This window comes from Bos grunniens, chromosome 5 (assembly GCF_055505025.1).
Source record: "Bos grunniens cultivar Pamir isolate PY7600 chromosome 5, Bosgru_T2T1.0, whole genome shotgun sequence".
NCBI classification, from domain to species: Eukaryota; Metazoa; Chordata; class Mammalia; order Artiodactyla; family Bovidae; genus Bos; species Bos grunniens.
In genome coordinates this window covers 50,309,111-50,764,424 of record NC_141169.1, presented here as the reverse complement: position 1 = coordinate 50,764,424, position 455,314 = coordinate 50,309,111, and the positions used below count along the sequence as shown (strand labels likewise).

Sequence of the window (455,314 nt, the reverse complement as noted above, 5' to 3'; positions counted from 1 at the left end):
AAACCTCCTTTTAATTTTGTATCAGTCAGTTCAGTCGCTCAGTCGTGTCTGACTCCTTGCAACCCCATGGACTGCAGCATGCCATGCTTCCCTGTCTATCACCAACTCCTGGAGCCTACTTAAACACATGTCCATTGCGTCGATGATGCCATCCAACCATCTCATCCTCTGTTGTCCCCTTCTCCTCCCGCCTTCAATCTTTCCCAGCATCAGGGTCTTTTCCAATGAGTCAGTTCTTTGCATCAAGTGGGCAAAGTATTGGAGTTTCAGCTTCAGCATCTGTCCTTCCACCCAGAACTGATCTCCTTTAGGATGGACTGGTTGCATCTCCTTGCAGTCCAAGGGACTCTCAAGAGTCTTCTCCAGCACCACAGTTCAGAAGCATCAATTCTTCAGCACTCAGCTTTCTTTATAGTCCAACTCTCACATCCATACATGACTACTGGAAAAACCATAGTTTTGACTAGATGGACTTTTGTTGGCAAAGTAATGTCTGTGCTTTTTAATATGCTGTCTATGTTGGTCATAGCTTTTCTTCCAAGGAGCAAGCGTCTTTTAATTTCATGGCTTCAGTCACCATCTGCGATGATTTTGGAACCCAAGACAATAAAGTTTGTCACTGTTTCCACTGTTTCCCCATCTATTTGCCATGAAGTAATGGGACCAGATGCCATGATCTTAGTTTTCTGAATGTTGAGTTTTAAGCCAGGTTTTTCACTTTCCTCTTTCACTTTCATCAAGAGGCTCTTTAGTTCTCCTTTGCTTTCTGCCATAAAGGTGGTGTCATCTGCGTTTCTGAGGTTATTGATATTTCTCCCAGCAATCTTGATTCCAGCTTGCGCTTCCTCCAGCCCAGCATTAATTTTGTATAGAGAAGGGGAAAAAATCTGACACTTGTAGTTTGTTCCCTCCTGCCACTTAAGACAGAGATAAAAACATCTGACTGCTTGCAGCCTATGTCCTCCGTTTAGAGACCCCTGGCCTTCCTGCCTGTTACCCTGTCAGTATGACACTGTCTAGGTCCACCCATGTTGCCTCAAATGGCATTATTTCATTCTTTTTAATGGCTGAGTGATATTCCATTGTATATATATAACACATCTTCTTTATTCCTCTGTCAATGAACATTTAGGTTGCTTCCATGTCTTGGCTATTGTAAACAGTGCTGCAATAAACACTGGGGTGCATGTATCTTTTTGGTCATGGTTTTTTCTGGATATATGCTCAGGAGTGGGATTGCAGGGTCATATGGTAGCTCTATTTTAAAATTTTTAAGGAACCTCCATACTGTTCTCCATAGTGGGTGTACCAAAATACATTCCCACCAACAGTCCAGGAGAGTTCCCTTCTCTCCATATCCTCTCAAGCTTTTGTTGTTTGTAGATTTTTTTAATGATAGCCATTCTGACTGGCGTGAGGTGGTATCTCTTTGTAGTTTTAATTTGCATTTCTCTAATAACTAGTGGTGTTGAACATCTTTTCATGTCCCTATTAGCCACCTGTATGTCCTTTTTTAAGAACTGTCTATTCAGGTCTTCTGCCCATTTTTTGAGTGGGTTGTTTGTTTTGATGCTATTAAGTTGTTTATAACACTCTCTGACATAAATCATAGCAACATTTTTTTTGATTCATCTCCCAGAATAATGGAAATAAAAGCAAAAATAAACAAATGAGACCTACTTAAACTCAAAAGCTTTTGCACAGCAAAGCAAACAATAAACAAAACAAAAAGACAACCCACAGGGTGGGAGAAAATAATTGCAAATGATGTGACTGATAAGGGATTAGTCTCCAAAATTTACAACAAGATTTCTCAGTAGCTATAGAAGTGGGAACCAGCTTATACGCTAAACAATTCACCTGAGAGTAACTTTCATGCTACAATAAGCAAAGCTAGATATTTTGCCTGAAATGGGCAGGAAGTGAGCTCTATTTTTTCATGATTGAAGGTGACATGTGAAATAGAATTAATTTAATATATAAGTATGATGGGAGATAAATAAAAATAGGGTTTTCATATATTATTTCCTATGAAAAATTTTGAGACTAGTAAATCAAACAAATTGAAATTTTAATTTTTCAATCAGCATTGAGCAAAGACCAAATACCCATGTTAATCAATTAGATTGAGTTGTATTTGGCTTAATGGTCTGGCAGTAAATAAATTGCTTTGTTTATAAGACTAGTTCATTTGTAAGAAGATGGCATTAAGGGACTTCCCTGGTGGTCCTGTGGTTGAGAATCTGCCTGCCGATGCAGGGGACAGGGTTCAGTCCCTGATCAGGGAACTAAGATTCTACATGCCAAAGGACATCTAACCCCCTGCTCCACAACTATTGAGCCCACACACTGCAACTACTGAAGCCTGCCTGCGCTAGAGCCCATGATCCACAAGAGAAGCCACAGCAATGAGAAGACTATATACCACAACTAGAGAGAAGCCCATACTCACTGCAACTAGAGAAAGCCTGTGCACAGCAAAAAAGACCCATCATAGACAAAAGGGTAACTTAAAGTAACTGATGAAAACAAACTGAAAAAAAAATGCATAAGATCCAAAGAAAAATGAGAAAAGACTCAACAGAATCAGAGCAGAGAAAGTTCTTCCCTGAGAGAACACTGATGTTTCCTTCTCCTGAGGATTGCCCTTACCCCAACCCCACCCAGCCAATCCTACTCATCCATCAAATCCCAGCTCCAAAGCTGTATTCTACTAATCATTTCCTGATGTCTTCCTTCTTTTCAGCCTTTTTCAAATAGCAGATAGTATTGTTATCTTTCATTCTCGTTAATATTTTTTTTTAACTTATCAGCTCCACCTAAATCACAATGACCTATGCCTAGAGGGTGCTCTTGGTTCAGTTCAGTTCAGTCGCTCAGTTGTGTGCAACTCTCTATGACTCCATGGACTGCAGCACACCAGTCTTCCCTGTCCATCACCAACTCACAGAGCTTGTTCAAACTCATGTCCATCCAGTCGGTGATGCCATCCAACCACCTCATCCTCTGTTGTCCCCTTCTCCTCCTGCCTTCAATATTTCCCAGCATCACGGTCTTTTCCAATGAGTCAGTTCTTTATCAGGTGGCTAAGGGATTTGGAGTTTCAGCTTCAACATCAGTCCTTCTAACGAATATTCAGGACTGATTTCCTTTAGGATAGACTGGTGTGATCTCCTTGCAGTCCAAGGGACTCTCAAGATTCTCCTCCAATACCACAGTTCAAAAGCATCAATTCTTCAGCACTCAGCTTTCTTTATGGTCCAACTCGCACATCCATACATGACTACTGGAAAAACCATAGCTTTGACTAGACAGACCTTTGTCGGTAAAGTCAAGTCTCTGCTTTTTAATATGCTGTCTAGGTTTTTCATAGCTTTTCTTCCAAGGAGCAAGCATCTTTTAATTTCATGGCTGCAGTCACCATCTGCAGTGATTTTAGAGCCCAAGAAAATAAAGGCTGTCAGTGTTTCCATTAGTTTCCCCATCTACTTGCTGTGAGGTGATGGGACCATATGCCATGATTTTAGGTTTTGAATGTTAGGTTTTAAGTCCTCTTTCACGTTCATCAAGAGCCTCTTTAGTTCCTCTTCACTTTCTGCCATAACGGAGGTTCATCTGCACATCTGAGGTTACTGATATTTCTCCCAGCAATCTTGATTACAGCTTATAGCTCATCCAGCCTGGCATTTTGCATGATGTATTCTCCATAAAAGTTAAATAAACAAGGTGACAATATACAGCCTTGACATACTCATTCCCAATTTAGAACCAGTCTGTTGTTCCATATCTGGTTCTAACTGTTGCTTCTTGACCTGCATAAAGATTTCTCAGGAGGCAGGTCAGGTGGTCTGGTGTCCCCATCTCTTGAAGAATTTTCCACAGTTTGTTGTGATCCACACAGTGAAAGGCTTTGGAGTAATCAACAAAGCAGAAGTAGATGTTTTTCTGGAATTCACTTGCTTTTTTTTATGATCCAGCAGATTTTGGCAACTTGATCTCTGGTTCCTCCGCTTTTTCTAAATACAGCTTGAACATCTGGAAGTTCTCAGTTCATGTACAACGGAAGCCTCGCTTGGAGAATTTTGAGATTACTTTGCTAGTGTGGGAGATGAGTGCCATGAACTTAGTTTTCTTAATGTTAAGCTTTAAGCAAACTTTTTCACTCTCCTCTTTCACTTTCATCAAGAGGCTTTTTAGTTCCTCTTCACTTTCTGCCATAAGGGTGGTGTCATCTGCATATCTGAGATGATTGATATTTCTCCCAACAATCTTGACTCCAGCTTGTGCTTCTCCCAGCCCAGTGTATCTCATGATGTACTCTGCCTATAAGTTAAATAAGCAGGGTGACAATATACTGCCTTGAGGTATTCCTTTTCCTATTTGGAACTAGTCTGTTGTTCCATGTCCAGTTCTAACTTATTTTCTGACCTGCATATAGGTTTCTTAAGAGACAGGTCAGGTAGTCTGGTATTCCCATCTTTTTCAGAATTTTCCACAGTTTATTGTGATCCACACAGTCAAAGGCTTTGGCATAGTCAATAAAGCAGAAATAGATGTTTCTCTGGAACTCTCTTGCTTTTTCAAAGTGAAAAGTAACTAAAAAGCCTCTTAATGAAAGTGAAAGAGGAGAGTGAAAAAGTTGGCTTAAAGCTCAACATTCAGAAAACTAAGATCATGGCATCTGGTCCTATCACTTCATGGCAAATAGATAGGGAAACAGTGGAAACAGTGTCAGACTTTACTTTGCGGGGGTTCCAAAATCACTGCAGATGGTGACTGAAGCCATGAAATTAAAAGATGCTTGCTCCTTGGAAGGAAAGTTATGACCAATCTAGACAGCATATTAAAAAGCAGTGACATTATTTTGCCAACAAAGATCCATCTAGTCAAGGCTATAGTTTTCCCAGTAGTCATGTATGGATGTGAGAGTTGGACTATAAAGAAAGTTGAGCGCAGAAGAACTGATGCTTTTGACCTGTGGTGTTGGTAAGACTCTTGAGAGTCCCTTGGACTGCAAGGAGATCCAACCAGTCCATCCTAAAGGAGATCAGTCCTGGGTGTTCATTGGAAGGACTGATGCTGAAGCTGAAACTCCAGTACTTTGGCCACCTCATGTGAAGAGTTGATTCATTGGAAGAGACCCTGATGCTGGAAGGGGTTGGGGGCAGGAGGAGAAGGGGATGACAGAGGATGAGATGGCTGGATGACATCACTGACTTGATGGACATGAGTTTGGGTGAACTCCAGGAGATGGTGATGAACAGGGAGACTGGCGTGCTGCAATTTATGAGGTTGCAAAGAGTCAGACACGACTGAGCGACTGAGCTGAGCTGAGATGAGTGAAATTGTGCAGTAGTTTGAACGTTCTTTGGCATTGCCCTTCTTTGGGATTGGAATGAAAATTGATCTTTTCCAGTACTGTGGCCACTGCTGAGTTTTCCAAATTTGCTGGCATATTGAGTGCAGCACTTTGACAGCATCATCTTTTAGGATTTGAAATAGCTCAACTGGAATTCCATCACCTCCACTAGCTTTGTTTGTAGTGATGCTTCCTACGGCCCACTTGACTTCACATTCCAGGATGTCTGGCTCTAAGTGAGTGATCACACCATCGTGGTTATCTGGGTCATGAAGATCTTTTTTATATAGTTCTTCTGTGTATTCTTGCCACCTCTTCTTAATATCTTCTGCTTCTGTTAGCTCCATACCATTTCTGTCCTTTATTGAGCCCATGTTTGCATGAAATATTCCTTTGGTATCTCTAATTTTCTTGAAGAGATCTAGTCTTTCCAATTCTATTGTTTTCCTCTATGTCTTTGCATTGATCACTGAGGAATGCTTTCTTATCTCTCCTTGCTATTCTTTGGAACTCTTCATTCAAATGGGTATATCTTTCCTTTTCTCCTTTGCCTTTCACTTCTCTTCTTTTCAAAACTGTTTGCAAAGCCTCCTCCGGCAACCATTTTACCTTTTTTTTCATTTCATTTTCTTGGGGATAGTCTTGATCACTGCCTCCTGTACAATGTAATCAACTTCTGTCCATAGTTCTTCTGCACTCTATCAGATCTAATCAGAGTGAATTTGTAAGCATACTAAGTTTCTTCATTTGTGTCCTACTCTTTGTGACCCTATGGGCCATAGCCCACCAGGCTCCAGTGTCCGTGGGATTTTCCAGGCAAGAATACTAGAGGGGTTGCCATACCCTTCTCCAGGGAATCTTCCTTACCCAGAGATCGAACCCACGTCTCTTATGTCTCCTGCATTGGCAGACAGGTTCTTTACCACTAGCACCACCTGGGAAGTTCACAGAGAGAATTTAAAAGAATTTAAACTTTCAAGGCTATGGTTTTTCCAGTGGTCATGTATGGATGTGAGAGTTGGACTATAAAGAAAGCTGAGCGCAGAATTGATGCTCTTTAACTGTGGTGTTGGAGAAGACTCTTGAGAGTCCCTTGGACTGCAAGGAGATGCAACCAGTCCATCCTAAAGGAGATCAGTCCTGGGTGTTCATTGGAAGGACTGATGTTGAAGCTGAAACTCCAATTCTTTGGACACCTGATGCGAAGAGCTGACTCATTTGAAGAGACCCTGATGCTGGGAAAGATTGAAGTCAGGAGGAGAAGGGGATGACAGAGGATGAGATGGTTGGATGGCATCACCGACACAATGGTCATGGGTTTGGGTGGACTCCGGGAGTTGGTGATGGACAGGGAGGCTTGGAGTGCTGCAGTTCATGGGGTCGAAAGGAGTAGGGCACAACCTAGTGACTGAACTGAACTGAAACTTTCAGAAGTTATTATTCTCAGTGACTAGATACAGATTTACATCTATAGTCCCATATGTCAAGGATCTTTTGTTTGTACTACTTCTTTCTGACAACCATGGGAAATAAAGAAGTGGCATCATAGGCAACCATTTTAATCACTAACAGTGAATGTTACAAAGGTCTGGGGTGAATTAGATTACAGGACTGATAAGTGCTTTGTGATGTGACATAAGGGGCTCATATTGAAATACTATACCCATATTTTGTTCTCTTACATTTCATAGAAATAGCTAGAAACAGCTAATAGAAATAATTCCTTACAAATAAATATTGACTACATATGTAACCTTTACACTGAACAGAGATTTTTTGAAGTAGTCAATTCTTTTTTAATCATTCTCTATTTCCATGAGTTGCTAGACAGAAGTTTTGTTTTTATTTTGGATGTGGGAAGAGTATGGAAGGAGGATGAGAATTCTGGGGAAAAATGAGAGACAGAAGTGGAGGAGAATTGGATGGCCACCAATTGCCAATAGCCTGGAGAACTGGATTTGAGCCTTTTGTGGGGATACATGATTAAGGAGCTAATTTCATGAATGACCTCATTAGTCCCTGAGGGTAAGGAGGGAAAGTTTAACAAATGTTTAACATTAAGAAAATGTTGAGCAGAACTGATGAAAGGCCATGCCTGATCCTTACTCTACCATGGGCTCAGTACAGTTTTGAATCCTGGACTCAAAACGTTACCAATGGACAGCCTGGAAGCCATCATTCTCAAGGATATTGTCAAAAGAAGTGGTGTTGAGTCCTCTTAACAAAAAAGAGGTCAGGGAAAACAAGCAGATTTTTCCAATGCAGATCTTTCACTTCCTTGGTTAGAATTATTCTTAGATATTTTATTCTTCTAGGTGCAATTGTAAATAGGATTGTTTTCTCAATTTCTTCTCTATTTGTTCATTACTGATATATAGAAATGCACCATATTATATATATATATTATATTAATTTTGCATCCTGGAAATTTACTAATTTTCTTTATTAGTTCTAACAGTGTTTTGGTGGAATCTATAGGGTTTTCTCAATATATAGCATCATGTCATCTGCAAACAGTGACTTTTTTCCCTTCCTTTCCACATTTCATTTCTTTTTCTTGTCTGATTTCTGTGGTTAGGTCTTTCAATACTATTTTCAATAAAAGTGAAAAGAGTAGACATTCTTGTGTTATTTCTGATCTTAGAGGAAAATCTTTCAGCTTTTCATCATTAGGTATAATGTTAGCTGTGGTTTTGTCATAAGTCACCTTTATTATGGTGAAGTAGGTTACCTGTATTCTCACTTTGTTGAAAGTATTTATCATGAATGAATGAATTTTGTCAAATGCTTTTTTTGCACCACTTGAGGTAATCAAGTGATTTTATCCTTCATTTTGCCCATGTGTTGTATCATGTTGATTGATTTTCAGATATTGAACCATCCTTACAATTAACCCTATTTGATAATGATGTATGAGCTTTTTTTTAATGTAGTGTTGAATCTGGTTTGCCAATTTTCTGTTGTGAATTTTTGCATCAATCTTCATCAAGAATATTGGCCTGTAATTTTCTTTTTGTGGTGTCTTCATCTGGTTTTAGAATAGGGGTAACGACGGCCTCTTAGAATGAGTTTGAAAGTGCTCCCTCATCTTCAAGTTTTATGACATAGTTTGAGAAGATAGGTATTAATTCTTCCTTAAATGTTTGGTAGAATTCCCCTGTGTCCCTGTGTGGTCCTTCACTTTTATTTGTTAGGTTTTTCTAATTCAGTTTCATTACTGATAATTGTTCTGTTCAAAATCTTCTATTTCTTTCTGAGTCTGTCTTAGTAGATTGTATGTTTCCAGGAATTTATCCATTTTTTCTAGACTGAGAATCTGAGAAACTTTATGGACTATTTCCCAAATTACACATATTACTATAGACATAAGAATTTCCCCCCAAATTCTAAGAATTCCAGAGAATCCCATAAAGCCCATTTATTAATAATTAATGCTTGAGTTAATAATCTATTTTTAGGCAAAAATGGGCTATTAAATGCAATAAAATTGGTTTTTTTGGTTTTTTTTTTTGTTAAAAATTCATATTTCTGTTATCTCTTTCTGTCTCTGATTTGTCAGTGCCTGCCTAACTGTAAGGATTACTGATCTTTGGGATCCTTTTGTGGCAGAGACTGCTGGTTGTCTATCCAATATCCATTCTCAGTTTCTTTTGATTTTATTCAGACGCAACTAAAAGACTAATTTCCCAGCCTTCTTTTTGGCTACTTTGGTTGTGTGGCTAAGTTTGGTCAATGATGTGTAAACAGAGATTGTTGAATAAGCCCTTTTTGCCCCTCCATCCTTCATCTTTCTTGCTTTCAGGAAATGTGGATGTGATAGCTAGAGATCCAAAAGCCATGTGGATGGCTTTTTTAAAAAGATAGATCTTTTTTAAAAAAGAAAACCACATGCTATTGTGGGGGAAAAACAGTAGGTCAAAGAAGGCAGAGAGTCCTTGAAGATTTCATGAAGCTGGCTCACCAGCACTAGAATATCTATTTCTGAACTTTTTTACATGAAAGAAATCTTTCAGTTCAGTTCAGTTCAGTTCAGTCATGTCCGACTCTTTGCGACCCCATGAATCACAGCACGCCAGGCCTCCCTGTCCATCACCAACTCCTGGAGTTCACTCAGACTCACGTCCATCGAGTCAGTGATGCCATCCAGCCATCTCACCCTCTGTCACCCCTTTTCCTCTTGCCCCCAATCCCTCCCAGCATCAGAGTCTTTTCCAATGAGTCAACTCTTCGCATGAGGTGGCCGAAGTACTGAAGTTTTAGCTTTAGCATCACTCCTTCCAAAGAAATCCCAGGGCTGATCTCCTTTAGAATGGACTGCTTGGATCTCCTTGCAGTCCAAGGGACTCTCAGGAGTCTTCTCCAACACCACAGTTCAAAAGCATCAATTCTTTGGCACTCAGCTTTCTTCACAGCCCAACTCTCACATCCATACATGACCATTGGAAAAACCATAGCCTTGACTAGACGGACCTTTGTTAGCAAAGTAGTGTCTCTGCTTTTCATTGTGCTATCTAGGTTGGTCATAACTTTCCTTCCAAGGAGTAAGCGTCTTTTAATTTCATGGCTGCAATCACCATCTGCAGTGATTTTGGAGCCCCAAAAATAGTCTGACACTGTTTCCCCATCTATTTCCCATGAAGTGATGGGACCAGATGCCATGATCTTAGTTTTCTGAATGTTGAGCTTTAAGCCAACTTTTTCACTCTCCTTTTTCACTTTCATCAAGAGGCTTTTTAGTTCCTCTTCACTTTCTGCCATAAGGGTGGTGTCATCTGCATATCTGAGGTGATTGATATTTCTCCTGGCAACCTTGATTCCTTACGTTGTATATATCACTATAGTCAGTTGTCTATTACCAATAGCTAAATGAAAATTCCTTTTGGTTTTTTGCAGTGGTCAACAAAACACCAATTATGTAACACCCTAACTATTTTATGGCAAAAGAAGGTGGGGAAATTCTTTCTTCATTTAGAAAACCCTGTGAGCTTCAGTTTTCTGATGACTGCCTCAAGCCCATTGCTACAGAATAGTTCTCACTGAAGCAAAACAGAGCATAAGGAAACATTCCCCAGGAATGTTAGGCACAGTCCCTTATCAGGTAAAATATAATGACTGTTCAGTCTTCATAGTTGTCCAAAGGGATGATGAGTATCTTTCTTTGTCCACTTGAGAAAAGATGTCTGAGGGATATCTTCCCTTAAGCCACAGATTTATTTTTGTCCTGGGGCTTCTCAGAGCAGAGGCTTTTAAACTCAGAATGTTTCTGGTTCTTTTCACTTTCAGTAGCTAGAATCTGGAGTCTACCCACCATTTCCATTCATGTTCCACAGGCTTTTCCATTTCACTATGTTCACAATGGAACCTACTTCCCTTCCTCTCTATGACCCATTGGATGATACTGGAACCAGAAATCTGGGAATAATCATACATTCCTTCTTCTTCCTCCCACTGGTTTATATGTAACTGTGGTCCTACCACCTACATTTTTCTTGTGTCCTCTTGCTCTTCCACCCTCTCATCATTTCTCATCTGAACAATATCATTCCCAAATAACTACTGTCTTGCCCCATGTAACTCACATTCCATGTTTTAAATATATTAATCTTTTGACAGTAAAAAAAATCCAATCAGTTTAAAATTCAAATCTCATAGCAGGAAATCAGAAGCCTGTTAGAATCTAGTCCATGATTGCCCCCATAATGCCATCTTCTGCTGCTTCATCCCATGCCCTAGATTGGAGCCAAACAAAACTACCAGCAATTTACTGAATGAGTCACGCTGTATCATATCTCCACAGCTTTCACTAAAAAGCTCTTTTCTTATCTCCCTCACCTGGAAAATTACTATTGATGCTCAAAACTTAATTGAGGCATTACCACCTGCAGGTAGCCTACCTTGATTCTGCCCCTCAAGAAGCAATTATGGTATTTGAGAATATAGTTCATCTACCATATGATCAGCTATCCCACTTCTGGGTATTTACCTAAGAAACAAAGATATGGAAACAACCTGAGTGCCCATCAATGAATGAATGAATAAAGATGTGGCATGTGTGATGCACACACACAAGCACACACACACACACACACACACAATGGAATACTAGTCAGTCACAAAAATAGATAAAATCTTGCTATTTGTGACAACAGGGTTGGACCTTGAAGGTATTATTCTAAGTGAAATGAAGAAAGACCAATACTGTATGATTCCACTCATGTGGAATATAAAAGACTCTTGGTAATAAACAAACAAAAACAAAATAAATGAACAAATCAAATGAAACAAAGACAAGCACATAGATATACAGAACAGAGTAATGGTTATCATGGGGGAAGGAGCAGGGCATGGGAGTGGGATGATAGGTAAAGGGGATCACCAATATGGTGACAGATGAAAAATAATTTTTGTGATGGTGAGCACATTGTGGGGTATTTAGAAATAGAAATATAATGTTGCACACATGAAACATATAATGCTATATATCAATGTTACCACCATAAAAAACAAATAATTTAAAAAATTTTAAAGAAAACAGTTCATGAGTTCAAACCATGGTTCATGGTGATCTTTATCAAGTAATTTAACCTCTCTGTGCCTCAGCTTCTTCATGTGTATATTAGAGATAATTTCTAATAGAGTTATAAGAAAAATTAAAAAGATACTATTAATATATATAAAAGTGGTCTGAACTATTCCTGGAATATGGTAAGCACCCAGTATATGTGAGCTACTTTTCTTTCTAAGATTGAATTAAATTCCTTAGTTTTGTGGTCCCAGCCTTCCATGACCTATTCAAATATGTGAAAGTTGTGGATTGGCTCACAAAGTCTTATCCACTTACATTTGGGAAAAGCTAGAAAGTTAAAAATATTACTCTGACTCCCTCAGCCCTAAGGTTCTGCACGCAAGCTATGCCCACAGACAAGATTTGAAGAGCAGAAGTCAATCAGAGGTCATCATCTTGGCAGTTGTTGCTAGCAAACATCACCTTGGAAATGACTGCATTTCAGATTGTTGGTATTGAATCTTGAGCTGATTCCCTAAAAGTAGAAGCTATGAGCAGCTATAAGTGCCCATCCTTCAGTTTCCTGGGTGTTCAGAGGTAAAAGTACAGTGGCAATAGTGGTAGTGTTTGTACTCTTAATTTTGACTCAGTCTTTATGAGGCTGCAAGTGTGGTTGCTCCCCCATAGGTCAGTTCTTTACTGTTCTGAAGACATTTCTGAAGGCCTAGCCTGGAATCTGTTCCTTCTTCATTCTAAAACTTTTGTAAGAATGTGTCCATTTCTTCCAAGTTGCCCATTTTATTGCATATAATCATAAGCTATATATGACAAACCCACAGCAAACATTATCCTCAGTGGTGAAAAATTGAAAGCATTTCCCCAAAAGTCAGGAACAAGACAAGAGTGCCCACTTTCACCACAACATAGTTTTGGAAGTTTTGGCCACAGCAATCAGAGCAGAAAAAGAAATAAAAGGAATACAGATTGGAAAAGAAGAAGTAAAACTCTCACTGTTTTCAGATGACATGATCCTCTACATAGAAAACCATAAAGACTTCACCAGAAAATTACTAGAGCTAATCAATGAATATAGTAAAGTTGCAGGATATAAAATTAACACAGAGAAATCCCTTGCATTCCTATACACTAAAAATGAGAAAACAGAAAGAGAAATTAAGGAAACAATTCCATTCACCATTGCAACGAAAAGAATAAAATACTTAGGAATATATCTACCTAAATAAACAAAATACCTATATATAGAAAACTATAAAACACTGATGAAAGAAATCAAAGAGGACACAAATAGATGGAGAAATATACCATGTTCATGGATTGGAAGAATCAATATAGTGAAAATGAGTATACTACCCAAAGCAGTCTATAGATTTAATGCAATCCCTATCAACCTACCAATGGTATTTTTCACAGAACTAGAACAAATAATTTCCCAATTTGTATAGAAATACAAAAAGCCTAGAATAGCCAAAGCAATCTTGAGAAAGAAGAATGGAACTGGAGAAATAAACCTGCCTGACTTCAGGCTATACTACAAAGCCACAGTCATCAAGTCAGTATTGTACTAGCACAAAGACAGAAATATAGATCAATGGAACAAAATAGAAAGCCCAGAGATAAATCCAGGCACCTATGGACACCTTATCTTTGACAAAGGAGGCAAGAATGTACAATGGAGAAAAGACAATCTCTTTAACAAGTGGTGCTGGGAAAACTGGTCAACTACTTGTAAAAGAATGAAACTAGAACACTTTCTAACACCATACACAAAAATAAACTCAAAATGGATTAAAGATCTAAACATAAGACCAGAAACTATAAAACTCTTAGAGGAGAACATAAGCAAAACACTCTCCGACATACATCACAGCAGGATCCTCTATGACCCACCTCCCAGAATATTGGAAATAAAAGCAAAAATAAACAAATGGGGCCTAATTAAAATTAAAAGCTTCTGCACAACAAAAGAAACTCTAAGCAAGGTGAAAAGACAGCCTTCAGAATGGGAGAAAATAATAGCAATGAAGCAACTGACAAACAACTAATCTCAAAAATACACAAGCAACTCCTGCAGCTCAATTCCAGAAAAATAAACGACCCAATCAAACAATGGGCCAAAGAACTAAATAGACATTTCTCCAAAGAAGACAAACAGATGGCTAACAAATACATGAAAAGATGCTCAACATCACTCATTATCAGAGAAATGCAAATCAAAACCACTATGAGGTACCATTTCACACCAGTCAGAATGGCTGCGATCCAAAAGTCTACAAGCAATAAATGCTGGAGAGGATGTGGAGAAAAGGGAAACCTCTTACTCTGTTGGTGGGAATGCAAACTAGTACAGCCACTATGGAGAACAGTGTGGAGATTCCTTACAAAACTGGGAACAGAACTGCCATATGACCCAGCAATCCCATTGCTGGGCATACACACCGAGGAAACCAGAATTGAAAGAGACACGTGTACCCCAATGTTCAACGCAGCACTGTTTATAATAGCCAGGACATGGAAGCAACCTAGATGTCCATCAGCAGACGAATGGATAAGAAAGCTGTAGTACATATACACAATGGAGTACTACTCAGCCATTAAAAAGAATACATTTGAATCAGTTCTAATGAGGTGGATGAAACTGGAGCCTATTCTACAGAGTGAAGTAAGCCAGAAAGAAAAACACCAATACAGTATACTAATGCATATATATGGAATTTAGAAAGATGGTAACGACAACCCTGTATGCAAGATAGCAAAAGAGACACAGATGTATAAAACAGTCTTTTGAACGCTGTGAGAGAAGGCAAGGGTGGAATGATCTGAGAGAATAGCATTGAAACATGTATATTATCATATGTGTAACAGATCGCCAGTCCAAGTTTGATGCATGAGATAGGGTGCTCAGGGCTGGTGCACTGGGATGACGCTGAGGGATGGGATGAGGAGGGAGGTGGGAGGGGGGTTCAGGATGGGGAACACTGTAAACCCATGGCTGATTCATGTCAATGTATGGGAAAAACCACTACAATACTGTAAAGTAATTAGCCTCCAATTAAAATAAATAAATTTAAAAATAAAATAAAGCTTTTGTAAGCACCTAACTCCCTGTATTAAATTCCTTACTGCTTCCACTATCTAGGACGGTTTCTTGTCCCCTGCACTGAACCCTAAATAACAATCTAAGAGACACCACTATTGACTTTGACTTCTCCCAATATAAACTCTGCAACCAGTCAGGGTGCTCCCTGCTTTCCTGATACTCCATGCTTTCTTTACTTCCCCACTTTCCTTATATCATTTCTACCCTGTTTCCTCTCCTCCCTGGAATCACTCCTATAATCCCAAATATTCTATTTGAAACTACATTTTTAGAAAACTCCTTAGTCCATATTCAGTTATAGCTCTAATATAAACAATTTTTACTTTGCAATTTTTGGCAAAAGCAATCCACAATAGTTAAAAAAGGATTAGTGAAGTTTAGATACACATACTCACAACCTAGCCAAGATTTCATGAATCATTTCTAGATTTCCATAGAAGTCATAATGTATCTTGGAGGTCTTTCTCAGAACTTTGCACAGCTTTCCAATATCTATTTAATGTCTCTTTCAGTGGGAGAATTGCTATAATCCTAAATTCAACATATAAATAGCATTAAGCTAAGCTGTATTATCCTTAGGGAATACAAGATTTTGGATCAAAAGAAGCCATTTTAGACCAAAGTATGTAAGTGCATCAAGATTTAAAATATCTAAGTAATGCTTAATTTCAATACATTTTAATGTGTACCTTAGGGTAGGACTTCCCTGGTGGCTCAGACGGTAAAGCGACGGCCTACAATGCAGGAGACCCAGGTTCAATCCCTGGGTTGGGAATATCACCTGGAGAAGGAAATGGCAATCCACTCCAGTACTATTGCCTGGAAAATCCCATGGACAGAGGAGCCTGGTAGGCTACAGTCCATGGGGTCACAAAGAGTCGAACATGACTGAGCGACTTCACTTCACTTCACTTCACTTACCATGTAAGGTAATATATTCATAGTCCCAGGGATTCAGGTCTATGGAATCTACCTGGGGACCATAATTCTGATGACCACATATCTGAAACTAAGGCTTTCCAGCTGGAGTACCTGCTTCTTATAGTAGACCCAGGTGAGGAACAGAGAGTAGAAAACTCCTTATTCACAAGAGTCCACTTCAAAGCCCAGAAGGATAAAATTTATTTGCTAAATCTTATAATCATCACATAGCAATAAATACATTCTCCTATCCAATACCTATTACCAAAAAATGTGGAAACTAGCTTGTTGTTCAGTCACTCAGTCATGTCTGACTCTTTACGACTCCATGGACTGCAGCACACCAGCCTTCCCTGCCTTTCACCATCTCCCAGAGCTTGCTCAAACTCATGTCTGTTGAGTTTGATCACATGCAAAATATAATTACAAAGTTGATACTCAGGATAAGGCATTATATATGTTTGATAGTAATTGTGTGACATGAGATTCCAAGTGAGTTTTGTATCTATCTATCTATCTATATATCTATATATATATATATCTATATATATATATGTATTGGATAGAGTCACTAAGCAGAAGGGAAGCAAATTGGACAGCTAGACTTCTAAGGTTTTGTACCAGTTCTACAAACTGACTTAGTGACTTTGAACAAATCATTTTAGAAACTATGGTCTTGGATTTCCTTGATGGTACAGTGGTTAAGAATCTGCCTACCAATGCAAGGGACACATGTTCGATCCCTGGTCCAGGAAGATCCCACATGCTGAGAGACAATTAAACCCATGCACCCCAACTGCTGAGCCACAGGTGCTACTACTGAAGCCCATGCATCTAGAGCCCGTGCTCTGCGACAAGAGAAGTCGTCGCAATGAGAAGCCTGTGAACTGCAACCAAGAGTAGCCCTTGCTCACCACAACTAGTGAAAAGCCCAGGAGCAGCAAAGAAAACCCAGTGCAACCGTAAATAAATTTTTTTTTTTTTAAAGAAATTCTAATCTCAATTTTATCATGAAGCTGGATATTTTGTTAGTTTGGCATCCAAGTGATGATTGTAACTTAAAGTAATTTATGTTTGACATCCAGGTGATGATTGTAACTTAAACTAATTTATATTTATTTAAAGTAAAATGGCAGATAAGCCATAGATCAATTTATTAAAAATATTTCTTCATAGGAGAGTTATAATTTTTATTATTAAAATTTCTACCATTACCCAAAAGATAAGAGCTAAAAAATGCTGATATGGCTGTAGAAAAATGGGGAAACTCGTGCACAGTTGGGGGTAATGTAAATCATCACAGCCTCTATGGAAGCTGGTATGGAGTGTCCTCAAAAACTTAAAAATAGAACCACCATACGATCCAACAGTTCCAATCCTAGGTATTGGTCCAAAGGAAATAAAATCATTATCTCAAATATATCTGCACTCCTATGTACATTTCAGCATTATTTGCAATATACAAGACATGGAAACAGCCTAAATGTCCATCAACAGGTAAATTAATAAATAAAATGTTATATCTCAATGTTTTAAAATTTATGTGAAGTATTTTTCATTTCTTCATAGAAAACTCACCAATTTTGTTATTCAAAAAGAAGTTTACAAAAGAAAAAGTAATTTGCAAGTTTACAAATTGACTCCTTAATAAACAAAACAGAACTTGTTGTATAAAAGTTCAACATCTCAAGATTCACATATATCCTAATGCAAAACAGATGGTTATCAAAATGTCTTCCTTAAGAAGGCAACTTCTTCCTAAGAATAAATCCTGCAGGAGAGTTTACCCATCCTTTTGTTCCTGTAGTGAATTCTGACACTAATCACTCTTCCTCTGACAACAGTCACAGCAGGTTCCCTTTGCTCCAATTCACAGCATCTATTTCCCAGTGCACAAGTGATTGCACCAAACATATTTTTAGTGAAACACACATGTGTTTTGGGTACAAGAGGTGATGTCAGCTATTACTTGGACCCAAAACCCAAATAATGTAAACAATGTTTGCTGAACATAGTTAAAAGTGTCTGTATTAACAGAATCTCAGATTTTCCCTGAAAGAGATTTATAGCTTAAAAGCTCTTTCAAACCAGTTAATCTCACAAGCTACCATTTTGCATTACTTGCTTTAATTTCAAACTATCTAAATGCAGTTAATAACTTTGTTTGGTTGAACTCTTACAACCCCTTGAAAAGTAGTTTGTGTTGCCCAGTCATTGCTGCTTATATTCAGAGAGGTAGAAAAGGATAGGAATTTGTGTTGTCCATTCTATTTCCATATGCATATCCATGCTATTTCTTTTATGTCTATTTGAGAATATTTCAAGAAGCAAAAATCGTCTCTATCTCTTATATCACAGAGAATAGTACTCTGCACACTGTGATTGCACCATAAATTTCATTGATTGTAAACTTTATTAATAAAATTTATGGATCTCAATAGAGTACATAGCAAAGTACAAAACAATCCAGTTCAACCTAATACCCATTAGTTATTACCCAAAGCCTTATGTTAATTCTTTTCTGTCTGGTTGCCACATTTTTTAAATCAATTTTGTTCAGGTACAATTTACAATTAAGTGTACCCATATTAAATATTGATGAATTTCAACAAATGCATACATCCAAAGATAATCTCCACCAGTATAATAAAAAATATGTCTATATGTGTTTGTATACATGTCAATAGGAATACATATATATTATGTGCGTCTGTGTGTGTAAATTTGGGAGAGAGTATTTTTTATGTAAAATTCTTTGCGTTTGGGGACCAGTATAGACTCATGTAACCATCTCCCCAATCGAGATACTAAATAATTTCATTCCTCTAAAAAAATTCCCTCCTGCTACCCCTTCACAGGCTAGTCCTTCCCAGACCCTTAACCCCTAACAGCCACTGATTTCTTCTCTATCTCTATAGTTTTGCCCTGTCCGTAATGTCATTTATCAGTAAATGCAATTATATAGCATCTAGCATTCTGAAACTTTTCACTAGTACAATGCCTTTGAGATTAATTTGTGTTGTATGTATCAATAGTTTGTTTTTTTATTCTTAAGCAGTATTCCGTGCCATTGAGTCAGTGATGCTATCTAAACAAATGGCTGACTCAGTGGCATAGATGGAAGTACCATAGTTTATGCATTGGCCCATTGAAAGTCACTTGGGTTGTGTTTGGTTCTTGGCGATTATGAATAAACCTGCTGTAAACTTTTTTGTACAGTTTTTTGCACGAGTATAAGTTTTCATTTCTCTAGGGAAAAACATGGGAAAGGGGTTGCTGGGTCATACTAAATGTATGTTTACATTTATAAGTAATTGCTAAATTATTTTCCATGGTAACTGGGATGTTTTGCATTTCACAGCAGTAATGTAAGAGATGCACATTCTTAGTAGTGCTTGGTAGTGTTAAGGGGCCTTTTGTTTTTGTTTTAGTTTTTTGTTTGTTTGTTTCTTTAGTCATTCTAATCAGTGTGTTGTAGTTTTAACATACATTTCCCTAGTGGCTAATGATGTTGAGCATCTTTTACTTATTTGCTATCTGCATTCAGGTCTTTTGCCCATTTTTTCACTGGGTATTTGCTTTCTTGCCATCAAGTTTTGTGAGTTCTGGATACATTATTTTGTCAGATATATGATTTGCAAGTGTTTTCTTCCAGTCTATTCTTTATCATCCTCTTAATAGTGTCTTTTGCAGGGCAAATATTTTTTAACTTTGATGAAGTTCAATTTATCCATTTTTTTGAGAGATCATGCTTTGGTGTTATCTCTGAAAACTGTTTCCCAAACCCAAGGTCAAGAAGGTTTTCTTCTATGTATACTTCTGAAATCTTGATAATTTCATGTTTATACCAATGATCTATCTTGAGTTAACTTTAGTGTAAGGTGTGAAATTAGGATATTTTACAATATGGATATCCAGTTATTCCAATACCATCTGTTGGAAAAAGTACCCTTTCTTCATTGAATTGCCATTGCACCTTTGTCAAAACTCAACTGACTATATATCTGTGCATCTATTTTCTGACTCTATTCTGTTCCATTAATCAATGACTTTATTGTTTCACCAATACGACTCAATTCTGATTACTGTGGCTTTATCATATGTCAAAATCAGGTACTATCATTCTTCTAATTTTTTTTTTCAAAATTGTTCTGTTACAGTTCTTGCGTCTTTACATGTAACTTTAGAATAATCTCATCTGTATCTACAAAATATCCTTATTGGATTTTTATTTTAATTCATTTAAATCCATATATCAGTTTGAAAAAAAATGGTTTCTTAAGTATATCAAGTTTTCTAATCCATGAATATGGTATCTCTTTTCACTCATTTGGGTCTTTCTTTTTTATTGAGTGTTTTTTAGCTTTAGTGTATAGATTCTGTACATGCTTGCAGTTAGAATTACTCTAAATTATTTTTATGGAACTATTTTAAATTGTATAGGTTTTTTTTTCAGTTTATAATTGAACAATTGAAACTTGCTAGTGTATAGAAATACTGACTGCCACATATGGTAGTGGAACTTTTTCAAAGGAAACTATAGGATGGTGACTGGAATCAAAACCATTTCACGTGAGGACAGTTGAAGAAATTTCATCAAAGAAATGGATAAATTTGCTTTCCAATAGAAGACTGAAGGAGATAAGATAGATTATCATAATTGACTTCAAACATTTGAAAAACTATGAGTAACTTTAGGAGTCATACATTTATTTTACAGAGTTAAAGTCTGAAATTAGTGACAAAGTTGGCATTTCCACTACCTAACACATTTAAGAATTAATCTGTTGCAAGCTGGAACTCTCCAAGAAAAAAAATCTGTGAATATTTTTTCACAGTTTTTTCTATCAGAAGTCAGCCAAACTAAATAGCCTACTTATTTCTAAGCTTTTAGAAACATGTCCTCTGAGATTCCTGGGTCTGCATTTTGGTGTCTGGTTAATTTGTGGGGGAATTCTCAGTCATTGTTACAAATGTTTCTTCTCCTTTCTCACTTTCTTCTCCTCTGATATTTCTATTGCACATACATTATACCTTTTGTTGGTGTCCTTGGATATTCTGTTCTGTTTTTTTAAATTGTTCTTTGTTCTCTTTGCTTTTGGAATTTTGAGGATTCTATCGATATCTCTCTAGCTCAGAAAATCTTTCATATCTTTGGAAAGATAGTCCCAACCAAAGATGATTAATACCTTTGCTCACAAGACTTGGAGAAACACTAGAGACTCATGGAGAATTGCCTTGTAAAAGAGTAAGAAGAAAGGACAAAGAGAAGGAAGGGAGGAAGGAAGAAGTAAAAAAAGTCAGGGAGAGAAGAAAGAGAGAAAAGAAGGGAGAGAGAGATTTTCATATACATTCCAAAGGAAACAAATTACCTCCAGAGGTAAAAGTTGCCTAAATTAAGCTTGTTCATATGCATTAAAGGGCTTCTCTGGTGGCTCAGAAGGTAAAGAATTCACCTGCAATCCAGGAGACTTCAGTTCTATCCCTGGGTTGGGAAGATCCCCTGGAGAAGGAAATGGCAACCCACTCCAGTATTCTTGTCTGGAGAACCCCTGGACAGAGGAGCCTGGTGGGCTACAGTCCATGGGGTTGCAGTCAGACATGACTGAGCAACTAAGCATAGCACATATGCATAAAAAGACTTACTGTTAGACCAGAAAGCAATATGGTACAACTCTATTTGTATATTTGAATGAGAAGAAAATTTAAAGATAATGGGCTATTTGAGGAGATTGCTAGAAATATTTTCATCTTCACCTCCATGACCCAGTCCCATTTCTGATTATTTCAGATATATTCCGTGATAGGAGTCTCTCTCCATCTCTGATTTTTGCAAAGAATAATAATACAATTGTCCTAAAAGCTTTTGAGATGCAAGCTTGACTCTAAACTGCGTTTATTCTAGAATGTAAGCAAGATTGAGCATATTTTGAGGCCTGATGGAAATAAGACTAAAGAGATCTATTTAGGAAGAAAAATGAATAGAGAATGAAGGAGCTATATATAAGTGGCATATTTTGTCCAGTCAGTGGATACGAAGCCAGTGGTATTAGCAGTGACAAGACAACCTTGGCACAAATATTAGTACCACCTATGCCAATATGGCCGGGCAGTATCAGTGTACATTTGCCCCAGAACCAGCAGAGATGACACCCGCACTAGGTCTTATCTAAGTATTGCACAAAGAAGACTCCCCAGCAAAGCAAAGTAAGTGAAGTGAAAGCCACTCAGTTGTGTCCAACTGTTTGTGACTCCATGGATGGACTGTAGCCCTCCAGGCTCCCCTGTCCATGGAATTCTCCAGGCAAGAATATTGGAGTGGGTTCCATTTCCTTCTCCAGGGAAGCAAAGTAAAAGAGGAGGCAAATAATAACAGGTGACTTCTCACACGTAAGCCACTTTTCGCAGGAATGTCAAAGAGACAAATGTACATGCAGAGTGTATGGTGGCAGAGCCAGAGAAATGTTTCTTATTTATAATTGTTTTACTTACCCATTTTGCCTCCTAGATTGGAGTAACCTGAGAAACATGGTTTGCTTACAAAAGAGTGACTTCATTTCTGAACACCAACATCTTTCTTTAAGTTATTCACTATACATTTTATTCCTATACATTGTAAAAGAGAGATATTAAACATTAGATCAAGCTTGTTACTTCTGTTAGATTATTTATATCTTTAGTGATTTTTAATACACTATTTTAATTTTTTAAATTTATTTTTATTATTTATTTTTGGCTGCACTGGGTCTTTGTTGGTGCCCATAGACTGTCTTTAGTTGCCGCGAATGGGGGCTTCTCCTCGTTGCAGTGTGCAGGTATTTCATTGTGGTGACTTATCCTGTTGTGGAGCACAGGCTGCCGGCATGTGGGCTCAGTAATTGTAGCACACAGATTTAGTTACTCCAAGCCATGTGAAATCTTCCCTGACCAGGGATCGAACCGGTGTCCCCTGCATTGGCAGGCAAAGTCTCATCCTCTGTGCCACCAGGGAAGAGCAATATGCTTTATTTTTGAGAGCAGTTTTCCGTTCACAGCAAAACTGAGGGGAAGGTACAGAGTTTTCCCATATACCTCCTACTCCCACACATGCACAGCCTCCCTCATTATCATCCCCACCAGGGTGGTATATTTGTTATAATTGCTGAAGACAGATATCTTTTAAAGACAAACCTAGAATTAACCTTGTGACATTCTTTCTCCCCTCAAGCAAACATTCCTAATTCTTAGATACAGAAATACATAATTTTATGTGTTACATACTTTTTAAATCAATGTAAGCACCTATATCAACATATATCAGAAATCTCAAACATAAAACAAATGTATTCACATAGTTAAAATTCTATCTGCAGCTCCCTCCTCTGTTCACTCTCTTGAAATGCAGTTTCCCTTCTGCCTTTTAAAAATAGGTCATGTAGGCAGTATTGTTTTATTACCAAAATTCCAAGGGATTTTCTCTGGACAACTCCATGTCTAAAAACTAGCATTTTCCTTTTTGATAACTTAAGCAGCTACAATATCAGGACAAGGAACCCAAATTCAATTGCACAGATTATTTGAATTCCTCTCATCAAAACCTCAGCATTTATTTTAATCACTAGATAGTTTTCAAGCCTGTAATATTTTTTGTTTAAACTGGAAATTGGCCCGTATCACTCAGACCTTGTTTTTCTAAGCTGAGTGTGTCACAGAACTTGCACGTAGCTCTGTACTTTCTTATGGAATGAATATACCGCAATGGCTGATCCAAAATTTCTCACAGTAACGTTTAAGGCAATAAGCAAGGATGGTCCTTTGGGAGACTTCTGAGTTGGGTGTGCTGGTATCACCACAGCATCAGAGACACAGCTTGTCATCTTGCCATGAAGAAGAAACTCTATCTTGTTCAGTAAAAATAATGATGAGCATATCATTGTTGAGTATTTTTGTGTTGAATGGAGAAACGAGTGTTTTAAACTATCTCCCAAATTCCTGCTGCCTTCAGGATAAGGACAAAACCCTTCATGATTGAACTCTTGGTTCTCAAGGGCCTTTTTAACTGTAACTCTGGAGGAATACACTAATTTCTGTCCTGCGAAGCAGAACTACTTGTTCCCAGGACAGTTCTTGGACATTCCAGAACACATTTACAATGTCTTGCTTGACTACCAAGATAGACAATGACCATGTTATGGATAGATTTTACTAAATTAATTTTCTGAGGGAAAACTCATTCCAAAGTTCATGTTAGACACCTCTCTAAATATCAGTATGTGTCAGGGAAAGCTATGTTATGCCAAAGTAGCAAATAATCCTATACTCTAAGTGACTGAAAAAGCTTGAGGCTAGTTTTTCTCACTCACAGAATATGTCCACAGCTGGTCAACAAGGAGGGCTTTGTGGGGAACAGTTACCCTCAGGCCAACAACAACCAAGCTGATGGGAAGATCTCATCCAGAATATGCCGGGCACAGTGACAGAGGGAAAAGAGAACAGCAGTGCACATCCTGGCTCCTAAATGTCTGTCTGATAGTGCCATGGGATGTTTTTGTTCAATTGCTAAGTTGTGTCTGATTTTTTGTGACTCAAAGGACTGCAGCTCTTCAAGTTTCTCTGTCCTTCACCATCTCCAGAGCTTGCTCAAACTCGTGTCCATTGACTCAGTGATGCCATCCAATCATCTCGTTCTCTTGTCTCCTCCTTCTCCTCCTGCCTTCAATCTTTCCCAGAATCAGGCTCTTATCCAATGAGTCCGCTCTTCGCATCAGGTGACCAAAGTATTGGAGTTTCAGCCTCAGCATCAGTCCTTCTGGTGAATATTCAAGGTTGATTTCCCTTAGAATTGACAGGTTTGATCTCCTTGCTGTCCAAGGGACTCTCAAGAGTCTTCTCCAGCACCACAATTCAAACATCAATTCTTTGGTGCAAAGCTTTCTTTATAGTCCAATTCTCACATCCGTACATGACTACTGGGAAAACCATTGCTTTGTTTATATGAAACTTTGTCAACAAAGTTATCTCTCTGCTTTTTAATACACTGTCTAGGTTTGTCATAGCTTTTCTTCTAAGGAGCAAGCATCTTTTCATTTCATGACTGCAGTCACCATCTGCAGTGATTTTGGAGTCCAAGAAAAGAACATCTGTCACTGCTCCACTTTTTCCCCTTCTATTTGCCATGAAGTGATGGGACCAAATGCCATGATCTTAGTTTTTAAATGTAGAATTTCAAGTCAGCTTTTTCACTCTCCACTTTCACCCTCATCAAGCTCTTTATTTCCTCTTCTACCATTAGAATGGTATCATCTGCATATCTGAAAGCCTGGCATTTATCATGATGTACAGTACATAGAAGTTAAATAAGCAGAGTGACAACATACAGCCTTGTAGTACTCCTTTCCCACTTTTGAACCAGTCCATTGTTCCATGTAAGGTTCTAACTGTTGCTTCTTGACCTGCATACTAAGTTCTAAAGAGACAGTTAAGGTGGTCTGGTACTCCCATCTCTTTAAAAAAATTTCCACAGTTTGTTGTGATCCACACAGTCCAAGACTTTAGCGTAGTCAATGAAGCAGAAGTAGAGGTTTTTATGGAACTCCCTTGCTTTCTCCATGATCCAACAAATGTTGGCAATTCGATCTCCTGGTTCCTCTGACTCTTCCAAATCCAGCTTGTACATATGGAATTTCTTGGTTCACATATTGCTAAAACTGAGCTTGAAGGATTTGGAGCATAATCTTGCTAGCATATGAAATGAGTGCAACTATACAGTAGTTTGAACGTTCTTTGACATTGTCCTTCTTTGGAATTGTAATGAAAACTGATCTTTTCCAGTCCTGTGGCCACTGCTGCATTTTCCAAATTTGCTGGTATATTGAGTGCAGCACTTTCAAAGCATCATCTTTTAGAATTTGAAATAGCTCGATTCAAATTCCATCACCTCCACTAGCTTTGTTCTTAACAGTGCTTCCTAAGGCCAACTAGTTCACACTCCAGGTTGTCTGGTTCCAGGTAAGTGGCCACACCATTGTGGTATCCAGGTCATTAAGACCATTTTGTATAGTTCTGTGTATTCTTGCCACCTCTTCTTAACGTCTTCTGCTTCTGTTAGGTTCTTACCATTTCTATGCCCATTGTGCCCATCCTTGCATGAAATGTTCCCTTGATATCTCCAATTTTCTTGAAGAAATCTCTAGTCTTTCCCATTCTATTGTTTTCCTCTATTTCTTTGCATTGCTCACTTAAAAAGGCTTTCTTATCTCTCCTTGTTATTCTCTAGAACTCTACGTTCAGTTGGGTATATCTTTCCCTTTCTCCCTTGCCTTTAACTCCTCCTCTTTCCTAAGCTATTTGTAAAGCCTCCTCAGACAACCACTTTGTCTCCTTACATTTCTTTTTCTTGAGGATGGTTTTGGTCACTACCTCCTGTACAATGTTGTAAACCTTCATTCATAGTTCTTCAGATACTCTATCAAATCTAATCTCTTGAATCTATTTGTCACTTCCAGTGTATAATCATAAGGGATTTGATGTAGGTCATACCTGAATAGTCTAGTGGTTTCCCCTACTTTTTTCAGTTTAAGTCTGAATTTTGCAGTAAGGAACTCATGATCTGAGCCACAGTCAGCTCCAGGTCTTGGTTTTACTGACTATATAGAGCTTCTCCATCCTTGGGTGCAAGAAACATAATCGATCCAATTTCAGTATTAACCATCTGGTGATGTCCATGTGTAGAGTCATCTCTTGTGTTGTTGGAAGAGGGTGTTTGCTATGACCAGTGCATTCTCTTAGCAAAACTCTGTTAGCCTTTGCCCTGCTTTATTTGTACTCCAGAGCCTAACTTACCTGTTATTCTGGGTATCTCTTGACTTTTTACTTTGCATTCCAATCCCCTGTGATGAGAAGGACATCTTTTTTTGGTGTTAGTTCTAGAAGGTGTCATAGCTCTTCATAGAATCGGTCAATTTCAGCTTCTTCATCATTAGTGGTTGGAGCATAGACTTGAGTTACTGTAATATTGAATAATTTGCCCTGAAAATGAATCAAGATCATAGTTTTTGAGATTGCACCCAAGTACTGCATTTCAGACTCTGTTGTTGACTGTGAGGACTACTCCATTTCTTCCAAGTGATTCTTGCCCACTGTAATAGATCTAATGGTCATCTGAATTAAATTCACCCATTACTGTTCATTTTCATTCCCAAGATCTCAATGTTCAGTCTTGCCATCTCCTGCTTGACTATGACCAACTTACCTTGATTCATGGGTCTAATATTCCAGGTTTTACTGGAATAGACTACTTTCATCACCAGACAATATCCACAACTCAACGTCATTTCTGCTTTTGCCCAAGCACTTCATTCTTTCTGGAGCTGTTAGTAATTGCCATCCACTCTTCCCCAGTAACATATTTAGACACCTTCCAACCTGGGGGCAACTCATCTTTCAGTGTCGTATCTTTTTGCCTTTTCATAGTGTTCATGGTATTCTCCAGACAAGAATACTGGAGTAAGTTGCCATTTCCTCCTCCAGTGAACCACGTTTTGTCAGAACTCTTCACTGTGACCCGTCTGTCTTGGGTGACTCTGCACGACATGGCTCATAGCTTCTTCATTGAGTAATATAAACCCCTTCATCATGACAGTGTTGTGATCCAGGAAGAGGAAAATATTCTTAGACAAGAACAAAAGGTTAAGATAATACTTAAAAGTAGTTCATGTTAGTCAATTGCAGTATCTTCCCACATTGCAGTGCTGTGCAGCAAAGATGATCAATACCACCACATACAAATATGCACAAACCTCACAAGTACGTTCAATGAAAAAATCTATTCAGAAAACTACATAAAGTTTAAATACAATCAGACTCAAGTGACAATGAAAAAAAGGGGATTATCTTGTGGAGGATGGAGGTAATATTGACTGATGGGCTGGCTTCTGAGCTGCTTGTAATGTTGGTTTTCAATCTGGGTGTGAGTTTCAGAAAAGTATTCTCTTTGTGAAAATGTATTAAGCCATATACTTGTGATATTGCCCTTTTCTAATGGATATTACATTTTATACTTCATTATCTTCATTATACATTAGACTTCAATGAAAAGAAAGGAAAATGTGTCCTCATCTGTTGAAACTCAATGAAAAACTGATCCCACTCTCTAGAGACATTTTCACCACCCAACTCAGAGAGATTTTTCATTTATCCTCTACCCAGGACAAATGAAACTCCCTCAGGAAATAAACGGCACCTGATAAACTCACAAGGAAAAAATTAAAAACATTCAGATATGATCAATACCAACTGTTGTATTGATAACAGTATATGGTAAACATAAGTTTCCATTTCCCAAATAGAATACCATAAAAGCCTATTAATTGATGAAAATCTAAGTTTACTAGAGTTACTCTGGTAAGGAAAGACACAAACTGGACAGTCTGAGTGATTACTCAGAAGAAGAAAATCAAGACAAGATAAATATAGGATTTTAGGGCCCGAGCTAGGTGGTTTTAAAATGAGTCTTGGAGGGCAGGGAACTGGTTGGGATTGGGTAAAGTTTATGACTTAATCGTTTTGGGTTAATGAACACAAAGAAACTAAGTCTTAAAGCTAGTTCTTGATAAATAAGCCATTTTCATTTTCATCACTTTCAATTGTGTCAAATTTATATTCTTGTTGAGAAAATCTCTGATTAAAGTACAGATTATTCTTGTAATAGAAACTTTCATCAATTGTTTCTTCCTCCTCTTCTGGATTGTGTAGACAAGTGAAGAATTTGGTTCATTCAAAACTTTAGCCCAGCATAAAATAATTTTTTCTCTTAAGTAACTGTTATTTTGAGTCTCTGCTACATGTAGCCAAACCTAACCTTTACAGAAAATCCAATAAAATATTTGCAAACATTATGGGTCAAATTATATAAGGCTTTATTGAAAGACATTAAGTCAGACCTCAGTGGTATTTTACAACCCATTGTCATCTATGTTTTGTTTTTGTCACTCAATGGTTTTTTTACATTTTTCCATTGACAAGTGTTTTTTGGAACCTGTGCCGTAGAGGATATCACACATGGCCACAGGAGACAAACACAGCGTGTTCCTTACTTGTATAGAATTAAACTAGACACAACTTGAATGCCCATAAATAGATTAAAAGATTCAATATTTTAAAAGTTAATTATCCCCAAATTATTCTATAAATACAATAAAATTCCAATTCAAATTCAAAAAGAGTTTTTAGTGCAATTAACAAATTAATTATAATGTACAGGGAAAAGCAAGGGCCAAGAATAGCCAAGTCAGTGGTTTTTTCAAAAAGAAAAGAACAAGTTAGGGAGACTTCTCTTTCTAAATATGAAGGCATATTATAAATCTTTAGAACTGACACAGTGAATGCTAACTATGAAAGTTACAGTTTTATTAAATGACACAGGAAAGGCAAGAAATAAGAACTAGATCCACACATAAAGTCTGATCTTGGAAGAAGAGGCATTGCAGATTAGTCATTAAATAAAGATCTAACAATAATTGTTAATGGGATAATCTGTAACATGTACAGGTGGGGCAGGAAGATCCCCTGGAGGAGGGCATGCCAATCCACTCCAGTATTCTTGCCTGGAGAATCCCATGGACAGTGGAGCCTGGCAGGCTACAGTCCATAGGGTCGCAAAGAGCAGACATGACTGAAGCAACTTACTATGCACACACTGGTGGGAAGTCTCAAATTGTAACATATCCTTCCTACTTATTCTATAGATTCATATACTTTTAACTGGTTCCAACAGGATTATCCAAGTAAATTTTTCTTAAAGAATACATTCATGCACACATACCAATACACACACCAAACTATAAAAATGATTTATAAATTTAGCTCTACTAAAATTTAGGATGTCTTTACAAGAGAAGATAATATAAATAAAATTAGTAAACCAGCCAAAAAATAGAATGATTGCTATGTAAACTAAAAAGTCTTATAATCAAAAGTAAAAGATAAACAATGAATAGAAAACTATAACAAATATGGACAATTTACAGAAGAGGAACACACAAAAAAGCAGTAAATACATTGAAATATATCTTACCCTCACTATTAACCAGGGAAACAATAATTAAAACAGCAGAATTTCATTTTAACCATTACATAGGTAAAATTTTAAGAGCCAAATCAAATCTTTACCACTTGGTAATTAAAATTCCATGCACACTCTCTCCTATAACCACTACTAAATTAAGTAAAAAGCCTAAATGGCAAAGAGTAAAAACAGTATGCTTTCAAAGTATGACCAGTGTTGTAGATGAAAATTAATATATTTCCATGGTTTTATTATTAAGAAGGAATGATAAAAATTTTAAACCAGCTTTTCAACTGAAGAAAGAAAAAAAGGTCAACAAGTAGGATAATAGAAGGAAGAAAATAATTTTTAAATGCACAATCTAGTAATTGCAAAATAGAAAAACAGAGCTGATAAACACATCCAAATGGTAGGGAAGGGAAGGGAAAGCAAACAGTAAAATAATAAAATCAAATATAAAAACTTTAAAAACCTAATGCAGTAGAAAAAACAAAAACATGAAACTGGGAATGAGAGAAGGGATATATCTGAAAATTTTTGAATACCACTGAGATAAAATGTTCTCTCAGAAAATTCAGATTTCCAGAACAGACTCAAGAATTGTTAAAAATATGAATAAACCAATGAAATATTATTTAAAATCACCTTCAAAAATAGATCTGGGGCAATAAATATTACTGAAAGTGCAGTCAAACTGGCAAGGACCAGTATTACCTATGTTACTTATGCTCAAGAAAAGCTGAACTGCTTTCTAACCCATTTGAAGTAGCACCTAGCAATAACCTTAATGTAAAGTAAACATAGCGTAGTTTCTAAAAATAAACCTCAAACTCCTGAATGTGCAGTATTAATTTAAAGTGTCTATCCTGTTGGAAAAGTTCAGGGTGTGTTAATAGACATACAAATGTGTGAAGTTGATGAATTTAAGAAAATATGTATAAGCTATCAAGCCTTTGTAATGACAGACAGAAAAGGCACCTGTGGTTGCCAAGGGGAAGGGGGAGGTGGGAGAGGGATGGACTGGGAGCTTGGGATTAGCAGATACAAACTAGTATATATAGAATGGATCAACAAGAGCCTACTGTGTAGCACAGGACTGTTGTTCAGTTATTCAGTCCTGTCTGACTCTTTGCGACCCCATGGACTGCAGCATACCAGACTTCCCCACCTTCACTATCTCCAGGAGTTTGCTTAAACTCATGTCCATTGACTCGGTGATGCCATCCAACCATCTCATCCTCTGTGGCTCCCTTTTCCTCCTGTCTTCAATCTTTCCCAGAATCAGGGTCTTTTCCTATGAGTCGGCTCTTTGCATCAGGTGACCAAAGTATTGCAGCTTCAGCTTCAGCATCAGTCCTTCCAAAGAATATTCAGGGTCAATTTCCTTTAGGATTGATTGGTTTGATCTCCTTGCAGTCCAAGGAGCTCTCAAGAGTCTTCTTCTCCAGCACCACAGTTTGAAAGTATCAACTCTTAGGCACTCTGCCTTGCCATATGGTCCAACTCACATGACTACTGGAAAACCATAGCTTTGACTAGACAAACTATATTCAGTATCCTGTGATAAACTAGAATGGAAAAGAATATGAAAAGTATATGTGTGTGTGTGTGTACATATATATATATATATATATATAGGCAAGAATCCCTTAGAAGAAATGGCGTAGCCATTACAGTCAACAAAAGAGTCCGAAATGCAATACTTGGATGCAATCTCAATAACAACAGAATGATCTTTGTTCATTTCCAAGGCAAACCATTCAATACCACAGAATCCAAGTCTATGCCCTGACCAGTAACGCTGAAGAAGTTGAAGTTGAATGGTTCTATGAAGACCTACAAGACCTAGAACTAACACCCAAAAAAGATGTCCTTTTCATTATAGGGAACTGGAATGCAAAGTCAGAAGTCAAGAAATACCTGGAGTAACAGGCAAATTTGGCCTTGGAATACAAAATGAAGCAGGTCAAAGGCTAACAGTTTTGCCAAAAGAATGCACTGGTCATAGCAAACACCCTCTTCCAACAACACAAGAGAAGACTCTACACATGGACATCACCAGATGGTCAATACCAAAATCAGACTGATTATATTCTTTGCACCCAAGGATGGAGAAGCTCTATGCAGTCAGCAAAAATAAGACCGGGAGCTGACTGTGGCTCAGTTCATGAACTCCTTATTGCCAAATTCAGACTTAAATTGAAGAAAGTAGGGAAAACCACTAGACTATTCAGGTATGACCTAAATTAAATCCCTTACGATTATACAGTGGAAGTGAGAAATAGATTCAAGGGTTTAGATCTGAATGACAGAGTACCTGAAGAACTATGGATGGAGGTTCATGACATTGTACAGGAAGCAGTGATCAAGACCATCCCCAAGAAAAAGAAAGGCAAAAAGGCAAAATGGTTGTCTGAGGTGGTCTTACAAATAGCTGTGAAAAGAAGAGAAGCAAAAAGCAAAGGAGAAAAGGAAAGATATACCCATTTGAATGCAGAGTTCCAAAGAATGGCAAGGAGAGATAAGAAAACCTTCCTCAGTGATCAATGCAAAGAAATAGAGGAAAACAACAGAATGGGAAAGACTAGAGATCTCTTCAAGAAAATTAGAGATACCAAGGGAACATTTCATGCAAACATGGGCTCAATAAAGGACAGAAATGGTATGGACCTAACAGAAGCAGAAGATATTAAGAAGAGGTAGCAAGAATACACAGAGGAGTTATACAAAAAAGATCTTCATGACCCAGATAACCATGATGGTATGCTCTCTCACCTAGAGCCAGACATCCTGGAATGTGAAGTCAAGTGGGCCTTAGGAAGCATCACTACAAACAAAGGTAGGGGAAGTGATGGAATTCTAGTTGAGCTATTTCAAATCCTAAAAGATGATGCTTTTAAAGTGCTGCACTCAATATGCCAGCAAATTTGGAAAGTCCAGCAGTGGCCACAGGACTGGAAAAGGTCAGTTTTCATTCCAATCGAAAAAAAAGGCAATGCCAAAGAATGTTCAAACTACTGCACAATTGCACTCATCTCACATGTTAGCAAAGTAATACTCAAAATTCTCCAAGCCAGACTTCAACAGTATATGAACCGTGAACTTCCAGATGTTCAAGCTGGATTTAGAAAAGGCAGAGGAACCAGAGATCAAATTGCCAGCATCTGCTGGATCATCAAAAAAGCAAGAGCATTCTAGAAAAATATCTACTTCTGCTTTATTCATTACGCCAAAGCCTTTGACTGTGTGGATCACAATAAATTGTGGAAAATTCTGAAAGAGATGGGAATACCAGACCACCTGAGCTGCCTCTTGAGAAATCTGTATGCAGGTCAAGAAGCAACAGTTATAACTGGACACGGAACAACAGACTGCTTCCAAATCAGGAAAGGAGTACATTAAGTCTGTATATTGTCACCCTGCTTATTTAACTTATATGCAGAGTACATCATGAGAAACTCCAGGCTGGATGAAGCACAAGCTGGAATCAGGATTGCCAGGAGAAATACCAATAACCTCAGATATGCAGATGATACCACCCTTATAGCATAAAGTGAAGAGGAACTAAAGAACCTCTTGATGAAAGTGAAAAAGTTGGCTTAAAACTCAACATTCAGAAAACTAAGATCATAGCATCTGGTCCCACCACTTCATGGCAAATAGAGGGGGAAACAATGGAAACAGTGACAGACTTTATTTTGGGGGGCTCCAAAATCACCGCAGATGGTGACTGCAGCCATGAAATTAAAAGATGCTTGCTCCCTGGAAGAAAAGTTATGACCAACCTAGACAGTATATTAAAAAGCAGAGTCATTACTTTGCCAACAAAGATCCGTCTAGTGAAAGCTATGGTTTTTCCAGTAGTCATATATGTGAGAGTTGGACTATAAAGAAAGCTGAGCACTGAAGAATTGATGATTTGGAACTGGAGAAGACTCTTGAGAGTCCCTTTCACTGCAAGGAGATCCAACCAGTCCATCCTAAAGGAAATCAGTCCTGAAATTTCATTGGAAGGACTGATGCTGAGGCGGAAACTCTAATACTTTGGCCTCCTGATGCAAAGAACTGACTCATTTGAAAAGACTCTGATGCTGGGAAAGATGGAAGGCAGGAGGAGAAGGAGACCGAGAATGAGACAGTTGGATGGCATCACCAACTCGATGTACATGAATTTGAGTAAACTCCAGGAGTTGGTGATGAACAGGGAGGCCTGGCGTGCTGCAGTCCATGGGGTCCCAAAGAGTCAAACACGACTGAGCGACTGAACTGAACTAAGTATTCCTGAAATCTTGATAAACTTGGAGAATTCTGGTCAGGTATCACAAGAAATTTGTATTTGTGACCGTCTAAAAATGAACATGTACTATTTCTTGGGTAGTTAGTAGAAGGTATTAGGGCTGTAGAGCTAATTTACTATTTGTTGATTAATGGCTCTTCCTTTTGCAAACAGAAAAGAAAATTTCATCAAATAGTTTTTACACTTTATTTAGTTTAATTCGTCTCATGTTCCTTTATACCCTCCCTCCCATATTTTTTCTTCCCAGATCTGGTTCCCTATACCTGGAGCTTCCAATCTCAGAAGATATTTACCTTTTCTCTTCTCTCTCTATCACTTCTCTTTCTTTTCTTTCTTTCTCTTTCCCTCTCTCTTTCTCCATCTACCAATCCCAACCTAAGGAATTACAGAAATTCACAAAAAGTAGTCCTCAGCTACAGCTCAACTACTAAAAACAAAGAGAAAATAAAATGAATACTGCTATACTTAGATCAATTAAAAGCTTCCTTCATTTGTAACCTAAATACAGAACAAAAACATAATCAAATTATACAGTCATTGGTAGTTTGAAGTAAAACAACACTTTCATTTGTCTGCTCATCCTCTCTACTCAACAAAAGTTCAACTCCATATTAGCTATATCTTTTATACTGTTCTGAATAGTAAAACCATTAGTATATTTTACACTGGATGTTTTACTTAATTATAAAATAAATTCTTCCTATCTTTAAATGATTGTTTTTCCCACAGAAAAGATGGGCCAAACAAATTGTATGTAAAGCAACTGCCATATTTCCAAGAGATCACCAGAATAATCTGATGATTAAGAAATACAAAGTTTAGTACATCTACCACAATACAGGATAGCAACACTTTGACAAAGGCTTAATAGCCTTAGAAGGAGAACAGAAGGTGATGTTCATAGGATATGGGAGTCTGAGTACAAATGGCTTCGGATAGCTCTTGCAAAGCAGAGAACTTTTGTTTGGGGGATTGGGCAGAATTTCTGACACAATAGTTCAGAGTTGGTGGTACGGTGACTAATTCGTCCTTGGTTTCCCTGGACTTTCCCAATTTTAGCTTGAAAATCCCACATGCCTGTGTGTATTCAAGTCACATCATTGCAATTAAACTTAATTTTTTCATATTTTTATTGTGGCAAGGTATATATAATAGGAAGTGGGCTTCCCTGGTGGCTCAGACAGTAAAGAATCTGCCTGCAATGTAGGAAACCAGGATTCAATCCCTGGGTCAGGGAGATCCCCTAGAGGAGGGTATGGCAACCCACTCCAGTATTCTTGCCTGGAGAATCCTGTGGACAGAGAAGCCTGGGGGGCTACAGTCCCTAAGAGTCACAAAGAATGGGACACAACTGAGCGAATGTGCACGGATGCACATATATGACATTTGCCATTCTTTGGGGCTTCCCTGATAGCTCAGTTGGTAAAGAATCCGTCTGCAATGCAGGAGACCCCAGCTCGATTCCTGGGTCAGGAAGATGTGCTGGAGAAGGAATAGGCTACCCTACCCACTCCAGCATTCTTAGGCTTCCCTTGTGGCTCAACGGATAAAGAATCCGCCTGCAATGCAGGAGACCTGGGTTCAATCACTGGGTTGGGAAGATCCCCTGGAGAAGGGAAAGACTACCCACTCCAGTATTCTAGCCTGGAGAATTCCATGAACTATACAGTCCATGGGGTTGCAAAGAGTCGGACACGACTGAGGGACTTGCACTTCCACTTTCAAACATTTCTTAATGTATGAGTGGGAATCACATTCACAATGTTGTGCCGCTGCGGCTGCTGCTGCTAAGTCACTTCAGTCGTGTCCGACTCTGTGCGACCCCATAGACGGCAGCCCACCAGGCTCCTCTGTCCCTGGGATTCTCCAGGCAAGAGTACTGGATTGGGTTGCCATTGCTGCTGCTAAGTCGCTTCAGTCGTGTCCGACTCTGTGCGACCCCATAGACGGCAGCCCACCAGGCTCCCCTGTCCCTGGGATTCTCCAGGCAAGATCGCTGGAGTGGGTTGCCATTTCCTTCTCCAATGCATGAAAGTGAAAAGTAAAAGTGAAGTCGCTCAGTCTTGTCCGACTCTTAGCGACCCCATGGACTACAGCCTACCAGGCTCCTCCGTCCATGGGATTTTCCAGGCGAGAGTACTGGAGTGGGGTGCCATTGCCTTCTCCGGGTTGCCATTACCACCACTTAATTTTTTTTAATGGAAATTTATGTTCATTCGTTTTTCAGTACAGCCGGCTGGGGCTGGGGATCACATGTTGAACAGAAATTTTCCTAGTTCATACTTTCATCTGGCCTTCAGGAACCAAGGTGCTGTTTTGGTTTTTTTTCTTTGCAGTCAAATAAGGTATAAAGTCTTTCTGTACACCGGAAGGTAAGCAGGATTGAAAAGGGCCTTGGATACCCTGCAGAGGTCAGGGAGCAGCACGAGAGAAGGTGAGATCTTCCAGAGCCCAATTCCAGGCTCCACGGCAGGGAGGATTACAGCACTCCCCGAGGGGGCGGAGCCTACGGCAGGGCGGGACAGAGAAGCCACAGAGGTTGGGCGGGGTCAAGGGCGGGGCCTGAGCTGGGCGATGGGCGGGGCGGATAAGCCACGGGCGGGTCTGTTTCTGGTGACTCCCTCCCGCCGCGCTTAGGCCTGCTCCCGAAGCCAGCAGGACCGCGGCGCAGAAAGGCAGTCTAGTCCCTGGCCCACCTCCATGTTGGTGGTGACCTGAGCGGAAGCCTAAGTGGGATGCGGCTGACGCGGAAGCGTCTCTGCTCGATTTTTATCGCCGTGTACTGCCTCTTCTCGCTCTACGCCGCCTACCACGTCTTCTTCGGGCGCCGCCGCCGGACGCCGGACGTGCCTTTGCGGGGCCTCAGGAAGGGGGTTGTCCCGGTGCGGGAGAGGCGCGGCCGAGGTAGGATACCGGACCGCGGCCTCTCTTCTCGGCTGCGCGCCGGGTCGCGGGGCTGAGGGATGGTAGGGGCCGGGATAGCTGAGCCACGCTGCCACCAATCCGGCTCTCGGGTCCAGGATGGCTCCGGGGCGCACTTCTCCCCTTCCAGCTCTCGGTAGCCACCCCAGGCCTCGGGAAATCTCACATGCTGTCGCCACTCCCCACCCCTGGGGCTAACAGGTGCACACACTTTTAAAAACACATCTTGAATATCCAAGACGTTGTCACAAAATGCCAGATTCTCTGGAATGCCGCTGGCTTAAAGACATCTATTCCCATATTGAAACAAAAGAAAGTGAAAAATGAAGTCGCTCAATCGTGTCCGACTCTTTGCGACCCCATGGACTGTAGTCTACCACGGTCCTCCGTCCATGGGATTTTCCAGGCAAGAGTACTGGAGTGGGTTGCCATTTCCTTCTCCAGAGAATCTACCTGACCCTGGAGTGGGTTGCCATTTCCTTCCCGACCCTGGAGTGGGTTGCCATTTCCTTTTCCAGAGAATCTTCCCGACCCAGGGATCGAACCCCAATCTCCCTCATTGTAGGCAGACGCGTTACCGTCTGAGCCACCAGAGAAGCCTATTGAAACAAAGAGCCTTCTCTAATCCTGCGGTGACTTCGGAAGACTAGAGTGTTTTATCTCCAAGTTTTGATCCCTTTTTTGTATTTTGTTGACCCATGTCAGGTTCGGACTCAGGCTTATTTATTTCAGAATTTTGCACAATAGTATCTGAAACTGTTGGACACTTTTCATGTTGAAGTCAAGTTTTATGTATAGTTTGCGTAACGTATATACAATCTATATAGAATTGGCAAAAGTTAAGCTTGTAATAATACATATTACTGTACCCAGTTATTTTAGAAGGCTTTTTTGGGGAGCCTAACATTTTGTTAACATTTTATTTCAAGTTCTTTTGGGGTAATGGTTCAATCAAAATTAAGTTCTGATTTCCTTTTTAAAATTTTTATTGTGTGTTTAACCTGTTCAAATTCTCTTGCTTAATCTCTTTGAAAAATTGAAGTTAGGATGCAGGTAAAACTCCCTGACTTTCCAGGTGGCTGAGTGGTGAAGGATCCACCTGCCAATGCAGGAGATGTGGGTTGGAACCCTGAATAGGAAAGATCCCCTAGAGAAAAAAAAAGTAGCAGCCACTACAGTATTCTCACCTGGAAAATGCATGGACAGAGAAGCCTGGCAGGCTATAGTCCATGGGGATGCAAAAGAGTCGTACACTACTTAGCGACTAAACAACAACATCTAATTTAAATGGCTTGAATTTATCTATAACTGATGCTCTGCCTTATTGATAACACTTGGTACTCTTTTTATAACACAGAACAATCTACTTTGAGAAGTGAAGAATGGAATCCTTGGGAAGAAGATGAAAAAAAAGAACAACAACACAGACTTAAAACTAGCCTTCAGATAGTAAATAAGTCCACAAAAGAGAAAAAACTCTTCCATGTACAAATCTGGGGCAAAGCTGCCATTGGTAAGTTAATGTTTAAAGCTAAGATATGTAAAAGCATCATATAAAAGCACTATTAATACATTTAAAGTCCATTTCATCATTTGTTAAGATACATAATACATTTTTTTCACTTTTTTTCAGTATACCATTTCTATTTTTATTAGACAACATCTGTGTAAACACACACAAACATATGCATGTGCACCTGTCTTTAGCAGAGCACAGCTTTATCTGTAGACACAAAGAGCAGGTTGTGTGAACATCATTATATTAAAATGCCTATGTCAGCTGAATTTTCATGGAACTATGTGTTTATTAGACACTTGATGCAGAGTGTAAGATGTGGCCTCTGACCTTAATGGCCAAACAAGTTTAGGAAACATTGAACTAAACAAAGTTAAACAAGGTTCTTTGTTGCAGAAACTTTGTCAGAGGTTTTAATATGCCAGTGTTCATCATGAATGCCTCAGAAAGGGATATAGTATGTAGTTGATTAAACTTGGTTGCCCACTAAAGCAATTTTGCTCTGAGTATCATGAGAGTATAGTGTTCCAAATTATACAATATGCTCAATTAGAGAAAATGGCAACCCACTCCAGTACTCTTGCCTGGAGAATCCCATGGAGGGAGGAGCCTGGTAGGCTACAGTCCATGGGGTCTCAAAGAGTTGGACACAACTGAGCGACTTCACTCACTCACTCACTCACCCACCCTCAATGACAAAAGAGTCAGAAAGAACTTAGTCAATTAGAAGTGAGTTTTTTGGCCATTAAACATGCGTTAAATATATATACAGTAAGGGATATGGATAAAAGGTACCAGGTGAAAGGAAAGTAAACAGAATAGTAGTACCTGACCCATAATGTTTCATAAATTCATAAACATTTGCATACATATATACTGCCTTGAAAATTACTGATCTCTAAAGTTCAAGTACCCAGACCCAGACCTCTAATCATCAAGTTCTAGCAATTTTTTTCTCTATTAGAACCTGTCATATTAATTTGTTTCTTTAAATTTGCACTTCCTCATTCTAGTCTTTAATTAAATATACTTCTTAACAGTTTTCATTATTCTAGACTTTTCTGATTTCAATCTAATAGGTACAAACTGGTCAGATGAGATTTATCAAGCATTGCATTCATCAGCCTGTTCCCCAGGCACAGTCATAGGATACCAGTTACAGAAATTCCCATTCAAAAGGGAGAAAATGGAATAAGAATGGAGTCACAGGTTTAAGCATCTTTGATATCCAACCACGCAGACTCCATTAGGTTTCAAGCCCTGGGAGTGAGTAATCTATGGCTCAAATGTTCTTTTGGATTTTTCAGCTCCGTGCTTGAGAAGTCATCGTTCCATTTTCAGGAAGGTTAGCATGTGTTTGCAGCTCAGTAGCTTTATCAGCCTGTTTCCTGCTGTTAGGATTTTCCAATAAGCTTGTTTCATTTCAACTCTCTCTCTGTCCCTTTTAGTCCAAGTTGGCAGTGTTTCTATTAATATAACGTTCTCAAGAACCATGTCAGTCTCCCATATGTATGACATAAAGATTCGCTTTATTAGACAAGAGTTCCTCCACAGGTGTTTCCTGGATAACCCCATCTCTATTTCTAGCTTCTGCTGATAATGGCTAAGAAGATTCACAAATCAACACCTAATACTAAAAACAAAACAAAACAAACCCCTCTACGTGATTGAATATTCTGACCAGACATTAGCAAAAGGATGTCAGCTACATCTTTAGTCTTCCATTTTCAGGAAGGTTAGCATGCTTTCTTGACAGTGAATCCCCTAATTTTTCCTCTCTTTTGCAATCTGAAGAGGCTAAGAATTTTCAAAATCATCAAGTCATGATTCCTTTTTGCTTAATGTTTTTCTAAGTCTCTCTTTTCAACTCATATCTTATTGTAATCAGCGAGAAGAAATGAGGCCACAGCTACAACACTTTACTTAGAAATTTCTTCAACTAACTATCCAAGTTTATCATTTACAAGTTCTGCTTTGCACATAAGTGCAGGAAACAATTCAGCTGAACTTTCTACTTCTGTTTATAACAAGGATCTTCTTTACTCCAAACTCTAATAACATGTTCCTCACTTCCTTTGAGCCCTCATCAACAGCACTTTTAATGTGCCTATTTCTTCTAAAAATCGGTTTATGATGATTTTGATATTCTCTAAAATGATACAAGTTTTTTCCTACTGTTCTCCTAACTTTCTCCCGAGTTTTCACCAGCTGAGTCACTAACATCCATATTTCTACCTACAGTCTGTTTAAGTCAGTCTAATCTAAGTGTTTTTTAATCATTGTTCTCAAAATTTTTTCAACCTTTCCCCATTACCCAATTCCAAAGCCACTTCCAGATTTTTAAGTATTTGTTACAGCAGCACCCCATTTCTATAGCTACATAATATGTAGTTTCCTTTAGCTGCTATAACCAATTACCAAAAAGTTAGTGGCTTAAAACATATTTTTTATTTAAATTTAATTATTTTTAATTGGAAGATAATTGCTTTACAATGTTGTATTGATTTCTGGTGTACAACAGTGTGAACCAGCCATAAGTATACATATAGCCCTCCCTCTTGAACCTCTCCCACCCCACCCTCCATCCCACCCCTTTAGGTCATCACAGAGCACCAGGCTGAGCTCCCTGTGTTATATAGCAACTTCCCACTAGCTATTTATTTTACACATTGAAATGTATATGTTTCAGTGCTGCTCTTTCAATTTACCCCACTCTCTCCTTCCCCTGCTGTGTCCACAAGTCAGGAGACCACCTGCAGTGCAGGAGACTGCCTGCAATGCAGGAGACCTGGATTCTGCCCCTGGGTTGGGAAGATCCCCTGGAGAAGGAAATGGCAACCCACTTTGGTATACTTGCCTGGGAAATCCCATGGATAAACAAGCCTGGCAGGCTACAGTCCATGGTGCTAAGAGTTGGACACAACTTAGCAACTAAACCACCAGCCACTACCATGGCTGAGCAACATTCCATTGTATATAAAAACAACATATATTTTTTAATCTATAATTATAAGTTTCAAGTGTACTACATAATGATTTGATATAGGTGTATATTGTGAAAGGATCAATACAGTAAGTCTAGTGAACATCCATCACCTCACATAGTTAAAACTTTTTTCTTGTGATGTGAACTTTATGATCTACTCTCTTAGCAACTTTCAAATATGCAAATACAGCATTATTAACTTTGGTCACCATTAATTTATTATATTACGTTTCTGAAGGCAGAAATCTAAAGTGTGCCTCGGGCTATTCCATTTGGATGCTCTAGAGAAGCATCTGTTTCCTTGCTTTTTACTGCCTTCTAGTAACTGCTTTCATTCCTTGACCCATAGCCCCACCTCTTCCTGACTTCTCCTTCTTCCTCAAACCTCTTTCCCTCATTTTGACACTCCTGGCTCCCTCTCCTGAGGATCCTTGTGATTATATAGGACCCACCCAGAACAGACTGGTTCAAAATTGGGAAAGGAGTATGTCAAAGCTGTATATTGTCACCTTGCTTATTTAGCTTATATGTAGAGTACATCATGTGAAATGCTAGGCTGGCTGAATCATAAGTGGAATCAAGATTGCCAGGAGAAATATCAAGAACCTCAGATATGCAGATGATACCACTCTAATGGCAGAAAGCAAAGGAATTAAGGAGTCTCTTGATGAAGGTGAAAGAGGAGAGTGAAAAGGCTGACTTAAAACTTATTCAGAAAACTAAGATCATGGCATCTGGTCCCGTCACTTCATGGCAAATAGATGGAGAAAAAGTGAAAACAGTGGCAGATTTTATTTTCTTGGACTCCAAAATCACTATGGACAGTGACCACAGCCACAAAATTAAAAGATGCTTGCTCATTAGAAGAAAAGCTACGACAAACCTCAGTTCAGTTCAGTTCAGTCACTCAGTCTGCAACTCCATGGACTGCAGCATGCCAAGCTTCCCTGTCCATCACCAACTTCCAGAGCTTGCTCAAACTCATGTCCATTGAGTCGATGATGCCAACCATCTCATCCTCTATTGTCCCCTTCTCCTCCTGCCTTCCATCTTTCCCAGCATCAGGGTCTTTTCAAATGAGTCAGTTCTTCTCATCGGGTGACCAAAGTATTAGAGTTTCAGCTTCAACATCAGTCTTTCCAATGAATATTCAGGACTGATTTCCTTTAGGATGGACTGGTTGGATCTCCTTGCAGTCCAAGGGACTCTCGAGTCTTCTCCAACACCACAGTTCAAAAGCATCACTTCTTTGGTGCTCAGCTTTCTTGTAGTCCAACTCTCACATCCATACATGACTACTGGAAAAACCATAGCTTTGACTAGATGGACTTTTGTTGCCAAAATAATGTCTGCTTTTTAATATACTGTCTAGCTTTTCTTCCAAGGAGCAAGTGTCTTTTAATTTCATGGCTGCAGTCACCATCTGTAGTGATTTTGGAGTCCCCCAAAATAAAATCTCTTGTGGTTTCCATTGTTTCCCCAACTATTTGCCGTGAAGTGATGGGCCTAGAGAACGTATTAAAAGCTAAGCGCTGAAGAATTGATGCTTTTAAACTGTGATTCTAGAGAAGATCTTGAGAGTCCCTTGCACAGCAAGGATATCAAATCAGTCAATCTTAAAGAAATCAACCCTGAATACTCTTTGGAAGGACTGACGCTGAAGCTGAAACTCCAGTACTTTGGCCACCTGATGTGAAGAGCCAACTCATTGGAACAGACCCTGATGCTGGGAAAGATTGAGGGCAGGAGGAAATGGGGGCGACAGAGGATAAGATGATAGGATGGCATCATCAACTAAACGGACATAAGTTTGAGCAGACTCTGGGAGATAGTGAAGGACAGGGAAGACTGGCGTGCCACAGTCCATGGGGTCACAAAGAGTCGGACATGACTTAAGGATTGAACAACAGCAACAACACCCAGATAATCTAGCACTGAACAACATCAACACCTAGATAATCCAGCATAATCTCTACACCTTAGCATCCTTATCTTAATCACATTTAGAAAGCCTCTTTTGCTTTCTAAAGGTAATGTATTTACAGGTCCTAGAGATTTCATCTTTGGCCATCTTGGGTTGGGAGAAAACATTACTAAACCTACTGTATTTGGAAAGCTTTATCTGATTAGCCTAGTCTTTTAACATGGGTTTTTTGTACATGTCTTTTAGTGTGATGAGAATGTAACAAAACACATCTTCCAATGTAACTTTTTAGTTACATTTAGGTAACTGGGCTCCCCAATTACCTCATCGTCTCCAGACCTCATCGTCTCCAGAATACCTTATTGTGTGACACTGCTCTCCTCTACTCTCAGAGCTTTCATATAGATGAAATCATAATAAAACATAGGGGCTGGCCTAAAGAGGTAGGATGCAGTGGCATTTGTCTGCAGATGGCATCATGTAGTGAAGGATGTGTGCTCAATTGGGAAGGAGGTAATATCTCCTTGATATACTGAATGTATATGCATACATGAGACCCTCTGGTTCTATTTGGCATAAGATGGTAAATCCATCCCCAGCTTGTTAGAGTATAGAAACAGTTCTAATCTAAGGTAACTTATACTGTAATATAACACATTTCAGGATAAGATAGGTAGTCCAATGATAGGGGTTTCTCAAATTTAGAATCATAGAGTTTATTATCTTTAGTATATCCCACATTTGCCACATTTTACACTGACAACATCTGAGTTAGTCTCTTGTACATTAGCTGCCATATTGATGATTTTGAGCCCAAAGAGGAATAGAATCTGATTTCTGATCAAATAATATGAAAGAGCAGAACATAAAGTCATCTCACACAATAGAGTAAACCGGATGGTAAATGCTTTCATTTTTTGTTTTTTTAATTATCAGGTTTGTATCTCTGGGAGCACATTTTCGAAGGTTTACTTGAACCCACTGATGTGACTGCTCAGTGGAGAGAAGGAAATTCAGTTGTTGGAAGAACACATTACAGGTATTAACTGTGCAGTATTAACCTTTGATACGGTGCTGTACAATGTTTTATATCAATACCAGAAGAAAACTCAGAGGAAAATATGTTCATAGAAAATATTTCCACTTTAACTTGTGAAGAATGGAGAATCTCATGAATATATATTTGTAGTTATAGCTTACCTTAAACATTTTCTTATAAAATTGGATATTACAAAATTCTGCTTTTTTTGGAATTCTATATATGTTTTATTTTAATCAAAACATTTCTGATTATATGGAAAAGTCCATGCTCTAAATTTTGTAACATTTGGTTATTAATAAATATTTAACATTCTATCTTGGGGGAATGATACATAAACAATGTTTTTATTTTTCTCTTTCATGTAATAGAGTCACATATTTTTATAATACTCACATGGTAGCTAAAGCTACTGCTATTAGTTCTGAAATTTTTATCCATTAAAACATTTCATATATGAGTTCTATCATGATTTGATAGTATAGATTACCATTTTACTGCAATATTCAGAAATCTTTTTTTAGATTGAATAAAACCAATGTTTTATGAAGATTTTTTTTGCATTCTTATTTTTATAACTGTGATTGCATATTTTCTGAAGGTTTTTAAACAGCATTAAGAATTTTATTTAGAAAAATTGTGGCAATGAAATAATATTGTTTTCTATTAGATTTTGCCTTCCAATTGAAATAAAAACCAAAAATAATTATTTTAAATGCTTATTTCATTTAACAGTTATATTATTCAGGGGGAAAAAATGTGAACTAACAATTATGGCTTTCATTAGGATTCTATTTATTTCCCACAGAGATTAAGAGGAAAGGCTATGGTTAATATGATGCTGGAAAAGATTGAGGGCAGGAGGAGAAGGGGACGACAGAGGATGAGATGGTTGGATGGCATCACCGACTCGATGGATATGGGTTTGGGTGGACTCTGGGAGTTGGTGATGGACAGGGAGGCCTGGCGTGCTGCAGTTAATGGGGTAGCAAAGAGTCGGACGCGACTGAACTGAACTGAATATGAGTTTCATTTGAATTTTCTTTTAATTCTTTATTTACTGTATACTCACTTGGAAATCAATTTCATTGCATGTATCTTTTCAAAGAAATCATTCTTGAAAAGCAAACAGACTTTTAAATCATCATTGGTAATGATTATTTTTCCTTTTATCTCCAGGCTCATAGATGGGATTATAGATGTAATCCCACTGAAGAGTTTATACATAATTCTAAACTAAAATTGTTGGATTCAGGTGTCTGAAAGTAGATGTGTGTTTTACATATAAATCTAACGTTTTGCTGTTTTAAATGTAAGCATATGTTATGAGTATTAGTCTAATAGATCTACCTACAACATATAGAATTTCCAAAAGAATTATTTAAAATTTATTGAGAAGTTAACATACAGTGTTATTATATTGATAGCAAAGATTTTGAGCAAATAGTCTTAACTCCAAAAAGAAAAACTCACTTCCTGTTTCCTTCTGAAATACTTACCTGAGATTTTATATTATGATTAAATATCAACACTATTTCCTTTTAGATTTCAAGAGAACTGTGTATTCAGGGAAGTTCACTGTTATAGCTGATTTTTGTAAACAAGTTACTAAAGGTTTGCTGCTGCTGCTGCTGCTAAGTTGCTTCAGTCGTGTCCGACTCCATGCGACCCCAAAGACGGCAGCCCATGAGGCACCCCCGTCCCTGGGATTCTCCAGGCAAGAACACTGGAGTGGGTTGCCATTTCCTTCTCCAGTGCATGAAAGTGAAAAGTGAAAATGAAGTCGCTCAGTCGTGTCCGACTCTTAGCGACCCCATGGACTGTGGCCTCCGTCCATGGGATTTTCCAGGCAAGAGTGCTGGAGTGGGGTGCCATTGCCTTCTTCTACTAAAGGTTTAGGCTCATGGAAAGTAGCATATATAATTTATCCAAAATTAATAATCTTCTATTAAATTGCAGTTTTGAGTTGAATCAGGCTTCATGGGTACTAACTAAAATGTTTTGACACATTCGTTTTTTACTTTCCCCAAAGTTGGAAGTAGTGGCTCATCTTGAAGATACAGAAAGAGTTTCTGAATACTATCAAGATCCTTTAAATAAGCAAAAATACATTCTATTTAAACCTTTAAGTTTGCAAAGAATTTATATTATTTAATTTTAATTTCACAACAGTTCTGAGGCAGAAAATAAAAAGGATATCATCAGTGTTCCAGGGTAAATCAGGCTCCTGAATGCTTATTCTTAATTCATAGGCCCAAGTGATGTAATCCAAGGTACCAGGTAAATAATTCAGAATGGAAATACAGCTATCAGACAGTCCCTGTGCCTTTATTGGCCTGACCAGCTCCTTACTTCCTTAAAGGCAGGCTATAAGTGATACCTAAATATTTGGGAGTTGTTTGATTAAATATGGAATTAAATGTGCAATATAGCTATATGTAGCACTTCATGTTTCAGAAGGAAAGAAATGAAATGACTCTGTGTTCACCACTGAGTCCATACCATATATAGTCTGTGCTGAGGATGTGAGTAGTTGAACACATGTGGGGCAGACTGAACCTGTGATTCAGCCTGGTGAAGTCCTGTCATCTCTGGACAGGGTAGCAGTGTGACTGAGTTATGAGCACAGACTCCAGAGCCAGAATATCTGAGTTCCAGTTCCAGCTTTACCTCTCATTAGTTGTCTGACCTTGGGCAAATTTCTTAACATCTCTGTGCCTGGATTTCCTTGAATTTAAAATAAGGCAAATAATAGTTTCTATTTTACAGTATTCTTTTGAAAATCAAAAGCATAATAGGTATATAGTGCTTAGACTAGTATCAGGCACATAGTAGTCACTATAAAAGTCTTGTTACTAGTTTTATTATATTTACTCTACTTAAATAGGTATTGCACCATCTCTCTATCTTTCAGTTCTCCTTTTTCTATGTTTCCATCATTGTCTATTATCTCTCCATCACATGGCTTCCCAACAAGCACCTTATTGATACATTTTTATGTTAATGTGTTCAGTTATGTTACAAGCTAGCATGGAACCCATTCATCTCTTGAAGAAACTTTGCCTGTCTCTACTCACATCCATCATATGTTGTTCATTTATAGTTTAATTTCATAGGGAAACTTATTTTTAATTTCTTAGGAGGAATCTTCTATTCATCATGGCATTTGCTTTATTCCCAGAAGACTGCCTTCAGAATTCTGTAATGTCCCTGTGCAGGCATTATCATAAGATATATAAATGCCTACCCATTTGATAAAACAAAAGTTAGATGCTAAGTTGCTTAATTCATTATTGTCTAAATTCAATTATGGTATTTTCAGTGAGCATCTGATCCTTATGAAAAAGGTCAACGTTCTTTAAATATCATGATAGAATAAAATATGTCTGATCCTATTTTTAGAATTTCCAGGTATTACTATTATAAGGAGTTAATGAACTCACTATTCATTACAATGAGTGAAAGCATTTATAGATAATATTAATGGTTATACTATATTTAAGTCATATTACTGGATCATAGATCAATACAGATCTCAAATAAACTTTTCATTGGTAACCAAAGATACTATAGTTAATTTTTCATAATGCTCATTCTCCCTCTCCAGCCAGACTAATAAGAGGGTGGGAGTGTTTCAGCATAAACATTGAATTAGGAAGGCATGGAGTCATGGCAGTGATACTGGCCGTGAGAATGGGGTGAATTGCAGCAGCTATTCAAAAGTAAGGGCCATTCATGAATTCAGCATACCTATTTTATAAAACTGAATTTTCTAAAACTGTCAGTCAAAAACGATGTAAAATCAATGGCTGAGAGCTATGTGGATGGTTTAGTTTGTGTACTTATTATTGATCAAGGCATTTGCCAGTCTCTTGGCTGGCAAATTATTAATCTTATCAGTAACTCACTTAATATAATAACATACAGCATTTTTTCGGTAGCACTTACTGAATTTAGGAAAAATGAAACTATTTACACTGGATTCTAAAAAATATGTTTTGCTCACGTTCAGCTTAGAATTCAATATTCAGATTATTTCTCTGGACTATCTAAGTATCAAAAGTACTTATTGGGAGCAAAGTTTTTAACTGAATCTAGGAGAAGGCAATGGAGAAGGAAATGGCAACCCACTCCAGTGTTCTTGCCTGGAGAATCCCAGGGACGGGGGAGCCTGGTGGGCTGCTGTCTATGGGGTCGCACAGAGTCGGACACGACTGAAGCGACTTAGCAGCAGCAGCAGCAGGAGAAGGCAATGGCACCCCACTCCAGTACTCTTGCCTGGAAAATTCCATGGACAGAGGAGCCTGGTAGGCTGCAGTCCTTGGGGTCGCTAAGAGTCGGACATGACTGAGCGACTTCACTTTCACTTTTCACTTTCATGCTCTGGAGAAGGAAATGGCAACCCACTCCAGTGTTCTTGCCTGGAGAATCCCAGGGATGGGGGAGCCTGGTGGGCTGCCGTCTCTGGGGTCACACAGGTCGGACACAACTGAAGTGACTTAGCAGCAGCAGCAGAAAAAGTACAAATATTGAAGAATAGAAGTTCTGACTATTAAATATATGCTAAGAAATCTAGAAGAGGAAGTCACTGTTTCAAAATTCCATGTATAGCTCCATAAATATGTTCATTTTTCAGTTAATGGATATTTATGACTGATGCATGATTCGTAACTTTAGGAAACAAAAACACAATGTTTCATCATGAGTAAATATACTATAATATCTTATACATATGCCTGAGCATGCATGCATGCACACTGAATGCTCAGTCTTTTCAGTCGTGTCTGACTCTTTGTGACTCTATGGACTGTAGCCCGCCAGGCTCCTCTGTCCATGGGCTTCTTCAGGAAGAATACTGGAGGGGGTTGCCAAACCCCCTCCTGCAGGGGATCTTCCCAACCCAGGGATTGAACCCACGTCTCCTTCGACTCCTACATTGCAGGTGGATTCTTTGGCGCTGAGCCACTGGGGAAGCCCACATATGGCATACTGTATAGCTGGAAATTTATTACTAAATTGAATTTTGTAATTTGATTCATATTTTAAATGCAGTAGGATAACTTAAATAAATCGGTAGAGCAAAATAACTCTCTTAAAGAGAATTACGGCTTACTTATTCGACGTTTACTGAGTTGCCTGCTAGTTGGTTCACAATAGGTTCTGAAGATCTCAAAATGAATAAAATACTTTTCCCTCAGGGAGTTCACACACTAGAGGCTGAGATAAATACATTAATAACTTTGAATCTGTATACAGAGCATAATGATAAAGACGTGTATACTCCTTAGTTGTTAGGGAAATATAGAGGGAGGGTCACTAAGTCACTGTAAGTAGAGTTGGGGGTATGGCATCTATCAAGAAAGGCTTCCTAGAGGAGGTGATAGCTGAGCTGAGTCTTAAAAGATTAGTAGAATTTAGAAAGGCACCAAGAGGAGTGATTATATTCCCAGCAGAGGCAGTATCAGAACTGATACACAGCTTGGTTTGTGCACAAAATTTCAGGCCATTCAGAACCCCCAGAACATGAAGGTGGAGTAGAGTAGCTGAGATTGGAAGTGGAGGGCAAGGGCCAGATCATGGCGGGCCTTGTAACGTGCCACATTAAAGCTCTTGGACTTTGTTCTTGTTCAGTGAAAAGCAGTTGAGGATGATTAAGCTAGATAGTGTGGTATTGTCATACGTTTTTGGTGTTGATGTCTCTAGTAGCTGTGTGGAAAAATGATTTGAAGGAGACAACTGAAATCAGGTAGGCCACATCTTTGCATTAGAAAACTCTTAAGTATCCTGCCGAGATATAAATAAGGGATGAAATTGGGAAGTGGTATTCTGACAGAGTCAGGAATTTGAGAAACTTAGGGGCAAAACTATCAGAATTTAAGGATTATTAGATGAGAGCAAGAATCAAATGTGACAGTTCCCTGGTTGCTAGCTTGCATGACAAGATAGCTAGTATGCATTCAACATAGAAAGTACAGGAAGAATAAAAGCAGATTTTCCACTCTTCTCTAGCCCACTACTCAGCACCAGCCTAACCCCCTTTTTCACAGCAGACAATCCTGCCTATTTCCTCAAGAATACCCATAACTGTCGCCCTTAACTAGCTCCTCTAACATTTATGTACATGATCTCTAAGTGATCCCTCACCTAACCTTCTCTTTTTCTTAGCTCGCAGACGGTGAGGTGATTCCCTAGCTCAGTATTAACTTCCTCTACCTGTGCATCCTTTCTACATACTGCAAGACCTTGCTCCATTGGTTACTTCCTTGCTCGCCTCATCTTCAGCCTTTCATTTATTACTTTCTTGCCTTCTCCTCCACACTTTGAGAAGAGTTGTCTGTGCTTACTGTCCCCACTTACTTTTATTGTAAATTTATTTAAGTATGCTGTTGCTGCTGCTGCTGCTGCTAAGTCGCTTCAGTCGTGTCCGACTCTGTGCGACCCCATAGACGGCAGCTCACCAAGCTCCCCCGTCCCTGGGATTCTCCAGGCAAGAACACTGGAGTGGGTTGCCATTTCCTTCTCTAATGCATGAAAGTGAAAAGTGAAAGTGAAGTCGCTCAGTCATGTCCAACTCTTAGCAACCCCAAGGACCACAGCCTACCAGGCTCCTCCGTCCATGGGATTTTCCAGGCAAGAGTACTGGAGTGGGGTGCCATTGCCTTCTCCGTGTTTTAAGTATAGTTGATTTATAATGTTGTATTAATTTCAGTATAGCAGAGTGATTCAGTTAAACACACACACAGACATTTATACACAGACATTCTTTTTCATACTCTTTTTCCATTTGGGTTTATCACAGGATGTTCAATATAGTTCCTTGTTGTTTATCCATTCTATATATAATTGTTTACATCTGCTAACTCAGACTTCCAGTCCATCTTCCCTACTCCCCGTCCCCCTTGGCAACCACAAGTCTGCTCTCTATGCCTGTGATTCTGTTTCATGGATAGATTCATTTGTGTCATATGTTAGATTCCACATGTAAATGATATCATATGGGTTTTGTCTTTTTATGACTTAGTTCACTTAGTATGATAATGTCTAGGTCCACCCATATAGCTGCAAATGGCATTGTTTCCTTCTTTTTTACGGCCGAGTAGTATTCCATTGTGTATATATAGCACATCTTTATCCATTCATCTGTCAGTGAGCATTTAGGTTGCTTCTACATCTTGGCTGCTGTGAATAGCGCTACCATGGACATAGGAGTCCTTGTATCTTTTTGAATTACAGTTTTATTTGAATATATGCTCAGAAGTGAGATTGCTAGATCATATGGCAACTCTATTTTTAACTCTATTTTTAGTTTTTTGAGGAACTTTCATACTGCTTTCCATAGTGGCTCTACCAACTTACATTCCCACCAACAGTGAAGGGAGGCTCCCTTTTCTCCACACCCTCTTCAGCATTTGTTAATTTGTAGACTTTTTAATGGTGGCCGTTCTGACTTTTATGAATTTTGAGTTGCACTTCTCCTCACTGAACTTCTTACTGTCCCCTTACTTCTCATTCACGTCTCAACTCATTGTAGTTTGACTAGCACACCTCCCAACACACACATACACATAACTATCTGAATCGTAAGGGAATTTTTTTTTACCCCTAAAGTTTCTTTATCTAAATCCATGTTTCCCAAATTATGTACTAAGGTACCCTGGGGCACCACAAAATATTATTAATATTTGTGGGAATGACAGTTACACTTCACATCTGTCAAACACCATGCAAATTACTAGTTTGAGGTAGTTCACATTTCAACATTAGATCACCCTGCATCCACTTCAGAGATGTTACGCGTTTGTGGAGCTGAGTTTCTCATGATTGCTGTGATCAAATCGAGGTACCACTCAGAAATCGAAGTGGAATAAGCAGTGACTAAGGCAGTGTCCTCTCTGATTCCAAGGTTTGAGAAGTTGTGTAGTGCTCCGTAGGTACACACATCCCATTATTAAGCATGTGTAGTTAGTTAAGAGCAGAGAGTCAGATACGGCTGAGTGACTGAACTGAACTGAAATAGGAATATTACTTTTTTCTTCAGTGTATGCATGTTATTTTTTAAGTGGCTTCTAAGCTCTTGGACAGAAATACTTAACAAGTTATTTGAATCTAACAATTTAAAAAACATTGCTCATGAACCATTACTCATTATTTTTGGTTTGGTAGATACTATGAAAAAATTACCAAAACACTGAAAGTTTCCTGGGAACCAAAAAAATTGGGGAACTTCTGATCTATACCTTGACTCCGCAGCATTGACCCCAGGGCTTTCACCTTTACTTGAACATGGCCTCGAGGTCTGGAAAACCGGTTGGTCAGCGCGTGAGGGGTGACATGCCTGCTTGCTGGAATTTGAGAGCCTCCTACAAAAAGGGAGCTGTAGAGACTCCACAACGGGTCAGATGTGCCCTGAACAAATCATGCTTTTGTTAATTTGCATGGATCAGTAAAATCAGAAGTATTCCTCCCTATCCCTTCATTTTGGGATCTTCACTGCATCATTCGGGATCTTTCACTGTGGCATGTGGACTCTCTAGTTGTGGCTCATGGGCTCAGTAGTGGTGACATGCTGACTTAGTTGCTCCGCTGCCTGTGGGAATCTTAGTTCCTTGACCAGGGATCAGACCTGCATCCCCTCTGTTGCAAGATGGATTCTTAACCACTGGACCACCAGGGAAGTCCCCCTGCCTATAACTTTTGTGGTTTAGTCACTAAATTGTGTCTGACTCTTTGCAACCCCATGGACTGTAGCCCTCCAGGCTGCTCTGTGCATGGAATTCTCCAGGCAAGAATACTGGAGTGGATTGCCATTTCCTTCTCCAGCTTATAGCTTTAAAGGAGACAGAAATGTTCATGTGCTACCAATAATAACTATTTTAAATTTACCATAACTATCCTCATCATCTCTAAAGTGCTTTCTAGCCCCTCAGACTCTACAGATTCTCCTAAATGACTAAATGATCACTGAATCATTTGGCATCTTCCTGTCCAAGGCAAATTCAAAAAACACAGTTTTGTTCCCATAGCTTATCATCACTGTAGAACAATGTCATAAAAATCACACAGTACATAAACAAAATATAAATACATATTTATACTAATTTGAGCTAACATACTAATTTGAGCTAACCATAGTGTCTTGGGAAAAATTCAAGCTCTCAAGTTAGATCTTGATTCAAATCTCAATGCTGCCATCACAGGCTGTGTACCTTCAGCCTTATTTCCCAAATGCAAAATGGGGGCCTAATGTCCTCTGCAGAGTTGCTGTAGAGGTTAAAGGAGAACCTGTGCAGAGTGCCTATGTACCATGTATATAAAAGGCATTTAATAAATGTTAGTTTTTTATCCCAAACAATAATAAGCAATAAAAGCAGGATTTCAACATATTTGTACTAAATATTTAAAGACTCTAGCAAGTTATTAAAAAATGGTTGAGCAGGTTGCAAAGAATCCAGGACCATCTACTTTTACCATAGGTTAAATGGTACTTTTTATATTTAATACATATTCATTTAAAATATTTCAGTGGTACTGGTTGTTCAAAGCAGCACATGATATGAAAATGGGAGTTATGAAATGTATCTACTCCTTTTATGATATTTTTAAATACTTTAAAGAATAGGGAGTTTTACAATAGATTCCCATTTCTCCACCACCTGGAACCAGGTGGCACAGTGGTAAAGAATCCAGTGCAGGAGACAATAGAGATACATTTTCAATCCCTGGATAGGAAAGATCCCCTGAAGAAGGAAATGGCAACCCTCTCCAGTATTCCTGCCTGGAAGATTCCATGGACAGAGGAGCCTAGCGGGCTCCAGTCTATGGGTCACAGAGTTGGACACGACAGCACACCCACACACAGAACGAACAGGTTCTGGCTCTCGGTCATATTTGCTTCAGATATATAACTTTCCTCTTAAAAGAATTAAATATTTCCAATAAAGGCATTACATGCTGTCTTCATATTGTTCCTCATGTCCTTTCCTCTTCCTTCCTCCTCAATCACTATCGTGAAATGGTTATATATCTTCCCATTCAAATTTTTATATTTACACTTTTACTAGATATATAAGCATAAATTTTTTTCCTGTGGTATTTTCAAATTTGCATATAATTAATCTGTCTACAACCAAAACTTCCCATTAATCTACATCTCTGTCCCACCATCCAAACTTGTTCAAAAAAAGTATTATAGAAATTGTTTCTAGGAAGTATATGGATTAAGTCTCATTGTATATTTTACATAAAATGACATAGAACTTCTGGTACCAAACGATTTTGTTCTCTTCTTGTTTGTCTCTTGTTTTTCTTTTGTTTTTAACAGCTTCATCACTGGTCCGGCTGTGGTCCCAGGGTACTTCTCTGTTGATGTGAACAATGTGGTCCTGGTTCTAAATGGAAGAGAAAAGGCGAAGGTCTTTTATGCCACCCAGTGGTTACTTTATGCACAGAATTTAGTGCAAACTCAAAAACTCCAGCATCTTGCTGTTGTTTTGCTAGGAAATGAACATTGTAATAATGAATGGATAAACCAATTCCTCAAAAGAAATGGAGGCTCTGTGGAACGACTTTTCATAATATATGACAGCCCCTGGATTAATGACATGGATGTTTTTCAGTGGCCTTTAGGAGTAGCAACGTAAGTACAAATTATTTTTACATGTTTCTAGGCTCTAAGACCTGAATCTCTGTACCAGGAGGATTGTGTTTTAGATTTGTGATAAATGTAGTTCTTCTGAGCTCCTTGAGGCCATGTGCCACCTTTTCTATGGGCAGAAATGTGGTTTGGCCTCATGCTTTGGTAATAATAGTTGATATTTTTAGGGTATTTTAGACTTTGATGAGGAGACCAGATAAGTTACATTTTTGTATTTTAGAACCCCAAGGCATAGTAAATTTTCAAATTGATCAGTAGTGCCTTAAAGAGATATTTAGCAGTGGATGGCAGAGAGACAGATTTTCTAAAAACAATTACAGAATCTCTTCATCTATATCTATATAACTATTATATAGATACTTAGTTTTCTTAAATCCCTACTTTAGATCAAGTATTACATCAAGAGCACCCTGACCCTTCGGTTTGGGAGGATTATAATATACTCAGATCTGACACTGAGATTGGTTGAGTTTGCACAGATCTCTTGCATGTGCTCAGTCATGTCTGACACTTTGCAACTCCCTGTACTGTATCCCACCAGGCTCCTGTGTCCATGGAATTTTCCAGGCAAGAATACTAGAGTGGGTTGCCATTCCTACTCCAGGGGAATCTTCCTGACCCAGGGATCAAACACACATCTCTAGAACCTCCTGCATTGGCAGGCGAATTCTTTACCACTTCCCCACCTTGGAAGCCCTCTCCCCCAAATTAATTTATATATTATTTTGGGGTCTTTTTGTGTATCTTGTTGTTGTTGTTTAGTCACTAAATTGTGTCTGACTCTTTTGTGACCCCATTTACTGTAGCCTACCAGACTTCTCTGTCTGTAGGATTTCCCAGGCAAGAAGACTGGAATGGGTTCCATTTCCTTCTCCAGGCTATATTCCCAAATTAGGGATTGAACTCACGTCTCCTGCATTGGCAGGAAGATTCTTTACCACTGAGCTACCAGTCTATCTTTCTATTAAAAGGAAGGTTAGTTAAATAATATGTAATATATATGAGGCCTTTCTTTAAAATTGGAAACTTATTTTTTTATCATTCTGTTAATACAGGGCCTTTGAGTAACAATAAGTTGACTTCAAGTTGCCACTAGTACATAAACTTCCTGATAGCAGGGATTTTTGTCTCCTTTTTGCACTACTTTATCTGTAGAGCCTAAAACAGTACATACACAGATTAGGCACTCAACAAATATATGTCAAATGGATGAGTTATGAAATAGCTAACTAATGTGGTACTTGAATCAGATATTCATTTTCTATTATTTTATCACGGGTTACAAGATGTGACCTTTGACTGTCACCAGGGAAGCACATTGACAAAACATAGTCTCTGGCCTTCCATGTCCAGATTCTGACTCAACAGGTTTAGGGTAGGGAAGAAGCAGACAAAAGGTTTGCTAGGTATAGCCAGGTTTAAGATGCTCTGAAAAATCTAGCCTTTGAGTAGAATGTTTGAAATAAAATAATTATTTCTTTATAGTGTACTACATCACCTATTCATACAGTATAGGAGGGAAACTCATCATAATTCTGGTACTGTTGGACAAATATCTTTCTTATAGACCAGTGGTTCTCAACCAGGTGCAGTTTTGCCCTCCCCCTAGGAGACATTTGGCAATGTCTGGAGATACATTTGATTGTTACAAGTGGAGAGAGGAGGCGATACTGGCATCTGGTGAATAGAGGCCAGGGGTGCTGTTCAATATCTTACAGTATAGAGGATAGCCTCCACAGCGAAGAATTATCCCGCCCAAAGGGCAGTAATGCTGAGATTGAGGAAGCCATTATAGCCCTAACTGTTACGTTAAGCTTTGCTCTTACGTGAAGGTTGTAGTTCAGGCACGTAATTTGTTGCCTCTTATTCCCAAATGCCCATAAGAATGAGCCGATTGCAACAGGCCTCTTCTGTGTGGGATATAAGATTTTGGGTTTTTAAAAAAATCTACTTGAAAAGCTTTTGGAATTGGAATTCTTTGTTATAGCAATAAAAAGAAACAAAATAGTGTCATTTGCAGAGACATGAATGATCTAGAGACTGTCATATGGAGTGAAGTCAGAAAGAGAAAAACAAATATCATATAATATTGCTTATATGTGGAACCTAGAAACATAGTACAGATGAACTTACTTGCAAAGCAGAAATAGAGACACAGATGTAGAGAACAGACATATGGGTAACTTATGGATATGAAGGGGGAAGGAGGGGTAGGATGAATGGAAGATTAGGATTGACATATATTCACTGTATAAAATAGATAACTAATGGGACCCTAACGTGCAGCACAGGGAACTCTACTCAGTACTTTGTGGTGACCTAAATAGGAAGGAAGACTTATGTATTCGTATGGCTGATTCACTTTGCTGTACAACAGAAACTAACAAAACATTGTAAAGCAACTATACTCCAATAATTTTTTTTAAAAAATCATGATTATTACGAATGTAGAAGATTCTTTATACTTTGAAGATCTTAAGTTCTTCCTGTCTTATAACTTCAGATCAGTAATAGAAGTTGAATATAAAAAAGCAAAGCATTTTAGGTGCATAATTTCTGTAGCAACCTTGTAAAGGATGTCAAAGTGAGAATGTTTTTTTTAAGTGAGTAGATTCAGGAACTTTTCCAAAGTAAGCATGGAAAATTTAACTTGAGATTTAAAGAATCTTATTTTAAATCTCTCTTTTCTACATCATCATGCTACCTAAGATGTTAGATTATGCAAATTTTGCTAATCCTCTTGTCATATATTAACTCACATGTACTTACTTTTACAGATACAGGAATTTTCCTGTGGTGGAGGTGAACTGGTCAATGCTACATAATGAAAGGCCATACTTGTGTAATTTTGTAGGAACCGTTTATGAAAATTCATCCAGACAAGCACTAATGAAAATTTTGAAACAGGATGGGAATGATAAGCTTTGTTGGGTTTCAGCAAGAGAACAGTAAGTTCTATGTTTACTTGATTCATCCAGCATGTTTCCAATCTGTGAAACATGTTTCCAGGCTTTATGTGACCCTACAGATTTCCACAGACATTTTTAACTCCATTAATACCAGTCTTTCCCCAGAAGATACATTAATAATTAAAGCTGTGATGAAACAGTGTTGTATACATTAAAAATAGAGAGCATCTCCCATAGTCCATCTTGAAGACAAACATTGGTAACTATCATATGCACATGTCAATTGTTAGGTTTCCTCAATAATATTTGTTAGTCAGACTTGAACACAGGAGATTGTGGATGACAGTAAGAATCTTAGGTTCATCTCTGAGATGTTCAGCAAACCAGTTCAGTGTTCCAAGACTGGCATGCCGTATGCCTCACAGCTTCAGGAACCTGGCATCACCCTGAGGACAGAGGCCATTCTTTGAACCCCGAGATCTAACATAGGACCTTGCATAAAGTAGGCCAGGACAAGTGGGGAATGGATGGATGGATGGATGGATTTAATAGGGTTAACTTTCTTCCATCTTTTACATGGTAATCATGAAACAGGTGTTCATGGACTGAAGGAAGAAATTTGGAGATCACTTATTTTATTTTCGGAGAAGGCAATGGCACCCCACTCCAGTACTCTTGCCTGGAAAATCCCATGGACGGAGGAGCCTGGTAGGCTGCAGTCCATGGCGTCGCTAGGAGTCGGACATGACTGAGCGACTTCCCTTTCACTTTTCACTTTCATGCATTGGAGAAGGAAATGGCAACCCACTCCAATGTTCTTGCCTGGAGAATCCCAGGGACGGGGGAGCCTGGTGGGCTGCCGTCTATGGGGTCGCACAGAGTTGGATACAACTGAAGCAACTTAGCAGCAGTAGCAGTATTTTATTTTTAAATAAACAGAGTTTCATGTAAAGCAGTGTCATCAGAGAAGTAATGCCTTTTAAAAAAATGTCCTTTTACATCTAGAAATACATTAATTGGAGCAGATACTGTATTCTAGAAAACATGACTCTACTACAACCAAGAATACTCTACCCAGTAAAGTTCTCATTCAGATTTGATGGAGTGATCAAAAGTTTTACTGAGAAGCAAAAGCTAAAAGAGTATAGCACCACCAAACTAGCCTTAAAACAAATGTTAAAAGAGCTTCTCTAGGTGAGAAAAGAAAAGGCCACAAGAAAGAAGCAACTTACAAAGTGAAAAAGTAAAGACAAACGTACAGTGAAGGTGGGAAACCATCCACACATGAAGCCAGTAGGGACAAAAGAAAAAAGTAGTAAAGTCATCTATATCCATAATAAGCATTTAAGGGATATACAAAACAATTAGATGCAAAATATGATATCAAAAACTAATTATGAGGGGAGAAGAGTACAAATGCAGGGGTTTTAAAATTCATTTGAAGGTAAGACATCAGCAACTTAAAGTGATAGAAAAAGGTGGTTCTTTGAAAAGATAAACCCAAATGTATAAACCTTTAATAAGACTCTTAAAGAAAAAAAAAAAAAATGAAGAGCACCCAAATCAATAAAATCAGAAATGAAAAAGAAAAAGTTACAGCCAATATTACAAAAATACAAGGGATCATAAGAGACTACTATGTACAACTATATGCAAATACAATGGACAACCTAGGGGATGTGGACAAATTCTTAGAAAGGTAGAATCTCCCAAAACTGAACCAGAAAGAAACAGAAAATATGAACAAACTGATTACCAATAATGAAATTGAATCAGTAATTTAAACACTTCCAACAAACAGAAGTCCAGCACCAGATGGCTTCACAGGTAAATTCTACCAAACATTTAAGGAAGAGTTGACATCTATCCTCAAACTATTTTTTAAAAATTGCAGAGGAAAAAACACTTTCAAACTCATTCTACAAGGCTATCATCACCCTATGTGATACACCACATTAGCAAAGTGAAGAATAAAAACCATGTGATCTTCTCCATAGACACAGAAAAAACTTTTGATAACGTTCATCATTCATTTATGATAAAAACTCTCCAGAAAGTGGGCATAGAGGGAACTTGCCTCAACATAATAAAGGCCATATACAACAAAACAGGAACAAGACAAGGATGCCCACGCTCACCACTTTTATTCAGCACAGTTTCAGAAGTCTTGGCCACAGCAATCAGAGAAGAAAAAGAAATGGAATCCAGATTGGAAAGGAAGAAGGAAAACTGTCACTGTTTTCAGATGACGTGATACTATACACAGAAAATCCTAAAGACACCACCAGAAAACTACTAGAGCTCATCAGTGAGTTTGGTAAAGTTGCAGGACACAGAATTAGCATATAGAAATTGGTTACATTTCTGTATACTAACGATTAGTGTACTATCAGAAAGAGAAGTTACCATCTTATCAAATAAACTACCTGGGAATAAACCTACCTAAGAAGGGAAAAGACCTATGCTCAGAAAGCTATAAAACACTGATGAAAGAAATTGAAGGCAACATAAACAGAGGGAAAGATATATCTTGTTCATCTTGTTCTCACAATAAAAGAATACTATTAAGGTGACCATACTACCCAAGGCAATCTATGGATTCAAGGCAATCCCTATCAAAATACCAATGGCATTTTTCACAGAATTAGAACAAATCATTTTAAATTGTTTGGAAACACAAAAACCCCAAATAGCCAAAGAAAAAAAAATCTTAAGAAAGAAGAATGATTTGGAGGAATCATGCTCCCTAACTTCAGACTGCACTACAAAGCTACAGTCATCAATACAGTGTGATACTGGCACAAAACAGACACGAAGATCAGTGGAGCAGAGTACAGAGCTCAGAAATAAATCCACACACTATGGTCAATTAAGCTGTGACAAAGGAGGCGAGAATATACAATGGAGAAAAGACAGTTTCTTCAGTAAGTGATGCTGGGAAAATTGGACAGGTGCATGTAAAAGAATGAAATTAGAAATTCTCTAACACAATATAAAAAAATAAACTCAAAATGGATTAAAGACCTAAATATAAAGAACAGATACTATAAAACTAGAAGAAAACATAGGTAGAATTCTCTTTGACATAAATAACAGCAATTTTTTTTTTAGATCTGTTTTCTAAAGCAAAGAAAACAAAAATAAGCAAATTAAACAAACTTTATTTTAAATTTTAAATTTTGTTTAAATTAAATTAAACTTAAGTTTACCTAATTAAACTTAAAAGCTTTTGCACAGCAAAGGAAACCATCAATAAAACAACAACAACAACAACAACAAAACCTAACAGGTTAATATCATATATATATATATATATAAATAGCTCATCCAACTCAACACCAAAGAAAGCAAATGGCCAAGTTAAAAAAATGGGCAGAAGAACTAAAAAGACATTTTTCCAAAGAGGAAATGCAGGTGGCCAACAGGTACATGAAAGTACGCTTAACATGGATACATCAGGGAAATGCAAATCAATGCCACATGTGTGAGGAACAAGGGACACTGTGCCTGGAATGGAAGGAGTGAGGGAAAAATATGAAAGTTGATTGTACAAACAGGCTTACTCTTGATATTCCTTTACTACCATTAAACCAAGGAGGTAGAGTAGCAGTCCTCCTTGCTTCTCATTGCTGCTTCCAGACCTCTTTCCCTTTTCCCTCCCTAAAACAATATCAGTTTTGAATCTCATACCAGCAGACGAAAGTATTCACTACTCTTTCTCTTTGAAATCATAATGGAGAGAAATAAATTGGGAGATTGACTTATACACCCTACCATGAATAAAATAGATAACTAATAAGAGTCTACTATATAGCACACGGAACTCTAACCAGTACTCTATAATGACCTATATGAGAAAAGAATCTAAAAAAGAGTGGATATATGTTTATGTATAAATGACTTATTGCCATATAGCAGAAATTAACATTGTAAATCAACAATATTCCAATAAAAATTAATTTTAAAAAATAGCTCCTTTATAAAGAAATCATATAAACCTTGGGTTTATCTCCTTAATTCTTTAGGAGTCTAGTTCCTGATACACTCTCATTCTCTCCAACATTTCTCCAGCCTCATTCTTAGTGATCCCCAAATCCACATGGATGGTCTTTGCATAGCCTTGGTCCTGCACTTCCTTTACTTCCTCTCCTCCAGTGATTTGGGTCTCCACTTCGGTCATTCACTGTCATGGTCATTTTCTAGACCTCATGATTACACATACTGCATGATCTCAAGTTCCAGCGATTCTCTCTGTAACCATCTTTTTCTGACATTCCCACTCATTCCCTGTAATAATCTGATTTCAGCAATTTAGCTGGGACTTACACGTCCTTGTTCCTACTACCTTTCCGTTGTCCTTCACTCACCTAATCTTTACTTTCTTATTGACCCCACTTATACTTCGTAATCAATCATGACTGCAAATACATTCAGCTTCTTCGTTTCTTAATCTGGCAAATCCTAACTGGTTAAATCCAGCTCTTTGCTTGCTCCATACCTCCACCTGTGCAGCCACACTTGGAGAAAGGTGCTGACTGATCTCACTTGAAGTATCTGACCTTGAATGTCTGGCAGTCATCCATTTCTGTTTTCCATGTGTTCTCCCACTTTCCTGGAAGACCGTTTCATACCCTCTTTTCTCTACCCAGCTGCTCTTACCTTATAACCCTATTGTTTATTTCCCTGAGAAAATAGGAGAAAACATCTAGCTTTCTCTCAGTTTCTACCCTTGCCCCATGTAGTCTGTTCTCAACACAGTAGCCAAACTGATTTTGCTCAAACATAGATGAGGTCAGTTACCCCTCTGATTGAAACTGTGTGATAGGGTACTCTGACTCCATTTTCTGCACCTCTCCCCTTCAGCCACCCAGGCTTCCTTGCTGTCCCTTGAAAATGCCAGGCATGTACCATCTCGTGGCCTTTATGCCTGCTCTACCTTCTATTCTCTCCCCAGATACCTGCGTGGTTTGCTCCCTCATCTCTGGCTCCACATTCGGATGCCCCTGAGTGAGACGCTCCCTGATCACCTATTTACACTTGCAGTACTACCCTACCAGAAACTCCCTCCTCACTTCTCTGCTCTGGTTTTCCACACAGTACTTAACACCTTCTAAATAATTGGCTTGACCTGGTTACTATCTGTCTCCACCACTTGAACTGAGATATAAGCTCCATAAGGGCAGGAATTTGGAGGGTGAGGTAGAGAGAGAAGACCTAGCACTCACAAAATTTTGGCTGGTATAACATTCATTCAGAAACTGTATGATCACTAGATTTTAAGTGTACAACTGCAAACTTCTCAAATTCTTAACTATTTTCAAGAAATCTGTTTGGGCAAGACTTGACTCATCTTTTCTGCCTGCCATCTCTATAGTGTGTTTACCATTTCCTGTAACCAACATTAAAAGATAAAATATTTTCTTCCACAAAGATATGCTTAGTAAAGTGAAAACTACAGTTATTTTTCTGATTTTCTAGGTGGCAGCCTCAAGAAACAAATGAAAGCCTTAAGAATTATCAAGATGCTCTGCTTCAGAGTGATCTCACCTTGTGCCCAGCAGGAGTAAACACGGAGTGTTACAGAATATATGAGGCTTGCTCCTATGGCTCTGTTCCTGTGGTGGAAGATGTAATGACAGCTGGCAGCTGTGGAAATTCATCTGTGTACCTTAATGCTCCTCTGCAGTTGCTCAAGTCCATGAACGCTCCTTTCATCTTTATTAAGAACTGGAAGGAACTTCCTGCTATCTTAGAAAAAGAGAAGACTATAAATTTAGAGGAAAAGATTCAAAGAAGAAAAAGATTACTTCACTGGTATCAACACTTCAAAACAGAGCTAAAAATGAGGTTTACTAATATTTTAGAAAGTTCATTTTTAAAGAACAATAAAAATTAACTGTAATTCATTGTTTTCAAGCCAAGGTCTGGGTTTTTAAATCATTTCTAATGCTGTGTGTATGTGTGTGTATTTAGAAATGTTCTTTAAGGTACCCAGTAGACTCTAGATTATGTCTGTAGTATTGACCAAGTACAGCCTTACTGGACCACTCCTGAAAATAAAGTTAAAATAGACTCATTGGTACAAAGTTGAGTGATTCAACATTTATCAACTCTTCTCACTCGATAAATCTGCTCAAGGAAAGCAGCATGGTTTCGTGGAGAGACTGGGTTGTGGAGTCAGACCAAGCCTGGGTTAGAACCTCACTGCTGCACCTACTGTCTGGGGACCTTGGGCCAGCCACCTCATTGTTCCTTTCCATGTAGAACGGAGATGATGGTACCTCATAGAGCTGATTGTAAATATGAAACGAAATAATATATAAAGGACTCAACAATTGAAATAATCTCTAATTCATTTTTCATTCCTTACTAGTTAATAATAGGGTTAAATTTAAATATTTTAACACACAATCATTTCCATAATTTGAGAGTAATCATATGTCATGTTGGGAATGTATGTGGACAAATCTTAAAGAGTTAGACTTTATTTATTTATATGTTATTTTTTGGTTATTATATTTCTTAAGTCTTTTTATTGTGCTGAAGTACACATAACAAAATTTACCATCTTTAAGATTTCCAAGTGTACAGTTCAATGGTATTATATACAGTTATAATGTTTTACAACCATCATCACTATCCGTTTCCATAGGTTTTTCCATCTTGTAGAAGAACTGAAACTCTATACCCATTTAACAACCACTCTCCCTTTTTGCCTTGTTCCAGGTCCTGGCAACCACCGCTCTACTTTCTGTTTCTACGATTTTGACTATTACACGTACCTTAAAGTGGAATCATACAGTGTTTCTCTTTTTGTGACTGACTTGTTTTACTTAGCATAATGTCCTCAGGGTTCATCTATGTTGTAGCATATGTCAGAATTTCCTTCTTTTTAAAGCTAAATAGTGCTCCACTGTATGTATATACCACATTTTATTTACTCATTCTTCTATCAGTGGCCACTTGGATTGTCTCCACTTTTTGGCTATTGTGAATAGTGATGTGATAAGCAGGAATATACAAATATCTCTTTGTGATCCTGTCTTCAGTTCTTTTAGGTATACCCAGAAATGGAATTGCTGGATTATAGGGTAATTTGGTTTTTAATTTTATGAGATACCTTCATCCTGTTTTGCAGAGTAGCTGTACCATTTCAGATTCTCACCAACAGTGTACAAACATTCTAATTTCTCCACTTCCTTGCCAACACTTGTTATTTTCTGATATTTTGATAATAGCCATCCTAACAGGTGTGAGGTGGTATGTGATTATAGTTTTTGACTTGCATTTCCCTAGTGATTACTGATAATGAGCATATGTCTTGTGTGGATAAATATCTATTCAAGTTCTATACCTATTTTGTTGTTGTTGTTAGTTACAGAGTTGATAAAAGTTGATGCTTTTTATATAAATCTGTATTTTTTACATAATTTCCTAAAAGTGAAATCACTGGGCCAAAATGTGTACACACATTAAGGCTTTTTTAAAACTTTATTTTATATTGAAATATAGCTGATTAACAATGTGATAGTTTCAGGTGGACAGCAGAGGGACTCAGCCATACGTATACATGTATCCATTGTCCACCAAACTCCCCTCCCACACAGGCTGCCACATAACATTGAGCAGAGTTCCTGTGCTCTACAGTAAGTCCTTGTTGGTTATCCATGTTAAATATAGCACTGCACACATGTCAATCCCCAACTCCTGAGCTATCCTTTCCCCCTTCCTCGTGTCCCCCACATCCCCTCCCAGCAACCATAGTTGGTTCCCTAAGACTTGTATGTCTGTTTATGTCTTGTAAATAAGTTCATTTTGTATTATTTCTTTTTAGATTCTGCATCTATGAGATGTCATACAATATTTCTCCTTCTCTGTCTGACTTCAGTGGACTTAGAATTTTAGATTACTCAAGTTTTGTTGGATCACAAAGGTTGAGGTAGATGCCTAGAAACAGAATTTGGTCATAATCTATGCAAAACGTGGACTGGGGGCAATCAGAGTGAGAAAATTAACATCTAAACTCAACAAGAGTTGTCACTGAAGCGTGGAGTAAGACAGGGCAACTCAAAGAAGAGTGCTTTGTGCAACACTGTCTGATGTCCTCAGAGAGCAGTGGCTTTGATTAAGGCTAAGAGAGCGCTCTTGTATCGTAGGGTCTTTGGGCTTCTGAAAGGATGCAGGGGACCTTGGGCTCAATCAGTTGCTTTGCCTGGCTTTTTATTTTCTCAGAAATCCTATTCCTTGACTCTTGTGAAACCAAGCAATTAACATTCCTTCTAGGAGTTTTTTGTCTCCTTTTTGTATGAACAGCCATAGATACTGGACAAGTGTAAATACCCACAGTTTCTTATAGCCAGAGCTCCCACAGAAGTATTCACATTATCAGAAGTTCTGGAAACTTCAAGAAAAAGGATCTTATCTTTGCATGACATTGGAAAATCACCATGGTGCGTGCCACATCATGGTGCCATGTTATCTTCTATTTGTTTTCTAGAGAACATATTTGTCTCTTTCGTTATAACAGTGATTATACGTTTTACCAGTCCCAATGCAAATGAGAGACTCAAGCTGGAATCATCAAGATTGCTCGGAGAAATATCAATCACCTCAAATATGCAGATGACACCACCCTTATGGCAGAAAGTGAAGAGGAACTCAAAAGCCTCTTGATGAAAGTGAAAGAGGAGAGTGAAAAAGTTGGCTTAAAGCTCAACATTCAGAAAATGAAGATCATGGCATCTGGTCCCATCACTTCATGGGAAATAGATGGGGAAACAGTGGAAACAGTGTCAGACTTTCTTTCTGGGGGCTCCAAAATCACCACAGATGGTAACTGCAGCCATGAAATTAAAAGACGCTTACTCCTTGGAAGGAAAGTTATGACCTAGATAGCATATTCAAAAGCAGAGACATTACTTTGTGAACAAATGTTCATCTAGTCAAGGCTATGGTTTTTCCAGTAGTCATGTATGGATGTGACAGTTGGACTGTGAAGAAAGCTAAGCACTGAAGAATTGATGCTTTTGAACTGTGGTGTTGGAGAAGACTCTTGAGAGTCCCATGGACTGCAAGGAGATCCAACCAGTCCATTCTGAAGGAGATCAGCCCTGGAATTTCTTTGGAAGGAATGATGCTAAAGCTGCAACTCCAGTACTTTGGCCACCTCATGAGAAGAGTTGATTCATTGGAAAAGACTCTGATGCTGAGGGATTGGGGGCAGGAGGAAAAGGGGACGACAGAGGATGAGATGGCTGGATGGCATCACCGACTTGATGGACGTGAGTCTGAGTGAACTCCAGGAGTTGGTGATGGACAGGGAGACCTGGCGTGCTGCGATTCATGGGATCTCAAAGAGTCGGACACAACTGAGCAACAACTGAACTGAACTGACTGAAGTGTATTTTATTATTTACCTTTCTGAAATGGAAATGGAAAATACAGTTGTTGTAACTTTCTTTCCTGAGTACACCTACAGAAAAGCTGTTTTCTGGTTTGTTTTTTAAATTTTTTATTGAAATACAGTTGAGTTAATGTTGTGTTAATTTCTGCTGTACACCATGGTGATTCAGTATACATACATATATATGTTCTTTTCATATATATGTTTTTTTCATTACAGCTTATCATAGAATATTGAGTATACTTCTCTATCCTGTACAGTAGGACCTTGTTGTTTATCCTTTCTGCATATAATAGTTTATATCTGCCAACCCTAAATTCCCACTCCATCCCTCTCTCACCTACCCTCCCCACTGGTAACCACAAATTTGTTCTCTGTGTCTGGGAGTCTGTTTCTTTTTGTTCAGTTGAGTTCAGTCACTCAGTCATGTCAGACTCTTTGCGACCCTATGGACTGCAGCACGCCAGGCTTCCCTGTCCATCACCAAACCCGGAGTTTACTCATAAACTCATGTCCATCAAGTCGGTGATGCCATCCAACCATCTCATCCTCTGTTGTCCCCTTCTCCTCCTGCCGTCAATCTTTCCTAGCACAAGGGTCTTTTCAAATGAGTCAGTTCTTCACATCAGGTGGCCAAAGTATTGGAGTTTCAGCTTCAACATCAGTCCTTCCAATGAATATTCAGAGTTGATTTCCCTTAGGATTGACTGGTTGGATCTCCGTGTAGTCCAAGGGATTCTCAAGAGTTTTCTCCAACACCACAGTTCAAAGACATCAATTCTTAGGTGCTAAGCTTTGTTTATACTCCAAATCTCACATCCATACATGACTACAAGAAAAACCATAGCTTTCATAGATGGACCTTTGTTGGCAACGTATGTCTCTGATTTTTAATATGCTGTCTAGGTTGGTCATAGCTTTTCTTCCAAGGAGTAAGCATCTTTTAATTTCATGGCTGCAATCACCATCTGTGGTGATTTTGGAGCCCCCCAAAATAAAATCTCACTTTCCATTCTTTACCATTCTATTTGCCATGAAGTGATTGGACCAGATGCCATGATCTTCGTTTTCTAAATGCTGAGCTTCAAGCCAACTTTTTCACTCTCCTCTTTAACTTTCATTAAGAGGCTCTTTAGTTCTTCTTCACTTTCTGCCATAAGGGTGGTGTCATCTACATATCTGAGGTTACTTATATTTCTTCCAGCAATCTTGATGCCACTTGTGCTTCATCCAGCCCGACATTTTGCATGATGCACTCTGCATATAAGTTAAACAAGCAGGCTGACAATATACAGCCTTGACGTACTCCTTTCCTGATTTGGAATCAGTCTGTTGTTCCATGTCCAGTTCTAACTGCTGTTTCATGACCTGCATACAGATTTCTCAGGAGGCAGGTCAGGTGGTCTGGTGTTCCCATCTCTTGAAGAATTTTCCACAGTTTGTTGTGATCCACACAGTCAAAGGCTTTGGCGTAATCAATAAAGCAGAAATAGGTGTTTTTCTGGAACTGTCTTGCTTTTTTGATGATCCAGGGATGCTGGCAATTTGATCTCTGGTTCCTCTGCCTTTTCTAGAACCAGCTTGAACATCTGGAAGTTCATGGTTCACATACTGTTGAAGTCTGGCTTGGAGAATTTTGAGCATTACTTTACTAGCGTGTGAGATGAGTGCAATTGTGCAGTAGTTTGAGCATTCTTTGGCATTGCCTTTCTTTGGGATTGGAATGAAAACTGACCTTTTCCAGTCCTGTGGCCACTGCTGAGTTTTCCAAATTTGCGAGCATATTGACTTTCATAGCATCATCTTTTAGGATTTGAAATAGCTCAATCAAATTCCATCACCTCCACTAGCTTTGTTCACAGTGATGCTTCATAAGGCCCACTTGACTTCACATTCCAGGATGTCTGGCTCTAGGCGAGGGATCACACCATCGTGGTTATCTTGGTCATGAAGATCTTTTTTGTATGGTTCTTTTGTATATTCTTGCCACCTCTTCTTAATATCTTCTGCTTCTGTTAGGTCCATACCATTTCTGTCCTTTATTGTGCTCATCTTTGCATGAAATGTTCCCTTGGTATCTAATTTTCTTGAAGAGATCTCTAGTCTTTCCCATTCTGTTGTTTTCCTCTATTTCTTTGCATTGATCACTGAGGAAGGCTTTCTTATCTCTCCTTGCTATTCTTTAGAACTCTGCATTCAGATGAGTATATCTTTCCTTTTCTCCTTTGCCTTTAGCTTCTCTTCTTTTCTCAGCTATTTGTGAGGCCTCCTCAGACAACCATTTTGCCTTTTTGCATTTCTTTTTCTTGGGGATGGTCTTGATCACTGCCTCTTTACAGTGTCACATCCATAGTTCCTCAGGCACTCTATCAGATCTAATCCCTTGAATCTGTTTCTCACTTCCACTGTATAATCATAAGGGATTTGATTTAGGTCATACCTGAATAGTCTAGTGGTTTTCCCTACCTTCTTCAATTTATGTCTGAATTTGGCAATAAGAAGTTCATGATCTGAGCCACAGTCAGCTCCCAGTCTTGTTTTTGCTGACTGTATAGAGCTTCTCCATCTTTGGCTGCAAAGAATATAATCAGTCTGATTTCGGTATTGACCATCTGGTAATGTCCATGTGTAGAGTCTTCTCTTGTGTTGTTGAAAGAGGGTGTTTGCTATGACCAGTGCATTCTTTTGGCAAAATTCTGTTAGCCTTTGACCTGCTTCGTTTTGCACCACAAGGTCAAATTTGCCTGTTATTCCACGTATCTCTTGACTTCCTACTTTTGCATTCCAGTCCCCTATAATGATAAGGACATCTTTTTTGGATGTTAGTTCTAGAAGGTCTTATAGGTCTTCATGCTGCTGCTGCTGAGTCGCTTCAGTCGTGTCCGACTCTGTGCGACCCCATAGACGGCAGCCCACCAGGCTCCCCCGTCCCTGGGATTCTCCAGGCAAGAACACTGGAGTGGGTTGCCATTTCCTTCTCCAATGCATGAAAGTGAAACGTGAAAGTGAAGTCGCTCAGTCGTGTCTGACCCTTAGCGACCCCGTGGACTGCAGCCTACCAGGCTCCTCCATCCATGGGATTTTCCAGACAAGAGTACTGGAGTGGGGTGCCATTGCCTTCTCCGATAGGTCTTCATAGAACCGTTCAATTTCAGCTTCTTCAGCATTACTGGTAGGGGCAAAGACTTGGATTACTGTGATATTGAATGGTTTGCCTTTGAAACGAATAGAGATTATTCTGTTGGTTTTAAGATCGCATCCAAGTACTGCATTTCGGACTCTTGTTAACTATGATGACTCCTCCATTTCTTCTAAGGGATTCTTGTCCACAGTAGTAGATATAATGGTCATCTGAGTTAAATTCATCTGTTCCAGTGCATTTTAGTTCACTGATTCCTAAAATGTCAGTGTTCACTCTTAAACCATCTCCTGTTTGATAACTTCCAATTTGCCTTGATTCATGGGCCTAACATTCCAGGTTCCTATGCAAAATTGTTCTTTACAGCATCGGACTTTACTTCCATCACCAGTCACATCCACAACTGGGTGTTGTTTTTGCTTTGGCTCCATCTTTTCATTCTTTCTGGAGTTATTTCTCTGCCGATCTCCTGTAGCATATTGGGCACCTGCCAAACTAGGGAGTTCATCTTTCAGTGTCCTATCTTTTTGCCTTTTCATACTGTTCATGGGGTTCTCAGGGCAAGAATACTGAAGTGATTTGCCATTGCCTTCTCCAGTGGACCACGTTTTGTCAGAACTCTCTACCATGACCTGTCCATCTTGGGTGGTCCTACATGGCATGGCTCATGGTTTCATTGAGTTAGACAAGGCTGTGGTCCATGTGATCAGTTTGTTTAGTTTTCTGTGTGGTTTTTCATTCTGTCTGTCCTCTGATGGATAAGGATAAGAGGCTTTTGGAAGCTTCCTGATGGGAGAAACTGACTAAGGGGGAAACTGGGTCTTGTTCTGATGGGCAGTGCCATGTTCATTAAATCTTTAATCCAATTTTCTGTTGATGGGCAGGGCTGTGTTCCCTCCCTGTTGTTTGACCTGAGCCCAAACTATGGTGGAGGAAATGATATGTTCATTTGTGTTGTGTTTTAGATTCCACCTGTAAGTGATATCATAAGGTATTTGTCTTTCTCTTTCTGACTTACTTCACTTAGTATGATAATCTCAGTGTTGTTGCAAAATGTTGTTTTTCATTCTTTTTATGGCTGAGTAGTATTCCGTTGTATATATGTACCACATCTTCTTTATCCATTCATCTGTCAGTGAACTTTTAGGTTCCTCCCACTTCTTGGCTATTATGAATAATGCTGCTGTGAACATAGGGGTGCATGTATCTTTTTGAATTATATTCTTGTCCAGAATCCTTGTTTTTGAAAACCATATAGCATAAGAGGAATCCCCTGCTGGGCTGAAGGAGGCCTCCTTATACTACCTAAACCCCCCAAAGTGGCTCTTAATCCTTTCCAGGAAGGTAGAGTTGGGCCTAGATTTCTAATATGTCCCTTGTTTGTTTTTCTTTTTGATTGCTCTTCTCTTGAAATCTGTTGTTTGAAAGGTTTGTTTAAAGCTTTTAAAAACTACTAGAAGCAAAGCAGGAAATGTGATAATGGATCATTAACTGAGAAGCATGTTTCTAACCAATGTTGACATTTATTCATGATGTTTTCTGTCTGTTACCATTTACTGGAACTCCACCAGGGATTTATTTTCTTTGCATCAAAGCTCTTCCCTTCAGTCAGCTTTGGCTAGGTTATACTGCTGGTTTTGTCTGTATTCAAACTTGTGATGTTTTGTTCATCATGGATTCTTTTTGCATTAATTGTGACCTTTCTAAAAACATTGCATAAAATTTCACTCATCTTGATTCCTGAGTTGTTTGAAATCCTGTGAATTTTGCCCTCAAGGAGAGTGCCTCACACCCATCACCCTAGATAACTAACAACCAAACCCCAAATCTTAGTGACTTACAAGAACAAAAATATTTATTTCTTTCTCATATTTCTTTGGGGTGACAGGTCAGCTGCAACTTTGATGGACTCAGCTAGGCTCTGCTCAGCTGGGCTCCACATGTCTTCTTTTTCCAGAAGTGTAAAAGGGAGTTGAAGAGTAAATTTTACATGTTTAGAGGAGTTTTCCTTCATCCCAAGGTCATGTCTTTGTTTTTTTGTTTATTTGGTTTTGGTTGTTTTGTTTTGTTTTGCTTTTTAATGAGTAAATGTGTGTTCTAAGCTGAAAATCACATTTGTTTTCCTTCACCTTCAGAGTTCTTATTTTAAATGTTTTTCTTTTATCCCAAATGATACCTCATCATAGAAGAAAATACAAATAAGGAAAAGTAAGAAATAAAAATCGTATCCATAATCCAAATATGTCAAAGTCATGTATTCTTTCACATGTACTGCCAAATTGTAAATGTATGTATAATCCTTATACCAGTAAAAATTTGACTTTACATCTGAATATCTACATGTAATCTCCTTTTGTGAGGGAGGTTGTGCCTTCTTTTCCTTTTTTTTTTTTAAACTATTAATTTTGTAATGGGGTATAGCCAACTAACAATACTGTGATAATTTCAGGTGAACAGCAAAGGGACTCAGCCATATGTATACATGTATTTACTCTCCCCTCAAACTTCCCTCCCATCTGGGCTGCCATATAACCGAGCAGAGTTCCATGTGCTATACAGTAGGTCCTTGTTGGTTATCCATTTTAAATATAGCAGCATGTACTACATGTAATATCCTTTTTAAAAAATGCTATTTTACTAACAAGCACATGGAAAGATGCTCAGCATCATCAATCACTAGGAAAATGCAAATCAGTGCCACAATATGATACCACTTCACACCAACTAGGATGGCAAGAATATAAGACAATGGAAAATAACAAGTGTTGGTGAGGATATTAGGTAATTAGAACCTTATATGCTGGTTAGGAACATAACATGGTGCAGCCACTGTGGAAAATAGTCTGGTGTTTCCTCAATAAATTAAACCTAGAACTACCATATGACCCAGCCATCCCATGCCTAGGTATGTACCCAAAAGAACTGAAAACCAGGTGTTCAAACAAAAACTTGTACTCAACTCTTTGTTGTGGCATTATCCTTGGGAAATAATCTGATTATCCATTAACAGATGAATAGATAAATGAAGTGTATCCATAATAAGAAATGATTGGGTTATAAAAAGGAATGAAGCACTGATACATGCTACAACATGAACAAACTTTGAAAACACTATGCCAAGTGAAAGGAGCTGGACACAAAAGGTCACATATGATTCCACTTATATGATACGTCCTAAATAGGCAAATCCACAGATAGATCCAGGAGCTGGAGGGTGGAGGAGAAAAGAAAAGTTGACTGTTAATGGGAATGGGTCTCCTTTCAGGTGATGAGTAGATAGAGGAGAGCTGGTTGTACAACACTATGAATGTATTAGATGCATGGGATCACACCCAAAATCAAGTTTTTGATGCAAATAAAAACAGGACCGGTTATTCTCTTTTATAGATAAAAATTGAAAGCAATTGGCAGCAAGACCCAGTGTGGACACAATTAAAACTGACAGCACCTACAGGTAATTATGAGAAGTCTCTTACAAACACCATAGTGTTAGAGATTCAGATGCACTTTTAAAAGTGCAAAATGCCAGATGTTGTAATTCTATGTCAAGTCCATTAACCCCATCTCTTCTGGATACTTGGTAGCTTTGGTTTCCTTTGTTTAGTTGCTCAGTGTTTGACAGAGTGAAACTTTCCCTTCTATGATAAATGGTTTAACTCTTACACACTTGACGCAGCAGGGGGCCTGTATTCATTCACTCTTTCATTTGCCCTATATTTAGACATCATCTCCTAACTGACGTTTGTAAGTCATTTCATGCTTACAGCCTCTTAGAAAATATGTATACTCTTAACTAGAAGTGGCAGCATGGCAAACAGAAAATGTGCTGACAAGGGACTCCAAGGACATTGATTTTGAGACCTAGCCCCACCAATCTAGTTACTTTTCTGGAATAAGTAACTCAGTCTCTTTGAACCTTAGCTTTCTTATCTGTAAAATGGGAGTGCATATTGGACACTCAAGACAGATGAAGACAACGTGAAAAGGTAAAGAGTCCAAAAAGCTTGAGGTGAGGTAAAACTCATGATATTCTTCAGTGAGGCCAGCCCAGTTTCTTTTTTTTTTAATCATTATTTATTTCACTGTTTGAGTCTTAGAAGTGGCATGCTCAGTCTTCCTTGCAGCATGTGAGATCTCATTCCCTGACCAGGGATCGAACCCAGGTGCCCTGCTTTGGGAGCTCAGAGTCTTATCCACTGGACCACCAGGGAAATCCCCAGCCCAGGTTCTTAATGCTAGCTGTCCATTAGAACTACCTGAGAAAAATTTAAACTACCCACGTTTGTGATTCTGTTCATTAGTCTGGGGTGGGGCTCAGACATTGATATTCTAATGCCATGATTCTCAGACTTTGAAAGTAAAAGTCATTCAGTCCTGTCTGACTCTTTGCAACCCCATGGACTGTACAGTCCATGGAATTCTCCAGACCAGAATACTGGTGTGGGTAGCCTGTCCCTTCTCCAGGGGATTGTCCCAACCCAGGTATCAAACCAAGATGCCTGCATTGCAAGCAGATTCAACCCGTATCAAACCCAGATGCCTGCATTGCAAGCAGATTTACCAGCTGAGCCACAAGGGAAGCCCAAGAATGCTGGAATGGGTAGCCTATTCCTTCTCCAGCAGATCTTCCCAACCCAGGAATTGAACTAGGGTCTCCTGCATTGGAGGCAGATTCTTTACCAACTGTGCTATCAGGGAGCCCTTAGCAAACATAAGAATCACCTAAAGAGTTTGGGAGAATACCCCCAGAGTTTCTGATTCCCTAGGTCTAGGACTGGGCTGAAAATTCACATTTCTAACAGTTTCCCAGATGATGTGATTACTGGTGACCTACTCACTTGGAGAAATCATTCAACGTGTATTTAGAAAGGATTAGTAGAAAATGCCATAAGGGCATTTGAGGGTATATACATTTTTCTCTTACTAACTGAGGACAGTAATATGTCATCACTCTGAAATTCCTCTTTATTTTATTAAGCATGTGCAGAGGATTCTCATAAAATATATGTGTTAAGAAATTGACACTAGAGATTGTTCCCCTATGAGGGGAGCTGATAAATGTATTTCTCACTGAATACATTTGGTACTGAATAAATTTTGCATCATATGCAATTATTTACAAATGAATACATTAATTAATTTAAAGTAAATCCAATAAAATCTTGGCTCAACTTAATGAGTAACAAAAATAATAGAGGAATCATGCTCCCTGGCCCTTACTACAAAGCTTCAGTAAGCAAAATAGCGTGATACTGGCACAAAAACAAACATATAGATCAATGGAATAGAATAAAAGGCCCAGAAATAAACTCATGTGCTTATGGTAAATTAGTGTATGACAAAGGAGGCAAGAATATACAATGGAGGAGAGACAGTCTCTTCAATAAGTGGTGCTGGGAACAGAATGAAATTAGAACTTTCTCTAACACTACATACAAAAATAAATTCAAAATGGATTAAAACTTTAAATATGAGACCAGATACTATAAAATTCCTAGAGGAAAGCATGGGCAGAACACTCTTTGACAGAAATCTCAGCAATATTTTTTTTTGTATCCCTGTCCTAAAGCAAAGGAAACAAAATAAAAAGCAAATTAGAGCTTATTAAACTTAAAATCCTTCACACAGAAAGGAAGTCATAAACAAAATGAAATTATAACCTATAGACTAGAAGGAAATATTTGTAAATGATGCTACCAACAAAGGCTTACTTTCTAAAATGTACAAATGGCTCATACAGCTTAATATTTTAAAAAATCAAAAAATGGGCAGAAGATCTAAATAGACATTTCTCCAAAGAAGACATATAGGTGGCCACAGGCACAAGAAAAGATGCTCAAAATCATTGATCATGAGAGAAATGCAAATCAAAACTAGAGTGAGATATCACCTCATACTAGTCCAAGTGACTGTCATTAAAGGTGGGATTAACATATTCACAGTACTATATATAAAATAGATAAACAAGGACCTACTGTATAGCACAGAGAATTATAGTCAATATCTTCTAGTAACTTATAATGGAAAATAACCTGAAAAAGGATATATATATATATCTCTGAATCACTTTGCTGTATACCTGAAACTAATCCAATATTGTAAATTAACTATATTTTAATTTTTTAATGGTTATTAAAATCTAATAGAGAAACCCTCTGAATATATTATATATGACTACCATCTTCCCCATATTGGAGTTCCCCAATATTCCTTGCATTGCACTAAAATTCATTTAAGCAGTCATAAATAAGTTTGTTTGTTTGTTTGTTTGTTTTTTAAGGACAGAAGAAAGGAGGAATGATAGGAAGGAGGAGAGAGAGAAATAGAAAGGAAAGGAAAGAAACATGAGCAGGTATACTAAAGTTTGTGATTTGGGCTGAGTCAGCTTCATTTTTCAGGAGGAAAAAAATCACATCAGAAAACTAGATAAATATCAGGATTAAAAGATACAGAATAAATGCAATATAAGGAAAGGCATCAAGGGTAAATTATCAATTGATAACACTTTAAAATACCTTATTGAGAAGATTCCCACACCACAAAGACTTAGGAGAAAAGAGAGAAGGAAGATATATCTATCTGCCTGTGAGAGTTGGATTGGATGGTGGATAAGAAAATAGGTAAAATATATTTATTTTTAATCTTTACATGTATATATTGAGGAAGTTTAGGTGGTTGTTGTTTAATCATTAAGTCATTTTTGCAACCCTACTCCTCAGTCCATGGGCTATCCCGGGCAAGAATACTGGGGTGGGTTTCCATTTCCTTCTGTAGGGGATCTTCTCAACCCAGGGATAGAACCAGCGTCTCCTGCTTAGCAGGTGGATTCTTTACCACTGAGGCACCAGGGAAGCCCAAAGTAGAAACAGAGAAACATCGCAATCATAATATGAATAGAAAGTGAATAACTTTTCACTGTGCAAGTTTAGGCCTTTGGCCTGAAGAGGGCGATGTGAAACTACAAATAGCATAATGGTTTCCTGATTTTGCTTCTGATATTTCTGAACTGAGGAGCCATAAAAGAGCCTGGGGCTGGGGAAAGGAAGCCTATTGGCATTTGGACAAATAAGTCTTTGGAGCTAGCAACTGTCTGCAAAACTGCAGCTTTGAAACTGTTGAGTAGAACACCCAGCCACCGGTGCTCAGGCATGATTTTCTGTCCCTTTCCTTTTTGTTGTTCAGTCACTCAGTCGTGTCTGACTCTGCGACCCCATGGACTGCAGCATGCAGGCTTCCCTTTACAACCTAAGAATTAATATTATATCCTTATTGTTAGAAGCTTCCTATTCTTTTTACATGAAATGATTCAGTTCAGTTCAGTTGCTCAGTCGTGTCCGACTCTTTGCGAATCCGTGAATCGCAGCACGCCAGGCCTCCCTGTCCATCACCAACTCCCAGAGTTCACCCAGACTCACGTCCATAGAGTCAGTGATGCCATCCAGCCATCTCATTCTCTGTCGTCCCCTTCTCCTACTGCCCCCAATCCCTCCCAGCATCAGTCTTTTCCAATGAGTCAACTCTTTGCATGAGGTGGCCAAAGTACTGGAGTTTCAGCTTTAGCATGAAATGATTAGAATGTAGAATGTGTTCACTGTTTAATGAAAAACAGGTTTGTGTTAGTGAAGACCTATTGCACAATCAGAAATCTAAAAAGTAGGAAGTTTTTCAAAAGATAGGTTGTTCAAGTTTCTCAGAACTTTAGTAGTCTTTTGTTCTTTTTAACATGAAAAGACAAATATGATTATTTATATTTTATGAGATGTAATAGATTTATTAGTTTCTCATGTAAATTTCACTTGCTGCTGTTGCTGCTAAGTCACTTCAATTGTGTCTGACTCTGTGTGACCCCATAGACAACAGCCCACCAGGCTCAAGTTTACTTAAATTGAAAACGGGCCTACTTAACTAACCACCATGGCCTAGAGAGGTCCAGTTATGTTTTCACATACGGCATGTCCTGTGTGCATGGGGACTGTCTCCTATATTGTTTCACATTCTCCAGACAATTCAAGGAAGAGCAAAGACAAACGACCGATAAACGTGTAAACATGTTCATCCTTGCCAGTAATCAGGGAAATGCAAATCGAAATCAAAAGGAGATACCATTTTAGATTCATTGTACAGGCAAAAATTTTGAAGCCAGATTTGAGTTTGTTGGAAAATGGGCACCTCCACACGCTGCTGGAAGAGTTTAAATTGGCACAACCACACTAGAGAGCAATTTGGTATGTGTAATAAAGTTAATGATGCATATACCCTGCAGTCCAGTAGTTCTGCTCCCCTTAAGTTGGAAACATGGCTGCACATTTAAACTCATTATCCCAGTGGGCTATCACCCCATCACCCTATAAGAAACTCTTGCATGTGTGCATCTAGAAACAAATTCAAAAATATTCTTAGCAACATTGTTTATAACCACAAAAGAATTGTCCAACAGCATACATGTCCATTAGCTGGACTTCAGTTCAGTTCAGTCACTCAGTCGTGTCCGACTCTTTGCAACCCCATGAACTGCAGCATGCCAGGCCTCCCTGTCCATCACCAACTCCCAGAGTCCACCCAAACCCATGTCCATCGAGCTGTTGATGCCATCCAACCATCTTATCCTCTATCGTCCACTTCTCCTCCTGCCCTCAATCTTTCCCAGCATCAGGGTCTTTTCAAATGAGTAAGCTCTTTGCATCAGGTGGCCAAAGTACTGGAGTTTCAGCTTTAGCATCAGTCCTTCCAATGAACACCCAGGACTGATCTCCTTTAGGATGGACTGGTTGGAGCTCCTGCAGTCCAAGGGACTCTCAAGAGTCTTCTCCAACACCACACTTCAAAAGCATCAATTCTTTGGCACTCAGCTTTCTTTATAGTCCAACTCTCACATCCATACATGACCCCTGGAAAAACCATAGCCTTGACTAGATGGACGTTTGTTGGCAAAGTAATATCTCTGCTTTTCAATATGCTATCTAGGTTGGTCATAACTTTCCTTCCAAGGAGTAAATGTCTTTTAATTTCATGGTCACAGTCACCATCTGCAGTGATTTTGGAGCCCAGAAAAATAAAGTCTGACACTGTTTCCACTGTTTCCCCATCTATTTGCCATGAAGTGATGGGACCAGATGCCACGATCTTCGTTTTCTGAATGTTGAGCTTTAAGCCAACTTTTTCACTCTCCTCTTTCACTTTCATCAAGAGGCTCTTTAGTTCTTCACTTTCTGCCATAAGGGTGGTGTCATCTGCATATCTGAGGTTACTGATATTTTTCCCGGCAATCTTGATTCCAGCTTGTGCTTCTTCCAGCCCAGCGTTTCTTATGATGTACTCTGCATATAAGTTAAATAAACAGGGTGACAGTATACAGCCTTGACGTATTCCTTTTCCTATCTGGAACCGGTCTGTTGTTCTATGTCCAGTTCTAACTGTTGCTTTCTGACCTGCATACAAGTTTCTTAAGAGGCAGGTCAGGTGGTCTGGTATTCCCATCTCTTTCAGAATTTTCCACAGTTTCTTGTGATCCACACAGTCAAAGGCTTTGGCATAGTCAATAAAGCAGAAATAGATGTTTCTCTGGAACTCTCTTGTTTTTTCGATGATCCAGCGGATGTTGGCAATTTGATCTCTGGAGAACAGAGAAATAAATTATGGTGTAGTCACTCAGAAAACTAATGAAACTGCACAAACTGCTGGGACCTGCAACAACATGACTGCATTTCACAGACATAATTTTGATAAGCAGTCAGCAGCACAGAGCACACGCAATGGAAATCTACATCACAACCCAGAGTCTAGTCATAGCCGCTCTCCCAGGCAAAGGGCTGTGCCCAAAATCGGGAGTTGGAATGTTGAGTTTGTGCCCTGTGTTTAATTGGGACATCCCTCTTCTGCTCTCAGAAGTTGGCACTCTTGGTCTCAGATCTTTGGAGTTAGATTGAGACTTAAACCAGTCACTTCCTTGGTCCTCAGGCCATTGGGTTTGGACTAGAACCATACCATGATGTTTGTGCGTCTCCACCTTGCAGACAGAAGATCATGGGCCTTCTCAGCCTTCATACTCACATGACCTGATCCCTCATAATAGGTATCTTTTAATGCATATCCTTTGGTGATTTCCATTTGGAAATCAAGTCTGGCTTTGTGTGGGAAGGCACGCCTAAACCTGGCAGATTCTGAAATACTTAATCCCTGTATTAGTTAGGGTTCTCCAAAGAAGCAGGACCAAAGGATATGCATTAAAAGATACCTATTATGGGACACAAAAGGCAGAGACTAACCCAAAGTCCTCAGCCTCCTTTTATTTCTTGAAACAAGACCACCAAGAATCTTAGGTATTCCTGGCTCTTCCCCTGCCCTCTGTCTTCAGTGACATATAGATGGCCAAGGGCTCAGAACTGGCTCCATTCATGGGTCTTTGGGGGCAGATGAGAGAGGAGCCATCTTCTACCTGCCCCTGAGCCACTGTCCACACAAATGGGTGACCACTCAAAAGAGGGAAAAGGGTTTTGAGGGGAAGGAGGAGGAGATGTTCAGACGTCTTTTTTTGCTTTCTTCAGAGAAGACTTCATGGGCTAAATCGTGACAGCTAATCACCATTCCCCTGGGAGCACTGAAGGGAGGGGTATTTCTCCCTATTCTATAATAAAAAGAAAGTAAACACAATCTGTCCAATAAAAGGGGGGTGGGGACCAACTGTTACCTGGGAATTAGGAGACTGTTGCATAGTCTGTTCCAGTGCCACAAATATAGAGGTAACAGCTTAGTGGTTAAGTATTAGACTCTGGACCCAGACTTCCCTGGTTCTGATTCCAGCTTTGCTGCTTGCTAGCTATACATCGTCCTTGGGAAAGACTTGTCACTTTCTGTGTCTTAATGTTGTCATCTATAAAATGGGGCTGATACTGATAGCTCCAAACCCATAGGGCTGTGATGAGGATTAAATGAGATATGCAGGTAAAGTGGTTGGAGCTGCACATCTAAATGAGTGTTCTTTGTTGTTAGTATTGTTGATGTTGTTCTGGGAAGGAAAATAAATACCTTTGTGGAATCTTAGGTAATAATAACAGTATTTGCAGTCTTCTTATTCCAAATTGGATGCTAGACCTCATCAAAGAGATGGAATAACATAGGAATTTCCAGCACTGGGGAAAGGCCAATAAGGGAGACATTTTGGCCAAAGAGCTTGTTGGGGGGCCCTGAGTCACCTCATGTGGGCAGTTTCTTGCTCTGCCTCTTTACCCTACTGTGACCTCTGGCACTAACCCACAGCTTATGACTGTGCCCAAACTGGATTAACAAATGGATCTGGGGACCTCCTTTCCACCCAGATCACCTGCCCTGGGTTTCCAGTAAGCCAGTGAACCCAGTTTGAATTTGAAGAGTTCATTCCCAGGTGTACAGCTGGAGAGTCTGATGTTCCTCCACGTACCTCACAGTAGATGCTCCTGCCATTCTGAACACACTGAAATCTCTGTCTCTGATGAAATCATGTTCTCCTAAGCTGCACTCCTAGACTACAGAGCTCTAGAGTTTATGATGCCGTTTCAAATACATTTTCTCTCTGATTCCAGCTCTTAAATTACACATTCATTCCACTGTTTCATAAGCAAGAAAACAAAAGATCAAAGAGGCCAAAGCAACAAAACTGGAACCAAAGCCCAGCTTTCCTCTAAACCCAAGGCTCTTTCCATTCCATCTCAGTCACCTCACTCTTAACAGATCTTACTCTCAGAGACTCCACTTGAGGGTGCCTCAGCTAACCACAGTCCTCTTACCTGCGTTCTTAGTGTTATAGCGCTTTTATTTTCATTCATTATGCTTCTTTTGATAATTTAACCTCATCGAAATTAAACATGATCCTCAAATACAAAGAATTTCCACTGAAGAGCAATACAATATCCAAATTATGCAGTCTGTCATATGACATCATCATTCATTCATGATTTTCAACTAGACAGTTATTGAGCATCTGCTATACGCCAGGAACAGTAGTCAAGCATGCTCCATCACCAGACAGATCAGAAGAGGATCAGAGAAATAGAAAACTAAGAACATAGAGTGGTAAGTGCTCTGCTGAAAGGAAGCATAAAGTGCTGGGCCAGGGTGGGGGTGAGAGGGCATGAGAAAGGGATTTAATGTGGCCTGGGGGAGGGTGTTCAGGGAACGTGTTTCCAGGATGATGGTCTAGGTAAGTTATAAATGCCGAGACATTAGGCAGGCAGAGGATGGGAGTGGGCAGTTACAGTGTGCTCGTGTGTATAAGTGTGTGCATTCTACGGGGACTCACCCAGAACCCCTGAATTGGTATGAAGATTATTTTAGGCTGAAAACATTTGATATTCCAAAGAGACAGAAAAAAGCCTTCTTGGAGCTTCACTTATCTGACTAAAAGCAGCAACTTCTGGGAAACGAGGCTACCATAAATCCCCTCTCCAGGAGGTTTCATGGCCATGAAGAAGCTGGAAAGACCACTCTCACCTGCCTAATCAAACATTATTACAGACTTTCTCATCTCTTGTTTGTGGCTCTAAAAACCCATTTGTCTTTCCTTAAGACATTTCTTTGTTCTTTCTAGAGAAGCCTGTTCTTCCCCCTTCTTTAATAGTTAGGTATATAAGCCTTTAACCATTTAGCAAGCTAGCTATTTTTTTTGTTAGCATTGGTATGCATACAAATACCTTTTTTTCTACTAATCTGTCTCTTGTCAATTTAATTCACAGGCCCTAAAAAACTGAACCAAAGAGGGTAGAGAAAAGTCTTCCTCGCCAACAGTTCCAAGTAGAGGAATAGCCCTTGCAAAAGTGTGAGGGTGTGAGGGAGCGGCACGATGCATCCAAAGCACAATGAGAGATGGAGTGCGGCTGAAGCAAGGGAGAGTGTGGGTGTGGAAAGAAATGAAGCCGTGTTGCTGTGACGGTCAATCATGAAGGCGCCGAGGACTGTCACAAATGTACCTTAATCAAATAATAGGTAAGGATCACCATTAGTACTTGAGGATTCTGAAAGGATGTCAGATATGGCCAAAGTCTATCTGCTATTCTGCGTCAGACTGTATTTATAGACAGGGCCCTATCTATAACTTTTATTATGACTAACCCCATCAATAAAAAAGATCTGATATGGCCGGAGCGAGTTTAAAAATAAAATTAAAAAAAAAAATACTCAAAAAAAAAAAAAAAGATCTGAGCATTCATCCTCAGTATCTGTTTATTTTTTAATAAAGTACATACGTAAACTATAGTTTCATATGTCTTACTCCTGTAAGACTGTTTACAAAATATAGCATGTACAAAAAAGGAAGTTAAAAAAGAATATGGATATTATAATGTCTTTCCAAACCCCATAATCTTACACCTCTTGGGGCAAAAGTTCCTTTCTGTTGGGAATGCCTACCTTCAGCATATGAAATGAGATACAGATCTAACTCCGAGTTCTTCCAAGGAAAATTCAGAAGATGAGGCAGGAAAAATTGTCCAGAAAAAAAGCCCCCAGGAGATAATAGTGACACCAGTCTCTATTAGACTTTTAAGAGAGTGGTTCTCTTAGAAACTGAATTGTTTCTTAGGAAACTTTTGACCATGTCAGAAGTTGACTTGTCTCCATATTCAGAGAGGAGTGATGTTAGCATTCAGGGAACAGGTCCAAGGCTGGATGTCCTGCAACACCCAGGTCAGTCTCCTATTAATCAAGAATTGTCCCACCAGCCATTCATATATGTGAAATATTCGTTTAAATTATATGAAGCTTTAGTCTTACTCCAATTAACTTGTTAAACGCACAGTAGTTTTGATACATATTAGCATGCTGGTTTTATTCTAACATTCATGCATACCTTTGACTTGCACTCATTGACCTGTACATTTATTTTTTTCTTTTTTCCCACAGCTTTAATGAGGTACAATTGACATATAAAATTTGTGCATCCTGTATGGAATATCTTCTGGTCTTATTACTTCGCTCTTATTTAAATTTATCTGACTACTTCAAGCCTTCTACTGAGTTGGGTCTGAGTGTTTACATACTGAAATTTATATCACTTCATTACTTACTTTGGTTTTTTTGGTCTTCATTTTGCAGGTAGGATATTATATTGATTGCATAAAGAAAAATATGAGTACAGGTAAATGTTACTTTCTATACATTTTCTTTTAGGATAGCAAGTTGGGTGTTACAAAATCATTTATTATAAAAAAGTGGTAGTTAGGGTAGTGACTATTCTTCATACTACTGTATTAGTGAATGCAGGTCATTATACACTTGTCAAAACCCATAGAATATATGGCACAAAGAGTGAACCCTGATATAAACTATGGATTTCAGCGAATAATAATATATCAATTTTGACTCATCAGTGGTAACAAAGGTACCTCAAGAAAGCAAAATATTAACAAGGAAAATGTTAATAAAGGGGAAGTGTCAGGAGCGAGGGAGTGTACCTGTGCTCTCTCTTCCCTGTGGCCCTAACACTGCTCAAAAAACAAAGAAATTTTTTAAAATTTAAGGCAACACTGGTTCTGATTGGCTTAAGAACCGCTGCTTTAAAGAAAGACCTACTACATAAAAATTCGATGTATATTAAAAAAAAAACACAGATGATAATTGTTTTCCAAACCTTCCACTTCCCTGGTATACTCACCAGGAACATTTCTGTGTCTAAAATGAGGAGTAACTGTGCAGACTTGTCTCTCTGTAGAAGAGGTGACAAAATTAGGCAGTTTTAAAATGTCTGCTGCCAAAGTATAACGACAAGAAAAGGAGGGGTATGTCATTCATTTCCTAAATTATAAGCATTCGAGATGCATGTATTTCTTGGAATAATTAAACTTTTTGTGAGTGTTTGCACTGCATACTAATCCATCTCTGGATTCTGACAGCTGAATTGAAACTGCCATTTCTAGCCTAACTTTCTTTGGCTGTTTTCCTCTGAGTAATCATATCTTTTTTTTTTTATTTATAAGTAATGGGTTTTAATACTTTCATCAGGATGGGTTCATTGACTATTCATATTCTGCTTATATTGTGCGGCAGCCACATGGGAAGTCGTAGTAGGATTTCAAAGCAGAAAATAGTAACTCTGATGAGAAGACTGTTATGTGTGGGTGTTTGGAAGTTATGAATATGAGATTAAACAAGCAAATTCTATTTTAATGATTTGTGCAAAATGGAAATGTGATTTTGGGCAGATGGTTAAAAATATTCTAAAGCACTTTTATTCAAAGAAAATTACAGATATTTAAAAACCCCGATTTATTTTAGCTTTAGTTTTCTTGAAAATTGGAGAAGAATTTTTTGGTGGGGAGGGGAGTTGAATTACACAAATGAACATTTGAGAAGAATCATTCATTTTATTGTTCTCTTTTGCTGCTTCTCTCCCTGTGACTAATGTCTGTACCTCTTCCTTTCTCATCCTTCCTCTCCTACCCTCTGTCCTTAGTATCTCCTGCACCGACCCCCTCAGGGTGTTATCTATACTCATCTTTATTGTAACATTCTGCCCTCATCCCTGCCAGGGAAAGTGCATCAGAATGAAACTGGCAAGATCTTTTGACAGCTTGTCTTTACTCCTCTGTTGCCAGGAAAGGGAAAATGGCTATTTATATGGTCCATTTCCACAAGCTGCTGTTAAATTATGGGCCAAGTTCTTTTACTACAGTGATTAATATTTCTTGATTGACTACCTGGCAGACTGCATGGGGCCAATCCAACCTAGGAGCAACTGGGATTTCCCTAGATCTGGGCAGGGTTCAATAGAGCCTTCACTTGGATATTCGGAAGTGGGTTTTTATTATCGAATTTTGTTTACACTAATTCAGCCTGATGGTATTGGGTTGAATCATATGGCATTGCTATCTATTATATCAAAAATGGTCAAATATCAGCATTGTCATATGATTCAACTTCATAGACAATAATTATGTGTTGATTAGGACTGAATAGACTATCAAATCATTCTATAAAAGATGTAAGGTAGTGTACTGGAAATACAGACACACCATAAACCAATAAACTACAAAACAAAACCATTAAGAATAAAGAAATTCTCAACTAACACAGGAAGTTTAGACAAGGAAGTAAATAAGAGATGAACACCCTATAAGGTCCTCCGCAATTGCAACAGTTTTGCTATACACTTGGAAGTTAACTTTCTGCACCAAAACCATAACAGCAATGCAAGAACAGCCAACATTATGTGCCTGGCTTGGTGTGTGTTTTATATACATTTTGCATTTAAGCCCTACCACAAAGTTATTAGGGAAATTATTATCCTCCTTTTATAAATGAAAAAAGTTAAATTTTATTATCTTAAAGGTGAAAACAGTCCAGTTTCTTAGATATACATTAAATTGAAAAAAAATCTTAACCATATCATCAGTCTCACTTGAGTAAATGTGGCAAATCTTTTATAGGGATACGCTTTTAATAGCCCTTGGGCCAAGATTCTCAAGCAGTAAGAATCACTGGGAGACTTTCCCCTAACCCAAAATTTGGACCCTATTTGTCTTTGGTCCTCCAACGGTGGTCTTCAAGGCAGCATTACTGACATGCTTAGGAGCTTATTAGAAGTGCAGGATCTCAGGCCTCACTCCAGTACAACAGTATTTTAACAAGGTTAAATATGCACAGGTGATTTGTATGCACACTGAAGTCAAGAAGTGTGGCTTTAAGTACAGAAGAGCTCCCATGTGCATGAATTCTAAACAGACCCCCAAGGTGATTCTGATATAGGTGGTCAATGGTAAGATCATACTTTATAAAACCCTGCCCCAGGACATGATAATCTTCGGAATGTAATCTTTGGAAAGCTCTGCTGCAAGAATTTGAGATGCCAAGAGGGGTGTCCACAGAGTCAAGACAATATAAGATATGGATGCACAACAATTGGTGTTCTGATACTCTGCTGCTAAGTCGCCTCAGTCGTGTCTGACTCTGTGCGACCCCATAGACGGCAGTCCACCAGGCTCCCCTATCCCTGGGATTCTCCAGGCAAGAACACTGGAGTGGGTTGCCATTTCCTTCTCCAATGCATGAAAGTGAAAAGTGAAAGTGAAGTCGCTCAGTCATGTCAGACCCTCAGCGACCCCATGGACTGCAGCCTTCCAGGCTCCTCTGTCCATGGGATTTTCCAGGGAAGAGTACTGGAGTAGGGTGTCATTGCCTTCTCCGTCTGATACTCTAGCTGGATCCAATAATATAACCTAGAATACTGGCAGGGCTTCATCAGCTTTTTCATCCCAGCGGGCAGAGTAGACTGTATCCCTGATGTGAAGAGTAGTAGCAGACTGGTCTACCTTAGACGTGAAATTCTTATACACTAAAACTATAAAAAAAATTCTGTGAATTTGGTATTGACTCCTTAATGTGTTTATATTTAACTTTTAAATGACTGAAATTATCTGCTACTAGGACAAAGTGATGCTGCAATAAAGTGCATGGTGTATTTTGTGGCTGCGAGGAACCAGGTATATTCTCCTACCTATTTCCAGGGTTACTGATCAAATAATGAATTTACTTCTGGAAATTTGGAGTGGTCCTAAAATGAAAATATTAGATAACAGAGTGGCTTAATTTGTAGTATGGATCCCACTTTCAGGCACCCCAGATTTCTCACTGCTTGCCCCTAAAGAATGAGAATGTGAGCGGGGAGGGGCAGGTTTTAGGGGCAAAGTGCAGCCATCTCTGTTGCAAAACTAAGAAAACAGGTACCACAAGGGGGAGCAAAGTCACAGAATTAGAGTCACAGTTGACTGTCTCCCAATTTGACTGACCCTAGCTTTCTGGATTTTGTGTCATAGGCATTCTCAGGATAAGGTTTGCGAGGCAAAATATGGGAAAGTTGAGGAGAACTTGAAGAGATTAAGAAGTGACTTGTGAATCACTCTGAATGGCTGGATCAGAAGAGATCCGCCAAGGGAAAACCATCAGTCAGTCAGACGCAGGTCACTACACGTGAACCTCCTTCACAAGTGTTTAGTAGCGTTAGTCGCTCAGTCGTTTCTGACTCTTTGCGATCCCATGGACTGTAGCCTGCCAGGCTCCTCTGTCCATGGGATTCTCCAGGCAAGAATACTGGAATGAATTGCCATTCCCTTCTCCAGAGGATCTTCCAGACCCAGGGATCAAACCCGGGACTCCTGCGTTGCAGGCAGATTCTTTACCGTTTGAGCTACAGGGAAGACCCCATCACAAGTGTATAGGAACTGTAAGTTCATAGGCAGAAGAGTGACAAACCAGGAAAACTCACTTTAGAGGAAAGCAGATATGGGCTGGAATGCTGGCCTTTGCAGTTATTGGACTTTCCAGGTTCTCTCTGTAAAACAACGACAATAGTAATCACCTTGTAAGCTTCTTATAAGAATGTATGCAAAATGATTTGTTTCGTATTTGTGACCCTACCTTCTACAGCAATAAAATGGTGGCTTACTAATATTAAGACATGGACATTTAAAAAAAAAGTTTATTGACAGTTTATTGGGCACCATGATAAACTCAAAAATGATTAAGATACTGTCTCCAATGTTTAAATTGCTTTCTGTCAGATTACAGCTGAGATAACAAAGATAACTAATACTCACTGGGTAGGTACAAAGGTCTGGAGTTCTTAGAAGTACTTTTTAAGGATTGTCTCAGTAAGTGCTTATAGCGGTCCCAGGAATGAGGCATTTACCCATTTTTCAGATGAGGAGACTGAGGCCCCAGGAGATGCAGTAGTTTTTATCAGCTCCCTTGGGAAGCAGCAGAGCTAGTATTCACCTCTGGGTACCCTGTCTTTGGGCTTATAACCACCTAAAGGTTACAAGGTCTAGACTCAGCCAACAGTTCATTTCCAGTGGCTGCACTCTCTGCTGCTGTGTTATGTTTCCCAGGTGCAAATATGAAATAAATCTCAGTGGCTCCATGGGTGAATGATATGAATATATTTGGATTTGACTACAGTTACTGCCAAAGTAACTGAGAAATCTGTATGCAGGTTAAGAAGCAACAGTTAGAACTGGACATGGAACAACGGACTGGTTCCAAATCAGGAAAGGAGTACGTCAAGGCTGTAAATCGTCACCCTGCTTATTTAACTTACATACAGAGTACATCATGCGAAATGCCAGGCTGGATGAAGCACAAGCTGTGATCAAGATTGCCGGGAGAAATATCAATAACCTCAGATATGCAGATGACACCACACTTATGGCAGAAAGTGAAGAACTAAAGAGCCTCTTGATGAAAGTGAAAGAGGTGAGTGAAAAAGTTGGCTTAAAGCTCAACATTCAGAAAACGAAGATCATGGCATCTGTCCCATCACTTCATGGCAAATAGGTGGGGAAACAGTGAGAGACTTTATTTTGGGGGGGCTCCAAAATCACTGCAGATGGTGACTGCAGCCATCAAAAAGATGCTTGCTCTTTGGAAGTAAAGCTATCTAGGTAGATAGCATATTAAAAAGCAGAGTCATTACTTTACCAACAAAGGTCCGTCTAGTCAAAGCTATGGTTTTTCCAGTGGTCATGTATGGATGTGCTGCTGCTGCTGCTAAGTCACTTCAGTCGTGTCCGACTCTGTGCGACCCCATAGACAGCAGCCCACCAGGCTCCACAAAGTTGGACTATAAAGAAAGCTGTGCCGAAGAATTGATGCTTTTGAAGTGTGGTGTTGGAGAAGACTCTTGAGCATACCTTGGCCAGCAGGGCAATTCAACCTGTCCATCCTAAAGGAGATCAATCCTGAGTATTCATTGGCAGGACTGATGCTGCCACCTCATGGTGGCAATACTTTGGCCACCTGATGTGAAGAGCTGACTCATTTGAATAGACCCTGATGCTGGGAAAGATTGAAAGTGTGAGGAGAAGGGGATAACAGAGGATGAGATGGTTGGATGGCATCACCGACTCAATGGACATGAGCTTGAGTACGCTCCAGGAGTTGGTGATGGACAGGGAAGCCTTGACATGCTGCTGTCCATGGGGTGGCAAAGAGTCGGACACAAGTGAGCGACTGAACTGAACTGACTGCCAAAGTATACTTCTTGCCTCTGGTCTCTCTACCCTCCTGGCCAACTGATCCTTCCACGCTGCCAACAGTTACCCTTATAAAACATGTATGTGATCATGACACTTCTCTACTTAAAAGGCTCACTGCTGTCTGCAGAACTGTGTCCAAGAGCTCGGCACAGGAGGCCTCTCCCAGTTGGCCCTGACCTTCCTTCTCACCTCTGCTTTGGATATCTGGCTCTTCACCCAACACTCTTACATAAAACAGCCACACATGAAACTAGGGCAGTCAGGGATTCCATAGTTAACCTCCTGTGTCGCAAAATGGAAAGAATAGATTTTTTTCACTTTTTCCTTACATTCTATTCTGTTGTTATAATGTAAAAAGATTTGCCTAAAAATTAAATTTAAAAAAGCTATATAACTAAAAACAATGTGCACGCACTCACTTGAAACACATGTTTTACTTTTTTTTTTTTTAATAATTTTCGCCTACTGTCAAAGATCTGGTATTTCAGAGGAGGGCATCCTGTATCTCATTTGCAGTTCCCCCAGAGTAGGATTTTCCTTCTCCCTGAAATGCAACACTTTCTCTCTCTAAGGTGGCAAACTACTTACTACTCACCCTTTAAATCCAGTTCAAATATCTCTTCTCTGGGAAGACTTTCTCCCCCAGCCTTTTATTCGGTGCATTTTTCTTTCCTCAAGGCTCCCAAAGAGGGAGTAGCTCTCTTACAGCTCTACAGTACTGCCTGTAATTACTTATTTATACAACAATAGATCTTGAGACCTTTTAGGGCAGAATTCTACTGTCTGAGTCCCTAGTTCTTATTTGGTGGTTGGCCCACAGTAAGAAATCTTATCACTGGATACAAGAATGAATAAAGTCTCAAAGTCCCTACTCTCTTTAGATCTAGCACCATTTGATATGGACACGCCTTTGGACAAATCACTTTGATAAATCAGGCCTATAATACTGGAGAAGGACGGTGTGCGTGCGTGCTCAGTCATATCGAATTCTTTGCCATGCTGTTGACTGTACCCCACCAGGCTCCTCTGTCCATTAAATTTTCGAGGCAAGAATACTGGAGTGGGTTGTCATTTCCTCCTCCAGATCTTTCCGACTCAGGGATCGAACCCTCATCTCCTGCATAGACAGGCGGATTCTTTACCCCTGAGCCCCTGGGAAGTGGAGAAGGTCCCAAACGCTAAATGTGTCCGCCAAAACCTAGAGACATCTTAAGTACTACCTGTTTCCCCACCACGCCTTTCCCACCATGCTGACGTTCTCTAGCTACTTTTAGGATGGGGAGAATATGGTGCTCAAGATGGATATGTTTCTCTGCCTGAACGAATAGCTTCGCTTTTTTTTTTTTTTTTTTTGATTCTTAACATCCAAGACAATTCAGACTCCAGTGTTCCTACTGGGGTTGGGAGTAATATCCCATTCGTTCATGGAGACATCCAAAGTCTGATTTTCCCCACTGGACTCAAAAGAGCCCCACCACAGCGCTCACCCCGGGTCGAAGACTGCCCACCGGTCGGGTGGGGTTTTCCAGCGGCTGGGGCAGCGCAAGCCGGGGAGGCGCTGGGGGCGTCGCCCACGGCCGCCGGGCTCGGCACGCAGGGTCGGGCTGCGGTTGGCCACAAGAGGCATCCATCTTCCTGGAGAAGCGCCGCGCTTGCTTACCGCGCCGGTGGGGAGGAGCGGGGCGAGGGTGGAGAAGAGAGGTCGGTCGGGCCCCTCCCGCGAGCCCTGCCCCGCCTCGCCGAGCCCGGCGCGGCCGCCCGGGCCGCTGCCGCCCGCAGCTCGCTCCCCAGACGCCGGGGAGCCGCGGGCCGTGAGCGCGCCTGCAACTTTGCGGCCGCCAGGGGCGCGGCTCCTCCAGGGGCGCGTGAGGGTGTGCCGGTAGGCTGCGGCCTCCTGGGGGCAGCAGCTGCAAGGGGGACCGGGAGAAAGAGGCAGTCTCGGTGCACCGTGGCCCAGGAGGCGGAGGCCCCGCGAGGCGCCGGCGGTGGAAACCTAAACTCCGCCGGGGCTGCGCCCAGGACGCGTTCTTACAGCGCGTTAGCCGCCCTCGCGGCGGCCGCCCGGGACTCGTTTTAGGATCGCGATTCCTCTACCCTGCCCGGGGCAGTAGCAGCCGTGTGTGCAGACGGAGGAGCGGCAGCAGCATCCCCAGCCCGGGCGGGACCCTTGAGCGCCGGAGCGGGCGGCTGAGCAGGAAGGGAGGGTCGCGGCGCCCGCCCTCCCCGGCTGGCCCTGCCCCACGCTCCCCGTGCGGGTGGCTAACAATGGTGCGGAGTGCCGGCGCTGTCCCCGCGTCCGCCCAGCGGCTGTAGAGGAAGTGGCCGGGCTCCGGGTGGGGTGGGCAGGGAGACGCCCCCCGCCACTCGCCCGCTGGAGTTCGCCGGCGCGCCGGGCCTCTCCGGCCCCGAGCCCTGGGCTCCCCTCCGCATCGCCGACGGCAGCTCGATCCCGAGAGTATGGTGCCAGCGCCCGGGTTAATCTAGTTCTCGGCTCGCTCCTTTTTTTCCCCTCCTCCTCCTCCTCCTCTCCCTCCCGTCGGTGCTGCTTCTGGGTTCCCGGCATTTGGGAGTACAACTCTCTGCTTCTCCGAGGAGACTGACTGGTCGGTGACCCCTTACAGAACTTGCCCATTGAAAGCAAACCCAGAACAGCTGGATAATGTCCACTCCGAGCAGATTCAAAAAGGACAAAGAGATCATCGCCGAGTATGAAAGTCAAGTCAAAGGTACGGATGGGAGCGGCTGCCTTGCTCCTTTTGTGTGCTTTCTTGTCATTGTGCTCCGGGAGTTGCGTTTTCTAACTTGGGGGTCTGCGTTGGAGGAGGGTGGTGAGAGACAACTGGAGCGCCTGGTTGAGCCATCCGGGGCTTCGTGCAAGCCAGTCTCAGTCCCAGTCCCGTCAGGTCCACGGGGAGCTGGAAACCCGGTGGCTCTCCCCCGCTGCCCGCTCGCCACCTCCAATAGGGGAGAACTGGGTTTAAATTAACCACCTTCAGCCGGCAACTTACATAGGAGGTAGGCAGCAGCAGAGGTTCCCCCCAGTTATCATCACCAGCATCTTTTTTTTTTTTTTTAAGAATATACCATTGTCACAGCCATTGATACATTGTCATGTATTTTTTTTTTTTTTTCTTTTAAGGAGTCATTTTTCTGAAGTCTGGACCCTTAGTGGTCTAGAGCTTCCTTGAGTGCAGGAAATTGGCGACATTTGCACTAATCACTCATTTATCAGGGCGAGTCTCCCTTCTATAAAACAGCTCCCTAAAAGCCTGGCAGTTAAACCAAGAAAGGACTAGTGGAATCTGACTCTTCCTCTATAATGGGCCGGAATTCAGTGCCATCTTTCACACTCACACGGGAATATTGCTTTATCATTTGCTGGAGGCCACTTGCATGTAAAATGAAGGTTTGAATGTTTGAGTAGTAGTTTGACCATTTACATGGTCACCTAATGAAGGAATCTAGTTATGGTTGATTATGGCATTTTTACTTAATGTGTATTGCGGTTTAAAATATATATTTTCTCTCTGGTACAAGTATTTTGTGTTGCTGATGAAGTGTTTAATAAACATTTATTTGTTGTTTATTTTTTCCTCTTCCTCTATCACTGGTAGCTTTTACCATCCATTGAGACAATGGATGGAGTGTTGAGATTACTGCTGTTCTTTGGAATATTCAATGCAAAGTTGATAAAAATTGCTTTGTAGACACCTGTGTTTGTACAGACACAATCTTATGAAAGGGCTGCAGAGAAAGGCATTCCTGTACTTGTCTTGGGAAAGGCAGGAGCAGCCTGGGAGTTCTTTTGTGTGGTCAAGTTGTGAAAATGCCTGGAGTCCAGTGAAAGGACCTGGAAGGGAAACCCTCTGTCAATCAGGAGAATCTGGACCAACTTATGACTAGAGGCAAACACAATATGCAAGCCCAGGGACTTATATTTCCTTTAGGTTGACTCCAGTAATGGAGTTAAGATGAACACTCTTCAGGAAACACAGATTTTTATCTGCTTGCAGTTAAGATAATGTATGCTTGTAGGAACTGGTTACATTGACATGGAAGTTATTTTAGCAGAGAAGTAATTATTTGCTTAGAGACAGATAAACTTTCTAATGAGCATAACCTTTCTTTTCTTAACAAATCCAACAGCCTTTCTCAGGTAGAACTCCTGTTCACAATCACCATTTCTCTGTACAGTTTTTCCGCATGGCTCTTTGTGGCAAGTCTTCAAGGGGTGGCAGTCTGGATTTTGTGCTATCTGCAGCGCTGACTGGCAGCATGTACTTCTAAGAATTGGTTTCTTTATTTCTGCTCCAAGGTTGTTTGTTCATGATCAAGTTCTTATCTGAAAAATATTCTCATGATTAATAAATTCTATAGTTACATGGTTACTTATATACTTTGAGAGTTTAGGCCCTCAACATTGGTTTAAAAATCAATAAAACAGGATATGTTCCTGTGTTTAAAATGTGTCCATCAAATCCAAGGAAAAATTATGAACATGGTGAAAATTATTTTTGGAACAAATTGCGACCCATAAAAAGTGATCTCTCTATTCCCTTCAACCCTCCTCAATCACCTGTGAGTCCTCAGACAGCTTTATGACTGCTTTCTACACCTGAACTACCTTTCTCATCAGGGCCCGTGTCCAGAGTTCATCTACTTCCTCTGCAGTACTTACACATCCTGTGTCTAACCCAGATCCTTACTGTTGTTGTTCAGTCGCTAAGTCATATCCAGCTCTTTATGACCCCATGGGCTGAACTGTTATCTTCCGCTTTTCACACACACCATTATCAGGACAACTGCACTTCTTATGATAACTGGGTCTGAGATACCCAGGGGGACGCCGCAAAGCTTCTCACCACCTGGCCCCAGAAGTTCCAGAATCACTGTTGCTGTATTCTATTGATTGTTGTTGTTCAGGTGCCAAGTTGTTTCCCACCCGTGGACTGCAGCACACCCGGCTCCTCTGTCCTTAACTATCTCCCAGAGTTTGCTCAAATTCCTATCCATTGAGTTGGTGACATAATCTAACCGCGTCATCCTCTGCCTCCCCCTTCTCCTTTTGCAGTCAACCTTTCCCAACATCAGAGTCTTTTCCAATTAGTCAGCTCTTTGCATCACGTGGCAAAAGTATTGAAGCTTCCCCTACAGTCCATCCAGTGAATATTCAGGGTTGATTTCCTTTAGGACTGACTGGTTTGATCTCGTTGCCCCTAATACCAGCTCCTTATATCCGTATGTAAATGTGGGAATAGGGAAATACAATGGAATTGGACCATACGCACTTTGAATGGCACAAATTCGCCTGAACTTACTAGGCAACATCAAGAAGACAGTGAGAGAGAAATGAGAGTTAAATAGTGCCTGAGGCCTGCTGTCTGTGAAGTGAGAATAGGTCCCTCATTAAGAATAGTTTCAGAGGTAGGATCCTGGTTTTCCGTTTCTTTTCCTGAGTCCCTCTTTAAGGTTGAGGGTCTCACCCTGGCAGAATGCTAGTCCACTAGTTAAAGATAGGTGGATTGGGAACAACCAACTCCCTCAGTTCTAGCAGGTATTTCATCTGATGGTAAACAAAAGACAGATGGCTCATTCTATCGCTGGAGGAAAATCTAGCTGTATTGGCCTCATTAAGAGAAGACTCTTAACAGGTCTCTTCCGAATAAAGCCACATATATTGAACTCTCTGGATGACTTCCATGTATGGGAGAGTCACCTTTGCTTTAACTTTTTTCGTAATGAATTCGTATCTGAGTTCTCAGGGAATTAAAGTGTAATACCCAGGTAGAGTGGTAGTAAAGAATCCACCTGCCAGTGCTGAAAACACAGAAGAGGTGGGTTCGATCCCTGGGTCAGGAAGATCCCCTGGAGTAGGAGGTGGCAACCCGCTCCAGTATTCTTGCCTGGAAAATTGTATGGCAGAGGAACCTGGCAGGCTGTCAGACATGACTGAGCACTCATGTATTCATTCACATAGAGAATACAGAAAAAATAATAAAATCACGTTCAGAAAAGTAGAGCACAGGATTGTAAGAGGGGGAAGAATTGGAGATTATGAGTTAGAGGAATAGATAGGTGTAAATCAAGGACCAAAGGACCCCAAGCAATAATTTGCATGTGTTAGGAGGAGAAGGATTATTTCATGCATGTTGGTCAATTTCCCAAAGACTTAGAATCCAGAGAAATTAATCTCTTGTTTGTGTGGGGCCTTAAAAAGCAAGTTTGTCTGGAAAAATATATGAAACTCAAACCGGTCGACTACACTACTTTTAGCATCTCTGGCAAAAAACTTAGCAGTGGAAAAGATCACCAGTGGCTAGCAGAAGGTTGAGGATTATCTGTGGATTTCAGAGATATAGTAATTTTTGAATTCTGCAGCAGAAATATTATAGAGTCCGTATAAAAAATATGGGTTCACCTATGGGAGTCAGAAGAATCAAAAGACACATTTTATGAGGTGGAACTCATGGATGGGAAGTTGTGTTTGTTTTTAATAATGCGTGTTGTTCGTTGCTAAGAATTGACAGCTATTATTTGCAGTATTTTCCAAGGGATAATCTCGTACTCTCATCTACATGCCATATGTGCAGGAAGTGCCAAGAAAATCTGTGGTTCTTTAACCACCCTGCTGCCTGAACTACAAATAGTACATTTTGGTGGCAGATGGAGCATAAGAAATTGCCAATTCAATTTGATAGGACCTCACATCATGTGATAGGTTTCAGTGGGGAAATTAAAAGTGGTTCTGTCACTCATACGGAACTTGTGTCTACGTCTACTGTTCTTTCCTTTAGCTTGCAATAGAAAATACCAGTTTAAATTGTGAATTAAAATTTTATAGCTGGGAAGGACTTTAAACATTTCCTGTCCAGCCTACTTATACAGTATAAGGAGGCATAATGTCAGTTGCACAATTAATCATAATATACGTGGGATGGAACCCAGGTCCTCGGCTTTTCAGTAGCAAACCAAACCAAGTTTTGGTTTGCTTTTAGATTCCTCACAAAGTAGAGTAGGAGATAGAACACTTACCTATTTAGACTTTACATCCGTTGAAGAAATCATAGCTAGATGAAAGAGAGAACAACTCTTTTATCTATTAACAGGAGGAGTTAATTCAAGTGATTAACAGCAACTAAAAAAAATTTTTTTTCACCAAGATCATTTCAAGAAACCACAGTGCCCAGGCGGTAGCTTCACATCATGCCTTTGAGATCAAGGGGAAAAAATAGGTGAATATGTACAATTGTAACACATTTAAAATTTTGGTCATGCTAATTGCAGCCATTGCAATAAGACCTCTTAGATTGTCCAGAAAACTTGATTAGTTTCATGAATTTGAAAATATCTTGAATAGTTCTGGAGAAATTTTTAAGCAAAGCATGTTCTTCTGAAATACAGTGAGGGTTGGCATATGCTATGGGATGATAAATCTGAGCTCTAACCATTATATTGAAACCATTATATAAGCTGAGATAAATAGGTCAGGAACCCCTACATCCTCAGCTCTGGTCCAGTTGAGAGTCTACTTTGTGGACTGACCAAACCCTTTTTTATGCTACTTGTTTTTATTTCAAATTATACCACTGAGAATTAAGATTAAAAGAACAAAAGCCGAGTAGACTGTATGTCTAATCACTCCGTCTCTTTTTGTTTTAGTGGTTTGAAGTCAGAAACTGATATTAGAGACAGTTCCTTGAAGACATTTTTGTTACTTGAAGGTGTTTTTATTTGTTGGTCCCAAGTTACCTTCTAGGTTACTAACAGCATATTTGTGCTCATGTGCTGATACCTCAGGATGGGAAGAAACAGAACATGCAAAGAGCAGAAACTTTGGTGTTAGCCACTCAGTCCTGCCACTAATGATACACTTGACCACTATTAGTCGATTTCTTCATCTGTAAAATGGGGATAATATTGATAGTAGTACTTACTTCCTTACCTTTGTGAGGCTTCTGTGAGGTGATTTGTAGAAAGCCTTTATTACAGACTTGGCACTAATGAATAGTCTTTAGAAATTAGGCTTTGTTATCTGTTTAACTTTTATTTTCTTTAGTTTCAACTGCTTCTTTTTACATTCTGAGTTGGATACGCTTTTTGAAATTCAAATACATAATCACCAATCTGCTGCCTAAATAGATCCCAAAGTGGGCGATTATAAGCCATTCTAATAAAGTGCTCTGTACACTTAGAATAGAGTGAGTTTCATGGTGAAATTAAAAAGGGATATGTACTAGGCAAACCAGAGGGATGCCCAGCTCCTTCTAAGGTGGATTTCTTTTTTTTTATTGTGCCATTGCTTTTTATCCAAGTACATATAACGGAGCCGAGAAGCACATTCCCTAGGCTGCCATGTGTTTACTTACAACTTTTGTTTAAAATATTCTCTTCCTTTAATGATACCAAATGAGCTTCCCTGATTACTCAAGCAGTAAAGAATCCTCCTGGAACGCGGGAGACACGGGAGAGGTGGGTTCGATCCCTGGGTCGGGAAGATCCCCTAGAGGAGGAAATGGCAACCCACTCCAGTATTTTTGCCTGGGAAATCCCATGGACAGAGGAGCCTGGTGGGCTACAGTCCATTGGGTTACAGAGTCCCATATGACTGAGCTTGCACCCAGCTTAATGATGCCAAATGGAAAATGAAAACTGTAGTCCTGTGACAAAAAGCATTCTTATAATGTCCAATAAAGTCTCTGACTTAATTTCATAGCAAAATATTTTGTTTTAAAATCATTATGGAGGGTCTTCCCTGGTTGTCCAGTGGTTAAGACTCCATGCTCCCAATGCAGGGAGTCTAGGTTCCATCCTTGGTCAGGGAACTAGATACCAAATGCTGCAGCTGAGTTTGCATGCCCCAACGATCTTGCAAGCTGCAACAAGACCTAGCTCAGCCAAATAAATAAATAAAATCAATGTAGAAATGAGTTTTTTTGCATATAACTGTTCATTTGCTTTTGCTTATGAGAGCACTCTGCTTTTTCCAGCTTTATTGCGATAGAACCGACATAACAGAGAACAGTTTGATATTAAAAATTATTGTCTATTATCTCCCACATCTCCAATAGAGCTTCGTTAAACATTAATTGAATGAATAAAGTAATCATTTTGAATTATTATTCCTTTATAGTATAACCAACATGTTCATCATAGAATTATCTAGGGTGTCTGACAATCAAGTATTATCACAAAATTAAATTGAACTCAAATGTAACATCTTTAGAAAGGTCGCAAAGCTGGAAACAATCTAAATGTCCAACAGTGGAGAATAGTTAACTAAATTCTACTTGGGAGTGATTAGCTAATTTACACACGTGAAGTCATTAACACAGGTGTTTGAAGAACATTTTATGGTATGGAGAAATATTTTCTAATAATTATTTACAATTTAGTGAATAATTTATATTATGTCTGGTAGGCCGAATTCTCCTTCCTTATACCGTTTCAAACGTATCTTGGTGATCTTGATCCTTTCTCTTTCATGTGCATTTTAGAATCAGTTTTCCTTCCATGGGAAGTCCATTGGCAGTTTGATTAAAACTGTGAAATTATAGAGCAATTAGCAGAGAACGGGCATCTTTATATTAGATTATAAATTCTACTTACACATGAATATGAATATTTCTGCATTTATTTAGTTATTTTTAAATATCTTACTATAAAGTTTTATATCTTCTATGTCTTTTGCTAGATTTATTTCACTTTTCTTACTGTATATGATGTCTCTTTTAAAATTGTTTTTTAACTGTTTCTGGTGTGCAGAAATGCCATTTCAGTTCAGTTCAGTGTGCAGAAATGCCATTTACCTCTGTATAAAAGTCTTATATCCAGCCGCCTTACTAGTTTATTATTATTACAAATAATTTGTTCATATTTTGGTTACAAAATCTTATTATTTGCAAATGAAGACAATTACATTTCCTCCTTCCCAATCCTTTTGGCTTTAATTTATTCTTCTGTTTTTGCCCTAGGCAGAATTTTGAGTATGAAGTTGATAAATGTAGTGAATTGGCATTCTTTTCTTGTCCTGGATTTAAAGGGAGTGTTTTCAAGCCTTTTTTCCCCCATAAAGGATAATGATTGTTTTCGTTTTGTTATAGATATTCTCATCAGGTTAGGTAAGATCTCACATATTCTCTGTTTACTTGAAGTTTTAATCATTAATAGTTGGTTGAAAGTTACCTTTTTTCTTTTTGCATTTATTGATATTATTTTTTGTTCTTTAATCAGTTAATGTAATGAGAAATCTTTATAGAGTTTTTAATATTAAGTCATCTCTGTATTCCAGAATTAAACCTGTCTTCAGCATTGTATTATATATGTAAATAGTTGCATTCAGTTTGCCAGTATTTAGTTTAGGTTTTTAGGAGGAAGTGTTTTTTTTTATTGTTTTTTGCTTGGTTGGTTGGTTTTTGTCTCTAAATCCTGAAACAAAATAGACCCATGGCTTTGCTTTCGGACACTGTCCTTATCGGGTTCTTGTTCCACTTATACTCACAGAATGCGTTGGAGAGTATTGCTTCTCTATTTTGTGGAAGATTTTGAAATTTTGGAATATTCCTTCTCTTGAAAGGTCCGTAAAACTGCTTATTTGAGTCTAGTTATTTTCTTTGTGTGAAGAACTTTTAACTGCTTACCAGCAGTTAAGCTTTAGTTTTATTAGTGATAGGATTATTTATTCTTTTTATTCCTTCTGAAGTCAGTTTTGATAAGTTATATTTTTCTAAAGACGTCTCCATTTTCTGTATGTTTTCAGATACATTGACATAATGTTGATGATAGTATATTTTTGAAATAAGGGCCGATTTCTATTTAATTTAAAATACCATTTTAGGGAATTCCCTGGCAGTCCAGTGGTTAGGACTTGAAGCTTTCACTGTGAGGGCCCACGTTCAATCTCTGTTCAGGGAACTAAGATCCCACAAGCCATGTGGTATGGCTAACAAATAAAACTTTTAAATAAATAAAAAATAAAATATTATTTTAAAATATTTATTTTTATCTCATCTCTTCGCTGAATCTTGAAAGGGGGTTGTCTATTTTTGTTGTTTTTTCTTTTCTCATATTGATTTCTACTCTTATCTTTATTATCATCCTTTAAATTTTTTTCAGATTTATTCTGTTCTTTATCTGTTTTTTTCAGTTGGACATACATCTCATTTGTTTTTAATTTTTTAAAATTTATTTTTAATTGGGGGATAATTGCTTTACAATTGGCATCCCACTCCAGTACTCTTGCCTGGAAAATCCCATGGATGCAGGAGCCTGGTAGGCTGCAGTCCGTGGGGCTGCTAAGAGTCGGACAGGACTGAGCGACTTCACTTTCACTCTTCACTTTCATGCATTGGAGAAGGAAATGGCAACCCACTCCAGTGTTCTTGCCTTGAGAATCCCAGGGACTGGGGAGCCTGGTGAGCTGCTGTCTATGGGGTTGCACAGAGTCGGACACGACTGAAGCAACTTAGCAGTAGCAGCAGCAGCAGATTATGTTGGTTTCTGCCTTATATCAAGGTGAATCAGCCATAGGTATACACATTTCCCCTCCCTCTTAAACCTCCCTTCCACCTCCCACCCCATCCCACCCCTCTAGGTAGTCAAGAGGCACCAGATTTGAGGTCTCTGTGTCATTCAGCAGATTCATTCAGTGCTCCTCTCTATTTGTCCTACCCTCTCCTTCTCCCACTGTATCTACAGATCTGTTCTCTAAATAGGTTCATCAGTACCATCTTTCTAGATTCCATATATATGCATTAATATACAATGTTTTTTTCTTTTCTCTTCTCTTTTCTCTTTCTGACTTACTTCACTCTATATAATAGGATCTAGGTTCATCCACCTCTTTAGAACTGAGTCAGATGTGTTCCTTTTTATGGCTTAGTAATATTCCATTGCATGTATGAACCAAAACTTCTTTATCCATTCATCTGTTGATGGACATCTGGGTTGCTTCCATGTCCTAGCTATGGTAAATAGTGCTGCAATGAACACTGGGGTATATGTATCTTTTTCAATTATGATTTCCTCACAGTATATGCCCAGTAGTGGGATTGTTGAGTCATTTGGTAGTTTTATTCCTAGTAGCTTTCAAGCTCATTGTTTCTATCCTTCTTTGCTATTATAAGCATTTAAGACAATGCATTTTTTTTCTAATGTAAATGTTATTTCTAACAAAAGTGTTATTCCTAAGAAAGGCATCTGTTCTTCTCCCCTAATAAATATTTATGATAATTTCCCTTAAAATACTGTTTTTGCTTCATCTAGCAAATTTTGATTTTGTGGAGTTTATTAAAATTATGTTCTGAGTATTCTGAATTTGTTACAATGGTTCCTTCTTACCTATGAGGTATAAACAAGTATGACTTTACATTAAAAAAAAAGTGAGGCTATTTATATCTTTTTTAAAAAATATAATTACTGCATTGCAGTCTGAGTAATTTCTGAGAGTAATTTATTTTTTTGAAGTGTTTGAAATTAGCTGCAGATCATTTCCTTTTACTGTTCTCTGGAGGAATTCATGTAAGACTGGAACTATGTGACTCTTAAATATTTACTAAAGTCATCTAGGTCTAGTATTTTCATCAAGGAAAAAAAACGCCATTGCTTTTGAATTTACAGATTTTCTAATTTATTGACATAAAATTGTTTATTGTATTCTCATACCTTTTTAATCTCTGCAGCGTCTGCAGTTATACTTCTTTTCTGTTGATAACAATTGTTTATATGTGTGTCTTCTCCCTTTTTTCCATGATTGACCTTGCCAGAGGTGTGTTTATTAGTCTTTCCAAAGAACTAGTTTTATACTTCTTTGATTTACTGTATTGTATATTTGTTTTCTATTTTGTTAGTATGTTTCCTCCCTATGATTCCCTTCCTTTTACTTTTTTTGTGAGCATTATTTGCTGATCCTTTTTAAAATTCTTATTTATTTTCCAAGTTGTTACTTTTTATAATGTAAACATGTAAGGTAATAAAATTTCCTCTAAGATTATTTTTCCATGTTTATTGTTCAATTTAAGAGGATAGCATATGTAGCTTTTCTTTTTTTTTTTAAAGTATAGTTGATATACAGTGTTGTGGTAGTTTCAGATGTATAGCAAAATGATTCAGTTATATAAAAACTGAATATATATGTTAAATATATAAAAATATATATTTTTTCTTTTTTAGATCCTTTTCCATTTTAGATTATAAAATACTGTATATAGTTCCCTGTGCTATACAGTAGGTCCTTGTTTACTTATTGGTATTTTATATGTAGTAATGTGAGAGTTGGACGATAAAGAAAACTGAGCACAGAAGAATTGATGCTTTTGAACTGTGGTGTTGGAGAAGACTCTTGAGAGTCCCTTGGACTGCAAGGAGATCCAACCAGTCCATCCTAAAGGAGATCAGTCCTGGGTGTTCATTGGAAGGACTCACGTTAAAGCTGAAACTCCAATACTTTGGCCACCTGATTCGAAGAGCTGACTTGTCTGAAAAAACCCTGATGCTGGGAAAGATTGAAGGCGGGAGGAGAAGGGGACGACAGAGGATGAGATGGTTGGATGGCATCACCGACTCAATGGACATGAGTTTGAGTAAACTCTGGGAGTTGGTGATGGACAGGGAGGCCTGGCATGCAGTCCATTGGGTCACAAAGAGTTGGACATGACTGAGTGACTGAACTGAGCTGAACTGAATGTATATCTCTAAAAATTTTACATGTAGTGTTTTTCTGATCTTTCGGTTTTGTGTACTTTCTAATTTCCATTGTGATTTTTTTCTGTGACTCATAGTCTGTTTAAAAGTGTTTTAAATTTTTCAGATACAAAGTTATTTCATTTATCATTTTGTTACTAATTTCTAACTTAATTGCATTGTCATTATAGAACATGGTCTGATTATACTGATCTTTTGAAATATTTTTCTTGACCATGCTGTTTAAGATCAGACGCCTCAACCTCCTGTGGCTCTTCCCATCTTCCTTCTCTTGTGTTCTCTCTCTCCATAGCACTTGTTATCATTTGACCTGATTTATACTGACTTCATCTTGTTGGGGGCTTTTAAAATTCCTTACTTACATGAAAACTGGTGATGTGGTTAAAATCATATTTTAAAAATATCTTATCTAGTGTTTTAATTTCAATCAGAAGAGTCAGGGCTATCTATCTAAATTTACAGTATACTCTAGGAAGCAGAAGTCAATTATTCAATAGGTTTTTTTTTTTTTTTTTTGAGCCCATCGGTTTTTAAAAATTAATTTGTTCTTGCTGCTCTGGGTCTCTGTTGCTGCACATGGCCTATCCTCTAGTTGCGGTGCTCAGGCTTCTCATGGTGATGGCTTTTCTTGTTACTGAGCACAGGCTCCAGTAGTTGGAGCGCACGAGCTTAGTTGCCCCGTGGCATGTGGAATCTTCCTGCACCAGGAATCAAACCCAGGTCCCCTGCATTGGCAGGTAGATTCTTAACCATTGGACCACCAGGGGAATTCCAAACCCATCAATTTATTACATTTTTTATTGAGATATAATTGGCATTATATTAATATTGACATTATGATATTATAACATTATATAATAGTATATTAGTTTCAGGTGTGGAGGAGGGCATGCCAACCCACTCCAGTATTCTTGCCTGGAGAATCCCATGGACAGAGGAGCCTGGAGGGCTACAGCCCATGGGGTCTCAAAGACTCAGACACAACTGAGCGACTAAGCACAGCACAGTTTCAGGTGTACAACATAATGATTCTATAGTTGTAAATATTGCCAAATGAGCACTACAGTAAGTATATCACCACACATAGAATATTTTTTCTTGTGATGAAAACTTTTAAATCTACTCTCAGTAACTTTCATACAGTTATTTTTAATTCATTCAATATCAAGTTCTGTTTTAGGAAGAGAACCCAAAAATATATATAGGTCAAGTTACTGGGAAGACTCAGTCTGTTTTTTCCTAAAGAGAATTATAGGGGTTTAATCCCTGCCCTCTAGAATGATGCTTATAACCCAAGATCCATACACTGAAGAGGAGAGCAAATAATGTTATCCTAACACTTTCAAGGTCTTCATGTATAAGTATATGTCTGCACATGGAAAAATCCAGGATATGTGGATTTTAGGGATGAAAATGTGTAGTGAGGATCAATGAAAGGCTTTGATATGGGCTGCACATGAAAACATCCACATTTTTCTGAATAATCTTGAGATGCTGCTGGAAAACTGGGCTCTTGCTTCTGTTGTTAATCATGCAGAGTCTGGTCTTTCATTCCTGGAGTTTGCAGGTAACAGCTTTCCTTTTCTTTCAGAGCTACTTCTACCATTTTATCCCTTGGAGTTCTAGTCTAGAGCTGGCTGCAGTGACCTGTAATAATTCAGGCCTCCTAGAAAAGGTAGCACCCTCTAGCCTTCTTGGCATCACAGCAGAATAGCCAATGTAGCATAAGGAGCGTTTACAAAGTCCCAGCAGTTCTTTTTTTTTTTTTTTTTTTTAATTTTATTTTTAAACTTTACATAATTGTATTAGTTTTGCCAAATATCAAAATGAATCCATCACAGGTATACATGTGCTCCCCATCCTGTACCCTCCTCCCTCCTCCCTCCCCATACCATCCCTCTGGGTCGTCCCAGTGCACTAGCCCCATGCATCAAGTATCGTGTATCAAACCTGGAATGGCATCTCGTTTCATACATGATATTTTACATGTTTCAATGCCATTCTCCCAAATCTTCCCACCCTCTCCCTCTCCCACAGAGTCCAGCAGTTCTTAAAGTGCTTGGTATCCCAGTTTCTGGGCTGTCATTTCTAACTCCTTCTCAGTTGATCTGTGGAAGACCTTTCTTTGGACTTTTGTCCTTATGTTATTTGCTTTTATTATTCTGAAGGCGCAGCTTACAAAAACAGTTCTCTCCCTCAGACCTCCAGCAGTTAAGATAGAACAATAGGTGTCTGCTTATCTTATATAAGTTAGGAATTTTTGACCTCTGAGGACGTCCAGATTTTAGTCTGGCTGTGAATGTAGCATATTTGAAAAATGGAAGTAAGCCGCCAACGACTGCCAACGTTATTTACCAAAGAAGAGAGAGGAGAAAGAAGTCATTCTACTCATCTTATTTTCCATATGTCATGGCTTTGTGGCATATTTTGATTTCTTGTCAGTGTCCGATGAACAGTTCTCTTTGAGGATCAGTGATGGCTTTTCCTTGTGCACATATTGATGATGTACAACAGTTCAGTCAAATTATAACCCACAAACACCAGCAGTAATTCTGGAACTCAGAGCCAAAGGTGTGGCCGTTGCTGCAGTGAGCTGCCTGCTCCCTGTCTTTAGGGGACAGAGAGAGAAGGACAGGTGGGTGAAGAGAGCAGCTCTTTAGAAGGCTCCTTAAGCAGCCCTAGAAAAGTGGGATGTTTTCTGGGCTGACTCCTGACTTGAATAATTTGCTCTCATTTCTGTGCTGTGCTCAGCTTTCACCTTTCTTTTCATCATTACAGACAGTGGATGCATTCCCTAGTGAAAATATGGCACAGAAAGCTGGTGAATTGTGAGACTTTAGAAAGGAGAATTTGTTAGATTTCATGTCCCTTAGAAAAGTTTGCTGAGTATACTACTACAAAGAGAGTGTGTTAGTGAATGCTTTTTCAAATGGCCACTCCATTTCTAACTGACCTTCAGTTACGATTGTTTTAAAAATGTTAATGGGAACTCTCAAATGTGTCACCAAAAGTGCATGTTTGAGAAATTTCCAGACTGTATTTTTATAAAATTCAGAGTTTTAGTGATACACATTTTTCCTATATTCTCCAAATACCTAATCTACAAATAAATATATCTTTTTTGGGGACTGGGAACTCTACATCCTAGTCAGGTTAACATTTTTAGTCACTTTTCTGTTAGGTATCTCTTTTCCTCCATTGGTCTTGGTATTACATTGTGAAATAATGTACAGAAATCCCTGTGCACTGTCAAACGCAATAAAAATGACTTTTATTGTCTTTGTGATCAGTCATCTTCTGGCAGTTTCTGACAGTCTCCTAATGTCCCATTTTCAGATACCGTAACACTCTGAAATAAACATACCTGCATAAATTTATAAGTATTCTGTATAGCATAGTAGTTTGTAGCATAGCCTCAGAAATCAGACTGCTGACCTGGGGTCCAAATCCTGCCTCAACCACTCTCCAGCTATTGGATTGTGAGCAGATAACTTCCTCTCATCCTGCCTTACTTTCCTTGCCTATAAAATAGAAATAATAGTACTTCACTCAGAGCATTGGTAAAACAAGTAGAGTATTGAACAGACAAACTGATCGGCACATAGTAAGTGCTTAAAAAGTGTTGGTGTATTGCCATTTTTATGGACTCTGGCTCTGGAAGCAATAGTAATCAACTTTAGATTGTAAAAGATTTAGTAGACAAGAAGAGCCTAAGGAGACCTGAGGACCAAATCCTAGATGGGATTCTGCAGCGGGAAAAGGCCATTAGTTAAAAACTAAGGGAATCCCAAATAAAGTATGGACTTTAGTTGAGTGAGTAAGTGAGTGAAGTCGCTCAGTCGTGTCCGACTCTTTGCAACCCCGTGGACTGTAGCCCACCAGGCTCCTCTGTCCATCGGATTCTCCAGGCAAGAATACTGGAGTGGGTTGCCATTTCCTTCTCCAGGGAATCTTCCTGACCCAGGGATCGAACTGCATTGCAGGCAGACGCTTTAACCTCTGAGCCACCAGGGGCTTTAGTTAATTTTTTAAAATACTTAGTAAGAATAGACAAAGAAAACAGTTACTCTTGTAAAAAAAAATAACTTTCATGGTTATAAAAATTTGTTTTTGGCTGAACTACAGAACTGATAAGGCAAAAAATGGCAGTTCTCAAATCATTTGCAGTTTACCCTTCCAGTGGCATCACTGGCATTTGTGTTCATAGTATTTACCTACCTACCTATTGAGTGAACAAATGTGGTCATTTGCAGGATAGTTACTGTAGACTTGCTTTTTATTCAACAATAGATTGTTGCTGCTCAGAGTTGGTCCGTAGACCAGGGCTGGTCAGATCCATTTATTAGTGGTCCATGAGGAGATATGGTAAATCATGGCCCTGCTTCCTTTATCCAGCAAGTCTTGCTCCACACAAATGTCAGCTAAACTAAACAGTGCTTAGTGATGTGTTGATTTAGGTTTTGGCACAAGCTCTTTATCTCATTGTGGATCTGCAGCCGACAGTTCTCTGGCCTGTGTGTGAGTAATGTTGGTCGGCACCATTCCATAGAAGTGTATAGAGAGCTGTCTTTTCCCTTTAATGGCTTTTACTGTTACTTGTTGTTCTTTGTTGATTTAGAGACAAGATTGCCCTTCGAATGGGACAGTGGTGACATTTACCAGTGGCCACCTCTGTACTTTTAATCTTCATCAATTTCAGTGATTGGGCTTCCTTTAAGAAAGACAGCACAGTGGAGAGGTTAATACCTTGGATAAGTGCAGTTCAAATTACGGTTCTTCTGGAACCTCAGTTTTCTAACTTGGAAATGAGTATAATGATTACATTTATTTTATAAGCATTGTTTTGAGGATTAAATAAAATTGTACCTGAAAAGAAGTTAGCACTGCTCTTTTTTTTATTTTTAAATTTTTTACTTTATATTGCAGTATAGACAGTTGATGTTGTTGTGATAGTTTCAGGTGGACAGCAAAGGGACTCAGCCATGCGTATACATGTATCCATTCTCACCCAAAGCCCCCTCCCATTCAGGCTGCCGCATAGCATTGAATAGAGTTCCCTGTGCTATACAGTAGGTCCTTGTCAGCAATCCATTTTAAATATAGCAGTGCATACATATTGAGTTTAGCACTGCTCTTGGCAGTTAGTAAGGGCTCAGTAAAAATGAGCTACTATAATAATGACTGTTATTTACTACTGCTATACCCGAAGCTGTTGTCTTTATTAGTGGCAGATTTTTTCCTTAAATAATTTAAAACTCATTCATCTCCAGAGAGATTAAAATCACTAAACAGACTTCAGTTTTACAAAGCAAACACTAAAAACTGGGGATTTTAATGGTTCTTTAGAAAAGCAATGAGAGATATTTAGCCAATCACCAGAAGCTATACTGGACCCAATCTTAAAAGAATTGTTTTTATAGGCTTTCTAGGACCGTTACCTACAAAGAGGCACTTTGTTATAATTCCTTGTATCATCACTGTTTGAAAACCTTGAGAGATAATGAACTCTGTTTTCTTCATGAGTATGATTGCAGCTAGAGATGTAGGTTGCTCTGCCTTTAACCTGTTCTCCTTGTTCATTAAGGGTTGCCAAAAATAAATCTGCCAAACAAATGGAGAGAACCATAGTTTTTCTAGTTGCTGTCAAAGGCATACTCCTCTCACTTTCTTCCAGATGGGATATGTTGATAAAGTGTGTATATGTGTGTCTGTTTCTCTCCTCTCTTTAAGCAGAGCAGCACCCTTGCTCAAGACACCTAAGATAGAGACTCATCTCATGTCCCTCGTCAGCAGTTTATATCTTTGACAACTTCAGTCTGATTTCTTCTCTGTGTTCACCAACATCTGTTCACTGTGCCTTTCAAGTCTTTTATCATTTGATTGTTTTGAGCTAAGATCTAGACTCCTTTCATAATGAATCAGAAAAGGGCCTGGGTCTGGAGTTTTGCTTGTTTCCTGATGCAAAGTGCCTGGTTACAGTACGGTGAGTCCCCTACACACGAACTTTTAAGTTGTGAACTTTCAAAGATGCAAATGGGTATCTGGTTCCAGCAAGGAACCAGAACCTGTGCCTTCAACATCAGGCATGAGTGAAACTTCTGCTTGCCTTCGGTCTCCTATTGCTGATGACCCTTCAGCTCTGCCACCTCCCACTTGTCCCTCTTCCAGTCAGTAACTCTTCTTGCCTGTTCACTTGAAGCCAGCCTCTGTATGCCACCTGTTGTACTCTACTATTCTACATTTCAAGGTGCTGTACTGTAAGATTAAAAATACATTTTTGTGTGTTTTTTTTAATGTATTATTTGTGTGAAAAGGATTATAAACCTATTACAGGACAGTACTATATCGTCTGCTGTGTTAGTTGGGTACGTAGGCTAACTTTGTTGGACCTGCAGATAAATTGGACTTGAAAATATGCTTTCCCAACAGACCTTGTTCGTATGTTGGGGACTTACTGTATAAACACTGCCTGTAGTTAATATTGTTCGTGCCTACAGTGCTAGCGGCTAACATCTACAGTGTGTTCCTTTTGAGGGAGGTCATATCAGTGTCACCTTACAGGTGGGGAAGATGAAACTCAATACTTAGAAACTTGAAATAGTTTCCCTAAGATCACACAGCTACTAAATGATAGAGCCACCAGGGTTCAAACCTCTGTTCTAATTCTGTAGAGAGCTGCCTAAGGACACTGCCTTATAAAGATGAAATGCTTAGATTTCATGCCATTCACACTCTTGAAATTTCCAGAGAGCCAGGAAGAATGATTACTATCTTTGTCTTAATAAATAGAGTTTGTATTAATCAAAATAAAAGGCTGTATTTGTTGTTCAACGATTATGTACTAGGGGCTTCCTAGGTGGCTCAGTGGTATAGAACCCACCTGCCAGTGCAGGAGCCACAGGAGACGTGGGTTCGATCCCTGGGTGGAGAAGATCCCCTGGAGGACGAAATGGCAACCCACTCCAGTATTCTTGCCTGGAAAATCCCATGGATGGAGGAGCTTGGTGGGCTAAGCTGTGGGGTCGCAGAGAATCAGACATGACTGAGCAGGCAGGATTATATACTAAGGTTAAACTGTTACCGTATTATCTCAGTGGATAACTTGATAAGAAAAGTCATGGTGGAACTGCCTCTTTGAATGCAATAGAAAAGGCATTCGTGGGGAGAAGAATTTTAAATGTCCTAATTTGGAATACTCTTGCTATATTTAGTGCTCTGTTCTTGGGAATAAGAAATTGCTGCTTCAACTCCTGTTACTCCCACCCTGCTCCTTCCCCAACAAAGACGCCCTGCCTTGTCTTATTTTCTGCTGGGAAAGAAATTGTATCTCTTTAAGCTGGTTCTCTAAATTTACTTAAGGTTTGTTGCTGTTGCTCCTTTTTGAGGTGTTAGGACTTCTGGTAGAACCACTGAGCCTGTATCAGAATCACCTGGAGGGCTTGTTGCAGCAGTTTGCTGGGCCCCACCCCAAGCCCTAGTATTTGCCTTTCTAACAAGGTCCCAGGGGGTGTTGAGGCTTTGGAATGGCGACCACACTTTGTGACCCATCTCTGGAAAAGTCAAAGCAATTTTGTAACTTCTTTAGATTAGCCTATTTGGATGCTAATTTCCTCCCAATTTCCCTAAAATCTTTACCTTTCTTATAACTGCTCTCAGTTCCTGTAAATGGACATCAAATCATGGCAATTTAAGCTAAGAGTATAGATAATGCATGTAGCCCTCAGCTTCCTCCTCTGGTTCTACCGCCCCCGCCAATCTTTGTCATTTGTTAGTTTCTCAGATTGTAAAGAGTCTTTTCACATCACACCTGGGTAAATTGAAAACTAAAGTGGGAACATGATGAGCCCCTGAGGAATAAAGCCTCAATTTCCCCTGCACATCTGCATGTGCTTTTGAATTAAGGAAAAAGAACAGGAGGCAGGTGGCCTTTTTAAGACCTCCTATCAGATCAGATCAGTCGCTCAGTCCTGTCCGACTCTTTGCGACCCCATGAATCGCAGCACGCCAGGCCTCCCTGTCCATCACCAACTCCTGGAGTTCACTCAGACTCACATCCATCAAGTCGGTGATGCCATCCAGCCATCTCATCCTCTGTCGTCCCCTTCTCCTCCTGCCCCCAATGCCTCCCAGCATCAGAGTCTTTTCCAATGAGTCAACTCTTCGCATGAGGTGGCCAAAGTACTGGAGTTTCAGCTTTAGCATCAGTCCGTCCAAAGAAATCCCAGGGCTGATCTTCAGAATGGACTGGTTGGATCTCCTTGCAGTCCAAGGGACTCTCGAGAGTCTTCTCCAACACCACAGTTCAAAAGCATCAATTCTTCGCTGCTCAGCCTTCTTCACAGTCCAACTCTCACATCCATACATGACGAAGGAAAGTTATGACCAACCTAGATAGCATATTATATAGCACCTTTCCATTTTCCACAATCACTGCTGACTCAGGACAGTCAGGAGACTTGACATCTAACCCTGGATGGAGCAAGTGAAGTGCTTGTTGTTTTTCCGACTGTGGTTAATTCAAGTTACCGTAAGGATGGGAGTTTTTTCTATAAATAGGAAATTTTATTATGTTTCCTGAGAGTTTTTGGTTGATTTTTTAAAAATCCTAGGTTCACTGACAATTCATGACGTTGCTATAGCAGTGGTTACAAGACAATCACAATTTTTGCTGTAAGTTAGGATCTCAACTCAAACCATAAGGAGAAAAACTAAACAGAATTACTCTTGAAAATCCTTGAGTCACTACGTTACCAAGAACTGCATCCGTGAAAACTCAGAAGGCAGAAATTAACTTCTGTGTCTCATTGCTCATAGATTGTGGCCTCACACATACACGTAGCCAAAGTCTAGTTGAAAGACTGAAAGGATGGTGAGGAAAGATAAGATTTTCCTTCCCTCCCTTGGACTTGTCCTAGAAAAGATGGACATGGAGTTAAATCGTAATGAATGTACTTACAATGTGACTGCATTATATGTTAAGATAATTGAAACTTTTGATTCTGGGTCTCTGATTTAAATTCTTTTACAGTCATACTGGAATTAAATATCTTTCATTCATTCAACAAACAGCTATTGAGTATCTCCTTAATCAAACTGTAGACTCTCCAAGGGGAGGTCTTTTTTTTCCCTAATTAAGACAACTGTCTTGCATTATGGTAGTTGCTCAGTGGTGTTCGTTGCATTGATAACTAGTAAAACACATCCCATGTGTTTTTATGGATTGTGTCCTAGAATTAGAGATGGAGAAATAAACAGATTTTCTACATAGTGTGTTAGAGGTGTTTTAAATTTATGGGAACTTTATACAGGAAGAAATTAGTTCTGCCTGGGAGAGTTTTAATACAGGCTCCCAGGGACGGGGGAGCCTGGTGGGCTGCTGTCAATGGGGTTGCACAGAGTCAGACATGACTGAAGCAACTTAGCAGCAGCAGCATGGGAGAGACGTTTGAGCTAGGTTTGATGGATGAGTAGGAGTTCTCCAGGAAAGGAAGGGCATTCCAGGTAAAGGAAAGTCTCCTGCAAAGATTCTGTATTTTTTCTTTTGAGGAATCATTAGCTTAATGTTTTAAATACTTAGAGCAGAGTAACAAGATGAGAATAGGAAGGTAATGCTGTTAATAGCTTACAGCTATTGAGTGTATATTATGCGCCTGGCAATGTAAGTATACTTTTCACATATTATTTTGTTTTAATCTCACAAGAAACCCGTGACGTACATTCTACTAATATCATTTTCCAGATTAGAAATTGAGGAAAGTTTGTCTTGTGAGAAATGACATAGTGAGATGACGATCATTACGTTATATGTTCTTAGGTTATTCAAGCAGCTTAGACTGTGTGGACAGTGGGGAGCCATTTAGGATGATGTGATCAGATGTGAGGATGAAAAACTCTGAGTCGAAGGAGGCCAGTTTAAAAGTTTTCTTGTACTCTACGGTGGCATATTGAAGGCTTCAGTTCTGACCTTGACCTTGGGGGTAGAAACTATAAGAGATGAAGGAGACAAGAGAGGTGGAATCAAAAAGACTTGATGACCCTTGGGAGAAAGACATGTGTGATCAGGCTTACAAAGGGGAGAACAAGGTATATGGTGATGGCCTGGGAGAAAATGCTGTATGTTTTTTGTCTTCTTTTAGACCTTGTATTTCTTTGGTTTTGTATTTTTGTATTATCCGATATATATTAACTGTACATGCACATAATGTAGAAATGTAGAAATGGAAGCATGTTGAGAGTATGCTCATTTTTTTCCTCTATGGATGTACCATCAAAAAAGTTTGAAAGCTACTAATCCAGATATATCCAAAAGAGCACCATCCAGAGGTAAGCCAGCTACTGGAGCAAGAAGGAATGAATAGGTGTGGCGAAAAGATGGCTACCTGTACTTTTACTTCTTTATTTATTTGGCTGCATTGAGTCTAAGTTGTGTCACGCAGGATCTTTTGTTGTGGCCCATGGGCTCCAGAGTGTGGGGGCTCAGTAGTTGCAGTGGGCAGGCTTCGTTGCTCCGCAGTACGTGGGGTCTTTGTTTCCCAACCAGGGATCGAACCCACATCCCCTGCATTGCAAGGTGGATTCTTAACCACCGGACCACCAGAGAAGCCCCTATACTTTTACTTCTGCAGGTGATCATTTGAAGTTTTTTCTTTCTTTTGTAGCCATTTGTCTTTTGCATTTCAGAATAATCTCCAGGATAATAATCTCCATTTCAGAATAATCAGGATAAAGGTGCTAAAGAGGGAAGGGTATAACTTTCCTATGGGAAGAATTCTGTTCTAAGACATTAAAGACATTTTAGGTATTAAAGAATTTAAGAAGTGAATGCATATTAAGGTCGTCTAATCCAACTTCTTCCCCCCAATCCACAATGTCAAACAAGTAGTCACTGGGTTTGTGTTTGAACCCTTTGGGAGGTGGGCAACTCAATCCTTCAGAAGGAAGTTTGGGCAGACGTAATTGGAGGAAAGTTCTTCCTCTTCCAAGTTGCAGTGCACTTTCCCATATGCACCTTCTACCCATTGGTCCTTTCCCTGCCTTTAAAATAGTTACAAAGCCAATAGCAAGGTGCTTTGCAGGTTACCAAGCGAACATACGTGCACAGTCACACCTAATGCTCACAATTCTTCTGTGGAGTAGACAGGTATGTGTTTGTTCTGATTGAAGAATTGAGGCAGTTGAGATTGTAGTGCCATGGAAAAACATCCTAGTTATTTTTTCCTGTAATCATTTGTCATGCCTGATGTGCATATTTGTATAGGAGGCATTGAAGTACCAGGAGCCATCTGACCTGGGTTTCAGTTCTGGTTCTATCACTTTCTAAGAACAAGACCTTTAGCAAATTATGTTGCCTTTCTGAGCTTCATTTCTCTTGTCTATAAAATAAGGATAAGCACTGCTGGGAAAATGAAATTAAATGACTCTTGTAAAGCTATTATAAAAGCTTGGCTTAGAGTTAGCTGTGCAACAGATGTGAATATACTTGTTTTTCCCATCTATGTTGAATATTATATATATATATATATATGTATATAATTCCATTGTATCAGCTAATGGAGGTTACTCTATTTACTTTTTTACCCCAGCTTTATTGAGATGTAGTTGACATATGCTGCTGCTGTTGCTTCTGTCGTGTCCGACTCTGTGCCACCCCATAGATGGCAGCCCACCAGGCTCCGTCATCTCTGGGATTCTCCAGGCAAGAACACTGGAGTGGGTTGCCATTTCCTTCTCCAATGCATGAGAGTGAAAAGTGAAAGTGAAGTCAGTCATGTCCGACTCTTAGCGACCCCATGGACTGCGGCCTACCAGGCTCCTCCATCCATGGGATTTTCCCTGCAAGAGTACTGGAGTGGGGTGCCATTGCCTTCTCTGGTTGACATATGACATTTGTACATTTAAGGTATGTGTATACTGGGAAATAATTATCACATCATTAAAGTTAGTTAATCCATCAATCACCTCACATAGTTATGAATTTGTGTGTGTGTGGTATAAACATTTAAGATTTGCTCTTGCAACAACTTTTAAGTATATATCAATAATACAGAATTATTAACTAGTCACCATGCTGATAAAGAATCTGTCTGCAATGCAGGAGACATGGGTTCAATCCCTGGAGAAGGGAATGGACAGAGGAGCATGGCAGGCCAACTATCCACTCCAGTATTCTTGCCTAGAGAATTCCATGCACAGAGGAGCCTAGCGATAGTCCATGGGGTTGCAAAGAGTCAGACATGATTGACCGGCTAATGCTTTCACTTTCATGCTGTACATTAGATGTCCAGAACTTACTCATCTTATAAATGGAAATTTGTACTGTTTGACCAATATCTCTCCATTTTCTTACCTCCCAGCCCCTGGCAACTGCCATTCTGTTTCTATAACTTCAACTTTTTTTGAGTTCACATGTGAATGAAATCATATGGTATTCGTCTAACTCTAACTTATTTCACCTAGCATAGTGTCCTTAAGGTTCATCCATGTTGTTACAAGTGGCAGAACTGCCTTCTTTTTCTATGGCTGAGTAATATTCTTTATGGACTTACCTGATGGCTCAGTGTTAAAGAATCCGCCTACCAATACAGGAGACACAGGTTCGATTCCTGAGTCAGGAAGATCCCCTGGAGAAGGAAATGGCAACTCACTCCAGTATGCTGTCCTGGGAAATCCCATGGACAGAAGAGCATATTTATGACTTGACTGTTGTGAATAATGCTGCAGTGAACAAAGACATCACTTTGAAATAGGGATTTCATTTCTTTTGGCTTTGCCAGATTGTATGGTAATTCTAGATTTAATTTTTTCAGGAATTAATGAAGGTTACTTTGGAACTTAATCCTGACATTTGTCTTCTTAGTTGTTTCATAATAATCATTAGTGTTATCTTAATGTTTATTTCAAAAGTCATGAAAAGATGCATTTTTAGAAATAAATTTAGGCTATTTTTGTTTTGGAGAAAAAAGTTAAACTTGCATTGATGCTTTTAAAAACATTTAATTTTATATGACATCTAATGGATCACCTTACTACACTATGAAAGTGTCAGTCAGTCGTGTCTGACTCATTGCGACCCCATGGACTGTATAGCCTGCCCCGCTCCTCTGTCCATGGGATTTTCCAGGCAAGAATACTGGAGTGGGTTGCCATTCCCTCCTTCAGGGGATCTTCTCGATCCAGGAGCTGAACCCGGATCTCCTGCATTGCAGGAGAATTCTTCTGAGCCACCTGGGAAGCCTTACTACCCTGTAGCCACATGGTACTGAATGGGAAGGGATGAGAGTAGGCTTTCTTTATACTTTGGAATTTTTCCTTCATGGAGTCATGTGATAAATGCAGAAGTATGTGTTTGGAATTAAGTATTTGAAAAGGAAGGATCAGTCAGTTTTAGTCAGTTCTATTGGACTCTCTTTTATCCCTTTCTTCTTCTCATGTTCTGTCTTAAGGGAAAAAATGGTGATTTTTATTTTCATCCTGAGAATTCTGCCACTTTGGGGGACTTTAATTTTGATGGTGTGAAAGCCCTTTGACAACTCCTCTCAAAGGTTTAAGTGTGTATTTAGCCTGCCAACCTGGGAGCTTTCTGAGGACTAGGATCCAGTGAGAACTTTTTGCTGTTACTGGCACATTAGCGCAGTGCCTGGCACTAAGAATGACTTAGAAAGCTATTTACTGACCGAGTGAACCATTACTCATTCCTTTATCTGTTGAAACTTAGTCAATTCAGAGTTATTAATACATCCTAGGAGTTTACAGCCATATCTTTTAGTTCAAAATGTACACCAGATAAAGTAAGTTCATGAAAAAGAGTTTTGTTCACAAATACATAGAATTACAATAATCTGTTAGTAGAAATGTTAGAAATACATTGTTACCAATATTTTTAAAAATTTATTTTAGTGAAATGTACTCGATTTGCATTGTATAAATTTCTACTATACAGGAGTGATTCAGTTATACGTATGTATACATTCCTTTTTTATATTTTTTTCCATTATGGTTTTTCAGAAAATATTGAATATAATTCCCTGTGCTCTACACTAGGACCTTGTTTTTTATGTATTCTGTATGTAATAGTTTGCATCTGCTTATCCCAAACTTCCAATCCATCCCTCCCCTACTCCCCCTCCCTCTTGGCAACTAGCAGTCTACTTGTTGTCAATGCTGATTGTTGTTTGGACCTCCCTAGAATCTTCTGCTCGAAGAATGCGTGTTTTCATTTGTCTCCTAACACGCTAGAGATGGGGGTGGTGCCTTGGGCACTAACTGAATTTACTCAATTCGGGGTACGTATGAGATGTCTCCCGTCCAGAATTCTAGTCTGCAGGCCACTTTTAGCCAACAATGAGCAGCTCTGTGTTTCTTTTCTTTTTTTATTTTTTAAAGCTCTTTTTGTATCTCCTCTACAAATTTTGTCCAGCAGTACATTTCTACAAAGAGGAAATCTTTCCCCATCTCGTTTTTCATTTCCCCAGTAAGTTCATCTGTGCTCGGAGTTTGTTATCTGTTGTATCCATTTTCTAACAGCTTCCTGGGCTCTTGAGGGATATTAAACAGAAAAGAATTCAGGGTCAGATACAGTGTGGGTGAGGGTATCTCCAGCTAGGACTTGGGCTTTTTTCCAAAAGTTGTAATGAGTCATTCGGGAATGACGCGTTATGCATTCTGTGTATTCTCTCCATGGTGCCGTTGCTTGTGTGGCTCATTTTTGTTACGGCCATTTCTCTGTGGTAAATGCTTCACTCTTCATTATATTTTATTTTAGTCACTGTTTCTAAATCAGTATATTCTGTTCTTTGCTTCTACCATTTTGGCATTTAGATGCCTCAACATGAATTTAATCTGAGAAAAAAATCCTAATGTCCTGACTTCTGGTAGGAAATATTTACCCGAGGGAACTCTAGTTTTACTGACTTTTCCTTGACTTCTAGGAAAATGTGTGTGTGATGTTTGTCACGTGAGGTGTTCTAAATATTAATGCTATTATATGATTAAATTGTCTATTTAGAGAAAAAGTTACATGTCACCATAGCTGAGGAATGTTTGCTACACAGGTTGACCATACAAAAATGAGGTGTGATTTTCCTTTTTAGTCAGAAAAAAATTTTTAGGATAATATTTGGGGTGTGGCATGATAAACATAATTCCTCACTGAAGTAAATTTGCTCAGTCATGTCCGACTCTTTGCGACCCCATGGAGTGCAGCCCACCAGGCTCCTCCATCCATGGGATTTTCCAGGCAAGAGTACTGGAGTGCGTTGCCATTTCCTTCTCCAGGGGATCTTCCCAACCCAGGGATCGAACCCAGTTCTCCTGCATTGTAGCCAGACGCTTTTACCATCTGAGCCACCAGGGAAGTCCAGGGAATTCCTCACTAGGGAATGTAAATTGATACACTCTTTCTGGAGTATAATTGGACCCTGTGATCTCACTTTTAGAAATCTATCCAAAGGAAATAATCAGAGATAAGAATGTTCATCATAGTTGTTTTTTGTTTTTTAATGAAAATTATAAGCCACAGGACTCCCCTGGTGGGGCAGTGGCTAAGACTCCATACTTCCAGTGCACAGGGCCAGTTTTGATCCCTATGCAGAGAACTAGACCCCATATGCTCCAACTAAAAGATTTCCCATGCTGCAACTAAAACAAACAAACTGCGTGCTGCAACTGAGAGCCATTGCAACCAAATATTTTTTTAAAAAAAATTATAAGCCCCATGAATATCTAAGAGTCAAGAAACAAATCGATTATGGTATATACAAGTATTAGAATGTTATGGAAGCACTAATATTATGACTCTGAAAAGTGTTTAAAGACATATCATTAAGTAGAGAAATAAAAAACTGTGGTGAATAAAATATGATATGTGTGTGTGCTGCTGCTGCTGCTAAGTCGCTTCAGTCGTGTTTGACTCTTTGTGACCCCATGGATTGTAGCCCTCCGGGCTCCTCTGTCCATGGGATTCTCCAGGCAAGAATACTGGAGTGGGTTACCATGCCCTCCTCCAGGGGATCTTCCCCACCTAGGAATCGAACCCGCATCTCCTATGGCTCCTACATTGCAGGCGGGTTCTTTACTGCTGAGCCACCAGGGAAGCCCAAAATATGATATACTTACCTCAAAATATTGCCATTGTTATTTCTGAGTAAATGGGACAGACAACTTAAAAATCTTTCTGTGGTTTCCAAATTTTCTATATGTATGTATTACATTGATGATTAAATGAATGAATTTGTATAAAAGACTAGAATGATGCCTCAAAAATCAGTTTTTTAAAACACTTTCTTTTATTTCAGTTTCCTAACAGAAGGTCACCACTATGAAAGCTTTAAAATATTAGCTGTTCCCAACTGAGAATTTTTATATTCTTAGGAATTGTGAAATGTATGTAAATAAGGAAAATTGCACTATGCTAGACAGTATGTTGTTGAACCAGAAATATGTTTATTGGCATATTTTATGGATAAATTGGCACTAGGATTTATTTATCATTTTTTTCAAAAATTGTTTTCAAATTTTAGAACACAAAGAACTCAAGATATGACTGAGCTACCTCAGACATCCCTTTAGACTGGCTGTAAAGTTACAAGTTTAAGCAAGAATAGGCATATTTTTTTAATAGCCTGGAAGGTATTTTGGTGGGACAATAGAAGTATATTTGGTTATACAAAAATCTGTGATTCTATAAAAGGACATAATTTGAATCTGTAGTTGATTACAAGTTTAGAGGTCTCTGTAATATACAAAGTTTCTTAATTGTATGTAACTAGTCACTTCCCAAGGCTGGCTGATCACTCTGAAGAAGTAATGAAACTCAGCAAGAATTACCAGCTGCTGTTTATGAAACCAAATGATAGAATTCACTTAATGAAAGTAATGTGCTGACAGAAGTGTTTACTGTTTAGAACATAATAATCATGTTTATTGTATCTCTCAGAGACAGAATATATCATACATAGACAAGAGAACATTGAGAGTAATGTGCTTTAAAAAAAAATGTGCTCTTATTTACATGAAACCAAGCTTCAAAAACACTTTGCTAGAGGTCTGTTTTATAGAGTTAAACTGGAAAAATGGCAGATTTGGAAAGCAGCTATTGTTTTTGGACACAGAAATCAGAAGTATGAGCTCAGAAAACATAGGCACTTGGGGAAATCTTAATATCTTGAACTATAGACCTTGTGAACTTCAAAAAACCTTGAAATTCACTTGATGATGATTTTTGGAATCTCAGAAATAGTGGTGTAATACCATAGGATAGAGAAAGATAATCAGGAAGCTTAATGCAATCAGAACCTCATAGCCTCTTATGGGAAGTAGCATTTGGCAAAGCCAGCTAAGCTACTGTAAATGAATGTTAATCACATTTTATCAGCTGCTTGCACTATCTTTATTACATAATTTGAATATTTATGACTCTGTAAATATGTTTAACAGTGAAATTACAGTATTTATGAAACTCAAATTCCAAAAAGCATATAACCCTTTGATGGAGAAGAATTATCTTTAAATACTACAAAATTCAAGATGTTTTTGCCATTTAGCAGTTGTCTGTATGCTATGGGACAAGTATTTCTTACTAAAATTCTGTGATAAACAGAATGATATATGTCAAAATTGACTTTGAAGACACAGATGATTCTGTTAATTTATCATCTATGAGAAATAAATGATCAGCTGAAGTATTTTAAGTTTCTAGGATTAAGTACAATTTATTTTCTCACTATGGTTTATATTTTGGTTGACAGCATCCATCTCTGTTTGGAAGTTATTAATGAATCTTTTTTTATGAACCAGGCTTTGGAATTGGACAACTCCTTCTAAAGTAGCAGTATTATTGAAAATAATGGATGGAAATGCCTCTTTAGTTTTATAATCTGTACTCATTTGGTGTGTGTGTATTTTGGGAAAACTTGACTCTCTTATTTATTGCCAATGCTTTCTTACTTCTTTGCAACCATAAAGTCACTGCAAAGTGACTTTATTTTTCCCTTCCGAAGTATTTAAATGCATTGTTCTTTGGGAAAGTATAATCTAATAGAAAGATACAGTTCATATTAGAACCAAAAAAACCTGTAATTAAGATATGTCTCGGTCACATTTTCCCCCCCTGTTCTTTGTTAAAGCAGAAATGGATTCATTTAAGTAAATAAAATTGTCGATGGGTAAAGCCTTTATTTTCACAAGTGATGATTACAAATATCTGTTTACTTCATTATGATTGTCTAAAATATTTAGAAATTCTCATCTTATAAAATTTGGATATACTAATTACTTTACATTTTGAGGTGAATTTAATTTGTTTTCTAGGTATTACAGTGGTAAAGAATCCACCTGTCAATTCAGGAGACTTGGATTCGATCCCTGGGTCCAGAAGTTCCCCTGAAGGAGGGAATGGCAACCCACTCCAGTATTCTTGCCTGGAGAATCCCATGGATAGAGGAGCCTGGTGGGCTACGGTCCATGGAGTTGTACAAGAGTCAGACATGACTGAGTGACTGAGCACACACATACACACACACATTAGATTAATTTAGGTTAATTCATGTGTTGCTGGCCTGGCGGACATTACAGAGAAGTGGTTCTGAGGGTGAACTTTGGAGTCACAGATTTCTGTTGAGATCAAACTCTTGGTCAGGCAGGCGCTCATGTAGCTTAGTCACCATCATTCTGATCAGGTTCTGAATCTCGCTGGGCTTCGGTGGGCGCACCTTCATGGGTTTGTCGGGAGAATTACCTGAAATGCTCACAAATATATGGAAAGTGCTAAGAATGTGTGTCTGGAGTCAGTGGTGGTCCTCATACACTGCTATTACCCAGTTGCTGATAGAGCCTTTCTATGTTGAGGATCTCTTAAAACCCTTTGCCTTTCCACCATCCTTATTTGGGAGGATTAGCTAGTGGGTACACTCACTCTCCTTTAATAAGATGACAAAGGAAAAATATCCAGAATGCAAGTCAGCTTTCTATGCCTAATAACAATGTGGGAGGAGTTTTGACGTTTCAGACTCTTGATCCGAATGCAGAAGATGAGATGGGGGCCTTAGGCCACTGATTCGTGCTCTGCGCTGTTGCCTGTCTTACTGGCAGAGAGCACGAGTAGACAAACGTTTTCTGTTAAAAGCCAGCAAGTACACGTGTTAGGCTTCGTAGGTTTTATAGTCTCTGTCACAACTATTCTACTCTGCCGTTTTAGCTAAGACCAACCTTTTGCAGTACTGTAATTGACAGGCATGGCTGTATTCCAATAAAAATGTATTTTTAAGAACAGCCTGTGTGTTGGATTTGGACCGTGGACTGTAGTTTGCCAACCTCTGGGCGCAGGTAGTTGAGAGTATGTTGGTGTCTCTTTTCTTAAAATCAGAGATAAATTCTTGCCTTCAGAGTTGTAGTTGTTCATTATTTAGTTTAAACACATATAAATCAACATTATAGGGAATTCCCTGGTGGTCTAGCAGTTAGGACTCTGTGCTTCCATTGCAGGGGCCTGGGTTTATTCCTGGTTGGGATCTAAGATATTGCAAGCCGACCGGTGTGGCCAAAAAAATAAACACTGTAATTTTCTATTCTTTTTGCTTATAGTTTTATCCTAAAACGATAAACTGTCAACTCTTGGTCTCTGAAGCTATATGACAATTGAGTTTTCTAGTTAGTTCTCTCACATCCCTAGGTACAGGTGGGGTGATGGGGAATGCCTTGATTGTCTAAAGAGATTAGACATTACACCGCTTTATTCATAACTGAGTAGATTTTGAATTCTGCTGGACAGTATCAGGTTTGGCTTTGCAACTGGGTAGGTTCATCTTGGTGCTTTGCTCCCTCCTAGCTGCAAGTCATTGGCTTGTGATGTAGCTTTCTTAAGGCTCAGTTTACTCATTGGTAAAATAATGATAATTCTTACCTTGTTAGGTTGCTCTGAAGATTGATGTGCCCATGAATTTAAAGTGTGGGGGCCCAGTGCCTGAGAAAGATAAACCAAATAAACAACAGCTCTTAAAAACTTGGGTGAGAACCATATCTTGAAGTCTACATGCTTTTAAAAAAAAAAAAAAACTTCATTGTTATTTTACATTCCTTATTCTTCTTAAAAGGGGAAAAATACATTTCTGTGTACTTAAGCCCTCAAAGGTATTTGGGGCCTTGGAGCCATGTCTTTCATACTAGGCTTCCCAGGTGACTTAATGGTAAGGAAGCCGCCTGCCAGTGCAGGAGACCCAGGTTCCATCCCTGGGTCGGGAAGATCCCCTAGAGGAGGGCATGGCAACCCACTCCAGTATTCTCACCTGGAACATTCCATGGACAGAGGAGGCTGGTGGGCTATAGTCTATGGGGTCGCAAAGAGACACAACTGAGCATGCACATATTTCAAATTATTTGTGCTGAAAGACTTTTTATCTGTCATGAACCAATGCTTTCATAAAATACAATAAAAGGAATTTATTACAAAAATGAAATAAATACAAACAGAACACATACAAAATCCTGTTTTTTCTTTTAATGAGATCCAACAAATACCTAAAGTTTCTAAGTGTTTACTTTGCCTGCTTATTTCTCTGGGGCCTGGTAGTAAATGATTTTTAAATCTATATTGACTGTACTTTTAGGAGCACTGGTTTGAGGGGAGCCAGTTCATGGAAATTCTTTTAAAATACTCATACCAGTCATTCTTTTTTAAAAAGACATATAGGTATTTATTTTGCTTCACTAGGTCTTAGTTGTGGAGAAGGAAATGGCACCCCACTCCAGTACTCTTGCCTGGAAAATCCTATGGATGGAGGAGCCTGGAAGGCTGCAGTCCATGGGGTTGCTGAGGGTCAGACACGACTGAGCGGCTTCACTTTCACTTTTCACTTTCATGCATTGGAGAAGGAAATGGCAACCCACTCCAGTGTTCTTGCCTGGAGAATCCCAGGGACGGGGGAGCCTGGTGGGCTGCTGTCTATGGGGTCGTGCAGAGTCGGACACGACTGAGGCGACTTAGCAGCAGCAGCAGCAGGTCTTAGTTGAGGCATGCAGGATCTTTAGTTGCAACATGCAAAGTCTTAGTTGGGGCATGTGTCATGTAGTTCCCTGACCAGGGATCGAGCCTGCGCCCTCTGCATAGGCAGCATAGAGTCTTAGCCACTGGACCACCAGGGAAGTCCCCATATCAATCACTCTTGAACAGAATTAGCCACTAAGTAGAGAGTGAGTTTTCCCCTTCTTCTTAAAAGGTAGTCACCAACTGCAAGTGAATGTTATTTATTGCCCAAGCCTTTGTTCATTCAACCCCACCCCTCTCCACTGCCCATGCAAATAGTTTGATTTGAGGTACCTAGAGATTCTCATCAGGGAATAAGCCTTGATGGTTTGCTCTAGATCAGCATGACTTCCCTTGGAGTGTCTGGCTGCACAGGGGGGTCCCAGTGGGTCCAGTGCTGATCTTGAGAGCCTAGACCTCGAGGAGCATGGGTATAGGAATCTCAGGTCCTCACTTTCCCTTCCATCCTCAATGATCTGACAGCACCTCCCATTACTTCTGTTAAACCACATTTCATTAATATTTCCATTATCTTCTCTGACTTCCCCACCCCTACCCCACCTCCACGGCCAGAACCATGGGCTTTATAACAATAGGGCCTAATTTTATTTTCTTTTTGGCTCCCTGGCTCCTGGCACACTCTAGCCGTACCTTGAAAATGTTCTGATGTGCGAATGAATGAGTAGGCAATGCTGTCCAGGCCTCTCACCAGACTGACATCCTTTATCTTCAGGCTCTTCACTTTGCTAGGGTTCCTCTCAGAAATTTAACCAGATTGGAAAGGGTGGAGGAGAAGGGGGGTCACTCCAGAGCGACACATAGCTGTCAACACATTTTCAATGCCCATAACCTGAAAGAACATGGACTGTGTGTTTTGGGAAGTTGTGTTTTTCTCATTCCTCAATTTTTGGTGCCGATCGTGTAACAGTGTTGTAGGAAAGCAGCCAATAGCAGTGCTGCCAGCTTCCAAACTGTCACAGTGGCCTTCTGGAAACTGTCAGGGCCACACCTTACCTTAGATGAAACTCAATGGCATTGAGCTCTTGAGATTACAGATAGTGATTTTCTGGAGTAGATACAATGGTGTGCGAACATGTGACCAGGCTGGACTGTATCACAGTGCTTGCATGGGATATTACAGATCATTGATGCTTTACAGTAGAGCGTTTATGGGTCTTTCTTATGTATATAGATATGTATATGTATATAGAGTAATATCACTGTATGTTGGGGATGGGAAAGAGTATCAGTCATTTGTATGCTACAGTTATTTTCAAGGAAAAAGAACTTAAAAATCAGTTGATAGCTTATAGTAATAGGTTAGGTTTCTGGCGGTTATCTTTTTCTTGGGGGAACTGGTTAAGTTAATAGCATGTTTAACTAAATGCTGGCTTTGAATGAGGATCTTGAATTCCTGTCTTAACTCTATGACCTTATTCAAGTTACTTACCCTCTTTGAGCCTCACTTTTTCTTATCTGTAAAATGGGGTAATAATAGTACAAGGGCATAGATGACTGTGAAGATTAAATGTGACAATTCATGTAAAATGCTTAGTGATACCAGTATTTCTTCAGCATTCATTATTACCACTTGTCTGTATGGATTATTTATTGGGGTAATAACACTTTTGAAAAGAAATGGCAGCCTTCAGAGTATCAAAAACAGTTGTATTTGAAAACTACTTATATGTGCAGAATACTAATTTAACATATTTCTGCCTTTCTTAACTATTTTATATATGTTTATGCTTCTGGACTTCTTGAAATAAGTTATTTTTGACTTCTTAACACTTAACATTGGGAGGTGACTTATAGCTTATTAAAATAAATTGTTCAAAAAATAGCAAAAATAATAAGCAAACCATATTAATCTACTGAATTAGCAGTGGGATATAGTATTAGAAAACATCATGAAAACTAGCAATAGAGAAAATAAATGGAAAAATAGAATAAAAAGTTGTATGTACAGCATGGATATAATTTATATAACATAATAAAACATAAAATTAAGTAAATTACACATTTTGAAATGAATAAATAATAGCTATGTTTTAGTATTTGGATTAAGGGTAACTTTTTTCCCTTCACTTTCCAGTGCTTATGATGTTGTTAAAAGGTATTTATTTGTTTTCTTAATTTATTTTTTAATTGAGGTATAGTTACATACAATATGATATTAGTTACAGATGCACAGCATAGTGACTCACAACTTTTAAAGGTTATACTCCATGTATAGTTACTATAAAATATTGTCTGTGTTCCCTGTATTTTACAATATATCCTTGTAGCTTATTTTATACATAATAATTTGTACCTCTTGGGTTTCCCTTGTGGCTCAGCTGGTAAAGAATCTTCCTGCAGTACAGGAGACCTGGGTTTGATCCCTGGGTTGGGAAGATCCCCTGGAAAAGGGAAAGGCTACCCACTCCAGTATTCTGGCCTGGAGAATTCCTATACAGTCCATGGGGTCGCAAAGAGTCAGACATAACTGAGCAACTTTCACTTCACTTGTACCTTTTAGCTCCTTACTCCTCTCCTGCCTCTCCCCACTCCCTTCACCCCACTGGAAACCACTGCTGTGTCTTCTCTATCTATGAGTCTGTTTTCCACTGAAAGGTTTTTATCATGTAAAATTTTAAAAGACCAAACATCTGTTACTCACTCTTAATTGCTCAAAATGACATATTCAATATTCATATTGAATCTAAGTCTTTTGCTATAGCTAGCAAATTTATTGAATTTATTTACAGAATGTTTGCTGGAATCAAGTAACTGCTTTCAAAGTAACTTCCTGGGTGTCTAAAAACAAACAGGGTGTCTTGGTTTTGTTTAACTTAGGTACCCAAATATTAACTGCATGGCTACACCAGACCGAGAACAATTCTCTCAAAACTCTTAGTCCATGACATTTGGTAGACATTTCATAGAGGAACTTTTTCAAGGCCAGTGAGCAGTCAGCAGCAGAAACTTCTGTGCTCTGTTAGAGGGCTCCCCAGAGACCATGGCTGGTTCCTGAAGCATGTGTGGGGATATCCAGTTACAACCCAGGGAAAGTACAGGTCTGGCTCTTTGTGCGATTTGAGAGTTAGCCTTCCTGGTCAGGGCCACAGGCTGCCAAACTGACATCTGTGTAGCCGGGCATGTAGGCCACCTGCCAACACCATTATCCCCATTTAGGGTTAGGCCAGCAGGGATCTTTCCTGTTGAGCCCGAATGTCTTCATTTTCATGAAGTTTTCAAAGCAGAATGAGACTCAGCAGGGCAAATGGTGGTGTGATTGAACCTAGCTCTTTAACCTAATTCTTCTTGAAATAAAAGTTATTTTTGACTTTTTAATACTTAACATTGAGAGATAACTTACAGCTTCTTGAAATAAATTACTAACTCTAGCAAAAATAATAAGCAAACCATATTAAACTAATCCACTGAATTAGCAGGGGAATACAATATTAGAAAACATCATGAAAATGTTTATAATGTTTATTAAGTTAATAGGACTGTTTCTTGGTCACAAATGGACCTGCCCTCTGTCCATCCCAGGCTATTCCCAAAGCATCTCTTGAAGGAGAACACACTTTTATGGTGGCAAAGGTAATTTAGAAAGTATGTCTTATAACTGAAAGTTGAAGGGAAACTTGGTTTCTTATTGTCTGCCATTCGAAGTGTTCCACATGGTAGGTTCTGACACATATCTCATTGCAAATACTCTTGTTCTTATGACCAAACATCTTCCTAAAATGAAAGCTTAAAAATATATAGATTCTGACTAAAAGTAGATGACATTTTGCATATACACAATTGCTGAACGTGTATAAATGCCTCTAGTGCCAGAATATGTCTTCATGCTGACAGCCCTACCCGGGGCTTGCTCACCGTTCAGCAAGACATTCTTCTATTTTAACATTTCCTTTAAAGGGAAATTCTTTTGAATGCATTCAACAAAAGGTATGGAGAGCATTAGTCACTGAGATTTTTACTCATAGTATTTGAACGTCGTTGTTAAGTTTGACTCCTACATTATTTGAGTAGATTTTTTTTTTAAGCAACTAGAGTTTATGGAGCCCAACTGCTTTTGACCTTCTTCTCACTACTGTGCCCCGTAGAGCTACTGACAGGAAGAGAAGCACTTTTTTATGTCAGATGTCCCTGGTAGCTGAACTGCTTGGGGACATCATATCATTAGGGAATGGTTCGTCAGATTCAGTTTTGCTGTTTTATATTTTCTAGAATGTATAATAATGAGAATAATTTAAACTATCTCTTTTCACCAAAAACTGTGTAAACTTTATATGAGATTGCAAATTCGCAAAAATATAACTTTATATCCGATTGCACTGTGTATTGGGTTGACCCAAAAGTTTGTTTGATCTTTTTCTGTAAGATGTTATGGAAAAATCCAAACAAATTTTTAGGCCGACCCAATGAAAAAGTTTTGTTTTGTTTTGTTTTTACTTGATGTAAATACTTCAATAAGTAGGTCAGAAGAAGACTTCCCTGGTGGTCCAGTGGTTAAGAATCCACCTGCCAATGCAGGGGACATGGGTTCAATCCCTCGTCTGGGAAGATGCCACATACCATGAGGCAAAAGGAGCCACCACAGTGAGAAGCCTGCATACTGTCACACAGAATAGCCCACAGCAATGAAGACCCAGGGCAGCCAAAACAAATTAAGTAAAATTTTTTGGAAAAAAAATTTAGAAACTGAGTTTAAAAAAAAATAATACATCAGAAGAAAAAGATGCAGAATGACTTAAAGACTTGTGTGTCACAATTTTGACCAGTGGAGTCATATGGAAGCTTGGTGACTGCCCCTTCAAAGGTAACTAACTTCCAATTTTGCTTTTAGGTGCCTCTGCCCACCAGGGAAGGCAAGAAGAAGAGCCCCTTGATAGAAAGCCAGCTTGTGCTTGTGGAGGGTGGCAGGGTGGTGGACCGGGGTTATCCATGCTTTCTGGAGGAAGGAGAGAAAGAGGAAATCCTCTTGCCATAAATGCCCCCTTTGGATCCATTGAAAACTTTGGATTTGGCAAGGAGGAAGCAAAAGCCTTGGCATCCAAAGAGAGACTGAGAGGAAGGTTGTGAGACCTTCCTGTCTCAAAGGGAGTAGCAGCCAGTGCCCAGGGACGGGAGCAGATGAGCCCATCAGGTGCATGGGGAGCCACTTTAGAAGCTCAGTCTTCTGTTGAGTTGTCTCAGGTCTGCAGCCTCCTGTCTTGAAATGAGTAGGTCTTCCCACACTCTCACTCATGATCATGAGCTTTTAGTTCAAGGAACAGAGTCTGTTTTGAGAAGAAGAAATGATTTTTTTTCCACCTTTCTTCAAGATGTTTGAATGACTTTTTAAGGTTTTCAGCTCATTATCCACATGGCTCATCTTGTCATCTGCTCACCTTGTCATCTGCTCCAGAACTTCCCTCTCTTGCTCTAATTCACGATGTCTTGAAGGTAGGAGCCTGAAAAGCTCTGTTTGTCCTTCACAAAGTTCAGCCTTTTCCTTTCTCCTCTCTGAAAGATTTCAAACTGGACTTTCAGTTGAGGCTTTTAAGACGATCTGTCAAGTCTGCGTTGTGTCCTCTTTTTTCAGAAACGTTGGTGTACAATTGATTTTTCTCTGTGTTCTGGGTGTTGAAATGCACGCTTAGCTTTGCAACATCAGTCAGCTCCTGGCTCCTCTTGCCTGGTCATTGCCATCATCTCTGTCTCCCAGTTCCTCTGACTTTTCCTAGGGCAGCTGCTGGCTGTTTGACCTTTCACACACATTCATCCAGCCTTGATCTGAATTTCAACAAAGACTCTAGAGCCCTGTGTGGAGATGCTGCAGTTTTTATCTGTTGCCCTGAATACTGTTGCGTTTGTGGTAGCTTTTTCCATGTGTCCTTTTGGGGTTAGTTTTTGTTTATAGAGACTGGCTCTTGCAGGAGCAGGCATTGACTCATCTTGTTTGGAACGTGCAGATTTTTCTTTTTCAAGTTGATTTGCTCTAAAGCACAAGATGAACCAAATTACAGGGTTAGCATGTCCAAGGCTTCAGGCGTTTCTGGGCTTTCATCTTCTTCTGCCTCAGGGTAAAACTGTGGTGAACACAGGGCAGGGGTCAGCCTGGATCCAAGCCTGCATCTGGCAGCTGGGATGCATCATAAATGGAGAAGGCCAGTGGACGTGCAAGACTGGTCCAAAATAAACATACCCTCAACCCTGCCCACTGCTCCTTGACATTTTTCTAGAGCTAGCGCTGAGCTTTTAATGGCATTTTCCTTGTTTCTCTGTATGAAAGTGGAAGTGTTAGTCACTTAGTCGTGTCCAACTCTTTGCAATCCCGTGGACTGTAGCCCTCCAGGCTCCTCTGTTCATGGAATTCTCCATGAACAAGGCAAGAATACTGGGGTGGATAGCCATTCCCTTCTCCAGGAGATCTTCCAGACCCAGAGATTGAACCGGGGTCTCCCACATTGCAGACAGATTCTTTACCGTCTGAGCCACCAGGGACGTCTCTCTGTATAGAAAGGCTTTTTTTCATTGACTGAAAAATTCTCAGTCAAAACTGAGAACTGACAATTACAGTTATCCAGACATATATCTCTGTCTTCTGTTTTTACCCTATAAGGATGAGACTGGCTCATGTTGTTGGGTAATCCTGCCGCAAAACACTGCAGCAGCTCACATTTTGGCCAAAAGTACAACAGAGCAAAGCTCCTCCATTTACCCCAACCTCCCACCCAGTGGCCTGTGGTCCTGGATGGGCAGCTGAACCGCTGCAAGCCCTGGTGAACATCAGGCAGGATTCTGCTTGGAACCAAGCTTGTACCTGGTAACCAAGATGGACCATGGGTGGAGAAGGCCAGTGAGGTACAGGACTGGTCCAAAAAAAACCACACACCCCCACTGCACCTTTTTTTCTTTCCTTAAACTTTGCTTCCTGTGGCCACACAGGCCTCTCCCCATCCTCTACATTTGATGTTCTCTCTGCCTTGAAAGCCCTTCACCTCCCTGTGTGCATGGGAACAACATCCATCTTATAACTTCCTCGCCCCCGTGACCCAAGTGCCCAGGGCAGGGCCAGACTCAGAGTGGGTGCTCAGTGCTCCACACAGGAATAAAGGAGTTTGTGGAAGGAATGAAGGAGTCAGTGGGGGAATTACAGAGCCATCCCTGAAGATTCACACATAATGCCTTTCCGATTCAGCAGAGGGCTCTTCTTGCAGGAGCACTTTAAACTCCTTTCAGAATTCCAGACCTGGAAGCAGAGGGAAGAGGAGGTGGTGGCAGTTCTGGCCTGGCCCCCTGATCTCCTTCCTCACAGCCCTCTTCTCAAGTAGGTTTTCAAACAGCCTGTCATGTGCAAATTGCCCCATCAAATAGACCCACAGCAGCTGCAAATACTAGTAAGAAAAGCATTGCCATGCAACTTGCCAGAGATTTGCTCTGTAAAAATAGTGGAATGCAATGCTGGAACTTGTGTAGAGAATCCCAGTGGGCTCAGAGTTCTTGGTTTCTATTTTGAAGATCTTTGTTATTTGGGAGTGTGTGGGGAGTGTGGGGAGTGCACAGCTAACAACCAGACTGATTTTTCCCTCCAAGTGGCCCGAAGCCTCGTAGTCATCATACCCGTGTCATACCAAGTAGTTGTGTCTTAGCCCAAGCACATAACTTGTAGCTTGCACCCAGTAGGCTGTAATATATGTTTGTTGGATGAACTAATATGGTAAATACTAAACACTACTGAGTTACAGATTGCTAAAATAAAGTGTGCAAGAATGTCTGATGGTTACTGTGCATCTCCCATGAGCTAATCATTGATTTAAGGCTTCTCTGTCATTAGAATTTGGAAAACTCAGCAGTGGCCACAGGACTAGAAAAGGTCAGTTTTCCTTCCAATCCCAAAGACTACCGTACAGTTGCACTTATTTCACATGCTAATAAGGTTATGCTCAAAATCCTTCAAGCTAGGCTTCAGCTATATGTGAACCAAGAACTTCCAGCTGTACTGGTCTAAGCTGGGTTTAGGAAAAAACAGAGGAACCAGACATCAAATTGCCAAGAATCATTGAATCTTAGAAAAAGCAAGAGAATTCCAGAAAAACATCTACTTCTGCTTCATTGGCTACATGAAAGCCTTTGACTGTGTGCATCACAGCAAACTGTGGATAATTTTTAAAGAGACAGGAATACCAGACCACCTTACCTGTATCCTGAGAAGCCTGTGTGCAGGTCAAGAAGCAAGTTAAAACTGGACATGGACTTGTTCAAAATTGGGAAAGAAATATAACAAGGCTATATATTGTCTCCCTGCTTATTTAACTTAATATGCACAGTACATCATGCAAAATGCCAGGCTAGATGAATCACAGGCTGGAATCAAGATTGCCAGGAGAAATATCAGTAACCCCATATATGCAGATGATACCATCTAATGGCAGAAAGGCAAGAGGAACTAAAGAGCCTCTTAATGAGGGTGAAAAAGGAGAGTGAAAAAGTTGTCTTAAAATTCAACATTCAAAAAACTAAGATCATGGCATCCAGTCCCATCACTTCATGGCAAATAAATGGAGAAAAAGGGGAAGCAGTGACAGATTTTATTTTCTTGTGCTCCAAAATCATTGCAGATGGTGACTGCAGCATTGAAATTAAAAGATACTCCTCCTTGGAAGGACAGCTATAAAAAACCTTGACAGTATATTAAGAAGCAGGAGCATCACTTTGCCGACAAAGGTCCGTCTAGTCAAAGCTGTGACTTTTCTAGTAGTCATTTATGGATGTGAGAGTTGGACCATAAAAAAGGCTGAATGCTGAAGAATTGATACTTTAGAATTGTGCTAGAGAGGACTCTGGAGAATCCCATGGACTGCAAGGAAATCAAACCAGTCAATCCTAAAGGAAATCAACCCTGAATATCCATTAAAAGGATTGATGCTGAGGCTGAAGCTCCAATACTTTGGCCACCTGATGCGAAGAGTCGACTCATTGAAGAAGACCCTGATGCTGGGAAAGACTGAGGGCAGAAGGAGAAGAAGATGTCAGAGGATGAGATGGCTGGACAGCATCACCAATGCAATGGACATGAACTTAGGCAAACTTAGGGAGATGGTGAGGGACAGAGAGGCCTGGCGTGCTACAATCCATGGGGTCGTGAAGAGTTGGACACTGCTGGGCGACTGAACAACAGTGCAAAAGTTTACGTTTTCTGATCGTGAGAAGTTGTGAGAGTGGCTGACCATTGACGTTGGAACTCTCCAGAGGACGGTGGTGTGAACAGTGTAGGTGAAACTGGGGAGAGGCCTCTGCCCCCACACCCCGCCACTCACTTCCTGCCTCTACAATGCTCAGCTGCGTCCAGGATCAGGCAGGAGGGTGGACCAGACCTAAGTAGCACCACCTGTGCTCCTGCAAGACCAGCCTGCTCTTCACCTGGGTTACTGCAGGGCCACATGGTCAGTTAGTTTTCTTCTCAGCCAGAAGGCAGGATGCTGCCCTCCTAGCCTGACTCTCTGCTCTCATCCTCTGCTCCTGGGCCCTGTGGAAACCTGGCTGCAGTTGCACTGTAAGTAAATGCCCCAGCCTCGAGACCTCTTTAGGCTTTCTGTTCCCAGACTTTGTTTCTACCACCTCCTTTCGTCTCCAAGGATAACACATTCTCTGGGGCATTTTCTAGAGGGAGCTGTGCACTCTCTCAGGCTGGGAGGAGGGCAAGGCCCTACCTGGCTTCTCCGCTGATTTCAGACTCCTTCTTCCGTTTTTGGTGCCTGAGGCCTCCCTCTTTCCCAGGTCCAGACTGCTTGCTGAACCTTGCCCTCCCTCAGTTCGTGGGACTCTCCTGTACTGGCTCTGAGCCTCTCCCGCATAGTCACAGAGGCCTTCAGTACCCCTCTAGACGTCCTCACTGCCCACATCCAGGGGCCTTCCCCTCACACCCGAGAGCTGTTAACGAGAGGGCACTCCTCTGCTGACAGGTGACTGCTCCCTTGCTGTCCTTCTGTCCTCCTGGTGCTGTTGCTTGCTCGCTCCCAGCGGGAGACAGACGCGCCCAGCCACTGGATACCTCACTGTTCTTTCCCTCGTCTCCACACTGCATGGTCTTCAGCTCACCCCTTTCTCTGAAGTTTGATTTGACCCCCATCGAAGCTGCTCACCCCCTCCTCTGTACCCCTTCTGCGTCCGACCCGCATTTCCCTTACTCTGGGCAAGAGCTTTTGGCTGGGTGGGACTCTGCTCTAATGATCGTTGGATCCCTAACACCTGGTTCATCTCTTCACCGAGAGCTGAAGTAGAGGGAATGTTGTGGAGCTAGTTGAAGTTATTGATGGGTTGTTTACATTTGAAAGATATTAGTATATTCAGGAAAAAGTATTGATTAAAGGAGGTAAATCTGCCTCAAAAGAGTATGGTATAGCTACGAAGATGAAGGGGAAAAATTATTCCAGAAGCTCTCTTGTAGAGTCTCTTTTCCAAAATTTTGTCTTATAACTTAAAAACACCCCCCCAAACTATTATCAATATATTATATGCACATAATTAAAAAATGAAAAAGAACAAACCAGCTTAGAATGAAAATCCTAGCCATTCTCGCCCCACCTCCTCCAGTCTTGAACTACAGGCTCAGTGATTTTTAAATGTTCAGTTTTTAGTTTATCTGGTGATTACTGCCATGTTTCTAAAGCCTACGGTTTAATGTCAGATAGGGATAGTGAAAAACAGCCTTGAAGCCCTAGACTGTGTAACACTGAATTATTGTTCACACTGAATCATCATTACCAATTGCATTATGAAAATTATTGAAAAACATTCTAGACAAATGCCTTTAAGTCATGGTGCTATGGAATCAATGTGGTCACCTCTCACTTTTCTGTTTAGTGTTCGGAATGGAATAGGTTTTTTGGTGTTTGAGGGGTATGTTTTGTACAGTTTTTGTATATTTTCAGAGACTAAAAGTGATGTTTTCCCGACCTTTTTTCTTTTCCATGTTTTTTTTTTTTTGCCTCTTGTGACCGTTGCTTTTTTTTTAAATCACATAGGGATACAGTATGGAAGTTTATAGCACCTGATTTACAAAACCTTGATGAGGGGCTTTGTGTGGCTCTTTAAAGCTACAGCTTATTCTGTCTTTGAATGCTGTCTCAGCTTAGAGTCTGTTTGTACCTTCCAGCCAGTGTTACAGGAAGCATTATGAAAAGAATACTCTTTGAAAAAAGGTATGCTGTAGATGCTTCATTTCTGAGTGCAAAATGGCTGCTTATGTTGAAAATAAGTTGGTAGTCTTTAGCGCATTTAATTAAAAGTACCATACTAAAGGAAATTGTAGCAATTATATATTATTAACCTAAGTGGTGCCAAGGCTTTGAAGTTGTTTGTGCTATGGCCCATTATTTTCCTTGATTGCATGCCATCTGAGATTAAGCTGGGCTGTTCAGTTATGTAGGCATTTAGAAGAAGAGCAACATAGTAAACCCAAGTACAAAATTAGGATCTTTGGAGTCCTGTGCTATACATCGAAGCTATTGCTAAGTAAATCCAATCTTTTGCCGCTGTAGTTATTTAGACTGTGATTATTCTGCTTTCCCGGCCCATTCCCCAATCAGACATTGTTCAGTTTATTGGAAAATACGTGTTGTATATGTCAGCTCAAAACAGGGTGTCATTTTGGGGCTTAAACGGAGGAGGCTTTTATTTTAAGCTGAATTGAATGAATAAGGAAATTGAAGATCTGAAAAGAATAGTGCTGGGCCCATTATCATAAGAAAATAAGGCTTTGCAAATATTGGGCTTTGAAGTCATTATATGTATGGTAGCAGGGTAGCGGGTGGGAAAGAGGGCATCTCTGGCTAAGAAGAGATCAGAACGTACTTTTCTGTATTAATAACTCTGCAAGGTGGCATAGGATTTCAGTAAAAAGAATAAAATATGGTTATAGATCTGATTTTATCACGTTAGGCTGTGTACTCAGCTACACTTATTAAATAGACAAGGTTTACTGGGTGCCCATGACAGAATTTGACAGCTGGAAATGACCAAGAATCAATGGGCCAACGCCCTCATTCTACAGAAGAGAAAACAAACTCTTGTCTATCAAGTCCCTTGCCAACTGACCTTGGACAAATCCCCATGTAAGTCTGCTACATTTAATTTTTATTGGCTTTGAAAATTTCAATGTATTTTAATATAGAACTTTTACTGTAGCTACACTGGATATTTTTAGTCCTTTGTGCACCAGGAAACAAAAGGCTTAATTTGTTTACTGAAGGAAACGTTTATTGAACACTTACAGTGTTCAAAGCACTCTTGCTTTTTAAGGTATGGCTTGTTAGCATAATGTAAAAGTTAGAGGTTCAAACCAAGATTAGAGCGTTTCTCTGGCTCCTTCTGATCATATACTTATCTGATATGGGAGGTATTGAGCCTCCATGAAAATATATTTCATGGTACACACACACAGAAGTAAGTGTGGTTAAAAAGATTTATGGAACTTTAAGCCCTCTGTTATCCAGTACAGTAATGTAAGAGAAATTCTGTTTTTCTCCTCTGTTCTGCACTCCACTCACTATACTTCTCGTCACCAAATGTGTGGAGGTTTTTCCTACACCAAACAATTCTCAGATGCCAGCTAGGTGTCCTACAATTTAACTCGATTCTGGCACTACCTGGAGATAACCTCAGATCCTGCAGGTGAAGAGCTCAGACTGCCCTGTCCCACTTCAGATGCCAGTTCCAAGTCACCTGGGCTCAGACCAGCCAGTGAGAAATTGGAGGTTCCATTGAACTGCCTCTTTAGGTTTAACCATTTGCCACAATGACAGAATTCAGGAAACTGTTTACCTACTAGATGACTGGTTTATTGTAGAAGGATACAACTTAGGAACAGCCAGGTGGAGGAGATGCAGAGGGCAAGATAAGGGGAATGGAGTGTGACCTTTACAAGCCCATTCCAGGTGAGCCACCCCCGCCTTCAGCGCCTTCATGTGTTCCCCAACCTGGAAGCTCTCCAAATCCCAACCTTTTGGGTTCTATGGAGGCTTTATTATCAAATACACAGGCACAATTGATTAAATTGTCCTTTTTTTTGTTGTTGTTGTGTTCATCCCATACCATTATTTAACTTATAAACAGTATTTAATTTGTCCTTTAAAAGTTACTTAACAATTGGCTTTTCTCAGGTACTTCTCTCATATCCAAAAGAGGGGAAGAATTTAGCCCTTGTTGTAAAACAAACATAAGGAGAGGAGATGACCTTAACTCCTAATAACATTCCGCTGTTAGATTATTGTATAAAATGTCCAAGCTGGTGGTTCTTCCAGATGCCAATGATTGATTCAACCTCCATTTCTCTCCTCCCCTAGAGGTGAGGAGGGGAGTGGGATTGCAACTTCCAGCCCTCTTATCACAGAGTTCAGTTCAGTTCAGTCACTCAGTCGTGTCTGACTCTTTGCGACCGCATGGACTGCAGGATGCCAAGCTTCCCTATCACCAACTCCTGGAGCTTTCTCAAACTCAAGTCCATCTAGTCGGTGATGCCATCCAACCACCTCATTTGTCGTCCCCTTCTCCTCCTGCCTTCAATCTTGCCCAGCATCAGGGTCTTTTCCAATCAATCACTTCTTCGCATCAGGTGGCCAAAGTACTGGAGCTTCAGCATCAGTCCTTCCAATGAATATTCAGAACTGATCTCTTTTAGGATGGACTGGTTGGATCTCCTTGCAGTCCAAGAGATTCTCAAGAGTCTTCTCCAACACCACAGTTCAAAAGCATCAATTCTTTGGCACTCAGCTTTGTTTATGCTCCATCTCTCACATCCATACATGACTCTGGAAAAACCATCACAGCGTTGGTTCCCCTGCTACCAGTCCCCACCATGGGAGCATTCCGAGTCACCTCATTAATATAAACTTAGGTGTGGATGAAAGGGCTTATGAATAACAAGAGACATTCCTTTCATTTTATTGCTCTTATCACTTAAAAAATTCCTAGAGTTTTAGGATCTCTGTGTCAGGAATCATGGACAAGGACCAAAATATATTATTTAAGTATACCAAATATACTTAAATAAACCAAAATATATTATTATAAATCACAATATCACAAGTAGCAACTTGTCAGTATTTAAATTTAAACATATAGGAGTCTTGGGAGTCTCCTATTTACAGCTGGTCAGTCAGAAGCTCAGTAATAACCTGGATTTGCAATTGGTATCTGATGCGGGGCAGTCTTGTAGGACCCAGCCCTTACTTAACCTGTAGGGTCTGATGCTATCTCTTGATAGATAATTGACTATTAAAATTTAAATAAAAATTATTTAAAAATAAGTATACTTAAAAATTCAGTTTCTCAGTCACACAAGCACATTTGGATAGGAATTGGACAGCATAGACATAGAATATTCCCATCATCGTGGGAAGGTCTATTGGACAATGCTTTTCTATCCCTTTCCGTGCCAGAATCATTTACTATTAAAACAAATCTAGATCTGGAATCCAGAAGGCTGAACTTGCACCCCACGTTCACCATTCACCCTGTTACACAAGCTGTAAAGTCTCAGAAAGGCACTTTAATCTGAACAGAGCTCTGGTTTCATTTTGTTTAAAATGAGGTTACATATCCTATTTCGTCTGTGAATTGTTTCATGTTATACCTTATTACACATTGTACTAAGAGTTCATGTAAAGTTAAAAGTTGTTAACTTGTTCACATGGTGGTTGTTCAGTCTCTAAATCATGTTCGACTCTTTGCCATCCCTTGGACTGCAGCAGGCCAGGCCTCCCTGTCCTTCACTATCTCCTGGAGTTTGCTCAAACTCAATGTCCATTGAGTCAGTGATGCCATCCAATCATCTCATGCTCTGTTGCCCCCTTATCCTGCCTTCAGTCTTTCCCAGCATCTCCAATGAGTCAGCTCCTTGAATCATGTGGCGAAAGTATTGGAGCTTCAGTCCTTCCAATGAATATTCAGTGTCCCTTGGTTACCACTGACAATTCCTTGCAGTTGAAGGTGTTGCCTCTTTACTTGCTTCATGGGGAATTTAGGGTATGTTTGGTGTCTTGGATTCATCTGCTCTGTGGGTGAATTCTGACCCTGCTATAGCAGATGACTGTATCCTTGATTCCTGGGTCTTTCACAGTAGGCCCTAACCCTTTTGGCACTAGGGACCAGTTTCATGAAAGACAGTTTTTTCCATGGACCAGAGGTGGGGGATGGTTTTGAGACGATTCAAAAGCATTACATTTATTATGCAGTTTATTTCTAATCTAATGCCACTGCTGATATGATGGAAGGTCCCCGTCCACAGCCTGGAGGTTGGGGACCCCTGATCTATCTCAAGGCATTGCCTCCTGCCAGACCTCTTCCTCCGGTCTACTCTTCACCAGCCGCAGTTTTGAAAATAAGGCTCAGTGTTGTGTAATGGTTAAGACCAAGAGCTCCGGAAACAGTTGTCCTGCTCAGCCAGCTCTGCCGCATACTCTGTGTGACCTTGTCAAGTCTAACCTTGTTTTCCCATCAGTAAATAGGGGGATGATAAAAGGACTCAAGCCACAGAGTTGCTGTGGGAGTTAAATGATACAGTACTAGGTTATTAACCCAGTGTCTGGAACTCAGTGCTCAATAATTTGTTCTTGGTAATAATAGGATGATGACACTTGATAATTTAGTATAGAAAATATATTGCAAGAGATTCTGGTTGAATTATCTGGTGTGAGTACAAAGTCTAGATATAGGTCTTGAGCACTGGAGGAGAGAAGGTGTGATATTAAAAATTTTGAAGTGTACAAGAGAAGAGCTTTCTCACTTTACCTGTAGTTGATGAACTGAAGGGAGCAGGCTTCCGGCACCTTCCTCATGTTCCCCTTTCTTCTTCATGGAGTCTCCAAGGCAGATAAATGCCTGGGAGCAGCTGGCAGGTGATGCCCATGGGTAAAGCAGGCTGTGAATTAGAAGAATTCTAATTGGAGGGAACTGGAGGGAATGAAAAGGATTTTATCAAACTGAAGAATGTGTTGTCTAAAGGGTCTCAGTCCACTGCTAAGCCTCAGCCAGTATTGCCATGCAGGAATGGAGTGTTGCTAAATCTAGATGTTTATGTGAAATCTCCAAGTTTCCACCATTGGCGAAGTTTTTTTTTACAACTTTATACATAGTAGATAGGATATATCCTTGGATAGAAATTGGCCCAAGGACCACTAGTTTATGATCTTTTCAAAAAAACTTTCCTAATGTCTTCCCAAGAGTGCTAAGTCTGATGAGCTATTAAATTTGGAATTACACTTGAAAAGAAGATCTTGTAGTCAAATAACTTTGGTTACCCTTGGTTCTCGGAGAAGGCAATGGCACCCCACTCTAGTACTCTTGCTTGGAAAATCCCATGGACGGAGGAGCCTGTTAGGCTGCAATCCATGGGGTTGCTAAGAGTCGGACACGACTGAGCGGCTTCACTTTCACTTTTCACTTTCATGCATTGTAGAAGTAAATGGCAACCCACTCCAGTGTTCTTGCCTGGGGAATCCCAGGGACGGGGGAGCCTGGTGGGCTGCCGTCTATGGGGTCGCACAGAGTCGGACACGACTGAAGTGACTTAGCATTAGCAACCTTGGTTCTGGGACAAAAAATGTTGAGAACGTGCTTCACTCTGGATTTGATTCCCTAAACATATTTGATCAGAGAACCCTGTTCCCCCTGTTTACCCTGCAGACTGTTGGGGAATGAAGAACACAGTATGGGTGGCGGTATTCTGGAGAATGGTGGTAAGGGTGGGCCGGACTGGTGAACCTCCCTTTAGACAATAGATGTAAATAGAATCTTAATTAACAATGAGAAATAAATCATTACCGTGTTACTAATGGAATCCTTGAATTGGGTTAGATTTTCTGTTTTTAAATAAAAGATGTTATCACCCTAAAGGCTATTACTAGAACATACATGCTATTTTGATGTGTTTGCTATAGGAATAAAATTGAGAAGATTATTTTTGTTTGGGAATTAGGCTGATATGTTCCATAATGATTTGTGCAGTCAAATTTGGGGAAGATAATAGGGTATGAACCAAGGCAACCGAAGGAACGCCTAGGAGAATCACATTTGGACACGGCAATTGTGCTCTCAACTTTCCTGCTACTACTTTATTTTAATGGCTTGGTTATTTGGAACAAAGGGATATTTTCATTCTCATCAAGGAAATCTGCGTACTGTCTATGGATGGAGTGAAAAAAGTTCATCCAGAAGGAAATCAGTGAGCTTTCTCCTTAGGCAGTATCTCTTGAACATGCTGTCAAGAATTCCTTGGGTACCAACCTCATTTTACCTTACCTGCTATTTCAAATGTGTCTTAAAAATAGCATAATTTTCCCATAGTCCTATTGAAATTGTGGTGTTCTCCAGTTAGTAAAGTGTTTCTGCATTAAATTTCATTTAATTCCACTTTCATGTGTCTTTATTCTGAGCCTCAAATTCAATTTGGGAGTGGCAGTTAACTAATACAAATCTTTCTGGGGATTTCATTTTGGTTAGCATTTGAATTGGGGAGAAAGAAATTGATTTTTTTACATTGATATTTTTCAAAGGTATTTCTAGATATTAATAGAGAAATCTGAGAAACAAGAGGGCATGGACTGCCCGCTCACCTGAGGCTGAATACATTTCAGATACTGGGAAAAAAGGAAGGTTTGGATGCAGGGGGTTGAGAGAGGATGTCTGTCCCTCAGCACAGCTGCTTCACTCTGATAAGAAAGCAGAGTTCAGTTTATGCTGACCTTGTATCTAACCAAAGTTTACCCTGCAGGCTATTGGGGGAATAAAGGAAGAACTTCCTGTAAAATGCAGCTAATGCTGGCCTTCTAAAGGTCACAAAATGAAAAGCTGTGAGCATGACGCATCCTTGTAGGGGGGACTCCAACAGGATTTCCTGTGCTGGAAAGGAAGCTTGGTGGAAACCTTTTAATTCATTCAGAAATGCAGAGACCAGCATGGCTGTTAAGAGCTTGGTTTTGCAGTTACAGGAGCTAATCTGATATAATACACTCAGCCCAGTACATCCCATTTCTAATTTATAAGAAAATTATTTATACTGAACAGTCATGATGTTATCTTGGATGGGAACTTTTTCCTTGAACATTTCGTGGATTCCTTTTTGATAATTCAAAACTGTAGTTCTGCCATATGTAATGGACGCTTCAATGGGTACTTTAGTCTCTGTTTTAATATGGAAAATTTCCTCTAATTAAAATTTAAATCATGTTGAGTTTTAAACCAAATGTGTTGCTAACACTTTTTGTTTGTTTGTTTTTAGATAGATAAATAATTTTTTTTTCATTTTATTTTTTAAATATAAATTTATTTATTTTAATTGGAGGTTAATTACTTTACAATATTGTATTGGTTTTGCCATACATCAACATGAATCCACCACGGGTGTACACGTGTTCCCAATCCTGAACCCTGCTCCCACCTCCCCACCCCGGCCATACCATCCCTCTGGGTCATCCCAGTGCACCAGCCAAGAGCATCCTGTATCCTGCATCGAACCTGGACTGGCGATTTGTTTCATATATGATATTATACAAGTTTCAATGCCATTCTCCCAAATCATCCCACCCTCTCCCTCTCCCACAGAGTCCAAAAGACTGTTCTATACATCTGTGTCTCTTTTGCTGTCTCGCATACAGGGTTATCATTACCATCTTTGTAAATTCCATATATATATATATATATATATATATATATGCGTTAGTATACTGTATTGGTGTTTTTCTTTCTGACTTACTTCACTCTGTATAATAGGCTTCAGTTTCATCCACCTCATTAGAACTGATTCAAATGTATTCTTTTTAATGGCTGCGTAATACTCCATTGTGTATATGTACCACAGCTTTCTTATCCATTCATCTGCTGATGGACATCTAGGTTGCTTCCATGTCCTGGCTATTATAAACAGTGCTGCGATGAACATTGGGGTACACGTGTCTCTTTCATGAATATTATATAATTATAGAATTGAAGTAGACACTAAGGAACATCATTCAATCAGAGTTTCTTGAACGAATAGTATATATCAAGACTCAGAGCAATAGTTATGAGCTGGTAAATGTATATTGATACTATTCATTTAAATTTCTTGTAATCTTCATATTTACCATTGTTAGGTATTATTTTTTAAGAGGAAAGTATCTAAGTAAGTTTAAATACTAAGGAAGCCTCACCCACTTGACTCACTTGCTTCAGACTGGACCAGTTTAGTTAGAAGAAATTTTCTATATGTATTTCATTTCTTTCCTCATTGACCACACGTCGGTGGTAAAGTTACACTATTGTTTTTTACTAACTTATTTATTTATTTGGTTGTGCTGGGATCTTTTAGTTGCATCATGTAGGATCTAGTTCCCTCAACACGGATTGAACTCAGGCCCTCTGTATTGGGAGCAGAGTCTTAGCCACTGGAGTACCAGGTATGTCCCTGCCAACTTCTTTAGAACCAGCTGTGTATAATGTATGGGGCTTCTGTGGTGGCTCAGATGATGAAGAATCTGCTTGCAATGCAGGAGGCCCAGGTTCGATCCCAGCGTTGGGAAGATCCCCTGGAGAAGCGAATGGCAATCCGCTCCAGTATTCTTGCCTGGAGAATTTCCTATGGGCATTTCCTATGAAAATTCTCCATAGGAAGAATTTCCTAGAGGAGCTTGGCAGGCTATAGTCCGTGAGGTTGCAATTGGACACAACTGAGCGACTAACACTTAACCTAAACTTCCTCAAGAATGAAGTTCACCTTTTCCAAAATAGGACCAGGTTTGCTATATAATAGGAAAAATCACAAGTCATATTTTTATTGTTGTGTGTACGTGATTTTTCTTCATCTCTATTCAGTGTTGCTGCTGCTAAGTCACTTCAGTCATGTCCGACTCTGTGACCCCACAGACGGCAGCCCACCAGACTCCCCCGTCCCTGGGATTTTCCAGGCAAGAACACTGGAGTGGGTTGCCATTTCCTTCTCCAATGCATGAAAGTGAAAGTGAAGTTGCTCAGTCGTGCCCGACTCTTAGCGACCCCATGGACTGCAGCCTACCAGGCTCCTCCGTCCATGGTATTTTCCATGCAAGAGTACTGGAGTGGGGTGCCCTTGCCTTCTCTGCTATTCAGTGTTATAGGTATCTAAATAATTGTTGCTATGAAGTATCTCCTTATATAATACATTTAAACCATCTTTATTCCAATCTATTAGACTTTAGGAAGAACTCAAATGTGAGGTATTGAACTCAGTGCTGGGGGCGTGCTAGTGTTAAAGGACTTTCTAGAGTCTCAATAGTGTTCTTAACAGGGCTGGTTTATTTTGAGTATTGAGAGACAGGTTGGGGGAAAAAAATGTAATAAGTAATAGTCTAAAGTGATTTACCAAAGGATTCTTGGTTACCTCCAATGGAATGTTCTCCTTGTTTGGTAAATAGGTAATGCTGATGGGAACAGATCTCTGTCGTTTTGAATCTCCATTTGGCCTTTTAAAAATAACTAAAAACCAAATTAAAAGGATGAGTAATTATTTAGAATTTTGCACCATTGAGCTTAAACAAGAAATCATGCATAGTAAATGAGGAGGCTTAAAGGTAACAGGAGTGCAAGGTAGAGGTGATAAACACATCTACGTGATGGTGTTTATAGATTGTGAACTCTCAAGCAGATTCATGTACCTTTTGTTGTTGTTAGAGACAGTCATGACCTGCTGGTTTAGGCTGTTGCTAAGAGTCTGTTGTTCAATCACTTATTTGCCAGGCATTTTTAGAAAACTTACTACATGCCAGTTACTTTCCTAGGTGCTAAGAATCCCAGAGGAACACAATGAAAGCCTTTGTCCTGGAGAAATCTCGTAGTTCTTCAGAAGCACAATTCCTAACATGGTTGGTTCTTTCTTCTCCACACTAAGCAATGAGGAACCCTACGGCAAATAATTCCAATAGTGGGCACACATTCTTAAAGAAAAAGTGAACCATTCATAGTTCAGGCTCTGTAAATTTATTCCCCCCGGTTCTCCACAATATCCACTCTTCTGTTGAGTTACCTGGCCTGGTCACATCTCCCTGTCTTTCTGTCTTTATGACAGCTTGCCCCTTTCCCCCTCTGACTGTATTGTACCTGTGCTTTAAGACTGAGCCAAATCTTCCTTTGTCTGTACAAGGCTGTTTTTTTTCCAGACTGTCCACAGTTGGCATCTCACAGTTTAGGACTTAATGCATGTTGGTTTGCACAATGGAGTTTTGATCACACATCCTCAACTTTATTGTCTGGGTTTTGCTGGGAGCTGTTCCTAAACACATCTTGGATTTCTGGCTGCTTTAGGAGAAAGCTGGAATTGAAATTCTGAGGAGGGACAAGAGAAAGCCCAAGATTAAAAATTAACTGTATTATCATCAAGGAATGTAATCCATATGAGGGATAACCAATTCTCAATTAGAATTTTAAATTAGAATTATTTAAACCTTGTAACTTGCTTGAATTTATTTTCATAGCATCCGTATGCAGTAAGTTACGTAACATTGTTCTCTATAAACATTTGAATTGGGGATTGGTGGTTCACTAGATACAGTTTGCCAAGCTGCCTTGTTTGGCCTTCATGGTGTTTGAAAAAAGGAAATCTTACAAAAATTGAGATTTCTAGTTTGTCTGAAATAACCTCTCCCACCCTAGTGAACTCTAGGGGAAACTAAATAAATGAGGTCATTTTTATAGTCATGGCAAGGTAACAACACAAAGAGCAGCCATGTATTGGGTGTTCACTCTGAGCCAGGCACTGTTCCAAGGACAGTATGAACTCACAGTGTCTCTAGTGAGTTGATACTATCATTATCTCCATTTTACAGATGAGGAAACTGAGGCACAAAGAGGTTAAATAACCTTTTCCAGGGTCCTACAGCTTGCAAAAAGCAGCCGAGAGACCCACACCTATGCAGGCAGATTATAGATGTGTGCTTTACTGCCTCTTCCAAAGACTGAAGGCACCTGCTGAAAGGTCTGCCCTAAATCATTCCCTTAGTTGGGTTGTAAAGTAACAGAGTTGGTTATAATGTGGGAAAGAGGAACAGCAGTTTATTTTTCTATTTCCTTAGGTTTCTTGTTTAACTTGATTCTAAACTTTGAAACAAAATGGCAGCTGCATGAAAGGACCTGCAGGAATCTGATTGCTTAAAATTAGTTTGCATGTTAATTATCGTTTTTATTATTGATTACTATATTTGTCACATTTGCTCAATTCCGGGGGTTATGGCAACCTCATTCTTCCTAAAACCAAACTGATCTTTCTCTATGGATTCTGTCCCTACCCCTCATTTGGTCACTCCATCACAACCTGTATTATTTTAGTCTCAACATCCTAATTAGATGATAAACATTTTAAGGATAGCATAGTCCTTTATTTCTTATATACACATAGTATGTGTATGTAACACAACCTTTAGGTCAGTACTTTTTACAAAGTAGGTTTTTAATAAGTACCGTGTATCTGAGAGGGTATAAAAGTGTATGTATATAAAGATATAAAATATGTATATGTGTAAACTTTTTATTCCAGAATTTTTCAAGTATGCTTAAAAGTTGAGAGGATTGTGATAAATCCTCCTGCACCCATATCCAGCTTCAACAACTTAATGTTGTTTTTTTTTAATATTTATTTGGCTACACCTGGTCTTCCATCTTCTGTTGTGGCATATACGATGTTTAGTTGCAGCATGCAAATTCTTACTTGTGGCATGTGGGATCTGGTTCTGATCAGGGATTGAACATGGGCCCCCTACACTGGGAACTCAGAGTCTTAGCCACTAGTCCCTTAATATGTTTTTTTATGTAAATTGTGAAATATACATAATGAATGTTCTGCTACTATATATATGTTATATATATAGATACACATATAAAAGAAATAACAAAGAAAACTTGAACCCCATGTTGTAATCACCCAACTTAAGAAATGTTATTATTACCCTTGAAGCCCCTGGAATGCATTCTTTTTTCCCTCCCCACCAGAGATAACTCCTATACTGAATTTTGTGTTAATCATTTGTGTCTGAAATGCCTTGGTTATTTCTGCATCAACACCTGTGCTTCCTTCTCTTTTAGTAATACAGCTTCCCATGTTTTAGCTGAGTATATGCCTTCCCAGTACTCTTGCCCAGAAAATTCCATGGATGGAGGAGCCTGGTGGGCTACAGTCCATGGGGTCGCAAAGAGTCGGACACGACTGAGTGACTTCACTTCACTTCATGCCTTCTAAAGGCTATTTCCCATGTTCCCCTTCAGTTACTTATGTCATGGGACTAAGTTCTGACCACTGTGGTGTGAACAGAAATGATCTGTTCAGCTTCTGTGTTGTGTCTCAGACTGTGCTTTTTTCTCCCTACCTTCCCTGCCTGACCCTTTTTATTGCTTAGAATGTAGACTTGATGGCAGGAATTGAAGCAGCATCTTAGAGACCTTGAGACAGAATCCAGGTGTTGAGAACAGAAAGCAAAACGGTGAAAGAAGTAGGTTTTGTTCTTCCCAGCCCAGAGTAGGCTGTGCACCACACTTCCCTATTCATTTGACTTTGAATAGGCCCTGGGGAATTTTCCTTCTGTAGTTTTAACAAGGATTTTACAAGCTAGTACAGCCACATATTCAAAATCCATACATAAGTAGTAAACTATAGAGTGGAAAAATGTCTCTTTCACTCCTGCCACCCTCCCTCCAAAGCAAACAGCACCATTTTCTTTTACATCCTTCCAGGAAAATCTGTGTAGTACTATGTATTTTAAATATGATTCAATTATAAAAATTTGGAAATAGCTACAGTTCCTAACTAGACAAGAAGTGTCTGAGGACCTCTGCTTTGGACCGTGGTTCTGGGTTTTACCTTAAGTGACAATCTAATACTGTTAGTATCTTACTTAAGGGATGTGAAAGAATTCTGAATGTGCCATGTTTAATTAAAAAACAAAATGTTATTTGACTTCCCTGATAGTCCAGTGGTTAAGGATCTGCCTCGCAATGCAGGGGACATGGGTTTGATCCCTATTAAGGGAATTAAGATCCCACATACTTCAGGGCAACCAAGCAGGCGTCCCACACACTGCAATGAAAGATCCTTTATGCTGCAACTAAGACCTGAGGCAGCCAAACCAAAAAAAACAACAACAACCAACATTATGAGTGTTTATCCGAGTCTGAGCATAGTAGCTGCATGTGCAGGTTAAGCTCTTTGATTTCCCTAAGAGTTGAGTCAAGGGACTTCCTGGTGGTCCAGTGGCTGAGACTTCATGCTCCCAATGTAGGGGGCCTGGGTTCAGTCCCTGGCTGGGAAACTAGATTCCACATGCACAGCTAAGAGTTCACATGCTGTAACTAAGACCTGGTGTTGGGAGGATCCCCTGGAGGAGGGCATGGCAACCCCTTCCAGTATTCTTGCCTGGAGAATCCCCATGGACCGAGAAGCCTAGTCGGCTACAGTCCACGAAGTCACAAAGAGTTGGCCGTGACTGAGTAACTAAGCATAGCACAACAGCCAAATAAATAAGTAAATATTTTTTTTAAAGAGTTGAGTCGATGATGAGAGCTGAGCAAATAGGAGTCCCAACATGGTAACAGTGGGTTACAGTTCAACTATCTTGGTGTTAGTCGTTCAGTTGTGTCCAACTCTTTGTGACCCCATGAACTGTAGCCCACCAGACTCCTCTGTCCATGGCAAGAATACTGGAGTGGGTAGCCATTTCCTTCTCCAGAGGATCTTCCTGACCCAGGGATGGAACCTGGGTCTCCTGCATTGCCCAGGCAGATTCTTTACCATCTGAGACACCAGGGAAGCCATCTTGGTAAAGCACCAACTTTAAAAAAAAAGAAAGGAAAGTGCTTGCACCAAAACTCATGTGCTTGACATACTGGGGAGCCTAAAATCTAAACTCAAAACGTCAAACACCAGTCTGGCACAGAGAACTATATTCAATATCTTGTAATAACCTTTAATGGAAAATAATTTTAAAAGAATATATATAAAACTGAATCACTTGGCTGAATACCTAATACATTGTAAATAAACTATATTGTAATTGAAAAAAAAAAAGGGGGGACTCTCAAACCCTAGCTTCCATTTATACACATCTGTAAACTAACAAGCTTAGTAAGTCTGCTTCCTAATTCATAGAACAAAGGAGTCATACATGGCAAAGCAGGGAAAGGGGACTTATTTATATATAAGCAGGCCTGCAGACAGAATCAAGAAATAACAGCAGACAGGATGACAACACAGGAAGGACTTAAGCCACAGCAGCCTGAGGCCATTCAGTGGAGGGACAGACACGCCCACATACCTCCTTGAGTCCTTTAGTCCTTTAGTTGGAACTGGAGGCAGAGAAGCGCAACACTTAGTGTTTATGGAGATAAGCCTGAGTCATCACATCAAGACCGGGTGTCCAGCACACTGCGTTTTAAAAGGTTAGGTAATTGACTCAGACCCATGAAGGAACGATAACCTACAGCTTTGAAACTAAACAATAGACAACCAGGAGGACTGCCAGCTGCAACTATGGCAAAGTTAATAACTCTACACACACACACACACAAAACTAAGGAAAACAACGAACTGGAGAAACTAGTTTTACTGTTTATATCAGACAAAGGGGGTTAATATTATAACCTAGAGAGGGAGTCCAAAGTTTTTATTAAAAGAGAGATGAGAGTTCATGCAGCTGGTAGGGTAAAGGAAAAGAAAAATTTGTGCAAAGGTGTAGAATTGTAGATTACTTTTCAAAACATGTGTTTTTATTTTCTTTTTAAAATGATAAGGACATATGAGGATAACTGAAAACAGAAAAGGCATAGAACTTTAAGGCATTCTAGAAAGATTGTCATCAAAATGAGTGAGTAGAAGACATTTCTGTTTGTTTTGCCTACTTGTGTACGTGAAAAAAAGGGTAAGAATATTTAGGTTCTGCAGGAAACTTTGTCAAGAATATCTTATTCCCTTGGAGCAGATTTTCTTAATAATAACCTAGGGATCTATGAGAACGTTCTCAAAAGTCCCTGAATTCTATGGAACTTTTAATTTAAATACTTTAAACATCTTCTTGTGATCCTAAAAAGACATATTTTGGATTATATGATGATCACCTGCTTTCAGATTCTTACCTCACATTTTTTTTTAGAAACTAGCTTTATTCAGGTATAATTTACATTCCATAAAACTCACTTGCTGTAGGCGTGTGTTTCAGTGACTTTAGTAAATTTATAGTTACACAGCCATCACTGCAGTGTAGGTTTAAAATGTTCCCATTACCCCAGAAAGTTATTCCCTCAGGTTTTGTGCTGTGAATTTCTATCTCCACTGCTACCCTGAGATAGTCTAATGTGCTCTCTCTGTCTCTGTAAATTTGCCTTTCTCTAGACACTTCATATAAATGGCATCAAACAATACGTAGTATCTGTGTCTGGTTTCTTTCACTTAGCATGATGTTCTTGAGGCTCATCACTTCGTAGCACATGTCAGCGGCTGATCCCTTTCCCTTGCTGAGTAGTATTCCATTGTCCGACTCTTTGTGACCCCATGGACTATATAGTCCATGAAATTCTCCAGGCCAGAATACTGGAGTGGGTAGCCTTCCCCCTTTCCAGGGGATCGTGCCAACCCAGGGACCAAACCCAGGTCTCCAGCGTTGCAGGTGGATTCTTTACCAGCTGAGCCACAAGGGAAGCCCTGTATGGAATCCACTAATGGTTTATTCATTCACCCTGCTATGGGCATTGGATTGTTTCCAGTTGCATTCACTTATGTTTACAATTAAACTGGTACCAAATAACCATCATGAAGCTAAAACTCATGATATAGGGTTTCTACATTTGAGAATTTTAGGTATTTTTAGGACTCTGGTATTCAAAGGGTCCCTTCATTATTCAAATTTGAGAAACACTGTTTAGATATATCAGATCTATGAGCCGTATCCTAGTGATAGACTTCTTTCTCTTTTAAAGTGTTAGATTTACAGTACTTATGTTTCTCTATATGGTTTGCTTAACTGCATGGTGAACACTGTGTCACTGAAATATCCTTGATCTCTGCTTCCTGAAGCAGTAGTAGTTGTGTAGGTGCTGAGTCATATTCGACTCCTTTGTGATCCCATACACTGAAACCCACCAGGCTCCTCTATCCATAAGATTCTCCAGAAAAAAATACTGGAGTGGGTTGCCATTTCATTCTCCAGGGGATCTTCCCAGCCAAGGGATCAAACCCTCGTCTCTTGCATTGGCAGGCAGATTCTTTACCACTGAGCCGCCAGTGAAGTTCTTCCTGAAGTTTGAACTAAAATTTGTTAGAGTAGCTTATGAATAATATTAGGTGGATCCTTATAGGAATATTTGTTCTGTGTCAGGAATTCTTCAAGGGAAATTAGTTTATATCCTGTCCTTTGCCTCAGTAAATCTCATGGTCCTTGTACTTATCCTCTGACCTTCCCTGAATATCAAAAAAAAAAAACTGATATCTTCCCAACAGAAACTAATTTGGGATAGCTTAGGAAAGGGGACATATATTGGAATTAATTCTAATAATGAAAGACAGAACTGAAGGAGAGCTCAACAATCAGGATCCAGGGTAGCTCTTGCGACCAAAGTTATAAGAATTCAGGTAGAGAGCTGACATTCAAATAATTGAACTCCAAAGGCCGTCAGTCCCTGTGTGAGTCTTCTCAAAATCAAATTCCCAGGAGGCTGAGTTACCTGTTTACTCTTGAGGGGTGTAGCATGGGGCAACGCCACAAGAGACCCACCTTTAGGAAACATCAAGCTCCCACAGAGTACTTCTCTTTTTCTTGGGTCACCTTACCTTATATCTTGTGTATTTTGGTAAGGTTCTTTACTTAAGCTAGTTTGATTATCCAACTTTGCCTTTTTACAGCTTTGTTGAGATGTGTTCCTGATTCCATAATATTCACACAGGTAAAGAGATTCAGTGGTTTTTAGTATATACTGTGCAACTGTCATCACAATCTAAGTTCAGAACATTTTTCCATACCCCAGAAAGAACCTCCTAACCCATTAGCAGTCACCCTGATTCCTCCTCTCCTCCCTGTCACTCTGTCTCCACCCCAGCCACAGGCACGCATTAATCCTTTTTCTGTTCTTATGGATTAGTCTATACTGGAATTTCACATACATAGAATTATACAAATGTGGCCTTTTGTGACTAGCTTCATTCCCTCAGCATGTGTTTACAAGGTCCACCCATGTTGTAGCATGCATCAGCCCTTCATTTCTTTTTGTGCCTGAATAATATCCGTTGTATACCAGTTTTGTTTATCCACTCATCATCAGTGGATGGACATTTGGGTGGTTCTTTTTACTTTATTTTCTCACTCTTATGAATGATACGGCTGTAAAGGTTTGTGTGTAAGATTTTGTATGGATATCTATTGTCAGATCTCTTGGACATATGTCTAGGAGTGGAATTGCTAAGTCATACAGTAACTCTATGTTTAGCATTTTGAGGAATTGGCAAATTGTTTTCCAAAGTGGCTGCTCTGTTTTATGTTCCCAACAGCAGTATATGAGAGTGTTAATTTTCTTCACATCCTCAAAACACTTATTATCTGACTTTTGTATTTTAGCCATCCAAGTGAGTATGAAGTGGTATCTCATTGTGATTTTGATTTGCATCTCTGATGGCTAATGACGTTGAGCATCTTTTCATGTGCTTAATGCCTTTGTATATCTTCATTGGAGAGATGTTCATTCAAATTCTTTGCCCATTTTTCAAATTGAGCTATTTGTCTTTTTTGTTGAGTTGTAAGAGTGCTTTGTATATTCTGGATACAAATCCTTGTAAAATATGCATCTTACAAATACGTGCTCCCTTTCTGTGGTCTGTCTTTTCATTTTTTTTCTTGGTACTCTATGAGACATAAAAGTTTTAAATTTTCATGAAGTCCAACTCACCTGTTTTTTTCATCTGTCACCTGTGGTTTTGGTGCCATATTTGGCATTGCTTTAACCCAGGATCATAAATATTTACTTGTATATTTTCTTCTAGGAGTTTTAGGGTTTTAGGTCTTACATTTAGGCCTATGATCTATTTTATGTTAATTTCTGCATAAGGTGTGAGGTAGAGGTCCAAATGTATCCTTTTACATGTGGATATCCAATTGCCCAGCACTATTTGAAAAAAAAAAAAAAAGACTATTTTTCCCATTAACTTTTTTAAAAATTTTATTTATTTTTCCTTTTTGGCTCCTCCGGGTCTTCATTGCTGTGTGTGGGCTTTCTCCAGTTGTAATAAGCAGGAGAAACTCTCTAGTTGTGGTATATAGGCTTCTCACTGCAGTGGTTTCTCTTGTGGAGCATAAGCTCTAGGGTGCGTGGGCTTCAGTAGTTGTGGCACACCAGCTCATTTGCCCTGCAGTATGCGGGATCTTCCCAGACCAGGGATTGAACCGGAATCCCCTGCATTGTAAGGCAGATTCTTAACCACTGGACCACAGGGGAAGCCCTCTCACTAACCTTTTTTTTGTCATTCCTGTTGAAAATTAGCTAACTGTAAATGTGTGGATTTACCTCTGGATTCTCAGGTCTGTTCCGATGATATATATGTATATACTTATGCCAGTGTGTGTGTGTGCACACGTGCATACACGCACATACATGTATGTGCATATGCCCAGTCATGTCAGACTCTGTGCAACCCCATGGACTGTAGCCCATCAGGCTCCTCTGTCCATGGGATTCCTCAGGCAAGAATACTGGAGTGGGTTGCCATTTCCTACTCTAGCAATCCTCCCTACCCACGGATCAAACCTCTGTCTCTTGCATCTGCTGCATTGGCAAGTGGATTCTTTTTCTTTTTTTCCCCCCCAGTGGTCATCCCATTTTTTTTTCTTTTTTTTTTAAATTAATTAATTTATTTTAATTGTAGGCTAATTACTTTACAATATAGTAGTGGTTTTTGCCATACATTGACATGAATCAGCCATGGGTGTACATGTGTTCCCCATCCTCAACCTCCCCTCCCACCTCCCTCCCTGTCCCATCCCTCAGGGTCATCCCTGTTCACCAGCCCTGAGCACCCTGTCTCATGCATCGAACCTGGACTGGCGATCTGTTTCACATATGATAATATACATGTTTCAATGCTATTCTCTCAAATCATCCCACCCTCGCCTTCTCCCACAGAATCCAAAAGTCTCTTCTTTACATCTGTGTCTCTTTTGCTGTCTCGCATATAGGGTCATCGTTACCATCTTTCTAAATTCCATATGTATGCGCATTAGTATACTGTATTGGTATTTTTCTTTCTGAATTACTTCACTCTGTATAATAGGCTCCAGTTTCATCCATCTCATTAGAACTGGTTCAAATGCATTCTCTTTAATGGCTGAGTAATATTCCATCATGTATATGTACCACAGTTTTCTTATCCATTCATCTGCTGATAGACATCTAGATAATTGCTTCCATGTCCTGGCTATTATAAACAGTGCTGTGATGAACATTGTGGTACACATGTCTCTTCAATTCTGATTTCCTCGGTGTGTATGCCCAGCAGTGGGATTGCTGGGTCGTATGACAGTTCTTTTCCAATTTTTTAAGGAATCTCCACATTGTTCTCCATAGTGGCTGTATTACTTTGCATTCCCACCAACAGTGTAAAAGGGTTCCTTTTTCTCCACACCCTATCCAGCTTTTATTGTTTGTAGACTTTTTGATAGCAGCCATTCTGACTGGCATGAGATGGTACCTCATGGTGGTTTTGATTTGCATTTCTCTGATAATGAGTGATGTTGAGCATCTTTTCCTGTGTTTGTTAGCCATCTGTATGTCTTCTTTGGAGAAATGTCTGTTTAGTTCTTTGGCCCATTCTTTGATTGGATCATTTGTTTTTCTGGAATTGAGCTGCAGGAGCTGCTTGTATATTTTTGAGATTAATTCTTTGTCAGTTGCTTCGTTTGCTATTATTTTCTCCCATTCTGAAGGCTGTCTTTTCACCTTGCTTATAGTTTCCTTCGTTGTGCGAAAGCTTTTAAGTTTAATTGGGTCCCATTTGTTTATTTTTGCTTTTACTTGCATTACTCTGGGAGGTGGGTCATAGAGGATCCTGCTGCGATTTATGTCAGAGAGTGTTTTGCCTATGTTTTCCTCTACAAGTTTTATAGTTTCTGGTCTTATGTTTAGATCTTTGTTGCATTTTGAGTTTATATTTTTGTATGATGTTAGAAAGTGTTCTGGTTTCATTCTTTTACAGTGGTTGGCCACTTTTCCCAGCACCAGGGCAAGTGGATTCTTTACCTTTGTAGTTTTGTGGTAATTTTTAAAGCATGAATCCTCCATCTTTGTTCAGGTTTTCTTGTTGTTATACTGGTTGTTTCCATTTTTATATAAATTGTAGGATTGTCAGTTTTTGCCAAAAAGCAAACTAGCTGAGACTTTAATAGGGGATGCATTGAATTTATAGGTAAACTTGGAGATTTTTACCTTCTTAATAGTATTAAGTCTTTGGATCTATGAATATGAGATATTATCCCATGTATATCTTCAATAACTCAAAAATGTTTTATAGTTTTTACTGTATAAGTGTTGTACTTGTTTTGCTAAATCTTTGCCTAAATATTATATTCTTTTTGCTTCATCACATTGCAAATGGGATTGTTAATTTTTTTTTTGAGATTGTTCATTGCTACTGCTGCTGCGGCTAAGTTGCTTCAGTCGTGTCCGACTCTGTGCGACCCCAGAGACGGCAGCTCATGAGGCTCCCCCATCCCTGGGATTCTCCAGGCAAGAACACTGGAGTGGGTTGCCATTTCCTTCCCCAGTGCATGAAAGTGAAAAGTGAAAGGAAAGTCGCTCAGTCGTGTCCGACTCTTAGCGACCCCGTGGACTGCACCCTACCCGGCTCCTCCGTCCATGAGATTTTCTAGGCAAGAGTACTGGAGTGGGGTGCCATTGCCTTCTCCAGAGATTGTTCATTAGTAGTATATAAAAATAGATTCTAGTCCATTGATCTTTATCCTGTCATATTACTGAACTTGCTCTACTTCTCTTAACTCCATAGCTTTACAGTAGTAGCAATGATGCCAATCCAAGAGCATTTATAAAGCCAATGAAATTACTTGAACAGCTATGAAATTTATGAGGGTATACGTTGATTTGAGCCTTGTCCTCTAGGATCTTATCTTTATCACTGTAGACATGGTCCTCCATTTGCAGCCCACTTCATTTCCTGCCACATCACTTGCTCTATCTCCTGACCTCCATCTTGTCTTTTTACTTTATGGTCCAACAGGTGGCTCAGTGGTAAAATATCCACCTGCCAATGCAGGAGACTCAAGAGACGTGGGTTCTGTCCCTGGGTTGGGAAGATCTCCTGGAGGAGGAAATGGCAGCCCATTCCAGCATTCTTGCCTGGAAAATCCCATGGACAGGGACCCTTAGGGCTGTAGTCCATGGGGTTGCAAAGAGTTTGACGTGACTGGGCACACATGCACCAACAGACATACTCTGTCTCTTTTCAATTGTATATTTTTCCCTTCTCCTGTAACAAATTCCTTTTATATCCTTCTCTCAAATCTCAGATATTTTTAACTCTCTCTGATTTCCCTAGGCAAATATAGACACTCCTATGTTGCTACCATCTTTTGTACTTGGTGTTCTTCCCACTTACTGTTTGCTGAGAATCGCTTATAAGGGTGTGTGTGAGAGTTATCCAGAGAAATGGAACCAACTGTATATAGTTCATTTATCTGTGATCCAAAATCTGTAAAGCAGGCGGACAGGCTGGAAACAGGCTGGAATTGATGCTGCAGTGTTGAAGCAGAAGTCCTCCTTCTCTCTGAGAGACTTTAGTTTTTGCACTTGAGACCTTTTAAGCGATTGAGTCTGAACCGCATTAAAGCCAACTGAATATACTGATGTTAACTGGTTGTATTGATGTTGCTCAAAAGACCTTCTCAGCAACACCTGGATTAGTGTCTGATTAAATTACTAGTTGTCATTAGCCTACCCAAGTTGACACATAAGATTAATCATCAGAGTATAAAATCTCTATGGGAAAGTGTTTGTGTCTTCTGTTTATCTTTTACTTAGAGAGTCAAGTGCAATGCTAATAATCAGTAGATGCTTTAAAAATGCTGGATTGGATGATTGAATGACATGAACAGTGTTAAGTCCAAAATCCAATTTGAAGAATGGCCTGTTGTAATCTTGGTAAGATTATTGCTGCTTAATGGGTGTCTTGTATTGTCAGATATGAGCAGGAAGTTGTCTTCAATCTCTGGCGGCCGGCAGGTGGATTCTTTGCTACTGCGCCACCTGGCAAGCCCCCCAGTGGCTGTAGGACATGGAGGCAAAGCAGAATTAAGAGGTTAATAGTGAAGGCAGATGTAGGGTCGAGAGGTTGTGGGTTATAGATTCCATAATACGATTCTCTCTTGAGCTATTATAATGTCTCTCTTCAAGTGATGTTAAAGCTAAAATAATATTTTGCTTTTAAGAGACAGTGTTTACACTAAGTTCCTGTAGGTCAGCCTTTTGGCGGGTGGAAGTAGTAATGGAGTCAATCCATCCTGGTCTTAAAGGGCCTCCTCCAATGTGAAAGAGGTCTTCCGTTTGTCCTGAGCTACCAGGTGAAGATGTGGAAGTGTTTGGAGCACAGAGGAGAAAGGAATAGATCTCAAAAACAGTACACTTGGCAATCAATTTGAAATGTAAGGGGAAAAAAGTTTAACTGTATCTGAGAAACTGAAAGCCTACTGAATGACTGCACAGGTGCCCTTAGCATCCTTCAGGAGGCCCCCAGAACACTTTGGCCTCTAGATTCTTTCGTGTTTCTGCTGATGTGCATGCAGCATCTGAGACAGCCTTGGTGCTATCTCTGGAGTTTGTGCTGATACAGGAGGCGGGGACCTCTGCGCCCCTCCGTGTAGTGGTGGTGTTTTGTCTAGACAGCTGTGCCTTAGGCTGATCTCCCTGAAAAGGCTCCACTTGATTTGGCTGCTACTAACTCTACAGCTTCTAAATTAAGATAAACTTACATTCCTGACCCAAAATTGCTGCATCCCCTTGCTAAGCCTCTGCGTGAAGAGGCACCACAGTGCTGATTCCATAGTCTCCAGTTGTCAGACTCCGTGAACTCTGGACAGCCATCTCAGATGTTAAAATATTTAAGCATCGCCCTCATTGCTTTACATTGCTAAGAGGTGCTAAATGTCTTAAATAAAGCCTGCCTAAACCGTCTGGTCTCATTCCGGTTTCCTCTCACAGAGGAAGTATCTTTCAATAACCCCAAACTACTGGCTTCTAATTTTAGGGATAACTAAGGTAGGATCAGGACAGAAAATAAGCTCTTCTCTATTGATTTTTCCTTAGTCATTTTACCCCAGAGACCTATAATTAGCTCTATTTTCTCCACCTGTAATACATGTTTAGGTGTACAGTGAAGTTGGGGAAATAGTGGGTGATGTACAGGGTTAGAATTTAGGGAACCTACTTCATCCTACTTTTGGAAGCTGGTGTGACTGACACTGCTGGAGTTGGAAGAAGAGGGATATCATCTACCCATCCATTTCCGTTTATTTGTAATAATGTTAATAACTCAGTGACACTCATTGATCACCCGCAGTTTGTCAGGCACTCGTGTGTGCTTTAGTTGTATGAGCTCATCCAGTCCTCACAGTACGATAACCCTGTGGAGTAGGACTGCCATGTCCCTCTTTCACAGTTGGAACTGCAAGGAGAGATGGTGAAACAAAAACAGAATGAAACGAAAAACCAGTAGGAGGAATATAAACTCTACCTCTCGCCTCTGAGAGTGCTCTGGGTCTGGCATGATGGGAATTTTTCTCCAGTAGTCTCCAATTTTAGACACTATGACAAGGGTTTATTAGCTGCATACTAGCTCTAAAGAAAGAGGTCATATAAATACAGGGTGATCTTAAATAAAGCCCACTCAGAGGGATTAACTTCACTTGTGACTGTCTCTGGAGTTATTATTGTTTTGTGGCTGTGTTTTAAATACTTAGGAAGAGAATCAACTGCTTTTTTTTTTTTTTTCAGTCTTCCGCATTCATAAAGCTGATCTTCAGTTTATAAGATCCTTCCTGACTGGGCTTTCCCTTCCCTCATTACACAATTATATAGACATTCTTGCTTTTCCTTTCTCTGTGTATTTCTCTTTCTACCTGCAATGCCATTTTTTCCTCCCCTTACTGCATTTTACTGGCAAATCCTACTCCATTTTTCTAAGACCCAATTGAAGGCTCACATCTTCTAAATTTTTTGTTAGATTAGCTGTATCCTCTCCCCATAAACTGATAACCATCACTTCTTTCTATGTGACAGCAACTTATTTACTCTTCAGTTCAGATGCTCATGTCCGACTCTGTGTGACCATGACCTCATGGACTGCAGCACGCCAGGCTTCCCTGTCCACCAGCTCCCGGAATGTGCTCAAACTCATGTCCATATGTACTCTTAGGACCTGTAATATTTCATTGCGGTGCTTGTCCATGTACTGAAATGTGTTACTGCTCCTTCATGGAACAAGCCAAAAATTAAAAGTTAGCATTTAGAATTTTTATTTTATTTTTCTAGTTTTTTCTTTCTTTGTTTTTACAGAAGTGTCAGTCTGTTACAGATTCAAGTAAAAAAAAAAAAATGGTCTTTCACCATGACAGTTTGAAAATTAGTAGTTGTCATTTTTTTTCCTGACCTGTCCCCTGTGCTAGAAGGTTCATTTTTATATAAACAGCATTTTGTGTCAATAGTAATGTATTTGGTACCTGAAGCAATGAAAGTGCAGTTCTCATAAAATGATTTTTCATACAAGAGACTTGTTCCTTTTTAAAGACTGAATTATGCTGTTTTCTGCCCATCATTGTACTTATATCACATTGTAATTATCTGTTTATGGTTCTTTGTTTCCCACCAAATCCTTAAAGATAATTAAGACCAGGTCTTAATCACTTCTGTGTCCCCAGTGCCAGCCATAGTGTTCAGTGAGTAAATGTTCAAAAAAGCATTCCTGATTGAATGATCTACTGAGTTCTAGCTATTTGTTTTCAGTGACCTCACTTGATTCATAAACTCACAGGCTCTGCAGATTTCCTCATGATTTAACCTGTATCTTAAGAAAATTGTCTAAAACAGATTCAAAGGAATTAATTTCTAGTGTTTAACCATGCGTAAAATCTGCTTCTATAATATTGTTAAAAATTACTAGCCTAAATTTAAGTAGCACTATTTTTTTCTCTCATGAAATGAGATTTACATTTAAAACTTGTGCTAATAAAAGGCCTCTGTGTCACACTACCACAGATTCACATGATTGTAATCCTGCTGCTCAGACATCTGCTCCTCTGAATTTTTGTCCTTGCCCTTGAGTTCGGTTCAGTTCAGTCGCTCAGTCGTGTCCGACTCTTTGCGACCCCATGAATCGCAGCACGCCACGCCTCCCTGTCCATCACCAACTCCCGGAGTTCACTCAGACTGACGTCCATCGAGTCAGTGATGCCATCCAGCCATCTCATCCTCTGTCGTCCCTTCTCCTCCTGCCCCCAATCCCTCCCAGCATCAGAGTCTTTTCCAATGAGTCAACTCTTCAGACTGACTTTGGCCACCTCTTTGGCATGAGGTGGCCAAAGTACTGGAGTTTCAGCTTTAGCATCATTCCTTCCAAAGAAAGCCCGGGGCTGATCTCCTTCAGAATGGACTGGTTGGATCTCCTTGCAGTCCAAGGGACTCTCAAGAGTCTTCTCCAACACCACACTTCAAAAGCATCAATTCTTTGGCGCTCAACCTTCTTCACAGTCCAACTCTCACATCCATACATGACCACAGGAAAAACCATAGCCTGGACTAGATGGACCTTTGTTGGCAAAGTAATGTCTCTGCTTTTGAATATGCTGTCTAGGTTGGTCATAACTTTCCTTCCAAGGAGTAAACGTCTTTTAATTTCATGCTTGCAGTCACCATCTGTAGTGATTTTGGAGCCCCAATAAAGAAAGTCTGACACTGTTTCTACTGTTTCCCCATCTATTTCCCATGAAGTGATGGGACTGGATGCCATGATCTTCGTTTTCTGAATGTTGAGCTTTAAGCCAACTTTCGCACTCTCCACTTTAACTTTCATCAAGAGGCTTTTTAGTTCCTCTTCACTTTCTGCCATAAGGGTGGTGTCATCTGCATATCTGAGGTGATTGATATTTCTCCTGGCAATCTTGATTCCAGCTTGTGTTTCTTCCAGTCCAGTGTTTCTCATGATGTACTCTGCATATAAGTTAAATAAGCAGGGTGACAATATACAGCCTTGATGTACTCCTTTTCCTATTTGGAACCGGTCTGTTGTTCCATGTCCAGTTCTAACTGTTGCTTCCTGACCTGCATACAAATTTCTCAAGAGGGAGATCAGGTGGTCTGGTATTCCCATCTCTTTCAGAATTTTCTACAGTTTCTTGTGATCCACACAGTCAAAGGCTTTGGCATAGTCAGTAAAGCAGAAATAGATGTTTTTCTGGAACTCTCTTGCTTTTTCGATGATCCAGCGAATGTTGGCAATTTGATCTCTGGTTCCTCTGCCTGTTCTAAAACCAGCTTGAATATCAGGAAGTTCATGGTTCATGTATTGCTGAAGCCTGGCTTGGTCCTTGAGTTGCAAAGTAAAATTCTCCAGGTTTCAAGGGACTTCCCTGGTGATCCAGTGGTTAACATTTCAAAACCTTCCAATGCAGAGGGTGTAGGTTCAGTCCTTGGCGGGGGAGCTAAGAGCCCACATGCCCAGTGGCTAAAAAACCAAAACAGAAACAATATTGTAACAAATTCAATAAATACTTTGATAATTGTCCACATCAAAAAAAAAAAAATTCTCTAGGTTCCTGCTGAGAAACCATTCCCTTTGATCCATTTACATGTGTGTATGCACGCGCGTGTATATTTCTCTGTCCATGTGTTCCCTTCTCTGCAGGTTTACCTAATTAGGATTTTGGAAAGCCCCTGAAGTGTCTATTGTATAACTTACGTTGCAAGTCTAGATTTCAGCAAGGCAGCTAACCTTGCTTGGAGAATGCTGAGATTGTTTTTAGATGTTGATGTTGTATTTTAGCTTTCTCCAGTTATCAGGATACTTTGTGCAGTACTTAGGTTTTGTTTCCGTTTACTCGGCATTCCAAGTTCTTTTTCCTCTAATATGTATGTAAGAAGCAGCCATCATGAAATCCTTTAGGAATTTGAAATATGAATAATGTGTGTATAATCAAATAAAAGTGTATTTACATTAACTTTAGTTGAAGGAGGAAATAGAAAAATTGCATCCACTCTAAAATGAATCTTGAGATATTCCAAGCCAAGAGCTTGTTAAGTAAGTAACATGAGAAGAACCGGCAGGTTGGGTGTTTTTACTAACGGTGTTCAGTTTCTTCCAGTGCAGATCAGTATTTCTGAGAAAAGAGGAGGTAGGGGCTGCCATATGATTCATTTATTTTCAGGGAATCAAGAAACATAAAAGTATAAATGGCATTCCTAATGGACTGCCAAATATTATAATCCAAATCAAAGACATTTCCAGAGGAACCAAAAGAATGGGGGTATTCTGTTTGTGTGGAATATTGTACGATAAAAAAAATGATGAGCAGATTGCATTCATGAAGAAATAAACTATGTGTGAAGGAAAAACAGCTAATAAAGAGGCAATGAGAGAGAGAATAAAAGCAGCCTTCCACATTTTGAAGATTTTTTGCCGGGGACACTGAGTGATCATAGCAACCATCTCCAAGGAGACCTGTGGAAATGTGAAAAACGCTGAGGTCACACAAGCGAGCAGAGAAATTCCATATTGATGAAGAACTTCTTGATGTATCTTTTTCTGTTCACCTTCCATGCCTCCAGCCTTTTAAACAGCATTTATCAGAAGGATAAAGGAAAACCACATGTGATTTGCCCTGCAGAGAAAAAGTAACTCTCAGAACAGAAACTCTGCTAAGAACGTTCAGAGCAGCTTTTCATTAAGCTTCAAAAGCTTTTCAGAAACTTGGATATTAATGAAGTGAGAAGTCCCGAGGATTAAATACAAGTCTTGGTCATAGGTGGTCGCGATGGTTATTGTTTCATTGAATAAAATGCAAGTTTCAATTCTAGGGCTGGAAACAAAGCTCCCAGAAAGGGGTCTCTTCTAAGTCCTTCATTACTAATCAGGCAGCTCCCCACATGTGCAGGGACTCCTCCGTTTTCTAATCCTTCCATCCCACTGGTCCTGCAAGGGCATTGTTTAGACATATGTGCTGTTCACTGGGAGCAATGGTTTTCGTAGTTCGTTCAGTCAGTAAACATTTACCCCTTGTCTGCAGCAGCCCAACTGGCCCTCTAATAGAAACGGGGAAAGCAGACGTCATCTGTGGTCTCAAGATGCTAGAAATTTAAAGGGAAGATGATCAAAATAAAATAAAAATGATACCAGTAATTGCAGTTATAGGAAACATGTACCAAGTGTTATTAGCAGAGAGTGACAAGAGGAAGTTGACAGGGAGACGTTTGAGTTAGGAAGAAATTTCAAGAACAGGTTTGTGTTGTGTTGAAAGCCAAGAAGGAGGGTAAGGTACCCAGGATGATGTCAAGGTCATGGGATGTGACATGGGTCTGGGAATTGTGTGCAAGTCCATACACTTGATGAGAAGTAAGGTGTGGGATGGGACAAAAATTAAGTATGCTCTCTTTCCCCCTGCTTCTCATTTATTGCTATTTGGTTAATTCTGCAGAAATAGCATTTAATGTTGGAGTGGGGGCATCCCCATTGGTCAAACCAGGAGATCAGGTCATTGGGAGCTGCTGTCTCTTACTACTGGGGACTATTTGGGATCTCTGCTCTGGGTTCACTTTCTGGTCTCACTTAATGAATTTAGCTAGATTACAAGCTTTATACCCATGCTATGGATTAGTTATGTAAAAATATATGTAAAACCCTTCAGATAAATGAACAAATATATGCAGAACTCTTTGGGTAAATACTGTCTGATCCACAGTAAGTGCTGGATAAAGGGTTGTTATTTTTATGAGTCATTTTTAAAATTTTTTAATTTTTTTGCGTCAGTCTTCAGTTTTGGCATGCAAGATCTTCGTTGCATCATGCAGGATCTTTCGTTGCAGCACATGGGCTCTCCAGTTGTGGCTCACGAGCTCCAAGCACACAGGCTCGATAGTTGCAGCACACAGGGTTAGTTGCTCCATGGCATGTGGGATCTTAGCTCCTCGCCCAGAGATGGAACCCACATCCCCGGCATTGCAAGGTGGATTCTTGACCACTGGACTGCCAGGGAAGTCTCTATGAGTCATTATTATTTATATACAGTTCTCCCAGTCCACTGGAACCCCTGGAGTGTGCCCTAGATCTGTAGCCTGAACTGGGCTGGAGCAAATTTCCCAGAAGGATGCTCTCCACAAGGGTTTGGTTCTTCTAAGGAGAAGGATGCCCTTGGTCCTTGGCTCAAATCCAGATAGAAAATGTGGGTCTCTTCACTGAAAGTTTCGTGTGTGTGCCAGAGAGCTGTGAACCAATCAGATCAGATCACTTGCTCAGTCGTGTCCGACTCTTAGCGACCCCATGGACTGCAGCATCCCAGCCCTCCCTGTCCATCATCAACTCCTGGAATTTACTCAAGCTCACGTCCATTGAGTCGGTGATGCCATCCAACCATCTCATCCTGTCGTCCCCTTCTTCTCTCGCCTTCAATCTTTCCCAGCATCAGGGTCTTTTCGAATGAGTCAGCTCTTCACATCAGGTGGCGAAAGTATTGGAGTTTCAGCTTCAACATCAGTCCTTCCAATGAACACCCAGGACTGATTTCCTTTAGGAAGGACTGGTTGGATCTCCTTGCAGTCCAGGGGACTCTCAAGAGTCTTCTCCAACACCGCAATTCAGAGGCATCAATTCTTCAGCACTCAGTTTTCTTTATAGTCCAACTCTCATATCCATACATAACTACTGGAAAAACCATAGCCTTGACTAGGTGGACCTTTGTTGGCAAAGTAATGTTTCTGCTTTTTAATATGCTGTCTAGGCTGGTCATAACTTTCCTTCCAAGGAGTAAGCGTCTTTTAATTTCATGGCTGCGGTCACCAACTGCAGTGATTTTGGAGCCCCCAAAGATACAGTCAGCCACTGTTTCCACTGTTTCCCCATCTATTTGCCATGCATTGATGGGACCAGATGACATGATCTTAGTTTTCTGAATGCTGAACTGTAAGCCAACTTTTTCACTCTCCTCTTTCACTTTCATCAAGAGACTTTTGAGTTCTTCTTCACTTTCTGCCATAAGGGTGGTGTCATCTGCATATCTGAGGTGATTGATATTTCTCCCGGCAATGTTGATTCCAGCTTGTGTTTCTTCCAGTCCAGCGTTTCTCATGATGTACTCTGTGTATAAAAACCCATATAAAATCTGGATTCTTTACTACTATAAAATAAGATATAATTTAGGCTGTCAAATGTGCTTTCAGTCAGTTGAGTTCAGTTCAGTCGCTCAGTCCTGTCCACCTCTTTTCGACCCCATGAATTGCAGCACGCCAGGCCTCCCTGTCCATCACCAACTCCCGGAGTTCACTCAGACTCATGTCCATCGAGTCACTGATGCCATCCAGCCATCTCATCCTCTGTCGTCCCTTCTCCTCCTGCCCCCAATCCCTCCCAGCATCAGAGTCTTTTCCAATGGGTCAACTCTTTGCATGAGGTCGCCAAAGTACTGGAGTTTCAGCTTTAACATCATTCCTTCCAAAGAAAGCCCAGGGCTGATCTCCTTCAGAATGGACTGGTTGGATTTCCTTGCAGTCCAAGGGACTCTCAAGAAGCTTTAGCTTAGTTTTAAAAAGATGTATTACAGCAGATAGCCCAAGAACAGTGAATTACTGTCTGAATATCATCCACTTCAGAACCTCCTCATGCCTAAAATTGAAGACAGTTACCAACATGCCTACTTTCTGGCATTCCTGTACCTAACCAACTTCCCAAGCTAGTTGTGGAGAATGGGCCAGATGAGGTGTCTGAGTTGTTCACAGAGGAACCCCCAATAAACAGTGGGTGTTCTTTTTCCTCTTCACATCTGGCTGATCTCTGAGCTGGTGGCTAGGGCAAATGCAAGATTATATTGTGCTGCCTTCACTGGAGGTTTGGTGGTTATAAGATTTCCCTGGCACATCTCTTTAGTTTGACCAAACACAGAAATAACTAGAGGATTCCAAAGTGGTCCGTAGTTTAAAATGGGGTGTGGAGGAAATTGGTCATAGAAAAATTGCCTAAAGAATTCAAATTGCTTTGCAACCACCAAGAGGGACATCTTTTATGGGTAAGTTACATTGTTAACTGTGTAAGAGTAATAATTTTCTGCTGGACAAAGTGCTCAATTCTTGCTTTAGTCATCCGAACCATCCCCACTGTAGGTCCTATAGGTGAGGATACTGAAACCCAGTAAAGTAACCCACTCAAGGTCACTCAGCTAAAACTAAGTAGAGCTTGGATTTTAGCCTAGCGGTGTCTGACTGCCGAGTCCATGCTTTAAATCTTTTATGCCTATTGCTCTGTTTGTGCTATCTAGGCCATTTGTTCATCCATTTGCCATTTCTTTCTTAAATATTTATAGTGTGTGCCAAGCACCCTTCTAGGTCTTGGTGATCTTGTGGTGGGCAAGAACGTCCAAGATTCCAGTTATGAAACTTGCATTCTAGTGGGAGAGGCTTAAAATAAGCAAGAAAGTGAATGTGGGTGGTGTGTATGTATATACACATGTATACCTTTGAGAATGATGTGTGCTATGAAGGCAAATAAAATCCAGAAAAGAGGTGCAAGTAGCCATTTTACATGGTGTGGAAAAAAGAAACTAAGAAGTTACCTAAAATAGTAACTTTGCCCTTTTGTTTCAGTTATTACTTTGTATTTTAATTTAAACTGCCTGATACTTAGTATATACCTGCTAACATGTTTGTAAGTTACAAGGCACAACAACATAACACCTGTGACCCTACCTTCTAATCTAAGAACTGTTACCAATTCTGTTCATCTTCCTGTGCTCTGTCCTAACTCATCTACCTTCCTGTCTTTTGAAGTGCCCACTTCTTAAATTTTAAAACAAGTTTTTCTTGCCTTTAAAAAAAGGCTCATCACTTACAGTTATATCCGTTAGTACCATAGTATTTGACTTTGCTTATTCTTTTTGCCCTATCATTGTTCCACACTGCATGTAGCAGCCGTTCATTCATTTTTAACAGCTGAATTGTGGTTGTTGGGTGAACGTGCAAAACCAGTTGATTCATTGCCTGGTGGATGGACATTTGGATTGTTTCCAACCTTTTACTCTCTGAACAGTGCAGATAAACATCCTTGTGTGTGCCTTTTAATGCACATGTATAGGAGTTTTTCCGTGACATTCCTGTGCCAATCAGCATTCAGCTTCACATGATAATACCAAATTGTTTTCCAAAGGTGTGATAATAGTTTACATTCCCACCCAGAAGTGATTGAGTTGATCCACTTGGTTTTATAAGACATCTTAATTTGGGGGCAGTCTGTTGTGGTCTTTATTGACATTTCCTTAATAAGCAACGAGATTGAGTCTTTAAGAGGGTAATTTTTGAGCAGAAAGCTGAAGGGAGTGAAGGACCAATCCATGCAAAACTGTATGGAACTTTCCAAGGCAGTGTTCCAGAGGCAGAGACTATTTTGGAGTGTCCATGAAGCAGCAATAGAGGTTTTGATGAGATAAGGAAGGCAGGGGCTATGACTCCCATGGCCTGAAAACCCACGAGTATGCACAGGACTTTAGAATACTTACACTAAGAGTTATGGGAAGGCATAGGAGGGCGGTTAGGGGGTGAACACAACTTGATTGATGCTTTTAAAAGATCCCTCTGGCTTTTGTGTGAATAGACTCTGGGGAAGTGATGAGAACAGAGGCATAGAGATGAGTTAGAAGCTTCCAGAAGCTAAGAGATGGATCTGGCTTCGACCGGGGTGTTGGTGGAGAAGATAGTGAGAAGTTGAATTCAGGACATATTTTGAAGTGAAGGCTGGGCGAGAACTGCTGAGGGCTGCATGGAGGTGTTAGGAAGAGAGGAATTATGGATGATATCTTGATTTCAGATTGAGTAACAGAGAATGTAAGTCCATTAACTGAAATGGGAAAGACATTGTGAAGAGGAGCAGCACTGGCGTGAAAGTAAAATTTACTACGCAGAACAACTCTTACATAGGTGGGCACCTGCTTGCTGTGTCATCTGCTGGTGTCTCAGAAGTGCCTCCAGTAACACATGGACAGGTGCTGTTTCCTCCCACACTCAGACCTCTTCCCTGTCTCACTGAGTGGTGGTCCGTCTGTCTGGTTGGACAAGCCAGAAATTGGGAGTCACCTTTGACACCTCCCTCTGGTTTACCACCGTGACCACTCCACCTCCACGGCCTACCAGCTTTACCTCTGAAATATCTCTGGAGTCCATTCAGTTCTCTCCATCTCCATCACAACCACCCCAGTCGTGGTTACCAGCAGTTTTCTCCTTGAGTCTTGTCATAGCCTCCTCAGTGCATTGGTTCTGGTCCTCCTCCAGTTCGCCATCCACTGCAACCAGCTGACTTGGAACCCTCAAGTTTAAAACCCTTCAAAACCTCTCTTTAAAATGATCATTGCTTTAGGATAAACCTGTAGTATGACCAAAGGACATGAAGGCGCAGGCCTTGCTCGCATCTCTAGTCCCATCTCTAACTTTCTCTCTCCGCCCCATCCCCATGGGCATCTTTTAATTCCTTGAAGATGGAATTTAATTCCTGTTTCCTTCCCTTTCTGGGCCTTTGCACAGGCTGTTCATGAAATACTACCTCCTCTTGCCCCACATAATGTCATTCAGATTTTTCAAATGATACTTCCTTAAAGAAGCTGTGTGTACTCCCCCTCCGCTCATCCACACACAGACACACACACCCCTGCTAAAACAAACTTAGATTTCCATATTATATGTTCTTAAAGAATATAATTCCTTGCTTTTCCTTCATAGCACTTATACAGTATTTATTTATATATTTGCATAGGTGTTAATATCTTTCTCTTTTTCCTGGAATGTAAACTCTGTGAGGCCCATAAAACTATTTTGTACACCATCTAGCATGGTGCCTGGTATATAGAAAGCATTTAATGAACATCAGCAAATCGTTGAAGGAAGAAGCCTTGCTCAGTATTTGAATTTATTTTTATTTTTTTTAATGAGGACCATTTTTCAGAGCTTCCCTGGTAGTTCAGATGGTAAAGAATCTACCTCCAATGCAGGAGACCTAGGTTCGATCCCTGGGTTGGGAAGATCCCTTGGAGAAGGGAATGGCTACCCACTCCAGTATTCTTGCCTTGGGAATTCCATGGACAGAGGAGCCTGGCTGCTTATGGATGGGATCGCTAAGAGTCAGACATGACTGAGTGGCTAACACTTCACATTTTTAAAATTTTTATTTTATTCGTTTCAGTATTGCTTCTGTTTTATGTTTTGGTTTTGAGGCCTTGAGGCATGTGGGATCTTAGCTCCTCGACCAGGGATCAAACCCACACCCCCTGCGTTAGAAGGCAAAGTCTTAACCATTGGACCACCTGGGAAGTCCCTCTGATTCATCTGCTGCATTCATCAGACATTGCACCTCTGCTTTTTATAGGCCTTTCTAAGAGAAATAACATTCTTGGTTATGATAGATAGACTCTTTCATACTTGCTTGGGAATATCTTAGCTTTGTTATAGACTTCTTTAGCAAGTTGCAACCTTTCATTCACTGTGTACTATCGATGAAATTAAAAATTGATTATTCTAATCTAAGAAACTTGATCTCTAATTTAGAATAAAGAATTTGTGGGAGAATTTTAACTGATAATATTCTGTTCATCATCCTGGAGCAAATGCCCAGGGAATAAAAGAGGATAGTAGTATCAATAAGTACTAACAATAGTAGTAACAAGAAATAGTAAACAATAAGTATTTCAGTAGCATTATGGGTTACAAAGTGTTTTTGCATTAGAGATGCCAAGAAGTGAATGAAGTTTCTCTTTGCATAGCATGTTACTTCACCACAAAAATCTTTCAAATACTCTCCATTATCTATCTACACAATTAAAGTCTGAGTTCTTTATCAGAGTGGACTAGGCCTCCAGGATCCTACCCAACCTACTTTTCCAGGATCAGCTATCACCACTTCTCAAGTTATCCTTCACCTTCCAGCAACATCAGACTCTTGTTAGGTGCCCCTTCTCTGTGTTTCTGAAGTACTCTGGGCATGTGTTGCATGGCAGACTCTGTTAACTTGTCTCTCTAATGCACCACAAGTTCTTGGAGGGAAGAAACACCATCACTTCTTATTTATACTCAGCCCCAGTAGTACAGAGCTTGGTAGGGACTCAGTCAGTGCTTGATGAATGAATGAACAGCCTTGTAGTCAGTCACAGGAGTAGATCTGTGTAATGACTAAATGGAGGCATGTACTGTAAGATTAGCCACCTGATTGATACATCACTGATCATCTAGAACTTCCTCTGTATTCTAATCTGTCTGTGTCTACTCCAGGGCTTCCCCAGTGACTCAGCAGGTAAAGAATCCACCTGCAATGCAGGAGACCTGGGTTTGATCCCTGGGTCGGGAAGATCCCCTGGAGAAGGAAATGGCAACCCCCTCCAAAGTTCTTGCCTGGAGAATCCCATGAACAGAGGAGCCTAGCAGGCTATAGTCCATGGTGTCACAGAGTCCAACATAACTGAGCAATTGAGCACACAGTATCTACTCCTCTCATTGATGTCATTGAGGTTAACCTCTGATCTGGGTTGTGGGAGTAGATAGACTTCAGTGAGTTACTGTTTAGAAAACAGATCACCTCGGGCAACCCACAGGGTAACAGGTGATCAGTATTAGAACACTGGATGACGTCTGCTCTAGGGCCTTGGTCTGCATTGCATTTGCTGTTACCCTTCTTGAAGGCTCACCTACTCAAGTCTGAAGTTCATAAATTCATAAACTAAAATGCTAATCTATCACTCAGAGGTAAACACTTAACTTTTTCTAATACCCTATCTGTCTTTCACTTGTGCCAATAAGTATCATTCTCCTAAGGTGGATCAAACAGTGCCACTTTTTTGGTAACATACTTTATTCTCTTTATATATAATATAGGCAGATAGATAGAGGTATATTTATATATCTTATTCATGTTACTATGTATTCTCCCATGCTTACAACATCTTATTATAAAGGCTTCTAAAGATTTCTTCATAGTTCTGTATTTTAATTTGGTATTTTTAAATATAAGGAATGTTTAAGGAGATAGTTCTCTCTTCATATTTTTATCCAGTTGTATCAAAGAAATTTCACATGAGTTTATATAGGAAAGAAAAATTTGAGATTATAGCTTCTTTTGTACATAATTAAGATGGTATTTAGTAGCTGGCCTCATTCTGTCTCTCTAATCAAAATTATCTGCCTCCAAATACCAATCTTTATTGCATAATATCATCAAGATAATTTCCTCCCTTATTAGACTAAGTAAGACAGTTTGATAATAGTCTCCTTTGAGTTTTTTCATTTTATACAAGTATACAAGATGGCTGTCAAAATTTTATTCATTTCAGCAGGAAGTCACTTAAGAAAAGACTACAATATATACCATTGACTCTTAAGGAACTGAACTAATTGGTGATTTGAATACTCAAACATTTATGCAACTTTATATGTTGCCAAAAAAAAAGATGTGAGCTCTATAACAGTATGAGCTCCTTTGTCTTGAGAGTTTTTTGTTGCCATGTAAATGTTACTTCTGAGGTTCTTCAGTTGATTAGATTCTTCTGATTAAGCCTCGGAGAAAGTGGGTGTCATCTTTGTTTTGGTCTGAGTTATAGATGACTTGGGTTTCTATTGAATATAAGACACTGCCAACCCCAACTGTGTACTGCATTTGATCAAGAGTTAGGCAGATTACAAATAGATGCTCTGTATAACTTTTCATGATTATGCTGTGTTCCCTGCCTCCATATTTTAGTAGATCCTCTAAGTTAGGTGTCACATGAACAGTTTTTTTTTTTGGAGAAGCAATAGCTGATGTATTGTATGATTTTCAGAAGGAATATTTACAGTCATTCTGATAACCAAAGATTACAGGACTGAGCAGATTCCTGCCTTAAGGACCTTTATCATTTGAATGACTAGGAGCTTTCTTTACTTTATTTTTTGGATGGTGCCACCCCTTATTGAGGAGGGAGCACTCTGGAGAAGTCCCAGGAGGATCATCCTCTTGAGGGTCATTTGGTTGTTTTGTAGCTTGCTCCTTGAGAACCAGCTTATAAAATGTACAAAGGTCTTTAAGAGATCTCTCACCTTTAGGCACAACCCTTCCAAGTGCCTGGCACATAGTACTGGGGTGATAAACCTTTGCTAAATGAGTGATTGAAATAAAGAATGATTTATTTTAAAACTTTTGTTTAAAAAAAATGAGTTAAGAACTTGAGCCAAGCCATGCCATCTGGCTGAAGGCTATTTATAGCTCTTAAATAGTATCAGTTTGACATGGTATAGGAGGGGTGACTGTCACCGCGCTTGATGTTATCCTGTGTGTCCATAATGCTTACAGGAACAGATGATTTGAAGTAGGTGTGATTCTTGCCTGAATCTTGATTTAGCCCCAGAAGCTCTTGCATGATTAAACGGCCCGCTTTCCCTAGCATAGAATCAAAGATAGACTGCTTTAGATGCGTATCATACCAGCATTCATATTCAAGGTGCATCTGTTGATGACACCATTCTTTATTATGAACTGTTGGCTTCCAGTATCAATGACCAGGGTTTCCCTGGTGGCTTAGCAGTGAAGAATCTGCCTGCCAATGCAGGAGATGTGGGTTCGATACCCGCATCAGAAAGATCCCCTGGAGAAGGAAATGTCATTGCACTTCAGTATTCTTGTCTGGGAAATCCCTTGGACAGAGGAGCCTGATGATCTACAGTGCATGAGATCACAAAAGAGTCAGACACAACGTAGCAACTGAACAACAACAGCAAATCAACGACTTCATCTCTCACCAGGGCAGTTGAATGCTAGGCCTTTATGTTTTTATTTCATGGTCATCTGGGAAAATAAGTGAGATGTATAGCATCTACATTTTGATGAGCTTTACGTTAAATTAGAGGAAGAAAAATTGCAGATATTTGCATACATTAAAAGGCTTCATTATTAAAATTATGCCACTTAGGATATCCCTGCAGTGCTGAAATTTAAATGTATAAGTGACATCACCATGTCACTCTGTCCTAGAATTCAAATTTTCCAAGGAAGTGTTACAGCAAAAGAAAAACTGAGCAAAGTGCTAACATTTACTGAGAATTTATGTTGCTGACTTTTCACAGTCACCAGCATGTTAGTTTCCAAAGCAGAGAAATCCAAGCAAGGGAGAAAAGAGAATGGAGGACAGTTAAGGAGGAAGGAAAGGAGTAAAAATAATTTTTATATGAAGTACAAGATGCACTGGTAAGATGGCGCCTGGTGGCAAGTGAAAAATCAGTTTGGACGAGGAGGGCCGCAGCTGGGCCTGAGTTTCCAAAGGATATCTCTTTGTTCTCTCCTCTAATCCAATTTTATTTCATATTCTAAAAAGTATTGGATAAAGTATATTTACAGTCCTTGGATATTGTACCAGTGGTTTTAAGGACTGTAATTCTCTTTTCTTCACATCATCAATTATGTAGACCTTTTTGATGTTCAAAAACCCTTCTAATTTAATCTCTTAGCAAGTTATGTGGATTTGGGGGGTAAAAACAATAGTAATCATGGCTAAGGGTTGCTGAGCTGGAGCTGTGTGTTGGGCACTGGGCCATTTGATGTCATTCAGACTTCATACCTTCCCTGGGAGGGGGATGTGAGTATAGTTATCCCAGTTTTACACATGAGAAAGAGTGAGGCTCAGAGCAAGATTAAATTCTTTGGTCCAGGTCACCCAGGTTGCAAGTGGTCCAGCTGGGATTTAGACCAACTTTGTCCACCTCCTGAGACTGAGCTCTGCGTTCTTCGCTGGTAAAGCCTATGTCTTTATTTGTTTACAGAGGCTCACATCATGGTTTTCATCTGATTTAAATAAAAGAGATGTCAAAATTGAAGTTATTCCATTTGTCATATTGCATTTGAATGAGCCCAAATTTCTCGTCTAAAACTTGATCCTGTTTCCCGAGGATCTCTACAGGGATATGTTTTCCAATACTTCAGACTCTTCCTCTCATCACACCCTACTCTCCCTGCACCAAATATGTAGTAAAGAGGTAAGATGAGTCTCTCAGTCCAACTCTGCGACCGACTCTTTGCGACCCCATGAATCACGGCACGCCAGGCCTCCCTGTCCATCACCAACTCCCGGAGTTCACTCAGACTCACGTCCATCGAGTCAATGATGCCATCCAGCCATCTCATCCTCTGTCGTCCCCTTCTCCTCCTGCCCCCAATCCCTCCCAGCATCAGAGTCTTTTCCAATGAGTCAACTCTTCGAATGAGGTGGCCAAAGTACTGGAGTTTCAGCTTTAGCATCATTCCTTTCAAAGAAATCCCAGGGCTGATCTCCTTCAGAATGGACTGGTTGGATCTCCTTGCAGTCCAAGGGACTCTCAAGAGCCTTCTCCAACACCACACTTCAAAAGCATCAATTCTTTGGAGCTCAACCTTCTTCACAGTCCAACTCTCACATCCATACATGACCACAGGAAAAACCATAGCCTTGACTAGATGGACCTTTGTTGGCAAAGTAATGTCTCTGCTTTTGAATATGCTACCTAGGTTGGTCATAACTTTCCTTCCAAGGAGTAAACGTCTTTTAATTTCATGCCTGCAGTCACCATCTGTAGTGATTTTGGAGCCCAGAAAAATAAAGTCTGACACTGTTTCCCCTGTTTCCCCATCTATTTCCCATGAAGTGATGGGACCGGATGCCATGATCTTTGTTTTCTGAATGTTGAGCTTTAAGCCAACTTTTTCACTCTCCACTCTCACTTTCATCAAGAGGCTTTTGAGTTCCTCTTCACTTTCTGCCATAAGGGTGGTGTCATCTGCATATCTGGGGTTATTGATATTTCTCCCGGCAGTCTTGATTCCAGCTTGTGTTTCTTCCAGTCCAGCATTTCTCATGATGTACTCTGCATATAAGTTAAATAAGCAGGGTGACAATATACAGCCTTGATGTACTCCTTTTCCTATTTGGAACCAATCTGTTGTTCCATGTCCAGTTCTAACTGTTGCTTCCTGACCTGCATACAAATTTCTCAAGAGGGAGATCAGGTGGTCTAGTATTCCCATCTCTTTCAGAATTTTCTACAGTTTCTTGTGATCCACACAGTCAAAGGCTTTGGCATGGTCAATAAAGCAGAAATAGATGTTTTTCTGGAACTCTCTTGCTTTTTCGATGATCCAGCGGATGTTGGCAATTTGATCTCTGGTTCCTCTGCCTTTTCTAAAACCAGTTTGAACATCAGGAAGTTCATGGTTCACATATTGCTGAAGCCTGGCTTGGAGAATTTTGAGCATTCCTTTACTAGTGTGTGAAATGAGTGCAGTTGTGTGGTAGTTTGAGCATTCTTTGGCATTGCCTTTCTTTGGGATTGGAATGAAAACTGACCTTTTCCAGTCCTGTGGCCAATGCTGAGTTTTCCAAATTTGCTGGCATATTGAGTGCAGCACTTTCACAGCATCATCTTCTAGGATTTGAAATAGCTCCACTGGAATTCCATCACCTCCACTAGCTTTGTTCATAGTAATGCTTTCTAAGGCCCAGTTGACTTCACATTCCACGATGTCTGGCTCTAGGCCAGTGATCACACCATCGTGATTATCTGGATCGTGAAGATCTTTTTTGTAGTTCTTCTGTGTATTCTTGCCGCCACCTCTTAATATCTTCTGCTTCTGTTAGGTCCATACCATTTCTGTCCTTTATTGAGCCCATGTTTGCATGAAATGTTCCTTTGGTATCTCTAATTTTCTTGAAGAGATCCCTAGTCTTTCCCATTCTGTTGTTTTCCTCTATTTCTTTGCACTGATTGCTGAAGAAGGCTTTCTTTTCTCTTCTTGCTATTCTTTGGAACTCTGCATTCAGGTGTTTATATCTTTCCTTTTCTCCTTTGCTTTTCACTTCTCTTCTTTTCACAGCTATTTGTAAGGCCTCCCCAGACAGCCATTTTGCTTTTTTGCATTTCTTTTCCATGGGAATGGTCTTGATCCCTGTCTCCTGTACAGTGTCACGAACCTCAGTCCATAGTTCATCAGGCACTCTATCAGATCTAGGCCCTTAAATCTATTTCTCACTTCCACTGTATAATCATAAGGGATTTGATTTAGGCCATACCTGAATGGTCTAGTGGTTTTCCCTACTTTCTTCAGTTTAAGTCTGAATTTGGCAATAAGGAGTTCATGGTCTGAGCCACAGTCAGCTCCGGGTCTTGTTTTTGCTGACTGTATAGAGCTGCTCCATCTTTGGCTGCAAAGAATATAATCAGTCTGATTTCAGTGTTGACCATCTGGTGATGTCCATGTATAGAGTCTTCTCTTGTGTTATTGGAAGAGGGTGTTTGTTATGACCAGTGCATTTTCTTGGCAAAACTCTATTAGTCTTTGCCCTGCTTCATTCCGTATTCCAAGGCCAAATTTGCCTGTTACTCCAGGTGTTTCTTGACTTCCTACTTTTGCATTCCAGTTCCCTATAATGAAAAGACATCTTTTTGGGGTGTTAGTTCTAAAAGGTCTTGTAGGTCTTCATAGAACCGTTCAACTTCAGCTTCTTCAGCGTTACTGGTTGGGGCATAGACGAGCTATCGATAACTAAATATGTACATATTTCATTTCTATATCTTGGTTATTATTTCCTTCTGAAATTCTTAAATAGATTCTGCTCTTAGGCTCAGGGGACTTTGGATGGTCATCCATTTTTATTCTAGAGTTCTAGAATTTGGTCTTTGTAAGGAGCTACACACCCCTTCCGAAATGCAGGGTCCATGAGAGCAGATGCTGTCTGGCAGATTATCACTATACCCTGATGCCTAGTGCGGTCCCTGGCTGGCCCAGATTAGGGACTTGGTAAATGTTTGTTGGCAGACTGATTGCCACCCTTATACTGTTGGCCCACCAGCAGGCTGGGCATCCAGCGTATATAGACCACATCCTCGTGTTTACATGGGAAACTGCAGATTCCGTGTGTCTGACCCCACTATATCGTAAGTCAGCCAGAGTGACCCAGTAGTCTTCTTGACATAATTTTCATTTATACCCTTCATACTTCTTACTTGTTCCTTGGTTTATATTCCATCCTCAGCCCAGAATGAGAGTCTTTCTGCTCTCCCCATCCATTCCTAGAAGTCTAAAACCTTACTATCTGGCAAGACCTGCATAATACATTATCTCCTCCATGAACTCAGACCCAGTGTTTTCAGACAGAGGTAATGCTTTGAACTGTGTCTCCCAAACACAAGAATGTTGGGAACACCATAATTTTCTTTGTATTTCTTAAAGAACTGGAGGACCCTTGATCAGCTGGGTTTAGCATGACTATTCAGTTTACTGATTTCCTGACTGTTAATTTATTACTGGACTTCCCAGAGCCAGTGAGTATGTAATATTCTGAGGTTCACTGTGAATCTTCCAGTGCAGAGTATGCTGTGTGTATAGTGGGCTTTCTCCCCTCTTTGTTTTGTCTGCCTTGATGTCCAGCAGAACCAGTCTTTTCAAGTGCCTACCTGTAAACGTGCTCCCATAGGATGAATACCTGTGGTGGTGTTTAGGTTCTGTTTTTCTTTTCCTTTCTTTCTGGTCAAACAGTGAATCATTGTCAAATTCCAAACTTCCCCTTCTTCTGGATGACTATACTATGAAAACTGCAGCCTGCTTTTCATATGAGGCCCTCTAGGATATTCATTGCTGATGGGAGTATGCAATGGTACAACCACTTTGGAAAATAGTTTAACATTTTTCTGATAAAGTTAAATGTTTATCTACCATATGATTGAGCAATTTCATTTCAATACATTTAACCAGTAGAAAACAATAGATTCTCAGACTGGATCAAGGGTATTCATAGCAGCCTTATTCATAATAGCCAAGAAATATAAACAGTGAATATAAAATGTTCATGAACCAGGTGACTGGTGTATAAACAAATTTTAGTGTATTCATTCTACCATGATCTTCTGAGACAGAGAGAGACAGAACTACTCATAATGCAACAAGGATGAATCTCAAAACCATGAAAGTGTTTGAAATCTTATTTGGGGTGGTGGTTACATGGGTGTATACAGTTGTCAAAACTCATTGAACTGAATACCTCAGGTCTGTGCATTTTACTGTAGTTGAATTATCTCTGGGAGAATCAGGCCAGCACAGCAGTTAAGAGCCTGGGCTTAGGAGCCAGATGCTAAGCTGCTAAGTCACTTCAGTCATGTCCAACTCTGTGCGACCCCATAGACGGCAGCCCACCAGGCTCCCCCGTCCCTGGGATTCTCCAGGCAAGAACACTGGAGTGGGTTGCCATTTCCTTCCCCAATGCATGGAAGTGAAAAGTGAAAGTGAAGTCGCTAAGTCGTGTCTGACTCTTAGTGACCCCATGAACTGCAGCCCACCAGGCTCCTCCATCCATGGGATTTTCCAGGCAAGAGTACTGGAGTGGGGTGCCATTCCAGACGACATGGATGCAAATCCTGATTCTACCATTATCGTTGCTTCTGGGATCTTTGATGAATTGCCTCAGTGTCTGCTTCAGTTTCCTCGTCTGTCAAATGTGATCAAAATTTGGATCTACTGTATAAAATTGTAATGAGAATCAAATGAGTTAGATTGTTTGCCATTGCTCTTTAAGTTTTTGTTAAATGAAACTTAAAAATTATCTACTCTGACCTTCATGACAGTACCCCCTTACAATCTAATGCCTAGTTGCACATGAGAATCACCTGGGAAGATTTCCAAAAATAAAATACCTGGGCTTTGTTCCCAAGGATTCTGCTATAATTGGTCTAGGGTGGGGTCTGGGCATTGTAGAGTTTCTTCCTTCCTCCCCTCCCCTCCTCAGGTGAATCATTGTCAAATTCCGAACTTCCCCTTCTTCTGGATGACTGCACTATGAACATTGCTCTTGCTCTTCCTGAAGGACACTAAGTGAAAACCATAGCAGTCCATTAGTTTCTTTCTTTTTTTTTTTTAAACTCTGAAAAAGAAACAAGTTTATTGAGGTATAATTTAGGTTCCATATCTAAATTGTACAGTTCAGTGACCTTTTAAAAAAAAGTTTATTTTTAAATGTACAGCAGGCTCCACAACAACACTTCATTCTAGATATGGGTGGCGATAGACGTCATGGCAGGGAACTCAGATGCTTACACCGGAATGGAATTGAGGATCACTCCTATGACCTTCATTAAACTTACCTAGTTGTGCAACCATCACCACAGTCAAGTTCTGTAACATTTTTATCTCCCCAATAAGATTCCTCTTACTAATTAACAGTTAGTGATGATTCCCATTCTTACCCCTATGGTCAGCAGCTCAGTCGTATTCTCTTTGTGACCACATGGATTCCTCTGTCTATGGAATTTTCTAGGCAAGAATACTGGAGTAGGTTGCCATTTCCTTCTCCATCTTCTTTTTTTTTTTAACTGTATCTTGGGACTTCGCTGGTGGTCCAGTGGCTAAGACTCCACAGCCCCAATGCCAGGGGCCTGGGTTTGATCAGCTAAGAATTTGCGTGCCACAATGAAGTTCGAAGGTCCTGCATGTGACAGCTAAGACCTGGAGCAGCCAAAAAACAACAGCAGCAGCAAAAAACAAAAACCATATCTTGAGGAATGCTATCTGTTATAGCAGTAGTCCCAATTTTCAACAGCTTTGGCACAGTGTAACAGGAGGACTTATTTGCTTCATTTCCAATAGCATTGTTAAAAAGATCAATTTAATAATGAACTTCCATAATAATTATTGACCAGTTCATTATACTTCCATGGAGAAATGACAGAAAATCCTATCATTCAAGCTGGGGTGGGAGGTCCTGAAGCCCCTCCTGTTTTTATTCGAATCATTTTTTTTCTTTTTCTGAGTAAAATGTTAAATATCTGAAGTGCTTGAGGGGAAAGAGCAATCCTCCAAGTTGAGATGACGAGGCATGGGCACTTCAGAACACCCAAAATGCAAATTATGAGGTCTTCGCCCTTCTGTTCAGAGCTCTATAAATGTTAGATGTCACTTTTCTCTCTTTTTAGTTGTGAATGCGGGTAGGACTGGAAGGATAAGAGTCTCTGATTAATATGAGGAAATAGGTTACTAACTTGTTAGTGTCACTGAAGAAAGAAATCAAAGTACCTTACTTTTGTTGGAAGTGACTGAACAAATGGTTTGGGATTGCATTCATGGAAAAAATGATTACAGTCCTTGAGATAAGAAGGGAAAAATTCAGGAAGTGTCAAGTGTATCACCAATGAAAAAGCCACATATGGCACTAGGCTAATAGACAAGCACTTTCAGGCATTGTAGTGCTATTTTTTACCTTTGAAGATGAATATAACCAGCTGGGTTTTTGCATAAGTCTCTAATTTGTTCTCTTTATGAAATGCTTTTTGTTTATACTTGCATGCTTCTTACTGATAATCAGTTGCCAATGGACTGGTTTATGATTCTAAATTAATCCCACTGCGTTTACATAGGCAGTGTATTTTCACCCTCCCTGACCTTTTGTTTTTAAGTAAGAAAGAACCCTAGTCCTATAGAGGAGCTTCTCTCATGGTTCAGTGGTAAAGAATCCACCTGCCAATGCAGAAGACACAGGTTCGATCCCTGGGTCGGGAAGATCCTTTGGAGAAGGGAATGACAACCTACTCTAGTATTCTTGCCTGAGAAATCTCATGGACAGAGGAGCCTGTGGGCTACAGATCGTGGGGTCACAAAGAGCTGGACATGACTAAAGCAACTAACACGACACAATGCCCTTTTCAGGGCTATAGAGGGTACCTTCTGGGAAGAAGGAATAGTGTAAGCAAATGAATGAGGGCTGGAAAACAAGGCCCTGATCAGAAGATATAGCTTGATTGGAAGTTAGAATATACATTGATAGAGTGTATACACACACACACACACACACACAAAATGGAGGGTTAAGTTAGAAAATAAGAGGCCAGGCTATTGAATGCCTTGAATGTTGTCAATCCAAAGAGTCTGGATAAATATCTATCTGTCCATATGAGATTTAAATGAAGGCACTGGGACATGTACAAGCAAATGTTAAGAAAAATTCTTAAGTTGTGAGTTTAAAAATAGTCAACTGTGTCAAATCAGACACATGCTCTATTCTAAGTATATGTAGTTGTGAGATCTCTCTTTAGCTCCTTTAAGTTTTTTTCTAGATTTATCAAAAGCCCATACAAAGATTAACATAATGCAGATAAGAACATTTTCATATTCATGTCTTATGCAAATTTAAATTTCAAGTTTTTGCTGGTACTTATGGTGGTCATACCAAGAAACATTTATCATGAATCCTTTCAATAAAACAAAACAAATAAAATTCTTTTGATGAATCTTTTAAATTGTGTTCCAAAGTCCTTGGAATATGCTCATATGGACCCAACATTGAATTTTAATAGTGTAGTAGCCAGCAAAAGACCCAAGCAAGTTGATAGTGTTGAAGATTGGACTTTTACTGTGCTTTTTTGGGTGTGCAAGGGAAAACAGTCTGCATTCTTGGCCCCCATTCACTTCCCTGGGTCCTTTTGCATTTTCTCATTCATTCTGATATGAGCCTGGTAGAAGTGGATAATGACCTAGCAGCCAGCTATGTGCCTTTGTTATTGCTAGAAAGAAGCATGCTTACTTGTAGACAGTAGTTTTGCTTTTCTTGGGAGACCATATTTTGGAAGAGGGGCTTGTTCATTGGCACCCAAAGAATGTATAAGTAAAGGGACTATACAGATACTGACACATACCTACATTATAAGTGTTAGAGAAGGGAAAGGGGTGTGGAAAAGGAGACCATTTTCCATTCAGTACATTGGAGACATATCCACATCTATGAACTCGATCTGTAACTGAGGTCAAAAGCATGCAGAAACAAAAAGGTAGTTAACTAGTACTGGTGGTTTAATCGCTAAGTCTTGTCCAACTTTTGCAACCCCATGAACTATAGCTCTCAGGGCTCCTCTATGCATGGGATTTCCTGGATAAGAACACTGGAATGGGTAGCCATTTCCTTCTTCAGGGGACCTTCCTGATGCAGGGTTTGAACCCACACCTCCTGTACTGCAGGTGGATTCTCTACTGTTGAGCCACCAGGGAAGCAACTAGTGCTGAGAATATCCCATCTAGTCAGTGCTATTGACTGCTATTGACGGATTGAGTAAAGAAGACAACGTTCTGCCATACCTTAGGTCTCTATCTAAGACTCTGTAGAAAGAGCCATCTTTTTCTTCCATGCCTTGTTAAAAAGGATGCAAAGTACACTAAAAATAAACCACTTAGAACAAAAAGCTTGAATAGTTAGAGCTTGAATCTAATGTGAGAAAACTCATGGAGCTTATAAAACTTTAATAACCAGGTTTGGAGAGGGAGTCTTGCCATTTTAAGTGAATCAGTGGTAATTTCGTGGAAGGTCTTAATGTTACCAAGGATAAAATGGAAATCAGTGGTGTCACAACAATGTTAAGAAAAAGACACACCATGTACTGTAAATATAAGTAATTCTGGCGTATGTGGGAAGGCACCCAAGGAAAAAACCATCACTGTCACTTTAAATAACCTTTTTATGCAAAAGTAAAGCTTAAGGTAGAGAAGTTGTGTCCTAAGCTCTTAGAAATATTGTCTTTCTGCCCTAGGATACAACCCACATGAGGGTAGAAATTTTAACCTGAAAAGATGGGAAGGAGACTTGTTCCACTTCTGTCAGTTAATTTTTGCTTTCATGGAAGTTCTGTGCTTGTCAAGGCATATAAACTCTCTCAGGGAGTCCAGCCATTGTGCTGCTCAGCTGTCATCCCGTCAACTCTCTGCCCATGACTTTTTTTTTTTTTTTTAAAGTATTTATGTGGCTGCACTTGGGATCTTCCATCTTCACTGTGGTATGCAGAATCTTTGAGTTGCTGTGTGGTATCTAGTTCCCTGACCAAGGATCAAACCCAAGTCTCCTGCATTGAGAGTGCGAAGTCTTAACCACTAGACCACCAGAGAAGTCCCATCTGCCCATGACTCTTCAGTCAGTCAACCCACACCTCTTGACTGAATTCGGCCCCTGTCTTGCCAGCCGCTTTTGAGTCCATTCCAATGGGTGGGCTTTCCAAGGACATTTCATCTCTTTGGAGTGGCTTCTCCCATCTCTCTGCTGCCTCCGTTCTACCCCATTACCAGAAAGCCCAGCACCTCTCCCACCATGTTCATGAGGTCCTTGGAATATAAACTGGCCCACTAGAGTCCGTCCTTCTTCTGAACTCATAGACCTCTTTACTCTTCCATTTTCTGTAGCTCTTGACACACCTCATTGTAATTTATATTCTTGTCTGTTCCCATGCATTATGATGGAAACTTTTGTTGCCCTTTGGTGCTTTATAATCTGTGACTCTTCCATGATCTGAGCACAGACTGCTCCCTGTCTTCAATTAGTATCTGTAGGCTGACAAGTTCTTTGGATACCTTGAAGATTCTAACAGCAGTAAGTTAACTGACAAGGATCAAAGGGAACTTGAGGGATTATCTTGGCCACTGCAGGTCCCTTTCCTCCTGGACTTTCAGGTTGTTCCACATATCTCCATACATTTCCCGAGGAGGTCCTACACCACCCCCAAGCATTTTTAACTTATCCACCTTGCCTCCACTTTTCCCCAGTAACTATTTTCATTTAGATTCCTTGTGTTTTAGTTCAGACTTGTCTGCTTGCTCTAGTTAAATGAGTGAAGATGTGGAATAGAAAGGCAAAGAGAAGATGGTAAGATCAGATGCTTTGTCATGGGAATGGTTACTGGGACAAAAACACTTAAATTTCCTGTAAACCCTTTCAGCAGGGTCCTTGGCTCTCCACCATCCTGTGAGCACCATGAGAGCAGGATATGCCTTTGTTTTGTCACACCACTCAATCACCAGTGCCTGGCACATGGCCTGGCCCACCGTAGATGTTCAGTAAATAAATACTTCTTAAATAAAAACAGGACCATAAACTCCTATGGAAGGTTTGAGCAATGGAAGTTTTATCATATGGGTCTTTTGCCACATAGAATTGTGTCTCAATTTTTAAAAATCCTTTGACAAAATCAGAGACCAAAAAGCAGATAAATTAGTAGATTATTTTAATAATATTTATATATTTATGCTATGTTTCCTTCAAATAGCCATTTACTCCAATGCTTTGAAAATATGATTTATGTATAGAAACACTGCTTTACACAAAAGTGTTAGTGATCTTATGAAGTGAATTATCTGAAAATCATGCTTCCTAAAATTATATGTATCCTGCTACTTTGGTGTCATATCTTTAAGTGAAAAGTGAAAGTCGCTCAGTCATGTCCGACTCTTTGAGACCCCGTGGAGTATACAGTCCATGGAATTCTCCAGGCCCAGAATACTAGAGTGGGTAGCCTTTCCCTTCTCCAGGGGATCTTCCCAACCCAAGGATTGAACCCAGGCCTCCCACATTGCAGGTGGATTCTTTACAACTGAGCCACAAGGGAAGCAGCTTAATTGTGAGTATGAAGGAAATTACTAAACATCAGGGAAATGACCCGATATTTTCTGGTCTAAAGACATTTACTCGCAGAAAACAGTATATTTTATTGTTAGATATTTATTGCCAGAGATCTTATTGCCAGAAAGTTTAATAAGCTACTTATGTATCTTGGTGAAAAAAAAGAGCATCTGAAAAATTAGTGTACACGTTTTGGAATGTCTTATTAAATCATCCTCCTTAATCCTCCAGAGAAAAAGAACAGCTTATTCAAACTTTTTTGTATGATCTGTAGAATCTGAATCAGTAACTGTCTTTTAAGATCCTATAACTATATGGAGGATGGAAAGAAACACAGAGAATCACAGCCCTCAGTAAGTTTAAATTTTAATTGGGAAGCCAGAAACAGTTATACCAAAAAAAAAAAAAAAAAGACATTTAAACACATCCTACTAGGAAAAAGAGTGGAAGAAAAACATTCTGAAACATTCATAATGATTCTCTCCCTTGATGAGACTGGGAGTATGTTTTATTTGTATATTTCTGAATTTTCTTTTGTGAACATATATTACTGGTTATCGTTTTTAAAAATTATTTTAAAAAGAAATTGCGCAACAACATGCAGTGATTGAAATGAGAGATATGAATAGAAGGGGTGAGGAGAGAACTTCCTTGAGCTTGTATAGTGGGTACATGGAAGAGTTGGGCCTGAGCTGGTCTTAAGAGTAGGTAATACTGTAATAATCATGAATCTTGAACTTTTGTGCTACTTTTAGATCAGACTGGTTGCCTCCTCAGTTGACAGTCTCTCTTTCTTTCTTGAAAGAGTCCCAGTTTTTTCACTTGTGATGGCTTTTTTCTAGTTGTCAGGGATTGGTTGGTTCAAAATTGGTCATGTGGCCCAGTTTTGGCCAATGAGATGGTGAGGAAGGTGTGCTCAGGTGCTTCTGGGAAAGTTTCTTCAGACACTGAAAAAGATGATCCATTGTTGCCTGTAGACATTACCTGGTGTGATATGATACCTGGAGCTGCTGCATAAGAAGAACCTCTTTGCATCCACAAGAGAAACCAGATTCAGGACAGTGGGATATAGAAGGATAAGGAACCATGAATCCTATTACTCAGTCACTGAGCCTTGGGTGAACTAGTTTCTTCTCTACTTAGGGTTTATAACTTAAGTAATTTCTCCATTTTTTAAAGTCAATTTGGATTGGACAAAGCATCCTCACAGATATAGTTCTACAACTTATTAACCTGTTCGTATCAATATTGATATTTATTTGAACAACAACTCTGTGAAGTGGGTAAGTCAATGTATTAGGATTTTTGACAGAAACAGAACCCACGGGGTGTGTGTACACGTGTGTGTGTGTGTGTGTGTGTGTGTGTAGATATATATAGAGAGACAAAGGTTGATTATAAGGAATTGGCTCATGTGATTGTGGATGCTTAGAGAGTACAAAATCAGAGGGGGTAGGAAATAGGCTGTTAGGCTGAGGAAATAGTTGAAGTTTGTGTCCTGAGGAAGTCTGTGGCAGAATTCCTTCTTGCTTGAAGGAGGTCAGTCTTTGTTCTGTTAGCCTTCAACTGATTGGATGAGGCCCACCCAACACTATGGAGTGTAATCTCCTTTACTCATAATCCATGGATATAAATGTTAATTTCATCCAAAAAACACTTTCAAACAAACATTCAAAATAGTATTTGATCAAATACTTGGGCACTATGGACCAGCCAAGTTGACACATAGAATTAACCATTATTATTCCCATATATTGATGATGAAGCTAAAGAGGATGCAACTTGCCTAAGAGTTCAAATCCAACTTTAGCAATTTTAAATCTTTCTACCCTCTTTATGCTCTTTCAAATGGAAAAGTGTCTTCATGTGAGTAAGAGATGTGGTGCTTATAATCCATTAGTTATGGATTGAATGGCTGCTCTGCACCAAGCAGTGTTCTAGAAGCCAGGATTTCAAAGTGAAGGAGGGGGAGGAAAAGACAATCAGTAAAGAATGAGAATGTGCTCAGTATTTGGCTCATAAAGTCTTGTATTGACTTTAGTGGGTATTGCATGTTGGTGCTTAGTGATTCCTGGATCCAAAAGTTAAGTTGGTACTAGACTGTGAGGACCTAAGGATTGCAGGCCAAAGAGTAAATTTTCTTTAAGAATTTTTTTCTGCATTATTTATAGAGAAGAACACCCAAAAGCAAATACATTATAATGATATAAGTGATTGATAACCTCTCTTTTGTTTTAGAGGGAGGCTGTTGTGATTGGATGCAATAGATAAGAATTTTAGCTTTATGCATATGATGTACTTTTTTAAACCTGTAAAACATGTTAATTATTCATTATTATGATAATCTGGTTTAATAAAGTTCTAGTTGATCTTTTTTATAGTGGAAAAACTGTGATATTGATGATAGCAGAATCGTGTAGAACCAAAAAAGAGAGGAGGACTTTTTAAGGACTTTCTAGTGGCCCAGTAGCTAGGACTCTAGGCTCCCAATGCAGGGGGCCCGAGTTCAACCCCTGATTGGGGAAGTAGATCCCATATGCTGTAACTAAGACCTGATGCAGACAAGTGAATAAATCAATAAAAAAATTTTTTTAAGTCCTTTTGGTGACAATTTCTAAGTTGTTGCATATAATTTTATGTATAATTTGCCATAGAACTTGAAGAAAATCTAGAAACCATCAAGAATGCTCTTTTGGGATATAGGTAGTTTTAGAATTATCCATACTTTCAATTTATTAATATTTTATGAATTGCTTAGTTCAAATCAAACTTATCTATGACATCTGGACCCCACATAGTAGATTAATTAAAGCAACGATACTGAATTTGGATAGTTTGATATCCTCTTCGAAGACTGACTGACTTCCCTTAAGACCGAGAGAGGAAAATACTGGTTTCGATTTCTCTGTGTACGAGACCTTTAACATAGAACAATAGATAGGAACTTGCAGCTTCTTTTTTTCATTTTTCATAGGTTTTATTGGCAATTTATCCATTTACAAAGATTTTTGAAAATGGTTTGCTGTCTCCCCAATTTTGCATGACAAATTGCTTAATACTTAAATTCCCTCTATGATTGTATTTAAGCATCTTTTAGTTGCAAGTATAATAACAATAATTCTTAATGAGAGATGTAATGTGCTATAGGAACAGCCAGGAGATTGTCTGGAACTGTTCTTCCTCACTAATAACTAGTAAAATGAGTGCAAAGTGGAAAACCATCCTGTTTCTTTTTTCACCCACAAGCAGCAGCCTCAGTTTCGCCTGGTATTAAATCCCCCTCAGTGTGTAGAAGCAGTACACTAGTTCCGGAGGCACCCTTGGCACAATTTACCTCAGAGTCTCCAGTGCTCCCCACACAACAGCAGGCTTCCCTGGATTACCAGGTCAGACAAAAAGTAAGATGAGTATTTTGCACATTAGCACACAGGTGTTCTTTGGAGGGAATGATGCTAAAGCTGAAACTCCAGTACTTTGACTCACTGGAAAAGACTCTGATGCTGGGAGGGATTGGAGGCAGGAGGAGAAGGGGACGACAGAGGATGAGATGGCTGGATGGCATCACTGACTCGATGGACGTGAGTCTGAGTGAACTCTGGGAGTTGGTGATGGACAGGGAGGCCTGGCGTGCTGGGATTCACGGGGTCGCAAAGAGTTGGACACAACTGAGCGACTGAACTGAACACAGCACACACACATGTGAATTGGGCAATGTATAATAGTCTCCAGAAAGAGATGCTGGGCGTGCTCTAATGAGATGAGTGCACTGGGAGGACCAAAAACTAGCCATGTGGCCTGGAAAGGCAGCCTTCTTATTCTTTTTTTTTAATGTATTTAATTGGAGGATAATTACTTTACAATATTGTGATGGTTTTTGCCATACATGAGTGTGAGTATGTATATATGTATTCATGTGTCCCCCCATCCTGAATCCCCCCTCCCACCTGCCTCCCCACCCCATCCCTCTGGGTTGTCCCAGAGCACCAGCCTTGGATGCCCTGCTTCATGCATCAAACTTGGACTGGTCACCTGTTTTACATATGGTAATGTATATGTTTCAATGCTATTCTCTTAAATCATTTCACCCTCACCTTCTCCCACTGAGTCCAAAAGTCTGTTCTTTACGTTTGCATCTCCTTTGCTGTCGTGCATGTAGGATCTTTCTAAATTCCATATATATATGCATTAATATATAGTATTTGTCTTTCTCTTTCTGACTTACTTTAGTCTGTATAATAGGCTCTAGGTTCATCCACTTTATTAGAACTGACTCAAATGTGTTCCTTTTTATAGCTGAGTAATATTCCATTGTGTATATGTACCACAACTTCCTTATCCATTCATCTGTGGATGGGCATCTAGGTTGCTTCCGTGTACTAGCTATTGTAAACAGTGCTGCAGTGAACATTGGGGTACATATGTGTCTTTGAATTCTGGTTTCCTTGGGGTGTATGCCCAGCAGTGGGATTGCTGGTTGTATGGCAGTTCTATTCTTGGTATTTTAAGGAATCTCTCCACTGTTCTCCATAGTTCCTGGAAGACAGCCTTCTTAAAGGAACCAGAACAGTGGAGATGCACAGGAGATGAGCGGTGGGAGCTGCAGGGCCTCATGGAGGCCTGGCCTTTAATACGTATTTACATGTCTAAACCTGGTTTGGTGCCTCCTCTGCTGCTGAATTCTTACATTTTAGTTAGCTCACGTTTCACTTCTACTCAAACCACATAAATAATGTGGGGCCCTTTTAGAGCCCGTGTAGGTGTGGAAGAACAAGTGCCACGCTCCTTCTTGGTGGAGTCATCCAGGCTTGGAAGGATGTCTGGTTGTGTTCACCAGTCACCTATTACTGATGAGCTATAGTGTTCTTAATCTTTGGTTACTTGTGTCCTGAAGCCTGAGAGAGACTCTCATATGCAGTCCCAAGCAATGGTGGAGAGAACAACATTTGGTTACTTTCTCTATTCTATCTTATTTTTCCTCCCCAGGTGATATTGTCCAAATGAAATGATGGCCCAGGTAACTGCATAGATGGAAGGTGGTATATTGTTGTTCAACCACTCAGTCGTGTCCGACTCTTTGTGACCCCGTGGACTGCAACATGCCAGGCTTCCCTGTCCTTCACTGTATATTATGATCTATTTGTGAATGTATGGAAGTGGAGCAAAATAGTAATTTTCAACACCTTGGCACCTTCTGATACTATTTGTGAGATTCCTTTAGAAATGTATATTCTTTTCAGCCTGATGTCTTTGAGTGAAAATGTGCCTTAAAAGACATCAAGTTTGCTAATGTACTTCTCAATTTAATCCAAGTAAAATGTGATAAACTTTAAATATATGTATATAAAATAGGAGCTGAGTTTTCAGTAAGTATACCAATAATTCTTACTCCAGAGAAATTACATTTGATGATTGAACAATATGGATTTAAACTGTGCAAGTTCACTTATACATGGATTTTCCCAATAATTCATACCACTGGTCCCCAACCTTTTTGGCACGAGGGACCTGTTTTGTGGAAGGCAGTATTTTCACGGACAGTGGTGGGGAGGGGATGGCTTCAAGATGATTCTCATAAAGAGAATGCAGCCTAGATCCCTTGCATGTGCAGCTCACAGTAGGGTTCACTCTCCTATGAGAATCTAATGCTGCCACTGATCTGGCAAAAGGCTGAGCTCAGGCAGTACTGCTAGTGATGGAGAGAGGCTATAAATACAGATGAAGCTTGGCTCACTTGCCTGCCGCTCACCTTCAGCTGTGAGGCGTGGTTCCTAGGTTGGGAACCCCTGGTTTAAACTGCACAATCTGAGGATTCAAAACTGCAGATGTGGAGAAGTGTGGATGCAGGGGCCAAATGTAAGTTAAAGGTGGATTTTTCCACTGCTGGGAAGGTTGGTGGCCCTAACCCCTGCATTGTGAAAAGGTCATCTGTATATTTTAAGAGAATAAGTATGAGAGTGCCTATTATAAGACTGATCTCAGACTCTGGATGAAGCCATGGGAAGTGGAACAGTAATACTCAACCTTCCTCCATTATGAACACATGCTGTGATACACACCAGATTCCTTATATAAGATATTTATAATATGCTTTTTTTGTTCTAGAACAAAAAGGGAGTTTGCAAGGACCTATAAAGTACAAGAGAACAAAGGTATTTAGTGGAAGGCCAGGAAGAAAGGAGGAAAAAAGGCAATTAGAAATGAGTTAAGAAAAATGTCCATACTGCCTGGAATGCTTGATGAATGAGCAGGCCCCAGGCTTCCCATAAAGGTTGGTTTCCTCCAGTGAACAGGGAAACCTGGTCTGTTAAACAATTCGCAACAACTATGAAGTGAAAAACATGTTGTTTCTTAGGAGAAGAATAATGATTCCGTGTTAAGATAGCATTTTTCTCCCAAGGGTGCTGGTACTTAGAAGAGCTCTAATTATGGTAAACTGCCTGACAACATGACCCTGCAAAGGTAGCTGAATGGCTCTCCACTTCCATTTCCTTTCAGTAAAGTGGCAAGATTGAACTCTGCCAAGTCTCTGCAACTCTCAACTCCAAAGAATATGTTCTCTTTGAAAGTGAAGTGAAAGTGTTAGTCACTCAATCAAGTCTGACTCTTTGCGACCCCATGGAATAGGGCCCACCAGGCAAGAATACTGGAGAGGGTTGCCATTCTTTTCTCCAGGAAATCTTCTCAACCTAGGGATTGAAACCAGTTCTCCTGCACTGCAGGCAGATTCTTTACCGTCTGAGCCGCCAGGGAAGTCCTGATGCTGTCTTTACGCCTGATCAGTTTTGTTTTAGAAACTTTCTTCTTCTTTCTCCCATGTCTTCCTACTGAACTTACCCTGTGCTTCAGTCCTCCTCTCCAGCTCTCTCCTTTTGCTGTTGCCCAGCCTGATAGTCTATCAAACTTGTCTTCTTGACAGCTGCTTATCTGGTTTCCCTACTGGAAATAAAAACCCACAAAAACTGAGCAGAAGAGTTATGACCACAGAATGTTATATGTCCAGGGAGGAACAGGGTGAGCCATATGTCAGTGTCTGGAATTGAGGTCAGGCAGGAAACAGGAAGCGATGTTCATACTTCCTTCACTTGCAGGATGGCTGAGTATTGCACTTGGAAGCTCCGCTTTTTGTTAAAATAGAGGCCACGAGGAGCCGTCTCTGGTAGCGTGCTGAATGGTTAATTGTTCTTGATTGTATTCTTCTGTGTCCCGCTGACCACTAACTACAGTATCAGCTTAAAAACGGTGTTTAGGGAAGTCGTTTGTGCCTCCGTGGTCTTCTTATGCATCCCAGTATTTTCATAGTTGGAGGCAGTGTGCCTCAAAGAGTCAGCATGAAGGCTCACAAGGGCACCTGCTTCAGACAGCATGTGGTGTCCCCAAACAATTATACAGTCATGTGTGGAGAGTGGGGATTCCTAAGGAGGCAACCCCAATGTTATCCTGGCCACAGTTGTGCTCCTTGCCTGTGACCCAATGAAGGGCAGTTTTCTGCTTCAGGGGGCTGGTTTGTTTCCCCCTCCGGATTTTCTCTGGAAACGGTCAGAACCTTCATGGCTTTCTGCATGGCAGTGAGGCTTTCATATCATGTAGAGTTTCTGGTCTGTAAATGATAAGTTCATTGTAGGAAATAAGATATTTGAGGTCGAGTTCATGCTTGATAACTACACATCAAGTTACTCAGCTTTCTTTCCCTCAAACACCTTTTTTCCCCACTGTCTGCACTTGGGCGTTTTGGCACATCTGCCCACATTAACTATTATCCTTTGTCCTCCCATTTGAATTAAAAAGGAGTGGAAGGTAGTTCTTATCGCCATGCTAAAAATGAAGTAATTACTCTTTTTAAACTGGAGATGTGGGTGAGAGGGTTGAAAAATATAAGGCAGATCCGTTGACTGTCAGCTGCACTAGTAATTTGTTATAATTTACTGTGTATCTATACTTAATACTAATTAGCTAAATAGATAAGGATGAAGCATATGATTTCCTATTATAATTGGAATTTTATTTCAGAACTTTACTTATATTTCATTTAAAAAAAGAAAAAGATTTGGGCTTCCTTGCTAGCATATTAGCCATTTTCTTGCATAATATTTTAAGTTTTGCTGAAAATAACTGACCAATAACTATTCTCTAGTGATGCCAGTGAGTCCAGATCTTGCTGAATGGAATGACCTGACCTGCCTATGATTTCTAAGCTTTTCTATCTGCTTCTCTTACGAAACGTATTACTATGTTATCTTTCCATATTGGCACTTCTTAATTCTTTTCTCCATTAACTTACTGCTTCCATTACAGGTTTGTAAATCAGATCTCTGAGTGTGTTAGGACTCCATAAAATAAGAATAAGCATATGTTCATAATAAGCCCATGGGAACTCCTTTGAATAAAGAATCTGCAATTCTCTGCATTTACAACCTACTCCATCAATTCTGCAAAATCTCTCTACTTATCAACTCCCTAACACACTCAAGTGAGAAAGGATTGAAATTAGGCTTGTTGGAAAGATTTTTATAGGAATCAATATAATGACCAGAGAAATCTAAGAGTCCTTAAGACTGTCATTTACACTAAAACAAGAACAACAAAAAGCCACCTCACCATAGTTCTTTAATTAGAGAAGACATACTTGAGACTAACTATATACAATATGACTTTATATAGTCTTTCCAAACTCATGACATACATATAAAGTATATCATTGTAAATTAAATGTTAATTGCTTTTTATTGTAAGTAATCTCAAATTATTTGGAAGATTTAGTAATACAGTTGACTCTTAAATATCAGGGGCAGGAGTTTAAAAGCACTGGCCCCTCTGTGCAGTTAAAAATCTATGTATAATTTATAGCCCATCCTATTTATCAGAATTCTTGACTTGAGAATTCCCATGAACTGTATGGAAAAGCAAAAAGATAGGACACTGAAAGATGAGCTCTGCAGGTCTGTAGGTGCCCAGGATGCTACTGGAGATTGGTGGGGAAATAACTCCAGAAAGAATGAAGAGACGGAGCCAAAGCAAAAACAACACCCAGTTGTGGATGTGACTGATGATGGAAGTAAAGTCCGATGCTGTAAAGAGCAATATTGCATAGGAACCTGAAATGTTAGGTGCATGAATCAAGGTAAGTTGGAAGTGGTCAAGAGTGAACATTGACATTTTAGGAATCAGCAAACTAAAATGGACTGGAATGGGTGAATTTAATTCAGATGACCATTATATCTACTACTGTGGACAAGAATCCCTTAGAAGAAATGGAGTAGCCATCATAGTCAGCAAAAGAGTCTGAAATGCAGTACTTGGATGCAATCTTAAAAACAACAGAATGATATCTATTCATTTCCAAGGCAATCCATTCAATATCACAATAATCCAAGTCTATGCCCTGATCAGTAATGCTGAAGAAGCGGAAGTTGAACGGTTCTATGAAGACCTACAAGACCTTCTAGAACTAACACCCCAAAAAGATGTCGTTTTCATTATAGGGGACTGGAAGGCAAATGTAAGAAGAGATACCTGGAGTAACAGGCAACTTTGGCCTAGGAGTACAGAATGAAGCAGGGCAAAGGCTAATAGAGTTTTGCCAAGAGAACGCACTGGTCTTAGCAAACACCCTCTTCCAACAACACGAGAGAAGACTCTACACGTGGACATCACCAGGTGGTCAACACCGAAATCAGATTGACTATATTCTTTGTAGACAAAGATGGAAAAGCTCTATACAGTCAGCAAAAACAAGACCAGGAGCTGACTGTGGCTCAGATCATGAGCTCCTTATTGCCAAATTCAGACTTAAATTGAAGAAAGTAGGGAAAACCACTAGACCATTCAGGTATGACCTAAATCAAATCCCTTATGATTATACAGTGGAAGTGACCAAAAGATTCAAAGGATTAGATCTGATAGAGTGACTGAAGAACTATGGACGGAGGTTCGTGACATTGTACAGGAGGCAATGATCAAGACCATCCCCAAGAAAAAGAAATGCAAAAAGGCACAATGGTTGTCTGAAGTGGCCTTACAAATAGCTGAGAAAAGAAGAGAAGGTAAAGGCAAAGGAGAAAAGGAAAGTTATACCAATTTGAATGTAGAGTTCCAAAGAATAGCAAGGAGAGATAAGAAAGCCTTCCTCAGTGATCAGTGCAAAGAAATAGAGGAAAACAATAGCATGGGAAAGTCTAGTGATCTCTTCAAGAAAATTAGAGATACCAAGGGAACATTTCGAGCAAAGATGGGCTCAATAAAGGACAGAAATTGTATGGACCTAATAGAAGCAGAAGATATTAAGAAGAGGTGGCAAGAATACACAGAAGATATATACAAAGAAGATCTTCATGACCCAGATAGCCATGGTGGTGTAATCCCTCACCTAGAGCCAGACATCCTGGAATGCAAAGTCCAGTGGGCCTTAGGAAGCATCACTACAAACAAAGCTAATGGAGGTGATGGAATTCCAGTTGAGCTATTTCAAATCCTAGAAGATGATCCTGTGAAAGTGCTGTACTCAATGTGTCAGCAAATTTGGAAAACTCAGCAGTGGTCACAAGACTGGAAAAGGTCAGTTTTCTTTCCAATCCCAAAGAAAGGCAATGCCAAAGAATGTTCAAACTACTGCACAATTGCACTCATCTCACACGCTAGCAAAGTAATGCTCAAAATTCTCCAAGCCAGACTTCAACAGTATGTGAACCATGAACTTCCAGAAGTTCAAGCTGGATTTAGAAAAGGCAGAGGAACCAGAGATCAAATTGCCAGCATCCGTTGGATCATTGAAAAAGCAAGAGAGTTCCAGAGAGACATCTGCTTCTGCTTTATTGATTACACCAAAGCCTTTGACCGTGTGGATCACAACAAACTGTGGAAAATTCTGAAAGAGATGGGAATACCAGACCGCCTGACCTGCCTCCTGAGAAATCTGTATGCAGGTCAAAAAGCTGCAGTTAGAACTGAACATGGAACAACAGACTGGTTCCAAATCAGGAAAAGAGTACATTAAGGCTATACGTTGTCACCCTGCTTACTTAACTTATATACAGAGTACATCATGCAAAATGCCAGGCTGGATGAAGCACAAGATGGAATCAAGGTTTCCGGGAGAAATATCGATGACCTCAGATATGCAGATGAGACCTCCCTTATGGCAGAAAGCAAAGAAGAACTAAAGAGCCTCTTGATGAAAGTGAAAGAGGAGAGTGAAAAAGTTGCCTTAAAACTCAACATTCAGAAAACTAAGATCATGGCATCCGGTCCCATCACTTCATGGCAAATAGATAGGGAAACAGTGGAAACAGTTGTAGACTTTATTTTTTTGGCCTCCAAAATCACTGTAGATGGTGACTGCAGCCATGAAATTAAAAGATGCTTGCTCCTTGGAAGAAAAGCTATGACCAACCTAGATAGCATATTCAAAGGTCCATCTAGTGAAAGCTATGGTTTTTCCAGTAGTCATGTATAGATGTGAGAGTTCGACTATAAAGAAAGCTGAGCGCCGAAGAATTGATACTTTTGATCTGTGGTGTTGGAGAAGACTCTTGAGAATCCTTAGACTGCAAGGATATCCAACCAGTCTATTCTAAAGGAGATCAGTCCTGAATATTCATTGGAAGGACTGATGCTGAAGCTGAAACTCCAGTACTTTGGCCACCTGATGTGACAAACTGGCTCATTTGAAAAGACCCTGATGCTGGGAAAGATTGAAGGCAGGAGGAGAAGGGGCCGACAGAGGATGAGATGGTTGGATGGCATGACTGGCTAGATAAACATGAGTTTGAGTAAGCTTTGGGAGTTGGTGATGGATAGGGAAGCCTGGTGTGCTATAGTCCATGGGATCGCAAAGAGTTGGACACGACTGAGCGACTGAACTGAACCTCTGTATCAAGCAACCATGGATCATGCAGCACTGTAGTATTTACTACTGGAAAAAAAAAAATATATATGTACAGGTACACCCGCAAAGTGCAAGCCAATGTTGTTTCGGGGTCACTAGGCAAGGGGGAATTTTTTTCTGTTCTTTGCTTCAGATTTCTGGCCAGGTGCTATAGTTCTTTTTCATTCCTAATTAAGCCATGGTGATTTTGCCGGTGAGGGTCAGCTGGGCTGCATCTTCAGTAGACCTTTTCCCTCTTCGTAGTGAGTGTCATAGTTACTCCCTAACTGCTTGAGCAAACATCTTAATGAACCATCATTACCATCACTGAAAGCTTGCCCCTGAGCATTGTTAGTGCCTTCTGCTTGTGGGCTCTCCTCCTGTAAGCCTGTCCTCTCTCCCTCCTCTGTACTGCTCCGCACTGCCTTCCATCTGTCCTTTCTCTTGTGCCACCTCCCAGCATGCACTTTTTTCATTGTTCACCCATTTGTTTTGTTTTTAGCACAATGCCTGACATGTAAAAGTGCTTGTTAGATAGCTGGAAGGATAGATTTGTTTCTTAATGAATGAATACACCCAAAAATTATTTTAGCAAGCTTCCAATAAAAACATTAAAATAAGAAAAAAAGAAAAGGAGCCCTGCAAAGTAACTGGGAGATTATAGGTACCAGGAAATCTAGACTAAATCTAGTTACTGCAAATGAGTCCCAGATTTTTTAACTCTGTGCTTCCTGAATGTTTCAGAAAGGGAGGCACAGTGAATTGATCATCCCTCATCTCGTGGAAGGAAGCATGCCAGTGCTCCAGGAGGAACAATTTTTTTTTTTTCCTGAAAACTTGTTTCTGTATATATGGTTGTCCCTTCAACAAAGTAATTGACAGTGTCATAGTAATTTACAGTAAGCTGCGGAAGTTTTTTTCTCGGTTTAAAAAAAATGAATTGAGCGTGGAATATGTGCAAGGTTCAGTGCTGGAACTGATCATACAAAGGTGAATAAGAAATACATGGTCTCTGCCATCAAAGAAAAGTCTTTTATCGTACCCCACAGAGTGAGTTAATAGTAATAATAATTAACATTCATTGAACTGTGAGCTGTGTGCCAGGAACATGAGTATATATATGTATTAGCATGTTAATTCTTATCCAGTTCATACTATTTCTCCATTTCACAGAGGAAGAAACTGAGGCTAAGAGAAGTTAAATAATTTCCCCAGGATTCTATAGCCTGTAAGTAATAAAAGCCAGGATTTAAACCCATGTAAGGCTGACTGGCTCCTGAGCCCACACTTTCAGCAGCTATTCTGTAGTGCCTCTCGGGGTATAAGAAAGAGAAGAGGAACAGATTTGTGGGGACTGGAGGTAGGTAGAGATGATTGGTTTGGAATATGTTGCATCTGCGTTGCCTGACAGTATCAAAAATGTAGATGCCTGTGGGGTATACAGCGAGATCTAGGCCAACACTAAGGCAATTTTTTTAAGTGCTAGCAGCACATGGTTGGTATAAGAAGCCATAAGGAGAAAGTCTATGAAATGTATGAGATGAATACATTTAAAAAGTCTACTTTCAAAAACAAAGTTCCAGGATGTATATTAAATTATAGTTCGGTAAAGATATCACCACTGGAAGTTCATATAGTATAGGTGAAGATCTGTAACCCTCTGGCAGTTGGATGTTGGTATACATATTAGATGTTAGAATTGAGCTCAGCTAATTTGGGGCTTCCTAGGTGGCCCTAGGAAGTGGTAAAGAATCTGCTTGCCAGTGCAAGAAACACAGGAGAGGCAGGTTCGATCCCTGGGTCGGGAAGATCCCCTGGAGAAGAAAGTAGCAATCCACTCCAGTATTTTTATTTGGGAAATCCCATGAACCTAGGAGCCTGACGGGCTACATCCACAGGGCACACAGAGTCGGACTTGACTGAGCACACACATGCATAAAGGAAGATATGAGTGGTAATGAGCATTTTTCTCATTTTATAATAGTCAGTGATGTGCTGGGGGCACACGTCATCTTGGGTCTCCCAACTCTTTCCAGGAAGGTGCTATTATTCCCATTTTACAGTTGAGGAAACTGAGTCTCAGAAAATTAAGTGATGTGCCAAGACTGCCAAGTAGGAAGTGGCAGAGTTGGGGTTTAAAGCCAAGCCCTTGTGTTTTCTGCCCTGTGCTTCTGCCTCTCCAGCACAGAGTGGAGTCACAGGAGCAGCGATGGGTGTGGAAGCTCTACTGGAGAAACAAGTGTGGTTCTTCTCACAAGCATACAACCAGACTAAGCAGCTGAAGACTCTGGTTGCCTTTAGGAGTACATGGAAGGAATAGCCCATCGGAGAAGAGTTTGAGGACTAGTGTTACCAGCATCCCGTGATACTCATGAACGAACCCAAGAACAGCCATAGTTGTGGAGCAGGGCAGGAGACCAGGTGCTTGCTGGGTGAGCGACAACAAAGCACCCCCAGCTCCTTCACCTGCCCTCAGGCTGCTCTCCTCCTACCCAGGCAGTGAGCGCTGTTCCCTAGGCAGGCTGCCTCTAACCTTCCCTGACTGCGCAGTGACATGGGAGGACCGCTGATCAGCTTCCCAGTTTCTCAGGCAGAAAGGATGACTTCCTGGCAGAGCCCTCAGGAAGTGCCCCAACCCCCCCAGCCCCAGGAAACAAAACAAACACAGCTCTTCCTATTCCCCTATTTTGACATCCTCTTTCTGACCACCCCTTCCCCTCAAGACAGACAGCAGAAATTTGGATTCAGCACTTTGACTTTAACTCTTTATTGCCATTAATAGTAATTGGGGATTCTTCTTGGAGGCCACAGGCTTCTCTCCCTCCCCGCTTCCTCACTTATTATCTCTGGTATTCAGTGTGTGCGTGCACGCGCTCAGTTGCTCAGTCATGTTTGACTCTTTGCGACCTCATGGACTGTAGCCCTCCAGGCTCCTCTGTCCATGGGATTCTCCAGGCAAGAATACTGGAGTGGATTGCCATTTCCTCCTCTAGGGGATCTTCCCAACCCAGGGATCCTGCATTGGCAGGAGGATTCTTTACCACTAGCACCGCCTGGGAAGCCCTCTGGTGTTCAACTGAGTTCCTAATAGCCGTGTTCTCCCCAGACTCTTCCTGCCCCACGTCTCTGCTGACTCAGCATATGGTCCCACCATCTGCACAGTGTTGTTGCCCTCGTCATGACTCTAGGCATGTCTGCTTGTTGAAGAACATTGTCACTGTAGTACACGTATGTCCTGTTTTGTGCATTTTGTTTTTATCGTCTGTCAATGATAATAAGGATCATTCATATTCTCTGTTGAAAAGGGTGCTGTCTGGGATGCTTTTCCTTTTCTCTGACCAACTGAAAAAAATTCTTTCACCCTCGCCCATATGTCAGCTGTTTTCCATGCCACTTTGGGGAGCTGTCTGAGGTATAGCTCCCTGGGAAACAGGTAGAGATTTGTGTGCAGGTAGTTTATTGTGTGGTGCTTTGGGAATCGGCACCTAATGATCCTATAAGGAATTCAGGAGCTGGGATGGCTGTCGGGAGGGGTGGCCTCTTGGGCAGGGTGGCTCCCTTTAGCCAACGACAGTGAACAGTGACTGGGGAGGGACTCAGCTGTGAGCATCCACAGCCAACACTCCTGGCAGCCGAGAGTGGGGGAGGTAGAGGGGGTGGAAGGTGAGAGCTTCAGCCAGTAGTTGAGATCTGGGCAGAATTACAGCAATCCTCTGCTTCTGTCAGGTCACCGCACCCTGATCTCCTCAAGTGCTGACGTCTTTTTTGTAGAAATTATCTTGGCAAAATAAGGAGTCTTTTCAACTAAAAATACCTATCTTCTTTTACCTTAAACTGCATTATGAACTGGAAGTCTTTGTAATGAACAATAGAAACAAGTCAACATAATAATGGGGGAAGATCTGGTTTCCATTTTCTCCTTTATAACTAGCATTGTCACCATCCTAATTTTGGCCTTCACTGCCTCTCTTGGGATTCATGGACTGGCTTCTCCCTCTACCACCTTCTTTTAAAAAAAACTTTTTTTTTTGCAGTTTTATTGAGATATAATTGGCATACAGTAAGCTATACATATTTAAAATGTACAGTTTTAGTTCTGACATATGCACACACCTAAGAAACCATTAAGAGAGTGAACATTTCTATCACTGCCAGCCCTAAATTTTATCATGCCCCTTTGTTTTGCTTTGTTTATATTTACTTATTTGACTGTGCTGGATCTTAGTTGCAGTAGGCAAGGTCTTTAGTTGCAGCACATAGGATCTAGTTTCCTGAACAGGGATCAAACTTGGGCCCCCTGCATTGGGAGCACAGAGTCTTAGCCACTGGACCGCCAAAGAAGTCCCTGTCCTGCCCCTTTGTAAGTCTCCCTTTGGTCTCTCTCATGGTTCTACTAACTGTAAGCAACCACTGATCTGCTTTTGTCACTACGTTTCTGTTCTGTAGTTTTATATAAATAGAATCATGTAGGGTTTTTTATTATTATTACTTTTTTGAGTAAAGACTCTGGGTTCTTTTACTTGGCATAATTATTTTGAGATTCATTCATGTTGTTATATCCAGTATTCCATTGCGTAGATATACCACAAGTTGTTTTTCCATTGACCAAGTTGTGTGTGTGTGTGTTTCAGTCATGTCCAACTCTTTGCGAACCTATGAACTGTAGCCCGCCAGGCTCCTCTGACCGTGGGATTCTCCAGGCAAGAATACTGGAGTGGGTAGCCATTTCCTTCTCCAGGGTATCTTCCCAACCCAGGGGTCAAACTGGGTCTCCTGCATTGCAGGCAGATTCTTTACCATCTGAGCCACTAAGGAAGCCTGGTTGACAGACGTTTAAATTGTTTCTTCTTTAGACTACTACCTATAAAGGTGCTGTGAACATGTGTATGCAAGTCATTATGTGAACATCCAGTGTCACCTGGGCACTTTAGGAGTAGAATGGCTGGATCACATGGTAGGGCTATGTTTAACTTAAAAGAAACTGCCAAACTGTTTTCCAGAGTGTTAGTCCCATTTTACAATCTCACTAGCCCTAGAAGAGTTACATTTGTTCCATATCATCAACGCTTAGTAGTGTGAGCCTTTTAAATTTGTACCAGTCTGATAAGTCTGTCATGATACCTCACTGTGGTTTCAACTGTCATTTCCTTAGACCCAAGGTCACTACATTTTTTTTTTCTCATATGTTTTCTTTTAAAAGTTATATGTTTTCTAGCTTTTACACTTAGGTCTATGATACATTTGAGTTAATTTGATTTATGGTATTAGGTGAGGGTTTAATTTTTTTAATATGTGGATACCTTTTGTTCCAGCACTGTTTGTTGAAAAGATTTTTCTTTACCTATTGAACCTTTATAAAAAATGAATTGACTATGTATGTGTGGGTCTACCTCTGACTGTATTCTGTTTCATTGATCTTTACATTTAAATGCTGATACCGCACTTCAGATTACTGTAACTGTATGTTGTCCTGAAATCAGGGAGTGTAAGTCCTTCAACTTTGGTTATTTCCTTTTTTCAGATTGTTTTGGCTATTCTAGTTCCTTTATTTTTCTCCATTAGTTTCAGAATCAGCTTATTGCCCTGGCCAGAATCTCCAGTTCAATGCTGACTAGAAACAATGAGTGAAGAGGTCCTAACCTTAGGGAATACGCTTGCAGTCTTTTTTACCACTAAATGTAGTTTAAGCTGTAAATTTTTCATTGATGCTTCATCAGGATGAAGAAGTTTTCTTTTATTCCTAGTTTGCTAAGAGTTCTTTTCATTGGTTGGTTGGTTGGTTTAGTCACTTAAGTCATGTCCGACTCTTGCGACCCCATGGACTGTAGCCTGCCAGACTCCTCTGCCCATGGGATTCTCCAGGCAAGAATACTGGAGTGGGTTGCCATTTCCTTCTCCGTAAATGGATTTAAATTTTGTCAAACAATTTTTTCCCCTTCATCTACTAATGATCATGTAGTTTTTCTACCTTATTCTGTAGACATCACCTTGTCAATATAACACATCATTTCAACTGAAGATTCCACCTAATTTCTTTTGTCCTAAATGACATAATGAAATGGAAATTTTCTTACTGTAAAGCCAGGAATAAGTAACAAAATGATTAAGACCTAGCTTCCATTTTCTCCTTTGGTTACCATTGTCACCATCTTAATTTTGGCCTTAATAACATCTAATTTGGATGGATAGACTAGCTTCTTGACCTTTTTCCCACTTAGGCTCTCTCCCTTCCTGTCTTGATCAGAGAAAAACCTTTCTAAAGAACACCTTTGGTCATGGTGTTAGTTGTTCTCATATCAGACACCATCACTGGCTCCTTATTACCCTCAGGATAAGGTTCATCTGCTCAGTAGCAGATGCATTTCCCACAATGCATCTCTGTCTAAGGAAAGCCCATTCCCACCTTTCTTGATCCTGTCTGAATATGGTCATTTCCCATATCTGTGTCCTTATACCGTAGGACACTTATCACACTTTTTTCCTATGTCTGTTTATATTTCGTGTTTTCCCCAAGATTGTAGAAAGCTGAAGATACAACCTTTGTTGCATTTATTTTTGTATTCCCATAGTGTCTCACTAACATAGTGCTTGTGACGAGCACTTTACATGTGTTTATTGAATGAGTAGATGGTAACATTGAGTTTCCATAAATACATATTTAATACTAAATAATATATCTTTAATACAAATGGAGAATATGTTCTTACTGCCACTTTCATAAATGTTCTTTAATTCTATAATAGTCTTCCCTGGTAGTTCAGTGTTAAAGAATCCGTGTGCCAATGCACAAGACATGCGTTCAATCCCTGGGTCGGAAAGATCCCCTGGAGCAGGAAACGGCAACCCACTCTAGTTCTCTTGTCTAGAAATCCCATGGACAGAGAAGGCTGGTGGACTGAGGTCCATGGGGTCTTAAAGAGTTTGACACGATTTAATGACTAAACAACAAGAACAATCCTGTAATAGCTGGTGTGTCAATAGGTTTTTTTGTTGTTGTTTTGGTTTGGGGTTTTTTGCCATTGGTTTTTAGGAAACCTAGAGTCTTGGATTAGAGGTCTTTATTTTAAAGGATATAACATATTCTAAAATGTGATGGATCCGATACATAGAATTTTACTTAGAAGCAGCTTTTCAGTTTGTTGAGTATTCATAGTTAGTGACAATTTATTTTATAATTTATTATCAGAGTATTCCAATTATTCTTTGGGGCAGACAAAAAGAAGAAAGGAACCCGAACCACAATACACAAAAAATTCCCTTCATTCTGATACTGATTGACCTTAATAGCTCTTGTTTTGAATTTCATAATTCTAGAAAAGTTAAACTTGAAAATGTATCTCTAAACAATGGAGCCTCTGTTTTCCATCAAAAGACAGTGATTGTGTTGAGCATTTTAACTGGTTATCAGACCTCAGGCTGCCGGTTTGAAGAGTGAACTTTGGCAATGGGAACTTGGCTCTCAACTGTGTTTTGCAGCTGGCTAGAATGTGAATAAACTTCTTACTGAAAGAGAGACATATCTTCTCAAAGAAGGAGATGAATAAAGTCCTCAACCTACTAATGTCCTCCTTGCTGTCTGCCTGCCCCCCGAGCCTCTACTTACCTTTTCTGAGAGCATCTTCAAGTGTCAAAGAGGGATGTTTTCAGCAACTCAGGAAAATAGCTCTTTTGTAAGATTCAACTTGAGAGATTGATTCTTTGTGAAATCCCCGCACCAAGGAGTGTGGTTTTCTTTCTGACTTCTCCTTCTTTAAGGACATGTGTGAATCCTGAAAGCCTTTGTGCTTTGTGCGACTCAGCTGTTTCTCTTTGACTTTTATTCGGTCCCATCTCTGGTTCCGCACACGGTGCATGCGTGCTCGAGGGGCCCGGCTCACTGGCTCACAACGTGCGTGTGGTCTCTCCCACTGCGGTTCTTTGGGGCAGTGTTCTCTGTTAGTTTCCAGAGGCTCACACCTTTCTGTCATCTCACTCCCACCCCGTGCTCTCGCTTCACCCTGGCGCTCACCGTCTTCACCACAGTCTTTGAGTTTAAATGAGGTAGTGATAAAGGCTGTACAAGCCTTAACATTCCTTAGAGGGCTTTTTTTTTACATTCCAGCAATGTAGCAGAGACATTTGAGGTGTTTTGGAAACCTTGTTTAGGATTTATTCTTTCAAGCACTGAACCATTCTTTAATGTTCGTTATATGGCTCATCTCTAACATGACCCGCCTGCCTGTCCTTCAGCCCCCATCCCTCCCTACTGTGTTACACGTCTTGCATCTGTGTTTTCTTACCCTTTTCTGCCTGTTGCTGTCATATTTACCCTGTTGTCTGGTGATGTCTTTTAATTAACGGAGTTCCTAGAGGTCAGAGAGGAGCCGTTCACCATTCTTCCTATCTCAGGTATCTTACCCAAGTATCTGACACATGGTAGGTGTTTAATCCATGTTTGTCAGTGGACCAGTCCATACATTTAGAACTAGTTTAACTACTGACCTCACCTTATATGCGTGGTTAATAATGTGTTCCAGCAGCCACAACAGTGAACCTTGTCTGCAAAATATAATTATGTTTATTAAATTCATATAGCATTCTTAAAATGAAAAATTTGGGCAGATATCTTTAAGTGTTATACATCTTATTTACAAAAAACTGATTAAACTTAAACAGAAAGCTTCTTCCACTGTGGCTCTTCATTTTTATCCGAATTTTAATTTATTTTTTAAGCTGACTTTCAAAATGTTAATGTTTATGGTATGAAGATGAACTTTTTTTATATACACTTGAGTTCTGCAGGCATGCTGTGTATTTTCTCATTTAAAGACTGTTGTTGGGAGAGGGGAGAGGAATCTGTGTTTTGTTTTGTTTTTTTAACTTATTAATAGTAACTGATAAACATATGTGCCTATTTATAGAAATTTTAAAAACATTTTATCTCTCAGAGATGTTCAGTAGATCCTACTTTTATTTGTCCTTTGGTAAGTTATATGTGGCCAACTTTACTACATGTAACTGGGAGTAGGAAGGGGACAGCTAGTATCCTATAGCTCTTAGAGAGAACGGACAGCTTTATCATCTAGGACAAGTCACAATTTTAGGATCTGTGTCCTCTTGACTTTAAACACACACTCTTTTTTTCCTCTTATACCCAACACACGTGCATACACACACACACACACACACACACACAATTCTGCTTTCTATTGTCCTTGTGAACCAAATGTTGTGAATTGGGATAAATAAATAAAATCCACACTACTGAGCCTGCCTTGTGATTTCTAGATGAGAAAAAAACACGTAATACATTTGGAGCATCAAATGGAAGTAAGCCCCAGGTTGATCAGTTTGTCTTCTCTCTCTTTGGAGATAGAAATATATTGATTAAGCCTTTACAGAGAGTTACGGGGGTATTGAGTAAAGCTAAATTGTTTAACATGGGGTAAGTGGAGAAGGAAAAGGAGATAAAGGTGCTAATATTTTAAAAAACACTTTGCATATTTATCTCATTTAATCTTTAAAACAACCTTTGTAGCAGATATTGTTCCCATTTTCCAGAAGAAAAACTCAGACACAAACAGGATAGGTAATTTGCCTGAAATTACATGGTCAGTGGCAGGGGTGGGGTTCAAACCAACATCTCCCTGGGTGCAAAGCCTTTTCTTCCGTTACACCAGATTGCCTAAGGTTTATGGTTGGCAGCTATTTATAGTGTGTTAAGACTATATCAGAAAGTACACAGAAAGGATGCCTTAATCAGTTAGTGATGTGTGCCCCAGGGCTTGAGACTGAGGGTGAACCATAGGCAGAGGATTTGACATTATATGTTCTCTCTTTAAACTTACAGTCTTTGAAAAGGAGAAGATGCCTTATCACTTTGTAAAGATTGATTTGGTTTATACTCTTCCACATGAAGTTAAAGAGAACCTGTCCCTCTAAGACTTTCATCCTTACAGCCACCATCCTAGCATTTATTTAAAATAACATGAACCTAGCTTTGTGTCACCATTTCCAGCAGTGCTGCTGCTGTTAACTGCATGAATACATTTGGGGGCTTTTTCACTGGTCTCCTTCTGAGCCCTAAGCTATGTCAATGACCATTCTTTCCCATAAATGAATATGGGAGAAATTCTATTTTCTTCATTGTCAACCATTTTTGTTATATAAGACATTTCACTAATTCTTTTCAGTATATTACAAACGTGTCTTCTTGCTAGCACAGACCATGACATATATCATGTCTGAATGATCTATAAAATTTTGCAAAAAATTTTTTCCTGTATTATTTTGTTGATTAAGGTGTGCTTTGAGAGTAGCTCCAAATTATATGTCCGCCCCCCCAAACCCCCGCCTAGGAAAAAAGGAGGTAGTGCTATATATTTCTATTAGGAAGAAGTCTTAGTAGGTCAACATATTAGTGTCACAGGAAATTTAATGTATTTGCTTGTTGTTTATTTAATTGCTTTTCCAGAAAAACTTTTCTTGGACCAGCAATTTTTTTTACTTTTCTTTTTTGCTTTATTTTGATGGAGTTTGCCCTTATCTTTCTCATTAAAGAGAAAAACAATATTCAGTGTTAGTAGAGACAATTTGTTGTCATGGAAAGATTTTTCAAACTACACAGATGTAGACTTGAACCCCAGCTCTGCTGCTTTCTAATTTGTGGGGACCTGAAGCAAGTCACGTACCCTCTTAGATCCTTAGGATTTTTTTAACTCTAAAATGAGCATAGGAATTACCTTCAAGGCTGTTTAAAAGAGTAAATGAGGAAAAAAAAAGAGTAAGTGAGGTGACCTACGCCCAAATATCAAGAGTATTAGTACTTTTTCCTCCTTCCCTTTCACCTTCTTTCTAAATATTTGACTCCTATGTACAGCTGTTCGTAAGGCTTAATAAATACCTACTAAATTGGACAAGTTAAAATATAACTTTGAGAAACACACTGAAATATAAAATCAGATGGTAGAAAAGATGACAGTCCCACTTTTTGTTTTTTTAATTTTTTTAAAGAGGTACCTGAAACTGAGTTTTCTTTGAATTGAAATAATGAACTGCTCATGGACATTTCAGTTTGGGATAAGGAAAAACAAAAAAGTAAAACAAACTAAGAATAGTAGCAAATTCACTTTTTTTTTTTTTTTTAGTAAGTATTAGTTTGCTTGAACCAATTTATTTAAAATCACTTGAAAATGTACAGGTCTGATTACAAATCACTGCCCTAAAAGAACTTTGTGTTCTCCATCTAAAGAAATCAGAGGCCTAGCCAAGATAGTGGGCCTCTTTAAAAAGACCCCAAGACGGGAACATGTACTTCAGAGTTTGTTATGGTTGAGCCACGGATTGTGTAATATGACTTTGACAAGTTACTGATGTTGTTAGCCCCATTTGCATGACATAGGAATGATTCATATTCTTAGGCAACCTAGGTCTGTAAGGGATGGGAACCACTAAAAATGGTATGCTATTTCGCAAACGGGTGATATGTTTGAAAATTTTGATAATAATGTTTAATTATAGACCAGGAGATTAACCAGAAATCTCTCTTGAATACCAGAAAACTTTGGTTGTTGAAATTTTTATATAAATTGTTTCATGTGTTAGGACACATATTCCTGCCCTCGTGGGGTTATAGTCCAGAGGAGGAAGGACAGAAAATAAATAGTTAAATAAGTAAACTGCATGGTGTGTCAGATGGTGGTAAGTGCTGTGGAGAATGAAGAAAGTAGGGAAAACCACTAGACCATTCAGGTATGACCTAAATCAAATCCCTTATGATTATACACTAGAAATGAGAAATAGATTTAAGGGCCTAGATCTGATAGATAGAGTGCCTGATGAACTATGGAATGAGGTTCGTGACATTGTACAGGAGACAGGGATCAAGACCATCCCCATGGAAAAGAAATGCAAAAAAGCAAAATGGCTGTCTGGAGAGGCCTTACAAATAGCTGTGAAAAGAAGAGAAGCAAAAAGCAAAGGAGAAAAGGAAAGATATAAGCATCTGAATGCAGAGTTCCAAAGAATAGCAAGAGATAAGAAAGCCTTCCTCAGCGATCAATGCAAAGAAACAGAGGAAAACAACAGAACGGGAAAGACTAGGGATCTCTTCAAGAAAATTAGAGATACCAAGGGAACATTTCATGCAAAGATGGGCTCAATAAAGGACAGGAATGGTATGGACCTAACAGAAGCAGAAGATATTAAGAAGAGGTGGCAAGAATACACAGAAGAACTGTACAAAAAAGATCTTCACAACCCAGATAATCACGATGGTGTGATCATTCATCTAGAGCCAGACATTCTGGAATGTGAAGTCAAGTGGGCCTTAGAAAGCATCACTACAAACAAAGCTAGTGGAGGTGATGGAATTCCAGTTGACCTATTCCAAATCCTGAAAGATGATGCTGTGAAAGTGCTGCACGCAATATGCCAGCAAATTTGGAAAACTCAGCAGTGGGCACAAGACTGGAAAAAGTCAGTTTTCATTCCAATCCCAAAGAAAGGCAATGCCAAAGAATGCTCAAACTACTGCACAATTGCACTCATCTCACATGCTAGTAAAGTAATGCTCAAAATTCTCCAAGCCAGGCTTCAGCAATACGTGAACCGTGAACTTCCTGATGTTCAAGCTGGTTTTAGAAAAGGCAGAGGAACCAGAGACCAAATTGCCAACATCTGCTGGATCATGGAAAAAGCAAGAGAGTTCCAGAAAAGCATCTATTTCTGCTTTATTGACCGTGACAAAGCCTTTGACTGTGTGGATCACAATAAACTGTGGAAAATTCTTCAAGAGATGGGAATACCAGACTACCTGACCTGCCTCTTGAGAAATCTGTATGCAGGTCAGGAAACAACAGTTAGAACTGGACATGGAACAACAGACTGGTTCCAAATAGGAAAAGGAGTTCGTCAAGGCTGTATATTGTCACCCTGCTTATTTAACTTATATGCAGAGTACATCGTGAGAAACTCTGGACTGGAAGAAGCACAAGCTGGAATCAAGATTGCCGGGAGAAATATCAATAACCTCAGATATGCAGATGACACCACCTTTATGTCAGAAAGTGAAGAGGAACTCAAAAGCCTCTTGATGAAAGTAAGAGTGGAGAGTGAAAAAGTTGGCTTAAAGTTCAACATTCAGAAAATGAAGATCATGGCATCTGGTCCCATCACTTGATGGGAAATAGATAGGGAAACAGTGGAAACAATGTCAGACTTTATTTTTCTGAGCTCCAAAATCACTGCAGATGGTGACTGCAGCCATGAAATTAAAGGACGCTTACTCCTTGGAAGGAAAGTTATGACCAACCTAGATAGCATATTGAAAAGCAGAGACATTACTTTGCCAACGAAGGTCCGTCTAGTCAAGGCTATGGTTTTTCCAGTAGTCATGTATGGATGTGAGAGTTGGACTGTGAAGAAGGCTGAGTGCCGAAGAATTGATGCTTCTGAACTGTGGTGTTGGAGAAGACTCCTGTGAGTCCCTTGGACTGCAAGGAGATCCAACCAGTCCATTCTGAAGGAGATCAGCCCTGGGATTTCTTTGGAAGGAATGATGCTGAAGCTGAAACTCCAGTACTTTGGCCACCTCATGCGAAAAGCTGACTCATTGGAAAAGACTCTGATGCTGGGAGGGACTGGGAGCAGGAGGAAAAGGGGACGACAAAAGATGAGATGGCTGGATGGCATCACTGACTCGATGGACATGAGTCTGAGTGAACTCCGGGAGTTGGTGATGGACAGGGAGGCCTGGAGTGCTGCGATTCATGGGGTCGCAAAGAGTTGGACACGACTAAGCAACTGAACTGAAGGAGTTCCTTTGGGCAAGCATGTTGTTGCATTTTGGGATATGAGGATCAATTAAGATCCCACTGAGAAGGTAAAGTTTGAGCTGAGATGTCAATAAAGTGAGAAGCAAGCCTCTGGGAGATTGAGGAGAAGCCTTCCAGGTGAGGAGGGAATGACCAGTACAAAGGTCATAGCACATGCCTGGCCTTTCTGGAGTGTAGGGAACGGGGATGGAGAGCTCCAGAGAAAGAGCCGCATGGAAATCCTGCATTAGAATGGTGGATGAGGCAAATCTCGACTTTCACCCAGAATGGTGTGTATTTTCAAAAGAGAAGTGACATGATCTTATTTTCTGTTTGAAAAGATAGCTTTAGATTTTGTGTTTAAAATGAACTCTGTAGAGCAAAGACTAGAGAGGGGACCCTTTCCTACTTTACTAAATACAGTTATAGTGGTAACAGTAAATTGTTTCAGTGAAGTGTCCTTGTAAAATAGGTTAAGTGGATTTTTTTTTAATTGCAGTACCTTGTAATCAGTCTGACCCCAGTGTTAACCAGGCATTTGTTTGTTCAAGTTTTTATATTGACATCTGAAGATATTCATGAATATGACAGATGGAGAAGATTTGAGTGTAGCTAGTTGAGTGTGGCTGACTACAGGACTTCCTGAAAGGTTTCCTTTTGAATGAAATTTCACCAGTTTCTGAAATTCAGATTTATCATTTCTAAAAATGAAGTGCTAAAAAATAAAATTGAAGGTATTTTGTTTATTTGGTTTAGTCAGTGACAGTTCCACAATTAATAGATTAAAAGAACTTATTTTTTAAGTTTTTTTTAAAATTATTTTTTAAGCAGTATGCACATTACTCATGAACTACAGTGGCAAACATTTACTGGATTATAGCAATGTGTGGGCCATGTGCTGGATAAGGAAGATACATATATGATTGCAATATAGTTCTTGTCTTTGTGGAGCTTGGACTTCTCAAGAGGAGATACACACACTCACTTCAACCCACAGTGGGTTCAGTGTGGGCCTCATGGAGATCCAAATGAAGGTTAATGGGAAAATCACACAGACACATTATCCAAACTGGGAAGATCTTAGGTGACAAATAAACATCTACTCTAGTGTGGCATTTGCAGATCTTCATGTAGCAAAGCATTAAGACATTTTTCCCAATATAAAAAGCTATTAAAAAAACTTGATTCATTATGTAGATGTTAACATCAGCAGTAAGGAATCTGACCACAGTGCAAAAGACAGAGGAGACCCGGGTTCAGTCCCTGGGTCCGGAAGATCCCCTGGAGAAAGAAATGGCTACCCACTCCAGTATTCTTGCCTGGGAAATTCCATGGACAGAGGAGCCCAGTGGGCTACAGTCCATGGGGTCACAAGAGAGTCTGACGCGACTTAGTGACTAAACAACAGTGACAACCTGATCATTAGCCATCATTCCCCATCCTGTTCCCTGCCCCCCAGCGCTAGACCACCAGTAATCTACCTTCTGTCTTTATAGATTTGCCTATTCTGGATACTTCATATAAATGGAATCATATAATATTTGACCTTTTGTGCCTTTTTTTTTTTTTTAACTTACCATGATGTTTTCAAAGTTTCTCCATGTTGTAGCATATACCAGTCCTTCTTTCCTTTTTATTTCTAAGCAGTATTTCACTGTATGCATGCACAGCATTGTATGTATCCATTCATCAGCTGGTGGACATTTGGGTTGTTTTCACTTTTTGGTTATTATAAATAATGCTGCTGTGAACACTTGAAGGCACAATACTTTGTCAGGTCACATTATCATCAGGATTATGAACCACAGGCTCTTACCGCTGTTGGAACGAGAGGTCGGAGGTCCTCACCGTTACCCTACCTGGTTCAGCTACGGAGCAGGACATCAGGCCACTTTACACTGGTGACTTTTCTGGGCTTTTTCCTTCTTGGTCAATTCACGTTCATCAGTCAGCTGCTCAGGCCTCAGAATAGGAGCACCGTCCACAGCCTGTAACTCTGCCCATGATAGGGTATCTTCTGTACCTGACCTTGAGCAAGTACAGCGAGCAGGAGCAGAGTCATGGGCATCACACAGCCTGGCAGGGGTCCTTCACTTCACTGGGCTTTTCTGTCTGTGGTGTTCTCCTGGCGTCTGGTAACTTTTGTCGAAACAAAGTAGATGTGCACTTGTTCCTGCCCTGCCTTCACCGTCCCCCCACCCCCACCCCCCACTTCATACTGAGAAAGATAAACCATATGGGAACTGAGAGCGAGCATATGGGTGTGAGGTAAAACATACAGGCAGAGAGAGACGGGGCTGCAGTACCCGTCTGCTTGTCTTTGTTACTCGTCTGCCGACTTCTTAATGTGCTCTTTTTCGTCTCATCAATTTTCTTCTTAGAAGCTTGACTTGTTTTTTTGGCCTCTGCATGATTTAGTCTTGAATGAGACATGCAGTATTAAAAAATCCCCAGAAGTGGTCTCTTGGTTGGCACTGCATCTCCATTCTCCATGGCTCAGTGGGCACTGAGTCTTGGAAAAGGCTAAGTGCAGTGGCCACTGTGAACCCCCAAGAGGACAAAGAGAGTGGCCATCAGAAGCTGCTCCCCACAGCAATGAGGGTGCAGTTTCGGGGGTGGAGGAGGATGCAGAACAGTCTCTGAGTCCCTATTTGAGATCTTCTGAGCTTACCTTCTTTCTGACCCCGAATTTATGCTAGGCAAATGCAGGGGCTGAGTTTGCCCAAGTGTCACTGTGAAATGGTTCAGAACAAGCTTGGTAGGGATTGGATGAGTGGCAGCTGCAAGAAAACACCCCAGCACCCAGTACAGTCACTGTGGCCCTTGGGTTCCTTTTCAGAAACTTTGAAGAGCCCTGGAAAGTCTTCTGCTTGCCTGTCCTGCTCAGGGCCACCTCCCACCCCCATGCTTCCCAGGCACACTTTGTTGTCTTGAGCGATCCCTCTGCTTACTCCTCATCACTCCCTTCTCACTCCCCAGAAGACTCTTCATCAGAAGGCTGCATCCCACGCTTGCTCCTAATTGCGAAATTGTCTTGTAAGAGTTGCAGGCTGGTTTTCATAGTGACCATTAACTGTGATTGATCGTCCTTGTTGAATGACTTGACTTTGTGAGAAACTTCACTGAGTGTTTAATAAGGTAAAGTGGGGTCCAGAGGATATCGTGAAAAAATATTGTTTGTGGTTAGTGAAGGTGAGCATTTAATTCACTGTCCTTTGGTAATTATAGAGTTTGCAAATAGAAGGCTGATGGGGCAAATTCTGTTCCTTTGGCAGGCTGTATCTTAAGTTTTTTTTTTCTTTCAATAGTTATTACCTTATTTTTAAAAACACAACTATGCATTTGAATTCAGTCCTAAAAAAGCATACACCACACCCTACTATAGGCTTCATCAACAGAATGCTGAATTTATAATTTCTAATATTTAAGCTCCATTATCCCCTTCCCAGTCTTTTTTGTCCCTGTGTTTCAGATTAACAGTGTGTCTGTTCATCAGCTCATGAAGTTGCCCCATTTAGCTAAAACATTTATTGAAGAAGGGGAACTGCTGTCTTCATTGTAAATGAAATGTCTTGCCCCAGGAAGGTAATGTAAATACATATACTTTAGGTAGACCATCCTCCGGTTTGTCAGAGACAAGGTGGGATTTTTTTTCATGACCAGGAGGTGAAGATTGTTTTGCCACTTCAGTCAAAATGTGACCCTGGCAAGACCCAAAATTTAATGTGGCACAATCTGTTTAATTTCACTCATGCTAGAAAAACAAATACCACCTATCCTAATCCTATGGCTGCTTCCCCAAAAAATGTTACTGCATATTTCCAGAGAAGTAAGTTTCTGAAATTTCATTGGGAAAATAAGTTTCTTTTTATAATTTTATTTGTGTGTTTTTGTCTGTGATGGGTCTCCATGGCTGCACAAGCTTTTCTTTAGTTGTGGAGAGTGAGGGCCACTCTCTAGTTACAGTACCGGGGCTTCTCATTGCGATGGCTTCTCTTGCTGTGGAGCAGAGGGTTGAGGACACTCGAACTTCAGTATTTATGGTATGTGGCCTCAATAGCTGTGGCTCCGGGCTCTAGAGCACAGGCTCAATAGTTGTGGCACACAGGCTGAGTTGCTCTGTGGCATGTGAGATCTTCGTGGATCAGGGATTGAACCCAAGTCTCCTGCATTGGTAGGCAGGTTCTTTACTACTGAGCCACCAGGGAAACCTGAGGAAGTAAGTTCTGATCACTGAGATCTACTTTGCAGGATATATATTTTTTCTCAGGGACATAGCTAGGCCACAAATTAAGAGTACTTGTATGTTTAATTTTTCTCTTAATGTATTGATGCTGGTTAACTTGTGGTGAGTTTTGCTGTGTTCCTTAAAACACTAGTGAAGCCTGATGGATCATTTAAAGCTGGGATAGAAACTAAAAAATTCAGTTCAGCTGGCATTTATCCTGAAGCTTTAAAACCATGTCATTAGATTATCCGTAGTTATTTCATGAGGATTTACTTCTGTGCTTTCTTTCCAGATTTGAAATTTCTTTCTGTGTGAGTTTTTTGTTTGGTTGCTTTTTGTTTTGTTTTTACTGTTTAGGAGAGCCTTACTAGATTTATTAGTAAGAAACAATGTGTTTTTCTGATGATTGTTTCAAACAGGGCTATCAGTTAATAAAGAATAATTACCTTTATTGATTACCTAGGGGCTTCCCTGGTAGCTCAGCTTGTAAAGAATCTGCCCTCAATGCAGAAAACTCCAGTTCGATTCCTGGGTCGAGAAGATGCCCTGGAGAAGGGATAAGCTACCCACAGCAGTATTCTTGGGCTTCCCTGGTGGCTCAGACAGTAAAGAACCCACCTGCAATGTGGGACACCTGGTTTCCATCCCAGAGTTGGGAAGATACACTGGAGGAGCTCATGGCAACCCACTCCAATATTCTTGCCTGAAGAATCCCATGGACAGAGGAGCTTGGCAGGCTACAGTCCCTGGGGTTGCAAAGAGTTAGATATGACCGAGCGACTAAGCACACACACACATTGATTACCTAAACTGTGTTGGACGTGAAATAGGATAATATGCATTATTTTCTCTCCTTTTAAAGATGAAGAAAATAGTGTTCAGAGGGTTAAGTAGGTTCCACAAAGGTAATATTGTGGTAAAGACAGATTTTGAACCCAGCTTTGTGAGATATCAAAGCCCACACACAGGCTTACTCTCTCTCCAGTATTCACATGATCCCAGTAGGTTTATTTTCTGGCTTTGAAACTCTATACTACACCTTTTAAAACACTCTTATGTCCTGATGACTATGCCTTGGCATTAAGCTGAAATGACCAAAACCCTTCTGAAGTTCAAACGGACTCAATGTGCGTCCACATCTTTGAACATCTGATGAAAATTCTTACATGATGCTTTTTTTAAACACTTCATATAATAGGAAATGCCTTCATATCTTGGTCTGTTAGTGGAATGAGTTTAAGGCAACACTGATAAGACAGGAAAACGACACAAACATTCTAAATCCTCAACTGAAATTCCTAGAGGTTAGCATTAAAATTCTCTCACTTTGTCCTTCCTGCCGACCTCCCCTTGGGCCAGGATTTCCCTCTGGGGATTCTGGAGTGTTGTTCCTTAATACTTCTCACCCTCTTACTTTCTTCTCCTTGCCTACCATTCCTAACTGGCTCTGAGCTTCTCTTTCACCTATACTCTTTCCGTCCAGTGTCTTCATTGGCCTCCCTGCCCTCAGTCTGACGTCTCTCCAGTCATTTTGCCGCCAGAGTGATCTTTTTCGTGTGAAAAGCCTCTCCTGATGAAAGGCCTTCTCTGGTTCTCTTCTGCTCTTTCAGTCTCCTAATCTCCTATAGCACTCAGTAATCCAGGTAGGCTGAATAATGCTCTTCCAAAAATATCCACATCACCAGAGCCTGTGAGTGTTCCCCAATATGGTAAGAAGGACTCTGCAGATGTGACTAAGTTAAGGATCTTGAAATGGGAAAGGTTATCCTGGATTATCCAGATGGACTCACTGTGAGATCACCAGGTGAAATCACAAGAGGGAAGCAAGAGGGTTAACTGGAGAGAGCATGGCGATGTGACAACAGAAGCAGAGATGGGAGCCTGTTTCCAGTGCAGGTCCAAGGAATGCTAAGAATGTTGGCAGCCTCTAGAAGCTGGAAGAGGCATGGGATGGATACTCCTATAGAGCTTCTAGAAGGAGCTAGCCCTCCCAACACCTTGATGTTAGCTCCTAAAGACTGTTTTGGACTTCTAACCTCTAGAACAGTAGTAGAATAAATCTGTGCTGCTCGGCCATTGAATTTGTGGTACTTTGTTACAGCAGCAATAGGATATATATAAATTCTTTGGTAACCATAAGTTTGTTTTCTATGTCTGTGAGTCTGTTTTCTAAATAAGTTCATTTGTACCTTTTTTTTGAGTTTTCACATATAAGTAAATCATATAGTATTTGTCTTTGACTTACTTAATATGTCAAACTTATTAGTATAATAAGTTTAGTATGATAATCTCAGTATGATAATCTCTGGGTCCATCCATGTTGCTACAAATGGCAGAATTTCTTTTGATGACTGAGTAATATTCCAGTATTTTGTTTTGTGTGGAATATTGGAATATGTATCCATTCATCTCTCAATGGATGTTTAGGTTGTTTCCATGTCGTGGCTATTGTAAATAGTGCCTCTGTGAGCACTGGAGTGCATGTATCTTTTTGTTTCTTAATATGGGGTACAGTTTTAATCACTATCATTAAGAGCATGTCCCCCAAAAGTACAGTGCCTGCATTCTTTCATTCTTTCCCATTACTTCCCTTTGTATAGTCACACTGGGTGTCCATACTGGCCATGATTTTATTATCTGATTATTACTTACATACTAATACTGTGTGTTTGTGTATATGAACACACACATACTTACAATCTGAGCTTTTTAAGTTCTAGTTGAAGACGACATTTACACTAAAACACCATGTATGTCTTAAACAGTTATCAATCTTTTGTAACTTTTCTCCTTAACCTATGCATTGCTGACTGGGAGTAAGAAACTGGCTGAATCTCTAATCCTTGTTATACTCTTAAAAGTACTCTGTAGAACTTTACTGTCCCACATGGCAGCCACTAGCCATATGTGGCTAATCAACCCTCAGAGGTGGCTAGTTCTTATTGCAGTGTGCTATAAGTTCAATCTAATTGCACTAGGACCACAGCCTTGTCTAACTCAATGAAACTAAGCCATGCCCGTGGGGCAACCCAAGACAGGCGGGTCATGGTGGAGAGATTTGACAGAATGTGGTCCACTGGAGAAGGGAATGGCAAACCACTTCAGAATTCTTGCCTTGAGAACCCCATGAACAGTATGAAAAGGCAAAATGATAGGATACTGAAAGAGAAACTCCCCAGGTAGTAGGTGCCCAGTATGCTACTGGAGGTCAGTGGAGAAATAACTCCAGAAAGAATGAAGGCATGGAGCCAAAGCAAAAAGAATACCCAGCTATGGATGTGACTGGTGATAGAAGCAAGGTCCGATGCTGTAAAGAGCAATATTGCATAGGAACCTGGAATGTCAGGTCTATGAATCAAGGCAAATTGGAAGTGGTCAAACGAGATGGCAAGAGTGAATGTCGACATTCTAGGAATCACCGAACTGAAATGGAATGTAGTGGGTGAGAGTTTTGCCAAGAAAATGCACTGGTCATAACAAACACCCTCTTCCAACAACACAAGAGAAGACTCTATACATGGACATCACCAATGGTCAACACCGAAATCAGATTGATTATATTCTTTGCAGCCAAAGATGGAGAAGCTCTATACAGTCAGCAAAAACAAGACCAGGAGCTGACTGTGGCTCAGACCATGAACTCCTTATTGCCAAATTCAGACTTAAATTGAAGAAAGTAGGGAAAACCACTAGACCATTCAGGTATGACCTAAATCAAATCCCTTATGATTATACAGTGGAAGTGAGAAATAGATTTAAGGGCCTAGGTCTGATAGATAGAGTGCCTGATAAACTATGGAATGAGGTTCGTGACATTGTACAGGAGACAGGGATCAAGACCATTCCCATGGAAAAGAAATGCAAAAAAGCAAAATGGCTGTCTGGGGAGACCTTACAAATAGCTGTGAAAAGAAGAGAAGCGAAAACCAAAGGAGAAAAGGAAAGATATAAACGTCTGAATGCAGAGTTCCAAAGAATAGCAAGAAGAGATAAGAAAGCCTTCTTCAGCGATCAATGCAAAGAAATAGAGGAAAACAACAGAATGGGAAAGACTAGGGATCTCTTCAAGAAAATCAGAGATACCAAAGGAACATTTCATGCAAAGATGAGCTCAATAAAGGACAGAAATGGTATGGACCTAACAGAAGCAGAAGATATTAAGAAGAGATGGCAAGAATACACAGAAGAACTGTACAAAAAAGATCTTCATGACCCAGAAATCACAATGGTGTGATCACTGACCTAGAGCCAGACATCCTGGAATGTGAAGTCAAGTGGGCCTTAGAAAGCATGACTATGAACAAAGCTAGTGGAGGTGATGGAATTCCAGTAGAGCTATTCCAAATCCTGAAAGATGATGCTATGAAAGTGCTGCACTCAATATGCCAGCAAATTTGGAAAACTCAGCATTGGCCACAGGACTGGAAAAGGTCAGTTTTCATTCCAATCCCAAAGAAAGGCAATGCCAAAGAATCCTCAAACTACTGCACAATTGCACTCATCTCACATGCTAGTAAAGTAATGCTCAAAATTCTCCAAGCCAGGCTTCAGCAATATGTGAACCGTGAACTTCCTGATGTTCAAGCTGGTTTTAGAAAAGGCAGAGGAACCAGAGATCAAATTGCCAACATCCTCTGTATCATGGAAAAAGCAAGAGAGTTCCAGAAAAGCATCTGCTTCTGCTTTATTGATTACACCAAAGCCTTTGACTGTGTGGATCACAAGAAACTGGAAAATCTCTTCAAGAGATGGGCATACCAGACCACCTGACCTGCCTCTTGAGAAATCTGTATGCAGGTCAGGAAGCAACAGTTAGAACTGGACATGGAACAACAGACTGGTTCCAAATAGGAAAAGGAGTTCATCAAGGCTGTATATTGTCACCCTGTTTAATTAACTTATATGCAGAGTACATCGTGAGAAACGCTGGGCTGGAAGAAACACAAGCTGGAATCAAGATTGCTGGGAGAAATATCAATCACCTCAGATATGCAGATGACACCACCCTTATGGCAGAAAGTGAAGAGGAACTCAAAAGCCTCTTGATGAGAGTGAAAAAGTTGGCTTAAAGCTCAACATTCAGAAAACGAAGATCATGGCATCCGGTCCCACCACTTCACAGGAAATAGATGGGGAAACAGTGGAAACAGTGTCAGACTTTATTTTTCTGGGCTCCAAAATCACTACAGATGGTGACTGCAGCCATGAAATTAAAAGACGTTTACTCCTTGGAAGGAAAGTTATGACCAACCTAGATAGCATATTGAAAAGCAGAGACATTACTTTGCCAACAAAGGTTCGTCTAGTCAAGGCTATGGTTTTTCCTGTGGTCATGTATGGATGTGAGAGTTGGACTGTGAAGAAGGCTGAGTGCTGAAGAATTGATGCTTTTGAACTGTGGTGTTGGAGAAGGCTCTTGAGAGTCCCTTGGACTGCAAGGAGATCCAACCAATCCATTCTGAAGGAGATCAGCCCTGGGATTTCTTTGGAAGGAATGATGCTAAAGCTGAAACTCCAGTACTTTGGCCACCTCATGTGAAGAGTTGACTCATTGGAAAAGACTCTGATGCTGGGAGGTATTGGGGGCAGGAGGAGAAGGGGACGACAGAGGATGAGATGGCTGGATGGCATCACTGACTCGATGGACGTGAGTCTGAGTGAACTCCGGGAGTTGGTGATGGACAGGGAGGCCTAGCGTGCTTCAATTCATGGGGTCGCAAAGAGTCGGACACGACTGAGCGGCTGATCTGATCCTATCTTATAAGATTAAAATACACACATGATTTGGGAGGTTTAATACAAGAAATTTCAAAATATCTCATTATTAACTTTTGTATTGATTGTATGTTGAAATTGCAATATATTGATATGTTGGATTAAATACAATATATTTTAAAATTAACTTCATCAGTTACTTTTATTTTCTTCAATGTAGCTACCAGAAAATTTAAAATCACATATGTGGCCTACATTTGTAGTTCATTTTCTGTTTTTACTTGCTTACTTTCTGAGGGTGCTTGTCTGCCGTTGAGCATATCATTTGGCTGTGATGCCTTGGGGAGAGAGTAAGAATGTGGACAAGGAATATATTCACTGATAACCACAGACCAGTGTCTAGCTCATATAATATTTAACTACACAGGAACCACTAGTTAAAAGACTGTAGATGACGCTTTTCAGTAGATTAATGAGTTCTTTGAAATGTGACTGTTATCTGTTTTAGAACTTTATTGCATACTTTGCCTCTTTTCAGGATTTTCCCAGAACTGAAAATTTAAGATAGTGTCATCCCTTTTAGAGCAGTGGGTAATTTTTCAGGATCATTGGGGAGAGATTTTAATGAAAACCATCTTTAAAATAGTATTTAGTATTTGAAAGAGTTTTAATCCTTAAAAAAATTTTTTAATAATATTACCTGTGCCTAAATATAATAGCACTGGAAAAGACATATCAGTTTTGTTTTAATCAACAGATTTGTCAGGATAGCTTCAAGATTATTTTCTTGTTTTATTTGTTTTATAAAGAAAATTATATAATTAGAAACACCAAAAGTTGCCAAAGCAATAGGATATATTTTGGTATTATTTTTTTCCCTGGGGGGCTGGCACAGGGGCTGTTAGAAGTGGGAAAAGAGGAAGTAAAAAATTCTGCTGCAGCAGAAATTAACACAACTTTGTAGATCAACTATACTTTGACAAAATAAATAAAAAGAAAATGCTAGGAATCTCCTTTTCATATAATTAAAAGCATATAATTGAAGAGTCAGGTAGCCTAGATTCAGAACTCAGCTTTGCCTGCTGGCCAAGTGACCATGGGCAAGTTGCCTCAGTTTACTCCTCTGTAAAACTGAGGTAATAGGACTTACCTGGTGGCAGAGTGGATTAGAATCCACCTACCAGTGCAGGGGACACAAGTCTGATTCCTGGTCCAGGAAGATTCTACGTGCCTTGAAGCAGCTATGCGCATACACCACAACCACTGAAGCCTAAGCACCTAGAGTCTGTGCTCTGTAACAGGAGAAGCCACCACAGTGAGAAGCCCGTGCACCAGAACGAAGGATGGACCCTGCGTGCCACAACCAGAGAAAGCCTGCGTGATGCAAGGAGCAGGGGAGGCCCAGTGCAGCCAAACATAAACAAATAAACTAATTTTACAGTTGTGGTAATAATACTACTTACTAGAATTGGTATGAGAATTAAATGAGTTAATTCATGTAAAATAGATTAATGCTTGACATAATATTCACTCAACCGTGTTTCACTATATGGCTATGGGTAACTGCTCAGTCGTGTCCGACTCTGCAACCCCACGGACTGTATAGCCCAACAGGCTCTGCTGTCCATGGGATTTCTCAGGCAAGAGTACTAGAGTGGGTTGCAATTGCCTTCTCCAAATGTTTCACTATAGTAATACATTATTATTATAGTTGTCATTACTTTTATTAGATATCTTACATATGAATAGAAAATTAAATTTTCTAAGCTGTTTGTCACTCGTAACTTCATCCTTCTGACAATAGTGTGAGTATTTTCTTGGCCTCCAAAATTACAGCTGATGGTACCTGCAGCCATGAAATTAGAAGACGCTTGCTCCTTGGTAGAAAAGCTATGACAAACCTAGACAGCATATTAAAAAGCAGAGACATTACTTTACGAACAAAGGTCCATCTAGTCAAAGCTATGGTTTTTCCAGTAGTCATGTATGGACGTGAGAGTTGGACCATTAGGAAAGCTGCATGCCAAAGAATTGATGCTTTTGAACTGTGGTGTTGGAGAAGACTCTTGAGAGTCCCTTGGACTGCAAGGAGATCCAACCAGTCCATCCTAAAGGAACTCAGTCCTGAATATTCAGTGGAAGGACTGATGCTGAAGCTGAAGCTCTAATACATTGGCCACCTGATGCAAAGAGCCAACTGATTGGAAAAGACCGTGATGCTGAGCAAGATTGAAGGCAGGAGGAAAAGGGGACGACAGATGATGAGATGGTTGGATGGCATCACCGACTCAATGGACATGAGTTTGAGTGAACTCCGGGAGTTGGTAATAGACAGGAAGGCCTGGCATGCTGCAGTCCATGAGATCACAAAGAGTTGGATACAACTGACTGAACTGAAACGAAGATGGGTATTTTTTTATACCCTGTTTTCATGATAAAGTCACTTGAGCCCAGAAGAGGGTGAGGCACTTGCCCAAGGTCATGGAGGAATTTAGTGACAAAACTGGGATTCTCATCCAGGTCAATGGATTGATTACCAGTTTATCTTTCCCAATAGCCTGATAAGCAGGGCTTTTAAACCCCAGGGGAAGTTACACTGATTATACACTGAGGCTCTGAAACTCCCTAGTTACATTATGAGTTTTCTCTTTGAAATAAACTGCAGGAACAACTCACCAGTGATTGCTTGCAGAAGGCTTGGGGGTGTTTTTATTTTATGTAAAATCCCAACTCTAAATATTTCTCAGCAGAGGGTTATCTCTGCGTTAAAATGGTGGTGTCCTCAACACACTTAACTTTTTAAGACTCAACCCTATACATCTTTACTATGTAACTTTGTAAAATTTTGTAAAATGAGAACCATTATTATTTTCTCTGCTCCCCTAATAAGGATTTGGATCAACCGAGTTTATTTAGTTGTTTTCAGATATAGAATATGTAATCTCCTTTAACTTTATACTATTACAAGGAGAGAAAATATAGGAGTCAAAGATGGATTGAAGCCTAGCCCTGCAGAATAAGGATATTGGAATATATTTTGCAGGGCTATTGTAAGGATTAGAAGTAATATAATAAAGAGGCCAGCCCTTTGGAGGGGACCAGTGATGATTGTTAGAGATGCTGTCAAATTTTTACCTGTGTACAGGTGGAATTGTATTGTCTTCTACACCAAAAAACATGTGTGAAGAAATCACTAGGGGTTGGAAAATCAAAATGAACATAACCTAGAGCTTTACATATAAGAAAATATTTGGAAGAGTATGCAACAAAGTGCTATAAACATTTATCTCTTGGGGATAGAAAATTAAGTAGGTTTTTAAAATTATATTTTCTAACATACTGCAATTTATGTGTCTGCTTTTGTTGTAATAAACAATTGTTTTTAAGTTAAAAGAATCATCTGTATAATTTAATGGAGAGAGGCATGACAGTCACTCCAGTACTCTTGCCTGGAGAATCCCATGGACAGAGGAGCCTGGAGGGCTTTAGTCCATAGGGTTGCAGAGAGTCAGACATGACTGGAACAACTTAGAACATAGCACGTCTATTTTTAAAAAGCACGAAAGTAATTTTGCCATATTAACAGCTGTATTCACAAGATGGGTAATTTCCCTCCTTCTTTCTACTTTTATAATCTTGTAAAATGAGTACATTTTACATGAATGATGGAGAAAATAAAAGTAGATTTTTAATAGGCATGATCACCACCCCCTAAATGGAGTATACAGTGTGTTAGAACTCACAAAAATATGTATTCTTGAGAAACGTGTGAAGATGTTTTGTGACCAACAGTTGTAATAATAATATCAATAATCATAGGTACCATTTGTGGAGAGTTTTCTATGGGAAGCTTTTTTTTCCCATGCATTAGCTACTTTAATCTTCATCACAACCCTATGAAATTGGATTTAATTGAGAAATAAGATTATGTAAATTACCTAAGGTCAAGACTCAGAATTGAACTTGCCTTTCAAAGGAAAAACAAATCATAGTAGCATGATCCTAGTAACAGAGGAAATTTTCACTTATGCTCAGTGGGAGAAATAAAGCTTTCTGCCAGATTTATGACCAAGTTTATATTGGACCGACTCTTCTCAGCAGCTAACTGTCATGTGAACTTTACCATATACTAAATTTTTTTTCTTGATTTTCTCTTAATTGGGCAATTTGAGATTTTAGAGAAGTGGGTAGGATGTTGACTGAATATCTTTTACTTGATTTAAGCTTAAGGGAGAGCATTGCAGAACAAGGTTACAGATGTTAATGAAAGGAAAGGTTTGTTAAGTGAAAAAAGGTGGTGATACTGAGATCTGGATTTGTACAGAGATTCAAGTACAGAGGTTATGGGTGAGTAAATCTGCTCCTGTTGTAGTAGGTAATGAACTTGGCAGTAGTCTTCCTTTTAGCCTTTGGTTTCCAGAGTGATTAGAAAAAGATGGTTTTTGAAAGAAGTTTCATATGAGTATTCATAACCATTTCCCCATAACTGTTGAACTTTTCTTTTCCTTTAAGTATTCATTTCTCATGAGTTGTCTTACATACTGAACTTTTTAATTGGTTAACTTTGCCTTGTCTCTTAAGTGCGCTTACTCGTACACAGTATCTTTGGAAGTTTGATATTTAATTTGAAAAGTATTTCTGTGAGTTCTTTGCAGAGGGGGTAGGGTGCCCCAGTTTATTCATCTTTATATAAAAGCAACTAGCATGAGTCATATTGTTGGCATTTGATATGTTTTTTGTTGAACCAGTGGAGGGGTTCTTGTTTCAGTTCAAGGAGACTTCTCTAAGGGTTGGAGTTGCCCGACAGTAGCACACACTGTTCTTGGGAAAGAGATAGTAAATTCTGGGCAGGCTTGGATTCGGGGGGAGTTTGATCACTAGACTCAGTGATTTCTAAGCTTATTGTACCTTTGAGATTCTGTAATTCTTCTTTTTGTCTAACACATGTCCAAAGAGGAGAGAAACAAAATATAAATGGGAATTGCATATTGTCCACTAGAGCCATTGATAGCAGTGATGGTTAATGGGATTTGTACCAGCACCGGGAGCAATTGTGCTTTTCTCTGATTCCCAGTGTCAGCATGGACAGTTCTCATCTTGAGAAACTGTTCCAATAAGATTAGACTTCAGACCATCTTCCAGATTTAGGCTGAGCCCCAGGAGAGAATTTTCTCAATTCCGAGAAAATGAGTATGAGAGTTTTAGAAGAAGTCCCACTTCACATCCAGGTTACAAAAAGCCAGGAAAAAATATTATTCACTAAATATGCCACCTTAAATGATTTTGATTGGTTTTCCATGTATCATTTACATTGTTGCCTCACTCATGAGGGCCCAAAAGTTATCATTAATCTGAATCTTGTTTCTCTTCAATTTCTGACAACTGGGGAAGGTATTAATTTTATCTACAAAGCTTAGAATTTCTGTCAGTGATCACAAAATGGTATTCCAGAGGCAAAATCTGGCACAAGGATAGATTTTCAATGGTTTGGACAGAGTTTTGTTTTGTTTTCATTAGTTACTGATATTCTAAAATTTGGTGATTTTACCCCCCAAATCAGATTTCTTGCTTCTCTCTAAAAAGGTCAGATTTGGCATATAACTGCATTAGGCATCCTATACAGCAGTCATTACCTGGAGTTTGGTGGCTGGATGAGATGTATTCCTGCTTAAGCAATCCTTATCTTTCCTTGGTGTTTACATACCCAGCTTGATTCACTCATTTATGGGACTGGTCTGGCCTTGAAGGTGATAAGTTTGTGACCCTTCCTCTATAAGTAATGCTCACGCACAGGTCTGAAGACTGTAATGAGCTCTTTATTTCAACCTCAGGAAGGGACTGCAGAATAATCTGAAGTGTTTCATTGGGTTTGGGCAGAGTGCTCTGCCTCTGGGAGGATCCCGGCCAGCCAACCCTGTAACCAGAGGGAAGAAGAAATAATGTATTCATCCTGTACTGGACTGCTGGCATTCAGGAGAGCCACAGGCTAGGCGACAGGGCCTGAAGTGCCCTGCAGACTGGGGCTGGTCTAAGCTAGGGTGACTTGGCACCTGTGCCGGAGACGGATCCAGTGGAGTGGCAGACGGCTCTGTGCCATGCATTCAGACAGCTTTCTGAATGCCGGCAGCCAAGAGAACATCAGCTGTGCCTGTGAGTAGTGTGGGTTCTCGCCAGAAACATCTAAACTTCAAAGGAAAATAAAATTGTACTGTGGGTCGATGCAGAAAGCTTATGGTCTTACTGAATCGGGCTCATGTTTACAGAGAAGGAAGATGGTGCAAAGAATTCTGAGGGACTCTACCAGCTTCTCAGGGTTTTCCATTAAATGTTATGTTCATCTGATTGTTCAGTAAACACATGTAAAATGCTTATCACCAGATGCTGTATCAGGGAGTCACAATGGGACTACAGAATAAAATGCAGCAAAGCTTCTATCATCTTCAGCTCTCTGCAGTGAGAGAAAGTGAAGTCGCTCAGTCGTGACTCTTTTCGACCCTATGGAGCCCACCAGGCTCCTCCATCCATGGGATTTTTCAGGCAAGAATACTGGAGTGGGTTGCCATTTCCTTCTCTCTGATATCAGCTCTCTGTAGCCTTGAGGCCAAAATTAGGATGGTGACAGTGGTAACAAGGGGCTTCCCAGGTGGAGCAGTGGCAAGGAATCCACCTGCCAAAGCAAGAGACTCAAGAGATGCAGGTTCGATCCCTGGGTCAGGAAATCCCTCTGGAGAAGGAAATGGCAACCCACTCCAGTATTCCTGCCTGGAAAATTCCATGGTGAGGAGCCTGGTGAGAGCTACAGTCCATGGGGTCACAGAGAGTTGGACACGACTGAGCACACACATTCATAACCAACTGTGATTTCACTTGGCTTTCTAAAAGGCTTAAAGGGGTGTGTTTTGGGGTGGGAGGGGATCTTACAAATCTGAGGCAACATATACTTTGGTTCTCATAAGGAAAGAATTTTGCTTTGTTTGACCTTGAAATTTTGTTCTTATGCTGGCCCACGACAGAATTCTGATATCTGGCATTATTAAAGGCAGATGTGCTCTTCAAAAATCTGACAGCGTGAAGACAGGCTTGAGGAGACCAAAGCCTCTCCAAGTTCCTCTGGTGCCCAAGTCTGATTTGTGAATCCGAAGGCCTTTGACACTTGTTTCATTTTCTTCACCTGCTCCCTTGCCTCCCTCACCTACCTTCCTCCTTTCTCTCTCTCTCTCTCTTTTTTTTTTTAAACATTTTTTAATATGAACCATTTTGAAAGTCTTTATCAAATTGTCACAATATTGCTTTTAATGTTTTGTTTTGTTTTTTGGCCTTAAGGCATGTGGGCTCCTAGCTCCCTGACCAGGGATCAAACCCACACCACCAGCATTGTAAGGTGAAGTCGTAACCATTGGACCTCCAGGGCGGTCCCCCTTTGCTCCTCTCTTATCTCTCTTCTCTGCTTGATTCTTTTCTCTTTTGTTTTCTCAGTAAGCTGTTTCCCCTTATCCTTCTCCTACTCCTACCTGCTTTCTTTCCCTCAGCCCATCAGCCCATTGTCTTCTGTCTTCACCTTTTAGTACTTCCACTTCTTACCGAAACCCTGGGGAAACTTAACAGAGAGGGGGATACACAGTGTGAGCAAGGATCTGGGAAGGAAGTTTCAGTCAAAAGCAACATGTAGATTGTAGATGCGTGATGAGGGGGACGGTAGGCAGAAACCAGCTGATCCTGGGTGTTGAAGGGAGCAGGATTACTGTTTCTCAGTAATGCGCTCAGAGCTGTTCGTGCATCTGATCTTGTTTAAAAATGAATCTCTTCCAGGTTAGAGCAGCTAAGAAAGAGTGGATGTGGCAGAGGCTGTAAAGCTAATATTGTGTTTGAAATCCTGTAAAGAGCTTATAATAGGGCTTCCTGGTGGCTCAGGTGGTAAAGAACCCACCTGTCAATGCAGGAGACACAGGTTTGATCCCTGGGTTGGGAAGATGCCCTGGAGAAGGAAATGGCAACCTGCTCCAGTATTCTTGTCTGGAAAATTCCATAGACAGAGGAGCCTGGTGAGCTACAGTCCATAGGATCGCAGAGAGTCAGACACGGCTGAGCACACACGCATGGCCAAGTGCTTATAGAGAGGTGTAAGATGAGAAATGGCAACCCACTCCAGTGTTCTTGCCTGGAGAATCCCAGGGATGGGGGAGCCTGGTGGGCTGCTGTCTATGGGGTCGCACGGAGTCAGGCACGACTGAAGCGACTTAGCAGCAGCAGCAGCAAGATGAGAAAATGCTAGCTAGCATTTTTACCTTTTTAGACGGCTGCTTTGTAAAGATTCAGTGATACAGTATCTTTTACAAGGTATACTTTCCAAAGTAAATTGCAAGACAGTGGACCACGGAGTTTGTAAGAAAGGTAAAATATAGGTGTTTTAAATATTTTAAACTACTTGCTTTAGGCTGCACTGATTTTGGCTGCAGTGAGTCTTCACTGCTGCGTGCAGGTTACTCGCTGGTTGCGGTGTGCGGGCTTCTCATTGCGGTGGCTTCTCTTGTTGCCGAGCACAGGCTCTAGGGCACATGGGCTTCAGCAGTTGCGGTGTGCGGGCTTCTCATTGCGGTGGCTTCTCTTGTTGCCGAGCGCAGGCTCTAGGGCACATGGGCTTCAGCAGTTGTGACAGGTGGGCTCAGTAGTTGTGGTGAACAGGCACAGTTGCCCCAAGGCATCTTCCTGGACCACACATCTAATCTGTATCCCCTGCATTGGTCCTTCTTAACCACAGGAGCACCAGGGAAGTCCATTTTAAACTACTTTAATTCAGAATTAGATATAAGTCCAGTTATAGTGAAATGAAAGGCAATCTCATCACCTTATGGTACTTATAAATCCTTCCGTTCCATATCCTCAGTATTCTACTAAATGCAGCTGATACTATCTTCTCTTATCTAAATTAGTATTAAACACTTAAAAAAAGCTTGTCAAATATTTGGCAGGAAATGTTTTCCGATAATCAGTTATATTTTTACAGCTATCTTTTCTAAATGTGATTAATATGCATTTTTTCTTTTTATAAATTATACAATGGACTTAAAATATTAGTTTAGATGTACAACAGTGATTCGATATTTTTATGCATTACCAAAAAATCACCACAGTAGATAAGTCTAGTACCCGTCTGTCACCATACAAAGTTATTATAGTATTATTGACATGTTCACTGTGCTGTACATTACATTCCCAGGTGGGAGGGGAGGATATGCACTTGTTTTTAACTTGTTAAATAAATAAATTGAAGCATTCTCAATAATGAGAGCTGAGTAAAGATAACACTCCATATCATTATAGAATATTTACTTTTAAATCCCCTAATAATTGGTCCAGCCCCTGTCTACCTTATGACCCTGAAGTATGTAACAAACTGCCATTCTGGTAAACTCCCTGAACTCTCCAGATAGTCATACCCTGGGGCCTTTGCATAGGCTACTCCTTTTACCCATAATACCCTTCTCACACACATCCTCAACTGACATCCTTCTACTTAGCTACTGTACTGGCTCCTGTGTCATATCAGAGCCTTCCCTGATTGACCTGGGAAGAACTTACTGTTCCTGCCTCTGTCCTCTCAGCACTCTCTTCATGCTTCCATTGCAGGATTTACAATACTGCCCTGGCTTCCCAGGTGACACAGTGATAAAGAATCCACCTGCCAGTGCAGGAGATAGAGAGATATGGGTTCAGTCTCTGGGTTGGGAAGATCTCCTAGAGAAATACATGGCAACCCACTCCAGTATTCCTGCCTGGAGAATCCCATGGACAGAGGAGCCTGGCAGGCTACAGGCCATAAGGTGCAGTATATGCTAAGTCACTTCAGTCGTGTTTGACTCTTTGCAGCTCCATGGATTATAGCCCACCAAGCTCCTCTGTCCATGTGATTTTCCAGGCAAGAATACTGGAGTGGGTTGCCATGCCCTCCTCCAGGGGATCTTGCTGACCCAGGGACTGAACCCGCATCTTTTGTGTCTCCTGCACTGGCAGGTGGGTTCTTTACCACTAGCACCACCTGGGAAGCCCCAGCACACACACACAAAAAAGAAACATTAAAAAACAAGTTATTTTTACATGTCTGTAGACCAGGAGCTACCTTGGGAGGCCTTGGGGGCAAAAAGCAATGGGTTTATCTTTCTTTCTTGAGGGCACAGCATCTGAAAGGTACTCAGTGTTTGTCAGATGAGAAACGCAAGCATTTTTGTAATCCTTTGCCGGTTGAGCAGACAATGAGAGAATGTTGTTGAATCAGTTTCTGCAGATTATGTGGGTAAAGGTTGAATGTTTGTACAGGACCAAAAATAACTTTTACTATAGGATTTGGCTTTTATAAGAGGATAAAATAGAAGAATATTATGATTATACATAGGTTTTTCTCTCAAATTGGACATTTTCTTTGATATTTTGAAGGATGAAATGAAGAGGATTTTTGTTTATTTGGCTGTGCCTCTCAGCTTAAGGGTCTTAATTCCCTGATCAGGGATCAAACCTGTGCTCCCTGCAATGGAAACAGAGTCCTAACCACTGGACCACCAAGGACATCCCAAGAAGGGAATGAGTAGTTCTGCCATTTCAACAAGCTGACTGATGTTCAGTATTTGCTTAGGCCTGAAAAACCTTAAAAGATACGCACATATATAAAATATATGCTGTGTGTGCTCAGTCAGTAAGTCATATCCAACTCTTTGCAACCCCATGGACTATGTATAACCCATCAGGCTCCTCTGTCCGTGGGATTTTTCCAGGCAAGAATACTAGTGTGGGTTGCCATGTCCTCCTCCAGGAGATCTCCCCTACCCAGGGATTGAACCCACATCTACTGCATTGGCAGGTGGATTCTTTACCACTGAGCCACTTGGGAAGCCCAAGTGTCGGGTGTCAGGAGTGTGTGTATATATACATATAGCGATAAGATTTTTTTTAATGCCATCTCTTTTAAGAATTTTGTAGGCTAGGGTTGAAAGATATTTATTCTGTAATCCAGAATTGTGACCTCCAGCTGTGAAATGAATGTTAAGGAAGCCCAAGTAACCAGGCTACTTTCTGGTTTCCTTGTGTCAGCTCCTGAATCAGAGTTCAGGTGGTTCACTTGGAGCCAGAGGTTATTGACTATGAAGTTGCCGATAGCAATCCCATCAAAGTCTCTAATAGAAGTCTAAGGAAACTTAAATGAAATGATTAGTGTTTCCTTTGTTATTTTCCTAGATGAAGGTGTTCTCTTACAGTGGAAATAGACACATAAAAGATCTCTTTAATCGAGAGATGTTTAAAACGTGATTTTCAGTAGATTTAACTGGAGTTTTTTCTACTGTTGACTGAGTAGAGCATTGTTTATGGAGGAAACCTTGTAGGGCTGGATACCAGCAGGGCCACGTGGAGCAAAGAATGAAGAGGTACCGTGGCTTGGGTGGAGGGTTGCAGAGAGAGGAGACAGGAAACCCATTTCATGAATTAGCAGAATTTGAGTCCTACATCCAAATGTGCAGAATGAAGCATTTTAGAAACTAACTATCTTTACAGAAGCAAACATTCATCAGAGATAGTTATTGAGAATCTATTATGTGCTGTATGGAAATTTAGAGACATGATATTGGTAATCAGATTAATAATCTGTATAGTTCAAAACTCTACAGTAATTGGAACATAATAGCAGTAACAATAATGATTTAAAACAAAAGTAATTGACTTAAATACATAGTTTCCCATAAAACCAGGACATTTAGAAGTACTAGAGAATTAGCGTTGGCTGCTGAGCTAGTTTTTGTAAAATATTAGGTTTTTAAATATCAATGATAGACATGAAATTTTTGTTGCTTTTCTAAATGATGCTGTAGACACTTTGCACTTAAACTTTTATTTGATGCATTAATAGTTATATACAGCATCTGTATACATTCTATAAATTATCACTAAGGCTTGGCCTGGATCACTTGGACTTGCTTTGTATAATTGCACATTGTGTGTAACTGTGGAATGTTATAAATTTGCATCATGAACTTTGGAGTTAGACAAGCCTGAATGGGAATCTAAGCTCTAGTACTTATTCATTGTATGACTTTGGACAAAGTACTTAATCTCTTGCTTTGATTTCTTCATGTATGGAATGGAAGCATTACATAATGGGATTGCTGTGAGAATTAAATGAGCTAAACTACATCAAGTACTTATCACAGGATCTGGAACATAGTAAGAATTCAATAAATAGTCTCGTGTTCAATGTAAATGGTAAATTGCTTGGGAAGTTAAAGTGTGTTCTAGTAGATGCTTTAAAATTGTAATTACTGTTTGGGAAATAACCTTAATTTTAAAAAGACTCAATTTGCGATTAATTCTGTACAAAAGATTTAAACTAGTTAAAAGTTTTTCATTCTTCAAACTTAGTTAGAGAAAAACATATGTGGAACATGTTTATGCCATGAGACTTCATGTTGAATTATTTCAGCAAAGAAAGTCACCGTTTAAAGAATGCCTTGAACTTTTGTCAGTGACACAGCCATTCCAAAATGTAAATCTCTGGACTCTACAGATCAGTGATTTCCATACACTGTCTTTTTCTGGTAATAAAAATCAATCTACTAATATGGTTTTAAATGTCCTTGCTTAATTATGGGGAAGTTAATGAAGTTCTGCCTCTTGCGCATTCTAAATAAAAGCACTAAATTGAATCATTCAGATCTGTACTTCCTTAAACTGGCCTTTCCAACAATGTAGTTAAACTGCAATAATTGACCACCTGAATTTATTGGCTTTCATCCTGGCTAGCTCTCATCTGAAAAAAAAAAAAATAAGTGCAAATTTGGTTTCTATACTTTACATTAAAATGTTATCTGGGCCAGAATATAATATTTGGCTGTCAAAAGTTATGAAAACTTTTGTAGTGAGCTTATTCTGAGATAATACTGATTAGATTGATTGCCTTCGCTCAGTCGTGTCCGACTCTTTGCGACCCCGTGGACTGTAGCCTACCAGGCTCCTCTGTCCATGGGATTTTCCAGGCAATAGTACTGGAGTGGATTGCCATTTCCTTCTCCAGGGGATCTCCCTCACCCAGGGATCAAACCCAGGTCTCCCACATTGTAGACAGACGCTTTACCATCTGAGCCACCAGGGAAGTCCTGATAATACTGAGGTAAATGTCATTTCAAATGAAGATATTATTATGAGAACTTAGAAAAATAAACACAGTCTGTAAGTGTAGGAAATGTTGTGATACTGACTTTACTTTCATATCCATGGAGTGAGGATTAACTGCGCTGAGAGGACACTTTCTTATTTTGTTTCTAAAGGATTCATTATAACTCTCCTCCCCCCCCCCCACCCAGATATTCAAATTATCTCTTGGCGCACTAGGAGGAATCCACGCTTTGAGCTTAGAATGGAAGCAACCCAATTTCATATATGTCTGTGCTATTTATTTTGCTTAAGTAGTTGGTGATTTCACAAGTCAGAAGTAGAAAAGACTTTGGTGTTCTTGGTCAGTTGTCCAGTTGTGCTCGACTCTTGGCAGCCCCATGGGCTACAGCACGCCAGGCTTCCCTGTCCTTCACCGTCTCCTGGAGCTTGCTCAAACTCATGACCATTGACTCAGTGATGCCACCCAACCGTCTCGTCCTCTGTCATCCCCTTCTCCGCCTGCCTTCAATCTTGCCTAGCATCAGGGTCTTTTCCTGATGCCAGAAATAGACTTTAGGGAGTTATGTATTTCGTGAAGCAGTAACCTGAAAGAGTCTATTTGATCCAACCACCCTAAGCTTCCTTCTTCAGAATGTTACTCTTCTGGGCCAGGGTATCAAGAATTATTATTTTTAGTTTATTTATTTAAGGAACTACTTTTCATTCTGCCAGGTTTCCAGAGCCTTCCATATGTTACATATCCTTTAAAGTCAGTGTGGGGCCAACCGCTGAAGCTGTCACTACTGACTCCAGTTGCCTGTAGTCTTTTCTGAAAGTCCTTTAGTGTGAATAATTGACACCATCAAATCTAGAACCTAAATTTTTTTCTTTTCTCAGTCCACATCATATGATAATTGGCCGTTACAGTGTTTGACATGATGAAGAAGTCTTTGTATATCTCATCTCATTGAAGCCTTCCATTGCCTTTGGGAGGGGAATATAGCAGTTATGATCAGTGATCATTTTGCAGTTGAGGAAATATAAGTTCCACAGAGATGATTACTATTCCAAGGTCGTATTTCTGTAACTGGAACCAGTGTCCTGATACTCTGTATTCTAGCCCATATTTGCCTTGTGTATAAATCGTAGCTTCCGATCAAGTCAGCCAACTCTTCAAAGACCTTTTCTGACTCCACTTACAGAACTTTTCAGATTCCACTTATCAGAAACTTCATCACTAGAGAATTGTCCTATAGATGAGCTACATTTCCAATTTTAAATGTTCTTTAACAGTCACGTTAAAAAAACAGGTGACATTAATTTTAATATCTTTATAACTGAGTATGTCTAAAATGCTTAATTCTAGCATTAATATAAAAATATTAATAAGATGCTTTTATGTTCTTTTTTTCCACACACACTAGGATTTTGAAATCCTCTGTGTATTTTACACTTGCACATCTCAGTTTGGACCAGCTACGTTTCAAGTGCTCAGTGTGACACATGGCTGCATTGGACAGCACAGCTCTAAAGCTTTTTCTCCAGTGTGGTTGACAATCAGCTTCTCCTCTCTGATAACAGATGACAGGGAAATACTCATTACTTCCACACCAGATGACGGAAATGGGTGATTCATAACTAATTAAAATAATAAGCTTAGGCACAGAAAAATATGGATACCATTCATTCTTATGAGGGTTTTTGTCAGTGGTGGTGGTTTGTTTTGCCCAATAATTCATAATTCAAATGAAGACCCCTATTCGATCCCTGAGTCAGGAAGATCCTCTGGAGGAGGGCATGGCAACCCACTCCAGTATTCTTGCCTAGAGAATCTCATTGACAGAGGAGCCTGGCAGGCTGCAGTGATACAGAATTTTGGGTTTCCCGGGTAGCACTAATGGTAAAGAACCCACCTGCCAATGCAGGAGACGTAAGAGACACGGATTCAGTCTCTGGGTTGGGAAGATCCCTTGGAGGAGGGCATGGCAACCTACTACAGTATTCTTGCCTGAGAATCCCATGGACACAAGAGCCTGGCAGGCCACAGTCCATGGGGTCACAAAGAGTGGGACACGACTAAGTGGGACACACACGCACACACACACCCACGTAGCTTAGAAAAGAAACTATGTCATAAATAGTTTGAAAATATTTCAATGCTGCTGCTGCTGCTGCTGCTGCTAAGTCGCTTCAGTTGTGTCCAACTCTGTGCAACCCCATAGATGGAAGCCCACCAGGCTCCCCCATCCCTGGGATTTTCCAGGCAAGAGTACTAGAGTGGGTTGCCATTTCTTCCTCCAATGCATGAAAGTGAAAATTGAACGTGAAGTCACTCAGTCATGTCCGACTCCTAGCGACCCCATGGACTGCAGCCTACCAGGCTCCTCCATCCATGGGATTTTCCAGGCAAGAGTACTGGAGTGGGGTGCCATTGCCTTCTCTGAAATATTTCAGTAGTATAAAAATATTTCATATTTATCAGATATTTAGCCTTTGTTTCATTTATTCATTTATGCGTGCTATTTTCTGAAATGCAAATCGGACTATGTGTCTTCCTTGTTCAGAATTGTTCAGTTCCTCCCCACTGGTGTTTCCTAAGGTTGCCCAGTGATAAGATTCACCCTGGGTACTTGGATATCCTCTGTTCCTGGTCCTGTCAGACCAAAAGAATCAGATAGGTATTTTTAGTAAGCTCGCCTGGTGGCTCTTACCATCAGGCCAGTTGGGAAAACTGGCCTAAAAGATAAAATTTTACTCCTTAGCCTACCATGTGGGGTCCTTTCTGACCTAGCCTGTGACTAGGCCTGCTACCAAGTAGAGTTAGATTGTAGCGCAGAGAAGTATTTGGCCAGGTTCTCTTCACGCCTGTGCGTAAGCTTCGTTCAGCCTGGGATGCCCTTCCCCTCTGTCTGCCAGCCTACTGCCAAGGTAGCCTCAGGACCACCTCCTCAGTGCTGGCCTGTTTGCCGGGGCGCACACACTTCCTCCCCACACTTTACATTGCTCCTTGACGTTGGTGACTCGAAGCCCTGGAGGTCACTCACTCTCACCATCTGTTGGCCTGGGCTGTCTCCTCACTGAGAATGGGGCTTGTCCTTTGTAGTCTGTTAGTTCAGTTCAGTTCAGTTCAGTCGCTCAGTCGTGTCCGACTCTTTGCAACCCCATGAATCGCAGCGCGCTAGGCCTCCCTGTCCATCACCAACTCCCGGAGTTCACTCAGACTCAACGTCCATCGAGTCAGTGATGCCATCCAGCCATTCATCCTCTGTCGTCCCCTTTTCCTCCTGCCCCCAATCCCTCCCAGCATCAGCGTCTTTTCCAATGAGTCAAAGGGAATCTGGCACACGGTAATAGTCAATAAATATTTTTCTCATGAAAGCCTGATGATACCAGTAATAATAACATCTCCATCTGTTTCATAGTGATTTGCAGATTGCAGCATGCTTTTCGCTTGCATCGTCTAAGTCTCACCACAATCTCGTGAGGTGGAACTCCTATTTTTCAAGATGTTAAGCAGCTTGGCCCATGTCACGTGACTTGTAATAAGTGACACGGTAACGCCAATACAAGTCCACAAGGTGCAGGGTGCAAAAGAAGCTTAAATCTTGGGTTCAGATTTCTAGTGAGGAAATGGCCTTTGCTTATTCACACATACACACAAAATAAAGTTCACATGGATCTTTTGCTCCAAATTTCTAGCTTTTTTAGGCTTTTCAGCATTATTTCACGAGTTTGTACCTAGTGTTCAGCTAAGCAGTAGCTGCTAGGTTGTATACATATTCACGTGACTATGTGAAAAATTAAGGGAACCAGTTAGAATCTCATTGGGTTCTTCTCTTTCAAGACATTCCAGGGGTTCTCATCTATCATTTGGGGAAGTTCCTTATATCCTTTGGATAAATGTACTGATAAATTTACACACGATATGTATTTTGTTGACATTATAAGGAAGATCTGACCAAAGGACACTATGAAATAATTGAGATGGTTTGTGATGCTTTAGAAGTGTTACTGTGTTTTTATTTTTTGCTGTATGATCACAAGTTTCACACCCAGTCTATCAGTTTTATGTCCTAGTCCTAATCAGTCAGTAACATATTAGCAAAACAGCCCAGTCTGGCCTCAATCTTTCCATGAAATATGCATCATACTTTGTGGTCTCACACAAATTTATTTTAAGGGTTAGGACTTCCCTTTATCAGGGCAATAGCAAGAAATGCCTCTCTTTCCTCCTTTCCTAGGCAGTTCCATTTTATTTGGTAAGTGTTAGTCAGCAGATTTTTATAGCTAAGAGAGGAACTATTTCAACCTTTTTTTTTTTTTCCCCAAACTGAGTAGTTTGAAAGCATCATCTTTTTGTGTATTATTCTTATTGGCTTACTGATGTTGATTCATTCTGTGGTGATGTGCTAGTAGAACAGGAATGAAATAACAGTCATTAAAAAAAAAAAAGTAAATTTTAGCTCTGTTAAAATGGCCATTATTAGTATTTAGTAGGTCCTGCCCTAGATTTAAATAATGGCTGCTTGGAGACTCCTCTGAGGTGGCCTTTTTCTGCCTGAAAGAGTTTGTACTGTTCTGTGCAGCTGTCTGGGAGCCATGGTGATAAAGCTCTCAGTGTTGTATTAGGTTAATCTTTTCTGTACCATTCTGGATCATAGATAAGTTGAGATGAAGTGAAAATACTGAAGCAAGAGTCGTTTTATGAAGACATCATTTTAACGTGCTTGCCCCATGTTGTCTAATTTGATAAACCACTAAAAAGTCCTACTTGTGAAAATAGGAGTCATCTTGTTGTTACTGCTGTTATCGTTCTCAGAGATGTCTCAACCATAATTTCATGGAGTTGCGATATGGCAGTCTCTTTTTTAATGTAACAGCTGTATTGAACTATGTCTTATTTCATTCAGTATATCCATTTAGAGTGTACAATTGCTTTTTAGTATATTCACTGTTTTGTAACTGTCACTACAGTCACTTTTACAACATTTTCATCACCCCCCCCAAAAAAAAAAATCCTGCACCCCTTAGCCATCACTTCCCATTTCCTCCAGCACCTCCAGCTGTCTAGTCAACGATTAATCTACTTTCCGTTTCTATGGAGTAGTCTCTTTTGGACATTTCACATTAATGTAATCACACTTTCCATTTGTGACTAGTTTTGTTCACTAAGCTTATATTTTCAGTGTAAGCATGAATCTTTACTTCATTCCTGTTTATGAATGAATAACACCCCAGTTTGCAGCCATACCTCATTTTATTTTTCTGTTCCACTGAAGGACATTTAGGTTATTTCCACGTTTCAGCTGTTATGAGTCATACTGCCACAACCGTTTGTCTATACATTTTTGTGTGGAAATATGTTTTCTCTTGGGTATATATGTAGGAGGAGATTTGCTCAGTCTATGTCAAACATTGAGGAACTGCCAGATTTGTTCCAAAATGGCTGTACAATTTTACATTTCTACCAGCAGTGTGTGAGGGTTCCAGCTTCTCCAGCCCCCACCAGCACTTGTGGTGTCTTTGATGATTGCCATCTTAGTGAGTGTGAAGTCATATCTCATCGTGCTTTTGATTCGCATCTTCCTGATGGCGATTGACTTTGAATCCCGTTTCGTGTGCTGTTAGCCATTTGTATATCCTCTTTTGGGTAATGTCTATTGAGATCTGGTGCCCATTTTTAAATTGGATTATTTCTGTTTTTATTATTGAGTTCTAAGAGTTACTATATATTCTATATACAAGTTAGTTATTTGGTGGTGGTGGTGGTGTAGTCACTGGTGTGTGACTTTGTGACCCATTGGATTGTAGCCTGTCAGACTCCTCTGTCCATCGGATTTCCCAGGCAAGAATATTGGAGCGGCATTGCCATTTGCTTCTCCAGGGGGTCTTCCTGACCCAAGGATCAAATTTGGATCTCCTGCATTGCAGGTGGATTCTTTACCAACTGAGCCACCAGGAAAGCCCTTTCTTATTAAGTATATGATTTGCAAACATTTTCTCCCATTCTCTGTAGTTATAGCTGTCTGTCTTAAAACCTTCTTATTCTTAAGGTTGTGACATCTTCTAGGCTCTTTTACCATCTGAGTCAGCTCCTCTTTCCATTCCTTTATTATGAGCGCTGAGCACGGTATATTGATACTCTCATTTTAGGATTTCCTTCTCTACCCAAAGAAGCTGCATTAAACACGTTTTTGTAATTCCAGGGTCCAGCCTAGGACCCTGCCTTACACAAAATAGGAGCTCAGTAAAAGCTTGGTCAACTATAATAAATTAACATGAGGCTTGGACCTGAGGGGGAAAAATCCAGTCAGTACTAATTCAAGAAAGCTAATAGCCACTTGTGCTCTCATCACAGGATTGGTACAGTGTAGGGCTTCCCTGGTAGCTTGGACTGCAAAGAATCTATCTGCCTGCAATGCACGAGACCCAGGGTTTGACCCCTGGGTCAGAAAGATGCCCTGGAGAAGGGAATGGCTACCCACTCCACTATTCTTGCCTGGAGAATTCCACGAACAGAGGAGCCTGGCAGGCTAAAGTCCATGGGGTTGCAGAGAGTCAGACTCGACTGAGCGACTAATACTTCACTTCAGGCCCCAGTGCTCCACAGGCTTCTTTGATCTGTTCTAATCAGTGAACTAAGATTAATATGACCAGCATTTGTTTTATTCATTTGTTTAAAAATCTTTAAAATATGGTGCTGTACTCAGTGAGCTCAAATCTGATAAAGTCGTGTTAATAGAGGCACAGCATATATGCAGGAAGGTGACCTGCTGAATTGTGCTGCTTAACAACTCTGATGTGATATGAGGTATCCAAAGGTTTTCCCTTCCTAAATGGAGAGTTCTTATGTTAGTACTTATATCATGATTTTTTTTCCCTTGTGACCTTTTCCTCATTTGTCAAACTTTTCTAAATTAAAAGTAATCAGTCATGTTCTTCTTCTCTAATTTTTGGCACGTACTTTTTCTCTAGTTTCTGTCCTTCCAGTTTTTTGGTATTGAAAATGTTGCCAGTGTACTATAGTGACCAGAAAATGACAGATAATGTAAAGTAACTGTTACTCCCTGCAAAATGAGGTTGGGATTTTAACTGTTTAAAATAGGATCGTCCTTCTCAAAATTCCCTTACTCTTGATTTTAAACCCTGAAGGAAACAAACAAGAGAAAAATCTAAGAATGAGATCAAGAAGGAAGCCCGTGTAATTTTTGTGTGCTTCTGGTGAGATTCGTACTCTCACCTACTTTTATTTCTTTTTTGGCACCAAGACAGCTTTAAAAAACAAAACAGAACTAGTTGACAGCTTAAGATGATTGATTTTTTTTTTTTCAGCTAGCACAGCAAGATGAGCTAAAATTACTTCATCATAAAAGACTTGCTAGGATTCTTGAATGAGAAATACCCCTCCCTTGATTTTTTTTCTTTATGAAATAAAACTAGGTCTGTATTTGTGGAGGAAAGAGTTTAGCAGACATGCTGATTATAATACTGTATTGAAAAACACTTTTCTTTGATTGACTAAAATTCAGCTGCTGTTTGTGGTAGTTAAAAACCTGTAATCTGTCTTCATTTTGGTGTTCACCACACTTCTGTGAGATGAGTAACAGAGTCCCCCAATCTCCAAGTGGAAAAACCAAGAGAGGACACTTGAGAAATGCTTTCCTATCTTCTCCTGGGACTCCTCCAAAACCGGGCTGCTGGGACATGACCTGATTGAGAGCTGAGAACTTGTTTCATAGTTACTGTATCTTTTTTGCCAGGATAGCACCCCACTCCAGTACTCTTGCCTGGAAAATCCCATGGATGGAGGAGCCTGGAAGGCTGCAGTCCATGGGTCACTGAGGGTCGGACATGACTGAGCGACTTCACTTTTACTTTTCACTTTCATGCATTGGAGAAGGAAATGGCAACCCACTCCAGTGTTATTGCCTGGAGAATCCCAGGGACGGGGAAGCCTGGTGGGCTGCCATCTATGGGGTCACACAGAGTCAGACATGACTGAAGTGACTTAGCAGCAGCAGGATCATAGTTGCTGTATCTTCTTTGCCAGGATATTGGCCTGGCACACTATACGCTCTTAAAACATGTTGCATGGATGAAAGGCAGGCAGAAGCATTCTATCAAGATTAATCTGATGGACAGACCTGGGTTAGACCTCCTGAGGGTGGTCCTTTCTAGCTGAAGTCTCTAGATGAAGGATGTTATCTCATTAAACCTCAGTTTCTTCTTTGCAAAATGAGGATAATATTAGTACCTACTTCAGTAGAGTGTAGAACAGCAAGTATTCAATTATTATTAGCTATTATGAAGTTGAGTAAATTTCCTGACTCCTCATTCAGAACTGGATTGCCCTGCTGTTAATGACCCTGATTACACGTGGTCAAGTATGTGGGTATGTATTGTCAGCTCAGTTACTGAAGAGTAGGATGCAATTGAGGAGGTGTTATTTGGACACAATTTCTACTAAATCCACTGAGTTAGATTCAGCCCTTACTTTTAGGGAATATGCACTGACACTGGGAAAGATGAAATAAAGTTTTCCAGTGTGAATATTCTTGTCTTTGGAGGTTAGCCCTGAGTCTCAGAACAAAAACAAGTCAGTAGTTATTAGTTACTGTATCTCCTTTTCCAAAACACACATGGTTCATTGTTACAGTCATTTGCAGATAGTTTTGCATGACACATTTTTGCTTTTGTGTTTCTACTAAATCACTACATGACTAACGTTCGTGTTCCTAATATGTTAAAATTGTCAAAGGATTCTTTTCAGGATTATATATGTGATAAAGCTTAGTTAGTTGGGACAATGTGGAAAATGTGAAAAGCCCAATTGAAGAACTCTTGATCTTGTGATCAAAATAATAAAGCAGAATCCAGGGATTACCCCATAATGAGTAGATTATTTGGATGTAGAAAGAAATTATTTTTAGGCGTGGCATTCCTATAAACCCTACAGCTATGTGTTTTACAAACTAGAAATTTATGCACTAAATAAAAATTACCAGATGTCAGTGTTTGTATGTGCCAGCTGGCAAAGAAGTTGAGAAGGTTCAGAATTCTGGAAGAAATGGTGCTCACTTCTCTGCCATTCAAACTCAAAAAAGATAGTTGAGGTAAAACGCTATTTAAAAAACTACAGTGTCCTCAGCTACCCAAAGATGTCATATGTTACAAATTGTTATCTGAAAGCCTTTACTTTTTCCCCCCTCATGACTCCGTGCATGTTTGTGGTGTTGCAAATGTAATCCATGTTTCTAATCTAATTTATTACATTCTTTCCTGAGGCTTAGCTCATTCTTTTAAAGGGTCAGCAGATATCTCTTTTTTTTTAATTTTTTTATTTTGTATTGGGATATAGACGATTAACGGGCTTCCCCAGTGACTCAGACTGTAAAGAATCCGCCTGCAATGCAGGAGTCCTGGGTTCAATCCCAGTGTTGGGAAGATCTCCTGGAGGAGGGCATGACAGCCCACTCCAGTATTCTTGCCTGGGAAATTCCATGGACAGAGGAGCCTGGCAGGCTACAGTCCCTAGGGTTACAAAGAATCAGACATGGCTGAGCGACTAAGCACTTAGCCGATCAACAGTGTTATGATATTTTAAGGCGAAGGGCAAAGGGACTCAACCAATCATATACGTATATCCATCCTCCAACTCCCCTCCCATTCAGGCTGCCACAAAACATTGAGCAGAGTTCCATGTGCTCTCTAGTAGGTCCTTATTAGTTATCCATTTTAAATATAGCTGTGTGTACATGTCCATCACAAACTCCCTATCCCTTCCCCTGATCTTTCCCCCCTGGCAACCATAGATTCGTAAGCAGATATCTTTATTTAAAAACCCAGCCTGAACACAGCAGCCTCGTAAAGGTCCAGTGCAGAGCTAAATGTATGATAGGATTCAGTATTTTTATCTTGCACATACCAGAGCACTTCAGTTATTTTCATGAAATCATCAAATGGGTTCTCTTCTTCTCTCCTTAGAAATTCGAGCTCAACTGGTAGAACAACAGAAATGCCTGGAGCAGCAGACAGAGATGAGAGTTCAGCTTCTGCAGGACCTGCAAGATTTCTTCCGGAAAAAAGCCGAAATTGAGACGGATTATTCTCGGAACTTAGAAAAGTTAGCAGAAAGATTCATGGCTAAAACAAGAAGCACTAAGGATCATCAACAGTACAAGTAAGAGAGGCTTGACTCAAATTCATCTTTCCAAGAGAATATCCTGTCTTCTGTACAGTCATGGAATTCTCTAGGCCAGAATACTGGAGTGGGTAGCCTTTCCCTTCTCCAGGGGATCTTCCCAACCCAGGGATTGAACCCATGTCTCCTGGACTGCAGGTAGATTCTTTACCAGCTGAACCACAAGGGAAGCCCTTTATTGGTTTTAGAATTTTCCATTTTTTGTCTGAAACATTGTTGATTGATATATCCCCATAAATAAAAACAACCTTCTGCATTTATAATTTATGAGCATAAATGTATTACATATTAAACTAATAGTATTCTCTTGATGTGTTTCTCTTTCTGATAAATACACTAGGAGTTGATGTCTAACACAAGTAGATATTTGGTTTTGTTTGTTTTTGTGATTCAAGCCAATTTTTTTCTAATTGGAGTATAGATGCTTTACGATATTGTGGTAGTTTCTTCTATACAGTAAAATAAATCGGCCACCCATATACATATATCCCCTCTTCTTTGAATGTCCTTCCCATTTAGGTCACCAGAGAGCACTGAGTCGAGTTCCCTGTGCTATACAGTAGGTTCTTGTTGGAATCTATTTCATACATAGTATCACTAGTGTATATACGCCAATCCCAGTCTCCCAATCCATCCCACACCCTCTTCCCCCTTGGCCTCCATATGTTTGTTCTCTACATCTGTGACTCTAATTCTGCTTTGAGAATAAGTTCATCTGCAGCATTTTTCTAGATTCCACATATATGTGTTAATGTATGACATTTGTTTTTCTTTTCCTAACTTCACTCTAAAACTGGCAGATAGATATTTGGATAGGCAAATTTTAAATAGCTGATTCTTCATGCAGAGAGCTCAGGATTTTTGCAGTGATCTTACATGAAAATAATCAATGAGGGCTGCTTAAATTTGCACTCCCATACTCTGCCCCAGTAGTATTTGTGGTTGTTGCAGTACAGACTGACTTAAAACAAGGGCCTTTGATAAAATGCTTATGATCTAGCTTAATTAACTGATAGTTGACCCTTGAACAACCACAAGGGTTAGGTTGCCAACCCCCTGCGCCGTCCAAGTCGGTTTACTGTTATCTCTGCCTCAAAAACAAAGGAATTGGTACATGACTCGCCCAAAGGCAGGAAGCTGAACAGTTGTGGATAGAATCAGGGCTCAGACCCAAGTTCTACATATTGTGATCTCTAATTGAACAGAAACTATTCCCTGTACCTAGTTAATTTAAAGATATGTAAAATGAAAATACAGCTATTACATTTATTGAAAAAAATCTGTGTGTAAGTAGACCTGCACAGTTCGAACCCTAGTTGTTCAGGGTTCAGCTGTACTTCATTTGTTTAAACAAAATACATGCAAGTTTTTCGATATTCAGATTTACTTTAGAATTTAAATCTGGGAGACAAGTAGGCAAGCAACTCCAATAGAGTATATAGGCAGTCTGAAAGATGTCAGTGCAAGCTACCAGGGAGACCTGATGGAAATCCATTCTGTAGTGGAGGTGGGGTCGGGAAGGTCCAGGTAAGGTCCTGGAAGAAATACATAAGTGAAGCCCTGAAGGACTTGTTAGCCAGGTGAGGGCCCAGAGCAGGACATTCAAGCAAAGGGAACATCGTGCAGAAGGGGCCAGAGGGAAGGGGAGCAGGGCAGCTTTGCAGAGCAGGAGGTAATCCAGTGGGAGTGAGTAATGAGGTCGTGAGCTCTGTGGCTCCCCATGTGTGTTGTGCCTGATCACAGAGGCCCGTAGACCATACCAGGAAGTCTGGACTTTATCCTCGGGGCTTGAGAAGCCTTTGTAGAGGCTTTTAAGTTGAAGGATGACCAGCTCAGACCTGCATCTTGAAATGAAAACTGTAGACAGGATTGTGGGCTGGAGGAGGACATGGGCAGAGTCTGGAGAGAGACCAGGCAGAAGGCCTTCACCATGACGGCATGAACTAGCCACATGGCAGGTAGAAATAGAATCGTTTAGGAGATGTTAAAAAGGCAACCCAGTCTTTCAACAACTAGATAATATGAGAAATATTTCTGCTACAAAACTCCTGGAAATGCTGACAAAAATATAATAGACATCATTGTAAATCTATAACTGAACTCACAGGAAAGTAGGGGAAATTTCCAGTGGCCTAGAAAGGAAAAGGGAACTGAAAACTTGAGTGGTGATTGTATCCCACGTGGGGACAGAAGAGGAGGCCTGTGTAGGGTAGGGAGCTGGATGTGAGGACTTGCTCATCACCATCCTATAGCACAGCATCCCAGCCCAAATTCAGGGGCAGCAGAACTGCTGTCTCTGTGAAACAGTAGAGCAGAACATCACACGGATGAGGCGAACAGATAGTTAGGGAGTCTGGGATGGACGTGTACACACTGCTATACTTAAAATGGATAACCAGTAGTAAGGACCTATTGTAGAGCACAGGGAACTCTGCCCAATTTTATATAGCAGTCTGGATGGGAGGGGAGTTTGAGGGGGAATGGATACATGTGTTTCTATGGCTGAGTCCCTTTGCTGTTCACCTGAAACTGTCACAACATTGTTAATTGGCTATACCTCAAGAAAAAAATTTTTTCTAAAAAAGAAAATCACTCACACCTGCCTCCACCCACCCCACCACCCCGACACACACACGGGACAATAAGGAAGGCCAAATGCTCCTGGGCTCCAAATGGTAGGAGGTTGCAGAAAAGCACATATCAGTCTTCACCATTGACTTTGCAGTTTTATTTTATACCTTTCTGTGGCCTTGGCTCCTACATAAAAAGTAGGATAGTTTCTTAAAAAAAAACAAAAACAAAAAACCCTTCATACTGTTTTTCACAGTGGCTACACCAATTTATATTCCCACTGACAGTGTGGGAGGGTTCCCTCTTCTCTACATCCATTCTAATATTTGCTATTTGTGTTCTTTTTGATGATGGCCATCATGGTAAGCGTGAGGTGATATATCTCATTGTGGTTTTGATTTGCATTTCCCCAAGGAGATCCAGCCAGTCCATTCTAAAGGAAATCAGTTCTGGGTGTTCTTTGGAAGGAATGATGCTAAAGCTGAAACTCTAGTACTTTGGCCACCTCATGCAAAGGGTTGACTCATTGGAAAAGACTGATGCTGGGAGGGATTGGGGGCTGGAGGAGGAGGGGACGACAGAGGATGAGATGGCTGGATGGCATCACCGACTCGATGGACATGAGTTTGGGTGAACTCCAGGAGTTGGTGATGGACAGGGAGGCCTGGCGTGCTGCAGTTCATGGGGTCGCAGAGAGTTGGACACGACTGAGCGCCTGAACTGAACTGAATGCTGTTGAGCATCTTTTCATGTGCCTGTTGGCCATCTGTGTGTCTTCTTTGGCAATTGTTCTCTTGGGTATATACCCAAAAAAACGAAACACTAATTTGAAAAGATACATGCATCCCAATTATTTACAACTGCCAAGGAATGGAAACAACCTAAGTGTCCATGAATGGATACAGAAGCTGTGATATAGACGCACAATGGGACACTACTCAGTCATAAAAAAAGAATGAAATGTTTCCATTTGAAATATATATATATATTTATACTATATATAATATTTATATTTATATATTTATACTATATATTTATACTTACTATATATATATTTACTATAAATATATATATTTATGTTACTATAAATATATATATTTACTATATATTATATTTATATAAGTATAAATATAGTATAGTAACTATAAATGGACCTAACAGAAGCAGAAGATATTAAGAAGAGATGGCAAGAATACACAGAAGAACTGTACAAAAAAGATCTTCACGACCCAGATAATCACAATGGTGTGATCACTGACCTAGAGCCAGACATCCTGGAATGTGAAGTCAAGTGGGCCTTAGAAAGCATCACTATGAACAAAGCTAGTAGAGGTGATGGAATTCCAGTTGACCTATTCCAAATCCTGAAAGATGATGCTGTGGAAGTGCTGCACTCAATATGCCAGCAAATTTGGAAAACTCAGCAGTGGCCACAGGACTGGAAAAGGTCAGTTTTCATTCCAATCCCAAAGAAAGGCAATGCCAAAGAATGCTCAAACTACCGCACAATTGCACTCATCTCACACACCAGTAAAGTAATGCTCAAAATTCTCCAAGCCAGGCTTCAGCAATATGTGAATGGTGAACTTCCTGATGTTCAAGCTGGTTTTAGAAAAGGAAGAGGAACCAGAGATCAAATTGCCAACATCTGCTGGATCATGGAAAAAGCAAGAGAATTCCAGAAAAGCATATATTTCTGCTTTATTGACTATGCCAAAGCCTTTGACTGTGTGGATCACAATAAACTGTGGAAAATTTCTTCAAGAGATGGGAATACCAGACCACCTGATCTGCCTCTTGAGAAATTTGTATGCAGGTCAGGAAGCAACAGTTAGAACTGGACATGAAACAACAGACTGGTTCCAAATAGGAAAAGGAGTTCGTCAAGGCTGTATATTGTCACCCTGTTTATTTAACTTATATGCAGAGTACATCATGAGAAACACTGGACTGGAAGAAACACAAGCTGGAATCAAGATTGCCAGGAGAAATATCAATCACCTCAGATATTCAGATGACACCACCCTTATGGCAGAAAGTGAAGAGGAACTCAAAAGCCTCTTGATGAAAGTGAAAGAGGAGAGTGAAAAAGTTGGCTTAAAGCTCAACATTCAGAAAACGAAGATCATGGCATCCGGTCCCATCACTTCATGGGAAATAGATGGGGAAACAGTGTCAGACTTTATTTTTCTGGGCTCCAAAATCACTACAGATGGTGACTGCAGCCATGAAATTAAAAGACGCTTACTCCTTGGAAGAAAAGTTATGACCAACCTAGATAGCATATTCAAAAGCAGAGACATTACTTTTCCAACAAAGGTTCGTCTAGTCAAGGCTATGGTTTTTCCTGTGGTCATGTATGGATGTGAGAGTTGGACTGTGAAGAAGGCTGAGCGCCGAAGAATTGATGCTTCTGAACTGTGGTGTTGGAGAAGACTCCTGTGAGTCCCTTGGACTGCAAGGAGATCCAACCAGTCCATTCTGAAGGAGATCAGCCCTGGGATTTCTTTGGAAGGAATGATGCTAAAGCTGAAACTCCAGTACTTTGGCCACCTCATGCGAAGAGTTGACTCATTGGAAAAGACTCTAATGCTGGGAGGGATTGGGGGCAGGAGGATAAGGGGACGACAGAGGATGAGATGGCTGGATGGCATCACTGACTTGATGGACGTGAGTCTGAGTGAACTCCAGGAGTTGGTGATGGACAGGGAGGCCGAAGACTAGCAGGGGGGTACTCTTTCTGCCCCCTTCTGATGCCTATGTCAGAAGCTTTCTCTATCTCCTTTATACTTTAATAAAACTTTATTACACAAAAGCTCTGAGTGATCAAGCCTCGTCTCTGGCCCCGGATTGAATTCTTCTCCTCCGGGGGCCAAGAATCCCGGTGTATTCACGTGATTCAACAACAACCTTTCACTGGCGTGCTGCAATTCATGGGGTCGAAAAGAGTTGGACACAACTGAGCGACTAATCTGATCTGATAAATGGAGTATAACCTTTAAAAATTGTGAATCACTAATGTACACCTGTAACTTACATAATATTGTAAGTGTATACCTGTAACTTACATATTGCACATCAACTCTATGTCCATAAAAAAAACTTTTTTAACTCTTCTCATCATAAGAAAAAAAAAAAAGTAGGAACTTTGCAGGAAAAAAAGAGAGTAGGGGTTCTTTTGCAGAATACCTTTTTTCGTTTTTATTTTGGGCGCACTTTAACCTGTAGTGTTGGTCCGGCATAGAAATAAATTTTGGTGATGGTTCCCAGGGTGAGCAGATGTCACACGTGCTTGACAGAGACTGGAGCCAGTGCTAGATCTGCATTTATAGAAACTTTCCCTTTTTAAAAGTAATTGCAAATAAGAAGACAGCCCATTGGTTTATACAGTAAATATTTTTGAGTGTCTCCTTGTGTGTTCTGTACTTGGGAATCACTTGTGAACTGAAAACATCCATGGGCGCATGCACTTTAGTCTGATCCCTGAGTGCAGCAGCTGCCACTTTTTCTTTCTCCTGGCTGGTTCACTAGTTTTGTTAAAAAGGTACGTAGCTTGGAATTTTCCTTAAGTTTATTATTGACTATGGGACTGCAGATAAGATAATAAGTCTACAGAAAGGGCAAACCATGTTTGGGGGACAAAAACCAAAGACAAGCTTTAAGAGTCAAACAGACCTGGCTTGAATACTAGCTCTGCTGTGTGACCTTGGTCAGTAGAGTCAGTATTTCTGAGCCTTGGTTTCCTAACTTGTAAAATGAGATTTTGTGACCATCAAATGAGAAACATGACAAATCCTTGATGCAACTGAGAGCTGACATCGGGTACACGTTCAGTATTCCTTCTCCTCACGACAAAAATGTTACGTCTTTGGCACTGTTACTTTACCAGTCATTTAAGCTAGGCCTCAGTTTTGGGATGCTTGTCCTGTAGGATAATCCTTGGCCTGAACTGACCGCTGCATGGTGGAAATACCAAGGCTTGGATCAGCCTCCCTGGACTCAAAGACTTTCTCCGATACTAGTTTTGTTCTAGAACAAATCATTGTGCCTTGCTAAAGCTTAAGTTCCATCATTGATAGAGGGGATCTATCTAAATATCTCTGCCTTAAATTATAGAATTAAGTAGTTGATATGTGTAGGTTTTAGACCAACTGCTAGATAAAAATCACTAACTTTATATAGTGTAGTGTTCGTTGCTCAGTTGTGTTCGACTCTTTGCGACCCCATGGACTATAGCCCATGAGGCTCCTCTGTCCATGGAATTTTCCAGGCAAGAATACTGGAGTGGGTAGCCATTCTCTTCTCTAGTGTATCTTCCCTACACAGGGATCAAACTCAGGTCTTCTGCACTGCAGGCAGATTCTTTACCATCTGAGCCATCAGGAAGATCCCAGCTTTATATAACACTTGCTATGAATCTAAGGCATTCTAGTAAATATTAAAATATATATATTAACTCAAAAATCCTCATAATCTTATAAAATCAGTACTGCTACTTTACCCATCTTATAAATGAAGCAACAGAGGCACAGAGAAGTTTAAATAACTTGGCCACGATCTCCTAGCTAGTGCGTAATGATTTTGGAATTTAAGTGGAGATGGTGTGGATCCATATTCTATGAACTTAACCTGTGTACTCAGTAGATGCTCAGTAAATGATAACTTAGCCATCTTTGTTATTATTGTTGTTGTCAATACTGTTATTACGTAATATTAGGACAATAAAAAATGTTTATTCAGTGAATGAAAAAACATGTATTTAATGCTGAACATGGGCAGGGCCATGAGGATACAAAAAAAGTATGCCACATTCTCAAAGAATGTATGCTTTACTTCAGCACAAAGAGTATATAGGTAAGTTAATGTAAGGTAGCATTTACGTTTTGGGCTGGGTGGTAGAGAATGTGAGTACAAAGAATTCAGTATTCTGCCATGAAACCACTGCCCCATGCCCAATGGCTTTGAAAGGAAAAGAAGGTTCTCTGGGTTGGGGTGTAATTCTTATTACTTCAGCTGGAAGAATGGAAGTCTTGTCTTGTGGTTATAAGTGTTAGGACCCTAGATCAGGGGTTTTTACCCTTATACCCATTCCTACTTCCTCTTTTCTTCTGAAGAGCGTTTTGACTTGCTGCTGCTGCTAAGTCGCTTCAGTCGAGTCCAGCTCTGTGCGACCCCATATACGGCAGCGCATCAGGCTCCCCCATCCCTGGGATTCTCCAGGCAAGAACACTGGAGTGGGTTGGCATTTCCTTCTCCAGTGCATGAAAGTGAAAAGTGAAAGTGAAGTCGCTCAGTCGTGTCTGACTCTTCGCGACCGCATGGACTGCAGCCCACCAGGCTCCTCCGTCCGTGACTTGATGCGCTCTTAAATCCTGACTCTGAGGGACGTAAGGACTGAAAGACCTATTTAATCGTTTGTTTTCTAATTTAGTTAATATTCAGAATCATGAATCATCATGACTAGTAGGAGGATAACATGTCTTAGAAAATTGCACTAGTGTCTCTAAGTTAGGAGAAAAACATTCTGTGCCATTTTGCCATTTTAGAGTTAGTTTTTTTATTATTTTTTTAATATAATTTTTAAAAAAATTTTGGCCATGCCACATGTCATGTAGGATCTTAGTTCCCTGACCTGGGATCAAACCCACAATCCCTGCTTTGGAAATGCAGAGTCTTAACCACTGGACACTCAGGGAAATTCCAATAGTTAGATTTTTTAAGTAAAAAGCAAAAAACAAATATCATATATATATTTTTAAAACAGTAATGTCTCTATTAGTCATTGCTTTTCTTTGGAGTTTTTTGGTAAGATTTTTTGCAAGTTGCCTTTTGTGGTTTATAGTCACTTTTCACTTTATTACCTGGAATAAAATAAGGAAACAGCTCAGTGAGCTTAAAAAGGACATGTGACAGGTCATAAGCCAGTGAACCTCTTGGTTCTATTCATGAGTCTTGAGACAATGCTATAAAGTTCTGCTTCCCAGGAACACTTTTTGGGAGGCTGGAGGTTAAGTATCAGGGGATTAGTAAATCATCCTTACATTTATGTCCCATGGAGAGTATACCTAGCCAAATCTCTTCCAGCAGCATACTGGACATTCAAAGCAGGCTTTGTGTTCAGTGGCAAACCACAGTCTGTCTGTGAGATAGTAGTCAATAGATTTTTATGTAAACATAAACTGCTTTCTTCAATGAGGTGATTAAAGCTGAAGGCCTGCCTGAGTAGTGTGTGTGAGTGTGTGTGTGTTCAGGTTCTGGGCCCTTGTCAGGATTATAGGTTTTGACTGGTGTTCTTGGTCCAAGTATTTTTTTCCAAGCCCAGTGCTGTTGAGTGTCTTGCTAAGAGCTATGCCCAGAGGAGAAGAAATAAGAGCCGCCCATGTGTTGTGGCTCCTGGTTTTGCCTCTGTGACGTCCCTCAGCTGCTTGGATCAGCTTTGAACTTGATGCTAATTCTCTTTTCTTCACTTCTTAGGAAAGACCAGAACTTATTGTCTCCAGTGAACTGCTGGTATTTGCTCCTGAACCAAGTGAGGCGAGAAAGCAAAGACCACGCCACCTTGAGTGACATCTATCTGAACAACGTGATTATGCGGTTCATGCAGATAAGTGAGGATTCCACCAGGATGTTTAAAAAGGTATCTTCCATCTGTCCCACCAGAGATTGCTTCCCTATACCCACTGAGCCTGTAACCAAGACTGGGAAGGGTCCGGTGCCTTAAATACTTAGTGGTATTTAATAGAGATTACATTCAAAAAATAAATAAGCGAACATATTTTGGGCTTCCCTGGTGGCTCAGACGGTAAAGAATCTGACTGCAGTGCGGAAGACCTGGCTTTGATCACTGGATTGGGAAGATCCCCTGGAGGAGGGCATGGCAACCTACTCCAGTATTCTTGCCTGGAGAAGTCCATGGACAGAGGAGCCTGGAGGGCTACAGTCCATGGGGTCATAAAGGGTCAGACATGACTGAGCAACTAACACACACACACACACACACCAGATATCTTAAAGACACAATAAAAAGTTGAGCAGGCACACTCGTAGAGTTGTAGAACACCGAATCTGTGACCTGAATGATGTGAGCAGGATTTTGAAATGAGGTATACTTGCAAATTGCACCTCTGTCCTTAGAAATAGACTTCCTGAGGTTATTAAAAAAAACAGACCAGAGAGGAGAAGCCTTAAGAACTGTGTTTTAGGCTCACACATGATCAGAGACTTGTGAAGAAGATAACCAGATGTGGTGCTCTCTTGGGAAAATGTTATCACGGTTTTTCTCATTCCCACCAGACTAGCAATGGAGGCTGTGAGAGACTGACAAGAAAAAAAATCCCACGGGGCACGGAAATTCAGTCCCTTACATGCCAGAGAGGTTCCTCCTTCCCAAATCCACTTAAAAAACAAAGGAGCCGGGTTTTTAAGACTTCTTATCATTGTTACCCGTCTCAGCCAACTCTCAGCAGGTTGTTGTTGTTTGGACATCTTTGTTGAGAGCAATAACAAAATTGGACCATTTCCTGTGTAGAGAAGGCAGCTACTTGCCCAGTAAAACTGGCTTTCAGTTTTTATGTTTATAGGACAGTGGTTCTCCCCCACATCCTAAGCATCATACTTGGGGTGTTTGGTGTCTGTACTAATATCTGTACCTCTAGTCAGTAAGTCTTAGTTTCAGAAAGTTGGGAGGAAAGCCCCTTGTAGATTAAAAGTATATTTATGTCTCAAAGGGACAACAATATGGCGCTGTGCAGGCCAGCTGGGAAACTTCTTAGTCATGTTTGATATCTCCACATTAGATTTGATCCCCGACCTAGAACTGGAATTTAGCAAACTTGAAGTTGTCTTTTGTTCTGTTAAATAGAGGGAAGCATGTTTCAAACAAAGGAGAAATTTTTTAAAAATTTGGACATAAGAGCATATTAAGAAAACAGAGAAATATCTTGTGTATCTTAATAGTTTAGACTGACCTAGGAAAGTGAAGTAATTTTCTCAGATGTCAGTCCTTTCTATTAAGTCTTCATTTGGTTCAGTGGACTTTTTGGATCTTATCATCTATGAGTGGGAGATGGTGTCAGGTCTTGGAAAGGCTACTTCAATAAAGAAAAACTAGTCCTCATGCTCAAGGAGGTTGTAGTTTATCCAAATTTGTATGATGCTATATATATAATGCTTCCAAGTCACAGGGATGCTGGCAACCTTTCAGTCTGGGCCTCCGGGACCAGCAACTCAGCTGAGTTCATTTATTCATCCATTCAACAAAGCATCTTTAAATGCCAGGCTGGGAAGCAGAGTTAAAAGACATTCCTGCCTGCACAGAATCACTTAAAAAGTTAACAGTCACTACGATTAGGGAACATACAACCTGCTCTAGAAACTTGAGGGATGGAGATCTTAACCTTACTCTTTGTGTGTGTGTGTGTGTGTGTGTGTGCGCGCGCGTGTGTGCGTGCGCGCGCAGGTGCTCGATTGTATCCTACTATTTGCGACCCCGTGGAATATAGCCGGCCAGGCTCCTCTGCTTTACACTCTGTGTGTGTGTGTGTGTGTGTGTGTGTGTGTGTGCGTGCGTGCGTGCATGCGCACGCGCTTGCTCGATTGTATCCTACTATTTGCAACCCTATGGAATATAGCCGGCCAGGCTCCTCTGTCGATGGAATTCTCCAGGCAGGAATACCGAAGTCGGTTGCCATTCCCTTCTCCAGGGGATCTTCCCAACGCAGGGGTCGAACCCACATCTCTTGCATCTCCAGGGTTGCACGAGGACTCTTTACCACTGAGCCACCTGGGAATCCCTAACCTTCCTGAGGGGCCAAGAAATTCTTCCCAGTGGAGGAAACACCTACAGACAAACCGGTGGGAGAAGGAGATGGTCATCAAGCAGATGAGGACAGTGAACTGTTCCAGGGAAAGGAGAAGCATGACGTGTTCAGGAAGAGGAAAGAGTTTGGTGTGAGTTTGGTGAGAGATTGTATGGGATTGAGTGATGGAGTGTGAGGCTAGAAAGGACGTGCGTGCGTGCCAAGTCGCTTCTGTCACATCCGACTCTTTGTGACTCTATGGACCATAGCCCCCCAGGCTCCTGTCCCTGGATTCTCCAGGCAAGAATACTGAAGTGGGTTTCCCTGCCCTCCCCCAGGGGATCTTCCCGACCCAGGGATTGAATCCAGGTCTCTTACATCTCTCACATTGGCAGGCGCGTTCTTTACCACTAGCTCCACTTTGCATGTCTTGCTAAGCTATAAGGATTTGTGTTTTGTAAATCAAAGTCAAGGGCTTCTTAAAGTTGATGGAAACTTAGAGCTGAGAGTCAAATGGATTTGGACTTGAATCCCAACTTTTGTGCTTTTGTGATCTTGGGAGATGATTTAAGAAAGTACACTCCTCTATCTCCAGGAGTGGGGAGGGAGGGCTAGGGACTGGCAGAAGGGGAAGGTAAGCCAATGGGTGCTCAGAGGTTGGGATGGCCCTTTGGAGTTTGTCACCAAGGAGGCCTTATGTTTGTTTTGCAGACATTACATCTGAGCTGCCCTTGGGGAGGGGCTAAGTAATCTTGGGGGTGAGGCAGCTCCCACTGCTGGAGGGTAATTCCCAACAGAGATTCCAAGAGCAAGATCAGCTGTGAGTTTCATCAGCCAGCAGCCAATATTCCCAGTAGCTGGGGAAATATAGCTCTTGAGAGAGGGCCTGAGGAATGTACGGTAAACACACACACACACCATGCCTGCCTGTTTGCTGCCTAGAAGTCGTCTTCTTATCCAGATTTTCTGGGACTCATCTCCTTAGAAGCTGCCTATTTATAGCAGACTCCTGGTTGCTTCAGCATTTAGTAGAGTGAACAGTGTTCTCACCTCTATTGCCGATCAGCTGGAAAGTTAACGGTCATTACAATGACAGGTATCAAATTCTAGCACCTCAAGCAAACCCAGCAGATGACATACCTCACCATTTCATGTATATTGTTGCTGAAAAAATTAAGAACAAGAGAGTGAGAGACTGGAAAGTCTTGAGGAGCCAGATCAGCCCACTAGGACACATTTGTCATCTGCAAATGTAGGAAGGTAGGAAGCCAAGACCCATATCTGTCAAGTCTAGAGAACTTCATATCCCTTTAGGTTAAAAACCAAGACTAGTGTTTTCTGCTTTTTTAAAATTGCCAAGCCATCTCCTTCTCCAGCTCTTCTATTACTGTGGTTCCAGAAGCATACTTTTTTGTCAAAATAGAAGGAAGTGATTAGAACCAGTCTGAAATAACCTTTAGAACTTCTGTGAAGTCCTTAGCATAATGCTTGTTCTTCTTTCAGGGGATTTTGCGACTTCCTCATTTTTCAAAAATAACCCCACATCTATATGAAGATCCAGATAGATGCTAAGCGCTTGACAGATGCAACCTCTTACACAGCTGTATGGTTGATCAGAATAACATACTGATTCATTTGTAAGGCTCTAACATCAGATATTTTGGGTATGAATGTTGATTTTGTCTCTCTTGTTATCTATGTGGACCTGGAAGTGTTGGTAAACCTCTTAAATCTCAGTTTATAAGTCTGTAAAGTACATATAGTCACTTATTTCAGATACTTGTATGGAAAACTCATGACTTGTGCATGGAAAGCTACTTACCCCAGCGTCTGAATTTAATACTAATACAGTCTAACTAGTTTTTAGCTGTTATCTTTGTTATTATCTTTATTGTAAACACTTATTTCCTACACCTACAATAATTATGTAATATGAGCTTACACCAGACATTATCCTAAATATGTCCTCATTTTAAAGAGACTATGTAACACAACTGTGAAGACCACATCCAGATCATCACATGTTATTTGTGTATCACTTTTTATCAAGTTCCAAAACATATTTCTAAGCAGACTGAGAAATGCTCCAATATCCTTTCTTGTAGCTGAATTAAAATTTTGGTCCTTGCATTTCAACAGTTAATGGGAAGTTAGGGATAACCCAGTGAATACCTGTGTTGGAGAGCTCTTCTGTGCCTCTCAAGTCCCCGACTGCTATTTCACTTGGGCAGTCTTTTTTTTTTTTTTTTTTCCCATATTTGTGTATTTGGCTGCCTCAGGTCTTGAATCTTAGTTGTGCCAAATAGAAACTTTTGTTGCAGCATTCAGACCCTAGAGCGGTTGGTTGGGGGGAGGAGTTAGTTGGTTGTGGTGCTGGGGATTAGTTGCCCTGAAGCCTGACCAGTCCTCACTTCTTCCCTGAAGAACAAGGGGTGGTGAGGTGCCTCCTGCCCTGTGCTCCAGCCCTGCCTCCTGGAAGGATGAGATTCTGCTGCCTTCTTTCCATTACTCATGACTGAAGAGTGGTCAGCATCTGGGTTGGTGCTGCAGCCAGAAAATGTGCAGTTTGTATGCTACACATAAAAATGTAATTAATGTCAGCAGTTCACCATTGTGATAGCAAAGACCACAGCTAACATGCAGTAATCACTTTATTTATGCACTTTATCACATGATCTTCATTATCAACACTAAGAATGTTTAATACAAGTGTGTAGTTTAGAAGGGAGCCCCATAAAATGGTAGCCTTTGAGGACTTCCCCAGTGGCCCAGTGGGCTTCCCTCATAGCTCAGTCAGTAAAGAATCTGCCTGCAGTGCAGGAGACCCGAGTTTGATCCCTGGGTGGGGAAGATCCCCTGGAGAAGGAAATGGCAACCCTTTCCAGTATTCTTGCCATGGACAGAGGAGCTTGGGGGCTACAGCCCATGGGGTCTCAAGAGTTGGACACGACTTGGCAACTAAACCAGTGGTTAAGACTGTGTGCTCCCAGTGCGGGGGGCCTGAGTTCGATCCCTGGTTGGGGAACCAAGATCTCACATGCCATGTGGCCAAGAAACTTTAAAAAGTAGCATTCAAATATGTTAAATTATCTGTGAAAGTGTTACCCACTCAATCGTGTCTGATTCTGTGATCCCATGGACAGTAGCCCATCAGGCTCCTCTGTCTATGGGATTTCCCAGGCAAGAACACTGGAGTGGGTTGCCATTTCCTCCTCCAGGGCATCCTCCCAACCCAGGGATCAAACCCAGGTCTTCTGCATTGCAGGCAGATTCTTTACCATCTGAGCCATCAAGGAAGCCTATCATTTCCCCATGGATTGTTTTCAAGTTATTAATGTTTTTATCCTTATTTTGCATAGATATGTGTACTGGTATAATTTATTTTGTTTCTTCACCGATAGTAATGACATAAAGTACTCTAGCTACCACTTTACTGAATTTTCACTCTGTGCCCTGCATTTTCCACACATTAACTCATGCACCCTCACAGTTGCCCAGAGAACAGGGATTATTAGTCACATTTCAGGGATGAGGAAGCAAAAGACTCAGCTATAACTTGCAGAGCCTGGCTCGCTCATATGTTTTCTTGTCTTTGTCTGTGGGTCTTAGATAGTTCATAGTTACTGTAACTTTGTTGGTGTTTTTCAGTGGTCATTTGAGACGTTACAGAATGCACAGGATAGAAACTTCCGAGAACTGGAACACTGTGGTTTCTGGCCCTATTCCTTTCTAATGAAAATCCTGAAGAAAGATAGTCCTGGATGAGGCAGCAAAATCTGTCAGTCATCCGAGTTATAGACAGAAGTTCAAAGCAGCAGAGACTGGCTGCAAGCCACTGAGAATTACCTCACTTTGGCCTCAATGCCTTAGATTATCAGATTGAGACTCACAGGAATGAAATTAACCCGCTTTTGGTATCATTGATTTTGTGGCATAATCTGAAAGGAAGGGGAGAGTACTAGTAAGATTTGGAAATTTCTAGTCATTTTAAAATTATGATCAAGCCAATCTTATTCTATTTAAATTTTCTTAGTAGAAAGAAAATCCTATTTTATTTAAATACCTTAGTAGAAAGTAGAAATACTTTAGTAGAAAGATATTTCATGTGGGGAGGTGGGACCGGTGTTTTCAATTAGACTTATTTAAAATAAGTTAATATTCACACAGATGGTTTAAGTTAATAAATGTTACTAATCTAGTACAGATCTCTAAGGCTCTAACCTTGTTTTGAAGAAAAAGTTCGTAAGTTTAAAAAAATCTGAAACCTGCAAATCTATATATAAATGAGTCTTATTTCTGTTTGAATGTAAAAATATATACTCATTGTAAAAATTTAGAAAACACCAAAAGATATAAAACTGGAAATAAGAGTTACCCATATTAATACTACCTACTGCTAGTATTCCTGACTGTATCTTTTCTGTATTCATATGTATACTAGACAAACATATGCATATTAATATATATGTATTTTACAAAATTGAAATTTCATTGCAGATAGCCTGGGAACCTGCCCTTTTCATGGAAAATATTGTTAGCATTTCCTATGTGTGGAAGAAATCTTTTCTTTCAATGTAATTGTATTTATTTACCGTGCTGGGTCTTCATTGCTGAACACGGGCTTCCTCTAGTTGAGGCCAGTGGGGCTACTCTCATGTTGCAGAGGAGGCAGACTCAGCAGTTTGTGGGCACAGGCTTAGTTGCCCCACAGCATGTTGGATTGTCTTGGGCGAGGGTTCAAACCCATGTCTTCTGCATTGACAGCAGATTCTTAACCACTGAACCACCAGGGAAGCCCTAACATAATCTTTTAAAACAGGATACTTGGTGCCTGCATAATGTTTCACTGTCAGTACAGCCATGTTCTTTTCCTGTTATTGGACATTTAAATCTTTCACACATCTTTGATATTTTTCTTATATCACTGAAACAGAATTATTAGGTCAGAGAATGGTATTAGAATTTCATGCTTTGGATGAAATTCTTACTTTTTGCCTTTCTAGAGTAAAGATGGTCATGGCTGTGATTTACTGAAGAGTAATCTAGCCTCTGCAAAATAAATTGACTATGTTATTAGCAGAGAAGTACCAGTGTGATTTAGCATGCTGTTGCATCAGTGGTAAATAATATAACAAGAGGAACGTTTTCAAAGCATTTCAGTGCAGTGTAGCAGAAGAATTAAATGGTATTCTGGTGACCTCAGGGGACAGCTTAATTATTGATGAGGCCTGGATAAATAAGTGAGTATAGTTCAGGCTAACACTACCAGCTGGTTCTCCTGAGTTTTACCAGCTCTACAGTTAGCTCATTTTTCTAGAAATAAATCAAAATCAAGCTATGGTTTCTTACAGTGATGCACTTTTTGAAATATTTTAGAAACTTTTTAATTTGTATTTATAAATTGCTTAACAGGATAGCTGGCACATATTAAGTGCTTAGTAAGTGGCAGTTGTTAGTGCTGCTGTTCCTGCATTTATGTTATTGCCTTTTATTACCTAGTGACAACAGGCCATAATGATTTTTCTAATATTTTTAATTGGAGTATAATTGCTTTACAATGTTGTTAATTTCTGCTGTACAACAACATGAATCAGCTATATGTGTACATATCTCCCCTAAGACATATGTGATTGACCTAGCCATAAATTTAGCAGGTGAGTTATTATATAAGAGCATTCACCATCAGTTTACAAGCTTTATTAAAGACTTTTTTTTTGTCCACACCACAGGGCATGTGGGAACTTAGTTCCCTGACCAGCCCCCTGCAGAGGAAGCAGTCTTAACCACTGGATTGCCAGGGAAGTCCCCGTTAAAGACTTTTAACTAGAACATTAAGCAGATGTTATGTGTCTCTCTCCTTGGAAAGTGACATAATCTTAAAAAACCCGAGGTCAGATAAACTGTACATTTTGTCTATAGTAGTTGAACCCATAATTGCATTGAGAATAATTTTCAAAAAGCACTTGAAACTTATTTATGGTAAAAAAAAAAAAGAAGAAATCTAGAAGTGTATAGAACAAAATTATTTTAAATGGGTATCTCTAAGTTACTTTTATTTTCTTCTGTTTGCTTGCCCGTAATTTCTGGTTTTTGTACAATAAACATGTTGTATAAGGCCCAAAGAAAACAAACATTTATTGTAAACTAAAGCCTTAAAGAAACTTGGCCCCAAGTACACCAGTGTTTACCACAGAGGAATGGGGAGCAATATCCAGTAACTAATTCAGACCTGATGCTATTTGTTAATGGAGAATTAGCCTATTCTCTAGGTACACATGAAAACTGTGCTTTGGCTATACAGCGTTAGGATGCTTAAAATGAAAAGACATGAAATCAGGGACCGACCGAGCAAGATCGCAGCATGCCCCAGGCCTGCAGCCTCCTTACCTCGCAAGATCTCTTTGCCATGACTAATGAAATGTATAAACAGGAAAGAGTGGCACAATCCTTTTACCTTCAAGCAGATCCCATTACTCTGCTCACTCTATGGACTCACACCTAACTCTAAATAGAAGGCTGTACCCCCACTTCCCTTCCCTAACTGTATTTTTCTCTCTGGCACTTACCCCTTTTTGACATGTTACGTATTTGCTTATTGTTTATTCACTTTCTGTCTCGCCTCGATTTAAATGTAAGTTTCTGAGAGGAAGGAACCTTGTATTTTTCACTGAAACAGTGACTAGCACATAGTAGTTACTCTGTAAATATTTATTGAATGACTAAATAATCAACACTTAACATCTGTATTAGAAGCCAGAGATGAGTGTCATCCACATAACAGAAATTTCAAGGCATTTCAGCAAGACCCCATATTGATGGGGCTGTATTTGCGTAACACTATCACATGCTGTCTACTTCCTAAGAGAATTAGAGGAGAAATGAGTCATGACAAGTTCGTGACATGATAGAATAGCTAAACCTCCAGCTTTCTGAGCTGCAGACTGAAAGGGGGTGGCAAAAGAACCAAAAAGTCCTAGGGTGTAGATTTAAAAAGCTATCTCATAAAGTTCTTTATGAACTCCTGCGCTTGCTCTGACTTGCACATGCTCGGGTCTGATCTTCAGCAGTATACCTCCCAAAGACTTTGGGAGCTGAACTAGGGGATAGACTGCTGCCTGGGCTCCAGACTCGCCACTGGACGCTGCATGCACAGGTCAGATCCAAATAGTGCTACAAAGGTGTTAGAACAGATACTGAAACAAACCACTATCCTGAATTCAACTAGGTTGATTTCCTGATAAGACAAAAATATTAACATTCTACATGTGGTTTAAATAAGACCGAGTCTCATAACATAATATTCAAAATATCCAGAGTACAATCCAAATTACTCAGCATACAGAGAACCAGGAAAACCCCAACTGGCAGGGGAAAAGACAATAAATGATACAAATGGTGGAATTATCTAACAAAGACTTGTAGAGCAACCATGATAAAAATGTTCCGAAAAGTGAGAGCAAATACTGTTGAGATGAATGGAAAGATAACGTCTCAGCAGGAAAAAAAAAATATTAACAGAAATAACCAAATTGAAATTTTAGAATTGAAAAATGTAGTTGTTCAGTCACTAAATCATTTCCAACTCTTTGCAAACCCATGGACTGCAACACGCCAGGCTTCCCTGTCCTTCACTGTCTCTCAGGGTTTGCTCAAACTCATCTCCATTGATTTGGTGATGCCATCCAACCATCTCATTCTCTGTCACCTCTTCTTGTCCAGCTCTCAATGTTTCTCAGCATCAGGGTGTTTTCCAATGAGTTGGCTCTTTGCATCAAGTGGCCAGAGTATTGGAGCTTTAGCTTCAGCGTCAGTCCTTCCAGTGAATATTCAGGGTTGATTTCCTTTAGGATTGACTCATTTTGATCTCCTTGCTGTAATCAAAACTAAAAACTCACTACATGGGTTTCAATAGAAGAATAAGGATAACAGACAAAGAGATTAGTTTCTGTTCATCTTGAAGGTAGGTTAGTAGAAACTATCTAATTTGAACAACAGAGAGAAAAAAAGATTGGGAAAAAAATAATCGGTGCCTCTGGGAGCTTTGGGACAACACCAAGAGGTCTGATAATTCATTTTAGCAGAGTCTCCGAAGAAGAGGAGAAAAAGAGTAGGTAGAAAAAATATTTCAAAAAATAATTGCAGGAAAGCTTCTCAAATTTGGCAAATGAGATAAACCTACCCATTCAAGAAGCCAGCAAAACCCAAGCTAGCGGAATCCAAAGAAGTCCATACCTGCATACATCATAATCAAGAAAAAGCTAACCAAAAAAAATATTGAAAGCAATTGGAGAAAAATGACACATTACTGATGGAAGAACAATTGGATGACCGTGGGTTTCTCTACCTGCTAAATGCCAGTAGCACCTTATTGGTTGTGACAACTAAAAATACCTTCAGAGGTTACCACATGTCCCCTGGGGGAGAAGTCAAGAACCATTAATCCAACTTGAGTTTTCCATTTTTCCAAACATTGTTTAAAAGAAATTTTCCAGTTTGGTTTGCTTTTCAATTACCTGATTTATAACTCTTGATTAAATTAGCAAATATGAGTAGGGTAAAGACTCTCAATCTCTTATCTCCTATCAAGAGACTTTTGAAAAAAGAATAAATATATGTATAATAGTAATGCATACTATACACACACACACACACACATACATATTCAGTTCCAGTTTATTTGTTATTACTGTACTTTAGTCACTAAGTTGTGTCCAACTCTTTTGTGAGCCCATAGACTGTAGTCCGCCAGGCTCCTCTGTCCATGGAATTTCCCAGGCAAGAACACTGGAGTGGGTTGCCATTTCCTTCTCCAAGGGATCTTCCCAACTCAGGGATCGAACCCAGAATATGCAGTTACAAAGAGATATTGAATGTGGCTGACAGATTGATTTCAGTACCTTTTAAATCTCATAGGGGAAAAAAAAGCTTTTCTCATTATTAGAGAAGCAATTACATAGAAATAAGCAGAAATTTTACCAACAAAATACTTTGTCAGATCAACCTAGAAACTTAAAAAGTAAAACAACATTTGACACTGGATATGTGAACTATATAAATTGAGAAAATTCCATAATATTCAGTAATTGATAGTGAATAAATACAAGCATCACTGTCACTTTTTAAACTTTGGTAGTGTCCAGTGGAACACAGAACCATAATTGTCTAATGCATTGACTTGAATAAACATTCCCATTAAAATTTCATTTCTTGGGCTTCTCTGATAGCTCAGTTGATAAAGAATACACCTGCAATGCAGAAGATGCCAGTTCAGTTCCCAGGTCGGGAAGATCCCCTGGAGAAGGGATAGGCTACCCATTCCAGTATTCTTGAGCTTCCCCTGTGGCCCAGCTGGTAAAGAATCCACCAGCAATGCAGGAAACCTGGGTTCGATCCCTGGGTTGGGAAGATCCCCTGGAGAAGGAATAGGCTGCCCACTTCAGTATCCTGGCCTAGAGAATTCCATGGACTACAGTTGTCATTGTAGGCCACCTCTTTTTGGCTTGAACCTAAAGCTCGTATCAGTTACACAGCTGGCTGGGATTAGGAGTGTAGCCTGTAACGTGGCAAAGCGTACATAGTGGAGTAGCACCTATCTGAGCTCTAGAAATGGCTGATGGGGGTGAAGGCTGCAGGCGTGCAAAAATTTTGATTCCCAGTGTGAGCAGTTGGTATGTTGTTGTCATCTACGCAACTAGAGGGGTTTCCCCACTTGCTCAGCAGTGAAGAATCTGCCTGCAATGCAGGAGCCGCAGGAGAGGCAGGTTCGATCCCTGAGTCAGGAAGATCCCCTGGAGGAGGACATGGCAACCCACTCCAGTATTCTTGCCTGAAGAATCCTGTGGACTGAAAGAGCCTGGCAGGCTACAGTCCATAGGGTCGCAATGAGGCAGACACAAATGAAGCAACTGAGCACACACACACATCTAAGCAACAAAGGAAGCAAAGAGAGATTTTGCATCAGGGTGTGACATCATCAGTTTTGTTTTTGGAGAGCAGTGTAAGGAATATATTGGAATGAGGAAAAAAAAAAAACAGTCTTGGGGAAACTAGTTAGTGAGCTGGTGCATGAGTAATGTGGGTGATGGTTTTTGCTCTGTCATAAGTTATGGCCAGAGAGTATTTCCATACTTACAATATTGTCTTCTAAAAGTTCTCATTCATGTAGATCCAGAATGAATCAAATGGCTTTTTGTTGTTATTTTATGAAAGGTCTGATGGAAATTTAAAACCAGGACATTGTTTTTCAGTCCATCCTAATCAGATTTAAAAGCTTCTACTCCTTTATCTGATGGCTCTTTAGCCTGTTAGAGGGGAAAAAAAAATCTAACCATAATTCCAAGATTCTTAGGCTTATGTTAACTATGCAAATGTGGGTTTGGACCATCTCTACAAAACAGCGTGATTGCAAGCAATGCAGGTCACTGAGAGGTGTATGTTGTCTCCTAGTCCTCCCAAGATCTTAGCTTCCAGCTCTGGAAGTGTTATAAACAAAGTGTCCTCCATACTACTAGCTGCAAGACAGCGAACAACTATCGCAGTTGTTGTTCAGTCGCTCAGGTGTGTCTGACTCTTTGCGACCCCATGGACTGCAGCACACCAGGCTTCCCTGTCCTGCACCATCTCCCAGAGTTTGCTCAAACTCATGTCCATTGAGTCGGTGATGCTGTCCGACCATCTTGTCCTCTGTTGTCCCCTCCTTCTCCTGCCCTCAATCTTTCCCAGTGGCAGGGTCTTTTCTAATGCGTTGGCTCCTCACATCAGGTGCCCAAAGTTTTGGAGCTTTAGCATTAGTCCTTCCAATGAATATTCAGGGTTGATTTCCTTTAGGACTGACTTGTTTGACGTCCTTGCTGTTCAAGGGACTCTCAAGAGTCTTCTCCAGCACCACAATTCAAAAGCATCAATTCTTCGTACTCAGCCTTCTTTATGGTCCAATACTAACATCCACACATGACTGCTGGAAAAACCATAGCTTTAACTAGATGGACCTTTGTCAACAAAGTAGTGCCTCTGTTTCTTATTATGCTGTCTAGGTTGGTCATAGGTTTTCTTCCAAGGAGCAAGCATCTTTTAATTTCATGGCTGCAGTCACCATCTGCAGTGATTTTGGAGCCCCAAAAAATAAAGTCTGCCACTGTTTCCACTGGTTCCCATCTATTTGCCATGAAGTGATGGGACTGGATGCCATGATCTTCGTTTTCTGAATGTTGAGTTTTAAGCCAGCTTTTTCACTCTGATCTTTCACTTTCATCAAGAGGCTTTTGAGTTCCTCTTCACTTTCTGCCATAAGGGTGGTATCATCTGCATATCTGAGGTTATTGATATTTCTCCCAGCAATCTTAATTCCAGCTTGTGCTTCATCCAGTCCAGCATTTCTCATGATGTACTCTCCATATAAATTAAATAAGCTGGGTGACAATATACAGCCTTGACATAACTCCTTTCCTGATTTGCAACCAGTCTGTTGTTCAATCTCGCATTCTAACTCTTGCTTATTGGCCTGCATACAGATTTCTAGGGAGCAGGTCAGGTGGTCTGGTATTCCCATCTGTTGAAGAATTTTCTAGTTTATTGTGATTCACACAGTCAAAAGCTTTAGCATAGTCAATAAAGCTGTGGTAGATGTCTTTCTGGAACTCTCTCGCTTTTTTGATTATGTTGGCAATTTGATCTCTGGTTCCTCTACCTTTTCTAAATCCAGCTTGAACATCTGAAAGTTCAGGGTTCACAAACTGTTAAATAGCTCAACTGGAATTCCATCACCTCCACTAGATTTGTTCGTAGTGATGCTTCCTAAGGCCCACTTGACTTTGCATTCCAGGATGTCTGGCTCTAGGTGAGTGATCATACCATGGTGTTTATCTGGGTCATGAAGTTCTCTTTTGTATAGTTCTTCTGTGTATTCTTGCCACCTCTTCTTAATATCTTCTGCTTCTGTTAGGTCCGTACCATTTCTGCCCTTTATTGAGCCCATCTTTGCAGGAAAAGTTCCCTTGGTATCTCAGATTTTCTTGAAGAGATCTCTAGTCTTTCCCATTCTATTGTTTTCATCTATTTTTCTGCACTGATCACTGAGGAAGGCTTTCTTATCTCTCTTTACTATTCTTTGCAATTCTGCATTCGAATGGGTGTATCTTTCTTTTTCTTCTCTGCCTTTTCCTTCTCTTTTCTCAGCTATTTGTAAGGCCTCCTCAGACAACCATTTAGCTTTTTTGCATTTCTTTTCTATGGGAATGGTCTTGATCCCTGTCTCCTGTACAATGTCATGAACCTCCATCCATAGTTCTTCAGGCACTCTGTCTGGCAGATCTAGTCCCTTAAATCTATTTCTCACTTCCACTGTATAATCATAAGGAATTTGATTTAGGTCATTCCTGAACGGTCTAGTGGTTTTCACTACTTTCTTCAATTTAAGTCTGAATTTGGCAATAAGGAGTTCATGGTCTGAGCCACAGTCATCTCCCAGTCTTGTTTTTGCTGCCTGTATAGAGCTTCTCCTTCTTTGGCTGCAAAGAATATAATCAGTCTGATTTCAGTGTTGACCATCTGGTGATGTCCATGTGTAGTCTTCTCTTGTGTTGTTGGAAGAGGGTGTTTGCTATTCCCAGTGCGTTCTCTTGGCAAAACTGTATTAGCCTTTGCCCTGCTTCATTCTATACTCCTAGACCAAATTTGCCTGTTACTCCAGTTTTTCTTGACTTCCTACTTTGGCATTCCAGTTCCCTATAATGAAAAGGACATCTTTTTTGGGTGTTCTAGAAGGTCTTGTAGATCTTCATAGAACCATTCAACTTCTGCTTCATCATTACTTTTCAGTGCATAGACTTGGATTACTGTGATATTGAATGGTTTGCCTTGGAAACGAACAGAAATCATTCTGTCGTTTTTGAGATTGCACCCAAGTACTGCATTTTGGACTCTCTTGTTGACCATGACGGCTACTCCATTTCTTCTAAGGAATTCTTGCCCACAGAAGCAGATATAATGGTCATCTGAGTTAAATTCACCCATTCCAGTCCATCTTAGTTCACTGATTCCTAAATGTCAGTGTTCACTCTTGCCATCTCCTGTTTGACCACTTCCAATTTACGTTGAATCATGGACCTAACATTCCAGGTTCCTATACAATATTGCTCTTTACAGCATCAGACTTTACTTCCATCACCTGTCACATTCACAGTGGGGTGTTGTTTTTGCTTTGGCTCCATCTCTTCGTTCTTTCTGGAGTTACTTCTCCACATACCTCCAGTTATTGGGCACCTACCGACCTGGGGAGTTCATCTTTCAGTGTCCTATCTTTTTGCCTTTTCATACTGTTCATGGGATTCTCAAGGGAAGAATACTGAAGCGGTTTGCCATTCCCTTCTCCATTGGACCACTTTTTGTCAGAACTCTCCACCATGACCCAGCCATCGTGGGTGGCCCTACACAGCATGGCTCATAGTTTCATTGAGTTGGACAAGGCTGTGGTCCATGTGTTCAGACTGGTTAGTTTTCTGTGATTGTGGTTTTCAGTCTCTCTGCCCTCTGATGGAGAAGGACAAGAGGCTTATGGAATAATAAAACTGAACTATTATGTTTTTGTAAGGTTCAGCATATTTAAAAGTGGCCTGGAAATATGTCCCTGATTTTTTTTAGTTAATTATTACAGTCTCGACTGGAGTTCATGACACATTCTAATTTTAGTTAGGTTGGCTTATTTACATCAGCTCTTGAGAGTTTGTGCTTGAATGTCTCTTCATTTAGTGACACTAAAGTGCTGTTTCCAGTGTATCACCATTTTGAGTGGAGAAATATTTCTAGCATGAAACATTGTGCTTCTTGAAGAGTTAAAGTAATACAAGCTGAACATGAAAATAGTTATTTCATTTACTTTATTCCCTGTAGGATTTAAAATTTCAGTCTTGACTTACTGCTTAATCTGTTCAAGTACTCTTTGTACCTGCGCAGTTATGAGTGACACTGTGTACCTGACTTTGCACCTTTGCCTGCTCACAGGCAATGCCTCATTGGCCAGCAATTACATCAGTAAACATTCTAGGAGATACCCCAGATAGTTCCTGTAAGGTGAAGTTTTGTCTTATTTCAAAATTAAGCTGTGGTTCCCCTATAACTGGGCTTCCCCGGTGGCACAGATGGTAAAGAATCTGCCTGCAATGCAGAAAACCTGGGTTTGATCCCTGAGTTGGGAAGATCCCCAGAGAAGGGAATGGTAACCCATTCCACTATTCTTTCCTGGACAATTCTATGGACAGAGGAGCCTGGTGGGTTACAGTCCATGGGATCACAAAGAGTCGGACACAACTGAGCAACTCACCCTTTCCCCTATATCTACTATTGCTTTTCCTAGTTTTCCCACATTTTCTAGTGACATGGAATTTTATCTAAAAGAATGTTTATTATTTTTCTTCTTGGAAATGAAGTAGATCGTGAGGCTGATTCCATGTAGTGATATTTAGTTGTCACTTTAACAAGTACAAAATGATGTCCCTTGACAAATAAAAAGGAAATGTGCAGAAATGCTATTAATATGATCCCGAAGTTTGCTTCAGGCCATTAAGCCCAACCCAACTTTTTCCATTAGGCATTTGGGAGGATGCTATTGCTGCTGTCTTTAGAGTTTACAAGAATTAAGAGATCCTATTATTATAAGAGCACATGAACACGAGCTTTTGGAAATGTAAAAGCACACACACTGTGGAAGTACGGCCTGACCCTTTTAACCAGAGTTCACATCCAAAACTCAACCAAGCGTAAGACACTAAAATCATATGCAGCCCTCTTATTAAATATTTAATCTGATTTTTCTCTTTCTCTCTCAGCCTAACTCTGACTCAGCATAAGGTTAGGATTTCTTGACTGGTCATCACAATAGATTTACTTTATAAAATAACTCCATGAGAGGCCAGAGGCCCTCTGAATTGGTCATTTAATACAACCATGTGGATTACTTGATTGATTGCTCAATGTACTTAATTATTGTTGTTTTAATTATGCTCTTTCTTCTGCCCTCCTTTCTCTCCTTTCCGGGAGGTTCCAGGGAAAAAGCCTGCAGTTCTAGGAATAGTGATCTGGCCAGGATCCACCCAGCATAGCACTTATCACAGGGCTCCATACAGGAAGCCTTGGGCCCATCTACCTCCTCCATGAGACTATGAACTCTGGAGGGCAGAAGCCATACTTACTCAGCTCTGGGTCCCGTTCATTCATCCAAAGTTTATCAAGTACCTAGTGTGCCAGGCACCAGAGCAGTCCCTAGGAATCCCTGCTTTCAAAAAAAAAAAAAACCTCTGTTTATGAAGAAAAATAGAAACATGATGAGTGTAATAATAATAGGCGGCATCAGTTTAATGCTTACTGAATGCTGGGTTTTGTGTCAGGTGTTTAATATGGACCATCACGGGGACATCCCTGGCAGTCCAGTGGTGGAGACTTTACCTTTCAGCTCAGGGGGTACAGGTTCAATCCCTGGTTGGAGAGCTAAGATCCCACATGCTTCTTGGCCAAAAAACCAAAGCAGGGAAGCGATATTGTAACAAATAAAGACTTTAAAAATAGTCCATATCAAAAAAACTTTAATAAAATGAGAACCATCTGAATAAAACCCCATGATGTAGAGACTATTGGCATCTCTGTTTTGCCATTGAGGAAACTCAAAAAATTAATTTATGCCTAGACAAGAGTTTGAAAACAGGTGTTCAGTTTTATAGTTTGAACATTTAACCACTAAATCATACAGCACATCAGTACAGTTCAGTCGCTCAGTTGTGTCCGACTCTTTGCGACCCCATGAATCGCAGCACGCCAGGCCTCCCTGTCCATCACCAACTCCCGGAGTTCACTCAGACTCACATCCATCGAGTCGGTGATGCCATCCAGCCATGTCATCCTCTGTCGTCCCCTTCTCCTCCTGCCCCCAATCCCTCCCAGCATCAGAGTCTTTTCCAATGAGTCAACTCTTCGCATGAGGTGGCCAAAGTACTGGAGTTTCAGCTTTAGCATCATTCCTTCCAAAGAACACCCAGGGCTAATCTTCAGAATGGACTGGTTGGATCTCCTTGCAGTCCAAGGGACTCTCAAGAGTCTTCTCCAACACCACAGTTCAAAAGCATCAATTCTTCGGCGCTCAGCTTTCTTCACAGTCCAACTCTCACATCCATACATGACCGCTGGAAAAACCATAGCCTTGACTAGACGGACCTTTGTTGGCAAAGTAATGTCTCTGCTTTTGAATATGCTATCTAGGTTGGTCATGATTTTCCTTCCAAGGAGGAAGCGTCTTTTAATTTCATGGCTGCAGTCTCCATCTGCAGTGATTTTGGAGCCCAGAAAAATAAAGTTTGACACTGTTTGCACTGTTTACCCATCTATTGATGACAAATGAATGTATTATAAAGTCATAGAGAAGGGAGGGTCTAGTTTCTTTATTTGAAGGACGTGGTAAAGTACAGTAAGTCTTCACAGAGTAGTCACATGTAAGACTGTAGCAGGCCAGAGAAGGAAGGGGAGGTCAGGCACGGGGGGCAGCGTGGGAAAAGCAGAGATGTGAATGCAGGACCTGGGAATGAGCAGTTCATGAACAGTGTGAAGGATGTGGTTTGAGATTTGTGGAAGGAAAGGTAGACTGATTTGACAGAGGAGGTTATGAGTGATTTAAGAAATTGGAACTCCATCCTGAAAATATTATAACAAGCATTTGATGGGTTTTAATCAGAGGAAGGACATAGTTAGATCTTTATCTTAAAAAGAAATTCTAATGACATACAGAAAAACACATCAATCAGAATAGATGGGATTGGTGGCTTCTCTTTCAAAAGAGACGATTCAAGTCTTGGATAAACCCCAGATTCTGACATGAGTGACCCTATTGTCCTGAAGCATTATAAGTTCATTATAACCCTTTTAGAAAGTACTCTTCTGATATGAATCAAGGGTCTTAATTTCACGTATGGGAATTCATATCAAAGAAACAACATAAAATGCAAGAATGCATTCAGAACAGCTTTCATGATAGTTCAGAGTGCGTAAAATATATTGGTGAAGTTAAATGAATAAGTAAGGAATTGGATAGTGGAAAATAGTGGAAATAATGGAAACCATAATAGAAAAATGGTTAACATACCTTCACTGGCTAGTTATAAATCAAAAGTAATGTTCAGAAAATTATATAAGCACATAGAAAAGTGTTTGATAACTGAAAAAAAGCAGAGTAAAATAGATACTTTATTACTATAGAATGATTACAACTGAGACCTATGTGTAGATAAACAAACTTGAAGGAAATATACTGATCAAATTATAATGGTGGTAAAAGTGAAAATCACTCTGTCATGTCTTTGCGACCCCATGGACTGAAGCCCACCAGGCTTTTCTATCCATGGGATTCTCCAGGCAAGCATGCTGGAGTGGGTTGCCATTCCCTTTTCCAGGGTATCTTCCCAGCTCAGGGATCAAACCCAGGTGTCCTGCAGGCAGATTCTTTCCCATCTGAGCCATTTTATCCTTTTGTTCTCTACTTTTCCAATGTTCTTCAATATACTTAATTTGTTTTCATAACGGAAGAAGGTAGACACTTTGGGACTGTACCTTTTGGACAAGTTTGAGTGACAATAAATAGGAAACAATTAAAAATTGACTTAGTATTCAAGTCAGGGTTTAGACATTGTAGACATTAAATAAATGTCAACTGAATGGAAGCTCTAATCAGTTTTCCGTCCCCTTTGGTTAGAATCTTAGAATCCTATTGCAATGCATTAGAAGTTTTACCATCATCTGAACTTATGTAGGCCCACAGAATGGGGGAGAAACTCTGCTTTTCCAACTTCATACTTGAAGCAGTTGGAGAGAACTCACCTTCCCTGTGCAAAAGTAATCACTCAGTCTCAAATAACATAGAAAAAACTTTGTTTCACACATATAGCGTTTCATAAAGTTATTTTTTCCTCTTGTACAAAGGGAACATTGATTGCTTTCCTGAATACTCATATCATTTTTCTTACCTAGCAGCTCTTGGTCAAGGGTCTGTTCTCTTGGTTTTCAAATTTTTAATGAAAGAGAATCCAGAGGTGTACTTAACCTATTGAATTTTGATGGACTCTGATAATCCAGATACTTTCTAATTAAAGGACTTCAGTGCATTAGTTGAGTAGGTCAGCATACTGTGTGCCGCAGCAAATGTGTTTTGGTTTAAGATTTTTGGGTCCAGAGTCATATTTAGAAGAAACGCTCCCTTTTCTCTGTTACTGTAATAAATTGAATAGCATTTAAAGTTGAGGGAGGGGACAACATGAAGCGATCTTTTGTTGTGTCATGAGAGAAGAGAATGGCAACCCACTCCAGTATTCTTGCTTGGAATATTCCATGGACAGAGGAGCCTGGCGGGCTACAGTCCGTGAGTTCACAGAGTTGGACACAACTGAGTGACTTTCACTTTTTTACATGCCGTAAGAACAGTGACCAAGCCCCCAGCACTCAGACTCAGTCTTGATATTGTCCAGCCAAATGTCTGTGAACAAAAGGGTGTGCAAATTCATGTTTCACTCTTTAGTCACATGGTCTAGGGTTTCACACACAGCAAAATTCTTTAAGCATCTGTGCAAGCAACCATCTCCCTACCATCTCTGGTGGTGGGGAGAAAATGGTTAATTTCGAGGTTACTAGTTATATCATGGGGGGTTTAAATTGTCATTCAAAGCAAACAAGTAGGTGGAAACTTCGGTGATGTGATGTGTTGTAATCAGGGGGGTCTTCCTACCTGAAAATAATTTTCCACCAACTTTTCACAAAATTTAAAGTTCACACTGGAGCCTGGCCCTTTGAGGGCCTCTTTCATGAGTCGTATATATCTTACTGCATTGGCTTATCCATTTCTTAGTGGATGTTTGATTAATTCATCTGATACCAGTAGTAATAGGACCTCCATGAAAATGAAACATAGGTAAGTTCAGTGAACACGTATGGCAAGGGTAAGAAGGGTTCAGGGGCTAGAGCACAGTGCTTGAGGTCCTTCTGAATCAGGGGTCACTTAGATGGATCTAAAGGCCAGGCCAGGGCGTGGGGTGGGGGAGGGGGACATCAAATTCATTTCAGCCAGGATCTGCCAAGCACTTTCTACGTGAAAGTCAATGGAATAAGTATCCACAGAGACCAAAAGAAGGAAAAATACAACGTGGCCTTTTCCCTCAAGGGAGTTAGCATTATAGTGTTTAGGAAAGAATTAAATAATTAAACATTTATGGGATGTTTACTATGTGATAGGTACCGTTCTGAGTGCAATGTCTGTCATTGGACTGATGCTGTGATCAAGCCTATGACATAGGTACAAGGACTGCATTCCTTTAATAGGTTTGGAAACTGAGGCACAAGGGGATTCAAAGCCTTTCAGCTTTTGATCCCAGCATTGATTCCAGAGTCCTTGCTTTTAAGCATTATTCTATACTGCCTCCCAGATAAAAAATTTTTTTTTAATTTCAGGGCCTCTGAGCAAAGGTAAACAAGGAAAAATGTGACAGTATGTATGTAATGCCAAATTTCTTCTACCTTGTTACCTGAAATCTTGTAAAATATGAGATATGCAAAGAATCTTTTTGCTGTTCCAAAGATACTTGACTTGAATACTTGGATACTTGACTTCTGATCCTAAATTTTCTTGGCTTGGGATTAATTGGACCTGAGGGATTTTTTTCTGTTATTGTTCTAAAGCCTTAGCCAAGAAATATTTTCTTTTCAGACTTGCTACCTGAAATGTAGGCAGTCAAGCAGAGTTACTTGGTGGCCTTTGATCCCATTCGAGAGTTCTCAATTGGCAGCTCAGATCCTTAAATGAAATATGATATTAAAATAACACCAAACTGAGGTCCTAGGAGATTGCAGTGTAACGTATACAGTCAGAATAGCCAGGATTTAAGGCAAATAGAATGAGTTTCAGTTGGCTTCATTTGCTCAGTTTGTGCCTTTCCTTTCACTCTTCAGTGATTCCTAACCCACCTCTTCACATAGCAGGAGCACAGCAAAACACAAACTCTCTTAACTCCAGTGTAGAGATTTTTAAACTCTCAGAGTCTGATAAACAGCATCCTTATCACTCCAGGAAAACTCGAGACAAATGCTGCTACTGAATTGGAATTTCTCAAAGTGTAACCTCTGCTCTCACCTTCCCACAGTATTTTATGTTCGCGAATTTTTGCTTCATCTCATTTGGCCTTTCTTAAGGGAGGCCTATCCCAATGACCATGTGTTTACAGATGGGCTGTTTCATCTAGGTCCTATTACTTTATTAAGGGTGGTCTGCAGGTCCTTGTTTTCTGCCTTCTTAGGAGTGACCAGCCTTCAGCAAAGGTAGTAACCACTTCAGCAGTTACACAAACAGTATGTCAACGTACAGATTCTTTTAGCAAGTGTTGATGGGAAGCTTTCTGTGTGCTGAAGCAGAACCTGGCCTAGGGTCTCCTTAAATTCCATACCCTCATCACCTCACTTGCCTCACCTAGTTCTGGCCTTGAGCCCACGCACTGTACAGGACCCCAGGATCACAGAACTGCTAAAGATACAGCCTTTTATCATATCCGGCAGTCTGTTGGAGACACATCAGTCAACCATGGATATTGTTGTTATTATCTCAAACCGTAGATTAAACCATGCTACACATTTTTTTTTTTTTTCATTCTCTGTAGCTGACTAAAGGAGCTCAAAACAAGAAAAGTAATTTGGATATATGATTTCCTTTAAAGTAGCTTACAGATTTTCCTGGAAAAAAAAAAAAAATCAAAATACTTCTCTGTGAAACCCTCGGAATTAACCCAGGGAAAAATATCTTTAATGCTGTCATTGACCAACTGAGTGAAAGAGTGAAACTCTCTTTTTTGTCTTAATGAAAAGATAACAATAATAAATGCAGAGGCAAAACATATGTGGATCATAAGTGGCCTTACCAATTCACTACTTTGAAAGTTTTTTCTTAAAATTAAAATTGTTGTCAGTCAAAGGGAAAGACAGGTATCGTATGCTATCACTTATATGTAGAACCTTTAAAAATGATATAAATGAACTTAATTATGAAACAGAAACAGTCTCACAGACATAGAAAACAAATGTATGCTTACCAAAGGGGAAAGCGGTCAGGAGGGATAAATTAGAAGTTTGGGACTAGCAGACACAAACTACTACATATAAAATAGACAACAAGATCCTGCTGTATAGCACAGGGAAGTATATTCAATATCTTGCAATAAACTGTAAAGGAAAAGAATCTGAAAAAGTGTATATTATATATGTGTGTAACTGAATCACTTTGCTATATACCAGAAACTAACACAACATTGTTAATCAACTGTGCTTCAGTTAAAAAAATATTCGTAGTCAGTCAAATATTTATTTTGGAAAGGGAGAGTTAATTTCCTTTTTGGTTTCTGACTTAACTTTTTAGGATTCACACTGCATAATTCCCTTGTGATGATACTGAGATGGGAGACTAGGAGCTAGAAATCATCTTCTGACTTTTAAGTTCTGCCACTCAACTTCTGAGCAAGCCCGGTGCTTCACCTTACTTACTTTTTCCCTCCTTTCTTGATAAAGTCTGATTTGGATGGTGGGAGAGCCACTCACCCTGTCCACGTGTTTGCTTCTGTCCAACCTACAGTGATCTTGGGTGCATACACTGAGTAGCTAGAACGGGCCATTTAGTCGGAGATATTTATTATATCAGGGCCATGCTGGCCTTCCATTGCGTTACAGACATTCTTCTATTTTCAGTCTGAGCTTCTTAAGATGTAAATCACCAAGAAACAAGTTTCTGTAACATTTTTTAATACTCTGAATTTCTTCTTATTACAGAGCAAAGAGATTGCGTTCCAGCTTCATGAGGATTTGATGAAGGTTCTCAATGAGCTCTATACGGTGAGCGCATAATCTTTCTTTAGGAAAAATCTTTGGTTTAGAATTCTGGTTTGTGCAAACGCTTCTGTTATTAGAACTCATTCCAATTAGAGCGTTGATGAATGCTTGTCTGGTTGCAATGTGGAACCTACTGACATGTGCGCTACGATATTCTTTTTCTGCTGTCTGCCAATTTGAAGAGGCTGTATTCAAGTAAATACATATATGCAGTCAGAACACTTCAAGAAATGGGACTACAGTTGTCCCCAAAGGAATGTTTTTAAATGGTTGGATTATATGTGCTCTGTTTGTTTATTCTACCCCAGAATATGTGGAGGTGGGTAATCTCTTTTTCCTTCTTGGCAATCATTTGCTTTTCTGAATATAAATTTTATTCAAGTTAATGCATATAAGCAGAAGAAATTAAATTATTAAATATTTTTAAAAAATCAATGATTAGTCATATGCCTATGTAAATTTTGTTTTACACTTAGTGATCATATTATCAAATACAAATTTCTTCTGAAGGAACTTGATGAGTTTTTATAAGAGAACAGCATATTGAGAGTTGAGTAATATTAATTTGTTCTGACTAAAGATATTTGTGTTTTCATTACAAAAGATAATTTGAATTTTCCTTTATAGGCAAATTAAACCCGAGACTTACTATTAAAATGTTTCTTGATTTATTATTTTATTTGTTCCTAAAAAGCAAGTGTGTAAAATGCAGTTTTATGTTTTTAAATTGCATTTAATGCTCCATTGATACTTGCTAATTAAAAGAACTTGTAGTTTTATAGTTTAAAAGGAGTGATATTTTTATAAAACTCACATTCCAGTTTTTCTCTGTGTGTGATAAATTTGTTTTTATGCAGCATATTTGCTACACCTGTGCTTTGCATTAAATTTACAGCTTCTAATTGCTGCTGCTTTCTTTAGAAACTTTTAACTTCACATGCAAAAACCATGTTATAAAGTTGTACTCGTATAAATGGGATTTCTTTGGAAGGAATGATGCTAAAGCTGAAACTCCAGGCCACCTCATGTGAAGAGTTGACTCATTGGAAAAGACTCTGATGCTGGGAGGGATTGGGGACAGGAGGAGAAGGGGACGACAGAGGATGAGATGGCTGGATGGCATCACTGACTCGATGAACATGAGTCTGAGTGAATTCCGGGAGTTGGTGATGGACAGGGAAGCCTGGCATGCTGCGATTCATGGGGTCGCAAAGAGTCGGATATGACTGAGCAACTGATCTGATCTGAATGAGTTTGAGTTTTTGATGATAAAAGCCATTTGTTAATTTCGGATAACCAAAGGTATCAAGCATTTCTAGAAATCCTGGACATAGAATTTAAAAGTTAAATGAGCATTGTACCTCTGAGACTTACGAAGAAGAAATTCTGTCTTCTTGTATTGAACTGTTTTCAGATGAGGGCTTTGTGGTACTTTTCTTGTGGTTTCCTTTGCTTGCTCATTGTTTTACCTAAAAATATAAGTCAGTTTCTAAAACTTTAAAAAATTTACTGGTTGTCATGGCATCATAAACAAGAGCCTGTTGTTTATGGTCTGGAACTAGCAGTGCTAGTCAAAGCAAAAGTGGCAAAGATAAGCTTGATTCTTGAATATTAGAAAAGTCAGTAGAGTGTCATGAAAATGTTACCTCAATGGGGATGTGTCTAGAGAAATTTCTCCTGGATTCAGCCTATCAAGTGCAATTAGACATTTAGGAGACTATAGTTAAATTAAGTAAGTTGATATTTCCTCAGACCTGTCATCAGGATCAGTCTGAAAGCCTAAAGGAGCCAGATTCTAGAAAAGGCCACAAGAGTTTCATTTAAATAACCCTGTCAGTCATTTGATCTTTGAATCAGTTGGGGAATCAACGCACAGAAGAGACAGGCAGTGAGGTTTTCATTAGGTAGTCTGTAGATCACTGAGCTCTTGGAAGAAAATTTTACTTTAACCAAACCAGAGAGCATGCACATTCGCAGTCAGAGGTCATGTTCCTTTGGGAAAAACTTATTACACACACACAAACTTTTTACTCTAATAAATGATTGTTTTGTCTCTCTTGTTGTTTAAGTTCAGATAGATACATTCTGTCTTGTTTAAATGAAATCTATCCATTATTCATAATCAGTTTACATTCAGTAAAGAAGAAAAGGTGGGTATTTGAACAGAGGACCAGAGGTTAGGGCAATGTGGTTTAGGTTCTTTATTCAACCACTGACTGGTCACAAATAAATTACCCTCTGAGTTGCATCATGCATAGAATTTTTTTATAATTTTATTGATAGATTGATTTTATAATTGGCTGTGCTGGGTCTTCATTGCTGTGGGCTTCTTTCTAGTTCCTAAGACTGATGTTAAAGCTGAAACTCCAGTATTTTGGCCACCTGATGCAAAGAGCTGACTCATTTGAAAAGACCCTGATGTTGGGAAAGATTGAAGGCAGGAGGAGAAGGGGATGATAAAGGATGAGATGGTTAGATGGCATCACCGACTCAATGGACATGAGTTTGAGTAAACTCTGGGAGTTGATGATGGACAGGGATAAGGCGATGGCACCCCACTCCAGTACTTTTGCATGGAAAATCCCATGGACAGAGGAGCCTGGTAGGCTGCAATCCATGGGGTCGCGAAGAGTCGGACACGACTGAGCAACTTCCCTTTCACTTTTCACTTTCATGCATTGGAGAAGGAAATGGCAACCCACTCCAGTGTTCTTGCCTGGAGAATCCCAGGGACGGGGTAGCCTGGTGGGCTGCCGTTGATGGGGTCGCACAGAGTCAGACACGACTAAAGCGACTTAGCAGCAGTAGCAGCAGGGAGGCCTGGTGTGCTGCGGTTCATGGGGTTGCAAAGAGTTGAACATGACTGAGCAACTGAACTGAACTGAACTGAAGAGTAGAGGCTACTCTCTAGTTGCAGCGTGAAGACTTCCCGTTGCAGTGACTTCCCTTGTTGCAGAGCATGGACTTCAGGGCGCTCAGGCTTCAGTAGTTGTGGCTCCTGGGCTTTAAAGCACAGGCTCAATAGTTACGGTGCACAGGCTTAGTTGCTCCTCGATATGTGGATTCTTCCTGGACCAGGGATCGAACCTGTGTCTCCTGCACTGGCAGGCAGATTTTTTACCACTGAGCCACCAGCAAAGCCACACACATAGAATCTTGTACAACTGATGATGTAATAATGATTGTTTAAGTAATTTGTGTAAAATATGTAGCTTCAGGAAACTGAGAATGCTATTAATTGCCTTTTCAAACAAATTCCCTCCTCCCTTTCTCTTTTTTTTAAATTTTATTTTATTTTTAAACTTTACAGTATTGTTTTAGTTTCCTCCCTTTCTCTTAACCCTTGATACTCCTTAGGAGTTGAAGGTGAACTCCTTTTTTGAGGTGCATTAGCTGCCTTAACGGAAAAGGCGATGGCACCCCACTCCAGTACTCTTGCCTGGAAAATCCCATGGACGGAGGAGCCTGGTAGGCTGCAGTCCATGAGGTCGCCAGGAGTCGGGGACGACTGAGTTGATGATGGACAGGGATAAGGCGATGGCACCCCACTCCAGTACTCTCACATGGAAAATCCCATGGACAGAGGAGCCTGGTAGGCTGCAGTCCATGGGGTCGCTAAGAGTCGGACACGACTGAGCAACTTCCCTTTCACTTTTCACTTTCATGCATTGGAGAAGGAAATGGCAACCCACTCCAGTGTTCTTGCCTGGAGAATCCCAGGGACGGGGGAGCCTGGTGGGCTGCCGTCTATGGGGTTGCAAAGAGTCAGACATGACTGAAGCGACTTAGCAGCAGCACCAGCAGCTGCCTTAAACTAGTGGGCTGCTTTATATTACAACACAGTCAGCCTTAGCAGTGGGTAGTAACCTTATGTGTGGGCTTCCCTGCCCAAAAGTAATTCTCAAATAGGTCTGTTAATAATTCTATCAGAAACCTTTGTCTTAAATAAGATACGAATGCCCAAGACAAATAGAAAAAAACACCATATGATCATTTTACATTTTAATTGAATTGGGTTTTATCAGATCCTTTGAGAACAGATTATATCCATCTGGCATGAAGACCTGGACCTCTGAGCAGGAGAGAGAAGATGGTGGCATCCAAGTGCTATCTGGAAGGAGAGGAAAGGCCGTGAAGAAATGACCCCTTTTCTATAATTTTGCCTCAACCTGGCCTTTGTTTATAGAAATGGGACCTCAAAATGGTTTTGAGCCAGCCACAGTAGTTAGAATTAGTTGGACCTTTAACAGGTACTCTATCATGCCAGGGAATAATGATATAAATAAGACAGACATCTATTATCTCTGTCACATAGAAGAATTTCAGAGATTGGCAGCCCAGGACTGGTATGTAGGTTACATATAGCCATAGAAGAATCAGGCTACTCCTAATACACTGTTCAGAGAAACCTATCTGTATCTTTGTCCTTATATTTCAAGGTAGTTGCTAAAGCTGCAGCTGTTACATCTGCATTTCTGAAACGGAGAGAGAAGACTCCAATAGGAAGGAGATAGGAAAGAAGGGCAGGCCCTCTGTCTCTTACGAAGACTTAATGAAGGTTCCATATCACACTTTCACCTACATCTCATTGGCCAGAACTTTCAGTTTCAGTTTCGGTTCAGTCGCTCAGTTGTGTCTGACTCTTTGCGACTCCATGGACTACAGCACGCCAGGCCTCCCTGTCCATCACCAACTCCCAGAGTGTACTCAAACTCATGTCCATTGAGTCAGTGATGCCATCCAGCCATCTCATCCTCTGTCGTCCCCTTCTGCTCCTGCTTTCAGTCTTTCCCAGCATCAGGGTCTTTTCAAATGAGTCAGCTCTTCACATCAGGTGGCCAAAGTACTGGAGTTTCAGCTTTAGCATCATTCCTTCCAAAGAAATCCCAGGGCTGATCTCCTTCAGAATGGACTGGTTGGATCTCCTTGCAGTCCAAGGGACTCTCAAGAGTCTTCTCCAACACCACAGTTCAAAAGCATCAATTCTTCGGTGCTCAGCTTTCTTTATAGTCCAACTCTCACATCCATACATGACCACAGGAAAAACCATAGCCTTGACTAGATGGACCTTTGTTGGCAAAGTAATGTCTCTGCTTTTCAATATGCTGTCTGGGTTGGTCATAACTTTCCTTCTACGGAGTATCTTTTAATTTCATGGCTGCAGTCACCATCTGCAGTGATTTTGGAGCCCCAAAAAATAAAGTCAGCCACTGTTTCCACTGTTTCCTCATCTATTTCCCATGAAGTGATGGGACCAGATGCCATGATCTTAGTTTCTGAATGTTGAGCTTTCAGCCAACTTTTTCACTCTCCTCTTTCACTTTCATCAAGAGGCTCTTTATCTTCACTTTCTGCCATAAGGGTGGTGTCATCTGCATGTCTGAGGTGATTGATATTTCTCCCAGCAGTCTTGATTCCAGCTTGTGCTTCATCCAGCCCAGCGTTTCTCATAATGTACTCTGCACATATGTTAAATAAGCAGGGTGACAATATACAGCCTTGACATACTCCTTCTCCTATTTGGAACCAGTCTGTTGTTCTATGTCCAGTTCTAACCGTTGCATCTTGACTTGCATACAGATTTCTCCAGAGGCAGATCAGGTGGTCTGGTGTTCCCATCTCTTGAAGAATTTTCCGCAGTTTGTTGTGATCACACAGTTAAAGGGTTTGACATACTCAATAAAGCAGAAGTAGATGTTTTTCTGAAACTCTTGCTTTTTCGATGATCCAACGGATGTTGGCAATTTGATTTCTGGTTCCTCTACCTTTTCTAAATCCAGCTTGAACATCTGGAAGTTCACGGTTCACATACTGTTGAAGCCTGCCTTGGAGAATTTTGAACATTACTTTGCTAGCGTGTGAGATGAGTGCAGTTGTGTGGTAGTTTGAGCATTCTTTGGCATTGCCTTTCTTTAGGATTGGAGTCAAACCTGACCTTTTCCAGTCCTGTGGCCACTGCTGAGTTTTCCAGATTTGCTGGCATATTGAATACAGCACTTTCACAGCATCATCTTTTAGGATGTTAAATAGCTCAACTGGAATTCCATCACCTCCACTAGCTTTGTTCATAGTGATGCTTTCTGAGGCCCACTTGATGTTACATTCCAGGATGTCTGGCTCTAGTTGAGTGATCACACCATCATGCTTATCTGGGTCATGAAATTCTCTTTTGTATAGTTTTTCTGTGTATTCTTGCCACCTCTTCTTAATATCTTCTGCTTCTGTTAGGTCCTTACCATTTCTGCCTTTTATTGAGCCCATCTTTGCATGAAAAGATCCCTTGGAATCTCGAATTTTTTTGAAGAGATCTGTAATCTTTCCCATTCTATTGTTTCCCTCTATTTCTTTGCATTGATCAGTGAGGAAACTCTAGAAAGACACTTTCACCAGGCTGCAGGGAAGTCTCCGCATTATAGGCTGACTTGTTGGCAGCCAGTTAAAATTTAGGGATTTTGTCAATTTGAGAGAGAAGAGGAGATATTTTTAGGTTACTAGTCATGCCTTTCAAAGTAGCTAACATTTACTGTATGCTTATATTATATGGTTAGTTGTTGTGCTAAGCACACTACTTGCATTTTTTTAGGTAATCCTCGTAGTGTCTCTATGATGCAGTTACTGTCATTATCTCCTTTTCACAGATGAGGAAACTAAGGCTCAGAGAGGCTTGCCAAGGTTGCACAATAAATAGTAGAGTGGGAGCTCAAGTTCAGCTCTGGTGCCAGAGCCTCTGCAGGTGTGTCATTTTGTCTCTGTTGGCCATCATCTGGGGAAGCCATTCTCTAACATCTCTAAATGTTAATGGCTGCCTAACAACACAAAAGCCTCTTGATGAAAGTGAAAGAGGAGAGTGAAAAATGTGGCTTAAAGCTCAACATTCAGAAAACTAAGATCATGGCATCTGGTCCCATCACTTCATGGGAAATAGATGGGGAAACAGTGGAAACACTGTCAGACTTTATTTTTCTGGGCTCCAAAATCACTGCAGATGGTGACTGCAGCCATGAAATTAAAAGACACTTACTCCTTGGAAGGAAAGTTATGACCAACCAGATAGCATATTGAAAACCAGAGACATTACTTTGCCAACAAAGGTCCGTCTGGTCAAGGCTATGGTTTTTCCTGTGGTCATGTATGGATGTAAGAGTTGGACTGTGAAGAAGGCTGAGCGCCGAAGAATTGATGCTTTTGAACTGTGGTGTTGGAGAAGACTCTTGAGAGTCCCTTGGACTGCAAGGAGATCCAACCAGTCCATTCTGAAGGAGATCAGCCCTGGGATTTCTTTGGAAGGAATGATGCTAAAGCTGAAACTCCAGTACTTTGGCCACCTCATGCGAAGAGTTGACTCATTGGGAAAGACTCTGATGCTGGGAGGGATTAGAGGCAGGAGGAGAAGGACATGGCTGGATGGCATCACTGACTCAATGGACGTGAGTCTCAGTGAACTCCGGGAGTTGGTGTTGGACAGGGAGGCCTGGCGTGCTGCAATTCACGGGGTCACAAAGAGTCGGACACGACTGAGCAACTGAACTGAACTGAACTGAATAGAACAACACAAAGCACTTAAGTCATTTATCACCTTTATATTTTTTAAAGTCAATGACACTAGTCGTAAAGAACCTGCCTGCCAATGCAGGAGATGATCGCAGACCGTGCGATCATCCCAGAGAAGGCCATGGCAACCCGCTCCAGTATTCTCACCTGGAGAATCCCCATGGACGTAAGAGCCTGTCCATTTACACATGGACTTTCCTGGTTACAGTCCATAAGGCTATAGTCCATAAGGTCAGAAAGAGTCAGACATGATTGAAGGTCTTAGCACAGCACAGGCATTAATGTTGCTTTAATAAAAACATAAGTGAAAAATTGAACATGTGCCTCAATAACAACCTGTACTTCTTAGAAATGTTAACTTGTGATCAAACAGAAAGAAAAAGAAAAAACAGAAACAACGAATAAACTAAAAAATTAAAATTTAAAAAAAAAGGTCTAACAGATGGGACTCATTCAGCTAAAAAATGAGTGAATCAGTATCCTCAGATTCCCTTTCTAATTTACCAGCTAACTTACTTTTGGGCTTAACATGTGAAAGAGAACTCAAGTGGGGTTAAGAAGCAAGGACAGTGCTCTGCTTTAAGGAAACAAAATGGACTGGACTGGCAGTGAACTTGTACTTGAATCTCAGCTCAGTTAACTGATCTGAACATCTGTATTAGTCTAGAAGAAACAGAACCAATAGGAGATGATATATATTTATATGAGAGAGGAATTGATTCATGCAGTGTGGAGGCAAGAAGTCCCAAAATCAGCAGGCAGCAACCTGGAGAGACAGGATATAGTTCCAGTTCGAGTCCAAAGGCCTGAGAACCAGGAGAGCTGATGGTGTAAGTTCCAGCCCAAGTTCAGATCCAAAGCAGGAGCAGATCATGTCTCACCTCGAAGACAGGCAGAGGGCAAATTCTCTCTTATTCAGTCTGTTCAGGCCCTCATTGGATTGGATGAGGCTCACCCACACTATTAGGAAAGCTAGTTTATTTATTCCACAGTTTTTTAATGCCTCCTACCGAACCAGCTAATTGTAGATGTACTGAAGACATGTTGTTGTTCAGTCACTAAGTTGTGCCCAACTCTGCAATCCCATGGACTGGAGCATGTCAGGCTCCCCTGTCCTTCACTTTCTCCTGGAGTTTGCTCAAATTCATGTCTGTTGAGTCAGTGATGCTATCTAACCATCTCATCCTCTGGCAATATGGATGTAAATAAAAACAGACCATGTTTCTTCCTCGCAAGGTATTTATATTCTAGGAAGGAGAAGCAGACAATAAACAAATATATAGTATGGCATGTGTAACTGCTAGGAGAAAAAAATAAAGCTGCGTTAATACAGATGAAGCATCGAGAACAGTGCGTGGCAAATGGCAGATGCCTAATGAATGTACATAGTTAGCGTCATCCTCAGCATCAGTATCACCCTCCCCATCATTGGTGACATGAGGATGGCAACAGCTTCTTGTCTGCCTCTGAGTAAAGGTGGAGAGCAATGGTAATGTTTAACAGTAATTATAGATGGCATAGGAGAAGGCAGTGGCACCCCACTCCAGTATTCTTGCCTGGAAAATCCCATGGACGGAGGAGCCTGGTGGGCTGCAGTCCATGGGGTCGCTAAGAGTCGGACACAGCTGAGCAACTTTCCTTTCACTTTTCACTTTCATGCATTGGAGAAGGAAATGGCAACCCACTCCAGTGTTCTTGCCTGGAGAATCCCAGGGATGGGGGAGCCTGGTGGGCAGCCATCTATGGGATCGCACAGAGTCGGACACGACTGAAGCGACTTAGCAGCAGCAGCAGCAGCACAAATGGCATAGCTATGTATTTACACATGGACTTTCCTGGTGACTCGGTGGTAAAGAAACTGTCTGCCAGTACAGGAGACATGGGTTTGATCCTTGGGTTGGGAAGATTCCCTGGAGAAGGAAATGTCAGCCCACTCAATATTCTTGCCTGGGAAATCCCATGGACCAAGGAGCCTGGCATGCTACATGGGGGTCATAAAAGAGTAGGACACACCTTAGTGACTAAACAACTATATATATATATATATATATATATATATATACACACACACACACACACACATACATATAATTTTTCTTTATAAAGAGTATGTATTTTGTACATAAAGAAAAAGGAAGGTAACTTCTATAAGAAAACCAAATCAATAGTAAATATGAACAGGACTATGACTGGGTTAATGGAGAAGTGAAGAGGCAAAAACAGAAAAATGGTGACACAAAAGCTTAAAAGGAATATTCAAAACAAAATATTTTTTACTGCAACAGTGTGGTAAAGGGCTTGTCATAAAACGGTGATTTGAAGTGTTACACGTGTCCCCTCATAAAAAAATCTCAAAAGGTTATAGTATATTTTAGGAGAAAAACAATCATTTGTCCTGTGTTAATATTTCTTTATTTTGTGTAGGTTTTGCAGCATTATACTCAGTGTTTTTAAAAAACACAAGGAACTTACTGTCTTCAGTAAGCAAATTCTAATGGAGATTAACACAGATGTCATGATAAATCCATAAGAAATTGTTAATTATGTATATTGATGCTCACTCTCTCCATACATCAGTGACACACATAGCCAGACTCAAGACATGGCTCAAGAGCCATCCTCAAGTTCCATTAAATTAAGAGGAAAGAACTGAGAAAATGAAGATTTATCCAACTCTTACTATAAAGCACATGCAGGATCCCATTCATTTCTCACAGCAGTCCAGTGATCCAGATATTTGGGATCCCAAGGTTACTAATGGGAACCTGGGCTCCACATAATTAGCTCAGGTTCACATGGCAAATGAATGCTCCAAAACTTCAGCCCAGTTCTGTCCCCAAGGTCCATTAATTCCCCACTGGACAGCTGCCTTAGGGAAGGATGGGCAGGGCAGGTGGAGAGAGAAAGGGTGGAACCTGATCTCATAGGTAAAACTCAGAGCTGGAACTCTTACACTGTACACTCTGATTGCCACTTGTAAAAACTTGATTTGTGTGTGTGCTCAGTCGTGTCTGACTCTTTGAGGCCCTGTGGACTGTAGCTTGCCAGGCTTCTCTGTCCATGGGTTTTTTCAGGCAAGAATACTGGAGTGGGTTGCTACTTCCTTCTCCAGGGGATCTTTCCAACCCAGGGATTGAAGGCATGCCTCTTTTATGTCTACTGCATTGGTAGGTGAATTCTTTATCACTGAGCCCCTTGGGAAGCCCTTAAAAACTTGATATGTGTTAGTGTCTGACTCTTTGACACTCTGTGGACTGTGACCTGCCAGGCTCCTTTGTCCATGGAATCCTCCAGGCAAGAATACTGAAATGGGTCGCCATACCCTCTCCCAGGTTGTCTTTCCAACCCAAGGATTGAATGGGTTTCCTGCACTGCAGACAGATTCTTTACCAACTGAGCCACCAGTAGAGCTTTGCAAATTGTTGATGCCAGTTACAAAAGTGGCAAACCCAAACTGCTTTGCACCGCCAGCTTTAGTATTATCATGTGTTCATTTGGGGGGTGGGGGCCTTTTTACAACATAGCTTTTCCTATAGCTTCAGTGTTGTATGTGTCAACGCTACCTGTTCAGCTGTGTGTTCACACACAGGGATTGGTGCTAAGTAGCTGTTACTGGATAGTCCACACACCTTTGTTTTCTTCTTTTGGAGCCCTAACTCTCATTTGCCTGACAAATGTAAATAGAGGATAGAAGCTGTCCCAGTACAAACACAAGTATGCTGAACCTCTTGTACTGGAGTTATTTGGAAAATAAGATCCCTGAATGTACACAGATATTCTTTCTGGCTTTTACACATCTTTGTTGTTCAAGCGCTCAGTCATGTCTGATCGTTGCGACCCATGGACTGTAGCATGCCAGGCTTCCCTGTCCATCACCAACTCCCAGGGTTTGCTCAAATTCCTCTCCATTGAGTTGGTGATGATGTCTAACCATCTCATCCTCTGGCGCGCTTCTCATCCTGCCCTTCAATCTTTCCTAGCATCAAGGTCTTTTCCAATGAGTTGGCTCTTCACATCAGATCTTTGAACCACCTTAAAATGTTAAAATAAGAAACTAATTATTTTTTAGAGGAGATGCAAAGGAAGACACTGTTTATTATTTCAAGCCCTTCCTTGAAAACTCCGCCTCAAGGAACTGCAGGCTCCCTGAGCCGCCCTTGAACCAGGAGTTAATGCATTCTTCTAGAGTGAAGAAATGTGCCCCAGGCAAGGTTGAAAAGTCATTTCGAAAGAGATCCTTGGGAAGATTTTTCTCTGTGCCTCAAAGAGGGTTTTTTTTTGGCTAAGTATTTATTTTTGCTCAAGGGCATTTAAAGTATTTGAAATATATATTTCTGCAGTGAAAATGAAAATTCATTCCTTTGAGAGGGACTACAAAGAGGTCTGGGTCTCAGCACAAAACACAGAAGAAAGAAGAATACGGTGTAAAGGACATACATGCACGAGGTTCCCCCAGATGAGACTCTCTCTGGAATACCGCAGTCTCCGTGATGCCACCTGGAAAACTTTTTTTTAGAAGCAGTCTATTTCGAGATCTTGGGCTGACAAAGTGTTTCCATATATCTTTTCCCTGGCTTTATTACTAGACACTTAGATGGAAAGAAAGAGAGGTGTTGGGATCACATGACTCCCTGCCAACTTCCGAATTCTAATCTTGGCCATGACACAGACGGGCTTTAGAGACCAGGTTCAGTAGTTGAACTTGTATTTATTTTCCTGCCAACTCAATTGCACTTAGTAAAACTTCCATTGGAAGACTCTCTAAGGATACCTGTCTTTTTTTATTTTTTTAAAAAATGTTAGTGAAATATTGTTGATTTATGTGTTAGTTTCAGGTATACAACAGAGAGATTCAGAGATATACATATATTTATATACTTTTTTTTTACAGTCTTCCATTATAGATTGTTACAAGATACTGAATATAGTTCCCTGTGCTGTACAATGGGATCCCTGTTGGTTATCTGTTAGTAATGTATATATGTCCATCGAAACTCCTAATTTGTCCCTGCCCCGCCCCACCCCAGACATCTGTTTGATAAGAACTTTATATGTAAATATATTTTAGGATACCCTGCTAATTCCTGAGGTGAAATGCTAGCTACTTCTGCTTGGAATTATTTTCTCTCTGAGATTTGAGATTAGTTATGGTTGGTTGTTATGAACTACAAATAAAACTGTCTTTTTAAAAAAGTGAGCAATATGAACCAGAAACAGTTATTCAGCTTAGAAATGGAAAAGAAAGTGTTAGAAAGTATAGTTTAGTAAAAACAAAACATTCCTAAAGAATGTTTCTTATCAAGAATCTTTGTCAAAGAGTACTTTATCCCAACTATTACATCCTGAAATATAGTAGTATGACTTTTAATGATTAGAATGCTTTCATAACAGACATCTTAATCAGAATGTTTCATTTTTTGGGGGTAATTAAGGTACTTAGCTTTATCATTTTTCATCAAAACAAAATATATAATACTTGCATGTAGAGTAAATCATAGATATTTTCCTTAGATTTATTGTCTCAAAATGGACTAGAAATATTGGCCAGTAGAAATGTAAAAGCCATGTGAAAGGAGTGAAGATCTAAATCTGTTGAACTGAGTGAACCGTTTCAGTGTATCTTAACTCACATGATTATCTGATAGAATTTTAGCACTGAATGGGCCTTTAGAAATGATCAAATTAACCCCATTTAGGGAGAACTTCACAGAGAGTCAAATTAAGTAATTTGAGTCCCAGGTTGGAACTATAACCCCGGTTTTATTCTAATTCAAATTAGCAGTTAGGTCCTACTGTGAATGCGCTGCTGTGGTGGGAGCTTTACCAGTCCAAGAGGTCTGAAGTCTAGCGAATTAAAGCTATGCAATGACTAAATAGTAACAGCTAATCTTTGTCAGGTAATATTTTGAGGAGTTTATATAATCAGCCTCTTAAATCCTATGGAGTAGTGAGGCACAGAAGGGTTAAGTATACTTTGCCCAAGGTCACACAGCTAAGAAGTCTCGGACCAAGCTGAGTCAAAAGGCTCAGCTCCCACACTGTACTCCCATTTTAATGGTGATTGTTAACTTAAGGCAGACCATTGCATACCAACGGAAAGGTTCAGGCAGAGGGCTTTGGAGACCCAAAGAGAAAGCTCTACACCAAGGATTAAGAAAAATTCAAAGAGGAGAGGGTCTGGAAATGGACAGGATTCTAGTAGGAGGAGAGATGGAGAAAAGTTGGGGAAGGTTTTTAAGGCAAAAGGAGTGATGTGAACCAACGCATACAGTTAGGACAAACACGCGGCATATTCGTAGAATTTCCTTCTGGAGCCACAGGTAGAGAGAAAGGGAAAACGTCAGAAGTTGGAAGATTTCAGGAGAGTACCAAAGGAGTTTGTAAGAACATAGTAGTGGTAGTGTAATGGCTAAGCCATGTCTGACTCTTGCGACCCCATGGACTGCAGCCTGCCAGGCTCCTCTGTCCATGGGATTCTCCAGGCAAGAATACTGGAGTGGGTTGCATTTCCTTCTCCAGGGGATCTTCCCGACCAAGGGATCGAAACCAGGTCTCCTGCATAGCAGGCAGAGTCTATATCCAGGGAGCTACGAGGGAAGCCCTATAAAGAACATGGGCACCAATAACATGGTTAGACATCTGGTCAAAAGCAATTTGAAAACCCAGAAAGCTTTCTTACATAGATTAACAAAGATCTCTCACCTTTCTTCTCTTTTTCTCTCCTCTTTTTAATAAATGGAGTGAGAAGTATTAGATTTGAGAAACAGATTTATGTGTCAAATTCGAAACCATTTTTCATTAAAAGAAAAGGACTCTAAATCATTCTTTCCATTTTAGCTGATGCCACAATTCCAAAGGTTTCAAGGTTTTTATGATTTTAAAATTCCAAGTGTCTTGTGTCCTCAGCTTAAATATTTCATATACTAAAGTTTATAACTTAAATGTCTAATACACACATATAATGTTGAAGACATGTGAAGCATTTCCCTGAAAAGAATTAATTATTTAAAATTGCAGGTGACTTTGAAATTCTAGGAAATGAGTTCGCCTTTCATTATACATGTACTTTCCCCCTCAACGTTGCCAACTGTTCAAAACCCTCCCTTTGTTGCTTCCTGCTGCCACTGTGCTCACTGTGGCCCTAGTTAATATGTATTCCAAGTGCCAATTCAAGGGCATTATTTTTTTCAGTAGCTTAAACTTGTATTTCAGGGCCTCTGAAGACTTTGTATGAAAACCCTTTACGAAACAAGGACTTTTTGAACGACCTTCTCTATCTCTGACTTTCTCTGTTGACTTGTTGGGCAAGGATTAAGTCTCTTTGCAGCTCAGTTTCTTTGATCCATAGAACAAAGACCATCCCTCTGCTCTCAGCCTTCAGGTGTGTGAGGGTAAGCAGGTGAGCGCTGATTCTAAGCACTGGCTGAGCCTATTGTGGGCTTCAAAGATATGATAGAAGGGGGATATTTTTATTCATTTCTGTAGCAGCCATTTAACACTGTGTCAGTGTCAGCTGCAAGTGTTTGGCGTGTATTAATTCTTTTTATCTCAACAATCTTAGAGGCATGATTCTTGTTCCCAATAACCAGTGAGAGAACTGTGGGACAAGACAAAACAAGGATCTGCACCCAGGCAGTCTGATTCCTGAATTTAACCATTAGAGGTGTTGAGGAATGGAATGGTTTAAGACAGTACTCTCCTCCTTTGGAGGCTGGCTACCCAGCCTGTGTGTGGAGTGGGTTTATGATTTCCAAGTTCTAGAGTTTATGGAATACAATATTCAGTATTGGTCCCAAATCTTAGAATCTGTTCCCTGTCTCTTTAAGTCAGTAGAATGGAAAGTACTAAAAGCACAGTCACCTCAGCTCTAAAATTGTTAGAGGATCATCTCTATTACATCCAGGTGATACACACTGAGTAGCTGGGAGAGGCCTTTCAACAAATTTATAGGTCCCAGAGCATATTGATGACAAACAGCCCTGTCATCAATGAGCTAGACTAGGGAGATATTTCCATATATGGTATTGGGTGCTGGGCTAGAGATAGGTCTCCACAGCTTTGTGTAAGCACAGAGCCACTCCAAGGGCTTCCTGGAGAAGATGACACCTAATTTTAGTGACAAAAGGAAGGGTGGGAAGGGCCTTCCAGAAAAGAAATTTGTGGGACTTCCCTGGTGGTCCATTGGACTTAACCATGAGGACATTAAGTCCTTAACCATAAGGACTTAACCGTGGTTAAGACTCCATGGTTCCATTGAAAGGGGCTCAGGTTTGATCCCTAGTCAGGGAACTAAGATCCCCCCATGCCATGCAGTGTAGTCAAAAAATGAAGAACATCCCCAACAAAAAACAAACAAAAAGCAATTTACATATAAGCAAAAGCACAGATACATGAAACCACATTGCCTATGCAGTGAACTCCATCCACTTAAATATTACCCAAATATTAGCAAATCATTGATGTCAGAATAAAAAGAGTATTAATCTGGACTTTCTTCAGCTCTGTCCTTACCACTCTGTCTTTACCCTACTACAAATGAAGTGCTTGAAAGATGAGACAGGAAAATATACTGCAAAATTAGAGGTTCCTAGATAAAATCACATTTATTTTATGTTAACAATCTCTGATCATTGTGAAGTGGGCAGATCTTATACCAAATTGTTCATTGCTCTCATGAAGAATTATCCTTTTGAACCTAGTATAAATCAATAGAGAATAAAATATGATTGGATTTCTAATAATAGAATGTGAAGAAATCAAATAGAACAGTGCCTGTTTGTGGTACATCGTATGGGACTCAAGAAATTTTTGCTGAATGTGAGTGTTCTTCAAGGGCTCATTTGAGCTATACAAAACTAATAACCCCTGCTTATGACTCAAAGACTTGAATTAGAAGCTGCCTCTAGTGACTCCTGGAAACAGAAATAGCCCAGGTTAAGATTAATAAATATAGGTTGCTCTTCTTACAAACAGAAACATATTCTTGCTAAGAAGGCAGAAAACAGTCTATCCTCTTTAGGATAAGTGAGTCTTTTTCATAAATATTTTTATTAAAGTAACAAAATCTGGTGAAACTAATTGTAATTTATATTGCCATGTAAAAAATATTGTTAAATTTAGCACTTTGAAAAAGAAGACTAACACCCTGCTTTAACTAAATTATAACAGTCAAAGATAAAAGCACATAGCAAATCTGTGTATCAACCCTGTACCTACCAGATAATTCAGAAATTATTTCTCCTTAATGAGCACTTGATGATTGATCACTAATCAGTTTGAGAGCTAATTAAAGTTACTAGAGTAATGGATACCCCGGTTTAAGATTCATCAATACAATAGTACATTAGACTATACAGGCATTGTTCATTTCTAGACATTTTCTGTGCAGCAAAGCAGATGAGTTATGACCTCAGAGCCCATGGAGAATTCTAGGAGGAATCTTACATCCTTGGCATATCATGGTGCACTATTTTGCTGCCTCAGTCAACAGAAGCAAGAGATAATTAGTATAATTTGTTGTTATACTAGTTTCTCCTTTTGATTAAAATTTATTTTCCATCTACCTATGGCAACCTCTTTAGCAATTGAGAAGTATATTTGAGATATATGTATTTCCCCAAATAATAAATTCTAATGGTGTTGTTTAGTTGTAAGATAAATAAATGAAATCATGAACTCATAGAATTTTAGAGCTGGAAAAGGCCTGAGCGATCCAAGGACATGATTTATAGGTGAGAATGCTGTGGGCCAGCAGGGTTAGAAGGAGCCTTGCTGCAAGGTCACAGTCAGGACACATCAGACCAAGGGTACACACCCTTGGATATGTAGCATATGAAGTTCCTTCCACTAACACTGGCTCTTGGAAGGCTCTTGTAGAAGATGGAAAGGGAACAGTAAATCTTCAACGGAAAGTAAAACATGAATAACAGTCTGGATCCTCTTTTTTTATAGACTATTAGATGCAACAGACTGGTTCCAAATAGGAAAAGGAGTTCGTCAAGACTGTATATTGTCACCCTGTTTATTTAACTTATATGCAGAGTATATCATGAGAAACGCTGGACTGGAAGAAACACAAACTGGAATCAAGATTGCCGGGAGAAATATCAATCACCTCAGATATGCAGATGACACCACCCTTATGGCAGAAAGTGAAGAGGAACTCAAAAGCCTCTTGATGAAAGTGAAAGTAAGAGTGAAAAAGTGGGCTTAAAGCTCAACATTCAGAAAACGAAGATCATGGCATCCGGTCCCATCACTTCATGGCAAATAGATGGGGAAACAGTGGAAACAGTGTCAGACTTTATTTTTCTGGGCTCTAAAATCACTGCAGATGGTGACTGCAGCCATGAAATTAAAAGACGCTTACTCCTTGGAAGGAAAGTTATGACCAACCTAGATAGCATATTCAAAAGCAGAGACATTACTTTGCCAACAAAGGTCCATCTAGTCAAGGCTATGGTTTTTCCTGTGGTCATGTATGGATGTGAGAGTTGGACTGTGAAGAAGGCTGACTGCCGAAGAATTGATGCTTTTGAAGTGTGGTGTTGGAGAAGACTCTTGAGAGTCCCTTGGACTGCAAGGAGATCCAACCAGTCCATTCTGAAGGAGATCAGCCCTGGGATTTCTTTGGAAGGAATGATGCTAAAGCTGCAACTCCAGTACTTTGGCCACCTCATGCGAAGAGTTGACTCATTGGAAAAGACTCTGATGCCGGGAGGGATTGGGGGCAAGAGGAGAAGGGGACGACAGCGGGTGAGATGGCTGGATGGCATCACTGACCCGATGGACATCTCAGTGAACTCCGGGAGTTGGTGATGGACAGGGAGGCCTGGCGTGCTGCAATTCATGGGGTCGCAAAGAGTCAGACATGACTGAGCGACTGATCTGACCTGATCTGATCTGATTAGATGCCATCCCATGTTACTTCCTCTGAGCATTGTCAAATAGTCTCCTTTTCAGGGGATATATTCAAATTCTCACAGAAAAAAGCCTTCTAGTTCAACAATCAGTTTTCTTTCTGTGATAAGCCTTTAGTTTGTACTTCTCTCATTTCACACTTTTCAAAGTATTTGAGGGTCATAGTTTAATTTGATTGGCCCCTTAATTTTGATCCTGTCCGGAGGCCTCATATTGTCCTCTCTACTAGCTGAAGGTCATACTGAGGGTCAGAAAGATTGAGGTTGCAAAAGTATTTTGCAGCTAAAGCTAGGACCAAAATCCAGGTCTATTTTATAGACCTAAGCTCTTTCCATTAACATTCCACTCTTGAAACAAAATCTTGTACACCATGCTGAATAGAACAGAATTTATACCTTATATGTGACTTTATACCTTACTTCCTCCCTTTGTATATATGTTCTCTATTTTTCCATTTGTTTTGTTTATTCTTGTATCTCCCTTACTACTCTATACCTTACTTCCTCCCTTTGCATATATGTTCTGTATTTTTCCATTTGTTTTGTTTATTCTTGTATCTCTGTTGCCCTGGCATTTGGTTGGTTGGCAGTCCCCACACAGTAGGGTCCAGAGTCCCAGACAATGCCTTCTGTCCAGAGCATTTGTTTGGATTATAAATATAATTTGATGATAAATTTAGACTGTTACACTGATTTCATTTCAGTGGATCCACAACATACTTCTCATTTTCTTTGATAAACTACCTATAAAGACAGGACCGCATGCTATTTAATTGTTCATCTTGAGCTATTTGCTCATTTCTAAAGCACTTTGCTTAAATTCTTACTGTATACATAAATGGAATTATCACTTGTTTCCTTCTCTTTACTAGTTGGAAGTGAAAATCTTTTCAGTCATGGAGAAATCATTACCTGTTTATTACAATGAAATATTTTATGGTAATTCTTTTTCAAACATCGATGGCTGACACCATGCATTTATTATATGTCAAGCTTTTCTTTCTGTGCTCTTTATATCTTGACATATCTTATCTTTCCAGCTACCCTGTGCATGCAGTGATAATGTTATGCCTATTAACACAGTAAAGAAATGGTGGCACTGAAAGGTTAAGTTACTTGCTCAAAATCACAGAGTAAGGCAATTGAGCCCAAGAGGCTTGTTTGGTGAATGTAAGCCCTTAACCACCAGTATACTAGCTCTCAAAGTGAGTTCTCCTGTAAATGTTACTTTTCAAATATAATTATGTTTTGTAAATTCTGCTTTCATTGACTTATAGACAGCTGTACCAGCCTGGGGAGAGAAGGTGGAAAAGTCCATCATCATAACAGTCCTACTGACAACTCATTACCTTCAGGATCAGCAGCCTTTCCATCCCTGATGCCACAAATGAGGATAAAAAATATTTTTAAGTGTCACTCACAGGACTTAAGTGGGAGATAGGGCATTGGGATGGGAACTGAGACCCATTTTAGGCATTGACTAACATTCATTTTGGGTGGGCTTCTCCTGTCTTTCCATTCTTTATATAAATATACGCCCCTGCCACCCCACCTTTTTCTCCAGTTGAGCTCCTGGACTTAAATATAAGCTGATTAAAAAGAAGCCTAGAATTCCTTCTCCACTTGACTCCCACTCAGCCTACCTGGAAGTCCACCACCTCCTCCCTCCCTACCTCCTATCTGTCTTCAGTCAGAGTAGGCCTGTCTCTGTGTCTTTACTGGTTAGGCATTATGTCTTTCATCTCTTGGACAATGCCTGGTTTATGGATACTCAGTAGCTGTTTGGTGGATGAATAAACACAGATCAGTATACACTGCTCTCTGAAACCTGGGTAATTTTCCAGTAAATTACCCTTAATTTTACAGTAACTATCAGCTTACAGAAAAAGGGGGGTCCTCATGATGAAATTGAAAGACTCTTGCTCCCTGGAAGAAAAGCAATGACAAACTTAGGGAGCGTGTTAAAAAGCAAAGACATTGCTTTGCCTACAAAGGTCACAATCAAAGCTATAATCAAAGCTGTGGTTTTTCTAGTAGGCATGTATGGATGTGAAAGCTGGACAATAGAAAAGGCTGAGTGCCGAAGAATTGATGCCTTCGAACTGTGGTGCTGGAGGCTCTTGAGAGTCCCTTGGAAAGCAAGGAGATCAAACCAGTCAATCATAAAGGAAATCAACCCTGAATATTCACTGGACTGATGCTGAAGCTGAAGCTTCAATACTTTGGCTACCTGATGCAAAGAGCCACCTTATTGGAAAAGACCCTGATGCTGGGAAAGATTGAGGCAGGAGGAGAAGGGGATGACAGAGGATGAGATAGTTGGATAGTATCACAGACTTAATGGACTTGAGTTTGAGCAAACTCTGGGAGATGGTAAGGGACAGAGAGGCCTGGCATGCTGCAGTCCATGGGGTGGCAAAGAGTCCAACACGACTGAGAGACTAACAACGGCAACAACATGATGAGGGGACATTGCAAAGAGGCTAGAAGCCTTTCTAAGTGTGATTTCAGGTGGTATGTGTTATGAACATGCAAGGACCTGTGCCATCAACTCTGGGGTACTCATCACTGGTACATGAGTTTTTAAGAGGTTTTGGCTAGGCCAAGTTGCGATATGAAACAGCAGGAGACGCCTCCATCCGGTCTGCTTTTGTTGTTCTTAGTTCTCTAGCTGCTTTGTCTTTGTGAGGGGCAGTGACCTGCAGCTCTCTGCTTAGAGCCAGGATCTGAAGCCAATTAGTCTGATCTCAGAGGCTGCGTGCTGCTTCTACACCATACCTTAGAAACTGTCAAGAAAGAACTGCTCACCCTGTTACGTGCTTCCCATGCGTTGTATCACTTAATCTCCATTTTGCCTTGGAGAAACTGGAGCTCAAGAAAATTAACAAACTTGCCCAGCTGATAACCAGTAGCACAAGAACTCAGATCCAGGTCTGCCTGGCTCTATGTTTATCTCCAGGATTGGCTACAGGGCAGGAAAGCATAAGGTTGTAGGTATAAAGATCCCAGCCTGCAGTGTTAGGATGCTCTCCTAAAGGTAGTTTGTGCCCACCACCCCTGTCTAAACTAAGCTCCAGAGACACAGCTTGGCTCAGCAGAGCCCTCAGCCTAGACAGAGGAACTGGGGTTCTGTGAGACCCTGGAGGAGCCAGCCTGCAGCGCAGCCTAGGGTTGACCAGAAGCCCTGCCTTCCCCGTGAACCTGAGATCTTCCTGAGAATGGACTTCCAAAGTGATGGTCCTACACTGATGGTTTTGTTAATCTGGCACTGGCAGAAACTCAGTTACAGTTAGAGCCCAGTCATGTATTGATTATATTGATAGAAAAGGGATCTTTACCTTTGGTTGTTGATATTTAAAGAGTGTCGTTTTTATGAAGAGCTTTCTGTGATTGATAGATTTAGTAGAACAATAGACAGAGTATGGAATTGGGCTTCCCAGGTAGCACTAATGGTAAAGAACCCGCTTGCCAATGCAGGAGATGTAAGAGACGCGAGTTTAATCCCTGGGTCAGGAAGATCCCCTGGAGTAGGAAATGGCAACCCACTCCAATATTTTTGCCTGAACAATCACATTAACAGAGGAGCCTTGCAGCTACAGTCCATGAAGTGGCAAAGAGTTGGACACGAGAGTGACAGCCTGCACACGTATGGATGGAATTGGGAAATACTGTCACTAGCATACTGCTTTTCACCAGCACCCCCCAACCCCAACCGCAACATCTTTTCTTTCTTTTTTTTTTGAAATGCTGTAAATTCTAATGCTAAGTGTATTTCACAAATGAGTTAGAACTACTTGCCATCCCATCAGGCCAGCCCTGGGTATTTACTGGTGGTACTGTTTTGGATACCAGGGATGGAGAGGAACAATGCCAGTCACATAATTTTTGTTAAGTGAATAGACAGCTGAATATAAAAGGATTCCTGTCCTTCATTTGTTTCTCACCAGATCCGTATTTTATTCCTCCTGTATGTAAAGTAGTATTAAGAACCTGGAGGTGCCTAAGATACCTGGGGCTTCCTAGGTGGTGCTAGTGGTAAAGAACCCACCTGCCAATGCAGGAGACTAAGAGATGCAGATTCTATCCCTGGGTCAGGAAAATCCCCTGGAAGGGAATGGCAGCCCACTCCAGTATTCTTGCCTGGAGAATCCCATGGATGGAGGAGCCTGGCGGGCTACGGTACATAAGGTTGAAAAGAGTCAAACACGACTAAAGTGACTTAGCATGCAAGATCCTGTTAGTGGGTTCACTGAATTTACAGGACAGTCCATGATACTGAATGGTACACACACATCTGTAACACATGGCAGATTCTCAGGTGGTGTCAGGAAGTAGGTCTCGGAGGTCAGAAGAACAAGATCACTCTGACTGGGAAACCAGGGAACACTTAGCAGTAGGTTGGTCTTTGACCTTGACTTGGAGAATGAGTCAAAATGGTACCAGGAAGGGATGCTGGGGAAGGGAATTCCAGGCAGTAAGGTTGGGTTGTCTGGCGGAAGGGCCACTGAGGCAGCGAAGTGTTCTGAGGCAGAAGTTAAGTGATCGACTCAGATCACTTGTGTTCCAACACCAGCCCAAGGGTGCTGCTTGGGCTGGTGTTAGAGCTACAGTGTAAGAGCATTTGAACTCCATGGTGCAGGGCATCAAGTCAAGTTTAAGCAAAGATCAGAGAGTGAGAACAGAGAAAAAGCCCTGTAGCTGCCATTCTGAATTCTCTTTCCTCCTTTCCACTCCCTCGTCTTCATGCTAAGTGAAGTCACTTCACACTCTAAACGATCCTGCCTGTCTTCCCTGAATTACTGCTAAGGTACTGCTTTGACCATGCTGTTTACATTTCTGTAGATTCACCAGCACCTACAGAATAAATTCTATACTGCTTAAGTAGTTGGGATATCAAGGCTCTTCTCATCTGGTTCATGCTAACTTCTCTAGTCTTATTCTTCAACTCAATTATCCATCCACTAACTAAGATCATGGCATCCGGTCCCATGACTTCATGGCAAATAGATGGGGAAACAGTGGAAACAGTGGCTGACTTTATTTTTCTGGGCTCCAAAATTACTGCAGATGGTGATTGCAAGCCATGAAATTAAAAGACACTTACTCCTTGGAAGGAAAGTTATGACCAACCTAGACAGCATATTAAAAAGCAGAGACATTACTTTGCCAACAAAGGTCCATGTAGTCAAGGCTATGGTTTTTCCAGTGGTCATGTATGGATGTGAGAGTTGGACTATAAAGAAAGCTGAGCACAGAATAATTGTGCTTTTGAACTGTGGTGTTGGAGAAGACTCTTGAGAGTCCCTTGGACTGCAAGGAGATCCAACCAGTCCATCCTAAAGGAGATCAGTCCTGGGTGTTCATTGGAAGGACTGATGTTGAAGCTGAAACTCCAGTACTCTGGCCACCTGATGCAAAAAGCTGACTCATTGGAAAAGACCCTGATGCTGGGAGGGATTGGGGGCGGGAGAAGGGGACGACAGAGGATGAGATGGTTGGATGGCATCACCAACTCGATGGACATGGGTTTGGATGGACTCCAGAAGTTGGTGATGGACAGGGAGGCCTGGCGTGCTGCGGTTCATGGGGTCGCAAAGAGTCAGACATGACTGAGCGACTGAACTGAACCCTGGAAACCAAGTCTTCATTACAAAAGTGGGATGAATAAATACTTATCTTTCATTCCTTTTTTTCCTCCATTTCTGAATATGACCAAGAGTAACTATATCCCCCAGATAAAGAGGCTTTCTGTTGGTACAGTGCTTTCGAATTTCCAAAGATTGTGGCACAGTAGTCCAGAACACTGAATCTGGAGCCAAACTGCTAGGGTACCAACCGTTGCTCTGCCAATTACCAGCTGTGTGACCTTGAGGAAATTACTTAACCTCTCTGTGCCTCACTTTTCTCATTTGTAATATGAGGTGAATAAAGGTATGTACCTAATAAGCATTTTTAGAAGGATTGTTGCTTAGTTGCTAAGTCATGTCCGACTCTCTGCCACCCCATGGACTGCAGCAACCCAGGCTTCCCTGTCCTCACGATATCCCAAGTTTGCTCAGATTCATGTCCATTGAGTCAGTGATGTCATCAGAAAGATTAAAGAAGCTATTATTTGGAAAATGCTTAGAACAATGTCTGGCATGTAGTAGGCATTATATAATGCTTGTTTAGCTAAATATATATTATATATATGTACACGTATGTATTAGTGGTATAGACTGTATACATAAATATATACATACATATGTAGTAAATACTCAGTATGGTTTCAACTGTACCCACACACAGGGGCCACATACAACTGGGTATTCGCAACAACCTCGTAAGGTAAGCAGAAGTGTTAAATAACTGTCCACACCTCACACCTGGTAGATCCATTCTGGGGACCATGTCTTCTATCTTCTGAGCCGGAAGTCAAAAAGTAGAATTTATACCCATAATCCATTCATCTCCAATGCATGGATAGTTTTCAGATATAGCATGATTTCTTTACACTGAATATTGAAATTTACTTCAGATATTTTAATTATTTTGATTTAAAGTACAAGAGCAATGTCAGGTCCATTGTATAGGTCTGTCAGTAAGGAAAAAAAATACTAAGTTTCTGTCCAAAATTTTTGTGCAGGATTTCACAGTCTCACAAAGAAATGTATGATGTGGTCACTTTCTACTTGACTATATTCTTCTTGCAGGGAAGATAAATTGAGTATTTTCAATGGAGAATTATGCATGAGGTTTTGGTAGAAAAGTATTCAATTGGGAAAATACGCTATTGGAGTACATTTAAATGAATATATGCCCGTCCTGTTATTTGATATGCAAAGGCTTGTGTTTGCATTAAGCTGATGGAGAAGCTGCTATTTTCTTTGCAGCATATATTCAAACATTTTCTTTTACTTCTCTGAAAAAGAGAGAACTGTCTTTTATTTTATTTTAAATACAAACCACATTTAACTTTTGTCAACAGCTTACATTTTAAATAATGAAGTTTTTACTGGCATTCATTATCTGCAATTAGAGTTCTCTAGAAGCTTTTAGTGTTTTTCTCCCCAACTTTTAAAATTCATTCATTGTAACTGTTGACATTTTTGAGAACAGTGGAAACCCTAAGTCAAATTGGGAAAATGGAACAAAGAGATTACCTTTCTGGAAATTACCATTGAATTGGGTGGAGAATCCTCAGCTATTGTGCTGAACCACATTATGATATTTACACCCTCTGCTTGCTAGTCGTGTTGTCAGACTCAAACATTTTCCTTCTAACACAGGCTAGTTAAGCAAACGCCATGCTAGCTGGCTGCTTGGGTTCCTTAGTTCATAAAATGTGAAAGTGAAAGTCGCTCAGTCATGTCCAACCCTTTGTGAACCCCATGTACTATACAATCCGTGGAATTCTCCAGGCCAGAATACTGGGGTGGGTAACTGTTCCCTCCCTAACCCAGGGGTCAGACCCAGGTCTCCCACATTGTAGGTGGATTCTTTACCAGCTGAACCACAAGGGAAGCCCAGGAATACTGGAGTAGGTAGCCTATCCCTTCTCCATGGGATCTTCCCGACCCAGGAATCAAACCGAGGTCTCCTGCATTGCAGGCAGATTCTTTACCAACTGAGCTATCAGGGAAGCCCTAAAGTTTAGTTAGTGCCAATTACCTGTTTACAGTAGCCTCTGCAAGAGTCTGGAGTTCAGGTCTCTTCCTCAGAAAGTATTTAAAATCAAGATTTCTCAGTTACCCTGGTCTGTCTGAGATGCCTTTTCATCCATCTTTGATGGTAGTTATGTGTTCTCATTTCTTCCTTTCTGTCTAGTAGCAAGAAGACCGCTGAGCAACTGCATGTGGGGGGGAGGGGAGTAGGGGGTGTGTGTGTGAGATGGGTTTTTTTCACCCTCTCATTTAAAGATGTAACTGGAACCAAGACCCAAATGGCATGTAGGTTTGCTTCAGGCGGGGAATATAAACAGAGCAAAGCCTAGAAATGCAAGGTTTGTAATAGATTCATTGACCTTGCTGTTTGCCCAGCTGCAGGGTGACTCCCTTTTCATTCCCCAGCTGCTTCCTAATGCTATCTTATTTTTCTTTCAAACTGGAGTAGCCAACCAAACTCCCCCTCTACGGACAGATTTGATAATTAACTAAAAACAGACAACTTTGTAGTTACACCCAGCTAAGAGAAGTTGCCCTGACTCTGTGATTTAATCCACACTTTGTTCTTGTCCAGCAGTGCCTTTGACGTAATTTGCTAGCTTATGATTTTATGAGATTTTATCAGATTTTATGAGAACAAGGAAAGGCTCCTCATTAACCCCAAATTTTACTCTTCAAATAGTCATCTGGAGGATGTGCATTAAGTTGAACCCTAAGTGCTGATTTTCTACCTTTTACATGTAACCTACAAAAAAAAAAGCAATTGGGTTCCACCTAAATAAATATATTTATTCTGGTGATGCTTCCAGCCCTCAAACTATTTTAAAGCTCATATTTTGAAATGAGAAAAATCAAGTTCCTTACTTTAAAACATTACATCAATTTCTTGAACACAATTATACCTTAGTTATAAAGTTAGCTCTGGATAACTTACAGTTATTTACAGATGAAATAAAGTCTGTTTTATGTGGAGGAGAATTTGACATCATTTTTGAGAATGTGCTTGCACCGATTACTTGGTTGCTGAATTTTCAGATATTCTTTGAGACATTAGTTGCATTGGAATCACCATACCTTTAAATTTTTTTTAATTAAAAGAATTTAAATTAGGGTTAATTATATATAATATACATGGGAAGAATACATTATAAAATTTCATCTCCTGTATATTCCTAAATCTATTAAAATGCAAATTACATGTACCATTTCTAAGAGAAGAAATAAGATACACTATATATGAAGGGTTTTCAACACAATTTTATTTATTAAAGGCAAGAAGTGAAATATTCTAAAATGTTCAATAATAGAGAATTGGTATAAGGAAATATTATACAGCTCTTTTAGAGGAATATTTTGTGGCATAGAAAAATGTTGATATTTTTAAGTGGAAAAGGATATAAGAGACTAAAAATTATAAATACAGTATGATCCAGGTTTTTTTGAAGAAGAAGTGATATATGTCATTTTAAAATGAAGAAGAGTGTGTGTCTGTGTGTGTGTCTGTGTGTGTGTGTGTATTTTTATAGAAAAAAGGCTGGATAGCTGTATACCAAAATCATATGCTTTTTTATTTTTAACTTTTTATTTTACTTTCTTTTTTTTGTCATGTTTTCTACATTGAACATAAAATATTACTTTGTGCTCATGAAAAGTTTTTTTCCCTAAAACCATATACGAACCTTACATTTACGTTTTATATTTTGACAAGTAGATTTTAAGCAATATAGTCCTTTTAGTAAGGGCTATACTTATTTGGAGTTTTTTGTAATTCCGAAGTTTAGCTAAAATTTACCCATGATGGTTTATTCTGCAAATCAATAATTCAGAGGAGATTTTAGAGAAACACTTTTAAGCTTGAAGGAACTTTTTAAGTACACTGAAAGCACACACAAGACCCTGTCAATCATTTTTTCATCACAGTCTGTTCCTAAATGCCTCTTCCTGGCAGGTGAATTTGCATATTTCTGTTTGCTTTATGTAAAAGGAATAGTATATCTGTTATCTATTTTACTAACAATCTGGCTTTCCCTCTGCCAGTTGGAAGGTGATATCTTTAACATACACGTCATATACTGGTTTCCATTCCCTAATTTCAGAAAAACATCTTTTAACAATTTGGGTCACATTTTCACAGGTGATGAAAACATACCATATGTATCACGCCGAGAGCATCAGCGCAGAGAGCAAACTGAAGGAGGCTGAGAAACAAGAAGAGAAGCAAATTGGCAGGTCTGGTGATCCAGTCTTCCACATTAGACTGGAAGAGAGACATCAGCGGCGAAGCTCGGTGAAAAAAATTGAAAAAATGAAGGAAAAAGTAAGTAAAACTAGACTGCAGAGCCCTTCTGCCCTCCCTGGAGGTGACAGACCTAGAACAGTGGAATAACAGCTGATGGACACACGTTGTAAATTACTGTGAAATGACATGCGTTTCCTCCCGTGGGGATGAAAAATGTTTAAGTAACATAAAAATCATGTAATAACAGCTGGACGTTGTTTAGTGGTAAATGCCAAGTATCTAGTACACAATGTAGAGAATTTTGAATATTAACAAAACAGATTTCATTGCAAGTGGGCCTGACACCCAAATACATTGTTGCTATTCTCCGTCTCTGGGCAATTTTCATTTATTTAAATCAGATTCAAATTGTACTTTTCTCAAAGGACTTGGAAGGTCGTTTGTATATGTAGAGTAAATTGTTTAGATGAATAGAAATTTATGTATGTTTCCCTGTCTGGTTTTAAAATGACTATTGTTTTTTCCAATTCCTGGATCTTCTTCATTTCCAGAGACAAGCAAAATATTCGGAAAACAAGCTTAAATCGATTAAGGCACGGAATGAATATCTCCTAACCCTTGAAGCAACCAATGCCTCAGTTTTCAAGTATTATATTCATGATCTTTCAGATTTAATTGATGTAAGTACTTGAAGTTTTTATATTTTTCACATCAAGGTGAAGTTAGCAATAACCCTATTTCCTTGATTCTAAAATACCATCATTTTTTAAAACAATGTTATTCTATGTAATTCTCAGGGGGGAAATGCTGCAAATTATACTACATAGGATTTGTTATGGTTGTTCGGTCGCTAAGTTGTGTCCAACTCTTTGTGACCCCATGTATTGCAGCACACCAGGTTTCCCTGTCCTTTATCATCTCCCAGAGTTCGTTCAAACTCATGTCCATTGAGTCAGTGATGATGCTATCCAACCATCTCATCTTCTTTCATCTCCTTCTCCACCTGCCTTCAATCTTTCCCAGCATCAGGGTCTTTTCCAGTGAGTTGGCTCTTCACATCAGGTTGCCAAAGTATTGGAGCTTTAGCATCATGCCTTCCAATGAATATTCAGAGTTGATTTCCTTTAGGATTGACTGGTTTGATCTCCTTGTATGCACTAAGATACTACAAATTTTAAGATGCATGTGAAACACTAAAACCACTGAAAAATAAACCAGGGAGCTCTGTGAAGCTGTCAGTATCCAGAAAACTAGCTGGGAAGGGACTCCAGGCATTTTCAAATGATTCAGTAGCACAGCCCTAACTTCATTCATTGATTCAAAATATATTTATTGAGCCCCTACTATTATGAGGTGCTAAGGCTCTGAAAAGCTATAGATGTACAGTTCTCTCTTTTTTTTTTTTTTTACTTTATTTGGCTGCACTGGGTCTTTTAGTTGCAGCATGCAGAACTCTCAGTTGCAGCATGTGGAATCTAGTTCCCGGACCTGGGATCAAACCCCGGCCCCCGGCGTTGGGAGTTCAGAGTCTTAGCCACTGGATCACCCGGAAAGTCCCTAAATGTACAGTTCTCACTCCTTGGAATTTAAAGTGGAAAAGCCAGGTGTGAAGCAAATGGCTATGCAAATGATTGCTTTATGACAGTGGTGATAAATACTGTGAAGCAAATTGAATACATAGAAACCACGTTTATTATCTAACAGAATATGATATAAAAACACTAATTGGGCTCACTTAGAAATCTGCAAGTAGGAATGGCTACCCACTCCAGGATTCTTGCCTGGAGAATTCCATGGACAGAGGAACCTAGAGGCCTACAATGGGTCACAAAGAGGCAAACACAACTGAGTGACCAACACTTTCACTTTTCAAGTATTTAACGATTATTATATTTGTATAATGTTTACTGCCAACTCGCCCTCAGCATCATTCATCCTTTCAATCAGAAATTGTCCACTGAGGAGCCCAATCATTGTGCTAACACTGTAGGAGATGCAAAGATGAAATAGACAAAAATCCTGTGTCCAAAAACACCAGTATCTGCAAATAAAAGATAAACAGTGATGTGTCATAAGGAAAACAGATAAAGTGATAGAAGTACAGAGTTATCTGCTGGAATTTTACTCATATTCTGCTTTGCAGTGATTGAATTCAGTGATGATAATATAAAATTATTTTCTGTGGCTTATAGTGTGTCATAGTTTAGACGTAGTAGGTTAAGGCAACTATTTTTGTAGTAAGTCCACATATTTAGCTGTTATTTATTAAATATTTACTTACTTGACTGCATCAGGTCTTAGTTGCACTTAAATATTTTAAATACAGAAGCTTAAAAAAAATTTTTTTTTCTTCTAGCCCTCTGATGAAATAATGTTTTTCTGCTAGACTGCTATTAGTTTTCCTGAATAAAAATTTAAAAAAAAATTCTGACCCCTATTTTCAAACTTAGATCTCTAAGGATTCTGCAAAATAGATGGAATATAGAGAACTAATTCTGTGTAACAACTCGGCTTGCTTGCTTTGTTTAGGGCTTATTTTAGTGATTGGAGTATTTGGCTAAACCCAAGCCAATTTAATACGAGGATAAGTTAATCTTGAAAGGAAGTGTGAAAGTGTCAGTCCCTCAGTTGTGTCTGACTCTTTGTGACCCTATGGACTGTAGCCCGCCGGGCTCTTCTATCCATGTGATTCTCCAAGGCAAGAATACTGGAGTGGGTTCCCATTCCCTTCTCCAGCGGGTTTTCCCTATCCAGAGATAAAACCCAGGTCTTCTGCATTGCAAGCAGATTCTTTACCATCTCAGCCACCAGGGAAGTCCCTGATCTTGAAAAGTACTTCTTTAATACCTACAAGGTGCCAAGCACTGTTCTTGATAATGGGGATCCAGCAATAAACAAAACAGTGTCCTCACCTCCGTGGTGTTTAGCTGGGGAGACAAGCCGTAAAAAATGTACACATATATATTATCTGTATGTGATATGTGTATAATATGGGCATATATGAAATATTTATATTTAATATCTATGTAAATTAATACTTATTATAGTACATTGTAGTAATAACAGTAACACTGTAGTAACAGCCATGAAGAAAAATAAAATAGAGCCATGGGGGTGCTTTTTTTGATGATGTAGTCAGAAAAGCCTGATGTTTGAGCAGAAAAGTGAGCTGCAAGCTTTAGTGCCAACAGGGAAGAAATCCCTCATACAGAAAGACTGGACAAGGCTACAGGTATAGAGTTGGAGGTGTGTTTGGCAAGTTCAAGGTGCTTGAGGAATAGCAAAGGAGACCAGGATGGCTGGAGTGGAGCGAGTGAGGAGAAGGTGCTGGGAGAGACGGGAGGCAGAAGCCCAATCATTTAGGGGCCTTGGGGCAAGGAACATAGGTTAGATTTTGTTCTAAGTTTGAGGTGAAGCCATTGAAGGGTTTTAAGCAAGGAAGTGACATCACCTGGTTTACATTTGAAAGACTCACTCTGCCTTCTGGAAAATAGGCTAAGGTGGGTGAGGAGGACAAGTGTGAAAAAAGCAAGCTATATCAAGAGTCTTTTGTGCTTTTCAGATGATGCTGGCTTGGACTGGCATGATACTGATAGACCTGCGAGAAGGTTTGGATTAAAAATGTATTGAAAATAGAACTAAGAGAAAATTAGAGTGGTGGGGGTTTTGTTTGTTTGTTTTTTAAAAAGGATAAAAATGACTCCTAGCTCAGGTCTTGAATAACTAGGTTAATGATAATACCCTTTGCTGAGATGGGGACCCTGGAAAGGAGCAGTAATTCTGCTACATCTATGGATGGTAAGGTTGAGATACCTATGGGGCATCCATATGGAGATGTACGGTAAGAACATGTCATGTCTATATGAGTCACCATCGTGTTTGTAGACATTTATTGACCTCTTCCTATGTGACAGGCACCTAGGTTTCTAAGCATAATCTCCTCTAATCATCATAACTTTGTGAGGTAAATACTATTTTCTCGGTTTTATAGATTCAGAGAACTGGCTGAGGCTTAGCTGCCCTGGGTAACTTCCCAAACGTTACACAGCTATTGTTGGATTTCAAACTCAGACTTTAACCTCTAGGTTGGAATAATTCTGTTTTAAATAAATAATAGTTAAATATGCCAGCTATTTTCAAATAGCTGAATTTTTTTTAAGGATCAGCCTTAAATTTAAAATGTGAACAGTTCTCAAGTGATACAACTTAATTATGAATTTTAAAAGATGATATGAAATTGATATTAATATATTGTCATATTCAAAAGAAACTGAGTACTCTTGGTGAACATTGTAATTCCTGTTCGTTGACTCACTTTTAAGGCTATCAGAGTGTGCTCTGTACTTTCTAAAGTGGCTGCTTGTTTTCTAGGACTCCAATTTGCATATATAGTGGTAATCCTAAAAATCATTAAGCTTGACCTTTCATGGTGGAAAAGAAACTGATTATAATGCAAAGGCAACTAGAATCTTTTATGCTTTATGAGCCTATTTAGCAAAACGCCTTTTATACTGAGCTCTCTAATAATTATTAGAAGGGCCGTTATTAACTCTAGTGAGAAAAAGTTAAGACAATGTTTTTAATGCACTTTAAATGTATTTAATGTATGTGAAAGGACACAGAAGATACTAAATATCTTGATTTGATCAAAGCATTATACATAGTCAAAGAACTCAAGTTGACACCTTTTTTATACAAACCTCCAGTCTCTCTAGGCTTCTGCTCAAGTCTGTATCCGTCTCATACATTTTCTATGATAGATGATGATGAATTGATATTTAAAAAGTCATATAAATTTTCCATAGAATTTATATTTTAAAGTTAGTCTTTGTATTATTATAGAAACAGTACATTATTATAGAAATCTAGGAAATACGATAAGCAAAAATAAAATGATTACATACTTACTGCCCAAAATGGTCACTATTAAAATGTAGACTTTTTCTGTGTCCACGCATACATTTTTAGATCATACAGAGAGTAGGAAATCACATTTTACATACAGCTTTATAACTCACTTTGTCTAGTCATTGATCTCCACCCTTCCATTTCAGAAAATTTCTATCTCATCTAATAACCAGACTATATTCTCACTTGTGACTCCCAAAAATGTTTCTCAGCTGGTATGTTAAGACCAGATCCAGTTTAGGATCACACATTGCATCTGTGTGATGTGTCCCTTCAGTCTGTTTTTATCCAGCCAAGTCCCTTGTTGAAGAGACAGTTGTTGAGGAGATAGTAGTTTCAGAGAAAGTTTCAGCCTCTCAATTTGTGTGATAAGTTGTTGTGACGTTATTTAGCCCATGTCTGTATCCCCTATATTTCCTACAAAGCAAACACATCCATAGACTTTATGGATTCAAGTTAAGCACTTTGCAACGGAATACATCATGGGTGGTGTTGCTGCATCTTAAGTAGATATGTAACAACATAAGTTTAACCCACCAGTAGTAATATTGAAACTGATCAGTAGCTTACAGTGGTATATCTCTGATTCCTGCTTCATATAGTTTAGTTTTTTTTTCCTTGCAACAGACTATGGGTATTCTAAAACCTTTTGAATTTGGACTTTATTAAATTGCTGATGTGCTCAGTCGTGGCCAACTCTTTGCAACCCCATGGTCTGTAGCCTGTCAAGTTCCTCTGTTGATGGAATTTTCCAGGCAAGAATACTGGAGTGGGTTGCCATTTCCTTCTCCAGGGGAATCTACTAATTTGGTACTCAGCAACATCTGAGCAATAATTTACTCTTGGTCAATGAAATGCTTTCTTAAGAGCACAAATTGTTCAGTCACTCAGTCATATCCGACTCTTTGCCACCCCATGGCCAGGGAAGCACACCAGGCTTCCCTGTCCTTCACTGTCTCCCAAAGCTTGCTCAAACTCATGTCCATTGAGTCAGTGATGCCATACAATGGTCTCATCCTCTGTCGTCCCCTTCTCCTGCCCTCGATCTTTCCCAGCATCAGGGTCCTTTCCAGTGAGTCAGTTCTTCACATCAGGTGGCCAAAGTATTGGAACTTCAGCTTCAGCCTCAGTCCTTCCAGTGAAAATTCAGATTGATTTCCTTTAGGATTGACTGGTTTGATCTCCTTGCTGTCCAAGGGACTCTCAAGAGTCTCCTCTAGTGCCACAGTTCGAAACCATCAATTCTTCAGTGCTCAGCTTTCTTTGTAGTCCAACTCTCACATCTATACAAGACTCCTGGAAAAACCATAGCTTTGACTAGATGGACTTTTGTCAGCAAAAGTCCATCTAGTCTCTGCTTTTTAATATGCTCTGTAGGTTTGTCATAGCTTTTCTTCTGAGGAGCAAGCTCCAAAAATCACTGTGGGCAGTGACTGCAGCCATGAAATTAAGATGCTTGCTTCTTCATTTCACTTCAGTCGCTCAGTTTTATCCAACTCTTTGTGACCCTATGGACTGCAGCACACCAGGCTTTCCTGTTCATCACCAACTCCCGGAGTTCACTCAGACTCATGTCCATCGAGTCAGTGATTCCATCCAACCATCTCATCCATTCATCTCATTCCATCCAACCATCTCATCCCTTCTCCCGCTTTCAATCTTTACCAGCATCAGGGTCTTTTCCAGTGAGTCAGTTCTTTGCATCAGGTGGCCAAAGTATTGGAGTTTCAGCTTCAACATCAGTCCTTACAATGAATATTCAGGACTGATTTCCTTTAGGATGGACTGGTTGGATCTCCTTGCACCCCAAGGGATTCTCAAGAGTCTTCTCCAACACCACAGTTCAAAAGCATCAATTCTTCTGTGCTCAGCTTTATAGTTCAACTTTCACATCCATACAAGACTACTGGAAACACCATAGCTTTGACTAGGTGGACTTTTGTTGGCAAAGTAATGTCTCTGGTTTTTAATATGCTGTCTAAGTTGGTCATAGCTTTTCTTCCGAGGAGCAAACGTCTTTTAATTTCATGGCTTAAGTCACCATCTGCAGTGATTTGGAGCCAAAAAAAATAAAGTCTCTCAGTGTTTCCATTGTTTCCCCATCTACCTGCCATGAAGTGATGGGACTGGGTGCCATGATCTTAGCTTGCTCCTTGGGAAAAGTATAAATTAATAATGACAATTTAAGAAAATATTTTCAGGTACTTCAGACTATTAACTTATATTTCTTTGTCACCTTATTTTTAATTATTATTATTATTTTTTTTTACTTTACAATATTGTATTGGTTTTGCCATATATCAACATGCATCCGTCACAGGTGTACACATGTTCCCCATCCTGAACCCCCCCCACCTCCCTCCCCATACCATCCCTCTGGGTCATCCCAGTGCACCAGCCCCAAGCTTCCTGTAACTTATATATCTTTGTCACCTTATTTAATAGAATCCTACAGGTCTAAAAACTTTAATAATTCAGCACTTTGATAGTAAATTTCAAGTCTTTCCTATAGACATGGAGGTGATCTAATGTTTTTATTTTAATTTAATAATTCAAATTTTCTCTGTTTTAGTTGAACTTCACCTTTACCTATCAATGTTAAATTTGGATACTCCAGATACTGTGTTATCTTTAGGGAGGTGGGAAGGGTTTGCATTGGGGGAGAGGGGAGGCATAGGAATTATGAAATATCTCTAATGCTTTATTTATTTGAAAGAATGCAGTTGCCCTTTGTTTCCATGGGAAATTGGTTCCAGGACCCCCTGTGGATATCAAACTCCAAAGATTCTCAAATCCATTACAGTTAGTCAGCCCTTCATATCCGTAGATATGACACCTACAGATATGGAGAGCCTACTGCATATGTTTGGCACTTATCTGAAAATATGGCATGTTTTATATTTGCTGCTACTAAGTCGCTTCAGTCGTGTCCGACTCTGTGCGACCCCACGGAAGGCAGCCTTCCAGGCTCCTCCATCCATGGGATTTTCCAGGCAAGAGTACTGGCGTGGGTTGCCATTGCCTTCTCCGTGTTTTATATTTCAGATCAGATCAGATCAGATCAGTCGCTCAGTCGTGTCCGACTCTTTGCGACCCCATGAATCGCAGCACGCCAGGCCTCCCTGTCCATCACCAGCTCCTGGAGTTCACTGAGACTCACATCCATCAAGTCAGTGATGCTGTCCAGCCATCTCATCCTCTGTCATCCCCTTCTCCTCTTGCCCCCAATCCCTCCCAGCATCAGAGTCTTTTCCAATGAGTCAACTCTTCGCATGAGGTGGCCAAAGTACTGGAGTTTCAGCTTTAGCATCATTCCTTCCAAAGAAATCCCAGGGCTGATCTCCTTCAGAATGGACTGGTTGGATCTCCTTGCAGTCCAAGGGACTCTCAAGAGTCTTCTCCAACACCACAGTTCAGAAGCATCAATTCTTCAGCGCTCAGCCTTCTTCACAGTCCAACTCTTACATCCATACATGACTACAGGAAAAACCATAGCCTTGACTAGACGGACCTTTGTTGGCAAAGTAACGTCTCTGCTTTTGAATATGCTATCTAGGTTGGTCATAACTTTCCTTCCAAGGAGTAAGCATCTTTTAATTCATGGCTGCAGTCACCATCTGTAGTGATTTTGGAGCCCAGAAAAATAAAGTCTGACACTGTTTCCACTGTTACCCCATCTGTTTCCCATGAAGTGGTGGGACCGGATGCCATGATCTTCGTTTTCTAAATGTTGAGCTTTAAGCCAACTTTTTCACTCTCCTCTTTCATTTTCATCAAGAGGCTTTTGAGTTCCTCTTCACTTTCTGCCATAAGGGTGCTGTCATCTGCATATCTGAGGTGATTGATATTTCTCCCGGCAATCTTGATTCCAGTTTGTGTTTCTTCCAGTCCAGCGTTTCTCATGATGTACTCTGCATATAAGTTAAACAAACAGGGTGACAATATACAGCCTTGACGTACTCCTTTTCCTATTTGGAACCAGTCTGTTGTTCCATGTCCAGTTCTAACTGTTGCTTCCTGACCTGCATACAAATTTCTCAAGAGGCAGATCAGATGGTCTGGTATTCCCGTCTCTTTCAGAATTTTCCACAGTTTCTTGCGATCCACACAGTCAAAAGCTTTGGCATAGTCAGTAAGGCAGAAATAGATGTTTTTCTGGAACTCTCTTGCTTTTTCCATGATCCAGCAGATGTTGGCAATTTGATCTCTGGTTCCTCTGCCTTTTCTAAAACCAGCTTGAACATCAGGAAGTTCACGGTTCACATATTGCTAAAGCCTGGCTTGGAGAATTCTGAGCATTACTTTACTAGCGTGTGAGATGAGTGCAGTTGTGCAGTAGTTTGAGCATTCTTTGGCATTGCCTTTTTTGGGGATTGGAATGAAAACTGACCTTTTCCAGTCCTGTGGCCATTGCTGAGTTTTCCAAATTTGCTGGCATATTGAGTGCAGCACTTTGACAGCATCATCTTTCAGGAATTGGATTAGCTCAACTGGAATTCCATCACTTCCACTAGCTTTGTTCGTAGTGATGCTTTCTAAGGCCCACTTGACTTCACATTCCAGGATGTCTGGCTCTAGGTCAGTGATCATACCATTGTGATTATCTGGGTCGTGAAGATCTTTTTTGTACAGTTCTGTGTATTCTTGCCATCTCTTCTTAATATCTTCTGCTTCTGTTAGGTCCATACCATTTCTGTCCTTTATCGAGCCCATCTTTGCATGAAATATTCCTTTGGTATCTCTGATTTTCTTGAAGAGATCCCTAGTGTTTCCCATTCTGTTGTTTTCCTCTATTTCTTTGCGTTGATCGCTGAAGAAGGCTTTCTTATCTCTTCTTGCTATTCTTTGGAACTCTGCATTCAGATGTTTATATCTTTCCTTTTCTCCTTTGCTTTTCACTTCTCTTCTTTTCACAGCTATTTGTAAGGCCTCCCCAGACAGCCATTTTGCTTTTTTGCATTTCTTTTCCATGGGGATGGTCTTGATCCCTATCTCCTGTACAGTGTCACAAACCTCATTCCATAGTTCATCAGGCACTCTATCTATCAGATCTAGGCCCTTAAATCTATTTTTCACTTCTACTGTATAATCATAAGGGATTTGATTTAGGTCATACCTGAATGGTCTAGTGGTTTTCCCTACTTTCTTCAATTTCAGTCTGAATTTGGCAATAAGGAGTTCATGGTCTGAGCCACAGTCAGCTCCTGGTCTTGTTTTTGCTGACTGTATAGAGCTTCTCCATCTTTGGCTACAAAGAATATAATCAGTCTGATTTCGGTGTTGACCATCTGGTGATGTCCATGTATAGAATCTTCTCTTGTGTTGTTGGAAGAGGGTGTTTGTTATGACCAGTGCATTTTCTTGGCAAAACTCTATTAGCCTTTGCCCTGCTTCATTCCGTATTCCAAGGCCAAATTTGCCTGTTACTCCAGGTGTTCCTTGACTTCCTACTTTTGCATTCCAGTCCCCTATAATGAAAAGGACATCTTTTTGGGGTGTTAGTTCTAAAAGGTCTTGTAGGTCTTCATAGAACTGTTTAACTTCAGCTTCTTCAGCGTTACTGGTTGGGGCATAGACTTGGATTACTGTGATATTGAATGGTTTGCCTTGGAAACGAACAGAGATCATTCTGTCGTTTTTGAGATTGCATCCAAGTACTGCATTTCGGACTCTTGTTGACCATGATGGCTACTCCATTTCTTCTAAAGGATTCTTGCCCACAGAAGCAGATATAATGGTCATCTGAGTTAAATTCACCCATTCCAGTCCATTTCAGTTCACTGATTCCTAGAATGTCGACATTCACTCTTGCCATCTCTTGTGTGACCACTTCCAATTTGCCTTGATTCATGGACCTGACATTCCAGGTTCCTATGCAATATTGCTCTTTACAGCATCGGACCTCACTTCTATCACCAGTCCCATCCACAGCTGGGTATTGTTTTTGCTTTGGCTCCATCCCTTCATTCTTTCTGGAGTTATTTCTCCACTGATCTCCAGTAGCATATTGGGCACCTACTGACCTGGGGAGTTCCTCTTTCAGTATCCTATCATTTTACCTTTTCATACTGTTCATGGGATTCTCAAGGCAAGAATACTGGAGTGGTTTGCCATTCCCTTCTCCAGTGGACCACATTCTGTCAGATCTCTCCACCAACACCCGCCCATCTTGGGTTGCCCCACGGGCATGGCTTAGTTTCATTGAGTTAGACAAGGCTGTGGTCCTAGTGTGATTAGATTAACTAGTTTTCTGTGAGTATGGTTTCAGTGTGTCTGCCCTCTGATGCCGTCTTGCAACACCAACCGTCTTACTTGGGTTTCTCTTACCTTGGGCGTTAGAAACAGACAAAGCAGAGAGTTAGAAAACATCATAAAAACCAGCCTTAAGTATTTTAAAGTACACCAATGTACTTGAACTTGCCAGTTTTTAAATTATGATTTATCTTTTTGGACAGAGTTTTAAATAGTCTTCCTTTGTACACCAACTCCCATTGTGTATTATCTGTGATTTCTACTTTTGAGTTTTTTATCATACAAGAAAAAATATTGTGCGTATTTACAATGTTTTCACAATCTTCTATAGTTGGCAATTGATAACTAATTTGATAACAGTTTTGTTACTCTTATCTTTCAACAACTCTTTTCTCAACTATTTTATCCATTCAATATTTAATTATAATAAATAAAATGGTACAAATACTGTGAAGTCAGCTCTTGAAAGCCTAGACTAATTGAGCAAAAATATTACCTGGTGGCTCAGATGGTAATGAATCTGAGCAATGAATCTCCTGCAATGCGGGAGACCTGGGTTCAATTGCTGTGTTGGGAAGATCCCCTGGGGGAAGGCATGGCAACCCATTCCAGTATTTTTGCCTGGACAATCCCCATGGACAGAGGAGCCTGGGGTCTACAATCTATGGGGTCACAAAGAATCAGACACGACTGAGTGACTAAGCATAGCACATTAGAGAGAGCCTGTTAGCTGTTCTCTACATGTTCACAGTGCTTTGGCATTTGTCACTATGCTTTAGAGACGGAGTTCACAAACTCTCTGTAAGGGGTCAAGTAGTAAATATTTTAGACTTTGTGAACCTTACAGTCTCTGTCCCTACTGAACTCTAGTGCGGAAGTAGGCACAGATAGTAAGTAAGCACATGGACGTGGTTGTGTTGCAATCAAACTTCATTAATTATGTCAGGTCATGGGCTGGATTTTGCTTATAGGCCAGTTGGCTGACCTCTGCTTTATAGAATGAACTGAGGGTTAGTTAATCCAGAGGGTCACTTAAGCAGAAGACTGTTAAGATTCCTCTGTCTAGAAAGTTCTAAGTAAATTTTAGTTTATAGAGTTAACAGTATCTTATTTTGGCATCAGTTGGGAAATGAACAAAGTTAAGTTTATAGTCAGGTTTTTATTATGTAATTCTAAAAAATTAATATGATTTGCAAGGGCAAAGGAAATTTAATTGATTTGGGAGTTTAAAGGCATAGAGTAAAATAGATTGTAGTTTCAAAAATAATAGGTTTTGTGTCTGTTATCCTTAAATATCTCCAACATTAAGTGCAGAAGAGACCATAGCTAATTATTCTTTAAAAATTAGAATGTATTACAACCAGAAGAAAAACCATACAAGCAGCAAATATTTTTGATTGATGCTAAAATTTTTAAGTGATTGTGATTTGCTAAGGGAAAAGAGAGTACAAGAGTACAAGTCTTAATGCTAGGAATCTCTGATCTGCAGTCATGTTCACCACTCTGTATATCTCAAATTCTTAAAACAACTGGTTTTAAGATTGCAGAACTGATAATGTAACCTCTCTCAGTCCAGTTCTATACCTACCCACCCTCAAAAGGCAGTCAGAGAAACAAAATCCTCAACAGTAAGATTCTATTAATGCTTTGTCCCCAAGCACCTGCCCTGTAATAATAAAATATTTGTCATCCTTTCAGTACAGTTTCACAGTCTCCAGTTACTCCCTATAAAAGTTTGCGATCACTGAAGCTTGAAGGATAAATCTTACTGTTCCAGAATCCCCCTACTCCAGCTCGTTTTCTTGGTGGAGATTTCTGTCGTGTGTTTTCGTAGCCATTTGTACAGAAGAAGATTGAAATCAGATTATATATTTTGCATGCCATGTTTATTTTTATCATTTCTAAATCATCAGCTGTCCTAAAACTTTTATCCTCACACATACATTTAATTAAAAAGCAACTTATTCACAGAGTTCAGATTTTCCTTAATTAGTTTGACTTTTCCCCCACTACATAATAGTATTAAGATTTATCTGTGAAAACCTGCCACATTTTAACATTGCAGTCCCCATTAGGCCTGAACTCGTATTAGAAAAATTATAAAGAGATCATGTTAAATGGGTTAGGCCAGTGTAGTTATCATGTAAATTGATGTATGCATGTTTTTATCCCTTCGTAGAAGAAAGGGTATCTGAAATGAGTTGGGTGACCGAAGTGGATGGCCTTAAACATTCCTTCCAAGGCAGGTGCACGGGCCTTTGTTAAAGAATTGCATCCACCTGGTCCCACTGCATCAGAGGCTGCCATTTCTCAGACTCCAGCGCTCGCTTTTCCATCTTGGCTGTACCTCTGAGTGTTCAAAGTTGCCTAAGACGTGATCCTTGGGTGTTTTTTCTCTTGGTCCCTTGCCTCAATACTATCTTATGGTCCTATGGTATCTTATTTTTACTACCAGCCTTGATCATCTTTCTGGGCTTCATATTTGCTTATCCACTGCCCCCGGACATCTCTAACCGTGAACGTTTATCCCTGTTATCATCATCCTTTGCACACATAACTTTTTCTTACTTTACATCTCAGAAAATGATACCACATTCCACTCACTTGCCCAGGCCCAAAACTCAGTTCTCTCATTCCCCACGTGTAAAATAATCATATCATCTCTACATCCAAAATATCCCAAACCTTGGTATTTCTCACTCCCTGCATTCTCAGTCTCCTAAACAAAGCCTCTTCATCTCTTACCTGCCCTTAGGAAAGACATCCAGCTTCACTAAGACCTTCCAATCAGTAGTTCATTCTCTTTCCAAGAAACCAAAGTACTAAAAAGATAAATGAGACCTGTAACCCCTATTTAAAAACTCTTCATTAGAATAAAATTCAAGCTATTCACCAAGAGCCTATGTGAACTGGCACTGACCTTCCACTCCGTGTCATCTCTTCCAGCACTCCTTAGTCCCCGAGCTTCAGGCATTTCTGTTAGCCACACACACTCAGTTTTTTTCTTGCCTGGGCCTTTCTCGCTTTTTTGTCTAGAGCACTCTTTGTTTCAGAGCTTTCCAAGACTGATTCCTTCTTTTCCTTCATGTGGCACCCAGCTGCCCTGTATAGCAGCACCCTTTCCCCCAGCACTCCCTGTTCCTCTGACTTTTTTCTTCATGGCATGTTTAACCTGACCTGTATTTATTGGGACTTGTTTGATTTGTTCTCTCTCCTCTCTTGTGATTTGACTCAGGGTAGTTACAGAGGTTTGGCCTGGGCAAAAATGAGTCCAGTACAGCTTCTCTAAAGGAGATGATTGCCCCTATGGGTGTGAGCTGTATTAGGCAGCAAAAGATTTTTCAGTCTACTCCTGGGCTCCAGCATATGCAATATCAGTTCTCCTTCTCCTGTTTCCTACTTTGTGTCCATTCCTGTCACACAGATGTACCATCTTGACCTTTTCCTTGCCCAAGAGAAATTCCAAACAAGTTTTGCTAAATGTTGGGCTGCAGTTGTTAGAGCTGGAACAAGAATTAAATTGTCAGCTCTGGGTTGTCGGGTACCCAGACATGAAAGCAGGTTTGTAAAAGTTGCTTGTAGTTTAGACATCCAGTTCAACCCCACAAGATGCCTCTCTGTCACAGAATGTGTTGGTGGTATCTGGGGTGAAAGCTAGAGGAGAGATTAGTGAAAGACAAAGAAGAACTCAACTTTCTTCATTTGGCATCTACTGTAAAAGCGCTGGGCATGTCTTATTTCCGGTCCTTGGAAAACTACCCATCATCATGTGAAAGCTGTGTTTTGAAGTTCAGTTTGCTTGGGTTGCACTATTTTTCAGAGACTCAAAAGACAGGGTAGACCAAGTCCTTACCCAATATCCATGGTTCTGGAATGGTCAAAGCCAAGCTTATTAAAAGGAGTGATAATGTTAAGATAGAATACGTCTGCACGAGTTGCTTCCCTCTCCATTCTCATGACAACCACTTAATTTTGGAGTCACAGGCTGGAGGCTGCTTTGCAAATGACATTGGCCATTACTGTTCTGGCAGCATGTGGGACTTATTTCCCATGAAGTTCCATTATGGTAATCCCGTCTAAGTCCAGACTTCTACCCCACTAGGGTTCCTCATGTCATGGAGTTTATTTCCCCCCCCAAAAATTTATCTCCCTCAACAGCTGTGATCCAGTTATACCTAACATTCTGACATTATACCCACCAAGTATATACTTCAATTGATCTCTCAACCTTTGGGGTAAGAGAAAGTATTTGTCACAGGCCATAATACCTAAATTTTATCTTCGTTTTTTATCCTATTTGCAACCCTTTTGCCTAAGGCAATTAGCCTTACTGTGGTGATTTAGACTAATGCCTAGTGGAATCTGTCTTGGCAGCTCATAGGATGTGGAAAAAAAAAAAAAAAATACACCCTTCAACTTCCAACAGTCTTTCTTTCCCCAGCTTTAATCCATAATTTAATATATCCATTCAGAGGTTTTCATCCATCAAACAACACTATTTTGTTTTCATGAAACATTTTATTGGTTTCTTATGTATTTTCATCATTAAATGCACTTGGGTTATAATTCAACTCTTTGTTCAAAAACTGGCTTTTCATATTGTTATTAATAATTCATAAGCTCCATAGAATTACTTTAGGCCTTTTAACCAAGTATCTTGAATCTTAATATATCCAGTGTCATTTTCGCTTCCAATTTAGGAAAAAAAAAAAAAATGATTGTGACAGGCCTTGCTGTCTCAGGAGACCTTGAAGAAGAATTTTATTCCTGTTTCTTGTTTCTTTTAAAGTTCAGGATGCTTTAAAAACCTGGAGTATAGAAGATGTTGCATATTACAAGTAACAAAATCATGCCACTTTCATGACCTCACAGACCAAAAAGTATCGGTAAAGGTCAGAGAAGGAAATTTTCCATCAAAGTTCGTCACAGAAATCTAAGTGTTGTTCTCAAAGTCCCGGAGGCACCCAGGGAGGCCCCTGGGTCAGTTACTAAACCGCATGCATGCTTCTCCCTAGATTATTAGGAAACCGTAGAAATGGCAACCCACTCCATTGTTCTTACCTGGAGAATCCCAGGGATGGGGGCCATCTATGGGGTCGTATAGAGTCGCTGCAGCAGCAGCAGCAGTGAATTCAAAGGTCTCTTACTGGGACCAGACCCACCAGATTTGCCTGGCTGAACTGGATGTAGAAACAGGCCCTGGTACTTCTAGAATCTTGACATTTACTCCCCAAAGAAACCACACTTAGAAATTTGAGGAGTGAACTAAATCTGGAAATAATGAAAATTTGGTATGTATTTTTCAGAGCTGTAATTCAAGTAGATAGCTGGAGTTGAATTTCCTTCTTCCTCTTTTTCCTTCATTCTCCTGTTTTTTCCTTTCTCTTTTATGTGAAAAGAGAGTTAGTTTTTTTGGAGAGGAGGAAAAAACTTTTTTCTCTGGATTGTTTATTTCCTCTCAATATCAATTTTATATTAAGTTCCATTGGGATCAGTCCTCATAAAATAAAACAGCTTGTACGATCTGCTTCATTAAAATCAAGTTGAATCTGACTCTTTTAGAATGGTAGGGTATGTTGAAGCACTAGAATATCTCAAAGAAATGAGGCCATTTTCTTTACAAATTCATGTTTTCCTAAGATGAAGTGTTATTGAAAAAATAATTTTCAGTCCCTCTGATGCATATAAAACTGCTATACAGAACCATTATGTATTTTTGAGGAATAAGAGGAATAAAAGAAGACTTGATCATCCAAGGCTAGAATTTTTTAATCAACTGAAAATCAGTCTCTATATTTGAGAGCAGCTGATTCCACTGGAAATATATTAATGCAGAGGCTGATTGTTGCATTTCACAACTGTATTTTACTTTCATTTGTAATTGTGATGTGGCAACTACTGTCTGCTTTTTTACATCAAGAAATTTTTAATCAAGTCGATTCTCTGACCTGGAGAAATGGCACCCCCAAAGGACAGAGTTCAAGACCCTTGATTATTGTAGTCCAGTGCTTCTCAAATTTGCTGTGTGTATAAATCAACATGTGGATCTTTTTAAACTTTAGATTCTAATTCAGTCTATCAGGGGTGGGCCCAAGAGTCTGCATTTCTAACAAGCTCCAGGCGATGCTAATGCTGCTGGGCCACAGACCACACTTTGAAAAGCAAGACTTTAGAATATGTTTATGTAAAAATTCCAAGTTGAAGCATTCTAAAATTGGAGGGGGAGTATGGAATCAAGTGTGTTAGCACGTCTAAGGACGGGCCATTGATTAAATTCTAGGTCAGGAAGATCCCCTGGAGAAGGGCATGGCAACCCACTCCAGTATTCTTGCCAAGAGAATCCCATGGACGGAGGAGCCTGGTAGCTAACAGTCCATAGGGTCGCAAAGAGTCAGATACGACTGAAGGGACTTAACACATCAACAAGGACAGGCCAGTGATTAAATCTGTACCTTCATAAAACATGAAACAAGTTGTGTGTTAACTAAGGGTCAAGTACTGACACTCTTTTAGTAACAAATGAACAACTTGAATCCCTTGACAGTGCAGATTATATTTTACTGAGTTCTAGTCCAGTGGTCCCCAGCCTTTTTGGCACCGGGAACCGGTTTCATGGAAGACAAAATTTTTCCACAGACTTGAGCGGGGGATGGTTTCAGGATGATTCAAGCTCAGTATGTTTACTGTGTACTTTTTTCCTGTTATGGTTACATCAGCTCAACCTCAGATCATCAGGCATTAGATCCTGGGGGCCCCTGTTTTTAGTCTTCATATTCCTCCGTTCAGTTCAATTCAGTCGCTCAGTCGTGTCCGACTCTTTGCGAATTGCAGCACGCCAGGCCTCCCTGTCCATCACCAACTGCTGGAGTTCACCCAAACCCATGTCCATCGAGTCCATGATGCCATCCAGCCATCTCATCCTCTGTCGTCCCCTTCTCCTCCTGCCCCCAATCCCTCCCAGCATCAGAGTCTTTTCCAATGAGTCAACTCTTCACATGAGGTGGCCAAAGTACTGGAGTTTCAGCTTCAGCATCATTCCTTCCAACGAACACCCAGGACTGATCTCCTTCAGAATAGACTGGTTGAATCTCCTTGCAGTCCAAGGGACTCTCAAGAGTCTTCTCCAACACCACAGTTCAAAAGCATCAATTCTTCAGAGCTCAGCTTTCTTAACAGTCCAACTCTCACATCCATACATGACCACAGGAAAAACCATAGCCTGGACTAGATGGACCTTTGTTGGCAAAGTAAAGTCTCTGCTTTTGAATATGCTATCTAGGTTGATCATAACTTTCCTTCCAAGGAGTAAGTGTCTTTTAATTTCATGCCTGCAGTCACCATCTGCAGTGATTTTGGAGCCCAGAAAAATAAAGTCAGCCACTGTTGCCACTGTTTCCCCATCTATTTCCCATGAAGTGATGGGACCAGATGCCGTGATCTTCGTTTTCTGAATGTTGAGCTTTAAGCCAACTTTTTCACTCTCCACTTTCACTTTCATCAAGAGGCTTTTGAGTTCCTCTTCACTTTCTGCCATAAGGGTGGTGTCATCTGCATATCTGAGGTGATTGATATTTCTCCCGGCAATCTTGATCCCAGCTTGTGCTTCCTCCAGTCCAGCGTTTCTCATGATATACTCTGCATATAAGTTAAAGCCTAGCAAATGCCCAGGAATCTATAGATGGCCAATTAGTGAGCTGAGCTGAATTGAATCAAATTCAATTGATTGAATTTCATTAGAACTATATAAAGATGACCTGCTTTTGTATATTTAAAACCACTAGTTTTATATTTGTATTGCTTTTATGTACAGATTTAATACCCTGTCAGTAATTTATAATTGATCAATATTCAGACTTGTTTTCATTTTAAAAGTATACCCTTAAAATGCAGCGTGAAAAAATAAATATAAATCAAAGGTAGTGAAGATTCAAGAAGCCAAAGCCCTGGTATGCCTAGGAATATTAAACAAAATTCTATCTCCAGTAAAAGGACTTTGACAATCATTTCTTATTTAAAAATTTTATTCTGGAGATAAGAAAGAAGGCACTCCTGGGGTGTTTAGGCAGCTTCAAACCTGTTCTTCCCATTTCTGAAAGAGTATACTTTAATATTTCTTCAGTAAATTATACAGATATCAAAATGTTACAGTTAGTATGTTTGCATCCTAGAAGGATTTCAGAAAATCACTGTATCAATTTCAGTATACATGAACAAACTTGAATGCTATTTTTTTTATTATTTCCTTTCAATATTTGATTTTGCTTCTTGTATTTTTAATAGCTTTATTGAGATATAATTCACATACCCTACAGTTAACTCATTAAAAATCCACAATTGGCTTTTATTATATTCACAGACTTGTGTGTATATTGCCACAAAACAATTTTAGAACATTTTCATTACTCCAAAAAGTCCTGTACTCCTTAGCCATCACTTCCTAAATCCTTTATCCCCTAATTTATCTTCTGTCTCTGAGCAACCACTAATTTACTTTCTGTCTCTATAAATTTGCCTCTTCTGGACATCGTATAAATGGAGCCATATGATGTGTGGTCTCCTGTGTCTGGCTCCTTTCACTTAGTATACTATTTCAAGGCTGATCCATGTTCTAGCGTGTTATCAATACTTGATTCCTTTTTATGGCTGTATAATATTTCATTTGGAGAAGGAAATGGCAACCGACTTCAGTATTCTTGCCTGGAGAATCCCATGGACAGAGGAGACTTGTATGCTGCCATCCATAGGGTTAGATAAAGGGTTGGACACAACTGAGCCACTGAACAATGATACTTCCTTTTGTTTATTAATTTGTTGATGGGCATCTAGGTTATTTCCATTCAGTTGTTAATAATGCTCCTATAAACATTCATGTACAAATTTTTGTGTGAAAGTATATTTGTATTTGTCTTGTGTATATACCTAAGAGTGGAATTACCAAGTCATATGTTAACTCTGTGTTTATGAACCTTTTGATCTGTCAGACTCTTTTCCAAAGTGGCTGTGATGCTTTACACTCCCATCAGCAATGTATGAGGATCCCAGTTTCTCTACATCCTCCCCAATCCTGTTATTATCTGTCTTTTTGATCATAGCCCTCTTAGTGGTATCTCAGTGTTGTTTTGACTTGTATTTCCCTGATTACTTATCATGTTGAGTGTCTTTTCACATGTTTATTGACCATTTATATATATTTTTTTCTTTTTTGGGAAATAGCTAGCAGATTCATTGCCCATTTCTTAGTTGGGTTGTCTTTTTATTATTGAGTCGTCAGAGGTCTTTGTATTATCTAGATACCAATTCTTATAACATAATGAGAAAAATATTTTTCCCATTCTGTGGGTTTTCTTTTAACTTGATAGTGCCCTTTGAAGCAAAGCCTTCAAATATGATGAAACCCAATTTATTTTTTCTTTTGTTGATTGTGTTTTGATACTGATCCAAGAAACCAATGCCAGTTGAAAGGTAATGAAACGTTTACTCCTAAGGATTTTATAGTTTTCTAGCTGTCACATTGTGGTCTTTGATCCATTTTTAGTTAATTTTTGTATATGATTTCCTTTTATTTTTTTAAGTGCTGTGATCTTGGCTACCATGCAAGCCTAAACAGAGCCCTGAGAACATATCTCTCTGCGGAGTATAACCTTGAAACCTCCAGACATGAGGGCTTAGACATTATTGAGAATGCCGTTGACAATTTGGAGCCCAGGAGTGATAAGCAGAGATTCATGGAGATGTACCCTGCTGCGTTCTGTCCACCAATGAAGTTTGAGTTTCAGTCTCACATGGGTGATGAGGTCAGTATTTGAGTATTTTAAAAATAATGACTTTTCTCTAAACATACGTTACTCTTTCCCTGCTGTACCCAGCAGTTGTAAGGATTCTCAATTGATTTCTCACTCCTGCCTCTGCATGGGGTCTTAGCATAATACTCTGTGATCAGCCGCTGTCACTTCTTAAAGCAAGGGTCAAACACTCCAGTGCCTCCAGAGGCCAAAGAGATGGAGGTGCAAACTGGCTTGCATGTGAGCACTAAACTGTTAAAGGATAATTAATGAGTTCTTCCTTTCCCTCAAGATATTCAAATATAAGTTTAAAACAAAACATTTTGTTGGCCTAATAGAAGCTATCTGAAGACTTCTTATAATCCTGATTTAAAGATCCCCATAAAGAAACATAATTACAAATGGCAGGAAAATGAAAGAGAGGAAAAAAAGATACAAAACATTTTTTTAAGACTCAAGTTATCTCCAGACTGTTAAAATGAGCATTAGAAACGATGTATTATCTTTAGGTTCTTCATATGAATTTAGCTTTGTCTTATTCTGTGCAAGGAGAGAATCCATTTAAACCATTTATGAGTTACAGTGGTATATTTATCGTCTGTGAACAGGAGGAAACAAGAAAAACCAATTATTGGAGCATGCTATATAGCACTCGGTGTCCCAGCTGTGCAAAACAATACTCATAGATTAAAAACTCAATTTTAGCTTATTGTGGTGACAGTATGTTTTTAAAAATAGATGTTAATTATAATTTCCATGGCAGATTTCTTCTTTAATGCCATAATTTCTTTGGAACACCTAATGTTAAAATTTAAAAGATATGTATGTATTTACCTGATATATTTCTAATCTAATTTTATTTTGCTTGATAGAGTGAATTACTTGATTAAAAGTGGTAAGCAGTTTTTATGCCAATAGCACATGAGCTTTACGGGCGAGTGGCTTATGGGCGAGTGGCTTATCCCACCCAGAGTTTTGTTTCTAAAACCAGTTGGTTACTGTTTCAATCTTTTGGTTATGGGTGGATATGTTAAACACAGAATGATAAAATGTCACAGGCAAGTGATTTCAGTTGGGTTTGGCGTTTTTACTTTTTTTAAACAGCTATTATTATTTTAATATAGTAAGCCTCTTGCCCTTTTTTTAGGGCCCGTTCTGCCTGTGAGCGATAGTGTCTATGATGTCTTAGAGACTCCATAAAAGGAAACCCTCATCTGCCAAGACCATTTCTGTGACCAGAAAGATGAGAAGAAATTGTTTCTAATCTGATTCTACTATAATTAAAGGCTCTATTTTTTACCCTAATTGAGATTGTGGCCAAAATGTCTTTCTACCAAAGCCTAAGACTGGTGACTTTTTCAGTTTCATGATTTGGCTAATAATTGGCAAGAAAAGCCATGGATGAAAGATACAAAAAATATCACTTTTTCTGAGTTTTCAGTGTGTGCCAAGCAGTGCTGTAAGTGCTTTATGAACATCATCCTGTTTCATCCCCGCCACAACCCTATGGCACAGGTACTCCACTGTCCCCATTTTACAGACAAGGAAACTGAGGTTTAGTAATTTACCACAGTCACCCAGCTGACTATAATTGGTAGGCTCTGCCGCCTGCCCTGCTTTGCCTGCATGACCATGCGTTTGGATCATCCTTCACACTCTGCCAGGTACTTATTCCACAAGATAGGCGTCAGCATCAGAGCTCCATCTCCAGCAGCTGCCACGTTCTTCAAGGGAGGCTTCCTACAGCTGCTCTTTTCCCAGGCTTATCCAGGCCAAGCAGCTGCATCCCACTCTCGCCACTTATATAACAAGTTCATATTTAACACTGAAGTGTTGAGGTGGCTGTTAAAATATGTAATTGGAATCTTGAGGGGATCCGCGATTCTTGCAGCCTTGACATGGGAGAACTGTGCCTCGGGAGCCTGGCTGCAGGGTGCCCTGTTGTAACTGTGGTCTCTGATTCCCCGATAGGTGTGTCAGGTCAGTGCCCAGCAGCCAGTCCAAGCAGAGCTCATGCTCAGGTACCAACAGCTGCAGTCCCGCCTGGCCACACTCAAGATCGAGAACGAGGAGGTAAGCATGCTTTCTGCCCCCACAAGTAATCTAATTCCAATGTAAATTGGAAGACGGTTTCACTTGACCTAGGCATTTAACGGTGTAACTGCAATCTCTTCATCATGCATTTTCAGCTAAAACAGGGTTCCTAAAATACTCCTTATAGAGGATAAATGCAAAGGTTCTGTATTTCACCATGAAAGTATTAGTCACTCAGTTATGTCCAACTCTGTGTGACCCCATAGACGGTAGCTCACCAGGCTCTTTTGTCCATGGGATTTCCCAGGCAGGAATACTAGAGTGGGTTACCATTACCTTCTCCAGGGTATCTTCCTGACCCAGAGATCAAACCGGGTCTCCAGCATTACAGGCTACCTCTTTAGCATCTGAGCCACCAGGGAAGACCATGGATGACTACTTTACCAGGGACTCAACTACATCTACATAACACACCTTTTCTTCTTAAATACTGAAGATAATTCCCAATAGATTATCAAATCCAACATATGTTTCAAGAATCTACATGAATATGTGGAAAGAAATGCCTGATATATTAATTTAATCCTAATTTTTTTAATTAGTACTTTTTTATGCTTTTTTTATATCTTTAGATTTTTGATACGGAACATGGCATTACTGATACAATTAGTACAAAGTAGTATTTTAAAATAGTACTTGTGGTAAAACAGTTATCCTCCAATTAAAAGTTAAAAAAAAAACTATTTGAATGGGAGTATAAAACTGTTTATTTGTGGACATTAGTGGACTTAAATGGATAGAACATAAAATGTGAATTATAAATACATGTTGAACCAGAAAGCCTGTTTCTGAAATTAATTTAATTGAATCCACATTCTCCTTAAATAAAGATAGGAACCAAAATGTTTCTTGTGTTAGTCAAGGTACTCACTTGTAACTTACAGGAACCCAAATCAAACTTAGTCCAATCTCACAGCTTACTTATTGGTCAGTGTTTACAGTGGCCTCACTGGTGATTGGATCCTTCATGTGTATTGGTAGGAAGTCTTTCTCCATGTCCTGTACTGGGAGATCCAGGACCACATAGTCCCTACAGTTTACCATCTCACCCCTTCCCAACATCCTTGTCTCCGAAGTAGGATCTTCCATTGGCCTGACCTAAGTCATGCATACTTTTGGTTCAACTGTTACATCCAGGAAATAGGTTTCTCTCATTGGCCAGCCTAGTTTTTGTGCCCATTCATAGAACCATTTGATTGACAGCCCCAACAGAAATATGTATTTCTAGAGGTAAGCAGTTTCCAAAAGGAAGGGATATGGTACAAAAAAGGGGAAAAAAAAACAAACAAGAATTTGCCCTTGATAAAATAATCAAAATTCACTTTAGTGCCCCTCTTTTATTTTAATTTCACTGAGATGTTTTGAACATGTGAATTTGAATATGTGAATGTATATTTGTTTCTGTTAAGAAAGAGGACCATGTTTCTACACCAGAATAGTTTGGTCAAAACCCATTGCAGCCTTTTTTGGCTTCTGTTCTTTTTGAAAGAACCAAAACCACCCCTTATTCAAACATGGGTATTTAAGGTGCAGCCAGTGTGATTAAGACTTCAGTCTCTGTGTAAAGTCCCACTAATGAGCTTTTCCAAAGGAGAACTGTTGCTCTCCTTGAGGTGTTGTTAGAGCTTAGGGTTTTGGCTTGGCATCACAAAATACTCACCTAATAGCAGTTTACTGGGTCCTATTAGGCCTAGGGTTTATATGCATAGAGACTTCCAATTTTTTTTTTCATGCATATGCTCTGGTGGTTTTATTTGGAAACAGCCTCTAAACTCTAGGAAAACAGTGTGTTATACACAAGGTCAACACTGGCAGTGCACAGACCTGTTTTGTTTGGCTCCCACAGTTTAGACCTATTAAAAATGGGAAAGTGTGGCAACTCTGGCCCGGTGCTGCCTCAAGAAGGGAAAGGCTGGGGTACTTGAATTCCTCTTGGCCGTAGTCATTCAGCTCCTGATTTTCTTCCACTCGACTAGTCCATTTGCATTATCTGTCTGGCCTCTGCAACCCTTTGAGTTTGTGACCCTGGTCTTCTCCTATGGGCATAAAGTGGAGAAGCACAATATCTTTATAAACTAATAAGAGTAGACAGTGCTTTCTGAGGGCTGATTTTTTTTTTTTTTTTTTAATTTACTGTAGAAACAAGTGAATTAGATTGTCCTGAAGTTTCTTGTGGGCATGACAAGTAGTTTATGATGGCTGGATCTGGAACAGACTGTAGTAGAATGGAATCCCCAAGGAAAGTAAGATTTAAATTGGATTTATGACAACCAGCAGATGTCCTTAGGTATAGAAAGAGCGAAAGAGGTTTCAATATATTTCAAAGTTGGAGACTAACTTTGTTAGTCTAAGTTGTCACCCAGCCTTTCCTTGGGAGATAAACTGAAGGTGAAGTTGAAATCATGTAACAAGAAGCATTGAGAGCCAACTTAAGAAGTTTTAATGCTGTGGGTCAGTTCATTTCAGTACAATAAATATTTATTGAGTGACTTTTACTTTCCACATATTTTGCCAGGTGTGGAAAGTACAGAGATGAATAAGTTACAGTTAGCTTGTATCTAGCGGAAGAAGCAGTCTATAACAAGTCATGTATACAATGTGAAACGTAAGAGAACTAACTTGGGAACAACACAGCAATCATTGTTGGTTTGAAGGCCCTGTGCAGCACTTTTCTCCACCATGAATAAGAAATTTGCCTCTGACCTTCCACTGATAGAAGGACAGAAAACCGACACCTTAGCAACAGACCAAAATATACAAGAAACACATGCATAATTCTGTATAATTTTATGCCTCTGTACAAACTTATATATATATACTCATAAAGTCTAAAATTCATTGGAAAGAGTTTAATTAAAAATAATATGACTGCCCAGTGAAAAGATCAAAATTGAGGGAGAATTTCACCCACTCTTATAAAGCTTAGATAGGGGAGCTAGATAGAATATGACTCTTTTTACCCAATCTTGCTGCTGCTGCTGCGTCGCTTCAGTCGTGTCCGACTCTGTGCGACCCCATAGAGGGCAGCCCACCAGGCTCCCCTGTCCCTGGGATTCTCCAGGCAAGAACCCTGGAGTGGGTAGCCATTTCCTTCTCCAATGCATGAAAGTGAAAAGTGAAAGTGAAGTACCCAATCTTAGACAGCCATAAATACAGGGCACCCCTTGGAACTATAGGAGACCATCTTAAAAGGGAGAGCCCACAGACCATGTCTGGTCACAAATTTTATTTGCTATACAGTGCTTGATTTTTTTTTTTTTAATTGTTACTGTCATTTAAAAATTGGAAGTTTTGCCTAAAAATATAGATTTTTCAGCTTGTAAAAATGAGATCTTAACATTACTAGACTTTCATTTCTGTAGGATGGTAACTGACTTGGGCTAAATAGTATATATTCCCCTTAGACATAGAACTCATGCTTCCGACTTGCCGTGCTCACCACTCAGCCCATTTGTCTATTTTCATTATTCAACTCATCCTGAAAGACATCTGAATTTTCAGCACTTGTCTTAAAACAAAGAGAAAAGAGCAGTACGCATTTGTGAAATGACTTCATATACAACTTTACATTTGCCTGTTAAACCTTTTTAAATGAGCTTGTAATTTCATTATGCTGTAAACTTGTTCCTTAGTCTTATGATTCCAGCTTCTAGTCAGCCAATCCACAAATATTTGTTAGTGTCCACCATTTATTGTGCCTATAGAATTAAGCAGGGCCTGCTGCCCATATAGCTCCCAATTTTTTCTTCTTTTTTTTTAACTTAAATGTATAACTTTTTATTAAAACTTTAAAGTGAAATATTAATAAACATTACTATTAAAGGCAACACTTTGAAAGAAACCTAAATCTAAATGATCATTTATACCATTCTCACTATAAACATTTTCCACACTCTTTCCAACCTAATGTTACACAGCTTTGTCCGCTTTCTAAACGTTTACAGCTCAAGTGAAATAGGGAGATTCAGAGGTACAGACTTCCAATTACAAAATAAATGAGTCAAAGGGATGAAATGTACAGAATGGGGAATATAGTCAACAGCTATGTGATATCTTTGTGATATGTGACAGATGGTAACTAGGCTTAAGATGGTGATCATTTTGTAATGTATGGAAATGTCAAATCACTGTTGTACACCAGAACCAATATGATGCTGTAGGTCAATTATACTTCAAAAACAGACAAAAAGAGAAGGGAGTGGAGGGGAGGGGGAATTAGATGAAGGTCATCAAAAGGTACAAACTTCTAAGTTATAAGATAAATTATTATTTAATACTAGGGGTGTAATGTACAACATGATTGATATAATTAACACTGCTGTGTGTTATATATGAAATTTGTTAAGAGAGTAACTCTTTTTTTTTGTATCAGTGAGATGATGCCTGTTCACTGAACTTATTGTGATAATCATTTCATGATGTATGTTAAGTCAAATCATTATGCTCTGTATTTTAAACATATGCAGTGATATATGCCAATTATATCTCAACTAGAAGGAAAAAGAAAGAAAAAAGGAAGAAAAGGGAAGGGAAAGAAAAAGTTTACTTTTAGGCTTTGTCATAGGCATTTCAGCTTAGGGTCATTCTTGTGGCTTCTTTGTTTCAAAGCTAGCCTCTGGAGGAATTTCCAGTAGATCACATTTCCCCTTCCTTAGAGTTCCTCATTTCTCCCTTTGTTGCAGGAAATGGGATGTGAGAGGATGGTCATGTCCCAGGTTTCAGGCGAGTTCCTAGAATGGGCCACCAAGTGAGGGTCCTTGGCTTCACACAGGAAAGAATTCAAGAGTGAGGAAAGGTAACGTCAAAGAGAGTTTATTTACAGAGATAAACATTCCATAGGCAGAATGCAGTTGTCGCAGAAGCAGCCCAGGATGATTAGTTTTTATGGGCTGGATAATTTCATAGCTAACAAGTGGGAAGAGTATTCTATTTGGGACAAAGGGCAGGGATTTCCAGGAATTGGGCCTCAGAATGGTCACAGTTCTTGTGAATGTGTCCTTTAGCATATGCTAATGTACTGCATATTCGCATATGCTAATTAGCCAAAGATGGAGAAGCTGTATACAGTCAGCAAAAACAAGACCAAGAGCTGACTGTGGCTCAGATCCTTACTGCAAAGTTCAGACTTAAATTGAAGAAAGTAGGGAAAACCACTAGACCATTCAGGTATGACCTAAATTAAAACCCTTAACGATTATACAGTGGAAGTGAGAAATAGATCCAGGGATTATTCTGACAGACAGAGTACCTGAAGAACTATGGACGGAGGTTCGTGACATTGTACAGGAGGCAGTGATCAAGACCATCCCCAAGAAAAAGAAATGCAAAAAGGCACAATGGTTGTCTGAGGAGGCCTTACAAATAGCTGAGAAAAGAAGAGAAGCTAAAGGCAAAAGAGAAAAGGAAAGATATACCCATTTGAATGCAGAGATCCAAAGAATAGCAAGGAGAGATAAGAAAGCCTTCCTCAGTGATCAATGCAGAGAAACAGAGGAAAACAATAGAATGGAAAAGACATCTCTTCAAGCAAATTAGATATACCAAGCGAACATTTCATGCAGAGATGGACCCAGATAAGCAAGATGGTGTGATCCCTCACCTAGAGCCAGACATCCTGGAATGTGAAGTCAAGTGGGCCTTAGGAAGCATCACTATGAACAAAGCTAGTGGAGGTGATAGAATTCCAGTTGAGCTATTTCAAATCCTAAAAGATGATGCTGTCAAAGTGCTGCACTCAATATACCAGCAAATTTGGAAAACTCAGCAGTGGCCACAGGACTGGAAAAGGTCAGTCTTCATTCCAATCCCAAAGAAAAGGAAATGCCAAAGAATGTTCAAACTACTGCACGATTGCACTCATCTCACACACTAGCAAAGTAATGCTCAAAATTCTCCAAGCCAGGCTTCAACAGTATGTGAACCGTGAGCTTCCAGGTGTTCAAGCTGAATTTAGAAAAGGCAGAGGAACCAGAGATCAAATTGCCAGCATCCGTTGTATCATTGAAAAAGCAAGAGAGTTCCAGAAAAACTTCTGCTTTATCGACTACACCAAAGCCTTTGACTGTTAGGTTCAGTTCAGTCACTCAGTCATGTCTGACGCTTTGCAACCCCATGGACTGCAGCACGCCAAGCTTCCTTGTCCATCACCAACACCCGGAGCTTACTCAAACTCATGTCCATAGAGTCGGTGATGCCATCCAACCATCTCATCCTCTGTCATCCCCTTCTCCTCCTGCCTTCAATCTTTCCCAGCATCAGGAGGGTCTTTTCCAATGAGTCAGTTCTTCGCATCAGGTGGCCAAAGTATTGGAGTTTCAGCTTCAGCATCAGTCCTTCCAATGAATAGTCAGGACTGATATCCTTTAGGATTGACTGGTCAGATCTCCTTGCACTCCCAAGAGATTCTCAAGAGTCCTCTCCAACACGACAGTTCAAAAGCATTAATTCGGTGCTCAGCTTTCTTTATAGTCTAGCTTTCACATCCATACAAGACTACCGGAAACACCATAGCTTTGACTAGACGAACCTTTGTTAGCAAAGTAACGTCTCTGCTTTTTAACATGCTGTCTAAGTTGATCATAGCTTTTCTTCAAAGGAGCAAGCGTCTTTTAATTTCATGGCTGCAATCACCGTTTACAGTGATTTTGGAGCCTCCCAAAATAAGGTCTCTCACTGTTTCCATTGTTTCCCCATCGATTTGCCATGAAGTGATGGGTCCGGATGCCATGATTTTCCTTTTCTGAATGTTGAGTCTTAAGCCAACTTTTTCACTCTCTTCTTTCACTTTCATCAACAGGCTATTTAGTTCTTCTCTGCTTTCTGCCATAAGGGTGGTGTCATCTGCATATCTGAGGTTATAGATATTTCTCCCATAAATCTTGATTCTAGCTTGTACTTCATCTAGCCCAGCATTTCACATGATGTACTCTGCATAAGTTAAATAAGCAGAATGAAAATATACAGCCTTGACATACTCCTTTTCCTATTTGGAACCAGTCTGTTGTTCCATGTCCAGTTCTAACTGTTGCTTCCTGATCTGCATACAGATTTCTCAAGAGACAGGTCAGGTGGTCTGGTATGCCCATCTCTTGAAGAATTTTCTACAGTTTGTTGTGATCCACACAATCAAAGGCTTTGGTGTAGTCAATAAAGCAGAAGTAGATGTTTTTCTGGAATTCTCTTGCTTCTTCGGATGTGAGAGCTGGACTATAAAGAAAGCTGAGCACCGAAGAATTGATGCTTTTGTACTGTCGTGTTGGAGAGGACTCTTGAGAATCCCTTGGAGTGCAAGGAGATCCGACCAGTCAATCCTAAAGGAAATCAGTCCTGACTATTCATTGAATGGACTGATGCTGAAGCTGAAACTCCAATTCTTTGGCCATCTGATGCACTGACTCATTAGAAAAGACCTTGATGCTAGGAAAGATTGAAGGCTGGAGGAGGAGGAGATGACAGAGGATGAGATGGTTGGATGGCATCAAAGACTTGATGGACATGAGTTTGAGTAAGCTCTGGGAGTTGTTGATAAGCAGGGAAGCCTGGTGTGCTGCAGTCCATGGGGTCGCAAAGAGTCGGAAGCAACTGAGGGACTGAAATGAAACAAACCGGATGTATTACAATGAGTGTATAATGAGGCTCAAGGTGTACTGGGAGTTGAATCTTCTGCCATCTTGGGCCCAATTGTTTGGGTTTTTGTTGGATCTTCAATGGCTGTGTCATTCTTTGAATGGTTGTGCAATTCCCTCTTCCCTCCTGTCTCACATTTATCAAAGCCAAAGAAATGGGAAATGAATTGCATAAGTAAAGCAATTAGGTCTTCCTTTTTTTTAACTTGTTGGCCCCCTTTTCAGACCATTTGTACCAATATTGGTTCAGTAAATATAGCTTTCACAAGCGTGGCACTTCTATGCCATGAGTAAAACTGTCACACATACGAAAACATCTAGTCTCTCTTAAGTTATAGTAGATTTAGCCCCCTGAAGGGAATAGAAAAGAGAATAGTCTATAATGAATTCTTCAGTTAAATTGCATCAGTGTTTAACGAACATATAAATTTTGCTGCACTGCTTAAAGTCTTTCATCAACAGTTCACGAAGGTTTATTTCACAGACTATTCGCAAAATACAGTCTTTATATAGGATATTTTCAAGAAAAATGAATAGTATTTTAAGCAAACACATGAGATAATTTTCATGGCATGGGTAATTGAGGGGGAAAGTAAGAGATAATTTGGTTATACCTTCTATTACCAGTTATACTTTCTGTTACCCCAAAATTGGCATTTGCCTCTTGGTGGATGTCAAAAGACTTCCAAACCAAAGCACAGGAAGATTTATTATTTCTTGCAGCAAGTAAGAACATTGAGAATCTTTCCCAAAACAGTGTCTACTCAACAGCAAGAATTGGAGAATTTTAAGCCTAAAGGCACATGCATATTGTGAAGGGGTTTAAGCAGAGGAGAATTTCAGCATAGACTTGGGGGCAAAGGTCAGCAGAATCCAAGCTTTAGTTGATTGAGATCAGGAGGGTCAATATCTTCATTCCGTCCTTTACCTGGGTGGGAGCCTTTGAGTTCCTGAAGAACTCAAAGATACATTATTATGTGTATTCCTTGAGGGAGGACTAGAACTCTGCCTTATCACTGAACTACTGTTTGACAAACTTTTCTGTGTTCCCTTGAGATCATGGATTACTGAGACCTGTTCAAGGGCAAGCGTTGGGCTTAGATCACAAAATAGCTGAGGCTACAGTGGCTCCTCTTATGTCAAGAAAGCCATTCATTCCTGGTTGTGTTTCTCTGGGGACCCCCTAACCTATCTGCTTTACATTTCTATCTGTGGTAGAAGAATCACATCTCCCTCCCACATTTCCCCTAATACCAGTGACTGCAGCAGAATCCCAAGTCATGTCCATCACTGATCAGACTCTTAAGGGCAGTTGTCAGATTCTTCTAAGACTTGGTATAAGATGTAAAGCTTGATAACCACTTAATCGTGATTGCTGTGTCTGATGGTCTCTGTGGCTTTAGCTTCATTTTTCTTTATTTAAGTGATTCTTACTTGCCTAAAACCTTCTACTGATGAGTTTGACAATAAAAGCCCAAGTAAAAGCTAACTGCCATTTGTCCTTTAAATGATAACATCATCTTGCCCAAAATTGAAAAGAGGATCAACTTTTTCAATGAAAACATGTATTTTTAGAAGGGGTCTGTGGTGTGTGTGTGTGTTTGTGTGTAAACATGTATTTTTAGAAGGGGTCTGTGTGTGTGTGTGTATGTATTTTGTTTCAAATAAGCTTTAACTTTATTGGAGGGAGGGCCCCGATCCAGGAGAATACCAAGCAGAATGAGAAGAGTTTCTGCAAATGGTCTAAAAGTGATCGGCAGTCTAGGACATCCAGAAGAAAGTGTCAGAGCCCAGGATGACTGTCAGTAAGGAGACCCTGCGTTATTGGTGTCTGCCAAGCATTCCTCTGGAGTCTGTCGATTTGGAAGGAGGAAGACTTCAGCATCCACCATCCATTCAGTTCATTTTCACTGCTGTCTGGAGAATCTGCTGTGTTCTAGACACTGTGCTGGTTAATAAGCTGTCCCTGACCTCAAGGTGCTCCCGCTGGAGACAGAAGACAGAGGCCTTCTATACAGTGTGGTATGGGTGCTCATGAGAAATGGATTTGAGATCATGCTCATCAGACCACTGTTGGTAAAAGGTCCACCCAGATGGGTCATTAAATCAGAGTCTAGCAGCCGTAGGAAAGCAGGCTTTCTCAGATGCGGCTGACTCAGAGACATTGTTCAGAGAGCTCTAGGCAATGATGATGTTCTCATCTTTAGATTAAGTTGTATCATTTCTGAGAATAAATTCTGCTCAGAAAATTTTGTTCTCAGAAGTCAGGAGAGTCTGGTATTTGTAAACAGGCGTCTCAAATGCAAGCATGTAGATTTTAAACTTGCATCTTAAATGCAAGTGGGTAGATTGCTAGTGTGAATTCATCTGGAATGGTAATGTGACCCTTTCCCTATCCAAGGGGAAGGGTAGCAAAAGTTGGACTGCTTTTTCAAATCTGGCCACACCTTACCCAGCACTGATAAGGTCACCTGCATCTGTGCCCCCTGTTGAGGTACCAGGGGCAAAGGAAATATGCTGCCGCTGTGCCTGCCTTATATGGCCTGTGCCAGCAGTAAGTTTCTGTACCCTTGGTCGATTAACTATGGCATTAATCCAATTCATATGTGTGGGTGGATGTATGTGGTCTCTTTCTTCTAACTTTTGCTACATCTGAAATGATACAGTGCTGTAATTGAAATACTTTCAAGGTCAGTGTTGGCAAGGAGGGAGTAGTTAAGTGAGGAGGTAGGACAGGGCTCAGAAGTTACCTTTACCAATGGAGCGACAAGGCTTAAAGGACGAATAGGCCTGCTGCAGGTGCAAGACACCAGGCACAGTGCCATAAAATAATGTCTGTTTAGGGGTTGAATTGTATACGCTCCCCAAATGCATATGTTGAATTGCTGACCCCCAGTACTTCAGAAGGCGACCTTATTTGAAGATATGGTGTTGTCACAGAGGTAATCAAGTTAAGGTGACTCAGTGGTAAAGTGGTAAAGAATCCACTCCCAATGCAGGAGATGCGAGTTTGATCCCCGAGTCAGGAAGATCCCCTGGAGAAGGAAATAGCAACCCACTCCCATATTCTTGCCTGTGGGAAATCCCATGGACAGGGAGCATGGGGTCCCAAAAGAGTTGGATACGACTTAGCGACCAAAACAACAGTCAGGTTAAAGTGCCATCATTAGGGTGAACCTAACCAGTGTGACTGATGTCCTTATATTAAGGGGAAATTTGAACACAGAAACACAGATGGAGAGAAGACAAAGATGATGACCATGTATACGCCAAGAAGGCAGGGCTGCGACAGCTCCTTCCTCACAGCCTCAGAAGGCGCCAGCCCTGCCCACACCTTGATCTCAGGCTTCTGGCCTCCAAAACTATGAGGCAATAGGTTTCAGTTATTTAAGCCACACAGTATGTGGCACTGTATTACAGCAGCGCTAGAAAACTAAACCAGTGTGTTCAGAAAAGGGAACTCCTTGTTTTCTCTAATAATTGTAATGTCCTGGGGAAGAAAGGCCAAAGTGCCCATCTACAGAAGCCCACATTCTCTCCCCCATCGTTCATTTGGATCTGCATCTCAGAGTCCAGGCCACCTGGACACTCCCCTGGTACCTCACGTTCTTCAGGATTTTTCATAATTCCTTGTCGTGTTTTTGGCTTTTCCTCTACCAAACCCAGTTGCATCTGCCTGCTACTGATGGGGAGTCGTTACAAGCCTCTTGTTAGCTGTTTCATATTTGTCTCATTATGTTCTCCCCTGTGACTTATGGCCTGTGTGTGTCAGAAGCCAGTGTTCTTCGTCAGGAACATCCCATGGGATAATATATAGTCCCAGCCACTGTGTCTGATGGCTTCTGTCACATCCTTTATTCTTCCTGACAGTTCCAAATTTAACCTTGACACTTCTCAGAAAGAAGTTAAAAGAAAAATAGTTTTGTTGAGGTTGACAAGGAATCACATGACTACTGCTGGTCCACAGTATGGGCCATAGTCTCTGGGTCTGTTCCCAAGGGCTTGGCCCCAGACTGCAGCTGACCATAGCTAGATCTGAGTCACAGGTCCACTATAGGGTCCATAGTTGGCACCAAGGTCTGCATGCAGGCCAGCCTCTGGGGGCACAGATGGGCATGTCTCTCTCCTGGTTCCTAGGTAGGCAGGACTGCTCTTGGATCACTACTGAGAGGAACTGGATTCAAGTTATAGGGCTGCTTCAAGATCCAAAGTTGGACAGAGTTTGGTGGGCCTGCCTCTGGAAACACAAATGGGCTTATTTCTTGTTGAGTCCCTAGGGTAGCTATAATTATTCATAGGCCATTGCTGATAGGTATTGGAACCAAGTTACAGGGCTACTGTATTATTCACAGTTGGACTGAGGTTGGCGGGCCTGCTCCCAGTACACAGGTGTGCCTCTTGGCAGGTCCCTGGGCAATAGGACTGCTCTCAGACCAAGGCTGGGAGGAACTGCAACTGCATCATGAGCTGTTCTACGGTCCACAGCTAAAGCCAGGATCAGCAAAGTTATTTGGGGCACAGGTGGGCTTGACCCCTCCTGGGTCCCTTAGCAGATAGTGCTGGTGGCAGGACCAATGCCAAACAGGATTGTAGCTGAGTCTACAAGGGAACGGAGCTATTTCCAGGTCCTCTTGCTAGGACCAAGGTTAGCAAGCCTGCCAACAGCTTCCTCATGTCAGTCCTCGTCAGCCGTGGGCTCCAGTGAGGTTTTACAAGCTCCCACCTAGACCCCAAAGCTCCATGGATGGCTGCCAGAGTATTGTTTCTGTGGGGGTATGTGAATAATAGACCGCTTATTCTACCATCTCACTGACATCACCTACAAGATGGTGAGTCTTCTACTTCAGCCTGTAGATATATAATCATGACTTAAAGTAACTACTTCTAATGTTATTTTTAAAGTCATCATTAGTATTCTTTTTTCCCAGTATCCTTTGCATTGTGTATATCCTCAGGAATAATGACTAAGTCTGTTAAATTTTTTGCCTCCTTTTAAAATTTACTTTGTCTCATGACCTCTCTAAGCCTCTGAAATAGCACTGATAGCTAGTGTTTCTTCTCTAAACAATATTTTGTTGTTCAAATAAACAACTAAAAGTTGAACATATTTCAGAAACATATTGCACTAAACATATTGTTTAAAAATTGAACATATTTCTACTTTCTGTAACGATGGACTGAGTCACTCAGCTGATTCTTTCAACATTTCACTCTCCAGGGCAAGGTACATAGCCGAGCCTGAAATCCATGACGTAAGGAACCATATGTTCCCAAAAGGAAGAGCATCAGATTATTTTGAACAGAAATAAAATCTAGTGATTTTGAACTATTAGTGCCCCTAATGACTTGGAAAAATAAACGAATATTCTCTCAGGATGATAATCTCACCTTAGAGCTCAAATAATTCTACCAAAAATGTCCAGCAAAGATAACTAGGTACATAAGGAGACAAGATGTAATGAGTGGTAGCCAGAAGACATAATAGACAATAGAAATAAATTATCAGAAACTGTAAAAGATCTCTATACTGTGTTTAAGGAGATAAAAGCCAAGCTTAGATTTCAGCAGGGCACTATTATAACCTCTAAACAGTGAAATAGTTTGAAAATAAACCACAGAAATTCTAGAGTTGAGAAATATAGAAATACCAAAATACCAAAAAATACCAAAGTACAGAAATACCAAAATACAGAAAAATCCAAACTAATAAATTGGTGCATGGTTTAACATCAGATTAGACACAGCTGAAGAGTGAATTATCAAAATGAAAGAAAAATTAGAAGAAAGTAATTGAAATGCAGCACGGAAAAACAAAAGGATAGAAAATATGAAGAGAATGGTAAGCTACAGAGGACATAATTAAACTCCCAGAAAAAAATGAAAGAGAAGAAAGTAGAGTTGATATTTGCAAAGGTAATTTTATCTGAAGTTTTATCATAGCTTTGGAAAAATACCACACAATTCAAGAAGTCTGAATATATTTAGAATAAGCTTTTAAAATCCTTACCTAGACGCATTATAGTTAAACTGTAAAAAACTTTAAAAGCAGCTGGAGAAAGAAAGCAGAGTTCTTTCAAAGTACAATAAACTGACAATAAACTTCTCACTCAATAGGAACATGAAAACCACAAGAAAGTACAGTGATATCTTAAATGTACTAAAGGAAAGTAACTGCCCACCAGGGGAAAAAAGATATATTTCATAATAGAAGGTGAAATAAAAGACGTTTTTAAATCAATAAAGACTGAGTTCACTGCCAGAAGATTCATGCTAAAAAGAATTTCTTCATAGAAAACAAATTTATGGTTACCAAAAGGAAAGAAGAAGGATAAATTAGGAGTATGGGATTAACAGATACACATTACTCTGTATAAAATAGATATTCATCATTCAGTCACTAAGTTGTGTCTCTTTGCAACCCCATGGACAGCAGTACACCGGGCTTCCCTGCCCTTCACCATGTGCCGAAGCTTGCTGAAACTCATGTCCATTGAGTCAGTGATCCCATCCAACCATCTCATCTTCTGTCACTCCCTCTCCTTTATTGTTATACAGATGCAGCAATAAGAATTTACTGTATAGCACAGAGAACTATGTTTAATATCTTGTAATAGCCTATAATGGAAAAGAATCTAAAAAACTATGTGTGTGTATATATATATAACTGAATTACTTTGTTATACACCTGAAACTAACATAATATTGTAAGTCAACTATATTTTTCTTAAAAAAAGAACTTCTAAAATGTGTTCTTAAAAATGTAAGAGATAGAAATCAAAGAATGTAATAATTATATGGATAAAGTTAAATGAATGCTGCCTAGATCACAATAATGTCTTATATATAAATGTATACAAATATTTACATATATATCATGTTATGAAACATTACCAAAAAAAGCATATAATTCAGGAAAAGTGAATGGTTTTAAGATGTTCTAAACTCTCTACAGGCTTCCCTGGTGGCTCAGTGGTAGGGAATCCACCTGCCAATGCAGGAGATACGAGTTCAATCCCTGGGCCAGGAAGATCCTCTGGAGAAGGAAATGGCAACCCACTCCAGTATTCTCGCCTAGGAAATCCTATGGAGAGGACCTAGAAGGCTACAGTCCATGGGGTCATAAAAGTGACAGTCAGACGTGACTTAGCAACTAAACAACAACAACAAACTCTGTACATTGTCTGGGAAGAGGATAAAGTTATCAATTTATGAAGATTCTGATAAGCAAAGGTGGAGTACAGCCTAATTGTGGAAGATAAATTGAAAAGCTCCCAGAAGATAGCATAAAATAGTATGCCACTTATGACTACTTATGAGATGGGAAAATATTTCTTAAATAGGGCACAAAAAGCCCTGATTTCAAAGGAAAGGATTGGTAAATTGATTACATTAAAACTAGAGACTGTTTGTCTAAATACTATAGAAAGCCACAGTATAGAGTAGGAAAAGATATTTGCATCACATATAGCTAACAAAAAACTCATATACTTGTTACAGATCAGTAAGACAAAGGCTCATCACCCACTATAAGATTGAGCAGGAGATTTAACAAACTGTGTCCAAGAGAGAGAATCTAAATTGCCTTAAACATGTGATGATGTGCTCAATCTCAACCATCAGAGAAATGCATGTTAAAACCACAATGTGATACAGTTACACAACCAGTGTAATGATTTATTTGGTTTTTGTTTTTTCTTTTGGCCATGCCACAAGGCATGTGGGATCCTAGTTCCCCAACCAGGGACAAACCCATGCACCCAGCAGTGGGAGTGCAGAATCTTCACCACTGAACTGCCAGGGAAGTTCCATCAACACAGTGGTTTAATTTTTTAAAGCTGACAGTACCAATTGTTTGGAGAAGGCAATGGCAGCCCACTCCAGTACTCTTGCCTGGAAAATCCCATGGACGGAGGAGCCTGGGAGGCTGCAGTCCATGGGGTCGTGAAGAGTCGGACACGACTGAGCGACTTCACTTTCACTTTTCACTTTCATGCATTGGAGAAGGAAATGGCAACCCACCCAGTGTTCTTGCCTAGAGAATCCCAGGGACAGGGGAGCCTGGTGGGCTGCCGTCTATGGGGTCACACAGAGTCGGACACGACTGAAGCGACTTAGCAGTACCAATTGTTGAGGATGTGGAGTAATAGGAATTCTCCTCGTGTGTTGGTGGGAATACAAATGAGAATAATAACTTTGCAAACAGTCTGGAATACCCAATAAGCAGCAAGTCTACTCACGTATGTGTGGCCCAACAAAAATGTGTTCATAGCAATATTATTCATAGTGGCCCCAAGTCAGAAATAAGTCATCTATCAACAGTAAAAGGGATGAATTCCAATGTATTCTTACAATGAATATTCAGCAGTGAAATAGGATACTCATAAGAAATGAATAAATCTTACTATATAAAGTTGAGCAAAAGAAGCAAGACAAAAATCCTACATACTGTAGTACTTAGTAACTACCTTTGGGGAGGAGAAAAGCATGTGTGGTGATTGGGAGAAGCAGAGGGCACTCATAATGTACTAGATTTCTTTATCTGAGTGGTAATCACATGAATGTGTTCAGTCAGTGATAATTCATAAAGTCATACTTATTGTTCATGCATCTTTCTGTGTGTAATTTCACTTCAGTTAAACTGAAGGTTCTTTAAAACAAAATGTAATTGAGAGAGTACCCGGTGATACATGAGATTTACAAGAACTCATATATGAATGACGTCCTCCTTAGGATAATTTGGAAGAAAGCCTCTCATATTTGTGACATGAGGTATTGTTTACCTGTCTCTCTCCCCTGTTGATACTGTTCATTCGCTAAGTTGTGTCCAACTCTTTGAGACCCCATGAACTGCAGCACACCAGGCTTCCCTGTCCTTTACCTTCTCCCCAAGCTTGCTCAAACTCATGTCCATTGAGTTGGTGATGCCATCCAACCATCTCATCCTGTCGCCCCCTTCTCCCCTTGCCCTCAGTCTCGCCCAGCATCAGGGTCTTCTTCAATAAGTCAGCTCTTTGTATCAGCTGGCCAAAGTATTGGAGTTTCAGCATCAGCCCTTTCAATGAGTAATCAGTGTTGATTTCCTTTAGGATTGACTGGTTTGATCTCTTGCTGTTCCCCCAGTGGACTCTGAACTTTGGACGGGAGGGCCTGTGCCCCCATTTCTGACTGACAGAGTGGTTTCTCACTGAGTGTGGGATTCATGAAATAAGGTACTCACTGGAGAGATGTACTCCTGTTCCCAGGTTAAGAAAACGACTGAGGCCACCCTGCAGACAATACAGGATATGGTCACTATCGAGGACTACGATGTTTCTGAGTGCTTCCAGCACAGTCGCTCCACAGAGTCTGTGAAGTCCACGGTCTCTGAAACCTATCTGAGTAAGCCCAGCATCGCCAAGAGAAGAGCCAACCAGCAGGAGACCGAGCAGTTCTACTTCATGGTACGCCTGCTGCTTCCCCAACCTCTTGGGGTCTCCAATCTGGGGTCCCCCAGCTCTGCTTTTGGAATTGCATCAGAATCATCTAGCATTCTTTATTAAGACCAGAGTTCCCAATTCAGCAATTCTGGGATATGGGAGATAGTGCTGATATGCAGACAAAGTTAAAAAGGGCTGCTCTAAAACAGAACTTTTAAAGGATCTCATGAACATACATGTCACCACGAGAGCTTGTTAAAATGCAGGTTCTGATGCCAATAGTCCTGGCGTGGGGGTAACTGAGAGTTCACACCTCTAATAGGCTGATGCCGTGGTCTGCATCAGAACCATACTTTGCATAGCAAGATTCTAGGATCTAGGAGGTAAGAATGGCTGGATTTTTAGATATCCTGTAGGAAGTTCCTTGACATCAAATAGTTTCTTTTAAAGTTAAAAATGTATCTTTCCTTTTGCAGAAACTCAGAGAATATTTGGAGGGTAGTAATCTCATCACAAAACTTCAAGCCAAGCATGACTTGTTGCAGAGGACGCTTGGAGAAGGTCAGTTATCTGAAAGAGTTGGGGAGATGACCTGGATTATATCTTGTGTTGCGTATGTGTTCCATGAAGAATATGAACCGTGTGAATTTGTTCTGGAAGAAGCAGAGAACAGCGTATGTTTAGATTTGGCTTTATCTGTTTAAGAATCAAATTTTCCCTGGAACTATTTCCTTTTATCCTTTTTTCTTTTGGAGGCTGTGCCACACTTCCCAGGTAGCTCAGTGGTTCTTCATGCCAAGCAGGAGACGTGGGTTCAATCCCTGGGTTGTAAAGATCCCCTGGAGAAGGAAATGGCAACCCACTCCAGTATTCTTGCCTGGAAAATCCCATTGACAGAGGAGCCTGGCGGGTTGGGTCCATGTGATTGCAGAAGACTCAGACATGACTGAGTGACTAAACAACAACACCAACTTATGGGATTTAGTTCCCCAATCAGGGATGAAACCAGGCTCCCATCAGTAAGGGGGGCAGAGTGCCAACCACTGGACTACCAGGGAATTCTCCGAAATTATTTTCCCTATAAACTTTATGCTAACTTGGAGGCAGAGCAGTGAAATCTAGGGCTGAAAAACCAACACAGAGCTGCAAAGAAGGGTCTTCAGAGCCCCAGTGCTTCTAGGAGTACAGAAGTGTAAGGAACTGTGCCTGCTCCCACCTGCTGACAGCCCCCTCCTCTGCCCCAGCCACTTCTTCCTGTCCTTGGTGTACTTTCCCCACCCTTCCAGTCCCACCCCTTTTGTTTAAATGGGCTGGTATTTGTTGTCCCATCTATTGCCTTTTTGGACTCTGCTAGTGCTAAGTCACTTCAGTCGCGTCCGACTCTGTGCGACCCCATAGATGGCAGCCCACCAGGCTCCCCCGTCCCTGGGATTCTCCAGGCAAGAACACTGGAGTGGGTTGCCATTTCCTGCTCCAATGCATGAAAGTGAAAAGTGAAAGTGAAGTCGCTCAGTCATGTCTAACTTCGAGATCTCATGGACTATAGCCTACCAGGCCACTCCATCCATGGGATTTTTCAGGCAAGAGTACAGGAGTGGGTTGCCATGTCCATCGGACTCTAGAAACCAGTTACACCAGTTTGGGTGCCCTCCCCCCCACCCCCCCCCCAGTAAGATTGGTCTTAGTTGAGAAATAGTTTCATTCTATTACTATATCTAGTAAAGACAAAAACAATAGCAACCACTTATAGAAAGCTCTCTGTGTGCCAGGCATTGTTCTGAGCTGTATATTTAACTGAGCACTGTTAATTTCCCCATTTTTCACAGATGGGAAAACTGAGGAGAGAGAAAGGATTACAAGCAAAGGGGATAGTGTAGATGTTTTTCTCTTTTCATCTTTGTGAAATTTAAAAAGAGGAGAAAAAAGCCACCAGGTCCCTGTCCTCAGTACCTCAGTACCAGTCGGTAACACGTTTAATTCTTATTTTTCACACTAGATCTTGCTGGAAGTTATAAAAAGTGAAAGACAATACAGATGGGAGAGGGAAATCAGGGAGCGAGTTGTGTGAACAACTCAAGCTAAAAAGAGTTGACCAGTTTTAGAACTTTCCTGCCCAGAAAACAAGGTGTTTCCATCACCTTATCTCCTGGTCTCCTCCAAAGGACTCATTATCCTCAGGGAATGTCCACATGTAGAAAGGTCTTCATAACCTGAAATACCATGAATTGCAGTTAGAATGCCAGACTCTAAGATAAAAGGCCAATTTTACTTAGAAAAAAAAAACACTTAAAGTACTAAAAAGTGTCTTAAAAAATTATTGTTGCTAAGTCATGTCTGACTCTGCAACCCAATGGACTGCATGCAGCACGCCAGGCTTCCCTGTCCTTCCAATATCTCCCAGAGTTTGCTCAAACTCATGTCCATTGAGTCGGTGATGCCATCCAGCCATCTCACCCTCTGTCATCCCCTTCTCCTCCTGCACTCAATCTTTCCCAGCATCAGGGGGCTTTTCCAGTAAATCAGCTCTTCATGTCAGGTGACCAAAAAATCAAGTAACTAAATATAATATGTGAATATTCATTAGATTATGAATCAAAAATCAAAAGTTATAAAAGATGTTTTAGTGATATTTGGGGAAATTTAAATATAGACTATATTATATGGTATTATTGAATGAATTTTTCATTTTCCTAGATATGATAAACTTATGAAGGAGAATATTCTTATTATTAAGAAATGCTTGCTAAGTGTCCTAATTCTGCAACTTACTTTCAGATGGTTCAGGAAAAAAGACATATGTAAGAATGAGGGAGAGAGGAGGAGATAAAGTCATTATTGTAAAATGTTACCAGTTGGGAAATCTATGTGAAGGTATAAGAATGTTCCCTGTACCAGTCTTTCAGTTTTTCTGTAACAGAAGTTTGAACCTTAGAAAAAGCCCTTTTTTTCTTTGAATAATTGTCTTACCTCAGCTACTGTGTCTTTTTCTTGTTTTTCTCCTCATAACATGTGAAGTCTTTTTCTTTTTTTCCATTTTTCACAAATGCCTTATATTTCAGTGATGCCCCAAGGTCATTGCCCATCCCAAAGCATAAATTATCTTAAGTGCAGCTGAATACTTACAGAACTGGAGACACCACTTCAGAAATTGTGAGTTGCAGGGAATGAAGTAGTGGGTGAATTCATTCTTGGCGCTGCAGGCAGACATGTGTTAATACTCTGATCACATTCTGAAACCTTTATGGTACTCATTCTACATAGATTCCCTTCTGTCTCCTGGAGAGGAAGCCCCACTGGTTGATATGATTTTATATGCCATTATTGGCTAAGGCTATATTTTAGCCAGATTCTGTCTTTAGCTGCTGAATTGTATAAAACTATATCATGCCTGGTGAACTCTGTGCCAGGATTTCTCCTCTTGTAATTTCTTTCAGTGGTTTCCAGTGTCCTAGTGACACAAGCTGTGTTCAGGTATTCCAGATGTTCACTGAATTGGATTTTTTCTGCACAAGAAACTGGATTGTTCTCATCCGGGGCCAGCAGACACACTGGCTGCAGACCTCTCTGCTCCCCAGCCCTGCCCACGTGCAGACTTGGCAGCACTCTAGCTATTGGTCACAGCCCGGCCTTGATGCTAGCAGCTTTGCCCAGCGAAAGACTGAGCGTGGAGGACATGCCCCATCTTTCAGCTCTTGTGAGCCCTTCAGCTTTCCACACAAGCCCTGTTCACATTAATAGGCTTACACCAAGGGGCGACCAGGAAAGTTAATGGTGCCTGTCCCACAGTGAGATTATCCAATGGTGAGCCCTTAAGAAGGGCTCCAACTCTGGGGTTGGTTAACTAAGGTTAGAAGGTCAGATTTAAACAGTGCGTTTGGGGACAGTCTTGACTTTTTATATAGAAACCACATCTCTGGGTTATACTAGGCTCATTGCTGCAAAAACTGCCCTCATAGTAAAACAAATAGAGCCTAACTCAGGGATTTAGCAGTTGATCGTACACAGCTGAAACTGTAACTACAGACATGTGTTTGGCCTGTCTTACTGCTCGCTTTTGGCAGGCTACCAGTGACCCAGTAAGTCCTTTGATTTACAACATTGCAGAGCAACTAGATTGGGCTCTTAAAGTGGCACTGTCAAATATCAGAATTCCAAATCTTTGAAAACAACTGAAATAGAAAAGAAAAAACACACGAAGAGTTAAGGCCAAAGGCGTCATCATCATCTTCTTCATCCTTCAGCAACACCATTATATCATTTTGTGATGTCTTTGTTTTTAAATAAGATCAGATCAGATCAGTCGCTCAGTCATGTCTGACTCTTTGCGACCCCATGAATCGCAGCACGCCAGGCCTCCCTGTCCATCACCAGCTCCCAGAGTTCACACAGACTCACGTCCATCGAGTCAGTGATGCCATCCAGCCATCTCATCCTCTGTCGTCCCCTTCTCCTCTTGCCCCCAATCCCTCCCAGCATCAGAGTCTTTTCCAATGAGTCAACTCTTCACATGAGGTGGCCAAAGTACTGGAGTTTCAGCATTAGCATCATTCCTTCCAAAGAAATCCCAGGGCTGATCTCCTTCAGAATGGACTGGTTGGATTTCCTTGCAGTCCAAGGGACTCTCAAGAATCTTCAACACCACAGTTCAAAAGCATCAATTCTTTGGCGCTCAGCCTTCTTCACAGTCCAACTCTCACATCCATACATGACCACAGGAAAAACCATAGCCTTGACTAGAGGGACCTTTGTTGGCAAAGTAATGTCTCTGCTTTTGAATATGCTATCTAGGCTGGTCAGATTAGGGTTAGGGTTAGGGAAATAGATGTTAAATCGAGCATGGAAAATGAGCTATATGTCTGTAAAACTGAGGCACAGAAATTTTGTTCTATTTTAGTAATGAGCCTTGGTGTTCACATGGCTTCTTTGAGTGTAGCATTTGGAGTTAACGGGTTGTAAACATCCGTGTAATTTTTGCTAAACACAGATAATCAAACACTGAAACCTGAGTTCCATGTTATATTGTTTTTAGCCCTGGACATAGGAATTAAATAGACTATCATCACTCACTCCTTTGTCTTTGAGTCAAAGTACAAATATACTTTTGAAAGAAAAGCTGATTGTGAATAATTATATTTTTTAGAAAGGTACTGCAGTAGTTGTACTTTTAAGGAAGATAAAGGGCTGGAAAGTAACGCCACAAGTCCTTATCAATCATTCATTAGGGACAAAATCCAGGATGCCTCCATTCAGTGCGAGCTGCGTGCGTTTTAAATATTTTATCTAGTTTGGGGACTCAGATTGCCACCAAATTATATTTTGCTTTTCACTTTTACTCTGTGGACATAAAATACATTTGGGCTTGAAAAATAATTCACTTCCTAATTCTCGAGTAAATTTTAAAAGTAGTCGAAGTAGCTATTTGTACCAAGAACAAGATAATCCTGGATCATTTTTTTTTTTCCTCCAAATGGCTTGTATTGGGGTAGAAGAAGGAGTTGTCTGTTGTTTTTAATAATTAAGTAGCCTTCCAAAGAAAGTGATTGAAATCTAATCCTCAGACCACTGGAAGCTTTCACATTTCTCTGGGAAGCAGATTTCTTCTAAGCTTGTGTGTTATTGATCTATTAATGATGATACTGATTAAAAAATAAAACCTCATTCATCAGTTAGGACACACTGAGTACTATTAGCAGAAAAAAACAATGGATGTGGTGGTGGTGCTTATACTGTGAGTGATGGTTCTCACAAAGCTCGCTCTTGATTCATTAATCAAAATGTATCTTATAGGTTTTTAATTTTTTATCAAATACTATTAACCATGGATGGATGGAACAAAATGATTTTAAGCCATTTTATATATGATCATTTTCTAAATCTAGAGACTATTCAGTTAGGATACTTTAACAAAAGTAGTAAAATTTCAACATTGTAAAAGCATTTAGTTTCTAAGGAATTATCATTAACATCTTTTTGAATCACTTGGAAGTTATTAACCTCTGTGGTTCTCTTTAATTTGATAGGTATTAAAGTTGTTTTTAAAATGTATTTAATTTATTAAATCTTCAGTATTTTGTATTTGGCTTTATCCGTATGAGGCAGACAGATATCTCTACCTGCCTTCTAGGGTTTTTCTGAGTATTTGCTGGGGAGAAAAAGATTTACATTTTACAATATATGTGGAGCTTGGGTCTAGAATTAAAAAAAACCTGGGCGTTAGTGCCAGACCCACCACATACTGACCATGCGACCTTGGACGAGTCACTTGTCTTCTATGGGCTCAGTTTAGCGATATTATAGTACCTACTTCATAAAGTTATAAAAATTGTGTTACTCTACAGAAAGTGCTTAGAACAGTGTCGATAAATGTTAGACATCATTGCTGTTTTTGTTGTTACTAATACATGTATTTTATGTCATACTTTTATGTTGTAATAAAGTATGCAACATGACAATCAGTACAGTATAAGTCAGCTATTTCCTTGGCTCTCAATCCTTTGTTCATTCTACTGACTGACCCTCGGTGATCTCAGCTCACTCTCATGGCCCCAACACAATCTAAAGAGTAGCAGCTCTTAAATATTAACCTCCAGCCCTGTCTTCTCACTGTGCATTAACCCTGTACAGCCAACTTCCTGCTGAAGGCCGTCCTCTAGGACATCACACTCAGCTCACTGTCTGCTCTCTCCACTTGCCCATAGACCTTCTCTCCCATCCATTTAGAAATAACTATTATAAATTCTTCTGGAGTTCTGTGTCTATCTTTTCTTTTTAAAGTAGCAGAAAGCCAGCAAAAGGAAGGAACTTATAGTTAAATGATAGGTAGAACTGGATAGTGGAGGAAAAAAATCAGATTTATCTCCCTTTCCCACTCCCTAACCCCAAGTCTTGGCCAAAGATAGATTCTACCAAGATTTACAGTGGCCTGCATCTGTGTTGAGAAAGGTTTGCTCTGATATGAACTGGTGCCTCCTATTTAGTAAATAGATATTAACCAAATACTTTATGTTACTTGTTATTCAAAAGCAGATGTAGGGTAAAAGATTCTGTTGCAGCCTGGGAGTATTCATTCACAGTTCCCAGCTAGCCAGTACTCTCTTACCATTGTTGTATTGGCCTTGCCCTAGAAGCCTGAATCATTGATCTGATGGGCTGGCCTCACCTGTTGGTGCTGCAACATGACACTTCTCTGCCAGCTGTATTTTCAAGCACTTTCAAGACCATATCATCATTTTGCAAACAAAGCAGTTGAATGGTTCAACTCTCCCACACCCCTTCCCACTACTCCACCCTAAATATAAGAAAGAACAGACAGCCATCATAGACATATTTAGGCTTGAAGTTAGCTCAGATTGTTAACAGCACCACAAAAAGAGAGCTGCTTAAAACAAACCAAGAAGCCTGAATGCATAAGAACCTCGTGTTTTAAATGACAGGGAATTCTGTGAAAGGCTTTTAGCTTACTAGTTGGTATAATGTAGCATAATTTAATGTCCTTGTCCTTTCATATCTGCAAATGTCATTTCTGATTGTAAAGTACAACCTCTCTGCCTGATTTCATATTCTCGAAAGAATGCCAATTTAAAAGAAATTGAGTTCTCCTAACCCTATGTGACCCCTTGCTTCTCTCTCACAGTTATCAGTCCAGACAGAGGGAATAACTAACGTTGAAATCTTGGTTGTGTTTTATTTGTATTTCATCTTTGACCTTACAGTTAAGATCAAGCAGCTATTTCTTGTTTAAAAAATAATAATAATAACTAAAGCTCCCTGCCTCAAATTGCCAAGTGAAACATTTCTTTAATCTATGGAATTTATTAAGTTTTATGTATAGATTTCATGAAATACTTACTTTGAATTTTTTGTCTGTCTTTATATGCTGTCTTCATGCTGTCCACCGTAAAATGTGTGAGTTATTATAAACTCAGCATCATAAATCAAGGGACAGATGATATAAAAGATTACCAAATGCATTCCACTGATTCCATTCAGTTGACTTATTTTTTTTTCCTGCAGGTCATAGAGCTGAATATATGACTACAAGGTAGGAAAATATTTTAACATATTCATTGTGTCTCACTCTCTTCTCTCTTTTAACCAGCAACCAATTAAATGTTGCAAGAATGAACATATTTTGTTAATGAACTTGGAAGATAGTTTGGGCTTGACAAGACAGTAACAGGAAGTGTTTGGGGTTCTCATGAAACCAGATTTGCCCTGGCAGATCTGAGGGTTTCCCACTGGAATTGTAAAGCTCTTTAATGAGTAGCATCAGTTTAAAAAAAAAAAAAAAGGATAGAAATTGAATGGCTTTGATTTATCTAATCCAAAGCACTTTAAGTTTCTAAAAAGAGTCTGATAAGACTTTTGGTAATTTAATTAACAAGCAATATTATGTGCGTATGTACAGTGTCTGGCTAGTTACTTCTTGCTTCTGTATGTCATAAAAACTAGAGCTGTGTTGAATATTCTTGGATTTTAGCTCAGTCCCTGTTTGGTTTGCTTTAAAATTTTAACTTTTAATGCCTAGTACAGTATTGCACTTCCTTTTGTTCTTCCTTTTTTTCCCCCTTTTATAAATTCTTGGAAGGATTTTGAAGCTACTGCTGAGAAGGAAAAGCCTTTTTGGAAGCAGATTCTGATTTGGGTTCGGGAAAGTTTATGGCAACTTTTCTTTTTCTCTGCCAACATTTGTGCAACAGCCAGAAATTCTTCTAATTGACATAACAAGACATTGCACTTTTAAAGTTGAGTTCTCTTTGAGGTAGGAGGCATTTGGAACACTGGTATGTCTGTTGCAGTAATGGTCAGGTTGATTTTCAGATTCTGTGATGTTCTTGCTAGGTAGTTTATTCAAAAGGAAACCCCTCTTATATCTTGGTGAACCAACTAGAAAGATATAGCCACTGACTTACCTAAACTTTATGAAAATACTGGTTTTTCTTCCCTATGTCAGTAACAAAGAGGCATATTACTCCTGCATGTTATATATCACTTGTATCACAGTTAATGTCTCCTTTACAGTATCAACTCTTTTACCTGTTTATAAATTATAATTCATATAAGGTACCCCTTTAAAAGATTTTTTTAAAGGCAGGAGTACAAATATGTAAATTCTCAATGACTGCTATTAATATAATTGCTCAGCAGACTGGAAGATCCCCTGGAGAAGAAAATGGCAACCCACTCCAGTATTCTTGCCTGGAGAAAACCATGGACAGAGGAGCCTGGTGGGCTACAGTCCATGGAGTTGCAAGAGTTGGACACAACTTAGCGACTAAACCACCACAGCAGACTTAATGTTCACATTCTTCTGACTGGTACTTCCTCTCATCCACATGGGCATTCTACATGGAAAGCCAGATTATCCAGAAATTGTGTGGCAGGTACAGGACCAGAACGAGTCATCCAATTCAAATGTTGAATGAACGTAGAGTCTGGCGTCCACCTGGCGTGTACATAGTAGAGCCAGAACCATCAGTACACCAGTCTGCCTGCCAAACCAACTCTGCCATGGGAAGTACCTTGATGAGCTCTCAGACGGTTTATTCTAACCTCAGGTCCCTCTCCCAGCTTTAGTATTTTCACATTTGCTTCATACTTTAGAGTCATCAAGAGAGGCACTTCTCAGACTTCTGGTAGAAGACTCAAGACATTCCTCTGTTAGCCTCAGCCAGAAGGTGCTCTGCATCTCTCAGCTATGCGGGAATAATTCTCCAGGGCTTTGCCTCCAGCTGCAGTATTTGCTTGTCCCACAAATAAGTAACCAAACAGAATGAGCTTGTGTTCCTATTCCCTTGCTATGCTATGCTATGCTATGCTATGCTAAGTCACTTCAGTCGTGTCTGACTCTATGTGACCCCATAGACGGCAGCCCACCAGGCTTCCCCATCCCTGGGATTCTCCAGGCAAGAACACTGGAGTGGGTTGCCATTTCCTTCTCCAATGCATGAAAGTGAAAAGAGAAAGTGAAGTCGCTCAGTCGTGTCCGACTCTTAGCGACCCCATGGACTGCAGCCTCCCAGGCTCCTCCATCCATGGGATTTTCCAGGCAAGAGTACTGGAGTGGGGTTTAGCTTCATCACCTGCTCCAGATAGCACCAGATGTGAAGTTCTGTTGGACCTTGTCATAATAACCACATTTTTCTAGTTTCTGTATTTGATGCTTTGTCTTCCTGGGGCCTTGCTGACCCTGGAGGGACTGTCCCTCTAACAGTTAGTCAGTTCCTAGAGATAGTAAAGGGCTTTCTTACGAGTGTGCCTTTTGTATATAAAGCAACCAGTCCAGAGCCCATACCCTCAACCACCTCTTTTTTCAAGCCTTTATACGTAGGGCCGCTATTTACCTTCCCCAGTCACCCGAAGGCCAGTTTGCCAGACAACTAGGGACAGCTCCCATCCCCCAGAGCCCACTGAAAGTATTCAAGGCCTTGTCATTCAGTCACTCAGTTGTGTCTGGCTCTTTGTGACCCCATGGACTACAACACATCAGGCTTCCCTGGCTTTCACTATTTTATGAAATTTGCTCAAACTCATATCCATTGAACTGATGATGCCATCCAGTCATCTCATCCTCTCTCCCTCCCTTCTCCTCCTGCCCTCAGTCTTTCCCAGTACTAGGGTCTTCTTCAGTGAGTTGGCTCTTCGCATCAAGTGGCCGAAATATTGGAGCTTGAGCTTCAGCATCAGTCCTTCTAGTGAATATTCAGGGTTGATTTCCTATACGATGGACTGGTTTGATCTCCTTGCATTCAAGGACTAGCCTGCTTACCCTGCCTTGCCTGTTCCTTCCCATGGGAACCACAGCAAAGGCTCACATTTTCCCTCACTGTTTCTTCCTCCTGACTGATATTTCCCCGTGTTCCCCTCACCCCCATGCAGCAGCATGCCCCTACCTCTTGGGAACTGTGAGTAAGAAACAATCTTTCCAATGACAGTTGTCTTCCGATATGTTGGCCTTACCATACTTGAATAAAAATAAGCTATGCATTTTAAAATACTTATAAAATAAGGAAAAGAGTGGATGAAGTCAACCACATATGGTTAAATTCATTGGGAGGCAGTTGTTTTGTTTGTTTATACCCACCAGATCCTTTCTTCAGTGAATGGCACAGAATTCAGTGTATAAACGAAGTTTCAGAAATTTCAGCAATGGTAATTTATGACTTTCTACTTGGTGGAATTTTCCATATTTGCGTCTAGACACTTGCAAAGGCTCCTTTCAGCCTCTCAAGCACCATGGAGTTTCAGGCATTGCTTGCTGTACACCCTATCAGTTATATGAGCCCACCTGTTGGAAAGTCTTAAAATTTGGCTGTGGAAGGCAGTTATCAGCAAGTTTGTTCCCCTGGCTGTCACAATTGCTGTAGTGATATCTTAGGAAGGTAGCCAGGCTTCCGCATAAACTCTTGGGTCTTTGTTTTTAAACTGGTCTTTTTGAACTTTAATGAACTGAAAAGGAAGTTCTTCCTAGACAGTTTGCAGCTTAATAAGGGGCTTTACCTGATTTCCAAATGTGGTATATACCCTCACGAAAGTGAAAGTGTTAGTCACTCAGTTGTGTCTGACTCTTTGCAATCCCGTGGACTGTAGCCCACCAGTCTCCTCTGTCCGTGGAATTCTCCAGGCAGAAATACTGGAATGGGTTGCCATTCCCTTCTCCAGAGGATCTTCTCAACGCAGGGATCGAAACCAGGCCTCCTGCATTGCAGGCATATTCTTAACCATCTGAGCCACCAGGGAAGCCCATGTAACCTCATATCTGCCTTCTAAGTAAGGAGTTCAAATCGAAATGTCCAAAGAAAGGTCTTCAGTCTCTTCTTCCATGTATTCCTTGCAAGAGAGTTGTAGAAGTTGAGTCATGTGATCCTGGATCTCTTTGTTCTAAAGGGAGAGGACAGAAGTTTCCCTCTTTCCAGTTACAAAGCAAGATGGTGCATGGTTTCTAAATATCGTACATGGTACCCTGGATGTGCCTATGCCAGAGAGACTGACTTGTCTGTCACAGCAAGCAGACTGGGGATGGAGAGAGTTCAGAACAGAATAAATAGGTGCATCATAATTCTCTCCAGATAGTTAGGTGATGAACTAGTTTGTTTTAAAGAAATAATAATTCATGTGAGCCTGGACCTACTACCCCTAGAAGTAGCTTTGAAACGAAACTCTGTTTTTCACTTGTGACCCATTAATAGCTTATTTTACATAAAATAAAATCCTATTAACTACCTGAGGAATATCAAATAGATGTAATGTTATTTGCCTTGAAGAATTACGTTGTAAGTAAAAATATTGCATTTAATTTCTCATACTGGGATCTTTCAGAGTCTGCATTTTTACGACATGTTGTGTCTTTTGTGTGACCTACAAGTCGAATAACACAGATGTTGGTTTCTAACACTTGGCCAAAGAGCTTGCAGTTTCATTCGGTGATGCTTACCATTTTTAAAACAAACAAACAAATGTCAGTTACAAGAAAAGAATACTGTGACTAAATAGCTGGTATGGGTTTTGATGCATAAAGGAAAGGAAAGTGAAGTCGCTCAGTCGTGTCCGACTCTTTGCGACCCCATGGACTATAGCCTACCAGGCTCCTCTGTCCATGGGATTTTTCAGGCAATAGTACTGGAGCGGGGTTGCCATCAAAGTAAATAAATGGGAAAGGGAAAGGACTGTTCTCCTCCGTGGGTGGGAGTGGGGGTGGGGAAGGAACACAAGAATTCCTGTGTCCTGTAATTTTGATGTGACCTATGGGTGTTTCATTTGTTGTTTGATTTCTGCCATGCTCAGTAATTATATTCCCTCCCTTAGGCCTCCAAATGTTCCCCCTAAGCCCCAGAAACACAGGAAGTCCAGACCCCGCTCACAGTATAATGCTAAGTTGTTTAATGGGGATTTGGAAACATTCATCAAGGTACTGGCACCAGCCATCTGGGTGGCTGATCTCCACGCTTCTTACTATAATGGTCTCAGCCTCTCATAAAAGGAGGCAGGTCATTATGTCCAAGTCTGTCCTGGGGCTCTTTGCTTTCCCAGAAAATCAATATAATATTTCCTGAAGTCAGAGAGGAAAGACTGTTTGGTTTGAGTGCCTTCAGAAGAGGGAATAAACATGGGTATTATTATACTGGCAAAAGAGAAAGCCCTCTTCTTAAAAAAAAAAAAAAAAAGCCATAATTTGTACAAAAAGGAAAAGAGCTACCTGATAAAATGCTTTAGTTCTACTCATGCAAATGAGACGGCACAAAATATATCTGAAAGTCCATTGTTAGGCTAGCTTTGAAGCACAGCAAGTTTCGATTTCCCATGACTTGAGGAATTCATTATATTGGACAAATTGTAAGGCCGTGTGGTCTGTATCTGGAGCTCTGCTGTGTTTACTCTGTCTTCTTTTTCACCCTGTATTTCTGATAATGCTTCTAGCCGAGGACGAAGGAATTCACACGCGAGACATCAGGTACTGTGCTCGAGGGAAGTCGCGGGCACAGCCTCTTTCACTCTTGATACCATTTTCAAATCACAGTCATGCTTGGCTTTAACTGGATTTTTTAAGGTCTTTAAAAGAAAAGTGTTTGCAGTTGGAAATTAGACCGGTTTTACTTAGAAAAGAATTATATAAATCAAACACTGATTTTAAGGGGAGTAGTCCTCTACTAAAACTGGATAAATGCTTAGGTTTTACATTATGTATTTGGCAAATATACCAAATTTTGTATATATTTGATAAGAGAGTCAATATTAAATACCAAGTGCACATTTAATACTGGATATTGGACTCTCATGTAAATTATACAAAATAGAGAACAACGACCTAGGATGCAATGTTTCCGATGACTGAATTTATATAGGAAACTACATCATTGGTAACCTCCCTTAATACTATGTTACGGTGTCTTACTTTCTTTAAAGACATATCTTTTATTGAATATGTACACTAATGATTACAAAATATGTGTGTGTGCATGAATATGGATAGATAGACCCATACAAACATACATACATGAAGAAATTTAAAGCCTCCGGCAACCTTTAAAAATGAATCCTAACCCTGGAACTGAGTGAAAGCCACTGGACAACCTAAAGAGCAATCACGAGTCTGTTGCTATTAGCCTTAAACCCAGAAGAGCCTTATTGGCTCTAATTTAATATAAAATTATTGTCAAATTTGATTATCTGGTTTCCCAGCCCAGGGCTTACAAACAGGGGCAAATTAGGTAGAGAGAAGGGAACGATCAAATGAAAGCGCTGAGATGTGCAGCTGATGGCCTGGCAGAGAAGGAGAATATAGAACAGCTCGAAGAGGTAGACGTATGATTCCATTATATTTGATAACACAGTATAAGAATGACTGCTTAAGATCATAGAAAGGCACATATTATGTTTTTGAAAGATTTTTCATTAAGAATAGTTAAAGGAAACCAAATTTAGGCATGAAAGGAGGAGCAAACTCCTAGCAGGGAAAACTTAACTTCTGTAAGCTCCTCTCGGTTCCAGATAGAGTGTTAAAGAATCTTTGGCCCAACAGTGAAACAACAGGTATCGTGATCTCTACACTTTTGAAAAGTGCTCCGTCAGTTGAGATCCCCACAATATCACTGTAACACAACAAGGAAAAAGCTATTTTTCCTCTATTTCCCATGGGGAAACTGAGACACAAAGGGATTTGTTTGAATGGTCAGTGGAGCATAGCCCATTGCTTCACTTCCTGTAAAATATTTTCTACCAAAGCATCTGGCATCCGTGAAATTAAATTAAAACATGCACATTCATTATTTCTTGGCTCCAAAATTCATTATATGAAATGAAATACTAATGATAGCTGAAGGATTAGCAATTAGCTGAGTAAAGATGAAAATATTTTTAAAATAATATGAAAACCTAAGACATTTCTATTTAGAACTTTCTTAGTGCAAACATTTTTCTTTTAATAACCTTTTATTCTTGGTTTCCCTTTTTGTTTTAATACTAAGTTCAGCCAGGTTGCCAACTAATAGTCTCCTTTCATCATTTACATTTAAATATTTGTTGCTCTTCTAGATTACAGTGTTATAGGAATTGTTCATATAAAGGTTACATTACCTGAAACAAACTTGTATCCTAAAGAAAATATCCCCTCTCATAGTTAGTAAGTTTTGATAAAATAATATGGCCATTCTTGAGCCAGCTAGTTCACATTAAAAAAGCATTGTTATTCTTCAGGATCTTCTTTAAGAAATGAATAAAGTTTATGCTCCTGAAACAGATTGCCTAATTAGAGAAACTTAATGCAGGCTCCAGAAGTAATTGAGCCATTAACTGGTTTATACACTGTTTATATTGTCCTAAAACTGAAAATGAAACTCTCCCTCAAGAAGTATATTACCCATTCTAGGAACAGTAAAAAGTTAGATTGCTGGACTACAGTCTATTTCCACTCCTTCCACTTTTCTTAATTGGAAAGGTCAGTGGATTCGTAATTGTTCTAACATATTGAGACAACCAAATTCTTCTTGTGTCGCAGAATAAAATTCCCCATGAATTAGTGCCTAATTTCAGCTAAAGTTTGAAACCTTCATACTTTCTTTAAAGCTCTAATTCCTGAAAGAGCAGAATCTGAAAAGTAGATGAAAAATAACTCCGTAGTCAGTAACCTTCTTTAACTACATGGAGTGCATGGCATTGACACGTATTTAATTGTGACCTCAGCAGCTCCTTCATCTCATTTGTCATCCTATACATGTCTTAATACATTTGCAGAATTCACATTTGTTCAGTAGAGTGTGATGCCTGTATTACAAGATGTAGAGAAAGAAGGCTGAGAAATGTCCCTTCTAAGAAAACAAGATCTAATGGGGTGCACATTGGTGCCATTTTTTTTCTCCATCCTTAAAACATGAAAATATAGCAATGAAAAATCTTTAGAGGGTGAGTCAGATCTGATGCAAACTAAATAAATACATGACACATTATGAGCAGCTATAAAGCACTTCTCATGTTATGCATCTGGAAACACAGAGACCCTTTATAACTGTCATCATCTAGATGGTGGACTCTCGGGGGTGCTACAGAGAGGATCCTTAGATGGCTGAACAGTTGTGTTTGTTGACTAGTACAGTCAGTCAGTCCTAAGATGCTACGGTTAGAATATACTCAGCTCTTTTTAGGTCCATTAGATTAATACTTGTGTAAGTAACCTTTTTAAATATTAAGTGATTTACATAATTCATTTTGGTATGTGAGCCTACATGCAACTAGAAAAGGTGAATTAGCTATGGCATCCTTAGGCATAGCAGAGTGAGTTGAAACAGAATTGCCTTCAACGTATTTAATTTGGTTTGCCTCAGAACTGAAATATACCTTTGGTCATATATAATTCTATATTTGGCCCTTGAAGAATATTTTAGTGGGAGTGTGTTTGGAAATGATCATCTAAATGAATGAAATGCATTCCTTAATTAGGGTTAACTGTAAGCTTTATTGTTATGTGTGATTTGTGCCTCTGCTCTGCTGTTAACTGGTTTCCATCTCTTGACCCAGGACTCAGGACAGATCATCCCCCTCATTGTGGAAAGCTGTATTCGGTTCATAAATCTCTATGGTGAGCCCTAAACTGCAGTGTTCTTACCTTAAACAATTACTAGGAATCTTGCAGTAAATGTGTCTTTCCTTTTAATACTTAATGGTTGGGAAAAAGGGAACCTGGAGGATGTGATGGAATCTCTCATGCTCTTTCCCTTCTGTTCTCTTTAGGTCTTCAGCATCAGGGGATTTTCAGAGTGTCTGGTTCCCAGGTGGAAGTCAATGATATTAAAAATTCATTTGAGAGAGGTAATTGCACATCTGTACCTATAAGCAAACTGTTAAAAAATCATCATTTTCTGTAGAGAAAAGTGGCATACTTATCCTATATGTCTTTAAAACCCTTCTCTGCATTTCTTTCTTTTTGGATGTTGAATTAAGAATCTATTTAGAATAGCTGAGAAATGAAGCCAAACTCATAAGGCTTTGTTATCAAGTCTAGAAAAGCATATGGGTTTTGTATCCTTGGTTTAGGACCAGCATTGGTAATCCTCAGCACGCTATCAAAGGTGGCTCATGAAAGGCTTCTAGAAAAGTGGCAAGAACAGCTGTGGCCTGCATAGCAAGTGTTTGAGGTGACTCATCCAAGCTTCATGTCTACTCCCTTTGTCAGGAGCTCTTCTTCCTCTCATTGACATCTCTAGACTCCATCCCTGTGACCTTAGTTGGTGCCTTATTCTTGATCCCAATTGACTGTCAAATAAGTCCTGCTGAACTGTTCATTCGCACATTATGATGAGTATCAGGCAGACCTAGAATCAAATCACACTTCTGCATTTACTAATTGTGTGATTTGGGTCAAGTGACTAATCTCTTACTTTGGCCTCAGTTTCCTCAACTGCAAAATTCTAGGATTAGTGTGAGAAATAGATATAAGCCATGAAAGTGCTTAACTCTTAAGTGGTGGCTCTTAGCTCATAATGCTCTCCTATTAAAATGATTTGTCTTATGTCTGCTTTTGGATACATCTGCACCTTCCTGCCCTTGCCTGAAAGTCAAGCCAAGGATGCAGAGGGAGGGACATCATGGCTTGGAGACAGGGCCACCTCTCTTGGTCCTATTTGTCCTGACTCAGACTTGGTACAAAGCCAAGTTTGAAACCGTGGTTGAAGAAGTCAACTTGGAGCCAGATTGTTTTTCCTCTTCCAAATCCTCTGAGTGATATGATGTATAGAGCAGAGGAGTCTCCCCTCAAGAGCTTAAGTGTCTAAGTCTCTTACATGGACCATATTCAAGATAAATTGAAATATAGTACGGCATCAGGTTCCTGTGCCAACCGTTGTAGGCAGAAATGGTTTTCTTACTTTTCCTTGGACATTCCCCTGGTATTTGTTGTTTGTTTGTGATCTCTTTGGGTGAGGCTTTCTCACAGTGGGCAAAAAAAATTTGTTTTGGTGAATTCATGTTCAGTGATTTCCTGCCCTAGAAGCAGAGAAAAAGGAACCACAAGTCCCTGAAAATAAACTGCCCCAAGAGGCAAAGAAAAGTTAAAATGCAATGTACAATTTTTGTGAACTTTAGAAGAGCAGACCTATGAATAAAAAACGGAGTTTGATTTAAGGCTGCACATTATGTTGAACTTCTTAAGAATTTTATTTCAGTTTAGTTCTCAGGAACGTGACCTAATATTTTAAAAGCACCCACCATAAAGAATAATGTGATTTTATGTTTGTGATATATAAATTTCCCACTTTTTATACACATTCTTTGGTATTGTTAAGGGTACGTTTTCAAATTCCTGTCTGATTTCAAAATTTCCTACTGCTGAAGTCAACTTTCAAATGTGCTATAAACACCACCATTCACTTTGAGAAACACTTATTTAATGGTATTTAATGGTATTCACAATTAGTTGAGTCCTATAATATTTCTGATAAATTTTCCTGATCCATACCGCATAGCGAGACAGACCTATGTTGTTTCTTTTTCCCCAGTAGGATGCAAGACACAGAATGTAGTATTTGAATTCATGTCAAACTAAGATTACAGATTTTAGCTTTAAAAAAAAAAAGTTAGGTCCAATTATAAATCCCACAATATTTTATTTTAAGTTTTTAGGTAATTTGTAAGGGATTATTTGGTAGCATATGATAGAAAAAAAGCTTTATTTTGGCCAACTATTTTTAGGTTAATCATGGGGTAGAATATCTAAACCAATTATTTTAATTTTAGTAGCATGTAATCTTTTAGTAGTATGTAATTAAAAGATACATGTATATATAGAAATGTGTGTGAGTATAGAAACATATTTTTGTTCAGAAATAAAAAGAGAAGCAATGTGCATGTAACTAATTTGCTGGTTTTTTTTTTTAGGTGAAAACCCTTTGGCTGATGATCAGAGTAACCGTGATATTAACTCAGTTGCTGGCGTTCTAAAGCTCTACTTCCGTGGGCTGGAAAACCCCCTCTTTCCTAAGGAAAGATTTAATGATCTGATTTCTTGTGTCAGTAAGTGGGCTGTGTTATTGTTTGTTTTTTTTTTCCCTCAATTCTTTCCCCACCAGAATTATTTGACTAACCAATTCCCTGGAAAAGGCAGCAGCCCCGTATCTTCCTCCCCAACCATTACCCCATCACCACCAAATTTCTGAGACCACTTGTCTTAGATCCAGCATGACTCATCCACCCAGCTGTGGCCTCGCCCTTCGCTGAGTGGGCTGTGCTTCTGAACACTACCCAGGTTCCATAGAGCCCAAGAGCTTCCCACTTAGTAGCTGGGACAGAGCAGAGAAACAGATGCCAGCTCACTGAAGGCAAGGAGGAAGCTGTAAGCATGGAAATGTTAACTGTTTTTTGGCTTTTGGCTCTTGGTCTTTTCCACCATCTTTGTTACTTGGAAAAAAAGGTAAAAGGAGATAAATGATCATTATTACAGTACAGGAACAGTAGGTGGTAATTATCTGTCAGTGGGCATCCCCAGCTAATATAATAGGCAGAGTGGCTCTGGGAGCATGTATGATGTATTATGAAACCCATAATCAGCAGAGCAAACCATTGCTTTTTCTTCAGGGGGTGGGGGACTCTTGACACTATAGGAAAGAAGGTGAAAATAATACTGGGAATGAGCCACATCCCATATGTCTATAAACTCAGTGTCCCTTTAAGTCCATGTTCCCAGGCAAGGCTGTTGAACTAACTTAAATTACACAGTGAGGGCTTTTGTGAAAATCAAGCTTTACTCTAATGAACAAACTTTACTCTAACGAACAAACTTTACTCTAACGAACAAACCTCCTCCCCCATCTCCCCCACTACCCACCTGGATCAGCAAGTCCGAATGACCTCAGAAAATCTCTCCACTCACCCCCCCTTCCCCTTTCCCATCGCCAGTGCTTTGGTTTCTCACTGGGAGATCCTACTCCTACGTTTTGCCCTCTTTCCTTAACATGCTTCATGCCAGGCACTCGTCTTGGCACTTTACATGTATGAACTCATTTCATTCTCACAGCCCTATGATTGATGGATTGATGTTCTCCTGATTTTCTAGGTGATGAAACTGAGGTGCGGAGAGGTTAAGAAACTTTCTGGTGAGCAAGGCGGACCTAGGATTTGGACCTAAGCTGTTGGAGTCAAAAGCCTAGGTTCAGAAGGGCAGATTGAGTTTTATATTTCCGTCACCACCTCCCACCTCTCCCCACCCATTTAAAATCTATTTCATTATTTTCCACCTGAAAACAGACTCCTTGGTATGGCCCGTTCATAGTATAGATTTCTTCCTGCATCTGATCTCTCTCCTTTTGTGCACTCATCTCCTACCACCTGCTCGGTTGACTTTGTTGCAATGATAGCAACCTGCAGACGTGCTGGACCATTTCCCACCTCCGTGCCTTTGCTGGTGCTGCTGTATCTGCTGCCCCTCGTGACCATTTGACATCCACAGGGAAGGATGTGCTGAACTGGCACTCCTCCCAAACTGCCATCCACCCTCGCACCTGAGGCAGCGTTAGTCACTTTCTCCTCTACTAATGTTCCATTGTGTACCTGTGTCTGTAATTTTTCTTAAAGCCCCACATTACAATTTTTTAACCACTCTGTCTCCTTCTACCAGAGAAGAGGATAGTAAGAAGAGGAAGAACTAGTAAGAGGAAGAAGGCTAGTAAGAAGAGGCTAAGAACAGAGGTTCTAGATTCCAACAGCCTAGGTCCATATCCTAGGTCCACGTTGCTCACCAGCAAGTTTTTTAACCTCTCTGTACCTCAGTTTCATCATCTATAAAATCAGGAGAACATCAGTCTATATATCATAGGGTTATGAAATGCCAAGAAGAGCGCCTGGCGTGGAATCTGTTCAAGGCAATGCCTACCTTTAGCTCCACGGGCGTGTGAGGTCGTGATGGACTATTATGTTCTGTAGCCCAAACACTTGGCATGGTTAATGCCAGACATATGATGAGGGCATAATGCATAGTTAAATAGAATTTAAATTAGGAGTCAACATTCCACCAAAATCGCTTTTAAATATCCGTCTGTATTTTTGCCTGTATCAGGTCTTAGTTGTGGCTTATGGGATCTTTTATTGTAGTGTGCGGGCTCTTCATTGCAAAGCATGGCTGTCTCCCTCTAGTTGTGGTGCCACGGGTTCTCTAGTTATGGTACACAGAGCACATGGGCCCTGTGGTCGTGGCACACGGACTCTTTAGTTACGGAGTGTTGACTTTCTTGCTCCGAGGCATTTGAGATCTCAGTTCCCTGACCAGCTGTCTAACCGGTGTCCCTTGCATTGGAAGGCAGATTCTTAACCACTAGACCACCGGGGAGGTCCCCTCCCCCAAAATCATTTTGTTGGCAACCATGCCTAGAGTCCTAGATCTCACTGAATAGGAATTCCCCAATCATAATTACCTCCACCCCCACCCTGTACAGTCTGATGCTTGTGTGGAATTCAGAAGTGCGCCTGTGTGTCCATTCGATGGCCCCCGCGTAGCTTGAGTCATCACAGCAGCTTCTGACCCAGCTGGAAAGAACTGAGAAGAAGCTGTCACACTTCTGGAATTCCCCTTTGGCCATGTGCAAAGATTTTCCTCACCAGCCTAGCCAGAAAGTTTATATCTGCAAAAAATGATAAGCACTGTCTAATGTTCAGTGGTTTTCTGCATACATAGATCGTCCACACTTACGTTTACACATACCAGCTGGGTAAAGACTACTGGGCTCCATTGTCAGTTACTATTGCAGATTCACATCATACTTTCATGAATGAGAAATACTATTTCATTATGATTATTAAAAGCTGAAGCCTTGGAGGCAGAAAGATCTAGATTCAAATCCTAGCTTCACCACTTAGCAGCTTTGTAACCTTGGGCAGAGATCAATATTTAATCTTTTTAAATATATATTTCTTTATCTACTTCATAGAGTCTGTGTGAAGCAAAAGGAGACAATCCATACTAAGTGTTTGTAGCATCATGCCTGGCACACAACGAGCCTCAGTACATGTTGCTCGCAACACATATTGCAGTATATGTTGTCATTATTACAACTGTCACAGTTACTCCTACTGCAAACTCAGGTCACATATGCCAATACCTGGGTTAGCCATTTGCCAGTCTTAACCTGTTCAAAATATGTATTTCTTTGCTATAATTATTTCACAAGCATTTAGAAATGATGTTAGTTTAACCCACACATTGTGTTGGTTCCGAAATGACTTTTCCCAGCACAGTAAATGTGTTACAATCAAAGACAAGCTTTCTTACAAGTAGATGTGAAGCAAAATAAGAAGATCATAAAGAAAAAAATGGAAAATCTACAGAAATATCTTTTATTGCAAAGAATGCCTTACATGAAATGCTACAGGGGCACATAAAGAAGCTGCAAAGACATTTCCCCCTGTATTTAAACAATGAATTAATGAAAAATGGATTAATAATCTTTGGGCTAATTAGTATGAAAATAGTCTCTGTTGGCAATGAATACCCACAGGACCAACATCTCAAAGAAGTGGGAGCCCCTGGCGACTAAGGCTGCTACGGTTGCTAGGTGCACACACCAGTAGATTTAACTATGCCAGTAATTTAAGTAGTGTTGTTAATGTTTTTGTTAGTTCTCTAGTTACAGATTCTTAGATGTTGTGCAGTGGTTTGCCCATAAGTCCTGTTGTTTTTAGTGCATAATTTTGCAGAATGGAATGTTTTTCAAAAACACTTAATGGCACCATGAATAGCAACCCCATTTCTTCCAACATCTAATCTATTTAAAAGGGAATTCCTGGTTATTATTGATTTACCTTTAGGTAAGCATTTTCTCTTACCAGTGTGACCATGATTGATATATCTGTATTTTTCCTGGATTTTCAATAAATTTGAACATGGTATGTCATTCATTATTATATCCTTCCATTAATATTACAGACTTTTGATGATTATTGCCTACAGTGTTGCAAAACTTTCTCAGGATTCAAAGACTTGACTTTTGCATTCAGGAGGTTTAAAATATACTAGAAGAGATAAGATATTTATTTACAAATAAATTCAGTCTAAGTTTGTGATAGAAGCAAAAGACTTAGGAATGTTAGTGGAGAGAGATCTCATGGAGATAGATTGCTGTTGTCCATGTCATCTCCTAGTATCGCCTTCATTGGATTTGATTTTCTCTATTAAGGTAATTTCATGTGATATTTGTATAGAAAAACTTCCCTTTTCATCTTTTATTCTAGGAGTTTTTCCCTTTTCATCTTTTCTAAGAGTTTAGATAAGTCTCTGGAACACCTGCTACCTTTTGCTTACCTGTTTTTGAATTGTTTCTGGAAAGACTGTGTGTGGGGGGTGAGTTATTGTGCTATTCATATGCCTCTAAATACCATATTCTCTGGAAACTTGTAAATGTAGTAAAAGAAAATTTGTCTTAGCATTCTCTCTCTCTCTTTTTTTTTCCAATGTGCACTGTTCATCCCCAATTCACTACAAGTTTCTTTTTAAAAATTATCTGGATAAAGACATCAAAGGCAATCTAAATTTGAAATAAACTTGATAGCGTCTCCATTTCTCACCCAAGGGTTTTTTTGTTTGTTTGTTTTTAAACAACCATCCACTTTGTGAATGGTTTTGTGACTGCTCCAGATCATACCCACACAGTCCGGGCAGCTTCTGGAATGTCCGTGTACTATGGCTCTGAGGCTCCCCAGGGCACAGATCCAAGCGACTTGCTCTAGTAGAGCAGCTCAAGCAATTCACGGTCTTTCCTGGCTGCTTCAGGGCTGTGAGCCCAGAAGAAGCGTTTGTACTTTGTTATGTGCTGTTATTTAGGGGACTGGTTTTACAAAAGGCAACATCTTTTTTTAGGAGGGTGTTTTGTTTTGTTTTTTTACCTATGGGGCAACAGAGGATAAGACGATTAGATGGCATCATCGCCTCTATGGACATGAGTTTGAGCAACCTCCAGAAGATAGTGAAGGACAGGGAAACCTGGTGTGCTGCAGTCCATGGGGTCACAAAGAGTCAGACATGACTTAGCAACTGAACAACAACAACGAAAGCAACATTTAGTCATTATAGAAAACATAGTATTTAAAAAAAGCACATAGAATACTTCTCCCATAATGCCACTACCCAAAGAGAATCAGTGGTGTGTGTGTACACATTCTGATCCCTGTGTATAGTCATATGCACACACACTGTTTTTAAAAAGCCGAAGTGGAACTATACTGTCCCATTTGTAACCTACCTTCTTTTTTACTTATTTATTGTAGGAAATTTCAGATGTCTACAAGAGGATACATAAAGATATATTTACATATAAATAATATAATTGCCTTGCTTTAACAGTTTCTATGTGTTAGCCAGATTTGTCCCACATACATTGCTTTATCATCCCTCTGACATCAGATCGTTTCATCTGGGTGTGTGTATCTCTGGGAGATGATGCTTCTTTTTTTTTATACAACATAGGCACAAAACCATTTTCATACCTTAAAAAAAAATAATTCCTTAAAATCATCCAATAGCCAAGCACTGCTTTTTAAAAATAATTGCTTAATATGCAACTAACATGTGATTACTATAGAAAAATTAGAAAATAAGTAAAACAAATCTAGAATTCTTATGCACAAAGATAATATTAACTTTTTTAATATTTTCCCAGCTAGATCATATATATACACCTATGTATTTCTTAAAATTTTTTTAATTGGAATATAGTTGCTTTGAGGCTTTCCCAAAATAGCTCAGTGGTAAAGAATCTGCCTGAAGTGCAGGAGATGCAGGCCACATGAGTTCAATCCCTGGGTCAGGAAGATCCCCTGGAGGAAGAAATGGCAGCCCACTCCAGTATTCTTGCCTGGAGAGTCCCGTGGACAGAGGAGCCTGGCGGGCTGCAATCGAAAAGAGTTGCAAAGAGTCAGAGCCGACTGAGCACACATGCACGCATAGCTGCTTTACAGCGTGGTGGTGGTTTCTGCTGTACAACAAAGCAAATCAGCCATACATACACATGCATCCGCTCTTTTTTTGGACTCTCTTCCCATTTAGGCCACCAAAGGGTACTGGGTAGAGTTCCCTGTGCTGTGCAGTAGTTCTCATCAGTTATCTCTTTTATACCTAGCAGTGTATGTATGTCGGTCCTAATCTCCCAATCCATCTCATCCCCTCTTCCCCCCGTGGCATCCATACTTTTGTTCTCTACATCTGTGTCTCTATTTCTGCTTTGCATATAGGTTCACCAGTACCGTTTTTATAGATTCTACATATATGCATTAATATACAGTATTTGTTTTTCTCTTTCTTCATTTTGTATGACAGTCTTTAGTCCATTCACGTCTCTGCAAATAGCACATTTTCCTATGTATTTTAAAAGCAGCTTATTGAGAGACAATTCTCATACCATCAATTTATCCATTAACATGTACAAATCAGTGGGTTTTAGTATGATCACAGGATTAGGAAAGTCACCAAAATCAATTTTAGAACATTTTCATGACTCCAAAAAGAAATCTCAGTTAGCAAACACTCATAACCACCATCACCCTCAGCCCTAGACAACCACTAATCTACTTTGTATCTCTGTGTATTTACCTATTCTGCCTATTTCATATAAATGAAATTATACAATATATGGTCTTTTTTGATGGGCTTAATTCATTTAGCATGTTTTCAAGGTTTATTTGTGTTGTAGCGTATGTCAGTACTTGTTTTAAATTGCCAAATAATATTCCATTATGTGGCTATACCATAACTACATACTTTTGATTAAAAAAAAAAAAAGCTGCATCATGCCGAATGACTGCTAGTGGATATAAGATTTCTTTTAGACATGATGAAAATGTTCTATAATGGACTGAAGTTGTGGTTGCTCAATTCCAAATGTACTAAAAACCATAAAATTGTATACTTAAAATACATAAATTATATCTCAATAAATCTTAAAATTTATTAAAAATTATCATACCCTATTTTCTCTTTATAAACTATTTTTAAAATTTAATGTTATTAACACTTTCTCACATTACTAAGTTATTTTTCAAAATATAGTTTTTAGTGTCCATATAATGTTTTTTATTCTATTTAACAAATTCCCTAGTTTTAGAAAATTAGATTGTTTCCAAAAGTGATTTTGCAGTTATACAAAAATACCATGATGAGCTTCTTGGTACATAAATCTGTTTCCTATATCTGATGGTTTTATGGAAAAAGCTTTTGAACTCTTTTCCTGGTGTTCCAATGTATGTTTTTGTTGCTAAAAATTCTTCAGCTTTATTGCCATACACAGTAGTTTTCTCTCTGAGCTCAAAATTTCTGTTTGCTGCCTTACAATGATTTTCTCAAAGATTCCTTTTCTCTGCAAAAATGATTAGTAGGCTTAGTATTGAAACAGATAAGGCTCCTTAGGCTAAGATTTAGTTTCTTTACTAATTTCTATTTGATAATTCAGCAGAAGGAGAGACATTATTTATATATTTATATCTATAATGTTGCTTGTTAACTAGGAAAGAACTCAATTGCTTAATTCATAGAACTCCAGAAAGAAACCCCAGTTAGCAAACACTCAAACCACCATCACCCTCAGCCCTAGACAACCACTAATCTACTTCGTATCTCTGTGTATTTACCTAAATGTATGTAGATCTATTAATGGTTAATTAGAAAGATTTATAAGCAGTTCATTTCTTACCTAGAAGAACAGCTGGTAAATCATCTCAGGGCTAAGATTTATTCAATATGTTAAAAGGTCTCTTTTTCTCTTTCCTTTTCATTCACACACATATACTATTACACATACAACTGATTGATACTTTGACATTATTAAAACCTAACACTGAACCTAAAACTATCCTGCATGCTATGATAAGTTGCTTCAGTCGTGTCCAACTCTTTGTGACCCTATGGACTGTAGCCCTCCAGGCTCCTCTGTACATGGGATTCTCTAGGCAAGAATACTGGAGTGGGTTGCCATTTCCTCCTCTAGGGGATCTTCCCAACCCTCAGATGAGGGATCAAACCCTCATCTTTTAAGTCTCCTGCGTTGGCAGGCAGGTTCTTTACCACCAGCGCCTTTAAATTCCCCTTGATTATTGCTTGTTGGGCTATGGAGTTCAGAAATATTTGCCTGCTCTTACATAAGCCATTTCTGCATGTGACTACCAAGGAATTTCCTTCCCTTTCTTCCTCCTTAAGGATAAATCTGCATCTTATGTTTTCTTATTTGTTTTCTGACAAACACCTTTACAAACAGTGCCACAGAAGAGCTGATATTTTCAGAGGAATGGCCATTTGAACTTTTGGCCATTTTCTGAATTCACTTCTGTTTGGTGGTGAATTTTTCACACACATTTACATGGAGCTGTCAAACTTCCATGCTGTGAAGTTGGTATGCTGACATGGGAATCTTGCAGTGCTAGGGAAGGAATGTAAATTAGCCAAGGGAGCTCTGAGCATGTGACTGAGATTGGGCAAATCCCACTTTTACCTAATTACATTAGATGCTGATGAAAAAGAATCCCAGCATAAAAGAAATCCAGGTGAAATATGATCTTCCTCACTGACAACTTGTCTGAGGAAAAGATCTTTTCATGTTGTGGTTGTTCACTTGCTAAGTCATGTCTGATTCTTTGTGACCCCATGGACTTCAGCACGCCAGGCTCCTCTGGCCCACTATCTTGGAGTTTGCTCAAATTCATGTCCATTGAGTCAGCGATGCTACTAACAATCTCCTCCTGGCTACCAGGTGGTACACTGATAAAGAAACCCACCTGCCAATGCAGGAAATGAGAGACCCAGGTTTATTCCCTGGGTCAGGAAGATGATCTGACATAGGAAATGGCAACTCGCTCCAATATTCTTGCCTGGAAAATTCCATGGACAGAGGAGCCTGGCAGACTACAGTCCATAGGGTTCACGAAGAGTTGGACATGACTGAGCACACACACACACTCGTCTTTTCACGCAGTATAAAATTCTGAAAGATTATGAATTGCCACACTCAAAGCCAGCTAGAAATGCACATTAGAGTGTCCATAGCAAACATAAATTTTGACACGCTAACTGGACTCTGGAGAGTAAATGAGTCATTTGTACCAGAGCAAGACTCTTGTAGGATGCATGCTGCCAACCAGGTAATATCGTGGTCTGGCCTTTGGGACACATCCGTTTGCTCTATTCCAGGAGTGCCAGCCTTTCTGTTTTGCTTTGGTGTATGTTCACTGTAGCTGCAGGGAGTGCCAACCTCACATAATTTTATCCGGTCTTCTTGGTGTCACTTTTTTACACTCCTGTTGCTTTTCTCCCCTAAAATCTTTATTTGGCATCTCACGGGGCACCCCCTCCCCCATTCTTTTTTTTTTTATTGCAGTAAAAGACATAAAATTGGCCATTTTAATCTTTTTTTAATGTACAATTCAATGGCATTAAGTTCATTCACATTGTTTTGCAGCTATTACCATTGTCTCCAGAACTCTTTTTTTCATGCTGTACTGAAACTCTGCCCATTAAACAGTAACTCCCCATTCCCCTCCCTCGAGTTCTGACAGTCACCACTCTACTTCCTGTCTCTGTGAAATGGACTACTCTAAATACCTCATATAAGTGGAATTATATAACATTAGTGTATGGCTTTTTGTGTCTGACTTATTTCACTTAGCATAGGGCCTTCAAGGTTCATCCTTGTTGTAGCATGTATTAGAATTCTGTTCCTTTATAGGGCTGAATAATATTTCATTGTGAATATATACTACATTTTGTTTATCCACTCATCTATCAATGGACGTTTCTACCTATTGGCTATTAGGCATTATGCTAGTGTGAAACTAATATGTAAATACCTGTTCCAATTCTTTTTAAATAAAATTTTGAATCTACCCTTAAGGAGTAGGGAATTGAGTTTAGAACTCAGAAATTAGAGGCAAGAGGATTTTGAATTAAGATGAAGCCTCTTGGAAGTAATACCTGTATATTCTTCTAACCTAAAGATGACAGGCCCCCTATGGAATTTGACAAACATTAAAGATCAATACTATATTAAATGTGGTTCCTTTTGCATTTATAGATGCAAAATTCACCACACCGAACTCTCAGTGCCTTGCGAATCATCTCTAGGTATTCCATCTTCCCTCTCTGTATAGTGTGGGTTTTCCAAGTGTCCTGTGAAGTTGTCATGAAAGACAAACCAATTGCTCTGGGACTCTTGAGACTGAGTTAGGTAGAAATGTTGATGACTTGATTATTGAGTCCTTTGATCCTACTGAGACTCTTGAGTCACAGTAATTAACAAATACATATGTGAAGAATTAATGAGTCATGCAAAGGGAGAGGTATCCTATCCCCAAAAGTTACTTTAGTTAATGTGCAGCGAAAAGGAGTTTAAACCATATCAGATGCAAAATGTGGAAACAGCAACAACTGAAAATGATTTTTAAATTTAGAAGACTCTAAGCTGCTCAAAGCCAAGCCCATGGAAATCAGAGAAAACAGTGATGAGTCAGAAGAGAGGTCCTCGAGTACACCCAAGCAGATCACTCACTGATTTGCTTTATTGGTTACGACTACATCTCACCTAAAGGCAAAGTGTTGCTTATGTTCAGATAGGTACTGAATTTGGGTGCTACAATGTTCTGCTTTAAATGTGGCTGGTAAAAGGATCCTAACCATGTCCTCTTCTGTCTGTAGGAATAGATAATCTCTATGAGAGGGCGCTTCACATCCGCAAACTGCTCCTGACCTTGCCCAGGTCGGTCCTTATAGTGATGAGGTACCTCTTTGCCTTCCTCAATCAGTAAGTACCACAATTCTTTGCCAAAATGCTCATTTTAATTCCCTGTGTACCACTCTGAATTCTTTGTTCTTGGATTCTGTAAAATGTACATTGGGTTCCTTTTATTAGTGGAGTCGAAGAGAAGATTATTGAATAGAGACTGAAGGTGCAGTTTTCCTCAGCAGATCAAAGTCATCATGTGTGACCTACCTTATAAGGTCACACAATGACCTAAATAAACCTCATCACCAGATGTAGAAACTGGCCATAAATGCAGAAATGCACAAATATTACTAAAAAGAACACTTTTCAGTGAAATATGTGCTTTTTTCCAACTTCCATCCAAAGCCAATGTCATAAATGTTTTTGTCAAAATGATGTAAACCGCCTGCTCACTGCAGAAAATTTCTGTGATTTTTAATGTTATAGTCAGGGAAGGAAGGGAATTGTAGGTGAGACTTGTACACAGATCCAAAAAAGAATTGTCTGCAAATTGAGTATAATGAGACCTTGTCAAAAAGATGATATTTCTAAAGCGATCTTTAAAACAATGTCACAGAAATCTTAAAAATCACTGCATTATTTTCAAGAAAACTTGACTCTTTTAATTTAGGGAAATTGATTTCAGTTGTGTCACTTGTAGGTGCATGGCTCCATGATAAGAACATCTTCCCCTGCTCTGAGTCCCCTTGCTCTTTAACATTTCAATTAAGCAGGTTTTGTTTTGTTTTGTTTTTTTTAATTAAAAAAATTATATTTTTAATTAAATTTAAAAAGGTGGAGTAAACTTCAGGAAATGCTTTCTTACTCAAGCATGAGCTCTCCCTTCTTAAAATTAGAAAATTTTTTCTTCTGTTTCACCAGGAGTGTTAAGTTCTTAAAAGCCGTGGGGATTCACTACAACCCTACTGCCTCTTCCTGAAATCATACCATTCAGACTGACCACACACCCCCAGCCCCCAAGCCAAGTATCCTACAATAGGGAAATGCTGGCAGGGGACCCATGCAGAATGGAGCTAAAGCATCTACAGATGACACAAGCATGGAAGTCACCCCTGGAAATAAGCAGTACCAAGAGAGATGGGTGCAAACTCTTTTAGGTTAAATGATACCTTAAACTTTTATCTTTAAATAAGCCTAGTCACGAGGTAGTTGTAAAAATCTGAAGGTTTGCCAATTGCACGTGCCTCTCCTTCCCCAACATGGACCACCTCGCATTCCTGCTGGGCTCTACATGATGTCCTTACCAAATATTCTTGACACGCCTAAGTGAAACCCACTGTGAACCAATCAACCACAGTGGACTAGGGAAGCAAACTGACCATGAATCAAGAAAGCTCTCAAAGGGTGAATCTAACTGACGGTGGATCTCAGCAGACTAGCAACTGTGCATGAGCCAGACATCAGGATTGCTTCCAGCATTTCTGCCCAGAGATGTCCCCTGGTTCCTGCACCTGCCTTCGTGCAGAGGCCAGGCCCAGTCTCTGGAGTAGGATATGTGGAACAGGACTTTTGGAAAGAGAAAGAAGCTATTCTCTTTTCATTGTAAAATCAAAAATTTTATATCCGCTGTTTGCTCTTCAAGCCAGCACTAACTAAAGACCCAGAAAGACTGACTCTCCCCATTGAGCTTAAGTGTGTCTTTTGAACATGAGATCATTCTTACTCTGAATCTCACTTTTCCTTCCTGCATTCATGTTGAAGGTGATCTGTAACATGATCATTGGCTGTCATTTGTGAACTGTTTTCAGATTTTATGTTTGAGAAATGGCAGAAAGGAAAGACATATGTTGCCTGTGAGAATTATACTTTTGTATTTTCTACTTTCTCAGCTATCTTATTTCCAACACCGGGTAAAGTATCTTGTCACACGGTATCTCAGCTTCTTTGTGTCTGTCAACATCTCACAAATGTAGCTGAGTCTCTTTTTCTCTCCTTCCGTTTGTCATCTGTTCACCTGGATTTTACATTTCCTTTCAAGGTTGACATTCTATACACTGAAAGATAGATTCTCTAGATTCTCCCTGAAACAGCACCTTGCCCATGTGTTAGAGGCATAGCATAAAGAACTTCTTGTTCTCAGTCCGCTGTGGAAAATATGTCACCAACAGCCATTGAATTTTACAATTAGTACTAGACAACTGGAAATCTCCCCCAAAGTTTGTAGTTTACCAGCTTTAAATGGAGTGTGAGAGTTGAGGATTCTTCCCTGCACTTGCCCTTGTAACTGTCTTTTGTGACACCAGTTGTCACCTTGTATTAATCATCTTGCCCAAAAGCAAATTACAAAGCCTGGAGTTGCTTGCTTTCTTTCAGTGGGTACAAAGAAAAGGTGCTTTTGTTTTTCTTGAGGACTCCCCTCAAGATTTATGGGAAAAGCTGAAACGTATTTGGTTAGTTGGAGGACAGTTTTAAAGATGATCATACTGTTTGCAGATGAAACTCTTTTACTTGATCCTGGTCTCCATTGTGTTAGAGATTATCTTAAACTCCCTTGTGACTTTAAAAAAAACGCCACTGAATTAAGCAAACAGGATTTATATTCCTTTTTCCATGTCTACCTAGTGGAAAGGTTATAAGTTGCTTTACTTTCTTTGGAATTTGCTGAGCCACCTTAAAGTAGGATGAAATATTTTATTCTAATAAGAAAACTCCTTTTCAGAATAGGAAGTATCCTATGAAGTGTTTTCTTTCCCCCCGCCCCCTGTTCTTTTATAACTCCTGTCTTTCTTTCTTTCGTAGTCTTTCACAGTACAGTGATGAAAACATGATGGACCCTTATAACCTGGCCATCTGTTTTGGCCCTACGTTGATGCCTGTCCCAGAGATACAGGATCAAGTGTCCTGCCAGGCTCATGTGAATGAGATTGTCAAAACCATCATCATCCACCATGAGACTATTTTCCCAGATGCTAAAGAGCTGGATGGCCCTGTTTATGAAAAATGTATGGCTGGAGACGAGTATTGGTAAGTCCAAGAATTTTAGTCCTTCCTTCTCCTCCTGGAAAAAATTATACAAGTACAGATATCAACTTAATTTTTAAAAAAATAACTGACTATAAGATGCCAGTGCTCCCAATTAAAAAAAAGAAGCAGCAGGAACACTTGAGATAAATTAGAATATTAAATCCCATGACAGCACTGGCTTCTTCTTATGGAAATTCATATTCATTTCTCTTTTCCCTGAGCACGGCATCTTTTTAGATACACCTACCCCATCATGACTTTTGTAGAGAATGGTTTTTAAATAGAGAGCTGTATACATTTTTACTGTTATATCAAGAAAAGATAACTGAATTAACAGACTTCATTTTCATTCCTAAATAGTTTTGATTCTATGGAAAGTATTTCAAAAATTTCATTTTAAAGGAGCAGCTGTCAACTAAATGTTTTCATTCTTACTTTCATTTCCATTCTTACTAATATTGTCCTAATCAATTACACAAGTCATGGTCACTTTGAACAAAGTTATTACATTATTATATTGTTGGGATACAAAATATTTAATAAGACAATATAGTCACCTTCCAATGAAGGATAAAAATGTATAATCCAAAGATAAGGAAACCCCAAAATGTTTATGTTCACTATTTGATATATGAGTTCCAGCTTCTAAGAAATCATATACAGTAAAACTGGTTTTAATTCGTTGAGGTCCTCCTGTGTGCCAGCTTCCCGGTGCATATGATCTCTTCTAGTCCCACTCTACCAAGTAAGTTAAGAGAGGCCAAGGAGCCCGGCCAATGACTAGTGGTTTCTGGAGGCAGCCCAAGTCTGTCTGATTCCTAAGTCCACACAAGTCTTCCCACTCAGCAGTTGTCTCCCAGCCTCCCTCGAAAACAGCCCTGTGCAGCTCAGATTCAGGAGCAGCTGGAAATAGATTTGCCTAAGCCCTTCATTCTGGACTCTGCAGGATACTTTGTTTCCCACTGCCTTAATGGGGATTAAGTAGAAGTAGAACAAGTAGCTGAAAAATCTAAATAACTGAAAGCACACTTTTTTTTTTTAACTTAAACCACAGTATAATTTAAACCACAAATGCTCTTATGCCATTAAGAAAATTCAGAATTGACCATTTCCAGAAGTACTGCTTTCTAAATTAACAACAAAGCATGATAGATTCTATGTGTGTGTGAGTTGCTCAATTGTGTCTGACTCTCTGCAACCCCATGGACTGTAGCCCACTAGGGCTACATATTTTTAAAATACTTACTATATGCACATACTGACATCAGCTTGGCTCTGGAAAGATAAACAAATAAAACTCAGTCCTGGTGAGTTTTTCAGAATTTTATTTTCAGAATTCAGAATTTTATTTTCCTAGCTGTATTTGTTTCAGGGCCAGTGTCAGTCATGTTTAGTATTTACAGATATTCAGGGCTCTATCGGAGAAGGCAATGGCATCCTACTCCAGTACTCTTGCCTGGAAAATCCATGGACAGAGGAGCCTGGAAGGCTGCAGTCCATGGGGTCGCTGAGGGTCGGACACGACTGAGCGACTTCATTTTCACTTTTCACTTTCATGCATTGGAGAAGGAAATGGCAACCCACTCCAGTGTTCTTGCCTGGAGAATCCCAGGGACGGAGGAGACTGGTGGGCTGCCGTCTATGGGATCGCACAGAGTCGGACATGACTGAAGTGACTTAGCAGCAGCAACAGGGCTCTATCAGTAAGTTGTGCTGTCTTATTCACTTTATTAGAGAGGAAATATATGGATGTCTGGTGGATATTATTTAATGTTTTGTGTTCTAAGACTTTTTGTGGTTGCTCCTTTTTTACAAACAGGGTAAAATCCCCATAATAAAGAGTCTTGAAGTCAGTAACGTGTGCTTGATTATGTCTTCTCCCACACATGGTATTCTCTGTAGACATCACTTGTTTTAAACAGAAAGTCAGTATTATAGTAATCATCCTCATCCCCCAATGCCAGCAATACAAATGGGCTTTTACAACAATGTCAGGTTTGTATTTGTAACCAATGCATTCCATTTATCAGCATACATTTGAGAAGTAATAGTGGTAATGTTAAAGGATAAAATTAACTCTCAGATATAAAAATGAACATGTGTCAAGAAAAGTTGAAAAAGATACTATAGCCAGTTCAAAGCGGAAATCAAAGAGCCATCCATTTTTATGCAGTAGGGGATACTGAAATGAATTTGCAAAAATTGGTGTATCTAGAGGGTGATAATCATATTCCGCTAGAATTCAACAAATTTTCATTTTTACACATAAGAATCATTTGTAATACTATCAGTTTCCTACACGTCAGTTTCGTCTTTACAGAGTTGTAATATGTCAAAGATGAAGGGACAAAAAGTCCTATAGGATTACACAGTCCTGGAGGCTCCAGCATTCCACTGAAAGGCTATCCAGGGTCTCCTTTGCCATTCCGAAGTCTTCTGTTTTTCCTTATAGTAGCAGTTGTTCAGTTTTGAAATTCACTTTGGCTTCATATGATTTCTACTTCTGCTCCTCAGCGACAGCCCGTACAGTGAGCACGGTACGCTGGAGGAAGTGGATCAGGACGCTGGTACAGAGCCGCACACCAGTGAAGACGGTATGCCCTCATGCTCATGCTATTATAAAACTAGTCTTTATAGCTATTTTTATAACCATTTTAAAGAATTACTGATATTGTACTCGCTTTGGCAGCATGTATACCAAGAATTGCTTGTATTAAGAATTCAGTAGATACAAAATAATATTTACTAAATACGTGTAAACTACAAAGAATACTACTGCAGGGAACACCTGTGAAACCACCACCAAATTTAAGAAAAAGGTATCATTACCGTTTTACTTTCCTGAACCCATTGTCTTCCATACCCCTCAAGGTAAGCTCTGTGTTTGTGCTTTTAAATGGATTATTGTTTCATTTTCCGTTTTCTCGAACTTTTTATAAATGGAATTATACTATATATACTTTCACTGTTTTCTATTCAGTATTATATTGCTGAAGTTCATCCCCATCGTTAAATGGAATTAGAATAATTTATTTACCACTGTATAGTATTCCATTGTATTTTTTTTTAATTGGTGAATACATGAGGTGTTTTCTGTTTTTCGCCATTAAAAAACAGTTCAGGTATGAATATTTTGAACATGTACCTTGCTGCAGGTGTACAGGAGTTTCTCTCAGATATACACACCTAGGAGTGAGCATGTCTTCAACCTTGCTACATACTGCCAAACTATTTTTGAAAATGTTGTAAGGGGACTTCCCTGGCAGTCCAGTGGTTAAGAGCCCATGCTTCCACTTCAGGAGGCATGGGTTCAATCCCTGGTCAGGGAACTAAGATCCCACCTATCACAAGAAGCAGCCAAAAAATAAGAAAATGGTTGTAAGACTACCCACTCCCACCAACAGTGTCTCAGCCTTTCAGTTGTATGTAGTCATCAACACTCGAGTTTATCAAATATTGTCTTTGCCAATACTGTCAAGTGTTTAATGGTATCTCATTGTGATTTTAATGTGCATTTCTCTGCTTACTGATGAAGACGTTTTAAAACATAGTATATTAATAGAAAACTTATGGTATGGTAAGGGGGTATGGTAAGGCCAACAGATCAGGAGATGATCGCCATTGAAAAGATAATCTGATGCTCACATTTCCTAAGAGGAGGGGACACGTCACACCTCAGGGGGCCAGGGAAAACACCAGAGTCAGACGGGCAGGAGGACAATTGGCCAAGAATTTTTATGGTGGTTTCCACAGGAAGGAACAAGCAAGGCAGGGTAAGCAGGGTTAGGATTGCCTAGTTTTAATAATTTCAGAGGGCTCTGTGACTGTCTCTGGTTGGTACCTGGCCATGAAGTGATTGGAGCAGGGAGATAGTGGCCTAAAGTATGGGAGCCCCAGAAAGGAAGTGGCTGGAGTATGGGCCCTGGATTGGTTGGTTTGCATTTGAAAAGAACATTCCAGATGAGTTGTTTACTAGGCATTTGCCAACCCTGGAAGGGACAGTCCCTCCAGGGAGCGAGCAAAGCCCCAGAGGTCATACTATAGAAAATGAAAAACATGGTTATTACAGATACACTAATTTTTGTATGTTTAGATTTATTTTTGCAAAATTCCTATCAAATGTTTTTCCAACTGAGGGCCTGTTTGCCCACTGTTAGTTTCTCTGGGCTTTTTTTGCTTGGTTTAGTTTAGTTTGGTTTGGCTTTGGTTGTTCCTTGTAAAAGTTCATGAGGCTGGATCAAATCCTTTATTGAGTATATGCTTTGCAAATATTTTCTGCTCTGTAGCCTGTCTTTCATGTGCCTATTATGTCTTTTGCCAAACAAAGGATCTTAATTTTAAAGGAGCTGAATTTACCCATCTTTTCCTTCATGGTTGTTTCACTTTGTGTCTCCTTTAAGAGATCCTTATCCTTCTGTGCCTTGAAGTTAGTGTAGAAGTTCTTCTATAGTCTCTTTTAAATCCTTTCAGGTTTTGTTTTTCACACATAGGGCTTAATTCTACCAGGAATTCATTTGGAGGTATGGTGTGAGGTAGGGATCTGTTCCTCTTTTCTCCATATGGATGCACAGCTGTCTCCACTGTCCCAGCCTTAATTGTCCTTTCTCTACTGCCCCGCACCTTTATCATAAATCAAGTATCCTCTCTGTGTGAGTCCATTTCTGGTCTCTGTTCTTTTCCATGGGTCTACTTGTTTATCCCTACACTGCTGTCTTCATTTTGATACCTTTTAATAAATCTCAGTGTTTGTCAAATCAAGACTTCTGACTTTGTTCCTCTTAACAGTTCTTCACCTTTTGCAATTTCACTTAAATTTCAAATTCAGTTTTTCAAGTTCTTAGAAACAAACAAGAAAAAGCTAAAAACCTGTTGAGGTTTAGATTGCAGTTGCACTGATTCTACATATGTTAATATGGAAAGAATTGATATTTTTATAATATATAGTCCACAAACATCTTTCTAGTTACTTAATGTCACCCAACAAACTTTTATACGTTTCTCTGTAGGAATCATTTTTTTCTCTAACTTCTTAAGTTTAATGTTTAACATTACTTTTTGACATTATTAATATGAACATATAAAGCTGTCAGTTTTTTCTTAATACCTCTTTAGCTATATGCATAATCCTCTTATTCCCTCTTTAACTATGACTAACCTGCTTTAAACTTATTCAGTTTTATTTTTGATTTTTCTCCCAAATTCAGTTCACTTTCATATCTGCTTGGTCATTTGCTCTTTACTCACAATACTAATCCTTTCTATTGTTTTAGATTATGTGTCTAATTATTCTAAAAAGCTGAAGTCTTCCTAGATTTGTTTTTGTTGGCTTTTGCTCATCTGAGTCTTATTTCCAATGTGTTTTATATATTTTTTTACATATTTCTTAGAACTTTATGGAATTCATTTACGTTGAGGTAAAGGTATGTCCCTCCAGAGAAGGTTTTCATTTACTTCTGCCTGGGGCGTAACCAGCTTGGAACCACAATAGATTTTTAGTTTGAGGTTTTTTCAGGCCACCCAGGTAGTATCAACTTAAAATGCAAACCTGCCTGAGGGCTAGAATGTGGTTGGGATTCTGAGGTGATTTTTTTTTTTCCCAAGCCTTCAGATAGATTTGTTTCCTTAAATTCAAGGTCAGAGTGGTTACATCTATGGAGAAGTGTGGAGAGTGAGAAGGGAGGAGAATTTCAGAACTAGAAACCCACTGTGACACTGAGAGTTTGATACTTTGGTAGAGCTTAGAGTCTCCATACTGGGCAGCCCCTGGACCTAGTCTTTTGTTTAAAATAAACTTAACCAGGCAGGGGAAAATGCTGTCAAGGCAAACTCTGACTTACATATTCTAGTGTTCATAATTCTGGTGACCTGTTTAAGTCCATAGGTTCCTTCATTCATCAAGTATAGTATTCCTCACTGTCATGATTAATGCGCTTATGAAGTTTTTTGTTTTTGTTTTTTTTAATCCAGCATTTTTAGTTGATTTCAGCAGGAAGGTTATCAAGGTGTCTAGAGTCCACCCTCTGCTTTAAAAAAAAAAAATTGACATTTTCAGAAACTTAAGTTGGAAGAAACTCTTTAAAGTGACAACTTCTATTTCTGTGGGATTGCTTTTGAAAGTCTCTGAGCCCACCCTCTGACATTCTTCTCTCCTTTCTTTTGTCTTGAGTTTCATTTCTCTATAATTCATTCTTTTTTCACTGGTGACTTTTCTAAGTGTTTCCTTGCTTGTTCCAGTGGCAGGAAAAGCCCACGACAGAGCCCCAGCCATCTCTCTTCCCAAACCTCAGTCTCACCACTGTACCATCTGTCAGTTCTTACCTGTTCTTACCTCTTGGCTACAAAAGAGAAGCTTTGCTGAGAGCTCTGTATTTGAGATAACATTTTGATCTTGCTCACCTGATAGTGCTGGAGAGAAAAGCATTGCTTACAAAGAACAGATGTTCTTGCCTGCAGCCAGACTCTTCCTATAACTAAATTAACCCGAGTATTGATCTGTCTCTTTGATCACCCAGGTATTGCATTTTCTTCCCTCTGTCATGGTATCACTAAAGAGAGTAACCTTTGTTTCCAAAAGAGAGGCTGTCACAGAACAAAATCATCATCTGCAAGGGCAGGGGTAACAGATGTAGGAGAGAAAGTGTCAGGGACAGCAAGGTACCAAAGGGATAGCGTGATATACTAGCACTTTGTATAAAATTACAAAAAATGGAAATATAAGACTTGATAGCACCAGGCAGTCAGAAAATCAGCTCTGTTGAATGTTCCTTCTCTTGCACAAAATTATAATAGCCACGTAGGAAAATGAAGTTATCACGTTCACCCTCATTGTTGTTATTGGTAGCAGTAGCATTCTACTAAGCCTCTGCAGGGCTTTAGAGGGCTGTGTGACCCTACATGAAAGGGGTGTGGTGCATCGCCATGCCCTGAGATCGATTTGCTCTGCAATGACTAGACTGAGATGTGTATAAATAGCTTATTGATTGACACTTGACTGTGAAATTTCTCTCATGGGAGTAGAAAGAAGTCAAAATAATGAAATTGCTCAGAATTACTAGTTGATGTAGTAAGATCACCAGTGAAGTATACTTCTGATATATATACTTCTGATTCATCCAGTCATTCGTTCATAATGTCTGTACCTTTGAACTAAATAAACAAAGTCTGATCATCTGGCTGCTAGTTGTTTCAAAAAAGAGGTAGTGAGCATAGATGGCATGATGATGAAATTATGATAAAATATGTACATATCTATTAAACAGTCTTAAATGGCCCTTGGCCAGTGATGACCAATGGCATTAAAGAACATGAATAGCTCTCTCTTCACTTTGACAGGTACATGAGTTGTATACTTTGTTATGCTATTATATTTCCATTTTTTCAGTAAAACAGTTTAAACGTATGGGTGTAGCACATAAGAATGTGCAGACTGCATATCATGACGCTCTTTTTAATCAATTGGCATGCCTTCATTCCTCCATGAATGTTTATTTGTGTCCCTTACACCACAGACATGTTTATTTCTGTCCCTCAGGGAGACCTGGGTAAAAAATTTGGTATCTGTCATCTCGGTTCAAGCAGGATTTACTTTTTATGTGCAAGTTTAGAACAAAGTATAAAGTCAGTCCCCTTGAATAAAGAGTTCTGTTTCCTCCTCTATGACCAGACTTGTGGATATTTAATAAAACTGCTATTTATGTTAAAATATTTTAGGATGGAATAATGGAGTGTTAACATATGATCTAAAAGTTATTGTCAGTTGTTAAAACACTTAAAGTATTGTTTTAAAATTATTTTTACACCTACCTTGTTGAGAAGTATACCATGTACAGATTATAGTGTTTGATTCTTCCATATGAATTATTATTTACTTAAGCATCTACTTATCTACTAGCAAAGGATGGGACTTTTTTTCTCTTTATTTTAAATATATAGCAGAAATTCACCCCGGTCCTTCATAGAAGATAAATCCTAAGCTTTTTCAATATGTTTGTTGATTTTTATGTTCATGCTGTCCCAGAGAATGTTTGCATTTTTCAAGTGAGAAAGAAGCTTAGCTGACTATCCAGAGAGTTCATTTGTAGTTATTTCATATAACAGATATTGAAGCTATTGCATTAAACTTTGGGAAGAGATTAACTCTTTTAAATGAAAAGGTTTGTCACCAAGGGAAATAGAAAATAATAAGTTCCTGACAAAATATTTGACAGTTTTTAATCTATTATGTGTACCTATGTTCTAAAGCATTTCTAAAGTAACAGCATACATGTTCAGTTTTTAACAAACGAGGCTGCTCACTGCAGAGAGTTCTCTAAGATAATACCACTTGTACTGACCCTTTTTAGTTCTGTTTCTTATTGATTAGAAGTTGACTCACCTGTTGTTGGTAGCAGGGATAAGGATGGGGTGATGGTGAGAGAGGAGAGGAAAGACCACAGAGCCACCAGTGCTGGGCTTTTTGCAGTAACCTGAATCACAAAAAGCAACTCTTGTAGTTGTTTTGAGTGGTTTGTCCTCGTATTTGCCTTCAATAGTTGTGGTCAGAATTAAAATAGAGCTGAAATTCCAATTCTAGGCCCAGAGTTTGATATCTCTTTTCAACTTTTGATTTTGAGATCACTGTAGATTCATATGCAGCTGTAAGAAACGCTACAGAGAGATGCCATACACCTCCCCGCTCCCCATTTCCCCCCAGTAGTAACGAACATCTTACGTCCCTGTTGCTCCTATCACGAGGACACTGACACACTCCATCCACTGTATCCACATTTCACCAGTTTTACATGACTCACCTGTGTTGTTTACTTAGTTCTACACAGTTTTATCACACAAGTAGATTTGTGTGACCGCAGTCAAAATCAAGAACAGTTGCATCATAGGGACCCCTTTGTGCTACCCTTTCCTAGCCAAAGCCATTTCCTTCCATGGCTTCCCGCCCACCCTAGCCTCTGGCGATCACTAATCTATCCTCCATCTCAGTTATTAGGTCATTTCAAGTATGTCATATGAATGGCCTTGTGCAACATGTAACTTTTTCTCACTCACCATTATTCCTTTCAGTACCTTTTGATCCTAGAAGACATTTTTGAATCTTAAGTAGGTATGCTTGTTTCACAAGCGATATCTAGAATTTGGTTTTGATACTAGAAAAAATGAAGTTGTCTTTACACTTGGTGATAAGATTTGATAGTGCCCAAAAAATACCTAAGGAAATTAAATGTATTCAAACAACATTTAATGTGGTGATATCTGTAAACTTGTTTTTAAAATTGGCAAATAAAGCATAAACTTTTGGTGTTCTGAAATAGTGACTCTTACATGTTATAAATAGTATTAACATGTTGCCTGGAAACTTCATCAATGTCAAAGTAATATTGGAGCTATTGCAGAGAACATTACAACCCAAGGAGAGATTTTATATATTACAAAGTTTTAAATATTTTTCTTAGACTGTCATGATCTCTCTAGTACAAGGCTGTAGAAATTAAGATCGAATTTTCAATTTTTCTTTGCCTGAGAAACTGATGACAGAAAGAGAATGCCTTTCTTTATCCCTTTTAACAGCATCATTTTCTCACTGTCTTGATTTGTTACCTTGTTCTGTCTGGTTATTAAAACGACCTTGTTTCTTTCTAAAGCCTCATATAGACCCTTCAGTTAGTGTATCACGCCTCCTGACAACCCTGCTGACACTGTTTTCTGGTGTGTTCTTTGTAGAATGTGAGCCAATAGAAGCGATAGCCAAGTTTGACTACGTTGGGCGGTCTGCCAGAGAATTGTCCTTCAAGAAGGGTGCTTCTCTCCTGCTGTACCACCGCGCGTCGGAGGACTGGTGGGAAGGAAGGCACAACGGGGTTGACGGGCTTGTGCCCCACCAGTACATCGTGGTGCAGGATATGTGAGTAGTGCCAGCTTCCGTCACCTGAGCGCTCCCAAGAGAAGACTCCAGCTGTTGTTCTTACATTGTTCTCACCTTGGTCTTGTGAGAAAAGAGAAGGGATTACAGAGCAAAAACTTCTGAGCTGGGCTCAGTTCTTCACCATGCTGATGGAAAATGAAAACCTGTTGGCCGGAAAGTACTGTTAGCGAGGACCCATGCTCTCCCAGCAGATCTGGAGCAAGGACTAGTGAGAGATACCTTTTGAAGCTTTCAGGTTCTTAGAAAAGTACCCTGTGCAAAGGCTAGTTTTAGGAGCTGAAGTGGCACGGCTAATTCCTAAAACAGTGCTGCCTCTTCCCTTGGTGTCTGTTTTAATTCCAAATTCCCCAAAGAGAGGCTACTGACTTCAGGTCTAAAGAGAATCATCTCCAGGCTTCTTTTTTAATTTTGCTTATGAGAAAGCTCTACTTTCAAAAATACTCAAAGTGGTATCTTCCCATCTGGTCTTAATATTAAGTGAAAGAAACAAGATACAAAATAACATGTACAGTATAATCTTAATTTTGTGACTATGGTATTTCACAATGCAGCACCAATTTATGAACAGCTTTTCGAGGTAAAGAGAAAAATACCACATAAAATGGATACAGTGATTGATTCAGCCTAATTTTAAACTGTTAAAATGTCTCTCAGAATCCAAGAAATATTATGTGTGTGTGTGTTATGCAAACATACAGTCCTAAAGTACAGAAATATATAAATATATACAGTAAATACTATACATACATGTGGACATTCTTATAGATAGGTATGCCAGGCAGAGGAGAAAAGCTGAGAAAGACATTTTCTAGAATTCAAACAGTGGTTGTCTCTGGATGTTATATTATGGATGATTTGTCATCTGAATTTTCCAATTTACCTGCCATGAAATGATGCTATATTTCTAGTGAAAAGAAACAAGTTATGTTAGTAAGAGAAAGATTTACATACAGAAATGCCATCACTTATTCTTTTGTCCCCATTCATCAAGCAAAAGACCCTCACTCTTGATTCTTACTGTCTCAGGGATGATACATTTTCAGACACTCTGAGCCAGAAAGCTGACAGCGAGGCCAGCAGTGGGCCGGTAACTGAAGACAAGTCTTCATCCAAGGACATGAACTCCCCAACAGACCGACATCCTGATGGCTATTTAGCCAGGTAGGTGGACTCCCAAGCCTCCACTTCTCCGGGGTTCTGAGGAGCTGTGGCATCCACAGCCTTGCAGAATTACCTAGTGTGACAACCTCTGCTATTCTCTCTGTCTAGACAAAGAAAAAGGGGAGAGCCACCCCCTCCAGCAAGGCGTCCTGGCAGGACCAGTGATGGCCATTGCCCCCTCCATCCCCCACATGGTCTTTCCAACTCCTCAATTGACCTGGGGTCCCCAAGCCTGGGCAGTCATCCCCGGGGCCTGCTGCAGAACCGTGGCCTCAACAACGACAGTCCTGAGAGGAGGCGTCGGCCAGGCCACGGCAGCCTGACCAACATCAGCCGCCATGACTCCCTCAAGAAGATCGACAGCCCTCCTATTAGAAGGTCCACATCATCAGGGCAATACTCAGGCTTCAACGACCACAAGCCGCTGGACCCAGAAACAATCGCTCAGGTAGGCTGCTTTGAAGAGAATATTGCATGCTAAGTACCAGGGTATGATGAAGGTGGCATTATAGGAGTTACTTTCTAGAGCCATATCTTTTGTATAGAACCAACTAAAGAAAACAGGAATTAGCTCATTCTTTGAGGCCATTTGTTCATCCTAAAGGAAATAAGTCCTAAATATTCATTAGAAGGACTGATGCTGAAGCTGAAACTCCAATACTTTGGCCACCTCGTGCGAAGAGCTGACTTATTTTAAAAGACCCTAATGCTGGGAAAGATTGAGGGCAGGAGGAGAAGGGGACGACAGAGGATGAGATGGTTGGATGGTATCACCGACTCAATGGACATGGGTTTGGGTGAACTCTGGGAGTTGGTGATGGACAGGGAGGCCTGGCATGCTTCGGTTCATGGGGTTGCAAAGAGTCGGACACAACTGAGCAACTGAACTGAACTGAGGCCATTTGTTACAAGAAGGGCCCAGATATTGGGTTGGCCAAAAAGTTCATTGTAGTTTTTCCATAATATCAGAATGAGGTTTTTGGCCAGCTCAAGGTATCATAGTGATTTAAACAGAGACATGGCAGAAATGTAAGACCGAGGACAGTCAAACCCATCACTCCTAAATGGCCAGAAAGATTCAGAAAAAAAGAATGAGGAAAGACTAGCCCTCCCAGATCTTGAACGTATGCTTGAGCTAGTAAAACAGACAAATCAAGGGAACAGAATCAAGAACCCTGAAACAGAGCATTTTTAGTGTATGATAAAGGTGACACTTTCAATTTAGGAAATGAAGGATTAGTCAGTAAAGGAAGTGAAAAATAATGGTTGGCTGTTTGAAGAACACCAAGTCCAGCTACTATGTCACTCCTGAATGCACATGTATCTTCACTTCCCAAAAATGACTGCAGAGAAGGGCTTTGTAGTTTTTTTTCTAATGATTACAATTGACAAAGTATAAGTAAAATAATATTAACAAATTTTTCCATCATTCTACCATTTTTTTCCTCTGGCTCTTTTTAAAGCACAAGCCATCAGAAAATATACGTATGACAGAAAAACAAACAAAAAACTGAATCACTATCCTGTACATCTGAAACTAACACAATATTGTAAATCAAGTATTCTTCAATGAAAAGAAAGAAAAGAAAATGTATGTATGGCCAGTGAAAAAGGAGGTGAAATAGATTCAGGGTTCGCCATTTTAGTAATCTTAAAGTGCCTTCTAGCTACCACTGAAGCTTAAAAAAGTGAGTGAGAAATTAATGAAACAAACATGGGGAAGTATTAAAGATGGGTCATTTTTAACAAAGAACACTCCAGGAAAGCTGCATTTTGATATGACAAATTTCCAAGCTATTTTCAATTGTCCTAACTAAAAAAGAATTTTGGAAAGCAATTAGATTACATGGAGAGTTTAATGTGTTTTTACAAAATTAATCCAATTTTAAGTGCACAATAATTTTTCAGCAAAAATCAAAAAGGCTTTTGACCTTTTTGGGTTTTTGTCTATTTTAGAAGGCAATGCAGAGTCATTTGAGGTGTATTTAGAACCAGTGATATTTGACTATAATTGAATTTAATGATTTGAAAAATCCATAACATCATTGCTAAGAGAGACATGGAATTAGGAGCTTAGTAATGGAAAGGCATAATAAGGTCTACTTTAACCCTTTTGCTTCTAGAACCAGGAAATCTTTTAACTGTAAATCATAAAAACAAAAACTCAACAGATAAACCAGGCTCTGCATGTTTTCTCTGGGGCTAATACTTGTAAAAAACAAATCCATATATTTAGCACCAAATGGAAATCACATATGAAAATAATCACTTGTAAAGTGATGTCATCCTCACAAAATGGCTTCCAGCTGTATCCTTTATTTATCTTTCCATCTCTCATCTTCAGATTTTCCCATGAGGATAAGTGAGCCTGCCATCATGGTATTCATACCAAAAACATGCAAATTCTTTCAGTAAATAAGTGGAACCCCTGATAGAGCTTTTTTAAAAATGCGACTTATCCTTATGTGATCACTGGATCTTTGTTTATTCATTTAGCAAGTCTTTATTGAGCACTTACTGTATGGCAGCTCCCATGATAAACGTTATAGACAGAGTTAAATCAGTGGTCAGTCGCTGCATGAAGGTACTTGTAAATCAGTGAGGGAGGTGGGTGTGGAAATCAATTCCTGCTCTCCAGAGCCGCAAGCTAATGCTCGAGGTGAGTGGAAGTCCTAAAAATGTAGAGAAGAGGCATTTCAATCACACTAGTGCAATGGCCCTCTACCTACCTCACACAATACTCGTGTGTGTGTGTGAATAAACAATGTACAACAGATCCTCTTAACTTTTTTTTTTTTTGGAATTTAGTTGCTTTACAGTGTTGTGTTAGTTTCTGCCATATAGCAAAGTGAATTAGCTGCACATATACAGAAATCCCCTCTTTGTCACCAGTGAGCATTGAGTAGAGCTCCCTGTGCTACACAGTAGGTTCTCACCTTCACCTTTTCTAAGTGTTCAGTTCAGTCACTCAGTCATGTCCGACTCTTTGCGACCCCATGAATTGCAGCACGCCAGGCCTCCCTGTCCATCACCAATTCCCGGAGTTCACTCAGACTCACGTCCATCGAGTCGGTGATGCCATCCAGCCTTTCTAAGTGTACAGGTCAGTAAACTATTCACATTGCTGCGTAAGAGATCTCCAGAACTTTTTCATCCTGCAAAACTGAAACTCTGTACCCATTTGAGAACAATGCCTATCTTCCCCTCCCACCCGCCCAGGTCCTAGCCATGACTATTCTACTTTTTCCTTCTATGAATTTAACTACCTCATATAAGTGGAATCATGCAGTGTTTGTCTTTTTGTGACTGGCTTATTCCATTTATATGGAATATAAAAAAACATATAAAGCCCTAAATACAATAAAAAGGAAAAATAGAAATAGTAAAACAAATGTATTTCAGTTAATGATTAACTAAACTAGAAGATGGGCTTCCCAGGTGGTACTGGTGGTAGAGAACCCACCTGCAAATGCAAAAGATATGAGAGATACAGATTCAGTCCCTGGGTCATGAAGATCCCCTGGAGGAAGGCACGGCAACCCAGTCCAGTATTCTTGCCTGGAGAATCCCATGGACAGAGGAGCCTGGAGGGCTACAATCCATAGGGTCAGACACAACTGAAGCGACTTTAGCACACATGCACACTAGAAGACAAATGAAATAGTGAGATGCTTTCACTTACATGTAGACTTACCATAAATACAATTAAAAATGAATATTGAGGGGCTTCCTTGGTGGCTCAGTAGTAAAGAATCTGCCTGCCAGTGCAGAAGACGTGGGTTTGATCCCTGATCCAAGAAGATCCCACATGCTGTGGAACAACTAAGCCTGTGCACCACTACTATTGAACCACTGCTCCAGAGCCCACACGCTGCAGTTAGTGAGCCATGTGCTACAACTGTTGAAGCCTGCATGCTCTAGAGCCTGTGCCCCACAACACGAGAAGCCACTGCAATGAGAAGCTGGCACACCAGAAATAGAGAAAAGCTCAAGGAGCAATGAAGACCCAGAACAGCCATATGTAAATGAATTAAAAAATTTTTTAATGTACATTGAAATGAGTAGTAACTAGTCTCAACTCAGTTTCCATAATGGTGTTCCCATGAGTGATATGATTTTTTAAAGTGGTGGACCACCCTCTGTCAGACATGCTAAGTTGCTTCAGTTGTATCCCAGCTCTTTGCGACCCTATGGAACGTAGCCTGCCAATCGCCTCTGTCCATGGGTTTCTCCAGCAAGAATACTGAAGTGGGTTACCCTGCTCTCCTCCAGGGGATCTTCCCTACCCAGGGATTGAACGTGTGACTCTTTCGTCTACTGTATTGGCAGGCAGGTTCTTTACCACTAGTGGTCATACAGTTCTAACCAAAGCAGAGTAAAATTTACATGATGGTTTCATTCTTAGAAAACTCAACACTATATAAATATATATGTGTGTATGTATATATATATATATAAATATATATATATAAGAAAAGAGTTAAGATATGTAAGATAGATAAGAAAGAGTTAAGTTCTAGACTCAGATTATTATAAAAAAAATTTCACCTACATAAATGTCTGGAGGATATTAAAAAGTTGAACAAGATCTGGGGCAATTCATTGCATGTAAATTATCTAAGACATCCAATATCTCTGCTCACAAAATGCTATCCAGTTATTTGGACATTTAAAAATACACAACAGACCATATTACAGAAATGCTCTCTATGGAGCAGTACCACTACTATTGACACCTACTGAACAGAAGCATCAGGGAAGGCTTGAAGTGAATTTTGAAGAACTGATAGAAGTTAGCCAAGTATATAAGAAGTGCTCAAAAATTATTTGTTGAATGAATGCAAAAAAATCTGATTTTTCATGCCTATTCACTTTTCTTAAGAAATTGCTGGTCTAAATTTAAGCCACCTTTTACCATAGACTGAGATAGAATTCTATATAAGATGTCAGCATGTAAGGTCAAAACCACCAGAAGACTGCCAAGTGCCTCAGAATGGCCAGTGCTTGCTCTGTGGCTCCATGAGCTATTGGAGCCATTTCATCTGTCTCCTGCACCTTCAGAGTCACAGTAGTTATGTGAAATAGCATTGAGTTTATACACATTACACATTGCTGTTAAAACAGTCATGCTTTTTGCTAGTCTGCTTGCTTTGAAGTATGTGAGTTTCTGTGAGGCTTAAAATGAAGAAAGTAGGGAAAACCACTAGACCATTCAGATATGACCTAAATCAAATCCCTTATGATTGTACAGTGGATGTGACAGATTAAAGGGATTAGACCTAGTAGACAGAGTGCCTGAAGAAGTATGGATGGAGGCTCGTAAGGTTGTACAGAAGGCAGTGACCAAAACCATCGCCAAGAAAAAGAAATGCGAGAAGGCAAAGTGGTTGCCTGAGGAGACTTTACAAACAGCTGAGGAAAAGAGAAGTGTAAGGCAAAGGAGAGAGGGAAAGATATACCCAACTGAATGCAGAGTTCCAGAGACTAGCAAGGAGAGATAAGAAAGCCTTCTTAAATGAACAATGCAAAGAAATAGAGGAAAACAATAGAATGGGAAAGAAAGACTAGAGATCAAGAAAATTGGAGATAAAGGAAACATTCGTGCAAAGATGGGCACAATAAAGGACAGAAATGGTAAGGACCTAACAGAAACAGAAAAGATTAAGAAAAGGTGGCAAGAATATATAGAAGAACGGTACAAAAAAAGATCTTTACAACCCGGATAATCATGATGGTGTGGTCACTCACCTAAAGCCCGACATCCTGAAGTCAAGTGGGACTTAGAAAGCATTACTACAAATAAAGATAGTGGAGGTTATGGAATGCCAGCTAAGCTATTTCAAATACTAAAAGATGATGCTGTTAAAGTGTTGCACTCAATATGCCAGCAAATTTGGAAAACTCAGCAGTGGCCGCAAGACTGGAAAAGGTCAGTTTTCATTCCAATTCCAAAGAAGGGCAAGGCCAAAGAATATCCACACTACTATACACTTAGGCTCATTTCACATTCTAGCAAGGTAATGCTCAAAATCCTTCAAGGTGGATTTCAGCAGTATGTAAACTGAAAAATTCCACATGTACAAGCTAGATTTGGAAAAGCCAGAGGAACCAAAGATCAAATTGCCAATATTTCTTGGATCATGTAGAAAGCAAGGACATTCCAGAAAAAAACATTTATTTCTGCTTCATTGACTATACTTTTATGTGGATCACAACAAACTGTGGAAAATTCTTAAAGAGATGGAAATACTAGACCACCTGACCTGCCTCCTGAGAAACGTGTATGCAGGTCAAGAACCAACAGTTAAAACTGGATATGGAACAACAGACTAGTTTAAAATTGGGAAAGGAGTACGACAAAGCTGTATTTTGTCACCCTGCTTATTTAACTTATATGCAGAGTACATCATGTGAAATGCTGGGCTGGATGATTCACAGGTTGGAATCAAGGTTGCCAGGAGAAATATCAACAACCTCAGATATGCATATGATATCACTCTATGGCAGAGAGTGAAGAGGAACTAAAGAGCCCCTTGATAAGGGTGAAAGAGGAGAGTGAAAATGCTGGCTTAAAACTCAGCATTCAGAAAACTAAGATCATGGCATCTGGTTCCATCACTTCATGCAAATAGATGGGGAAACAATGGAAACAATGACAGACTTTATTTTCTTGGGTTCCAAAATGACTACAGACAGTGATTGCAGCCATGAAATTAAAAGATGCTTGCTCCTTGAAAGGAAAGCTATGACAAGCCTAGATAGCGTATTAAAAAGCAGAGACATTACTTTGCCAGCAAAGGTCCGTATAATCAAAGCTATGGTTTTTCCAGCGATCATGTATGGATAGTGGAGGACAGAGGAGCCTGTCATGCTAGTCCATGAGGTTCCATAGAGCCAGACACAACTTAGCAACTGAACAACAACAACAATATGGGTTCTGTACATTACCATTAATTATCAACTTCATCTGTCTCTCTGATTACTTTTTTCCAGTTAATGAGTTATTGACACACAATACTGTACATAAGTTTAAAGTGTATAGCATACTGATTTGACTTATACACATTATAAAATGATTAACACAGAGGGTTTAGTGAACATCCATCATCTCATAGAGATGTAAAATTAAAGAAACAGAAGAAAAAAACATGTTTCCTTATGATGAGAACCATTAGGATTTACCCTCTTAACCACTGTCATATATAACCTACAACAGTATCAATTATGTTTATCATGTTGTACATTCATCCATAGTACTTATTCATCTTATAACTGGAAGTTCATTTCTTTCAACTGCCTTCATCCAGTTGCCCCATCCCCCCTGCCTCTGGAAACCACAAATCTGATTCCTTTCTCTATGAGTTTGTTTTTGAAGTATACTTGACCTGCAACGCTAATTCCTATAACACAATCTGTGCTGATGTTCTCAGTCATGGCTGACTTTTTGCGACCCCATGGACTGTAGCCTGCCAGGTTCCTCTGTCCATGGAATTTTCCAGGCAAGAATACTGGATGGGCTGCCATTTCCTTCTCCAGGGATAACACGATCTAGTGATTCCACATTTCTGTACATTTCAAAATGATTGCCATGATAAGTCTGGGTTACCATCTGTCATTTGTTTTTCAACAGGATATTGAAGAGACGATGAACACTGCTTTGAATGAACTCCGAGAACTGGAGAGACAGAGTACAGCAAAGCATGCCCCCGACGTGGTGCTGGATACCTTAGAACAAGTGAAAAACTCTCCCACCCCCGCCACCTCCACGGAATCGCTCAGCCCTTTGCACAGCGTTGCTCTCAGGAGCTCAGAGCCTCAGATTCGTCGGAGCACTAGCTCCTCCAGTGACACGTTGAGTACTTTCAAGCCTGCAGTGGCACCCAGAATGGGCGTGCAGCTGAAGCCCCCAGCCCTTCGGCCGAAACCTGCTGTTCTTCCAAAAACAAACCCGACCGTGGGGCCCGCCCCGCCTTCCCAAGGTCCAGCAGACAAGTCCTGCACAATGTAACACCCACCTGAGCATGGTCATCTGGGGTGATGATTAAAAAGAGAAGACGGATTAGTGACAAAAGTCATAGATCCATAACTTGCGTTAGTCGTGTGCTTATAACTGGAGATCTTTTGGCTTTTCTATGTTCTCGAATGTAATGTCTGAGATTAGCTAAATAACACGGGCATTTGTATTTTGTAATTTTTTTTAAATAACTGGACATATGCCATTTTAAAGACAATAGAAACACTTAGACTTACTTGAAAATCCAATGCTGCACCGTTTGTAATGAACACAGCACCGCTCTGCCCTGCACATTGCACAGCGCTTCAGGCTTAGTGTAGCCCGGTGAGTCAGAAACGCCGGCATCTCAAGGCAGGAGAATCTCAGTGCCAGGCCCTGGAGTGTAACCAGTGTTGGTCGGTGGCACTTGGGGTGATGCTGAAAGGTGACAATGGTATTGTTCAGTAGCTGACAGTGAGTACCTCTGATCTCATGAAGCAGGGCTGAGACCAGCCCAGGCTGCGTACTTGCTGTTGTCACAGTGGGCTGTTCCCAGTGGGATTTGCAGCACACTGCCCAAATGAGTAGGATTGTCTTTTTCCTAACAGTCGTTTCCCTGGGCCCAGGTCAAATCTTAGCAAGGGGCGCTAGAACCTCTGCAGTTACTGCACCAGCTAAATCTGGGAAAGGAGAGGGGGACAGTCCTCCAGAGCTCCTGCTGGACTCTTCCCCTGAGCCTGATCAGGCCCCGGGAGGGTTTCCAAGTCCATCCGCTGCATTCAGCACAGACCAGAACAGTCTAATTTTCAAGACTTTCTGGTTACCCTATTCTGTCCACTCCTTCAGAGATCTGTTGTTGCCTAGAAAATAACTTCCAGCTCCCGTGAAGCCCTGTGTTTTTCCTCTTCAGCAATGGAGAAAGTGCTTGGTTCACCTGGCCTTCTCTTCCCCTGACTAGAGGATCTGGGTTCCCCTAAACATGCTGCAGAGGCCTCTTGATCCTAAATTGAATCCCCAGCTTCCCTTGCCAGCTGTCTCTTCGAGCTGTGGTCTGGTAAGAGCCAGACCAACGCGGGAAGACGACCCCATGGTTCCAGCATGATCTCCCAGTTGTTCAGCCTGGAACCAGGGCTTGCTTTGTTTTTTCCCAACTGGTCTCTACATCACTCACATAGTCAGCTCCAGTCCATCGGGATCCCCTTTCTCTGACATCCTCACCCATAGTCTTTCTTTAGCCCATATTTATGCTCGGTTTCCCCTCTATCTTAAAAAGAATACCTTGAACTCTGTTTTTTTCCTAAGGTACAGATCACCGCTGTTCTATCAGCAGCCACTTATGCCATCTGTAAGCATTGTATCTACTCTGTCACTGAACTTACTGATGAAGAGGGTTGGTTGGTTTGCTTTTGGGGTTCCCCCCCCTAAAAATGGATAGCCAGAACTAATCCCTCTGGAACACTTTGATTTCAAACTGGCAGCCAATCGCATGCCCACCTAAGAGTTACAGTATGGACTTTGATTTCTCAGCTCAGTGGGGAATGCATCAGTGTGGAAAAAAATGGGGATCTGTACTAAAATCAAGATCGTTACTTTGATCTCTACCTCAGTTTGCCAGTCTGATCATTCTAATGCAAAGAGAGGTTTCATTTATGAGGTATTGTTACCTTTGAAAATCACACTGCTGGTTGCTTGACTGCAGCCTGATTTCACAAATGGACTAAATAGTGAAACAAATTACTTCAGGTATTTCCAGGTATTGTAAACCTCTGAATTTTTGCAACCATCCTTTTTACTCATTTTGATAAAGAGGCCCAGCCCAGCATCTTGCGCAACCCTCCCAACCTTTTCCTTGAGCTTTATTAGCCTTTCAGCACCTTTGGAAACCGTGGAAACCCAGCCAGGACTGAGCTCCGAGTAGCACCAAGCCTTCTGGACAATCTTCCCAAATGTCTGGAACATCGAAACTTTTAAGAATAATCTCCCAGTTCTTTCTCGATTCCACTTTGCTCTCTTAATTCTCTGTTGTCCAATAGGGAAACAGAAACAGAGAAAGGGGTGGAAGTAATGGTGGAGGAAACTTTAAATCTTTTAGAAATTAAAGAAGGTTCTTATAAAGCCACTTCCTTATTTGATGGAAGAGGCATCAAAAGAGAAGAGGTGTTTTGAACTTACTCATTTGGGGAGGGTGCTTGTACAAGCTTTAAGTGTTCCAGATCTTACTCGTGCAACGCCATTTCTTCAGAGTTCTCCCTGGTAACCTTCCCCAGCGTCTCGTCCCTTTGGTGTTGACACCTGTGATGGGATGAGGACTGCCTTTCCACCCTCCACATCAGGACTCTGCTGCCTTGGAAGGCAGAGGACACGCTGCTCCAGACCTCAGAGCCTCAGAGGCTGTGCCTTCTTCCAGGAAACAGCTCCTAACCCTCTCCCATCACTCCCTTTCTTTACCTGTCTCCGTCTTCGCTATTACTCTGTTGTCACCTGAGGCTTTTTTTCCCCTTCAATTCCCAGGAAAGGATGTGACCTCAGAGTGAGTAAGGACTCAATAAGGACTCACTTATCCTTACTTTGTTTAGTAAAAGTCTAAGATTCCAAGGATAAGACAAGGTGGCCCCTTCACAAAGGATCAAAAAAAAACACCCAATGAGTTCCTTCGAGGGTTTACCTGCAAGTGGTCCTCTTGACAGCCAAAGTGTAGCCCTCAAGGAATGGGAAGAGAAGAAAGAAAATAAGTTCCTAAAAGATTATACCCCAGTTTTAAGAATCTTATCATAGATCCTCATGTGCAGTTTGGGAAGTGAGTCATTTTGGTGATGGGTAAATGATAGTTCTACAAAGATTACCTGACTCCACTTACACAAGAATATGTATTCACAGCTGATATAACTGAATGTTCACATCCCATCCATAGAACTCACTTAAGTAGATTTACCAAATTGGCCTTTGGGTTTGGGTGAGGATGCTTGCAGTGAATCATTAGCATAGAGTGAACTGTTCTTAAAACATATTTTCTGATGAGTGTTCTGAAAATTATTTCAGTTTGTTGAATGGCCCTTTGTAGAGCTCCATGTTCAAGTTGGGCATAAATGCCATTGTTTAACGATTTTGCACGTTTTCACACAATGTAATCTTTTGATGCCCCTTGAGCAATCCATAGAATAATGTATAGCAGGATCCCACTTAATCTACTGAAATGAATATAAGCAGTGATCAATGGATATAGAGCACCAAGGGTCAAATTGTATGAGTTTTCTGTCTTTGTTCTTTTGCCATTCCCAAAAATGGGTTCATAATTTAAGAAAAAGGAAATAAAAAAAAAAACCAGGGACATGGAGGCCTCCTTAGTATTTGGGAATGAGACATAGCCTCTAGGGTCTATAAACTAAAGAAACTTTAGTTTGGTAATTATAGTCTCTGAAATCCAAAGTTTAAGAGCCTATGGTTCTGTTGGGTTTGGAAGACTTCAGATTTGGGATGTCATTCCTGACCACAGTAATGAGAGGCCATGAATGCAGGAAGTGCGCTGGGGGCTGAGTCTCGGCTCTGAGTTACTTCCCATGGAGACTTGGAACTGTGGGGCAGCTTAGAAGTGGAGACTCTTCCCACAGAGCTCCCTAATGGAGGCTAGCACCTGAACTAAAAGCCAACCTCCAGCTGGGCTGGGGTGTCAGGCATGGAGCAGGGTGACTCTGGCACAGCTTTGTTCAAATCAATAAAACAAACTGGAAATTGAGCTTTCACTTACCCACCCTAGTATACTTTCTTTTAAAAAAAAAATAGTCTGTATTATAATCAAAATGGTACCTGTATCTTAAAATTACGTAGGGAATTTTGTATGTTTAAATAATTGTACTGGGTTCCATAATGCTTATCTTAGAAACTGTTTAGTAAAAGAAAATATATAAACCGTGCATTTGTGAATGCCCCCCTTTAGAACATTCTTCCAAGTTCAATGTATAGTGTGATGGTTATTATAGACGTTTAAAGTATAGTAAGTGGCTGTGTGACAGGAGAGACTGCTATTTACCTACTGACTTAAGAGTTAACTCCTGCCCACGTAATTAAATCAGTATTGTCCTTTCCTGTTGGTTTGATCAGTTGCAGTACTGGTGGCTTCCTGCTTGTGACTGTTACCTAATCGTGTCAATGTACATCTGTAGTATGTACATGTGAAAGTGCCTTTCTATTTTAGAGGAGTCTTAGCCTTGCTCTTTACTGTTGCCCCACACACTTCTCCCTGACACCCAATTCCTCGCCCACTTGAGTGTTTTGAAACTTAACTCCACTCTCTCCCAGCTTCTTCGCCATGCCCACCTTTCTATGCCTCGGTGCTCAGTATTGTCCAGTCTTGCATCCTCGTCCGTCATGGTCAGGTCATGGTCATCAGACATCGTTTTCCCCTTAGCCGTGACTGTGCCTTTCCCTCCCTACAGTCACTCTCTGGGTCCCCGACACCTCTCCCGCTCACGAGCTGCTGATGGCCATCCTGTCCTCCTCGGCTCTGTACTGCCTCTTACCATGACATTTCCTTGTCTCTGAGGTGAAAGTAAAGGGGGATGCTTTTCTAGTTCTGGAAGGGAAAACAAATGTTTTGTTAATCTGTTGTGACAATGCACTTTTCTGTATAGTACTGTACATTTTCGCATGTACCATTCCAGGCTTTGGTATCCAGTCAGGTCTGTTCTCCACGGTGTACCTTTATAATAAATAAGATAGTGCTGGCTGCCTTTGTCTGCTTCCAGTCGGGTCTGATTCTCTGCACTTTTCCATTTCTTTTTTTCTTGTCACTATTAACCCTTTAGAGAGCTGAGTTGCCTTGAATTGTTAAATCACGTGAAACTACCTTTCTTTTTAATGTTTTTCACCTCACTTTCATTTTTGTTTGTGAATTTGAAAATGGCGCCTCATTCACAGGGCTTTGTCTGTGAAGCCAGGGTTTTTTAGAATAGTTTGGAGACCCCTGTGTAGTGAGAGAACAGGTCAGGAGGATCTTAAGCAGCTGAGAAAGCAGTCCTAAACATTCTAGATTGAATTTTCTCCTTTAGAAGGAAGTTTTGACATGGTCAACCTTGTCAAGCTGACTTTGGGATTCATTTGAATATGCAGAAATGCAATCCTCAGGTTTAGACTATGTTTAGAGTTCCCCCACGTATAGATATTTTACCTTCAGTCTTACCTTTTTTTGCCCCGAATTCTTGAGGACTACCAATACATAATATAGCTTTGTAAAACTGTATCAGCAATGTGCAGATTGTATCAGCAAAATGTCAGATTGGAACAGTCATGAGATGTAAAAAAAAAATGACATAAATGGAGGGGAATAAACTTTTATTGAAGCATAAAATAGAGAGAAAAGTATAGAAATCATTAGCATAAGAGTTTTCACAAAGTGATGCCCTATTGCATCCACCCCCAGATCAAGAAGCAGCATTGTAACAGCCTCCGAGAAGCTAGGCTTGTGCCTCTCCAAAGTTAATCAACATCCTGACGAGTAACACCAGAGTTTGGTTTTGTCTGTTGTTTTTCTACAAATGGACTTGCAATATTTAGATTTTCTCTGGCTTCTTTTCTTGACATTTTATGTTCAGGAGAGTCCATGTTGCTAAATATAACTGTGTGTGCTCAGTCATGTCCAAATCTGGTGTGACTCCATGGACCGTAGCCTGCCAGGCTCCTCTGACCATGAGATTTTTTAGGCAAGAATACTGGAGTTAGGTACCATTAACTACTCCAAGGGATCTTCCCAACCCAGAGATTGAACTGCCATGTCTTGCATCTCCTGCATGGGCAGGTGGATTCTTTACCACTAGTGCCACTTGGGAAGCCCTATAATGGCACCAAATGGCCAATACGGAAATCAGATTGATTAGGTTCTTTGCAGCCGAAGATGGAGAAGCTCTATACAGTCAACAAAAACAAGACCTGGAGCTGACTGTGGCTCATATCATGAGTTCCTTATTGCAAAGTTCAGGGTTAAACTGAAGAAAGTAGGGAAAACCACTAGGCCATTCAGGTATGACCTAAATCAAATCCCTTATGGTTATACAGTAGAGGTGACAAATAGATTCAAGGGGTTAGATCTGGTAGACAGAGTGCCTGAAAACCTATGGACAGAGGTTTGTAACATTGTACAAGAGGTGGTGACCAAAACAAACCCAAGGGAAATAAATGCAATAAGACAAAGTGGTTGTCTTAGGAGACCTCATAAATAGCTGAGAAGAGAAGAAATACAAAAGGCAAAGGAGAAAGATATACCAAACTGAATGCAGAATTCCAAAGAACAGTAAGAAGAGATAAGAAAGGCTTCTTAAGTGAACAAGGCAAAGAAAACGTGGAAAACAAGAGAATGGGAAAGACTAGAGAGCTCATCAAGAAAACTGGAGATACCGAGGGAACATTTCATGCAAAGATGGGCACAATAAAGGACAGAAACAGCAAGGACCTAACAAGCAGAAGAGACTAAGACAAAGTGGCAAGAATACACAGAAGAACTATACAAAAAAGGTCTTAATGATCCAGATAACCACAATGGCGTAGTCACTCACCTGGAGCCAGACATCCTGGCGTGTGAAGTCAAGTGGGCTTTAAGAAGCATTGCTGTGAACAAAGCTAGTGGAGGTGACAGAATTCCAGCTGAGCTTTTTAAAATCCTAAAAGATGATGCTGTTAAAGGACTGCACTCAATATGCCAGCAAATTTGGAAAACTCAACAGTGGCCGCAGGACTGGTAAAGTTCAATTTTCATTTCAGTGTTCAAACTACCGTACAATTGCACTCATTTCACAGGCTAGCAAGGTAATACTCAAAATCCTTCAAGGCAGGCTTCAATAGTACGTGAACTGAAGACTTCAGATGTACAAGCTGGGTTTAGAAAAGGCAGAGGAACCAGAGATCAAATTGCCAACATTTGTTGGATCATGGAGAAAGCAAGGGAATTCCAAAAAACATCTGCTTCATTGACTATGCTAAAGCCTTTGACTCTGTGGATCACAACAAACTGGGAAATTCTTCAAGACATGGGAATACCAGACCACCTTACCTGCCTCCTGAGAAATCTATATGCAGGTCAAGAAGCAACAGAACCGACATGAAACAACAGACTGGTTCCAAATTGGAAAAGGAGTACATCAAGACTATGTATTGTCACCCTGTTTATTTAATGTATATGCAGAGTACATCATGTGAAATGCCAGGACTGGACCACTCACAAACTGGAATCAAGATTGCCTTGGAGAAATAGCAATAACCTCAGATATGCAGATGATACAATTCTAAAGAGCCTCTTGAGGAGAGAAAGAGTAGAGTGAAAAAGCTGGCTTAAAATTCAACATTCAAAACGCTAAGATCATGGCATCCAGGTCCATCATTCCATGGGGAATATATGGGGGAAAAGTGGAATCAGTGACAGATTTTATTTTCCTGGGCTCCAAAATCACTGCGGACAGTGACTGCAGCCATGAAATTAAAAGATGCTTGCTCCTTGGAAGAAAAACTATGGCAAACCTAAACAGTGTATTAAGAGAGACATCACTTTGCCAACAAAGGTCTGTATAGTCAGAACTATGGCTTTTCCCTTAGTCATTTATGGGTGTAAGCATTGAACCATAAAAAAGGCTGAGCACCAACAAATTGATGCTTTTGAACTGTGGTGCTAGAGAAGACTCTTGAGAGTCCTTTGGACAACAAGGAGATCAAAACAGTCAATCCTAAAAGAAATCAACCCTGAATATTCATTGGAAGGACCGATGCAGAAACTGAAGCTCCAATACTTTGGCCACCTGATGTGAAGATTCAAATCACTGGAAAAGACCCTGAAGTTGGGAAAGATGAGGGCAGGAGGAGAAGGGGACAACAGAGGATGAGATGGTTGGATGGCTTCATCAACTCAATGGACGTGAGTTTGAGCAAGCTCCAGGAGATAGGGAAGGACAAGGGAAGCCTGGCCTGCTGCAGTTCATGGGTTCTCAAAGAATCAGACTCACTTTGGGACTGAACAACAACAATAAATATAAACATAACATTATAAATATAACTGTAGTTTTCTCCATTTCTGGGCTGTATAGAATTCTATATGAATATGCTTACTGTTATACTTCAGTACTTCCTGATTAAACTTTTGGAATGATATGCAGAAATCTCTAAACATGGACAAATTTATGAAAAAAGAAAGGAAGACCACCTATTTAAAGAAAATGTTTCCCCAAACATAATAGAATGACTTTGAACTTAGCCATTAAATGGAACACCTATCTGAAAGCAGGTATGTACCACTTTAGGACCTGAGAGTTGGATTTAGAGGCTGATCCACAGAACAAGGACTTTCCAGGTAGCACCAGTAGTAAAGAACCCACCTGCCAATGCAGGAGACCTGAGTTTGATCCCTAGGTCAGGAAGATCCCCTGGAGGAGGGCATGGCAACCTACTCCAGTATTCATGCCTGGAGAATCCCATGGACAGAGGAGCCTGACAAGCTACAGTCCATAGGATAGCAAAGAGTCGGACACAGCTGAAATGACTGAGCACACATGCACGCCACAGGAACAAATGCCCAAATCAGACTATAGGATTGTTCCAGAAAAGCCCCACTGTCCTGCTTACCCTTCACTACTATCCTCCAATCCATGAGCCTCGACCAGCCACAACCCTCCCAATCTGTGCCTGCACCCCTCCCTCCTGAATTAGAGTTCCACGTGGGGATGTCTGGTTGTCACCTCCCACTGTTCATATGCCAGCATCTCGTAAGAATATTAGGAAGGAAGGGAAAGGAAATTTTCTGGATCCTACCTTGAGTAGTTGGGACTCAAGCAGAAAGTTCCCAAGCTTGATCTGAAATGCCCAAAAGTTCCTGGAAGCCAAAAATTATGGCAAAGTCCATTCCACGGGTCATAAATCCCCTTTTGGATTTTAGAAAATAGGGTTATGATCCCTTTGGGAAATTAATCACGGTGAGGTTCATCATTCTTCAGTAGACTTTATCTCTACAGTGGATAGAAAACTTGCCTTCTACAGTGAAAAATGGTGATTTTTATTAAGATTACTCCTTAGTTACTCCTGGAATGTTAGGTCCATGAATCAGGGCAAATTGAAAGTGCTCAAACAGGAGATGACAAGAGTGAACATTCACATTCTAGGAATCAGTGAACTAAGATGGACTGGAATGGGTGAATTTAATTCAGATGACCATTATATCTACTACTGTAGGCAAGAATCCCTTAGAAGAAATGGAGTAACCATCATGCTTAACAAAAGAGTCCGAAATGCAGTACTTGGATGCAATCTCAAAAATGACAGAATGATCTCTGTTCGTTTCCAAGGTAAACCATTCAATATCACAGTAATCCAAGTCTATGCCCCAACCAGTAATGCTGACGAAGCTGAAGTTGAACAGTTCCATGAAGACCTACAAGACCTTCTAGAACTAACACCCCAAAAAGATGTCCTTTTCATTATAGGGGACTGGAATGCAAAAGTAGGAAGTCAAGAAACACCTGGAGTAACAGGCAAATTTGGCCTTGGAGTACAGAATGAAGCAGGGCAAAGGCTAAGAGTTCTGCCAAGAGAACACACTGGTCATAGCAAACACCCTCTTCCAACAACACAAGAGAAGACTCTACAGATGGACATCACCAGATGGTCGACACCGAAATCAGATTGATTACATTCTTTGCAGCCGAAGATGGAGAAGCTCTATACAGTCAGCAAAAACAAGACCAGAAGCTGACTGTGGCTCAGATCGTGAACTCCTTATTGCCAAATTCAGACTTAAATTGAAGAAAGTAGGGAAAACCACTAGACCATTCAGGTATGACCTAAATCAAATTCGTTATGACTATACAGTGGAAGTGAGAAATAGGTTTAATGGACTAGATCTGCTAGACAGAGTGCCTGATGAACTATGAATGGAGGTTCATGACATTGTACAGGAGAGAGGAATCAAGACCATCCCCAAGAAAAAGAAATGCAAAAAAGCAAAATGGCTATCTGAGGAGGTCTTACCAATAGCTGTGAAAAGAAGAAAAGCGAAAAGCAAAGGAGAAAAGGCAAGATATTAAGCATCTGAATAAGAGTTCCAAAGAATAGCAAGGAGAGATAAGAAAGCCTTCCTCAGTGATCAATGTAAAGAAATAGAGGAAAACAATAGAATGGGAAAGACTAGAGATCTCTTCAAGAAAATTAGAGATACCAAGGGAACATTTCATGCAAAGACAGGCTCAATAAAGGACAGAAATGGTAGGGACCTAACAGAAGCAGAAGATATTAAGAAGAGGTGGCAAGAATACACAGAAGAACTGTACAAAAAAGATCTTCACGACCAAGATAATCACAACAGTGTGATCACTCACCTAGAGCCAGACATCCTGGAATGTGAAGTCAAGTGGGCGTTAGGAAGCATCACTACAAACAAAGCTAGTGGAGGTGATGGAACTCCAGTTGAGCTCTTTCAAATCCTGAAAGATGATGCTGTGAAAGTGCTGCACTCAATATGCCAGCAAATTTGGAAAACTCAGCAGTGGCCACAGGACTGGAAAAGGTCAGTTTTCATTCCAATCCCAAAGAAAGGCAACGCCAAAGAATGCTCAAACTACCGCACAATTGCACTCATCTCACACGCTACTAAAGTAATGCTTAAAATTCTCCAAGCCAAGCTTCAGCAATACATGAACTGTGAACTTCCATATGTTCAAGCTGGTTTTAGAAAAGGCAGAGGAACCAGAGACCAAATTGCCAACATCCTCTGGATCATCGAAAAAGCAAGAGAGTTTCAGAAAAACATCTATTTCTGCTTTACTGACTATGCCAAAGCATTTGACTGTGTGGATCACAATAAACTGTGGAAAATTCTGAAAGAGATGGGAATACCAGACCACCTGATCTGCCTCTTGAGACACCTGTATGCAGGTCAGGAAGCAACAGTTAGAACTGGACATGGAACAACAGACTGGTTCCAAATAGGAAAAGGAGTACATCAAGTCTGTGTATTGTCACCCTGCTTATTTTACTTCTATGCAGAGTACATCATGAGAAACGCTGGGCTGGAGGAAGCACAAGCTGGAATCAAGATTGCCAGGAGAAATATCAATAACCTCAGATACGCAGATGACACCACTCTTATGGCAGAAAGTGAAGAAGAACTAAAGAGCCTCTTGATGAAAATGAAAGAGAAGAGTGAAAAAGTTGGCTTAAAGCTTAACATTCAGAAAACTAAGATCATGGCATCCAGTCCCATCACTTCGTGGCAAATAGATGGGGAAACAGTGGCTGACTTTCTTTTTCTGGGCTCCAAAATCACTGCAGATGGTGATTGCAGCCATGAAATTAAAAGACACTTACTCCTTGGAAGGAAACTTATAACCAACCTAAACAGTATATTAAAAAGCAGAGACATTACTTTGCCAACAAAGGTCTGTCTAGTCAAGGCTATGGTTTTTCCAGTAGTCATGTATGGACGTGAGAGTTGGACTATAAAGAAAGCTGAGCGCCAAAGAATTTATACTTTTGAACTGTGGTGTTGAAGATTCTTGAAAGTCCCTTGGACTGCAAGGAGATCCAACCAGTCCATCCTAAAGGAGATCAGTCCTGGGTATTCATTGGAAGGACTGATGTTGAAGCTGAAACTCCAATACTTTGGCCACCTGATGTGAAAAGCTGACTCATTTGAAAAGACCCTGATGCTGTGAAAGATTGAGGGCAGGAGGAGAAGGGGACGACAGAGAATGAGATGGTTAGATGGCATCACCGACTCAATGGACATGGTTTGGGTGAATTCCAGGAGTTGGTGATGGATACGGAGGCCTGGCATGCTGCGATTCATGAGGTTGCAAAGAGTCGGACGTGACTGAGCGACAACTGAACCTAACTCCTTAGCAGGAGTGGCTAGAGAGCTGGGACCAGGTTGAATATCTAAATGACTGTCTGCGTCTTTAAGAGAGAGAGACCAGTCGTCCTGGAGCCCTGAGACAACATTCTGTACACGGTGTTAACATCTTGAAGAAGGTCAAGATATTTGCCATCTAGTTCTGGCAACTAGTGGGTGCCCCCTTCTTACCATCAGCTCTCTGTCCAATGTACTCCTGGGGTGATAGGCTCTCTTTTAGCGGTTTGGGTGTGCAGCTGAAGGAAGAACTACTGATGAATTATCCTCCCAATGATGATGCATTGTACTAATCTTTTTGTCTTTCATATATCCAGGGAATCTCTGGTATAAAAGTCCATGACCCTCTAAATGAAAGTGAACAATCATGTCTGCAAGGGGAGAGGGAAGCATCATCAATAGTTGGTGAAGTATTCTAAATCATAAATGATATATTAACTAATTTGAAAATGAGATTTGAGGTTCTAACTCTTTGGTGGATGGACTGCATCCTTTTTTTTTTAAGGCAACATGGTCAGGTTTTATAATAGAAGGTATGGTTTGTGAGCCAAAGATGATTACATTAGTAACTGAATATTAGCATATACAGTAAAAGAAGAGGGAAATTTTTTAATAAGATAAAAATCTATTATCTGATCCCAATTCACACTGTTACTGGAATTCTACAAATCATCAACCCATGCCTCAATTTCCCAGTCAGAAATACTCCCCAGCAGCATTTTAGTACAATGTTCTCTAATCCTTACACTATGCTTATTTTTAGCAGAGTTGACTTTGTATTCTACATATAATTGTGTATCCTCATCAGGTTTCGGAGAAGGCAATGGCACCCCACTCCAGCACTCTTGACTGGAAAATCCCATGGACAGAGGAGCCTGGTAGGCTGCAGTCCATGGGGTCGCTAAGAGTCAGGAACGACTGAGCAACTTCACTTTCACTTTTCACTTTCAAGCATTGGAGAAGGAAATGGCAACCCACTCCAGGGTTCTTGCCTGGAGAATCCCAGGGACTGGGGAGCCTGATGGGCTGCTGTCTGTGGGGTCGCACAGAGTCGGACACGACTGAAGCGACTTAGCAGCAGCAGCCACAGCATCAGGTTTATCTCCCTCAAATCAGTTCATATTACAAGTCTCCGTAAACATGATTTTTTAAGGGCTGCATAGTATTTTAGCATACAAATGTACCATAATTTAATCATTTCCTATCACTTGTTTGCAGGTTTTTTTAATTGAATGTTCTGCAAAGTAAGCAGCTCTGTACATAATCACTGTCTGCATTTTGAATCATTAATTTGGCACTGATTCCAAAATGGGAAATAACTAGGTCAAGGGTATAAGCATCACTAAGGCTCATGATAAATGTTGCCAACCTATTTTCTAGAAAGACTGCACAAATTTATACTACTGCCAGCAAAGTATAAGAGTACAGAACACAAGCTTACAATCATGTCATTTGTTCCTTTGCCAAAGGCACTTGCTCAGTCATATCTGACTCTTTGTGACTCCGTGGACTGTAACCTGCAGGGCTCCCCTGTCCATGGAATTTTCCAGGCAAGAATACAAGAGTGGGTTGCCATTTCTTCTTCCAGGGGATCTTCCTGACCAGGGATTGAACCACTGTCTCCTGCATTGGCAGGAGGATTCTTTACCAACTGCGCCACCACCAATGTAATAGGTAAATTAAAATTTTGATCTAAATTCTTCAGTATTTATTAAAGTGCACATCCTCATTTCCAGAGTGGAAACCCCTGTGTTACTCACCTCTTTGTCCTCAGTCTCAGATTTCTCCCTCCCTATCATTTCAGCTGAACATCAGCAGACAGAGATTTTTCCCTTAGACATGTTAAACTCAGGAGACCCAAAAACTAAATCTACTTTCTTGTATTCCAAAACATATTCCACCCCTCTCCCCAGTATTCAGTGTTCTACTAATTTTTATCTCAGCTTTAACCTAGTTCTGGGCTTCATTCCTTTTTGCTATAACTATTATAGTATCTTTCCACATAGTTTTCCTGGGTGCATTGTCTCCCTTTTGCAAGGATTATACACTCCTGCTAATCATCTTTCTTAAAAAATACAAACTAACAATCTAACGAACTAGTGAGTAAAAAAACTAACATGCAAGCAAGCACAGAAGACTCACTATCTACTAGACATTGTTTGATAGAAATAAACTTCAATGATGGCTCAGCGGTAAAGAGCAATGTAGGAGACATGGGTTCAATCCCTAGGTGGGGAAGATCCCTTGGAAGAAGAAATAGCATCCCACTCCAGTATTCTTGCCTGAAAAATTCCATGGACAGAGGAGCCTGGCAGGCTGCAATCCAAAGGGTTGCAAAGAGTCAGACATGACTAAGCAACTGAGTGCACATATAAAAATAGCTAATTTGTACTAAGTGTCAACTTATACATTCATTATACATTCATTCATTTGATCCTTACAAGACAGCCAAGCAGGAGCTACAATTATTATCATCCTTACAGATGAGAAAATTAAGCCACAAGGGGTTAAGAACTTGCCTGGGTCATAGAGCTAGCCAATGGTAGAGCCAGAATTTGATTCTGAGCCACCTGGTCCCAGAGATTCTGCTTATGATCACTGCTGCATTCTGACCCCTGTACAATGCTCAAGTCATTCCTCTGCTCCAAAACCATATGTTGCTCCCCATTACAGACCCAAAACTATGTCTCATTCACCTTTGCATCTTCAAACCTAACAAGTCATTAACCAAGTAATGAAACTGAAATGAATGCAGTATTTGCCACCTTTGCAGTCTGCCATTTCAGCCTTACTGCCTACCACTTCCTCTCAAGAACCTTTATGTTCTGCTGTAACCGGCTACTTTCCCTGAGTAGGCTGGGCTACAACTTCCTCTCCATAGTTTAGGCCATTCCTAAGCCCAGCATGTCTTCTGTTAAAGTGACTCAGTCGTGTCCGACTCTTTGTGACCCTATGTACTATAGCCTGCCAGGCTCCTCTGTCCATGGAATTCTCCAAGCCAGAATACTGGAGTGGGTTCCATTCTCTTCTCCAGAGGATCTTCCCAACTCAGGGATCAAACCCAGGTCTCCTACATTGCAGGCAGATTCTTACCAGCTGAGCTACCAGGGAAGCCCAGCATGTCCCCTATCTCATTTACATCTACCTGATGAAACCATTTATCCTTGAAAACACGACTAAAATATTACACCTTATATCTCTTGGCTTGTGTTTACCGCTCCATTCTCCATTTCTACCGCATTCCTTCACTCATTTAATCAGGCTCACTTCTGGACATATGGCCGTAACACGACAGCTAGGCTTCCTGGTCTCGTGAAGTGTAGTGTTCAGTTAGGTAACAAGCACTGAACATGCCAACAAACTATTTTGGTAAAACAATTCCAGGTGCTGATAACTGCTACACACACACACACACACACACACACACATATATATGTACTTCTCTAGGTGGAAAAGAAAAGACCACAATTAGAAATAAGAGAATTATGAAAAAAGCTCACCACTAAAGGGAAACATACAAAAAAAGGCAGGAAATCATCCAAACACAAAGCTAGTAGGCAGGTTAAAAGACAAAGTTAGTAAAATTACCTATATCCACAGTAAGCAGTTAGTTCAGTTCAGTTCAGTCACTCAGTTGTGTCCAACTCTTTGCGACCCCATGAATCGCAGCACGCCAGGCCTCCCTGTCCATCACCATCTCCCAGAGTTCACTCAAACTCATGTCCATCGAGTCCGTGATGCCATCCAGCCATCTCATCCTCTGTCATCCCCCTCTCTTCCTGCCCTCAATCCCTCCCAGCATCAGAGTCTTTTGCAATGAGTCAACTCTTCACATGAGGTGGCCAAAGTACTGGAGTTTCAGCATTAGCATCATTCCTTCCAAAGAACACCCAGGACTGATCTCCTTCAGAATGGACTGGTTGGATCTCCTTGCAGTCCAAGGGACTCTCAAGAGTCTTCACCAACACCACAGTTCAAAAGCATCAATTCTTCAGCACTCAGCTTTCTTCACAGTCCAACTCTCACATTCATACATGACCACTGGAAAAACCATAGCCTTGACTAGACGGACCTTTGTTGGCAAAGTAATGTCTCTGCTTTTTAATATGCTGTTTAGATTGGTCATAACTTTCCAGGAGTAAGCGTCTTTTAATTTCATGGCTACAATCACCATCTGCAGTGATTTTGGAGCCCAGAAAAATAAAGTCTGACACTGTTTCCACTCTTTCCCCATCTATTTGCCATGAAGTAATGGGACCAGATGCCACAATCTTAGTTTTCTGAATGTTGAGCTTTAAGCCAACTTTTTCACTCTTCTCCTTCACTTTCATCAAGCAGTTAAGGGATACACAAAACACCTACCTGGAAAATATGATTTCAAACCAGTAATCTTGCGGGGAAGAGAGTACAAATGTAGGGTTTTTAAAACCACACTTGAAATTAATAGATCAGCAAGTTAATCACATACACACGTGTGCACACACATACATAGAGAGTGCTAGATAAAAACCTCATGGTAACTGCAAACCAAAAATCTATACTATACACACAAAAAGAAAAATAAATCCAGACATAACATTGAAGACAGTCATCCTCAGAATTGCCAAAGCAATCCTGAGAGAAAAGAATAAAGCAGAAGGCATAACCCTCCCAGACTTCAGACAATAATACAAAGCTATTTTGTTGTTATTCAGTTGCTCAGTCATGTCTGACTCTTTGTGACCCCATGGACTGCAGCACTCCAGGCTTCCCTGTCCTTCACTATCTCCCAGAGTTTGCTCAAACTCATGTCCTTGGAGTTGATGATGCCATCCATCCTCTGTTGGATGGATCCATCCATCCCCTTCTCCTCATGCCCTCAATCAATTTTCTGCTGATGAGTGGGGCTGCACTCCCTCCCTGTAGTTTGGCCTGAGACGGCCTAGTCCTGGAGTCTGTAGTCCCTGTGGTAGGGCTAGCGGCGCCCTCCTCCAAGAGGACTTATCCCAACACACCCCACCTCCCAGGACTGCTGCTGCCAGTGCCCCTGAGCCTGCAGCAGGCCACTGTTGACCCATACCTCCACCTGGGACTCCCAAACACTCACAGGCAAGTCTGGATCAGTGTTTGTGGGGTCACTGCTCCTTTCCCATGGGTCCTGGCATGCACAAGGCTTTGTTTGTGCCCTCCAAGAATCTCTGGTGGGTACAGGGTTTGATTTTAACATGACTGTGCCCCTCCTACAATCTTGTTGTGGCTTATCCTTTGTCCTTGGACATAGGTTACCCTTTGGAGGGGTTGTCCAACATTCTCCTGTCAATGGTTGTTCAGCAGCTACTTGTGATTTTGGTGTTCTCACAGGAGAAGATGAGCGTACATCCTTCTGCTCCGCCATCTTGGAGGATTAGATCTGATAGAGTGCCTGAAGAACTATGGATGAAGGTTCATAACACTGTACAGGAGGTGGTGACCAAAACCATCCCCATGAAAAAGAAATGCAACAAGGCAGAATGCTTGTCTGAGGAGGCCTTACAAACAGCTGAGAAAAGAAGAGAAATGAAAGGCAAAGGAGAAAGGGTAAGATATACCCAACTGAACGCAAAGTTCCAAAGAACAGCAAGGAGAGATGAGAAAGCCTTCATAAGTAAACAATGCAAAAAACAGAGGAAAACAATAGAATGGGAAAGACTAGAGACTTCTTCAAGAAAATTAGAGATACCAAGGGAATATTTCATGCACAGATGAGCACAATAAAGGACAGAAATGGTAAGGATGTAACAGAAGCAGAAGAGATCAACACGAAGTGGGCAAGAACACACAGAAGAACTATACAAAAAAGGTCATAATGACCCAGATAACCACAATGGTGTGGTCACTCACCAAGAGCCAGACATCCTGGAGTGTGAAGTCAATTAGGACTTAGGAAGCATCACTACAAACAAAGCTAGTGGAGGTTATGGAATTCCAGCTGGGTTATTTCAAATCCTAAAAGAGAATGCTGTTAAAATGCTAAAGTCAATATGCCAGCAAATTTGGAAAACTCAGCAGTGGCCACAGGACTAGAAAGTTCAGTTTTCATTCCAATCCCAAAGAAGGGCTATGCCAAAGTATGTGCAAACTACCACACAATTCCACTCATTTCACATGCTACCAAGGTAATGCTCAAAATCCTTCAAGCTAGTCTTCAACAGTACATGAATTTAGAACTTCCAGATGTACAAACTGGGTTTAGAAAACAGAGGAACCAGAGGTCAAATTGCCAACATCCATTGGATCTTAGAAAAAGCAAGAGAATTCCAGAAAAACATCTACTTCTGCTTCATTGACTATGCTAAAGCCTTTGACTCTATGGATCATAACAAACTGTGGAAAATTCTTAAAGAGATGGGGATCTTAGAACCCCTTTCCTGCCTCCCGAGAAACCTGTATGCAGGTCAAGAAGCAATAGTTAGAACCAGACATGGAACAATGGACTGGTTCCAAATTGGGAAAGGAGTATGTTAAGGCTGTATACTGTAACACTGCTTATTTAACTTATATGCAGAGTACATCATGTGAAATGCTGGGCTAGATGAAGCTCAAGCTGGAATCAAGATTGCTGAGAGAAATATCAATAACCTTAGATATCAAGATGATACCACCCTTATGGCAGAATGTGAAAAGGAACTAAAGAGCCTCTTGATGAAGGTAAAAGAGGAAAGTGAAAAACTGGCTTAAAACTCAACATTCAGAAAACTAAGATCATGGCATCTGGTCTCATTACTTCATGGAAAATAGATGGAGAATCATGGAAACAGTGACAGATTTTGTTTCCTTGGGCTTCAAAATCACTGTACATGGTGACTGCAGCCATGAAATTGAAAGACACTTGCCTCATGGAAGGAAAGCTATGGCAAACCTAGACAGCATATTAAAAAGCAGAGACATCACCTTGCCAACAAAGGTCCGTCTAGTCAAAACCATAGTTTTTCCAGTAGTCATAAGGAAAGCTGAGTGCCAAAGAATTGATGCTTTTCAACTGTGGTAATGGAGAAGACTCTCAAGAGTCCCTTGGACAACAAGGAGATCAAACCAGTCAATCCTAAAGGAAATCAACCCTGAATATTCATTGGAAGGACTAATGCTGAAGCTCCCATACTTTGGCTACCTGATGAAAGCAGCAAAATCTTTGGAAAAGACCCTGATGCTGGGAAATATTGAAGGCAGGAGAAGGGGACAACAGAGAATGAGATAGTTGGATGGCATCATTGACTTGATGGACATGCGTTTGAGCAAACCCTGGGAGATAGTGAGGATGGGGAAGTCTGGCATGCTGCAGTGCAGGGGGTCACAAAGAGTCAGACATGACTGGGCAAATGAACTACAACAAATAGTAATTAAAACAGCATGGTATTGGCATAAAAGCCGACATGGATCAGTGGAACACAATAGAGAGCCCAGAAATAAACCCACATACTTATGGTCAATTAATCTTTGACAAAGGTGGTAAGAATGGGGAAAAGACAGTCTCTTCAGCAAATGCTGTTGGGAAACTGGCTAGTCGCCTTCAAATTAATGAAGTTAGAACACATCTTTGTGCCACTAACAAAAGTAAACTCAAAATGGCTTAAATATTTAAATATAAGACAAGACAAAATAAAACTCCTAGAAGAAAACATAGGTAAAACATTCTCTGACATAAATAGTACCAATGTTTTCTTAGGTCAGTCTCCCAAAACAATAGAGGGGAAAAAAGCAAAAATAAACAAATGGAACTAATTAAGCTTATAATTTTTGCAGAGCAAAGGAAAGTAACCATTAAGAAAACAAAAAGACTACCTATGGATTGGGAGAAAATATTTGCAAATGATGCAACCAACAAGGACTTAATTTTCAAAACATACAAATATACAAAATATACGTTTCAATAACCAAAAACCAGCTTCAGTCAAAAGTGTGCAGAAGATCTAAATAGGTATTTCCCCAAAGAAGACATACAGATTGCCAAAGAGCATATGTAAAGATATTTAACATCGCTAATTGTTAGAGAAATACAAATAAAACTACAATGATGTACCACCTCACACCAGTCAGAATGACCATTATTAAAATGTCTACAAATCATAGATGCTGGAGACAGTAAAGAGAAAAGGGGAACCTTCTTATATTGTTGGTAGGGAATGTAAGCTGGTGTGGCCATTATGGAAAGCAATATGGAAGTTTCTCAAAACACTAAAAATAGAATTACCACATGATCCAGCAATCCCATTCCTAGGCATATACTCAGATAAAACTATAATTTGAAAAGATGCATGCACCTATGTTCATTACAGCACTATTTACAATAGCTAAGACATACAAACAACCTAAATTTCCATGGATTGATGAATAGATAAAGACGATATGGTACCTATATACAGTGGAATAGTACTCAGCTATAAAAAAAAAAAGCATGAAATAATGCCATTTGCAGTAACATGGATGGACCTAGAGATTATCCCACTAAGTAAAGTCAATCAGAAAGACAAAGAAAAATACCATACATATGACTTAAATGTATAAACTAAAAGATGACACAAATCAACATACCTACAAGACAGCAACAGATTCATAAACATAGAAAACAGATGTGTGGCTCCAAAGGGGTAAGGGGATGGGAGAGGGAAGGATTGGGGGTTTGGGATTAGCAGATACAAATTATTATATATAGAATGGGTAAATAACAAGGTCCTACTCTATAGCATAGAAAACTATATTCAATATCCTATGATAAAGCATAATGGAAAAAAATACAGATATAACCGAGTCATTTTGTTGTACAGCAAAAATTAACATTGTCAACCAACAAAATTTCAAAAAATATATAGTCAAATCATAAGAGAACAAGAAAGGAAAAGAAAAAAAATACCTCCAAAAACAAACCCAAAGCAATTAACAAAATGGCAATAAAACCATGCTAAGTCACTTCAGTCGTGTCCGACTCTGTGTTGACCCCATAGACGGCAGCCCACCAGGCTCCCCCGACCCTGGGATTCTCCAGGCAAGAACACTGGAGTGGGTTGCCATTTCCTTCTCCAATGCATGAAAGTGAAAAGTGAAAGTGAAGTTGCTCAGTCATGTCCAACTCTTCAAGACCCCATGGACTGCAGCCCACCAGGCTCCTTCATCCATGGGATTTTCCAGGCAAGAGTACTGGAGTGGGGTGCCATTGCCTTCTCCAAGACCATACATAACAATAATTACCTTAAATGTAAATGGACTAAATGTTCCAACCAAAAGATACAGAGCGGCTGAATGCATACAAAAACAAGATCTATATATACAAAAGGAAAACCACAATCACAGAAAACAAACTGATTACATGGATAACAGCCTTGTCTAACTCAATGAAATTATGAGAGATGCCATGTAGGGGCACCCAAGATGGACAAGTTATAGTGGAGAGTTCTGACAAAATGTGGTCCATTGGAGAAGGGAATGGCAAATCGCTTCAACATTCTTGCCTTGAGAACCCCATGAACAGTATGAAAAGGCAAAAAGATGAACTCATGACACTGAAAGATGAACTCCCCAAGTTGGTAAGTGCCCAACGTCCTACTGGAGAATAGCAGAGAAATAATTCCAGAAAGAATGAAGAGGCTGAGCCAAAGCAAAAACACCACCCCGTTGTGAATGTATCTGGTGGTGAAAGTAAAGTCTGATGCTGTAAAGAATAATATTACATGGGAACCTGGAATGTTACGTCCAAGAATCAAGGAAAATTCTAAGTGGTCAAACAGAAGATACCAAGAGCGAGCATCAACATTTTAGGAATCAGTGAACTAAAATGGACAGGTATGGGCAAATTTAATTCAGATGACCATTATATCTACTACTATGGGCAAGAATCCCTTAGAAGAAGTGGTGTAGCCCTCATAGTCAAAAAGAGTCCGAAATGCAGTACTTGGGTGCAATCTCAAAAACAACAGAATGATCTTGATTCGTTTTCAAGGCAAACCATTCAATATGATAGTAACCCAAGTCTATGCTCCAAGCACTTAATGCTGAAGAAGATGAAGTTGAACAGTTCTATGAAGACCTACAAGACCTAGAAATAACATCAAAAAAAGATGTCCTTTTCATCATAGGGGACTGGAATGCAAAAGTAGGAAGTCAAGAGATACCTGGAGTAACAGGCAAGTTTGGCCTTATAGTATACATGAAGCAGGGCAAAGGCTAACAGAGTTTTGCCAAAAGAATGCACTGATCATAACAAACACCCTCTTCCAACAACATAAGAGACAACTCTACAGAAGGACATCACCAGATGGCCAATACTGAAATCAAATTGATTATATTCTTTGTAGCTGAAGATGGAGAAGCTCTATACAGACCGGGAGCTGACTGTGGCTCAGATCATCAACTCCTTTTACAAAATTCAGACTTAAATTGAAGAAAGTAGGAAAAACCACTAGGCCATTTGGGTATGACCTAAATCAAATCCTTTATGATGATACAGTGGAAGTGATAAACAATTTCAAGGGATTAGATCTGGTAGACAGAGTTCCTGAATAAGTATGGATGGAGGTTGTTACTTGTACAGGAGACAGTGATCAAAACCATCCCCAAGAAAAAGAAATTCAACAAGGCAAAATGGTTGTCTGAGGAGGCCTTACAAATAGCTGAGAAAAGAAGTGAAAGGCAAAGGAGAAAAGGAAAGATATACCCATCTGAATGCAGAGTTCCAAAGAATAGCAAGGAAAGATAAGAAAGCCTTCCTAAATGACCAACGCAAAGAAACAGAGGAAAACAATAGAATGGGAAAGACTAGAGATGTCTTGAAGAAAATTACAGATACCAAGAGAATGTTTCATGAAAAGATGGGCACAATTTCTGTCCTAAAGGACAGAAGCAAAAAGTATTAAGAAGAGGTGGCAAGAATACACAGAAGAACGAGACAAAAAAGATCATAATGATCCAGATAACCATGATGGTGAGATTATTCATCTAGAGCCAGACATCCTGGAGTATGAAGTCATCTGGGACTTAGGAAGCATCACTACAAACAAAGCTAGTGGAGGTGATGGAATTCCAGCTGAGTTATTTCAAATCCTAAAAGATGATACTGTTAAAATGCTGCAGGCAATATGCCAGGAAATTTGGAAAACTCAGCAGTGGCCACAAGAACTGGAAAAGATCAGTTTTCATTCCAATTGCAAAGAAGAACAATGCCAAAGAATGTTCAAACTACCACACTATTGTACTCATTTCACATTCTACCAAGGTAAAGCTCAAAATCCTTCAAGCTAGGCTTCAACAGTCTGTGAATCGAGAACTTCCAGATGTACAAGCTGGGTTTAGAAAAGGCAGAGGAACCAGAGATCAAATTGCCAACATCAGTTGTATCATAGAAAGAGCTAGAGAATTCCAGAAAAACATCTCTTTCTGCTTCACTGACTATGCTAAAGCCTTTGACTGTGTGGATGGATCACAACAAACTGTGAAAAATTCTGAAAGAGATGGGGATACTAGACCACCTTATCTACCTTCTGAGAAACCTGAACACAGGTCACGAAGCAACAGTTAGAACTAACATAGAACAATGGATTGGTTCCAAATTGGGAAATGAGTACGTCAAGGCTGTTTATCATCCCCTTGCTTATTTAACTTATATGCAGAATACATCACGTGAAATGCTGGGCTGGATGAAGCACAAGCTGCAATCAAGTTTCCTCAGAGAAATATCAATAATCTCAGAGATGCAGACAACACCACCCTTATGGAAGAAAGTGAAGAGGAACTAAAGGGCCTCTTGAGGAAGGTGAAAGAGGAGAGTGAAAAACTGGCTTAAAACTCAACATTCAAAAAACTAAAATCAAGGCATCTGGTCCCATCATTTCATGGCAAATAGTTGGAGGGGGGGAATGGAAACAGTGAGATACTTTATTTTCTTGTGGGTTTCCCTCAGTTAGTAAAGAATTTGCTTGCAATGCAGGAGACCCCTGTTCAATTCCTGGGTCAGGAAGATACCCTGGAGAAGGGTTAGGCTACCCACTCCAGTATTCTTGGGCTTCCCTTGTGGCTCAGCTGGTAAAGAATGCACCTGCAATGTGGGAGATCTGGGTTTCATCCCTGGGTTGGGAAGATCCCCTAGAGAAGGGAAAGGCTACCCACTCCAGGACTCGCAAAGAGTCAAACACGACTGAGTGACTTTCATTTTATTTTCTTGGACTCCAAAATCAATGTGGATGATGACTACAGCCATGAAATTGAAAGACATTTGCTCCTTGGAAGGAAAGCTATGACAAACCTAAACAGTATAATAAAAAGCACATTACTTTGCCAACAAAGGTCCATCTAGTCAAGACTATGGTTTTTCCAGCAGTCATGTATGGATGTGAGAGTTGGACAATAAAAAAGGCTGAGTGCCAAAGAATTGGTGCTTTTGAACTGTGGTGTTGGAGAAGATTCTTGAGAGTCCCCTGGACTGCAAAGAGATCAAACCAGTCAATCCTAAAGGAAATCAATCCTGAAAATTCATTGGAAGGACTAATGCTAAAGCTGAAACTTGAATACTTTGGCCTCCTGATGCGAAGAGCCTACTCATTGGAAAAGACCCTGATGTTGGGAAAGGTTGAAGGCAAGAGAGGGGGACGACATAGGATGAGCTGGTTGGATCGCATCACTGACTCAATGGACATGAGTTTGAGCAAACTCAAGGAGATGGTTAAGGACAGGGAAGCCTGGCGTGCTGCAGTCCATGGGGTCACAAAGAGTCGGACATGACTGAGCAACTGAACAACAATAACAGATTCACTTCAGATCTAGAGAACCACATAGACTGAAAGTGAGGGGATGGAAAAATGTATTCCAAACAGAAGGAAATCACAAGAAAAAGTAACACTACTTACATCAGACTAAATAGATTTTAAAATAAACACTATTACAAGAGACAAATAAGGACACTACATAATAATCAAGGGGTCAATCCAAGAAGAAGATATAACAATTATAAATATATATGCACCAATATAGAAGCACCTAAGTGTATAAAGCAGATATTAATGGATACAAAAGGAGAAATTGACAGGAACATAATCATAGTCGAGAACCTAAGCACCTCACTTACACCAATGGATAGATCATCCAGATATAAAATTGATAAAGAAACATGAGCCTTAAATGACACATTAGACCAAATGGACTTAACATATAGAAAGCATTCCATCCAAAAGCAGCAGAATACTCATTCTTCTCAAGTATTCATGGAACATTCCCCAGGATGGATCATATGCTGGATAACAAAATAATCCTTGGTAAATTTTTAAAAGTTGAAATGATATAAGCATTTTTCCTATCACACAATATGAGACTAGAAATCAACTAAAAGAAAAAAAAAAACTGCAAAAAAAAACCCCAGAACACAGTAGAGGCTAAACAATATGCTACTAAATACTCAATGGATAACTGAAGAAATCAAAGAAGACATTAAAATATACCTGAAGTAAGTGAAAACAAAAACACAATACAAAACCTATGGGGCAGCAGCAAAAACAGTTCTAAGAGGCAAGTTTAGAGTAAAAGCAGAGACATTACTTTGCCAACAAATGTCCATCTAGTCAAAGCTATGGTTTTTCCAGTAGTCATGTATGCATGTGAGAGTTGAACTATAAAGAAAGCTGAGCGCTGAAGAACTGATGCTTATGAACTGTGGTGCTGAGAAGACTCTTAAGAGTCCTTTGGACTGCAAGGAGGTTAAACTAGTCAATCCTAAAGGAAATCAGTCCTGAATATTCATTGGAAGAACTGATGCTGAGCCTGAGGCTGAAACTCCAATACTTTGTCCACCTGATGCTAAGAACTGACTCATTGGAAAAGACCCTGATGCTGGCAAAGATTGAAGGCAGGAGGAGAAGGGGACCACAGAGGATGAGATGATTGGATGGCATCACCGACTCTATAGACATGAGCTTGAGTAAGCTCCGGGAATTGGTGATGGACAGGGAAGCCTGGTGTGCTCCAGTGCATGGGGTCGCAAAGAGTCAGACACAACTTAGCGACTGAACTGAACTGAAGCTTACCCCAGGAATCAAGAAAAACCTCAAATAAGCAACCTAAACTTATACCTGCTGGGAAGGATTGGGGGCAGGAGGAGAAGGGGACGACAGAGGATGAGATGGCTGGATGTCATCACCGACTTGATGGACGTGAGTCTGAGTGAACTCCGGGAGTTAGTGATGGACAGGGAGGCCTGTCGTGCTGCGATTCATGGGGTCACAAAGAGTCAGACACGACTGAGCGACTGAACTGAACCTTATACCTAAAGGAAGTAAAAAAGAACAAACAAAACCTAAAATTAGTAGAAGGAAAGAAATAATGGAGATCAGAGCAGAATTAAGTGAAATTAGGCTGAAAATAAGAGAAAAGATCAGTGAAACTAAAATCTGATTCTTTGAAAAGATACACAAAATTAATAAACCTTTAGGCAGACTCAGCATGAGAAAAAGGGAGATGATCCAGATCAGTAAAATTAGAAATGTAAAAGAAGTTACAATCAACATTACAGAAATATAAAGGATCAAAAGACACTACTATGAAAAATTATATGCCAATAAAAAGGACAACCAAAGAAAAAATGGACAGATTCTTAGAAAGGTACAATCTCCCAAGACTGAACCAGGAAAAAATAGAAAATATGAAAAAACTAATTACCAGTAATGAAATTCAATCAGTAATTTTTAAAATTCCCAACAAAAAAAACTCCAGGACCAGATGGTTTTATAGGTGAATTATACCAAACTAAGAGTAAACACCTATCCTTCTGAAATTATTCCAAAAAATTGCAGAGGAAGAAACACTTTCAAACTCATTATATGACGCCATCATAGCCTGATACCAAAACCAAACAAAGATATCACAAAAAGAGAATTATATGGCACTATCACTGATGAACATAGATGCAAAAATCTTCAACACATACCAGCAAACCAAATCCAACAATACAGTAAAAGTATTGTTGATACTTTTTTATTTTTGATTTTATTTATCAAAAAGTTTTTTTGATACTTACAAAATCAGTGTAACATACCACATCAACAAATTGAGGAAAAAAACTATATGATCGTCTCAATAGATGCATAAAAGTTTTTCATAAGGTTCAACATCCATTTATGATAAAAACTCCAGAAAGTAGGCATAGAGGGTATATACCTAAATATTAATAAAGACCACATATGTCAAAACCACAGCTATCATATTCAAAAGTGAAAAGTTGAAAGCATTTCCTCTAAGATCAGGAACAAGATCAGGAACAATGCCCACCTTTTACTCATCACTTTCATTCAACAGTTTTTGAAGTCCTAGCCACAGCAATCATAAAAAAAAAGAAATAAAAGTAACCCAGACTGGAAAGGAGCAAGTAAAACTGCCATTGTTTGCAGATTACATGATACTATACATAGAAAATCCTAAAGACAGCACCAGAAGGCTATTAGAGCTCATTAACAAATTTTGTAAAGGTATAGGATACAAAACTAATATACATACTAATATACATAAATCTGTTGTATTTCTACATACTAACAATGAACTATCAGGAAAGAATTAATAAAGTAATCTCATTTACCATCTCATCAAAAGGAATAAAATAGCTAGTCATAAACCTACTTAAAGAGGTAAAAGACCTATACTCGGGAAAGTATGAGACACTGATAACAGAAACTGAACACAACACAAACAACTGGGAAGACAGACCATGTTCTTAAATGGGAATAATTAATACTGTTAAAAATGACCGTATTATCCAAGGCCATCTACAGATTCACTGCAATCCCTGTCAAAATATTATACCAACGGCTTTTTTTTAACAAAACTAGATTAATTTTGAAATTTGTATGAAAACACAAAACCTTGAATAGCCAAAGCGATCTTGATTGAGAAAGAACAGGGTTGGAGGTGTCATGCCCCTTGACTCTCCACTATACTGTAATGCTACAGTACAAAATAGTATAGCATTAGCAGAAAAACATACACATCAATCACTGTAACAGAATAGAGAGCCCAGAAATAAACCTGTGCTCTTATGGTCGATTAATCTATGACATAGGAGGCAAGAATATACAGTAGACAAAAGGCAATCTCTTCAATAAGTGGTGCTGGGAAAATTGGCCAGCTATATGTAAAAGAATGAAACTAAAACATTTTCTAACGCCATACACAAAAATAAACCCAAAATGATTTAAAAACCTAAATGTAAGACCAGATACTATTACAAAACTCTTAGAGGAAAACATAGGTAGAACACCTTTTGACACAAATCGCAGCAATATCTTTTTGGTTCCACCTCCTAGAGTAATGAAAATAGAAACAAAAATAAGCACACAGGATCCAATAAACCTAAGAGATTTTTAAAAAATATTTATTTGGCTACACTGGGTCATACTTGCTGCTTGTATAGTCTTCATTGCTGCATGTGAGATTTGCAGCATGTGGGATCTAGTTCCCTAACTAGGGATTGTACCCAGGCCCCTGTGTTGGGAGCACAGAGTCTTAGTCAACGGACAACCAGGGATGTCCCAAACCTAAAACCTTTTTGCACAGCAAAGGAAACCATAAACAAAATGAAAAGACAACCTACAGAATGGGAGAATATATTTGCAAACAATGTGACCAATAAAGGAGTAATCCCCAAAATATACAAACAGCTCATGCAGCTCAATATCAAAAAACAAAAAACCTAATAAAAAAATAGGCAGAAGATCTAAACAGGTATTTCTCCAAAGAAGACCTATAGACAGCCAAAAAGCACATGAAAAGATGCTCGACATTGCTCATTATTTGAGACATTCAAATCAAAACCGCAATGAGGTATCACCTCACACCAGTCAGAATGGCCATCAACAAAGTCTACAAATAATAAGTGCTGGAGAGGGTTGAGAGAAATAGGAACCCTTCGACACTGTTAGTGGGAATGTAAATTGGTACAATCACTATGGAGAACAGCATGGAGGTTCCTTAAAGCACTAAACATGGAACTACCTATGATCTGGCAATCCCACTCCTGGATGTATATCTGAATAAAACCATAATTTGAAAAGATACATGCACCCCAATTTGCATTGTAGCACTATTAAGCCAAGACATGGAAATAACCTAAATGTCCATTCACGGAATGGACATCCAGAGGAATGAATAAAGAAGATGTGGTATACAAGGGATTATTACTCAGCCATAAAATAGAATGAAATAATACCATTTGTAGCAACATGGATATACCTAGAGATTATCATACTAAGTAAGTCAGACAGAAACAGAGAAGACATATCATAGATATCACTTACATATAGAATCTGAAAAGATGATACAAATGAACTTATTTACAAAAGAGAAAGAGGCTCATAGACTTCAAAAACAAACTTGTGGTTACCAAAGACAAAAGATGGGGGTAAAGATAAATTAGGGCTTTGGAACGAACATATACATACCACTTCATATAAAATAGGAAATCAACAATGACCTTCTGTATAGCACAGGTAGTTCTACTCAATAATTTGCAACAATTTATATGGGAAAAATAATCTGAAAAAAGAATGGATATATGTATTCATTTAACTGAATCACCTTGCTGTACACACTGAAATTAACAACACTGTAAATCAACTCTAATATAAAAATTAAATTTAAAAAACTTCAGAATAAATCTCACCAAGAAGGTGAAAGACACAGGCTGACAACTATAAAAACATGAATAAAGGAAACTGAAGATGATTCAAGCAAATAGAAAGATATCCCATGCTCTTGGACTGAAAGAATTGATATTATTAAAATGGCCATAGTACTCATAGTACTTAAAGTACTATGGATTTATTGTAATCCCTATCAAAATTACCCATGGCATTTTTTTTTTTACAGAACTACAACAAATAACCCCAAAATTTATATGAAAACATAGAAGACCAGAATTGCCAAAGCAATCCTGGGGAAAAAGAACAAAGTAGAAGGCATAGCCCTCCCAGACTTCAGACTATACTACAAAGCTACAGTAATCAAAATAGCATGGTATTGGCACCAAAACAGACATATGGATTAATGAAATAGAAATCCCAGAAGTAAACCCATACACCTATGGACAATTAATCTTCAATAAAGGAGGCAATACTATATAATAGGGAAAAGACGGTCTTTTCAGCAAGTGGTATTGGGAAAGTTGGACAGTTACATGTAAATCAATGAAATTAGAATACACCCTTATACCATACACAAAAATAAACTCAAAATTGCTTAAAGACTTAAATATAAGGCAAGATATCATGAAATTCCTAGAAGAGAAAATAGGCAAGACATTCTCTGACATAAATCATACCAATATTTTCTTAGTTCAGTCTCCCAAGGCAATAGAAATAAAAGCAAAAATAGACAAATGGGACCTAATCAAGCTTATAATATTTTGTACAGCAAATGAAACCATAAGCAAAATGAAAAGACAACCTATAGCCAGAAGAAATTATTTGCAAATGATGCAACCCATAAGGGCTTAATTTCTAAAATATACCAACAGTGCATACAATTCAATAACAAAAAACAGTCCAGTCAAAAAATGGGCAGAAGATCTAATAGACATTTCTCTAAAGAAAATATACCAATGGCCAATATGCACATGAAAAGATACATATCATGGCTAAGTATTAGAGAAATGCAAATTAAGTGACGAGATATCACCTCACACCTGGCAGAATGGCCATCATTTAAAAATTTACAAATAATAAATGCTAGAGAGGATGGAGAGAAGGGAACCCTTGTACAGTGTTGGTGGGAACATGAATTGGTGCAGCCACCATGGAAAACAACATAGAGGTTTCTCAAAAAACTAGGAACGGGACTTCCCCGGTGGCTCAGTGGCCAAGACTTCGCCTGCCAACACAGGAGACATAGGTTCAATCCCTGATCCAAGAGGATCCCACAGGCTGCAAGGCAACAAAGCCCATGGGCCACAACTACTGACCCTATACTCTCGAGCCCAGGAGTCACGACTACTGAGGCCACGTGCCGCAACCACTGAAGCCTGAGTGCTCTAGAGCCTGTGTTATGCAACAAGAGAGGGCGCGGCAGTGAGAAGCCTGCACACCACACCTAGAGAGCAGCCCCCACCTCTGCAACTGGAGAAAGCCCGCATGCAGCAGCAAAGACCTAGCACAGCCAAAAAACAAATACATAAAATTACTTTTAAAAAAACTAAAAAGAGAGTTGCCATATGATTCAGCAGTTCTACTCCTGGGCATATATCCAGACAAAATTACAATGTGAAAAGATACATGCACCCCATATGTTTATAGCAGCACTATTTACAGTAGCCACAACATGGGAACAACCAAAATGTCCACTGACAGATGAATAGAGAAGATGTGGTACATGTATACAATGGAATATTTCCTAGCCATTAAAAAGAATGAAAATATGCCATCTGCAGCAACATAGATGGACCTAGAGGTCATCACTAAGCCAAGTAAGTCAAAAAGAGAAAGACAAATACCATATGTATCACTTCCATGTGGAAACTTAAGGACAACATAAATGACCATATCTAGGAAACGGACTCACAGACATAGAGAACAGACTCACGGCTGCCAAGGGAGAGGGGAGTGAAGGAAGGAAGTATTGGGAGTTTGGGATTAGCAGATGCAAGCTATGATATATGTGTGTGCTATGTGCTTAGTCGTTCACTCATGTCTGACTCTGTGACCCCATGGACTGCAGCCCACCAGGCTCCTCTGTCCATGGGGATTCTCCAGGCAAGAATACTGGAGTGGGTTGTCATGATCTCCTCCAGGGAATCTTCCCAACCCAGGGATTGGACCCAGGTCTCCTGCATTGCAGGTGGATTCTTTACCATCTGAGCCACCAGGAAAGCCCAACTATGATACATAGGATCAGTTCAGTTCAGTTCAGTCACTCAGTCGTGTCCGACTCTTTGCGACCCCATGAATCGCAGCAGGCCAGGCCTCCCTGTCCATCACCAACTCCCGGAGTTCACTGAGACTCACATCCATCGAGTCAGTGATGCCATCCAGCCATCTCATCCTCTGTCGTCCCCTTCTCCTCCTGCCCCCAATCCCTCCTAGCATCAGAGTCTTTTCCAATGAGTCAACTCTTCACATAAGGTGGCCAAAGTACTGGAGTTTCAGCTTCAGCATCATTTAAACAATAAAGACCTACTACATAGCACAGGGAACTATATTCAATACCCTGTGATAAACCATAATGGAAAAGAATATGAAAAAGAAATATATATGTGTGTGTGTGTGTATATATAAAACTGAGTCATTTTGCTGTACAATAGAAATTAACACATTGTAATTAACTATACTTCAATAAGATTTTTAAACATTATAACGTGGTATAACCATACAATGGAATAGTATTCAGCAATAAAAAGAAATGAAGTACTGATACTTGTTACCACATGGATGAACTTTTAAAATACAATTCTAGTTATATGAAATTCAAGATAGCCAAATCTAGAGAGACTGAAAATAGATTCACAGTTGCCTAGAGATTAGAGGACAGGAGTTGGAGGAGAGTGACTCCTAAGGGATGTGGGATGTTTGGGAGAGGTGATTAAATGCTCTAAATTTAATTTTGGTGATGGTTGCACAACTCTGAGTATACTAAAAAACCACTGAACAATACTCATTAAAGTGGTGACTTATATGACATGTGAATTATATCTCAATTAAGCCATAACCCCCCACAAGCCAGTTGAAATCTCTGTTTTACAAGAAGTAAACAGATAGCTCCTTTAAGCCACTGAATCATTCTCAGCTCTGTCACAGCAGCCTCACTTTGTTCTGACTAATGCACTCTGCCTTCCTCCCTCATGACAGTAATAAATCTTCTGCTGTCGCAGGAAGGAGCATGTGGGGCTGGGAAAACAGTAGGACCTAACTGCTTCTTGTATCCACAGATCTCCCTGATAGAGCCTCACCTCAGAAATAACAAGTACAATCAAGAAGTTTCTTTAGTGCAAGTAAGTTTTCCAGGTTAGGATTCAACTTTTTCCAGATGCTAAATGTTACTCTGTTTCCTTTCTGTTTTCCAAAACTTTGTTACTGTTGTTATCTCTCTTAGACTCTGTAGTTGGGGGGTTATGTCATTTTTAAAATGTCCTTCATTGTCATTTGGGGCTTCCCTGGTGGCTTAGATCATAAGAATCTGCCTGCAATACGGAGACTCAGGTTCCAGGTTCGATCCCTGGGTCGGGAAGATCCCCTAGAGAAGGAAATGGCAATCCACTCCGGTATTCTTGCCTGAAGAATTCCATGGACAGAGGAGCCTGGTGGGCTACAGTCCATGGGATCTCAAAGAGTCAGACATGACTGAGTGACTAACATTTTCAATACGGAATGAAGCAGGGCAAAGACTAATAGAGTTTTGCCAAGAAAATGCACTGGTCATAGCAAACACCCTCTTCCAACAACACAAGAGAAGACTCTATACATGGACATCACCAGATGGTCAACACTGAAATCAGATTGATTATATTCTTTGCAGCCAAAGATGGAGAAGCTCTATACAGTCAGCAAAAACAAGACCAGAAGCTGACTGTGGCTCAGACCATGAACTTCTTATTGCCAAATTCAGACTTAAATTGAAGAAAGTAGGGAAAACCACTAGACCATTCAGGTATGACCTAAATCAAATCCCTTATGATTATACAGTGGAAGTGAGAAATAGATTTAAGGGCCTAGATCTGATAGAGTGCCTGATGAACTATGGACTGAGGTTCGTGACATTGTACAGGAGACAGGGATCAAGACCATCCCCATGGAAAAGAAATGCAAAAAAGCAAAATGGCTGTCTGGGGAGGCCTTACAAATAGCTGTGAAAAGAAGAGAAGTGAAAAGCAAAGGAGAAAAGGAAAGATATAAACATCTGAATGCAGAGTTCCAAAGAATAGCAAGAAGAGATAAGAAAGGCTTCTTCAGCGATCAATGCAAAGAAATAGAGGAAAACAACAGAATGGGAAAGACTAGGGATCTCTTCAAGAAAATCAGAGATACCAAAGGAATATTTCATGCAAAGATGAGCTCGATAAAGGACAGAAATGGTAGGGACCTAGCAGAAGCAGAAGATATTAAGAAGAGGTGGCAAGAATACACAGAAGAACTGTACAAAAAAGATCTTCACGACCAAGATAATCACGATGGTGTGATCACTCACCTAGAGCCAGACATCCTGGAATGTGAAGTCAAGTGGGCCTTAGAAAGCATCACTACGAACAAAGCTAGTGGAGGTGATGGAATTCCAGTGGAGCTATTTCAAATCCTGAAAGATGATGCTGTGAAAGTTCTGCACTCAATATGCCAGCAAATTTGGAAAACTCAGCAGTGGCCACAGGACTGGAAAAGGTCAGTTTTCATTCCAATCCCAAAGAAAGGCAATGCCAAAGAATGCTCAAACTACCGCACAATTGCACTCATCTCACACGCTAGTAAAGTAATGCTCAGAATTCTCCAAGCCAGGCTTCAGCAATATGTGAACTGTGAACTTCCAGATGTTCAAGCTGGTTTTAGAAAAGACAAAGGAACCAGAGATCAAATTGCCAACATCTATGGGGTCACACAGAGTCGGACACGACTGAAGTGACTTAGCATAGCATAGCATTGACATATATTACCTTTGGCATCTCTTTTTACTGAAGGGCTTATTTACTCTTTGAGTAAAGTAGCTTGGACACCTCAAGCTACTGACAAGTTAAGGACCTAGACAAAAAGGTCCTTAACTGGACCTTTTGGGTGAACAAAGTCCTTATTCCCTCAGCAGTTACTTGCTGGTGATTATTTGCTAATTTATCCAACCAACACCACAGAAGAAATCATTTTATTTTCAGCTAATCTAGGGATAAGTCCTAAGCTAAAATTTAATGCTGTTTTAAATGATGCACGATACTTATTGCAGCTATTCTAGGGGAAAGTCCTAAACTAAAATTTAATGTTGTTTTAAATGATGCAAGATATAGAAAGTTAACTTATTAATAAGGAAGTTTTCTGTTTGTCCTTTTGTCATTTTATTATAGATACAGAAAATAAGAGGAAGAATCAGGTATGCTCCAGTCAAGCCCTCCCCTGAACTACTGAATCTCTGCCTTCAGTTAAGGAATCAAGTACCCAGGGAATAAATGATAAAAAAACATTTAGGTCACATTTCTATGTGCAGTTGGAAGCAGGCCGGGTTCATAATGGTTCTAGGTCTTCACTATTCATGGGGCCATCCTTTTCCTTTTTTGAAAAATTCTTTATTTCTTTATATTTGGCTGTGCTTTGTCTTTGCTGCTGCACAGGCTTTCTCTAGTTGCAGTGAGCAGGGGCAGCTCTCTAGTTGTGGTGCACAGGCTTCTCACTGCAGTGGCTTCTCTGGTTGCTGAGCACGGACTCTAGGGCACTCAGCTTCAGTAGTTGGGGTTCCTGGGCTCTTGGAGCACAAGCTTGGTCATTGTGGCACACAGGCTTATTTGATCCAAAGCATGTGGATCAGGGATCGAAACCATGTCTCCTGCACTGGTGGGCTAATTCTTTACCACTGAGCCACTAGGGAAGCCCTCCCCCACCTTTTTTAAGTTATGTAGTTGGGATCTACAGCGTGACATAGCTCTTAGCGTGTGTGTGAGAGAAAGTCGCTCAGTTGTATCTGACTCTTTGCGACCCCATGGACTATACAGTCCATGGAATTCTCCAGGCCAGAATAGCACCTCATCCGGATCTGCTTGTCTTTAATTCTCTGTGTATCTACAGTTTTCTTAGATCTTTGCTGAGAAGAGGCTTTTAGAATGAACATTTATGTTGCACTTAAGAACTTGGTCTCCTCTGACAAACAAGATGAACAGTTAAAGACTTTTTTTTAAAGCAGTTAATATACTCTTCTAAAATAGAAAACATATCACCTCATTTCCCACTTACACCCCTTACAATGACTTTCCATGCCACCTAGAATAAAATGCAAACTCTCAACCTGAGTCCACATGATCCAGCTCCTGCTTTTGCCATGGCCTCTCACCTTGTATTGTGCTCAGTGCCCCCTCCTATTCATGACACATTTACCAAACTGGCAGTTTTGCTGTTCCTCTAACACACTCAATCTTTGAACCCATGCCCCCTGCAGGGGAAGCACAGAGTCTTAACCTCTGACCACCAGGGAAGTCCCTGCCTCAGACCTTTACTCTAGCCCCCTTTACCTAGGATGATCCTCCCTTAGGTTTTCCTTTTTGACAATCAGAGTACTGCACAAATGTCAACTCTAGAGAGAAGCAACGCCAACCCTACTAAATTAACAGCCTAGATACAGGTTGATGGATGTGCATTTGTTCTGTCCCTTTGCAGGGCAATTTGACAACAATAATCAAAATCACAAACACATATCCCCTTTGTCCCTGTAATTCCAGCTTTAGAAATTTATCCTACAGGTAAATTCATATACATGGGAAATGATATATGAATAAGGTTATTCACTGCAACATCATCTGGAATAACAGAAGATTGCAAACAACCTAAATGTTCATCAATAAGGCACAGGTTAAATAGAGAACATTCACACAATGGGCTACTTACTTTTTGGTTGCAAAGAAGAGGAAGATCTGCAAGTACTGATATGAGAAGCTCTCCAAAACATATGATTTTTGTACAGCAGTAAATGCAAAATGGTGTATGTGGTATATGCTACCACTTGTGTCAAGAGCAGTTAAAATAACATTATATGCTTGTATGGGGTTGGCCAAAAGTTCATGTGGGTTTTTCTGTAATATGTTCTGGAAAAACCCCAAACAAACTTTTTGTTCAGCCCAACATTTGCTTGTTTATATAAAGAAACTCTGTAAGAAAACACACAAAGCATATTTACAGAGGTTACCTAGGTGGAATGAGTGGGGAAAAATAGGTGGATGGTGGACAGAGATGTGAAGAAGACTTTCTGAACATTTTTATGTCTGATTCATGTGACTGTATTCTGACTCATGTGACCTTTCCAAATTAATTTTAAATGGTTTTTACTTTGCGATAAAACAAAACTAGTTCCCAGTTCCCTGTATTCCATGATTCTTTATTTCCTTTTTATTTCTCGGTTCCTCTGCAATGAGAAGCTGATGCATCACACGTAGAGAGTAGCCCTTTTTTGCCGCAATTAGAGAAAGCCCAAGCACAGGAATGAAGACCCAGTGTAACCAAAAACAAAGTAAAAAATTTTTTAATTGGGACTTATTTGACATAACATTATATTGCTTTCAGGTATGGAATATGATGATTTGATATGAGTATATTGCAAAATGATCACCACAATAAGCACAGTTAAGATCCAACCCCTTACATAGCTACAAAAGGTTTTTCTTATGATGAGAATTTTCAAGATCTACTCTCCTAGCTACTTTCAAATATGCAGTATAGTAATCATTAGCTATAGTTGCCATGCTGTACATTACGTCTCCATGACTTATTCATTTCATAACTGGAAATTTGTACCTGTTGGCCCCTCCCCCCATTTTGCCCACAATCCCCCCCCCACCTCAGGTGACCACCAATCTGTTCTCTATAAACATCTGCTCAGTTTCCTGGTGTGGGTTTCTGTTTTTAGATTCTGTGTATAAATGAAACTGTATGGTATTTATCTTCTTTCTTTTCTGACTTATTTCATTTAGCAGAAAACCCTCAAGGTCCATCCATGTTGTCACAAATTACCCTGCTTTGTTTTGTTTTTTAAAGTTTTAACCATATTTCACTATACAGTTCAGTGATACTAAGTAAATTCACATTGTTGTACAACTCTTACCACTATCCATCTCTTGGATTTTTCACCTTCTTAAACTGAAACTCTGACCTCATTGAACACTAACTCCCCCTCCCCTCCTCCATCCCCAACCCCCGGCATCTCTTGATGTACTTTCTGACAATGAATTTAACTGTTCTAGGTACCTCATATAGGTGAAATTAAACAGTATTTGTCTGCACATAACATATATTGGAATTCCTGCTTTCTTTTCTCCATAGCATTTACTGCTATGCTGCTGCTGTTGTTTAGTCACTAAGTCATGTCCAACTCTTTTACACGCCCATGGACAACGCCCTCTAATGCTGTGAAAGTGCTGCACTCAATATGCCAGCAAATTTGGAAAACTCAGCAGTGGCCACAGGACTGGAAAAGGTCAGTTTTCATTCCAATCTCAAAGAAAGGCAATGCCAAAGAATGCTCAAACTACCGCACAATTGCACTCATCTCACATGCTAGTAAAGTAATGCTCAAAATTCTCCAAGCCAGGCTTCAGCAATGTGTGAACCGTGAACTTCCTGATGTTCAAGCTGGTTTTAGAAAAGGCAGAGGAACCATAGATCAAATTGCTAACATCCACTGGATCATCAAAAAAGCAAGAGAGTTCCAGAAAAACATCTATTTCTGCTTTATTGACTATGCCAAAGCCTTTGACTGTGTGGATCACAATAAACTGTGGAAAATTCTGAAAGAGATAGGCATACCAGACCACCTGATCTGCCTCTTGAGAAATCTGTATGCAGGTCAGGAAGCAACAGTTAGAACTGGACATCAAACAACAGAATGGTTCCAAATAGGAAAAGGAGTTCGTCAAGGCTGTATATTGTCACCCCGCTTATTTAACTTGTATGCAGAGTATATCATGAGATACACTGGGCTGGAGGAAGCACAAGCTGGAATCAAGATTGCCAGGAGAAATATCAATAACCTCAGATATGCAGATGACACCATCCTTATGGCAGAAAGTGAAGAGGAACTGAAAAGCCTCTTGATGAAAGTGAAAGTGGAGAGTGAAAAAGTTGGCTTAAAGCTCAACATTCAGAAAACGAAGATCACGGCATCTGGTCCCATCACTTCATGGGAAATAGATGGGGAAACAGTGGAAACAGTGTCAGACTTTATTTTTCTGGGCTCCAAAATCACTGCAGATTGTGACTGCAGCCATGAAATTGAAAGACTCTTACTCCTTGGAAGGAAAGTTATGACCAACCTAGATAGCATATTCAAAAGCAGAGACATTACTTTGCCAACAAAGGTTCGTCTAGTCAAGGCTATGGTTTTTCCTGTGGTCATGTATGGATGTGAGAGTTGGACTGTGAAGAAAGCTGAGCACTGAAGAATTGATGCTTTTGAACTGTGGTGTTGGAGAAGACTCTTGAGAGTCTCTTGGACTGCAAGGAAATCCAACCAGTCCATTCTGAAGGAGATCAGCCCTGGGATTTCTTTGGAAGGAATGATGCTAAAGCTGAAACTCCAGTACTTTGGCCACCTCATGTGAAGAGTTGACTCATTGGAAAAGACTCTGATGCTAGGAGGGATTGGAGGCAGGAGGAGAAGGGGACGACAGAGGATGAGATGGCTGGATGGCATCACTGACTCGATGGACGTGAGTCTCAGTGAACTCTGGGAGTTGGTGATGGACAGGGAGGCCTGGCATGCTGCGATTCATCGGGTCGCAAAGAGTCCGACTGAGCGACTGAACTGAACTGAACTGAGGCTCCTCTGTCATTGGGATTTCCCAGGCAAGAATACTGGAGTGGGTTGCCATTTCCTCCTCCAGGGGATATTCCTGACCCAGGCGTCAAACCTGTGTCTCCTGCTTGGCAGGTAGATGCTTCACCACTGAGCCACCCGGAAGCCCCTACTCCTATATAACAGGATATAAAATGGAAGTTCCACCAAGTACCTGAGATTCTATTGCATGAGACCAAATCAACATGCAAGTTTTTAAAGGATTTCACTAAAAGCTCGTGAATGCCTCACTCTCGTTTAGTGATAGAGACTATGGATAATAAGTGACGTGAAGTCGCTCAGTCATGTCTGACTCTTAGCAGCCCCATGGACTGAACCTACCAGGCTTTTCCATCCATGGGATTTTCCAAGCAAGAGTACCGGAGTGGGCTGCCATTGGAGAATGATGTATGAAGATTTTGAGAGAGAAGCATGAATGTGCCGTGAGCTCCCCTCATAGGAGAAGAGTGGGGGGATTGCCTGGTCTTCACCTCGACCCTCAAGAGAAAGGCATCGATAGGAATTCCCAAAAAGTGTGGTATATATCTCCTGCAGCTGAAGGACATGTGCTGATGGAAGAGGTGAAGGAGAGGCAGCAGCACAGACTGCCTGCACTTTCAGAATGTGTCAGGTGTGTATGAGGTGGGCCAAACTGGATACAGAAGAAAACTGCATCAGTGGTATCCTATGTCTTGGTCTAAAGACTGCCTGGAAAGAATAGAATGGAGCTGAATGGAGCTGGATTCCTGAGTGCTAAGGAAGTAGTAAGCAAAGAGCTAGAAAGAGAGACGTATTGAGGGGATTTCTGGGAGAGATCCTACAGAAATGATGGGGTTGGAGTCTCTGAAAACTCAAAGCACTTATCTAAGGAAAGATTTTATTTCAATCTGTGCCTTAAGCACAAAGCCAGTTTAAGCAAATGGTACCCATCAAGTAAGAACCTTCCTGCTGCCTTTCTCCTCCTGCCTGACTGCTCCACTTGATCTAGCTCCCCCTTCTGCAGCTGACCCCAGCTGGAGCTGGAAAAGAGAATGTTTAATTCAAAATAAATTTGGAGTTGATATTACTTATCAGGGACTAAACACTAGAAATGACTGAATCAAGACTGTTTGTAACTGAAAGGGATCACAGGATTTTCCTTACCTAGTAATAACCAGAATAATCACCATGACAGAGAATAAAGCAGGTGGCAAGGGGCACTGTTTTAGGCAGGGGATCAGGAGAAGCCTGTCTGAGGAAACAACCCTAGTGAGGTAAGAAGACAAATCACACTGATATCTAAGCAATTTCTAAGGTTTTCCAAATCAGAGAGAACTAACAACAGAGTTTCCTGAACAGGGGGCATGCCTGAGAGGTCGGCAAAACGGCAAGAACCCAACTTGACTGGACAGAGTAGGAAGGCACAAGTGGAGATCATGAAGCTGGAAAGTGAGACAAGAACCAGACATGGGGGCCCTTGCAGACTGCAGTGAGGAGTTTGGTTTCTCTTCTAAGGGGGATGGAAGATTTATAGAGGGCAGGAAAGGTGACCCAACATAAGCTGAATGTGTAATGGTACAGGACCTAATCCTACCCAATCACAATTTTCTATCCCTCTCACACATTAAATGATTTGAGGGTGGGTACTCCAGTACTCTTGCCTGGAGAATCCCATGGATGGAGGAGCCTGGTGGGCTGCATTCCATGGGGTCGCTAAGAGTCGGACATGACTGAGCGACTTCACTTTCACTTTTCACTTTCATGCACTGGAGAAGGAAATGGCGGCCCACTCCAGTGTTCTTGCCTGGAGAATCCCAAGGACGGGGGAGCCTGGTGGGCTGCCGTCTATGGGGTCGCACAGAGTCGGACACGACTGAAGCAACTTAGCAGCAGCAGCAGCAGCACATTGCCCAAACTGGGCCAAATTAGGATCAGTTTGGGGATGTGGGTTTCACTTCTGTTAAACAGTTGCCCTCTTTTCCCCTGCAGTTGCTAGGCCAACAGAATGTAAGGGCCACCAACCTCAGGGAGCCCTATCTGACAATGACACCAATACCAAGGAAAATAGACACAGGAGGGAAAGAAAAAGTGACAGAGGAACCAAATTTTAATGACATATTGTGAGCCCTTGAATGTGGTGAGCCTAAATATATAACCCTGGATTTATCAGCTTTGAAAACTGATATATTTCCTTTTTTTTTTTTTTTTTTTAATTTAATTCAATAGTTTGAGTTGGGTTTCTGTCATTCTCACTAGTTTGAGTTAGATTTCTGTCATTACCGAGTTGGGTTTCTGTCGTTCTCAGTAGTTTGAGTTGAGTTTCTCTCATTAGTTAGAATTCAGATTAGTACAGACACCAAATCATTAACAGTAATTCTCTTCAGTGGTGAGACTATGGGTTATTGTTTCTTTTCCTTTTCTGCTTACATGGCTTTGTTTTTCAGTACTGACAAATTTACTAGCTTTTCAATAAAAGAAAAATTAAAGGATTACTTAATGAATGGAGGGGAGAGTCAGAATGTCTTTGGGGTTGTAGAATCAACAGATAGACCCTCACTGGCAGTCTCCAATTCCCTACTTCAATAATAGGGTTCTTCTGTGTGCCACACCCCCTACCCCAACTCATGTTACTTGCACAGTCTACTTTTAAAATCCAGCAATACAGGAACAGCACTGATGATTTCTAAAAGTCTCTGCATGTCTATAATTTTTCAGAATGACTTCTATTTCTGCATGGACCATAAATGTACTCCAGTTAAATCTGATGTTGGTGCTATATTTTTCTTTGCAAGAGAAAAGTGTGAAACATGAGAAATTCTTTTCTTTCCTGAAAAGATTCTTATACTTACTTACAGAAAAAAGAAGAAAAGGCTATTGATAAGACCTTGGACATTCATGGCCAGAAACTCCATGGTGAGCATGTTCCAAGTATAAAGAACAAAGGGAAATGGGCTTCACTTGCTGTTGGAGGGAGTTGTTCACTTTAAGGAAAAACCCTGGCTCCTCAGTCAAGGAAGTGATGCTATTACCAAGAAGAGTGATGGAATTAATCTTGGGACTGAATCCTCTAGGGTTCCTTAAGATATGGTCTGGATCTTTCTGGAAATTTGGATATCAAGTTTCCTAGGCTTGTGACACTGCCACTGCTGCTGCTGCTGCTAAGTCACTTCAGTCGTACCCAACTCTGTGCGACCCCATGGACGGCAGCCCATTAGGCTCCACCATCCCTGGGATTCTCCAGGTAAGAACACCGGAGTGGGTTGCCATTTCCTTCTCCAATGCATGAAAGTGAAAAGTGAAAGTGAAGTCGCTCAGTTGTGTCCGACTCTTAGCGACCCCATGGAATGCAGCCCACCAGGCTCCTCCGTCCATGGGATTTTCCTACCCCCAGCCCAAGTACTTCTTTTCAGTGATCAATAAGTCTGTGCCGAGCACAAAGGATATCTGTTAAGAGTTCATCATCACAAGCAAAAGAAACACTCTGGATGACATAAGCAAAAGGGGAATTTACTTAAAGGTGAATAGTTAGCTTGGAGAACCTCTAGGAAGTCCAGATAATCAGTTTGACGATTAACTATCTAAGAACTCCATCAGAGTAATGCCACAAAAATGACTAGGTCAAGAGACCACTGCTGCTTCCACTGACACTGAGCTCATATCTACAGCCTCCCAACACTGCACTAGGAAAGAAGGAAGGAGGGATGGAGGGAGGGAGGGAACCAGGAAAGGAAGGAATATGGATCTTAAACAATATGGAAGCCATTTGTTGAGTATAACAGAGCAACAAGGTAGGGGGAGCCATTTCTACCGAAATAAGGTACTGCTATTTTGGCCTCTGATTATAGGACATGAATTTGTATCCCAACTAATCTTCTTGGGATTTATCAAAATAGCTTTCTTTGCCTTCAAAGAAGGTATAGCAGACTGGCTTCAGCTCAAAGAGGTGAAGCCAATGCTGGCTGTAAGACACCATGCTAGAAGTTCCCAGCAGGAAGTGAAGGGGTACTAACGAGATGAGAACCATTCATCTTGGTTAGGCTGACTTGGTACATTTAGGGCTCCCAATGAACCTGTAAGAAACAAATCTATCAGAAAAATATCACCAGCAACATCTGCTGAAGGGAAGAAAGAACATAAAGATACTACTTGGGTTCATTATTTAGAGGAAGGAACCCTTGTGGGTGTTGGTGAAAGCTCAGGTGCTGTCCTCAGGCCAGACTGACCAACCCTCTCACCTTCCTGCATGTGCTGAGGAAGGCAGCAACAGAGGGAGGAGGATTCCCTCCACATCCAGCATCCTACACCCTCCACTTGAGACACATTTTCCCTCGCACTTCAGTTAGTTAATGATCATGTGGACCACATACTTCCTCAGAATTATCTGGGATATTTATGTAAATGAAAATTCCTGACCTCAGCCCCCCAAATCTGATTCAATAGGTCTGGAATGCTTATTGTAGTGGCCATTTCAATATATATATATACATACATACATACATACACACACATACATATTGGAGAAGGCAATGGCACCCCACTCCAGTACCCTTGCCTGGAAAATCCCATGGATAGAGGAGCCTGGTGGGCTGCAGTCCATGGGGTTGCTGAGGGTCGGACACGACTGAGCGACTTCACTTCCACTTTTTACTTTCATGCATTGGAGAAGGAAATGGCGGCCCACTCCAGTGTTCTTGCCTGGAGAATCCCAAGGACGGGGGAGCCTGGTGGGCTGCCGTCTATGGGGTCGCACAGAGTCGGACGTGACTGAAGCGACTTAGCAGCATATATATATAGTTATCTTGACCACCTGAAACTAAAAAATGTTATTGTTAATTATATTTAAATTGTTTTAATCTGGAAAATTTTTTAAAAAGGACCTGCATTTCACACACTCTCAAGGGGATTTTCCTGTGATCATTTGAGAATTACTGTCATAAATAACATGAAAAAAATTGTATAGAAGCAAATTCTTAATATAAAAATATACCAAAAATCTTTTCCCACAGAGTTCATGTTCATATACCAAACGTAACTTCAGAAAAATGGAAAAGTCCATGAATTCAGATTTGTTCCAATGTTCTTTCCCTAAATTCTCTAATGAGAGTAAAATTGAGCCAAATGTTAATATTATCAATTTTTCCAGAACCCCTAAATAAATGTCTAAATGAGTCACTTAGCAGCATTCAAGAAAGAGGTCAATCACATCTCTGCAACATGTGGACAAACACACATTTCCCACTGATCCTGTACGGCAGACTCTAAGCCAAGAGGAATGAAACCACCATCAACATAAGGAGGGGAAAAGAGCCAGGCTTCTGCTGCTTCTCAAAAGGATTCGCTTCCATGTATGATTCTAATAAATACATCAGTGACAAATACATGATTGGATTGAATGCAAAGGTTCCCTATATATGGAGTCAAAAAAGTTGAACTCACAGAAGTAGAGAGGTGATGAAACTAAAGTCTGATACTGTAAAGAACAATATTGCATAGGAACCTGGAATGTCAGGTCCATGAATCAAGGTAAATAAGGAAGTGGTCAAATAGGAGATGGCAAGAGTGAACATTGACACTTTAGGAATCAGTGAATTAAAATGAATGGGAATGGAATTTAATTCAGATGACCATTAAATCCATTACTCTTAGCAAGAATTCCTTAGAAGAAATGGAATAGACCTCATAGTCAACAAGAGTCCAAAATGCAGTACTTGGGTGCAATCTCAAAAATGACAGAATTATCTCAGTTCGTTTCCAAAGCAAACCATTCAATATCACAGTAATCCAAGTCTATGCCCCAAGCATTAATGCTGAAGTTGAATGGTTCTCTGAAGACCTATAAGACCATCTAGAACTAACACCCCAAAAATATGTCCTTTTCATCACAGGGGGCTGGAATGCAAAAGTAGGAAGTCAAGAGATACCTGGAGTAGCAGGCAAGTTTGGCTTTGGAGTACAAAATGAAGCAGGGTGAAGGCTAACAAAGTTTCCAAGAGAATGCACTGAGCATAACAAACACCCTCTTCCACCAGCACAAGACATGACTCTACACATGGACATCACCAGATGGTCAATACCACAATCAGATTGATTATATTCTTTGCAGCCGAAGATGGAGAAGCTCTATACAGTCAGCAAAAATAAGACCGGGAGCTGACTGTGGCTCCAAGCATGAGCTCCTTATTGCAAGTCTTAAATTGAAGAAAGTAGGGAAAACCACTGCTCCATTCAGGTATGACCCAAATCAAATCCTTTATGGTTATATAATGTAGCAAAAGTGACAAATAGATTCAAGGGATTAGATCTGATAGACAGAGTGCCTGAAGAACTACTGACGGAAGTTTGTAACATTGCACAGGAGGCAGTGATCAAAACCATCCCCAAGAAAAAGAAATTCAAAACCACAAAATGGTTGTGTGAGGAGACCTTACAAATAGCTGAGAAAAGGAGAGAAGTGAAAGGCAAAGAAGAAGAGAAAAGATATACCCATCTGAAAGCAGAGTCCCAAAGAATAGCAAGGAGAGATAAGAAAGCCTTCCTCTGTGATCAATGCAAAGTAATAGAGGAAAACAATAGAATGGGAAAGACTAGATATCTCTTCAAGAAAATTAGAGATACCAAGGGAACAGTTCATGAAAAGATGGGCTCGATAAAGTACAGAAACTGTGTGGACCTAACAGAAGCAGAAGAGATTAAGAGGTGTCAAGTATATACAGAAGAACTGTGCAAAAAAGGTCTTAATGACCCAAATAACCATGATGGTGTGATCACTCACCTAGAGCCAGCCATCTTTGAATGCAAAGTCAAGTGGGCCTTAGGAAGCGTCACTACAAACAAAGCTAGTGGAGGTGATGGAATTCTAGCTGATCTATTCCAAATCCTAAAAGAGGATACTGTCAAAGTACTGCACTCAATAAATCAGCAAATTTGGAAAACTCAGCAGTGGCCTCAGAACTGGAAATGGTTAGTTTTCATTCCAATCCCAAAGAAGGGCAATACCAAAAATATTCAAACTACTGTACAATTGCACTCATTTCACATGCTAGCAAAGTAAAGCTCAAAATCCTTCAAGCTGGGCTTCAACAATACATGAATCTAGAATTTCCAGATATATGCAAGCTGGGTTTAGAAAAGGCAGAGGAACCAGAAATCAAATTGCCAACATCCACTGAATCACAGAAAAAGCAAGAGAATTCCAGAAAAACATATACTCCTGCTTCATTGACTACACTAAAGCCTTTGACTATGTGGACACAACAAACTGTGGAAGATTCTTAAAGAGATGGGAATACTGGACCACATTACCTGTCTCCTGAGAAACCTGTATGCAGCTCAAGAAGCAACAGTTAGAACTGGACATGGAAAAATGGACTGGTTCAAAATTGGGAAAAGAGTATATTAAGGATGTATATTGTCATCCTGCTCGTTTAACTTCTATGTCTGCATAGAAGCTAAATACATGTACTACATCATGGGAAATACTGGGCTGGATGAAGCACAAGCTGGAATCAAGATTGCCAGAAGAAATATCAATAACTTCAGATATGCAGATGACACCACTCTAATGGCAGAAAGCGAAGAGGTGAAGGAAGGAGGTGAATCATCTTAATGAAGGTGAAGGAGGAGAATGAAAAAGCTGGCTTAAAACTCAGCATTCAATAGACGAAGATCATGGCATCTGGCCCTACCACTTCATGGCAAATACATGGGGAAATGATGGAAACAGTGGGAGACTTTATTTTTTGGGGCTCCAAAATCACTGCAGATGGTGACTGCAGCCATGAAATTAAAAGATGTCTGCTCCTTGGAAGAAAAGCTATGACAAACCTAGATAGCACATTAAAAAGCAGAAACACTCCAACAACGGTCCATCTAGTCAAAGCTATGGTTTTTCCAGTAGCTATGTATGGATGTGAGAGTTGGACCATAAAGAAAGCTGAGTGCTGAGCAGCTGATGCTTTTGAAATTTGGTGTTGGAGAAGACTCTTGAGAGTCCTTTGGAAAATAAGGAGATAAAACCAGTCAAACCTTAATGAAATCATCCCTTAGTATAAACTGAAGGACTGATGCTGAAGCTCCAATATTCTGGTTACCTGATGCAAAGAGCCAACTCATTAGAAAAGACCCTTACACTGGGCAAGATTGAAGGCAGGAGGAGAAGGGGACTACAGGAGATGAGATAGTTGGATGGCATCATCAACTCAATGGACATAAGTTTGAGCAAACTCTGGGAGATACTGCAGGACAGGGAAGCCTGGCAAGCTGCAGTCCATGGGGTCACAAAGAATTGGACACAACAGAGGCACTGCACAACAAACAAGAGTAGAATGGTCATTGCCATGGGCTGGGGGTCAGGGAAATGTGGAGATGCTGGCCAAAGGGTATACATTTTCAGTTACAAGATGGATATAAGGACTTCCCGGGTGGTCCAGTGGTGAAGAATCCACTCATGCAGGGGACACAGATTTGATCCCTGATGTGGGAAGATCCCACATGCCATGGGGCAACTAAGCCCATTCACCACAACAATTGAAACCTGCGTGCCTGGCGCCTGTGTTCCACAACAAGAGGAAACACCACAATAGAGAGCCCATGCACCACACCTAGAGAGAGTAGCCCCTGCTCACTCAACTAGAGAAAGCCTGCACGCAGCAACGAAGACCTAGTGTGACCAAATTAAACGGTAAATAAATAAAATTAAAAAAAATAAGATGAATGTAAGTTCTGGGGATCTAATGTACAGCATAGTGACTATAGTTAATCACAGGTAATGCAGTGGTAAAGAATCTGCTTGCGATGCAGGAGACAGAGGAGACGCGGGTCTGATCCCTGGATCAGGAAGATTCCCCAGAGGAGGAGATAGCAACTCATTCCAGTATTCTTGCCTGGAGAATCCCATGGACAGAAGAACCTGGTGGGTCACAAAGAGTCAGACACGACTGAAACAACTGAGCACACAACGTATTATGTACCTAAAACTGCTAAAAGAATCGATCTTAAGTGTCCTCACCACACACACAAAAAGCAAACTCTGTGATATGACAGACGGGTTAATTAGCTTGATTGTGGTAATCATTTCACAGTGGATAATTATGTAAAACATGGCATTGTACACCTTAAACATGTACATTTTTACATCAATTATACCGCAATAAATCTGGAAGAAAATATCTTTTAAAATTTATAGTCCACTTTATTGATTTTGACCCTGTTCTATTTCACACCAGATTAACTTTGGAGGAATTCAGTGGAGTTTGGCAGAAATGCTTTGAGGGTGATAAAAAGAAACCTAGCTTCTGTGGTGTCATTCTTTAACATGAGCTATAAAATACTGTGGGAGTGGGGGTAGCATGTCTGTTCTCAACATAGAGTTGAAAAGACTTAAGCCATGTAACTAAGAATACGAAAATATAAATCTTGAAATGTATGTACAGAGTTTGAAAATGGACCCCTCTTACAAGTACGGTACAATATGGTCAAGTTTTAAGGAAAGAAGAAAAGATGGAGCTTAATGAATCCACCTCCTCTAAAGGGATTGGTCCCCTCAATTTCCATTTCATCGTCATGACAACTAGTATTCCATCATTGCCATAGTAACCAGCTGAATAGCATTAGTCTAAAGACATGCTCTCTGATTGGGTGACCAGTGGAAGCCATTAGGTGCCGCACAAGGATGCTGAAAAGGGTGTTCTGCCATCACATCAACCCACTTCTGGCCTTCCAATGTGTTTCAGTTCTCCCATGGGTTTCTCTAAACCAAATATTTTTTTTGGAATGAGACCATTTCAAGAAGTGTATATCAGTTATACTCCCCTATGTCACTGCTACATTTGAGACCATGTGTTTTCTCATTTTCCAAAATGTGGTAATAGCTGACAGATACTCCCTTCACCATGCCTCACAGTTTAAAGACAACATTCCCTCTGCTGAAGCAACAAGGCACGCTGCCCACATCTAAACCAGATGTTGGTCACTGGTGACAACAAGCTGCCTTCTTTGTTTGACGAGGTCACTGACAAGCTGAACTACAAGGAAATTTGAGGCTGGGGAGTGCCACTCCTGTAAAATAACAGGCTGAGGGGGAAGGACTCATGCAAGTGGTGGCACTCTTATTTATATATGCACATAAACTACGATTTACAACACAAAAATGGTTTTTTAAAAATGTCCTTTCGAAAAGCTGTTGAGTTTTTAAAAAATAAACATTTTCCAGCTGATATTCTTGCTTGGTGCTTGCTCAAAGCAGACTGCTTATGTATTCATGAGCCTTCCTGGCACGCTCTTGGAAGCAGAGATACCTTGAGAAATCTATTCCAACCCCAGCCTACCCTCCTCTCTAGCTAGTCCGGGCTTTTGTTTACTGTTGGGAAACTTCCTTGATGTTTTCCAGCTCTGAAAACATCTCATAAATATTGAGAAACTACCAGTGGACAACACCAGAGTTGCAAAGGGAGGAGCCTGAAAGTGCAATGCAGTTGGAATATGGGGAATTGGGGAAGGGAGGAGGAGGACTCGCCTCCAAAATGGGTTTGCAGAACATGCACAACTGAATGTTACAGACCAATGAAAATGGTCTTCTCAAGAAGTCTTGATTAATTCAACAAATAGTTCAAAGCACCTGCCACCTGGCAGAACTCTTCCAGATCTTGAGACACAGAAGTGAACAGATGATAAGCTCAGCACTCCTGAAGTTTTACATATTAGATTGGTGCAAAAGTAATTGCAGTTTTGCACTGTTGAACTTTGCCATTTGATATTGGGATGCATTCTTAAATAAATGTGGTTATGTTATACATCATGTTAATGAGCATTTCTTGCTTTATGTTTTTGCTAATGACTTATTACTTTGTGTTAATTTCATGTTTATTTTAGACTATAGAACTGATGTTAGACATAAAGCAAATTCGAGTGATTTTTTTATTCGGGTTCAAAATGGGTCATAAAGCAGCAGAGACAACTCACAATATCAACAACACATTTGGTCCAGGAACTGCTAATGAATGTACAGTGCAGTGGTGGTTCAAAAAGTTTTGCAGAGGGGACAAGAGCCTTGAAGATAAGGAGCATAGTGGCTGGCCATAGGAAGTTGACAATGACCAACTGAGAGCAATATCATAGCTGATCCTCTTACAACTACACCAGACATTGTCGAAGAACTCAGCATTGACCAGTCTATGGTCATTTGACTTTAGAAGCAAATCAGTAAGGTGGAGAAGTTCAGTAAGTGGGTGCCTCAAGAGCTGACCAAAAATTAAACAAATCATTGTTTTGCAGTGTCATCTTCTCTTATTCTACGCAACAATAATGAACCATTTCTCACTCAGATTGTGATGTGCTACATAAAGTGGATTTTATACAATGATTGGCAACAACTAGGTCAGTGGCTGGACCGAGAAAAATCTCCAGAGTGCTTCTCAAAGTCAAACTTGCACCACAAAAAGGTCATGGTCACTGGTGGTCTGCTACCCGCAAAACCATTACATCTGTGAAGTATGCTCAGCAAATCAGTGAGATTTGCTGAGAAAACTGCAACATCCACAGCTGGCGCTGGTCAACAGAGAGGGCCCGGTTCTTCTCCATGACAACGCTTGATCACACACTGTACAACCAGCAGCTTCAAAAGTTGAACTAATTGGGCTATGATGGTGGAGTTTGCTCATCCACCATATTCACCCTTCCTCTCACCAACCAACTACCACTTCTTCAAGCGTCTCAACTTTTTGCAGGCAAAACACTTCTACAAACAGCAGAAGGGAGAAAGTGCTTTCCAAGAGTTCTTTGAATCCCAAAGCATGGATTTTTTTTTTTTTCTGGTACAGGAATAAACAAATTTATTTCTCATCGGCAAAAATGTGTTGATTGTAATGGTTCCTATTTTGATTAACAAAGATGTGCTTGAATCTAGTTACAATCATTTAAAATTCATGGTATGAAACCACGATTTATTTTGTACCAACAAGGTCCAATGCTGTAAAGAGTAAGGGCCATGAATCAAGGCAAATTGGAAGTGGTCAAACAGGAGATGGCAAGAGTGAACGTCAACATTCTAGGAATCAGTGAACTAAAATGGACTGGAATGGGTAAATTTAATTCAGATGACCATTATATCTACTACTGTGGGCAGGAATCCCTTAGAAGAAATGGAGTAGCCATCATGGCCAACAAAAGAGTCCAAAATGCAGTACTTGGATGCAATCTCAAAAATGACAGAATAATCTCTGTTCGTTTCCAAGGCAAACCATTCAATATCACAGTAATCCAAGGCTATGCCCCAACCAGTAACGCTGACGAAGCTGAAGTTGAACTGTTCTATGAAGACCTACAAGACCTTTTAGAACTAACACCCAAAAAAGATGTCTTTTTCATTATCAGATCAGATCAGATTAGTCGCTCAGTCGTGTCCGACTATTTGCGACCCCATGAATCGCAGCATGCCAGGCCTCCCTGTCCATCACCAACTCCCGGAGTTCACTCAGACTCACGTCCATCGAGTCAGTGATGCCATTCAGCCATCTCATCCTCTGTCATCCCCTTCTCCTCTTGCCCCCAATCCCTCCCAGCATCAGAGTCTTTCCCAATGAGTCAACTCTTTGCATGAGGTGGCCAAAGTACTGGAGTTTCAGCTGTAGCATCATTCCTCCCAAAGAAATCCCAGGGCTGATCTCCTTCAGAATGGACTGGTTGGATCTCCTTGCAGTCCAAGGGACTCTGAAGAGTCTTCTCCAACAGCACAGTTCAAAAGCATCAATTCCTTGGCGCTCAGCCTTCTCCACAGTCCAACTCTCACATCTATACATGACCACAGGAAAAACCATAGCCTTGACTAGATGAACCTTTGTTGGCAAAGTAATGTTTCTGCTTTTGAATATGCTATCTAGGTTGGTCATAACTTTCCTTCCACGGAGTAAGCGTCTTTTAATTTCATGGCTGCAGTCACCATCTGTAGTGATTTTGGAGCCCAGAAAAATAAAGTCTGACACTGTTTCCACTGTTTCCCCATCTGTTTCCCATGAAGTGGTGGGACCGGATGCCATGATCTTCGTTTTCTGAATGTTGAGCTTTAAGCCAACTTTTTCACTCTCCACTTTCACTTTCATCAAGAGGCTTTTGAGTTCCTCTTCACTTTCTGCCATAAGGGTGGTGTCATCTGCATATCTGAGGTTATTGATATTTCTCCTGGCAATCTTGATTCCAGTTTGTGCTTCTTCCAGCCCAGAATTTCTCATGATGTACTCTGCATAGAAGTTAAATAAGCAATGTGACAATATACAGCCTTGACGTACTCCTTTTCCTATTTGGAACCAGTTTGTTGTTCCATGTCCAGTTCTAACTGTTGCTTCCTGACCTGCATATAGGTTTCTCAAGAGGCAGGTCAGGTGGTCTGGTATTCCCATCTCTTTCAGAATTTTCCAGTTTATTGTGATCCACACAGTCAAAGGCTTTGGCATAGTCAATAAAGCAGAAATAGATGCTTTTCTGGAACTCTCTTGCTTTTTCCATGATCCAGCGGATGTTGGCAACTGGAATGCAAAAGTAGGAAGTCAAGAAACTCCTGGAGTAAGAGGCAAATTTGGCCTTGGAGTACGGAATGAAGCAGCGCAAAGGCTAATAGAGTTTTGCCAAGATAACACACTGGTCATAGCAAACACCCTCTTCCAACAACACAAGAGAAGACTCTACACATGGACATCACCAGATGGTCAACACCGAAATCAGATTGATTATATTCTTTGCAGCCAAAGATGGAGAAGCTCTATACAGTCAGCAAAAACAAGACCAGGAGCTGACTGTGCCTAAGATCATGAACTCCTTATTGTGAAATTCAGACTTAAATTGAAGAAAGTAGGGAAAACCACTAGACCATTCAGGTATGACCTAAATCAAATCCCTTATGATTATACAGTGGAAGTGAGAAATAGATTTAAGGGCCTAGATCTGATAGATAGAGTGCCTGATGAACTATGGACAGAGGTTCGTGACACTGTACAAGAGACAGGAATCAAGACCATCCCCATGGAAAAGAAATGCAAAAAAGCAAAATGGCTATCTGAGGAGGTCTTACAAATAGCTGTGAAAAGAAGGGACGCAAAAAGCAAAGGAGAAAAGGAAAGATATAAGCATCTGAATGCAGAGTTCCAAAGAATAGCAAGGAGAGATAAGAAAGCCTTCCTCAGTGATCAAGGCGAAGAAATAGAGGAAAACAATAGAATGGGAAAGACTAGAGATCTCTTCAAGAAAATTAGAGATACCAAGGGAACATTTCATGCAAAGAGGGGCTCGATAAAGGACAGAAATGGTATGGACCTAACAGAAGCAGAAGATATTAAGAAGAGGTGGCAAGAATACACAGAAGAACTGTACAAAAAAGAGCTTCACAACCCAGATAGTCACAATGGTGTGATTACTCACCTAAAGCCAGACATCCTGGAATGTGAAGTCAAGTGGGCCTTAGAAAGCATCACTACAAACAAAGCTAGTCGAGGTGATGGAATTCCAGTGGAGCTATTTCAAATCCTGAAAGATGATGCTGTGAAAGTGCTGCACTCAATATACCAGCAAATTTGGAAAACTCAGCAGTGGCCACAGGACTGGAAAAGGTCAGTTTTCATTCCAGTCCCAAAGAAAGGCAATGCCAAAGAATGCTCAAACTACCGCACAATTGCACTCATCTCACACGCTAGTAAAGAAATGCTCAAAATTCTCCAAGCCAGGCTTTAGCAATACGTGAACCCTGAACTTCCAGATGTTCAAGCTGGTTTTAGAAAAGGCAGAGGAACCATAGATCAAATTGCTAACATCCACTGGATCATCAAAAAAGCAAGAGAGTTCCAGAAAAACATCTATTTCTGCTTTATTGACTATGCCAAAGCCTTTGACTGTGTGGATCACAATAAACTGTGGAAAATTCTGAAAGAGATGGGAGTACCAGACCACCTGACCTGCCTCTTGAGAAACCTATATGCAGGTCAGGAAGCAACAGTGGAACAACAGACTGGTTCCAAATAGGAAAAGGAGTATGTCAAGGCTGTATATTAAAAAGCAGAGACATTACTTTGCCAGCAAAGGTCCGTCTAGTCAAGGCTATAGTTTTTCCAGTGGTCATGTATGGATGTGAGAGTTGGACTGTGAAGAAAGCTGAGCGCAGAAGAATTGATGCTTTTGAACTGTGGTGTTGGAGAAGACTCTTGAGAGTCCCTTGGACTGCAAGGAGATCCAACCAGTCCATTCTGAAGGAGATCAGCCCTGGGATTTCTTTGGAAGGAATGATGCTAAAGCTGAAACTCCAGTACTTTGGCCACCTCATGTGAAGAGTTGACTCATTGGAAAAGACTCTTGATGCTGGGAGGGACTGGGGGCAGGAAGAGAAGGGGACGACAGAGGATGAGATGGTTGGATGGCATCACCGATTCAATGGACATGGGTTTGGGTGAACTCCGGGAGTTGGTGATGGACAGGGAGGCCTGACAGGCTGTGATTCATAAGGTCGCAAAGAATCGGACACAACTGAGTGACTGAACTGAGGGCCGCAAAATTGTAAACTTCTTCAAGGCAAGGCATGCCTTACTCACCCCTGTAACCTGGAGTACTTAACAGTATAAAGAAGTAGTTAGAAATTCAGGTTGTAGAGTCAGCTAAGAGCAGATTCTAGGCCCAGCTTTGTTTCCTTACTAGCAGTATAACTTTGGGCAAGTGATTTAACTATTCTGTGCCTCAGTTTGTCTACCTGAAAAATGAGATTAGTTTCCTATCAAATATGATGGTAGGAAGATTAAGATAGAGCACATAGAGCTTTGCACAGCACCAAATTCATAGTAAGCACTCAAGAAGGGTTAGCCATCATCGTTAGTTCACTGCCTTAGGGAAGAAGGGGTTTACAATGTCTGCTGAGAAAATTCCCTGGCAGTCCAGCACTGAGTGAGCTGAGGTCTGGGTTCAATCCCCCGTCCAGGAACTAAGATTTCCACATGCTGAGTGACACAGCAAAACAAACAAAAAAAAAGGGCTGAATTACCAAAGATCAGGATTTTATTCTCAGCTCTATTCAAAGCCTTCAAAAAATTTCTGCATTTTTCCTTTATGGTAAACAATTTATTAATATTGGTTTCCTGTGTAACTGCAAGAGGAGGATAAATTCATTTTAAAGGCATATGTGAGAATAGAAATTGATGGACAGCTAGCGACAGAGCATGGGTCTTTCTTAACATCCTAAGAGAACAACCATACCCATAAAGAATGAGTTAAGAGTTTGGGATTATGCCCAATATTGACAAAATTCAGTAACTATTGAGAGGAGCCCTTTTACACAGTTGGAACAGAGAACCATCCAAGAGAAACCCTCTGACCCAAGATAAGGAATAACACAAGCAGAATGACTAATATTAGCAGACTGCACTCAGTCTCCTCACAGCCATTTAGAACTGAAAAGCACTATGGGGAAATGTCTATCATCCTTACCGTTAACAGTTATTACTTTGCCTATATAGTCATTACTTAAATATGACAGAATAACTAAGATTCCACAATTCATACAAACACAGCAAGGTAGAGACAGAAGATTCGAGCTGAGTTCTCCAACATGCTTCTTCACAAAGTCATCAGTTCAGTTCAGTCGCTTAGTCGTGTCCGACTCTTTGCGACCCCATGAATCGCAACACGCCAGGCCTCCCTGTCCATCACCAACTCCCGGAGTTCACCCAAACTCACGTCCACCAAGTCAGTGATGCCATTCAGCCATCTCATCCTCTGTCATAGTTTCTGCTAAATACATGAGTCAAAGCAAAGGAACAAGCAAATACCACAAACTCAATTTTCTCATTGCAAGGGGGAACACCCTTTGTGGATTGGTTTTATAGAGTCTCAGAATTTTCAGTTTGGAAGAAATTTTATAAGACTCTATACATTAACTTCTAATCTACAGGATCACTATCCTGGTCACTGGATTAAAAAGAGAGAAAGGGAGGAATACAGGGAAGAAGAGGTTCAGGGATAAAATCAGAATCTTGCAATTCATTACTTACCTAATTCTGTGTCTCCTCCCAGGCTGACTTCAAACCATAGATTGTCACTGGGTGGGAGTTTTGGCCAGGTATAGAGAAGCCATCAGAGAGAGCAATGGCAACCCACTCCAGTGTTCTTGCCTGGAGAATCCCAGGGACGGGGGAGCCTGGTGGGCTGCCGTCTATGGGGTCGTGCAGAGTCGGACACGACTGAAGCGACTTAGCAGCAGCAGCAGAGAAGCCATACTGTAGTCAAGGCCTCAAATGGGTTCATTCTGTCTTCAACAATAACTCAAGTGCTACACTGGAAACTTTGTAGTAGATAATCCAGACCCACACCCAGGACTCTGATTTATACAGCATTCTTAACCAGTTACCTGGATAAGGCCGTATGCTACATAATCATCATGGGTCAATGGACATCTTTCTGAACTTTTATTGGAAGGCCCAATAGGTAATCTACTTTGCTATAAATGTTAAAATCAGAATAAAGGATATTT

General features: G+C 40.1%; 2 protein-coding genes and 2 long non-coding RNA genes across 12 annotated transcripts; 2 read left to right on the top strand and 2 right to left on the bottom strand.

Annotated features, from left to right (window-relative positions):
• The first annotated feature begins 36,870 nt into the window (after positions 1 to 36,870).
• RXYLT1 (ribitol xylosyltransferase 1) lies at positions 36,871 to 64,110 on the top strand. 2 transcript variants are annotated; one of them, XM_086400221.1, is made up of 6 exons: positions 36,871 to 37,148; positions 38,524 to 38,679; positions 44,529 to 44,631; positions 54,953 to 55,267; positions 58,063 to 58,233; positions 63,673 to 64,110. In XM_086400221.1, exons 1-6 carry the CDS (start codon positions 36,980 to 36,982, stop codon positions 64,088 to 64,090), a joined length of 1,332 nt encoding a protein of 443 aa, XP_086256347.1. In that variant the 5' UTR covers positions 36,871 to 36,979; the 3' UTR covers positions 64,091 to 64,110. The 2 variants fall into 2 exon arrangements, with proteins under 2 accessions (XP_086256347.1, XP_086256348.1); XM_086400222.1 differs by lacking the exon at positions 44,529 to 44,631.
• A 28,192-nt stretch (positions 64,111 to 92,302) lies between these two features.
• Positions 92,303 to 403,218, top strand: SRGAP1 (SLIT-ROBO Rho GTPase activating protein 1). 8 transcript variants are annotated; one of them, XM_086400213.1, is made up of 22 exons: positions 92,303 to 93,459; positions 244,824 to 245,019; positions 254,086 to 254,248; positions 278,241 to 278,303; positions 306,548 to 306,730; positions 307,204 to 307,332; positions 327,385 to 327,606; positions 329,566 to 329,667; positions 346,556 to 346,753; positions 347,206 to 347,290; positions 354,743 to 354,770; positions 360,146 to 360,179; positions 363,239 to 363,299; positions 363,452 to 363,529; positions 365,594 to 365,728; positions 376,374 to 376,479; positions 379,201 to 379,425; positions 381,940 to 382,019; positions 389,140 to 389,320; positions 390,368 to 390,502; positions 390,611 to 390,950; positions 398,133 to 403,218. In XM_086400213.1, exons 1-22 carry the CDS (start codon positions 93,393 to 93,395, stop codon positions 398,508 to 398,510), a joined length of 3,189 nt encoding a protein of 1,062 aa, XP_086256339.1. In that variant the 5' UTR covers positions 92,303 to 93,392; the 3' UTR covers positions 398,511 to 403,218. The 8 variants fall into 8 exon arrangements, with proteins under 8 accessions (XP_086256339.1, XP_086256338.1, XP_086256345.1 ...); XM_086400212.1 differs by lacking the exon at positions 360,146 to 360,179 and adding an exon at positions 359,534 to 359,636; XM_086400214.1 differs by lacking the exons at positions 92,303 to 93,459; positions 360,146 to 360,179 and adding exons at positions 134,232 to 134,985; positions 359,534 to 359,636.
• Positions 123,118 to 141,351, bottom strand: LOC147371929 (uncharacterized). Its single transcript, XR_015163852.1, has 3 exons — positions 141,222 to 141,351; positions 124,329 to 124,388; positions 123,118 to 123,172 (listed from the first exon to the last, which is right to left on the bottom strand). It is a non-coding gene; the product is annotated as an uncharacterized LOC147371929 (long non-coding RNA).
• On the bottom strand, positions 192,174 to 205,711 carry LOC147371928 (uncharacterized). The gene is made up of 2 exons (XR_015163851.1): positions 205,573 to 205,711; positions 192,174 to 193,706 (listed from the first exon to the last, which is right to left on the bottom strand). It is a non-coding gene; the product is annotated as an uncharacterized LOC147371928 (long non-coding RNA).
• Positions 403,219 to 455,314: the final 52,096 nt, after the last annotated feature.

Bases quoted from the DNA above. Each gene is read 5' to 3' on its own strand.
- SRGAP1 (XM_086400212.1), top strand. From the start codon at position 93,393: ATGTCCACTCCGAGCAGATTCAAAAAGGACAAAGAGATCATCGCCGAG. The intron at 347,291-354,742 runs GTCAGTTATCTG...TTTTTCCTGCAG, and splicing joins GCAGAGGACGCTTGGAGAAG to GTCATAGAGCTGAATATATG. The intron at 359,637-363,238 runs GTACTGGCACCA...CTCTTGACCCAG, and splicing joins ATTTGGAAACATTCATCAAG to GACTCAGGACAGATCATCCC.
- RXYLT1 (XM_086400221.1), top strand. From the start codon at position 36,980: ATGCGGCTGACGCGGAAGCGTCTCTGCTCGATTTTTATCGCCGTGTAC. The intron at 38,680-44,528 runs GTAAGTTAATGT...TTTAATTATCAG, and splicing joins CTGGGGCAAAGCTGCCATTG to GTTTGTATCTCTGGGAGCAC. The intron at 44,632-54,952 runs GTATTAACTGTG...TGTTTTTAACAG, and splicing joins GTTGGAAGAACACATTACAG to CTTCATCACTGGTCCGGCTG.